Raw genomic sequence first — 565,170 nt, 5'->3', positions numbered from 1 at the left:
TTTTAAATAATTCACTCCCTCTTTTATACATCCCCACTGATCCTAAACTATCCTGTCACTGCATTTTCTGGTTTGAAAGCAGATCTAAACAGATCTGAGAAAACATGGCACATCTCACTCTCTCTCTGCTTTCTCATCTCATTTGCAGTCGGCTGAAGTGTTTGGACATATTTTTGAAAGTTTCTTTTCCTCAGCTCCGTCAGCGGGGGGTGAATATCACACTGACAGAACCTTTCATCCACACAAGCTTTTAACGACGGCTGCTTTTGAAACTCGATGCCCGAGCTGTTCATGTTCGACAACGTCTAAATATTTTAGGTGAGTCCGTTGTGGTGCAATTACTTGACTCTTGGACAAACACCGGGTCATTCGTCAAGCTGCTGATGGATGAAGTCGGCAGAGTTTGTACTCTGCCTCCTCGCTTCATAACACAAAGTCCTGTTGGGATGCACAATGTTTTACTTTAAAAAATTCTCAGGTGACGCAGAAACAGAAACCATATATTATAAAGTTTAACAAACTTATCAGGAGTTTGTTGGCTGAAAGGTACATCTTTTGAGTTTACACGGTTTAAAAAAAAAGAAGTGTAATGTAAAAGATATATTTAGAAACTCAACCTTTACAGCACTCTCTACAAAACACATCTCACTGATCATTCACAGGAGCGCCGTGTACTACTGTCGCTCATGCTCAAAGCAACCACAAACATGAGTTAATGTCTGCCACTAACTCACTCAGATGGCTGCATTGTTCTGCCAGTAAGAGAGAAGAGGCAGTGATGCAAAAACGCATATTTCACTCTCCAATGGCCTACTTTCTAAAGTAAACTGCGTGTACATGAACATCCAGCACAGATAATTTCAGTAAAAAGACTTTACAGATTGAAAATTATGCAGACATTATAAAGCAAAGGGTTGTATTTCCTCATTTTATGCTTCTTTTCATCATCTGTTGCATCTGGAATAGAGTTTAAACAGCTATTTTGTCAAATAAAAGTCTAAATAATAGAGTTTCAGTTTAAATTAAAGAGTTCATTGTTCCTTAGGTCTTTGACAAAAACTCTTTGTCTGAAACTTTACTGGTGGATCCCAGAGTTTATAAAAGGAGAGTGGGAAGTAGTTCTTTTGGTTATTATTGTCCTGTTCATCCGCATCCTAGCTTTTGTCCATGTGCCAGACCGTCCTTCAATGTTTACATACAACATATAGTCAGTGATTTCGGTTAGCGGCTCGCCAACTTTTTAAATAAGTAACACCCCACTAGATAGAAGTTTTCCACGTACTTAATATCTAGACATATTTGTAGTACTACCTCAAAATGTCTGATGTTTTTTTCAGTTTGTTGCATTTTGCCACAACTAATAAGAAGGGAAACATTGCACATCAAAATTAGAAACTTGCAAATTCAAGAATGGAAAAAACAATGAGACAGAGTTCAGTCTGGCTGTCAAAGGTCAAGAATAGAAATACCTGCAGGTATAAAGATTTTAAATCCGATTAAAACTTTTCCATAAATAACTAAATGACAACCTTGATTTGTGAACACATTTCTGCTGGACTGCATAAAACATGGCTGCATATTTATGAATCTACACAGTAGCTACTTTGCCTTTGATTCGCCTTGCAAACAGCTGATTCCAAAAGGGCTGCCAAAGGTGGCCCAAGTAGCCTGAATGGGTCGTGTACCACAATTTAAGAACCACCATGGATTTATAAGATCCTGAGCTTACTCTGTAGTTACACTGTTTTAGGGTAAGGTTGCTGTGGGACACACTGGCTGCATTTCCCCACTTTGTTTATTTGCTACTCTGTTTTTCTTTCTCTAGAAAACACTGCATGCTCAGTGCTACTCGTTTAAGTTGTGAACTTTTTTATGGATGGCTTCATTTACAGAGCTATTGCTATCATTAACCAATGTGCTCTCTTTGTTTAATGTCTCATTAAAAGTACAACTGGATCAGTGCTTCTGTTTTTAAACAGTGTTTCTCCTGGTCAGATACAATGACAGTTATTGCTAGCACTGATTTGGTGGACTCTTTTTCTTTCTGATTGAAAGTAGTCCTTGTTCAGTGTTTATACAGTTAAATGCACCTCTTATTCCTGAGTCAGTCCCTTATATCCATTTAATGCTTGGCATGCTTCTGCTGGAGGTTCCTTCCTTTTAAAGCAGTCATTTCTCTGGTATGTACTTGCGCAGAACAAAGGATTACTGGAAGGTAAATGACTCGATGCAATTTTCTGAAATCTTTCTTAGATAATTGGCACTATAAAGTCAACTGATTTAGAGTGAACTGTATCCAAATCACTGTCAAAAACATAAAATTCATAATCTTTGGTTAATAGTAAAGATGATCCTGTTGCAGAGCTGTCTTAACTTCAAACTAGTTAGAGCATTCATTTCCATCTTCCAGGAAAATACCCCACTCCTTAGAGGTGTAAGACAACACCTATCAGAGAACAATATCTTGTCACATGGTCCGTGGTTGCTTCCATTTAGTCATGCCAAAGAATTTGGCACACACTGTTACTGTCTGGATGGAAACCCAATGCCGCAGCAGTGTACACGTCGGGACCCTGAAATTCAATCCCTCCAACCCCTAAAGGGTACCTGGCTGCTTCTTTTACAAACAAAGGCGGCGTCATGGGACAGCTGATGGAAAACATCAATAATTGTTCCTGTTGCTATGAACAAACTGCTTTTTTAAATTCCCAGGATGCGAGTAGGCCTTTTGCCAGACAAAAGTCAGCATGATGCAAGGCAGTGACCTCCATGGGGAGCATTTACCAGCTTTTGCACAGACCCAGCAGTGCTGACCTTGAATATACTCCCTCAGCATACTCCTTTCAATTCCCTTCTATTATAATTGACAGATGGGTAGGACGACGTGTTTTCTGGTTAACAATATGGCTTCACTCAGGTGGTTTTGGAGTTCATTAGTTGAACCAGTTGTGCATGCCATAAGAGAAAGGTAACAGTTTGGCGTATTAAGAAACATATTAAAACAGTTTCTAATGTAAGTTCCAACTCAAATGTGTCACTACTTACAACAACAACAACAACAACAACAAAAAAAACACTATCAAACTAAATCATTTAGACTGAACATTGTAGAGTGTCTTTTAAAGCATGTGCTAAAAATAAAAGTAAGGTTTAGAAGTGGAAGGAAAATTATACATGGTTTTGAAAATTGTTTTATGAATAAAAAGATAAAATATGTGTGTTGGATTTGAAATCACACCCCTTTATTCTGATGCTCCTAAAAAATCCAGTGCAACTAATCAGCAGTTTATCAATACATTTAGTCTAAAATCTGTTGTTCTATCAGTTTTGGGAAACATGTAACTCTTTTTTACACTTTCCAATCCTGATCCAGAAGCTTTCTTTTCGAACACCAAGTTTCCCTCTGCGCTTCTCGTATGTTCTGTCCTCCGGATAAGGTGGAGGAGAGAACTTTTTTTTTTTTGTTCAGACACTAAAAATGTGTATTTTCTTGCCTCACCTGGCAGATGATCCTGAACAGATGTCCTTTTTGCCCTCACTCATCCATCCTCTGCAGGTCAGACACTTCTCCTGTGTGGTTTTCCCAGACTGGGTCACCATTAAACACCATGTCACTCCACCCTATCTGTGAATAGCAACTAAACTCACTCCATTTCAGGCTGATTCAATCAGAGGAGCTTATTGTCAAACTGAAGCTGCATAAAAAGTAAGGAGAACTGAGGCATAGCGATAACTTTGGAACATGTGACCAGTCTTGTGCCCAAGAACTGGAGTGCATTCCATAAAGTGGGAGGAGAGAAGCGTGGAGTTACTTTGCAGGGAGTAAAGAGAATGTTTTCAGTGATGAAAAAGAGCACTTAGGTGAAATGTATGAAGTAAAATTTCAGTTTGTCGTCATGGTAACAGGCAGTGTAGTCTGGAGCAAAAAACAAAAAAAAAAAACACCTCCTTGCTAACAAAGGCTTGATCAGAACCCAGCTCCTCTCTGCACAGGCTCCTTTCCTCCATTTTATATGTGCAAACGCTGATTGTGTCACAAATGTTTAATGATCCGCGATGCTGCGAATCGGATCCAAAGTGCAGCTCAGCCGAGCCGAGGCAGCACAAAGGCAGCTCGTATTGAAAATTCAACTGTTGTATGGTGATACGAGGCAGGTTCCATAAACGCGAGGTGAGTCACTGAATTATTGTTGAGGACACTTAGTTTAATGTTGTGAGACTATGAAGTATCCATGTACGCAAAGTAGTTTGATTCACATTAAAATGTTGCATTAGCAAAAAAAAAAATTCTTATAGCAATCATGGTGAATTTAAAGGGAAATGTGCAATTTAAAAAAAAAAAAAAAAAACTGAGAAAGTCTGACTTGTCTCTGCTCGGAACATTTCTGTTTGGTTCAGTGGATGTGCAAGAAGGCCTAGCATCTGCAACGGGCACATTGCTGCAGCCAGGTCAGGAATGACAAGTAGTAAAAACAACAGGAGCCCAAAGGTAGAGAAAGCAGCAGATGCATTTTGTCAGTCTGCTGCGTGCGATCATTTAGACCTTTGCGTCACCTGTGAAGTATTCAGAAAGTAGTAGATAGGTTAAGTAAATTACATCTCTTGTCTCATTTGAACAAGCATATCCAATGTAAACGGTCATGGTGACCTGATGCTCAGCATTTACAGGTCAGTACCATTTTTTTTTTTTTTTTTTTGCTGCGTAACAGAATTGAATAAGTTTTCAGAAACTTCCGAGTTTTCGTTTCCATTATTTAAAGTCACCATTGAGCAATCAGAGACAGTGGATAAAACTGCAAGCGCTGCATGCAAACAGTGTGCAACACCTGCTCCAGCGTACAGTAACACGTGTGATGCGTTTGCTTATTTAGGGAGAAATCACCTGAGTGAACACTGATGATGCAAGAAAAAAGTTTTAGTGAGAAAACAAGTTCTGCTTCATGTAGCTTTAAAGCAGCCAGTAAGTTGTGTAGAATTTCTCTTTTGATGATTTATAAGCAGAAACAATGAAACTATGAAAAAATATGGCAATAAAAAACTTCTACAGCTAGATTTAATGTCTCTTGGAATTTCACATACATCTTCCGCTGATCTTTGTATCCTGTTCCTTAAGCCCAAACTTTATTTGCTCTTCTCCGTTTCCTTTTTTCTTTAGAAAATCAAGAGCACAAGTTTTATCCCCACATAACACCATGCTACGTTTTTGCCCACAATTTACTTTTTGGACTAATTATTATTTTTGTGTGTGTGTGTGTGCGTGTGTGTGCGTGTGTGTGTGTGTGTGTGTGTGTGTGTGTGTGTACCACTTCAGTTGCTGCAGATGGCTGTGAATTGTATGCCAATGGCTTCATTAGAATTATCCAAGAATCTGATATTTTAATACTACTCTTCTACACACAAATTGAATTTGAATTGAACTTTGTGAAATGCTTGAAAATGTCAGTTGAATTGAGAATTTAGGTGGAAAGCCTTTTTGCCTTTGCAAGAATTTTACTCTGGCAGGTTTAGGTTTGCAGTCCTCCATTTTCCATTCATATTTTACAAGATATTCAAAGGCACCCATGGTACAAGGCCATCATTTTTTTTTTAGTCATCAGTTAAGGCAAGAAGCCCTCAGTTCGTGGATGTAAGCGATAAGAACAACAAAATTGAAGAAGTTTTAAAGTGTGAAAGTAGAAAAGTAAAATACCTGCCAAGTGGCAGAATTAGGATTAAGTTTAGGTCACGATGAGGATTAAAGCATGGAATTAGAAAAAGACAGGGATTAAGCATTGGGTTTAAGGAGTGAACATTGTCAGGGAAGGTTGTCAGGGGTGTTAGGAGATAAATGTGTGTGCACTTGTGTGTGTGTTTCAGAGAGGTGGAAGACGGTGCATCAAAAGGCAGGAAAGCCGGCGTGTTTGTGTACAGAGATCCTGTGTGAGATGAGGAAGCTTCTTTTACAAGCTGACAACTTTAAGACTTCGCTGTGAATGAAGCAAGCACATACAGGGATTCAACACTTTTTCTTTCAGGGCACACAACAGCACAACATTCATTCTTCTCTTCAAAAATCCATTATTTTTCACACGTTAGAAGATAAGTGAAGAAACGCTGGGATATGACTGTCATTGACTCTTGACTGTAATCCCTTGCTTTCACCACAGCTGTAAACCGATGTTGCTTTGATTTTCTTTGTGCATTTGAGTGAAACGAGTCACGTCCCCATCCCCCTTCAAGAAAATATGGCTAAAATTATCATGACCTTTTCTTAAAAAAAAGAAAAGAAGAAAAAACGTCTTGTTTTCCAGACACAAAAATAGAAATCAAATGTCTTGCGGGGAAACAAAAGCCATTCCCTCCCTCTATACTGAACATCACACAGTCTGCGCCTGGGAGCTCAGGCTTTGCATAAAATGAGCATTGATAAATTTAGCAGCACTTACGCAACTCACGCTCAGTTTGAATCTCACTGATGAGGCAGAAAAAGGCGTTTATTTCATTTCGGGTTTCCTCTTTTAATGAAATTTTTTGCGGCAAACCTGCAAAACGTGCAGCACCAGTGACAGCAGGGCTTGACGGAGAGCCCCACTAAGCTGACGAACGGCATGCTGTGAAGGTAATGTTACAGAAATGGTTTTTAATCTGCTCCTCTTTACCAACCAGCAGAAATTTTGTGAATATCCATGCAAGGAAAAAGAAAAGGCAGAAAATCTTTCAGTCTGTTGTGGTTTTACCTGCAACCAGAGCTCACTTCACAACTTGAAGGGCTTCTGCCTGACAAGCCCCCTTCATTGTCACCAAAGAACAGTGGTTTTCCAAATAGCTCTGACAGTAAAAAGAATAAACTCTGTCAGTTCTGCAGGATGTGTTCTTTTCTCTTCACTGCGTCTGGAGGCAAGAAACGCTCAGACGCACTGAAGCATGATGGTAAGAGATACTCATCAAATAGTATGTTAGCGGAGAACAGGCCACACTCTTTCACTTTACAAGGACGATTCTCATTCACTTTGAATAGTGAAATAGAGTTTCCCCATCACAGCGCTAAATCTTCATATCTCAAAAAACGGAGACAATGACTTTTTATTTACACTTCCAACCTGACATCTGTGTTTGCAGAGGGAAGTAAACACCACAGCGGACACTGCAGTGACTTTCTATTCCCCTAAACAACAGGAAGCAGTCACCTCTTTATAGTTTGCTACTTAGCTGCCTCTCTGCTCCACAGACACATCAAGAGACATGAGGGGAGAGCACACTGAAGGGCTGCACACAATCTCTTCCTATTCTCCCCTGGCAAAATGACCATCCAGCCATGCCAAATGTGGATCAGGAGTGAGAGGGATGAACATAACACAGGCAAGCAGAATCCAGGGCAACACAATGCAAGTGATAAGCCTTTAGATACTCCTCAGTCCATTTTGTTCAACATGAGGAGACAGTGCGATAGTAGTGGGGCTCATGAACGCTGCTAGGTGGGAAGAACAGTCACCACTGCTACTTTTGATGACGCAACGCAACAAAGCGGGAAAAACAGGATCTTCTTCACGTTGCAAAGAAAACTCACCCTAATTATTGTTTTCGCAAATGGAATAAGAACCTACTGGCTACAAAAAAGGGCCTGAGGGTGGCAGGGCTGAAGGTATCATGAAGAACTCGGCATGTTGGAGTGCATAGGTACAGTGCTTTACAAAATTATTGAACTTTTCCACTAATAATAGCTGCCAGGTTTTATTCTTAAGAAAGGTTTGAAACATCACACCTTCTTGCTTCCTAAAATTCCAGAAAATACAGTGAATTTTGTAGCCAAATGTGAAAAAGTTCAAATTGTTCAAAGTTTTGCAAGGCAGTGTGTTGGTAATGATCTAAAAACAAGACAGAACAGATCTGAAACTAACAATGAATCAATATTTACTGGGTCAGTCACTGTGTTTTGGCTCACTTGACATTCTCTAATCAGCAGCCGCAAGCAGATTTTCTCCCAATATCCTTTAAATATCAGGCTCAAGAACTACCACAAAAGCTCTGACTTAAATCCAGAACACAAGAGTTTAATTTGGACACAAAAAGTAAAAGAAATGCTTAGACTTTAAATATTTCTTAAACTAGTTTATATACTTTTCACATGAAGCAGCCAGCTGAGATTGTTAGATCTCTTCTGAGTCTGGACTCTGATATACAGGCTACTTTTCTTTTCAATAGTTAACTATATATATATATATATATATATATATATATATATATATATATATATATATATATATATATATATATATATATATATATAAGATTTACCCTAGCCCTAAAGATTTGTTATATAGAACCAGAAAAGTAGCCATTTTAAAGTGCCTTTTTCCTTGAGAGAAAAAAAAAAAAAAGACATTCAGTGTCAGTCAATTCCCATAATCAGGAGCTTAACTGATCAAAGACCACGTGCAATTAAGCATGCACTTGTTACAAATGTCATTTCAACAATATGAACACTTACTACCTTGATGTGTCATTTAAACTTTTTTACAGTGACAGAAAGCCTTTCTAACTTTTTGTTTTGAGTTGAAATGACACAGACAAGGGTTAACAAACGCAGCCAGGTGGACAGGAAATCCCCAGATCCCCGAAGTCAACCTTACTAATTAAGGTCTAATGATATGCGTTGTTAAAAACATCTATCAAAGTCATTTTTCACCACATGTTTGGGTATAAAAGTCATAATCTTTGGCTTCCACAGATGGTGTTTTTGATTGACCCCCAGATGGCCTTTTGTTTTAATTATTCCACCATTTCACGGCATACATTTAAATTAGTATTTGCTGGAGCAACAAAATAAACAGAGCAGAGAGTACAATGCACACTAAAAATGCTGGACTAACATTAGATCGCTGTAAATTCTCAGTCATCCCGGATTTGAAAATCTGAGGAAGAAATGAAGACAGACAGATTAAGGTTTAAAATATTTACAAGTAAAAAGAGAATGTGGCAGTTAATAGTCAAACAAGCATGCAGACGATAAACTGTGCAGTACTGCTTATTTCCTGCAATCATAATGATTATCACAGAGCCACTTAGAAACTTCAATCCCCATATTTCAGATGTCAGGTGTGAATATTTTGCTTCATACCATTTTGAAAAGAAGCATTGTGGGCTACATTTGAAAAAAGAAGAAAAGGATATTTGAGATTAAATGCAAAACCTTAACCCATCCATCATCCACACTCATACCTGAGGACACGTTAATCTAAGCCCACACACGCTAAAGGAGAACATGGAAACTTCATGTACAAAGATGGGATTTGAATCCAGGACCTTTTTACTGCAAAGCAACAGTTCTACCAAGCATGCCATAGTGCAGTCCAAATCCTAATGTCAATCTTTAAATAGGTTTTGCAGAAAATAGATATTGCATAAAACCTAACTGTTTAAATCATAACATTTGACAACATTTACCATTCAGCCGCAAAATGCAACATGTTTTAGTTCACGTATTTGTATGTCTGCGTCTAAGTTGGGAACATGGAGTGGAGTATGTCTCCATGAACAGAGCTGTAGTCAAAAATAAAGTGTAAGGAATCTACTTTTTGTATTTTCTTTCATTCCCTACCAAATTCTGATTTAGCCCAGAACATATAATCACAGGGTATTTTGTTCAAACTCATCAATAAGAAGTTCATTTAAGAAGTGGGCTCATTACGTCCATGCAATCTGCAGTATAACCCTCCCAACAAAAATATAAATAAAACGAAGCTTAAATATAATCATAGCTGAAAAAATATTCAAACCAATGAAATATTCATAAGAGTTAAAACCAGTAGCTAAATGGGTAATAAAGAATTAAAGATAAATGCTTTCAGGTGAGATAAGGAGAGACAGAATGTATTATCTTGCAGAAAACAAAAGACATTATTTAAAATTAACCAAGAAGTAAAAAATAAATTGATCAACTGTCTCTGAAACCTAAAACAAACTGAATCAAGTCCCATAAGTGCAATTGTTAGGTTTCACAGCCCTGTCAACAACTCTTCATGTCAAACCATGAAATCAATATCTTGTACAGACTGTGTTTTATTAAACTGTCCCCCAGAAAAGAAATCTCAGCTTATAAGGCAATAGCAGTTATTTAAAAACCTATATATTAGATATGATATTTCTAACAGCTTGAAGGGAATAATTTCAACATAAATGCTTCCTTAAAGTTGCCAGCATTAAGACGAGTGGCCGTTTAGTAAAAATAAAATACAATCTGGCTGTCACTTTAAATGTGTACTCTGAGAACCTTCACACTTCAATGGCTGAGCTCAGCTCAGTCAGCCCCAGCCAAAAGTTGATAAAAATATGATCAAGGACAAGATGAAGCAATTTAAATGCATATATGCAGCCCCTCTTTTGTTTTGAGAGAGCGCTTTGAGGAGCTGATGGTGGAACTGGAACCGCAGCCCAAACTCTCAAATCATATTTCCATATCATTTTTAGCACAGCAATGTGACACCACGTTAAAAAAAGTAAAGAGAATACCAAAGAAAAATTTTGAATGTAATATTGCTGCTATAATTAAAGGGCAACAACAACAATACTTAGTGTTATTTGAGTATAAAAACCAAAGTAAACAACGTTTGGATCCGATTATTTTCAGCTTCAAGCAAGCTGATACCTTCTTCCTAGTGACTCAACAAAAGGACTGGTGGTCATTAAAACAAAATATCTAAAATTATTGAAAGCTTTGAATGAAACTATCATGTGCAGTAGGTCCTCACTGACTGCTTTAGGAGCTCTGCTAAGGCCTTGACCCTCCTGGTTCTTCATATTGACAAAAATCTGTCAATATGACTTATTTTAGTGTTTTGGATGTGTTCTAGTGGGAAATGACGGAGGGGCAACCTCAGACATGAATTTTTTATAAAATGAAAATATTTACAGAAACCTGAGATTGTCATACAACAGTCAGAGGCTTCCTTTGAGCCACTTTTCAGAACCACTGTTTCAAGTCAGAGTTGTAATAAATAAAGACAACATTTGTAGTTAATGTTACTAGTTATTATTGCGATTATATAAAATAATCTTGTGCAGTGGCTAATGTTTATACCAAATCGATTATCTTCTGCAAAATCATTTAATTTTTTTGCATTGTTACTGCAACAAATCGATGTTTCAGGGTTTTTTTTATTCATACACCCATCAGTTACATAAATGACAGTGATTGTGAGGCTGGGAAAAGAGGGTTGACTACACCAGGTGGATTAATAAAAAGCGATGGGCAAACGCTGCAAACTGCAACACTTCTTAGGCCATCCAAGGTGAGATAACGCCTACAGTTTCAGTTAATGTAGTTAAAGTGTTCATTACAACATTTTCATATTTAATATGACAACAGAAGAAGCCTCCTGCTATAAGAAAGCTAATTGGCAGCATGCTCAAGCTGAGTCACCTGAATCTGTCCATTAAAAGAAACTCTCTACTGATCTTCTGTCAGATCAATTACAGGAAATATTTGACATCCAAAACAAGGAATCAACATTGATGATGTTCCTGAAAAACAAAGGCAATACAGATGAACACTGCCACCAGACTGTAAATTAAAAACAATACATGCCTTTTCATATGGATTTCAACAAGGACTGCATGATTTAAAATGTGTTTTAGTTCTTTTCACATTCAGTAATCTGCACAGGTCTCTTTTTGTATTGCAGTTTCTCAGCTGACGGTTTATTTATAACACGTATGAATAAAATGGAGCGAAGGCCAATAAGATTAGAAACTACATGGGAAGAGCCAACCAAAATGAGTTGGCACGTTACGAAAGTTTAGCAAAGCAAGCCTCCAGTTCCCTTCTGTTCATGGCTATTGATCATGTGAAGCGGCAGACTGGCAGGATTTAGTGATGCAGTGCTGGTCCAAATCTCCAGATTTACTTTGCAGAAGTAGTATTGTCTTTTTTTGCTATCTGCACAAATTATCTAATGATTCAATGAGTACATCTGGTTGAGGGCACTTTATATTGTTTTAGCTTTTTTACATTAAATATTTGATATATTCATTTATATTTTTTTCAAACACAACCAGGACAAATCTGGTTGTCCTGGTTGACAAAATAAGAGCAGTGATGATCTTAAGGGGTTCCGATTCATTTTATTTGTACTCAAAACATATAGAAATTTCTTCTTTCGCTGATGCAGCAACTTAGAAAAGTGAAACAGATCCTAAAAGTTGGCACTGAAAAATCCCTCTGAATCTGCTTCAAATATTTACCCATTACAATAAATTGTATATTTTCCCAAGGCATGTAATGACACAGCAATTGCTGTGACCAGACACACTTAGGTAAATTATAGCCTTAAAGGCAGGTCCACAAAAGTGTTCAGATCAAATAAACAAGCCGAGTTGCAATTTGCAGAAATTATTTAGGTTTAAAGTGCAAATCCAGAGCAATGAACACTCCTAGAGTAACACACTTAATACACACCTTGTATTTGTTGTTAAACTCAGACTTACAGTTGTGAGACTCCCTATCAGAACATAGTACAGGTCCTTAATAGGCCTTGAAATTTGGTGGAGTAGTCATGCTCAAGTCAAAGCTTTGATTATCCAAACGCTTTATATGGATCAGATGTCTGGATTTCTCACGAAAACATAACCATCAGCAATAGATTTAACGTGTCCTTTGTTTAGCTCAGTGTGTTGGAAAGCATTGCATTTAGAATATTCTTGTTAGATAAAAAAAAATCATATTGAAATCTGCTGCAGATTTAAATATTGGTAAAAGTTCAAAATTGATCAGATTTGTCAGCTATGTTTGGTTGTTACAAATCCATTGCTACTCACAAAAAACAGCTAAAAAAAAAGCTAAAATAGCTGCAAATTAAAACAAACTAATAAAAACAAAACATTGAAAGTTTATATTTTTCCCGACAGTGTAGTGAAGCTGTTTGCATATATTCTGTTTTCAATTATTTGGTTTCATGTCAGTCTTGGCGTTTGTTCCTCTGTTTTGCTGCTGTGCTTGTGCTCAAATTTTCTTCTTCAACTTGAAAATACACTTTGAAGGTTTTGGCTGGTGCTTTGGAATGATTAGTGTGTCTGAGCTTCCTTGGATACAGTATGGAGAGGGGTAGTAAGGCAGGGCTGCAGGCAAGCAGCCGAGGAATGAAGCAGAGTTCATTTGCATATTTATTGATCTCTGCATACTGAAGGAGGTAAGAGGGTAGTGTTAGATCTGAGCCACTTTAAGGCATGAAGAGATTATTTTCATGGGAAAAAAACTTCAAAATGTGTAATTTTATTGAACTGAGATTAGTTTTAGAGGTTTAATTAATGTTTTGTGAATGACTAACCCTTAATAAAAGTGCAAAAGATCCCAGCCTTTTCTGTGAAACAGCCCTCATGAATTTTTGATTTCTTTCCATATTACCATCTTTGCTGTTGATGTTTTTTTAATTCTATAACTGCACGAGGAACAAAGTTAAAGCAGATCTGTTGGAAAAGCAAACAGGACTGGCACTCAGAGGACATACAATGACACCGACTTATCTCCAACTTAGTGCAGTACTCCAGCAGTTACATTTATACACTAAGAAAACCATAATATGACCAGGAGCACAAACAGATGTTAAATAAATCAGGCGCTAATATTTAAAACATGATTTCCTTCAACATTCAGCTTAGAAATTAACAAGTGTTTGCTCTATTAAACCATAAAACATTCAAACTCAAGGAAAGGCATGGAGAGCTTTTCACTGAGAATTTTAACAAATATTCCAGCCAGAAGTTTACATACACCATTTATGGACATTGATTTCATATTAATTTTTGAGCCATTAATTTTTTATTTGAACAACATTTTTTTCAGGATGTGCATATTCTGCAAGCTCCAGCAAGAAAAATAAATAAATATTCTCTATAAAACAAGATGCATGTGAATATATGAAAATATTTTGGATTGTCTCTAAACGTATACATAAACTAAAATCACCACTTATTTTTGACTTATGTTGTTCCTAGGGTTTGTGATTGTTTTTATTTTTTCCCCAGAGTACCATAACTATTTTCTCTCAGTTCCCTCATTAAAGTTCCCAACACAGCTGTTCTGCATTTTGTTAATTCAGTTTAGCTGGTTTCTGTACTACTGATCATCATCTTCCATATTTATAATTCTTCCAGTTTCTTTCACTCCCTGGCAGATCCTCCCATTCTCACGTCTGTTATCAAGTTTGTCGTCTACCCATCCAGTTCTGCTGCTCCTTCTTCGGAGTTTTTGTAAGTTTGTTTATGTTGATGAATCACCTTGATTAACAATTAAACAAATGTTAATTCTGAATAACTTTTATTCTGTTGGGATTGGAGAAAATCTGCAAAAGACTTATGAAATAGAGCAGCTAAAATGCATAATAGCCTAAAATTTAAGTGACATTGCTGCCAATGAGTTCATGGAAACACCTAACTGGAGCTTCTCTGTCTCACTAATGGATTTATTTTCTGCATAGGAAAATTGAAAAGAGCTACAAAGGTGTATAAGAGGTGACAAGTTTTAAATAAATTTGTCTGTTTAATGTAAACTATGCGTAAGTGTTTGAGAAGGATTTCAGAACAAATCAAAAGGGATGGATCATCATCAAGCCATGCTTTATGACAGATTTCTTTTTGAGGCTAACACAAGCTTAAGTGTCGATTCAGCATAATATGTCCTATTCATGTCAGTCCCTCAACAACCTACTCCACCACTTTTAATACAAAATTCAGCGATAAAGCTGCTCACGACATCTTACATAATGGAGTGCACAGAGGATGTGGTGAAGATGAAACAGGAACATTGTATCTTTGATTGTTTGTCAGCTTTTCTTGCTTGATTTGTAGATCAAGGACTTTATCTTTACTCCCTTCTGAACTTTCTTAAAAACAGGTTTAATACAGTACAACTCCCCTGGAGAAGAATTCCCTAAGGCTTGATAACAACAATATTTTTCAATCACATGGTTCAGGAAGAGTATCTGGGGCATATTTGTTGTCTTGTTTCATGTGACGAGACAATTTTCATCTTGTAGAAATGAGGAATAATCTGAGTTCACATTGTGCGCTACGTCCTTTAGCTCACACTCAATAGATGAATTAGTCACTGTCAACAAATGCCTAAACTTGTCAATGGGGAAAATTAAATGTCTCTAATAGGCTTTGAGCTCGTTTTCAAAGTGGGTACAAAGCTGCTTGATTTCCCCACACAGAGCTGGAGTTTTTTTTTTTTTTTATCCATCACTAAATTAAAACCATATCCAGAAACAATGGAAAAATTATAATCTTTATGAAATGCATTTTATTTATTTAATCATATGCAATAATCATCATGTTGCTTGTGAAAATATTGTTTAACTGCAGGAGAGCAATGGGATTAATTAATAATGATTAATAATAATGATATTAAATCATTAATAATGATTTATTCATTTGGTAAAATGTTTTAGTAAACCAATCCAGTGTTGTGTGTTCAGGCACACTAAAAAAATCGCAATTTAATCCAAATGCTCTTCATTCTTAGATTAGATTAGATGAGCAGTAGACCAAAACTTGAACAACAAAATGATTCATTTACCTAAACAAAACACATGTACCTGTATAGTGTGCCATTTTTTCCACTAGATTTGTTTGTTACAATAGCTTAGGGCACAGGGAACATTTTCTAGTCACACAATTAGCCAATTTAGCTTAGCATAGCTTAACTTTATTTTTAGCACCATTATGATAACTCTATTCAACTTAGTCAAAATTATTGAACCAATGTAGATTACAAATAGCAAATAACTGTTTAATTTCCCTCTACTTCAAGAGCTTTTTTGTGTCTGCAGTAGCCTGAGGCTGTTTTTTATTATTATTATCAATAAGTAATAATGAAAAATAAGGAAATTAGCCCCTTGGAGAGACGTAATACTTTAAGGAAGTTCAACACTCACAGAAACATCGATGACAGCAACAGGATCCACACCACCGGTCAAAAAAAGCTCGCCAAGGAAGATGGCACCATGGCTGGACCCGACAGCAGGATCTGGTAAGAAATGAATGAAAGAGAGAGCATTCATAGTGGAACAATAAAAAGTGAGTCTAATTAACTGAATGAGCTGCAGCTGAATGGATGGGGCGAGACAACTGAGACACTGCAGGAGAATGGCCAGAAATGGCAAACACCATATAAATGCTAAATCATGCCACAAGAGAAATAAAGCAAAAAAAGAGGATAAATACCATATACCAAACAGGACATGAGTAAATACAAGAATCTGCCATCACATTTAGTCAAGATCATTATGAAGCTAAATGTTTTCAGCTTTAGCAAGTAATGCAAACTAAAGCAACATAGCAAGTCAAATAGGTCTAGAGTAAATGTATACAGAAGGCAAAGACTTTGTTAAATATTTTAATAATCCACCCTATATTGAAGATTCCAGTAAGGATTGCAATCCTCTACAGAAGGCTGAACTGTCAAATGCATTTACTTTTGTAAATTTGATCACTTCATTTTGTTTGGTGCGTGATTTTGTGAATAAAACAATGTGTTACATTAAAACTGACTACAAATAGAGTGGCCTCTCTTTGTTGTGTGCAACTTTGTCACATAGCTATGTTTCTACAAAGCATGTTTGGGTTCTCATATTCATAAGGTTGTAGTTTCATAAGGATGTAGCAGTCCTGGATGGTGCCTGCCTCCCCCTGTGGGATGGCTGAACTTGTTAAAAACAGCCAGATGCCAGCTTCTTGACCAAGTCTCCAAACATGGTAACAATGTGATCCTTGGGACGTATCCAAGCCAGTCTGCTCTGCCCAAGCCAAATCTCCAAAAGTGACAGATTCTGCTGTGGCGTGATATCCCTTTATTTTAGTTTTCTGATTTATCTCTATGTTAGACATTTTAACTTCTCATTATAAGAGATGTGGTAGATGACTATTCACAATAATTTATCTGTAGATTATTCACTTTTTCATTGTTTTCCTTGTGTCTAAATGTTTAAGGTGAAAATGCCTTTACTTTACTATAATGTATTGTACTTATTCCAAATGATTTTGTTTTAGCACCTATTGGACCCTTCATGAGCATACTGATTCTGGCATCGCTGACGATTATCATCCTGGCTGGGAAAGCGACCCACATCTGTCAACTGCCAATTTATTATTTGCTGTGGGAACCACATAAGCCAGTGATGAATGGACCTGCCTCCTCTGCTCAATATGATGCTGCCTGGCTTGCTGTCCAGCCCTGGGATCGCTGACAAAAACTGTTGAAACAGAGCAAACTCACAAATGTGAGTTTGACAGTATTTCTCTCCAGTTTAAACATTTATATAAGTAAAAATAAAAAATGTGAAACAAAAACCATGATTATATACTACAATTTTGTATATAAATTTCAATTTATTTAGATATCTATAGATAAAATGTTATTGATCCCTTGAAGCTGCAGTGTGTAACTTTTACACAAAATATTTTCTTTATCTTGTTAAAACTGTTATGTCATGACAATTTAATATGACAGATAATATGAAAAAATAAGCTCCTCTGCCTCCTCTCTGTGGTCCTACTGCCATCTGCAGAAATATACGTTTGATCAGAAACAACCAATCAGAGCCAAGAGGAGAGTTTTGGCACTGTCAATTACCCTTGTGTAAACCTCACTCTCTGCTACACTACAGCTTCTTCCCCTCAATGGAACCTGCTGCGAATGCACATGAAAGTTAGCGTGGCTACCAATGACATTGCATAAACAGTTTTCCTGTAATTGTGAGTTGTGTTATACTCTCACAAAAAAGACAGTTTTAACCAATATGCAGAAATCATATTTTCATAAAAGTTATCTATTGCAGCTTTACGAACATTTCTTCTGTAACATTAAAATTCCACTGGAAATATAGCACCATAACATACAAAACGGCACCTATCCATATTCAAGCCTTCCCACGTACAATAAAACACATCTTCATTTATTTTCGTGAAAACATTTTACTTCTGAGGCAAAAGATTTCCTTAGTTCTGAGGAAGTTACAGAAATGCAATTGGAACTCGAGCTGTTGAAAAACAAGCCAGCTGTGAACCAGCGCTAGCACTGGCTTAGGATAAGCATCGTGTCAAAAAGTGGTAACGGTGAGATGAACAATTCCTTACAGTGAAGTCACACGGACACCTCCAGCTGTCTGGCTGAATGGCTGTCAATGTCTCAACACTAACTTCACAGTTCAGGCACTCTGACTCATTCACCTGATGATGATGTAACCAAAACGACTTCAGCGGAAGAAGCTCATCCAAACACCACGCTGACACTCAGTCGCACTTCTTATATCATTCACTGGGGATATTTGGCAGCCTCAGCACTGCCAGTTTACAGACATGCACAACAATTTTGAGGGCCGAAACAGACTCTGCATGTGTTGTTGCAGCAGAAACTGAAGCATCTGCCAAGAAACAAAGCTACTAGTAATTATATGAGATATTAGAGGAGAAACTCCTCATGTTTTTAGTATTATTACTTTGCGTCCTACTGCATCATCATGAAGGGCTAAAAAGGGACACAGAAATTCATTAGATGCAAATTTGAATGGTTTTGATTTACAAAATTTCAAAAATAAATCTACGACACACACTTTTCAAATCCAGAACTCTGGATTTGAGTTGAAATAGTTTTTCCCAGAAAATACATGTATTGTATGTGATGAAACCCTGAATGATTATAGACATAATCTCTCTTTAGGTTCAAACTATATTTTAACAAAACGTATGAAAATGTTACTTAAATCAACTTGAAACAATATTTAACTTGTGATGCATCACATTCATACCAGTCTGGCCTCAATTTGACATACAACATTTTCCACATCCATAAAAACACACAATGGGTGAATTTCCTCTACAATTCTGCAGTGTGTTTCATCACCTGACTTGAAACACACTGACATTTTACGCAGTTATAGTATTTACCAATGTTTTTGCACTTCAGTAGCCGACATTTTTACAAAAAGGACAGCATTAAAAGTTAAATTCAGTTTTTCATCAGTTGTTTTTTCCACATCCTTCAAGAATAAATGCTTAAAAACATTACATAAAAAACATACAGTGAAGTTATGGCATTTTTTGAAGCATATATATTTTTTAAAAGGTTAGTCACACATTTAAAAGACAGACAGATATTATTCAATACTATTGTCCTCTATTATCTATTCTACTCTGATATGAAGAACCTTTTTACCACAAGCCTGCATTGAATCTCCCTCATCCTGCCTTTTCCTCCTGCTGTCATCAAAAACATCGTAGGAAGTGTGAAATAAGTTGATTTGTTAACTGTCAAAGGGGAACAGTGATGTCTGAAAATGGTAGAATTCCTTTAATTAAACAATGAACTTGATTCATTTATCTAGTGCATGTCCTGAAGATATGTTGAGCAAGACTGAATTTGTAGTTGATATTACACTCTCCATCTGGTTTGTCACAACACCTGCTTTTAATTTCTTTTGCTTGCAAGAGCCAATTTGCAGAAGACATTACAGGTCTCTCTCATGGATAAATTATCAGCTGGCCTAATCAGTCACACATTAAATAGTTGTAAATGTCTTTCGATTTGCATGTCAAGGATTTTATAATTAAAGGATAGAAATGATAAATATCTGTAGGACACATTGTTCCCTCTTACAATTAGAATATTGCCATAGACATAAAGACTTATCTACTAGAGCAATAATGTTATATTAACTTATAGTATTCTGTTTTTTCATGATAACTGAGTTTTAGCATTAAGAACTGAGTACACAGTGTTGAATGGTTTTCTAAAATGCTCATGGGATTAAAATTACACAGGCCAGGCAATTTATCCTTAATGCTAGCTGGCTTTATTTATTGAAAACCCCTTTTTATGCATGTTTAATATGGAGATACTCCTTCACTTTATAGGTGTATTTATTTCTGCAATACATCTGTATCACTCCCTGATAACAGGTCCATGATATATAAAATCATTCTCCAGAAGACATTTGACTTCCAGTTGAGTTTATGTGTGCTGATTTTGGAGCAAAGGATATGTTCATAGTTTGCACTTTAAATGGTAATGTTAATGTTAAACTGGTGTTCAGACACATTGTAGTTCATAAGATTGAGCCTTAGCAGTCCCCTTTTCTCCGTTAACCAATTTCCCTTTAATCTCAGGCTGACCATTTGGGTTAGATTATTAGAATTTGGACAGCTGGGTGTTAAAATAGATAAAGGCCAACATTAATATTGAAGATGGCACACTCATAGCCTCAAACTCAAGTTTTTTCTTCAATTTCTAGACATTTTATTAGCCAGCTCAATATAAGGAAATCGACCAGTTTAAATGGGATGCACCAATTCTGTCATTAAGGGCTGTAAAATATCCATTTACTAGTTTTTTGAGGACTTCGAAAGCTTGTGGATTCTTAGCAACCTGTCAAGGTACATTTAACACATTATTGGTGAGGGGAATAAATCTAAAACTGTGAGATCTGGTTAAAAACAAGAAAAATTCAAATGGATAAAAATCAAGACATGAATCTCTGTAACTTAGAAATGCAGAGTGAACACATTTCAATGCATTGCAGCATATCAGCCAAAATGGAGCGTTGCTATGTCATGTTTTGTTTAGTCAAACCCAAATGTAGGCTGAAGCAAAAAGGTGAAGTGGAGAATTTTTAATAATGAAAACTGTTACACTTACAGAGCTGTCACAAAGGGAACAGGGCATGGAACCAGAGTCAGAGAAAAGGACTGTTTATATGAAGAATGTATAAATTAACAATGGACAGCAGTGAACTTTTATACTAAAGCAAAGGTGAAAAATGACAAAGAACCAGATGAGCTAATCAGGAGAAATGTGGTACAGCTGTGGCTGGGAGACAGCAGGAGAACAGAGGCAGGAAGACGAATTAACACTGAGGGAGCTGGACAAAACCTGGAAGGACCTGCAAACCAAACAACGGAAAGTCAAGATGATAATCTAAGAAAATATATTTGAATGTAAAGGGAAAAGAATGTGAGAATAAGCTAAGAACATATGCAAAAACACAAACTTATATGGCAATGCAATTCTAACCATAATGAACACAGGATAATTAACAAGCCTTATGAATATAAATAGACTGCAATAAAATAAGAACACAAAAACCCAAATATCTAAAGGTTGTAAAAATTTCCTTGAAATATGCTTAGTTATGTTTGATGGTACAAAGAGACACAAAATGCACATCAGTCTCTTGCAAGTGATGCTCAAAAACTATTTATGGTCATTTAAGATATTGATTTGGTGAATCAGTGATTTTCTCAAAACGTTTCTAATTAAACCGACCTTTCATTTTTATCTGTGTTTATATGCTCATCTGTGATTTGATTTGTTTTGACTTGAGTTTTCCTGCACTCCAGCTTGTATGTTTGTGAAAACCCTTAGTCAAATTGTAAAAGGGTATATTAAAGCTGATCTCAACATCTCTGTGACAACCAAGAAATACATAAAATGACAAAAGATCCTGAGGAGTACTTTCAAATTGTTATAAAATGATACACTTTACTGAACCTCTGACTGGAAATTGGAAACATTTCTTTAAAATGCTAAAACTACAGTTTCTCCAGAGCCAATGGCCAGTTACCTTCAAAATGCCCCATCACACCACATTGGATTCTCTGTGCAGGCATTTGTTCTGGCCAAATACCAATTGATTTCCTTTTTACAAAGACAAGTGGCTGGCACCCAGATTGTTATATCATCATTCATTGTTTCAGGCCTATTCAGATTAATTTGATCACAGCAGGATAATAATGGTCAATCACGCTGTAAAGTAGCTTTAATGTTGCCTTTGACATGCTGTTCCAACCCCTGAAATAGAAAGACAGCCAGCAGAGTTTGCTGCAGAGGCAGGAGACAGAGGGGTGTTAAGTATTCAAGGATTTTAGCTATATGAGGGTGACTGTGGTCCTTTATTCCAGCAAATAATTTATGCTTGGTGTGACTCTAAAGTCGAAATAGCAAGTTTTATTTGAATCAGTTAGAAGAAAATTATGTTATATGAATCTATCCTAGTTATGACCTGGACTGTAGTGAGTGAAAACATTTATTACATTGAAAATGTTAAGGGGAAAAATAGGTATTTTTTGTTGGAATTCATTTTCTGAAACCTCTCTTCCAAGTCTTAGTTTTAGATAAATTCTGCCAAAAATGCAGATCAGACATGATCAGGAATTTATTAGATCAACTGCTGAAATTTGTTTTAACATTAAATCCTATAGACATTTGCTAAATCATTCCAATGAGCAGGTTTCTTTATCACATCTCTGGTACTGATTGCATAAAAGCCAACGTCACTACATCTTTACTGTGCAGCGTTGATGTGTTTGTACAGTGAAATCCATGGAGCTCCATGGAGTTTATATGTAGGCTTTCCATCCTGACACTGAAAGTTAGTGGGGTCAACTCCTGGTTACATCACTGCTTGGCACTCGGCCTAATAAAACTGCTGTGGGAGTGTATCGGACCCGGCGACTATGACTGCACATTAGTACCTTCGGTTCATGTAACATAGAGGCATTACAATTTAAACGCTTTTTTTAAAAACCCATTCATCTAAAGATTTCCAATGCACGCCACCATGTGTCAAAATCTACAGGTCATGAGCATTAACACATTTCTGCTTGGAAAAGTTCAGCTGTCAAAGCTACTTTGAATATAAATACTTGTCTGGCAGTGCAGCACAACGGGGAGCAGGAGCATGTAGAAAATAGCACCGCAGATTGTCCTTACTGTCACGTCATGTTGACTCTAATGAGCAAGCTGGAGCAAAACAGACAACAGCATCCATTCTGATTGAAGCCGCAGCCACATTACCAACAACTTTAGCAGCCCAGAGCAAGATTAACATCCTCAGATGCATCTCAATTGAGTCACTGATGCAACTCCAACCCATTTCCAAATGAGCGTCTGGCGAGACCCTCCCTGTCGAAGCGGATAGGATGACGGCACAGAGTTGTACGGACAAAGGGTGAGGGCGTTGAGCTGCAAACAGAATGGAAATGACTGAGAGAGACAGACTGAGATGCAGAAAAAGAGACGGAGATGGAAGAAGACTTTCTGTCTTCACATTTTGTGTGTTTTGTTTGTGAAAGAGTGATTCTGTGATGAATCGCTGTGTGACCTAAATCTGAGCTCTCAGAAGAGAATTAAATAGATATCATTAGATGGTTGCTCAAATCCATTTCTTTCAAGTTACAGTACTTTAATAGCTAGAGCAGACTGAAGGACTGTTGCCAAGGTATTTGATTATTAGTGCTTGTTTGGCCTCAGAATGACGGTTTTATGATTTTCTTTTATGTATTTTTGTGTGTTTTCAGGGTGATTGGAGCCATCAGCAGAAAGTGGAACTATTTAGCTTTCTGCTATGTTGTTGCATGACTTATAAAAACTACATTCATCCCTATTTGTAAAAGCAACAATTACAATAATTATTAACCTTATATGAGTAATTATTAAACCTAAAAAGAAAATACTTTAAAAATACATTTAAATCTAGCTTTACACTTTTCACACATTTGAATCCAGGCCACAAGAAGAGCAAATTACAAATATTCGCATCAGCCTCACTTAAGAGGACTGTTGAAAATGTTTTGAAGATAACCAGACACTCCTCCATATTTAAGTGATGCACGCTATGTTTAACCCTGGGGATCTGAACAGCTCATTCTAGTTTAAGGACCGATAAATTATAATAATGAGACGTTCGTGGTTGTCAAATGTATGACAAACATGCTGCTGCAAACTTCCCTGAGGCCCTTTACATGCGCACACAAATGGCTTTTCATGTGAGGCCACTCCACTGTTGACTGAGTGATTTGGTCCAGTGCCTGCTCCTGGAAAGTCTCTTTTTCCTCATGAGATGGGGCAAAAATCCAAGGATTCAACTCATGGATGTGTAAAAATGGCACAGCAGGACAAAGTTGGTCAACTGGGTTTTCTTTGTGTTGTTATCTTTGTCTAACAATAAGGTGGTGATCTGAAAAATGTTAAGTTTGTCAAAAGGGAAACAATTTATTCTCACCATAAGCGATGTGTTGTCAGGTCATATAGTGGCTTTTATTTTTATTTTTTAAATTGTCAGTGTTGTGTTGGAGCAGCATACAAAATCTGTTCTGTGGAAACTAGGACAAAATATGTGTTGCTGTCAAGAAAAATAGATAATGCCACATCTGGAGTGAGTTAAGTGAGACAAGCTGCTGAGGTTTCAAACATATTCACGGCATTGACTTCATAAGCTCAAGCACCGTGTTGAATTTGAACTTGGTGCCAGAAAATCTTAAATAACTTGAATCTATATCAGAGGCAACAATGTCTGATCTGGGACATACTCCTTATTTATTTTTACCATGCTGCCATTCATTTTGAAATAACAGTACATGTTGGATCTTTTCAACTATTTATTACTGTCAATGTGCCTTTCTACAACCTGTGTGTTTTTTGGTTAATATAAAACGCTTGTGATAAACTGCCTGCCACAATTTATTAATGCCGTTAAGTCCGACCAAGAAAAACTGCTGCATAAAAGTGTTGGACAATTACACCAAAGCACTCACTAAAAATGAAATAAACACAGTGAGGGGATCTCAGATTTATGTCCAACTGCGTATCTGACACAAAGCTTTAACAACTTCAGCTTGTAAAAAAGAAAATCCTGTCAGGAGTTTAATTTCATGAAAGTGTTATAAAGACAGTCTGAGTATTAGTTCATAACCTCCATTAAAACTAGATGAGAAGCACTTCAGTAACAGTAAGGAATTTAAAAAGGATTTTATGTAATGACAGCAGAAAATGAATATGAGAGCTAGAGTAATAATTTTGAAATGTGACAGAAACACAGGTACTTTCCTCTGCCCCCTTCTAAAAAGCTCCATTTCTCTTGCCTGGTTGAGTCCGGACTCTGTCCGAAACAAAACAAGCTGCCACAAAAGAGTCATTGTTGTTTTAAGGGAACCTCCACCTCCAAGCCTGGGGCCAATTTCAGAGCCTCAGAATGAAATAAAACTGAGAGAGGGGAATCTGTGATCACGTGTTTTTCCTCAGAGCTTTCAAACAGTAAGTCTGGCACATGATCCAAATATAAACACTCACTCACTCTCACACACATGCACTTGTTATATTTCTCCCCTCAACATTACTCTCGCTCACAGTTGTCTCTCACTGCTGCCACGTGTAGTCAAAGCTAGAAGCCATAAAGCCCCCATCCACTAAGGACAGTGGCAGCGGCAGCAAACAATGGTACATGTGCACATCAGAGTGAGTGATGCTTCACTAAGTCACATGCATCTTCGTTTATGGTACAGACAAAGCTACAAGACGTTTGTTGCAAGTTTCAGAAACTCATTGGTCAACGTACAGATATCTGAGCAACATTAGGAATTAGTCATAAAAAGAACTGACCTGTCAAATGGTTTCAAGTGTTAAATAAATCTCTATGTATTAATACATAAGGCACAGAAGGCTCTTCTTTGACTTGACAAATTATCTTTAGAATTTTATTTAAAAATAAATGTACCCGGAAAATACTAAACCAAAGAAACATTCAAAGTTTTTTCACACTTTTCCAAAGTGTATGCCTCCATCACATCTTGATTTAGTTATTTTTAGTTTATTGCACCACATTTTGTACCTTAGAAGCATTAAAAATGGCTGCAGACATGTTGTTTTGACTTTGAGCAAACTTTACAAAGGGTGAGGATTGACAGAACCATCGTTTATCTAAGCTAAATTCGAAACAGATGATTAAATTTAAAAAGATAATTATGTGCAGAAAACAATGAATGAAGTACAATCAGGCTTTATTTCATAGTAATTGTCTTGAAGATTGTTGTTGCCATTAAGTTAAACTGCTGTGATCACAACATCATAAAATATCGTTTATCAAACTGAATCATGAAACTTAGCTTGCCATCGTTACTTCTGTGGATAAATGAGAGCAGTGTAGATCTTTCCACCCATCAGCTATTTGAATGTATAACCAGCTCTGCTCCCAACAAACCCAATGAACCCAATAAAACCAGTGAAAAATGAGAACAGACCCAGACAATATTACATTTCATTGAATATTTTAAATTTATGCGACCAGTTTATGCCCAAGAGAGTTTATATCTCTGCAGTTGTTATTTGCACAGATCTGTCTGCTCTTTTGCTTAATAAAAAGCATATTTTAAACAAGTTCACATTATGTACATTTCACTATTTTAGGATATGCCTTTTTTATTAACAACTTTATAGTTTTTACTTTAGGTTTTCTGCAATTGTTTTTAATGTGCTTTCTTCTTGCTTATCCACTGGGAACATCCCCATTGTCAATGGATGAATAAATTATTACTCTATAATATCTTATTATAGATATTTTAGATTATTATTGTGAAATATTGCTGTGGACATACTGGTTCTGAAAGCCCACATTGCTTTCAGAACCAGAACCTCTCTTTTTCTATATATATTATACGCAAGATGCTGAGGATATAATGTCCCCATCATCACTTTGAACGTTACCATCTCAGTCACCAAAATAAATCAAATGTAAACATCAAATGTAGAGGAAGTCTATTCTCTTTATATTTGATTATGTCTATGTGACATAATCAAATAGATTATTGATTTGCAGTTAATAAGATGCCAGAGATGGTGCTGGAGTACTGGAGTGTTTTACAGCTACATGGAGAATAGTGTAAGGCAGCTCTACCCCACCTCCACCTGTTGCTGCAGACTGCTGGTCATTCTGAAGAAAGTTACCAAGCTTTTCTTCAAACCTTTTTCGCTTTTTAACAGCAGTATGAATCATATTTGCTTTTCAGTTGTAAACAACAGTAGATTATGTAATAGATTCTTATTTAAAATTGTATAGCCACTACAAGGTGATGGTGTATTTTTGTACAGTGAGAATCTAATCCTGGCCCATGGCTGCTGCACACATTGATATTGTGTTCAGGATTGCATACTAGGCTACGATGCAGCTCTTATTATTTCCCACAATAATACTTTAGTGCAGTGTGCTGTTTGGCCAACAAATAACAAAGGAGCCAGTAGAAATTCAGAACAAAGGAGAATGTTGTATTTTCTGCTACATCACAAAAAAGAGTGAAAATATTTCATAATGACCTTTAGAATAGAAACTCTTTGAAGTCATCCAACTCCTCCGTAATCCACAGCACAGCAAAGTCAGGATGCAATTGTGAATAAAACAAGATGAACTCACACCCACACACATATATATCCATATCTATATATATAGAAATATAGATATCCAAAGCCACACGCATACATGCACTTTTCCACTCCTTCAGTTATATAACCTTAATGCAAGAGACAGCTTGACTAAGACATCCTGAGCTCATCATGTGATCTCCGTTTACTTTGGCCTGTTGGAGAGTTCATTCATTCATTCATTCATTACGATGTTGAGCTGATGACCTGAGTGTCAAGAGAGATGAATCATGTGGGAAAGCTCAGGCCTCCGGGATGACCAGTGTTTGTCCTGCGTGTGCGTTTGTGGAAACGACATGCTACTGTTCATGTCCATTCTTACATGCCACCTCACATTAATTAGACCCGTGTTCCTTCACATGAAAAAATGCTCTGTGGTACTATTTCGTGCTGAGTTTTTTTCATTTATTTTTATTATTTTGCAGTTGTGTAAGCATTTTGCAGTTGTATTGGAGACTTTTGGCAAAATGAGATGCACTTAAGCGAAGGTCATGTTGGAGACAGATACAGCTGAAGGCTTTAATAGGCTGCTGTCAGAGCCACTGTTACGCCAGTCTCTACTTGTACAGAGTAAGGAAGCTCTTAAAGCTTTTTCAGTTAAACATGCCAAGAATTGCAATGTTATAATTAGTTGAAATATATAATAAGAGAAGAATTTACAGTGGATTATTGGGGTCACTTGGTTTATGGTTGAGGTCCCTACTTTGGCTGTGAAATACATAATATTTTCTCGCTCCCCAATCCCAGCTCCGCTTTCCAGCAGGCATTCACATGCAAAGCGAGCAACAGGCATTCACGTTCCTGCCTGGCAGATGCGCACAGTGAGATGCTCCCAGAGGCCTTCACTGCCGCATACAGGCGGCCGCCCCTGACAGCCAGGCGCTGAAATGGACGGTGACAAATAGTAGTGGACTTTTTATGCCCCAGCTACTCTCAACCCCGCCCCCGCCACCACCAAACAGCGCCAACTTCAACACTCTTCCCCTCGGCACCCTCGCCTCCTCCTCCATCTATTTTTCCCTGCAGATGACACACACACACAAAATTGGAGGCACAGCTTATCAACAGCTCCTGGGATTGCATGAAAAGAAGAAGGAAAAAAATGTGACAGCACACAGAAAAGTGCAACATAATGTGAGTTTACCTCAGTATAATCACCAATATGAATGGATGTAGAGACAGGAAGAGTTTTAGACATTCAAATTCATTGTTTACTCAAATCAAAACATAATCCACACATTCGATTACACACAATTAATCCCAATAACATTCAGTTCCATTGCTACACTTAGATCTCAATAAGCCTTGTCAATAAAAACAAGGTTAATAGATTAATAATGTAACTCTGCAAACTGATATAAAACAATTTCATTTGTCCTGCCGTTTTGATTTTATAGATTTTATAGCGGTATACTGGTACCGCTTATTTTTCTGTAAAACTTTTATAACTGAAACAATTCAAAACAGGCACTCTATATCTGTCTGCCTTTTCTTTATTTTAAAATAACCCACACAGACATACATGTCGACAACTGTGAACAACTTCTCACGGTGTCAGCTGTTAATGCAAAGCAACTTTATTTATACTGCCAAATCATGAACATGATTATTCAATGTGATTTATAGGAAAAATAAGAATCAAAGTTCAATGAATGAAGATGCATGTACCAAGCAAGTGAAGGAAATATTATCACTGTAAAACCTCAATTTATATTTTTTCTATCCCGCTTCTACTGTTGACACTAATAATTTCTTACTTTTCTAAATTATGATACATTGTTCTTTTGCTAATTTCTTTTGACAGCTTGGACCATATTTTGAATAATTCTCCAAATAAATAAAACATAAACTTTGCTGTCCCAAAGCCTTTGGGCAACTTCAGTAATTGCTCTTTGTCTATTTGAAAGAAAGAAAAAGTTGAGTTTCCGCTTTAGCTTCCTGCAGGAGACAGAGAAACCGAGCAGCATGATGGCTGGTCATTCTCATAGCATTAGCATTTAAAGCATTTGCTTTACATTTTTTGAACAGGTGGTGCATTTAGGCATCTAGAAAAAGTAACCCAAACAAGTGTGCACCCTGAGTCAAACTTCTCAGGGTGCACACTCATTTTTCTAATATTTAGGTGAATTTCTTTAGCTTTTTTCATGACATCCCATAAGAAAGAAGTGTACTTGTGGTGTTATCGTGAAACACATCAACTGGTGTGCCTCCATTTGACTCAAATGTCATCAGATGTCATTAGAGGGTTATACAGCTGTGACATCATTATCCGAGCTTTTCCAAAATGCACAAAGGTAATGTAAACTTAAACCAAGTAAAGGAAAAGGAAAAAGTGTGGTTTAGTGCGCAATGCAAAAATACAATCAATATAAAAAAGGTATTGTTTGGCTTTGTTAATACTACCTGACAAGAAAATAATATGTGTGTGTTTGTGTGTAATATATAATTTAGCTATCATGGGAGCCGTTATGGATGTTCCCAGAACATGCAGGCCCAGCAGCAGTTGTATGTATGAGACATCCATCATCATCCACAAACCCCCATTACCCTGCTGAGCCCATCGGATGGGAGGCATCATGAACCCAGTGAACTGACAAAGATGAATATAAATTCAGGAAATCCTCTCAGACCCCTCGTAGACAGCGGGGCTCACATTTGCCACAAAATATAGCAAATTAATAAATATAACGACAGACTTTCCAATTTGAAACTCGGTCGCACAAAATGTAGCAAAAAGCAACCAAAAGAAAATGAATTTCACCACATAGAAGTAATATATGATACAGAGAACGGAGACAGCTGTAATCTGAGAGAATAAAGTCCTTCCACGGTGATGACTCACTGGGCAGGAAGAAAATATAAATGGTAACAAAATTACAGTTTTAAAGGTTAAATTACTTCTATTTTTCATGTTATTACTTTAACATTATGATCTTGGTGTATGGTGTTGTAAGTTTCCTCTAAGAGAAAAAATTTTTTAAAAAGTGTACATACAACAAGTTACCATCTCTGAAAGGAAGACAATAATTAAGTCTATTTCTAAAACGTTTTTATTAGAGCTTTGAAAAGAGCCCTGAGATTCTTTATTTAATTTTTTAATTGTACCATTATTATTATTTTTTTTTAATCGTGTGTAGTAAATAATAAAAAATCTATAAAACGACCAGGCATAGGGGTGTCTAAGAAATAACAAAGGTAAATTTGCTAAGCTTGCTGTGTCTGATCCCAAATGTATTTAATCCTAAAAACTTTATCAAACATAGTAGTTATTCATAAACTCCTCAATTGACATATACATTACACATCATTCCTTTAATAAAAATATTCCAGATAACAAAATGCTTTCTAAATACTGCTTTTAAGTTTTATATAATGTACTTGCAAAATAGCAAATAACACCAAAGTCAGCATTTTAAAATACAAAATGCAAAGTATATAAAAGTTCTATGTAGTAAGGTAATGAAACTACGGTTTCATTACTGTGAATAATGAAAAATAATCATATTTTCAGATTATTCCAGTACAATTAAGTAATCTTGCTTCAGTCTTAAAATCCCAAAACTTTCTGAACTATCCTTCTCTAGAACACATTGTGAGGAACACTTCTGACACGCAAATACACACAGTGAAACAGAAAGACATAAAGCCGAGAGTTGAAGAGCGGAGATGCATGATTGAATTATAAATTGGCAGCTTTGCCGAGTGAAGATTGCAATTGCGTTTCATCACGCACCACAAGAGGAGCAGCCTGTCACTGCAGAAGCTGCCAAACTCTCTCAGGGTTTCATTATGATGGTGGAAGGTGTTGTCCATAATGACCATGAGTCGTACCATCGTCTGTCTCCTCTTCTTCGGTTTCACCAGTAGAACTGATGGAGCATCCCGATCCAAAACAAACGGCGTTCCTTTGCTGACCTTTCCTGCCTGTAGCTCTGACATCAGTGGCCAAACAGAACACTTTTCTCACCCAAGGTTTTCTTTCAGCAGAAATATGCCAAAGTACAATCGTTTGATCATGAAAGTCATGGAATTCTTTATTTTCTAAATTTAGTCTATTTATATCCATGGTGATTTAACTTTCTTCTGACAACAGAATGTGGCTTAGAACTAGCTTGTTAAGATCTTGTTTCTGAATGAAAATGCCATCTGGGGAAGGAAAATTAACTTTTCAAAGTCTGTGATGCTGCAACAAGTGTTTGAATTATCAATGAATGCTATGCAAAATTATTATCAATAGCCCTAAAACATGTTCATGTTTTGTACTTAAACTCTGGAGCCAGAGTTTCTTGACCAGATAACTATGAGCTGTGAACTCCACATTTCATATAAGAGACACAGCAAACATGTAAACAAGTAATTGATGAGATTAGAATGGAATTTATTTCTGCTTTATGCAAAACACTAAAACATGTAGTGCAAACACACCATCCCCACCATCAAAACTGGCAGTGTCAGCATCATGCTAGCACAAAATTCAAAGATAGACGGATGTAGCGAAATTCAAAAGTTCAGTAACGGAGTTGGATGTTTACCTCGCAGCAGAGTAATGATGACCTTAAACATACAGTCAAAGCTACAATGCAATTTCTCAAATTAAGATAAAATAGGGCTAGAGCTAAACTTAATTAAGAAATTTTGGCAAGATGGTCACCAGATTTGTAAAGCTAGTAGGGGCAAACTGTAAAAGACTGTAGTCACAGCAAAAGCAGTTCTACAAAATATTCAATCAGGCAGCTGCACTTTTCAAATTTTTGCTTGAGAATTATGAAGCTGATACCTAATTTTATTACTATGCTTTGGTTTATCACTAAACATCACAATAAAATATTTTAAATTTGTGGAGGTTATAAGGATTCAGAGGTATTATTACTTTTGCCAGACAATGTAGGATGCTAATTTATTTCTTAGCTTAAACTTAATTTTAAAAATGAAAATAGGAAATGGTATTCAGCTTCATCAACCAAGAAAATAAGATTGTTCAAAATTGTTCCAGAGTTCTCTTCAGTTTGCAAACTACTTTACAATAGTTTGAACTGTCTGGATTACATACAATCCAGACAGCTGTTTATCTGCAATTTTGGTCAGAAAGGTCACATCTTCACTTTTTATCAATCAATCAATCAATCAATCAATCAATCAATCAATCAATCAATCAAATTTTATTTGTATAGCACATTTCAGCAGCATGGCATTTCAAAGTGCTTTACATAATTAAAATAAAAACAGCATGTGATAAAGAGAAATAGATAAAAAAAACATAATTAAAACGTTAACAGTGAGAAAGAGAAATAAAAAGCTGTAGAACTTTAGTTGAGACACCACAACTGGGACTCCAACCCTTTGTACTTTAGTCAAAATGCCGTTTGACAAGGACTCTAACTTTTTTTTTTTTTAAAGATAAAAACATTAAAATCACCAAAACGGTGAGAAAAACATTTTGAAAAAGATTAAAAAAGATAAACAGTGAGAAAGAGAAATAAAAATAAATTAATAAAATAATTGAAATAATATAAATAGCATAATGTGTTTATGACCTAAAAACATAAACTTAAAAAAAAAAAAAAGCAGAAAAAACTTTTTTTCAGCAAAGGAACTGTCACAGAACACCGACTGTATAACTGTGCCAATATTGCGGAGCAAACCCCCCTGAGGGGCTTTTGGATCAAATATTGAATCTGGAGCTCAGTAATGAAAGGTCAACCAGAAAGAGAAACTGTTGCAGACTGTTATGCATACCGGGTTTATCTCAGTGGAAGGATTTATGTAGAGATTAAAAGGGAAATGTTGCTGACCTCCTGTAAACTTTATGTAGCTTATTGGATAGATCATCTCTTTGATGGTAACATGACCAAAATATGAAAAATGTTTTTGCTAAATTCAGTACATTTACATTTACGACAATAGTGTGCATTCTAATGAATGCATTAGTATGTACTGTCCCATTTAGGAAAATCAGTCAATCAATCAAGTGACCAAAAGTGTTCAATGGACATATAGATGTAATGTCTCTCACATTCCCTTGAGCTGTACATTGTAAATCTACTCCACAGAAGCACTGGTGCTCAAAACTCAAATAAAAAACTCTTCAGTGTCTGCAGGGGATCAGGACTTTCCAAGGTCTTCCATTTCCACATTAGGACATTTTCTGTTAGCAGGTAAAAGTAGAAAAAAGTGCTGTCTATAGGTAGGGTGTAATGTTATTAATTTAATTTGATCTGACTAAAATTCATTAACTGTTGGATATTTGAAGATGAAATTGCTCAGACAAAGCTACAAGCAAAAACGATCAATTGTCTGTTATTATTACTGAGGTGATTTCAGACAATATTTGCCAACACATGGTGTAGTGACTTAGAATTGTAATTTCAATCTTAATGCTGCCCTGTATTCCCCACATATTCACATTTTGTCAGGCTTCAACAACAAACTTCAGTAATGGGATGTTATGTGATAGACTTGTGAAGCACAATGACACATAGTTTTCAATAAAATGCTAATCTGAGCAGTGTTGCATGCAATTTTATTAAATAAACAAAATGTTCCATTGTGTGAGTCAATACTTTACAGAGTTTGGAAGAATTAGAGGTTTAACTTATTCTTATGCTTATTCTTCTTATTCTTCTTATTCTTATTCTTATTATGCTTATTCTTCTTTTCTAAATAGTTCAAGTTTGGTCATTTTGAAATGAGAGTTTTAAGAACTGTAATTTATAAGCGTTTCCACACATTTTTGGTTAGATTTAGGGCTCAACTTTGACTAGGCCATTTAAGCAAATAAATATGCCTTGGTCTAAATCATCCAACTATTGATTTGGTTGTTTGCTTCAGTCATTGTTTTCATAGTCTGAAGTCTTTCACAGCCTTTAGCAGGTTTTACGCCCCGGTTACCCTGTATTCAGCTCTTTCCACCTTCCCATCAAATCTAGTCAGAGTCCTTGTCCATGTTGAAGAAAAGCACCCTCACAGCATAATGCAGATTATTAACTTAAAAAAAAAACATGGATAATTTATTTACTACTTTTTGCTTGTTTAGAACACAAAACCCGCCTAAAATAAATGAAGATTTGTGGTTGTAAGGTGAAAAACAGCATAAACTTTCATAAGTTTATGAAACTTATGGAATAATGCAATACTCATAAGGTGTGAGTATTGCAAGGTACTGCAGGTATCCGCTATTCTCAGTAACCAACAGATAGCTCGACACTGTTGAACCTGAAAGTTGGCTGCCCTAAAAGTATTTTAAAAACGAAAATGCGCTCCGTGTTCTTCGGGTAATGTGCTCGGATAATGTCAGGCACCTTTTTTATTGTGGATTTATATCAGCAGTGACTTCACACTCTCCTCATTCCAGATCTGCAAATGCAGTCCTCCTGCTATCCGACTGGGCACACATCCAACCAATTTTCCAAGAACAGTGGTTCCAGAACCGTTCAGCTGCAAACTCTGACAGTAACAGTGGAGGAGCGTTGCAACGCCAGCTATGCAAGGCTGTAGTGCACAAACTTTAATAAAAAGTTAGTTAAACATGATCCTAGTGTCAAGACAAACACCTTAAACAGCTTATGAGCATTGATTTGGAGCAGTGGTTACTTTTCGGTAACCACTGCTCCAAAGTGAGATCAAAATGCAGCTAGGAGGTTTGAGACATCAAGACTTAGAATCTCCACTGCCTGATGAGGGTGTGACCCAGAAGAAGTCAAAGCTGGAGAGGCCAGATGTTGAAATGCCACGCTTCAGGGGGCGAGCTGAACTGAGCCTGAGTGAGCAAGTGAGTGACAGAGCGCGTGATGGATGCAGTGTGTACAGTACGGTATCAGCATGCTGGGGGATGAAAGCCACGTTCAAGCCTCCTGTCAGCAGACAGCAGCTTTTACCCCATCCGTGTTCTTCCTAGTTGCAACAGATGCACCACTGACAACTTCTAGAAGCTGAGAGGCAGCTCAGCATGAGGCTTCATTCCCCGCAGCTCCCTGGTTTCAGTCCGAAGGGTGCTTGAAAGCTGCCGAGGCTCAGCCGTTCACTTCGCTGAGGCATCACTCCCAAATTGGAGGAAATGTAAATGACTTACATAACCAGCCCCCTCCTTTCTCTCACCCTAAATAACTTGAGTCAGCACTTTGTAACACTTGTACTAACTGAGTCAAAGTGATTGAAAATAATCAAGCAAGCAAGAGGTTGTTTGGAACTCATACTGCGGCGATATGAATAAATTAGAAGTTGATGAATTTTTTGTTAACCTCTGTGCATCTTTTTGATTTTTAATATGAAAAGCTTGAAGAAAAATATTGAGAAACAATATCTGGCTTTAGAGTCTCACTAGTACACAACAAGTGTACCACAAACAGTGAATATGTCCTTCTACTCTTCCAACTTATTGTGTACATTATTCCTCAATTTCACATTAATTTCAATTGCAGTTGGTAGCTTTTGAAAGCCAGGAAAAAACACACTTTTTTTATTTTTTTATTGAGACATATTGGTCCAGAGTGCTGCTGCCATCTACAGACCCACGTTTCCATTTGTTACCTACGCACACACAGTATGCCTTTCCATCGTCACAGGGACATTGCGTTACCAGTACATCCCTAACCCTAAAACAAAGCTAAACTTAATTCATACCCTAGTCCTAAACCTAACTCATAACTCATAACTCATAGGACTTTGTATTGACTTCCATTTATCTTAGTAATTGCATTTATACCTAAACTTAACCATTACTAGTTTATTCCTAATCCGAGCCTTAACCATAACTTAATTCACACCTTACCTCTAAACCCAACCCCAAGCGCTAAACAAGGAGGTTTACCGTATTAGGACCAGGCTTGGCCCCCATAAGGCCCATTGGTCTTCAGAGGGTTAGTAAATATACCAGTTATAGTTTAACATATTCAAAATATAGTGAAATTAAGTAAAATAGAAAAGAAAATTAATTCGTTACCCCCGAGGTTAAATCCCCCACCACATTTAAGCAGAAAATTATAAAGCTTTTAGTGCAACATGAGATTAGACAGTCTCTATACCACTGGGGTCCACAGCTCCTGGGTAACCCTGGAAACGAATGCCTGCATGTTCATCCTCTTGTCACCAGCTGCAAGCAAACTGCATTACAGATCCCAGCTTGCTCCTCACATCACCTCCCAGGTAAAAGGTGGAAGGTAAAGGGTCTATGAGGCCCTGCGCATACCGAAAATAGCATCCCTTCCTACTGAACACAACCAAGAAGCAGCAGATGACATGCACTGAATGGACAGCTGCTCAGAGAGAAGTGGAGGAGATATTTTTGAAAATGTCATGCACTGGGATTATTAGCATACCCCTTGTGCGAGTCTGTGTGCAGGCTGTCACTGTATGCAAGCATAACGGGCGAAGACGTCTGCTCTCCTGCAGAACCAGAGGAAGATTTATTATATCTTTCCTTTCGTAGGACGCATTTGTTCAGGACACACTGTTTGGTGAAAGGGTCGTCATCATTTCTGCCTTGTATCTTCAGTCAGATTCAGGGAACAAGGAAAAGCAATGACTGTGTCAGGAGCAAGACGGATGGCTTGCATTCCACAGATGTCTGATCCTTGGAAAGGTTCCCTGTACAAACCGCCACGTGTTCAGCTACTTACACTGAATGAAAACTATAAAAGCTGAAAGAATCTCCCTCATGAAAGACAGCAGGGGAAAATAAATAATTTGCTCAATCTGCCCAGGATGACTCAGCTTTTACAAAGAGCGCTGTAAGAGCACCTTCAAGGGTAGTGTGACCACTGATTCCTGTGGGTTTTATTCAACACGTGTTGCTGGTACACAGAGGGGAAATGTGGTAACACTGTCAGGCACACTAACTGGAAAACAGCTGTATTTAGATTGTTACCCATCTCAGCGGAAATTAGGAGTACTGAGCAATGAGCTGACAATCTGAATTCCTCTCTTCACATCTCAGATACAAATACAAGGTTTAAAATGCAAGTACAATTCATTATGGGTGTTGTTTTTGACTGCAAACCAGATCATCTATTTGAGATTTTTACATTTTCCTCAGTACATCCTACATTTTACTTTTTGCTGTGCTTTTTAGGATACAGAGCTGAGTAATTGAGCGAGGAAGGCAGTAATCCTCAACAACCTCTGGGTGTTTTTCACACACACTAACTGCCTGTTTTAATCAATGTGCTGTTTGTGGTAGTGAAAGCCTGGAGAGTGCTGCCCCACTGTGTTTGCACTCAGTAACTGCAGCTGGTTCGCTATAACGACACTGATGCACAGTCACCTTGACTCAAAACAAGTTGGCCTTGTACCCGACAACAGAGGAACTCTCATCAGAGTCCATTATACACTTCCTGAGCAGCTGTCGGGAATGTGGCTCACCATCAGAACAACACCGAGCTGTAACATTAGGGAATTGCCTTTTAGTTAATACACTAATGTACCTGTAAGCTGGTGCCAATTGTGTAAGGTCCAGTGCTTACGGCCACGTGGTTTTGTTTTATTGTGTGCAAATAATGTAATTTTTGGTTCAACGTGGTCTGTAAACTGAGTTGTGAGAGCTTATGGTCAATTAAACTAACTCTGAAGAGCTACTACGTTACAACCTTAAAACTCAATGTAGCTTATGTTGCAAACTAACAAAGTAGCACTATCAGCTGGAGTATGTCACTTTTATAAAAAAAAAAATACATATTTGTGTGTCACTATATTGTGATAGTATGAAACAGATTATCTGGAAAAAAAATCAAGCTCCTCTACCTCCTCCCAATGCTATTGCCATCTGAAGAAATGCATCAATCAGAGTAAGGAGTGTCTGATTATACGTGTAAGTACCGCGTACATAAGCATGATTGCCAGCGCTAAGACCCTTATTTCTGTTGCTTGCCCTGGGAGAAGACAGAGCTTGATTTTTTTCAACAGATTATCCATCTCATGTCATACTGTTACAACATAGTTTTAATAAACATGAAAAAAACATTTTTTTAAATAAAAAAATTACATACCCCAGCTTTAATAGATGGGAGAGGATATACGGTTGTCAAAATATTTCCATTTGTATTCAGACATCGTAGGTCGAGAGTTTTCACTTGGATTGATCTAAACCATTCCATTATACGTATGCATGTTTCTTTAAGATTGTTGCCCAGCGACAGCTCTACTCTTAAGTTTTTTGCAGCACAGATTTGATTGGGAAAGCACACACAAAAACAAATAATAGCATCGTTCAGTGTTTATTCAAAGAACATCATACAATCGAAACAGAAATACAGTAGGTTAATTCAGTGCTACGCTTAAGGCACACATTAAATGATCACTACCAAATGTGTGGAAATAATTTCCTACAGGTGTGTTAAATACAAAATGCTAGTCAAGCTGTAAAAAAAATAAAAAAAAGTAAGCAAAACATTAATTTAAGAAATAAAATCAAGAAGAAAACATCAGTACCATGTGATACAGTTGGCTTAATTTTGCTGTTTATAACTTTGGCATAGTTATATAAAAAGAGGCAAAAACCAAAACATTAAGTCCTTTATTACAAGCAACGTTATTCTTGCATGCATCATAACATAATTTATTTTAACTTAGCTTTTAAACATTCGAACAGTCCAAAAGCACATGAGCTGTGAGGGACACCAACTAATCCAGCAGTGCTCTAATAACATGCAATAAAGTTGATTAAAAACATATTTTTATTATAAAGACACTTCAGGGAGTAAAAGCAAAATGTGAAATCCTCAAATGATTTGCAATAATGTTAAATATTTAAAAGGCCACTCTAATCAAGACTCTGAAATGCATGACATTTGCATTACTACTGACACAAAATGTTGTCAGATTTAAATATTTGAGCGTATTATAGCCCATGATACTGACATAAAGAAGCTGTTGAGATTCAGGAATAATACTTTCTACAAAGTACCAGTTTTACTCTACTGATCTTTACGCCACTCTTCTGCATACCAGCCTTCCCATGTGTATCAAAAGTACTTTATGGGAATCAGTGTGGCAGAAAACAACATTGCCTAAGTCTCTAGGAGGCTATTCCTAACTAATTTAAACAATCTGTGTTAAAATTCCCATTGGCTCCTTTCAGAGGCTCTTCCTCCCCATGCTGTGATTTTGAAGACAAGGCTGAGATTGCAACCTGAGTGCACTAATTGCATAAAAAAAGGTTTGTAGTGTTTCTCCACCCTTTGTTTCCTAAAATGAGATTCTCTGATGTGCAATTAGATCCCTTGCATTTTTTTTTTTAATTCTCCAGTGTAAAAAATAAAGAAAGAACCTACAAGCTGTTTGAGTATAGTACATGGCTAATAAGGCTGCCTCCTTCACCCACACTCTTTTAGTATGGCTCTGCCTTCAGACTTCGGTATAGGCAGCATGTAAACACCATTCCAATAATCTGCAGACCAGAGGGAAGGAAGATAACATAGGTTATTATGTTTACTGAATACCTCCTTAAGTTGAAGAAATATATACACACTCACCTGTACACAAGCAATCCCAATGCCGACAGCTCCAATAATCTTCAGATGTTCCAGGATGAATTTCTCCAGTTTGCTGATGCAACCGCCCTAAATGAAAAAACAAACAGTGGCTTCAGGTTACATCAGTACATGTGGGAGTATTGTTGAAGTCTCACTTCAAACAAATCCTATATATGCAGTACAGTTCTGCCGCACATAGAGTCTATGCTGAAATTTCAGGACAGAAAGACAGCCGTATCGCCCTCAGCGCGCAACATGTTCTCACCTCCACCTTGTAGATGTTGGAGGGGTGATCCCTTTGACCGCACAAGTAAATTTCAGTCTTACAGCAGCTGTCAGGGACCTTCCTGCCCTTTGAATCTGCGCTGCGGATCCACTCGCTCTCCACCCAGTCAGTTGAGTTGTTGCTCCCACAGCACTTGAACTGATGAAGAAGAAGGAAGTTATGCAACTTGAATTAGGAAATTTAATCAAACCAAAAGATTTAAAACTGTCACAGTCAAGGAGATCTGAAAAAAAGCAACTTTTTTGTCAAAAAGTTAACAAATCCTGCCTTTGTGGAAGAGTGACGAGCATAAAGCCATTGCATGTAAGAGAAACAGCAAACATGTACAGTGTACAAAGACTAGATTGGTTTTATAAGGTTTTTTGGTTGTTGCATTTTATTTTGGATATTTAAAATATCTTCTGGTGTTAAGTGTTAACAAAATTAAAACTTATTTTCATTTTGCCTTTGAGAAGACAAATTTGATAAAGATTTCTTGAAAATAGTCTCATTAACAAAGATGTTATCTGGAACAATTTATCATCCAGCTAAATATGTCATTGGCACAGGATAACTTCAGATTAACGGCTCTGTTAATCTGAAAGAACAGACCCGTAACAACTTCTCCATCTAATCTGAGAAAATTTTGCAAAGAACAGACTGATAAAGTCTGTCTGTAGATGTAAAAACCTTATAGACACTTTGGACAAAAGACTTGCAGCTGCAAATACAACTGAAACTAATTGCAAGAAGTATTGGTTAGAGTGAGCATGCCACACTTTTCAGACGTTCTCACAAATCATAAAAAACAAGCATATTTTGTCTTGCAAAAGCATTATTTTACAAGGCACTTTAGCTATACTGGAGTGTCAATTAAAAAAAACAAAAACAAAAACTTTTGGTTTATAGTTTTAATAATCCAGAACATCAGAGGCGAAACATAAAATATCAACGTATACAAGGACAAAAGTCCAGTTGTTTATTTTTCCAGCCCTAAGGATACAAAGAAGATTGGAAGTAAAATAATCCACAAGACCACAAAGGGTTTGAAAAACACACAATGTGATATAAACTAATCAGTTCCATCTACATCAGAGATTTATTCTTTCCTGGTGACAAATGGCATAGCTAGGAGTAGAATGCCTCCACAAAGATTGGAAAAGTCATTCAGGATTAGTTGAAGACATAAAGAGAACAATTAGATTTGTTTTGACTCAACCAATCATAAAAATCTCTAACATGATGGAATGATAGGTAAGCAAAATGGTGACACACAGGCAAACCTAACCAAAAAGTATCACATACATAGAGCTTTATATATTTTCAGGTTTTGCCAAAAAATTATGGCAACTTTAATGCTGTAATATTTGTAGAAATGCCCATCTGTGCATTCATCCATCTACTTACCTCTTGCTGCAGCTCGTCAACAGCCTTAGTGATGTGCTCGTTTTCATCGCTCTGTCTGTACTTGTTGATCATAGTGGCCTTCAGGTTCTGCTTTAGCTCGTCATTCAGCTGTTAATCCAAACAGACAGCCACATATAAATGTTGAAGCTGCCCAGTAAAATTACAATAGGCGTCTGAGCACAAAGCATGAACGTAAGTGATGAATTAGCTGCAACCGCCAAGTTTACTAAATATAGCACACAAGTAACACTGGGGATGAAACCTCTATTGTATCAATACATGCCACAGATGGCAGTTCTGCAGTCAGTAAAGCCAGTATAAAGGAAAATAAAGTCTTTATTTCTCTCTATTCCTTAAGCAGTGGCAGAAAAATGCTCACTGGAGGAGCAGGAGGTCTGTGGGGCTCAGTTTCTATGGCAACAAGCCAGCTGGGGAACCACTGGAAATCAAAGCATGAAGGGGATATCAAGGGAATGAATGATGAAAAGATGAATGGAAGACCCAGAGAGAGAGACAATAGACAGAGAGCTGATGACAAAAAAGGAGAGGATGGAAGGGAAGATAGGAAAGTGAAATGAGGGTGTTAAGATTTCCATAATACCTGTTGACAGTTTGGGAAACAGAGTGAAGTGAAAACATCCAGAGACAGTATGGCATAGCACAGCATTGTTAATGCTACCAAACAGCTGCAGCTCCCCAGATTATTTTAAGCTTAAATGTTTTCTATGGAATATCTATCAAATAAATAAGGAGTTTCCCTCATCCTGAAACTTTAAGAGGGAAAGAACAAGACAGGTGTAGTTAATCAAACACAGGCGAGTTCCTCCATAAAAGCAGATGTCTTAAAACTTTGCTTCTCTGATGGTGCGTTTCATTTGTAGTTGGAGCTCGGAAACTCCAACTTGGTAGTTGGAAAAATAATAGGAATGCCCCTCGACGTTGGACCGCCCACTCGGAAAGTGGGAGTGATTCTGACAATGACCAGTTACAATCTGTAAGTCCGACTTTGTGTTTCAACATGGCCGCTTCTCGCATCAACAGCAGTAAGCTGTGGTGGAAACATGTTTATTTAACAAGACTGTTGACTGGTAGAGCAATGGCTCAGTTGTGATGTCAAATCCTGTTCTGAGGGAAATGCAACACAGCATGAACACTCAGGTTTTTATCAACACAATGCCAAGGTAGAAAGACATCAGCAATGATCCCTAAAGAAATGAATGTAGATATAACTGCACAATGGTATAAAATCATGCAGTATCTATGTCACAAGATAAATAAATCCAGAGTTTCCTCACTTCCTTTTCATCTCATCTGTTATTACAGTGTAATTGTAATTACCTGACCTATGGAATAGCCAGTAAATATCGCACTGCATTTGCCAACTTAATGCCTGGACTTTATAGTTAAAGAGTCAGTCACAGGTGTAACTTAAAATCAAGTAATCTGAGTAAAAGGCACCCAGCAAATTCACTATTAAGACCTTTCAAGCTGAAAAAACGGCAAAAACAAAAAGAGCCAAGTTTGAGTCTCTACAGGCTCTCGTCATATCAGAACTAACCCAGCAAGAAGGTCTGCAGCATCCATGTTCCTATGCTGTCTTTGAATCCCAGAGTTTTACTTTTTCTTCGCCTTACCCTAAAATTCCATCATACTGCTGTTAAGAAAAGTTTGTCCTGATAAAAAAAGAAAAGAAAAAAACTAAAGAAATTCCTCACTTTTTTTTTTCTTTAATTGTAACTCACCTAAAGAAGCCCATTTCCTTAGGCTACCTTCTGCTGGAGTCAGGTATGAAATAAAGGAAACTAGGCCATGTAATGGGAAAACTGGCTGTCAGCTATCCGAGAGAAATTAGCTCCTAAAACCATGAATATTGTTTCAATCCAGAGTAAGGGAAAGAAATGAACCAATAATGTTTGCAAGCTGCTGATAAACTGGATATTTTTAATAATTGTAGTAGCCACACTGATTGCAGTACACTTCAAGACTCTCCAGTTGCTGAGCTTCCAGTAATCCAACTTTAGCTCTAGAGAAAGAGTAATGTCAAGTCAACATTGCCAACACAGGAGAAAATGCATCTAATTTGCTCCTGTTAACAGCGAAGGGAAGATAATACACTGAGATGGCTGTGAGGTTCAGCTTGGATTTTAAATTAGCTAAAATGAGATAAACCAAATATTTATACATTAATGGTGTGGACACAAAGTCTAAACCTGTTGCTAATATAGGTGAGAAAAGTTCAAACTCAACAAATGGTCTCATAAAGCGCTGGCAAAGCATTCTGCCTTGATGTGCGTACTACTGGAGGCGCTTTTCATTCCATTTGGACTAAATGTACCACAAATAATATGGGCAGTCAGATATTCATATTTTTAATGGGCTGTCCCATGTTTCCTTCCAGCAATCTCATTTATCATGCTGGTTTTGTTGCGTTTAGGATTACAGCAGAGCACAAGCCATGTGGGAAAAGAAACAGTTGTCTACGTTCTGTTACAAGGCTTTTGACTGCGTGCTTGGATTAGGAGCCACAAAACACTGCCAGCATGCTCTATTGATTTTATAGTAGCACACTTTGTACTGCTACACACCTTAAACTCATCTGAAGCCAGATGATCACTTTTTGTTTCGTACAGTCGCATCTACTTACAGCTGCAGTGTAGATTTCATAAGGTTTGACTCAAAATTGTACTGTATTGAGATATTCATCTGAATATCTAGTGGTTTTTGCACACCAATTTTCAGAATGCAAGTAGCTGATTTTATATTCATTCTATTTGTAAATATGGCTTACCTGCTGATAATAGATGTAGGCCAGGACACCAGCCAGGATCTCCAACAGGAAGATACATAGAAGCAGCACAAAGTACTGAGTACAGAAAGAACAGAGGAGAAGAAACACACAGTTATTGGACAGTAATGAGATGAAGAGACAACTTACTAATAAATTGCATGTGACAGCTCAGTGGCTGTGTCTAATCCTGCTTCCCTTGATTTATCTCAAATAGTTTTTCTATTACAAAACCGTTGTGTTATCCTTACTTAAGCTGCAGCACTGCTACGAAAGTAGCAAAACTGTAGTAACAAAGAAGTTTGGCGGCATTCTTTTCGTCTAGAGTTAGAAATACTACTGTTAGACATTGGTCAATGGTACGAGATTTTAATAACCAAAAAAGCGTCCCAAATCTGAACTAATACTGTTTAGTAATACTAGCAGATATACTGAAAACAGTTACAATAGCCTTTATTTTGTATTCCAAACAGAGGATAGGATACCCAGATTTGTTATTTCAGGTTGTGCAGATGAAAATGCCTTAACAAACATGGGGGAAATGAAACAGGCACACATTCTGCCAATATAATCTGCCAGAAAAAACACAAGGAAACAGAGAAAAGTTTCCAAAACCTTGCTGATTCTGTAACGTTAGCAATTAAAACAATTTTGACAGCAACAGAGGATTCAGCCAATCTCTCTGCTCCAATCTTCATCAAACAGACCACAATGGAGGGATTCAACAAAATAAAGTTACTTGAAACCCAAAGAGCAGTTTTATAAAAGGTTATTGCAGTTTTAGTTTTTTAATTGTAACTTTGTAAAATCCTTTGCATAACTGACTCATGACTATTGGAGAATACAAAGTGTTTTTCTAACAGTTCACTGAGCTCTAGCCAGTGCTTGGTGATCTGTGTGTGATTGTGTGAACTGTCAGACTGAAAACTGAACCTATTAAAGGATATACTGTACAGTCTATTGTGTGCAATGTGTGTTTCACCTCCTCGAAACCCACATTGTACACAAGAGAAGCGTGGACTCAAGTGTCTCTCTCTATACCTCCTAAACTCAGCTGCTAAGGAAAGCTATAAGGAACAGCAATTTGGCATTACTCTGCATTTAGGACTGCATACAAAAGTAATATAGTTACTGCACACACATCAGTGTTAATATGAGGTGATCCTAAAGTAAAATGGGCACATATTAACCAATACCTATTTCTAATTTCTTGCTGTTTGTGGATGCGTTTCTAGAGGAAAGGCATTTGCTTGGGAATGTTGCAATGAAAGTGATGCAGGGTAAAATTGTGGGGTGTTAAAATGAAGAAATGAGGCAAGTTCAGTAGGCATACAAGTTAAAAAAAAAACCAAAAACACATGAAAATATGATTGTACATATTACATGTACAACTGTGCTACAAATAAAGCCTGATGACAGACAATAAAAACCAAATTCTAAAAATAACCCCCTTCCTTTTCAGACGATTTGAATTTTCACCAGTTTGACTCAATGCAATAGATAAAGAGCTTCAAACCTTCAATTTATCACAGTTACAATCTCTGCTTATTCAGAGAGGTTTGTTGTTCAGAGTTTATTACCAACATCTGATTCGTGAACTGTGGAAAAAGGAGGGAGCGGGAGGCTTTGTCATTTCTTGCCAAATGAAAAAGCAGCCCGTCCCTCTTCAGAATAGGAGACAAGAAGCGATATCATCTGACCAAGAGCTTGGCCTGAATTTCCCTTTGTCTGCCTCGATCACAGAGAGAAATTCAGCTTCGTGGCGGACTTAGTCTCCAACTTTGATGGCTCAGCCAGATTAAATCTTTGAACAGCTCTGTGAATGCTGAAGAAGGGAAACGTTTAGAAGTTCAACAAAATACAAACATTCAATGTAATAATTTTGAAAACGGTTGATTGGGACATTACCAGAAAAACAAGGCCTTTAACAGGATTTCTGAGTGTTAGTGTGAAGTTACTCTAACATTTCACCAAGAGTTAGGTTATCGTAATAATACATCGCAGAATGTGAAAATAACATAATCGTAAATTCCAAGAATAGCTTTTTATTCACTTAATATTTTATTTATCTATACATTTACTTATATGCTTAAAAGCATGTATTTTGTGTCTGGTTATTTTAACCTTAGGAGTTTTCCCATATAGTTTCAGAATTTTAGTAGTAAGATGGAGGTTTTTATTATTATAATTAAAGTGCAGGTACACAACAAAGTAAGGTAATGTGTCTATATTTTCCCTAATAAAAACTACTCTGTCTTCCACAGGCTCCAGTAGATGTGCAGGGTGTGATATTCAACCTGTAGTCGCCTGTAGAGACTGAATGACTGAGTGCAGAGACTTAAAAGGGCCTCTCATGATTTCAGGCCCATTTTCTCTCACAGACTGTCACTTTACATATGAGTCACTATTCTTCTCCCTGTATACATCAGGACACAGTGCAGCTCATGGCAAAAATCCTGTTTGAAGTTTTGATTCCCACAGCTCTGCATCGTGTAACAGCTGTATGTCTGAAAAAAAATATTTTCTTTGAAGACAGCAAATATATCAATGTAGAATTTGACTATTTAGGCTCAGCTGATAGAAAAGAGGCTGTGGTTATCCTGGTTGTTGTGCACTTTTATCTACCACACTTTTTCCTTCCACTCAATGTTCCATATATGCTTGCATAAAGCTCCCTGAACAGTTACCATATTTAGCAATGACCTTTTGTAGCTTACACTACATGCACAGGGTGTCAATGTCTGTCTGCTGGATATCTGTCAAGTTATATATACATTAATATGATAACACAACATTTGTGTATTAAAAAAATCAATTTTCTTGGTCTCTTAATTGTTTATTTTTTGTTAACTTCAATTCACTTTTTGATCAAATTTAAATTAATTTAGTTGAAACTTCCTACCTTTTGTGCAACATCAATAAAGTACTTTGGCTAAAAGTTTGAAGATTACAGAGGCATAAATCAGAACAGACATGAAATGTGGTTATTTTTGGAACTACATATTTATACCAGGTACAAGTGAGTCAATAATTACATTTTACAAATATAATTATGGATGAGATTTTATTGAGGGGTCTAGCAATAACAGTAAACCCCATTTTTTTTAAGTCTGAAAGATTAAAAATATGTCAAGATTAAGAAAATATTGTAAATTATTCATCCATTATAATCACTCAGATTTCCCGGAGGATACAAATAGTCAATGGCAGCTGTGGTTTTATTGGAATCTGAATTTCATAAATAAAACATTTTGAATGAAGAAACACTAACAACTTCAAAATGCTAATGCTTTTAAGATTTTAAGAGAACACTTTATTTCACAAATTTGCCTCTTTTATACCTGACTAAAGTCACACAAACATACAAAACAACACCTTGATTAACTCCATCTCTGGCCGTCTCCCATCTGACAACTTCATTCCTTCTCTGTGATTCATGACTTTCATCTCCACTCCTCACTATGCATCAAGGAGCACAGGCACAAGCAGAATGTGTTCAGAGATTTCAAACCAAGACTCTGCTTCAGCCACTATCCTGTTCAGGTTTCTTAGATCTAGTGTATTTAAACCTATGCATTTATTATAATACATCATCACAAGAGATGATCTGGGCATGATGCATCTAAGGTTAGGCGATTGTTCAAAGACCCTGGCTGACTCAATAAAGGCTTTCATTTGTTGCTCATGACCAGTGAACATATTAGTCTCGAAAGGCTCATCAGGTTTCTGAACAGCAGCTCTGACCGAAATGAAGTCCAAAGCAGCAACCTCTTTAACCTTTGCTTCTGCACCCAGCCTGCTGCTCGAGATAAAAACATTCAATAAAAAGCAAAGGGAGACAACAAATACATTTATGTTGAGAAAAAGATTGTAAAACAGAACAGAATACAATTTTTTGCTTGTTAGATTTGGTAGAGAACTAAGTTAGCAATCTGCAAAAGATCGCTAGATGTTTCAAATATGTTTTGATAAGCTAATTTATGTCTTATTGCTATTATGTTAAATTTGTCTCTTTTATTCAAGGGAAACATTTTTTGACAAAACATTAAAAACGTTAAAACAAAAGTATACAAGAGAGCAAACAGAAAAAACAAAATAACAAGATGAGATGTACTGAATTTTTTGAAAGCATTTACTTGCCAGTAAGGTTTGAGCCAGGTCTAATTTCTATTCAAGAACTATAAAGAAAAAGTACTACCGTATTTTCCGCACTATAAGGCGCACCGGATTAGACGCTACAGTAGAGGCTGGAGTTATGTTATGCATCCACTAGATCATTGGTGTCAAACTCAATTTCACCGAGGGCCACTTCAGCATATTGGCCACCCTCAACGGGCCACATTGACGGTACAAATCAGGAGTGCATCCCTGCTAAAACAAACCCCAGACAAAAGGTTGACTTCCCTCATTCAGGTCTGCAGAGGCTTATAATGAGTAAATGGTCCAGGTGTGTTAGAGAAGGAACCATCTAAAGCTGCAGATGGTAGCTCTGGAAAACTAGACTTGGGCACCCCTAGCATAAATGTATAAAAATACAATGTTAAAAATACATTAAACAACACTTCATAATGTTAAATAATTGATTTTATGTATTGAAGTTTTAAATATTACATTTGAGTTTCCATGGATGTAAAATTACTGCTCAGTTTAAAAATTACAATATTTAAATCAGTGTTTAAAGGTAAGAAAACAAATGATAAAAACAAGTCACATGGGCAGACATTATAGACTTTACGCAAAGATGACCTTGAGTTTGACACATGTGCATTACGCCATAGAACTGCCAATTGGTAATTGAAATAAAGTAGCTTCGATATCAAAGAAGCCTACAGTGAAGTTGACTGGCAAATGAACCATCACGGAAGAGGAAGACTCTTGTTGTCTCACTGCACCCCAAGAGATGCATAACCTACAAAAACCGTTTCTGTCTGGTTTCGAACCAGAGACCTATTGCATGTAAAGCAAATGTGATAACCACTACACTACAGGAACTGAACTTCTCTATTTTGTTTCAGTTTGAGGTTCCAAAGTTGATGATGTGAGACAACGCATTAAAATGTCAACTGAGGCTTGCACTCAGATGCCTGGATTCAGAGTACAGACCATGACACCACAGAACCCTTGTTGACCTTTAGTAAACACCTGTGATGAAAATAACATATTAAATCTGTTTCTGTCTGGTTTCGAACCAGAGACCTTTTGCATGTAAAGCAAATGTGATAACCACTACACTACAGAAACTCATGCTCTTTACACTGTCCTGGTAGATAATCCAAATGTTGTTAGAGACTAATGCCAACGATGGGCATGGAACAATGTCAAATACTTACAGATCCTCTCAGAGAGCACAGTAACTTGGTGAACAAACCATCAGACTTATGCTTGTGCCTAATTTAACATCACAGTCCATAAACTGAGCCTGGGATCAAAAATTGTATTGAAGATGTCATTAGCAGAGAAAAATGGTTCTACAGAGACTTGGCTAAATGGCTAAAAAATAAAATCAATACTTACAAATAAAAAATGGTTCAAAAATAAAATTAACACATCAAAATAAAAAATATCTGTGAAATACAATCAACACTTGAAAATTAAAAATGGTTCAAAAATAATATCAACACTATAATATCAAAATAAAATATTATGTATGTTGTTTTGAAAATCATTAGAATATAAGCAGTTTTATCAAATCTTCATTGTGGTAAGATCATGTCAGTTCTTCTTAAATCCATGGAAACTCAACAGTTTGTAAGGTAGGTGAGTTAGCTCAGCAGGTTAGAGCACCGTGCTGGTAATGCTGAGGTCGTCGGTTCAAACCTTGTATGGGGCAATTCATGTCTAAGGTCTTTCAGACAATCAACACTTCCAAATAAATAAGGGTTCAGAAATAAAAAATGGTTCAAAAATAAAATCAACACTTTACAATAAAAATGGTTCAAAAATAAAATCAACACTTCCAAATAAAAAAATGGTTCAAAAATAAAACCAACACTTCCAAATAAATAAGGGTTCAGAAACAAAATCAACACTTCAAAATAAATAAGGGTTCAAAAATAAAATCAACACTTAAAGGTTCAAAAATAAAATCAATACTTACAAATAAAAATGGTTCCTAAAATAAAATTTACAGTACAAAATGTATAATGGTGTGATGGGATCTGGATTCACAGTGAATATTAACTAAACCGCATAAAATGTGACTAAATAGCCAATGTTAATGTGATTGTAATTTCACAGATAAAAATAGTACATGACCAATTTTTTTTTTTGTTAATGTCGGTCAAGATAACGGATAACAAAAAAAGTCTAGCGCGACCTGCAGATGTCTCAGTTTTATTCGCTGGGAAAATCAACAAGCAGCTTGAGGTGACTCTGCTGCTCTCTAGTGGCGAGAAGCCGTAATATTGGCTGGTAATCAGAATGCATTGTGGGAGATGTAGTTTGTAGTCAATTCGTGCTCAAAATCTATTTTAAGTCAATCATCAGCCTATAAAATGCTGGGCGGGCCACATGTGGCCCGCGGGCCTTGAGTTTGACACATGTGCACTAGTTGGAACTGCACTTCAAGGAATGTCAACAAAACAGTCCGACTCCGGTCGGCGAGGAGAGGGCGTGACCGGACGATGGTCACCCTTCTCCGTTCGCACACAGCATGTTCATGGAGAACGTGGTGCTAAATGACCTGCAGACGACCTGATTATCAGGTCCGTAGGTAGATAGGTCAGTCAAACTTTATTAACAAACCAGCATTCTGACAACTATCCCAGCATGCACCGCGCGCTTCTTCTTCTACGGGTCGGTGGCTCCTTACCGTAGTTGCTAGACCTGTTGTGGCTCAATATTGGTCCATGTATAAGGCGCACCGGGTTCTAAGGCGCACTGTCGGCTTTTGAGGAAATTGAAGGTTTTTAGGTGCGCCTTATAGTGCGGAAAATACGGTAGTCTCTCACAGTCCATGGAATTTGACAAATTGAGCTTAAGCTAATTATTCCTTAAAAAAAGAAAAAAGTGAAAACTAGCACAATCAAAGCTGACATCCTATGTTCTGCAAAAATCTCATTTAGTGTAAACGAGAATAAAAAACAAGAGAAACTAAATTAATTTGCTCTTCCACTGCTGAATCTAGCCACTAAGAATTAAACTCAATTTAAATTCTTAAACGTAAGAAGACACGCCGAATACTGCATGCCATTATTCTCCCTGTTCTGATTCTTTCAAATAATCAAGGTGAGCGTTTGGAGAAACTCACCACACCTCCCTTGCCTGGCCCTTGGCATTTTGCTCTTTAGATCTTTGTTCTCCTGACCTCTGTGTAGCGTAAACATCATCCATATCCTCCCTAAAAGTCCTTTAACCAAAGGAAACAGCAGTTGGTCTATTTAGGCCTTAAAGCAGCAAAATACTGCAGTGAAGCTGTGGAGGGAATCGTTTTGAAGACATCAGCTCTTGTGACCTTCAGGTTACACAACAGAGGTGCCAATCAGTGCATGTGTGCTCTCAGCAAGAAACAGGTGTGAACCCCCACATACCCACACAAAAAACAATTACCTTCCCACTCTCCCCCTCCCTCCTGTCCTTATGTTCAACCTCTATTAACAATCCAGATACCATCTCTCCTTGCCGACAAGTATATTCTTTCATGCTGATTCATCGCTGTAATCTCAACTCTTCAGAATGCATCAAGCATTGAAATCACACTGGAAAAGAAGAGGTCTCATGCGAATAAATTACTGAGTTAAAAATCTAATTGATTAACTTAATGTGGATTTTTTTAGGTTGCTATACATAGATTGAAACTAAGAGCAGTAAGTATATCAAGTTTTAAGTACTTTATTCCAATTCCACAGAAACACTGAGAAGTTTGCAGGAACAAATGAGGAAAGAAAATGAAAATGTAACCATAAATTGACTAGTAGCTCACACCTAATTAAAACTGTATGATTTATCATAGTGAATAATTAATTTTGTTTGTTTAAACAAAATAAAACTAAGGACTTGAAGAATTAACATGAATTTCTTACATCTTGCTTGAATCACTGCAACTCCTTGTATGTTTGTGTTTACCAGGCATTGCTAATGCGTCTGCAGTCTGTACACAATGCAGCAGCTTGCTTCCTGTCTGAAAGCAAAATGTGCATTTACATTATCCTTGCACTGGCTTCCTATTTCTTACAGAATTCAGTTTGATATTTTACTGTTAACCTGCAAGTCTTAACAGCTTGGCACCACACTGCTTATCTGATCGTCTTCCCTCTCAAGAAGAGACCAATGGCTCTTAGATCCACTGGTCAATTACTCTCAGATACCCTCAGATCCAAACTAAAAACCAGAGGTGACTAAGTCCTTTCTGTAGCGGACCCTGAGCTCTGAAACAGCCTACCTTTAAAAAGCAGAGACACTCCAATACTTGCTCTATTTAAATCTTTTCTACAAACATTTATTTTGGCTTACAATTCTAGCTAAGCAGGGTTTTATGGCAATTGTCAAAAGGTGGAAGTTGCACTGCTTTGGTCCAAGGCCCAGAACCTCTGCACCCACATCCTCTAGTACAGAATAGACAGGAGAGGTTTAAGGGAAAAGAAAGACAACTGGATGGACAACATCAAAGGGAAGATAAGTGGGGGAATCTGCGGCTGTTGCCAGAGAGCAGCGGTGAAAGTCCCTGAACTACAATGATAAGGATGGGACAAGACGAGACTAGACCTCTTCTCAGAGGTCAGAGAAGTTCCATCACATTGTGGTTAGCAGGTCCTGACAGCACTAAGGTATGTTCAATGATCAGAAAAAGATGGGATTTTTGTGCTTACAACTGAATGGTCACAAATAAGGCCAAATATGGTCATGTCTATTAGCAAGAATTTCAAACTGATCACGATTCAAAAGTAAAAAGCTTCCATCACAGTGCAATGGAGAGAGATGAAGTACAAACAACAATGCACACACCTACTCATACCTAAGGGAAATACAGAGAACCTAATTCAACTAACAGTCATGTGTTTTGATTGTGGGAAGGAAACCGTACATGAATGAGCTCTCGATCAAAATGCAAATTCTATGCAGAAGCAGCATAGAACCTTCTTGTTGCAAGGCAATGATTCTAACCATGTTGTCCCCTCATGTCACCCTCTGAACACAGTCACAAGAGTTAAATGTCTGTATGAGAAAACTGTTTTGACAGTGTTTTGCAGGTGGTTTTACTGGAAGACTCTGTGCTGTGTCTATGTTCCAAGTTCAAGTGTCTGTTTTGTCTCAAGAGAAATATATTAGCCGGGATCTCATAGCATGCAAGTACTGGAAACATAGAACTGTGGTTTTAATACTTGCTTAATACTTTTTGGCTTACTGACAGTAAGGGAAAATCTTTTCACATGCCAAGAAAAAAAAAAAAAAAAAAAAAAAAGAATCGCTCCACAATATTACAAACTCAGCTTCCACAGTTGTGCTTAGTGGCAGAAAAAACACATTTGTATTTTCTGATTTCATTTTGTTGACGCTGAACATCAGAAGCAACTTCTGTTTCACACATTGTGATATTTTCACAGCACTGAAGTTGCGTGCAGCTTCCATTATCTTTCTACCTTGGTGTGATCTCTTACCACTCCCAGCAGTTTCCTCTGCTCCTTGAAAGTGGCACAGCAGCCCAGCACGCCTGTTACCATGACAATGGCTCCAGCCAGGACCAGTATGTAGGCGGAGGCAGCGTAGGTTTTGGAGGGGAGGAGGCTTATGTAGTTGCTCTTTTCCACCAAGGTCCAAACACCCACTGCCATCACAACTCCTCCTGCCAGCTGGGAGAAAAAGGCACAGGATGGATTCAGGTTTCTTTCAGTGGACAGAGCGTAAAAGCAAAACAACTCACGCTCTGGTCCAGAAAGCAGTAAAAACTGTAATAATTGAGAGGAAACTTTTTCAATTTCCACATTGTCTAAATGAGAATCTAAAGGACAAAAACAGGGATTAGCACAAAATGTGTTAATCTAAAGAATAACTATAGAGAAGAACTTGAATTTTCTTTTCTGAAATAACAGAATGGAACAAACTGATAGATATGTGCAGCAGTCATGTTTCATTAACAGAAAGTACAAAGCAATCCAGGTTTTCTCATTTACCTGTGCTTCATTCCGTTAGGTACTTAAAATGAAGTAAGTGGACTGGTATCCTTAAGTTCTCCATTCGTTAATAACTTTTCATTGGATTAAAACACATGCTGCATTTGAGTCAGTTTAGGATAATTTCATAAGTTTTGTCTTAGTGCCTTTTAAATTTTGAGTTGAAGGTAGCAGTAAAACATTCACACTGATGCTCAGGTAAAAAAAAAAAATCTGTGATTATTTTCATAAAAATTCTGCTCTGCATTTGAAAGAGTGAACCGAGCTGGACACAAATCTGAAAGGGCAACAAGGGATTTTCAACTATGTGAAAAACATTTCCTTCCCAGAAATAAAGGACAAAACATTGGCATGAAGAAAATTATTCTCAAAAAAAGACAAACTTTAACTGTGGCCTTGAAAGTATTCACAACTCTAAAAGCAATGATATGGCTTACATGTTTTTGAGCATGAAACAAGACAAACTAATCAAATACAAATTAAAATAGGAAGATCTTGACAGCAAATACACATCACAATTAAGAAGAGAGAATAAAGAGTCACATCAATCTTAATTAACACTGATTCATTAATTACATAATGGCTGGGGGAAGAAATCATACGCAAGATCTGAAAAAGCTGAGAAGCATGAGTAAGATATGCCTTATAACGTTAGAATTAAAGAGAATCAGGTTTAAGCTTTAAAATAATAAGGTAGAAAAGGGTTACCCTGTTTTTTTAACAGAGTTTTAAAAAACTCTGAGTTAAAAACCAAACAATTGGATTATTAGTTAGATCATATCCACAAATATTTGAAACTCACACATTGAGGACACCCAGTGGCAGTGAGAGGAACGTCTGAATTTCATGTTGGATAAGAGAAAACATGCTAGAAACTCACAGGTACCCACAATGAGTAATATCACTTACGACTAGTAACTGAATGAAGCAAGCTTATATTTTCTGTTCAGTGTCTGCATGCACACCTGTTCCACACAATGTGCATACTTTATAGTTTCAGACTTAACTTTTTAAATTTTTCTGTCAATTTTAGGGTAATGTTCACACAAACTCTAAAGCTGTAATGTTTAAGACTTTAATTTTAGGTTTAGTTGATAAAAAGGTGTCTAACCTGTTTCTATTTCTGTTTTTCTTCAATTTAAAAGCAAGTTTCTTGTTTGAGTCGTGTACTAAAAATGTTTTTACATTTTAGAAGTACTAAATGTCCAGAATCAGATGTATTTTTTTTATCCATATTTCAGGCATAATTACTACATATTTAACAAAAGATAATTTCCATACATTTCTGGATTATATAAGAAACCTGTAAATACACATGAAAATGTAGTAAATTCACTAATTCTCAAAAATCAAATGCAACTGTTCTTGAGAAATGTAAAAAAATCTACCTGAATTTTAAGGTCATATGTTTTCTGAATATAAATGAAGAAGACATGAGTGTTCAGTTTTGATTTAGTAAAACAATGTTATGACATCTTTGCTCGTGTAACTACACGTAATTTACACCATTATTCTCAATAGAGAGAATAGATTCATTATCACAGAGTGGAAAGTGTTAATTCAAACTCAGAATGAGTTACAATCAGTAAGACCTGTTCATTATGCTGATTGCATCTCTATATTTAAACCACGTTGGGCAAACAAATGTGAATTTGTCAAAAGTTGTTTTAATGGCAAAGTTTAAAAAAAGAAAATCTGCTTGTTGACATTATTATATATATATTTTTTCTTCTAAAATCCAGATCAATCTGGTCAGGCTATCTAAAGTTGGCAGTAAATATTGAAACAAAAACAGCTAAAAATCTGTTAGATGTCTAAACTATCAGCAGTGAGATTAAACCAAACAACTTTAGGTTTTAAACAATAACTATACTAATTTCTTTTCCACTCCAAATCCAGAAATTTGTAGCAGCTCAGCTAAATTTTTTTCAGTCAAATGTATTTTTACCACAAGTGCATATTTGTAGAGACATTACTACCAAATCGTCTGTGACAACTCAGCGTACCCAAATGGAAACTTACCCAAAAGAGAAAGTTGAAAGTAAACAGGAGATATTTCAAGCAGACAGTTCCACATGCTTCCTTCTTCTCCTCATAAGCCCCCATGCTGGAAAGAAACATTAGACAGACAACCATAATCAAACTGTGATGCCAACTTGTGATTTGTTTTTAACATACAATAGAAATACCACTATTAATGTACAATAAAAATTCAATAAAAAAAAAAAAGCACCCAAACTTATCACGTCCATACCAATAAGGGTATGATATTTGACAATGATGTTTATGAAAAGACTAAAACAGTTGTTTTTTTGTTTTTTTTTAACCCATAAATTGGATTTATTTGCAGCTCCACAGCTGGTACACAATACCAAGTAAAACTAACTTCACAGTCACTGTGAACAACTTTTACTAAAAGAATTGTTACAATGTTAAATTTGACTGTGGAGAAGTCAGAATTACTTTAGAAGTGTGGGCAGAGTCAGTGAGTTGAGTTATTACATCTGAATGCAGACAGCTCCATGACTAAGAGGTGAGTAAGAGCTAAAGGTTGGAACGGACTGGAATTAATGAATAATCACCCACTTCTCAGGTGTTGGACATCTACTCTTTTAGTGACAAAAATTAACAAAAAATAAACCAAAAACATTGTTTTCTTCTAATGTTGAACAGCTTCTCTAATTTTTATGTTCTTAAATTAACAATTCAGTCTCTAAGATACTATTTCAAGAGTTTAAAAAACTGTTATAATCTAAATTTCCTAAGAATTGCAGGACTTTATGGATTGCCAATGGAACTTTCTAAACTAGTAATTTGATGTTTAAAAGGGGCAAACATGCTCAGAAAATACTATAAATAATCTCTTTAATCTCTTTTATAACTTCTAATCTCTTCTCCATTTTGTAAAAATAATGGTGACCTCATGTGCTGCTTGCTGGACCACACACGTTATGTGCCTTACTAAATTTTAAAACCAGTTTTAATCATTGTTATTGATGTTTTCTATTGCTCACTAAATTATTGAGGTTGTTTTCTTGTCCAGCACTACTTTCAGCCATAAAGAGGTTATAGAAATAAATGAATCCCATGTTTTGAAATATAACCAGTCTGGTTGTATCCATTTTAAAAACACATTAACAATATTCTAATTAGAGAGCCGTCTCATCACAGTTACCCTACAAGCTAAGGTTTGAGGAGTGAGTAATTTAGTAACTCTGCAATGACTAAAGCTGCCTTTCTGGTAACTGTGCTCTTCACACCTAGCTTTTTTAAACCCACAGTTTTCTTGGATAACTTTCCAGTCAAGCCCAAACTCGTGGTGCCTCCTTCTCCACTTCATTGTCTCATCCTGACTCTCTCTTCTCCTTTCCCCACCCCCACATATACAATGCAGTCTGTTTCTATGTGGCCACGCATATGACAGAGTGACGGAGTGTGGCTGCTCTCCATCTGTTACACTGGGGCCTTTTAGTGTGCTCCTGTTAATTAAATTCAAACAAGACGTAACTGCCAACGCTGTCTTTTTCTTTCCAGTGCACAACACGAAAACTGCTGAATAAAGATATCTGTTTGAATGCCTGTGAGCTTTTCTTTCAAATGAATCTGGATGGTTTGTGGATCTAATTAGGCATTTTCTTCATTACTCAGATAAGCATTAGGCAAGAAATGTCTCTGTTAAAGCCAGTGCTGCCTGTCTCTTTGACAGAGCTGCAACAGCACCGTAATTTCAGCTCTTAGGATTTATTTGAAGATTTACAGTGTTTTAAACAATGCCAGACTAACCATCCATTGTACACTTGCACAAGAGAAGCTAAACAAATTAGACAGGACACATCATAAATTTAGTAATCCATCCATTCAATCCAATTATTTTACCTCCACTGTCACTTTTAGAGAATTAATCTGACACTGGGATTATTTGTTGGTTTTCAGCTTCAACTGTGATTTGCTGTAGTTGCATATAAAATCAAAATATATGACTTTGAACCATTTGTTTATATCTTAAAAGAAAGAAAAACAAAACTGAATGTATGATTGGGAACATATATTAAAAATTAAGTCATTAATCATCACATATAATTTTCAGTTGAGATACTGTCTAATTACTTAGTGAATAATATTAAATCAAAAATTTAAAAATATAGTTTATATAAAAAAAGTCACGCAAGGATATTACGTCTAACACAATAATCAGGATTTTAAAGTAGTATTTAAAAGTAGCACTTGTATGTCATTGATTTAGCCTCAAAACCAGTTATTATATGTTGTTTTTTTAGATACATTAGCCTCTTTCTGTCATCAAGGCATACTATGGATAAACTAAAAAGTTTTATGAATTGTGGACTGCATTTTATGCATGATTAGACTTTGCTTTCACCAATATGCACTCAATTTACCGTATACCTTGACGTCACCAGATCATCGCTGAATAAATGTTAAAAGGAAAGAAAGATTTAGATTTAGAGAGAGAAAAATAACAGTCACAACTTTAAAAGGAAAAACTAATCTGTTTGCATATCGTATCCATGCCATAGCATAATGAAAGCCAGAACTACTTTAAATAAAGTAAAATTTCAGCAAGAAAAAAAAAAGATAATCATTATAAAGATGTATTCCGAGGTGTTTTTTTTTAATGCATTTTTTATTGTAGCAAAGTCAATCAACCTATTTTGATGTTCAAATTTGAGCTTGCTTGATAACTTTTGGATATTTTTCAAACTACCAAGAGACATTACTCCAGGTTTTGCAACATCAGGAAAAACGGGTAACTGCAATAAGTTGCTTAAAACTGCCATAATATTTTTCTCACCTCTTTTGGAGTTTTTCTTCTAAAAACATACATGAAGAGTAGTGCACTAAGGGCGAATATGTTAGTAGCATATCTTGCATGCATTGTAACCTAAGTAATCAATAAGATATTGGCTGATCTAGTCATTTTTTAAAATAGGAGTGTCAGTCAGATAAATAAAACGGGGTTGATGTGGGTTAATAACACGGTTCTTCTACTCAAAGTGATCATTTTCTACCCAGGTCATATGTTAAACATTGATATACCAAGCATGGTGTATTCTTCCAAAATGCAAATAAACCATAAATGGAAACATTAGGCATAAATGAAACCACAGATCAAATAGCAGTAAGTTTAAATATGGCTCCAATGAGTCATACACAAACCTGGAAAACCACTGGAATGGAACACAAAGTACAACTTTCCTGAAGTTTCTGGGCTTATGATCAACATTTTAAATTTTTGATTAAAGCCAATATATCAAATGTCTCCACCAAAATGCTGGCTACATGATCATATTCCAGAAAACAAAAACAGTTTTCTGTACTATTGCCAAGCTTTGTGCAAGCTAGCGCTAATGCTGAATAGGCTGACATAACTCGCAGGGAAAATGGTTTGTTTTTAATCAACTCAGGCCACTTTTAACAGTCTCGTAAAAACTAATGAAGACACAGTTTTTGTGTTAACCTGCGGAACGTTTCAGCAACTAAACCCATATTATGTCTATGACTAAACCAAGGTCGACAGCAGTTCCGTCTGTAGTGTTTACTAACTAACCCGCAGTCTGGGCTAACGTTGACCACATACTACTTCCTGTTTTCACTCACCTGCTATTTCTTCTGTCTTCTACAACGAGATGAATATGATTAATATATTCCTAAACGTCGCCTTTGTTCATTCCACGTTTAGCTGAAAGAAGCTTCACTGAGAGGAGACTAAAAGGAGGAAAAAAATATCTGTGCTAGGCTCAGAAAAAGAGGCTGGAGCTGCTTTAGGAGACTCCTCCCTGTGCCACCTTGTTTCTTGGATTTCATGTCCTGAGGCGAAGAATAGATTCATCAGGCGTGGCAGAAAAGTCTTCCACACCGCAGAGGATTCGGACTAATCGGCTATATATAAAAAAAAATTAAAAAAAAAAAAAAACACTTAAAAGGATTCAAAAAGTTATAATTGGTTAAAAATTCAAAGATAAGAGTCAGAATCAGAATTCTAAAATTTGTTGGAATTCTGAGAAAAACATGTCAGAATTCTGGAGAAAAAAAAAAGTCAGAATTGTGCTCTTATTTTTCTCTTTGTAATTTTGAAGGGGAAAAAGCTTGCTGCATAACTCACATTTCTATCTCAGTAATTTTTCACATGGGCCATTCAGTGGTTGCAGAATGTGTGGTTACTTTGTGGCAATCACATTTCTGGTCATACATACCTCTAAGTTTCATTGATACAGCTGCCAATCTGGCAAATTAACAAAGCACATGTTCTAGTGTATCTGAGTTATCCATGGATGCTGTTACAAAAGAACAAAACAATTGGGAAAGGAAAGTGCAAAGTTATTTGGATGTAACATTTTGTGTTTCTCTTGTGTAATAGTACAGGCTTACCACTAGATGACAACAGCTGCTTTAAAGCTTGACTCCAGTTTGCTGGACTCCTTACCGTAATCTTGAAGGGAAATGTGACAGAATGACCTAGAAAACGGCTCACCTTTATTTACATGAACTGTATCCTAGTACAGCATAGGATGTAAAATATTATTTTGGCTTACGAAACAAGTCAATATAATGCATATACATGGAAATAAAGAAGAAATCCACAAGTTTATGGAAACATTTTAAGCTATAAAAGAAATGAAACACAAACAGCGCAGGTAGGAAATCTAATCAGGCTTGAGATTTTACATGCTTGCCACACATTTCCCCATGGCCTGATTGAGAACTAAAACAAATGCAAAATGTTTAAATTGACAAAACCATAAAAACAGAAATTTAACATCACCTGCTGGTACATGAGTCTGTATACAAAGACTGACCTGAAGCACATGATGACACAAATCTCTTGCGTGTTTATTAGAGAGGTGAAAGGATAAAAGCTGCTGCAAGGACACAAGCTGTCAGTCTGCGGCACACTGTGTTGTTTATGGCCACATGCGTCCCTCAGAGAGACACAGAGAACTTCAGCTACTGAAATTAACCCTCCAGCACAGGTTTGTTTGTTTTTTGTTTTGTTTTGGCATAAGTTTGTATGTAGATTTTTAGATGGTAGGATATTACATGTTCTATATATTGAAGGTAAATAAATTTGAAATAAGAAAATGTAGTAGAACAGTACAAAAAACTGCAGGCTGAGAGCATACTAACAACAGTTGCTTGCTTGGTTACATTGCTATTCTTTTCAGGAGAATAATTCAATATTTTTCAATAAAAGGTGTATGCAAAAAGAGGTGTAGAACAACATTTCTAATTCTTTTTTCTTTTTAATTCTGATGTGCTGTATGATCCGTCAAAAAATGTAGATGCCTTTATTTGCCTGCATGTGGTTTGTGTGCTGTCTCGTGCAAAAAAGCCACTAACACCGCTAACCTAAAATCTGAGTAGGCCAGCTTTCAAGAGTAAGTAGCTGTCTCCTCCATGGGCGAGTGTTTGGAAGTACCCCTAATCTTTCTCACACCTGTCATGCTCGTACTGAGCTATAAATACTGGGACCGTGAGAGGATCCACCAGGTGTCACTGTAGCAGCTCCATATTGATAGCTTCATGAGAGGAGGCAAAGACCAAAAAATAACACTGAGAAACAGAAATATTAGTGAAGACAGGATTTGATTTCTCTTTAATCTGCAAAAGACAACCTATGTTTTATTTAGTCCTGGAATAAATGAGGATAAAGCTGATTTTTGACAATTATAAAGTAATTTTAATTTCAACAGGAAATTGGTCTATGGAGATAATTGACTTTATATTTAGAAACTAAAATAATTTCCACCTAGTTTCTTGGTTTAGACGTTCTAAGTGCTGTCAATAATTGTGTTTCGTTTAATGTTGCTTTTATTACAACATATGTTTATTACATGTATAGGTTCATTCTAACTCTAACTTTCTTTCCTCAGTCTTTAAAAGCATGCAAAATGTAAAACATTTCTTTTGTAAGTTACAACTGCTTTAACTAAATTAATCTGTTGTTTCCTTCCACAGGACATCTACCCTTTTTCCCTCAAGACACTGATGTCTCACCAGTTCTGATATGCAAGTCTGCAGGTTGAACTGCACAGCTGCATCTGCGGGATTTGTTGCAGTCAAATGTAACATGTTGACATCTCTGAATGCTTGGCAGCTCATCTCCAAACCCAAACTTGCTTTCCTGTTTGAGAGGCCTCTGTTTTTCCAAAGTAAACTGAATTCAACCAAACAAAATGGAATGAAGCACTAATGTTATATCAAACGGACTCGATCTGCATTTGGGACAGCAGGACCATTTGAATGCCTCACTGAGGCATCCAAACTGTCAAACCTGCCGTGTCCAGGTTGATGTTTCTCTGTGGTGGGATTGAGGGAGTGTTGCAGTCTTGGATCCACAGTGGAACCACAATCCGCCTGGGCACCCAGCCTACGGGTCGGAGATGCTCCATGCCAGCAACTACTCACTTGTGTTATTGATTCAGCTCAGTCTGCTCTCTTTTGACCTGTTTGTCAACTCCTTCAGTGAGCTGCTAAGGACTGAACCCGCAGTCCAGTTGGTGCTTTTCATGTGAGTCAAACTTTTTTAAGGTTTCAGCAGGGTACCATAGACTAAAACATTTCTACGGTTAGAAACAGCCCACTTAGATTGATACCAGAATGAGATCTTCTTTGTCCTTGTTGTTCTTATGGCTGCTAGTTACATAAATATATTTCCTTTCCACAGCATGCAGGACATTTGCATCTTATTTAACCTGATCATCATTCTGCTGATGTTATTCAACACCTACGTGTTCCAGGTTGGCCTGGTTGCCATACTGCTGGAACGATTTAGAGCCCTGATAATGCTCTCCGCTCTCTACCTGACCTTCAGTATCATACTCCATTCCTGGCTTATGGTAAAAACATGAACAAATGTGTACAACAACATAAAAATAAGTACAAGTTTGATACATGTTTTCTTTTTGTTTTATCAAAAAATACTTCTGAAGAGATCCTGTATAGGAGACTATTTAGAACAAACAAAAACACAGAAAGAGCAAAAACTGACTTTTTGATTTTGGGAAAAGAAAAGACAGATGATAATTTTATCTTTCAACAATTTTTTTATCTGTTGTGATTGATACAAGTGCAGCATGGTTTTACATATATTGCATGTTAATTAAAAGAATGGCATTAATCATGTTTTCTTACACATTGATTTCAGAATCTGCGCTGGCTAAACACAAACCGATTTATCTGGACAGACGGTCTGCAGGTGCTGTTTGTGTTTCAAAGATCTGGTAAGATCATTTCATTTTTACATCTTAAAAATTGTATCCAAACACTGGATTCACATTAGCCTAATGTCAAATTGAAATTATTGTGCCTTGCAAAAGTATTTGTTCCTTTTGAAAATTTTTAAATGTTTTGATTTTACAACCCATTGTGAAGTTGGGAGCAAAGGTTAAATAAATGTCATTTCATAATTTATTTATTCAGCTTATTTTACTCTGAAATCCCTGAGCAAAATCAAATCCAACAGGAAGGGAAAAAACTAATTACAGCTTGCAAAATAAGAATTAAACTTATGAAAAGTTGTGTTATGACAAAACACAACTGTAAATATATTTCTGAAGATGCCAATGACATAAAATTCTCTCCAGACGGTGAATCAATTCATACACTCACATGCAAAGAAATAAAACTACAGTGTAATGAGGTGGAATTATAGAGATGAAAAATATTGAACTTAAGAAGAAAAGAAGGCGTAAAAAGGCTCGGATGTCACAAAATCTGTTGAAGTCAATCAATAATTACAAAACAGTCATGTACATTTAGTACAAGATAATATAATCTTATTCAATCCCAAATGGAAAGAATTGAAGCTAGGAAGAATGGATCTAAGTCACATCTGAGAAATGTGTGTGACTAGTTTCTTCATGCATGACCCGTTTTTTCAGGCAAAAACAAAAGCTTTTGCCTGAAGTATTACATAAATTTCACGATCAATCTTTTTTTCCTATGTATTTTTTTAAATTACACTTCTGAACATCTATAGCTTGATTTCTTTGCATTCCTGGACTGAATCTATTATTTCTGACATATTGTGGGAATTACATGCCAATTGCACCTTCAGAAATATACTGACATAGAGAATTATTATGTGTTCAGTCCCTATTGTATCTGTTATATTTTGTGAAAAAAAATGTGACAAAGCTTTGGTCTTTATAAAGTTGGTAGAGACATCCAAAAATCTTCCAGTTGTAACTATAGAGAAAGACTTATGGCACTTAGGGGGAGGGGAGGAGCTTTGTGCTGGTATATCATTTCAGAGCTCCAAAAATACATATGAAATAATAAGTCTGAAAATTTTAAATATAATACAAAGCACTGTCCTTAAACATTAGAATCATTTATCTCATACAAATAAGTAAACATGGATGACTTTGGATATTTTAAAGAATTCTTATTTTTTACTCTACCCTTAATATCTATCATTGATCCCCGAGAGAAAAACTTGAACTATTCTGAGCGTTTTGTGAGGGAACTGGTCCCGTCTCATGCATTTAGACTCCAGGCTTTAATATCACCTCCCCAGGTGGTGGTTATTTCATACTGTTATAAGCTCATTAGTAGTTAAACAGCATGTAATCCTTACTAAGTGCCACCTCTACTTGTTTAGTCTGTAGCATAAGAGCCATCTAGACTTCTGTGTGGGACTCACTGCTAAATCTCTGTTTATGATGACACCATAAACTTTATCAGGTTTAGTGGTACTTATGTCTAATCTGTGTGGCTCACTTTTAGACCCTGCCTTTTCACAGGGATTTCCTATTTATTTGTCTCTGGAAGTCTGGTAAAATTAACAATTCCAATCAAAGATTTAATATAGAATTATGCCTCTGATGATTATAAAAAAGTGCTCAAATTGCATCATCGATGTGTTTGGAGAAGTTTTATAGTACGTATACTACCTTCTTAATCTTGTTTGTTTTCCATCTGTGTAGCTTCTGTGTTGTACTACTACTTCTACAAGCGGACCGCAGAGTATCTGGGGGACCCTCGTCTGTATGAGGATTCACCATGGCTGAGAGAAGTGTTTGTTCGGTCCAGGCAGTGATCTGCAGAGGAATCTACAGAATGATACCACAAGCCATAGCTCTAATGGCACTGGAAAGACATTACCCATGAATGATGCTGAGAAATTTCAATCTCAACAAACTCTGGCTGTTTTAATTCACCTTGTTTTTCGGTCGAGGAAAAAATTATTTGGCATCTTTTTAGAATTTAGGAAATAACTAATTCAAACTGGAAGAAAACACAAATGAAAGCCTGAAATGCATTTATTGAAACGTGAGAAAATGTTCAACATGACAGCCCAAAAATATAATCCATTTGACATTTCTTTCTCTGGAGAATTGTGCCAAATTTTAAGTTATTTCAGGTATGTATTGAAATTGTAAAATGTCTGACTTAACAGTCTAGAAATATTTTGTAAAACTTACCATATTGAGTATGTTATATGCTACTTACACAATAGCTTCGTGTCACAACATTTTACAACTTAACTTTAAATGTTATCCTAATGTTTATGACAATGTATAATCACATACTGCATTGTAATTTTCACATTTTTTATACATCTTTGCAGAATCACAGAATCTCAAATATACAAACCAGGTGACTGCTTTTTGCATTTCATTACACAATGGTACTTGTTATTTTCTGAAACGACATTTTGTTTGTTGCAGTCCTTTGAAAAAACTAAATAGTTTTATATGTAATTAAGACTATTTGTGTTGCTCTGAGTTGAATTTTTATGGCTTGATCAGCCCCATTTTTGACACATTCATTTGTTTTATTTCAAGATGCAATAAAAATGCAATAAAATTTCATCTGAAATATATGTCTAATGCAGTGCTGTCTTCATAAAATGTGTTTGGTTAAACTGTTTCAGCCTCTGCTTGAGGACTTGCATTGAAGCATGATGCCAGTTTACTCATCCGAGTCTGACGCTTCGCCTCACTGATCTCTTCATTCAGGGATGAATCCTGGAAATCAAACTATGAATCAAGAAAAAAAAAAAGAGTTTGAAACACTGTTTTTTTTTTTTTGTCTGTTACAAACAAAAAATGTAAATGTTCTGGGTAACTATGCTATGAAGGGCAACAGTTTCTGTGTAAATAAATACAAACTTAAAACTTGGAAAGATAACTGAAGAAGTCTGGAAAATAATCTGAACATCAGAAACACCTGACACAATGTTCATAAGTAAATAGATTAGAATATATTTTATTGATCCTCAAATGGAAATTGCTTAGCTGTTGACAAGATTGTGTTGATGTGTTAGTGTGTGTTAATAAATCAATTCATTAACATACTGAAATAGCTAATTGTAAGGCATTAAAAGCATTAACAGAAGATTTTCATGAAAAAACTCACTTACACTGATTGCATTTTTATAATATTCATCCCCCTCTTGTAGTTGCCCAGACTGAAAAAAGTCAAAGTACATGATTAATGCAGCTGTAGACAGTGAGTGTTAGGGTAAAAACATTCTACGTACTGTAATTTTTTTGTCCTTCAGAATTAAACTGACTTTTTAAATGAACTAATTTAACTCTTTTAAAGTTCATTTCCAGCTTTACAACAAACCCCATCCACTATTTTGAGTTATTTTTGACTTGAACTTCTGTGTCTATTTCATGCAAGCTTTGTCCCCATGTTAGTGTAAGAAAATGTTTTTGCTAAATACAAAAAATAAAAATTCAGTCCAACAACATTCTGGTATATCCTGTCCTGCAAACCCCCCACAGAGGTAGGACTAGAAATTAAATTGATTGTGGGTTTAAAGCGTAGTAATCACTCACCTTAAGGCTGATTAAAGACAGGTAAGCCCACACCTCTGCATTTGCTGAGTTCAAAAGAGTGGCCACAGCTAAAGCTTCCTCAGCAACACACAGCTCCCCCAACTACACAAAAACAAACCAAGACTTGAATTTTTTTCAATGTCAACAAGATTCTTATTTTCCTAGTATGTCTGTTTGACAGAACAAAAATAAAATGTTCCTAAATTGGGTGTGTTTACCTCCACTGTCACCAGCTCTTCTAAACAGAATCTAACACTTCATAATATGTTATATTAAATCTGCTCAATGTAGAAAATCTTCATGAAACTAATTTAAAATTTAACTAAAGCCACTTTTTCATGATTACCAATGTGAACTTTTACCCTGTAGCAGGCTTTGCCGAGGCCCAACCAGGTCAGGCACGATGGGGACTGCTCACATGCCTGCAGGAAGACTTCTTTGGCTTGTATAAACTGAAGAATAAATATCATATACATAGCGTTAGTGACAAAAAAAACAACAAAAAACAAAAAGAAACATGTTGAAAAAATATGCAAAACTGTTTTATTTCAGAGTTGTGGAGAAAAATGAAATCTTATATCTCACTCACGGCTCTGGTCAAAACACAATAACCGACATCTAACCTTTTCCTCAAGAATATAGATATCTCCCAGGCGAAGATGAACGATGTGAGTGTCTGAAGGTGGTTCTGGAAAGACCATGCTCCACTCATAACACTCCCGTGCTTCAGTAAATGCGCCTTGCAGGTAGTGGCAGTGACCTTTCAAGGCCCAGGCATCTGGGTACTGATCATATCGCGGACAATTAAATAAGAAGACAGAATCCATAGCTTAGATCCCATTTTCCAACTTAAAAATGCATGCTTTTCAGTTTTTCTGAATAATGTTACTTTAACTTTAAATTGAAATCTTATGAACTCAAGGTTAGAAAGGTCTCAATTATACTGCCGCTATATTTATGGAGATTCTTATTAACACTTTTCTATTAGATAAATGGAGGCTTAAGTGTACATCTAAATGTATAACATTTCCACAAAAAATTTTACAACCGGAGAAGAAATACTTTGTGCACCAGAGGGTGATATTTCACCTTTTATTGAGTTCACACATTTCTAAACATGTTCCACTTTAAAAGGAAAAGGTTAAAAGGGACTTTTAAAGAATTGGGATACATCTCAGACAGTTCAGGAGTAAGCAACATCATATAAAACACTATGATGTGCGCTTTATTTCTTAAGATTTATGTTAAATCTAAAATAAAAGAGGAGTCACTAAAATAGACTATTATAGAAGCTGCAAATTACATGGTAATGGTATTTTTGTCTTAAATCAATAAAAAGGAAAAGTGTAAGTACCTGACTTTTGTAAAACAGTGCTTCTTTCACGCTGTCAATAGCACTGCTGTAGTCACCTTTGAGCAGCTGGAACTGGGCTAGGCTATAATAGTAGGCCATACTGCAACCTCCTTTAGAACCCAGCAGCTCTTGGGACAAAGCGTGTTCTGCCATCTGCCAAAAGAGCACAGTTAGTTCTAAAACTATTTATTTCATCTTGTTGATTTTTACAGCTCAGAATTTGAGTATCCAAATGATTATTTATTGAATGATGCAGTGTTTGCAATAGAATATTATATCAAACTAATTTTTTTGACTTTCCATTATGTTTCATCACAACACAAGCACTGCTACTGCCATGACTTAGAGAGGACAAATGATTTGACAGTATTTAAACAATTGGACCCTCTTGTGGGATCATACACTGCTAAATCAAACAGGTTTGAATACCTGCAGGGCATTGTTCTGCAGCAAGAACTTCAATGTTTGTGTGAAAATGGAAGAGGTGAGTTTAGTTGGACTTGTCAACGATTTGTCAATATGAAGTGACGCCTCTCTGCTTTCCTCCATGTCGTGGTCTGGGAACTCAGGGTCTGTCAGAAAAACACCATAGGTCTTAAATCCGCTGTCATGTGCGGCTTATATTTTACTTTATGCCTGGATGCTTGCTCTAATGTTACACCTCACCGTGCTCAGCTATATGAGGTAGGGCAGAATTATCTGTCTCATGCTCATCCTGCTGGGCCTTCGCTTCCTCACTGTTGTCCTCGCTTAGTTTAGTCTTGTCATCTGCATTTGCCCTGTTTGCCTCCTCTTCCCCAAAAATCTTTTTGGCCTCTAGAAATGCTCTTTCAGGCAGGAAGGCTTCGTTTAGACTTAAATGGAGCAAACCTAGAAGGCAGATCCCAACAAGTTACAATATGTACAGTGTGTACATTACCCCTGCTTTTAATTACCATCTGTTAGAGGTTAAGTAAAAGTCCTATTTGCACTAGGACTTTACAAATTTCTGGACTGTACACCTCAATGTTGCTAATTTTAAAATATGTGCTTCATTGTAATTTATTTGAGCTGTTGTTTGCAGCATTTCTGTAAACATTGTCATGTAAAAACTGTATACATCTTCTGTTTAAGAATTGCTTATCTTCAAAACATAATTGTTTATTAATTACCCTCTACATTCTACATATCTAAATGTTTTATTTCAGTAATATAATCTCACACGCAGCATAAAAACTGCAAGATTTTTATTAAAATGTCCTATATTTTTGCAAACATCCTGATGTATGTAGATCCTCCATAACATACAACAATGGTACAAAGGTCTGCCACTTTTTTCACTTTGACCCTACAGTGCACTGACTTAAAGACAATACATTTATATCAAACAATAAGCAATGGTTCTATTGGAAAGTTCAAATCTTTAGGATTATATCACAAAAAACAAATAAAAACTTCTACCTTTCAGACAGATTTCTACTATCAGTGTAAGTATATAAGTCTAAGCAAATGCATTTAAGAAAATAGCAGACACAGAGCACAGATCATTCAGACATTGTTGTAGATCACTAGACTTCACCCCATTGTGGAAAATATGAGCAGGATGTTATCTAAAGTGGTCCCCACATTGGTGAGGAATCCTGATTGTGAACTGACCCATCAGCGTCCAGGCTTCCACACTGGGCGGTTCTAGGCTGGTGGCTCGCTCCAAGAAGGTCTGAGCTTCATTGTAACGTTCAAACATCACGGCCACAACCCCACACATCATCAGGCTGGACAAATAAGCAAAAACACAAACAAGCTATACGACCAACTATACAGCAACAACAAAGGTTTTTTTAGTAGTTTTTTTACGACTTGATCATCAAAGAGAGAAACATTTACACATATTACTAACTATACAAACCTGACTAATGAAAATGTAACTTTGTTTAGATAAATTCAAAATCTGCAGCATAAATGAAGCACTTTTAACCTGGGTTGGTGTGTTTGCTGGATGGATACAGCATCATAGTAACACTCTTTCGCTTTCATATAGTCCCCAATCAACATGTACAGGCTTCCCCACTCAAACTTGTACAAAGGTTCATCAGGGTGCCTCACCACTAACTGCAGGTAAAAAAAAAAAACACAGATCCCAGTTAGTCTGCCAGCCAGATTCATCAGCTTCTTTCATTGCTGTGTTTAATATCTTAGATTCATTTTTTCCTGTTTTTGTACCTCTTGGTAGTACTGAGCCGCCTGCTGATAATTGCTTGTAAGTTGTGCCTCTTTAGCAAAATGTCTCAGCTGACTAGATTCCAACTTCATTTCATCAGTGCAATCTTCTGCCACGTCACTGGAATAAATCTGCAAAGGAGGTGAAGATAAAGATCACTAAAAAATCTAAACAATATCCTTAAACAAATGATGGCGATGGTAATACCTTGTTGAGAGCCACATGCATTTCATCCACTAGGTAGACGTAGAGCTTACTGACAAATTCTTTCACCTCTTGAGGATCAGTGAGAGGCCTGGACCGCTGCATTTTGTCTCGAACAATCTTTACCACTGCTCGCTACAAGCCAGAAACACGCAAATATATTTACTGAATTAACGAAAGAAGATTCCCTTACAAAAAGATCAAAACAAAAACATTTTATTAATAGATATGTCATAGATTCACCCGAAGAAATCATTTTAAACCTCGAACCTTGATTTGCTCCTTGAAGGTGAAGTATCTTCCAGAGACATTAAGACCTCCCATCACCTCGGCCAAAATTTGCTCTTTGCTAAGGCTTTCCTGCAGCTTGCTATTTGCTCCAAATATTTCAGCAAACTGTTCAGAGACAGCAGCCACCGCATTGCCTACTTGTGTGTGAAAGTCCACCACGGCCTACAAGAGCACACATCAGAGACAAGAAATCTGAGAATGAGAAACCTTTCCTGACTGCAAGATATAATATAGGCATATTTTTATTGAAATGTATCTGGGTTTCCCACCTTTTCTGCTCTGGTAGGACCAGCTGGACGTTTGGGTTTGGGGGGGATCAGTGCCTTCACCCTGTAGGATTTGGAAACACTTATTTTAAGTTCACATTCAGGAAGGAACAAAAAGAAAGACAGATAAGGAAGTAAACTGACATTTTAACAGTTGTTTAAGGCGTGAATGATTATGTTAACTCAGAAAAGAATGCAACACCAAATATGTAAGCTGGAGATTTCCTCAAATTGGATACCCAACAAACAATTGACTCTATCTTTACCAGAGTTGTTGGTAACTCATTAGATTACGCTGGTGATCCTCCAAGCTGTCATGATGGGCGCTTTATTAATGTTTTGACTGTAGAACTAATGTATAGTCTTTCAGTATTACCACTTGGACTTCTTTCCGCATTACACATTCGTCAAATCTTCATTTACCATGGTAACTGGATGAGCCATGTCAGGTAAAAGTGATTCCTCATGTGCAAATACACAGTTATAGCAGCTGTCTGAATAATTATGATCACTGCATAAGTGTGAATAAACTCAGAGAGACTGGGGAAAAGTGGAACAGAAATAAATGTATTACTGTTTTTTTCGTCTCCATGTGGTGAATGAATTTTTATTATATTCTTGTTACACAATTACTGTAACTGTGTCAAGAAAATGAAAATCTTCGTAACCTTAGAAATTTTTCAACTTTTCTTATTTAATGTGTGCTAAGGTGTAAACTTTTCAGAAGAGATGAGCTTACTGACATGGGGATTAATTGCAGTACTTTAACTGTGTTAATGTATATTACCTTCGAGCCAGTTCCTCAGGGGATGTTTTTGGTACCAGTGGTCTATTCAAGGACACCTCAATGATAACATATGTTTTGGCTTCCAAGTACATCTGTCAATGACAACACAGGTAAAAAACTAAAGTAAAAATCTGCAAAGCAAAAGTTTGAATGTGTTGTCTGCTGCTCTATGCTGCAACTAAAGTCAAAGTGTGTAGCACAGCATACTTAGTACATTTTTGTCAGGAGCTACTGGAGAACCAAGCTGCCTTTATCAGAAACTTACATTTCCTTCTACATTGACTTTTGTCTCAGGTTCAGATGCACTTTCAGAAGCTTCATCACATGTGATGGGCTTGGGTGGAGGGACACTCTGTTGCTATATTAAAAAAGATCACATTGTTACACATACAACAAAACATTTCTCATTGCAAGTGTGAATGTAACTTTACAGTAGTAACTCATCCTTGACAATTAGCACATTCCTGACCTTTTTAGACTGGTCCTTGACTCCCTTGCCGCCTGCATCAACATTCTTTGCTCCTTTTTTGGGAGTTCCTATTACTATGCTTGCTCGAGATTTGGCCAGGACAGTTGCTACTTTAGCCTGCTCCTTTAACACACTGGCTTTCCGCTTGGTCTGTAAGTTTAAAATCAATACATAGCTCACCTTAGCAAGAAGTAAAAGAAGAAACCAGAAATAAATGTAAATAAGTAAGTAGAGTTTTTGATAAGCCCATTTCACAGACAAAGCTATCACAAAGTGAAAATAACTATTGATATTAACCACCCATATAAAAGATAAAATAAAACACAGGGAAAATAAATACTAAGAAAAAATTAAAACAAGAAAGTTTACAGGCTCGTTTTGAATTCATAGAGTCAGTTAAATGTATCTTTGGGGGAAGATTAATCCACAATCTTAGCATCACTTGCTGAAAGATTTGGCTTATATATATGGAAATATATTGTTTTATAGATAATATAAGTTTCAGTACTACAAGCTATATAGATAAAAAAACAAAAAAAAAGACTACTATGACAGTTTGAGACCTTGTTCAGAAGCTCGCTCTCATAGAAAGGATGAACAGTGTATGCTCCTCTGATGCGGGAGACTCCAGGGTACAACAACCGCCCCATGTCAACAAATATCAAACCATGAAAGGGGATCTCTGGGTTCTCATCACCTAACTACAAACAGAGACAATTAAAACGTTCATCTGCAGTTCAACAGTAGTATGGTTAACTGAACTGCTGCCTCTTTGTTTGCCACAAACAGATATCTCTTTAGCAGTACTAAAATATCAACAGCAAACAAAAAATGTTTTTTTGTTTTTTTTTACCCTTGATAGTGGAATCGAAGTCCTCATTAATTCCACTGGCCACAGTCGGCTATCTGTGATTTTTTCTTTCAATCTACAAATATAATCAAAATACAATTTTCAGTAGTTTGAGATGATTTTTTAAAAATTGTTTCTTGTTTCTTAATTTGTTCACAATGTAGCACTACTTTTTCTCCATTTGAATCAAGGAGCAAAATTCACTGTTTTCTAGAAACTGAATTTTGTTAAAAACCTAAGTTTACTTTTTTGTTCTTAAGGACAAATATATTAGGATTTTAAACCACTTAAGGGTTAAAATGCCTCATTACTGACTTTCACTTTGCAAAAAAAAAAAAGTTGAATGTCTGGCTGACCTGGAAGCTGCACAGGCATCCAGGAAGCATCGAATCTCTGTGTCCCATCTCACTCTGTTCTTTGTAATCTCTGCTTCATCACGAAATGCCTGGTCCTGCATGAACATTCAGGTCTTCAAATTTCCTTGTGTGTTCAAACCTTAGTCTGATGGCTATAGCTAAGCTTGTTTCTGCAATTGTTTAAAGGTATTAGTAAATGAAAATTCAAGTAAAAGGTGCTTGTTGCTACCTCTAAACTAGTTAGCTCTCCATCCTCATGATCAATGGGCTCTGGCTGGCAAAATGACCCAGGTAAAAACTGATTCCCTGGTACCAATAAAGATTGAAGGGGCCTCCTTTTCCGACGGCCTTTGCCCTCCCTCAGACCCCCTGGCATTAGATGGCCTTCAGAAAACATCAGTGCTTGATCATTCTAAGACACAGTGAAAGGGAAATATTCCCATATTTTAAAATTTATCATCACAGAAACATATAGATTTGTCATCCTGTACATTTTTAATGGAATAGCTGTAAAATGACGTATTAGGATACAAAAGTACAACTCACTTCTGCAGTTAGAGGAACCTCCAGAGCGGCGAAGTATGCAAAGGGGCTGTGAGCTGAGCCAGTCGGCAGCGTCCATGTGTCAGGCACTGAAAATGCTGTTTCCACAGTTACCTTCATGATGATACAGGTTGATAACTCGGGTTCAGTGAGCAGTGGTTCCGTCACGCTGACAAAAACTTCCAGGGTTGGTTGCTAAATGGGATGAAATTATGCAGCAAGCCACTGTTTAGCATTTATAGACATATTTAGAAAGTAAAATATGATTTAATTTATATCCTCTTTGAAGTCCACCCTAAACAAACTATTAAACAACACTTTATCAAAAAACCGAAGACATATGATACAACTCAAGTCATGATGTACTATACATATAAAAAGAATTATTAAAAAATCTATTGAATAAAGACTTTGTATTTTTGCTTAAATAAATGTGAGACAATGTAAAGATTGAAATGTCTTAGTGACCTAATGCATGTTTAATTATCTGCTGACATCTTAAATGAAAACACTATTACGAGTGTGATTAAACTGTAAACAGGACCTCAGTTTCTGTGTTCATCATTAACAGTAAAGTTGTTGAGTGAGTAACTAACTTTACGGCTCATTCCCTGCCGAGATTCTTTAATCCCAGGATTGACCACTGGATTGAGTGGAACCGTACTTGAAAAGCTGCATTGACCTGAAGGACAACAGAAAGTCATTAAAGCCTTGGAAGTCCTCCCTCCTCGTTCTACAAAATCAGTTTCTGTTTATTCCACCTACATCTGGTTTAAAGGAAGACTCACTCTTCTGACATAGCAGCACCAGAGCAGAAAAAAATGTAATTTCTTAGAGGAGAAACTGTACCTTGGAGTAGTGGGAACAAATCCACCACAGCTTGTCCCAGTACCGCTGTTTTCAGCTCACCTTTTTTTCCCTCATGCAGGACCTCCACCACTGTAACTGATCACAAAATATAAGACTATTGCACTTGTGATTGCACGTAGAACGAATTTAACACTACTGATGATAAGACACATGGATGACATTGGATGTTATACTTGATACATTAAGCTTACATATGATTGGCTTTTGGAGAAAGTCGCTGAAAGCCTGGGCGTCATTTGGTGAGTTATAGGTGCAAGTAAAGTCGTAATCAATAGTGTGTTTCATAGGGTTGGCGTGTTTCTTTTCTGACTCCCCCAGGTTAATCTCTTCTATCGAAACCTGCAGGAAACTCACCAAATTGTCTCCCTTTTTCCCTTGCTGAAAACAAAATCAACATATAATATAGCATTTAAGAAAATTCCTGCCGTTTGGGCAGTCGACCAGACATACAGACAGATAGCTGTAACTACAGTTTAACCAACGTTCAAAGGACTTACTATGTTACGTCCACATTTTGCAGTTATATCTATCGACACATTTGTTTTATCGTGTTTTATCGTCTCTTCAGATGTGTGTGCTGTTGACATTTTTAACGGAGATAAAGTTAACAAGCTAACGCTTTCAGTTAAGTTCTAACGCAGGCCGAATAAATACGTGTCCATGGCAACAGTGATTCAGCCAATGGTGGGTTCAAGAGCCTCGGTTATCACACTACGACAGTTTACAAAGTCGTTAACAGCCCATATTTTTACTGATCATCTTGGGGTAATGGTACTTCTTCCTCAAATAGAAAAACAAATAGGGACTGTTGTTGTATTTTTTTCAATTTAGAGAAAAAGTGTTAGTAAAACTACTTCTACTACTTTTAAAAGCCACAAGGAGTTTTGCCACCTTAGATTTTGTAATTAAGTAAACGTGACAGCAGGTGTCACTGTTTCTCAATCTGACTAAATGCAAACAAGCCTTACCGCATATATTTACCTCAAATAAAAAAATAAAATAAAATACTTTGAGTATTTGCATACAATTAGTCGACTTTAATTGTCTTAGTAAATTGCAGTGATTTATTGGACAATTCAAAACAACACCAAAATAAACAAACAAACAAAAGAAAGCATAAAAAGTTTTTGTTACACAGCGTCCTAGAAATGATAGTTCTTCTGTGCCTAAGAAAAATTGGAATGTGTTAAATAATCTCTACAGAGTAAGGCAAACCTAAGCATTTTTGGATTTTGAGTGACAAGTGCGCCAACATCTCAAACGTACCCTGTAAAACACCCTCCAGTACGTAGGGGGCGCTCCAACTCTGGATTAGTGCACGTCGTTAACCTAAACGACTTCCCCAACTGTTTCCGGAAGTTTTATTATCAATGATTTTGTCACTCGTGTGAGATTTAAACACTTCTACGGTGTTTGTTGTCCGTTGCTGTCAAGATGTCTTATAACTACGTGGTAACAGCACAGAAGCCCACGGCAGTGAACGCCTGCATCACAGGTAAATATGACTGATCCGTGCAGGACTGGGACGTTGGCAACCTGCGGGCAAATTGAGCTCCCGCGCTGCAGCCATAGCGCTCCACACAGGCCTGTTGTAGCACTTAGCTGCTGGCTTTTAGCTCAAATGTTTACCTGTAATATTAGGCGGAGTGCTTTATATGCAGTGTATCTGTAATTATTTCCGCAACTCAAATACGATAAATTAAATCGTGGTTATTATTTTGGCTAGCTGTTTTTATATAACAGCAGATAAAAGGCGACTTATCTAGCAGATAATTAAATTGCACATAGCCGCTCCAATCTTCTAAACATAACTTTGGTAACACTTGGAAATCTCATTTGGCTTATATTGGCTCCAAGAAAGTCGAACCAATGCTCAAAATTACGTCCTTTCAAACATAATTTTACATTTTGCGATTTACTTTTTAGAACTTGGCATGGTTTATTTCACTTTCAACTAAGCATTAGATAATGACTTGGTTTACGCAGTTACTCTAGGAGAGATTATTAATAAAGCCATGAGAAATGTGTGTATTACAGCAAGAAAAAAAACAATCTACATTTACATTATAAACTTACACACTTCTTTGATTAGGAAGTACATATGGAAGCCAGATAGAAGCCCAGGGTAAAACTACATGTTTTCACACTGTATTTTAATGTCTGAGTGGTATTTTGGACTGCTTAGTATTAAGAAAACATATATCTGTCAGAAAGTCTTCGGGTTCTGATCTCTCCTGACACTTTTTTTTTTCTTTTCTTTCTCTGTGAATGAAATACTCTGGATTGCTTTTACACTTCTACAATATGTTCATTATGTAAAATTGCCTCTAAATTGTATTTCCATGGTTTATACCAGCTCCTTCTTGGAGCTTCACTCAGGTAGAGGTTAAAATGTTCTGCTGAGACATTTATTCCTTAGTGTGAATTTTGTTATTAAATTTATCTGCAGTCTTGACAGACCTGCTCAGTATCTCAAATCAGAAGTTATTGCAGTGCCTTCTTTTTCATATTATTTCAAATGTCTTGAATGCAAATATTGCGCACTCTGGATATGTGAAGCTTTGGGGATTGGCTCTTACTGCTCTGGATGCCCACAATTGATCTATATTTGGGGATCAAATCAATTTCACAACCACTATTTGTAGTGGCTGTGAAATTGAAGCTCATAAAACTTTGTTGGCACATTTTAATTAAGGAAAAATTGACGTTGTTATAATAGATATTGGTATTGCATTGGTAGGCAAAAGTATTGCGATTATATATTTTTCTAAAATTGCACAGCCTTGTTGTTGGTTGTTTTTATTTATAATACATTCATTCATTTAAAATTAACATAGCTAAAGTTCTCAACTAGAGCTGTGAAAGAGAGGCCATCAGTTTTTGACAGATAAACTGTGTCAAAAACATTTTCCTGCCTTTCTCTGCTGAACAAAGTGTAATATCCGTCTTGTAAATGTTGCAATGTTTTTTGCAGGTCACTTCACCTCTGCTGAGGACCTTAATTTGCTCATCGCTAAAAACACACGTCTGGAGATCTATGTGGTCACAGCTGAGGGACTTAGACCTGTCAAGGAAGTTGGCATGTATGGCAAAATTGCTGTCATGGAGCTCTTCCGTCCAAAGGTAGGAATTACACAAATGCATAAGTCATTTAAAGTTTGCTTGTCTCGGTTACATTCACTTATTTATTAAAAATTCAAAGGAAGAGGAAACACATAGTTTATGAAGAGCTCAAATTGAAAGTTTCCTGGGGAGACTTGAGGGAATAAAAAGCAAGTTCTAAGGCTTTTAAAAGTAATTTCTAAGTTAGCTTTTCCATTTGTCTATTTCCAGAAATTCTGCAACAGCTCATGTTGTCCTATTCCGTGTTTATATTGTACCAAGCCATGTTAATGAAATGCTGAATGTTTTTTGCTTTTTTTTCCAGGGTGAGAGCAAAGACCTGCTGTTCATTCTCACATCCAAGTACAACGCATGTATCCTGGAATACAAACAGAACGGGGAGAGTATTGACATCATCACCCGTGCCCATGGCAACGTCCAGGTGGGTAACGCCTTAAAAGTACTCTAGTGGGTTTTTATTTATTTATTTATATATTTTTATTGTGAAATGTTTACATTGGGGGAAGTTTACAAGCTTTGCTATCTCCAGTAGAAGTTGCAAAATTAAAAATATTTTTGCCCAACCTCAAACATTTCCACACCTGTTCTTCAGGATCGCATTGGACGTCCATCAGAAACTGGGATTATTGGGATTGTTGACCCAGAATGCCGCATGATTGGTCTGAGGCTGTACGACGGATTGTTCAAGGTGATCCCGTTGGACCGGGACAACCGAGAGCTGAAGGCGTTCAACATCCGGCTGGAGGAGCTGCAGGTCATCGACGTTCACTTCTTGTATGGCTGCCAGGCTCCGACCGTCTGCTTCATCTACCAGGTACTGTGAGGTTCAACTTAAAAAAAAAAGACTCTTCAGATGAGAATAGGTTACACAATAGGTACGGGTATTTGTTTATCGTAAGTGGTTGTCAGTTGCTAAAGCGTCTGACAGCAAGACAAAACAGCAACAGCAGAAGTTGGACAGCATTACCAGGAAGTGGATGGTTTTGCTGCAACCGCCTGGAATGTCAGGCCTGCAGGGGTCACTGTGGTTTTATTTGGTATCAGACGGTACATGAATAAACCAACATTCATGTACGTGCACGAAACATAATTGACACATTGAAGAATTCTATCATAATTTTAGCCTATAGCTACGATGTGTTATATTCCCTGATATTAGATTAAATAAACTAATAAAAATCACCTCGTGTTGCTGAGGTGTCTTGCAAGCAGTGCAAATTGAATCAGAAATTATCACCATAGTCACAACAGACTTAAGAATTATTGTCATTCTAGAGATTCTTAGTTTATGTCGGCTGATTAGAAATTTTACTATGTTTTTGTATTTCTTGAATTAGTGTAATAGTCTTCACAGATTTAGGTGATGATATTTCAAGTGTGAAAAGATAGTAATGGTTTTAACACGACACATTACTGTTCTCTCTTCATGTGTTAAAAACAAGGTATCAACCTCCAGAAACCTAGCTGTGCTTACTATTTATAGTGATGTTCTAATTGGTGCAATCTTTTTAAGGCTGCAGCTCCAAGCAGTAGCTCAGGCTTCCTACACAGTCTGGAAAAAAATATGAACATTTTGTTTAAGTCTTTTTCATGCCTGGTTTAGGATAGAAACAAAAAATGGAGCATGTCAAAATATTTGGATATCCAGACTTTGTCCCCAATCTCAAACCTCCTTTCCTTTTGACACAACAACTCGAACAACTTTTCCATTTGCTTAAACATAGCTGCACAATATTGACTGCTTTAATCATCAGTTTAGTGGCATGAACTTTTTGTGTCCTACCTTAGTCTAAACCATTCCTCTTTGTCTTAGGACCCTCAAGGACGTCATGTAAAGACCTACGAAGTTTCTCTGAGAGAGAAGGAGTTCAACAAGGGCCCTTGGAAACAGGAGAATGTCGAGGCTGAAGCATCCATGGTTATTCCAGGTAAATCAGAACTGCAAGTGTCAGTTGGCTTGATTTCATGTTTCATTATCTTCAAGCTTAAATCATTAAAACAAAAAAATTCTATCCAAATGAAATGAGAAAAAGGAGTTATTATAGGCTAAATGTGAGCATAGCTTCCTTTTCATCTGTTTAATGAAATATCTGAAATTCCCTCAATGAGTTGGTCTCATAAGAAACAATGGAAATTGTCAGTTTTCTCTTAATTGTCAGTGACTGGTGATTAGCTGGTCAAATACTGCAAAGCTGAGTTTTTGTTTTCCTGTTCATGTCATAAAATGCATCACAGTTAGAGGTGTGCTGATTGATCAGCCACCGATCATAATTGGAAAAGTGTATGATCGGTGATTGGCGAACACTGTCTCGTGTTGCCGATCACCAAAACCTATCACCTGTATCTCATTTCACAGCCTGCGTGTGCAGCTAATTTCCTCTTTCCTTTGCACTGTGCAAGCGCGTGGCAAGAAATGCTAAGTAATGTGGTGAGGAACTTTAACTCTCTGAGACTGAACGGGGACATTTGCTTGTTGCAACGGAAAGTTACCTCGGGGGTGAAGCACGTCAAAATGCATTTATAATACGACATTTATAAAACAAGCACTTGATGGAGTATGGTTATATCGAGGCTCACTGTAGGACAAAAAGACATCCAGAGCGATCAGACAGCAGGTAAAGCAGCGAACAACTACCAACACTCACCCGGATGAGCATGACGGTCAGAAAGCTAAACAAATAACCTGAAAAATAATTTAAATCAACGAGCTGGTGGTGTAAGACACCGGTTCTGCTCTCACTGTTCTCACTGTTCGACCGCAGCTGCGCGCTACTAGTAGTATTTCACAGACGTAGCACCATTTCTGCTCCACCTGGCAGTGATCTCTCCCACCGAACCTCTGCTTAAAGCTGCATCATGTAACTAAAACAACAAAATAATATTTTACATATGTATTAAAACCTTTGCTAATCAGATAATCTCTGAAAACAAAATAAATCCATTTCCTCTACCTCCTTTCTATGTTCTGCAGAATTAGTGTCAGAAACAACAGGATTAATCTGCTAGCTGTTCTCTCAAAAAGTTTTGTATTTTCTTTTTTCTTGACATTATGCGATTTATTTGACTCGTATAATTTATGGTACTGAGAACCATACTATTAAATATAATTTTACTGATTGCAGGTTTTCCTATTGTCCTTTTGACTGAATAGCTGGTGTATTACATGCAAATATTTTGCATGTTTATGTCTAAATTAGCTGAATTTATTACCAGATAATTTTTTAGTTTTGCCAAATCACACAATAGCATTTATACCTAACGCAAAAAATTAACAACAAATCCAGATGATCGGCAGTGATTGGCCCTCATGGGTGATCAGAATCGGCGGTAAAAAAAACCTGATCGGAGCATCCCTAATCACAGTTAAAAAGCATTTTACTTAATAAATACACAAATCAACAACATGTACTTTAATGCACTTTTGTGAAGTTAATATAAATGAGATAATGATCAGAGAATCATGCATAAATTGTGATCAAAGATTGTGCAGCACATTTATTTCTTTTGTGCCAGAACATCTGAGTTTTGAAACTTTATAATTTTTTTATGAAAAATTCTGTGCAAATGCTGGAATTTAGCAATAATTCTTTTACCCTTTGTCCGTGTGTTTTAGTGCCAGAGCCATTTGGTGGCGCTATAATCATAGGACAAGAGTCAATCACCTACCACAATGGGGACAAATACCTGGCCATTGCTCCACCAACAATCAAGGTAAAAAGTATCAAAATATTCAGTTTTCATCAAAGTGTTCATTCATTATCAACCTGCTAAATGTTTTACATCTGACATTTTTTTCCCCCTGTTTTGCCCTACCAGATAAATAAATGACTCTAGATGACATTTCATAATAGAAGTTGAATAAAAAATAACAGAGTTTCACAGTACTGGAAGCAGTGTTGTCTGTTCCTCTTGGTGACTTTAAGAAAAACAAAACAAAATCTCACTAAATCCATCAACAGAGGAAGCTGTTTGATACTTTAAATATCATTTTAGTTATCTGATTCCTCTGAAGCATAATCAGTTATGCTGACTGAAACCTTAGCAACACTTTATTAATAAAAATAGGGTTGATATTGCATCCAAGGCAAAAGCATGTCTGAAATCTGGTGCATTGTCTTTGCATAACAGATTCATATATTTATAGCTTATAGTGGGAAACTGTGTATCTATCAGAATTATCTGATGTGTTTGTGTATTATTTGGACATATTCTTGCGTCTTTGCCTGTAGTGAATATGTTTACTCATTAAGAATATGGCAATTGGTGTTAAATTCCTTTCAGAGCCAGTTTCTTACCGATGACTTCCACTTCCCGCACTGGTTTTAGTGTTCTTAAGATTAACTTGCAGTCTGTAGCACTCGGAACACATTCTCAATGCCCAGAGGAGCTCTTCAGCAGCCGCTTGCTTCTATAATTAGAGGCTGTTCTCTTTGTGTGCTGGAGTACCAGGGTTTCATAAATTTTGGAAAGAACATTTAAATTCTTCTGATGTAGAAGCCTCTAATTTGGAGTTACGCAGCTGTTATCCTCCTGTGTCTTTGTGTCGAGGCCTTTGGCTCTGCTGCTTAGTAACTTATCAGTCTGACTTAGGAGTGGAGGGCGTTTGTGCCTCTTTGAAGGCTCATTCATGCAGTGCCAGCCTTTCTGTGATTTTCACATTTGACATTTTGAAGGAAAAAAAGGCTTCTTGTCTCAGCAGTTTACAGGAATTATTTCAGGGATCTGCCTGTTTATTTTATCATAATTTGTCAAGAAATTTAATTTAAACACACAAAACAGCTATTTATAGCATTTTTTGCTTCTTCTTTTTTTTAATCTATCTGGTATTTAAACTTTTGTTTGGGAAAGTTTCAGCAGGAACAGAAGGGGGCAGAAGGGCAGGACTGATGCTACAGATCCATCTCATCCATCAGTTCTTTCATGATCTCAAATTGGCATCCTGCTGGTATTTTCAATCTTTAAAAGCTTCCAGCAGCCGCTGGGATTTTCCAGCTGTTACAGGTTCACACATGTGTTGACAGAGCTTCATTTTGCAGGTGTGTTGCAGGAGTTTAAGGGGTAAATCTGACTTGTCAGTCTATTTTTAAATGTTGAAAAGGTGTGAATATTTAGTCTCTTTTTTTTGTTTTCTTGTAATCATTGGAGTTGACTGAAACTGCACTTCTTGCCAGGTAATTATAAAATGTTGTCCTGGAGCACCAAGGTGAAAACAGAGGAGGAATGTCTGCCAAATATACATGATGCAGTCAATTATGCATGAGGTGTTTAGCTTTGATTCAGCCAAATCAGAGGTTTGAAAATTCTGTTGAAACAGTAAGTTTCAACATAATAAGGTAACAATTCTACATGCAGGTAAATGAGAAATTGTTTCGGCTTGTATAGCAGACTGAAAAGTGGAGCAATCTCTCATTATTATTTTCGTAAGGGAAATTAAAATTTGTTTCAAAATCCCTTCTAGGACCACTGTAGATTTTAATTACATTTTAAGTAATTTTTTTTCTTCAGCATTATCGACTGCTTTCTTGAGTGTTTTCCTCTTAATAAAAAAACATTATTATACATGATATGATTTTGATGTTTTCAATAAATTTCAGTACTTCAACCAAATAAGTTAAACTTCCAAGCCTAACAATAAAAAGTTGAGTGGAAGGAAAAAGTGTGGTAGAAAAAAAAGATGCACACACAACTGGGACAACCAGAATATGGTGAATTCAAGAATTTGTGGAAGTAAACAAGGACTGACTGCAACTGGAGTTGCAGAAGAGATGTGTAGAAGCATCTTGTCATGGTTTGGAAGTAAAGGAGTGGAAATTTGGTAAAGATTTGATTTGGAAGGCAGGCCATGTCTGGTGTTGGTCCACTGTGTTCTGTCAAGTTGAAAGTGAAGAAATCCATTGACCAGGACATTTTAGAGCACTTCATGCTGGCCCCCTGCTAATACGCTTTCAAGCTGAAGTTTGATATTAAAGCAACCATTTCTTAACACCGCTGCCGACTGATCACATCCATCCCTTCTGCATTGAGGATGTAATTCATACAAAATGTGCTCTGACCAAGTACTGAGTGTGTATCCAGCACAATACATGGACATCATTTAAAAAAAAAAAAAAAAAAAATTCTTTTTGGTGTTGGATGGTGTTAGATTTTTATTTGCTTGAACCCATGATCTTAAAAGATAATACAACCATATGTCTAAAATATGTCGTTGCGTGTGTAATGCATACATAGTATGAGCATAAGTACTACTTTGATATGAACTACTTGAAATTAATTAACGTTGTGGTAATATTCTAATACAATGCAATACAATACAAGGTAGAAATGCACCTCTCTTTATGTGCAGTAGCATTGCATACCTTGTCCTGCAGAGGGCACTAAAGGTTATTTGTGGTCTTTAAAATGTTTCATGCTGTTGTCCTCTAGCCAAATGTTGTAGATTTAAAGATGGTGAGAGGCTGTTTCTCCCTTAGAAAAGGATTCAACATTGAATCAGATGAACAAATCCTCTGCAGAGAGTTTTTAGGAATATTTTGAATTGGTAAAACTATCAGATCAGTGGAGGAAGTTCTACAATTGAGTATATTTGTATTCAAATTCTGCATGTGGTTTGCAGTATTTAAATAACTATTACTGTTTCTTCATTTCCTTTACAGTTGTGCAGTTCTGGACTGGTTGCTTTCTTTCTTGTACTCCAATTTGAACTTAGAACTATTTTTAAAACTAAAGTATAAAATCTGCTACAGCTAGTATTTAAGAAAAACAGTTTAACTGCAAAGTACTTTGGTGATTCCCAAAGGGACTTTAAAGAAAGAAGTATTTCTAAAATAGAAATGGTTTCATTAAAAAAAAAGGAGACTGTTGTTACATTGTAGTACGTTGGGCAGGAATGACCTCATGGAGTAGTCCTTCGCTTTAGCAGCGCTAAAAAAAAGGGCATCTGAAGTGCTGTCTGAAAGGCTGGCAGAGATGCATCACAGAGTCTTTAGTATCTGTGTGCAGTCATGTCCCGCTGAAACACAAACAAACCACTCCCGATGTTTTGTCCCTGTCAGTTTCGACACTAGTTCCAAACAATTCCAAAGCTGGTCGAGGTAAAATCTACTTAAAATTCCTCCTCTGTGCTCTCTGTGTTGTGTGACAGTTGAGAAAACAGATTTGGTATCTAAAGACCCATCCACACCAAAAAACTACCTGCAACCATGATAATAATGTTGATTACAATAATAATGTTGCTAGCTTATGTTGCTTATGTATCAAAACTAATTCTATTGATCCAGAGCAAAAAACAAAACCCACGTGGGATTTAACAATAATTTACAGAGTAAAGAGCATTTGAGAAATTTTAATCATCCAGTTAATAAACCTAAGACACATTTGTAACTAATTATGTTCATCCCCCATATATGGAAATGATTCCTGTTTCAGAGGTCATGACTCAAAATGCTCTTTTTTGTCAGAATTCTTTGTAGTGTCCATGTAGACACCATCTAATGGTTGTTATGGAGACATGGTGACTTGAGGATGCTCCTCCTTGCTGTTGTTTGGTAACAGTGAGCATGGAGGATTGTTAACCCTTGCTATCCTCCTCAGTGAATGATAAATACTAGTCCTCAGACCAGTATCACTTGTGACAGCTGTTTGAATGTTTCTATCCTTACTTGAAACAGAAATCACTGAAAGATTGAACTTAAAAGTTCAATCATTTAAGTTCAATCTTTTAAAACAAGACTAAAAATTCACCTGCTTAGAATTACCTTTAATTTATAATAGCTGGAAAATTGATCATTATATTTGATATATATTATTTTGATGATGGTATTTCACAAAATGTTTTGTTTGTTGCTTGTATCATAGTTGGTTAATGTATTGTTTTTTTTGCTGAGATGTGCTTTACAAATAAACTTGATTTGAAATGCATGGCCCGCTCTACGAATTAATTCAAGTTAAAGATCACATTTTTTAAATTTGGCATTCTGAGATTGTCCTACCACAATGATAGAACTTGAATTGAGGCTTTTTATGCATTTTTACAGTATTGCCTATAAATGTGGCTTCCAAGATGAACCCTGAAGCAATCTTTTATATATATATATATATAATTTTTTTTATTTTATTTTTTTTAATAAAATTTCTGCCCTTTACAGGTCAACTTGATATGAATTCATTCATTTTCCTTAAAACGACTATGAACCCTTCATTTTCTTTTTGAAATATTTATTTGAATTCTGCTCTTTTCCTTGCAGCAAAGTACCATTGTCTGCCACAACCGGGTGGACCCCAATGGGTCGCGCTACCTGCTGGGAGACATGGAGGGTCGTCTGTTCATGCTGCTCCTGGAGAAGGAGGAGCTAATGGACGGCACCGTGGCTCTGAAGGACCTGCATGTGGAGCTGCTGGGAGAGGTGCTCATTTATCTTCTCCACCCTGCCTCCTTATCTCAGTCTGTCTTCACTCTGTTTATCCACCTGACTGTCCTCTGGCATTTCTCCCATTTGCTTCTCTAGTTATTTCAGTCATCCATTATCTTGCTTGTTGATTTTTTTTTTTTGTTACGATTGACTCTAATGGTATTTCTACAGAAGATGAGGGGGGGAAAAAATTGAGCCTGCTCCTTGTTGTCTTTTGCCAAAATGTCTATCACTTAAGGGAGTTTTCAGACAATGACTATTTTAATATTATGCTCAAAACTGATCCCATGTTCGAAATATACAGCTTTTAATGTGTAGCACTCTTCTTGCAACGACCTTCCTGTGAGTTTGGAGAGGCGAGAACCCTCGTTTCTTGTTCTGAGTGATGCAGAAGCAATCAAGCAGACTGAGTGTTCAGCAAGAGATGGATTGCTTTTCCAAAAAAAATAAATAAATAAATGTAGAACTATAAGCTAGTTTGGGCAGACATGAGCAGCTTTTGATTGGAATGTCGAACAGAAAAGTCTTCAGATATTGTTGCATCAATAACATCATGCATTTTTTATGCTCAGTAAATGAGTTTGCCAAACAAGCTGCAAAAACAGTTCTGTTTTTTTTTTCTCATACCAGAAAATGAAATGAAAATCCTAATTGTTTTCCTAATTCTACATTAGGTAAGCAGTTAACTTGCACTTAAGTTCATATTCTAATTACAGCAGACAGATTTTTTGTGTACATTAACTGAACTCACCTTTCTGTTGGTTAGTTGGACAGCAGTTCTTTGCTATAAACATTTTTAAGTCTTTTTATAAAAGCCCACTTGTTATAAACTTAAAATGAAGTTGCTTCAGGTGTATTCTTATTTATAACACATGAAGTTAAAACTGGTTTTCATCCATCTTTTTCATTGATCATAATGAAAAAGATGATCAATGTCCAATGTCTCTTTCTGCCTGGCTTTCTAATCATGCAACCAGACAGACATTTAAAGAGGAGCGCTAAAAGCAAATGAGGCGGATTAGCAGTGCTGCTAACAACTCTATGTCTTTTAGTGATGGTGTCATTCACTAAACGTTACTGTGAATTATCACTTTTTGAAAATTGATCTGTTAGGTTGTCAGGACCTATACAACAACAGTCATACAACAACAGTCTTCAGTCAGAGGCTTGTCCAGATTCATTGCAAGACTGACGACTACTGGAAATCCTTCTCGCCTAAAGCATGACCATCCAGAATGAATGAAGTCTGAAGATACTTGGATGTTAGGAGTCAGGACATTTAGTTTTCATTGGGATAAATAAAGTATTATTGAATTGAATGTAAAGTGTTTTTTTTTCTTTTGTAGTTTTGACAATGATATTGTGGAAAGCATAATTTATGAGTACAATAGTTTTGGCTTGACCTGACATAGAATTGTATGTATGTCTCTCATTGCTGGCAGACCTCTATAGCTGAGTGCTTGACCTACCTGGACAATGGTGTGGTGTTTGTTGGATCCAGATTGGGAGACTCCCAGCTTGTGAAGGTAAGCAGCAAGAAAACAAAGACTAACACATTGCTAAGTTTATTGAAACATTAGGGTTAAGGCCACTAATGAAGCAAATTTCCCTCCAAAATCAGAAGCAATTTATTTTCCTGTCTAAATTCTGCATTCATTACATGCCACGAAAAATATATACAAACGCATAAGATACTATAGATTGCAATAGATTTCAATTTGTCTAGCTTAAATGTCCATTGAAGTTTAATGCGCTTAAACCGGACAAAAGCAGCACAGATAAAGCTGCGTAAAGTCTGAACACTAACCTACAATTCACAGCTTTAATCTCGCCTACCAGACCAAATCCCCCAACCCTTTGATCCCAGATCTATCCTTGAAAACTTTAAAACATATATTTTCTATATTTTTGGATTTTATGTCTTGTTCAAACATGTACACTTTTAGTCTTTCATTTGAAGTTTACTATATTTTATTTTCAGACTTCCGGTGTTGCTAACTTAGTAAAAAATGACACCATTTATCCTCTGTTCCTGTTTGTGCCTGCAGCTTAACGTGGACAGCAACGAGCAGGGCTCCTACGTCACGGTAATGGAGACGTTCACCAATCTGGGGCCCATTGTGGACATGTGTGTGGTGGACCTGGAGAGGCAGGGTCAGGGCCAGGTAAATGTCCAGATCTTCTTTATTTCGGTTTGTCCTGTCTTTGTGTTTCTTTCATCTTAAAGTCAAGACTTTGTAACTTCCCTTGTTCTCATCTCCTTCAGGGTTTTGTACCTTGCCAGTGATTTTGGTGCACTGCATTAATATTCATCTAGTGTTGTGGCATCCAAGCTGGGTCAGCTATTATTTTCTTGGATTGCGGTTATTTTCAATGTTAAAATGCTTCTCGAGTACACACGCCTCAATTGCTCTTCATGTTCAATTTGCAAAAGGCAGATTGTTGTTTAGGTCTTTTCCTTCGGTATTTCCAACACTCTTTGTAACTTTAAAGACCTCATATTAGTCATCTGCATGTATGCTAACCGTTCCTCATTTCATTTTACCTTGAGTAAATGTCAAACTGTGTTTTGTGAAAATAAGCCAGGCTAACCCAGATTGAATTTTAATGTCACATTTAAAATGCAGGTATATATTAATATATATATATATATTTTTTTTTTTTGTCTGCACTGTTTTTGCTACATCAAAAATCTAATCCATTCTTTATATGCAACCACAAACTGAAGGATTGTGTGAGCCTTTGGCATGACCGTAATATATTCCCATTAAGATTTCATAGTTTTGCAAAAGCAGGTTTCTTATTTGACCATTTATCTTACTTTGTGTAGATTCAGTGAAGCAGTGGAATAAAGGGAAACAGAGATGCTGTGCAGAAGGTTTTGTTGGCAGGGTTCGACTCCAGGCTTCAGGGCACTGGATCCGCTTCCAAAGGCGGCAGTCTCTGGGCAGAGACGAGTGCGCCATCAGCCACGTACCGCTTTCATCCATGCACACTGTCTGTCTCATTTCATTGTGTTGAGGTCCAGAACTAAATCTAATCCCAATTGTTTTAATTTGCCATTTGCTGCAAATCCATTGAGCATTTTACTCAGTTAATTGATGCACACGCATTCCAAGACTGTTAATGGGGAGAAAAAACAGATGCAGAGCACTAAGGCACAATTTTCCAGACAAAATGCAGTTTGACCTCTCTCAGAAAAAAAAAAAAAAAAAAAGCATAACAGCTCAACGTGTAGTCCCAGCAGAATATTATGGGCACAGATGTGCAGCTTAATATTTGGCTTTTGCTAAATAAAAAAAATGGAGAAGATTATCAGAGCCCTGGGAATCGCCTGCGAGTGAATTTGACTATGTCAGGGCATTTGAGAACATGTTTGGGGGGGTTGCCAGGTCCATCATGACTGTTTTGCATCAAGATGAAACTGTTGGGTGGCAGGTGGTACAGGGTGAGATTATGTGAGCCTGGTGTTAATCTTGTTAGTGTACCATGACTAGATGAATAAATAACATTCGGGCGCACTGCAGTCAGGCTGCACAGAAAAGCAGATTTATTAACCTCTGTGGTGTTGGATCATAATGCTGTCATGTTTCTTAATGATGGTCTCAGAAGCTTTGCGGTGAACTGATTCAGCACAGAGCTGCTGAAATGCAGATAGGTGACGGCTCTTCTACCGGGACATGCATCTGGAGCGACGTGTTGCATTTTAATTTGATTCAATGTAAAGTTTTGAAGATTTTGTCGGTGATATGGGATCTCCTCATAAAAGTAATTTATTTTAAAAAATACATTTAAAAGCTAAAAGTCATATTATGTAGATTCTCTGTGGGATTTTAACAATCACGGCTTACACAAAGGGTAGAGTATTGTTAAAAATCTCACAATTCAAATTTAATTCTGTCGATTACAATTCGGTTTCGATTCAAAATTACTTTAAATACTTCAATATTGATTTAGTAATAAGTAGCATTCAAATAATTCATTGGATTACCAATGTTTTCCTTCACATCTGAACAGTATAATGGTACACATTACTTTAATAGTGTTTACATAAACATTTCTGAGCAGTAAAATATCTGAAAATGAAACAATACCATAATACCTGTGCTCAATATGGAGTTCTGAATTAAAATTGAAGTAAAGTACGCAAACGTAAATAATTCTCCCCTTTTTTTTTGTAGAAACTGACATAATCATAATCATTTTAAGTATAGCTGAACTATATTACCTCTCTGACTCTTACCCCTCACCAGTTGGAGTAGGTAATACACACCAAATAGTTGTTTGTCAACTGCCAATAAACCCAAGAAAAAGACAATGACGATGAATTCACAACCAAGGGTTTTATATACGACACTGAGCTGATGCAGCGTGTTTCTCTGACACTTTTGTCAGCGTGGGCAAGTGCCAACTCCCACTACATAAAGCTTTTCATCAGAGGGAAGGTTGAAATTTCCTGGTAGACGTTAGACGTGACAAATCACAGTGAACTGACACCAACAGATGGCGTGGATCCCTAAATCATCAGAAGCTTCACAATGGACCTCAAACACAATCCAAAGCTTGGATTGTGTGTCTCTCTGCTCTTCCTCTAAACACTCACACCTTGATTTCCAAATTAAATGCAAAAAGAGGACTTTGGACATCTGACCAGCAGCCCAAGAAAGGCATGTTTGAAGTTATGAGGTCATAGCATGACCACGTTTAGCTTTTAAAAATGTTTTTTACTGGTCTAATGTAAAATTTAAATTTTCTCAGAAACTAAATTGTGGCATTTTTGTTAGCTGAAGCCGTAGCATCAATAAACACTTAAAATCTATCTCTACTTGATAATAATATAAGCTGTGCCTAATCACATGAAATGATCTATTGTTTATTAAAATCAGATCATTATTTTGAAATACTAAGATCTTCTGAAAAATGAATAACTTTTAGCTTCTGAAATATTTTTCACTTTAACTAAAGCCGAAGTTAATTGCTTGTGATTTGATCTACTAGTTTCCCTTTATTTCTAATGTCACCAAGCTCACATTTTAAGTTAATTCTCAGTTATTAAAGCCTGCAATCTTGACTTTTGTCATAAAAAGTGGATGGATTTCATTAGAATTTAAGAACGGAGAACTCAAGCTGGTGTTATTCTGTGACTTTATCTTTCTCTATTGTTTCCAGCTGGTGACATGCTCTGGCGCGTTCAAGGAGGGTTCTCTGCGGATCATCCGCAACGGCATTGGGATTCACGAGCATGCCAGCATCGACCTGCCGGGAATCAAAGGTTTGTGTCTCCTGTTTGTTGAGTCCTCTGTCTCATCCAGCGGCTCCCTCTTAAGTCCTGACTTTATCAAGCCCTTAATCCTCCGCTGACTCGCCAGTAGAAGGTACTTCAACCTGCACATCTGTTTGCCCCAGCAGCCAAGGTGCCAGCTGTTTGCTCATCCACACTTGGCACCCGAGACCGGGCAGATGGCAAGCATGTCATAGGTCTTGGCATGTTGCTTTCAAAGCACCAGGAAAGTTGCCAGTGTCGGGTTTTGGCGACATTTGTTTCCATTTAGTGAACCGAAGAACTCTACAGCGTCCGCTGTGGGGAAACTGTCAAGTGGAGAAATGCCGTCAGGTTTTAACGACCTTTTTAATCCCGCAAAATTAGGTTCCTCTCTAAGGATTTGTCTGATGCCTAAACAAGACACACAGGCCACTGAAAAGTCCGCCTGCACTTGTTAGGCTTCAGCTATTTATTGACACCGGCTGCCCCGAAAGTCCCAGCTGCTGGCCTGCCCCCTTGTTTCGCCAGGAGGGGCAATTATTTACTTGCCAATCGATTTGCTCTCTGAGAAGAATCTGCAGCCGATTCATCTTCAAAAATGTTTGCATTCAACAAATGGAATAGTTAAAGATTGAGATTGATCACTGCAGAATGGTGCTGTAATTACAATTTATCCTTGAATCCTTCCCCTCCAGGTTTGTGGCCACTTCGCTCTGAGGCAGGCCGGGAGACTGATGATATGTTGGTACTGTCTTTCGTGGGTCAGACGAGGTGAGGGTCTACTGTGCAACCTGCTGGATATTTATGGCATAAAGTCTGATTGTAGAAATCTGCTATATTGTTACTTTTTTTTTCTTCTTCCCCTCCCAGAGTGTTGATGCTGAGCGGAGAGGAGGTTGAGGAAACCGAGCTGCCAGGTTTTGTGGACAACCAGCAGACATTTTACTGTGGAAATGTTGCACACAAACAACTCATTCAGGTTTGTAACCCATCCTGAATATCAATTAATGAATGAACGAATATCCAACTGTTGTTCGCATTTAAATACATAAATAGAATCAGTGAAACTTAGTGGGGATAGTTGCACAAATGAAGCAGGGCCTTCTGATTTCAGTGTTTTTGTGGAGGCTGAGGTAGTAAGACTCATTAAAGCATATTTAAGAGATTTGAACTGATAAGGTTGGAATATTTTACAGTTTATGTTCTGGGATATAAAAAAAAAAACTAAACAAAACTGAAATAACAACTTCATTAATTTACCAATGCTATTTTTTAAAGGCACAAGCTCAAACTCCAATGGTAACTTAATTTCTCAGCACTGCAGGAGTTGCATCACCAGGTTTCTGTCTCTCCATGCAGTAAAAGTTGTGCCAAAGAACTTTGGATCTTTATGTCCTCAGATATGAATTACAACAACCATTAGGGTTGCTGATCTCATCAATATTAAGCCTTAATGAAAGCATCTCTGTGGTCACTGTTCCTACGAGGCTTTAATTATTAAAGATCTGTGGGTTATGACTGCAGTTTATGTAAAATCCAATCCCGAAACACTTTTCCACGGAGTTTCTCCCTGCAGTATGTGACTTTAAGATTATAACCACTAAGTGATATGTTGTCAAGGCATGACTCATGTATATATATCTGGTTCTCTTTGTTTGTCTATTAAAGTCTATTTTTGACTATCTAAAAACATTTAAATCTCAAAAACAGAAGAGATTTGTTGATCTTATTTGCAATTTTTACTCATTCCAACTTAAAATCGACTTAATCATCTCACAAATCCAGAATTAGTTTCTAAACATGTATATTTAATTGTGCTCTTTGATTATTTTATGAACACTATGCTGAATCTGACTTTTAAGTGATTTATTTGGATAGTCCAAAGTATAAGGGCAGCAAAACGATTCCATGCGTTTTATACTTGCCAGTAATGAATATTGTGCCTCATTTAAATTCAACTTTAAACCTGTAATTTTTTTTTTAATGAAGATCATTCCTGCAGGCCATTCTAACAAATAAACATTTAGGCTCTTGTGATAGCTCTGCTCATGCTTTAATACTGGAAAATGTTAAGATGTCTATTACCTCGCAATAAAAGTAGTTATTTATGTTATTCAGGTTTTAAAAGTGGCCTCACACTTCTGTCCTTCAGGGCTAATATAAACTAATTTGATAGAAGTTTACTTTCATTTAAATTCATCTTTAAAGTTTCAGAATGAGACATGCTTTGTTTTTCCTTTAGCTGTCACATTGACAATAATAGAGGGTTTACAGCAATATAATGAATCAACCGCAACAAAATGCAGAAATTTGTCTTTTTAAATTTGTAAAGACATAAAAATCTGTGTGTGCAGCAGTACTTTTGTATGGACTATAAATAAAATGATTTCATGTAACATGAAAGCATTGTTTATAATGCATGATGTGTATGATGCCTGACTCTGCAGGCCTTCGCAGCCTTTAGCATCGGTGCAGCTCATTATTTTGGTCCATCATCCTGCACCAGCTTTGCTGTTTTAATTAACCTCGCTGTAAAAACGTTGTGCAGCTTATTCTGGTAAACGGGTTCAAGCAGGCTGAATGTGCCTTCTTCCTCAGCATGTTCTATAACATGCTGAGAATATAAAGGCGCAGCTTTTAAACAATGCTGAGTATCAAGAAAAGCCTACGTGCTCCCCTCAAAGGGGACCAATCAGAGCTCAGACAAGTTAATGTGGAACTAACAGCGGAACTGGTCATAAATACAGCATCTATGAGATATGTGTCGCGCTTGTGAGACAACACATATTTCTATTGTGGAGATGCTTTGCTGCATATTTATTTTGTTCCAGATGAAAATAAAACTACATTTGATTTAAAACAAACAAAATAAAAAGCATCACATTTTTGTTTGTCAAACACTCTAGTGTTTTACGTTTGGCATTGTATCATCATTGCTAACTTGGGTTGCATTGTTTTCCCTTAGGAGATTTGGAGTCTGTTTGATATAAACCATTAGTATCATTACTATCGCATCATTCTTGCTAAAGTATTCATACTCCTTTAACTTTTTCATGTTTTGTAACATTCTAGCTTTAAAATCTAGTGATAAATCATCTCTAAATACCTCATAATTGTGAAGTTAAGACAATTATAAGTGGTATGAAGCTGTACTCGCAAATTAAAATATAACAATTATACATTTATGTTCAGCCTCTTTATGTTGACAGAGCAACTATTTCCCTTCATAAGTTGTCTAATTAGTGTTGGTATGAAAACAGCTGGTCTGTAAAGGTTTATTAGAAAACGTAAGAGAACAAACAGCATCATGAAAGCATATTCATGTACATTAAGCAATAAGTTGTTGAAAAATATCCCTGCACTGGCCTGACTGCTCTTTCTGCAGCAGGACGGCAACCACAAAGCCAGAGTCACAAAGGAATAGTGCAAATCGGGTGATTTAGATTCACCCCTGGTTTCATACACTTGAATTAAATGAATGGTTCATTATGAAGCCTCTGCAGAACTTGATAAAATACAGAGGAAGTATATCAACCATTGATTCGACTGTGTCGGGGCAATGGGGACATATCTAAAACATAAAGGATCCCGTCTATAGAGGACTGAAGTTGGCCGTCCCTGGTGTAAATAAGAGCAGTTAGAATGGCCTAGTTAATGTCCAGAACTTAATGCAAAACTATCGGGTTTGTAAATTGCTTTTCATAGAAGCTGTCCATCCAGTCCATCTCAGGTTGTTTTTCAGAGAACGGAGAGTAAATTGAGTCTACCAAGTATTGACTCTAGGGGAACTGAATACAATTCCACCATTCATCATGGTTCCACTTTAATTATATGCTACTTAGATTGGGCATATCACATTAAAATGCTAATTTTTATAAGCAATGTGAAAAAATCCCAAATAAAATAAATCCAAGGTTGTTATTTCTTTGGCAATGCACTTAATTACAGTGTTGGAGAGGAACCAACAAGTTCCTTTCAATGTTCTCCAGGGCAAATCTTGCCCAAAATTGTTTTGTTACCTTATATCAGCAAAATCAGCCATATTTAATGCATTCTACTAATTAAAAAGTTGGATATGGTAAAAAAAATAAATTAATTAATAAATAAAAAAGTGAAGTAGTGTACAATGTAGAAATAGCTTGTGTAGCATTTTATTTTCAGCATGTGAGCCTGGAGATGAAAGTTTGTAGCTTAAAGCTAAGTCCAAATTTATTTAGGGACCATATTGAAACACACAATGAGGATGTAAAGAACACATGAATAAAGAAAATAAGATAGCTTAAACATTCATAGAAATTAAAACAAGCTCTTTCTTTTTTGCATGGAAAGTAAAACAAACCTTACAACCTGAACCATTTTGTTTTCCATCTTCTGCAGCTGATTTCAAGGATTCTATTAGGCGTCCTGTATCAAATATATGCTACTTTCACATCTCATTACACAGTCGTATTACTGGCCTTTCAAACAGCGCAACACCTCCATTTATAGTTCCACTCCTCTCTGTACCTGCTGCAGTCTAATAATGAGGTCTCTATAGCTCCTTTTCTCTTGTTTTCGAGTCTCTTCGTTGCTGCATGGCTCTTTTTAAATCATTACAGTTAGGGATAATAAATGTGTGTGTTGCTTTAGCCTCAGGCATTGTATTCTCAAGCTTTTACAGATACAGTTAGAGGAAAATAAACAACGTGTTTATAAAAAAAAAGATGAGTGTTTCCTTATCATATATTTTATATAAGAAGACACAATATTAGTAGACTAATAAAAGCCATTTTTGATGAACTGTCAGATTTAAGTGCCTAATTTTCCAATAAAGGATAGTAAATTCTGATAGTTCCTATTAAATCTGACTACAGTGTGTTTGTGCTCCACTTTTATCTTGTTTTCAACATTCAGTGTGTATCTGCTCTACAGGTGATTCTGTTAAAGCATTATTCCAGTATCTCCTTCGACAATCAATAGAAAGCTGTTTATTCGGCTCTGTCCAACTCTATTAAAAATCCTTTCTCCGTTTTAAAGATTTCATTCTTAAGCTCCACAAGAAAAGCTTAGCTCTTTATTTCCTCTTAAATTGTCTTTGCAGCCGAGTTATTGTTCCTAAAAGGTCTCTGTGTCCCTCCAGATCACATCAGGCTCTGTGCGCTTGGTGGTCCAGGACAGCAAGGCCTTGGTTAGTGAATGGAAGGAGCCGCAGGGCAAGAACATCAGCGTAGCCGCCTGCAATCATACACAAGTGGTGCTCGCTGTGGGACGAGCATTGTACTACCTGCAGATCCTCGCAGGAGAGCTCAAACAGATCAGGTAGGAATACCTGGGGAATCACTCGCCACATACAGCTGGAGGTCTCAGATCATCAAAACTATTTTAATTTCAAAGATAGCTCGAGCAAATTCAAAAAGTTTGTCTCAAATATTGATTTTTACTTAGCAAGGGATAACGGGCATCTATGCTAATCTGGCACTGTGTGAAATAGTGACTTATCTCAAAAACTGATTGTACCATCCTGTTTGGCATCACCTGTCATCAAAGATTTGTCTTCACATCACTGCCTTCACTGTCTGTTCTTCTTTGCTGAATTGTTTTAATGCAGTCACATTGGGGGAGGGGTTTTTTTATTATTATTTTTAGATAGAAATACACAATGCGTCAGCAGTAACATCTGTTTTAACCTATGTTAGTCATTTTTTAACATATTGGTATCGGTCCAATTAAGTAAAAGTGTTCCAATATTTATTTTCATCTTATTGCTGTTTGTTTAAACTAATATTAAGAAAACAAGTTAATACCACAGATTGCAGTCTGTTAATTATTCCTGGAAAATTCATGTCAAGATGTCTTATTAAATAAAATGATTAATAAGTGAACTGCTTGATCAGCTAATCTTTACACTTTCTAAATCATTACTAAATATTTTGAAGGATGATTAAGATTTTTATTCGAAAATATGTGGCTTTAAATTTGCAAAGAAAAAACTAATTTTTTACTTATTTGCTTCATTGATATTTAGTTCAAGTCAATGTTTGTCTCTAATCTGGTAATTCCAAACTATTAGCTCTCTCAAATAGCTTGCTGCAGATTTTATGTAATTTCAGATGCGTTATTAGAAAAAAAGAAAACAAGCTGAATCATTCAATGTCTAAATTTGTAACCAATACCTCCAATAAAAGCGTGAATCATCTATCAGCTATGATAAGGCTAATACAATCATAATCATAATGTGTGATGGTGGGAGTGATGCTTGTACATCCATTAGTATACAGTGTATAATGAGAACACACTGTGCTCAGTGGTATACCTTTTGTAGAAATAGCTTCCCGCTGTAAAGAAAGGAATGAATTGGTGTTTATTAAATGCATCAAAGTAGCTCTTTAACGTTAAATGTTTTTAAACTCGTTGTTAATGTGTTGTTATCCGACATTTTCCTTCAGTTTGAAGACTGAGGTTTTGTGTTAGCCTGAAGGCCTGGTAAGAGGTCCTGAGGCACGCCGTGATGCTGTTTTCATCTGAGTGCAGCTTCAAGGTGTTTCAGCCCGGCGTTTACCATTGTGGTGCATTATAAATGTTTACCTTTGCTTTTCCTTTCTGATGAACAGAAAATATAAAATGTATTTCCTTTTTTTTCTGTTTGTTTTTTTTTTCCTCTCTTTGAGAGAGAAACAGCTTGTAAAAGGGCCAATAGGACCGCTTGAAGCACAATGTTTGGTTTCCTGTTTGAGTGCTTGTAAGTAATAAAATGATAAGAGAGACTCATCAGGGCTATGAAGGAGTGTTTGGGTTGCATCAATAACGTGCCGCTTTGCTCTGGGGCACAAACGAGTTTGAATGTTGCACAGGCCTAGTTTGCTTAATCACATGTTGAAGACTGAAACTCTCCTGTCAGAAGCAATTGAAGCGCATGTACTCAGCAAATTGAAATTATTCATTATCTTTACATTGCTTATAGGAATCATTTGGATAATTTACAGTGCGATAGTGCAGAGTGTAACATTACAGATGTTTTATTGGTTTGTACTAGTATGTCCAGTGTTTCTGTCTCTTTGTTTGAGATATTAATACCTACGGTATCATTTTAGAGAAAAAGTAAAGGGAAAAAAATGTGTTGGAAATGTTATTTAAATAGACAATTACATTGTCCTAAATTTTTAATCTGACCTTAATGTCTGACTGACCATCTGATTGTTTTATTATTTAACAAAGTCTTGCTCAGTGTCATTGACACAGTTATCCCCAACTACCTCTATGCACCTCTGTCTGCTGTGCGTCATGCATACACACTCCTCCATGGAAGGAGGAAGCCAGCTTATGATTTTCTCATCTCCTCCTCCTACTCCGCAGCACCACAGAGATGGAGCATGAGGTGGCCTGCCTGGACATCACACCTCTGGGGGAGGGTGGCAACGAGTCCACGCTCTGCGCTGTGGGACTGTGGACCGACATCTCTGCACGTGTGCTCAAACTGCCCTGTTTCACGGCTCTGCACAAGGAAATGCTGGGTGGAGGTGAGAGCGGAAAATAGAGCTGAGCTTACTGGAAAAAGGGAAATCAGTCTGACATGAGGGCAGGTGGAGATGTTGTCAAATGAAGCTGGGTGTATTATGTTGCAGAGTTTAGTGCTTAGTTCTGCAAAATCAGAGATCCAAGGGTAAACAACATGGAAACTAACACCTAAAGGTTTGTAAAACAAACCAATATCATATTTGTGTGATTATTATGTGATGTTTTTACATACACATAATACATACTACCTTTTTTCTTTATCTTTGTTTGACATAGAGTGTGTTCACACCAGGCCAACTTAGTCTGCTTTTTAATGAAACTGAAACCAGAAAGTTCTGTTCATTTGGGGAGGTGTGAATGTGCAGGTGAAGTCTAAGGCAAACCAAAAAAGCAAATGTGAGAGAAATAGCTTTTGGTATTTTGCGAAGAGAAATCCTACAACTTCTAAGGTCTGATCCTACTTCTGTTTATATTTCATGAAGAAGGAACTGCCAGATCACAGCTACAGAGTGACTTAAGAATAACAAACTCTTAATTCAATCCCATGAAACACGTCTGATATGTGCTCTCATGAATAATTTTGGGATTCAGCCAAATGATGTCTTGGGTTTGGTTTTGATAAACATTCTTGTAATATTGAACTATCTTAACAGTTATTTTATAATACGTATATTTCAAAAATCTTGAATAATTTAGACTTTTCCCAATGAACCTTATTTGCTGTGTGAGGTTGAATGAGTTTGGCTGTGGCTCTATAGGAGCGAGCTGTTCTGTCAGCCTCGGGGAGGAGACGCTCTGTCTGCTCGTGAGGATTTATTTGCCTTTTAGGATGTGGGCAGCATCTTGGGAGGCAGACTTTATACTCTTCATTTTAAAGATAAATGTTAAAGTAAACCTTGGGACAGACACTGCAGCCTGACGTGCAGCTATTTGGGATTCAAACCGTTTTTATCTTGCTTAAGAAGGATTTTTTTTTTTTTTTCAATAACTTCATTTTTAGAGATAATTAAAAAAAAAAGAAAACAAAATGCTTGTGTTTTTAGTTTATCATTCAGTTTGTTTCAAAATTTCAGGAGCTGGACAGAATGGGTTTTAAAATGTGCTGGAGGGATGCTGTATGGATTCTACCTTTCTGTTGCAATGCTCTCCTGCTTTCCCTCGATGCTGCTGCAGTTTCTCCATCTGTATTTGACTGGCAGTTGTTTAATCTTTAAGCCTTTAAAACTTGTCTGCATTTTTTCTCTCTCTTTAAAAAGGGTATCCTGTAGCCTGTCTGCAGGACTTGGACTGGAAAACTTGAAGTAGAAAGTTTATGTAACACTTTGAAAGTTGACCTTTTTATTATTTTACTGAAAGCCGAGAACTGTTTCTCAAACACTTTGCCCATCTTTACTCTTTGCTGGTTTTGTTACCGTTGAATTTTTTTTTTTTCCTCTTTTCTTGTTTAATGATATTGTTTTCTGGTCTGCAACACACAATTTCTTTAGAATGATCAAATCAAATCAAATCAATTTCAAAGTTAAAAATGTAACTGCTACTTTTTAGAGAAAGTTCCACAGATGTAAAAAGGCTTCGAGTCAAAGAAGAAAGTTTGTCCTGCCAGTATGTAATTATGAAGAAACCCTGTAAAATTCCTCTCACAAAGACTGTTTGGCAGTCATTTAGCGCTGTGATGATGTAACTATTCCCTGCAGAAGAAAACTAAATGAGCGGTTTGTTTATGTCCTCAGAGATCATCCCTCGCTCCATCCTAATGACCACCTTTGAAGGCAGCTACTACCTGCTGTGTGCCCTGGGAGACGGAGCACTCTTCTACTTTGGTCTTGACCTACAGACTGGTAGGTTCACCAACACAAACGCTCTGCCCATTACATCTGAGAACGTTGCATTTTTAGATCCATCTGTTTGTAGGAATATTATTTCAATCAGAACTGTAGGACTACCAGTGAAGCTTTTATCACAAAATAACTCTAAAGGCTGTAGAAATCCAAGAACTTCAGTATCTTCAAGCTGGTTACCAACAGACGTCATCCCGATGCACTGTTTGAGATGAAAACTCTATATTTGATTATAAATAATTAATTATAGCTCTGAGCCAGGAGTGTTTTCATTCAGATAATCGTCAACTAATTTAGTAACTAGTCATTAACTAGAGTAGACAGACTCAAACTAAGGCAATAATTGTTAATTTCCATTGTTTTATGTAGTTCAAGTAACGTATAAAAAGGCTTAAATAGTTAAATGAAAAGTCTGCTGAATGTGCCAGTTGTCTAATCCAATTAATCATCAGAATAATTGATAGGTTTTATTAATAATAAATATGACACTGTCAATGGCAGCATGAACTCACTAAATTCACTAAAGGTTTAATACAAAAGTATTAAACCAGGAATACTTTCAATATTTAGATAAAATGTGGAGAATAAAGTCCATGGCATTGATAAATGTAAATAATTCATAAATGTTGTGCAGCAGGAGAAGCTGTTCAAATAGGAAAACCTAAACTCATTTTTCACATTTTTAACTTTCTTTTTTTCCAGTTTCCACTCTGCATCATCTTTGTAGGTTTTACAGGAAATGTGTTAGAAGAACATTTTATATTTTACACAACCAGTAACAGAGGAGTAGCATTATTAAGAATTCATAGCATTCAAGGCCAGTTTTAGTCCATTTTTGTGTTCAGGCTTAAATCCTCGAGCCAATTCTGCAGACATTCCCTAACTGCATCATATTTGTTGCTTAGCAGCTGGAGGACACGACTCTCTCAGTGTGGAGGTTTTTAGAAAGCGTGCTTCTTAAATTCTTCATGAAAGTCACAGTTTAAAACATTTAGTTTCGACCTTAGTGTTTGTTTTCATGACTGTTCAGAAAGACTTGTTGCACTCTGCTAGTTTTGTTATTGTGGCTATCGGAAGCCAAAAGATGCCAGTAAAGCGGTTTCGTCCTGTCAAAGTACCCACTTGACTGCATATAATTGGACAATTGTCAACAAAAAGACATTATGCCACAGATTTCACCAGCTGTAAATTAACTTTGAGTTGTTTGAATACACCCGACTGGCTGCTCTTTTTTTTTTTTCTAATTATGAGAACTGTTATGAACTTCTCAGGATAAACCAGATTAATTCTGTGTTCTTGTTTCATTATTTGCACATTAAATGGTACATAAGTTGCATCCAACTTTATTTACCCCTCAGGACATTAACAAGTGATGAGATTTCAAAGTGCAGTCAAGTGTTAAAATGTAGTCCATTAGAGCTGCATCTTATTGTCATTGCAGATTATAACATAATTTCCGCAGTGCACAGGATGACGTTGTATTGTCATATCATCTGTCTGAAATACCATTCTGCCTCATGACAAAAGAGAAGTGCTGCAACTTTGTAAGTGTTGTTGACAATCAATCAAATATCAGAGTTGCAGATGATTTTTCTTTCAGCCAAGTAAACAATAAATAGACGTTTTTCCTCCGATTGTTTGCAGACAGTAAGAAGCTCCTGTTCAAACCCCAACTCAGGGCTGGGGTAATGCTGCAAGAACGTACACAGGGATTTAAAAATAATCAGATCACTTCTCCTGTAAACTTCTTGCTCTAAATTGAATAAAACCAAGGCAGAAACTGCGGTATGAGTGTGCATATAAATGTACTCATTAACTTTGGTTTGCTCAGATCACAGGATCACAGACGTAGTATGTTAGTTAGAGGGGAGAGAAGGCCAGAACATCAAAAGACAGAGCCAGGCCCTATGCTGAGTATGCTATATATGCCTTTACTGCACATGAATTAAAAACGAGATAAAACTAGTAAAGGCAAGTGGCTCTAAACAAAGCTCAGGGCTCGCTGAGCACACAAGGACAAACATTACTGCAAATTGCTCCTCCGACCTTAACAACAACTACAACAGCCACCTTTCCACCTGGAGTTAAATATACGCCTTGACCTCATTGTGTTTTCCCAGGAGCCCTCAGCGAGCGTAAGAAGGTCACTCTTGGCACGCAGCCCACCGTGCTGCGGACCTTCAGATCGCTGTCCACCTCAAACGTCTTCGCCTGCTCCGACCGGCCCACTGTTATCTACTCGTCCAACCACAAGCTGGTGTTTTCCAACGTCAATCTGAAGGAAGTCAATTACATGTGCCCACTCAACTCTGAGGGCTACCCAGACAGGTCAGCAGGGAAACTTTTTCGCTACAACAGTGCTTTCTCTGATGTGATGTATATGAACACTTTGTTTTAGCATACGCAGCTTTCTGCATACGTTTCCCGCAGACTGCATTGACCTATACAGTCTGTCTGTTTGGATTTGTAGGACAGGCAACTGTTATTCTCTCTCTTTTTTTTTTTTTTTTTTGCTTTCTTTCTTTTTTTCCTCTGTAAATTACTAATTTTTTGGTGTTTCTCTTTTTGTGATTTCTTTAGTCTGGCTTTGGCCAACAACAGCACACTGACCATCGGCACCATTGATGAAATTCAAAAACTCCATATTCGCACAGTTCCCCTCTACGAGTCTCCCAGGTCAGTCGTCTATTCAAACAATAAGTTGGGGGAAAAAAAACCTCAATATAAATGCTTCACAGCTTTTATCACAAAATATGTTCTCATTTGTAGTAGCTGTATTTTTTTCAGCCTTGTTAATGGCAAAAGCTGCTCAACTTATTGTCTATTTTACTTTAGCTTATATTTATGGTAATTTCTCGTCTCCATCTCACTATCAGGCGGATCTGTTACCAAGAGGTTTCACAATGTTTCGGGGTTCTGTCGAGCCGGGTGGAGATCCAGGATGTTAGCGGCACCACGTCTGCTGTACGGCCTAGTGCAAGCACACAGGTACTGCATCATAGGACTCATTTTGCTGTCTCATATAAGCAACCAGGCTGACTAAGAACTCGAATGCACTTTACGTCTCATGACACATTTTTATTTTTTAACAGAATCCAGTTTGGTTCAAATCAGATCCATTCTATTAAATCTAATAATTTAGTCAGGTTTGAATCCAGTTCCACATAATTAATTTAAATGTGTTACAATCCAGTCAAATTAAGTTGATCGTAGACTTCAATGTGGTGAAAAGGTCATCAAATTCTTCTTTCTAAGCAAGCGTACCGTGGCAATAAAGAGATACAGCTTACTTTAAATAAGAAAAACATTAAAACCTCCACCAGGTTCAGTCTGCTGTCTGTCATGACTGGAAAACAAAACAGTACTTTTGATGACGTACAAAAACAAGAAGTTAATAGCAGCAATAACTGCTTTTTAAGCGACTACCTTGTGTTTAGCTGAATTACACAGCTAAACACAACAACAGTGTCCCAGGAGTACTTTCTATTACCTCTTGGCCACTTCTTCTAAACAGAGATTCTATCTCAAAGGACCTCCTCTGGCTGTACAGGTTAAATAAATTAAAAAAACGGGTATTAATAAATATGGAGAATAAAACAGAGTACACAAAATTATTGCCAGAGCTAAACAGAGCAGCGCTGGAAAAATAGAACTTTATACAGGTAAAAAATAATAATACGGTAACAGCTTTGCTATTGATGAACATAGATGAGGATTTCTGTCAGGAATAATTTGCTGCAATAATTTTGTCAACAATTACACCCGGAATAAAGACACGACTTTCTACTGTGGGGAAATAAAAATTACTCAAAGATCAAAACCTCAAAAAACCTTAGCTAAGATGAGAATTGTTGGCCCAGCTGTACTCTTTTTGTTGGAAAGAAGAAGAAGTAAAGTTTTAGTGGCTCAGTTCAGATGGAGACAGGAGCAAACACAGCTGGAAATATACCTTCCATGGTGAGGAAGAAAGCAGAAGTACACAAAGGTAATGGCAGCAATAATCCTACCAGTTGTTCAGGCTGGAAAAGAGACAACGTTCCCAGTCTGAAGCCCATGTTGTTAGTTCTGAATTACAGCACTATCAGAATATTATTTGGTAAACACTCCATAATGAAGGTCATGTTCATAATTATCACATAGCAGCCTCAGTGCCTGCCAAAGAACCCTTAAAAATGATATTTAACATCATTAAGGAGAGTCAAGTCAAATTGTGTGTTTTTTTTTTATACTTATTTTTTTATGACTAGTTTGTCCCAGAGACGGCGCGCCGTCCAGGTAAATTAAAATAGGCCGAAGTTCACAGTTTGTTGTGAGAATGATTTATGAAAATAAATTTACTGTTTTGTGTATGCTAAATAATGTTCTTGATTCCTCCTGAAAATACCCTTAATATTTTAGCTCATTGGTTTATTCCCGTTAATTAAGCATAATTTCCTATTTTTATTTGGAACAGACTTGATTTTTTTTTTATAATTAAGTTGAAAAATATGTGCATATGGTTTAGTATATAAATCTTCCTTCTAAATGACATGCCAAATATGCCTTGGCAGCTGGGAAAAAAAACAACCCTGAAGCAGTCTGTCTAAATCTTCCTTATGTGAGAAACAGAATTGCTGTTTTTGTGCCAGATGTACCTCAAAACCATTCTTTAGTAAGAACGTAGCGCGATACGGACAGAGCCATCTATGAAATCATTTTTCCCTAATTAAGTCAACTTTAAATATTTTCATTTAAAAAATTATTTGCCAGCATTTCGAAGCAATCAGATCAGCTGGAGAGTTAATTAAAACGTCCTCTCAGCCGTGCACATGTGCTACCTGTCCTGCTCATTTCTATAGATTCTCCAAAGGGGACAGGTGTGTACTTTCATTTGTTTGTGTGTTTGTGTTTACTGCCACCGAGCCTCTCACATCTGATGACCAGAATGATGTTTACCTGATTTTCGATGCTGCACATCTGCTGCTGCAGATGGTGCCGACTGTGCCGTTGGCGCTTCCCACGCAGACACATTGTGTATTGTGCTTTTTTTTTTTTTTTTGTCATGTACCACATTTGTCTTTGCCCTCACTTCTCTCTCTGCATCCTGTCTCATACGTCTACAGGCGCTCTCCAGCAGCGTGAGCTCCAGCAAGCTCTTCCCCAGCAGCACTTCTCCACATGAGACCTCCTTTGGTGAGGAGGTGGAGGTTCACAGTCTGCTCGTCGTGGATCAACACACCTTTGAAGGTGAGACAGCCGAGGCTGCATTTCCATTTGAACTCTGAGCTGCTGCATCCATGCGAAGCCTCTGGTGGCTAAATGCTCTCAGCTTGGTGGAATAGTTGATCTCATAAGGACTATGCCGTTTTAATCAACTAAATTTTCCTTATTTAATCTCTTACATTTAAAAGGCTTAGGTTATTTTTACCACTTACTGCAGTTTGGTGTTGATTCTCTATTCAGTCTTTAATACCAGGAATTAAAAGTATGCATATATCTGTATGCAGTTTCTAAATTAATGATGAACACGTTTTATAGGGAAGCCAAGTGGAGGTGACTGCTTCCTGCTCCTTTCTGTTTTGCATTGCAGATTTTATTTCTGCACCAAGACTTCTTTTTAAAAGGCCGGTTGCTGCTCTACCCTCATAAATTAGTGTATGTCACCTGTTAACAATATGTAAATAAGAGACTGTTTCAGCACAATGTATCTGCAGCTGACTACACTGTTGATGTGAGATGCATTCGGATGCAGAGGACATAGATTTTGATTCTTGAGCCCCTTCGTATATCAGTTACTTCGGCGTGTTATTGGCCGATCTTCATTAGAAAGAAGCTATGAAGCTATTAAAAAGCCTATCAGGTGGAGAGAAGTGAAGGAGAGATTGATAAATAATATCTCAGAGAAAATATTGATAAACGAAGATGCATTTGTCTTTGCATAATAAGTAAATCAATGCACCCGACACCAAATCTTCTCTGACAGAAACTATGAGGCACATCCCTTCTGGGATCCTCAATATGGATTTAGTTAAATAAGAAGCTCTGAAGTGATTTTCCTTCTCCTGGAGTCATTTCTTCATGGCACTTTGTAGATAAACTCATCACATAAAGAGGGTAGCCTGACCATATAAGAAGATAAAATTAGGTGCGCTACAGGATTCTTTTTTTTTTTTGGGATAATAAATGAACATTGACAGCTTACGGTTAACAAATAAACAGAAATCCTTCTTTTTCATCATTTTGTTTGTTTTGACCTTTATTGTAGTCTATAATTGAATATATTTTGTGTTACTGACCAATTGAAGAGCATTAATTGATGGTTTCAAGGGCACTTTGACATCTTGTTGTGTTGGACACCAAATTGATAGCCTCTTAACATTTTCACATTTTGTTACATCATAATCACAAACATTAATATATTTTTTAGTGGTTTTATGTGATTGAACAACACAAAGTAGTTCATAAGTTTAAGTTTGGTGCAAAATTATGTGATATTCAACTTATTTTCCAAATATAAATCTGTATGGTGTGTGTTTATGAATCTCTGTTACTCTGATACCCCTAAATAAACACACAGTAGCCAAATGCCTTTGAAAGTCACTGGTGTGTAGTTTTAACTTTTGAAAAGTATGTCACCATTATTTTGCTTAACCTCCCAATTGTGCACGTTGTTGGCGTGTTACATAAATGCCAATAAAATACATTTCGAGTTGTGATTCTAATGTGATTAAAAAAAAAAACCTTCAAGGGTTATTGGTAGGACGGGGTGATACTACTTCAAAATAAAAACTCTGACATACCACATCTGATTTCCAATTCCAAGCTTTTTTTTTTTCTTGCTTTCCCTTCTTAAAAAATGATAAATGACTGAAAACATGGTGACACAGTGTGAACCTATAGAAACCCAATGAGGGCATCGGTGGAAAAAAATCCACATTTTCCAGAAATTAAATCTTGGAAAGCCTCAGGTACAAGTACTTAACTTTACACTGCACCTTTAATTTTACAGCTCAGTTCATAGTATTAATTCACTTAACATTAAATAAAATCTGTTTTTTCTTTTTTAAAATGGAGGCTTTCCACTATTTAATGAGGTAGTTTAGCAGTTTTTATTCATGGCTCCTGTGCAGTGACCTGTAACCAAGGACCACTCATGTTTTGCTTGTTTCGTGTTTGTTTGGTGGAGTCAGAAGTGCAGGTGGTCCTTCGGTTTGGCTGAGGTCACGTTTCTATTAGTATGAAAACACGAATGTGTCACAATAATCCAGAAAACGCCTTTTTTTATTTTTAGTGATGTCACCACATTTAACATGGGTAATTCATGACACAATATTAGTCTTTCTAAGTAGCTTCATAAAGGAGTTTCAACCTGTTCTCACACTCTGCCCTGTTTTGTGTTTGTGCCAGTCCTTCATGCCCATCAGTTCCTCCCCAGCGAGTATTCTCTCAGCATTGTGTCATGTCGCCTGGGAAAAGACCCATCTGTTTACTTCATCGTCGGCACGGCCATGGTTTACCCAGAGGAGCCCGAGCCCAAGCAGGGTCGAATCATTGTCTTCCATTATACCGACGGTCAGTACCCGAGCTTCCCTTAGCTTTTTCTACGGTTTCAGCAAACTAGCCCAACTGCGCTCTTTGATTCTTCTCATCTTTTCATGTTTGTCCTCTCACCCAGATCAGCCTGCTTTGTTCTCTCCATCCTTCATCCCGTTTCATTTTCTCCTCCCCGCACTCTATATTGTATTTTAGGCAAGAACACTGTGTCCTATTGGGCTCCTGTTTCCCTTCTCACTCAATCATTTTCTTATCACTTCCTCTCAAACATTCCCCCCTCTCACCAGCACTGTTTATTTTTTTTGTTTTGTTTTGTTTTTTTGGTGTTTTTTTCTCTCACACTCTGTTCCTGACAAAATGCGTTGCTTTATGTCGTTTATCCTAGTCCAGCGCTTGATTTTTATACTTATAATCTGAATGCAGCGCTGTCTCAATTTCAGATTTTTCTCACATCTCTTTCCCAGTTGTTCTCTCTAGGACCTTGTAGGCGCTAATTTAACTCAGCGTTGCATGTGTGGCACTTTGAAAGCTCACTGAATGAACACTGACTGACTGATCTTTCCTGCAGGGAAGCTGCAAACCGTGGCTGAGAAAGAAGTGAAAGGAGCCGTCTATTCTATGGTGGAGTTCAATGGAAAACTACTGGCCAGCATAAATAGCACAGTAAGTGATGGCTAAAGTTTTTTCCTCCACATATTGTTTTAACGTCTAAAATAGAATTTGAAAATATTTTAAAGGGAAGTATAATGTACTGCTCAAAAAAATAAAGGGAACATTTCACTTTAGTTTTGTGTGTGGCTCCAAATCCAGGCCTCCATTGGTTAATAAATTTGATTTCCATTGATGATTTTTGTGTGATTTTGTTGTCAGCACATCAACTTTGTACAGAACAAAGTATTCAATGAGAATATTTCATTCATTCAGATCTAGGATGTGTTATTTGAGTGTTCCCTTTATTTTTTTTGAGCAGTGTATTTTATAGCCATAAAACATTCTGTAAATTACAATCAGCATGTCTGATGTTTTCTATGGCAGGTGAGTAAGTTACCTGCTTTAAGGCTTCACTTACAAAGATAAAAATTAGAACCATCTTTGTATGATGGCTTGTCATCTGGGTCTGCAGAGTCCTTTGGACTATTTTTAGATCTAGGATGAGGTTCATGTCTTAATTAAAGAAGACTTTTCTTTAAAAGGAAAATGTCAAATGCATCTGCGGTCACTTAATGGTCACACAGAAATTGGATTCCATGAATACTTTTGTCAGGAATATCAAGTATGCAGAGAGGTGAACAAAACATTTATCAAGGCTGTGCCTTACATTTCATTACAAAATGCCAGAAATTGCTTTAAATCAAAACCCACTTTACTTCAGCTGCATCTCATTGTTTTTGGGGGGGGGGTTTTCTCATCTCTTAGCCAGATTAAGAGTGTTTGACTGCAGCTGTGATCTGGTTGTATATGAACGTTAATGTTTTGACAGCTACAGCTGTTTATCTAAAGAATTTTTAGTGTTTTCATTTAACAATTTTTTTCTCCAAAATTGATCATTTTCCACCCAGAGTGAAATACAGCAAAATGTAACAGTTGTGTCCTGATTTGTTACTTTCCCAGCTACTGCGCTCAGAAAGCATTTATCTTCCTGCTCTCTAGATAAATCGCCATACAAGTCTTCACTTTATGAACGCAGTTGGAGCTGGGAATGTTACTGCCACAGTGTCTTGACAGCACATAAGTTGATGCCTGAAGTTGTTTCCAAAAGCAAATATCACTTTTCAATGATTATCGTCTGAGTTCTTTGCCTTTGTTCATTCACATTTCTCACTGTTATCTTAATAGAAATAAAACAAACTACTGTCAGCTTTGAGCCTGAACACAATTGAAAATGAAAAGTTGTAAATATTATGTTCTTTTAAAGTTTCTCTTAAATCTTTTGTCTAATTTTAGCTCATTCTGGAGCTCCAGAGTGGACCATTTGGTTCTGCAAACCTCCACCTAAGTTGTCTTATATGTTCATTGACCTGTTGTAGAGATTAATGCTTAACATTTTACATCCTATTATTTTTGACCTAATTAAGATAAAGAAGAAAAAAACAAGTTGCATCAACAAACTATTTGCTGTGTTCCTTCTGCTGTGCTTTTGTGGGTTCAGCTCCAGGTGACCTGTTTCTTTTCTCCTAGATTTATTTTAAGAGCCACATGATCTCTCAAAGCAGAAAAGCACTGTTCTATTAATTACATTTTGCCATGTCTAAATAAATCCATCCCATGCGTATTGGAGTGAAATCACCTGACATAGTGTGAAACAAATAGTCTTCCCCTGCTGCCCCATAATACCACGCTCATCACGATCAGCTACAGATAGATTAAAGGGATTAAAAACATGAAAGGGAGCTTTATCTGGAGATATCAAGAATACAATTGTCATGGATTTCAGATTTCTGGAGCTCAAAGTCTCTCACTTCCGATTGCTTTTCTATCCTACTCTGCCTTTGCTGTAAGAAACTGTTTTACTGAATTAGCTGTCCATAAATACACTACTATTGTCCACTTAAAGAGAAATAAATAAGTGGATTCTGGTCTCCACAGTTTTGTATTTCAGTTTGCTGACTATTGAATTTGAAACACAGAACATAAACGGATCATGGAAGAACAAATAAGTTGCTTAAAAGGTTTGAGAGTTTTGAGGCTTAAGCACAAACACTCATGAATTCTCATGTGTCTTAATTTTAATTGTCTGAAAAAAAAAACAAAAAAAAAAACTTCAATGTTTCAGTCAGCCACTTGAATCTCCTCCCAGATGTTTACAACACAAGAAAGACCTACCAAAAATAAAAAAAATTATAATTATGTAATGAGGTTGGAGAAGTAAATGTTTCAATTTTGGTTTCGGAGATTAGAAGACAATCAAAGAATACTGTTAAAAATGACGAGTTTATAAAAAATGACAGAATATTGGGCTTTAATTGAAGCCTGGTTAATTTATCCAATGACTTTTTCATTCTATTCTCCAAAAAATATAGATTACACTTCGCTTATATTTAATTTTTTTGTCCTTCTGTGTTTCATATGTGGATGAGCACTAATGGTTTAAGACTTTATTATCCTTATTGTTTAATATTTATGGTGTTTTTATTTGTTTGGTATTTCATCTCTTTTTGGCTCACTGCACATAGTCTGAGCCTCTCAATCATGGATTCCTCTCAAATTACACTTAACCAGTATCTAATTGGCTCCTACATCACAACTTACGCATTGCTATACACAACGCTTTGCCTTGAGGGACATTTTAATATTCAAGCACAGCATTTATTTGTGCTGTAATAAAACTAACAGCAAATAAAACGGCAAAAGAAAATATCTAAAGGATCAGTTGTTTGTATTTGCAAATTTAATTAAAGCATTTTTTTTTATTGCCAATATAGTAACTTAATCTTAGTGTATTTTTACACCAGTGAATGATAAATGTAATATTTGACATTCCTAGTTCAAAAAATGTATTTTTCAATTTATACAATTATTGGCTATGAACTTTTTAAGGAAACATGGTGCTTTTCACAATAGACATATACGATGGACACAGTTATGATGTTACCTTTTGCTTGATCTAATTTATTAAGACTTGCATTTAATATGAAAATCGCAGTTGGTGTTTGTAAAATGAACAGTAATCCAGTGAAAGCACTTAGTTGAGACACACCCCTGGGTCTCCCACCAATTTCTGCCACAGCATGACATGTTCATTAACTGGTAAAAGTTAATTTATAAAGCAGACATTAACCTCAGATTCAAACACATTAATTAGTGTGAAACTGAAATGTATATATAAAATTAATAATATCCTACAAGAATAATTACTACAATAATGATTAAAATGAGAGCCGCCTTTCTTTTTCAGGTCCGTCTGTACGAGTGGACGGCTGAGAAGGAGCTGAGGACCGAGTGCAACCACTACAACAACATCATGGCGCTCTACCTGAAGACCAAAGGGGATTTCATCCTGGTGGGAGACCTGATGAGGTCTGTCCTGCTGCTGGCGTACAAACCCATGGAGGGCAACTTTGAAGAGGTGAGATGTGAGGAGAAAATGCTCGAAGACTTGGAAAAGGTGGGGAAATTGAAGACTGCGTGTTGCTGCTTTGATACAAACTCACAAAGCAGTTTTCACTTTCAAGCCACAGTGCTTTATTTGTATGAGCTAAGTTTCTTACCTGTTAACTCCTAATTTTTGGTGTGCAAATTATATGAGTAAAACATTTTAATTAGTTTTTTTTTTTTTTTTTTTTCATTCCACATTGCCAATTGACTCTTTAGTACCTTTCTTGTAAAATTGGGAAACAAATCATTAGAATCTAACTAAAGTTGTCAGTTTACAGTTGAGCTTTTGTACAAATCAAACAAACTGGACACATTACAAACTCATTAGGGAGAACGATGAAAGAGCGTTCTGTCTCCTCAGATGCCGTGTGTCCATCACAGGCTCCCTGCACAATTATAGAGCAGAATCTATTGATTGTGTCATATTTCCTCTCTTCAGTATTAAAGGAGTTCATTATAATTTGCAGAGAGAACGCAGCAGTTTTGCACAGCTATATTTTTTATTTAATCGATTTACTCTCCTAAAAAATTGGAATATAAAAATAGAAATGGAAATTAGGGTTGCAACTGACGATTTTAGTAATTGATTAATTTATCAGTTATTCTGACGATTAATCGACTAATCGCACATTCTGCAGATTTTTTAAAGAATTTCTTAATCCTTTTTTGTGCAATATTAAATTATGCAAATAAACATATTATTCACTTCCTTGCTAAAATATGACAATAAACATTTTTTTTGCCTATAATGCAATATATAATGCAATAACATAACTTTCTTTTAGTGTATGCTTGATCATTTGTAGCAAAGGAAACACCTGCAGCTAAAAACCTACTACTAAAACAGCTCAGCCCTTTCTGCTTGACCTGGTATCAGTACAGTGTAAGGCTAATCTGCTGACTATTTTTTTTAGAATAATTGATAAATATGGAGGGACACAAGGTGCTTAATAGGATGTTTTTGTTATTATCACTAAATAATTTGAAGCTAAAACTATGCCACTCGATGCATTCTGAGTAGAACATGCTTACAAACATGTTCTACTCATGTTTTGTGCATTTATCCTAAATGCAAAAAAAACAAAAAATCAAATATGTTTTGTACAGTTTTGGCTTAATTACTGCTCTGAGTTTGTTCTTTCAACAAAATTGCCTTTTTGAGTCTTTATAATTCAGTTGTCAATTAACCGATTTCTAAATTAGTTGACGTTTATTTCAATAATCAATTCAGCACAATTAATCAGAATAATTGTTTCAGCCCTAATAGACATAAAACCAAATTCTAGTATAAAAGTTAACACAATCAGCAACAATTAGGGGTTTTGTTGAGAGCGTTTACTCTCGGTTAGCGTTGGCTTATCTTTGCTTAAAAGGTATATTTCTTAAGACAAACCTGCATGTTTATGCCTTTTTTCATATATTTTCCACAGATTGCTCGTGACTTTAATCCAAACTGGATGAGTGCCGTGGAAATTCTAGACGATGACAACTTCCTGGGAGCAGAGAACGCCTTCAACTTGTTCGTCTGCCAAAAAGATAGGTGAGAACGGCGAAGCCTCTCCCTGCGTGTAGATAGGGAAGCTCAATGCTCATTTTCTTATGATCATTATATTCCACCATAGCTGCTCTTGCAGATCAGAAATGCTCCTAAATCGTCTTTGCCCAATACTTTCTCGCTCAGACTGATGCTGTCATTAGGATGCTGCTCCTTTCACACACAGTCCCATGATAGCTTTTAGACCAACATTATTGATATGACTGTGGTACTGCAGCATTGTCCTTGCATTAGTGCTGGAAATTATGATTCATCTTGCAGCCAAGCTTTTAGCCAGTCTCTTGCTTTTTTTTCCCCTCTGTTGTAATTTTACTGAATGTTGGTGTTAAGGAAAAGGAAGAAAGATGAGGTCTGAAGGAGCTTGTGTTACATCCATGCCTTCACTCATTATCCATCTAATATGTCAGAGTGGACCTCTCGATGCTTTTGACCTTTATTTGTGCAGCACGTCTCTGTTACTGTTGCTCTTTTCACTGTTTCTCAGACTTTTAGCCATTACCTCTCTATCATGTGCTGACCTTTTCCAACACTTCTCGTGTCTCTGCCCGTCTTGTTTTCCATTTGATTGATCGATGGTTTGACCCCCAACAAGGCCCAGTCATGACCTTGAGATCATTTTGTCTTCATGTTTGTTCTCTCTCCGTTTGTCCTTGCCACACTCAGTGCGGCCACCACCGACGAGGAGCGCCAGCATCTGCAGGAGGTCGGGGTCTTTCACCTAGGCGAGTTTGTAAATGTCTTTTGCCATGGCTCACTGGTGCTGCAGAACCTGGGGGAGAGCTCCACACCCACCCAGGGATCCGTACTCTTCGGCACCGTTAACGGCATGATCGGTAAGCGCCCTAATCCAAACAAACCTTTGTATTTTTCTAGCATGTTTCAAAAATATTCAAGCATTTTCTTCCTTGCTGAGAGCACCCTGTTAGCATGTTTAATGGTTTATGCAAGCATCTAATTTCAGGATTACCTGGCTGTAATCACAATTTTTACACTAGATCAGGGGCATGCAACCACTGACATTAGGCTGCTTGCATCCAGCGACTCATTCTTGTTTTGGTCTGAAGAGTTTTCAGTAAGAATTGTCCAAATCAAATGCAGAGAAAGTGTACTGTGAAGCCATAGATTTTCTAAAGGTGTATGTAGTATTTTATAGAAGAGGTAACAGTATCGCACAAATAAAATGTATCCCAGAACTGTATAGCATAGCATAATGCAGTGTTCCATTAAACAATATAGTGCTACATGATATAGTACAGTTAAAATGTGCAGGGGAAGTGTGGTATGTTGCAGTATGGTACAGTATAGTATTGCCAGTACAGCTGAACATAATGTGGTATAATGTTGCAGAGTATAGTAATTTATACTACATAGTAAAGTACTGTATTGACCAAAAATATAAGTGAAATAATGAAGCATACCATAGTATTCTAGTACTGTATAGTACTGCATACCACATTATACCATGTCATGACATCGATTAGTTTATTTTCGATCATTACAAAGAATCCATAAGTAATAAAATATAAGTTTTCTACATATTAAAAAGGGTTCATATTCCGCTCACGAACTTTCATCATAAGGAAAAGGACAGTGCTTTACGACTGATGGTTTTTATTTGGTGGCGCAGGACATAAAAATGTTCTCTGTATTGTAATGATAACTTTCCCATACACAAAGACCCGTTCGGTTCTGGGTCCAGCTCGGGTCATAAATTTGAGCCGTATCGACTCCAGCTCCTCATTTTGTTTCCGTGCATGGGAACGTGCATGGTTAGCTGTTTCTCCCAGCATTGTTCAGGTGAATGAAAGATTTCCCAAACAAATGTTTAAATTCCTGATTTCTTTGTTTTCCCTCTGCCAGTGGAACCTCCACATACAAGCAGCTATTGATTTTATGCTGTGACATTCACTGTTGAGACTTCAGCTCACTCCTGTCTTGATTCAGTGGATATGAGCAGGATTTAGTTTGCAGAGCCGCAAACTCCCCGGCTTTATTTCTTTCCTAAGACTCTGCCCGTGCTGCTCAGGATGAATCCCAAACATCGCTGAACTTTTATTTGCTTCTGCTGGCAGATATTTTTCATTTTCTGGCAGCAGAAAACCTATTCACAATCTTTCAGAAGCCAGTGTTTAGGTCTTGGAATTTAACAATAAAATCCAGCTCTTAACATACTTTGTGAATAATTGGAATTAACTTGCCTTAGGTTGCAGAGAGGTATCAAGACTAATTGAATACACAAAGATCCCTCAAATCCTTTTCCTTCAAGCAAATAATGATGTAAAACTTTCATCACTGTCAGTTGACACGTTTACACCTCTCATTACTTGGATTGAAACCAGTAACTTCCAGCCTGGCAGTGGTGACGGGGAGATGAAAAACAGAGAGTGCTCATCATTTGGACACAGCAGCACTCCCACAGCACCAAAACACAGCACATTATTTCACCTCTGCACCTCCTGTGATTCTCTAAAAAGTCTCAGAGGAAAGTTTCACAGGAAATGAAAACCACTGTCGCCCTTCCCTGTGAGAACTTCCCCTCTCTAACCCTCAAACTAAAATGAGCTTCAGCGTGTAATGAAGATAAAACGCCACTGCTGGTCTTATCGCTCTGCGAGATGCTGTGATGTATGATATGTTTCTTAGAGAAAGCTGCAAGGCGATGGGATTATTTCCCCTAAAAGAGAATAACAGCCAATATATGCATCCAAACTTTACAAAGTCTATTTTTTTTTGTATAAACTCTGATATGGCAATCTAAAGATGATCACAACCAGAGATTGCTTGTTGACTCAGAAATTCATTCTCATGCCAAATTATTTGATCGTATCTTAAAAACAATCTATCATAAATGTATTTTTATGTCTTCAAACCAACAGAGAAAATTCCAATAACTTGGTGGGTCATGTTGTTTTCTGAATTTTTGCAGTCAGTTTACAGTCGTTTTTTTTTTCCGCACACAGGATGACTTTTTAAATCGTCTTATTTAGTCACTAACAGGTTCAGACCAAAAAAAAAAAACAAAAAAAAAACACGCCAAACAAATAATGTGGATACATTAAATTTCTGCTCACTTGAACTGCGTTGAACTTCCAGGCAACGCTGAGATGCTGACAGATAAACAGCTGTCAGGGCTACCCCCCCCCCAACCTCCTTCGCGTGTCATTAGACAGTTTAATACCAGCGTAATTACAGGAGCATCAAAGCCTCAAATGAACGAGGGTTGTGTGGAAATCTCTTGTCTTCTCAAACAGATCCCCAGGTTTCGTTTCCAATTTTTTCACTTAATGTACATCTGAAAGTATTATCACCAGTTTAAAGCTCTTAATAAATTGTATCCTAACATTACTTTTCTGTTGTTTATAATTAATAGCCCTGATTTTAGAAGGCTATTCTTAGTGCTGCCAATCAAACTCGTATCCGTGCTGCAGTTGTGCTAATGGCGGAGAAATAACCACTAGCAGAGAAAAAGGGATGTGAGCAGTGTGTACATGAGGATGATTGACAGCTTTAAGACCCTCCTCTTGTCTCTGATTGGTTATTTCTGACAGGGAGTGGTTTTGTTCTGCAGATGGCAGTAGGACCACAGAGGTGTCAGAGGAGCTTGGTTTTTCACTGTTTATTTGTCTCATACTCTCACAACATGGTAACCGTTTTGACAAATTTATAAAAAAACAAAAACAAAAAATATTTTTCACAAAAGTGACCTACTGCAGCTTTAAAATTAATGAACGCAGACATGACATTTCTCTCTTCCCCTCAGCTCTTTCACACCTTCATAAAAGATAATCTGTATGCTTTTTTTTAGGTCTGGTAACGTCTCTGTCCGAGGGCTGGTACAGCCTCCTGCTTGACCTACAGAACCGCCTCACCAAGGTCATCAAAAGCGTGGGCAAGATCGAGCACAGCTTATATCCTTCATGTTCTGAACTCCTGTGTACAGTAACTATCTGTGACCTGGACGGGCCGGGGTTGTTCTGGTGACGGCCCTGAAAATGAACAACAAAGCAATAATGTTTTTAACTGACTTTACAGGCAATTGATATTTTTAATGCTCAAATAATTAGTTTCCATTCTGCTGCATAAGAAAGGGACTTTCCTTTTCTTAGAGAAATTTGACTCTGCTACTCTGTGGGTTTATTTAATCATTTTATTTAATGCTCAAAGGCCCTCTGTTCACTCTTTGTTTATAAAATATGGCTCAAGAGGGCCTCTATGATGACCATCTTTCTGGTGCATTGAACACGGTGTCATCTGCTGGATATTTATTAAATCTGCCTGAGGTGAAGTTTGCATGGTCACACCCAAAGGGCCGACCTCGGGCTGAATCGGCTCCGTGGTAATGATTTATCCTTAACTGAGTGACACCTGGAGGTCTTTCCACACGGAGCGCAAGACGGAGCAGGGCACAGGCTTCATCGACGGGGACCTGATTGAAAGCTTCCTGGATCTCAATCGGGCAAAGATGCAGGAGGTCGTCAGCACTCTGCTGGTGGGCGCAGTTTCTCCTCTTCCAGTTCAAATCACCTGCACTTCACCTCATGTTTCTAACATTTACATTTAACATTTCTAGACTAATCACAAACGTATAAATTTGAATGCTTTTTACTTCTCAAATGTTCTTTGGTTTGTTTGGTCGTTTGGTTGACGGAAAGCCCATTAAGAACATTCCAGCAATAATCAAGCTCAGTTCTATAAAATTGTATTCAGTGTTTAAAAAGCTTCTTGGGGACAAACTTCCCGTCTCCTGTTTATAGCGATATCATTTTTATCAGGGGATATTTATCTCCTAAGGGTATTTATTTATCTGTCTGTCAAGCTGACTGACTGACAGTCAATCACCCACAAAGAGGATTTTTTTTTTTTTTTGCTTGGATGTTTTTCTTTTTTTTTCTGTCTCTGTGTATGTGTGTTTTTTTTCTCTTAAACTGTCTGGGGGAAGATTTGAAGGTTGAGTCTCACTTTAGTGGTTAAGAGCTTCAGTCATTTTGGCCTCAGCTATTCTTCCCTCATATGTGACATGCTGAAGTGGACACTCTTCTGTCTGGACTCTGGCATTCACAAACCAAATTGTTTTGTTTACACACTACTAAACCCAAAGCCACAGATAAGAAACAATTTAGCTCCATTAAGATTAGATTTAGGAAATGAATTGCCATTTATTTCCTTTTCTTGAAGTCTGCTCCCCTGGAGCTTCTGTATCTCCTGGTTCCATCTCTTATCTTGAAGGGGGAAGAAAATTGAAATTGTTGCCAGTGGATGCGTTACCTTGGCTTTTAAAAACATAACTCTTAAATGTATCTCTTAGATAAAGAGTTGCAACAAAACCTTTTTTAAATTGACACACAAGTTGATAAATAAAGGAGACGTTTTGTATGAATCAGAAATCAGAGCAGAAATGATAAAAGAGAAATATTTTGTTTTAATAGTTGGAAGTTTTATAATGTCTGGACAGTTCTCTTAATGTCCCATTTCAGTCAGTCAGGTGGGGGTCTGGACTTTGACTGGGCCACTGCAACACCCTGTTTGAAACATTGTTCTGGTTCATGTCCTAATTTACCCAAACTGTTGCTACTACTTAGCCTCACGTTGGATTTTACAATATTTGGGCATGTGGTCAGCAGATGCTTTGCCACATAATGGAATGACGTAACAAGCCCATGATCATCATGGTTCTGGCTCCATTTCTAACTATTATTATGAAAGCTTCTGCAGGCATATTGTTTTTGAGAAAGACAGGGCTTCCTCCTGCTGAATTTTGTGGAACATCCACACAATTGATAGCTCCTGCTTTTATTGAGGTGGTCAGTAAATCTTGTTCATTTGACTAGTGGGACTTGGCTTCTGCTTTTCTCTTTTACATCCAGTGGAAGCAGTAAAATGGTGGAAGCACCATTTTTGCTCTCTTTTTGAACCTTCAAGGATCCATTTAAATTATTTTGCCTTGAAAATATCTGATAAGTTTTCTTGTGAAGAACAGCTGATAATAGCAAAAAAATTTTAGTTTTTTCCTCCCACAAAATTAAAGTGGAACATTGCTTTAAACACAGCTGCAATAACTAATTTGCATCACAGAGAAACTGAATATATGCATATTTTAAATATTTATGCTTTAGTTTAACTTCAATTGTGTGAAATCTGGAGTGAAATCTCTATTTTCAGGGTGAAGTTAACAGACAGAAATCCAGATTGACATCAGTTTACACCTATAAGGAGGTTACATTTAAATGGAGCAGACTTTGAATAGCTTTTATTTATTTATTTTTTTTATCATCAAGATTGTTCAGTGCTTAAATTATAAATGGTTTCTGTCTCTGAGGAAAAGTCTTTACATTTACCTTCTGGTGCGATTAATAAAAAATAAACCAGAGGGGAAAAAGCTGCAGTCTGTTGTCTTTGTGGACAAGATAAAAGATTCCCAGCGTTTTGGTGTGCACTTCAAAACATCGGAAATAAAGCTCTGAAAACAATGGAAAGGAGAATAACATTTCATTCAAGTGAAATATTTGTGGACGTAGTCAGCTGCTGCTCGTGCATCTACTCGTCTCGGCTCACCGCTCGCTGTCTTTCATTTTCAGATCGATGATGGCAGCGGCATGAAGCGTGAAGCCACAGTGGACGAGGTGATTAAGATTGTAGAGGAGCTGACGAGGATCCACTAGCTCCTTTCACCATTCTGATCCCTGCTGGGAGGGAGCAGGAGCTGAAACGCTTTGGGCTTTACAGATGTGTAAATAATTATAAACAGTGTGTGTGTGTGTTTTGACCTTTCGGTGAGCCGTCGGCTGTTCAGACCCTGAAGGGTGCTACGTGACGAGTGTGGGGCTCTTCAGGTGAAATGCTTACCGACCAAAGTGACGACCTTGGTCTGAGTGAGTTTGAACGTGTGTGTGTGTGTGTGTGTGTGTGTGTGTGATGGGATGTGGCTATAAAAAGGAACAACCTGAAACTTTCCTCGACACATCCCCATGCTCCCAGATAATTGTGGCAGTTTCTGATAGGTTAAAGGTTTCTCAATCCTCTTCACCTCACATTATCGGCTGTTTGCTATTGAAGTCTGAAATAAACACACTGTATAAGAAATAAAATGAGGAAATTGATAGATTTATAGCTATTTTGTCTTTGTGATGTTTTCTTTGTTTATTCTAATAAACCTTCCTTTAGTATTGCTCTGTGTCTCGGCCTTTGATCTGCTCTAGATTAATCGTCATTGTTTGCTGTGTTTTGTCGGACCACAAACAGACACTTCTGAATTAACTTCTAAAATTATTTACTGTATTTAAGGTTATTGAGATGTCTTCTATAAAATTAATATGATATTGCTTATGGACAGAATCAAATATTTTGTGATCATAAGCTAAATAAAGATTTCAATCATACAGTTCAAATCAAAGGTTTACATATAAATATATGGGCCTGAATTTTGTGCTAATGAAGATTAAAGTAAAAGTTAGCAGGTCCAATCAAGAAGCCAAATGAAAGCAGTGAGCCTTTTGTGTGATTCAGGCTTAATATTTGACCACTTTTCTTAGAAGAATTGATTAAACTGATTGAGTACTGTTGGGTTTAGCATTGAAGCATTTCTAGATGTTTTCGATAGGATCGAAGTCTCGCTCACACATGTTCCAAAACCGGTTTTCATGTGTGCATGGGCTCACTGAAATAAATATTGGAAATCTGATGAACCCAAGTATCAGCACGGGCTGATCCAGGAGGAAGCATCTGCTCAAAAATCAACACCTTCAGACTTGACTGAATTTTGCAGCTGCCTACACTGAGAACCAGAATGTCATTTAAAGAAACGTTTATGATTTACAAGACAAAAATTGAGTGGTTTGTTAAAAATATGAGGAAAGTTGCCAACAGTCTGGGTGAAGCTTTCAAACCTAAAATCACTGCTCAAGCTGTTGAGCCTGTTTTGATGTTCTGGTATGTTGGACAGACTGATGACCTCCAGGTTCTTCCAACTTCACCTCAAATCATCAGCTACGTAACTGAAACTTACAATTAACATGAACAAATCCCATACTCTCATCCATGCTGGAGTGGATAAAGGAGGTAAACATTAACATTGTGGAATGATAACCTCATCCATTTTGCTAAATCGTAACAGCATAAAGGTCTCACTGTAACTTGCTAGAAGACAGTCAAATAACCGTGTGGTGTTGATTTTATTTATATTTTTGAGCCTCTCCATGACTTTGACCTTGTTTGAATTTGACAGACTGTAAATCACAATGTCAAATAAATCCTTAAAAAAAGAAACAATACTGACTTTAACAAATCTATGACTGGAACTGTAGCAGGTAAAAAAAAAGTGTAGCTTCAAAATTACAAAACTAATCTTTAACTTCCTTGCCAGTTGTAAAAATAATTTCTAGTTCTCACATTTACATGAGCTTTAATTGCAGGGTGTTTTTAAAGTTTTCCTAAAGTTATTTCGGCTCCCTACGGAAGCGCATTGCTATCACGCAGGAAAAAAAAATTTCGAGCGCTATCACGTTATAACGTGATACGTATCTCGTTAAAACGTGATAGTATCTCGTTAAAACGTGATACGTATGTCGTTAAAACGTGATACGTATCTCGTTAAAACGTGATAGTATGTCGTTAAAACGTGATACGTATGTCGTTAAAACGTGATAGTTATCTCGTTAAAACGTGATACGTATGTCGTTAAAACGTGATACGTATGTCGTTAAAACGTGATAGTTATCTCGTTAAAACGTGATACGTATGTCGTTAAAACGTGATAGTTATCTCGTTAAAACGTGATACGTATCTCGTTAAAACGTGATAGTTATCTCGTTAAAACGTGATACGTATCTCGTTAAAACGTGATACGTATGTCGTTAAAACGTGATACGTATGTCGTTAAAACGTGATAGTTATCTCGTTAAAACGTGATACGTATGTCGTTAAAACGTGATAGTTATCTCGTTAAAACGTGATACGTATGTCGTTAAAACGTGATAGTTATCTCGTTAAAACGTGATACGTATCTCGTTAAAACGTGATAGTTATCTCGTTAAAACGTGATATTTATCTTGTTAAAACATGATAATTTTAGGTCCAGGAAGTGGCGGTATTATGCTAGGCTAGTACAGTGGCTAACATGAATTGGTCAGGTTTCCTTTCATGTTTGGTCTACAACATGTAGAGATACGGATGCTGCTTTGCACTGTGGTTAAAGCCATTAATAGCATGCGTACTCTGAGCAGGATCCTAAACAGAACGGGACTGCACCGAAGGAAACGTCAGTCCGGTCCTCTAGCTGTAGCGGCGTTCCTGACTGGATCGAAGCTCAAGTTGGCTTCCGATTGTAGCTTATGATTTGGGAAATGGCTAAAGGGAGATTATAACGGAGGCTCAGACGTATTTGCTGAACAGTTTCTGTTCAGATTTGTTTTAACAGTACACTTGCTGAACAACGGCAACGGCTGTTCGTAACCAAGCAACCGAAATCAACAGAAGGCTCGATAGTGGCAAAAGACAAAACTAGATCCTGTTAAGCATTCTTCAAAATAAAAGACTTCCTCTCTCCAAAATAAATCATACAGAAAGCTTTGAATTTAATTATTTTTCACGTCACCTTTTGGAATTGTGTACAATAAAGTTAAATTCGGTGAATAATAATAATCATGTAAATTATACTTAACATATGACTTGACATATGACTGTAAATAAGTAACTAATCATGGAAATTATATTTAACATATAAATGTTAAGAAATCATTTGTTCTGCTTTAAAAACGAACATACATCGACACTTCAAATCTGGAGTAGATTATTCTAATCTACGCTAATGGCAGAATATTTCAAACCTAGTTTGTGATTTGTGAAATCTTTATCTGAATTGAAACCTCAGCAATGAGAGATTTAAAAATATGTTTGCATCTGGAATGCATTAGAAATAAACTCCTATCACATTTACAATATTTGTTATTATTTTAACCTTCTGTTTTCTTTCACTTTTTTGTCCTAGAGCACCTGCCTTTTTGTGTGGCTTACAAGGATCCATCAGCTGGGATAATAATGCCAACAACTTTTCAGATTCCGATTTATAGTGATGCAACGTAGCATCAGAGATGAATAATCTATTCCAGATCAGAAGTGTCTAAGTATGTTAGCTATAAAAGTTTAATAGTTAAAGATGCTACTCATCTCCTTAATTGGTCACATCAATATTATAAAAATTACAATATTGCCAAAATTCTTATATGTTTTCCAATCAGTTTCAATTTCCTCACTCCCCTTCTTCTTTAAGGAGCTAAATATAACTTTTTCCAACTTCACTTAAATGGTAAACGCCCGAGAATGAAACTGTCTGTCTTATATCAGCCATATGACAGAGGGTGTTAACAATTATCAAACCTATTATGTTATTTCAACCCAGATCAGGGCAGCAATGTTTTACTTTACTGCCAGACAGCCCCCAGCATGGGTTACTATTGTGTCCCACTGGATCTCTATTGCTATAGACTTGTACATGTACTCATCAGGCAGGAAAAGGTCAATTAAGCAAACAAAATACCCATTTCTGAAAAATACAATGATGATCTGGCAAAAAACACTTGATTATTTGGGAGAAATGCAACAACTATCCGATGTAATGTTCATCCATGTAGAGCAGGATTTAAACTGCTAAGAATATAACTAAAGTGTCTGATCTTTTTTCAGGGAAGGTATTTATGTAACTTGAAGAAATTAAAAACAAACATGATATTCCTACAAAATATTTCTATAACTACGTTCAAGTTCAGAGTTTTATTTTATCAAAGCAACACAATAATCTTTATCTACCCTCTTTGTCTCCATTAGAAAACATTATTTTAAGTCACCTATATGGTAAAGGAGAGGTGTCTCTTCTTTGCTCCTTGTTTGTCGACAAATATTAAAAATTGTTGACCAATATTTGACAAATATTATTATTTTATTTTTTTATTTTATTTTATCAGGTAAACCCCGTTGAGATACACATCTTATCTTATTTTCAAGAGGGACCTGGGTAGAAGTCTGCAACACACAGCAACCTGGTTACAAAATAAAATTAATTAATGCATATGCAGAAGTGTAAAACAGTAGAAAAGAATTTAAAAACAGTGACACTGTTTAATAGAATCTCGTCTGTTTTTAAGAATCGCTCGAAATAAGTCCAGTGAAACCAGCTTTGACATCTTTATTTCAGACTGGAGCTGTTTCCAGGCTGTAGGAGCCATCACACTAAAAGCCTGCTTCCCTTTTTCAGTTCAGAAAAGTGAAACATGTAAAAGAAAAATATTGTTAAAACGTAAAGAATGGGAATTAACAGACCTATGTAAAAGAAAGTTTAAGGATGCTGGAGCCAAGCCGAGTAGAGATTTATGAATCACGATCATTAGGTGATTGTTTCTCAGGACGCTTAAAGGAGGCCATTCAGCTTTTGCTGATTTATGATTTATTTTGGAGAGAGGAAGTCTTTTATTTTGAAGAATGCTTAACAGGATCTAGTTTTGTCTTTTGCCACTATCGAGCCTTCTGTTGATTTCGGTTGCTTGGTTACGAACAGCCGTAGTTCAGCAAGTGTACTGTTAAAACAAATCTGAACAGAAACTGTTCAGCAAATACGTCTGAGCCTCCGTTATAATCTCCCTTTAGCCATTTCCCAAATCAGAAGCTACAATCGGAAGCCAACTTGAGCTTCGATCCTGACAGTCAGGAACGCCGCTACAGCTAGAGGACCGGACTGACGTTTCCTTCGGTGCAGTCCCGTTCTGTTTAGGATCCTGCTCAGAGTACGCATGCTATTAATGGTTTTAACCACAGTGCAAAGCAGCATCCGTATCTCTACATGTTGTAGACCAAACATGAAAGGAAACCTGACCAATTCATGTTAGCCACTGTACTAGCCTAGCATAATACCGCCACTTCCTGGACCTAAAATTATCATGTTTTAACAAGATAAATATCACGTTTTAAAGAGATAACTATCACGTTTTAACGACATACGTATCACGTTTTAACGAGATAACTATCACGTTTTCACGACATACGTATCACGTTTTAACGAGATACGTATCACGTTTTAACGAGTTACTATCACGTTTTAACGACATACGTATCACGTTTTAACGAGATAACTATCACGTTTTAACGACATACGTATCACGTTTTAACGAGATAACTATCACGTTTTAACGACATACGTATCACGTTTTAACGAGATAACTATCACGTTTTAACGACATACGTATCACGTTTTAACGAGATACGTATCACGTTTTAACGACATACGTATCACGTTTTAACGACATACGTATCACGTTTTAACGACATACTATCACGTTTTAACGAGATACGTATCACGTTATAACGTGATAGCGCTCGAAATTTTTTTTTCCTGCGTGATAGCAATGCGCTTCCGTAGCTCCCCTTATTTACTGAATTAAATCAGGATCTCTGATTTGCAGTTAATGCAGGCCTGCTGCTTTTAGCCCACACAGTTTTAATGAACAGCCACCAGGAGGGAGAAAAATAACTTTTTTATTTTTTTATTTTTTGTGTGTGTGAATCAAACCTTTTGATATTCCAGAAGCTACATTGTTTTCTTAAGAGCCTGATTAATTTATATTGTGTACATATTTTATGTCGCCTGCATTAACAATGTGAAATAGGAATACAACCTCTTTCTGTCTGAGTAAACAGAGGTCCTGCAGGCCGGGGTACAGCCATAGTGACAGTGAAATCTAGTTTCAGTAATAATGCCCTGCACTGAGGATTTGAAGGAAACTGGTCATGACTGGCAGTCCAAGTCCTCTGCCAGTTCTCCGTAGCTATTTTTGTCCTTCTCTCTCCTTCCTGAGGCACAGAGACTCTTGTTTATCTCTGGTTGCCATTCAGACTGGATTTTTTGGTTTTTTGTTTTGTATCTTTTAACATTTAAGCCTCCACATGAACTATTAGGTAAATAGTCCAATTTCACAACTGCAGAGGTGCATGAATCATAATTTAATTTCATGTTTAATTATAAAACAATGTGGGAATTTAATCAGTCTCTGAAAACCTTTCCCATGATGTTAAATTTAGGATATTATCTGAAACTCCAAAGGGAAGTGTTTTTATTATTTTTGTTTCATTGTGATCTAAATGCAGTTTCTCTTTCTTGTGTTTACTCACTCTGTAAATGTTAAATTGGCTGAGTTTACGCAGCACCTTTCCATTCACACTTATTTATACTAAAGACATTCACCCAGTCACACTAAAACATGTTTTCATGCGCAGAACTGTAGGCAACTTGGTGTTAAGTGCCTTGCCCAGGGCCAAGCTGGAATCTAACCCACTGAAACACAGCCACCCCGTTGTGATTCTCTACTAAGGATATACCAGCAAACAAAATACACCTATTGAATTATGTTTTATTCAACACAGCAGAGTTTCTGGAAATAAAATAGCAATGTCCAGGTTGTGTTCTAAAAAAAAACCCTGCAGTTTTACAGTATGTTGACATTTTTTGTATTATTTACCAAGGAATCTAGTTCAAGACTTGACTCCAGTTAGGTGAAAAGCTAAAACTTTTCCACACAGTGATATTTACTGACTGAATTAACTTGTTTTGATTTGAAATGTAACCAAAAATCCTGCACTGTTTCAAGAATATTTTAATGACAAGAAAACAATAGCAATATTTACTTTTCCTATCAATCATTATGGCATTATCCTCATGTTTAATGTTGCAATTGCAAAGGACTATTTTGAGGCAGTTTTGCTGGGACATTATATAGTTTGTGCTTAATTCATGGAAATGCTTTAGTTAAATTTTTTTAAGCCAAGTTCGACAGTCAGTACATTTCTCTTTTTAGAGAATCATTCAGTTTTTATGCTCCTCTATTTTGGTAACAAACTTCTATATTTTCTGAACTACTGATTTCTTTTAAATCAAGCCTAAAACCTCACTGTTTTTAGAACAGTTTTTGATTAGTAACAACTGGAAACTCATAAAGTGTAGACTTTTTAAAAAACCTGTCATCATTTTACCTTACTTTGTCAGTGTAATGTAATGCTTTTTGCTTATTTTCTTGTTTTACATTCCTTCTAATCATGTAAATCATGTAAATGTGCTAAACAAATGAAATTGCCTTGCTGTCTCCCAGTGGAATATGCTTAAGAAACGCTCAGATGGAGGCCTGCAGGACACATCCTGATGGGATGCAGAGGAGGAGTAACTCTTCTTGGCTCTTGTTCTTTCGGTCATGGTGGATGTGACTACATAGGAAAACAGCATCATTCGGTAAGACGAAATCAATATATTCTCCCTGCTTAAAATGTGGCCATCTTCCATGAGCCAGGATGGGGGAGATATCTTACCAGCACGCACATGGTTTCAGTCTGAAGAAACAACAGGAAACCCCTTCCATGTGGACACACCACCTGCTGGGAGGGATATTGAGGTCTGGTGAACGGACTGGAAGGTGCTGGTGGATTTTTTTTTTTATGCATGAAAAATACAAATACAAATACAAGTCTTGCGAAACCTGAAAAATGAATAGTTGCAAGACAGAACTTTGTTCTTTAATTTTCAGTTGGATCAACTCTTAACTAACCTATCTGTATTTCTAACTAAATCCATTCAAAAAAGCAGGGAAGATATGAGCCTTAACCACAACCAAGAAATCCCTTTTCTGTTTCCTGGTTGCACAACTTCATTTGAGAGTTATTGTCGAGTCCCCGGTGTGTGAGTGTTTCACGACTGCTGTTGCCCCATCTGTTGCAAGCTGTGAACACAGAACCAGTTTAGAGAGTGCAGTCAGATCCCATCTCCACCAACGACATACCTCCACCGTTCCTCCACTCAAAGAGATGTCGTGCCTTCACACAATGTTGGCAGCAGTCAACGATGCTGGCCGAAATCTGTTTGGAGGAGAACAGGGTGATTGCTTTGATCCTAATGAGCAGCAGCCGCATGTAGCAGGCCTGGCAGTGGCTGATCTGAAGCAGCCCTGAACACAAAATGAATGAAATTAACTCGCTCAATCAAATCTGCTTTACTTTGGCAAGATTCAGTAAGAATTCTGGCTCCGTTCCTTTGGGGATCAGTTAGCTGTGATGCTCTGCAGGTCCAATGCGCGAACATTATTCCTTTGGAGGCCCAATTTGGCTAAATCAAACTAAGCTCAGCTTTGGTAGAAATATGTTGGAAATAAATAAAGCGGAATTGGAAACAAGATATTTTTTTTTCTTTTTATTATTTATTTCTCAGATTTCACAGACTTTTTTTCCTCTTCAACAGATACTGTATTTTTTTTTATCTTCATGGATCTGTTTTAAATAATCATACCAAATGTTTATTTTTACATGGTCACAGCACACTTTTTTATTATATTCCAGATTGACAACAAAATAAGTTGAAGCATCAAAATAATAAAGTAACAAGACACTACTTTAACAGATTGCAATTTCAAGTTTGTACTTAATCTTGTGTAAATTAGTGCAATTTTAAGTTAAAATACTATTTGACTCATATGTACATCGTATTTAACCAATTAATATAATTATCATTCTGAGGTGAATTCCTTTCCTTCCCCGCTGATCAAATACTTATTCCACATTAAATAAACATTAATGAATTTATTCTGCCTCAGCACTGTTATTTGTTTCCGTCTGAGATAAGAACCTGTCTTCCAGAAAAATCATTAAAAGCTATTACCTCATCAAAGTGTAAATTTGTTATTGATCTATCTCTACCCTGTATTTAGAGGTATACTGAATAAAAACTCAAGTAGCAAATCAGACACAACCGGGACAAACCGGAAAAACAAACTACTTGTTTCAGGTAGGATAATGAACGAATGTTCAGCAACTGACCAAACCATTGAAGCTTTAAGAACTCTAAGATTTTAACAAATTTTCCCAGATCCTTTTGGAAAAATTTCTCTTCTTTTGAAAGGAATGGAGGGTCGGAGAGGAAGAGTGGTACCGCTAGCTCCTTCCCTGAGGATTCCTTCTTTCATTGACTCTTGCCATGGCCAATAACATCAGCAATCCATTCTGTGCCGCTGAAGATGCCGGTCTCTTCTCTTTCCAGGGATCATGCTGGCTTCAAGCAGCAGCGCCTCACCTCTGTCTCTAGAGGGTGAGAAATACTGGCACAAAGGCCTTTTGAGTCGGCCTTGGGGGGGTCGCATCACAGAGTGTTGATTTCTCTCAGCCAGCTTTTGTGACTGCAGCACACACTTGGTGGCTATTAGTGAAAGGAGAGGCTGTTTTGGGGAAATGTCCCCAAATCAATTTGCAAAGCACACACACAGCCTCTCTTTGGGATGACACACACTTACTGGTATGGCAGTTTTGTTTTTTTTTTTCATATCGTATTATAAGCATAGTTGAATCTGTGAAAGAGTGTAGCTGAAATCACTAACAGACCAAACACAATTGAAATAGCCAGACATGTTTAGGGGTTGCAAAGCCATTTTTAAGAGTTTGGAATCCCAGTGAACCAAAGGGAGAGCCTTTATCCATGACTGGAGTAAACATGAAGCAGTGGTGAACCTTCCCAGGAGAGACCACTCCACTAAAATGACTCCAATTACTCCTAGAGCACATCGGTGATTCAATCAGATGGCCACAAAACAACTTACTGCATCTAAAGCTCTGCAGGCCTCACTGCATATTCAAGATACAACATTAGGAAAGGGAGGCTGGACAAAAATAACCTCCATGGGAGAGTTAAAAGGCCAAAACCACTGCTGACCAAAGAAACCATAAAGGCACATCTCACTTTTACCAAAAACATCTTGATGGTCGCTGACACATTCTGGTGACTGATGAAGCAAAACTGGAACATTCGGAAGACATGATTCGTGTTACATGACAGACCTAAAATGTTACAGAGCATTGGAGACGCAGAGCATCATCACACTGGGCGTTAAACATGGTGATAGTTTGAGGGTTTGGGGTTGATTTGCTTCCTCTAGACCTGGATGATTTGCTATAACTTGTGGAATCGTGAATTTTTTCTTTATCAGAACAACCTGCAGAAGAATGTCCAAATCAAGCTTCGCTGTTTGGTCTTGCAGCACGACAATGGTCACCTCTGAATGACTGATGAAAACCAGACACATCAAAGTTCTAAATCCAGATTAGATCCTGAAGTATGACCTTAGTCATGCTGTTCATACTCATACTCTCCAATATGGCAAAGGTAAAGAGAGTCAAAATTCCTGATGGTGGTAGAATGAGTTACTAGATGTAGGAGGCAATTACATTTTAAATCAGGCCAGGTTTGTTTGTAAAGCTTTTTCTTTCCTTAATAAATGACATTACTGTTTAAAAACCACTTCTTTGCTTAATTTATCTTAATCCAGTATTGCAGTTGTGTATTCTGAAACATTCAAGTTTGACAAAAGAAAAAACAACAAAAATAAAGTCTATAAGCATCTGAACTCCTTTGCACACCACTGTATTGTCTTGTATTAATGATCCTTCTGTTTTCAAAAAGCAATTTATCCAGATATGGAAAAGTGCAAGAAGTTTGTTTCTTACAAAAGAGTGAGCATTCCCTACCCGATTCACTCCCTGAAAACTGATATATTAACCTCATACAAGCTTCCTGCTAGATGTCCCTGGCTGACACTGTATTTCCAGAAGTATATTTTTACAGAAAGTAAAAAAAAAGAAAAAAGAAATTACTTTCTTGCTTAGATTTTTCTGGACATTTATCAAAAGAGTAAGTTGATTCTCACAAAAAACAACAATAAATTAAGTTAAAAGATTGATTCCCCCACACAGACAAAGAGGAACTTTGTTGCACAACACAGGAATGGTTTGGTGATGAAATGTCTATTTCATTGATGGAGTACTGCGATAAAGACAGAGATACCTCTCTCTATGCCTTCTCTGAATGTGTTGGGAGTTCTGCTAAAACTGACTCAGAAACCAAAAGAGACATTTTAAAGCAATCGACAGACAATTCACCACATTCTCACTCTATTAAGGAAAAGAAAAAAAAAACACTGCAGCCATAAAACATGTCTTCCTCAGAAAATCTTTTTTTTTTCTTTTTTCTTTTTTTAACCATGACTACTATGAGTAGAGCAACTTCCAACAAGTATCATTAACACACAGTTAGATCAGTTTCTGTCAGAAAACAGCTCATCACCCTGAACAAGCCATTTCCACTATGAAATATGGTGGTGGCAGCATCATGCTGTACGGAGGTTTGTACACCACAAGTTTATTTGAAAGACACTTTAAAAATGTATTCCACTTTACAATAATGCATCACTCTATTGTTCTATCACATAAATGAAAATACACTGAAATTTGAGGTTTGATCATGAAAACATGTAGAAGAGCTAAGGTTTTGTAGTAATTGTGAGGTAAACAATGCAATGCCACATAATCACATCATTTAATTATAAAGTAAAATAAGCCCTCCAAGGTATCAACCATCACAGATGAGGGGCGGTCAGCTTTGTTCTGCCTGCTCCGGGTTATGCTGCATGTCGATTAAACCAAGAAGCTTTGCAGGAGCAGCTGGGAGGCTGAGGTAGGTATTTTCTCCTCAGGTTGTTTGACACATGGTTATCTTTAGAGTAAACAGGTGTAAACCCAGTCAAGAGTTTCTCACCTCAGCCCAGATCCCTCCCTGTTCCATCTCACATCTTTTAATTACACTTATCCGGAGACGGATGACCCTCCCAGCCCTTCCTGGCACTGAAAGTGATGGAGTCTTTGATGTTAGCGCCTCAAACCTTCAGCCAATCCAAAGAGCATCTGCAGCTGTGCTCAGAGTCCTGCCCTGATTAAATTCAAACGGCAGATTTACACTCTGTTTCAAATTTTCCTCAGGGAACAGGTGGGATTTCCCCCACTGCAGCACACTATTCTGTTTATTCTTTTTCCAACTTCCGTCTGCCACCTAAGTCTTTAGCTCTCCTCAGAGCAGTTTTTAAATGAGAAATACGGCATGTTTTCTTAACAACTTTATCAACATTTTTCCCTATCAGTATTAAATGACATATCGAATGAAAACTACCAGCTTTGTTCTTCTGCATAGTGTGCGACTCTGATGGATGTTTGAAAATTTGCTGCATAGTTCTGTATATTCAGGTAGCACAAAGTGTATTATGCATATAGCGATATTTTTTGTGCTGCTGTTTTGATGCTAAATAGATAAACACAAATGTTGATAGGAAGTTCTCGCTGTAAAAAAACAGTTCAGGATGTACTTCTCCCAGATAGACAAGCCTGACACCTGCCACTGGTTTCCAGCAGCTCTGGGAGATTAAAGGACAAACTTTTGACAGCAATGTACCTTCATATTTCTACCCAAGAGAACAAAAACAATGTAGTCAACGTCACAGTCATAAACTAGACTTTTCACTTTTCCACAGTGTCTGTAGCTCTAATTCAGCTTCCCCATTCTGAAAATGGTCTCCATTTCAAATGAAGTAAAAAATGAGGGTGAGTCTGGTCTATAGTAATCTACAGATTTTATGTGTCAGTTTACCACTGGCGTGTTTCTAGTTTGGACATTCAAACTAATGACACCATTATGTAAAATAGATCAGTACAAATGTTCAAATTTAATTTGACATTACTGTCTCCACAATTTCCTTTTTTTAAACACAGTTATGTAAACTGCCCTAACTAAGCATTAAAAATCTTCATGTTTTTTACATTTTCTGGAGCTAACTATAGAGCAGTCCTGGATATGTATAATAAAAAAGCTGTTAGTTTGCAGGACTCAACTGGAGATTCACCTTCCAGTGTCCATATGCATAAGTTGGAGTCGCCCAGTCAAAGGCCAGACATAAATTCAATTGAGAATCTGTGGTGAGACTTGGAAGTTGATGTTTGCAGAGGTTGAGCTGCTTTTCAAATAAAAATTGAAAAAAAAAGTCTGTTTCCAAAATGTGCAAAGTTGGTAATGACATGTCCCACAAGACTCGCAGCTAAAGCTGGTTCTACAAAGTATTGAGTCAGGTGGGCTAAATATAAATGCACACCACAGTTTTCAGATTTTATTTTTATGTCAAAGCCACATATAGTTTTCTTTCACTTAACAATTGTACAATACTTTTTCATTTTATTTTGTTAAATAAAGAGCTTAATTATGTTATAAGTCTGTGTCTCCCTGTTACTTTTGTTACAGCTGAAGAATTTCTTATGTTTTTAAATATATAAACATGTACATTAACTGTACAACATGTTCACTTCAGGGATAAATTATGTAATAACTTCAGAGACTTTTAATGTTTTTACACTATGATAATCACGGTGTGGTTATTAATAATGGGCCATTGTCCTTGGAGATCTGATGGAAGTTTTCAATTAAATTCATGGAGAGGCCATTTTGTTGGGTAATAAAAGTCACTAAATATAATTATTTGCCCAAGGTTTGACATGAAAAGAAGTAAAATTGCTGCAAAAACAGCAAAGTGGTAGAAAGCAAATGTGACATGAAGGTAGACTTCATCTCAGGGTCCGAGATGTAGTCTACCATAGTAAAAGGTTACATTTTTCAAGAGGGACTTGGAAAAAGACTGAAGCTACAGTTAGATTAGAAGGACTGAAGAAAAAAAATGCTATCTTAAAATGCTTATGGCAGCGGGATATAGATTTGAAAGGTTACATCTGGCTAATCTAGAAGGTTTTTAAATTATTTATGTTTAGCAATACTGTACAATACATATTTGGAGGAAACCAAGACCAGAATACCATCACAAAAATGTCATAACAATCAAGCAGGTCATTGGAGAGATGCTGATTCTGGCAAGTTTTTCTGGCAAGATTTTCAGGACCTTTACTCCTTGTAGTCAATAAATCAATCATCTGCTCCTCTCTACATTAAGTATTTTTAAAATTAAACAAGAGGCCCAAATTTGAATTGGCAGCATTACAGCTGAGAAAAAAAAGAGAAAAGAATCAATGTGTATTGGCCTAGTCAAAGTCCTGACATTAAACTGAATAAATTCTATAATGAAGCCTTAAGAGAAAAAAAGTTGGCAAAACATCATATTTTTATATTTAGGTTACATTTGTCATTATCAAGTAAAGACATTGTGGGACAATGATGTTTTATGTTTCCATATGCTAAAAGAAGCTTTTATATTTGAAAGTTGTGTTCATGTGAGCAGGGAGACCAGAAACAATAAGAAAGTAAAACCCTTTGTTAGAGGACAAAAACATGTTTGTTCCGTTTCAGTAACAGTTTCATACAAAACACAAAACTCACTTTGATTACCAGATATTTAATAATCTGTAGCATATGGGTCTTGACCAAAGATATGTATAAATATTTAATGGATAGTCATAATTAATGAAGGACTGGTATGCTTACTTTTCTTCTTTGGTGTAAGTCAAGGTCATGAAGTTTCTACTCCCAGCAGATCTCACACTCTGTTTTAACATGGTTTGTCATGGATACGTTTTTTTTTTTTATTTTCCATGATGTCAGGGTCCAGTGCACCAAACGTCAAACCTTTTATTCTCATGTGGCTTTTCATTGGAGAACATGTTTTGCAGCAGCTGTCTCCTCCTGACTGTTCACAGTTAAATCTGGCACTTACTGAAGGTGTGTCTGAGTGTTTCATTTGACTTTCTTGACTCGCCAAAGAAAACCTCTGCTCTTTGTCAGAAACCCAAACGGGTAGAACCCTTCAATTTTACCCGGATGAACTCTGCGTTTCCCTCAAGGAAACAAGTGGACTATTTTATGGAGTCTAAACAGCATGGTTAATGCATTGGGATCTGGCAGGATGCCTCTGCTCTCTGGCACATAATTTTCGACTTCCATTCTCGTTCTGCAGCAGCTGAGGGGATGTCTTTCTCCTGTCGCAGTACTGTGCTGCAAGCCGATGATACAATAAAGCAGGTCCTGACTGAGGGCTCTTTGTCTGTTCCATTTGCTTAAAATATTCTTAGCCCATTGGGAGGAAACTGCATCCCCTTTTTGTTTTTTTTTGCACAATTGTATGTCTCCCAGAGCAACTACCTAAAGATTTTAAATTTGAGAATAGTAATATTTCATTCCTCTTTCTAGTCTTAGAAAAATATGACTATTTGCAGTAATAAATTTAGACCTTTAGTACCCTGCAGAACTATTAAAAATTGGATAACTAGAAGATTAGAGTTCTGCTTCTCTGCGTCGTCTTCCCAATCCAACAATTATTCAAAATAATAAAGGAAGATTAAGACATGTGAGCGCTGACACGGTGATTCAAGTATTTCAGAGTTGACTGAAAATGCATGAAATGCCTCATCATCTCTTTGAAAAGGAAACTGAGTGTTTCTCTGTGTATTGGTGATAAGAAGAGCAGACGTCTCCGTTTTAAGATTAAAGACAGGAATGACCCTGACATTTTCCAAAATTATACAACCATGAAGATTACATTTGATGAAAAACTGATCTGGAGATCACTAATGCTCTCTCTGCACATCATTTCCACACAATTGTGTTAATAATGTAGTGCTTGTAATCATGTTAACTTAGATGGGATTGGATTTGATGCTCAGGCATACAGCATGAAATATTCAAGTCGAGGTGCCCTACATTAGGCGATGGATGTTTTTTTTATATTTTCTTAACACACTGGAGGCGAATGTGTGATACCACCGCTCAACTCTGATAACCATGTTAAGATGCTAATCTGGCAGTCCAAACATGCCTTTATTATGCATGGGGGGAAATCTAGACATCTTCTAGCACTCAGTGTACAATACAAGTGCATTTACTAGGGCAAAAAAAATACAGTGCACACAGATGCAGAAGGAATCACATGTTGTTGAGCGTGGTCAGATTTGTAAATAAAAAGGTGTTTATCAAGATAAGAGCTGTTCTCTGGTAGTTTTGGCCACTCTTGGAGCTTAACAATAACAGCTACAATGTTCTTCAATACATTTTACTGAGTTAATCTCTCAGGAAGATAATGGGGTTTATTATCTTTCTCTGTAACACTTTGTACAGTCTTGAGAGGGCTGAACCACCTTTGTATGGACATCAAAGCCAGTCTTTACAAACTTTTGAGATTGCAGTAGAACTCTGAGAAGTGGATGAAAAAAAATGCTTTGGGATCTAACAGCTCCCTCATTCTCTGGAAAGCAGGACCAGTGCCAACTTTGGTACTACATTCCCTGGTGCGGAAATGCTATCAGAACTTCATGTTTATTTTTTTCTTTTTCAATAGTTGCATGCATGAGATTCATAGATTTCACATTGATTATTAGAATTAATATATGGAATAGAACATATCATATGCGTGGTTTTTTTTTTTTAGAAAAATGAAATTAATTACTATAATTTGCACCAGGCGTAGAGAAAACCAATTTAAATATATATTACTTTAGCACATATTTTGAGTCTAACAGACACAGACACTTATTTACAAAAAATGGTTGAGTATCAGTTTTGCACTCTCAAGTATTCTAAAGTCTTTCCAGTACGCATAGCATTTACTTCTAAATCCTATTTGTCTGTGGCTAATTTTATTAGTTATCAAGGTTTGAATATAATTTTTAATCATCCTCAGTATTTAGAGTGTTAGAGCCTGGACAGTGGCTCTAACACTCATTAGCTGACTGTATAGTGAGTGTGACTAGACATAGAGGACGGGGAGAGACTCAGCCTGTCCACCAGACATGGAGGACGGGGAGAGACTCGACCCGTCCTCCAGACTTAGAGGACGGGGAGAGACTCGACCCGTCCTCCAGACATAGAGGACGGGGAGAGACTCGGCCCGTCCTCTAAACATAGAGGACAGGCCGAGTCTTTATAGATTTCCACAGGTTCACAACATTTTTTTTTCATGCAAATTCGCAACAGTTATTTTTTTTATTTTTTCTGTTAAACAGTTTAGTTTTCATTTGGTCAGACACTGATAGGAAACTTTTAATTATAAACACCCTTTAATAAAAGTTTATTGACTAAATATAACTTGTAGGAGGGCATGTTCTGTCCTCATCTAACTTTAATGAGGTGCTTCCAAAGGACCTTTCCTTTAAGTAATAAATCGTTGAGCTAAAAGAAATAAATAATTCACCGTCTAGGATCTATTTTTGTATGTACAGTGCACAACCAGTCCACTAGCGGACTAAATACAATATTTCAGTGTGCATCTTTCTGATGCCACTGTAGCTACAGTGATGAATTTGTTGTGACAAAAGCCATGACCCCTTCTCATTTAAGGATGTTTAAAAAATTCAACAGTGCACCGAAATTGCGCATGTGGATTTGTCAAGCAGCCTGCAGGCGCACAACTGCATGAATATTAGATAAGAGGTCACACTGGTCTCTTACCTAACATCAACCTGCAGGTCATTCTTTGTCCTGCTGACTGATGGGAGGAAGTTTGAATCATTCAGTGCTGTCTCTGCTCAGGTCATAGAGAAAGGTTACCAGAAGTTTACATTTCCAGTGCAGTTGGTGGATCAACACGGAGTGACTGGTAAAAGTGGATTTTATGTTCGGTTATATTCGGTTGATTAAATAAACATCATCACCAACAAGACAATTATTGCTGTTGTCAGCAAAAATCAGAGAATGAATGTTATGTGCAAGGAAACAGATGATGAAAATAAAATGTGTGGATCTGATACAGCCTGTTGAGAAGGATTCAACGAGAATGCTAGTGTACAAACAACATCCTTACAACGAAGGAGGACTATTTACATCCTAGAATAGTCCAATCAGTCCAGACATAAATCCAACTGAGAAACTGAGGAAAAACTTGAAAACTTGAATGTTTCATATTTGATCCCAGCTTCCTCTTGGGAGGACTTAACCCCAAATTGCCTACCATTTTGTGTATCAGTGTATGAAAGTAAAGTCATTTGTAAATTTGATAGGGTGTAAAGCACTTTGAGTGGTTGGTTGTAACTGGAAAGCTGCTGCATAAATGTGACAAAAGTTCAAGTTTAATTTTGCAAGGCACTACAAAAGTGACAACACAGTTTTTAACTTTCCATAAAGTGAAAAAATATATGGTTTATTCTTATTTTTGTCTAGTATTCACAGAAAGATTTGGTTTTAAAGTGATATTTGCTATGTGAGTGCACAAAAGGCATCTATTGTTCTAAAGAGAAAAAAAAACAGGTTTTTAATGTTTTTCTGTGAAAACATGTAATAAGTAATTCAAGATAATAACCTAAGCCGTTTCTGTAAAATAATATTTAACAAATTTTCAAATTAAACCACAAATACAGCAAAAATAATTTCCTCTCTACAATTCAATAACCAGAGTTTTACAGGAAAAGCAAGATTGATATTTACAAATTATAATAATTGACAACTATAATTAGAATTTTAACTCACAAATCCTCAGTGTCACTACGGGAGGAGCAACAAAAAAATTAACAGTCCTGCTGTGATCTGCCTAATAACTTCAGCTCTTATTACTGTTACACAGTGTCCTCTGGAAAACCAATTAGGAGAGCTTCCATTGACACTTTAAGGGGATTTCTAATGAGGCAAAATCTCTTCTGCTTTCAGCAGGCCACGGCGCCCTGTTGAGCTCACCAACAAGACAATTATTGCTATTGACATCACACCTGAGCATAAAAAGTGAGAGTTAATGTGTCTGAAGTTTTTGAACTAAAGGTTGTTTCAGGACCACACAGTGGAAAAACAATTAGAGGACTATTAATGTGGTCAGCATTCTGTCATTTGGTGTTTTCTGCCTTTTGCCTTGAAAAACCTAATTTTAATTCATTTAGAAGATATTTTCCACTGCTTACAAATTGAACTGCAATTTGCCGTGTCAGTTGATTGGTGGATATTTAAACAAAAGCAGTCAGCGTTTGATGGATGGCCACCTGCATCAGCAGCTGCCAAGTCTGACTTTCCTTCATGCACAGTCACTCAAAAGTGAAACTGGGCCAGGAAGCAAATTCAGTTCATCATAAAAGGCAGAAACACAGAATAAATGCTAGGAAACCTGTTTATCACCTTATCTTATAAAGGATTTTTGCTATTTCAGCAAAAATATCGGGACGGTGGCTTCAGAAGTGTTTCCATTTAAATTTAACAAAACTTTTCTGCTTGGATCTTTTCCCATCAAATCTGTTCTTATTTGCATTTATATATGTTTGAATTGACTCTAATTTTAAGCATGAATTTCTTTGCAAACAAATGAGAATGGTTGTTGGGACTTTGAAAACAATGTTTTTAGTTTATCCTTCTGCTTGTCAGAGCTCTTGGATGACTATTCAAACATTCAAGGCCAGTATAGAAGCACTCAAAAACTTAATATAGATCAACAAACTTAAAATATCACACAGCTGAGCCTATTTGCATACAGAACAATCAGAGAATCAGATGCTATTTGTGAATTGAAAAGCAGACAGTGTTGTCTGTGTTCAGGTTGAAGGTCAATTCTCTGCAAGATGGAAAAATAAAGCTATTAAAGAAATGCAAGCAGTGCATACAACTGAAAAATAGGCAGATGTCTATTTAGACTGAAAATTACAAACTGAAAAAGTAAAGTCATTCTTGCTTGAAATATTGCAATTTTAAGAGTCATCTTCACATTTTCATAATGTTCAAAGAAGAGTGAACAGTTTTCATTCTGTTAAACAGGACTTGAACAAAACTCTGTCCCTAAATTCACCACTGGATCCAGTAACTGTGCTATCCAAGATGGAAACCAACGTGTCCAGGATTCTCTTTCCTGACCATCATACTATGAGGCCAAGTTCTCTGTCCACCACATCAGTCCTCATCATTTCCAGTTGGAGATTTGTGTAGGAACTGCCCTGAGCGGCATTTATCAAAGGATGTGATGTAATTTACTTTGACAAGTGCAAAAATCCTGTACTTTATTTTAAACTTGAGCTAACACCAGTGATCACAATTTTCCTTTAAGAAAGAAAGTGAGGAAAACAAAACCTTTGCATCTGAACATGAGTGTGGAATTGAAATGCAAAGAATGTTTCTAATTCTTCCAGAACTTGGATTGTCATGTGGTGCAGTCCTTCTCTTAGCAACCCGTCCAAATGGGTAAAATGAGAGAATATGACATTCAAGTGCAGTAGATACAAGCTGTTTTTATGAGCCATAAAATGGCAACAAAATATCTTCTTTCCTACACTTTTGCTTACAGTCATTAAAAGAAATAATCTAAACGTTTAAAAGGATTAGGATTGTATCAAACAAGGCTGGAGGAGAATTTAAGTTTATCTTACCACCAGAGCTACAGCAGAGAGCAGACATTTCTAAAGCTTACTCTTACAAAATTTCAGGAAAGAGTTTCATCTTGCGGTCACCAAACTGCCATTTATTTTAAGCCTTTTGTGCACTGTGTTTACCAGAAGTGCTGGAAATTGTGGATGTTGTCATGTTCTTCCTAACCCAAAAGTACTCTAATTATTTTGTGATTTTTTTTTATTTATTTCTTTATTTCTCCATCTACTCAAGGCTTTTTCTGAGTACTTTGAAGGCTGGGATGGTTCACCACTGCATTATAATATTTATTGCTGGAGATAAATTTTTTATCTTTATTGAGTTTTATATCCAGCATATCATCGAGTCACCATTAACCGCCTACAGTTTAAGGACTGAACTTTTTATACCAAAACTGTTGAGTATAAAAACATAAAAACCACAGGTGAAAAGGAAACATTTAGCCTCAATCACAGCGAGCCGTGAAAGATTTAGCACAATACTAAAAGATGAACTGTCACTTTAAAATGGTGAGCAGTCATTTTTTAAGCTTATCAGTTCCAGCAGTGCTTTTCCAGCCAAGATGTTTGCTTTACATAAGAACAGAAAGAACAAGAAACTGATGGAATTGCTCTAAAAACATGACACACCAAGGAAGCACTGTTTAGCTGTGTGAGAGACTATTTCACATGAAACCATGACTTTTATCATTTACAGCTTAGAAGAAAGTTATGGGTAATTAATTGTGATCGACTGATAAATAATTTGCTAGCAGAGGCTGAACTTCCCAGAGATCCATGTGGGAGCAGCCTGACTCATCTGAACCTGTATAAAAGCCTCAAAAGTGATTCAGTCAAGTTTCTGTTCATTCAGCTCAAGTGGGTTGTTACAAATTAATCTGTCATTATTATCCTACTTTTATGGATCCTCCTGAATTGAGGTGAATGAACCGCACAATCAGATCCTAATCTCCAGGAACCTGCAGCCATTTTCCAAACACAACAATAGAGGGGATTTTTAGCAGCAAGCTGTGGCCTCCCCACCAACATGAAGCAGCGTTATTGATTGGTCATAGTCAAGCCTCCCATTACAACAAATGGATGCTGAACGGAGATTTTCTTCTCTCATTCTGAGGGAAGGAATCCGAAATGTCAGCCTCCCTGGTGATAGATGGCCATTTCCATTTAGCTACAATATACCCCAGGGGGATTTCGTTACCATCATATAAAGTTCAAAAAATGATCAGCTCTGTCAGATTTACCTTTCTTCTATGAACAAAGATCATAATATGAATGCAAATGGCAAATTAACCGCTTGGAATTGACAGTGAAGGTGAAAGAATATGTCGCTTAATTTAGTCAAGTCTGTTAAATTTGATGAAATGCCTTTCGGATTTGTATAAAATCTTCTAAAAGGCTCAGTTTTTTCTCTCTTTTCTACAACATTTACCAAACCTGACATTGTTAGAGCTCTGCTGGCCAATTTAATATTCTGTACTGTGTTTCCACTTCATATCGGGTCACACCAGCACAAATAGCATGTTTTTCAGAAGTTTTCAACATTTTTTTGGATGTTTTTTCAGTAAAACAGCCCAAACCAAGTGGGAATTGTAGGGACTCCCTGTCTCTCCAAATTAGAAACACAGCTCACGCTGACAAGTGACGACCTGGATTAAAGCCATTTCTCCTAGTTTGAAAAGGCTACCCATCCATGCCGCTTTATCCGTCCGGAAAGGGCTCCCAGGTTTGGGTCTGGGAGCGATCCCAGGATGGCGAGGTGAGGGAGCAAGTGGGCAGGTATGTTTTATTGATCAAGCACAAGACGGGGAGAAAGCCTGCGAACACGCTTGTGAATAATGCATAAGACAGCGTGGAAAGGAAGCAGAGATCTGCTGAAGCAGTGAGGTGAATTTGAGAAGTAACAGAGGGATGAGAGCTGGAGCTGGGGTTTTCGAGAGGGGTTTGTTGTGAGGTAAGCAGCTGCAGTTCATAAGCCCATGGCCTCAGCGAGACTTTTCATGCTTGTTTCATGATTGATGCGCACACTTTCGAGAGCTGGATTGCTATTTTCAGGTTGTTGAGGTGATTTGAAGGGTGCAATGTTTCTGTTTCCAGCCTGTCCATGAAACTGGTGTGACAAAATGAGCCAGTTACACAGGTGGATGAAGAGACCCTTGTCAAGTCACATCATTAAACCTTTCATGAATAGGGGTCACTACAGCAAATAACCTGGCTCTATGGAAAAGGGTAATTTGCCCCTTGTTAAATCATTAATTTATGGGGAGGGCTGTGGGAAGAGTAGTTATGGGTTTGATTCCATCTTCCTCCTACAATATGTCCATTGGCCCCAAGGCAATTACTGTTGAGTTGCCAACCAATCTGTGTATTAGTGTACGGATGTCTGAGGATTTGTGAATGTGGCTGAACTGTTTCGTATGACTACAAAAGTGGCATTATGTTTGAGCTGTACAATGTCCCTGTCTGAGTGAAGTTTACTACTAATACAATAATAAAAAAAACAGTCTGTTAACTGTGATTAAAAACATTTTTTAAAAAGCCAGATTCACTTTTAGTATCACACACACCCAATCTTGGTTCCTGTCAGACCCATAAAACCAAAGAATCACTCAAACAGAACATAAAGAAGACTAAAAGATATGAAAAAGCAATCCATCATATTTCTGCACATCAAAACTCAACATGCCCACGGGTGAACGTTCTTTGGAACGGCTGTCCTGGTAAAATTTGCTTCACTGATGGCACATCTGTCACAAAAGAGCCTAAAACAACATCTAAAGCACTGTATGCTCTACATGCATCCATGAGACGGTTCCAAAGGCTCATGAACGCATGAGACTTTTGAACCCCTTCCTCCCTGTTAGCCAAAATGTATCGTAAGCCCCGAGGTTTCTGAGAAGATGTTCTGTGGAGGTGTGTGTGTGTGTGTGTGTCGATGCAATTGGGTTAAAACTAACATTTCAGAAGAAGCTCATCATATTGAGATGATTCTGAAGAATAGATATTTTGGAGTGGCCTAGAGAAAGTTCAGCCTTAAATCCAATGAATATGACGTACTGGGACCTTGATTTGGAATTAATTCAATTCCTCCAGAGTGACAGCAAAGACTGATTTACGAGATACTTTTTAAATAGGGTCAGGTTTTTGATTTTTGTTTGTTTATTTTCCGCAATCAATAAAATAATCGATCAAAAATGGCTCTTTATCTTTGCATGATATAAAAATGGTTTTGATGATCTGAAATATTTATGTGAGACAGAGAAGAACTACAGAAAAGCAAGAAATCTGCAGGGGCCCAAATACTTGTTTTGAACACAGCCTTTCAATGGCTTTGAGTACATGTTTAAGAAAGCTGAATTTTCTTAAATCTTATGAATTTTTAGATCCCTAAAGACGAAAACTCATAGGATTAGAGATTATAATAAGTCATACACAAATGGGATGAACAGGTTTGGAATCGCTCTGGTATTATAACACACATTTCTACTCAGTTAGATCTCCATCTTATCACTTAGTGTTTCTATGATTGCATCATTCCAACAATTTTAAATCAATCTAGTTCTTTCTTTTTAAACGTTTATATCTTCTTGTAATTAACTTGTCTATTTTATGGGATTTTTTTTTTCTTGGTGGTCATTTTAAGTCCTGCAACAGTCACTTTGCATTTTGAGATTCCTTTTTGGTGTCCTTGTGCAATTTTTTTCCCATCTCTGCAGTCATTTTACACCTAATTTTCTCTCATTGTGTCTCCTCAAAAGAGTTCTGCTTGCACAGAAAACGTAATAAAAGCATGTGTCCATTAGAGATGCTCAGAAATCCATTCATCCTCAGAATGTATTGTCTCGAAACCTTAACTTAGGCCAGCGTGTACCTTTTTTTTCATTCTCTCTTTCTTTTTTACTCTGTTACTCATTTCTTGGTCACTCAAGGATAATTTTCACTACCAGAATAGTTTATTTTTCTAGCTGCTGTCACAGTAACTGAGCTGCTGTTGACAAGAAGAGGACACAGTGACAGGCAGCACGAACTGAACTGGCTAAGTCTTCTGTTGTCAAGTTTTGCAGAACATGTTTTATCCTCCATAGTAAGCCTACAGATATCCGTCTTCATTGTTTCATAATGCTAACTCTTTGAAAGCCTGCACTTGGCAGCTTTGGGCATAAACCGGACTTATGTCTTAATAAGAACAATTGAAGGAAGCAAAGATGCAAAGGGTATATTTAATGAAATGTCTAAAACCAATGCATGCACACTGGCAGTCTTGGTATCCAGCATAATTCGCAACATAGGGGATGTTTTCTGCCCTGTAAAAGTTACGTAAAGCAACAACAATGAAAAGAGAGCCTCACCCTCTCTCATTTTTTGTGTCTAAAACACACATTTCTAGATTCCTTTACATGTTAAACAGAATACATCCAGCTGTGATCTTGCATAATCATGGGTCCTTTTCTCACTGCTATGTTGAATCTTTTATTGATTGTTAAATTTGCATTCCTTTGACATTCTGTTAGCGACGTTGTTGTCTTTCCTGCCTTCATTCAGTCAGATATTGTGACACAAAGTGATGTTAAAATGAAGTGAAAGGACGGTTGAAATACGAGACATGATTTTGTGGTTCTGTTTAACACAAACATAATGCGGACATGACAGATGTGTGAATGTGTGGCTCTGATAGATAAAACGTTGGGGGAGGAAGCAGGACTTGATTAATACTCGAATGTCAGCTTCCTTCGGAGGCTTTACTGTACTCTGCGGCAAACACCAAAGATGTGCATTTCACATTCATGTGTCACGTCTTCAATATGGCATTTTCTTATAGAAAATAAAGCCTTAGTGGGGTTTTCCTTTAGTTAAAGCTTACATTGTGCCTCACAGAAACAGGCTTATGTTGCAACTATGAATTTCAATATTTTTACTATGGTTCTATCTGATAGACCAACACAAAGTAGCTAATAACAATAAACAGGAAGGAAAATCATAACTGGTTTTTAAAGATTTTTAAGAATAAAAGTTGAAAAATGTGTTTATCATTCCACTGTCTTTACTCAGATACCTCTAAACGCACCATCAGCATGGTAAAACCTGGTGGTGGTAGCATCACAGTTTGGGGTTATTTTTACTCAGGCGTGACGGGGAAGCTTGTCAGAGTTGAATCCAACTGATTGTTTGAGGCAAAGTTTGAAAATTATTACACATTTTTCTATTTTGCTAAGAAAAATGTCCAAGAATGTGCAGGGCTTTTAAGAAACATACTAGCCCAAAAACCTTGCAAATGTAACTTCAGCACATCATATTAATCCAGAGAAACTTAACACAAATATATGCATTTTAGATTTAGATTTTTACAAGTAAAAAAAAAAAAAGTAAAACTATGTATGGATCACAAAGTACTTATGTTGGTCTGTCACCTATGATTACAATAATTAACTGTGGAGTGAAATGAGATTGGAACAGGCTTAACTTGAAACAATGAGAGAACGGTTCAAGGGGTCTGAACACTTTTGCAAGGGAATGTAGGCTGGCTTAAAAATCCCTCCCACTTCAAATAATAGCACAGATTATTCCAGAGTCTGTTGGAGACATTGTGGAAAAATTTAGTTTGACACAATTGGTAATAACCCCTGTTGCAGAATAATTTACTTCTATTGAAAACAATAAGAGAGAACATATTACCATATAACATAATGCAGCGTGATTTCTTTTCATCAGTGATAATAATACTCTGCATAATCACTACTTGATCATTGGGTACAGTGGAAACTCCCTAAAGCAAAAGCAGCAGGAGGTGCAGTGTTTTTGGGTCACTCTTGTGAACTGGTAACCAGCAGGAAGCCACATAGGCTCAGAGAGGAAGAGTCTAATTAAAGCCTCAGAATCTTCATTTTCTGTGGGTGGAAAACCATGAACAGATATAAATGGGTGGAAATATATGCCTTTGCTTAGTGATCAATAAGTGTTGAGATGAGTATGGTTTCAATAGGGGAAAATCATTTTTACATCCATACTACAGTTCTGGTGAGAAGTTTCTGTTAACTCCTTGTTCAAATGATATTCATCTTTAATCTTTCTTAATCTTTTTTTTGTGGATGGTTAGCTATTTAAAGTAATAAAAAGCCCTGGAATGTTCTTTGTTTCATTTCTGCCAAAAGATTAAACATACTTTTAGCAGAAATGTTTAATCTGCCAAAAGTAGAAAGTCAGGAATTTCCTCCATAAATTCCTGACTTTGGGGAGGAATTTGAAAAGTTCCCACAGTTTGATTGCACTTGAACTTCTGGTCTTTGAGGTCCATATAGTTTGGAGGCATTAAAAGAGAGAAGCAATTCAAGGAAACTCTTAACAAATGAAGAAAGGGGTCCAGCACCTGCAGTACTTAAACTTCAAACTGAAGCAGAAAACACTAAAGCATTTTCTCTCCTATGGGCCAATTTAATCGAAGTGCGTCTCTGGTGTACTCACTGGCTAGATTATGCTTGACTGCCCAAGATAGGAAATTTAAGAAAAAGAAAAAAAAAGAAACTTAGGGAGTCACATAAAGGGCCAGAGGAGACTTCAAAGACTGTAGATGAGTCTTTGTCATTTGAGCTGTGATTGGTGCTGGGGGGAAACTGCCCCAGGCCAGTCTCAAGGCTTCTGCCACTGCACAGCTCATTGAAATTCTTTGACTGAGACTTGGTGCAACCCTAACGTTCCATGTAAATGCAGCTAATAAATAAGCCACAGGATTCAGAGCAAGTGTGTTAAACGTATCGAATTAATGCGTGATTAGTCTGGTAATTACAAAATGTTTTAATGAATCTGGAGTGTCTCAGCAGAGGGACTGAATTAACCATTTTAAGCGGTGCTTCCTGAGACATTTCCGTTATTATCCTTGTTTGTCAGCTGCGGGTTTAACGGAACTGCACATTAAAGACCTTCAGCTTTTGCTGCTTTAGGAATGAAAACATGACGAGCGCCGCTCCGTCGAGTCAAAACATTTAATTCACATCATCGCAGGAGACATGCACTTGCAGCACAAAACCCAGTGCGCTTTTCTCAGCTGAAGCTCCTATTTTTAAAACACATACAAACCTGAAAATAATTTAAACAAAACACATATTTAAAAAAAGGGTTACGTTTGTTTTATACATGTTCATAATACTGTTTGATAAAATATATCACAAAAAATTAGCTTTTAACACAGAGCAAAATAATGAATGAGAGATAACACTGACACTGTGCTGGTCGATAGCAGGAGTACTGTGAACTGGTGACATCTGAGAGCAAATGTCACAGAGAGGACAAGCTTAGGAAAAAAAAAAGTTTTTCAATGGAGAAGGTGGAGGACGCAAGGTTGGGAGGTTTATGAGTCCCTTTTAGATGAGAAACAATCCAAGCACTCTGAAGGGCGGAGGGTTCGATCGCTAGGCGTAAAAAGTCTCTACTTTCACTGCCTGGCAGAACATTGTCATAGAGAAGACCAGACCCAGGATCTGCAGAAACACACAAAAAGCAGGGATTAATGGAATCACATGTCTCTGAAGATGGCTGTAGTGCACATAAAAGCTTTGGATCATTTTGTACTTTGTAATATTGCTGGTTAACCATAAACGACAAAAAAAAAAAAAAAATCATTTTCTGAAAGTGATGCATCCAAAACATTTCTTAGATCACAATAAGAGGAGAATCCAGCCGAGCAAATTTCTAAAGCATTCGTTGATTATTTAAACAAGAACCAGAATTAAACCAGAGAACCTTTATCTTCCTCTATTTGATTGATTTTTATTATTATTTTTTATTCTGCCCCTTTCTCCATGGGTTCCCTCTGGGTACTCCAGATCCCTCTCACAATCCAGAAACAACTGGTCTTTCTAAAATTGCTCTTAGGTATACCACATTAGTGTGTGTATGGTTGTGTCTCTGTGATGGACTGGCCACCTGTCCAGACTGTATCCTGCCTCTGAGCCAATGACTGTTGGAGGTAGGCACCATCTGCCCTGCGACCCTGTAAGGATAAGCGGATGTGCATGATGGATGCTTGATTTCTTTAGTTTTATTGAATGTAATTTTAAATGAAAACATCATCTACATCACATGTGTCAAAATCAAGGCCCGCGGGCCACATGCGGCACGCCATGTCATTTTATGTGGCCCGCCCAAGCATTTTATAGGCCAATGACTGACTTAAAATAGGTTTTGAGCACGAATTGACTACAAACTACATCTCCCATAATGCATTCCGATTGTTACCAGCAAACATTACGGCTTCTTGCCACTAGAGAGCAGCAGAGTCACCTCAAGCTGCTTATTGATTTTCCCAGCGAGTAAAACTGAGACATCGACAAGCTAACATCAAAACGTCCAAGAAAAGAAAAAATAATTTACAAGTAAGACTGTGAATGAAGATGTTTGTGAGTTGGTGTCAGGGCGGCAGGTCGCGCTAGACGTTATCTTGACCTTGACATAAAAAAAAATAAAAAATCGGTCATGTACTATTTTTATCCGTGAAATTACAATCATATTAACATCGGCTACTTAGTCACTTTATGCGGTTTAGTTAATATTCACCGTGAATCCAGATCCCATCACAAATTAAACAGATAAATGTATCTACATTTTCTCGTAGTGACAAAAACCACCCCAATAACTTTTAATAAATTAAATTAAGCGAATTTACTTAAATTAGCATCACTTCAGCCGCTGGGATCTGAACGCACTTCCTCCTGGTTCCCATCTGCAGAAAAATCTGCGCTAATTAATCAGTCAGTTGGATCTGTCTGATCCAAACAGATCAACTGAATTCTGTGAGTGTTTTACCCTGCACGGTGCGGTGTGAGCTTTTACCAGGATTTATTTATTTATTTATTATTATTATTATTATTATTATTATTATTTATTTTTTTATTTCATTTCATTTTATTATTTTTTATTTTATTTTTTTTTTTTTTCGTGTTTTCACTTCTCCGAAACGACAGATGTTACGTCTGCAGCTCCTCCAGAGAGCCGCTCTCCTGGGTAACGTGAACCCAGAAGGCTCCATTTGTTAAATCCGCTGGATGAGTTACTCCCAGCGGTTTCTAAGTCTTTGCAGCGGCGGAGCCGCGTCCGCAGTGGTTGAGCAGCGGACTGCGCATGTTACGGTCTAATTAACTTTTGCATCGTCATTTATTTCCTCAAGATAAACTACCGGCTCCTCAAATGGATTAACACAATGTTGCATTTTTTTTAGTTTTCTCTGGTCTGTAATGGAGACTTGAATTTAACGCGCCATTCAACCAAAGGTTTGTAATGCGCTTCCTAACAATTTTTTATTTGTAAGTATTGATTTTATTTTTAGCCATTTAGCCAAGACTCTGTAGAACCATTTGTCTCTGCTAATGATATCTCTCTCATATTGACTACCAGGAAAAAAATATTGTACAATCACCATTTTTTGTAAAGTGTTGATTTTATTTTTGAACCATTTTTTCATTGTAAAGTGTTGATTTTGTTTCTGAACTCTTATTTATTTGGAAGTGTTGATTTTATTTTTGAACCATTTTTTTAATTGGAAGTGTTGATTTTGTTTTTGAACCATTTTTTTATTTGGAAGTGTTGATTTTATTTTTGAACCATTTTTCATTTCTGAACCCTTATTTATTTTGAAGTGTTGATTGTCTGAAAGACCTTAGACATGAATTGCCCCATACGGGGTTTGAACTGATGACCTCAGCATTACCAGCACCATGCTCTAACCTGCTGAGCTAACTCACCTACCTTACAAACTGTTGAGTTTCCATGGATTTAAGAAGAACTTACATGATCTTACCACTGAAGATTTGATAAAACTGCTTATAATCTAATGTTTTTCAAAACAACATACATAATATTTTATTTTCCAGAGATTTTGTATTTTGAAGTGTTGATATTATTTTTGAACCATTTTTAATTTTCAAGTGTTGATTGTATTTCAGAGATATTTTTTATTTTTAAGTGTTAATTTTATTTTTGAACCATTTCTTATTTGTAAGTATTTATTTTATTTTATAGCCATTTAGCCAAGTCTCTGTAGAACCATTTGTCTCTGCTAATGACATCTTCAATACAATTTTTTGATCCCAGGCTTAGTTTATGGACTGTAATGTGAAATTAGGCACAAGCATAAGTCTGACAGTTTGTTCACCAAGTTACTGTGCTCTCTGAGAGGATCTGTGGTATAAGTATTTGACATTGTTCCATGCCCATCGTTGACATCAGTCTCTAACAAAATTTGGATCATCTACCAGGAACACTGCAAAAAGCATGAGTTTCTGTAGTGTAGTGGTTATCACATTTGCTTTACATGCAAAAGGTCTCTGGTTCAAATCCAGACAGAAACAGATTTAAAATATTATTTTAATCACAAGTGTTTACTAAAGGTCAACAAGGGTTCTGTGGTGTCATGGTCTGTACTCTGAATCCAGGCATCTGAGTGCAAGCCTCAGTTGACATTTTCAAGTGTTGCATTTCACATTATCAACTTTGGAAACTCAAACTGAAACAAAGCAGAGAAGTTCAGTTCCTGTAGCGTAGCGGTTATCACGTTTGCTTTACGTGCAATAGGTCTCTGGTTCGAAACCAGAGAGAAACATTTTTGTAGGTTATGCATCTCTTGGGGTGCAGTGAGACAAGAGCCTTCCTTTTTTGTGATGGTTCATTTGCCAATCGACTTCAATGTAGGCTTCTTTGAAATCGAAGCTGCTTTACTTCAATTACCAATTGGCAGTTCTATGGCGTAATGCACATGTGTCAAACTCAAGGCCCGCGGGCCACACAGCATGTTATAGGCCAATGATTGACTTAAAATAGGTTTTGAGCACGAATTGACTACAAACTACATCTCCCATAATGCATTCCGATTGTTACCAGCAAACATTACGGCTTCTCGCCACTAGAGAGCAGCAGAGTCAAGCTGCTCATTGATTTTCCCAGCGAATAAAACTGAGACATGGACAAGCTAACATCAAAACGTCCAAGAAAAGAAAAATCGATTTACAAGTAAGACTGTGAATGAAGATGTGTGTGAGTTGGTGTCAGGGCAGCAGGTTGCGCTAGACGTTATCCTGACTGACAACATAAAAAAATCGGTCATGTACTATTTTTATCCATGAAATTACAATCATATTAACATCGGCTATTTAGTCGCGTTTTATGCGGTTTAGTTAATATTCACCGTGAATCCAGATCCCATCACAAATTAAACAGATAAATGTATCTACATTTTCTCGTAGTGACCAAAACCACCCCAATAACTTTTAATAAATTAAATTAAGCGACTTCACTTAAATTAGCATCACTTCACCCGCTGGGGTCTGAACGCGCTTCTTCCTGGTTCCCATCTGCAGAAAAATCTGCGCTAATTAATCAGTCAGTTGGATCTGTCTGATCCAAACAGATCAACTGAATTCTGTGAGTGTTTTACCCTGCGTGGTCCGGTGTGCGCTTTTACCAGGATTTTTATTTATTTATTTTTTTTTGTTTGCGTGGTTTCGCTTCTCCGAAACGACAGATGTTACGTCTGCAGCTCCTCCAGAACGCCGCTCTCCTGGGTGACTTGCACCAAGAAGGCTCCATTTGTTAAATCCGCTGGATGAGTTACTTCCAGCGGTTTCTAAGTCTTCGCAGCGGCGGAGCCACGTCCGCAGTGGTTTAGCAGCGGACTGCGCATGTTACAGTCTAATTAACTTCTGCATCGTCATTTATTTCCTCAAGATAAACTACCGGCTCCTCAAATGGATTAACATGACGTTGCATTCTCTTTAGTTTTCTCTGGTCTGTAATGGAGACTTGAATTTAACGCGCCATTTCAACCAAAGGTTTGTAATGCGCTTCCTAACCAGATGCTCCAAAGCGTCCGGTCCATAACTCTTCAACACGCTGTCAGCTCCCGGTCAGAAAGACGCATTTAGTTCAGAGTCCATGAGATGATATTCAGAAAGGATTTTTAAATTAATTGATTTCAGTTGCCTCTGAGACTAAATCTTTGCATAAAGTCTATAATGTCTGCCCATGTGACTTGTTTTTATTATTTGTTTGCTTACCTTTAAACACTGATTTAAATATTGTAATTTTTAAACTGAGCAGTAATTTTACATGCATGGAAACTCAAATGTAATATTTAAAACTTCAATACATAAAATCAGTTATTTAACAATATGAGGTGGTGTTTAATTTATTTTTAACATTGTATTTTTATACATTTATGCTAGGGGTGCCCAAATCCAGAGCTACCATCTCCAACTTTAGATGCATTCCTTCTCTAACACACCTGGACCATTGACTCATTATAAGCCTCTACAGAACTGAATGAGGGAAGTCAACCTTTTGTCTGTGGTGTGTTTTAGCAGGGATGCACTCCTGATTTGTACCGTCAATGTGGCCCGTTGAGGGTGCCCACTATGCTGAAGTGGCCCTCGGTGAAATTGAGTTTGACACCCCTGATCTACATGCTGCTACAATGTGATCAGTTTTTATAAACAATAAATTTCACTCTTTTTTTTTTGCATTTTTTTGTAAAGAAAAACATTGCGTTATTCACACTACAAGTTCTAATAATGTGTTGTTTTTTTAAGATACTTTTTAATGCAATTTACTCAATTTACAAGCTTCGGAATTATTTGCAACCTATATTAAAGTATATATGGTGCTAAAGAAAAAAATATAAAAGGAAGTAATAAAGAAATAAATATTACTAAACCTGTATTCTTTACGTGTGGAGGCCTTTTCCTTAAAGTAAAAGATGAATTTATGCTCTTCAGTACAATCTGTGCTCTTTAATTTTGAAAAAAAAAGAAGATAATAGATTTAAGTAAAAACTATTGAAAAGTAAAAGTAAGGATTCCTTAAGATAAGCTATTAACATGAGTCTGTTACAATCTTTTACTCACACTATCTGCTTTATTTCTTTATTTACAAAGCATTGGAAACAGGCACATTGAGTTATTTTATGCCATTGGAACATTGCAGGATTTAACACATTACTAATGTGTCTCCTATCAGATTTCCAGCTAATGGTTTTTTGCATTCCTCGTTATCGGTTAGGCTTTTCAGCTCAGTACGGTGCAGCCACACATCAGGATAAAACACCTTGAAGTGTAGCAGATTTGAGCAAATTGAACTCTTTTTGCGGCGAGCCATATTTGTGATTGCTTTACAGTTTAAATATGACTTTCGATTACAACCACCGCAGGTATATAAGTGACAAAACGTAGTTTCTGGTAATGAGGTGAGACCCACACTTCCATTTTCATGAGGCCCAACACTAAGCAACTGCAAAATCAACCATTAAATTTGTCAGACGTACTCAGGGTCAGGACTGTGTTTCTAAACACAAAATATAAATGTGCTTCTGCTCTCTGTCAGTGCATTCTGTTATTTTCAATCAATAAATACAAGTTGGAGTTTTAGTTCCTATTACTGAGGAACAGCTGTGCACAATTTGCCCTTTACCTGCTGGGAGTGGCAGTTCTCACTTAATGCAACTCCCAGCTGGGACAGACTGTCCTCAGTGCACCACAGTAATTCTGCCCTCAAAGGAAAGACTTAATTTAGTGGAGTTCACTTCATTAACCTCTGTATGTGAAGCACTTTCAATGCAAATAATCATATGGTTTGTAATAATGGCTTTCTATATTGGAGAAGTAGAAAGATTTGAGTCAATGACTTGACTCAGTCAGCTGGTCTTTCTTGGAGAAATAACACATTAGCAATTTGCATTATTGTGTATAATCAATGGAATGAAGTTAGGATTCTAATTGGATCCTAATCTGACTATTGATTATACTGGAATATGTTAAACTGATCTGAACTGAATTTGAATTCAATTCTAAATAACTCACTTTGTAAAGTGAGTGCCCTAAATAACATTTTTTTTTAATTTGTCACTATATGAATAAAAAAAATGGTTAAATTAAATAAACTAAATAAATTTCAGAATTATGCATTCATACATATTCCTGACATTTATTCATAGTCAGCAGTGTAATCACTTTTCTTTTGCTGCCATTGGATATTTATGTTTGCTTAATCTCTAAAGCAAGCAGAGCACAGAGAACTGGATGGTTTTGCAGTGTGTATTTTCCATAAATATACCTAAATATGGCCTACGGTTCTCCTAATGCATGCTGCTCATTACCCATATTTACATGATGGTAAAATATGTTAGCAGAGAGAAAGATGCTGCTTTTACTGCAGTGGATTTTTTCCTTACGAACAAATGTTTTTTAAGGATACTTTAGTGCCTGTAGTCCATGTGTCACTAGGATATTCAACCAGAAAACCTGGCAGATCTCCTAAATTTAGATCCTAATGATTTAATGGTAATCTCTCATTTCTCCATGAACATAATTTTGCAAAAATAAAACTTGGTTTCTTACAAAAACTGCAGTTTTTTTCCATCTTTCTACATCACATTGATGACATTTCAAGTCAAGTCAAATCAACTTTATTTTCACAAAGCATTTCAACAACAAGGCAATTTAACATGGTTGACGTCATGATTCAGTTCTTTAATTTAATGATTCAAGAAGTGAATCATGAAATGGGTTTCACAAACTCTCTTAAAGGCCTTTTTACAGCTTATTCAACTTTCTAAGCAGTTTTGGATGAGTTTAAAAGTTTAATGTCTGTTTTTATAGATTTTTCTTCAACTTGAAAGAAAGTACTTTTTTTTTCATTTACCTGCAAAAACCGCAATCTATCAAATTTTATTGCAGCAAAAAGTTTGACATTTTCCAGCAAAATGATGACAAATGGAAGAAAAAGTTATATAAAGAGTCAAAACTTAAATTAAAACTACAACAGCCGACTTCATGAAAACTACTTTTGCACTCATGCTGCTATAAACAGCTCTTATTCGTGGGGTATAAACACATCTCTGAGGGTGTCATGAACTGGTAAGCAGCAAGACGTCAACAGTTAATACTCTGGAGTCCTGTGAGATTTGGCTATTTTTTTTTTCAGTGCACCCTGTAGGAAGCTTGTTTGGATTGAGACCCGGGGAGTTTGGAGGCTGGGTGAATACTTTAAGCTCCTTGTCTTGTTCCTCAAGCTGTTTGAGCAGTTTTAGCAGTGTGGTGGGCCGCGTTGTCCCGCTGTGGGAAGCCCCTGCTGTCAGAGCTGTGCTGTTTCCATTTGTCAGTGGGTTCCCTTTTCTGCCAGTGTTTTAGATGGATGGTATATGTCAAAGTAACAGCCACACAAACCTTGAGACTCTAAATTTCCCTGCAGAGCCTGGGATTGTAACAAGAGGAGTACTAATATTCACCTTCAGTTTGAACGAGTGTGATCAGTAAAGTTGTTCATTAGATATGCAGTCATTCTTTAGTGTGTTTATACAGGTTAAAGGAAATTTACGTTCATATTGAATGAACCTTAAAATATCTGACTGGTGTTTGACTGAGTGTATGGCTAAAAGAGCTTCCACAAAAATGTTGCTGTTTGGTTTAAACTGTGGAATATAACTAAAACAGAAATGCGTATCTCGACACAAAACATCTCTCACAAAAACAAACTGTTTTAAAATTTAAAATGCTCAGTGCTGCTCTGAACTGGGTGTGTTCGTGTGTTTGAGTGTGTAAATAAATTAAATAATACCCTTGGAAGGAAAGCCAATTGTTTTTGCTCATAAATAAACATTCTTTTCATTTATTGAATTGTCCCTGAGCTTTTTATTTCATACATTTTTCAGCAGGGAGCCAGTTAGGCTGCAGTTCGTGGCCTTAACAGGATCTCTAACGAGTTTTAAAAATGTTCTACCACACCTTGGTTATCACTTACGTTTGGCTAGAAGCACCAGGGATTATTCTAAAAAAACGTGAATACTGTTTCTTTCCCCTAGATGCTGCAAGTTATAACAACTCTAGAAAACAAACTGTGTCATAAATATTTTGGGCTTCTAAAATGAAGCTTTCTACTACCTTCACAAACACCCCACAGTTGTACAAGGTTGCACTTACAGAAGAAAAATGAGCGGTGAGTACGGTATGTGCATATTCTCAAGATGACGCTTGTACACTCAAGAAAGAAGCAGAAATAATAGCTCAGATAGAAGAGAGAATTTAACCTAAAACGGAACAGTTTAAGGCTGCGATACATATACAGGAAAAGCATACAGTAAATAATGCATGGTATACATACTTGCAGCCTTTTTTGGGACCTTACAGAAATGTATTGCTTTCATTCCTAGAATGTACAGGTCCTTTATTTTAAATTCAGTGGTTGTTTACAAACTTAAGTGATGCTTTTACTGGACAAACAGACGTTCATGATTTTACAGGGTTATTTACCTCAACATAGAGGCTATTCCAAAAACCTACACGCTGTTTACCTGGAGACTTACAAGGTATTTACTGACACCTCAGATTACTTTCTGAAGTTTACAGCTTACTTTTACAAGAACAGACAAGAAAGCTTGTCTTTTTGTGCTATCTTTTAGATAACTTTGTCTAAATGTAAGAGAATTCACATCCAGATCTCACAAACCAATTTCTGGAAACTGCTGGGGTATTTACCTGGAACTTAGAGGTTACCTTTTGGAGCTTACAGGTTACATTACCAGAGCTTACACAATACTTTCCAGAACTTACAAGTTGCTCTTTATAGAACAGTGTATCTTAGTTCTGAAAAGTTACCTTTAAAATTTTTGATAGTGCTAGGTCATCAGTTACTGAATGAAAGAGTCTGTTTCCTTTACGTACTCTTCACATTTCAGAAACCTAAATGTTCTGGGAAAAAAGGTCATACATTCTGTAAAGATAACCTTTAAAATCTGGAACGTAGGTACGATTTCAGGGTGTGACTATTATGTTTCAGAAAATGTCAGGTCACTTCAAAACCACAGAAATCAAGTTCTGGGAGTTTAATCAGCAAGTTTTGGAAAATATCAGGTTGCAACTGAACAAGTTAAATAAGATTGTTCACAAAAGTAACCAGCACAAGTTCTAGGAAAAATATTTAACGTAATTTTAAGAAGATATCTTGTTAATTATGGAAGATGCCTTGTACAATCTCAGTTGCAGCTTATAGACTCTCAAAGGTACAACTTCAAAACTCATCTCAGGGATTCTGGAAACTAATCTGTCAGTAGGTAGATTGTAGAAACTACTGTGAGCAGAAGCCATATTATGTATTTTACATTATTACTAAGCAAGTCTACTGTGTTACTGCATTTTTACATACGTAAAATAGAAACTATAATTCAGGGTGCCCCAATCTAAACTTCCCAGCAATGTTTTTAGTTTGTTACGTTTTGGTGTTGGTGATCAACAAGGCAGTGTTTGGTTCAAATGTTCAAATGACACCAGGAGATTCTTCTACTTTCGACAGTATGCGGCACCCTGGAAATGAGAACAGGCTGATATAAGGCTGTGACTCAGCCGGCAAACACCACAGATCTTTGAGATAAATCTGGCAGTAATTACATGTTCTTTCCGGTTTTCATTTTTCCAAAAATGGTATTGACTGAAAATAAGCCTGCAGCATCAGGGGAGCATTCTGCACTTGATGTTTTCAGGCAACATGGAGCATCTATCCTCTCAGATTAGGGAAGCACATCACGAATCATTCAGCTGCAGGGGAGATAAGAGAATTTTACGCAAAGCCAAGCTCACTATGTGGTCCTCAGGAGGCTACCCACAAAACCCCCGAGTTCAAGTCTTCATGTTGCAACAGTGTGAGACTCATTCATGTCGTAGACTAAGCCGTTTTAATGTCAAAGACATGAGAAAGCTTATTACAAAAATCATTAATTTTTAAAGCTGTCATTACCTGAGTGAGAGCTGTGCATAGAGCAAAGATCCAAAGTGCCACCAGGTTGTCATTTAGCCAGTCCTTTACTCGCTCGTAACATGGCTGCGGAGACACATAACCGGAGAGATAAAGCCAACCTTAATAGATGATAAGAAAACACAGCTTAGAACAACAAACGTCTTCTCCATAACGATTGCTCTTAAAAATGATCGCTCGTTTCCAGGAGCTTTACTTTTTCAGATAAAGGTCAAGTACACATCAAATAAAACATAAGAGTCATTTATTACCATCTCCTTTCTCTCTGAACAGGTCTTGTTTTGAGTCTGTTTTACAAAAAAAAGCATTCAAATCATATATTTCTTTTGTGATGAAGAGATATTTCATTGCTGAGAAAATTAAAAGCAGAAAAAAATGTTTTTAAGAACAGAATAAAATCTTGTATCAGTCTGGAAAGGGTCCAGAAACCCTTCCTGAGACTTTAAACCACAAAAGAAGTCATGATCAACAAATTTGGGGAAAGAAAACACAGTGAACCTATCAAAATTATTCCATGAACGCATCATTAGATCAGAAAACATGGCTGAAATCATCCGTTGAGACTTACATTTTGAATTTGCCCATTGTTTTTGACGTTTTGTTTTTATGACCTAAAACATTTAAATATGACAAAAAGGGCAAAAACAGTGAAAATCTGCAAAGGTGTAAATTGTCTCTGAGAGTACTGTCTTTTGAAACTGTAACATTTTCTGCAAAGAAAGGAGAGATGCAATTACAGAGCTACGTCTCCCAGATCAGTGATATGATGAAAAGGACATCTATTATCAAAGCAAAGTAAGTGGCTTTCTACGTGTTCCTGAACGCTAAAACCAGAAGCGATGTGGGTGACATTTGCTATATGGCTCAATAGACCTTTCACTGACATGTGTGCCAAACTGTGTGGTGGATTATGATTAATACACTGCAGCATGTACTGCCTGATGCACTGTAGGAAGGAAGAGTGTTATCAAAACAGGCTACTGCACTGTTCTAATTAAATTATTCATTTCAGCAGACGTGACGCGATGATTGTGCTATATTTCAAAACTTCTTACACCGAGAAGCTGAGTCAGAGCCAAGGAAACCAAACACAATCTTCTCTCCTTTTTACTGTTGCTTGAAGTGCCAGTGAACCAGAAAATATATATACCTGAAAAATGCTTCTGGGCTGGATCAATATGGAAAGTCATGCAGTGGGCCTGAATTTAAGACAGGTTGGGGGGTATTTATCACACTGTTGTTCAACTGCAACCCTCCTGGATCTCAGAGCTGCAATGGAATTGATATAAATTTATATTTTATGGTTAGACTTCCACTGCAAACTCCCATAAAACAGATTTGTGACCTTTCAGTGCAACTCTCAGCTCTGGGATTAAGCCCATTTACAGCCATCAAGCGCTTCATCAAAATAGTAACAAACTTTTAAATAGTTTTAATCAGTCTACCTGAGCACCAATGGTTTGTTAGGAGCTCATGTGAGGCATTTACCAGATAAAGAGAGATAATTTCTTCTGAAGTCATACAAGCTACAGACAGGTCTGAAGTGGAATGAGTGCTTAAATCCAGAGGAATAACCAATGAACTCTTTCCAACTGGTAGTCTGTTTATTGCACAGAAATATACTAAACATCGTTGCATAGAATTTACAATTTAATCTTGCAGTGTATAAATGCATAAAAACTGTCTGCTCATCATGGGTCATCAAGGTAACAGATCCAGCAGGGAAATGAAACGGCCTTCAGGTTGATCCTAAAGATACAAAAGTGTTCGTAGGCCAGATTAGATACATGTCGCCTTCTGAGAGTTTTGCTTTGGCCCAAAGGTCTCCTCCTAGAGAAATGTGCCTGGAAACGTTCCCGGAGCAGTTCGCGTCTTTGTGGCCTTCACAGCCTTCAAAACCTTCCTAAAGATTAAGATTAATTCATTGTGATGTCCAGTCTAAAATAAAAAGTAGCATTCAAAACTTTTTGCTCAGCCTCTACTGAGCAAAAAGGCCTCAATCTTACATACAAATATAGAGCAAAGTTTTTTATTTTATTTTATGTTGCTTTAGCATTTTAGGATATTTGATGCTCGATTTGTTTCTTAGGTTGATCGGCTATTAACATGTCAGTTTGTTGGCATGTGGAATTTTCTATAAATGCAATCGGGCTAAAGATTTCAGGGAAATAAAATGCGTTTGCCGCTGTAAAGAAATCAGCAGAAAATTGGCGTAATATCAACATGACACTAATACCAGACTACACCTTTGGTTTAGACGTGACCGACAATCAGTTTTAGAGAACACATCGGGCTTTCAGTCGAAGGTGAAATTACTTGGTTGCACTCACAGGTATTGATTAGCTCCAGATTTGACTCTCAGTGACAAAACAACAACATGGTGGGTGTGCAAACATTTCAGTGAGGGCCCTCAGAGGTGCCAGCGTGAGCTGAGCAAAAGGTGTCACCTGAGGCATAAGAAATAAAAAAATAAAAAAAAACTGGAAACAGTGACAACACAATAATAAGCAAGGGTTTGTATCATTGCTTACATGACCACAGACTAAATGGTTACTCTGAATTTTGGTTCGCAGAACTGGCTGATAAAAATGCATTTTATGAATTTATTTAAACCAAACAAAATAAATACTTATTTGAGGACTAATGAAAGGACTTTACTCATGAATTCTTGCAAAAGGAGTAATGAAGGTTTTACTGATGGATAGATGTCTGAGTTGTGCCTGGATCTTACAGTTACAGTAGGGAGCTACAGATAGATGTGATGTGCTGAGGACCTTCACAGTGTAAGAGCAGAAGACGTTGCTGTTGAGTGCAGTTCCTTCTCTCTGAACAGCAGGAAACTGAAGAAGCTGTGGCCGAGGCTGTGCCCCGTCAAGACAAAATGTGAAGGAAAAAAGTGAACCAAATTCATGAAGCTGAGGAGTCCTAACGGTACGTTTTATAAAAACGAAAGAAAAAAAAAGAAAAAAAAATCCTTTGAGAGACGGGGACGGTTGCTGAAACCATTATCTTACTCAACCTGTCCACTGACTTCTGACCACTGACCTTAGTCCTTTCTAAACCAAATCAATGCTCACACACAGAAACAACAGGAAGAGCTCTGTGTCTAACCCTTTCAAAAGTTTAAAGTCGTGGTTGGTGTTGACTTCATGGAACTCTGCCAACAATCCTACTGGGCCTTTCAATGCTTTCTGAGCTGAAGGGCGGCATGTCTTTCTTTAAGGGAACCCTATCAATATCCCCTTTATCTTGGCTGCCCCTCTGAACTGACAGCAACTCATCCCTATTGTTTTCCCCTCACATAGAAAACGAAAATGCCCATCCAACTTTAGATTAACCTTTATTAGCTATTCTGGCAAAACAATTGCACTGGATGTCCCAAACGATGCAAACATGGACTGGGTATTGCTGTCAGTTTTAGGACATTTTGTAGTTCGTCCTCCATCTAATCCACACCTACAGGATGAACCATGTTTTAATGTTGTGTAGGTTCAAAAAGCATCTTTGATGTTTCTGATTCTCCCAGAAGCACTGTTGTACAATGCCTTGTAAAATTGTTCATTTCCCTTAAAATTTCATACATTTCAAAAAAGTAGGGGAGAAATGTGAGCTGAAAGGAAAATGATGCCTTACAGATAAAAACCCACTGTATGGCTTCCATGTGTGTTTCCTCCCTTTAACCTAATACACCCAAACGAAAACAACGTACCTAATCACTAAATAGTCTCCATATGTGTAATCTAATCTCAGTATAAAAACAGTTGCTATTTGAAGGCCACATCTGTCATGTTGCAGGTGTGGATTATTCAAAACATTCAGTTTTCACACCTGGGAGTCTGAAATACTAAATGAACGACAGACAAGTAAATGGACATAGAAGGAACATTTATGGTAGACTATAAACCAAAGTCACTGAGAAAGAGCAGTGAGTAAACCAGGGAAGACAGAGAAACAAAACACAAGAATTATTGCAAATTTAAGCGCATCATAATCACTAAAAAACAAACCTTAACTAGACCAAAGTTACAAACACAAAACGTGTAGCCCAAGAGATTGTTACAGCACTACTTGTCATGATTATTGCCAAATATTAAAACATAATATAAAAGTCGCAAGGATCTGAATGAAATAATAAATTATATGGGTTAGTAAATAAATTAAAAGTCAGACTGAATAGATGAAGTAAAAAATGCGATAACTCTGGAAAAAGGCTGTAAAAGAGCAGAAATCTATTTATGCTCTGAAAAAAACAGCTTTACAACCTAGAATTATTAACCAATAACTTTGAGTTCAGACTCAGGTTAATTATTTCTGTCCTTTAATTCCTTAGAAAAATATGTGCAAGTGTTCGTCTGCTGTGGACAGTAAACTGCTGCTGAACTAAAACTGATCCTTGTATCTTTCTGCCTCTGTGAATGTAGCCCCTGTACTTTAATTTGCTTTCATTGACTTAATTGTGCCAGCCTTCGTTGCCACAGCTCACTCTTTGCTGCTGAGACCTGCCTATTTCTGTCTGCACGAATCAATCCAGCCTTCAAACTGCCTCATTGTGGGTTCACATCATCACACGGTTGAGGATTTCATTTTCTGCCTAACAATAAAAGAAAAAGTAAAAGTATTTCTTGTGCTTTGACAGAAATATTGCCACTCTGTACCTGTCTTCCACACGTATCTTGCACAGGCCGTTTATTTCTACCATGTTCATCGTAAAACTGAAATGCTGTATGTTTTTATTAATTTTGCACGAGGAAAAGGAAACATTTATATCTGCCTCAAGACACTTCAGTAACATTAAGTCGTTGGCCTTGAATGGCACGCCTGACTTCTCTTCGTCAGTATTAAACTCAATTGAGAAATCACTGGAGTGAACGTGGATTTGATTTCAATCCGAGACGCTTGACAAGATGAATTTAATCGGATGTTACTGGCAAAGCACAGGCGGCATGGGAATGTGAATGTAATTATAAAAAGATGTCTCAAATTGGGAGGTGTTTGCAAGATGTGAATGCAGCTATTTGTTGGAACGGAGACATGGCATGAACAGAGGTGACAAATTAACAGATACACAACATTCACAAATACTTGGTTAAAGTGGCCCTTTTTAGCTGGAATTCAGAGGTCTACATGGAAGCCAACAAAATTTCCTGCAGGAATCAAAACACGTTTATTTTATTTTCAGTGGTTCGTGGAGAACAGCTTTCAGAAACGTGCTGAAAAAGCTCACAGGTTGGGAACGGATACAGTTTGTTCCTGGAAAGCCTTTGAATCAGAAAACACACTTTCTAAACCTGCAACCAGCATCTTCAACATGCATCTTATGTCTTGGTCTTACATAGACCAAGACAGTAAAAATGCTTTTGTTTTATTACTTTGGAATCCATATTTAGTTATTTTTTTCATTTCCAGAAGCTTCTGTAGTTTAAGTTGGTCATATATAAAAACTCTGGTTTGAGTTTTTCTCTCTCACTGTAGTACTTAGTTGATGTTTCATTTAATAGGCTGGATTTTCTTGTGTAATTTGTCCTACTTTCCTTATGTTTTTCTTCGTTACACGTTTATCGTTTTTTGTCACTTTTTAGGCCATTAGTTGAGCAAAGTGTTCTGTTTAGTTAGTTTTTCTGTGTATTCATGCTGTTTATTCCAGACATTCTCCCTCAGTTGCCTCAGTTCCTGTTTTCCCTAAGCTCCAACGCATCTGTTGATAAATTGCACTTGCTCCCAGCAATCAACCTCCACAGCAATGTAGCATCTTTGTCTCAGTCACTCTTTGACAGATCTCTTTGTTATTTGCCCTTGTGTTTGCTCTTGTGTACTCCATATTCTCTCGTCTCTTCGTTCTTTCTTTAGCGTTTGGTTGTGTTTCCTGTAAATCACCTCAAACATGATCCTGCTGTCCCCCTTCCTGCAGCTGGGTCCTCCAACAACTCCACAACACATGACATAATGAGCATATGCTTTGCTGCTTTAAACAGCAGAACTTTACCATGATTTTAAGCTGCTTCTCAAAACCTAGTTGTAATACGGCAAATATCCCCAGTGCATGTTCATTCTCTACAAGAATCGTCTCAAAGTTAAGATTAAAAAATAAATATTTCTTTTAAAAAAAGGACTGATCTGTTTCTAGCATGCAACTTTTTCATTTGATTAACTCATCCATACAAAAACACCTATTAATTAGGGGTAGACATTTATAATTGATCTTTTTCTGTTGTTTGGCACTTTGCTTGCTGCATCCTCAACATTTGAGAAATTATCACAGCATTTCTCAGAAGGAAACATTCCCTGATGTAAATGCTTCAAAATATTTGCATCACAATAACAGTAAATGTATAAGCTCAAAAGCAAATGAAATTAAATCACTCGTGTGAGAGACTGAAAGACAAAGATAGAATTAAAATCAAATAGAGAAATGCACTGTAGTTGCATTCCAGTAGAATATTTTAAGTGTAAAGTAAATAATACAGAACTAAGAAAATACAAAAAGAAGTACAAAATCAAAACACTTAATGTTTTAAAGTAAGTGTTACGGCCCTGGGCCTTGTTGGGCCTGAGTTGCAGGTCTTGTCTGTCTTTGCTCCTCCCCTCTACAGGTGCTGCTGATTTGTTCATTTGGAGCGCAGAGTACTTGAACCTGGCTGTCTCCATCTTCTGGGTCGCCCTCAGCGTCCACTCTGCCGCTTGAGATGTTTGGTGGCCAGGCCTCAGCTCCCCTCCTTTTTACACTTTTGAGTTTGTCTTTGTTTTGGCACCTCAACACTTCCACATGCATTCATGCAACACATCCAAGCATTTGCATTACACCACTGATATCCACAATCCATTGTTGTTTTTGTTAGTAAATATTAATTTGTATGCACTTTAACCACGGCATGGTCTTTCGTTTTTGTTATGACCTTGAGCCAGTCGTAACAGCAAGTTATGCTTTGTTTTTATTTGTTGGTTCTGGGAAAATAGCCTTAAAGTTCTAGGAATTTCCAGAAAATAACCAGAACTTTCTGTCAAGTACAAGTTACAGGGGAGTATTTTATAAATACTAAACAACTAATCTGTGATTTCCAGAAATTAAACTGTTTACAACTAGAAGATATAATAACAACCAGAATGCACCCTGTCCTATAAATGTCGAGGAACTACAATTTCCAACAGATTTCTGGGGTATCTCCAGAAAGCGAGCTGCAAATTCTGTCTAAACCACATGTAATTTCTCAAATATGATTGAAAATTCCAGAAAAGGTTTTGTAAGTTCACAAAAAATACTATGAATTCTGGGAAAATACCCTGCAGGTTTCATGAAAGTAGAAGCTGCATGCTGAATGGTGATTTGTTTCGTCAAACTTCTCACACACTCCCTCTATCCAGATTTAACCTGAGCACAATTTAAAATGCTGAAGAAGTTACTCAGTACATTCACCTAACAGAAAATGCATGAAATACACCTATCAATTAACGGTAACTCGTTCAACACAGTTGAATACAGTCACTTTATTTGAGAATGTCTGTACTGTAGTCAGAGCTTTACAAGCACAGAGTGCCAAGTTTGTCAATTTTCATTTCATTTTCATTATGCTTTTCTCTTCTCTTCTTTTTGAACATCTACTTATAAAATACATGAACTTTCTTGGCTCAGAAGACTCGGAACATGGTTTCAATATAAATACCTTCTCATATTCTATACTGTATGGATGTCAAGCGACAAAACAACCCACAAGGTGTGACATGTTTAAAAAAGTGAAGTTCCACCCACTCAATCTGCAGGTTGACAAACTGAAACGCTTCTTGAGGCGGCATCTGGCACACTCGACGTGCTTTCTGAAACAGCCCATTTACCATTTTGTAGCAACAGCATTATTAGATGATAAACACAGGCGTCATTGCCAATTTTCCCTCATCATCTTCACTCATTATGACGTTCTTTGATAGCATTTGCACTGCTGGACTATCTCATTTTTGTCATACTCTTAAGACCCTGATGATGATAATGAACTTCAAACAACATTTTTTATTTCACTGCTCCTGCTTGCAGATTATTATGATGTAAAGATACTTTGGTAAAGTATCACAATAATCATTGTCTGCGGTTTGCTCAGCTGCTACCCTGACACATTTCCCCCCCCCAATCTGTTTAATTTGAGGAGCGCTGATGTTTAGTAAATGAATGCATCCTCTGTAATTCATGGCTGTGTTTTTCATACATGCATCATATGCACATCTGTCTTAGATGTGGTTTATTTGAGGATGACCACTCCAAACGCAGTGTGAATATTTTGAATGTAAAGCTTAATTTTTTTAATTTGTGAGGCAAAAATGAAAAAAAAAAAAAAAAAGACAAATGCCATTGGATCTGTTTGACCTTTTCCATTTTGTGGATACATTTTAGGGATCTGTTACTTCTTTATCTTTTGGAAATATTTTCAACTATACAGATACATTTAAAATTTTATTTTACTGTTTTAAGTTGTTTTAAGTCGTCAACATGTAGAGACTGAGCATTGATCTGACCATTAAGTTACATGCTTTTAAATGCTGCAGTTATTTTTTTAAATCTCTTTCTTAAGGAGATTGAGACCTCACTGAAAAAAGTGTTAAAACTCAGCAGCTGTCAAAGAAAAAAATGTTTGAGTCTTTTTAAGTCTCCAAAATGGCTTTCGATCCATCTTGTCCAAGGAAAAGTGGTATCATTACCAAAATAGTTGAGGCACCCATAGGGTTGTTGGTTGTGTTCAAGCACATTTAGTGACTATCCAGTCCTATTAAAAGCTACCATAAGGTTGTCCCTAGTTTTTGAATTTGTTTGTAGCATTTATTGGTGGATTTTCAAGGTGTCATCGTTGAGAGAGGGATATGTGAGTCAGGAACCTCAAGGTCAGATCTTTGCTTTTTGCAGATGATGTTCCACCGGTGCCTCATCTATAGTCATAAAATGTAGCTAATGCCTGAAATAACTGGATCCCAGATCCACGTGGCTAAAATTAACTTCTTGCAAAGTTCCTGAGCTTAGCCTCAGAGGTAGAGAGTGAAGAGCTCAGGCATCCGTGAGTAGCAGGGAATAAAGTCATTCAGTGATTCAAAATAAGTCAGCTGTGGTGGTTCAGTCACCGTAGCAAGATGCCTCCTAGCATCCTTTCTTTGGATTCTTTCTTGGGACTTCCCACTGGGAGCAGAACCTGAGGCAGACTCAAACTCACTTGAGAGAGTGTGATATCTTTTCTGGTCTGTGAATATTTGGGAACTATCAGAATATGAAGAGCGCTACCAGTCAGAGGTATTCTTGAACTTGTTGCTTCAGTGATCTAATGGATTGATGATCATACAGACAAATAAATTAATGGATAGAAATACAGCAAAAGCACTGATTTAAGTTACTTTTTCCATATCATAGTTAAAATGGTTTTCCAGATAGCAAAAGTTTGTTCTTGTTTACTTCATAAAGGAGCAAAAAGCATGTCTTGAATTTTAACCCCAAATGTATAATTTAGGAGAACAAAAAGGTCCGCCATTCTTACTGTCACTCCAATTTTGTGTGCGAATCCATTGTTTTAAGGGCGCATAAAACTGGAAGCCTCGGGTTTAGTGTGTCACAGCAGACAAAAGCTTAGGGCAAAGAAGCCCCAGCTGCCAAGAGAAGATCATTGTTTAAGGCTGACTGTGATTAGACTTCTGAAACCACAGTAGACTGTTCAGAGATGAGAATCCGGAGCAAAAGACGGCTTCAACAAATCTTATTTTAAGACTTCAGAGGAGAAAGGGGAATATCAGAAGGGATTTTATTTAAAAAAGGTTTCAATTTCCTTCTTTTGGTGCAAAACATTTTGTATGAAGAAGTCAAAAAGTAATTTTTGCCAGGTTTCTATTTAGAACTTGAAATAATGTGAAGCTTCAATGTCTAGTTTGTACGGAGAATGCTAAGAGAGCAAGTGGACACTCATATGGGAAAGGTGTTACATTAGATTTAATAGCTACATTAACACACTCATTTCTACAGTCTGCAGCTTTGATTTACAGTTCCACATGAAGGTGGAGTAATTTTAGTTCTTCATTAAGGTGCAATAAAACAACTAATTCTATCTGTCCAAATATATTATCTGAACACGCTCAATTTCCTCATTAGTGGCAACTTCTAGTGCTCCTAAATTACATGGAGACTAATGCGTTTCCATAGTGTCCACACTGTAGCAACGCAGCTCCTCATTCCTTAGAAAATGACAGAACTTGTTCTATTCCTGCTGTTTAACAGTCATGGTGCCGTATGCTGCTGTGAAGCTTCCTTTTGTAGATCAGTCATTTTTTATGGTTTCTACTTTGGTTTTAGTGGCTCACATTATTGGGACAGGATTATTCATCACTGTGACCCTTTAATAAGTGCTCTTAAAGAGATACACAACAGACCATAGGCCTGAAAATGTGCATGCATCTCACATTCTGTGCTAAGGTTTATTTAAACATATTATAACAGAAATTGAAAGTGAAACAACTCTCCATGCGGTACAACTGCCTAAAACGAAATAACGCTAAAGCTAATCATGTGTTAAATAAAACATTAGTAGCAGCAGCAGTCAACCCTTTTGGGAAATGTGGCAAATTCAGTATTAGTAATAATGAATAAAAGTTTCTTGGCCCAGCTGTTTGCTTGTGGATGCCTGAAATAATTTTTACAAATGCATCCAGAAGGTCCAGAATTGCCTTTTTTTTTCTTTTCTGGCAAACATTTAAAATATTGATTGTTGTATAAAATTGACCCCAGACAGGGATAGAAACACAAAATGCACTTAAAACAAACACTCTGTACCTTGCAAAGATACTCTTTGAAGGTCTCCAGATGTGATTCACGTTACAATTCTGAAAATGCATTTAACTAAGATTTTCTGTGACTAAATTCACCCATGCATTACTGTAAAGTAGAAGGAAAAATGTTGATAGTTGTCAATGTTTTAAATGCATTTGTATTCAGTCACCTTGACTCAATTCCTGCTTTTTACAGCATCTCTGGAGACTAGCATATTTGACCATTTTTACAAAACAGCTCAAGCTTCATTGAACACCAATCTTGAACATTAATTTAGAATTTTCTTAATTTTGGGTTAGGTCTGAACTTTGACTGGGCCATTCTAAAGCATGAACGTGGCTTGATCTAACCTATTTTGTTGTAACTCTGGCTGCATTTTTTCTACGAATACCATCTAGCTTCATCCATCCCATTGACACTGAGCAGCTTCCCTGTTCCTGCTACAGAAAATCCTCCCCACATCATTGCCATGTTTCACAGCAGTGATGGTGTGTTCAGATTTGTGCTGTATTACTTTTTCTCTTTGTATGGATAGACAAAAAAAAAAAAGTTCTGTTTTGTTATCATCGGAGTAGAGCACCTTTTCCCACCTTTTCTGTTGCTACATGGTTTGCTGCTATGTGTTGGTTCTTTTTTTTATTGCATTTTCATTTGTCTTTGTGGAACATGCTGGGCACGGGAGGAGATTGTGGGTTTCATAGATAGGAAAGCAGATGTTCTCTATGAATCATGCTGTTTAAGGCGCCATGCTGCTCGTGCCACAGAATGACCTGAATTTGTTTGATTAACACTCTCTCCTCCCTCTCATCAGATCCTCCTATGACCCCAGCATTGGTATTCACAATGTGGAGTTTTCATACTATTGCTAAGCAGATAAGCTTTGTATTTGGTTTTTAGATTGTGCATTGATTTTAGGGATTATCTTTAGGAGTTGGGTTGTGGATCATGTTTTGATATATAAGCTAATTACTTCTTTTAATCATTAGGAAAATCTTGCTTTTTTTTTTTTTACTTTGCTGATGGTTTTCCTCCCTCTGTCAAGTTTTTGACCAACCTCTGATGTTTTGGCAGAACAGGTAAATTGATTTTAAGATATAAAAGGCAGGGCTCTTAATTATTTACACTTCTGGCTTCTGAAAGCACTTTATTGTATTTAGATTTTAGTAGCAGCCACAGTTTGCAGGTTTGCAGATATGAATCTAAAATCATTTGTAAGCCATTATTGTTTTCTGGTGTTTCATATAAAACCACAATAAAATCCATACAGTATTCCATTGTGGTTGTAATTTGAAAAAAATTAAGGGGCAAGAATGCTTTTGCAAGGCGCTGCAAGAAAGTATGACGGTGGAATCTAGAGACTCAACTATAATCTAAACAGATTTCTTTAAACAGTCACAGGAAAAAAAAAACACTTTTTTCCATATGCTTTTACATATACTCTACTGATTATTATGCCCCAACTTACTGCAGTCCACCAAGTTCCTGGGTTGTCCAGTCCACAGTTGTCGCTGTACTCCAGGCAGCAGGAGTCTGGGACTCGGGTGGCATTATAAACCTCAAACCAGTCTGTGTGGTTGGTGACTCCACAGCAACGAAACTGTACAAGAAACAGGAGCAGAGTTATGGAATATTAAGGCAACTACTTCAAATCTCTACTTTATGATAATACTTTATGATATGGGAGCTATACCATATCCCGCCACCAGGAATAAGACTGATGTATTTTATATTTGCGAAACATGTCTGACGTTGGCTTCTCCTGCACATTTTTTCCAAACCTTCTTTTACAGTTTTGAAACTCACCTATTTCTTTTAATCTACATCTTTCTGCATTGTAATTGTTATGGATTTTTGATAAGAGGACATCATGACTTTCAGTGAAATCTGATTCATCAGTGAAATGGCAAAGTGTCCCTTGCTGCTGGAGCACCTCCCTTCTGCACTACATGCACAGAATGACAAACTCGTGTTAATTTACAACTTGCTCACCCACTTGATGAGTAGATCAGGTGTGCAATTTTTAAAAAACGAAAGATGAACTTCAAGTATTCCCTGCTAAGATTATAAATAATTAAGGGTGTTATGACTCTCCACAGTTTACTCTTTTACTCAAAACTACAACCCTTATCCAAAACTAGCACTTGATCCCTGTAATTTCCCTTTTTAGTAGAATGATAAATAGTTTTATTCTATTCTTCAGATCCAGATGTCATAAATTAAGCTTAAATTGCCTCTAGACGTTTTGGAAAAGGCCCAAAGTTTATTCTTTTCAAACATCTAAGAAGTTATTTCACAACATTTGAGTAAATTGGGGAAAAAGTGTGTCATTGTGAAGAGTGAAGCAATGAAATAAGATGGGCTGAAGGGCAACTTAGAAAAAAAGAAGTCAATACTCCAAGATCAACACACAAACAAAATTAACAAACAAAAAAGACGATTTCAGGATCAAATTAGTACGAAAGTAGACTGAAGGAAAACAAAGTTGATGGTTTGGTGAGGAGGAATCTCACCAAACCACAGTGAGAAGCTTCAGAAAGGATATCCAAAATGTTTGACTAAGATCATATAGTTTCTGCTATCCACATACAAAAGAAATGTATGTACGCTTCTGAATGTGAAGAAATTTGAATATAAAAAATCTCCAAATAACTTCTTGTTAATATGGCATTTAACAAACAGAAATAATCTTGGCAGTCCTAAATGATTCCAGCAGGAAAGGTGGTGTCTGATTTACAGAACAAAAGGTCACATGTCTTATTATAGTGCATGTAAATATTCAACATTAACTGTACATACACTGTCCTGCAAGTGGCTATAAATATTATCCAAGGTGTCCTTTGGTCCGAGGACATGTGCCTTATTATTCATTCAGTGACTCAGCATGAATGAAAGAGGTTTGGGAAGAAGGGAGTAACAGAATGAGAGCTGCGTTTTAATGGTCTTCCTCTCCAGTAGACAGCGGCGCTGATCCTACAGGGATAAAAGCGCACACTCATATTTGCGTACCTACGGTTTCAAACGATGGCTTATTCATGCAGATTCTGTTCATCCTGAATGCAGAGAAAATAAGAGCTCTGCAGGTTATCATCCACACGAAGCGATGTAGACCTGCATTGATTTGCATAGCAATAGATTCCACTGTCATGTCTGTTCATTTGCCGCAGATGCAAACACAAACGCAAACAGCGAACCTACCAGGCACTTGATTGCATGTGGGCACACACACATGCAATCAAGAGTCAAACTTTGGCTAATGGATTAAAACTACGAGCTACAGCAATGTATTCAAGAGCCCCGAAGAGTGCAATTTATCATTTGAAGTCTCCCAAAGGGTTTTTTTTCAGCTGCAGCATCAGCCTTTAATTCCCAATCTTTGCCTCTCATATTGTATTTTCTTTCCAGAGGAAATAGAAAAAAAAGAAAAAGACAAAAGGAAAAAGCACATCAAAGTTTGAGCTGGAAACAAAGATTAGCTATGATGTTTGCATTATATTCCTTCACTGCATTTTACCACCCTTCTTAGACAAAGCAACTCTACACTTTAATTGTGCCAAAGAAGGATGACTACAGTGGCTTTCAGAAATGTACACACTCCTATTAAAATTCCAGGCTTTTGCAATTACATCCTGCATACCAAGGTGTGCACACTTTTATGCTAATACTTTGTTGAATCACTTTTTCCATTTCATTTTATGATACATTCTTCTAGTCCAGCAGCATCCCACATCACGACTTGGCAATATTTGGCTACACTACCTTGCTAAAGTTCTCGAGACCTTAGAGATTAAGAGGACATCAAAAAAGCCCCAATTTTCCTCTTTCCATTCTTTTGTTGTTTTGGATGAATACATCGGCACTTTGAGCCTAAGAAATCAAATCCCTCTTTATGCAAAACTTTCTATTTATAAAACAGACAGTTTTGGGACTAAAGCTGGCTGGTGTAACTATTCACAACTTAATCTGCCTTGACTAGACTATGATGATGACGTAAACCATTTATGTTGCTATATATATATATATATATATATATATATATATATATATATATATATATATATATATATACTGCTAAAAAAAAATAAAGGGAACATTTCACTTTAATTTTGTGTGTGGCTCCAAATCCAGGCCTCCATTGGTTAATAAATTTGATTTCCATTGATGATTTTTGTGTGATTTTGTTGTCAGCACATTCAACTTTGTACAGAACAAAGTATTCAATGAGAATATTTCATTCATTCAGATCTAGGATGTGTTATTTGAGTGTTCCCTTTATTTCTCTCTCTCTCTCTCTCTCTCTCTCTCTCTCTCTCTATATATATATATATATATATATATATATATATATATATATATATATATATATATATATATCAGCATTAAGCAGGAATAGATTGTAAATTGCTTACCAAAGGGATGTGTGCATGTTTAAGAGTCACTGTATGACGTTATTCATATGTTTTTTTCAGCTGGCTTTTAAATATCCAGATCCATTCGTTGACAAAAACAATGACACTATAATATAAATGATGCCCTCCATGAGGACATGCATTGCAAAATAGTGTTTCTGTGTGTCACATAAAGTGAAACCATGTCGAAAGCAAAAATAACCCTTGTCACATTAATAATGCAGTCATAGTGTCATGTATCTCTTTTGACAGAAGAGTCTCTAACTTATGTAGCTAAATGGTGCCGAGGTTAATATTGAATGGTATGCACATATTTTTTTAAGCAACATGACCTAAGTGTTTTATCACCTCCCCAATTCAATGCACTTAGTACAGACATTTCACATCTTACATCAGTTTGTACGATCATCCAGGCGTTGGTCAAACCCACGTTGCCTTCGGTGCCGAAAAGCTGCAGGCCCTTCTTCAAATCCCTCTGAGCATAGCGATCAATCTGGAGAAAACAGAGTGAGAGGGAAAGGGGCCTGCTTTAAAAAGAGATAACTGAACAAACATCGCTATTGGCTCTGGCAGAGTTTTCATTAGATATTTCCATTTTCTTTTTCTTACAGCAGCAAATGGTTTCGGCTCAAGAGGAGACAAATAAGCACACAGACTCTCAAGAAAATCTGCAGTGCCATCTGTTAGGAAGGAACCAACAGAAGCAAACTGTTGTTCACATATATATGTATATATACACTCCTTTGGAAGACCTGTTCACTTTGTCTGTATAGTGCTCTGGGATGAGTATTGTTGGAAATTGGTGCTATACAAATAAACTGCATTGAATTTATTTTAAATTCAGTTTTCAACAAACACTGTAGAAAACCTGGAGCCATCTGTTTATGTTGTCAATAGCTGCTTTTCCAAAATTTCAGGTAAACTGACAGTAAACAAGCACAGGAAAATAATAAAAGAAAAACAATTCTTACAAGAAATCTGCCAATGAAGTCCAGCAATTTCTAGAATGACCAATTATTGAAATCTATGAAACAAATCTTTGTAAACTGGTGAATATTGATAGGGTGTGTTTGTGCACTGACATTTCACCTTTTCTTACGGGGACATTATATAAAAACAATTAAAGAATAATTTTATAAATGATGGTGGCCTTCACAAAGGAAGTTGTTCCATATTTGGTTTGGTTGCGGTCATAATTGTATTTTTGTTAAAGTAGACTGGCCTAAATGTGTTATATGATTTATGGAAATAAAACATATATATGAAATAATTAAAAATATACATATTCTATAGCAAAATGCAAGCAGTCTTTGACCTTTTCATCCTCTAAAATGTCAGACAGTTTTTTTTTTGGTGTGTTTTTTACTCCACTGCTTACATAAGGAGTTCCTCAAGGTTCTACTCTGGAACCCGTCTTGTTTTAGTCTTGCAGGTTTTCTTTGCGGTTAATTTTAGCAGAAATAATGCCATCAAAAATAAAAAACTAAATGTTCTATCAACTCTTATTAGTTTTCTAAACACCGCAAAGTTACAACTTTTTAATCTGATATATATTTATGAGCTTCACTTTACAGGAGGACTTTTTTTTTTGGTTTCTTTCTCTTGTTATATCATTTTGAGTTGTTCCTTTCAAAAATATTTTCTGTCCTAAACAGTGGTGAAGCTATTATTAGGATATAAAGAGCTTTTTATCAGCTCTAACACCATTTGTGCTACCATTCTTAGTCACTGCCATTTTATCCCAAACAATTTCATACCCATGTTATTATTACTATCACACCATATCAGATTATTTTAATTGTTTTTGGTTTTTGAGTACTTTTTGATGAACTATGGTATAAATACAGTAAAGATGCAAATACTTTTTTTTAGCTGTCCACTGCAAGAGCTTTAGATATATTTCAAGCTTTCATGGCACAATAGTACATTTTGATCAATATGTGGCTCATTTTCTGGACTTTTCAAACTGAGTTCAGTAAAAAAGAGAGAAAACCAGCAATCTGCTCAGTTTCAGGCTGCACGTTTCATGTAGCATTAGAACAAATAAACCAAGGTCAGAAGTGAGGAGATCAAATTGGATTTTCATGGGATGTTGCAGAGCTGCCGTTCAATAAAGCAAATAGATGCAGGTCAATGTGGGTTTTGTTTAGACCTACACGCTCGGCCATGTGAAACTAAACAAACAAGATAAAAAACACTGAACCATACCGGATTTTCCTGTAAGCTTTGAATTGTCAAAAACAAACTTTAAAAACTCATTGAAATACACCCATTTAAAGTAACATATTAATCAGCAAGCAGAAAAAACATACAACTTGCTAAGTCTAATTTAAATGCTGAATCTCATCTCTCAGAATTTTGTTGTTCGATAATATAAATAATTTCTTCCTCCTACCTCATATTGCAGTCTGATTCTTCCTGAATACATTTCAATCTGCTGAGACCTCATGATATTTCCGTTTAAATCAGTCAGTGAACAAATAAAAAGGCTTTTAGCTGCAGATTCTAAATGAAACAGAGCTGGAGTTTCTGTCCACAAAGCATTACTATTTACAAGTAGGTCACATTTATGACAGGATTCCCCGAATATAAAACTGTAAATGTGCCAAATAACACAGCGAGTCACCTCAGGCAACGGAAAAGCAGACAGAAAAGCAAGCAAACGAGGATGTAAATAATGAATACTTAAAATACTTGCATATTTGCTCTTGTGAGATCACAGTGTTTGGGGAGGATGTGTGTCTAACACTTTCTTTGGTTTGCTTTCGGAAGAGGTTTCTTTCCTGCACTCTGTGATGCCAGGAAATTTCATCATGTCAAACTAGTTTCCAAATGCATTTGAGAATGGCTTTATTCATTGCAGATTTATCAAAGATCAATACCATCCCTTCAGGCATGAGTTTGGAGAAACTGGTGGCTGGTGTCGGAAAACTGAGTCAACAGCCCTTGGGAAAGATGATCCTTGTGTTTCAGCTCAGTTTATTCGTTCTTTATTCTTTCTTTAGAGTCATTACTACATCTACACACATGCATTATGTACCTTTACAACAACTCTGATATCACTGAGGTCACCTGAGAGTTTACTGTAATCCTTTAAATAACACTAGAAAAGCTCTGTTCAATAAAATAGATGTAGAAATGTGGGAAAATGCAATCCAACGAGAGAGAGATGAACCGACAGGGTCAGTGTGGAACAGTCTTTAAAAATGCTAAGTCATTCTCAGTTGAATCAAGGAACTTTTCAACTTTATATTTTACTTTTAGTAAACATAAATTTAAACTTTTAACTTTTAGACATTCTTGGTTTGCATTGTTTCTCGGCTGCAATGGGAGCAACAGGAATTCATCGTGAACAGCTGCTTTTCTTTAAGCCTGGATAATGCTGGCAGAATATTCTCACAGAAACTTTGCAGACTGTATTTAACTTTACTTCCAACCTAACTGAAATAATAAATAAATTGAAACCTTCTTTGTTTCAAAGCTGACTAATTTATTTTATGTATTGTCTGACTGGAAAGGGGTAGATCAAAAACGCAGATATAATTTTCAACTGTCTTTTATTCTGTTAAAACAAATCCGTGACCCTCAAATTTACAAAAAAAACATCTTAAAAATGAATGAATGAATAAAACTGTATTTTACTTGGTCTCCATGTATTCCAGATAAAATAAGTGTACGCATATGTTGCTCTTTAAATGTGAAATCACCACGTTCTGTGCGAGATTTAGATTTAATCTAATATGATTCATTTTGTATGGGCTTGGTTGTCTGCCTTTCTTCAGCACAGAATCATGGTGACACATCCAGCTGAGCAGCATTTCAGACCAGCTGGAAAAAGTGTCATTTATTCATTATATATTTATTTTTCAAATTTCTCCTCAGGGATTTTTGTGCATATTTTTGGTATAAGATAATAAGCAACTAATGGTAAATTATCACACCAGTTTTTGAAGGCGTACACATCATCAAAACAGAACAATTTGCTAGAGGAGCTCATCACAAACTTTCATGTTAAAACTGGCTAACATGAAAGCAACGACGTAAGATCAACACTTAAAACATAACAAGTAGCCGCTAGATGTGTCGCAGTGTTAATATCAGCCTGAAGACAAAACAGAAACCCCAGGTCCAGATCTAGTTCCAGCTGTGGTAATTTTTTAGGTCCGTTCTCTACACTGTGAAATAGCTAACAATACAAACATCTCTGAAATATGCATAGGTTCTGGATGTCATTGTTATGGCGAGCTGCAGCTAACCTTTTTCCGGACATCTTTAGCCAAGGGAAATGCTGGGCTGAATCCTTAACGGTCCCCAACTCTGTTTTAAAAGTCAGTTTTTTCTCATGAAAGTCAGTGTGTTTTTGAGGTGTAAACAAAGAAGAAAATGTAATTTTTGCAAAATCTATCAATGTTGTTGTGGACAAAATGCAAGTAATCATTATATTTCAAGACAAACAAATGCAACAAAAATAATTTTTTAGATTAATTTAAGGAACTTTTGGTCAATACATCTGGACATAAATCTTAGAGAAACAACAGACTTTAGGAGCTTTGTAATAGTTTGGAAAGCTAAATTAAAAATAAATAACATCTAACTGATTAAAATATATGTAAAATATGAAATTGTCACTGCTGATATATTCCAAGGTTCATGACAACACATTTGTTTAGTCATAACTATTTGGATGTTTTTAGTTGTGAGTTTTATATGATAATTTGACATTTTGTTTATTATACCAGTTGATTACTTTAGTTAGTGTGGAATTATGCTAAAAATAAATCAAATGTTGCACTTGGATCAAAACTAAACATTTGTTACAGAGGATGCATCAAAGAAACTGAGATGAAAGGGAACTTTGAATGGAACAACAAATGACGCACAATGTAATTTCTTGCAACAATAAAATAAAACAACTTGTCTATAAACCAGACCAGAATTGTACAAGCACCAGTATAAGTGGACCAGACACCCACATGCAAGCTATCTCCAAAGTGATGTAAGAATGAATGCAGCTCTTATGTCTAGTGGACTGGCTGAAGCCAGAACTCGTCTGAAGTTCTGCTATTTTAAAAACAGACAGAAAAAATACTTTTTTACTTAAATCTAAGTAGGTCGTTAGTTAAGAGTGACTCCTGCGAAACTGTTGCAAGTAGTCGGTGCACAAAAAATGGGTGTACTTGTGGCTTAGCATTGATGTTGTCCTCAGGACTTCAGTCGCCCTTTAGCTACACAAGGCTAGTGAAAGATGGGCCATCAATTATTTATAAGGTAGGGATACTAGGAGAGATAAGAGATGTACATTGGGGAGAAGAACAGAGGAGAGACAAGATGAGGAAGAGAGAGGGAGTGAAGGAAGGAAGATGGGGGGCAGCTGAAAAAATAAACAGCCAAATGAGGGATGAGCCAAGAAGGAATGAAGGGGAGTGTATCTAAAAACACTTTGAAGGGAAGATGATGCAGTAATACAACTGCTTTAGTCTAGATTGTAGAAGAAGTATTAGCAGCACAAAGACTGTACAATATGACTACAAGGAACACAAGGCAGTGTCTTCTGAGGAGAGGAAATAGCATAAAGAAAAATGCCTCAATTTAGTTGCTCCCTCCAAACAGTGGATATCCATTACCTGTGTCACAGATGTCGAGAACAGACAGCATAAGAATTGCAGAGAGGCAGATAAATGGAGCTAAAAAAAGAGAAAATTCTATGATAATGGTCCCTGTAGGGCTCGTATGGCTACATTATTTCAGTCTAAGAAGCCAAACTGCATAAAACATGACATATTTCATCTCCAGGAGTCATGGTACTTAAAGGAAAGAAAGAGACAGATTTTTATTTTTAGTGATTTATCGCTTCCTGCCTGTAATGTAGATTGTTTCCCTGTGAGTCAAACAGTTTAATGTAAAGTGGGGAAAATGCGTATTTCACGGTAATCCATGCATGTGAAGTAATTAAAAAGCACACAAGATTATAAATAAACTTGCACATAACGGAATATCACAGAGAATAAGTATGAAACACACACAGTACAGAAGCTGAATGGAAAAACTGAAATAGCTGAAATCTGTCGTTTTCAAAGCAATCCTGCTCCTTTCAGTGCTAATTAATATCTGCTGGTTTATAGTTTGAATTCATGGCCTGTAAAAAGGTTTCTCGTTACCAAGACGCCACAGAAGAAGCATTTCGGCAGAAAAGGGCCCTCTCAAGAGTTTCTAAATCTGATTGTAGCAAATCACTGATGGTATATTTCTAAACTGAGTGCTGCAGAGAGCAATGTTTAGACCACAGAAGTGGAACTCCAGTCCTTGAGGACAGGCGTCCTGCTACTTTTAGATGTGTCTCTGTGTCAAAACACCTGAATCCCATAATTAGGTCATTAACAGGACTCTAAAGCAGTGTTTTCCAACACTGGTCCTCAAGGCACACAGTTCTGCATGTCCCCCTGCTTCAGCACACCTGATTTCAATAGATGGCTGATTAACATGCTCTTGCTGAACTTCAATAATTTGAATCAAGTGTGTTAAAGCAGGGAAGCATCTAAAGCACAGGTGTCAGACTCCAGTCCTCGAGGGCCGGTGTCCTGCAACTTTTAGATGTGCCTCTGCTGCACCACACCTGAATAGAATAATTAGGTCATTAGCAGGACTCTGGTGAACTTACCTACACAAGGAGGAGGTAATTAAGCCATTTCATTCCAGTGTTTTGTACCTGTGGTACATATAAAAACTGCAGGACACCGGCCCTCGAGGACTGGAGTTTGACACCCCTGATCTAAAGCATGCAGGGCAGTACGCCTGGAAGAGCAGGGTAAAAAAAGAACCCCACTGCTCTATGTAACTTAAGTGAAGGGGATTCGATGTTTTGAAGTGTGTTGGATTTGGGACACCTAAAAAAGTTGAAGGACACCAGCCGTCGAGGACTGGAGACCATACTCGAGGAGAAAAAAGAACATTTAATCAACCAAGTGCTCCTTGCAAGATTCCAGACAGAGGGATAAACCAAATTAAGAGCAAGCCTTGTCTATGAACCTTTGGCCACTTGCAGAGAGCTTCAAAGAGATCTAGACTTAGGAGGTAAAGTTTTTCCATTTAAATAAAACAATGAATGGAACCAGAAAGAAATCTATCACTCTGTTGAGCAAGACTCCACTGCTTAAGAAAAGAATGGTGAAGCTCTTTTAAAGGTTACTGCTGATCATGTGGACAAGGAAATGAAATACTGGTAATAATAATAATAATAATAATAATATAATCTGGTCAGATGAAACTAAAATTTAACTCATTGAAAATAACTGCATGCACCATGTTTGAAAGAGGAATAGCACTGCAAGTCAACCCAAAAGGACCATACAGCAAAGTTGTTTTTCAGCACTTACTGGCAGAGAGGAAGCTGAAGGAAGGAAGACTTGAGAAGTTTACTGGGAACTTCTTTAAAACAATCTGAAGATGAAAACAGTGACGAGATTTCATCCAGACAACGATCCCAAACACAAAACCAAAGAATCTCTCAAAAGCAAAGCTGCAAGAATAGTCCAAAGACTTTAGTAAAAATACGAGTCTATTGAAAGTATCAAAGAACAGAATGTATAAGACACTCTAATCACAGAATAATAAGTGAAAACAGTTCATGGAGTTTATAGGAGTCATAATCACATCCGAACAATGCATGTGGCTTCTGTCTTCATGCAGGAGATACTCTGAAATTTTCATGATCCAACAATATAATAAAATGTACTACAGTAAGCCTGTTTAATACTGATTCCCTGTCTTATGTAAATTTATTGCAAATAACATATTCATGGGTTATTTCCCCTTTTGATATGTGTGGATTACTTACAATGTTCCTAACATCACAGGCTAATTTAATGTCAATAGCCTCACTTGAAATACATTTGCTGCAAGAACATTGTGTTCAACACTTATTTCCACCTGCTCAGAATCATACTAAGCGAAATATGTAAAACAAAAAAAAAAAAGCAACAGAAATATGTACCCCTAGTCTGTCCACAGTGTTCTTGCCCATTGGCAAGACTTGATTTCCTGCAAATGGCACCGTTTTATCTTTCTGCTGAGCGAGCCAACATTAAACTCCCTAGACATCGAACCAATTTGAACCAAAGTCAATGTTTTTCAAGGGCGTTCTTTTGGACTTTGCACAGACTCTTTGCTTTCCTCAGGTTACAACAAAAGCCTAACCCTTAATCGAAGGTATGCAGGACCGGGGTTTTATCTTTTCGAAGAATGAACATTTCTCGTTCCTTTGCCTCAAGACAGATTGTTCAATATCTGTAAATTTAGACAACTCTTCTCCTAAATAATCCCCTCAAGAGCCTAGTCTTAAATTTGTACAGATAATAAATGAGGCAAGCAAGTGCCAAGGTTTTAGGGCCTCTTTCTCTGACTTTTAATTCTTTACTCTGGGGCAGCAATAACATACGTTAATTATTAAAGCTCTTGGTTCTCCCCTTTTAGAGACTAATCTCAGTCCTTAGCCAGGGTGAATCAATTGCAATTCAAACTCTTTCCTTCCACTCCTTCTAATCAGTGCCTGATTAACACTTGGCATACTTGGTAAACTTGAGTACACAATCAATGTCACTAACAGGAAGAAGCAGTAAGCCAGCAGAATCAAAGCTTTAAGGAATAATAGCTGTGAGGATTTATCCAGGAAAGTATCATGCATGTCAGACAGTTGCAAAAAGTGAAGACTCATAACCTAAGAAACTTTGGGATTCAGGATTTTACATGTTTAGTAAAGCCAAAAACTTGACAAAGATTACTATGTCTTAATGTTGACACTCCAGAAATCTGTGTGAAGAAGGAAAAGGTTTGAATGTGCAGCCGAATTTCTCTTAAAGTTTTTCGCCTGCAGCTATTGGCATCAACAGGTGGATCTCGCTGTCATCGTGTGGCTTTAGTCTGTCAGCTGTTCAACATCAAAGCAGATCTATTTCTATCCTTTGACGTTTCATCACCTTTTAGCTGCTGCTGTTTCAGTGTTTGATGCTAAGAATGAGTCATGATGAAAACAAAATAAGTTCAAACCCCAGGGGACAGTGTCTCGGAGTCTGCTTGGTTATTACTGAGATGGTGGTTTTATTTGGAAAATCCACAAATGACATGCATGAATGACAGGGGACAGCTTTCAGATTCAACAAATGTTGAAAGACAGAGATGACTCAAGACTGTGGTCCACAGATGGAGAGAAATATTATTTTTAGAGGTCCTGGGTTCAATCCTATTCATTTATGTTATGCAAGTTATCTGTCTTCTTCTTAAAATTGGTAAAATATCCTTTTAACATTAATATTCATCAATGTTGCCTTATGAAGTAAAGCAGAACTGCTGTTTGTGGTTTTTCTAATTGATGCAAAAAGTGAATCATACATACATAAACACACATGCACATATATGTATACACATGTATATGTATGCATATACAGAGACAAAGAGAGAGACGAATAGACAGAGAAAGAGAGGGAAAGAGAGAAAAGTTTGGATGCAAAAGCAAAATGTTCACTTTTCACCGCTCAGACAACCGAGAAAATTGCAAACTCAATTTTTTCAGCCCAAGGTTTTGATGTTATTCCCACCTCTTGACAAAGTGATGCAAACAAAGTGTTGAGAAGCTGTTTGTTGCCTAAATTTAGAGAGAAAGTGTAAAAGATGCCTCTTAAAGATTGGAATGAAAAACAATCTGTTGATATAAGTTAGTTTGTGTGCTATATTCCTGTCTCATCCTTTCACACAATAAATGTGCATAGAAACACGACCACAAGACTGCAGTTTATAGCTTTTTAAAACCTTTTCATTATCAGAAGTATGAAACAGTATGAAAAGTTATGGTATTTATGTTAACTGAACATAAGATATTGCTGTAGGTCTTATAAAACAAAATCCAATTTATGTTTCCACCTTACATTGCTCTAAATTGCTCTCTGTGCTGTCAATTGCTTGCTATGTTGTCCCAAAATGCCAACTAAAATCTAAAAGCATCTACAATAATCTAACAGCTGCTGTTAAAGTGGGAGAAAGAATTAGATTTGCTCACTTAAAAAGAAATAAACCATCTCTCATTGCTATGGTAGTTTAATTCTGATAAAGACTGATGGAATACTGGCTAAAACAATCCACAATATCACACATCAAACATAGACAACATTAGTTACAAACTGATTAGCATGAATGAAATAAGTATTTAACTTAGATAGAATTCTCCTTTCAAAGATTGGTTGGTTGCTCGTGTGGGAAAAAGATTGCATGATTAGTTTTATCTAAAAGCAGACAATCCCAGTCTCAACCCATTACACATACAAAGCACATCTGTGCACAGGATCGAGTTCTTCTATCCCAACCTCTGCAGCACAAGCATAAGAAAGACCACAGAGCTGTTAGACGATGTTGGGAACAAGATAATGGATCTGCACAAAGCTGAAATGGGCTACAAAACCATCGGCAAAAAGCTTGGTTAGAGAGCGATAAATGTTGGTGTGATTATTTGAAAAGGTTCAGAAATATTAAATTACTGGTCTGGAGCTTCATAGAGGATCTTGGTTAATGGAGTGAGGAAGGTCATGAGAAAAGTGAGGGATAAACACAGAAGGAGATTACTGACGATGGTAAAGCAGTTGGGATGATGGTCAACACCTTTTAGTAGAACAACATGGGTGGATTGAAATATTGCAGCAAGACAAACACAAAGTTCATCTTGCTGCTTTTGTTGAGTCTTTCAGCAGACATCTAAAGGTCACAGTGAAGACCAACTCATTGCCATCAACTCAACATGCTGTTTTTGAAGCCAAAGAAAACCTGAGTGTGAGCTACAAAACAAAAATCTCAACAGTCAGGTACAAAGGGTGAAGGCACTCAATGACGAGATCAATGGAATCGCCAAAGAAAAATCACTTTTTAATAAATAAAAAGATCAAGTATACATTGCTCAGATGCACCATTCAGTTGAATTTCTAATGACTTACATTATAAAGCAACAATTAACCGACATCTTAAAACACTTGACAAACAATATCATATAAACCCATCCAATTTACAAACAGAAGTATGCGTATGTGTCTAAACTCCTTATTCGTTGATGCAAAACTAACTTAATTCTCAAAAGAATCAAAGAAAACGCTGCCATATTTCCAGTTTGGACTTGTGATTCTGCCTGAACCTGTCTACTGTAATATCACACAGTTTTATTTATTATTTTTCTAAGAGCGTTTATGTTTTCCAATTTTGCTGAAAGCATCTCTCTGGTGTCTTCCTTCATTATCAACATCTTGACCTGATTGCAATTTAAATCACATATAATTACCACCTTAGCAATTCTCTGATATTATCTACAGCAGTTAAAAACTGAAAATTCCCCTGTCACTTTTATCCCAAGTCTTCACAAACAAATGTCTTGTCTGTTTGCTGATCATCTCAATTTGTCACCGGTATTAACATCGCCCTGATGTGGGTATGTTTTAGTAATGGGATTAGCCAGGGGTGTTTACCTAATTGCGTTTCTGCAGTCTGCTTGAAATGAAAATTTCCCAGGCTTGAAATGTATTCTGACAGCAGAGCTGCATTTTGATATCTTGACAATCAGAAATGTTTCGATGGCTGATGCCAGAATGTAAATGATGCAGAGCAATCACACTTGCAGCCTTTCAGTGGGTCACACATGAGTGCTTGAAATTTTACTTGCATTTGAAACAAACAATTCACAGCATTTGCAATGCAATTTCCTTTTAAGGAAAATTGCACCATTTCTCATAAGTGTATAAAAAGTGGAAGCTAGATAAGAGGTGAAGACGCAAATGTGAAATCGTGACTGACAGAGGAAGTAGATCCTGTTTTTTATTTATTTATTTATTTCTTAGAAGAAATAAAGATGTTGATTGAAGTCACGAGAAAATTTGAATTTTAGACACAGGATGAATTGATGAAATTCATTTCAAACTTCAGATGGAGTTTGTTTTAGGGTTTTTTTAATAGTTACCTTTTAAAACATGGTTTAAGCACTGGATAACAGGAATGCCCAATTCTCAGATTGGGACCAAACCCTTCAAGTATTGGTTTGAAGGATTTAGCAATAATATTCAATTCTTGTAGGATTGGTTGTTACTGCAGTCACTTTTTGGATTATTATTATTGGGTTTATGCCAACATTTCTGTTATACAAAACTATCTTATGAGTTGAAATGTTTGCAATTTTAGTACTATTTATTGAGCATCATCCCTTGCCAAATATGCTTACCACTTTGGTCAATTTATTTATCTGACCCTAATTATTTAAAACAAAATAAAGTTTTATATTACTTTATTTTGCTACACAGAAAAAGAAACATGGCCTCCAGGCCTCCTGTGTTTGTAACTTTATGATTAACTTTGAAGGCACCACGAACCCTCCGGTTCACGGATTGGGTCCGCAGGAGATCCAGCATGACCACAGCTCCTTCTTCACATGACAACTCCATAACCTTACCTTGACTCACCCCAAAGCACATAAGCAGACAGAAAATCAACCCTACAACAGCCTGCGCGACAAGCCATTGAGCTGCAGAGGAAATACCTCATGCTGCACTGACCTAATGACAGCAGAGAGGGGTGAGAACACAAATACTCCTGGCAGGATGAGCAACACTGCAAAGGTTTGTGTTGTGGTCGTTTGTTAGCCTTTCTGCTTTTATGAGACAGCTGAGCCACAGGAGAGACAGAGTGGCGTCATAAAGCAGGACCACTCTTGGTTTTAAATGCTTGAAACTACATAAAACCTTTAATCTGATAGGTTGGATCAATGCACCCTCAGCTTTAGAAAGATTTCAATGCCTTTTCATTGTACAATGCACACCACATGACCTGAACTGAACTGCTTATTTTAATAGCTAATGGTTGGGGGGTAAAAATCAACTCAAGTGCAGTTTAAGTGGGACAATTGATGTTCAGCAATGCAATTTTTATTTTATGAATCATTTGACTCTTTGAGGTGTTAATTGCGACACATCACTGACCAATATAAGGTTATTTTCCAAAGCCAGTTCTCCTAACTTTCCTCCATTTGATGGTCTCATTTATAAAACAAAACTTTAGTCAAAAATTTGAAACATTTTGATCAAACTATCCCTGAAAATTTCCTCTATAAATAATTACATTTTAAACCAAAGAAAAAAAATCTAAAGATTGCTCAGAAAAAAACATGGCTGGATTTAAATGTTTCATCTAACACTCGTGTCAATAATTTGAGCCTATGTTGTGTTACGTAGTTTTCTATTTTTACAGTCTAATGTAAATTGTTCATAGCCCACACAATCTTTCACCTGTATTGATCTTTCCAGTATGAATACTTTCTATTGGTTGACTTTATTTCATTGTTGAATTTTTAATATTCCTACATGTCTTTAATGAGTTATCACTCCATAAGAAGTATTGCTACAATTAACACTTGCCCAGTGGTGACAATTTTTACAGTGAATGTTTCTTTGCCCAACAAACAAAAGCATAACATGTAGACTATTAGAAGAATATTAACACAGTATATCTTCTAATAAACACTTTGTCAATATATCTTATGAAAAACATAGTCATTATCTAGTTTGTTCATTGACAGGTATAATTCTTTTTGGTAGTTCAGAGTGAATATGCATGGAAGCTAAGAGTTTGATTATATGTCTCCTACAAAAACATAATGTGAAAGACTACAAGATGTTATTAATCTTGGCATTCTGTAATTCTTTCTGATTTCATTCTGCACAACACACGCCTGTGTGGTAAGGCAGATGTTTTCATTAACTCACTCTGTAATTATTTCTCTCCTTAGAACTAAGTCGGTATTAACAGGCTGACGCAACCTGACATTTTGTTTTCCCCACTGTTAATATTTCTAATACCTTCCTAGAAAACAATTCCTTCACTTACTTTATTATGCTTTTTATGCTGTTTATTTATTTACACAGATAAAATGCACATTTCATTAACCTTCTACAAAGAGCAATGCATGGCATGAGGTTATAGCAACAAATGCTAATTTCCACTTGGAGTTGTTGGACAGATTTACGTAATCAGTGTGATGTAACAGATTATAAATTAGTAAAAAACCAGTTTAGTAATTAATTACATACATGTCTGGCAAGTTATTATTCAGATATCACTAAAACAAAGCAAACCAAATTACAAACCTTCATCGATAATGAGTACAAAGCAACTTGTTTAAGAGATTTTTTAAAAACCATCTTAGTCTTTTCTAAGTCATTCACTCCTCAAAGCTTAGTTTTATGGTGGAAGGAACAATATCATTGTTGGGAAAAGCCAGAGGAAGTGCTATTTGCCATTTGCCACAGCGGAAACAAAAACTGACATTTTTGACTGTCATGAAGAACTTTTTATCCCTACACATCAATCTGAAGACATCATCTCTGAGGTAGTGGTGCCTCAGAGATGATGCACCATGCTCATAGGAAGATAGGTGGCGCTAATTCCAGGAGAAAAACTATTCAAGGCTGAAAAAGACTTAAAACTGTGGCAAGCCAGGTGAGCGAATGTAGTCTATGTACAAACCTGGTGGTTTCCATTGAGATGGTTTTAAATAAAAAAGTAAAATATTTATTGTCAATGTTTTTATTTTTTTTATTTTGACAATTATTTTATTTACAGACCTAATATGTCTTTACATTAGGGAAAAATGTAAATTTGGTCTTTTTATTCTGTTGGGCATATTTTGTGTAGATATGGAAAGATGCTTATTTTTAAACTGCTAAAAACTTGTTGGGTCATCATCCTTTTGACATGAAAGGAAAACACCACAAGGCCATAAACCAACCCAGAGATGCCATTAAACATTAGAGCATTTATTTTCAACAACCCCGACACTGCATTGCTCATTTTTATTCTATGTGGCACTTCAATCCACACTGGTTCCACTGAATTTAACCTTACAAGACCTTTTCATCATCCTTAGGAAACAACAAAGTGCAACAAACAGCAACAGTTTCAGGCTTCTGGAAGATCTGTGAGCTGCTTGATGTAGCTTCCAGCTGCGACACTCAGCTCTTTATCAGGTCTAAAGCAGGTGTAATAAACCAGACCACTGAGCATGACCATCCCTGAAGCATGGGATAGTGTTCATCAACATGCACCTACTGTTGCACTGTGTTTAGGTTACAACATCTAGAAAAAGAAAGCACTTGCATTTACTTTTACTCTGCAGGCCCGCTTCCAGGATGTAACGGTGGTGTTAGAGGGGGGTAAAGAGGAAAGGGTCCAGATAATCTCAGATAAAGAAAGGCTCTGAAAACCAAGTGGTAGATAAAAATCAAAGCAATCCTGGTGGGAACTGAAATAGTATTTTGCTTCTTGTAATCTGATATAGCAGGATTGGAATTCAGCTCAATAAAATGTTTTTCTAGTATCGGATAATAAGCTGATGCCTCCGGGTATTTCTTTTTGTAGATATTGTAAATTTTAACCTTTTGTCCCCTACTCAACAAATAAAGTGCAGGACATTAGAAAATGAGGATAGAAATAGAGGTTTTGAGTGTTTAATATCAAAATATTCCATCAGGAGAGGTGCTAAGATGGCACTATAGAGCAATTAAAACACAATAGAACGAGCGCTTCCCACTTGTGCCAAGAACTGGTACATTAAAGTGGGGGTTGCATCCCTCCCTGTGGTAGGTGAAGGGCAAAACAGCTTCACAGAAACATCTACAACAAAAAAATATAGTATTTTACAGTTAAGAGATGGTACTAAAGGTGTTTTTTCTATCACACTTGTAGAGGAGAAATGAAATAAAAATAGCACTTCTGAAACTAAAGCACCACTTGTTATAGGTAGCATTGGTACTAGAGCACAGATCACCGATAGAAGTTGTTTGACAAGGACCTAATAATGGCTACCATGAGTAAAAAGTGCAGAATTGCTGAATTCAATCATGTGTTTATAGAATTTTGCTGTTTGGCTATCTTTAAGGCAGAAAGGTATTATAACAAGCTTGTTTTGTTATGTTTTGTAGTGATGCCGCTGAGGTACTGATGCTGCCAATGTTTGTTCCAGCATTGACAATAATTAGCCACCAAAATAAACTTTCCTCCAGCTTGGAATCAAATGTTTTTGCTGCCAGCCAAGGCTAGAGAAACAGTGCTCTGTTGGTGAATCAACATGGTGGAGTAAAGAAAAGAGCCGAGTCCAACCTTCAACTTTCCTCTGTATAGTGTGTTTGACTATATATGTATATTTAAAGGCAAGCTATTTTCAGTGGGAACTTGTAAATATAAAAATGCATTCGATTACTTGTATAATATAAGGAAATAAGCATTATTGGCTTGCTTACTCCTCTGGGATTAGCCATTTCCTCGTTTGGAGGAAGAATGGAGAACATTAGCAATTGAAATTTTTAAGCTACACCTTAAAATATCAACTCACATGACTCCAGAAACTTGGGATTATTATTTGTTAAGCCAGATATTCAAAAGGACAATGATGAATACATAAGGTAAGCCCACCTGCAGTTATTAAACTTTTAAGTGGCATTTCTTTGCATCTCATTAGTTCAGTCCATAATTCTGGACAACATGATTTTAAGAGTTTAATTTGATAAAATACAGAAAAATATATTGTTAAATACAAGTTAATTTTTTTTATTTATTGCAAGAGTTAGCTTTTTTGAAGTCTACAAGCTTGCAACTGGTTTGGGGTTTAGGCTCAGGTGGACGAACTCCCAGACCCAACTTCTGACTTAAGAGGTACAGAGCAGGGCGCTTCACGGTTACAAGAAGGTTGTGAGTTTTATTTCAGGATTAGTTGTTTCGGACAGTTTGGTTCCTTGCACTGTCTAAAACCCTAACTGTTAGGTTTACTGGTCACTCTAATCAGATCCAGTCCTCTGCTGGACAAATAATCACTGAAACGAGGAACTGGAGCTCATCACCCCAGTTCTAAAGTATTTACAATGACTCCCTGTACCTCAAAGAATAGACTTTAAAATACTTTTGCTGGTTTATAAATCACTGAATGGCAACCAAAGTACATTAAAGACTGCACTATCAGTCTTTAAGGCTACTCAGGTATTCTGAATTAAGTCCACTCCTCTGATTCCGATACACGGAGAAACACAGAGAAGCAGCATTAAGTTTTCATGCTCCACTAATCTGGAACAACGCTCCAAAAAACTGCAAAAATGCTGAAACTTTGAGTTCTTTTAAATGAATAAAAGCCATTTGTTTAGAGTTGCGTTTGAATGTTCTGTGTTCAAAGGTTGGAATTGCCCTGATCAGACTGATGTGAAAAAGTTATATGGGTTAATAACATCATAACTGAGTCACCTTTGCCTGCTTTGCCGCACATTGCTCTTCAAAGTCTAACCAAGCTGATTCCCCCTAATCTTTAAAAAAAAGTTGGTTATCTCCCTTAAACAAATGTGTAGCTATAGGAACAGTTTTACCATCCAATGCAACATCCACATATGTTCAAACAATTACCCACAAACATTTTTTTTCTTGGGTTTGTCCTTCTGTTCTGAAATGCTATGAGGCAGTCTAAGATTTGATAAGGTTAAAAATGAGCTACTTAATGTATAACATATGTATGCACAATAACTGGATAAAGTTACGTTGGTCCTACCAGACTTGAAACTGCTCTTTACAGAATATGTTCTGTTTCCAGTTCTTCCAGCAGTTTCCAAAGTAGAAAAGAAATCTCAGGGGGAGTGTTCAGTTCCTGCTGTTTAAAAAAGCACATCAGACAGTCCCTGTAATGGCCACCCATTCTTTACAGTGATGGATTTCCCACAGTGCAACAGCTCAGCATACCTTCCGCAACTTTTTACTGTGTTCTGTCGCTAATCGCCCCCTGGGTTGAAAAACAATTTATTCAGGCTCTGAAAAATGAACATTAAGGAACACATATACTAAGAGAAAGTTTTGCTGCAACAAAGGTGGACATTTGTTAAAGGCTGAACCAAGCTGAGTGGATGAATTGGAAAAAATAACAACACAAGAAAAAAGTGAGTTACATCATCAAAGACAAACAGCTTTGGAAATAACACAAATTAGGCAATTTATATAATAACGTAAGAATTGTAAAAGCTAAGAGATAAAAGCAGGAACAAAGTGAATATCTAAGGAGCAAAACAAAGAAAGACTTGAAAAATAACAAAGCGGGCTGTTATTTATCAAAATACACAAATAAATTATAGCAACGTTGGAACTGGCCTCAGTCTTAAAAATAAATCTTGTAAAAGAGGTAGATATAAAATATTTGTCTTAATACCATCCTGCCTGACTACTTGAATTACTCTAATAGTAAATTATTCAACAGTGATTTAATTTAAACTTTAGAACTCGTTTTGACCTCAGTCAAAATGGATGATCATGAATTTTTTGGATACAATACACTGAAGATGAACTATTACTTAAATCATTTAACGAGGCTTTGAAAAAAAACACACTCACAAACACACACACACACACACTCACAAAATGAAGTAAATGCTTTGCTAAAGTTTAGCCAAAGGCAAAGGAAGGATGTATACGAGGGCCCAGGGATTCCATTAATATTCTATATTTACAATTTAATTGTTATTAATCATGTTGAATTATATATCACAAAAATGAAATTGTTTGTAAATATCATCAAAGTTATTAGGAAAAATAAAAGAGCACTTCTGGAAACCTGACATTCATAATCAGGAAGATGCATTCATTATCTACTGCATTATAATACATAACAAGTCTAGCTATTGAATGCATGCAACAATTTATAATGTTGATTTAGTTTCTTTTAAGTTTCAAATAGATATCCTAAATTATAACTCTGATACTGTAAGTAAGCGTGTCGTCGTAAGAAAGAACTTAAATTGATTTCTTAAATAATAGCTACAGAGAAAGGACCACCAGTCATGAAAGCTGATGAAATTACAACAAAGACAATTGGAAACTGCAAACATCAACTGCCATGGATCAAGGGGAGAAAAATAATGAGCATATTACAACAGTGAATCACTTAGCAATTAAAACGTGTCTCAAAAGCAACAAAGCACGAGTATGTCTTTGATTATTAATGGTTTAAAATGTTTGACAAAAAGAGTAAGGCATTGAGTTCCACATCTAGGTTGTCATGGGCCCAAAAATGTTTAAATCTCCCTCAGAATTAAAGACTTAAATAACTTTTATCAAATTTTCAGACTTCAGTGAACCTAGCAATAACTGATTGCCAGACATCATTAGAGATGCTCTGTTAATGCTAATCTTAGAGCTCGTGTACTTTAATCACCGTATTTCACTAGGGAGACTTGAATGATCTATAATCATTGTGCAGAAGATAAACAGAGGTTTTAGATTGCCGTCTTGTGAATTTGTGATGTTATTATAAAATAGCAAATAACAGAAAGAGTGATCCGAGGTTTTGAAAAACTGACTATAATTACAAAGCACACAAATAAAAATCCAAGTTTTACTGTAAAATACCTTCATTTAACTTTCTTATCATTGTCAAAGCTTCACTACTCTGCCCGTCAGATACACAACCACTGTCCTCATGGGACAATGATTAAAAGAAAAACTTACATTTATCATAACAGCGAGACTTTGCAAATTAGCATTTGAAAAAGCCACATTCAAAATCAAACTTTTGACTCAGCAATGGTTTGGAGAACAAATTTGCACATAAAAGCGCCGCAGCTTTCATAATTGAGAAAAGATTGACTGGTCATCTTTTACACTTTCAACTATAATCGGTTTGCATTGGGGGAAATGGATCATGCTAAACGTTGCAAAATTATGAAGGCAGTGATCCTGATGTTTTGACCCAAACATTAAACATGAAAGGAGGATGATCCTGCATCTCAAAATCCAGAACGAACCACTGCTACAGGTGCAAGCTGGAGGTTTTGCATGTGGGCTTCAACCTAAAAACTGTTGAAAATCTGTGGATGGACATCAAAAGAGCAGCACACGCAGAGCAGCCAAAGAGACTAACAGAGAGGCTTTTTCAAAGAGGGTCTGTGAAAATCTTCCAAGCTAGAAATGGAGAAAAATCAGCTTGCAACAAAAAGCTTTGACAAGTTGTGATATGGACCAAACGAGAGCAGGGCATACTTTTACTTGGCAACGATGTTTGCTATTTTAAAACTAAAAGACGAAAATAAAAAAAATAACCTTGGTTGAAACTTAAAAGGAATGCATCATCCTGAGCTTTAGACATCGGGAAATCAAATCTGAGTTCTCCTCAGCCATAATAAGCCCAGTTGTCTGTTTTTCTGTTAGAGCATTGTGGGGGACCTTTTAAAGACAGCCTCTCATGTTGTGATGAGATCTCACATTAGCTGTAATGGTTAGGCATTTTGACAGTTAGGCATGATGCAATGAAGGGGAGGAAAGTTTTTACAAACTGAAATAATATACACACAAAAATTTAAGAAGTGAGGCATGCATTTTTATTCAACCTCTTTTACTTTAATACTTTAAAATAAAATGCAGTGCAACCAATTGCCTTGGGATGGGGATATTACATAAAATCAACTTATTTTTAGCATAATATTTTATTGTAATGTTATTCCCTCATCAAAAATATTCCTGAAATGTAAGGAGGCCAAACTGTTTATGTTTGGTGTTTACTTGAAATCATATTGAAAAGGCATGTAATGTTTCTCTCTTCCATTTCATAGTTATGTCATATTTTACCTGCAACTGTCACAAGAAAGCCCAAAAAAATGTAATGAGGTTTGTAATTGCAACTTAATACAATGTGATCAAATTGAAGGGGAATGGAAACCTTTACTCAGCACTGCAAACCATAAAGAAGGTTTTTAAAATTTGCTTAACATAAAACATGCAATACCTGGTACTACTAAAAGTAATGAAGTGTATAGAGGGATCAATTAGCAACTTTTACAAAAGCCCTCTCCCCCTCGAAGAGGCTGAGTGTTATTTAATTTATATGTTGTAAAAATATTCAGAGTTTTAATGCAAATTTGCAAAAACCTACATTTTCTTAGGAGTGATAGTACATATAATTATCAGTCCTACATGAAAGATTGTTGTGTGGGGTTATATTTTTAAATCAATCTTGATTAATAAATTATTTCACACCTCAGTTGTGCAGCACTCCCTTCTAAAACCTTCTAATCCAATTAATGCTGTGACATACCCCGACCTTGTTTTATTCTCTTACATTGAGAAGCAGAAAGGAAGACTGTCTATTTCATTTAAAAGTCACACAATCTTGGTTTCTGTCTTGAAACCAGTCCATAAAGCAAAGCATTCAAAGGAATGAAATGCAATGCTTACTCATCCAGTTCATTTTAACTTCCCCTTTCTTGTCTATTTACAAGAAAAAAAGCAGCTGAAGAAAAAAAAATCTACCGAGATTCCTAAAATTTATTCACAAGGAAAAGAAAATTATTTACTCAAGATTGTGACCCAGTGACACAAGAATCCCTTAGCTCTCACGACATTACAGAGAAATATTGCCAAGTACTTTCTCTAAGCTTTTCAGGAAGCTGACAAGCTCAGCTCTGCTCCCAGAGTCTTCAAAACCTCCTCACTGTGGAGACCGATGATTTTACATGCCACATTCAATCTGAGAAGTGAGCAATCTATGTGACCTGTGAAGGGCAGAAACCAGACAGGCCTCTTCCACAGCAATATTCCTTCTCATGTCAAGGCAGAGAAAATAATCACATGTAGCGTCAGAGTAATCGGTGTGTCTTACCTCATCTTGGTATATGAAGAAAAGCATGATGGAGAGAATTTCCAGGAAAAAGATAAGCAGGAGAAGGATGAAGAACTGTGAAGAAATGAGAGAAGGACTTCATGAGACAAATACTTCAGCAGTATGTGAAAAACATCTTTTGAGGATAACAAACGTGGCAGAATACATAAATAAGGCTATAGGAATTGGTGTTTAACTAAAACTTTTAACAAAGACTGTGCCAAAGCAGAAAAGTTAGGACCATCAGAGCGAACAGAATAGCTAGGTGATTTACAGTTGTCCTCCAGACACTTTTGAATTTGTAAAAGGAGCCACGTTTTATTCTCCACCAGTCCTCACCAACCCTGCCTCACTTTAGTGGCGAGGTTGAGCTGTTTGATGGGTCATACATCTTCCTGCAGGCTCATTTGAGTGTTTAAAGCAGTTACGAGCTCATCCATCAACTCCTGTGCTATAGCACAGCTCTGATTCGCACACATACAAGACTCACTAGGCACAGAGGAGGGAAATATTTCCAGAGACAACAGTACGGTTTTTCCAAGGGGTCACTAAATGAACTCAGCATAAGGATAGTGCTACCAAAGTCTCTACAAAAAGAACTACGGATCAGTTTTGAGCTCAAAGAGCCCAGGCTGCAGGTTGGTTTACACCAGGGGTTCCCAAACTTTTTCCTGTGAGGGCCACATAACTTTTCCCTTCTCTGGTGGGGGCCAGAGTCAGTTTGTAACAGAAAAAGTGTGACCATTACAGGAGGGCCAAAATGTAAAAATGTATTGTTTTCCAGAAAGCACAATCAAATAACCCTCTCTGGGTTTTTCACAGAACAAAAGTCAGGAAATAAATAATAACACTGTTAATGAAATAATAACCAAATAACCTTCTTTGGGTTCTTCACAGAAAAAATCCAGGAAGGATTATAGTTCGTATTTTCTGAACTATGAGCCGCACCGGACTATAGGCCACAACCCCCAAGTTTTTTTTTTTTTTTAAACTAGTAAACATGCATATAAGCCGCAGGTATCTCTGCCGCTCCAGGTTTTCCATAACGATGCAGCAGCGGGGGGGGAACACCCAAAATTTGAGTCATAACAGGTCAGTTGAATATCACATTTATTATGGTTAAAGAAGAAAAAGTTGCCAAGTTTAGATTTAATGAACTGATTACGGTACTTTCCAAACGGTAACTGTAACAGTAAAAGTGCTGATCCTTCATGTCTGCTACTTGCATGTACTAAATGAAAATGGGCGCTCTCCTCCTCCTCCTCCTCCTCCTCCTCCTTCTTTAGATTTCAACGGCAGCTTGCATCCATTGCACTACTGCCATGTACTGGATCCCAATATCTATACCTCAAATTCTCATAATGATCCCAGTATTTAAAAAAAAAACTAAAAATCTTCTTTTTCTCCTCAATGCTATGTAACTGATCAACAACATTCTCAAATTTCAATTCCCTATTAAAACCTAATTCCGTTTTAATGGGCGCTTTCTTTGATTTCCAATTCTGACTTCCAATGATTCACTTCCTGCTAAAGAGCCCCCTGGTGGTTGAAGAAAAATTCACATGTAAGCCACATGGTTCAAAGCTTAGGAAAAAAGTAGCGGCTTATAGTCCGGAAAATACGGTATATGAAAAAAAATCTGAATGCTCTCTGGTATTGTTCAGGGGGCCGGACCAAATGTGGAGGCGGGCCGGATCCAGCCCGCGGGCCGTAGTTTGGGGACCACTAGTTTACACAATATTGAACAAAGCTATCAGAGATTTTTTCATAACTGTGTCAGTAATTTCTATCCTTGTTTATGAGTTATAGAGAGATAATTATGCAGTCACTACCCTGGTAGCAGCATTGGCACCTCAAACATGATGTGTGACCAGCATGTATTGTCAAGTCTTGGTTATGAAAAACTCTGAAGCAGGATCTTCCATGCTGACCAGACTGCTACACTGTCACACCCACAACGGCTGGGAGCACTCCAAGTAATTTACTGTAGCGCTCATCTGATGTGGCAGAAATGTGATTTCCATCACTTCCTTGGTCCAGCTGGACAGAAAAGGATCTCGCAGATCTGCTGTAATGAACAATTCATTATCCCCACACAATTAATGCAGTGCCACGATCAGATCCTCAGCAGATTGGTATCCACCGCGCTCCCCATGGAATAGGAATTCCAGCACAGACACCTCCGAATTGCCCACAGACTGGTTGTTGATAGACGCAAAGAAAGCAAAACATGTTTACAACACCGTCTGTGACGGGAAGCCACACAGGGTAAGATCTGCACCTCACCACAACTTTGTTTCACTTTCGTTTACTTTGTATTTTAACTGCATCACTCATTCTCCAATATATCGTTTCTTAGCTTATTTTTCCATCACACCTTATAATATCTATACGGAGTGCACGCATATCAACAGTGCAAGGTCAAAATTAAAAATTTGATGTTATATTAATATCTTTCTTTGAGTTCTGAGTGTTCTCACTTCTCCCTCCTGGCTAGTAAAATGTGTTTCTAAGGGCTGCTGACAGCCTCAAAGGCCTGAACCACATGCTTCATTTCCTTTATTGGCATGCCTGTTTAAGTGTTGGATTTGTGAAATATTTTTCATACTTTTGGGTTAAATAAAAAAAACACTTTTTGAATTAAACACCAGTGTCCTCCATGCCATACTGCTTGATCCCCGACACCGTCCAAGAGATGACCTGGCATTGTATTTAGTGATGATGCAAGAAAACAAACGAGCAGTGAATGGGTTGTGACACAATTATACATTTGGAGGCAAATTAAAACATGTATCCGAATCCGTTACCCACAGTTAGACTGAAACTGCTGGTGACGATGCATGTATGGTTACAGTGTCCCACTTAGTTGAAAAGCTTTTGTTTCACAAGAAATACATTAAGGTGAAAAAACAAAACAAAGCAATCTTGCAGAACATGTGCAGTGTTTTAATCAACACAAAATGCTGGAACCCTGAAACATCCATCTCTCATGCTCCCAATAATCCTGACAACAACTGAGCTCAATACATAACACATAAACATGTTCTGTCTTTTTCAAAAAGTTGTGTGACAGTAACACACATTTTGGATAGAGTTTGTTCAGTGTGTGGCCTACACACAGTCCATCTGTATGATTTGAGAATTGATGAGTGTGCAAAATATACTCTGAAGTTTAGGTCAAAATGTGGAGTTTTCAACAATGACTGCAGGAAAAATTCAAGAACCAATATTACACAGTAGATGCTGTATGTGAGCAAAACGGGACCTTGTGCAGAATACAACAAAGAGCTCAATGATACAGGCCTTTATTTCAAAAAGGAAGAAAAAAAAAAAAATCAAGCCAAAAATTCTGCCAAGGCAACCATTCAAAATGAGACAAAAAGGAAACTGAATAGGGTGAGAAAACACGATGGGGACAGTGCGAATCTGACAAAGAACAGAGCCAGCTGAGGAGATTATATATTGGTGGGTGATGACTTGGCAGCAGTAACCAGATCAGGGAAGTTGAGGACAACTAAAAACTACGCCACAAAGAACCTGAACATGAATATACAAACAAGTCTCAAACATTAAGTCAAGCAGCAATTAACTTTAACAGATCCTAAGTAAAACGCAGTTTGATAACATCTCAACTAGTTTCAAGTTATTAAAGTGTTTATATTGTATTTTTTTTTTTTTTTTACTATTAGAAAAAGTAGCTTATGTGTGATTTATTTACATTGTCATACAGCACCATTTGTTGGTTGAAAGAGAAAATCAGACCCAGTACTTATTAATAATTCAGCCCAGTTTGTAAGGACAAACCATTTTCTCAAGCTGTATTCTAAAAGTTTATGTGAAGTCCATTTGTTCATCTGACACATTTAAAGCCCATAAAAAAGACATGAAAGTAGTATCTGTGGCAGAGCTCCAGCTATTCAAATTCACAGTGAACATGGTCGTATTTGTGCTATGATTAAAGCAGTTTGTTTCAGCTAATGCTGAGCATATTTATTTATCAATACTCATAAAGCTTTCTTAGTGCAACGTCTGTTTAAATAACTTTGTTCTACCACATTGAGTCTCAAAAGACTAAATCTCAAATGCTTGACATTTCAAATAATTTAAATAGAACAGGAACCCAAGAGTAACACAGAGGCTCTTATTAGCTCTGAAAATAATTTAATTAAATCACAGTTCTAATGTAAATAAGTATGTGCGTGTTGTTTATGTTTGGAAAATTTTGTTCAGCTCTTTTTGAATTCTGGAGGCCTTGTTCAAACTTGGTTGTTGTTTTCACTTTATTACAAATTCTGGTGTAGGCAAAAACATATATTTCCTTCATTCATTTTCCTTTGTGAAGCATTATTATTAGATAAATATTTATGCTATTTTGTTATAGATTTATTGACACTGGTTCGTTGAGTCCCTCTCACCTTGCCACTGGAAGCACCTTCAGATACTCTGCACTCCATGTGTCTAGGCAGGATTCACTCCATCAGGAGCTGTTTGAAACAGTGTGTAAACCACACATGGCATTGACCGACTCACAAGGTGACAAATGATTCAGAGTCAGTTAATCACTTGCTAGTCTATTTGAGAAATCTATAGCTGAAGGTAGCTTATAGGCAACCTGCATGTGGTTTTGTAAACCTGTAACTAACTTACAATACTCCCCCTGCTTTTTGTTGCTGGTCAACAATAAATCATTCTTTTTGCCCACCTATTGTGAACTATTACTTTCCTTTTGTCCTGACTGAACTGAATAGCCAGAATTACAACAGGGTAGCTGCAGACTTTATTTTGCAAATAAAGCTGTTAAGAAAAAAAAATAAATAAATTGGTGTTAAATGATATTACAGTTGTAACAGTGAGACAAATAAGCAGGAGATCATAAGAGGGTCAAGTGGATTTCAGTTTAAGATGCGTTTTTTTTTTTCAAGGGTATCATGTCATTGTGTCCTTTGTGTATTCCAGGTTTTTCCTTGACAGTGAATTTGACTGTTGCTACTTCACAGGACTGGCATGGAGCAGGGCTGTCAAAAGCCCCCAAGGTCTCTTTGGCTGCCCCTGCATGAATGAATCACTTCATGTGGAAAGGATGAAAGCCTCAGTGACAACGCTGCAAGGCAAGAGAACAACTAGGTAACAAGACAATGGCAGCGTAAAACCCACGCTGTGTTTGACTCACCCGTGATCTTTTCAGATGCTCTTAAAATAAAAAAATAATAAAAAAAAACATTTGAAAAGATATTCTAATATCATCTCGGGCTTTCCTGTTTGTGGATGAAATGTTCAGGTGTTTCAATTAAACTATAGACATATGCTCTAATGTGGTTTTAAAAGCTGAATTACAGGCCATGAAATGTCAGTACTGAATGAAAATTCTTAACTGCTTTACCTGTCTGGAGATAACTGACATTTGTAGTCCAGACATGGAAAGAACCCAGTGGAAAAGTCATGTCTGATACATGACATTTTCCCTTTTTGTGATCCTATTGTGTGAAGGTCAAAAAAATAACATGAGGCTTGTGTTGGCCGGAGGCATCAGAAGCTTCCCTTTGGATTCTGCTGTTTTCTTGCATGCTGCTAAAATAAGAAAAAGTCAAAAATAAACTGACAACAGGAGTTGCCACAGGAGCAGCAGGCATGATGTGTGTCCTGTCAATAACTGAAGGTTATAAACTGACATGTGACTAAATGTATTAGGATCAAATTTATGTAAATGTCAGATTGTTTTGTAACTAGATTTTCTGCAATAGACCCACACAAAAAGGGCTTAATTGTGAAGTAGAAAGAACATTATTTCTAGAAAGAATAAGCATTTGAAGAGACGGTCATTAATTCAGTCATCCTGAATCGATAAAACACCTTTGGCTCCAAGTCTTTTAGGGTATGTCTCTACAGATACTGCATATCTAAAAATTGACATGCACTTGATGTGCAAGGTTAGTTTTCCACCTCACATAGTTTTGTGCATGTGGGACAAAAAGTTCAGGCTGGTCTCATCTGAACAGTGCACAATTGTTCACACAGTTGGTTTATCCCATAAATTTGTCTCAGACCAATGTGCAAACATAACTTTTTTAAGGCTAAATTGTAGATCTGCAGCCTTTTCCTTCTCCCATTAATAATCTGGTTGCCTAATGTTGAAGAAGATTTTAGGTTATAATATATTTTTGGAAAATCTCTGGCTCAATCTTCTTCTCACGGATCCCAAGTTCTCCCGGCGGGCCGAAGTGAAGCCACACAGAAAACAACAATGAGTGTAGACGTCACAGAATTTCAGAGTTTAATCCAATAGTAGACAACGTATGAAATTACAACAGAAACCACAGAACAACAGAGACACATTCATTTACCGGAGACAAATGGAAAAGAAGAAAGAAAGAAAAGCAAAGACATCTTTGGAGAATTGCAAGAGTAAATCTGATTTGTTACTTCTGTGTTCAGAGTTTTATAGTAAAGGCGTATCCCTGTCTTTAATTTATTCAAATAAGGCGTATCTTTGCTCATCCAACCAGGAGCTGTCTCTGACCCTCTTTAAAGTTAGAAACTGCCTGCAATTTCTTTTCAAGCTCAAACACCAGTTGTCACCTTTATCTAAACAAAGTGGAAGCAGAGCTTCTCCTCTACTGGCCTGAACTCCTGCTGTTTTATGGCTTTTCACCGATCAGTGTGAAAGCTGGAACTTCTCCTGATTGTTTCCCAGACAGACAAAGGGCAGTTCAAAAAGATCTTAGCAAACAATCTGCTGTAACTACAGGTAACATAAAGGTCAATAGGGCAGAATAAGTTATTAATCTGAAAACTATAATTAGGCTATTTCAATCAAGACATGTTAAGTTTTAAAACTAGCATATTCTAAATTTATTTTCTTAACACTAATTAATAACATATCTCCCAATCAATACATACAATTAAAATAAATTCTTCCCCAGCCTGTTAATATAGATGACAAACCCATGATAGCTTTGAAGTTTTGCCATCATTTATCTATTTACAGATGACAGAACATATCCCATCTTGGAAAACTGTTTTATAACCAAATTCAGTTAAAAATCTCCACTAATTTTCTGTTACAGCCGGCAAACCACTGACAACTCTACTTAACTAATTAATGGACTTTTGAAGGCAGTCACTCTTGATTTTTTTTGTTGGAGAATCAAAGCAAATGGGGCTGCATGCAGATGCCTGCCACTCTTTTTAGATTATTATTTTTGAAATACATATGAGAGCCATGTATCCTTTTTATTACACTTCACAATAATGTACTTCTTTGTTCCAAAATTTGGGTAGCAATTTTATCTTTTAGCAAAGCTGTGTGGTCACTAATGAACAAAAATCAACGATTCATTTCAGGGCCACACCATTAAATATTTCTTTAATTAGCTTGGATCTCGATCACAAGAACTCACTCTCCTTTTGGCTCAGGTTCTTAAATAGCCCCTAAATGAAACATCTGGCTCATATGTTGCTAAATACTGATCTCCCTAAGCATGCTAACTGCTAACTTTCTCACTTTTAATTAAATAGGTTGAAGACAGCACATTTATAATTACTTTGCTTATTAACTGCTATTGGTGGACATTACTCCATTTTAATCTAAGTTTATAAATTGAAATGTATGCACATTTTCAAACTCAGAGGGCAACAAATCCTAGTAATAAAGCTCTGCCAGATCTTCAAGCTGTGAGTTTGAGACAGTTCCATATTTTTTACCAAACAGGGAATAATAGAAAGTTGGACTAGTTGTAAACTGTTTGCAGTTTATTTCCAGCTTGTTCCAGAGTTTAAAACCACGGGTAATTAATTACACCCCAGAGTAAAGAGACATTGTAAGTATGAGAACTGATACTCACTACCACTTGGAAAACAAACAGTTTCAGCCCCTGCGGTGCGTTGAATATTTCCCATTATTTTGCTCTTTATAGGGAGTTTAACTCCTCTGGGTTTGAGACAATAGAGTCATGGATGACATTCAGGTTTTATAATATACTACAGGAAAGCTATCAAATCAGCTTAAGGAATTTCAAGCTGGTGCATTGAATGGCTTCTTATTATCAAAGAGGCTGCATGAACTGACTGTAAATGATTAAAAAAAATCCCTTTGTGAGACACAGGCGTACGGATGGAAATAATGAAAGCAATCACAATATAACAATTAAATCAAGAGCAGCACGACTGAACAGTTTCTTTCTAATTAATGTAATTTTGTAATTTCCCACCCAGAGGGTGAAAATATATTTTTTGAAGAATTAATTATTAAGCTGTTCCCTAACAAGACTTTCCTGAGGAAATTCTTTGTGTGCCAGACATACAAAAAGATTAAATATATTACCATAAGTTTTATTTTTGCAAAACTTTCAACTTGAAGTTTGTGTCAAAGGAAATTGTCTTTTTTTGGGAATTGTAATGAAGCAAGGAAATGGCATTACAGACTGTGACGAGATTAATGCGATATTATATCACATTAAAGTCTTGTATCTTTTGCAAATTAATCTGAAGAATGAATGTTTTTTCCATTATAGGGGCCCCTGAATACTACCCTAAAATAAATCACAATGACACAGTCATAATCTCTGAATGTTCCAAAGAGTTGAGAATTATTTAAAATTAAAGGGAAACCAAGGGGTTCGGTAACAAAGTCTTGCCAATGACTTACTTAAAGTATACACTGGACAGATTGCAGAGAACTTTCTTCTGTCATTTGTCCTTGAAAACAGTCTCTAAGGAGGGGAATGAGCTCCTAAAGACTTTCCCAGCCATTCTCACTACATCGTCAGACAGTCTCCTTGCAGTTGCTGCACGATGTGAAGCCACTTGTCAAGATGCTCTCAGCAGTGCCCTACTAAAAGTTGATGAGGACAGAAGTGGGAATTCACATTCGCTCCAAAGGATGTGGCTTATTGCTCAACTTTATTGGCTTGTTGTGGGTTCTTAAAACTTTAAGAAAGATCTCAAAGGATGTAAAAACTTCAAAAATATCGGACTCCCTTCTTCAGAGGAACTGATGATGAAGATTAGCGAATATTCAGCTATTTTTCTGGAGCCAACAATGATGTACTTTGACATTTAATGACTACCCACATTTAAAAAAGGTGCAACAGCCTATAATGTATTCTCAAAAATAAAGCAGCTGGGAGAATAATTTTTAATAATTCTCTACACATCTAAAAAAAATCATCTAATAATAAGATTCTGAAACAGGCCCGTTTTAGGTGCTGATCTTTTTTTCTCCCCGATTTGTGTTGCTGTTCTTTGTTAGAATGTGATGTCTTCTTTAGAGAAGACCTTTGGGTGTGCTCTCTGCAGGCTCCTCCAAGATTCACTGCCTCCGAGGGTCTGAAATGAGAAGCGTTGGATCCCGGATCCCGGATCCCATCTGGCAGTTTTACAGACCGGTTTTTCCAACGCCGGCAGGACTTTTGTTTTTCTCTGGCTACCTAAACATTTATATTTGAAGCAGCATGTGCTCTTTCTGTGAATCAGCTTGTGAATATTTGTGTATAATTTGTATGCTGTCTAAGCACATATGTGTGTGTATGTGTTTTTGAATGTAACTCCTGTCATAACATAAGGCTTCACTACTCTGAGGATTTTCTGGCTTTGTAGAACATAAAGAAAAAAAATAATAATATTAAATTTAATGGTGCAGATTTTTATTTCAGATCAAGCAAAAGAAAAAAAAATATCAAAATAACTTCCTTGTCATAAGTATGAGACATGAACTTTGGTAATAAAACAACATTCTTCGTAATTCAAGCAGGTCAGGCCCCATTCTGCAACAGTAATTAAAAAATGTGCATCTATTTTTACTTTCCACAATGAATTTTTAATTGAATTATAATTTGGACTGGTTGATGGCCATGAGGTCGCCTCAATTTGCCTTTCTTGAAGGGAAATGTTGGCAATCTTTTCTCAGTAGTTCTGTTATTTTGTACTTTTATATGGAGATGTGGGATCAATGGTAAATGGACTGAACTTATATAGCGCTTTATCTGATCATTTTTGACCACTCAAAGCACTTTACACTAGAGTCACATTCACCCATTTGCACTCACATTTATACACCAATACGCAGCTCAGTAGACAATTTAGGGTTAAGTGCCTTGTCCAGGGGCACATAGACATGTGGCAAGAAGCTGGAATTGAACCTACAACCTTCCGATCGCAAGACGACTACTCTATCTATAGAGCCACAATCACTTAACCTGATCTCAAACAAGTGGACAACAATGGATACAACAATAAGTTCTTAAAATTTCAGTGTATAACCATGCTTTTCCTGCAGAGGTAACGACAACCATCTGCTCTGCTTGTTTATCACACATGCAGTCCCAGATCATCAGTGGCTGTGGAAGTGGGTTTGATTAATTGGGATGACAACAAACACACGTTTCAGCATCATGTCCTTTACCATTGAGGATTTGAAATTTGTCACTGAATCCCACTTTAATCTTATCAGCCACAGTCCATGAATACTTCTCTGCAGCCCCCTGGTTCCTTGATTTCTTATGCTTAGGCACCAATAACACTTTGCAATTGTTTCTTATCCACTTAAATCCCATGTCCCTGCAGATTTTTTACAACTTGGTCACAAGTTGACTCATGTTTCTGCTTATTTGTCTTCCACTTCTTTTGTTGTGTATTTTCTGTTTTCAAGGCGCATCGCTGTCCTGACGCTTTGATGTCTTTGTTGGTTTAACTGGACATATTCCTTTAACTACATCCTGCAAGGAATTATCTTTTGCCACACTATTGATCCACAGTCTTGAGGGAGTTTTATAATCCTTCCCAGTGTTTTAACTTACATGCATATAGTTTTGCCTTGTTTTCTGTCATTCAGCCTGATGCAACAGCGCTTCAAATTCTATAAAGATTCTTTGACTTGTTGGCTAATTTGCATAACGAGGCACATGCATGTATTTTTCTTTTAATCAAAGTGGAAGAAGTATTTTTTTTTTCCAATTTAAAAATATATGTAATTTAATTAATATTTTTGGGATACACCCTATGCTACCAGAATTCAGTTTTCCAATTAAAGAATTGTGTGCCATATCAGTTTTTTATGCTAAAATAATTGAACACTTTTGAGTAGCGCTTCTATAGTTTTTGCCTGGAGCTGCAGAAACACTGAAGGCTGCAGGGACCATTTTCTTTTGAGCAGTTTTCTTCTTTTTCAAGATTTAACTTTCATGCTTGTCTTTGTGTTTCAATATATTCACATAGGTAGAAGAGCACTATATCTAGAAGAATAGTTTACTTTAGTAATTTTGACCTTGGTTTGCCTTTAAGATGTTGCTTTATTTTTGTAGTTTTTTGTTTTGTTTTTTTTAATCCTGGACATTTTGCACCTCTGTAAGTCTATGTAAATAAATTGCTGACTTTATTTAATCTGTGTAATCTGATGGGGCTTACTTATGGTGAATGTTCAATCATTTTGGTTTATGTACTAGTTTGATCTGAAAATGTAATAATAAGATGAAACATTTGATCTCAAAAACATCCCTATGTCTCCTTGACTAAATGAATAGTTTTCTAAGATACCCGACTGTGTGGGGAATTGTGAGCAAGCAAAAAACATAAATGGTTCTCTTTTGACCTCAAGATCTCTGTCATTTTTTCATAGCTTCATAATACCAAGAATTTAACCCAAACAAAGTCATCTGAATTCCAGACAGATAATACTGACATTGGTAATGAAGTGTGTGATTATGCTAGTGCATTAGAGGAGATTCAAAGTGGTGCTTTTCAAAGCCGAGGGTTCTTGTTGTGGTGAGTTGGTGTCCTGCAGGTTTTTGTTCCATTACACTTTCTGTTCGATGAGAGTTAATGAGCCACAGCTGGTCTATTTCTAACTGACGCCTTCAGGGAGGAACATAAAGCTGCAGGACATCGACTCTGGAGAAACAGAACACTGCTATTTTTTTTTCTTCTTCTTTTGCAAAGTATATCCAGGAGTTTTATAGCCAAACAGCAATTCACAGCTCTAAAATCAATGTTGCAATTAGTCATTTGGGACTACATATTTACTATGTGTTTTAATATTTACATTTAAATAAGCTCTATATCTTGGTAGTAGTGGGTTTTTATTGGCCCATAAAGACAAAATACATATTGCACACATTATAAAAATTTATATTAAACCCCCAAAGCCTCTTTGCATACACCTCAGGTATTTATGTTATGAGCCGTGTGGCCAACAGTGTTGATGTCCCACTTTAGCTGAGATTGATGTTTCAGCAGAGCTTCAGGGTGAGCGATAATCAAAGTCCAGGTGCAGCGATTGATTCCTTTTTGCTCGTCCTGTGTTGTGATTTCCACGCAGTTTCAAAACTACAGTGGCTTTGTGTGTGTTGACAAATCAGTAAGATGGGTGAGCCAGTCATGTTGGGCACGTAGTCAAGAAGCGCGTCAAAAATCAATACCTTCAATATCTTTTTGGCTCTTTCTGCCTTTAGTCTATGTAGTGGAAAACCTAAGAAGTGATAAAATGTGCTTTTTCATATCTTCTCTTTTCACACCCAGCCTTTTCTTAGTGTGGTCAGTCTGCTTCCTCTTCCATCACAGTGATCTCATGTTTATGCCCAATTTGTGGGCAGATTGGGTAATCCAACCTGTCAAGGCACCTTTGTACCCTTTGACTTGCTCCGGGATCGACTGTCTCAATTTAATGGAGTAAAACATGACTTTAATTACCCAACATCACTTACTGTGATGTTTTCCAGAGAAGTTTAGAGCCCCCAATGATTCACCTAACAGTGTACAGGGTTTTTTAAATTTGTCACACAGCTTGGTGTAATTTATTCATATGAGGTATAGGTTACTTAAGAATATTAATAAGAGTAAAAAAAAAAAAAATGCTTTTTTGAATAAATATACAATTTTCTACCAGATGTGATGGAGTTGCTGGTGATCAGTTAAAAGTATTAGGCAGATTTAAACATTCAAGTAAAACATTAAAATTTGACAAATACAGCTTTGCTTTAGTCATAAATGATCCTGACAGCAAAATCATACAAAGTATAATTTAATTTGTACATGTAGAGCCGGTAGATGCAGCTCAGCATCCTAAATAGTGATGGTGTTGATGCTCAGTTGAGTCCACAACACCAGTTTAAAGAGTTCATAATTTCAATTCACTCAAAGTCTGGCTTAGCTTACAAAGTTCAGCAGGACGAATAAAGCCAAACAGAATCATATGTTCTGTGTAATGGCCTGAATCAGGTTTGTATATAATAACATTTTACTTTTTTAGCAAACTGCCAGTCCATTCACACATTGCTGCCGAGAGTGGCAATTATCCTTTGGCTGGAAATATAGAGAAAGCAGATGTAACCAATTAAAGTACTATAATTAAATTGTGTGTAAATGTGTTTGTTGAATTGGTCAAAACTTAAAAAGACCTTTGGACTTAAAGGAATTTTTGGATTCAGAATGGTTGTTAATTGCAATCAAAGCATTGCACATCTACATTTTTACAGTTTTATTTGCCAAAAGTTGTTACTTTATTCTGTCTTTTTACATGAAGCCTGATCAAAGTACACCAATAGAAATGAACGGGTCAAACTTATTGTGTGTCTTTATTGCTATTTTGCTGCGGTTGTGGCTGTTTCCTGCAGCTCCTTCGGTGTTGCTGTGGGCTACTTGGTAGCATCTTAGACCAGTTTCAGAGAATTGTCCAGATTTTGTAATGGCATTGTTGATTTTCTGTCTTTTGTACTCTTATCTCGAAAACAAGAATCATTTGATCCTTTTGCAACCTGCCAACTATGGTTTTAGCGAGGATGGAAAATAACAAACATCACAAAAATGCTATGGCAACTGAATTTCATTTCAGGCTCATCAGTGTTTCTATAATTGATTAAAGGTGTGAACTTAAGGAGACTGAATGCTGAAACCAAATCAAAGGTTATATTAATGATGTTTTTGTCAATGAGTTTGTACATCTATGCAGCTGTAATTTTTTTTATGAATGTTATTTTTAATCTGTAGTATCTTCTTTCTTTATTTGAGTATCAGATTTATTTTTGAAGGATACATGAATATTCTAAAATTGGATTGCCTAGTTCCTGTACTTAATAAAACAGGACATAGCTGGTAAAATATCTTTGATATTCTACAAGCAAACTGAAATTTGCAGGTTTGGGTAATCTTGTACTGTGTTGAATCTGTGAGAAGTTTTCATGTTAGAGCCACTACTGCAAAAATATTGGCAAACTGTACTTGAAACTGATTAAACGGGTAAAAATATTCATGAGACATCAAATTTAAACATTCCTTTTCTAGTTTGAAGCAAATTAACTAGATCATGAGCCGTTTTATACATATTAAAGCTCTTTTTGGGGGAGAGAGTTTCCCAACTGGAACTGGAACTCTAGCTTCATCACAGAAAACTGAATCAAAGGTTTCTGCTGTATTACTGCTGAACATTAATAATGAGGTTACATAAGGAAGTGATTGAATATGTGCTAAAAATATGAGTGCAGAGTTTTAAATTGATTTTGTTGCTAAAAATGTGTTTAAACTTGTCTGGATCACAGAACTGCCATGCCATTTTGTTCAGTGTAAATGAGAAACTAATGTCTAATGATACAAATTAAAAGACTTTCAAAAGTTAATTATACATTTTCCCACAAAGAGTAAAACAGGAATTCCTCTTGCTTTATATCTGCTGCAGACCTGAGAATCCCTCATCAGTGATCAAAATGTCAATTAACCTTGGTATTTGAAGTAAGAACCACTTTTCAATGTGCATTAAGCACAAACAGATCTGTCACTCATTAATTGAGAGGATGTTCTTTTCATTTAGACACAGCACAGTAAATTTGTCTGGTCACTAGAGAAAGTATGTCATGGATTGTGAAAGCATAGTATGCAAATACTCAGTCTCAAAAACCTCATTTTTGTTTAATTTCCCTGCACAATTTTAACTTATTTTCTATAACTGCTGCACAATGTTGGACTTAATTATAAGAGAATTATCTGCCAAAATTCTTCAACTAAACCATCATATCCGTAATCTGAAAGTTGGTTTGCATCCACATTTTGCTCTTGAAATCAGCTGACTCAAGCATCAAGCACAGCTGGTGCAAAATCTTTTGAAATTACTTTTGAGAACAGTTCATGTTGCATGGTTGTTTTTTAGCTTATTTTTTTTGCTGTGCTTCAATTTCCACATAATTCTTAACGCCTGGCACACACAAACAAAAAGACACACCTGGGAAAATATTTCCAAAAAAAGAGCCACCATGTCAGACAGGTTTCAGAGGTGAGAACAAGTCCACACCCCATATGGCTCATACGTTGCAAAGTTTTCACCCGGAGGACTAAGAAAACAGAAGTTTCTTGTCAAACAAACGTTCTTTAGTGGGAAGTTCTTCAATTCTTAGTTACACACCCCGAAGCTAAGGAACTAAAACAGCATGTCCCTGAATAGTAGATACAACCTTTGCTTTTTTCTTATGCACAATATATATTTGAAACAATATTTCCACTAATGTGATATTTATCTTGTAGCAAACCTATTAAAATAAAAAAAAAGCCAAGGATAGCTTGGTTTGATTTAGTGTGTGCTTATTGCTAATGATGAAACTGAAGGATTTCATGGGAATATCTCTTCTGTAAAGCTTCCCTGTAGCAAAAAGTGAAGGACAAAACCGTAATTTGCAATTAATGACCCAAAGGAAACTCTGGTGTTGTCCAAAGCCGCACTGTTGTAACAAGTGCGCACACATGCTGTTTATAATATTAAGAATGTACCAAGAATAGTTCCTTGTTTTGTTTCCTTGTAAATGCAATAATGGGTCTACAATAATCAAATAAAGCAGTTGTCATCTGACAGAATATTGCTGGAAATGCACTAATTAGGCTTTTTCTAGTCAGTATCAGTTTCTGATTTTCTTTGACATTTGACCTACAAATTACTAGCTTTTGGTAAGAAATGAAAAACACATTTCACTAACTTCATGAGTTAAATGTAATCATATTTTCATATGAAATGAAAGGTTCTGCTACAGGTTCCTCGACAGAGACAATAGTTAGAAAACTAACAGAAAATGAAGGGATTTCAAGAGACTTAAAGCAGACATTGCTTTTTTTTCAGTTTTGAGTATTATGTGGTTACAATACCACATTATCGTTTTACCACTGTTAAAAAGGCAATCAAGTAATTTTATTTACCTGAAATACACTACAAACTGAAACCAAATTACTCAGAATTTTTCCTTTCGAGATTTGTGACATAATCTATGTTTCTGCAATCACTGTTTTTTCCTTCTTTTATTTCACTGCAATGGCAACCAGAAGAAATCATAAACATCCAATTCTGCTTTATAGAACTGTCATTGTAGGAATGAATGTTTCCAATATAGCTTTCGTTGTAGCTGATCAAAGCACTAAATAAAAAGGTTTTCTTAAATTGATACTTGTGGAGTCACCAGTGAGTCAGAATCGACTAAAAACATACAATCATGCCAGATGAGAAGCGTCAGTGCTCGGTGCTTCATGAAAAGTTTGTGACAGTGTTTGTCACACCACTAACAACAAAACACAAATTGAAAATGTCATCATGACCTCAATGCGACCTAAAGTGTAAAGCCAGCAGCCATTTAAAGGAGATAACTCACCGCCAGCAGCAGAGGGCGGCTTTCTTTGACAGCTCCCACGCAGCCCAGACATCCGATCACCATGATGATTGTCCCCACTGCGATGAGCAGATTGGCTGCCGACAGAGAGGGAAGGGATGATGACAGCGTGGCAAAGTTTCCCTGGGTCACTGAGAGCCAGATTCCGACCCCCAGGATGCCACATCCTCCCAACTGTAGACGAAACCCAAAGAGACACATCGCTGTTAAGTCCGATTAAAGAAGGCAAACAAAGCAATTATATGGTGTTATTGTGAGGTGTCTAGGAAAATAAAAAAATAAATAAATAAATAGTTGTTTTCTTGTAAAATGTAGCGTAAGACCCAATTAACTAATTTGCACTTGTCCAGCAAATTAAAGAGTTTAGACAGAAGCAAAGAGGCGGCTTTCTTTGCTGCAAGAGAGACGGTAAAATGTTTGCCAGAAAGCCACAAATTAATGCATCATACATGGTTTGCTCCTTCTAAGTACCTCTTATGGAGTCACTAACAGCCTGTTCACCAATGACTGACAATGAGCACATGAGAACTGTGTCTTTTAAAAACTGATGCATCACATAGAATCCCTTGTTTTCTTCATAATTAACACATTATGCTTCCGAATTAGCTTTTGAATTTCTGCAACATCTCACTTCTGCATGGACAGCGTGACACACTGTGAGGAGTCAGGGGGGAAAAAACGCAGCGTTACTGTTCAGTTCACAGCACTGCGGGACTGAAAGGTTTCATACTCAACTTAAAGAGGTCAAATACAACCAAGCAGAACATTTCGACATAAACTCTCTCTAAGAAGAGGTGGCTAATAAAATTCTCATAAAAAGAGCAATAAATACATTTGTGAGCTTTAACGATGTGCATCTAGGGGACAAGTATTTCACAACTAGATGGCTGCTTTCTTTTCCTTCCATTTTACTCTGTTATAGGTAAAGAAAGCCAGGGTATTTTTGAGTTAGTTTTCTTTATAAAAGTTCGCCAACCTTTATAATTGCCTTTGTTTTAAACACTAAAATGAGTCATTTTGATTAACCTCAGTGCGCTGCTTCTTGCTTCAAATCTTAATTCTGAAGACTATCTGACAAAATTAGAAACAATGAATGTTGTCTGACTGCTAAGGCGGATCAGTTTTTATACTCGACAAAATTGTAATATTAACTTTACTGGTGAGAACAGCTCTACATAGAAAGGCTACCTTTTGTTTCTTTCTCACATCTAAATGTTTTAGATCATTAAAATATGTTAACATCAGGCAATCTTTCAAATGATTATCTGATTTGGTAACTATCATGCTAGTAACTATTTGCAAATTCCTATTTTTTAACATCACAGTGGAGGAAATTGGCCCACTCTCCTTTGTAGACTTGTTTTACAATCAAGTCACGTTTTTAAACTTAAACTATTTAGGGTCATGATACAGCATCTCGGTTTAGGCTCGGCCCTAGGTCACTGCAAAACGTTTTATTTCCTTTTCGCCATTCAGAGGTGGAGTTGCTGATGTAAAAGCTTGAGTGCGCCCAACCATAAGAAACTCCTGAACTTCAAGATGTTCTCACAAGCAGAAATTCATAGTTTCACCATTTATGGCAAGATCATCATACTTCCATCATGTCCTATGTAAAAGTACAAAAAAGGACAGGAGATACAGATATCTGATGTTTGCCATGAACAATACTTGTGTATGGATGCACAGTTTGATGAACATACATTCCCAGAGTGAGCTATAGTCTGAGTTAACAAAGTTCACCGAAAGCCTGCAAGGAACAACAAACCCCCATGGGTAAATCTATACTATTGATTGTAAACCGTGCTCCTGAATACATAATTTGGAAGTATGGATATCATTTTTGAGGAAAGTGAGCCAATGTGTCTGCAGGGTTTCGTGTTCAGGTATTGTTTGCATTTTACCAAAATAAACAAAGCCATTTCGTATATTTTAAATATTTTTTAAAACCTTATTCAGGTGAATGTTGTGTTTGATGCAATCTGTGTAAATTCATACCAACAACAAAAGCAATATATTAGAATCAGAAGATACGTGTGATATTTTTGTGATATTAAAGGATTTTAATAAACGTGTGTCAGTCACATTTATCAGCTGAAACTGTTAACACTGATGTATATCTTATACTTTTGAGGAACATATTTTCAACATAATAACAAGACTCACCAAGAGCTCATCTATCTCTTGTGTAACTGAGCCAAAAATATTCTCCATCTTCTTTCTGGATTACTCATCTATTTGAAACATTATTTCACTACAGAGAAACTGGGAAACATAACCACCTCAACAATGAGGTTAGTCCGTCTGGTGCAACAAAGTCTGTTTTTTTCTGTAGTATCATTAACAAACAGATATCATTTAAGCGTATGTACCATGCATTTTTAATGTCTAACTTCTTTGTGAGTAAGGGACAAGATGAGGCATAAACAACCATCTTCATAATGGAAAAAAAAACATTTAGTTTTCTGTGCAGTACTGTTAGCGCACTACGTTTCAGTCTGTAAGAAGCTCTTCTTTACGTCTTTCAAGGAAAATAATTAATTCCTCATTAAACAGGCTTAAGCGCATTATTAGAGTCATTTTATTCAAATATAACATTTATTTTGAATCAGTTCTGAAAGATTTGTTTGTGTTAAAACAAGCAATCTGCTCTATTTGGAGTCAAAAGTCAACAAGAATTATTTGCTTTACTTCATTTTAGTTCTTTCCAGTCCTATAGTTCGTATTCAAAACATGTTTGACTGCAAAATGCCAGGCGCAAAGATCTCAGATACGGCATGTCTATTGGAAACATCCATCATTTCCACAATAAATGTACAGCTGTGCGCTGGAGCAGCCAAAGGCAGTAAGACTTATGCAGATAAATACATGTGTATTGTTTCCCCACACTCTGTTTGCTTTACATTTTCAGCTGTAGCATGGTATCCTACCTAATGAGCTCTTGAGGAAATAGGAAAAGAGAAAAATTAACAATAAAAATGTGGATACTGAGCTTTTCTTCTCTTTTATACCTCCACAGAGATTCTGGAGGCATGCAAGTGAAGGGCCTTTGAGTCCCCTTAAAGCATTTCAGGAGGAAGATTCTCGGACAGAGATTGCCAACAGTCAATACTCTGATGGGAACCACAGGCAATGTTAATGACGATGATCATGTTTGTTATCTGATAAAGATTAGCAGCCCTAAAAACTGCAAAGAATGGGAACTAATTAAGTAGCCAATGAACATTTTAAGGAAAACTCAATAGTTAAAGCACACCAATGGAAATAAATTCTGAACTACGACTAAAATATTTATCTAAACTGAAAGAGCTGAATATATATATAAAAAAACCCAATTATTACATAACATTTTCAAATGAATGAACAAGATATTGCAGAAAGGCAAACTCAACAGCAGCTATGCAGCAATAATTCAACAAAATACAGAAGTGGTAAATTATTTCTCAGGCTAACCGTCATAGATATATTCTTTAATAATGAGATTCAAATTCATCAGAAAACTGTTGAAAATTTAAGGTGTATGTTTCACTTCAGACATGACAGGCAAATAGAACATAACCACACACTGGAAAAGACAGCAATATTTTAAAGAATGAATCATGACTCAATTTAATAAATGACCACATCACACGTCCATTGCAGCCCATCTGGGTTTCAGAGATCTAATCGTACAGACACACAGCACCTCTGCCTCATCTCCCATCAGTGAGGTAACATTCCATGTCCTTAGAGCCAGATTACACCCCCAGAAATTGATAATAAATAATAATAATGACACATTTTATTTATAGGCACCTTTCCAGGAACTCAAGGTCACACTACATCATTAAACACAAAACAGCACAGCACAGCTTTTGTTCTACCACCGTAAACTGGCATGGAACCTGGTCTCAACGTCCTGAGCTGAGTTCAGTTGAGTCCCAGGAGCCAAAGCTCAACCATCAGGCTCACAGGAATCACAAAACATAAAAAATATATATATTACAACTGGTTCTAATGTAATTTGTATGAAACATCAAAAAATTTAATTAAAAAAACCACACAAAAAAAGACAAGAAACTCATTAGAGTTAATTAAAAAAACAGTACAACAGCAAAACTTTTCTTTCTTACACTTCTGTATATGTTTTTATATACTAACAGAATTTCAAACTGATTAGTTTTCATCTGCAATAAAACAAGACAAAGCAGAAAACAACAAAAAAGAACAGATGCCTAAATGTTTGCTGTCACGCTGTTTTAAAGAGCTTAAATGAATTGAGGCAACCGCACAGCCTCCCCCTCTCACAGCACGTCACTGTGTTCACGGCAGCGTCTGGATCCAGCCACTGATTGGGACCAGGACTGTGTGCAAACACGCAGTTTTCTTTAACTCCTATTGAGTGGGCTAACTTTACACATAAAAAACAGAAAGACTGATTTAAACTTGCCTCCTGCATAATACAAGCTGAAAGTTTTAATGACTCCACTCACCGATGAGGAATATCACCACTTTGATCTCATCCAACTTATGAATGCTCCATCTAAAACATGGGTGCCCATTAACATATTGATATAATCCAAGTCAAAGTCCGAGTTTTACTCATGCATGAAGAAAATATGTGCCGATTATGGCAACACCATACTAATACATATATGCATATAGTTTTAAACATACACAACACCTTTCTAGTGTTTGAAAAAATATGAGGAGGAGGGGGACTTTCAGTTTAAATGAAAATGCTCCATATATATATATATATATATATATTTTTTTTTTTTTTCCTCATTCTTCTATGTTGGATTCATGTATGCAGTTTGACCCTCGAGGGAGGTCTTTTCTCCTGTAATCTGCTCTCAAGGTCACAGCCTGTTGGTGAGGTTTCGAAGGTTAGAGAGAAAATCTGCTCAAATATAAACGCAAGAAACTAAAATACTTAAGACTTTGGTCAATATAAGTTCCTGTTCAGAAATGTTATTATTTTGCCAATGATGTTCACTTGTAAAAATGTGCCAGAATTGAATGACATTGGACCTCAGAGAGGCATCATCCTTCAGCTAATCATTACTGCATGCCAAGTTTTCAGCTAATAGCTCTTGCCGCATTTAGTTGGAGCTAAAATATTGCTCTTTGTTCGTTTGTGTTATTTGCTGTATTTCTAATAGGTTCTACTAAAGTAAAAAGACCTTCAGGATAATTACTGAAGCAAACCACTCAAGTTACAATAAATGCTTGTTTATTGTATGCTGAAATAGAAGATAATTAAAAACTTTGCATACTACTGTACTTGTGAAGCAATTCACAGTAATTTATTATTTAACATTTGAAGTTGTTTCAAACCTAAAATCACCAAAGTCAACAGAAAAATCAGCTTCATACATAGATATTTTGACATATAAAACATTCAATTCAAAATTCAATCAAGGTCAATTGTATTCAGATATCACTTTTTCAAACTACATAAACTATAATTCAAGAATTAATGAAAACCAGCAGCTCTGTTATATATTTATCCAATAGTATAGTCTGAATTCAAAACAATATCAGTTATCCTTGGCCTTTTATTTGACATAAACCTCTCCTAATCTTCCTTTTCATTGGTTTTAATTCAGGAATAAATACTAGTCTTGATATCCAAGATAAACATAATTGACTCCCATTCTTCATCCCTTTCTGAAGAGTCCTGTTTTTTTAAGTGACATAAATTTTATGGGTGATATTATTACACATAGAACTGTAATTAACAATTATGCTTATTAACTCCAGACTTGCATGACATATTAAATCGCAATCATCATCACAATAATAATGCATGGAATATCCCAACCACAACTGACAGTTTGGAGGCAATGTATTATATTTCAAGTAACACGCATTATTGTTTTGCATGTAAATATTAATTTGACAAGTCCGATCGACATCTTGTTCTTGACTACTTTCTATTGGTGGTTTAGTAGTAGTAGCTGTAGTTAGCGGTATTACAGTTGAGTGCAACAACATCTATATGTGCACTCCAGTGAATAAACTGGGTTCCCTGATATGACTAGTCTAAAAGTCCATATGAGGCTTCCTGAATCAAAGGTTACCTGTAAGCTGTCATTTAATTATGTAAAGGAGGACCTAATTGTAGACAAGAGGCAGGCAGATTTTAATGAGTAAAAAATGTACTGTGGTGATTACTGGAGTGGAAACAGGTGAGTGATTAGGCTGATTATACAGCAGCTGGAATAACATGAACTGGGCCAACTGATGGCTGGACTAAGCATACGTCATTTATCCAGAATGCATTACACCGTCAACAACATGGCGACATCCGTGTGACAATATTTTATTACAATTTCTAAAAACAAAGCAGCCTACAGTATTATCCCTGTTTTTTTTTGTTTGTTTGTTTGTTTTACATCTAAAATGAATAATTCTCAAATAAAGTATATTGTTACAACTAATTGTGGATCCATTTAATAATTAAAACAAAAATTGACCTAATAAATAAAAATCAGAACACAGAACTCGGACCAAGAGTCCTAAAAGAAAACAAATATGTTCATGTCATGAAAGAAACATATGTTATTTAACATGAAGAAAAGCAGCCTGAAATATTATGTGACTTTATGTAAAGCAAGAAGCTTGGAGTGGAATAAAAACGCTGCCTGACAGACGTTTACATAAAGGCCAATTATCTGAGGTGTATGTGAAATTCTCAACTTGGAGGTCTGAGAACCACCATGAGTTTAGTATTCAGTAAGGCTGCCACATATGTAAAACATTGTCAAAGCTGCAGGAATAAAATATTTATTTGCAACTTGCAACCACAATGCATGTGATTCAGGTAGTACATTATCTAGATAGTCAGAGATTAGACTTCTGACACAAGCAGATCACAGCTTGGCTGTTTTTTTTTTGTTTTTTTTCCCTGGGCCAAACCGACACACCAAGATTGTATAAAGCATTTTTCTCCCCTTTTGCTCGACATAGATCTGTCAGGAGAATGTGTGGACAATCCGAGCAAGATTTTTTTTCCCCCCTCACTCGCTGTTCCCACATGTATCTCACAGCTGGAGATTTTCTACTGAAAATGTGTGAGACAAGCTGCAGACAAGGTTCTGTATGCAACACCCAAGAGGCTGCATTTCATTTACAACACAAAGAGAATAGCAGTTGAGTCCCTTGTTGTTATAGTTATGCTAAAATTACATACCATATCTGAAGATATCACCAGTAGCAGGTAAAAAGCAACGTATGTGTCAGTGGAAATTAAGGCACCAACGTGTCAACACTCACTTGCACGGAAGTTCAGGAATTTTCCTAAACCATTATCGACACTAACTACAAATTGCATTGTTTTATCTATGCCCAGCAGACACGCCTCTGTGTCAATACAGAACAGTCATGTACACACGAGCAAAGTTGCCAGTAAAACCTTGCTGCTGTAGCGCTCTTTTCCCTCACAAAGTTAAACACAATATTTAAATACTGCAGGCTAGAAGCAAGTTATTAAATGGAAATTACCTTAAAGTTTTAATCTTTTGAAACACAGTAAAAAACAGATTAGAGGCATCCCACAAGGGCAAAATTACAGATTTATCACGCTGAGGTCAAGCATACTAAATTGTTTTAGCAGGGAAGCTGAATAAGGAAGAAGTTTACCTCCACATAACTGACTGTTATGCAGCAACGTCCTCTGCCACATAACAGGCAGTGGAGGTTGCTCATCTGAAGCTGTCCTGCTCTGGTCCTGTTAAAAGGGGTAAAGTATATGGTCTGTGATTTGAGGTATTTACTAAAGGTAAATAATTAAGCACCAAGAACAGATGCCCCCTGACCAGTGACCATCCAGTCAAAATCCAAATAAATCAAATCCTTTTTTCTGGTCATTGAATGCACCATATGAAGCACTAACAGGAAACACAAGAATATTATTCAGTGAGGATGTTAGTTCTGAGAGAAGGCTTAAAGTTATTTTCATTATCAGTAGGATAAAGAGAAGTCACAGGAAGCACAGACACGTAAGAAGCTATTTATAAAGAAACAAGGCACCAGAAAACTCTAAGGCTGAATGTTCAAAATGCCACCTGAGAAGAATTAAAACGACCTGTCTTTATCCCTTACAGGTTTAAAAGTAAATGTTGCAAATGGCAAACAGTGTCATGGCACCAGAAAGATGCCGTAACGCTGTTTAGGAGCTTTCAAACAATGTAGGAAGATAACACAGACATTAATACAGAGAAAAGGTTAAAGGCAAGGCATTTGTTTATGTGTGTGAATCAGGGAAATATGTAATGTAGAGTGTAATTACAAGGCTTTAGCCATTTTATTTTTCTTATTCTTGTTGGAGCTAGTTCACAGGTGTCAGGTCGGTTAGCTTTATGCTAACATCACAGACCCAATTTTAATGTTTGCTTCATGTAATTGATTATTTCTTTCAAAGCAATAATGACAAAATGATCATTTGACATGTGTTTTATCAGGCTTTAATAAGAAATGTTTCCTACACTTTTATTAATAATACCAGTTACTTATTATGCAACAAACAACAATACATGAGTGTGAAACGCTTTGGGGTCCTCTGGATTTAATAACGCTCTATACAAAAACAGGCCATTTAGCATTCTTATTGTTGAATCTGTTGGCCTGTTATTACAGTAAATTATAGCTCAAAATGATGATAGAGTTAGTTGCAGACTCCCTCCTTACCACAGTTATTAGAATATTTATTGTGACAGTGCAAATTGGTGTTTTGGACAATTCTGCTTCCATTCTTCCAGCTGAGCTAAGTTTTTGTTCTTGTATGTTGGTTTATCCAAAACAGAATTATATAACAAGCTGAAACAAGTGCCATGGACCTATACATGAATATTATCTCTGCTCACATTAAAACTACAGGATATGACCCATAACAACAGTTAATACAATTTGACTACATTTTAATACGTTGTAAAATATACTCCAGCATCAATCATCTTAAAATAAGTCAATAAATACAGAAACATTTTGAAGAGAAAGGTTTATAAATGGGTAAAATATATTATATATATATATATATATATATATATATATATATATATATATATATATATATATATATATATATATATATATATATATTAAAAGTAAGAATTTCTGTACAATGTCACTGAAACGCTTAAAGAACTTTTCTACTGTTCTAAAATAACTCCATTATTCCAAAGCTCCAGGCATTTAGACAGAGGGCTCTTTAAAACCTCAGGATCTGTAAGTTCCCTAAAACTTCTTAAGGTCCTGTGAACCACCTCCACTCTTTCTGTGACCTCGTCTCAGAAGAGAACAGCTCATCAGTTCATCAAGACCTAGTTTAGGTCATCCAGAGGACAGGGTCGCCTCACTAGTCAGCCTTTAATAAGAATCAATTATGAGCTGGGGAAGCTAAATTCCTGATTACCAGTGTTATTTTAGAGTTAGCATTGTTTTCAATTTTGCAGTTTCAAGTAGATTTGCTGTATTTGCTATTTTGCTATACTTTTATTTCTGGTTATCAGGGGCAATGGCCCAAAAGTAACAGATCCAAACGATTTCTCGCCGAGTAGAAGTATTCTTACCAGTTTTTTTATTGTTTGAATACCAATATGAAAGTAAGTCATACACATTTTCTGTTGGTTTATGGGTTGGCTAATTTCATTCACTTTATTATTTTTGAGGTGTGTAAGAATTTGTGTTCCTATGAAAATGCGAGTTGCTTTTTAGAACTATAGCAATATAAAATATTAATTATTTGTTCTATTTATTGCAATATAGAATATTATATGTTATTATCAGCTGTCTTGCTTTAGTGGCTTACAGATTGTGGTTCATTAAACAGATCAGAAATCTCTTCATGGTTGTTTTTTTTTTTCAAACTAGGCTATCTCAAGTAGGCCACCTGCAAAGTTAGAAACAGCCTTTATAAAGTCAAGGAAACTGCTATCAGCTGCTTTGGCTAATATACAATTCATAGTTTAAAATGTTTCTGTACTTATTGTATGTTTTGAGATAATAGTAAAAACATGACTGGTATTTCCAGGCAGGGGACATCGTCTCTACAGCTAATATAATTAATGACTGCTCACATGTGGAAGCCTGGAAAAAATATGTTCATTGCTGATTAATGTGTTTTTTATATATATTACAGTTCTTAAAAAGGAATCAGAATTAGTTGAAATTACTTATGGTAGGTCAACTTATAAGAACCAAGGATATGAAATCAGTCACCAAATTCTAATGGGTACAGTTCTATTATTAAACATATTAGGAGTTTATTAAATTAATAGCTGCCTGAGGGGGGGGAAAAAACGAAAAATTTCACCTCATTGCTGTCTTTCAACCTGCAAATTCTGGTTGTGTTTTCTGAAATCTTCTGCTTCAACTTCAGCAGCCAAATACATTCAGACGGGGTCAGGAAAATCCATCAATTCACCAGTGAACAGATGGTTTCTCTCTTCCCTTGAAGAATAAATTATTTATTTGAGGTGAAAAATCCAAGGTGAATGTGTTGGATGATTCTAAATAAGCAAGAATATCATTATTGAGTTCAGAGGAAAAAAAAAAAAAGAGTGTTATTTTTTTTTGTTTTCTTTGTGTCAAAGTGGTTGCTGCAATAAAAAGAGGAAAAGATTAGTCATTTGTAAAATAAATGCTTCTCTGAGCAATTGCATGCATAGAGTAATTTGGGGGTTGGGTCTGTACTTAGTTAAAAAAAAATATATTGACCAAATAAGCAACATTTTCAATTCAAAACCCCTTTATGCTGCTAAATATTTTAATACATCGACACTCGAGTTCAACCAAAAAGATATTTGTTGTTTCTAATCTGTTATTTAGGTTACAGCTTGGTGATAAGCCAACTCCGTTTTCCACAACTTGCACACAAAAATACTCTTTTCCAGCATCCCATCAGATTGTTTTTGAAGCAAGAATTAACCCCTAGCAATAGCTTGTCCATTGATCTCGGTTGAGCAGCAGATTTACAGGAGTGCAAATATAAAGGTTGTGGCCAAAGCAAAAATGCAATTAATAGCATTAACATTTTTAATGCACTAAATTTTACGTAAATAATCAATCAAAACTAATGTGTTAAATTCCTCACCCTAATACTAGTGAATAGTTGAGTTTCTCATTAGTTTTTAAAACCATCACATCTTTTTGAATCCCATCTCAAATGAGCATATGAACCTGACTGAGTGAAGAACATATTTTTTGACTAACAGGCAGTAATGTTTTTGAGGATGAATTATTCTCTGAGATTTTTTTCTTCATCCATCAGCGATCCTGAGGCTGTGCACACTCCTCCATCATGCTATATCCGAACCGGTGGTGGAGTCAGCAGGAAAGCTGTTTTGTTCTAAAGTTTGCTCATCATTCAGCCTCTTTACAGCTCTGGCAGATGCCTCAGTCTTTTATTCTGAGTTAACTTGTATCCCGTCGTGACAGCTAGTCTGCAAAACGAGGAAAATTGAAATTGATTTTTCACAATTTTCATTATCTTCTTGTACATACAGTGTCTTGATCAATAAAAATGCACCAATGCTAGAAAATCTTTTCCATTTTTGTGGCTTCTGGAGCAGGTGCAGATGCATTGCTATGAATCTTCAAAGTCTAGCTGGGGACTTGGGATGTGACACATCCGGCACAAACATCAGACTTTCCTCTTGTTTGGTTTTTCACTCTGCATCTCTGCAGAGGGACCCCTTCAGCACAAACTTGAACCTACACAACTAGCGGCGCGTTAGATGTCTGTCACTATACCGGAAAATGCAACTAATTAGAGCCGCTTACTACATCATGACACACCAAGGTCTTTAAGCAAATGTGGACATTCTGAACATATGTTTATAAAATGAAAAATATGGTTAATTAAAATAAATGCATACTTTTTTCCCCTTTGCTTTTTCTCTAGATCATGAGCTTTTTGAAAAGACAAATTTATTCAGTCCTCCCACCACCCTCTTCGTTTCATGTTGACAAACACAATTTTTGCATGCACAGCTAGCAGGAGCGCAGCTGCATTTTCTTTGTGACCGGGAGGGGCTTGGTCACACATGACTGAGCCCTAAATCAAAGAGTCAATACTGAAGTGCTGAGATGCATTCATATCATATTGATCCTGACTTCACCAGGAGGTAGACTATTATGCTCCAATTATTGATGTGAAACAGAAGAAGCTGTTTTACTCTGACAAAGCAGAAAGAGGAGTTGTTTTACAAACTTCAGACACAAAGGACACAAACTGCACTACATTTTTTTTAAATCTGTTCCCAAATAGCTCATTTGTAAGGATAGCAATTCTGCTGCAGGTCCTCAATAATTATGTAATTCAGTGGCTTCTTTCTAGAATAGATGAGATTACAACACAATACAGCTGACTGCACAAGTCATTTGGGAAAATCAAATACCTGAGCTACATATATTTGTAACAGCTTAGCTATTGTATGAAAATTGAATTTATGTGAAACATTGTCAAGCTTGTGCAATTACTTTGTAGATTACTGCAGGTTATGATCCATAGTCGGGATGTTTCTCTTTATCTGACGGTTTTCTCTTGTCTTGTTAATTTTTGAGGCGTTCTTTTCATTATCAAGACACCACAATTCATAAATGATGACAGTTTCTTAGTAAACATTCACCCATTAAAATGGTACCAAACTTTTCAAGTCCAATCAGTTCATCTCACACCTTTTATATAACATCAACATTCATGTTGTGAGTAGAAAAGAGATATGGTAAAAATGTCAAATATTTCTTCAGCAATTTTATTTTTGTCTGTATTCACACCAAAGCTTTTGAAAACACAACAAAAGACAGATTTACTGTATAATAGGAATCTTCAGATCACAGTTTGATGTGCTACTGATTGCTGAAAGGAGAGTGAAAACCATTGTAAAAACATCACTGAATACTAAGTTTCTGAGGAAAATGTGAAACAATCCGTAAAATTAAAATAATTCTGAAGCAGAAGACAATGACCCAAAACATATTAGTAAATCCACCAAAGACTGGCTGAAAATTACAAAATGAATGGCTGAGTCAAAGCCTGGATCTTGAGCTCGTCTAACAACTTCGAGACTAATCTAAAAATATCCTTTAGAAAATTGACTTCATTTGTGACATCCTTTGTATTTTTGCATATTTCAAGACAAAAAAAGTGATTGCTAGCTTACTTGTTTAGTGGTACCAAATCGAAATAGCATTGTCACCTACATATTTAATTTTGAATATTGACAAAATCCTACGTAGGTACACCTGACAACTCCGAGAGAGAACTCCAGTGTGTTAAATTTGAATATTCCTGACAGTCTACAAGTTGAGCTAATCCATTTTCACCCCCTGACCGAGATTGTAAGATGAAATATAAAGAGCCAGGAGGATACAGTGTTATCTAATCAAAAAGTCCCAGCAGTAATATTATACTGATACAATATGTGTCAGGTGAAGCAGAAATTCAATGCAGTGCTTTATAATATAAAAGTTCACCTCCAATACAGACAGACTTAGATTTAATTACCAAAGGAGATACCATGAAGTTGAAGCATGAAGGGAAAAAAAAGGAAAAGCACAATGTAATCTTTTACAGTAACAGTGAAGCCTCAGCAGTGATCAGATTAGCTTTAAAAAGACAAAAGCTTTATAGATTCTACTAGGATAACATTTTAGATACACAAAATAGATATGACACAGCCAGAAGGTAGCATACAGTGGAGTATAAACCTGCTCACTTTCTATTAGTGCTATGATAAAGTTTTACTTTTTTTTGTTGTTGTTGTTGTCTTTTTGGTTCCTTTGCTTTAATATTTTCCCAACAATTGTCAAGGGTGAAAATGTGCCCTAAGCTCTACTAAAAAAAGGGGGAAAAAAAAAAAAAAAAAACTTGTGTGATCTTTGTTTTTCCTGTTTCAAGCCTTGATCTTTCAGAGAGTAAACAAACCTTCCTCATCTTAGGAGTTTTAATGTCCTTCTTTTATTTACATCTAGTTAAATTTCTGTTGACTGCCTGCTTGTTTGAAGCCGTCATTAGGTCATAACAAATGTTGCAACATGTTTTTCCATTTAAAGACAGCTGAGAGTGTTAAGTGGGAAAATGAGCCAGACGCAGCCATCGCTGGCCAAACCGGAGATTGAATAGAAGTTCATTGAAGATTTCAGTGAACCAATTTTCCAACAAATTTTTTAAGAAGACATGAGCAGAGGAAGATCTGAAAAGCTGATATGACTTTTTTTTCTCCTATTAAATTACAAAATTTACCTTTACAATGATTTTGCACTTTTTCCCCTTGGTATGTTTAGCTGTGTGATCAGCCAGTACAATCTTCCACTTTGTTACATTTTGCTAGGTCAGCTTGTTGAATTAATGTCTATTTTGTTACCAGTTAATCTCAGTTTATTTATGTTACTTTCCATTTTTTTTGTATGTATATATATATTTTATTTTATTGTTTTTAATAAAACCATTTTTGTGAGGATTTTACTGTGTTTTTAACGTCCTGGGACCACACATCAGAGATCCTTAGACTGAAGTAAATGAAACCATGAAACTAGGGAGAAGTGCTGGTGGCCTACTTAGGCTCCTCTCCGTTTACCTCTCAAGACACAACTTAGATCTGGGATGTTATACCAAACTAACAGTGGCTAATTGCTGTCTTTAGTGGCCACTCTGACTTATTTTGGCTATGTAGGCCAATGTTTTAAACCATGGGCAGCCATATTACAATTTTCTTACTTGCAATTAAAATCCAGAGGACTTCATGTTTACTTGTACACCAGTGACCTTGGAAATTCTGATGTATGAATACAAATTGAGCCTACAATTAAAAAGCCAGTGAAGGTACATATTTCTATTTTCTTTTAATTCATTTTTATGACAAAGCACACAAAATTAATTACTTCAAGACATTGCAGAAGAGTGTTTTTTCTGCTTTTACCATGTGTGTATGGTACCTTAAAAAATGTATTTTTGAGCTATACAAGAGCTGAGAACAATGTGGTCAAGAAGCTAAACTTGTGAGCTGCATTGGTATCCAGAGGCAAATTTAGAAAGAAAAACACTGATATTGAGATTCACACTGCTTTAGCCGTACCTCAGTCTAAGATAAGAAACTTAACTGTGTCTGGCAAATCTTGACGTGCTTGTATTTCATTTATATTTAAAATAAAATATTAATTCTTATAATTTAAGTCCAAGCTTTTAGCTGAATTCACGTCAGAAAGCAACAGTCTCCTTTCTTTTCTTATAAATTCCTCCCTTCAACTCCAGGGGATAATTGTTGTCTTAAATCAAAACTCTTCCTTAGTTGAAGAACTGATAATGTGATGCTGCCTTTTCAACATTCGCAGTAATAAAGTCAGAGGGCCTGTCATACAAGAAAACAGGAAACAGTCTGCTTATTGTGGGGAGCCTCCAGTTCAACTGACATCTTTACAAATAAAAGGCGCACTGATCAATTTCAGTCTCACAAAGGAGAACCACCTTTGAGGCATCAAAGTTAACAATGAGCCACCATGACAACCCACCATTATGAATCACATCAATCATTCTTTAATTGCAACACTTGTCACACAACTTCAGTTGAAGTCCACAAATCTCATCAGATTTGTGAAGAAGAAGAAGAAAAAAAAAAAACACTGAAGGCTTTGTGGGGAATTCATCCATCTGTTGGGGATTTGCTAAATGGAATCTTTCACGTCACAGAGCAAATGTGAATATAATTATTTCTCTCTATCAACTCAAGCAATGGTGAGTTAAAAACGAAGCAAAAAAAGACCTAGAGCATTTTATATAAGTAGTACTAAAAGCGGTCAATTAAACCTTATTAGCACTCATTTAAAAGGCCCATTTCCTACCGTTTCAAGTGGGCAGCTCCATTTTTTTAAACATAACACATAACATAATGTAGAGTTTTCCAGTAAATGTCTCTCAATAAAAGCTATATGCGAGTAAAAACTTATCAAGATTAGCAGACATTGGCTGTTTCACCATCAGTTAATCTTCAATAAAATCAGAGCAAAATGATGTGTATCTGATTAACAAGTTAAGCAAATGAAACAAAATGCATTCACAAAGCTGGAACGTCCTTGGTGCAGCAGCTTCAAACTGAAACTTATTGGCACACCCACGTAGCAACAGAAACTTTGACTTTACTGCAGCATGTCTGTGACATTGTCTAAAACTTCAGCTTCTAATCATGTCTGGCAAAGTCACACTCAGTCAGCAGAGCGACCTCTTCAAATTACCATTTTATACCTGCAGGAGAAAAAAGGTCCAATCTAAAGCTCAAATGCTGACCTACTTTTGCCCATGAAACCCCAAAGGGCTTGGCTCAGCTTGAAAAATCAGCTGTTATTCTCATAAGGAGTTTTAAGTCGGACCCTGGCCAAATCTGGTGTGCTTTAGAGGGCCCAATCAGGTGTGCTTCAGAGGGCCCAATCAGGTGTGGGAAGCTCTGAGTAAGTCATTATATGTCTAAAATAAATTCTCACCTCTATATCGGTGTAGTGTAATTAAATAGCTGTGCAATATGTAAATTAGAACCAACATCGTTTGCTTTTGTTTTATTATAATGATTCCTGCATGTGAGTGTGTGACTGTCACATTCCCACGCTACTTAAATTTTGTCTAAATGCGGCCGAGGCTCACTAAGATGTGTCCATTAAGAGTCTGTCTTGAACATTCCTTTGGTGCTCCGATGCCCTTTCTTAGATGCAAGGTGAGAAGACTATCATAGCCGGGTCTAGTCAGCAGAATAAGAGTGTAAATTATGATGGCTATGGAGAGTTGACAGTCAGTGAAAGGAATTTGCACAGCAAGCAAAGTTTTGATCTTTATTCAAAAGTAATCAGATTTAAAGTCACTCTAATCCCTCATGCCTTCTTCATGGCTCCCATTTTCTCTTTCCATTTAGAACATTTTGCATTTTACTTGCAGGCACTTAAAATGATGCTTTCATATCAACTTGAAGTGTGCCAAGGTAAAAGCTTCAATTACATCAGAACTCAAGCAGCAGTGAGAGTGAATAGGTCTTTGTGGCAAAAGGCTTTTACACTATTCCAAAAATATTCATACCCTTTGGTCTTATCCACATTTTCTCATGATACGTTGACAAAACCCACCCCCCCATAAAAATATGTTTATTTTCTCCACAAAAAATGAAATCTGAAACATGTGGCATGCATTCCTGTGTGAAAACTGTAATACAATTTTTCATTACAAATTAGTCCTGCAGCAGTCTCCTGCTTATGTTTGTACCAGATTTCCACATCTAGAGACTGAACACTATCTTGTAAAATTGATCTAGGTAAAATTTAAAAATGGAGGCATAAAATAAATAAAAATTTTTTTTTTAAAAAAATCAAGAAAGTTATTGATCGATTCTCTGATCAAAAGCTGCTGTGGACAACACTTTTTAAATCAAGAAACCAACAGTTTCTTCCCTCACGTTTTCAGGGAGTTTGTTTCAAAGATGAGGAGAATAAAGGCTACTTACTCAGGTCCTCTGAGTAAGTAGGTCTCTGAAGACTTGACTTGCATTTAACAAGCACCTCAGAAATGGATTTTGGCTCAATAGCAGAATTTTCTAATCTATTGTTTGACAAACAGGAAGCCAGTGTAGTGATTTATAAACTTAAGGCAGCTTGCATTGGATTTTATTTAAGGGTATTATTTAGGCAGCAAAGAGGTAGAGAGTTTAATACATACAAACACATATGCACACTGCGCTTACGTGTTTATCTTTTTTATAATTTGCTAATAGAAATGACATGAAATAGCTTTGAAATCAACTAAATATGACTAAGTTTACGTTATCTTGGTAATGCACAAACAGTGTCCGATCTTTGCTGCCTGCTTAAACTGCAGAAGGAAACCAAATTGAATACTTTGCCTCATTGTGTGAGGAAATACAGTGGAAATACAGTCTTAGAGATGGAAGTGGGCTGAAAATCAGGTTAGTTTACCAGAGTTATGCTGAGTAAATTGCTTGAATAGCGACATCTGTTGTTGTCAGGGGACCATGTTTCAATGCACATCCTCATACACCAGGGAATAATTTTCTGAAGAAGCAGATTCTGACTGCAGAAGTAAGAGAGCTTAGAACCAGTTGAGGGAACTGCAGTCAGAGGACATTTAGTTGACAGATATTGTAGAATGTGATGGAGAGCTGAGAATCACTTTCACTATCTGCTTCCTGCACAAATTACAATTTTTTTATCTGCTGGTTTTATAAACTCTTGCCAGACACAGCTGGAATTAACTGATAAAATGCTCCAATATGAGTCCAGCATCCTTTTCCCTGTTATGAAGCAGAATGCCGGAAGATAATGGCCATCCACAAATATCAATTAGTTTGTTTAAAGACGTTGTTTGACCCCCAGCTGGAAAAAGACCAAACTACTTAAAGATTTACTTCTTTGACGGAAGACTAAATCGGTTTTGAGTCTCATTGTCCAATTAGTGCACCTCCTTTAATCTGTCAATCAGTAAATCTGGCTCCTCCATTGCTACTCATTTTCTTACTACATTCAGTCATTTGAAATAACACTTCTTTCGCTTTGATGTTTAACCCTCTTGTCAAAGTGCTGGAAGCACATTTCCAGTTTGTTGTGGGCAGCTACATCTGCATACATGTTTGCATGAAATAACTGCATTTGTTAATCATCCAAATTAAATCTTACTTTATTAAATTACCCAATTCTGAAACAAGAGAGACGCTCTGTACATGCAAGATCACTGCAGATATCTCCTCTACATATAAAATGTATGCAAACACATTTGCCATGAATAAAAATATGAGAGTGACTTTTTGTTCATACTGTCATTTTCAGTTTAGCTAACAACCCAGATTTTAACCCGGACTGCTCTGTTGGGGCTCAGAATGGTAAAACCACGTCTGTACTACAATATCTAATATCTTCCATCTTTGAGGAGGGTGCTGTGGGATAAAAGAAAGATCTCCCCTCAGGTGTTTGATGTGCTGTGATAAAATCATTCTGCAGCTGCTCACATTCAAGCTGCGTGTTGCAGCCTTGTGCCATTATCTTCCCACTTTCACTCAGAAACTATAAACACACTCATTTGGGCTGAAGGTATTGTCTAAATCTGACATTTGCTGCCAAGATTAAGAATAGGCCATCTCTAAAGCCCAAGGGTGTTTGGATGGATGCTTGCCACGTCCCTTGACAAGTACACGGTTTTGACAATCTCCTGTTAGTACAATGAATAAGATGTCTTTTCTCCTGACTGCGTTATTCCATCGTTCTATTGTAAACTGTGGACTCCGAGCTGCAGCCGCAGTTGCCAAACATGGAAGATTATCCTGTAAAGGCTTTTCATTTGTGGATTTGTGAGAGATTATCATCAAAATATTTTCCAACAGGTTTTAAAATTTTAACCAAATCTTAATTGTCATAATAAAAGTAATCTCAATTCTCTCATAAAAATAAAATAAATACAACCAATAATGACAAAAAATACAATAAAATAAGCTAGAGAAAGCTAGCTACAGATGCTTTTGAGATGTGTCTATTACTAGGTTATGCTAAGAGGCATTTATATCTTCTTAGTTTCTGTCCTTCAACATTTTTAGAATTAGGACTAAAATGAAGGATTATATTGAATCTTGAAAGCTAAGGATTCAATGTCTTTCCTGTTACTGAACTAAAAATGATAAGAAATATTAAATTCTTCAACATTTGTTGTAAAAGAAACAAAGCACAACATTCAAGACATTTTAGTTTCTAATAGGCTTAAGCATTGGTCCAGGGAGGGACACAGAACATGATTTAAGGCTATATCTATTTAGATACAAGTTTTTGTGCCAGCATCAATTATTTTATATGTACTACTGCTGGGACGTACCAAAACAATGGTGCAATGGAACTCAACATTTCAGAGTCAGCAGAAGCAGACATCTCCTGTTTTTATAGAGTTAGTGATCTGCAAAAGTGGTGAAGATGGAAATCTAAGCACTCAACTCCTTTGGATCAAGACTTACTCTGATTTGCTTTTGATAATCCCTAAAACAATATAACAACAAAACAATGGCATAGACCTTTCCATGCACAAGTTAATCCTGTTTACTGCACTAAGCAATATTAAAAAAAATATATATATATTTTTTTACTAGTTCCTGTGTCCACTGGCAGAAAATAAAGCAATAATATGTTTCCGTTAGTATTACACATTAGGTTAGACTGCAAAGTCTACAAACCTCAAAATGTCTCACTTTGTGGCTCTGTCATAATGTTATTTGACTTTCTTCTTTTACTTCCAAAAGAAAACGAGTCATAATTAGAGGCCTGCGGGCTTAGATGTGAACATGTGTCACTTTGGCTGAAATGTATTATGCTGTTGTTTTGTTACAAAGAACAGCCTCGCGTTTTCATCTCAAACTGGGATGGAGGACAAGATTCAATAGCCTGAGTTCATATTATACCGTAATTTGTGCCTTTATAGGGGACTTTCAGTGCTGACACATCTTGGTGAAACAAGCTTTCAGCTTCCAGCAAATCTTCACAAAAACTGCCAAGTCTCAACCAATGCCTGCCCCCGCCACCCCCCGCCCCCTGAGTTCCTGTTCATTCATATTCCAAACAGTCATTATCAAATGGCACCAACATGAGCTCAGTGCAATCATCTACATGCCTACAATTTGCCTTTTCTCCATGCCCATCAGAGGTGCTGTGACACGGTGCATCCTTTTTTTTTGCTCTCAGAAGATGACATTTACATTTTAATGTTGTTCAAAGTGCAACCGAGAGAGGCATGGAGCATTTATAAAGAGTTAAAGAGGCAGCTCGCATGATAAAACAGATCATAGCCTTCATGTTGTTTTTACACTACACTGAGACTGGAATGATGTTTTAAGAGAAGTCTGTAACATACCAGTGAGCCAAAAATGCAGCCCTCTACAGCTCTCTATAAATAAACTTGCAGAGAATGGAAGACTAAGAGAAGATAGAGAGAGAAATAGGGAAAGAGTTAGAGTGGGAGAAAGGGTAATCAATAAATCTCTAATCTCTTGAGTATTCTCTCCTCTTCCTTCCCACTGAGCAGCCGGGGAACACACATACACACTCACGCATACACCTACAGCCGCCTGCAGGTCTGGCTGTATTATATTGACTGCTATTTGGAGGAGACTGATTTGTTGCCTCATCACTCCGTTTGTCACACATGATGACAGGAGTCATCCAGCCTCACAGAAAAGACAGAGGGTAAGAAACCGCTACACTCCAGAATATTCCACTAATCACCAGGTGAAAAGAGAAAAACATGCTTTAAATTTCAGCGTCTGCTCTTCAATAAAAATGCATAGAACTTGGCATTATTTATCCTGAAACTGTCCTGCATTGTCCTTTTTAAATGGTATTCAGCCTTTTTTAGCGTGTAAATAAATTTGCCCCTCTCCACCGAGTATGTGAGAGAGATGTGCCATCCAACCTGGTGAGATTGCTTTTTCATGCTCCCCCAACTTGGGACTTAATATTAAAGCCTTCAGAAGTCACCAAGGCTTGCATTTCAAAAACTTTTCAAACAATATCTTGGAATTCATTATAGAAGGATCACACTGAAATGAATTACTCTCTGTCCTCAATGCATTATTTGATATTAATGTGTCCTCATATAAGAACCCTTTGCCATTAGGTGCATACAGTAGATGTCAAATTCTAGGTTGCCGTTAAAATGGAAGGCTTTAGGAAGGAAAATGATACATGTTTTCATCATTAATGTGACATGTAATGTAACGTTGCATATATGCAATTCAACTAAAAAACAAATATCTTTGCCAGAAGAAAAACTACGAATCATAAAAATAATATGGCAACATAGTGGTTGCATATTTGTGCACAATCTTAAACTAATGCTTTGTAAATGGGATTTTTCAGTTTCATTCACACTGATGAAAAACCTCAGCTATGTCTAACTCTCCAGCATGATGCTGCCAGCACCTTGTTTTGCTATGGGCCACATCCCTTGACAAGTACATTCTTTATAAACAGAAATCTTATGACAGTATTCCACATTTTCATAAGATGTCTTTTGTTTACCGCAAGGTTATTTTATTGGAGTTATACAGGCTTGTTTTGTTCACTTTTCAAAGAGAACAAGAACACAAGAATATGTCTCCAAACATTGGCTGATATTCATTCAAAAATCGTTTCTCTTAATAAATTCATTTATTCTGAACAAACACAAACACTCAACAATCGAAAACGCACTGCTAGTTGTAAAGAATAACAGCAGAAGTTATTGGAGTTGACAAAATAATTTATCTCAATTTAATCTTTACTAAGCAAAAACTATTCAAAGATACTCATTTGCATCAAAATTGATAAAAACTGATCTGTTCACATTTCCTTCTTTCAGGAGGCGTTTTCCAATAACAGACATTCACACCAGTTTACTTGACCAAAACAACGAGCTGTTCCTGAAAGTTTTAAACTCTGCTAACAAGCCGAGTGCATCAGGAAAAGCATAATAGGAGTTTTGTTTTTCTGTGTTGGTATTGAATTTTACTTTTCATTATCGTGAGAATCATAGTAGTTGCGGATAAAAAAGCATGACTGAGTTTTGTGACAGTGATATTTGTTTGCCTGCTGTTGGGAAACCACAGCACTGAAATAACTAGGTAAACATCTAAATATTTAAGAGATTTGAAACAAAAATCTGTTCAAACAAAACATAAAGCAGGACCAACAAAGACCAATGAAAGCTAATCTATTGTCCTAAAAAATTAAATTATAAAGACCAGCTTACAGTTCTGAGCATAAGTGGTTTATTTTTTGGTTAGACAAACCAAGTAGATCAATTGGAATGCAAACACTGTTACCCCAATATAAAGTGAATTAATCCATGTTTTATTCCAGCTTCTGGATCACGTCTCTAACATGTGGATGCTAACGGACAGTAACCTGTCTGAAACCTTAAATGAGATCCTTAAACAAGATCACATTGTGTTTCATATATTTTATCAGAAATTGTGTTTGCTGCATGACGATTGTAGAACAGGACAGAAAAAATTAATGTCCAGTAGCTGTTCCTTTTTATGTACAAGCTAGCAATAGCACTACAGCACAGATAGCTTGTACAGGAAGTAGGAAATGTTGCTGCTTGAAACTAATCTAATGGAATGTTGTTAAAGATCTGGTCATTATTTCAGCAAAATGTTGGGAAATACTTAAAGTGAGTATGTTCAATTATTGCAATACTGACAAGGCTCAGTATATTGCTTCGATGTAAGCAGAACTATCGCATTTTCTCCTGGAGCAAGTCATATCCTATATGTCTTTGTGAGTTGACAAGCCTCTGAGAAGTTACAGGTATTGGGCACTGAAACTGATATGCATTGAAAACAAAAGTTAGTTCTTACAATTAAACGTAGTGCAGAATATGCACACAGCTCACCCTGGAAAAGTAGTCTTCCAAAATGCCTGCAAGAATCACACTCTTCTGAATAATATTTCAGAAAATGACTCCAGCTAGCTACTATGAAACCTTGTGCTTCTACAAAGAATTTTTATGCTGTTACGTAACATTTTTTTTTTTTTTTGGCATGGCACCTTGCAGAAGCTGAAAAAAGAAAGCATATTCTTTCTATGTCTAAATTGTAATAATTCAACCTATTCTGCAAGGCTTAACTAACAACTCTTAAAGTGTAATAGAAACTGGAACAATAATAAAGTAGATATATTACGTAGATCTCAATACCCTGTATCCATGAATCACGCTCCATGAATAAAAGATGCAGGTTTAAAAACGCACAAAGCTAAAAGACAGCTGACATTTATCAATATTTCAAGAACAATCTTACCCTTACATCCATGTAGACATCAGCTAGTTTAAGTCCTATTTAACTGCAAGTAAAACGATCCTGTCAAGTCATTGTACAATCATGTACATGTCATGATGAATAAGTGAAAAAAGCTCACACAATACATGTTTGTTGCAAAACTTTGTGAATGATAGTGAGTGCTTCTTGAACTACAGGTGAAATACTCATAATTTGATCATAAACCAGCCTCAACCAGGTGTTTCTCGCAGGATTTATTACTGCCTTGGAGTCAAGGAACACAGTTATAGAAAAACCAGGTGCAGTTTTACCATTAAAACAATAAGTGATGCAAACCCCCAGTTAAAATTCAAATGACAACCCTCCACTGCTGAAGAAAAAAAACTCTTAAAATTTGTTGCTGAACATTTTAATGAACAAATAAAATCCTGGGAGGATATATAGACTGGCCAGAAGGGATCAAAGTTACACTCTTTGGATGTCACTCCAAGTTTCATACTCAAGAAAAGAATTACACTTCATATCACCCCGAAACACAAAAAAAAAAAAAAAAACAGCAATAAAAGAGTATAATTAAAGGAAGGATTGCAAAAATGTACAGAGACAATCTAAGAATTTGAGATGGGATTCCTTACCAAGTCAATTATCCCAATAACACAGCCAAGTAAAAGAAGACTCTTAGAATGTCCCAGTAATGAGCAGACTTGAATCCAATTCAGAAAAAATGAAAAATACAGAAGGTGACACATAGAAGATGCCTCCAAGACCCATAGAAACATGGGCTGAAATCCTACCAGAGCAGTGCATGCAATTAGTTCCTCCATGCAGGAGGCGCCTTGAAGTTACCATAACAAGTTTTGATGCAAAAAGTTACTGGGTACATTTTCATAAGATATTAAATCCTTAGCCACTCTGACATTGCACTTTATTAATTTATAAACACATTTCAAGCAAGTATTTTGTTTGCCACAAAATACCAATTAATACTGGAGAACAGCTGGCAATGGCATAACCTGATGAAATATACATGTGGAAAATGGGAAGAAATTATTTCCCAGTTAATATTTGGTCTCATGCAGTAAAGATATTTCTTCATATAACAGTTTGATAGCTTGAGAGAGTGTCACAAAGCATTTGGAGAAGACATTTGAAGAGAGACATCATGAACACACTCATCCTTCATGTATGCTTTTAAAGTCTACTGTTCAGTACTGAAACAAAACCTCCTGCAGGGACCAATTAATCATTCAATGCTGTTTAGATTTTGACTGAGGTACCCATGAAAGGCACTAATTGTCCATGAACCAACCCATGAATCTAATTGATTAATAATTAAGCAGTGGGAGATTATGGCTATAGAATAACAGAACATTATGGGGAGCAGTACTTGCACTTTAATGCACACCAGGTGCTGCAGAATGCCTTCTTATAACCTGATCTTTATTCGACTGCACTGAACAATCATCAAATATAATGACTCCCACATGATGGACACTAATGCATGATCCGATCCACCTCCTCGTGTTTAACTGCAGCAAGAGTAAGGAACTGTTGGCTGAAATAGTTCAAACCAGTGTGGATGTGAGAAAATAATTACATCTATAAAAGGTGTTTTCACATCAATTTTCCAAGAGTGTCTGAAGCCTTGGATTACTTAAACGTCCACCTACCTACAGGTGGTGAACTCACAACCATTTATTTGTTCTCAAGTGTAAAATAATCATTATTTAAACAATCCTGTCCAATCTAGCCTTAGTTTTCGCATGTTTTTATTTTGCTCTTCTCTTCACCACTCTTATTCACAAAAATAATTTTAGGGGAACCATCACAAATGTTGTTTCCTCACACAAAACCAAATGAATGGCACTCAACTTTGTGAAGCCTTCATATTTTAAAAAAGTTTTTTTTTTTTTTTATCAGTTTAGGCAATTCTACATTTAAAACACCAGTGGACACGACAATACTACCAGGTGATCTATAGCCCTCCACATTATACAATTTAACCAACCATCTTATAGATAAATTACATCCCATCTTACTAGCTGTTTAACTAATATTCATCCTTCCATCATCTATATCTTCTTATCCTTGCAGTGTCAGGCAACTATCTCGATAAGTGTCAGAGGATCTCAAATTGGGACAATATTATAAATACAGATAGGCCAAATGATATTTGTATTTTTGTCTGATTTAGAATGATTTTTTTTTTGTGTATTCTTCCAGGAGGAAGGAAGAGGAAATGAGACGGGCATCTGGGAAAATGCAAGAAACACAATTCCACAGCAATAATCACATTTGTCTGCTATTTGGTCCATGCTTGGCATAATTTCTTGGCAAAATGTTCATTAACGTTTGGTCCTAAGTGTGAAGCTGTGGAAGCATAGAATAATTTCACAGCAAAACTTGGTTTGTTATTTCTTTGCAACTATGATGAAGCTCTCCCATAAGCACAGCTTGTGTCCACACTAGTTCTGAGTCACACAGTATTTGTGGTGCATTATGGGTATGGGGGGTTGTAGACAGGACCATTCCCCCTGTACTGGTTTTGGCCCCTGTTCTGGTTCATGTACTGAAGAGACAATACTATATTCATTTATTATGGTGATATACTATAGTAAATTTGGTCTAGGATCGACTATGAGCAACTTAATCCATGTCAGATTAATTTTCTCATCAGCAAAACCAATTTGTTCACCAATGTAATTAAAGTTTGTTAATTATTCATCTGTAATCACCAAATTGTTTTTGCACTAACATTATGCCCTAATATAATGGTCATTATCTCATCAATCACTTTATTTCAAAATGCAGAATTTTTGTATTTCCTGAATTGCAAGGACATACGTCATTGGGATTTTTCTGTTCCATTTCTCTACTTTTATTTTGTATGCAATATTGAAATGAGCAAATAGTTGGTTGCATATGTATTATCCAAATAGCAACAGCTACTCAGCTTCAGGATAACTACAAAAATAGAACAGCTTGCACTTGCAAATGTTGGCCATAAAATGTATATAAATGTGATGATGTTAAAATGGTTGAAGGATCCCTCAACATACCACTAAAAGACATAAGGCTGCAGTTAATAAACTTGAGTGTTATTAAAAACAAAAAACTGAAAGTGCTGCAAAAGCAGAAGAAAATATGAGGTGAGCGAAGTCCAAAAGGCAGACACAACGAGCTGAAGCTCGAAGAAAAATGGCAATGGTCATGGTTTTAACAAAGGAAAATCAGAATGCATCCTAAGAGAAAGGAATTAAAACATGCAACAAGTATGTTGATGAGAAACTAAAACCAGAAGTCAACAATGAACAGAACTCTCAAGGCACAAGTTTGGACAAACAAAGACTTGACTTTAAGCCTGAATGTTGGATCTGAAAAACAAAGCAAAATTATACTTGTGCCTTTTTGAACTTTGCCAGGTAAAGGTAAGAAAAAGGTTAAAATACAGATTTCAACACAATGGATCTGCAAGGCGACTGTCTTTGCACTGAACATTTTTGACGAGGTATTAGCACAGTAAGAACTTGTTCAAGTAATTTTTGACAGAATTTCTCGATCACCGACTTTGAAACAGCAGGTCAGTGTTTCAGTCAGATGTCAAAAACCAAAATGTCTACATGTTAATAACAGATGGCCTCCTGAGGCTTTAAGGAATCACAGGTTCAAGCCAACTATGTTCTAGTGAGGGAACTCAGAAAAAGAACCCAGAAATGGAATTCAACGAAAGACTAAATCATACACTACAGATGTGTACCATAAATGGGATGTTCATCACTTTCCTTCTCATTTCTGGGATATGATCTCTAGATACTCCATCTTTACAAACATAGGAGTTTCATGCACACCACTTTCATGGAGATTTCATAACAGTGATCCCTTAGCTTCATTGACACCAGTAAAATATCTCTAAAAACTGGACTTCTTAGGCTTTTTATGACATTTTTATTATGAACCCTAACAACTTCTTAATCTTAATTAATTAATACTTTTAGCTTTGTTGTTCACTTTTACCTATACTCTCACATTGATAAGACAAACTAAAGAGTTTTCTATGTCTTCAACAAACCAGAGTCTGTTTATCAGTGTTTGTTTTATCATGTACCTCTGTATTTTGGGTGAATATTAGGATAAAGTGAAAAATGTAGACTGTGATACTTCTTAAGGACTAATTAAGTTACTTTTTGCAGTTGTGTTACTCTCTTGTTTTAGCCTTTTTCCATACTAAATGACTGCCTGTCCAACCAGGACTGAAACTTTATTGCTTTATTCAGTCTGAGTCGTTGCAAAAGGTCAAATAATTATTACTTCCATTCATTTTCATTTCACCTTCATTTAAACAGGAAACACTCAACGATTAAAAAAAAAAGATCTTTTACAAAAGAGTCCTGGCCAAGAGAGCAGCATAGAAATGGTATTAGACAAAATTTCAAATCTAAAAGCATACAATGAAAGTATGCACACATATTAAAGGGTTCTCTTTAATTTTCAAATCTTTTGAAAAGTAAAGTTTGTATGGAGACAACATCTAAACACAATTTTTTTTTCCTCACCGATTCCAGTCAGATGATGCAGCATGCTAAAATGACCTTGTCTTGTATGACGAGGTCACCTTCAGGCTGCCAGTGAGGATGCTTTCGGGAAATACTCTCTGCAGACATCATCTCAGTTGAATAGTGAAGGGTTTTATTTCAAACTCAAGTATTTATCACAACCAATGAATCATGAGAAAACCTTCACAAATCACAGAGGAATTCCTGTAGATCTTTAGACATGGATTATTTTATTGACTAGCAGCACATATAGAGTAACCTATTTGGTATTCCTCAATGTATACAGTAACTCTAACTTTTAGCACAAGTTCTTCCACAAGCACACTTTCTATGACTGGCCTTCGTTACCTCGTGACCTCAACCATCTCCAAATGGCTCACAGATCCATAACTTATTTGTTAGCATCAGTGTAAGGTTCCAGGTTAGCACTAGGCAACAAAGGTTAATGAATCTTCATCATCAAAGATAGATCAGACTGAGATTAAATGAGATTATTACATTGCTACAACCCTGGTATGTTACAGTGGTTGATCATTTGTGTGAAATATATGATGCCTCTATGTTGAAACACACTAATATCGCTTCCACTACAGTATAAGATTTATAGAAAGGTGATGCTGGAAATGCTGGAACATAATTTACCTGAAGCTGTGTATCTTCATAAGCCACTGAAGTGCTAAGCAGTAATGTGAAGGGGGTATTGAGATTGTTTTTGCCTGGCTGCTGCTATTCTCCTCTCCATCCTGGGCCTCAAAATCATTACATTATTTACACCTGCTATGTGGAAATAATTTAGTGCTCGCGGCTTCTCTGTGCTGTAACAGAGAAAAAAAAAAATCATAATTCGTTTTTTTTTTTTTTTAAATCAACATATATTTCTTTCTTCCTAAACACAGGAGACAATAAAAAGAAAAGTAGTGGGACTAGAAGAAGTTAAGCCTAAACAAACCAGATGAAAGCATACATTTGTCAGTTCACAAGACAAGAAATTGTGCTTTTTCCAAGTTCAATTAACTGGTTGCATAACTTTGCAGATGTTCTCTGCTCATATGACTCACATGTTTTATGAAATAAACTGATGCATTTAGAACTTTTAAACTCTCACATTTCAGGAGAAAAATTATTCCACTTCTTGCCACTACCAACTAATCAGCATTCAGTGAGAACTGATTTGTGATTTGTCTGATTCGCAGCACAGTATGTGAGACTGGGATTTACTACTCTAAAGAATTACTCGGACTGGCATTGTAATTCAAATAAATTTGCACTTACCCTCACAACCATGCAATTATATAGTCACATCTAAACCCTTAACAAGAGTGCAGTATTTTACAAAAGGACATCCCTCCTCTTTTTTACCCTCTCTCAGTCTCCTAGGGCCTTTTGATACATTCAATTGTTACTAATGACAGATTGAAATGGCAATACCTTCACTGTGAATGCAGCAGTCTCTAAATAATTGTCCCTGAACTGAGATAGGGAGGAATCTGAAGCCATTGGCCCAGTGAGCTGTTTTCCAACGCAGCTCACCCTTCCTGGTCTCTGCTGATAAAGGCATCACAGATGAAATATATATCTGTAGCAAGCTGTAGAGAGAAACAAATCTATGACAGCAAAAGTATGAAATCAAACAACACAGGGGAAGGATGTAGAAGGAGAAAGAATGGAGAGGGTAATAGAGAGTTCAGCGGACAGTGACCAATGAGACGTGTACAAGCAAATGGCAAGTGCAGAACAAATTAGAAGAGGGCAAGGGAGAAAAGAAGACCATGGAGAACTTGTGATGTAGAGCAGAGCAGGTGAAGCGTATCATGCTGTAAGGAGACCATGGAGTGAGTTAAAGGGACACTGAACAGAGAATAACAAAGACTGTCCCATGAGACTTACAAGACAAAAAACAGCAGGAGGGAGCGTACGTCAAGTGTGACAAGAAAGAGGGGGAGAGAAGTAAGACAGAGAGGGGTTGAAGAAAAAGGTAGGGCGGTAGGGTGGAAATAATAAGGGAGCATCAACAAGGCAATGGGAGGTGACAAATAGTTCACATAGCTGGTTCAGTCAAAGTGTTGCTGAACAGCAAGTGGCCCCCTTGAGACCTCTTTTACAGTAAAAGATGTTGCACTTTACACTGTCCTCCAGGATAAATCAACTTTGACATTTCTTAAAACTCAGTGTCTACATAATGTCATTGATGACTTTCCACTTGAAATAAAGTGAAGGTAAAACATGTATTCTTTTTTTTTCTTATTACAGCCACAAATCTTAATGTAATTTATTGAGAATAATGCTAGATTAAAACATGGTTTTTAAATAATCTCAAAACTGTTTTGCATGAAGCTATTCGGTGCCCTTTTACACTGATGCGCATCAAAGAACCCAACAGAATCATCATTCCATCTGTGAATAATTTATTCTCACTATATACACTAAATACAGCTGTTCTGTGAAGGTTTCAGGGAGCTTTATTAGACAATTAATGAATTAACACATCAGGAGACAAAGGAAGAGGACAGAGATAAAGTGTAGAAAGGTTTAAAACAACAAGGTTTGAACATCTCATGAAGCAATGTTCAAACTATTGCTTAGCTCAAATGGGAGTATCTGTCAAAGGACAGCAAATAGTTGTGTACTCCACACATCTGACCATTATTTTGATTTTCCTGCCTTATGAGTGGTTAGAAGATTGTCTAAAGAAAGCCAGAGGAAGACCTATTAACAGTTTGCAATGATTTGCAGCTTTCTGGTCAGAGCAAAAATCTTACTTTCTGACCAAGAAAATGGCATGGTATATTGTCTTATTAGCAAAACATGGTGTAATGTAGATAGGGACATTTATCAAATGTGATGGGGAAGTGAATGGCGTTTAACACAGGGTGGGCAATCCAAGAAGAAAACATGTTAAAGGCTGAAAAAGACTAAGGAGATTCACCTTCCATCAGGCTAACAAACCTTAACGTACATCCAGAGCTATAAAATCTTACTGGTCTAAGAATATCCATTGTCTTAGAATGGCCCAGTCAAAGTTAGCCCTGACGTTAAACCACTTGAGAATTTGATGTCGACTTGACAATTTCATTGTGAACTACAAGCGTTTTGCAAAGAATTTACAGTCTTTATATGTGCAACGGCTTGCAGCTGCAAATTAAAATGATAAAATTATTCAACAATTGTTTAGTTAAAAAATGCAGAATATTCCAGACCCTGGAGGTCCTGTTGATCTTACCACCCACAAAAGCAGTGCTGTAAACCAAGCAGCTAAATTTACAGGACAATGTGGTCTTCACAACCCAAAGGACTGAGCCTCCAAGCAGAAGTTCAGCGTCAGCCGCATGTGTCAGCATAAGCAGAATGTATAAAACCCACAGGAACCAAATGATCTGCTGACAATATGAGGCTTCGAGACATCAAACAACACCTCCACAAATCCTATGCTGATGTGTCAAAATGAGATGAAAACCGAAACAATGGTGGTCTGTAGGATGAGACTTAAAGCAATCCCTAATTTGCCATGAATGCATGTAATGTCATAACAAATTCCTGATGAATTTATTTAATAAATAAATAGGGAAATAGTTCTTCAGGGGAGCTGATTATTTTTGGCTTCAGGCTTGTTTTTACTGAACACTGGTGAGCACTGTAATTATGAGTGTAGAGAGGTGAAACCTTACTCAGCTAATGATGCAACATACTTTAAAACATCACTTTGTCCTTCTTTTTTGAGAAAGAAAACCACACATCCCTTTTTAACCAGTCATTTTCTACAATGGCTACCTTTTTGTAAATTGATGAATTGTAGCGACTGTGAATTGTGCAAATTTTACACTTTGCAGTTTTATACAGTACAAAGGTACTTTCAGCGAGTTAAGAACTCTTATTTTTATAGTTTTGTTTCTTTCCGCTGCAATGGACTGGCAAACTGTCCAGGATATACCCCTCCTCTCACCATTGACTGCTGGAGATAAGCATCTGCACCACTTGTGACCCTGCAAGGATAAGAATTCTAGATAATAGATAGATGAATATTTATTTTCGATTCTTTTTGATAACCATGTATTCCCATATCTGTAGATGCTAGATGAGGCAAAGGTTCAACTAAAATAACCTATCAGTACAAGTTATGCGGCATAAGGTAACATATCTTTCTTGTCAAAGTGAAATATGTTTTTAAAACAGCTTGACTTTTTAAAAGGAACCAAAATTGTCAGGATCCGTGTTTTTGTGTGTTTATTTTTGAGTTTTCTGTGTTCAGTCCTGTTTCCCTGTGAGTCTCTGTCCTGTCCTCCCCGTTGATTGCTCCCCAGGTGTGTCTCATTCCCTTAATTACCCCGTGTGTATTTAAACCCACCTGTTGTCTGTGTTCCTTGTCAGACCATCGTCGTATGTGTCGAAGTCAGTGTCGTTTGTGTCACGTCTTGTGTTTCGCTCCAGTAGAACTGAGAAGTCCTGGATAGCGTTAGCTCTCGTCTCAGTCCTGTGTAGCAGTTGCTACCGGTATTTGGCTGTGTGCCTGTCTTTCTGCCGTGCTGCCTGTTTTTTGGACTGTGAGCATCACCATTAAATCTTCATCCTCACCATAACCTGGGTCTCAGCGTCTCTCCTCACCACCAACCATACCACCTTATGACAGTAGGATCCGACCAAGACCGGTGAGGAACGCCATCATGGACCCAGAAACCACCACCACAACTCCTCCTCTCTTCCCATTCCTAAAATCTCCGGACATATATAATATTGAGTTTGAGGAGGATTTCCAGTATCTATTCAACATGTTTCACGCTGACCCGTTTATGCTGGAGTTAGTGCAAGAGCTCCACGAGGAATTTATTCAAAAGAAAGTATTCACCACACCTGTCAGACCTCCGCCAGTCCCAGCTTCCGCTCCAGCCACCTCCGTCCGCCCGTCTCCAGCCGCCTCCGTCCGCCCTGCGCCGCCGGAGGTCCCGGCCCCTGGGCGTCAGTCTTCCCCGCCTCCGGTCCCCGCGCCGAGGCGGCGTCAGTCTTCCCCGCCTCCGGTCCCCGCGCCGAGGCGGCGTCAGTCTTCCCCGCCTCCGGTCCCCGCGCCGAGGCGGCCCCAGTCTCCCCAGCTCCAAGAGTCCCCCGAGCTTCCTGAGTTCCCTGTGGCTCCGCCCCCCGAGTTTGCGGACGAGCCCGAGCTTCCAGAGTCTGCTCCCCCCGAGCTTCCAGAGTCTGCTCCCCCCGAGCTTCCAGAGTCTGCTCCCCCCGAGCTTCCAGAGTCTGCTCCCCCCGAGCTTCCAGAGTCTGCTCCCCCCGAGCTTCCAGAGTCTGCTCCCCCCGAGTTTCCAGAGTCTGCTCCCCCCGAGTTTCCAGAGTCTGCTCCCCCCGAGTTTCCAGAGTCTGCTCCCCCCGAGTTTCCAGAGTCTGCTCCCCCCGAGACCCCAGCCGGCCTTCCTGCCGGCCCGGCGGACCCGCCTCCACGTCTCTGCTTTCTGCGCCGGAGACGCCGCCCGCCGGACCCGCCTCCACGTCTCTGCTTCCTGCGCCGGAGACGCCGCCCGCCGGACCCGCCTCCACGTCTCTGCTTCCTGCGCCGGCGGAAGAGACCGCCGGACCCGCCTCCACGTCTCCGGTTTCTGCGCCGGAGACGCCGCCCGCCGGACCCGCCTCCACGTCTCCGGTTTCTGCGCCGGAGACGCCGCCCGCCGGACCCGCCACCGGGACTCCGGTTTCTGCGCCGGAGACGCCGCCCGCCGGACCCGCCACCGGGACTCCGGTTTCTGCGCCAGAGACGCCGCCCGCCGGACCCGCCTCTACGTCTCGGCTTCCCGCGCCGGCGGAAGAGACCGCCGGACCCCCCTCTACGTCTCCGCCTCCTGTGTCGTGGGCGGCCCCCGGACTGTTTTTCCTGTGTTTTCAGTTCCTGTGTTGATTAATTTTTGTTTCTGGACTCTGGCCCCTTCCGTCGCCCCTCCGCCCACCCCGTTGGGTTTTTTTTTTTTTGTTGGACTCTTGCCCTCCTTCCGTCGCCCCTCCGCCCACCCTGTTGGGTTGTTGTGTTTTTGGACTTTTCTGTTTTTTGTTGGGCGTCTGGTATCCGCCCTTGAGGGAGGGGTACTGTCAGGATCCGTGTTTTTGTGTGTTTATTTTTGAGTTTTCTGTGTTCAGTCCTGTTTCCCTGTGAGTCTCTGTCCTGTCCTCCCCGTTGATTGCTCCCCAGGTGTGTCTCATTCCCTTAATTACCCCGTGTGTATTTAAACCCACCTGTTGTCTGTGTTCCTTGTCAGACCATCGTCGTATGCGTCGTATGTGTCGAAGTCAGTGTCGTTTGTGTCACGTCTTGTGTTTCGCTCCAGTAGAACTGAGAAGTCCTGGATAGCGTTAGCTCTCGTCTCAGTCCTGTGTAGCAGTTGCTACCGGTATTTGGCTGTGTGCCTGTCTTTCTGCCGTGCTGCCTGTTTTTTGGACTGTGAGCATCACCATTAAATCTTCATCCTCACCATAACCTGGGTCTCAGCGTCTCTCCTCACCACCAACCATACCACCTTATGACAAAAATTAGTTATAAAAATCTGGGAAATATGTATCTTAGATGTAAAAACAATACAGTAATAATACTGAAGGTTATTTAGTTTTTATAAATTTTAATAAAATATTTTCACACCATTTTCATAACGTCTCCATGTTACTCACACTGCAATGCATTCTGGGTAAATGACGTGTAATGGTCCGACTGTGACGAGTAACATTATTAAGCCTTTTTAAATCGATTAGAACATAGAAATCAGAAGAGGTGATGACGAGGAGGACCAAACAGTGGAAGAGCACAGACTTGGCCGTGTTTTGATGCTGCTGCCTTCAGCTTCCTAAATGAAACAATGAATGACATGTACCTCTGGTCGGACTGTGATGATCCGGGAAGTCCTTCTGTAGCTCTGGGTCCAGTTAGGCAACAGCGGTTTAGGGTCCAAACTTTGTTCGGTGTTTGTAGTGGTTTCATAGTACCGGTGTTCTAGCTCCATTAGCATTTCCAGTAGTAACAGCTCCATTAGCGCTGCTTGTCTTAGTGCTGTGTCCGGTTCGGCATCAGTTGTGCGGTGTAGAGTCTGGTGTGGTATCAACAGCCACACCGGACTTTATTACCACCGACACAGGTCCTCCATAGATCCGGTCGGATTGGTGATGTCAGTACAGCAGGCCGTATTGCTCCTGTTAGCATCTCAAAGAGCATCCAACTCTGCCCGTCTCAGCACGGCAGCACGGCATTTATTTTTAGCTCGTTAAGGTAACGATCACCTTTTGAAGCCTTCTTTGTTTTGCTAGTACAAATGAGTGTTGTGCAGAAAGGTCCAGAGTACAGATTAGGTCCTTCGAAGTTGTGTTTCACTCCAGCTCTCGCACTGCGCTCTCCTTTCTTTCATGTGGTTCATTATCCAGATTCGCCTCATTTTATTTTTTTATTTTTTTAAATAACAGTCGATAGTAACACAGTGTAGCATTATCTAAAATTACACCAGTCAAACGCAATATGATAAACTACTCCGGTAAAGTTAGCCTATCTGTATTTACTCTGTAGGCTCCAGTACAGAATGAACTTAATGACGTCATCAACCACATCGGTGAAAAAATGGCGACCTCCATGGGTGAAAAATATAACACAAGATGTAAATTTTTGTAGTAATTGTGATTTTTGGTTTATCACAAACAGTTAAATTACAACATATTTTGGCCAACATGTTCAACTAGTCCTAGATCCTTTTAAAACTGAGGCTGAGTTGTGTAAAGTTGTGGGATTCCTATTTTCCCAGTAAGTGTTACTAAAATCTCTTTCATTCTTGTAACCCCAGTATCATATGCTGTATCATATACTGTCTTGAGGTTTATTGGTTCTCAGTATTTCTGACTGTTTGTCGTGCACCTCGTTCTTTAGAAGTAATTGTCTCCCATCTTCAAGAAATAAAAGTCAAAGATAAATTTATCTAGTGTCTTCCACTTATACAAGATTGAGTTGCTGATGTGACAGCAACCAAATCTTGTCCCCAATCTTGTCCCTCTTCGCAGCAGTATTCTCCACCTCATTCTGGGGGGAACCCAAGGCTTTTCCAGGTCTAAAGGCTTATATAGTGCCTCCAGAAATTTATAGGTATTTCTCTGAGGTTTCCCACCACATAGGATGTTCCCAGAAAACTTCAAATGAAAGGTACAAACAACCTCAGCTCATCACCTTATGTCCAAAACTGAGCCTAGCCACCCTAAGGTGGAAGCTCATTTCAGCCAATTATTTCCAGGATCTCAGGTAATGATCCATATCACATCACCGTACAGAGGCGTGGTAAATTTAAACTCTGACTATGGACCATTGAACACCCACATTACTGCCAGGGAGGTCCCAATCAATATGTCTATCACTTGTAAGCTAATGTATGTCCATCCATCCATCCGTTGTCTATACCCAGTTATCCATGAAGGGTTTGTGGAGGGACTGGTGCTTATCTACTATCTCTCCTGTGTCCTATCACTCATTGGGTGAGAGGCAGAGTACACCCTGGACAGGTCGCCAATCCATCAGGGCAGCACAGTGACAGTGACATACGGGGAAAACAACCATGCACACACCCACTCACACCAATTTATAGAGACCAAGTTAGCACACAGCATCAACGCTTAAAAACCCCAGCTGGAATTTGAACCTAGAACTTTCTTGCTGCACTGATTTATATATTTCAAATAAAATTTCAGAATCCACATTTATGACATGACTCAAATAGCCTCTTAAGTAATCAAGAGCAGCTGTTTTTATTTTGACCACCAGCTGTTTTTAAAGATACATTATTTCTTAGCCATGACTGTATCACTTGATTTACTAACCCTGCTATTTCTCAGTGGGAGCATTCATGCGTCAGCCGAGTGAGGTCATCTATAAACTCCTGAACACTCCTTCACTTTGTCTTCCAGATAAATTCCGTGACATTTTAATTCATTGTTCTAAATTGTTGTGAATTTGAGCTCCTTCCACCCTCTTAACTCCTTCTCTCTTATGCACACCTACTTCAACACCTCATTCATTTAAGCCTTTCTAACCTGTTCTGTTAAGTGCTAGACTTCTGCACTCCTCCTTCATCCCCCTTTCCTATCATTAGCTCCCCTTCCCGCTCCAACTCACACGTCTCCTCCCACTTTATCCATACCCGCTTCTTTAGCAGTCATTACATGTCAGTCTTTACCCATCTGTCCTCCTTCCGCCCGCCCCCACTTTCATCTCGTCCTCACCTCCCTGCTCCTCTCTGCCATCCTCCTCTAACAGTCAGTAGTTCAAGCTGCCATGTCCACCATCCTGCTCAATGCTGCAAATCCAACTGGGTTGAGAGGGGCTTAGATTGAGCTGACTCCTCCAACCCAACGCTTCTTAGATGAGCAAACACAGGAGGTGGTGTTAGGAAGAGGATTAATAAAATAAAAGGATGCTTTTGAGCTTTCCCCTCTCACATAGACACTTCTGCTACATCGCAGGGAGCCTTCTGCTGCTTTATATCCACACACATTCAAAGCCAACATCACTGAAACAGTGCATATTTCAAAAGGCATATGCATCAAATAGAACACGGTAGACCAGAAAAGATAGAATGTAAAAAAAAAAAAAAAAGAGGCAGGTTAGATGGTGGTTACCTTACAAAATCAAAAAGTTTTACTTTGCCAGGAATGGGAAAGTCGAGCAGATGAAGGGAGAGGAGTGATCAAACGCAACCCTGTTCGTTGTCAGGCATGAGGAAGTGCTGACACTTGGCATAGTTTTAATAATGATATAAATCCAATTGCTCCCTGCATCACAGGTGCAAGAATGTTTCCTTAATGTGACTTTTATCAGCTAAGACTCAATGCTGCTATTACATTTGGTCTAAATTCCTCTTGAATAAAAGGTTTATCACATTCATCAGTCTAATTAAAAACATTTTATTTTATTTTTTTAAATCTAAAAAACACAAGACTAAATTAGATCCGCTTCTGGCTAATAGAACGGTAATGAACTAATATGAGACAATAGCGGACATCTTGTTGGACAAAAAAGATTATCTTAATCCTCAGCATCATCAACAATGTAGACTTAGACATGACAACACCATTTTTAGCTGTACTATCCTCAGTGTCATCAGTGCAGCTGTGTGAATGTCAAGGGGCTAATCAGCCTCTGAAGAAATAGCAAGCCTGCTTTCCTAATTAAGAAGCCCCCCTCCTGACCACAGAATCGCTCTGTCTTCTTCAGCAATTATCTAGATTATGAAAGCTCTTTGGTCTCAAGTGAGTTTAACAGCTGCAAATACACCCAGTGAGCGTTCACAGGTTGCCGATCTGTTTCTACCGTTTCAAAGGAAGGCAGCGTTGCTTTTTCCATGGGGTAAATGAGGTTTGTAATGTTCCTCCTTTGTGTTCAAAAATTACTTTTTATTTTCAAGCATCTTTAATTTTTTTTGTCACTTTTGGGGAAATGAGAAAGGAGAAAATGGTGTAACAGATGGAATAAAATTCCACTGACAATAGAGATGTCAAAAAAGAAAACCAGGTGCAAATGACAAAAGAAGAAGTATTTCAGAAAGTCATGTGCAGTAATTTCAATAGAAAATGCTCTTGAGATGTTTCGCCTCCAATTTTGTCCCGTAGATAGCAGCAATTGTGACATTACTGGAATTTTCACTTTTTTTGTATTTTGTTCACCAATTTATTTACAATTTAGGTTTTTGATTGTAGTTTTTATTTATTTAGTTATTTTCTGTCATATCCCTCGCACCAGATGGCAAGGCAATGACACAGAATCAGCAAAACAAATATGCATAAATAAGTCTTCACGAGTGCCCTGCGACAGACTGGCGACCTGTCCAGGGTGTACCCCGCCTCTCGCCCGGAACGTGAGCTGGAGATAGGCACCAGCACCCCTCCCGACCCCACTGAGGGACAAGGGTGAAGGAAAATGGATGGATGGATGGAAGTCTTCACGAGGACTTGATAAAATGTGAAAATTGGGTTCATGTTTTACTAGTAATAATTTTTTTTCTTTAATGCTCCAACAATTGAAGAGGGCATTTCAAAACCAATTCCTTATTTGCTTTCACGTAGATGTAATTTTCATCATTTTAAACACAAAGAGCTTCTTTTATTGTATCATCCTAACATGAAGAACCAAAAAAAAAAAAAAAAAACTGCTGGCTCCTACCAAGAAAAGGAAAACAACGTACTTACCAGCAGCTCTAAACCTCTATGATTAACATGTTATATCTCGTTTGCCTAATCCCTATGAAAACCAAAGTGTAAAAATGACAATTCGTCGCACTGGGGTGTTGCGTGCCAGACTTTTCTTGGCCTGACTAGGTTATTTCTTAGAGACGTGTCAGCTTGAGAAAACAGTAGTGGAAGAAACAAAACCTTCAACAAAAACCTGAACCACATTTCATCCTATTTTTTTACATTCATAAAACATTTAACAAATTATGGAGCAAACTGAAGAGGCAATATGTACAGTAATTTATTAATTTATGTTTATATTAACATTTTAGCTTTTACTTCAAAGTAAACCACCCCCATAGTGTTAGCTATGAGTATAGCCTGGGTTCATGACTATGATAAGAATGCAAATTAGGATAGTATAAATAGTATTTCAAAAAGATTGTTATTGGTTTATTTCGACAGAGAACTAAGGCGTTTTAATCCCTATGCAGCACAATAAAATGTAAACAAACCTGCTCTCAGTATAACAGCACTGGGAATTACTATTAAGGCAATTCACCATAACAAATCAATACAGAAAGAAATCTAAAGTTGCAATTCTTTTAATAATACAAGTTCATCCATTCGTTGTCTGTAACCTACCCACTTATTCTTGCAGGGTCAGGACAGGGTCATCTCCAGCAATCATTAGGCAAGAGGCAGGCACCCTAGACATGTCACCAGCCCATCAGAGGGCAACATGGAGACAAACAGAACAAACAATCTTGCACACACCCTCACCTAAGGACAATTTATAGGAACTAATTAACCTAACAGCCACACATGCATTGGTGACCGATGTGACTTCCAGAGGGGTCTAAAATAGGAGATGAATCTAAAAGCACCTCATGCTTACTGTGAAGTGTGCTGTAAAGTGTGGTGGTGGATCTGTGATTCTGTGGGCCTGTTTTTCTTTCACATGCCTACATGGCATCATTAACTTTTTTAAGTACCAGGCAATTTGAAATAAAACCTAATAGTTTAACTGAGGGCTGATTGACTTACTGTGCAGCCTAAAAGTTAGTTTTAAAATAAAATAAGGACACAAACTTCATAAGACTGGACTTTAATGAAAGTGTGTTTACACATTCACATGAAGAAAGGGGGGAAACATTATTCTAGCGAAGTAATTGAAAATGTAATTACTAAATATTGGGCAACATGTTTCTCATTTTAGTACTTGTTTATTTGTAATAGACCTCATACTTTCAGGGTCTCTTGGTAGAGAATAGTTCATGTAGAAAAACTCATTTGCATGGTGGGGGAAAAAACCCTTCACGGCAGCTTTACTGTCAAAGACCAAGAACCATGGATTTGTAATGCATGCTTCTTTATTTTTTTTTTTTTTTTACACCATATCCACAGAATTGTAAACCATTTTCATGGATGTGCAAGAAAAACAGTTTTTTTTTTCAGAGGAAATTCAATTCAGTATTGGAAGCACATACATAACATAAGATGAATTTATGTAAATTTAAGGGTGAACATGATGTGGGATTCTGTTTTTGCATTAAAGGTATGACTTTTTATACTGCAATGTTTGTATGGCGGTTTTCCCACAAGTCAGACAAATTAAATCAGTGGGAGTGTTTTGCACAGTTAGGGAGTTGTTAGCATGTCTACATTCAAAAAATTGTAAAGGGCTAAATATTTCTCTTTAATAGTATTTTTCATGGATTTAATATTAATTACTGTTTTGTAGTGTAGCGCTGAAATTAAACAAAACTAAATTATGTGAAATATGTATCCCACCGCAGGTTTTCTACATGAGTAAATGATGCTTAATTAAATAGCTGAAGTTAGATATAATTAAAGAAGTCAGTTTTGAAAAAAAATTACTCAGTTCCTGCAATAAAATATGAATACTTAGAGGAAAATTTATTATAGTGTTTGGAGGTAATTTCCCAAGGAAAAGCGCAGGAAAAAGGGAAATGCTATAGGATGCCTCATGCTAGCTGCACTACAAGCTAATGCTATCACACTGATGTTTGAGAGCAATTTAAAAAGGTAAGTAAAGCAGTAAAGTAGCAATGGATTACATAAGCTCACATTATCTGTTTAAATATGAGCTTCACAGACATGAACAACCCAATGAAGGTGTTTTGTCAGTCTGAGCTACCCTGTCAAGATGGCCTACTCAGCTGTGGACTTTCAAATTCTGAAATGCTAGGATCCCCCACTCTACAGCAGGAAGTTTTGAATCACCTCAATTTGCAACTAAATAGTGAAGCAATAAAATAAACCAGTGCAACTGTCGTGCCAATGTAATTGAGCTCAAAAGAAAATATCCAAATTCACCAGAAAGAAAGAAATTGTACTGGTATTGCTGCTGAATACATCTCCATACACAGTGGTGCCCTAAGCAAAGAGTCAGAAAAAAAATATGCTAAATAAAGCTATGATGATATAGCTGTATAAAAATCTGTTTCATGTATGATTGTCTTTTGAATAAAAGCAGTAATGATCTCTACACTTTCACACTTTTGTTTTAGTTTTTTACTTCAACAGAGAGTAATTATTTTCTTAAGGTTATATTACAAACAGAGGATCTAAAAATCAGTCTGGAAAGTCTTACAAAGCAACGTCTAAGGCTCTGGAGGTTCAGAGAACTATAAGGAGCATCTTTAGCCTCAAATAGGTCAATGGTCAACCTTCGCAGGATTTACTACACAACTAAAATTACTGCAGGAGCTCACCAACAATTGATCAGGAGGTCACCAAAAAAAGCCAGAACAACCAAAGCACAGTAGGGTTCACTCGCCTAGTAACAATTCCATTTAGAAAACTACTGCTTAGCAAAATAAGAACAAAGCCATTTTCACATTTGACAAAAAAAAAAAAAAAAACCTCAATATTTATATTGAGATTTGACATTTCCCAAAAATGTTATACTTTTTTGGGAAAGTATGACATTTCTGGAAGTTGTATATCCCGTTAATTTTGGCATAAAAATGAACCCAGTATTCAGAAGAAAAGTTGGGGCTGCATTACAGCTGAATGATGAAAATATGAATTTCTCTCTCTACCAGAACACCCCGAAAGAAAAAAAAAAAAAAAAAGAAACATTTTGGAACGATTTAGTCAACGTCTAGTTATAATTCAAATTTACCTGCTGTGAAATTGCCTTCATGCTAAAAAAAAAAAAAAAAAAAAAAACTTCCAATGTGGTTCAATTAAAGCAATTCTGCAGCTGTTGTCGTTAACAAGCTTTTAGGTTTAGGGAATATGTACTTTTCACTAGATAGGGCCAGACAGTAAGTGTTTTCCAAAAATGAAAACATCACTTTTGTATTTGCTGAGCTTGTCTTTATCTAATATTAAAATCTGTTGATTTAAAACATTTCTGATGTGTGACAAATAAGCAACAACAGGAAATCTGTGAGGGGCAAACACGTTTTCGCTGTGCTGTAAATAAATATTTGCAGGGCAGCAAACACGGCAGGGCCATATGGGCACATGATGCTGCCTTGAGACATTAATCACGCTATGTTTTGCAGCATGTGCAGGGGAATACAAATGTAATATCCTGCATGCAACTCATGTAAACACCCTAATAAGAATATTGTCTTATTAAGAATCTGTTTATTAGTAAGAATATTACACTGCACACAATGTGGCCAGTAAGAGGCTTTGAGAGAGTCCAAGGAGCGATGAGTATAGCATAAAAGTTGGAGGCAGCACACCACATGCCTTAATTGGTTTCCTAGTCATTTGAAAAATATAAAAGTCAGTCCTATAATTAAAACCAGCCATCCCCCGATACTGTTTTATCAGTAAGCCACATGGAATCCTCTGAGATATGGCAGATGGTACTCAAGTGCTGCTTTTTGTTTTATTTGCTTTTGTTTTATATATATATATATATATATATATATATATATTTATATATATATATATATATATATATATATATATATATATATATATATATATATATATATATATATACACATATTCGTCAGCTGAAAGAGATATTTAAAATTTCAGAGAGCATTTTTTTTAGGGAATTTGTTTTCCACTTTTGTAAACTAGTGAGTCTCATTGGAGAAGAAGATGGTTTCTCTGCATTTTACTCATATTTGCATCCAGGTTTCAAAGCAGAAAAAACAATTTTGATTCATTTCCAGCTTTTCTCAAGCCGGTGCTTTTTCCTAAAAATAACTTTTAGCCACACCCTAGGAAACAATGGTGAAAGAGCTGTTAATTAAGGGTAGAAGCTCTTAAGAAGAAAATGTAATTAAAGTGAATTGTTCATTATTACATTTTGTGGATTTTTCTTCTTTTTTTTTGAGGAAGTAAGTACTTAAACTAGAGATTCCTAATTCAGCTGACACAAAAAATACCCCGAAGCAGTCGTGATTTCATTGTAGTTTGAAGAAAGCAAAAAAGATTAGGATTTGACTCAGCATCTATCATTTTTATGCCTATTATTTGGCAGTAAAACAACACTCAGAGATGCACAGAAATACATAAACCATAAGAAGATACAGGATGTGATTGTTAAAGTAAACAACCAGCTTGCAGAGAACTTTGTCTCCATGGCCCCAGCCCAGAAATGTGGCAAATAAGGCCACTGGTGGATTCTCGTGTTTTGGCACCTCCAGCACATGGCCTTTAAGTTAAGCATGCTCCACATCCCTTTGGAAAGATACATATTTCATGAGCACTCTTGGGTTTGGTCTACATGTTTATCTTGTCACCAGTTAACAAAGCTGTCTCTGTGGCTGCTGAGCCCTGCAGTCTCACTTTTTTATCCCGCTGTGTGCCCACACAATTTCCCTCTAACAGTCAGGCTTGTCTCAATAAGAGGCAATAGAGGATGTAATATGAATAGATGTACTTTACTTTTATCTAAAAGATGGAGGCAGTACTCCTTTATCAGTGCTAGACTCTGAGACTCTGAGGATATTGTTATTGTGGCAACCACAAAGGGGGAGAGGGCCGAGGTGCCTCCTGGAAATATTCAGGCAGAACCCCGCTTTATTGCAAGATTGATTGAACAAGCATTTGTCTACTTAGGAAAGCAATTTCTCAATCTAACTGGAGCCTATGATTGTGTCTAAAGCTGAGTCACTTTGACTTGTATCCAGGCCAGACAAGCGTGAGTGGGAGCAATGATGCAGGTGATAACACTGATACCTTCAGAGGACACTTGAATACAGAGTCATCTGTATGTGTCAGATGCTGTGGTGTCGGAGTGCTTTGGCGTTATTCCATTATGCTGTGGATAGACAGATGGTACTAACCTGACAAATTTAATGAAAATGTCAAGCTGCACAAGAAGTGAACAAAGCATTTAAGAACTGTGTAAAATATTCAAGAGAATCAAACATGAACGTGGAGTGAAAAATTCATAACTAAATCCTTCTGTTTATGTGATTAAGAGGAATCATTTTTATCCGAGAGACATAGCAGTCCCATCACATTTTAGGATGTATTTTTGGTATTAAGGGAATTTTGTGAATTCTCTACAAAATCAGATGTTGAAAACCACTTTCAAGAAAATCAAAATGTAGACAACATTGGTTTTGCTGCTGAGATTTTTTTTCATTTGTTTAAATTTTTAATTTTCCATCAGAAATACTTTCCATGTAAAAAATTAAATGCTCTAAATTAAACAGAAGCTTTTACTATAAAGTCTTTATTCACAATACAACAATGACAATTTAATATCAAGCTTCCATTTTAATCACATTTTAAAATGACATGTCCATTATGATAGCACCTTGTAAGAAAAAAGCACCAGTCTTTTTATATTGCACTACAACAAAAATAGTTTCATAAATAGTCTATTAATATTCTTTTAGACCAATCTTGCCCACGAAGTTATAATTTACACATGATTTTAAGCAGCAATTAAGTGAGAAAAGAAAAGATGTAATTACCAGCTACTACTACTAATGTTGCACAAATGCCAGTTTCTGAAAACGCAACCTTGACCAGATATATTTTCATCTTATGAATAACAACTGAGTGAAGCCCAGTATGGTGTCATTAATCACTGTTCTAAAGTAGAGTAAGCAGCCACTTTAAAAACGGAGATTTTTAGGACAAGCTCTAGATACCTAATGTAGAAATGAGTCACACCAGTTCCTCTGAAGGACAGGAACTAGGCCTCTGATATGTACACAGTTAGGTTAGGGATGCCACAAACACATTTTTGCCTCAGTATTCGTTCCGCCTTACTACTAACGATATCAACAGTGGCCACTGCTTGCTGTGAACTTCACTAAAAAAGTTGAAGAATCACACACAGAACACCAAAACTTACAGATACTGCTGAACTGTCTCTGTTCATAAATAACGGGAGCCAGATCCAGGAAGAGATGGAGTGAAGGCATTGTTTTTTCATGGCAGAGATGTGGGGGAAACTTATTGAAAAGTTAGCTGTCATTTCTAACTTTTCAATTTGACCATCATCTGAGCATAATTAAAACAGCAGCTATCTATAATTCAACATGGATGAAATCAAAGAGGAATTGCACTGATGGACATCTCATCCGTTATAGTATTTCTAACAAGGACAGAGTATTTTATTATGAATTCAGACTATCGGACAGATTAGAACCAGCATCTTTTATGGTAGAGAATGAATTGGTATAGATTTCGATATGCAACAGGCCTTTTACACGAAAACAGCTATAATAAATACATGAAGCAAATTGCTGTCACTCAGTTTAAAGAACAAAAGATCTGAACATGTATAATTCATTGACAAGTTCAAATTTGCAACTGGCTCAACCTATGAAGTGAGCTTTGAACACTGGCTGCTCTGGTGTCAGCTAAACAGAACAGCAGACTCATTAAGCGGAGACCCAACAGCAACAGACAACAAAACAGTCTAATAAATACTTTATTTCAAGAGAGCATTTACGTAATCTCTGGATCCCTTCATATTATATAGAAATGTAATTTGCCTGTGATGCTAAAGCATGGAAAGCTTTTCTCATGTTGACAAAAGGGCAGGTAGAAAATGTGGGATAATCACTACCAACATCAAATTTGCAACATTCACATTGACAAGCTTTCCTAATATAGTATTAAATACCAGAATCACAAAGGGCTACTTACACAGGCAATCTGGTATAGTACTGAATATTAATTGAAAAGCTTTCAAATTATGATCATACATGATGTATTTTGTTATTTGGATGACCTCTCATGCCCTCAATGTCCTTGCTTAGGTTATTGTGACTGAGATGCTAAAGTTCACAGGAAGAAGCGGCTTGTAATGATGGCAACAAAAGAGAATCCTGAATGTGGATTAACTCAACTATCCAAATATCATTATCAAATACATTCATCTTATAATGTGCACACCTAATACTGACAATATATTTAAAAGTACAATGGTACAATTCCATCATTAACCAAGCAATAATATGCAACAAATTCTCAATACATCAATAGATACCATCAATAGATGGTGTTAAATTGTATTGTTTTGTGAAACTTTATTTTGTAATAAACCATTTTTACTCCACACTGTCGCTCCGGACACATTTTATGTTACTGCCCCTGGACCCCTAGACCTTGGGGGCGTAACAGATGGTTATGCCTTTGAATGAGAAGCTTAATGTTAGGGACAGTTTCTAATGCCAACTAGAATTGCAACAAGGTAATTAATGTGCATTTGTAGTTCAAAACAAGTCCTGCCGTTTCAGAAAATCACTGTGTGGCTGTTCTGTATTCTAAACACATTACTGAATAAAGATGAGATTAAAAAGTACTATAATCATTCGAGTTGTGTGCTCTTTTTGTATCCCTGGAATAAAATTATTGTCCCTTCGAGACGCATTACTGGGTTATTAAAGCATCTCCAAGGTGCTCCATGATGCTCCCAATCTGAGTGGTTGTTTTTTCTTTACCCCTCACCTCCTGCAGTTTCCCCACCTGTTCCTGAAATCTGCCCGTCTGCCCTTGTCCCTTCGTCATGTAACCCCTCCCGAACCATTTTCCCCTCCATGTCCGTCAGCTCTCCTGCATCACTCCACCTGCATTCAGCACAGGTCCCAAGGTGTACAGGCAGCCCACCGCCCCCAGTTCGTCTCCTCTCTGTTTGGACCGTGCTGCACCACACTGCAGTCTCTCTTTCCTTTTTTCTGCTCCAACTAAACCAAACAAGGACAATAAAGACAAATCCAGCCTCCCTCTTGCCTCTATCAATTTTCTCCATCTGCTTGTCCCTCCTTCTGTAGTCTCTCTAGTAGTTAGTGTTCTCCCCCACGTTCCCGCTCCCGTTGCCTATAGTTCTTTTCCCCCTACAACACTGTCTGATCCTCGTGTTGTCCGGACCCATTACGCCCGTGTTTGGTTTCCCTTTAATACAGATACTCTCTCCCGTCTTTCCCCCACAGCATCCTAATCATTCCTTCTCCCTCTCTCCGCCTTTCCTACCAGCAGAATCCTCATTTGAAGCAGCGATGCAGCAAAACTCTCCCACCTCTCTGCTTCCCCTGTCGATAAAATGATAAAATATTTTCATCAGTCTTAATAAAATGCTCTATTTTTATAACCAGGCGAAGAGCAAAGCTTCATTTTTGCATCTTCCCACTGCAGTAACTGCTAGAGTGTGTGTGTTTTTTTTTTTTTTTTTGGTATGTGTGCTGGAGAGACAAATAAAAAAGGAGCGAAAGCGTATGACTAGAGGTCTCAGAGGGCAAACAGAGATGAGCAGAGAACGTCTCCGGAGCTGTGCCTTATCAGCTGCATCTAAAGTTTACATACTAATCGACTGAGATTTATTTAAAGTTTGTTTTTTTTTGTTTTTTTTTACCTCCTGCTCACATTCTTTTGAGACTGAAATTTATTCACAAAGCCAAGCATTCTTCAGCTGCAAAAACCCTCACTGGAAGGTCGAATTCATAAAGAATTTATGAAGCAAAGGGAATGAGTTGGTGGAGAAATCAAGTCATCTTACATGAAATGTATTGAAAAATGAACCCAGGCATAAAGAGAAGATAAACACTATTACACTGATCATTTAGCTAATTAAATTACTGGTGACTGAGGAGAAATAGCTTTAAAACATTGCCGATTAACAATTAGCAATGGATAATGCTTCAAATGTGATGTAAGGAAAAAAGAAATTTTAACTGGTATTGTTTTATTATGGGTTGCTGAAGGTAATGCGTGGGTTTTTCTGTTTTGCTTCCAAACTTTTCTCCGTAGAGGAAAATTTACTAGGTCTAAAGAGACAATTCAGACATATTGTATATCCCACATCTTTGTAAATACAGCCTTGGATGCTCTTGCTCAGTAGCTGAAACAAAAATATATATATATATTTGTAAGAACCAGAACAACATTTATTTGCTTTCTTTGAATATATTTCGAGGAAGGTGTGGGAGGTATTGATTGTTCCCATACTGGTGATAAGGGAGACTATAACAATGGATGCCGCTCCAGGGCAGGAGCTGTCAAAACCCCACACCAAACTTGTAGCTTTTAGCAGCTGAGAGCTCAAATTGAAAGCAAGAGCAGCATTAACCCTCCTCTCTACTGTGTCTCAGTGACAAATGCTCTCAACAGTCTCACTCACGACTACAGCTGCATTTCCCACAACAAAACAATGGCACAGTGTGACAAAAATGGATAAAATCCTCACATATTGTAGTATTCAAAACTGTAAATACTATCTCTATCCATCTATCGATCTATCTATCTGGAATTTGAACCTGCAACCTTTTTGATACAGCAAGGCACCAGTGCTACCACCTGCACCACAGAGCTGCCCACATTAAATATTCATAATGTCCAAATATGTTGTAAAAACAAACACGCTGTTGTAATGACTCCAAATTTTTCATGAGCCTCACAGTACAGGGGGTTGAATACAAAAACACCCACATGACATTTTCCTCCACTTTGCATTTATGGTCTACCTTCTGTTGGTCTATCACATAAAACCCCAATAGATGCATAGAAGTTTGAGAGGATTGTGATGATGGTGTTTGATAAAATGCAATGCTTACTGCTTGTTCCATAACTGCTTATTGTATTATGTTTCTATGGCGTAAAGCACTTTCAACTGCCTTGTTGCTGAAATGTGTTCAACAAATAAACCTGACTTTACTCGATTTGAAGTTTGTAGTTGTAATGCAATAAAATGTAGAAATGTTGAAGAGGATCGGATACGTCTGCAAAGCATTGGCTGTGCGTGGCTACAGGTTGGTGTCACCTTGGTTACCATTTCACAGTCTGCTTTTTACTAAATGGACAAACATAGTTGAATGGAAGTAAAATCTTTATTTTTATTAACTATCAAAATAAAATGTAAAATAAAAAGATTGTCCTGTGATCTTTTCAGTTTTAATCACTAGCCTTTCAGATTTTCTGTAGGCCTTTTAATGTTTTTAACTGGACTTTCTTTGCTTTCTCAATTATTTCACTCCATTTCCTGCCTGAGAGTGTATTCTGCAGTGTGTGGTCTTGATCAAACGCCTTGGTAGAGTAGGAAGTGTGGCGTTTCAAAGATGAGGGATTTCCCGGTGAAGATGTGGTGCCTCTAAGTTTTCCTGTAATAAGGCAGTTTGTACTCCTGAGACAATTCCCTGTCACTTCGGTACAGAAGCTCTGTGCAGCTCTCACATGGACGTGGACAGATGAGTTTGCCTCAGTGAACACCAGAACAAGATTCTAATAGTATAACACTGGCTGAGGCCAGTGTTATACTGAAGATATGTCCAGTTACGGTTTCTTCCTAATGAGGCCTTCTCTAACACCTTTATAATAAACCATCTCATTGGGTCAGCCTTAGAAATAACTTTAATTATTAACAGAAAGGTGGTTTTATTCTTCAGGTGAAACAGCCCGTCTGATGACTGAATTTTATTAAAGTAAAAAGCATATTTCCACTGCTTGATAAAAGTTAAATTCAATAGGGAAGGGAGAAGATTTAAAATGCCATTCTGATATATCGATGCCTCATCATAAGCGTTGTGCGGTTAGTCTAAAAAAGCATGATTTTCTTAGTATTGTTATTAAATTGCCACATTCATGATATCCAGAAATGTCACTCTCAGGATCTCATGGAGCTGATGGAATTATAACCTGATTATAACGCCATTATAACTCAATTATAACCTGATTATTTTATTGAGACATTTCACTAATTAATATAAGATTGGTTTTATTTGTAAGCCTTAGTTTCTGTTGAGAAAACATTTGATTAAGGCTGGTTTGTTTATTTTTTTAAAGCGTAGTGTATTTTGACTTTGGGATAATTTTTTGAAGATCTACCCTAACCCTAAAAGAATCAATAAACAAATCAAGGAAAATTTAATTTGCATTTGGTCGACCAAATATGCCAAGTTCAGTGGAAATGTGCACAATGCTATAAGCCTTTCCAGCTAACCTATTAATAATCTTAATCCAAAGAGCCAGACTTTGTGATATTTTGAAGTGATCTTGATCAAAGGAGGATTGAGCTCTCTGACATTTTTTTTTTTCATGCTGACTGCTTTTCTGCTCTTTTTCACTTGGGTCTTTGTATTTGGTTATAACTGCAAAGGTGTAAGACCTAGCAAGCAACCTACAGCAGATGGACAGAAAATCAGGTCTTCAAGAAACACTAAAACAACCCAGCAAAGGCTTGAGAGACACATGATTCTCCCATTGTACATGAGTGACAGTGAAGTTACATCCCAAAAAATATCCTAGACCTGACCTAAATAGGTGCTGTAAAGAGTCGAGACGTTACTGAGATTCAAATCCTGGGACTGAAGTCTAACTTAAGCTGTTCAAGTCAAACTTCCTTAGACAACGCCATAAAAGATTCTGGACTTTACTTGGTTTGTGAGCTTTTCTGCTTATTTTGACTTCAGTCTTTGTGCTTATCCATGACAGCAGAAACATCAGACCTAACAAGCTATCTACAGTAGATAAACAAAATTGTTCATATGAGAAACACTAAGCAGATCCAGTAAAGAACATGGGATTTGTCATCTTTTTGTTGAGCATCTACTGCAGTGGATTTCAGTCCTGGTCCTCGTTTTAGATGCGTCTCTCTCCTAGTAGAGCTTGTTCAAATGAATGCGTAACCTTCGCAGCATAATATATAGTGCTTCAGAAGCCTGCTAATCACTCGTTAACAGAAGCAGAGAAACATGTAAAATATGCAAGACACTTTGTTAGTGCTAAATCTCTGTTTCCTTTCAGACTTGCTTTGTGCTTCTTCTTTTTTTTTTTGCATGTTTTATCTGGTGATGGTATCAGGCCATTATTTTTATAAGTCACAAGTAAATCGCATGTCCTTTTACCCACATCTGAAGTTATGTTTCAATATGTGGAAGTCTCAATTTGAGTCCAAAGTCAAAACTAGACCTAAGCTTAAAATCATGGGTCTGAAGTCATTTGAAATGACAGTTTCCAAAGATGATGCTACAGACAAAACATGCTTCCCAGAACATACAATGTTTATTCACCTACTTAATGGTGGAAAAATGGTTACTTAACCACTTTTGCTTAAGTGCAGTTTATAATAGGAGCTGAATGTAAAGATTTTCTGCTTTGAAATTTAGCTGAATTAATTTGAAGTCTGCACTGTTTGCTAGATGAAAAAAAGAAAGATGTTGCTTTATAATGATTTTCTCTTCTTATCTAAAGTGAGAGAAACTAACCTGTACTGCTTTGATGTTCATAATAATTTCTGTGAAGTAAATAAATCACATAACTTCTAATTTGTCTCTAAATGCTGCTGAGCAACATCACCATAATTTTTTTTCAGTTTTGCCTTCTGAACTGGGTTTTGTGTCAGTTTTAATCATTTTACTTTGCTGAAATGGATAAGAAATTGAAATGATGTTGATGTTATTTGAGTCAAGAAATCTGTAAGAAACACAATTTTGTTCACCAAAAGATATAAAGTAATTTCAAGTCAAAGTCTAAGGTGATTGGTGTTAGACTCTGATAAGACTCTCAAGGTATTTTTTTTACTTCATCAATTCAAGTCTAAAGGTAGTAAATTTGTGCCTCAAGTCAAAATTATGACTGACTCGAGTCCACAACACAGCAATGTCTCTCTGATGGGGCATTGTTAAACTCTTTTGCTATGTTGTCACATAACCCCCCTCATCTTTTGAGTTTAAGAGCATTGTTGATGTTTGCATGATTTAAGCTGAGAATGCAAAGAAAATTTAAATTTGCCAGTTACTTGTCCAGTTACCCTGGACAGGTTGCCAGTCCATGGTAGAGCAGGAAAACGAGAAAGTATATTTTATCAATGTTTAATACATTCCAATGCAAACTATTTAATTCTAAAGCAATTAAAATGTTATTTGTGAGGCACATTTTCCTTCACTCACGCCTGAAAGGCATACTGTGAAAAATGGGACATTTTTTATTCTACCTTGCACTGAAAAATTTCTTCAATTCCAAATTTTGCATGACACTTATTGAAAGTGCAGCCCCGCGTCTCCTTGGAATAATAGCGTCAGTTAAGAGGAAGAAGAGTTTTACAGACAGGCACTTTTGCAGATAGAAAGAAACATTTCAGAAAGAAGCTCTTTTCAAATTAGCATCACCCACATAACATGACTTGTGTTTGGGAATAACTGGCTTTTGAGTGATAAATTTGACTTATCTCCTGTTATTTGCTGAATTTTATTCCTCACCGTTTATTTAAACTAAAGAAAATCCAAGTTATTTTTATTTTTTTGCCACCCTCTTCCGGGAACTGCTGAGAATTAAAAATCCATTGTTTTCATTTTAATTAAAGCTTCAGTTGGTAACTTTTGTACAAGTATTTTTTTTTTTTTACGTTTGTTCAAACTTTCATTATATTGACAGTATTACTTGAGACAGATAATAATGTATGAAAAAAAATTAAGCTCCTCTGCCTCCACCCTGTGGTTCAATGGTCAAATAAATCTCTACTGGTCAGAAACAACCAATCAGAGGCAGGTGAGTGTCGTAGCATTGTCAATCATGTTCGTATACGTGTTGCTCAAGATTGCCAGTTTGCTGCAACTGTGTTAATGGCAGAGAAACAACTTACTATAGCAGGAAAACTATTTATTTGAAGTCATTTGTAGCCATGCTAACTGGCCTGCACATTCATGGCAGGCTCCGCTGTGAGAAAAGAGACGTAACATAGCTGAGAGAAAGATGGAAGGTGTGAGCAACGCATACACAAGGATGATTGACAACACTAAGACCTTTGTCCTGGCTCAGATTGTATTTCTGCAGATGGCAGTAGGCCCACTAGGAGGAGGCAGAGGAACTTGAATTTTTCAGTTTATCTGTCTCATATTATACATAGCGGCAGATTTTACAAATATATAAAGAAAAAAAACATTTTATTTTTTTTACATATTTGTAAAAATATGTAAAAAATTACATATTTTTTTACATATGTAGGTAGCTATTTTTTTTACATAGCTACCTATTAAAGCAATAGGTTTAATAGGTAGGTAGGTTTAAAGCTACCTATTGCAGCTTTAAAAATTAAGAAACTTTGTTTATCTTTTCAAGTCCCAACAGCATCATTTGCAGATCTCTGTTTAGTGTCTCTTAGCTGTTTATGCATTCCTCCTGAGTCTCCCGTATATCCAGCTTTCAACTCTGCAATAGCACCACACTGTCACTTAGTTGGAGCAGACCATGCTTTCCACTTTGCATCAATGGAGCTGTGGATTGTGCAACTTAGCTGCAGCCTTCTGGTCTCCATCTGTAGCAAGACAAGTCAACAGGGGTCTCCTGCTCCTGCGAAGGTTAACGGCCCACTCCTGTATACTAATACACAAAATCTTTCCATATGCTCCGTCTTTTACAAACGTCTCAGTACTTTTACAGCAGAGTCAATTTCGAAGCCAGCTTTGCGGCTAATCATCCTCCGCTGCCTCCAATGGCCGCTTACACTCAGATGAGTAAATCAAACTATGATCTGGTGGGATTAAACTAATCAGGAGCCTCTCGACTCAGGTTAAATCTCCCTGAAATTAATGATAATTCAAATTAATGCATCCCAACTTGCAGGTGGGCCTATGTTAATCTCAGCTGGTGACATCTTAATTCTTTTACACCAACCAGAAAAAAGTGAAACTCCTATAAGAGTAATACCTATGCTGGTTTTACACGGTGCTGCACTTAACATTAGCACATCTGCTCTTCAAGTGTCCTTCATGAATATTTAAGCAACTTCATGATTCAGATCTGTCAACTGTAATTACTCAGCACTTATTCATTTTAGAACACTTGCAGAGACTTATTGAGTTAAAGAATGCACACCCAGCCAAGGGACCCTAAAGGAACAGCCGGCACAAAGTGTTGGTGCCGGATTAGGCTGCCAATTAAGCCCAGAAGAGCTTTAGAGAAGTTCAGAACTGATGCCGTCATCGTGGTCATGACTGTCATTTTAATTTTGGTCTCTTATGCTTTTGAACTGTTGTTTTTTCAGGTTGGAATGGTTATACAAAATAACACTGCAGTTTATTTTTTTACATAGGTTTGAGAGGAGGCACACATTTGAATTTTATTGCGTAGCCGCTGTAGCCATTTACAAGCTTCTGGCATAATTCTGGGAGGAAACTGGGCCGCTCTTGGCCCAGAGAGCGGCTGATAGTTAATTTTAATGGCATATTACTTAGACTGCCTTTCAATGACATTTTAAAAAGTTTTTCAGCTTCACACTTATGAATACTGCTCACATTTCCAAGTGTAAATCAGAAGATCAGACCTTTGAGGAGGCAAGTCTGCTTTATCTAGTCCAAAAACAGTTTTGTGTCCAGTTACCAACTATCTGACTCAAACAATCAACCTCAAATGAAAGAAAAAGGCTTAGCATGTTCAAAAACAATCCAGAAATTGCAGATATCCGAACCCACCACAAAGTAGAAACAGCTGGAACATCTGTCTCGTATTCCAACTAAGAGTATGACTGAAATTTGCAGCTGGCCAAGTTGGACATGCCAAACATCCTCAGGAATAAAGTTTCATGGTCAGGCAACTGTTTGGCCACAATGACAAGACGTTTGTTTGGACAGGAGATTATGAAACCTACAACAACACATGCTTAACACCAACTGTTAAGCATGGTGGCAGCAGCATCATGCTGTGGAGCTGCATCACTGCTAGAGGTAAAGGTTCCATGCACATAGTAGATGAAGTGAATGAGCACAAATGACTGAAAATCCTCCAGCTTCAACTTTAGTTACCGACTGGATGGTTAGAACTTCAGCACAGTGGTGTGCTTCAAACACCAATGATCCCAATCATACATCAAATCTGGCTCTTTAATAGATAAAACAGGCTTACATCAATTTCCTGGAATTGCAGCACTGGTTACAAATAGAATACGTTAAACAGGAAGGTATATGGCAGGAAGAATCAGTAAATATAACTGATAAAAATTTCTGGTAAGTGTAGACTCCACCCAGTGCTTTGTTAGTGACTACAAAACATTTTGCTAGGGGACATTTATCCAAACACTAGCTGGAGGGTATGTATATATCTGAGCCTTCACTGATCTCTTTGACCCTGTGCGGATGGTTAAAAACGATTCCACTCTTGAAAAAATGGTTCCACTTCCAGCAATCACTAAAAGCTCACAATTAATTTAACAGGTGGTTGTAAAATTTTGACCCCAACAGGTTGTATTTTGATAATGGTGCTGATGATGGATGTGAACAATTCAAAAATGTTATTACCTCTTTTTTTTGTTGGTTATTCTACTGTTTCTCTGTTTGATCAGGAGAAGAACTAAATCAGTTTTAGTGTCAATCCAGACCTCTTTGTTCCAGATCATGAACCAGGGCTTTAACCTTGCCACAGGAAGTTTGGTCTCCCTCCCCTCGTAGTTATTGTACATCTATTGAAAAAGATGCTCTTTATCATCATTAAAAAAGCCCATTTGGGTACAGCAAGTGGCTTCCCTGCATCCTCATGCCAGACAGACGCAGAGGAAATAATTTGGTGTCAGAATGCTGACAAAATACTGAGCGCATTCCTCCCTAAGTGCTTCCACTCAGTCCTGGGGCTAATATGGAAATGTGATGGAGGGAAGTGAAAGCTCTTTTTCAGGGTAAAGTGTGGTTGATGATGAATCCTCTTTTAAATGGTGTATTCACTAAATAAACATGCACATTATGCAGTGAATTGCGGTAATGTGGCTGTTTACATTTAAAGTAGAAGTTCAGTGGTTAGAAAATATCCCTATTTGCTCTCTTGCCAAGAGATAAATGAAGAGAATAACCTCCGTCTAATTTGTGAATGGTACAAGTGAAGCTACAGCCAGAACCCCAGTTTGCTTAGATTAATAGAAATATTAATCTAAGCAATATGGTCTGTGTTTCCAACCTTTTGTGTTAAAAGTAGTTTGTTATTAAACTTTTGACCTTCTGAGGTTCATGATGTGTTCATTTTAGTCATGTCATTTCCAGAGGACATGAAATATTTTTACACTAATAAAAGATTCAAGTTATTTCTCTACACATATTCACTACAAACTGCACTCATACGACTCTCTCATTCAGATTTTTGACATTTTCTGTTATGTTTCCTCCCATCTTCTAATTTGTAACTGTATGAGTCTAATATTACCTGACACGAAAATCAAAAAAAAAAAAAAAAGACAGAAAAAGCGAGACAGGATTGGGGCAACTGAGACGTCTGAGACATTTCAGACTTGGGGTTTGGTCCCAATCCCAAACATGATATGATTCTCTTAAATACAGTTTGAAAATAATGTCACGATGAAAGCAAAGAGGGCTTTTGACTGCAAAACATTGTTTCTGTTTTATATTGAATTAAAAAAAAAATTAAATTCAGTAGAGAATACACTCACGTGTGATGTGTTTAATTCACATTTGCAGTTCAACACCTAAATTGTCTCAGTAGGGATAGATGAGTTAGCAGTGAAGGAAAACTATAAAAAAAAAAAACATTTTAAAACTTCTGAAATTTTCTCACACACCGTTTCTACATTTGAAAGGTGTTTTAATAAGAAAAAAGTACTGGGGATTTTTTTTTTCTTTAGAGATGTGAAGCATAAAGTTTTGCAGTGCTCCCCCTCCCCTACCTGTTTCTGTGAACCACAGCTCTGCTGGCTGATAGAGGGCTATTAGACTTTTTTAATGGCTAGACAAATTCAGCTGTTTGGGTGTTTTCTGGTCACTAAAAGGACAGAGACCAAACGAGCTCCACAACAGACATAATGAACCAGCTGATGTCAGCTTGTTACACTCTGAAAAGCTTTATTATTCTGCACCACATACCTTAAAAACTACTACATTTTGTGATGTTTAGTCTGTAGTTTTGCTTTATTCAGACAAAATCCAAAGAACAATACATGAAGAAGTAAATGTGATGTTAAATATATTTCCTTTAATTTTCTCCTTGTTTATACTACGGAAATGATATTTTTACTCAAAGTTAACAGACCAGGCCCAGTTTTAAGCTGATTTTAAGATTCTAGACTGTAAGTCAATCTAATTCACTTTTTTTTTAAATCAAAAGAACTAGATGCCATCACTCATAAATTCCCCCATCTTCAGGTGGCTGTTTCACTCCATCTTGGCCAGTTTACAGTAAATCTATTCACTTCTGTCCAAATTTGTTTTCTGTTATGTGAAATATTTTTAATATGACTAAAAATATAGCAAAGCTGCTCTTGCTATGATTTACTATATGTCTGACATTTTTAGAAATAACAAAACCTCTAAATTACAAGCTGAAGTGCAGTTTGTTAATAATGCATATGTTTGTAATTATTGTTTTAAAATTACTTCAAATTCTGCTGTTTGAACAAAACATCAATTCAAGAAAATTCCACACAACATTTAAGTAAATATATACTTTTGTGTTTAAAGAATACAAAGTAAACTTAAGACAGGAATTCACAAATGCAAGTAAGCACACAACCACACCCAAATTAAGTTTTGGCAACGTTTTGCTTGACCAAGCTAACCTAATATAAGTTCTGTCCAAGTTTCCTCTTGGAAACAGTGAACCACACTCAGTGAAAGGTTTCTCAGGTAAAAACAGGTTTGGTAAGCTCAAAGATGTCAGAAAATATCGGAGCCACTAATGCACAACACTATATGATACAAATGGGAAACTTTAAAGGGTAAAAGTGATGCTAAAGGTCGCTACAAGTTCCTCAACATTTGAAAAGGGATGCATAAAATTTAATATTTTTTCAAACCCAACGCACACCTTGACTCCTGCTACTGTACTTCCCAAAAACTCTAGACACACCATTTTAGTTAGACAGGAATGAGCGCTCGAAAGATCCTTGCAGAGTTAAAGCATAAGCGGAACTATGTTCTTATTAATGTATTTTAACACAGATTTCCAGTGAAGCAACTCCGATAAACAAATCCCTACTTTTTACTAATCTGCTAACCTTTAGAAAAGAAGAGAAAATCTAACAATGCAGTCTAACAAAGATTTCTTTCCTGACAGCTGCAAACGGTAGTAATCCTCTCATAAGATAAGAAATGAAACCCTTCATAATGTTTCTGGTTAGCATGAAATCATGCATGAAAAATTTATGGGACTGTTGCTTTTTACAACCACGGAAACATCACAAAAATGAGTAAATATATAAATAAATAAAATGCTAAGTGAAGCCTTCAAGTAGGTCAGTGCTGTGGTGATGCCAAAATCTAGTGTGTTAAAGCTGTAAACCTGAAATCAAAAGATTTGGAGTATAAAGCTGGCAGCATAGACAAAGAAAGGGCTGTAGACATGAGGCACCACCATGAGCCAAAAACACTAAAAAAAAGACATTAATAAATAAACTTTTGGAGGATGTAGGTACATGTAGCTGACAGTGGGCTCATTCACTGCAGCACCATCTGCTGCACTAAACGGCCAGACTACAAAAGGACATGAATATGTGGTCGCCATTCTGAATGCAATGATAACATGAATAGAAACGAAAACACTAAAGCAATTTGAAAGACCCTCTTGTTTCCCATTCACAGATATTTCTTCACACTGCAGCCTGTGAGAGCTGTGCAGCAACATGCCAAAGTCAGCAAACTGCTGGCCTTATTATCCGGACCGTTCATGCTGTGCACGTCCCCTCAGTGCTGCAGCTGCGAATCGATATGCTGTGTGGTGCCAGGGGACGATTGAGGTGGGGCGAACAGATCTTCAAATCAGCACGGTGACAATTTTTATTGATTTGGCTAAATCAGGCGAGACAGATGCATCCCATTCACAACTCCAGAAATCTGCAGATCCTCCACTGGGCTTTGACCTACATTACGATGACAAGTAAACACAACATCAGAGGCCATCACTTCAATCTCTTCCTTTTGCCTTCTCTTTTATCATCTCCTATGGGTCTCTGTGTCACCCAGTGTTGTTAGGTTCCATCCCCCCGCAGCGAGAAAAAAAAAAAAACATTCATGACCACCAGATTAATTGAAAAATGACTGGAAATGAGAGTCTTATTTTCATATCTGCTAATTCTGGGGTGTTGTTTTCTTAGCTCTGTGGTGATTTCAGCAAAAAAAAAAAACAATTAATGGTGTGAATGTGCCTTAGCTGGCCAATTTTCTGAAAGAGTCATTGTTAAATAATTTAAGAAACAATTAACATTTGTTCTTGAGAACAGAAATCAGTTTTCTTCCATTTTTTTCCACACGTTTTCAGGAAAGAAAGAATGGCCAGGGGGTTATCGCCCACACAAGCGTAAATGTAGGAGGTCAAAACTCTGAACTTATTCCTCAACAATTAAAGTAACAGAAATTACTGAAATAATTACATCAGCTGAAGGTTCTTTGGGCTCCAGTTTGAGTGAAATTTGTTAACCGGAGTCGGCTCACTTTGCACCACAGTTTGTGACATGAATGTGGGCGCGAACACACATCCACGCCCACAGAGACAGACCTGGTGTTTTCTTTTCATGTAACACTCAGAAAAAGGCTTGTTTCCATGACAATGTGGAAGTTGTTGCACCTTTTAAATGACACGAAAGCGTAAAACTGAAGTTCAGACTAATGGCTGTCTTACTTGTTTTTGTATCAGAATTGATTCCAGTAAACTTGTACATCAGGTTTGTCAGAACTAGCCCAAGCATTACTCTATTATGTTGCTCATACTGCTGCACAAAGTCTGTTTTTTATTACTATTTTTTTGTTTTGTTTTAATTTAAAATCCCAGGGTTTTCAAATTTATTTAGGACATGTAGTCCTTGTATTTTAATGTTCAATACAAGGAAAGTTAAAATCCTTGTATGCCTGACACAAAGGATGAGCATTTATTGTGTTATTTGTATTGTGAAAAATGTATTATGATAAGAAATTTGATTTACCACAACACTGATAAACCACAGATTATGCCTAAAACTAATTGTTTTGTTGGAATTGTTATATTTACCATTTCCTCTACTGATGGCTGAGAGTGTCGAAAATGTCCCTAAATATGAATACATTTTTAAATAGGATTAAATGCAGTCACTGTGAGCAGTTTATAATCTCACTTCTATGCCACTGGTGTCCCACAGATGACCTTTTTAAAATGGAGATGTTTTTTTTTTTTTTTGAAGGACATCATTCTATGTTTTGGGCTTTGAAAGGACTGACATGCCATCGCTTTTATTGTTGTCACAATAAACACCACAAAACTACTGTGACACAATTTCAAATCCATATCAGAAATTCAGAAATGTTTTTGCAGTTTTTATTTTGGTGTTTAAACCACATTAACCTAAACTCTGACAAGTGATATCAAAATAAACAGCCAGAACGAAGATAGAAGGTAGTTTGTGTTATTCCGATGCTAATCCAACCTTTTGTCATTGTTCAAGCTCAGTTTTCTCAATATTTTCTTCTATTAATTCGATGACAAAACAGTCAAATCTACACTCTGGAGTTTTAAACATGGTCCTCCAATATTTTTACCAACTGATAAATCCCCCCAAAATTATGTTCTTTCCTTTGGTCCATTTATGTTATCAGCTTCTCACTGCCCAATCCAGAGTTTGGGTTTGTGGAAACACAGAGAATTCATACCAACTAGCATGAGTTCAGCACTGGGACCAGCTTGGTGGAAAATGTCCTTACATTCCCTTGAGGTCTAAAATCTAAGCGAGCTAAAATGAATCTGATCCAATCCATCAGCCAATAAAAATAGGTCATCTTTGGATTAAAAGGTTATTATGATGACAGTATGAAAACAAAATTGTTTCAGAAGCATGTGACAAAGCTTTAGCTGTCTTTGTGTAACATTGTTTGTAACCGATTTCTGGAGCAGGGACATTTCATCTCGCTCATCGTGCTCTTTCGGCCGCCGCAGACCAGCAGCTCTGAACTCAATCATGACCACCGTTCCCACTAACCCCTCACAGTTTGACTCTTTGACATCTTGCTGTTTTCTTGAGAACCAATTTGTTACTGGCACCAACATGAAAATACAGTTTGTACCAGAAAACCCAGATACATCGTGTTGTTGTGTTATGGCTCCTGTTACCTGAAAGAGAGAACAGCTTGTGTTGCTTTAGAAACATGGCAACCAGCTTGCTATTTTTGACCAATTGATAAATGGTTTAGCTCTGTGTTGTAAGAAAGCCAATGCTTTTTTCTTGTTGCCGTGTTATACATGTTGAATTTTATAATATAAAACTCACTTCACGCTCTTCAGTGCAAAAAAAAAAAAAAATCTATTGTTTAATTTTTAATTTTGTTGCATCACTTTAATGAAGTCAGGGTTTTAGTCAACATCTTAAATAGAGTATAAACTTTTTCCTACAATTGTTTTTTTTTTTTTTTTCATTCTCATCTCAAGCAGCAATGCATGTGTGATTAACAGTTTGCTTCTGAACACAGGGGGACTGTACAATAACGATTTGGGAGTTTAAAAAAAACCTGGATGGAGGCCCATCATTAAACATAAATAGAGTAGTACTCACTTGACCTGAAACCCGCCTCTGAGGGAGAGATGAAAAACAATTAACAAGGCCTGCTTCTAAGCTTCTTTAACTCAGCCTTCCAGACACAGAAAGCAAAGTTAGAATTCCTTGAAAATGTAAAGAGGTCAAATGGAAAACAAAGAAGTCAGATGTAAGGTTAGAGAACTTTGAAAGCTTTTTAATTCTTTTGACAGCTTACAGTTGCACATGTGGCTGAAACCTGTCTAGCCTCCTGAATCTTGTGCAAAAGGAGACATGTGCATCATACTGCAAAATGTTAGGACTGAAAATGTCAAGGAATGCATTGAAGAAAACATTTTTTTCTCCTAGCAGTAATATACAACTTACATAGCTGTGATAGGAGATGAATGTTTAGCACATTTCTGTAGCAAACTGGTTGCTATCTCATTCAAAATCTGGGCATGCAAACCCATCAAGTCCTGCTTGTTTCAGTGGTTTATTCTCCTTTTGTCCTTGATTCCCAATCTTATTACTTATTGCCACAAATTAGGAGATACAAATGAGCTAAGGAAAATATAAGAAAAAAAAAAAATTTCCCCTTTAATTTTGACTGAGAAAGCATTCAGATTTCATAGCCAGAGGTTGCAAAATTCACTCAAACATAGAAAAAATGTTGTAGACAAAGACATTTTTTGCATTACCATGAAATTTGGGTATGCATTATGAATCGAAATTAGCAACAATTAGCTTTTAGATACATTGATATAATTTTATTTGCAGATTACAGAGTTTATCTTTGCAATAATGATTTAGTGAATTCAGCAGATTGCTTTATTTCCCATTTCCTCCCCAATAGTGCAGTAACCACAGGTTTCCAAACGATCATACAAATTTTACAGCTGTTTTAGTGTCACAAAAAGCAATGGTAGAACGATTTTTATCCCAGGTGAATCTCACATAAATATAGATAAATAGGGGTGACACTCCTCCAGATAACATACAGTATGCCTTATCTAAATGTTGACAAACATTTATGCAGAGAAATGCTTTGTACAGTCTGAAGAGCAAATGTTTGTCTTGTGATGCCTTTATGAGTTACATTTAAATGACAGTAAACTGTAGTTTATTGCACCGCCATTTAGTTCAACAAATTAAATTCAACCAGTCTGGTGTTTTAATCAATGTGGGCTGTTATCACGTTAGCCCAGGTTAGCAGGGCAAGCATTCCCGAATTTAGGAAAGTTGCGCTGATGTTGAAATAACACTGAAGAGACTGCAGACACATCAGTTGCATCAGTTGGATGCCGCAGATTTGAGCCATTTTTGATAGACTCAGTTGGAAAAGGTGGTGACAGAAAAAAAAACTAAAAGTGTCTGTAAGTTGATGTCATTAGCAACAATAAAGCTGAAAAAAACTAAGATGTGTTCAAAGTGAGCTAGATGTCTGTTACAATAGAGACCTAATAGAAAGCCATAGAAAAACATGAAAGGGAAAAATTTAATCCACTTCTAAAGTTTAAGGAAGATGAAAAGATTTTAGCATTAAAACTACAGAAGGACAGATATTTGCTGAATAAAATACAAGGACGAAACATCAGATTTGCTGGATGTTTATCATAAAAAGCATGCATCGTTTCCTCCTGTTTTCTCCCACAGCGTGTTGTATTGTTCTTTTTCATCATCACCCTGCCTGCCTACAGCACAGGCATTTAATTGTAATGGTATTAATTAAAGCTGACAGTATCAACAATTCAACAAGACAGCTTTCTCAGTGGAATCCTGTTTGTCACTTTCTAATCCAGGTGTCGATGTGTGTTTACAACACACTACACCACTGTACATTGACTGCCTTTGGCAGACAATCTGATCCTGTTACCGATTATTTTTGTCGTTGATGCTGAAAGCCTACAGAGACGAGATATGTTTAAGCAGATTTTTATTAGTGGTTCTACTATAAGGTGGGAATTTGTTTTCATCTTTGTAAATCGTCCAAATAGCACACAGTGCTCCAGCTTAGAATTGCATTACATTCTCTGACTCTCTTCATACTCAGCAGGGCCATAATAAGATGGTACTCATCAACTTCACTCCAGCTGCATGACAGGTGCCCTGCTGCACTGCTGCTCTTTTGCTGTGTGTGTGCATCCAGCCAACCTTTGACGTGCTGCAGAGCTCCAGCTGTTTACCTTTGCACGTCCTTTGATTCTGTTTATAAATAGAGATTTGTGTAACGAAGGGTTTCTAGTTCAAAAACAGAAGACTTGAAGTCCGCCCAGTTGTAACTTGAGCCAGGTTGTTCAGAACGACCAAAACTAAATCTTTATCACAGCTGAAAATTAGTTCCATGAAGATCAATAAATCATTATATAGATTTTTTTTCTGCAATCTGCTTAAATAGCACTTAGCTCACATATAAAAAGCTGGACCACAATGTTTAATGGGTAGGATCCATGCATCAACCTACTATATTGCATACATTTATCTTTAACTGGAGGTGAACATGAAAAAGGACCATGCAGCTTGTTTGAATTGAGTTTTGCACCATGACACAGTTCTCTGTGAAGGTCTCTTTTTGTCTACTATACTAAATCATTCAGTAAGTATTCTTTTTGGTTGATGGTGCTTTACTTTTACTCTATAGCAATAAAGATACAGTGCCTTTAAAAGGCCCATAGCCCACTGAATTTTTTTCCCCATTTTATCACATTAAATCTGGAATATTATCTGGAATAGGAAGGCACAAAATAGCCCATTATTGTTAAATCGAAGGAAAAGGTTACATGGTTTTGTATTTTATTATTTCCTATATACTTTTTTTTTTTTTTTTTTTTACAACTAATGAATATGTATTAAGTCCTACTTTTGCCATTTTAGGGCATCTGACATCTAGCTATATGCATAGAGAATAAATTGTTTGCCCATTCCTTTTGTAAAACAACTTAAAGTGGTAGTATTATGTATTTTCTAGCCACATTGTGTAATTTTACAACACAATCAAGTAAGTACAACACCCTCAGTCATTATAAAAAATAATGTATATTTCAAATAAGACTTAAAAGAAATTTGACTTTGTAATTTAACGCCTTAAAATTTAGCCTCTGTTTCTTTCAGAGACGCTTGCTCTTTCTGACACTCCACCTTCAGGAAGTTATCACAACATCTCTATTAACCCTTTCACAATATTTTTTTTTTACCAGCGTTTCACTGAGAAGTAGCTTGTATGTTGAGCTCAGCAGATGCCCAACCTTTAACTCCAACCACCTCCAACCTCTCTGGTCCTCCTGAAGAAAGGCACCCCTACGACACAATGCTGCCGCCACCACCATGTGTCACCATGGGGATAATGTCCTCAGGGCAATGTGTAGTCTTTGCCGTTTTCGACACATGCAGGGTACGTTCTGTATAGGCTACCTACTAACCACTGATTTAATAAGAAACAGTACAGGCTCACATTGGCCAGTAGCATTAACTTGTGATGGCCAACAAGAATCCAAATGGATGATTTTAGGCTTCAAAATGACTCCACAGAAAACATTAGTATGCACAAGCAGGAAATGTAAACATACATAAATTCTCAATATTAAGATCTGACCTGGTGACATTTACAGTGGTGAAAAGTCTTTTATGGTGATTTTAAATGCTCTATGCAGCTTTTTCTGTGCTTTTCATACCAGTTTCTTAGTTCTTTACTGTGTTTAATGTTTTCTCTTCGCACAAAATCATGCTGTGATTTACCCTTCAAGCTTCCAGCTCGTTCATGTACAATGGCTTCTCAGAAACTACACGTAAAGAAATGTTTCTTGTGACTGGATGGCATTACCATTTTACTCAGTGACATGAGTTTAAGATGTCTTCACACGTGAACACATGATTCAAACTTGTTTCCACCGCCTCTCATGTACTGTAATTCATGGCATGAGATTTGCTGCAGGAGATGGAGTTCTCACAGCATGAAATGTGAAAAACGTGGTGTAGGGGAAGCATCTGCCTTAAGTGTGCAGGAGGTGAGACACAGTGCAAAAACTGTGCTGTAAAGAAAGCTCTGCCTCCTTTACAGCAAGTCGAAAATGATGGATGATGGATATCTTTATATTAATACCAAATGTATTTGAATGCATCTGCAGCACACAGGCCAAGACAACTAGAAATGAAACATTTCTTGTTTCTAAACATATATAGTTGAAATCAAATCTCCTTAAAAGTTACATACAACTATTTTTCTCACTGTCTGACATAATCGAATAAAATGTGTCCTGTTTAAGGTCAGTTAGCTGGAATTTTGGCCCATTCCTACTGACGGTAGTTGTGTAATTGGGTCAGGTTTGTAGGTCGCCTTGCTCACACTTCCTTTTTCAACTCGAAAGTTCCCTCTTTTGTCCCCAAATCTAACAATAGTTAAAATATTTTGGTCTCATCAAATCACAGGACTTATCTTCAGAAATTAATATCTTTGTTCTTGAGTGCAATTCCAAAGCTAGCTTTTTATGTTGCTTTTACTGTTAAGGGTTCTTCTGTAATGGGACAGGATTCAGTTAAGGATTGTTAGATTCACTCCCCGTGTTCCACTAGGAAGCTCCACAGTTTATTTACATTGGCTCAAGTTACATGATGGAAAACCGGAAGTGTGTTGATGGCGGTCTGGAAGTAGTTTATGCTGTCAACAGGTGAAGCAAGCAAGCTGAAATATTCTTTAAAATTACTTCTTACAAACATTCTTTAAGATTGCCCAAAGTGGTGAGTTTATTTTTAATGTTGTAATCTACTGAGAAATTTGTTTTTGTCCTGGATTAGTATTTTGGCTTTAAGCTAATGACAATGATGGTGATTTTAGCACATTAGCAGCTGATTAGCACAATGCTAGCCCCTACGTATTGCACAGCATGGTTTAATGCTGATGTGAACATACACAATGGTGTTCAAGGGATAAACTTTAGCTTTAGCTAAATCAAATCTAAGATTGGTGGGTTATGCTTATATAGTTTATTTTAAATTTTGTTTTACTTTGTTTACAGTTGCCTTGACCATAATTCACTAGACAATAAGTAACATAATAACTCAAACAACAACAACTAATATTTTTGTAACATGGATAATGATATTATTTTGGCGTCAGCCGCAATAGTGTGAATATAGCAGATACTTGTGAACGTTCAGATGTCAAAATGTTATTTTCTGGTCCAGTAATCCAAAAGGAAATTAAATTTGTTCAAGGTCTGTCTAAGCAACATGTTCTTTTAGTGTGGCAACTGAAAGGCTCCGTAAATTGGATCAAATATAATAAAAAAAACAAAATCTGGTTTCATATTTATTCACACCACCATTCATCTCCAACTGTAAATTCCAAAAATATGCATCAAAATTCACTTTCAAAACGCTCCCATGCATGGAAGGACACTTTATTTCTACTACCTGCTCTGCTTTAAAGTCTGTTTCTTGTTGTTGTTGTTGTTGTTGTTGTGTAAGTTTTGTCCTTCAGCGAGCAAAGCAGCTGCTTCAGTAAATATATAATATCTCAACTCCATTTTTCTGATTAGAGGAGGGTACATTAAAAAGTAGTTCCTTCTTTAGATCTTTTTTTTATACACTTTGTGGAGGCTTTGATGCTGAGCAGTTATCCTCAAAACAAAACACGTACAAAAAGTACGCATGAACATTGCTAATAAGAGATTTAATCATACCTATTTTCACACAGCATAAATGCGAACACACACAACATATTAACACAGGGTTGCGTCTGATATATTTAATCTGGTTTCACAAGAATTTTTATAGCACCTCTTCTGTCTTCAAGGGGTAAGATATGTGGAATAGATTACTTCCTCACAATGTGACAGTTTATTAACACGTAAGGTGGAGGTGCCGAAGTCTCACTAACATAAATAATATAAGATGCATTCATTTTCTCACATCGGATTTTGAGTTTGCATTTCAAAGTGAAAAAGTTTAAGTCAAATGTAATTTTACTTATCAAATCAGTTTTCATATTATCTCAGTCAAGCCAAAAAGAAGCACTTCCTCTTAAATGATTATTATGAAAATCAAGACCTTTAAAGTTGGGTTTGAATTTAACGTACAGCTACAATCATTTTATCTGAGATTCATTATTTTCAATGACAGGTTTGATATTAGAAGAGCTTCTCTCTTCTTATCTGGAGGATTTGAAAAGAACTGACTTTACAAGAGGAGAGGGCTGTTGCTCTTTGTGCCTATAATGTCTCCCAGGTGGCACTACAAAAGGAGTGCTAATAATAAAACACTGACTCCTCTCATCCGCTGCATTTCTGCACTAAGCCCTTATTCTGTAAGATGAAGAGTAGATTTGGTGAATTAAGGGAAGAGTGATACTTTGTCACAATTCTGCAAAGCTAACGAGTTGATGGGTAAGACAAAAACCTAAAACCAATAAATCTAGAAAGCACGCTAGAATTAACTCCTCTATAGCTTTTAAGTCTGATTATCTTGGAAATATTTGCTACTGGTTGAAATTACATAGCAATGGGCTTACGTGAGGTTCTAATGTTTATACAACCTTAAGTAAAAATACAGTGGCTTCATTATAGTTGCCATTTTGCTCTTTATAGCCTCACGACATGATAGTTGAGTGGTTAGTCCAGTTATCTGCCCAGATGGTGAGGCTGCTGTCAATAGTTTAGTAGACATGGCTCAGTTTGCTGTCCACTGTTGTTAAAAACAATCCGTTGTCATAAAATTCTTTGCAGGGGATTTCCAAATCTTACATAATCTTATCCCAAATCACACTTATACCTGAACAAGGTATAAGTGTGATTTGAAATTCGATATTGGTCAGCACTTTATTTAATCTATGGGTTAGAATAAGCTGATACCTCAGGGGTATTATTTTATCTACCTGATCAAAGAGAAACAAAATGTACTGCACAGCCTTTATTTTGCAACACTCTCTGCAGTTCTCATTGCAAACAGTAGCAGCCACTAGTGAGAAAAAAATAATAGCCCGGTATAGCAAGGACATCAGTGGAAGAGATTATCTTTAGAAGTTTTTTGTCTTTCATCCTTCTTTTCAACAGCTCAGAGGACACAGATTAAAATGGTGCATGAGCCAATGGGATGGATTTCAACCAACAGCAGCATCTAAACACAACTGATACCCAGTCAGCACAAATCAGTTATTCTTCACATCTCTAGTGCAAATGGTCCCTTTATTGCTGTAGCCTAGTGCAGAGATTCAGAATACAACAGGGGAAGAGAGGAACAAACTTTCACTACAAGATATATTTCTATTAGTTTCCCAAGTAGTGGGAAGACAAATCAGTTCTTTCATGTTTTCAGGGAACCAGGTTCGACCTGGTCCTGGTTAAATGTGAATGTCTTTTGGGGAAAGCCCCAACTCTCGAGTTCAGCAGTCTCTAAAAATGTGGGAAAAAGAAGAGAGGAGTTTGATCTTCTTTCTCTAAAAAAATGTTTAACAAAGCCGTAGAGTTAAAATGGGTTTGTTTTTTTGGGGGGGTTTTACAACAGTTACACTCTTTAGCATAAGCAAAATCACTCCAACCTCAAAATGTGGTTGGAGTGATTTTGACATAGTCTAATTTTCTTTTCTTTCTTTTTTTTTTGCTATGCTTACATTTCAATGTTGACAGATTTTCAGCATTTTCTAGTTGATAACCTGTTGAGCCATTCAAGAAATTGCATGTTTTCAACAATTCAACCATTTTGCTTACAATTTAAAATGTAAGCAAACTATGAAAAACAGATCTGAGCATTCATGTGAGTGAGAGGGTTAGAATAATATGTTTCCAAACAATACCAATCATTCCTGCACCACACAACAAAGGCTCTACCAAAAGACAAGAAAATAATGAAAGAAGAGGTCACTTATTCCTCAAGGGGGGTTGCATTTTGGCAGCCAGATTTCATTTCAGCACTCAAGGCGTTCATTTCATTCCCATAGTGATAAAAGCAGACATTTGACAAATCAAGTAATCCCACAGAAATAGCCGCAGATGCAAGACTGGCTTTAAAACTCTGTGACAAGTTGCATTGGATTGCACTGTGGGAGCCTGTGGGAAGAAAATACACAAGCTAAAGATGTTTAAATGTGAAGCATAGCAGGGAAGCGCGACAGGCGTCACTGTGCAAATGAAAGTGATCTGTTGTGAGGCTATCAGAGTGAGAGTGACAGAGGCAGACACACTGGAGCTCAAACATCCCCACAGCAAACAGATACAATCCGTCAGATAGAGCAGAGTGACAGCAGATCCTCTGATGGACTGAGCAGCATCGATGCACTGGGAGGAAGGAAGGTATAGTAGAGGTACTGCAGAAAAACTGGAACGCCACTGTGATTAAAGTCTGCACACAACGCAAGCTTCCAATATGCCAAAGCTTAACAAGGAAAACAATTCAGAGTACACCCACACTGAAAGTACATTATTGGTAACAGAAAAAGCTTCTCCCACCCACACAGTGGGCTTTGTACACAAGATCTAAATGCATGATCTGCCTCTTCCTCATGCTGCCCCTTGTTTCTCATATAACATCTCTGTGACTGCACAGACCAGCAAACAGCTAACAGGACAGAAAAGTCACAGTGAGGGAGAAACAGAGAAAGTATAGAAAGAAACACATGGCTTTGTTGTCAGTTTTCAAAACTTATTCATACGCTCTTTGATGCAAGAAAAAATGAAGAACTTACCCAGAAAAGGAGGTTGAAGAAGACCATTCCATAGCGTAGGGCCATCATGCAACCCTCAGCCATCCTGCAGCGCCGCAGTTCTAGAAGGAATATGAAGGAGAGGTCCAGGTAAAACACCACATACTTCTTCCCCTGGGCGTAGCGCCCGTTGGAGTTCTTTGGCCCCTTTGTTGTGTGGAAGCCGAAAGCAAAAGGAGGTCTCTTATATTCAAACTCCCCACTGAATCGGTGAAAACCAGAAGTGAAGGGCGGAGTGTCAGGTTTGCTGTCCAGAGATGGACTGCGTCGGTACGGAGTCTCATCTGTGCTTGAGCGTCTCATTGTGGAAGCACAATTAGTCTTTAGAAAGTCTTAATAGTCACTCTGTGTGCTTCAGCTCTGAGGCAAGTTCACTACAAGGTACTACGACTTACTCCTCCAAGAACAGCGAAATGGATTTTAAGATAATTATGACCCCCCCGACAAATCCTAGCAATGCTTAATTATATCATAAATGGGGTCACACGTGATCTAAATTAATCTATTGAAGAAAATGTGTCACCCCAATTGAGTTGCCTTTAATCTTTTAGAGTCATTACATTGAGCACAAGACCTTGCACATTCTGGCGACACCACCTGTGTAATTCATTGTATTTCGGACACTGTCTTGCCATGCACAAGTACAGCTGCACATCCCTATTTCCCTTAGCATAATCCCTCAAACATAGGTGTCGTGCTCTGGGAGATAAGCCGGTCTGCAGTTTCATCTCATAACGTTTCAATCAGGTGAACGACTGGAGAGCTTAACACATCCCCACCTGCTTGGAGTACCCAAAATGATCCAGAAATGTCCTACCTGGTCTCACAAGAGATTCCAGAGCAGGTGCTCCTGTCCAGCAAGTAATGACACCTATAATACAGCTAAATCAACTTCTTACTCAGCAGCAGATGACACATCTATTTCTGAGAATACAACGCTGCGCTGTGGGTCTTAGGTGCATCTGAGCGTTCAGCATGTGAATGTGGCTGATGATGTGCTTTTGCTGACATGCAAAAAAAGAATAACTAAAAAAAAGGCAAGGGGATGAGAGTTAGGGATGTAGTTATGGATTTAAGAGGAAGGTTGGAAAGAGGAATGAAAGGATGAAGGATGCTTGCGATTGGACAGTTCTTTGGCTTCTTGAATTAGTATCCCTGTGGAGTTACTTCCTTGCCTAATTTCCTCCTCACTTCACGCGTCGACCCAAACTTGTCCCTTTTTTGTTTCTGAGAAGTGCCTAGGGGTTTCTCTGCGCCTCGCCACAGCCTGTTCTTCACACCTCTACAAAGTCACCCTCTTCAACTCTCAGTTATTCTATTAACTGTGCACCTCTCTGCGCTCCCCCCTCTGTGCTGACGGTAGATAATTAATTTCCAGACTCTCATCACAGAGACAAAGTGTGTGGTTTCGCCTCCTCTTGTTTCTCCCTTCTCCGCTACAGCTCGTTTCTCCTCTTCTTTAGGTGGGTGAGGAGATCAAGGTGTCCATCAGGGTCATAGCAACGCAGCCACGGAAGAAGTAAGAAGGAGCATTAGGCAGCAAGAAGGGGAACCCTGTTTCCTCAGAGAAGCAAAAGAAAGACTGCAGTGTTTGAGCGGTAGTCCAGAATTGCTCCCAGAAGCTCCCTCCTTTTTTCGCTCTCTCGATATGCCCCCCCTTCTTTTCTTCTCTTTCCTCCTCTCTCTCACAAGCTCCGATACTCTCCCCACCACCACACACACAGGCTCAAACACTCCATCCCTCTTCGGTCACTGTCCCCGAAACCTGCCTGTGCGAAAGGCAGGCATTCAAATTCTAGCCACACCCCATGAAACCCAACAACCAATCAACGTCTCGCAGCTCCCATCTTCTCTCCCGAGCACACCACAATCTACCGGATAGCCCTCTGGATGCACAAACGCAGCCGTGCACACACATGCACACACACACAGCCTGGTGTTGTATTAACATGACAGAGCTGAGAAGAAGGCTGCACCCGTGTTAGTCCTTCCTCTTCCTCCTCCTCCTCCTCCTTTCCCTGCTGCCTCTCATTCCACATGCAGAGGTTGTTCCTACTCACAAACCAGACTCATCTCTGTGTATGCATTGTGTCAGGCATGCCCCTCCACCCCTAACAAACCCCTTCAGACCTGGACCTGGGTCACACAATATCTGCGTATCTGCCTCAGCACAGATTTTCACAACACCAACAGCTCACCTGAAGTGTGACTCTATGGATGCATAGAGAACAAGTCTCCCTCCTGCTGACATTCACACAAAAATTACTGCACACTACCCGCAACCCTGTAGCCATCTGGGTCACTGACTTTATGAGTCCACAAGCAGATATCAAATCTGCAGAGAGTGCAGACTATATTAATGGCTGCATCAAGTATTTAATGGATCTCTGTTTTGTCTCCTGAGTGTGCTTTCGTCAGACTGTAAAGGCGGCAGCAGTCTAGGATTGTAAATCTGACTTTCTGACTAACGAAAATTGCCGTGAAGAGCATGTTGCATTGTTGTTGTATTTTTCTAGAAAACTACAACACATCAGGAAATGTTAAAGTTCAGAAATGTAGAGGGCTTCGCTATCAACAGATGCATTGATATAGGCAATTTATTTTTCATTACTGCAGAGCAAAGGCTGCAAACTGGAGACGGCTGGTATTGCAATACACTTACCATGAAATCTTTTCAGATTTTAGACCAATGAAGAAAATCAAGTCTAGTGGCGATGCTAATTATGAAATGTTCAAAGATTATTAGTTAGAGTAATAAGAAATATTTGGTAAGAGAACATAGCAAAGGGCACCATCTGCTTCTACATCTGGCATCATTGATTGTCTAAAGCAACAATTAAAGCTTTTTGGATTTGATAAACCTAATATGCATAATGTCTCAGACTCTTCCAAATGCATCTTTTCCATCTGAAAAGCTTCCAAAACAAGATGATGTACTTTCTGACAAGCTGAGTTGAGTTAGTTTTGGAAAGCAAAACAGCTAAATGAATTAAAATGGGGGTTAAAAAGTTGAGTTTCAAGGAGGGAAAAATTACTAAAAACACCTATATCTCTGATTTATCTATCCAAGAGAGAATAATTAAAAGCCCAGCCTGAAGATCTATTTCAAGGCAACAATAGAAGCCCATGAAAATCACTGTTTGCCTCTATTCCCCTGTGCCAAAAAGTTATAATATCAGCATTTAGTTAGAGATTTTATTATATGCACTGTATTGTTGTAAAATCATAGCTGAGAATAATTTGTGCAAGGTAAACATAATTTCTAACCTGAACTTTGGACCCTTATTGTAAAACCTTTTCTTTCTCAAGTGGTGACGCCTCCTGGGGTCAAAGACCCAAATTCTGTTGTTTCCACGCTTTTCAATCTCATTTCATTTCTTTACTCATGTCTGCCCCACTCAGGGAAAAACATAATAACCACCTCTCTTCCATATCTGCTGGTCTGGGAAACAGTGACTAGACCATGTTAACTTGGAGGGTAATTCTGTAAGGACAAGAAAGACCAAGTTCTTTCATAAGAAAGCATCAAGAGAACAGATTTTGAACACATCTCATTTGCACAGCAGAGAAACACCCTTTAAATTATAGTAACAAAGAAAGTAATTACATAACATTAGTATGTAAAAACAGCATGAGATTCAGCTTAAGCTAGTTATTTCATTTAATGCCATTAGTGGTGCTTAACACAGGACTTTTCCTGCTAACTTACTCTCCATTGTTTGGCCTGACATCAGTCACCCAGATTAACCTTCTCTTTCTTAAGCACCAAACCTCAACAGAGACTCTAATATCCCTCTCTTTAAAAGATTCATTGTCCTCTTTTCCACATATCCAACACCCACCACACATTCCCACATGCTACATTTGGTCTAGGTCATCCACCATGTAAGCCATGCTGACATTTATGGTGCTTTCATAAGAATTAGTCCAGTACAGTTGGTTCAATTTGCAATCAAAGTTGCAACATTTGTTGCATTTTCAGCTGGTGCACTTCCCTTTCACACTGCACTGTGTCAAAGGAACCGAAACCCTCGCCCGTGATGGCACTGGAACAAGAACCACTGTAGAAAACAACTTGAAAACCTCTGAACAACATATGGGCGCAACTTGCTTTGTCATGGAATGTATAAAAACAGACCAGAGTATGCTTCTTTGGTCCAAATCAGAGTTTGACAGAGGATTCACACCTCCTCAAATGAACTAGACTTTATAGACCAGAGTTAAAGTGGAATAAAGTGGACCAAATAGGGTTGGTGTGAATGCACCCTTAAAATATCAAGCCAAGCGCATATTATAGGCATCTGTTAGGGAAATCTTTTCTCTAATATTATCTTTAAGGTGATTTCACACTTATCCAAGACACACTAACACATACAAATGGATGTTGCAACTGAACACCATTTACCACTACTCCAAGTGGTAAATGGTATTCCTTGGTGGTCATTAAGTTTAGCACTTTTTCCACATTATTTCTAACTACTTACTAAGTCCACAAAAGCATTAACAGATACAAAATATTTATATTATTTTCATAAACAGATTTTGCGTCTGTTTACCTTGTTAATTAAGAGGAGCTGCTGTTTACAAATCATGTCACATTAATATTACCCCCCACTAAAAATCCCCACAATTCATTAAGTTGATTAACAGACTGTAAATAAAATGTGTTATGGCTGCACCCATAAATGAGATCTTAGCTTCTCCTCTGTGGGGGGAGATACGAGAACACTGTGGTATTTACATAGTTTTTACAGTCAATGGTTGAATTTAAAGCCTCTTTTTTCAAGCAATGGTGAATGCACCATTGTATCTTCTGGGCATGATTTTTAATATATGGGATTTACTCAATTTTAAAATGAATAGAAATTATATGATCCAAATAAACAATAAACTAAGTTGCCTGTTCAAACAGGAGATCTTTCTGTCAGATCTTAAATAAATTAAGTAAAACAAAATGAGACCCATGTGTACTTCATTAAGAATATAAAAGATAAATTTTATTTTCTTACTAACTGTTGGGTTTCTTTATAATTACAGACAGATGACGTGTTCGCATCATCAAATCATCTGCAGCAGAGTGTGAAGCAGCTGGCATAAGAATCAGCACCTCCAAATCCAAGATCACAATTTTGAGACAGAAAAGGTTACAATGCCCTCTCCAGGTCAGGGGAAAGGTATAGCCCCAACTGAAGGAGCGGAGGTATTTCGCTGTCCTGTTCACTAATGAGGGATAAATGAAGCGGAGGATCGAAAGGCAGAGTGGTGTGGCGTCTGCAGTGATGCAAACGCTGTACCAGTCTGATATGGTGAAGAGAGAGCAGAGTCAAAAGGTCAGTCTGCATTCCTAACCTAATCTATGTTCATGAGTTCACCGCAACCAAACCACAGATTATGTGGTAGATAATGGATGTATGGAACAATTGGTGGGTGGGTGGGTGGGTGGATGGATGGATGGATGGATGGATGGATGGTTGGTTAATGTTAAACTCTGTTGGGCGTATAAAACACTGATTTGACTTGTCAACTAACCGTTTCATGTCTTCTCTTTGTATTTGGATATAAGTTGCAACTTATATCCAAGTACAAAGAGAAGACATCCTTTAAATGTAATTTCCAGATGAACTCCTCTGTTAATACCCGCAACAGTTTTCTGTAAAAACACTACTTAAAGTAATTCATTTCTTATTGAGTAATCGAAGATATTTTACTACATTCAGTCATTCACACACACATTCACACGCATAAGGAGTTGCACTGTTTTTATATATATAGAAATATCTGCTTCCCTGATGAATATATTTAAAAATCATGACGTAAACGACAGAATTATGTCATAATTATGTCAAATGGTGTTATTTCATACACAGAAAGAGGTCTTTTTTCTTATCTCAAGTAAGTTGAGCCTCTAATTGGCACTATTTGCTCTCACTCTCATGAAATATAAATACTGAGCCGAGTCATGCAGACTCATTAAGTGCTGATAAATCGATTGTTTTCAGCATATTGTGACATCATGAAGGAAAACACCTTCCTGTCATTTGTGGCCCTTCATTAACACAAATCCAACCTCTGCAGAAACAAACATTTTGCACAAGGGCACATCAACACACAATCAAAGTAAATGTGCAGAGGCACCCTGGGGGGTGGCAGCAGCTTTGAAGTCCTCCGTATTTACAGATACACTGATGGTGAAAAAAAAAAAAAAAAGAGTTTGTGTTGCAGCCAGCAAACACAATGCATGATGAAATAACCGTCTGTTGAAACTGAAAAGTTTAAAATGAAATGTGAAATGTTGTAACAGATATAACCATCAAAGCAAAGGGGGGAGGAGGGAGATTCCAATTAAAACCTACACAAAATGACAAGTCAGGCGAAAAGATAACATCAGTGCACGCTGAGCGGCTCATGAATGAGAGTAGCTTTTCTCAAGACTGTCAAATTATTTAGAGCTGTTTGCCTGGTTGAATTTTAGCTTATGCAACCACAAAATAATCGTTCCAGTTCACGGTTTTAACATGATGCTATTCTGGGAAAGTTACACTTTTTGACTCTAAAATCCTCTTTTCTCTAAACACAAGGACTTTATAAATCAAGGTTAAATGAAGCAATTAACTAAATGTATTGTTCGTTTACACCAAGACAGAGGGAAGGAGTAACATTGGTTTTGCTCATAAATTGTTTTACAAGTTCTTACCACTTGAGACTCAACCACAACCTCCATTATTCTCATCCAAGTTCGCTTTTTTTTTTTCTTACAAGCAGACCAAGTCTCTTTGAAGATATTTTTTATCTGCTGCAGATATCCTGTGTCATGTATTAGTAAAGATCTGTCACATGTTGTACATACATATCTTGCAGAAATGCCTTCATCTTTCACATCAGTGATTTAATTTTGACATGAAGTACATCGTCTCCAAGCATTAACCCATGTCTGACTAGAGTAGAATACATTTTTCTACAGGACATTGAAAAAAATCCTCACAAAAACCTTGATTTGTTGTCAAGGTTAAGCGTGAAAACACATCCTTTCATCAAACAGTTAATACACAAACAGCAGTTTAAAAAATGATCGCTACCATCAGCTCTGAAACACCCGTTTGTGACAAATGGCTGGGATTAGCTTTGAGGATATCACTTTCAAAGCACATATCTATGTGTGAGGCGGAAGATTAGACAGAGAGAGCATTCTCACAACAGCATCACACCAAGGTTCACCAAGGAATCAGAGACATGAAGATAAATCACAGCAGCTCCACAGGGAAATAAACGAGCTTCATCACAAAGTCATAAGGATTTTAAGATTTGTTCGGCTGATGAAATAGAAATTTAAGGACAGTAAAACAAGCTGCAGAGAAATGAAAATGCAGTATTAAAAACTAAAATCAGCTCTCCAAAGAAGAGGGGGGAAAAAAAGACTAATGTGAAATATTATGCATATATTAAATAATTTAAAACCCTTGTAGAGAAAATGGTCCATAAAAAGACATGTGTAGTAGAACTATGTAAAATACTGAGGAAACTGATAGTTTCTTGGTGTTCCTAAAGGTTTCAGACATAAATAGAACCTGAATGTGTATGTCAGGTTTTTATCTGCTGCAACTGAAATGTTTTCTCTGTAATCAAGAAAAAAAGAATTGACAACCATTTTTCATTATGCCCGACACTGGAAAGTTTGATTGGATTTCCTATTTCATGTCAGTCAGGATTACTGAAATCATCTCTAAACAGTAAATGCATGAATGACATGAGACATTTTTAAGCAAATTTTGTATTACTTTCCCGAAGCTGGTAGGAAAGTGTCATGACATGGGTTTGAAAAAGAAAAAAAAGAAAATAAATCACTCATAGGAATCAGCTCTAACGCCAAACGCTACGTAACCATATTCCACTTGACAAAACATTCACTGACTTGTAGTCTAATAAAACTAATGAATGATAAGAATTGCAGTTTGTAGGCCTGAGAACACAATACCAACTCTAAAGTTGAAAGTAAGATACCATTGCTAACTATCTAATGCAAACCTGATGACAGTAAAGTAAAAAAGTAAATACAGTTTGCATTTAACACCAGAATAATTTGAGATTTGTTGTTTTAACCTCTTACACCCTCAGGGGGTATAAATAAATTTAAACTTAACATTTTGGGCAAAACCTTTATGCGGAATAGTTTTTGAAAGATCAAAGCCTCTTTTAGCGGATAATAAAAAATAAAAAAAAAATTTAAAGGCACGTGGAGCCTTTGTTTACAGAGCGAGCCGAGGTCCCGGCAGCTGGACCCACCGGTGGGTCCGTTTATTAACTTCACAGAATTGTGTAATTAATCTATCAGTCTGGCTGCTTGTTAAGTGGACAATTGTTTTCTGTTGGATTTAATTGAGAATTCTTCAGTTAATTTTCTGCAGCACGCTCACTTGCCATAATCTCTTACCAGACACCACATTTAAAATAACTAAACTATCTATTTAATCCCTTTGTCAGAGCAAAAGCCACAGACATGAGTTTTGATTCAAGATTTAGAGCAGAATATCCCACTGCCTACAAAACATAAATCAGGAATAATATGTAGTGTTCCATATTAACATATAAAAAGCTGCAAAGTTCATGTGTAGATTCAAATGTAAAAGTTACACCAGCATGTGATTTTTTAAAAGTGTATACTCCTCAATCTGAAAGCATCAGTCATACAAACACATGCCACAATTCAGTTCACAACAAAGGCTTCTTCATTAGATTTTGCTCAGTTATCATGAGGATGAAACTGAATATTAGACATACACTCACCAGGTGGTCAGAGAGGCATCTTGAAATGAATGCTTATGTCACTCTGTATCAGCCAAGAGAGGCTTATACCTCCAAGCTGCACTCTGGAACAAGTGCAATTAGGCACATCAGTCAGCTGCACCAATGCACTAGATGCCTCCTTCCTGCAATACAATGTGCTTAGCCTCTCTTTTCCTTCTGCGTATTTATTCACAGTTATAATTAGTCCCCAACCAATCACTATTTTCTCATCTCAGAGTAGGATTTCCCAAGGATATACATTCCAACACTGCCTCGAAGCATAACTGTATTATGCCAAAGCTTCATTTGCTATTTTTAATCTGGAACAGATTCAGTGAAGACATTTGGCTGTACACTTTCACATTTCCTTCAGATTGGATTTGGATAGTTGTCAAAATAATACTGGCAATGCAATTAATGGGCTTTTTTTTCTTTTAGAAATTGACAGCTGTGCACAAATCATATTGGACAAGGCTTCATTTGTGCTTGTTAGCTACAAATAACATACATTATTAGCAGTAACATTATGGCCACCCACATGTCACTAAATAGGTGGCCAATTTTTTTGACCCTAAAAAGATGTCTCCAGTCAAAATTGAAAAAGAATGTGTAAAATTATAATGGAAATGCTTAATGCTTTTAGTAATCATTTATAAACATGTGGCATATGATCTTTGGGCGTTACTTATCAAGTGTGCCACAGCATAATTAGTCATTAATCTATAGAGAAAAAAAAAACCTAATCTCTATGATTTGAAAATGAGGTTGAAAATCTACTTTGACTTAATCTCTGACATTCATAATATATTTTTAGTCTAAATGACAGAAAACTTTCTTTTCTGTGGAGAAAATATAAAGGTCTTTGTGATTTAAATTTTAAATCACACAAGACCATGAGCAATGATACTCATGTTAAGCAAGTTTTACACTCTAATTTTCAATGTTTTCTTAAACTTAATGACAACTCGTTTCTGCAAATATTTGTGTCTAATTTCTTAAACCCGCTGAGTAACATAATGTCTGAAATTTCTACATTTTGAAACATGTGCCCAAATGTAAGGCTGTAGCCGTCTCAGCTTGTTTATTCGATAATCCAATATCTATTATCAGCCATCTCATTAAGACGGCTTATTACTACTGCAGTTTTATTAACCTTATCAGTCTGCCAACACCTTTCCTTTCTTGTCAGTAAATTTTTATGAAGCCACTGCCAATAGCTGATGTGTTGCAAACATGGGTGTGAGATATACCATGTGAGCCGTGATCACTCTTTCAGAGCTGCAGCTTAAGTTGCTTGTTTGAGAAAGCTGTTGTTAAGCAACCATCTGGATGAAGTAGATAGAAATCATACATGTTTTTACCACATGAATCTGTACAGGTCTTTGTAAGTTAGGTTGAAAGACCATTTGTTGCAAAGTTGCTGCTTTCTTTCTTTTTTTTCCATCTGCTGCTCTCTTTCTCTCTCCATCTGTTTGATTCGCTCCAGCAATCAGTCCACATCAGTCATGAGATGTGCAGGCAGAGCATAGAAATGAGGAATGCTGTACAAGAACTACAAGTTCAGTTTGATAATGGTGTTTATAACCCCAAATGTACTGGATTCAGAAAACTGACACAAAACACACTGTTCATTTAGCTTCTCTATGTTTTGAGACAGCATTCCGGGCACTACAGCTCAAATTATTTCATGTAGTTCCTTTTACAAGCCCCGATGTAGGGTTTATTATGTAGCTCTGCACAATTTTATTAAGAGTTAACTACCCAAGAAACAATCAGCATTTGTTTTCAGGCAACCAGCAGGTAAATTACCCATCATCAGTGTCATCAGGGAAGGTGAACTGGGGAAATTGAACTTTAATTATTTATAACAATTCTACAGCTTTCACCACAAACTTATCAGAAAAATAATAATTAGCTTTAAAGTTATTTTCAGCATGTATACACCTCTTTGTGTCCTCAGCTGAAGGTGTAGCACATATAGTACATTGAGAAGTAAATTAAACGTACATGAGTAACTGTACTATATATATTTAAAGAGTACTTGCCAACATGCTATTACAACACAAACCATGTTTAGCAACATATTGGATAAAAACTGTCCTTTTCAGGGACCAAGCATGAAATCTCATGTCTGCCTAGGAAAAATTTTTAAACCCTTTACAGATACAATACCAGATAAATATTGTGATTTTTAGCATCTGTTAAGAAGGTCAGCTAATTTCTGAAATGCCAGACTATGAACCCCTTCAGCAAGTTAGTTTTTGAAGGAAGTCTCATTTCAAATGACATTTCCATGTCAATCAGTTCTTGTAGGTTTTCTGAGAAACCCACAATTATCTCCATCCTGATAAGAGAGAGTAAGCTTGGAATTCATCTGTTACAATAAACCACAAGGCCATGCCATTTCAAGTAGAAGTAGAAGGCTTTAAAAATCCAACACTTCACTAACAAACATGTAAAAAGAATCCAAGCAAGTCATAACTGGAGTGTGTCTATAAAAACTGAAGGACACAAAGCTAACATGAACTGTAAAGGTGCTGTGTTATAAACTAACTTCAGAAACTCTGAATAGATTGATGTATAGATAATCTGGCAGTATGTAACTTTTTATTAAAAAATATATGTTTTTGGTGGTAGCTTTCTTACACAGGCCCAGGTTGGTTGACAGATCTTTGGGTGCACTGTACATTGCCTGAAAACTATTTCTATATCCAAGTATGCAAACCTAAACTATCAAACATATGGCATAAAAGCAGTATGTTTGGCAGTATGTCCAAGTATCAAGTGCTTAGAGTGACTGCCAAATGTATTAAGTTTCTACATTTTTACATTTTTTTTTACATGATTTTACAGGGCACACGTCTAAAGTCTTAATTTTGCAACTCAAGTACGACTTGAGTAAGATTCTCAAACTCATCCGTCATCTCTGGACCCATTAATATTTTATAATTGCCTGAACTTGAACACAACTCGTCTTCCCTTGAGGAACTTCTGTTTTGATTTTTAATTGCATTTTGTTAATGGCACTACAATCTGGGGTTCCTGTGTCCAATGCATACACAGTGTCCTCTCTGGGATAAACAGCATTCTCTCAGATTTAACATGTGAAGTTTCCATCAGAGGTAAAATTGAACTCTGGCTGCCTCCAGTTCAGGTTAAAGCTGAAGTATTTTCTTAAGAACAGACGGTCACCGTCATGAATGATTGCCAGATTTCTCTTCTTGATGGGATTGTAATTCATTATTTTTTTTGATGCGATTAAAGCTGTTGCATGTAACGTTTTTATAAACATGTTTTTAACATATTTGTTAAAACGGACTTTATATTCTCACTATATATAGTATGAGACAAATTATCTGTGAAAAAAAAACAAATCAAGCTCCTCTGCCTTTTCTTTCTGGTTCTATCTGCAAGAATAGACCGCTTGGCTAGAAACAGCCAAATAGAGCTTGGATGAGGGTCTCCTCCCTCCTTTCTGCTAGGCTAAAACTAGTTCCCCAATGCTCAGGCTAGTTAGCAAAGCCACCAACATTATTGTACAGGTCAAGTTATATGTGGAACGGTTTTGAATGATTCATCATGGTCTACGTTGTGTGCACCATGGAGAGTCATTATTATCTCATCAAAAAGGCACAACATTTTCACTCCAAAATTATAGCTCGTCTCTAAGCAAGCAGCATAAATATTCACAGCAGATTGAGTGAGCTGACTGTTGATCTGAATAGTGTTGAATTGAAAGCAAAACTGACTAAATGGTGTAGTGCTTTAAAGTGTTTGCATGTAAAGCCATACAAGTGTGTCACATTTGCAAGAAAATGCATTTAAACAAATGTGTTATTTTCCTGCACATACAGTAAAGTTTGACTGGAGAAAATCACTGATTTCATTACATAAAGTTTTTTGGGTTTTTTTTGTATAATGAAAAGCTTAAAATGCATTATAAATTACAATGGTTGCTAATGGAGCCACGAGCCCTTTTTTGAACATGAAATAAATAATATACACTGCTTCATTAAAGTTCATTACATTTTAAAAAAATAAACTGAAATTGCCAGTCATTCCTATCATCTTTATTTTATGTTCCTGATTACTTTATTCACAGCTCAAGAGAGCATATATGTGTGCATACAGTAAAAGAAAATTAATAAATTATTTAGCTAATGAAAAGAGTCATACTTAGGTAAAAAGCTTTATGATCATTGATGTTAAAATTTCCCTTTTCAATAATTTTAAGCTTTTGAAATCATCTGTTATTAAGAAGCACAAGAGGGTGACCTTTCAATCATGATTACTCTAGAGCTGTTTAAAAAATGAAAGAAGTAGTTATGAACAGGGTGAATAATCCATTAATTACCTGAGGGTTGGATATTCTCTTTATATGAAAGCAATGTCATACAACACAGATGAGACTGATTTAGCCAAAGTCTGCTTGTTTTAGTCTGATGTTTGTCATCTATATATGTACCCACCTACCAGCTTACTTAGCGGTAGAATAAGTCAAATTGTTTTATTTGCACCTATGGAGATTTGTATTTTGATTAATCTTTCACTTGTGCAATAAAACATAAAAGGAATCACATTTTTTTAAGCATGAACCACTAATAGAGATTAGCCTTGTAACTGAGCATATAAATTAAATCTCACGTCATCAAATTTAGAACAGTATTTCTAGTAAATGGTCACCAGCAAACTACTCAGGAGTAATATTAATAATAAAACTGACCTTATACATACAGAAACAGCACACCTTGACAATACATCTACATACAAAAGCCTATGTAGGCAGTGAAGAATAAAATGGGATGGCTTTTGGAGTTGTTCCTGCAGCATTAAAGGCACCTACCACATCATATTCCCATACTTACTGCAATAAAAATAGCTATTCTCTTTAGAAAGAGAGCAAATAGAACTCCAGTTTGTTAAATGTTCCATTTTCATGAAAAAAAACACAAACATAATTAGAATCGACACCCTGTATTAGTCAAGCCAATTAACAATGTGTTCCCTGCATGCTATTTAAAATCACCTCTGTTGTCTGGGTTCCTACATCCATTTTTATAATTGTGCCATTCGCTGCATTATGGAAAAGTTGTCCCATTGAGATGTAGATTTTAAAATTTTCTGTTACTTTTAAAGTGCCACAATCTACTGAAAAAACCTAGATATTACGCACCTTTTGTCAGTTGAAAAAATTTGATGACAACGGTTAATCTGGGAATGCTTACATGTATAGTGGTCTAGACTATTAATATTACATACAAGCAGAAGTGCGTGTGCCGACACTATTTTCATATCTTCAGTGGTCAGTGCGAGACCAGTGTATCAAAGGGCAACACAGAGATACAAAACAACCATGCCTGCATTCAAACCTAGGAGAAATTTGATAACTACCCAAAATAAATGTACTGCTGTTTTTAAACAAACAAGCTTTACAGTGAAATAGATATTTTATCTTGGGTAAATCAAAATTTGTCAATTTTGGAATCTTGTTTTACTTTTAATCAGGACAGAAAAGTAAGCCAAGAGAAATATTGTGACTATCACTGTAAAATGTGTACAACAAAGAGTTAAATATTCTTTTGTGAGAATGCTGCAAATATTGACATGAAATTGTAAAGCATAGCAAGGTCTAGAAAAATTGGATTTTCACTTTCTTTGTGTAGGTGACATTATGCTATTGCAATAAACAGTGAAGCCATTACAAGGAATGACAGAGCAGGCTGCACTCCTTGAGGAAGCTCAGGTCCCTCAGTGTTTGCAGCAAGATGCTGCAGATCTTCTATAAATTTGTTGAGAGTGTGACCTCTTTTGCCACAATGGTTGTGGTAGCAGGATCAGAGCCAGTGACAAAAAGACTAAACAACCTAATAAAGACTGAGACTGAGCATCCACTTCATTAGAATATTACACAACATATTCTTTAATCAGAGGCTTCTTCAGAACTGCTGCAATACAGGCTGCTACAAAAGATCTTTAGTGCTAACTTTTTCTGCCAACAGTCGTCTAAAACTCTTTGAAGAAATACTATGAATTGAAAGAACATGTCATTAATATTGAGTTTTTGAACTGAATTGCAGAAATTAATCAATGTATGTATTACTTTCTATTCATTTTCTACCCTACCCCAACTACTAGAGACCCCAGTAATTGGGGTTTCTATTTTGCTATTATTTAAGTGTGTTCTGTATAACACTCGCGTACGTTTCTCAAATTTGATTGGCATCAGAATATACGTATGAGGATTACCCAAAATTCTTTGACTCTTTCCTGTCAACAAATACTATGACTTTTTTTGCACAGAAATTCAGGCCTAATGAGGTGTACAATGAAGACTGGATGCTGTAATTTAGATAAATGTGTGCATAATGCACGAAATCGAATCATTTGCATTGTGCCAGTCATCATTTTGTTCACACAGGCTTGTATTGATAATGATCTCTTTCACACAAACATAGTGTTTAAATTATTTTAACCCAGAACTGGAAAAATATGCCAGTTGTCATTGTTAGAATTACAAGAGTCGCATGAAATCACAAGCATCCAAGCAGCTGAAATCCCACAGTGAGTAATCTCATCAGAGTCGCGCTCTGAAAGGTGGCTGCGTGTAGGCAGACCTGCTTGATTCAAGAGACAGTCAACACCAGAGAAATAAACAGAGATAATGTCCCTGGAGCCAACATGAAAGAAAGCGGACCAAGCTGCATCGATTGATGCACCTCCTTTGGAGCCAGTGTGTAGTGGTATGGATGTGTGAGCTCCACTGCTCCTCGAGGATTCTTGTCTCTCCTGTTTTCCCAGGGCGCCTGATAGAGTTTAAAACACGAGACAATAAAACTAGATGCAGTCTGAGTCTCAAGGGCATCAAGATGTGGCCTCGCTGGACCTGACAGGCTGCGAGGAGTCGAGTTAGGCTGTCTGTTAAAGTCAGAATCACGGATTGTCATGACTGTTTTGTTTGAAATGATGCACCGAAGGTCTTTAAGCTACAGTTAAGGGCAAAAATATTTACACCCCTAGCAGATATGAATAACTAATGTGTTGCATTAGGTGAAAATAAATTAAAAGATTACTGCAAATCTTAATCTGCCAAGGGATGAAAAATTTTACTTAAGTCGTGTTTAAAAAATTATAGTCCGATGAGGGTTGTTCTTTTAATTTAAAGTACCTTTGGAATATAAAAATTAAGCAGGTATTAAATATACTTTATTAAGACCACATTTATGTACTAAAAATTTATTTTTTATTTCATCTTGTCTGGAGTAATATTCCAGTCTTAAATGTCATGTTTTTATTAGCTGTAAGCATAAAAGCATCCTGATTAATTGAAATAATTGCTTGAAAACATTTCATTTGTATAATTAATCTTTATAATGTGTTTTACTTGGTGAATTGAGTTCCTGAAATAAACAAACTTTCCAAAAATCCCATTTTTAGAATGGGTCTGTATGTACTTTCTGATGATTTGGGGATTTGATGTGAAGTGTGACTGACAGGGCTTGCATATATTTAGCATTGTCTGCAAACCACCAATTCAGGGCCTGGAGAGGATCACACAAAGGGGTCCAGATTTTCTGTCTCTCCACTGCACAAAAAAACATGACAAGTAAGTTGTATTTTTTAAATATTTCCCTTTGTCCATTTAGTCTATATGCTTGCACAGGCATTTCTCCTATGGTTCTGGTTCTAAATCCAGAAAAAAAGTACACATGAAAAATTGAAAAAACTATCAGACTGCAGCATTGTCACCTTTGCAGCTGACCACCAGTTCCTATAAAATATGCATCATCCTCAGACACTGAAAATGAAACTTGTCATTCAAGGCGATCAAACCAGAATGCCTTCATGGCTGCAAACAGAAACAAGAACATGAAACTAGTCATCAGTTTGATTTTGTCTGGTGAGCACTGATGCATGTAATGAACATGTTGCTCTTTTTTATTTGTGCTGCATGCACCAGTACAGTTGTGTAACCACAAAGTGGCCAAAATACAACAAAAGATCTCCATTAAAGAGATGCTTGCTTGGACAAAAAAAAAATGGTAGCGACAAATTAATTTATTTTACATTCTTGAGTGGATAGCAAGGGTTGTTTCTGCATTTTAGCTCTTTTATTCTGAGCGGATAACAGTCTGGTGAGCCATTGTGTTTCGCTAACTGGTGTCATCCATCAGCAGTATTGTTAGTGTCAAGTAACAAGGGGATTACTGCAAGGCAAAAGGTTTTACAAGACAGAAAATATCGTGTCTTACCTATTTAAGTGGCATGGAGACTTATCACAATTTTTGTGTGTTTTTATTGCAACAGCATATGTAAAAGCAATCTTTTTATTCAAAATCAGCCAAATACAAAGAGGCAAATAGAAAATAATGTTAAAAAATATTGAATAAACAAACTACATCTTATGAGAAGAAGCTGGACCAAAAGCTAATGTTGTTCTGAACCTAATGTGGCAACATCTCTATCAATTCTTCTTTTCAATACCATTTCATTTCAGCTCTCCGAGTTTGTATTACACCACAGGTCTTGAAACACCTGCCATTTTACCAATCCACCAAAATCAGTTTCTGAACATAAGAGTCAAGAAATCCTCTCTTCAGGCACTGAACATTTTTCCAAGGAATAAAACCATTTTAACACAGCATGCCGCACTGATGGCAGCCACTGGGAGTCAGAGGAAATGGAAATGAAGATAGCCGTCCTGCAATATCAAGGAAAAACAAAAACTACAAAAACACCAACTTTTCTGTCAGGCAGACAATCAAGGAGGAAATTTCTTGATGGGTAAATATGTGTTGGATGGACTAGCTGGCACACAGGAACAATAGATTAATCTGTGACAAGTTTAGTTGAAATCATTCTCCTCCAGCTCGTCTGTGACAAACTCGGATTCAGAGTTTGAGAGCAACGGGGTCATTTGGCGAGAATAAAAGGTACAGATGGGTATCATCTGCTAGAGGATAGAGCCCAAAGGGATTTCATGAGCAAGAAATTATTCCATGATATTCCGTGATTTGGTTTTATGGAGTTCTATATGTAATGGTACTGTTCATTGCTAGCGTTTGTGTTCTCATAGTCGACTTCCAAAGTTTTTATTTTATTCTTTTAACTTTGGCTGTGTTTCATATGTTCCCTTGTTTACTTATTTTAAAACCCCACATATCGTTTACTACTGGAAGAACACAGAATAGGTTTAGCCTGCAGATTTTGTCATTTAAGTCTTATTAAAGAGCAAAATTATTTTATACAAACATATGATTAATCTTAGGTGAAATGAATTCAGAGCCAAGAGCCAAGCAGTCACTTGTAATGACTTTGGTGTTTTAGGATCCATTCTCCTCATTTTTAACTCAAACTGGTGAGGACATAACTAAAATAGTGCATTTACTGCATTATAACCCATTTTGATCAAGTTTAAGGTGATTATATTTCTAGATCCAAAAAATGACTTTTGAAGAAAGCAGCAACTGTATTTGAATTTATTCTGTAGTTTACCACATCTCTGTTGTCAAAATGATTATGTTGGGTTCTTTGTTACATTCCTGGGACTTTCAGTAATAAATTTGGTCATTGATTTGTTTTACAAATACAAAGTTATTGTTTAGTCGATCCTTATCTGCTTCCTTTCCTGCACCTCCCAATGTTTGACAAAGGGACACTGATTTTGTGTAATAACGTCATAAGTCAGGCACATTGTATTTTTAGGTTCTTTATCATTGTTATGTACAGCACTTTTAAATTCTTTTTAACTTTTAATAAAACATTTTATAAATCAATTTCTGTTCACTTGAATACAACGTACTACTTTGCATACAGTCCCATAGCATCCACACAAACCCTCAGCACTATAAAATATGTTGGCTCCGGAGACATTTTCCTTCAAAAGATCAACAGGAGCAATCACTCTAAACCCCCACATATCCCCCATAATACATCCATGGTAAAAGGCCTCAAGAGGGATTAGAGACCCTTAGAGGTGGACTTGATCTCCCCTGATCCATCAGGGTCACCTGCTTATCGGCTCTCTGGGATGCGAGGGAAATACTTTTGAATGCAATTACTCATTTCACTGAGTAGAATCATTTTTCTTTACAAAGGGGTAGGAGTGTGAAATTGAAAAGCGTCGTCAATGTGTTTTCCCAGAGTCTGCGTTGTCTTTACACCACAAAACAATATCACGAAAAATCCATTAATGTTGCTTTTATTTGTTCCTCCTTTGGCAAAACACTCAAACATCGTGTTGCTTTGATAACTGGCAGAGGCTGCAATAAGCTGTTATGTGTTGCATCTTAAAAAAAATAAACTGCCAACAGCAGATATTCTGAGGTACCCCTCTCTTCAATTAAATGCATGTGTAAGCTGAGCATTTTTTAAGTCATACAGGAATGTTTCCCTACGAGTTCCAAAAGCCAGGTATCCTGCTTTAACTAGCAGTGATCAGGATGACAGATTGTTGTTATCTTCCTCTATGAAGAGGCTACTCTATCCCTATAAGGTCTTTGAAGTGCACTGTAAAAAGCAATTATATTTAAAAAAACGGGATAAGCTAGACCCACAGAATGTGAAATGTTTAAATAATGTTAATCAATTATGCTGTCAGATGCTTAAAATGTTGGGATAGCACCAGTACCAAAATATTTCTTTGTACTTCACACCATCTGTGTGTAATTAAATTAGTTGCACTTAAAGCTCTATACAAATGCTGTTAATTATGTGGATTTCAGATACTTTAAAATGTATTCATGTTCATAACTGAACCAGTTTCACTGGTTATCAAAAAAAAAAATCGAATTAGTTTCACAATTTATCAATGCCATTAAAACTTCTGAGGCATTACTTCTACCCTTCTAATGAGACAAAAACTGAACTGGGGATTGCTTATATTTTTAGAATTAATGTTTGATGAAAAAATGAACGTGGAAAATATTTCAGGTTATAACAAATTACAGGGGAAACATCAAATAGAATATGAATCAGTTCATGTCGACTTGCTTCTAATCTACAGAGAAACAGTACCCGTGGTCCTGGTACCAGGTACAGCAGCACTTCTGCCAACAAGATCAATGCAAACACATGTTTTACATTAACCAATATCAGTATATTGCGTAAAGTAAAAGTTCATCTAAGTGATAGCAATTATATTTTCTACCTCAACAACACCAAGCAAATTAGAGACAATTACGAACTCTTAAAAAATGTAGGAAATTTACAGCAAAGGCAGCAAACGTGCATTACTGACATGATGGGGGGAAAAAATCAGGAATTTAGATATTTTTCAAAGCTAAGGTTGGATTTTTCAAGTTGAATCCATAACTTTATCCTCCAATTAAAAAAAATAAATGCTAAAATTTACTGTACACAGGAAAAGCGCAAGGGTTGGATCAACAAAAAAAAAAAAAAACTGGAAAGTTCTGTTGGAAATTATTGATTCCCCTAAAGCTGCAGAATGACGATCAGGGGCATTTTTCAAACATTTCTGTGTGGCGTTTGCGGGATGAAGGAAACATAACAACTCTGGATATTCCTTCTGACTTCCGATAGCTTTGTTTCCATGGGAACTAATCCGCAGGCTGCAGCAGTAAAGAAGTATCTTGTGAACTTTCCAATGACAAGTCACTGTGGACTGAGAGGAGGCAGACTGAATGTCAATTACATGAACGTCCCAGACAGGACAACAAATCTGGAGACTCCAATGTGAGACTTGATTTTTAGACACTTTTCATCTCTCTGTCTCAACATTTACCCATCTATTCATTAACCACTTTTTCTTGGTGAGGCGATGTGTGCTGGTGTCTATCAGGCTTTACTGTGGGACTTTAACTTGTTATATATTGGTTAATGTATTACAGAGAGGATTGATTGTGTTGGTGGAAGTGCTGCCTTTTGACATGTCCAAAGGACAATACTTCAGAAGTCATGGGGTTTATTGACCATCACTTACGCAAACTGATCCATCCTCTCATGGTTCTTAATGATGACAAGTGACCTTTTCTACTAATAAGATGAGCAAATGGCTTAAAGCAGTGGTTCTTAACCTTTTTTGAGGCACCGAACCCACCAGTTTCATATGCGCGTTCACTGAACCCTTCTGTAGTGATAAATAAAATATGATTGTTTTCCCCACCCCAAGATCACCAAGTCTTCTTAAAAGGTAGAGTCTCTGAGAACAGTTCTTCAAAATATAGTCAGTTTTCAGCAAAGTTGAGCTGACTGTCCAGGAACGAGCCAAGGTATTTAAAATTTGCCACAGTTTCAACAGGTTGGCCATCGAGAGAAACTGGAACCACTTTAAGGTCATTTAATTAGCTCTACATTCTTAAGAGAATGAAAAATTCATAATAAATAATAAAGACTTTGCGGTATTCTGATTTAGTAATGTAATTATATTAGTTGTGTTACCACCCCCACGCCACTAGAGGCAGTATCAACCCCGAAAAGATGCGACTAAGGAGAAGATTAAAGACAAGTTCAAATCCATGCTGAGAGTGGAGCTCCTTCAATCACTGCTCCTCCGCAGCTCTGATTGGCTCAGCAATGTAACGTGATCCTCTGCAGCAAGTGATGGCAAAGCGGGGCGTCATCACGACTTTACACAGTATGTCTTTACCTCCGCGGCAGAGGCTCCGCCGAACCCCTGAGACCGACTCATCGAACCCTGGTTAAGAACCACTGCCTTAAAGGGATCCACAATTAGTTGCAACAGTCGAATTTATTTGGGAAATATTTATTTTAGATGTTAAAACAATACAGTAATAATACTGTACGTTTAGTTTTTATAATTTTTTTTATTAAATATTGTCACTCGAGCGTAGCTATGTTGTCGCACTGCAATGCATTCTGGGTAAATGACGTCAAATTGGTCGAACTGCCTGGCTCCTCCAGCCAAAACAGTGATGAGTAACGTTATTTAGCCTTTTTAAATTAAACCGGAGCGCAATGAAATCATAAGAGGTGATGATGATGAGGAGGACCAAATAGAGGAAGAGGACAGTTGGCCATAGGAGTTGCTGCTGCCTTCAGCTTTGTAACTGAAACAATAAATGACACTTACCTTGGTTGGACTGTGTGATTCGGTAAGTACTTATGTAGCTCTATGTCCGGTTCAGTAATATAGGGTCCGAACTCCGTCCTGTGTTGGTAGTGGTTTCACAGTACCGGTGTTCTAGCTCTATTAGCATTTCCAGTAGTAATAGCTCCATTAGCGCCACTTGTCTTTGACGTCTCTCCCAGCGTCTGTAGCGCTGTGTCCAGTTCGGCAACAGCTGTGCTGCTTAGAGTTCGGTGTAGTGGTAACAGTGACACCGGTCCTCCATGGGTCCAGTAGGATCGGTGATGTCAGTACCGCAGACAGTAAAGCTCCTGTTAGCATCTCAAAGAGCGTCCAGCGGCAGCTAGGCATTTATTTTTAGCTCTTTAAAGTAACGATCACCTGTTAGAGCCTTCTTAGTTCTGCTGGTATAAATGAATTACAGCAGATGGTTACATAGTGTGGCATTATCTAAAATTACTCCAGTCAAACGCAATATGATAGACAACTACTCCGGAAAAGTTAGCCTTCCTGTGTTTACTCTGTATAGTCCAGTACAGAATGGACTTAACGTCATCAACCACATCGGTGAAAAAATGGCGACCTCCATGGGTGAAAAATATAACACAAGATGTAAATTTTTGTAGTAATTGTGATTTTTGGCGTATCACAAACAGCAATATTTTAGTTAATAGTTAAATTACAACATATTTAGGCAAACATGTTCAACTAATCCTGGATCCTTTTAAGATTTTCACACTATTTAATTGAGGAAGATGATTTTATAATTTGCCCTGACACGCAGAAACTTTAAGTTAAGGAAGGTGGATAAAAACTGTTAACCTATCAGAATTAAAGCACCTTTAGTTTGTACAATCATTTTTCCTCGTTTCTTTATTGAGATTATTTATTGTACACTGCCATGTCAGTATTGTCATATTGTTGACTATTGGGTCATCATTTGATATTTGACCTGAGGCTTACAGTTCAGTAGGAGCATAACTGGCAGCCGTTTTATCATTCTCTTTAAAATGCATGTGCTTCTAGCATCTCACACATTTCTTAAATTTATTTTTTAGTTATGTTTTGGGGGTTATTTTGGCCCACATATTAAGCATGCTTATGGTCATTGTACATCTCTGCCATTTAATTGAAGGAAAATTACAGCAAAAGTTAAACTAATTTGGTTTAGCCATAGGATGCAAGTTTATGTTGGATTTATGCACCGCAAAATCGAGTCATAATCCACTTATAGCTTTTAAATGACGAAATAAAAAAATAGCTTGCCTCTGAGTAGGTTTGACCAGGACAGAGGAGACCTTACAAAGGACACTGTAATCAAGGCAACAAAGGCATCTATATGGGGGTTAATTACAGTGCTTTGGGAGTTATTGCTGAAAGGGACTAATGACAAGTGACATTAGTAACTGCGAGTTGACTAAGAACACAATTAGATGAATCAGCTCAACGGCATGAAAAAAGTACTCCATCAGTCAGCCTTCTTAATGTTATGCTGCCTTAAAAAACTAAGCAAATTAAGAGACATCCAATAATGAGCACTATTCAAGAGAAAATAATGGTGGTATTGTTCACTGTAATTATGAAAAAAGATACAAAAATGGCAAAACATGTGGTCTCTGAGGTTTGTCACAGTAAGGGTTTCATGATGAATCAGAACATGAAAAGAAGATGGAGGCGAGGGTTCCGCTGAAACTGGTGCTTTTCACTGACAACTGAACTTTATTTTCTGACACAGATGCATGAACATGAAAGCATATGCATTTTTTTTTTACTTAAACACAGCAGAGCTACTTACTACAACAAAATGATTATGTTTTACATTAACTTGTCTAATTGAAATGATAAAAATAGATGAAAACCACCAAGCATTCACTGCCTCTTAGAAGAACAGAATATTTGATGCTGAATATTTACTATAAATATTTCCTAAAATGAAGCCACCCAGCATGTAGCTTCATTATAGGGAAAGGGAAACTACAGCTGGGGTTTCCAGTCAGGGTCAGCCATCTGACCAAACATTGTAACCAAAAGGCCCTGTGAAGATCATGAGAAAAACAGGACAAAAAGTACAAACTGTTAAATTATATACATATAAAAAAGATCTAATTTAAATGACTGAATAGACTGCCTCAACTTTAGGAGCTTATATTTAGCAGCCTGATGCATGGCCAAAACTGCAAGATAAATATGCATTACTCTTTTGTTAAGCTGTGAGAGGAAGGTGATGATCCAGATTAGATATTAAAAAGATTTTTTTTTATGTTAGGCAAGTGGTCACATTATCAAATTCTGATGATTGTAATTTTATATAGCGCTGATATTAAATCACCACATTGAAGTTGACTTTAGGCATAAAAATACAATAAATATGAGATTGGTGTATGCAACCACTTGCATTGATTGCTTTGGAACTATTTTCTTTATCTCAGGAACTGGAAATTGGCGTATTATTGCGTTATTAAATGACATTCTGCTAAAAAGTGAGCCCCTGCTGCAGAGACTTTTAGAACTCTGCTACTTTACGCATCACAGTGTTGTGACATTTTCCATCAAAAACAAGAGTTTGGTGTCTGACCTTGTGCTTCATTCAGGGTCAGGTTGAAATAAGAAATGACAATCGCATGATAAATTAAAACAAGATCAATAATTTCGATTTGCATGATTGTTTTTCTCGTGTCTCCATCTCTTTCCACCAAAGTCGAGATGACCAAAGTCTTCAGTTCTTTGTTCTCAACTAGCCTTTTTGTTTGCAAAGACTTCAGCATCCATTTTCTTTGTTGTTTTGTTTATTTTGGATATTATAATGTTTTCCAGTTCAAGTGTTAAATATTTGCTAGAAATTAGTTTATTTATCTGTGAGAAGGTGTGCTTGAGTTATTATGCCGTTACCAGTGTATTACTTGAAGCGGTCTCAAAACAACAATTTCGTTCATCGTAATAATTTCTGGGACAATTTATAGTCTAGCAAAATTTGTTGCTGTGACAAACCTAGCTGCAATACATACAAATATTTATCTTTGTAGGGTCTTGTTGCTGATTAGATATGCTCCCCTGTTTCTTTTCAACAAACGCATACAAACTCACGTAAAAACTAAAGTGCCAGTTTTGCCAATACTTCCCATGAGCCTGCTGCACGAAGGGAAGGAGTCTATGTATAGTGATAAGCAGAGAGAGATTTAGGAATGAAGCAGCAACTGAATGTACTTTGTATTCTAAATTAATATTTTTACATTGGACTTTAAAGCTGCAGCTTTTACAGGTCCTTTGTTAAAAAGATTGTAAGAACAAAAATAATTCTTGAAGGTTTAACAAAAAAATGAAAGTGGTTGACTGATTACCACAAGGGCAAAAAAAGCATAAACATTAAATCTTAATCATAATCTCTGCAGGAGCTTAAAATGCAGCAGTCTGAAAAGGCCTCCTATTGAGCTGATGAAAAATTACACAGCTTGAATAGTTAAGATGTCACAAGCAAATAATTCAGTGTATGCAATTCTTTGAACAACAAAGTAGCTTAAATTGAACAAGATGAGCTTTAAAAAAAATAGAAAATTCAATCTTATTTTAAGGGACTCCATGTCATTGTACTTTAGATTCAAAGTGTCACACTTCAGAATGTCTAAAATCCATCACTTTTAAATTTTAAAAGAGAGATCCCTTCACCTTATAGGTCTTGAAAATTGATTCTGAACTGAGAACCTATAGAATTGTCCATATCGGGGAGTTAGATGTTTTTAAGGTTAGCATAATTCTATTTAGATCAGTAAAAACCCATCACAAGTGGATTTCTGAGGAAAAGAAGCTTGGTTGGGAGGGGATTGTGTAAAGGAAGGCAAATATGTGTTATGCCTACATGCAATGCAAATTGCACGTTACACAAAGATTAGTCTGCACCAGAAACAAAGCTAAAAATAAACCAGCTATATACAGAATGTAAATGACCTTCGCTATTTTTATTACCAGCAAAGGGAGCTGAAGAATCTTTACAAATACAGTTTAATGTAAAGTGTGTGATTGAATAAACCAGATCTGGAGAACAGATTATAATTAACAGAGTAAAGTATACAGGATGTGAGGAGGTGAGGCAAGAGGACCAAATGATGTGTTGGGAGAAAGAAAACACCCTGACTTGTATTTTATCTGTGTTAAACTGGGTGTGAGACTGGGAGTCAACAGTGGTGAGAGTGTGTGGTTATGGCTTGTGGTTTCCACAGGGTACTAACATCTCAGCAGAGCTCTCTACATGAAGGAATACACCAAACGGACCCTTCCGAACGCACGAGGGGGACACTGATTCGTGGAAGCCCTGCGAGAACACACTATTAAAAAAAAAAAAATCTTTACGGCTTTGAGCGTAGGCTGCTAAGTGCAAATTATTGTCAGTCTGATTCCGGCTGTCAAATCCACTCTGGATTATTTTTCTCGCTTATTGTTTAGGGTCTTCACATTTTCCACATTCTGCTCTGGGATGTGTCAGACTGATTGATAGTAGAACAAAAGATGGGCTGGGAAAGACCCAGGAGGGTAAAGCAAACTAACTAAAATACAACATGTTATAAAACTGTCTTGTAGGCCACAGTCAATCTTTGAAAAAGAAGCACCCCATACAGTATGTTATCACAAAATATGAGCTGGGCGCTGACCAAACATATCTGTGTTTTATTATACCAACTGATCAGTAATCACCCCTTACTGCAGGCATAATGGATGGTCTAATAACACACCTGGCATAATTTGTCCATCGCTGTCCAAACCTTGTTGATATAATATTTAATTTATTGTAATGTTATCTGCTGCTGTTACTTAATTTAACCCATCAGTACAATTAAAGTTTAATTTCTCCTCCACTTATCTCTTCCTCATTCTGCCGTCACCCTTACATTTTTGCCTCCTTAACATCCATGCTACTGTCTGGGATTCCAAAAATATGTATTCACTGTGTGGGGACAATTTTGTTAAAAAGAATTATTTCTAAACACAGGAAATGGTACCCTATTTTGCCATAAGAGATCAACTTGGTGTTGAAGCTATTTACACATTCTCACCAGAGTTGTTAAAAAAAATGAGCTTCATTCAGTTACCCTAAGATAACAGATGTATCTTCTCTTTTATATCTATATACACTAATTTCTGTAAAATGTATACTTTCCCCTCCCACTATTCAGCAGCCTCTTCTTCTGGTGAAAAAGCAAGGATCAGAATCAGAACCACAAAACATAGCTTTTATGTCACCCACAAATAAAGCACTATGGTGCATCATTTTCAACCCCTTTTTCTTGAGTCTGCCCTCAAGAATGCTGCACTACGAGAACATGAGACTGAAAATTACAGGTGTAAAACACATTTTTAGAACAAAGGCAGAGAGGACCAGCTAAGATCTAGCACACAAAGATAAAACATAGTGAAGGACCATATCAGGCAAGGCTGTGCTTTTCATCTCTTTCACACTCTCACACACACCTGCACGCAGAAGCATATTGCAGCCTTGTTATATCCCCATTCACTGTTCAAGGCAATCATCCAGGGAGAGGCCACGCCTCGAAAAAAAATCCTCAAGTCAACCACAGAGCTATGCTTGGGACAGGCACTAGTCATAACAATTAGAAGCAGTCACAATGTCCTCGGCCAACATATTTTCACTGCTTCAAAGCATTCAAAAACTGGTAAAAATCTGTTTTAAACATGTAAAAAAAAAAAAAAACAACAACAACAAAAAGCAGGTTGGTGCTTGGTCAGTATCTGTGGATTAAATGTAGTCGAAGGGCAGCTGCTAACTGTCCAGTTCAGCCGAGCTGGAGCTGACAAGATGTGGGAGGACGTGAAAGGGGGGAGAGAGGGGGAAGCTGCTTCTGTCTCTTCACTGTGTGCACATCCTGCAATGTGTCAAGGCATTCTGACTGTCACTGGGAGCTGAAGGAAAGATTCCATGAGCTGCACTTATTAGTTTATATATAGAGAGGAGGAGTTCCTTTTTAAACAGCGAGTTTGTTCCGTTTCATCTGTCAGTCTGTGGTTCATTCAGCTCGAGGGTAATTAACGTGTTTTAACGGCGCACATTTTTAATTGAGTTACTTTACCTCAGTGGTTTCTGTTTTTGTTCACCACATTTTTTTTTACCTGCAGCCTCCACTGTTGTCTCCATTACAAATTCAGCAGCAAACTAATGCTAATTATCCCTCAATCCTGACCAAAAGTAGAGCTGATGCTGTCTAAATCTCCTGTTTGCTGCTATTTGTCCAGCTCATGATCATAATCAGATTTGAGCAGAGTAATTAACGGATTGCTGAGACAATATTCACAGATTCAGCCCCAATTCATTTCCATTCAGACATTGTAAACCACAGAAACTGGTGCATTTTCATCTGAATAGGTTCATTTTGTTAAATTATTCTTATCGCCGCAGTCTCAAATGTTGTTAATCATAATTTAATCTTATAATGTAATCATTTGTACATGTAAAAAATAGGGAAAAAGAAAAGTAGTTATATTAGACAGTTGACGCTTTTTTTTTACTTTTTTGCTGGATTAAAAAAAAAACATAACAATTTAATTTACAGTTTTGTAAATCTACCATAATTTTCAAAAGATTACAGCAAAACTTTAAAAACCTTTTTTTTTTCATATTTTCACTACAACATAGATTTTTGGTATTAATCCACCCTGAGGATGTATTAAATATTTGTGATTGTCTAAAGCAAGCAAAAAAGTAGTTCTTTAAGAAAAGGTTTCTATTTTAAATGCAAAATACAACGTTATCTTATTGAATTCAAAGTTTTATTGGTTTAAACATCAAGAGTTCTAAGCCAGACTGTCAGATCACTGTCTAACATTCCCTACAAGTGATCAAAATGGAATCAGTGCAATAAGAACAAAAGGTGTAAAGGTACACAAGATTGTCGAATTAATTTAGGTTTTTTTAAGCAATAAATGTTTAGGAACGAGAGGGCCTTGAAGGAGAAACTCCTCACATTCACTTTAGAAACTGCTCCCATCAATAAAACTGCACAACAGAATCAACAGCAGAACCACCAGCCTGTTACACACATTTGTGCCTCAAGCTTGTAAAAACAATAAACTCCTGTTAAGACCAAGTGTCTCATTTTATTGTTGTCAGTTTTGTATTTGTGTTTCTATTTATTCAGTGATTATCACTAATCTGTTGTAGGTCCTAGGAAAACATCAATAAACATGTTTTTTTGTTTGTTTTATAGTGTACACTCACATTAGAATAAATGTATTTGGTTTGAACTAATGTTACCTTCCCTAAAAATGACTGAATGGAAATAATTACTTCAAGGAAAAGGGTGAATTCATGGTCACCTTTATTGTCCAGTGTTTGGCATTAGTATTCATGTAAGAGTTCAGAGTTCCCTCACAAAAACATGGCTCCATGTCTGTAGTTTGCCAAGGTTCATTTGAACAGGCCGAGCTATTTACCAGAAAGCTTGTTTATAAATGTTTTGTGGGCAGTTGAGACAGTGCATTCACAGGAGGGTCATTGTCCTATCAAAGAATAAACCATAAAGCCTTCGTGATGCTAAATGCTTATCTAAAACAAAGCTCTTGGTCTGATGCTTTGAAGCCGATATGTGTCAGACACAAACTATAATTCCACTGATCGAGGATGGAGTCTGCTTCATCTTTTTAGCAAAGAAGACTAGAGTATGACCCTCAGTCTGGGTAATGAATATAATTGTATAAGGTTGGGCTCCTCTTCTAGCAAAGGAGTTGGGAGGTCTTTAATCAGAGGATCTGAAGGTAGAGCCTGGATTCTCCCCATTAAAGAGAATCACTCCTAAGTTATGCAGGAACAAAGAGAGAAACAGTTTATGAGAGAAAAACCACAAACATACCAGACTGAATTTCTGCGAGTTAAAATTCCTTCAGTCTTGATGTGTTTAACATCAGACTGAGTGGCAAATGTTGATTCTATCACTTTTGCCACTTACAGACAGCAGCGGTTACATTATTTAAAGAGGTTCAGAGCTGCGTGATGGAGCAGTGTTTTGCCTCGCAGCTAGAAGGTCACCTATTTGATTAGAATATAAACTACTTTCACTTGTGCATGCTTGTTACGCTAGCTTTTTTGCACAGTAAGAACACATCCATGTTAGGTCACATGGCTCAGCAAAAATTGTCCTCAGGTGCATTTTTTTGTGCTGGCCCTGCGACAGATTGACAACCTGCAGCGTTTCAAATGTCGACAGCTGGAATCAGCTCCAATCCCATGGATAGATGAATAAATTCTTATTGAATTGCTTTTCTGTTTTATACTGAGCAAATGCATTGGAATAATATTGGATCATTTTTATGTACCTGGAGAGAGGTGCTGTTTGAAACTCATGGTCGTATTTCCTTGACCATAAATCTGATGATGCGATTGAACAGCTTTAGTCACTAATAAAATAAGCACAGGTCAGATTAACATTGTTGAACCTCAGAAGACATTCGTTTGCTGCTTCCCTCAGTATGCAGTCTCATCAACACATCTGCAACCTGGATGAAGATTATAACCTTTGTGAAGCTCACAGTATAATTAAACTAGGAAATATTTTAGCTCCTGGCAGAAATATAGGCAACATTTTAAACAACTTGCATCACACAGCAAGTCTTTAATCAATAACATTTCATCATCTTTAACGGAAAATCTGCATAAAAAAATATGTTTTTCCCAGCTGACAAACATTCTGCTGTATGCTGTTTCTTATGGAAATACCTAGTAGTTACCTTGCATTCTGCTCTATTGTTATTCCTGACAGAGTAAATAAAGCTGCTCCTTATTCTGTAAAAAATGGTTTTGTATGTGTGACTGCTGAGACATAGCAGAAAATGTAAAATTATTCTCTTTGATTCAGACAGAAAAAACACCGACATCTTTTCCAATTTTCACTCATTTTTGATGCTTCTGGACAGCTTTTTTTCTCCTTTTTTTCAAAGACCAACATGAACAGAAACAACAGAGACCTGGGAATAAAATGGCATCACTCCCTTTTTATGACATATTTCTTTCTTATTGCTGCCTCACTGCCTTCATTAAAGATTCCATTAATTTTTTATGTTCCGCATGTAATATGGAGCAGATTCATGTAACTTTGGCTAACCTAACATAAGAGCACATTGTATAGCAGCAAATTCCTCTGCTCTTTGCCAGCAGGCCAGCCATGACTCTGAGAAGTCAGCAGGGCCTTAAGTTCCTGTAACCCCCAAGGAGAAAAAAGAAGGAAAGAAAAACCGAGCTGCTGGGAGGGGATGCCTTGAGGAATGGTTGGTATTCTGAAATGTTGTTTCTCTCCACAAGTTTATTTCTGTCTGTTTTACCATAATCTAGGAAAACATTCATCAGCCAATCAGAGAGCTCCATGCTTACAACATCGCCTCTCCTCCACAACAACATGCTGATACATCAGGGGGCTAAACGGACAGTAGCTTACAAAGAAGAAAACACCCTGGAGAGTTTAAGGAGGGATTTTAATGTATGAATATGAGCAGTGAGATTAAGTGTGATTAATGTAATCCAGCCCCAGAGTAAACAGTGCAACATTCATTAAGCAATTCTTGTGAGATTAATGGAATCAGGATGAAGTTCATCCCTTTATCAACCCCACCCCCAACAAAGGCTTATTATTCACCCGATCACAGACATCTTTGTAGAGGTTACTAAATCAAGGAGAAAAATCAAAGAAGCTGCCACACAACTGATCAAATGTGAGAATGGCTTACCTCCAACTTATCTGTCAGTCTGCACTCCCAGCTGTCCCTCCTCTTCACTTAGTAACTGACAAAACTTCTCAACTTGGTCCTTTTCAAACACTCCCTCCCTCTCTGCTCTCTCACTCAACATGTGTGCACATGTGACTGTCATTCACAGAAGCTAAGCAGAGGAATGAGGACATCTAGCGACCAATAAAGCAACACCACTGATAAAGAATAATTGCTTTGCATAATCATTCAAACATCTTTTACCTGTTTAGTCCTTGCATGGTCACATGGGGGCTGGTGCCAAACTCCAGCAGTTAATGAGCAAACAGTAAACACATAACAAAGAGCCATGCACAGCTGAGGGCAATTAAGAGTGTGCAATCAGCCTAATTGCATGTTTCTGGAATCTGTGGGGAGTACCCAGAGAGAACGCCTTGTAAAACACAAATATAAAGGCTTTGGTTTGGATTTGAACCTTTTAGTTTTATGCAGCGAGGCAGCAGTGGTAGAAACTGCTCCATCATCCACCTCCCTGAAGACAATCCAGAATATTTTCACAAATGATTACAACACTGCAAAACACAAAATGTGATATAGGAAAGATATAGGAGCTTGTTTTAAATAAACAAATCTTTGATATTGATGAAAAAGTAAGTCCATCTGCTAGTCTAAAATTAGAGCAGGAAACAGGTTTTATATCACTAGATTAGCTGTTATAGTTCATTTTACTCATAGATGTAATAAAGACCCCTGTAATAAATAAGTGTAGACTTACAAATGGCATCTTGATGTACTATTGTACAAAGTCAGCTCTAATTCATACCTATTTAAACAGACTGAGTACAAATTAAAATGAAAACAAAAAAATAAAAAGAAATGCATGAAAAAACAATGGGATGTACACAGCACATTCCATTCTAAAGATGTCCTCCTGCCCTTGCATAGAAATGTATTTTAAGTATTTTTTATCTAGGTGAATACATGATCTTTTGTCCTCCAACACATCATTTTTTTCTGCCAGAATGTGGAAATAGAGTTAAGCTTATTTCTCCTCCTCTCATACAGTCCTTCATCTAGTGCACATTTTAGATTTCATTGTACCCTCACTGTATCATCGAAGCAGTCGTGTTTTTCTAACACACACTGCACAATTCAAAGCCATTTATTATATACAATCTAATCACAATTCAGATTTTAAAAGACTAAATCTTTTTTCCTGGTGCGCTACAAATGCTTTGTAAAATGTATAATTTATTTACCCTTTAAGATGTTTTCTGAGCTAAAAATGATTTCACACAGCCGAGGTGTCTCATCAAACTCAAGGTATGAGCAAGCTTTTTAAAATTAGCATAGTAAACAGCAAAATTGGACTAAAGAAATCTCTTTCTGTGAAGATTTTGCCTAACATTGTTATTGAATTCTGACGTAGCCTCAGACACTCATTTAGCAAACTGTTGTTGCATTTCAACCATTGCCAATTGTTGAAACCCATTACCTTGTATCCCTGACTATTCTCTATGCTTCAATGGTTACAATACAGAACCCTATTTGCAGAGCATTCCACTAGGATGTGAATGCACACAACACTGTCATTGCGCTTCTTTAGCCTGTGGGCTGACGAGCTAATGAATTGCTTTTCAACACAAGCACATTCGCTGAAAGGCAAGTAAGGTAATTTGGACTTCTGAAATAGTTTCTGAAATAGAATTTGTATTATTGCAAATAAAACTGACATTGAACAAGCTGTTACTGGAGGGGTCAACAATTTGAGAGAAACAATTATGTTAACATAGTAAATGACATAATCTAGCAATCTGGACAATGTGATGACCATTGGCATATTTACTGAACAGATTATGTTCCTCGAATGCAAATAATGTATCCAAATGATGCATTTATGGAGCCAATATTCTAGAGTTCAGATTGATTTGTCATATTATAATCTCAGATTTCAGAGCTGGCATTTTATAGTGTCTGAGGTCTAAGAAAAAATGTGTTTATTTTATATCGTCTTTTAACTGCCTAAATTTAGAACAACAGACAGATGTAACCAAGTTTGATAGAACAAAGTAGAATAATCCCCTTCATCATGGAAGAAATCCTTTATAAACCAAATCTGGCAGAAGGATAAAGCAGAATTAACAAAGTTTTATAACTGATCGGGATAAGGGCATAACACTGCATAACAGTGCTATGTTTCTGCTGTTTTCAAAGATATAGCTCTCACTGTAATGATAATATATTTTTTTCATTTTTGTACTTTACAATGAGATCAGCTTGTAAAAGCTACAAAGCTATAAGTACCAAACTTAGAAGAGCATTTCATCTTAAGCTGGAAAAGGTTGCCCCTGATTGGATTGTTTCTTGCATCTGTTATTAAATTCCTCAAATTATTCTGTAAGAAGTAAAATATAGGTTGGAAGGCATTTTGTCAATATTGCTATAGAAAAGTGCAAATCTTCAGAATATGAATGCATCCAAAATGCATTGTATTTCATAAGAATATTTAGACATTAGACAAGTTCTCCCTTTTCTGTTTGTTTTGTCTCCAGGGAATATTGGCCTCCTCTAGGCATGTAGCAAAAGAATGTCTCATGACAACAACCTATGCTGTTGTTTATGCTTCTAACATAGATGTAAAATCCCAAAGGAGACCTTGGCATAGTTCAATTAGTTGGCCTAATTTCTAACTCAACAGTAGTACGAGATATATGACAATTTACAAATTCACTTGCTACTTGACTTTAGCAGATGTTGCTTAGTTGGATTTATTAACAAAATGTATTATTTAAGTGCAATTTGAACGTGGGAAATCATATTTTTGTGACAAGTTATTCAATCAGATTTGGTAAATTTGTTAGAGCACAAGCACATTTGCTGAAAGGCAAATGTGCCTTTCGGCGGGGATGACTGCAGGGTGGTAACACCCTGAGATTATGAGATAATAAACTACTAACGGTTTTTTGGATACATTGGATATCAAAGTTGTGAAAATGAAAGCATGACATAATTAAGATTTAATAGAAATGAGGTCACTCCGTTATAATATTCAACATCCAGTCCATTTTTTCTTCAGTTGAAGCGTTTCTACTTTGAAGCCCTACTTCCCTGTCCACATGTCAAAATGTCCTAAGGCTAAATCTTGAACCCTGCACTGCCCTCTAGTGTCCCTTACTAGTAAAATACTGCAAGAGCATCTGACAGATGCCTTTTTACTTTTACTTGAGTCATTTCTTGAATTCTTACTTTTCACTTTTACGTGAGTAAAAATATCTGGAAGTAGTGCAACTTTTACTTGAGTGCAATTTTTGGGTACAACTCTGATAAATAGAATCTAATGGCCATACTATCAGTCCAGGGGAAGACTGCTGACTTGTCCAAAAGATCGTCAGTTACATAGAGTGAAAACGTGTACCCAATACCATCCATTCATTCAGTATGATTACCCGTTTGGCCGCAGGATTTCGCGGTGAGAGAGGCGCGGTCGTTAGTGCGTTAATTAAAGTATATTATATTAATTTGCTAATTAAATTAACTGAAGACATGTTTATATGGCTGTTTTGAAAATTGCATTATATTTAATAAAAATCATATAGTCATAAGCTGCACAAAAGCACTGAAAAATATTACTTTTATTTCTTGCTAAAAAATTACTTTGCTGATTTCCAAATGAATCTAAAATTCCAGAGTTGAATAATAAATTTTAATATGGTTTACTACGGAGCTAGATGCTAAATAGGTAAATAATATAATTGAAAAATTATTCATTTCCAGTAGTTCGATTCAACAAATTAAATTTAATATGCACACAGAATACTTGTCTCTTTAGTCACTTTCAGGACGGCTTATTTACTGAAAAAACGAATTTTGGGTTTATAAACAAAATTAACAATTGTAAACGCTTTAGTTAAGATTTTGATTGTATTCTCACCCTTACGTATAAACCCAATTTAGTAATTTCTACTTGAATGTTTTTTAGCGTGGTGGGGAAATTATTATTAGGATCTATTTGAAATCCTTCACAAGTTTTCCCACTGTTCCTCGCTTCTTCCCAGTGGTTTCTGGCTGCGCGCTCCCGATGACTTCTTCCTCTTGCGCGGCGCGCTCTCGCCTCCCTGACATTCCGAATAGCTCTCACGTGCTTTCTGTGTATAAAAGGGGTCCCAGTCTGCGCTCATCATGTCTAGCGGTTCACCAGACAAACGCAGAAAGATGGAGTCGGCCCTCAACCAGCTGAAGAAGCTCACCGTGGTGGTGGCTGACACGGGAGACTTTAACGGTAAACATTTTAGTCCACTGCGAGTTCCTGTTAGCTCATTAGCATGCTAACTGGTTTAGCAGGAAGAATCCAGGTTTTAATGTAACTGACCGCCAGGTCGATATCAGCAGTGGGTGTGTTTCTAATATATCTGGCTTTATCTGTGCTTAATCGTATAGAGTAATGTTAGTCTAAACCTAACAATTAAATATTTTTTACGAGTCTTTCCATTAATTTTGAGCACTTTGTAACTAAACACTGACAGCCTCATAATCCCATTATTTCTTATTAACGTTATCCCACCATCTCAGTTAGCATTAGCCGCTAACTACGCTAGCTGTTGTTGCGTATAAACATTTTGCATAAAAAGTAATGCTTTTCAACGTTAAAACGGAGTCTTTTATGTTGCTTTCAGTCGCTTACACAAACTATATGACATTAAAATTGACCCCAAACATTTAGCATTATGATGGTCAAACATTTAGCATTATGATGGTAGAAATATGCTGACAACGCCAAACTACTATGTACTTATCGACATGCAACAGGAGGTTGTATACATTTCTTCTTTTTCATCCTTTGTACCGGTTATCTGTCATACCACCACGGGCAAGGTTGTTTTACTCAATAGGTCAGAATGAGGAACGGTTTGCTGTAATACTGTGTTGCAAACCACTCAGTTCCTTGTGCATAGCCTGCAGACTCAGGATGACATGACAGAACTGGTTTGTGGAGTCTAGAAAGCAGATTGCTACTGAAATCACTGAGCAGTAGTGAACTTCATACATGAACTCTTTTGCTGCTCACGATTTTTTAAATTCAGCTTTTGACTAATTTTAGTTGATTTCAATTTTAATAGTAATGTGGAACGTTAATTAGAAATTGTGTGTGTGTGTGTGTGATGGCAACATTTCCAGTTAAGTTGTATGGTAATACAAATTATCTGTAGGAGGTATTAAAGAGCTTCTATATGATGGCAAGGTACGTTATCACTTAGAAAGTTAAAACGGCACAAAATAAAGTTGGCCTGTCACAATAAGTAATTTGGTTGGACTATAAATGGTCCAAGAAGTTATTCTGGTAAATGTTGTTTCTAGACCATTTTCAAGTAATATAATGATTCTGGCATAATAATACAAGAACAAAGTCTCCAAGATCAATACACTTTAAATTCTAATCAACATTTAACACTGCGACTGGAAGGCAGTTCCAAAGTATCCCAGATAAATAAACAAAATAGAAACATAGAATGAATCATATTTGTCTCTGTAAACAAAATTGTCCTTCAAAAAAACTAATTGAAACTGAAGACTGTTTTTATCCAGTTTTTGGTAGAAAGGGAGAGGAAAAAAGAGAACTATACATCCAAGTAGAAATTATTGAGCTTGTTTTAATTTATCATGCCGCTTATCAATTTCAGTCAACCAGTTTACAGTTAAAACTTGTGGCAAAATTCATAAGATTGATTATTCTCAACAACTTTTTTTACATATTAAGATGGAGGAGTCAACAAAAGATCTTCAACTGAGTATCTGCCTTTTTAGAAGTTGGAATTACTGTCAATTCAGTCTATTAAAATTGTTTCTCATTTCCAACAGAAATATGACATTGATTGGGCTAATTAATAATTGCTCATATCTCAGATCAGTTGATTTGTGGTACTTAAAAATAAATACCACAGATTTTATTCAACAGAATAAAAGGTTATTACTGTTATTGGGTAAATTAAACAGTTTTTCACATTAGGCATAACTTAATAGAAATTTAAATGGACATATGGACAGTTATGTTCTTGTTAGGTTTACTTTATCAACATCTCCAAACTGTAAACCACAATGGGAAATTGAAAACATTTTTAAGGGGTTATCACTAAATGGAGTAAAATCAGCAGCTACATATTTAGTGATTGTAACATGATGAAGATAAAGGTACATGCACCCTTTTGACAGAAATTCCTAAATGTGATAACTTTCATTTTAAATATAACTTAAAGTAATAGTTTTTTTTTTTTTTGTTTTTTTTTTTGGCACAAAGTTTTTAATTTCTAGAAAAGTTTAACAATAGGCAATTAAAAAGGGTGACATGTTTATAATTGACCTTCTGAATGCAAATCACTGTTTCATTGCTGTTGGACTACAAATATCAAAGTTTGAGAAATTCACGCGTTATGGAATTTGACCATTTGCTTTCCTGTCGTCAAACACTGCTTCATTGCAATTAAAAATTCTTTTACACATCAGTAATGTCTTAAGATGCAGTTTTGTCTGAATTGCATTGGCTACTGCTGAAAGGAGTGTCACTGATAAAACAACGGCCAGAAGCAGTTTTTCAGGATTTCCACTGGTTGTTTGATTTGTGTAATCTAGGTTTTGTTTAGATGTTGTAAGAGGTCTGTACTTGGCTGTTGCAAGCTCAGACATGTTTACATTAACAGCATGTCTGTTCACTATAGAGTACCACTAATCACTTATCAATACGTGGGAAAAAAAGAAAAAAAAAAACGACTATTGTGCTAAGTCTGAAGGTAAACTGAAAGGGCTGAGAAACCACGTGAAATCCAGTTACTCGATGTAAAAACAACTATAGTATAGTTTTGGTTTTTTTTTCTTTCCCTCAGATAAAATGTGACATTTACTGCATAATTTGAGCCAAAAACCTTATTTCTGAATAATAACTAGTGGATAGATCATGTGCCATTATTTTGGCACAGCTTGTCCAAAAGCACTAACATGTTGAAAGATTCCCACTGTCCTCCCCCCGTGTTGAAAGAGGTGGCAGCATACCAGCTACTGAACAGAGGCTGGCTTTGTTCTGAAGCTGAAGAGCTTGAAAGATAATTTGGACTTCAGTGGAAAACCTAGTTTCCTGCATATTTTAGGATAAACTATATACTATTTTCTAGTGGTGCGGACATGTAATGTTACATTATCTCATAAAAGTTTTCTTTATTGGATAAGTCATTTGTGATTACCTTTTTGCTCCTTTTTTGTTTTTGTAAACAAAACACAGAACTACTGAGAATAGAGCGGGGAGAAACACTCGTACACTAGATGGCAGCACTTCTTACTGACTTCAGCTTTTATGTTTCAGTTGTCAGGCTTGAACGTTCTCTCATCTTGCATGCATTTTTAATAAAGCAGAAGTTTAATCTGTGGTGTTTTGAAACATACAAACAGTTCCTCACTCTTCTATGTTTTCATGATTTTGCCTCTGTTAAAATCTAATTCGGGTTTCATGAGACTGATCTGTGTTTTCTGTCTTTGCAGCCATTGATGAGTATAAACCTCAGGATGCAACCACTAACCCATCTCTGATCCTGGCTGCTGCTAAGATGCCAGCCTACCAGCACCTTGTGGATCAGGCCATTAAATATGGCATTGCCAATGGAGGGTAAGAATTGGTTCTCTGATGTAAGAAAAGCCAAATGTAATGATTAAGTGTCTCTTTAGTCTTCCATATAGAGTTGTCTAAGCGTTAACTAATTGTTCCATCCACTGTAACTCTGACATAAATTAAAGTTTCTCTGTTTTGCAGAACTGAAGAGGAGCAGGTAGCAAACACCATGGACAAGCTGTTTGTGAGTTTCGGACTGGAGATCCTGAAAAAGGTTCCAGGCAGAGTCTCTACGGAGGTGGATGCCAGGTGGGTGCAGACACCAACCTTTGCAGTGTAGAAGCAGGGCTGCTCAACTAAAGGAAAATAAGGATTATTTTGTTGTGCATAAAGACACAAATATTTGTTTGCTAAATGCTGCTGATACCATGTGCACGCGGCTCATTAAAGCGCTTTTTTATTTCATGCCTTTGCAGTTTTAGTCATTTCATGTTTGACATTTTTCTGATCCGAAGTTTCATACAGTGTGTGTCAGTTCACACCACATTTTTAAAGAGCTGACTTTTCAAAACAGGACTGCATAACACATGTAGGTTCAGGCATCAAAATGAACAAAATCTTGCATCAGTCTGGAAACATTGCAAAATAAAAACATGAAATTTACAAAAATCATTTTATTTTTTCAAGATTGTAAAATAAATTGAACAGCACCATAAAGTAGATGAAATATCGGCACCATTAAATATGTCAAGTCTTTTTAATTGAACAAATTTTATTTTTTATTCTTTTATTTTTAAGTTGACACTTTTGGATTGTGATTTTTTTTTAAATTATTTTACTTTTTAATCATATAAACCTGCTAGAATATACTTGGATCAAAATTGTTTCATGCAGTAAAATCGAAGATGCAAGCTAATATGAAAAATGTGGTTTTTGATAAATAAGAATGGGGAAAGTCAAACTTGTGACATAAGGCATAGTATGAAACATGCGTATGACATGTTTGTAAAACATATAATATACGTACAAATCATCGCTTTTGGCCTTTTCCTTCCTTTGTACAGATTGTCTTTTGATAAAGAAGAGATGGTGGCAAAAGCTTTGAAGCTCATTGCTCTTTATGAAGAGGCAGGCATCAGCAAGGACCGCGTTCTCATCAAGCTGTCCTCCACATGGGAGGGAATCCAGGCTGGAAAGTGAGTATGGAGGTTTTAAGTATGTCCATCTGCTCTTAATTATGCTTTAATATACAGAAGTCTGGTTCTTTATATCTAATACAATCTATGTCTAATTTTAAAATTAGATTAAGTCTAATTTTAAAATCAGACTTAAAATTAGATTTATGGCATTCATTTTTATGCCAGTCATTTTTTTTTTTAAGGGTAATTGCATTCAAACGGCTCCTTGATTAAAGCTTACCGTCTAAAATCTGGTTTTCACTTTAAGTTGTTCTTTGTGTGTAGCTTGAGGATTATGGATCTTGATGCACCGTATCTTATCGGTGTGCAAGATTCATTTGAGCTGAGCAGTCCAGCAAACACTTCCTACATAATTATTAGTTCCCGTTCCTTAATCAGTGATCATGATGATTAAAGGGTTCCTTGTAAAATTCACTTGACCACAGCAATCTTTGCCTCGCTGAAGCATACTAATTACTCTAACAGTAAAATTATTGCCTCTTAAACTGTCACAATGAAGACCCAAGATTAACTGTGCAAGATTCGTAGTTTGAAAAAAATGTTGACCTGCAGATTTTGGAGGGAGGTGGGGATAATTTTGTTTAATGCCTTTATTTTAACAATTGACATGAAAAGTTTGTGGGTTTAATCTAGTCCAAATTATTGATTACTGAAGTGAATCTGTAAATAATAAACTATTATAATTAACCTTGCTGCCCTGATTCGGTGAGGTCAGGCAGAAAGATGTTTGTTGAATTTTATTTTAAATCTCAGGGTGTAAAAACTAAAACATTGAGGCTGCTGTGCAAAAGTATTTACCTCTTTTCACTTTTTGTCCAGTTACAAACACAAACTTAAACACACTTGAAGTTTTAAAGTGTGAATAAATACATGATCTTTGATTGGCAATTAGCAATAATGTTTCACTGCTTTATCTCTAGGTGCTTTTTATACCTAGAGGGTAAAATCTTTCCCCAAAGCTTAAACTGTTAACTTTGACAGAGTATCTGAGAACTGCAGTTTCTAGTTTCCTAATGTCATAAAGTCTGGACTTTGACTGGGCCATTCTAACATGCATAATTGAACCATTGGCTGTATGTTTCTCTGTATTTAGAATATGATCCCCACAGCATGTTGCTGCCTCTCAGTGTATCACAGAGCCGATGCCGTGTTCATAGTGAGTCAAGATTAGTTTTCCTCCACACACAGTGTTCAGAATATTATTTTTTTCCGCCACATTTTCTGTTTTTTTTTTTTTTTTCCTTTTTTCCCCATATCCTTTGGTAAACTTCAGATGGACCTCTCATGGCTTCTTTTCTGCACATCCACTCTTTCATAAGGTCAAGATTTCATAAGATTTGTAGAGTGAATGACTAACCGTTGTCCTGGTGACAGATTTTCCCACCTGCTCTGTGGATCTTTGCCATGGGGGTTTTGACTGCTTCCCTTATTGCTTTTCTTGACTAGCCTGTAAGTTTAGGTGGACCACAGTATTAGGTAGGTTTGCAGTTGTGCAAACCTACCAGACTTAAAAATCAGTCAGACATCTGACTCAGTCAGATGTCTGACTGAATCATACACAGATGTCCAAAACATCAGATAATGTTTTTATAACTTATTCTTAGTTTCCCATCCAGAGTCTATCTGGTGTATCTCTTCACCAAATTATGCTGTTTGTTCACGAATGTTTTAACAAATTTATGAAACTTTCACAGAATAATAGATTAAATTTACCTAACTGGCAAATAGACATTTACCAATTAGGTTGCTTCTGAAGGCAAATGGCTTTCCTGGAATTTATTTTGTTGAATACAAATGCACGTCGCACTTCTCAAATTTTATAAAAGAAAAAAAGGCAATTTTAAAAACTTTCTCACACTATGTCACATTACAACAAACTTCTACAATCCTGTGCATATACAATGACGGCAATGACTTGAAGTGAGATTTTGTATGGCACTGTATATAATCTTGGTTTTGGTGTAATGAAACTAACGGACTCGAGAAAGAGATGCGTTAGTCAAAATTTTCATGCAAATTTGTGTCTGACAAATGCGACATGTCTTTGCTTCAGAAAGGGGAAGAGTGCATCACTTCTGCCCTGTTAGATGTTGAGAAAAATGCAGAGAATTCTAGTTTTTATTCCTATAAATTAGTCCCTCTTTGTTTCTGGTGTCAAAGACGGACACAGGTTCTTGACCTTTAGGGCCTGGACTAAAGAAGGAAGATTCCTTCCTAATTGACTCTCTTTAGAAGGTCATTCTCACGACACATTCACAAACCACTGCAAACAACCTTAGGCATGTTTTTGTTTTGTCTTCTTGTTCAACCTTAAAATTTATGGCCCCAGCTTGCGTGCAGATAAACCTGCATAATGTCTGGGAAACGGTGCCTCAGTGCTGTGACATTAATGTACTGTTGGGATATTTACAGATAAAACTGTGATTTTTTTTTTTTTTTTTTTTACTGGTTGCATATCAGTGAATCTGCAATGGGGAGAGAAAGCAAAACCGCGTTTGATTCCGGAAACTGAATCAGTCATAGTTAGAACCTGGGTTCCCTTGATTGTCCATATTCTCAAGTTCTTGTCTTTTTAAAAGTGTTGGTAGGAAAACTCTTGAAATATTCTTGATGTCTTTTGTTATTCATATGTTTTTAGGGAGCTTGAGGAGAAACATGGCGTCCACTGCAACATGACGCTGCTGTTCTCCTTTGCTCAGGCCGTTGCCTGTGCGGAGGCAAAGGTGACTCTCATCTCACCCTTCGTTGGACGCATTCTCGACTGGCATAAGGAGAACACAGACCGCAAAAGCTTCGAGCCACATGAAGACCCAGGTAATGATGGCTGTTCTCAATCATATTTACACTTATAGTTTCAGCCTTAAGCACTATAGCTAAAATCAGTAGGTAACTCATTAAACTGAAGGAGGGTGCACTAGTTTTATGGCAGTTTTATGGCAACTATAAATGTCAATAACAAAGTAGCTCTAGCTTAGTTGCCAGTGCTTTTTGTAATTGTATGGATTTTAACCTTAAGCATGTTTTTGTTTTCTCTTCTTGTTCATTTTAGGTGTGATCAGTGTGACCAAGATTTACAACTACTACAAGAAGTTTGGCTACAGCACTGTGGTGATGGGGGCCTCGTTCAGAAACACGGGGGAAGTGAAGGCGCTGGCTGGTTGTGACCTGCTCACCATCTCCCCTGGACTGCTGGCAGAACTCAGCCAGGATCACAGTGCTGTCACTGCAATGCTCACTGTGGAGAAATGTAAGACTTTTCTAAATAATTTTGGTTAATGTCGCAATCTAATTTTGTTCAGTATAAATTCAAATTGAAATCAATTTCAAAGATGAACAAAGTTAATCCTGACCCAAGTCATGTGTAGATGCAAGACTATAAAATCCTGAAATGCCTTAATTGTCTGTACTGTGTATAGAAAGTGTTTATACTCCATTCAACAAACAGCTTGAAAATTGATAAATTGAAGAAAAACCTGTTGCCAAATAAATTAAGATAACTTTAAGTATTGGATACAGTTTCAACTAAAATGGATCTCCATACATAATTTGATCTGTGGGACGAATGAGGTTTTATTTAAATCAACTAGAGGACATCAACGAGGTGCTAGCTTGTGAACCTGTCAATCTTTGGTGTTTATGCATTCACATTATCTTTTTTTTTTTTTTTTTTTTTTTTTGCAGCTAAGGCATGTGATCTGGAAAAGATCCACCTAGATGAGAAAGCTTTCCGCTGGGAGCACAACGAGGATCGCATGGCTGTGGAGAAACTGTCTGACGGCATCCGCAAGTTTGCTGCTGATGCCATCAAGCTGGAGGCTATGATCAAAGTAAGAATAATTTTTTAATGTAAAGTCATGCACAAATGATTCCTAAGGGGTTATAATGAAATTGTTATTACAGGAGAAAATGCTCAGTGTGAAAAACGGCCAGTAATGGAAGGATCTGGAGTGTCCAGCTGCAGTCGATGAGGTACAGGGTCCAGAGAGGATCCCCTCTTTGTCCAGATGCCCAGGAGAAGTTCCAAGTGCCGGAGGAGCCTCCTCTACCCTCTGCTCCAACTCCAGGGACCAATCTCCTTAAACGCCTCTCCTCTCTGAGGGTGGGACTGCTTTCTGACCAAATATAAATGATTACTTCAATGGGCGTTGGATGTAATAAAATGGCTTAATTTTCATCTGAAATTTGCCCTGAAAGGTGATTTTTAATTTAAGAAACAAATGTCTTAGACTTGGATTATTTCATTACTTGAAGGGACAGTAGAAACTTTTCAACCGTGCAAGAACAAAATGTTTTTTATCAACTCTCATATTTGCTCTAAACAATGTATGAAAGATAATTGTATCGTTATTTCTGCAAATAATAATGATAAAGCTCACTCTTGATGAAAATAATTTGTTTCTGTCTTGATGTTCTTGTGGTTTTTGTTGTGACACCGTGCGTTCAGCACCACTGGGTTGAAGTATCTTAATGCAGACTGTGACGATAAAAATATGCAGAGCATTTTGAACAGAGTACAGGATCCAGCTCTTGTTCGCTAAGCCTTCTTCTTGACATGCAACTATTGTACATCCTCGTCACCAAGCCCTGGTCCAGCCTGTTTAACTCCATTCTCTGCCCAAATTTTAGCTAAGCAACACCTTTCTTTTCAAGACACCACGGAAAGGCTCCTTCATTTTAAACACAAACAGGACTTGAAGAAAACGGAGGCCTGTAGCTGAAGGTAAATGGATCAATTTGATGTTTTTAAGTTTATTGTAATTTGAAAATTCAAGATTAACTTGATTTGATGGTAATGAAACTACCATCAAACATAAAGCTGAGCTGTATTGATAAGACTTGATGGTATCTGTACAATAAAATGTTCATGACATTAAGACTTGGGTAGCTATTGGTTAAAGAGGGGGAAATGTTCCTTTGTCAAACTTCTTAAGGTAATTTTCATACTGGAACAATGGAGCAATGCGAACAGAAAGTAAAGCAACTCAGTGAAGGGTGACAGGTTAGCAATGAAAGAAGTGAAGGTGTCGAGTTCTGAGGAGTACAATTATTCAAACTACCGTAGTTTGTCCAAAGTCTTCTGTTTAAAAACAAAATTTTAAGACTCATAACAAGAATTTATTGACTGCTAAGAAACTTGTCACCTGAACCTCTAGGATGAAAGCGACCTTTCAACAAAACCTCAACCATCTAAAACCCTATTTATAAGAAAAACTATGAATAAAAAGCATCTAATTTATGTTCTTGTATAATATGAAGTTTTATTGGTGTATTGGACCAAAATTCTGTTTTATTAATATACAATTTGGGACTATACCATCAAACATTTCTCCATTTGGGGGTAGAGGTATTTATAAGATTAAGATGTGACTATCTTCCTTATATAAAACAAAGAAAAATCTGTGATATATTTTTTACCTATAATAATTAAGATAATGATAAAATGGACTTAATGCCTCCCAAAATTTATGGTAGGTGTTAAAGTACAGAGATAAGAGCTGTATATTTACCCTGAAAATGAGTAAATGTTTATCAAACTAAACCAACAGGATTTGGAAAAGTTTTCACTACTAATTTATTTACTTATTTCATGTCTTTGAATTTTAAATACTATCTTAAAGTGTTTAAGATCTGCTTAAACAAAACTGTCTACACTGAGTATTGTAACAAATGGTTTATGGATTGGCACATTGTGTATTTTTTATGAAATTTCAAACTCTCTGCTTTATATGTTCAGATTTATTTTAGTGGTGAGGTGTGGAGAATGTAATTGAAATAATTATGAAACAGTTACAACAATATAAAGAACACTTTTAATGTGGTTGACTTCAGCTTTCAGAAAAATGTCAAATTTCCAACCTTTCTCTTCTTTAGAATCAAGAACCAATAGTAGCAGTTCTGCTAAAACAGTTGTTTGGAACTAAGAGATTAGTTTTAAGGCTGAGTTGATATGTTAGTATGTTCTGGTTTTAAAATGGAAAAAAGGCAAATAGTACTACTTTAAAACAGTGCCACAGGTTTGATAGACAGAACCACATTTCCAGAGATCGACTCTTGAACTGGTCAAGTCTGACACCACAGCAGTGTGAATTAAATTCTGTTTATTTATATTGCACCAATTCACTACAAATATCTCAAGAAAAATTCTCAGTTCATACAGACAGATTCAAATCCCAGTTATCAAACAATGCAGTCAAATTCAGCTTTTTGTTTCTTTTTTTTCCTGTTAATTTACATTGCCGCGTTCCTTGATGGTTGTGCAGGAGGCTCCACTTCTTCTGATTCTGTGTTTGACTCAGATTCAAAGATGTACGATTGTAGAACAGTGCATCTGTTTGCAACCATTTTCACGTATATGAATGAATGCTTTAAAAATGTAATAAACATGTTTTGTTTATTGCATTCATAACATTTAGACATACAGCTTGTTTAAAATAAATCATAATATGTCCCTTTTAACATTTTTTCTCTAACCATGTCCCACATTATTCATAAAAACCATGTAAGCTTTGATGTGGCACACATCAAACACTCTGGATTGCACATCGTGGTCATCTTAGTGAGAGCAGTGGAGGTCATTCCTCTCAGCCTTTGTCATTGCTCTCAGCCTAATCACAACAGCTCCCATTACCTCTTTCATTTTCCTGAAGATCCAGTAACAGCCTAATTCACTCCGTCTTCTCACAGACATCAAACAGCAGTTTGTTTTAGATGGACTCTTTATCCTAGATATAAGCTTACAATGCCTTCATGTTTTTGTAATACCCGGGTTGTAAGGCTATTATCCATCGTTTGTTGTTGAAAAGTAAACTGTATGTTGCTGTCCTTCAGACTCCATGTCTCACTGAGGAGTTGAGATGCTGCACAGACTCAAACTGGGTGTCCTGCTGCAGTGGCTGATTCTATTCCTGTTGAGCCCGGCCTACGAAGCCTCGTCCCTGGGCCTCACAGTGCATGTTGTGCCTCTGGAGGAGAATGGAGGGAAAACGGTGGGCAAAATATTCCTCTCTTCTAAAAGGACCTTTATAGGCACTGATATTAATGATTTATGATTTATGTCAATATGCTAAAATTAAAGTTTTATGCCAAAATATGTCATTTATGCTGTACTTTTGTTTTCATATAAGCTGTATTTTAATTTGCTTTCCAGAAAGGAAAGTATTCTTGTAAATGCATTTCTCAATTTAAGTCTATTAAGAAAGTTAATCTGAAAAAAAACAAAACTATGCACTATAATTTTGTCCCTTTTCCTCTTGCAGGTTCGGGCTCATTTTAGCGTCATCACTCCCTCTCCTTGTCCTGACTTGCTAGCAGTCTGTGCAGCAAGAGAGGACTGTCAGGCCCACCGCACCGCCTTACCTTTCAGCTACACCAAACCCAGCCCCGCGTGGTGTGTCCGCCAGTGGCAGAAAACCTTACCTAGCAATTACAATACCTTTCTCAAATTAGGGTATGAAATCTCAATTGTTCACTCCCAAATTGTAAACATGAAAAATTAGGACATGCAAAATGTTTCCTATATTCTTCAAAATGTATAATACTGAAAATACACATAGAATTTGAACTTGTTAGTTTTTTTTTTTAGTTTCCACTTTTTAAGGCACTTAAAAAGTGTAATTCCAGATGAGTTTTTATCTAACTGTCCAAGTAATGTGAAGTAAAAAAAAGTAAAATACTTTTTCTATGTCTCTTTTATTATTTCCTTTAGATTCCAGACAGAGTTCTACGTCTCGATAAAAGCAGACCCAAAGATTCGGGCAAATAATGGAAAACTCAACAGGCCTCCTTTTGTGGCTCTCCCTCCTCCACTGAGGTAACACACTCATCTGCTACTAACAACTTCTTCACAGTGACCAAAATTTACTGTAAGCTACATTAAATTAAGCTCTATACGGCTCAACATTTTATGGGACCAGAAAAAGCCCACACGTCAAAGGTTTATTAAAGCCTTAAAGTTCTCAGTCATTCATCTACATTGGAATGCTGCCACTAAAGTTGAAAACACCTGTTTCAAATTTTGAAGCTGTTTACTTCATCACCGTCATTGGACCTCTGTGGCTAAAACTCACGTTAAAAGCAAAGTTAGGCCTAAATGTTACCAAATGGCTTTGTTATAATTTTTAAAGTCTGAATCTATATCTAAATTAATCTTTCTGCTGCCTGAACGTTCTCAACAATTGATCTGCTTAGAGACTGAATCATTACTTGTTGCTGACACTGCTTTTATTACGACTGTGCTGTTTGGATCAGGGCCAGTGTCAACTGTCCCGCTGACTTCCATATCTCAACAAAGGACCTGGACGGGGACAATGTCCGGTGCCGCTTTGCTCGTGCCGACACTGGAGAGTGCCGGGACTGTTTTCCTCACAATTTCCTGGAACTGGATGAGGTGAATCTTCTGGGTTTCATAAACTGAAAAATGTTTATCATATTTTCAAGTAGGATATGGTCTTCACCAGTTCTAAAATTGTTCAACGCTAGATCATCATCATCATCAATATGAAAAACACTAAAGGGACACAATTAGCAGTTTCTAGGTGTGGAGCCTATATCTGTGTTTTCAAACAATACCAGGACAGAAAGACATTAACACTGACCTTAGAGAAGCTAAAGATGGTTACTCATAATGTGAAAGGGCAATCTCAAAAAATATAAAGACTCGTATATGTGTCCATGGACCTTAGAGGGTTTTAAATAACTATGTTTTCCCCATTATTCTAGTAAGTTGCAGCTCTTTGGTTACATATCCTGTTGCTAAATGTTCATTCTCACCTTCCAACCAATCAGATCATCGACTGCGTAGCTCCAAGTGACTGTTTTCACAGACTAAATTGAGAAGTCCTCACCACATTTTCTCTGTGTTCATTTCTTCATCTCACTGCTTAGCTGAGTTGTGTAAAAGTTTTTAGGAAGAAACACGTTAAGAAATCATGAAGCACCAGCTGCCTGCAAAAGCACATTTTTCTCATGTGACAATTAAATATTTGTGCAGTAAAATAAGGTTCTGATTCCACATTTAGTTCTTTTAGTTGATACCTAAACATCTTTGCGTGATCTATAAGATTTTGAAAGAATTCAAGTAACCTGTTTGTGGATTTTTATGTTGTAAACTTCTAACCTGACTTTCTACAGAAAGTTTGTCTTGTTCATCAATACTCTGTCATACTCTACAAACTGCTTGGTGAAACTTTTTTTTTGTTTAACAGGCGAGCTGCACTCTGACGTTCACTGGAAAAGCAGCCGCAGGACAATACTTCATCTACTTGATGGCAGAGGACCTGATTCCCTCGCCTCCAACGAGACAGATTTTATACAATTCTCCCCTCAGCTCTGTTCCTGTGCACCTCTCTCTCACTGGTGAGTCTGTTCCTGGTGCAGCAGCTATATAACAAAAACAAAGTACATCCTCGTTCAGCTCCAGTTACACTTCAGGTAAAAACATCTGATCCTCAGTATTGAACAATCCTCCCATTACCAACTACGAATTATAGAAAACTACGTCATAAAAATGTTCTGAATCGTTAGGAAAATGCTCTTATGTTTCTTCCCGTATGGACAAAAGAAATGCTGTTTTAAAGTCACCAATTCTGTCTTTCCACCCCGGCATGGTGTCAGGGCAGTGTACTGAATGTTCCAGAATGGCACAAAGGAAAAATCTTTCTCCTTAATAGGCATGTGGCGGTTTCACCTTAAGCTTTTTAATTTCTTCTGAAGCAGGAAGGGCGGGGTTACTTTTCATTCTACTTTTTAATTTCTGCTTAGCCTTCTTGAGGTAATGATGACAGAATTATGTTTTGTGCTTCTGATAATGTATTTTCATAACTACACATTTAGTAGAAATGTATTAGTAGTTAAATTTGTCCTGAGGCCTGACGAGAAGGTGACTGCCATGGTTCATTTTCTTTTTTGATATTTTAGTACCAATTATCCCTGAATCAAGTTGGAACTGACAAAGGTTAAATTATTTACTCTGTGTTTAACACCAATCATACCTCGAGTTTTGCTTCAACTGAATATTTTTTATGATTAAACGAATTAAGTTAGTGTAAAAAAAGAATATAATAAGCATAATACTTTTGTGCCAGCACATTTTTGCAGCAGTCATCTGTGTGCTTCACAATGAAGAAAATCATTGAGAATAATAATGTACATTAAATATATTGATCAGTGTTACAGTAATTATTAATCAAAGGCATCTCTAAGCATGTGGGTTTTTTAGCCTTGATTTGGAGGAACTCAGTGTTTCAGCTGTTTTGCAGTTTTCTAGAAGTTTGTTCCAGATTAGTGGTGCACAAAAACTGAATGCTGCTTTTCCATGTTTGGAGAAAAATGCTTTTATATATCTTCCAAGATTAATTAAATTTGTTCTTCTCTATTTGAAGGTCTAAATGAGTGTGGTAAAAGAAAAAAGAGAGAAAAAGAAACACTCATATTTACGGATTCTCTTCTCTGTCCTGCTGTGTCTCATCTTTCTTTCTTTCACTCTTTCTTTCTTTGCTTCTTCAATCAGAGCCTTGATCTCAGTAATCAACAATGGACAGATTCCTTGACTCTTTATGCATTCAGATGCATTTCCTCTTATGTCCACCTTTTGTGGTCACCTGTGATACTATCTGAGTAAAAAAAACTAATATTTGCAAACATAACTATATTGCAAAGATTAATTTTTTACTCCAGGAATACCAACAAATCTATTTCAGCATATCTTTAAATAAACAACAAATAATTTCTTTTGTTAATGCCTGATGTTAATCTTATCACATATCAAAGGTATGAATTTTGCAGGAAAAATGAAGCATCATTCAAAAATTTGTAAGGGTTTCACCAACTATATCTTTGTCTGCATCAGTTTCTTAGATAAAAAGTTGGCTGATAATGAATGTGATAAAATTTAAAAAGGAGGAATATTACCAGGATAGCTTATTTTTAGATCTTTCTTTTTAAAGTAGATCACTGTTTGTTGTAATTTAATGCTGAAATTGCAATATTTGAAGTTTTTTAATACATCTCTGCTGTCCCTCAGTGGAGGAGTCGGCTTCAGGCTGCAGTTCTAACCCCCTGGCCCTTGATGGGACCCCAGAGAGAGACTCTGTGCAGTTCGTCCTTCCGCTTCAGGAGGTGAAATTCAATGCTAACTACAAGTCGGACCTGGAGAGGTGCGTCATCAAAAGCCTTTAATATTTCTTCCCGTAAAAGTGTTTAGGGCGTGGTGTTGTTTACTTAAGATAATGGGAGCTTACCCAACAGCAGAAAAATATACTTTGTTGTTTTATTGTCACTGAAAAACATGTAGAAATTGTACATTATTTAACCTGAAAATTCCTACTGTTGAAGTATTTAAAACTGATCCAGTCTTTTTTAAAAAGTTTGTTTTTTATAAGATCTCAACTGTACAGCAAAAAAAATGAACAGCCCTGAATGTTTAATTAATGTTTCACTAAATGTTAATGGATGCACACTCCTTCATACATACTGTGTCTGTGGATTTTTACAAAAAGTGTTTCCTTATCTTGTTTAGAGCTAAAGAACTCCCCATATTTTACCTTTAGAGTTCTCACATTGTGATTCTCAGAAACCTGTTGAATCAAAATACCTGACGTGGCTTTCTTTGTTGTGTTGCATATTTGGGGCTCAGTCGTTACAGAAATAATACTCTTGAACTTACTGTGCCTCAGCTGAATTACATACAGGTGCTGGTCATAAAATTAGAATATTGTGATAAAGTTCATTATTTTCCATAATGTCATGATAAAAATTAAATTGTCATATATTTTAGATTCATTGCACACCAACTGAAATATTTCAGGTCTTTTATTGTTTTAATTTTGATGATTTTGGCAAACAGCTCATGAAAACCCAAAATCCCTGTCTCAAAAAATTAGAATATTATGAAAAGGTTCTCTGAACGAGCAATAAAAATAATCATCTGAATCAACAAAGTAACTCTAAACACCTGAAAAAGATTCCTGAGGCCTTTAAAAACTCCCAGCCTGGTTCATTACTCAAAACCGCAATCATGGGTCAGACTGCTGACCTGACTGCTGTCCAGAAGGCCATCACTGACATCCTCAAGCAAGAGGGTGAGAAACGGAAAGAAATTTCTGAACAAATCGGCTGTTTGCAGAGTGTTATATCAAGGCACCTCAGTGGGAAGTCAGTAGGAAGGAAAAAGTGTGGCAGAAAACGCTGCACAACGAGAAGAGGTGACCGGACCCTGAGGAAGATTGTGGAGAAGGGCCGATTCCAGACCTTGGGGGAAGCAGTGGACTGAGTCTGGAGTAGAAACATCCAGAGCCACCGTGCACAGGCGTGTGCAGGAAATGGGCTACAGGTGCCGCATTCCCCAGGTCAAAGGTCAAGCCACTTTTGAACCAGAAACAGCGGCAGAAGCGCCTGACCTGGGCTACAGAGAAGCAGCACTTTGGACCACTGTTGTTCAGTGGTCCAAAGTACTTTTTTCGGATGAAAGCAAACTTTGCATGTCATTCGGAAATCAAAGTGCCAGACTCTGGAGGAAGACTGGGGAGAAGGAAATGCCAAAATGCCAGAAGTCCAGTGTCAAGTACCCACAGTCAGTGATGGTCTGGGTGCCATGTCAGCTGCTGGTGTTGGTCCACTGGGTTTTATCAAGGGCAGGATCAATGCAGCAGCTATCAGAAGATTTTGGAGCACTTCATGCTTCCATCTGCTGAAAAGTTTTATGGAGATGAAAATTTAATTTGGTCTGGAATCGGCCCTTCTCCACAATCTTCCTCAGGGTCCGGTCACCTCTTCTCGTTGTGCAGCGTTTTCTGCCACACTTTTTCCTTCCTACTGACTTCCCACTGAGGTGCCTTGATATAACACTCTGCAAACAGCCGATTCGTTCAGAAATTTCTTTCTGTTTCTCACCCTCTTGCTTGAGGATGTCAGTGATGGCCTTCTGGACAGCAGTCAGGTCAGCAGTCTGACCCATGACTGCGGTTTTGAGTAATGAACCAGGCTGGGAGTTTTTAAAGGCCTCAGGAATCTTTTTCAGGTGTTTAGAGTTACTTTGTTGATTCAGATGATTATTTTTATTGCTCGTTCAGAGAACCTTTTCATAATATTCTAATTTTTTGAGACAGGGATTTTGGGTTTTCATGAGCTGTTTGCCAAAATCATCAAAATTAAAACAATAAAAGACCTGAAATATTTCAGTTGGTGTGCAATGAATCTAAAATATATGACAATTTAATTTTTATCATGACATTATGGAAAATAATGAACTTTATCACAATATTCTAATTTTATGACCAGCACCTGTATGTCCATATAGACACTGAGTTTATCTTTAAATTACAACTACTATTTATAATGTTGAGCTTTTTATTTTAATATTTTGAATATAAAACTTTGCATAAAACTCTGCATTGGGTGAATAACACCAACTGATTAACTCATGTTGTCGTTGCCACTTCAAAGCTTATAATAAAAAGGCAACTGGTTTGATAGAGTTTTGCTAGAAGCCCAGGGAACATTTTGTAAACTTGTGGGAACGTCGTTTTTGTTCTCTTGCAGTGTTTTGGAGATAGCGGTGGTCGGCCCCCCTGACCTGTACAGAGTTGGCTTTGTATCCATCAGCAACCTGGCGAAACTAACTATGGCCTGGATCCGCTCTGAAAACAACCTGACCCAGCTTTTGCCTGTCTGCTTTGTTGCAAACACCAAGAGGTTTGTTATTAACATGTGAAACCCTCAATTTGAACAGTGTTTGATACTGTAAATTTTGCTATCCTTTTACAGGTTTGTTAAGTTGATAGAAATTATTTTCTTGCTACAAAGTTGAACCAAAGCTGTAAAAGTTTGGTATTTATTTGTAGTATTTTTTTTCTTGATGTCATGTCCTTCATGCTAAATTCCTGTTGCCCTTTCCACACAGATATTTATATTTTCTAAAAAAATATTTCTTATGTACAATTGTTATGGAAATCATTTTACTCTAGTGGTACATTTAGCCAAATATAGACCAAAATATTTGCAGACTGTAAAATGGTCTGATCTGTTCTTCTTGTCTTTCCAGTTTTCAGTCAGGGCTGCGATGTGTGTGGCTGTACCAAAGTAAGACTCATACAAGAATAATGATGGTTATCAGTTTCAGTAAGCCTCTCCTGCATGGTTTCATTTATACAGAATACTAAAATGGGTTTGTTTGTTTGATTGTTCCAGGGGAAATAAGGACTCTGCCTGATGGAACTGGTTAAGTTACTGTAACACTTTGTTAAATTCCAGTGTTGTGTGTGAGATGAATGTTAATTGTGTCTGTGACAATGTTAAACTAATGAACAATCTGCTGATGGTATTCCTTATAGAGCTCAGGTGTAATCAGACAGAGATGTCTCTGCTGCTCCCGGTCACCTCCCTCACCAACGTGGACCTGGATGAATTACAGCTCAACAGCCCCACCTGTCCTGTCACCCACAACAGCACACACTTGACTGCGCACATACCATTAGGTGGCTGCGGGACAAAGGCTGTGGTAAAATGTCTTTTTCCTTGTTGTATATTTTCAAAACCTTTCCAAATAACAAACATCAAGGCTCATTTTTGCTTTAAATGTACACATTAGCAGAGTAGGCTCATAGAGTCTTACACTGACCGAAGTTGGCATACAGACAGCCTGAAACACTAAAAATAAATATTAAATTTACATATAAGTATATTATTTAATTCATAGGGTTTTAAAAATTTTTTACAATTCGGGTTCCTTGAAGTTAAGTTAGGGAGAGTTTTGAAACTCGTTCAAAATAAAGCAATGAGCACTCAAAATATTTTTATTGAACAACCAGAAACTATGTAAAAAGGTATTTTTTCTTTTTATTTAGATTTGATTGATTATGCATATTAGCTAAAAGGAAGAAAATAAATACTTGGCTTAAAGATTTGGGTAACACTTTATTTGAAGGGGGTTGAATAAGACTGACATGACACTTTCAGAAACATGACATAACATCTGTCATGAACATGAATAAGCCTTCATGAATATTTATGACTGTTGTCATAAAGCGTCATTCGGTAAATTATGACACTTTTAATACAAAGTTGACATTATTCAAAATGTCTTTATTATGACAACTTGACATTAACCAAGAAATCATTACTGTTTAAACTTTACCTTTAATAACATAAAGTTACCTAATTTTTAAAGTGCAATCAGTAATACTTTTATAACAAATTTATATCAGTAATGATTTCTTGGTTAATGTCAAGTTGTCATAATAAAGACATTTTGAATAATGTCAACTTTGTATTAAAAGTGTCATAATTTACCGAATGACGCTTTATGACAACAGTCATAAATATTCATGAAGGCTTTTTCATGTTCACGACGTGTTTATGACAGTGTAATGTCAGTCTTATTCACCCCCTTCACAAATAAAGTGTTACCAAGATTTGTTTTCAGACCTAATATACATTTGGGTTTGTAGTGTAAAGTTCAAATGTGGAAAATTCAAAAGACAAATGACAAAATGTGCATGTGTTTGTACATTAAAAGACAACAGACTATTTATAATATATGAAAAGTAAAATATTTGGAAACAACAGAGATATGCAATACCAGCAGAAACTTTTTGTCACGTCACTTCAGATACTAACATTTTCAGCACCAATAAAATGTTATCCTATGTTGTTTGTTTTCAGCACTCTGGTACAGAATTGGTTTATACCAACACCTTGAAAAGCGTGCATCACACCATGATCAGCCGCCGGCCCTCGCTCATCCTCCCTCTGGCTTGCCGGATCCCAGGAGCCCAGGTCAAAGGGCCGCAGTATGCCGTCGGCATGCCAACAGAGAGGGAAACGTTTGGCGAGGTTATGGTCTGGTTAGAGTTTCACCTTCCAGGACAAGGGCCTATGGCACGACTCACATCCACTCCCAGGTTTCGTTCCAATTTCTTATCATCTCGAAGATTTCGTCGGGATACAGGTTCAGAAAGCAGCACCTCCAATAGCAGCACTCAAACTGGTCTCCATGTTGAGGAGAAGGTGAAGCAGTTGGACCTGTATGTGATGTCTAACTGCAGTGTTGATCGAGCTGAGATGATAGTGACAGAGTGTATGGAATCTGAGACGGAGGACTTTACAGACAGCCATCCTATCATGGAGAAAGGGTAATATGTTTTATTATTCAGTTTGTACAGTGTCCTTGATTGTTTTTATTATTATTACCCTTATTATTTACATCCCACTGAAATTTGACAGATACTGAATGATATATCCTAAGTAGAAGGAAACTTTAAAACAGATCATTTGGTTTCAATTTCTGTATCAGGTGCATGATGTCCAACAACACACTGGAGATTATTACAGAACAAAAAACTTTCAAGATTTACCGTCTGGATATAAACACAATGGCAATCTCTGGAACAAAGGTCTGGAATCCCACTTAACATTTATGTCACACCTTATGCTTTTTTTCTGCCCATTTCAAGTCTTTAAGTTTTTCTTTTTCATTTTTATTTTATCTTAATGATTTAATTGATTTGATGATTTAATTCACATCATCACAGTTAGATGATGTGAATTAAATACTGGTTAGTCCATCACTTTGGATTAAACTGGAACATTTCTGTGGCTTTAGAGTGCAGTTAATTACTTTACAAACCTCAATGAATTTTATTTGAAGTTTTATGTCACAGACCAACATGAAGCACTTGATAATTGGGAAATGAGTGGAAAAAGGACAAATGGTTTTCTTTTTTTTTTTTTTTTTTTTTTTTTTTTACAAACAGAAAGTGACAATGTGCTCTCTTTACTCTGATTTCCCAAAATCAAACCCAGTGCAGCCAAGTTCTTTAAGATGTATCTAATAATTAGAGAATAAAAATATCACTAAGACCAAGAAACTTAAAGAATTTCCCAAATTTTGAGCATGAAGCTGCTGCTTATTTGATTATAGAAATATATCTTATTCTGTGATAAACTGGCGACCTGTCCAGGGTGAACCCCGCCTCTCGCCCGGAACGTTAGCTGGAGATAGGCACCAGCAACCCTCCTGACCCAACTAAGGGACAAGGGTGTAAAGAAAATGGAAGGATGGATGAAATATATCTTATTTTTGTTAATTTGGGTGTACCAGATTAGAATAACAAGAAAAGAAATGATACTATACAATAAGGACAAATTTAAAACATAAGAAATAGTGTAGTTACCATCTGACAACAGAAAGAGTAAAAGAAAACAGCAAACACTGAACTGTCCATTGAAGTACTTAATCAGAGTAGCAGAAACCCAGAGCTCTGTTGACCAGACAGAAATATTAGCCCCCCTGATGAAAACATGGAAAACTCTTTATTTCCATAAAATTTACCATAATAAAATCTCCTCTCACTTGTAATCTTTTAAAAAGAACAAACACAAAATCTCCACAAGGTTTGATCAGTGTACTTTATTGATGTGCAGAACTTTAATGAGAAAAATTTAAACACAAGTAAAAGAAAGAAGCTATAAGAAGACAGCCACAGCAAAAATCTGGAAAAAACTGAGCTTTGGAACGTTTTTTTTTCTTTGCAAAGTTTTACATTTCTAGACATGTAAAGCTGGCATCTTAAGTTCGATAAAGTATTGACTCAGAGGGACTAAATATAAATGCATACTTTTGTTATACTTATTGGTAAAAATTCAAAAGTCTGTATGTCCTTTTCTTTACACTGCATATTTCGGCTGTGCTTGGTGTTGGTCTACCAGATAAAATCCTAGCTAAATGTATTAATGCATGTAGTTTGCTTTCATGTCTGAATTTACTATGTTATGTTCTAAAATACACATTTTTTCTATTTGATCTTATTATTAACTGCAGCTTTTTGTACTTCCAGATGTATATTGAATGCAAAATCAACCTGTGCATTGCCACCATGCCCTCTGACACATGCCCTGATCTGTGTAGCAACTCAAGCAGTTCTAGCATGCTGATTGACAGCGTGTTCACTAGCACATACTCAATCCGCTCTGGGCCTGTGAGTCTCATGGTAGCTGATTTTATGAACAGAAATACCACTGCAACCAATCCTCCTCCAAGTAATGCTCCCTCAGCTACTGGACCAAACCCCTCCCAAACAGCTATGCCAGGAAGTACTCCACCAGCTTCTCAAATTCCCAATGTAACCAGTACAAACCCAAATACAAATACAAATACTACTGCATCTCAAGGTAAGAGATCAGCTTCAATGCTTCACTTCAACTTCAGTTGATTAATAGTAGACAATTTATGCAATATTTGTCATATTAGTGTCTCACACTTACAAATTACTACAAAAAATTGGAAGCTATTGCATTTTTCTAACATTGCTGTCCCAGTTTAAATAACCTACAGTTGTACCAAAATAAGTTAATACCCCTGGCAGACCCTGTTCTAAATTAATCTTTTTATTTTACCAACATTTATTCTGATTGGAAGTAAAATTACTTTTCTTGATTGACCCAGCCAGAGTTCCATCTTGAATTAGATAGTGGATAGGGGAAAGATAGTTAATTAATTGTGGGAGTTAAAGAATAAGGTGATGAGCTTCTAAACTGAAAGCTCATTGTCAAATTACCAGACTGCCATGTGGCTGCCAAAAATTTAGATCACAGTCTAAAACTACAACAAAGATCCTTGGGCTGTGGTCTTTAGCCCCACCCAGTCTTGTTGAGCACTGACCTTGTTCATAATTTTTTAGACAAAATGTAAACATTTTTGTAATATCTACAATAAGCTGGAGGGGGAAAAACATATATTTAATTACTTTTTGAGAGATCCCTGTCTTGTTTCCTATCAGAAACAATATTTTCAAGCAACTGAGTCAGAATAATTTCAAAGGAAAATCAACAGGGGTATGGATAGTATTGTGTTTAGTTACCATTTAGATTTATAACATAAATCTAACGCTGTATCCAACTCCTGTCATTTTTCCATGTGTAGCTCCAGATGTGGCCACATCCAGGACAACTGGTGTGATCCTAATGACTATCGCCATGTTCCTCCAAATGGCCATCCTTCAATGAAAAAGCTGCTGGACAAAGACTTGTCAGACAACGGAGCACAGCATGTTTTTGTTATGTAACTTTGCAGGATAAAAGAAATTGTTCCAGATTAACCTGACAATAGAGGCATAGCCAATCTAATGCACATTGCTGCACTATTTAGTTATTCATCTTTCCCTATCTCTATCTTTAAAGTGAAATGTAAAATGCTTCTTTTGTTATTTCACTTACTTCACAAAATTTGTTAAGCTTATCTGATAGAAACACATTGTTCATCAGATAAATTCCAATATAACACTGGCAATATAAAGAAAGCCAAATAATTACCTAAAGTCAAATGAACTATGTTTTCAGTTGAGCAGATAAAAACATTTTGTTCTTCATCATCTCTCCTGTGATTTTTTCCCCCAACATATTTTACAAATGTCATCATTATGTTTTAAAGACAATTTGGTTTCCAGTTTTTGTCTTACACATTATACTGAAAATGTGCATACCTGCTCACTTTCCGTGAAAACAATTATTTTTCTTATATTATAAATCATTTTATGTTATTGCTATATGCTGTTGATAATAAATACTTCTACAAACACTGAAATACATTAATGTTGACTTTTGTTACAAAGCTGTTGTAGCATGAATGAAAAATAAAATGCTACAATGAATGCAAAGTTGAATGCACTGATACTTAGGCAAATGCTTTTTTTTAATTAAAAGCAACTTAAAATGATGAAATCATAATTTTAACATATTTTGTAATGCATTACTTCCATATTATTTTATACAGTGTTGTGAAAAAGTGTCTTTTTACAGATTTATTTTGTTTTGTCACAAAAGTTTCAGATTATTGACCTTAATAAATGCAAGTAAAGTCTGCAGTGCACTAGATGTAGTTCTGGGTACTTTGTGGACAAAGATAACCCTACTAAATGAAAAAAGCAGTTCGAAATAATTATTGTTTACCTTATAATTGTGTCATATTGCAATTGGAATTAAGACTTGAATTTTGCTAGGCCATTCTAATTCAAGTTTTACTTAAGTTTAAGGCATGTTCATTATTCATCAATTAAACAAAAACAGACTGGACAAAAACACGATCAGTGTGAGAATTCCAAGGCCAGAATCCCTGCTGACAAAAAAAGGTCTGTCTCATTTTTATCAAAAAAGAAAATACCTCTTAATGAGAAAATAAAGGTCTGTCTTATCTCGTTAGTCTATTCTGTAGACTAACGAGACAAAAATATTACTTTTTGGAACATGTGCATGCTGTTACACCTGATCTAATAAAACATGCAGCATTTCTGAAAGGGAATTACCATCACAAAAATTTCATGGAGCACTTCCAGCAACTAGCCCTTCTGCATTAACCATCAATGCACTTTTGGGGTATAAAGTTGGCCACTATTTGGAAGATTCACTACTGCTCAATATTTTGTCAATTCGTGGGTCATGGCTCTCTCTGTGTAGTTTGCTGGAGTCCCAAAGCCATATATAAATTTCTAATCCTTTTTAGACTCATAGATGTCAATGTCTTTGGTTCTTATCAGTCAAATTTCTTTAGATCATTGGATTTCCAATCTTTATGTTGTAAGATATAGTATAGTGTAGTTGGGGATTTCTGAAATCAGACCAGATTACTATTCTATTACTACCAGAAATCAGGTCTGGATCTGTCTAGTGGAACTGGACTTGGGAACATGTTCCTATAGATTATGTTTTCCCCCTTAATAAGATAAATCATAATTTGAAAACTATATTATGAATTTATCTTGACTTTAATATTAAAAAGTGTTTGGTTCAAAACAAGCAACAAACCTGTAACAAAGACTTTTTCAGTGTGCTGTATGTTTTAGAAATTTTCTATTGTCTTGATTTCATCTTCTCTTTTCGCACAAAATGCTGCTAAATAATGTTTTTTACATCAACTCATGCAATATTTATAAGTATCAGATGTGTGAAGGATGAGTGGGGTGTCTTTTCCACCTCTACGGCCACATGCACATCGGGAACTGATCCGTCCCTGTCTGCATGTCCATCTACTTGACAGCTACCCTCGCACTTTACGCGCTCATGGCCCTTATTTTGATGCCTTTAGCGAGATTGTTGCTCACTAGCGTTACTGTATTTGTTTTCATTCTCGAATTCTGACCAATCCCAGCTCGATGTGGGCGGAGACTTTGCCGCCTTCACAGCAAACCACGCCCCTATGTTCAAGGAACAGCGCTTCATACATACACTGTTGTTAGCGACGTAGCCACTACAGTCAGTTACATTTCTCACATTTATGTTTGCCAACGCTTCTCAAAACTTTCCTTCTTTTTTCATCACCGCCTGATAAATGCTGGAGTAGCAGTTTTCCAGTCGGGGATCCTTTACATCGGAGTGCAAAGTTGTAGTTGTTGGCAGCCGATCTAGGTAAGTTAATTTATGTTAGCCGAGGGTTCCTGTGGTAATGGGGTCTGGTTGTTGTGCTAAGGTAGCCAGCAGCAACATAACCTTGCCGAAAAGACGTAAAAATTAAGCAGGCGCTAGTCGCTTTTCGACTGTGATGGAATCGTGTCGGTCTGTTTTATTCTATCTTAAAACTGAGGAATTCAGCAGCGGTAACGTCAGGCTGCAGCGCCGAGAACTTACTGAAGCTAGTCGCCAGTGAGGCTAGCAACGTGAATTAGCCGAGAGGCTAACATTAAGCAGGCTAACCTGGTGTATTTTACAGTTAGTTGGTTTTTGCCTTTTCTACTTAAATTTTTAAGTGAGTTTTGTTAAGAGACTATTGTTGCTGATAGAGAGTCTGTTTTTGGAAACTTTATCAGCAAATTTAACGCTTATTTGAACGTGTATGCGACGTTTGAAAGCGCAAGCACTAGCTTGCTAGCGGTCTCCGTGAGCTAACGATACTTAAGATTAGCTAAATGAATGACTGTCAATATAACTTAATTCAAGCACCGTGGTGTACTGTTTACGAAAAGTGACAAAACGATCGATTACTGTACGACTGTAAGTAAGTTTTCTTACATGTCTTCTACCCAGCAGAGAGGAGAGGGTAATGTCAGTTAAGCTCATCAGATGTTTGAATAAAGTGCTCTTTCAGGAATAACCCGACAGTGACAAGTTAGTACTTTCTGGTTCTGTCTCGCTGCCAACTTATAGACACAATCATAACTTGCTTGCCACATAAACTGAAACGGACGAAAGTCAACGTCAGCCATCAGACCAGCGAAAGCGGTCATCTTGCCGAAAACGGATAGCTCGGTGTTTAGCACGGAGGGGGAGGGGAGACGAGAGCGCTGCAGCGATCGACAGTGCCAGCAAAAATGGAGGCATAAATCGGATAAATGTTCGGTTTTTTGTTGCGCTGCTGTACTAATATCGCAGCCTTTCGCCGTCTGGCGTGTTTGCTTCTCGTTTCGAAGAAGAAAAACCGAAGCTATATGTGACAAAGACACACTATCTGCGACTGAAACGTTTACGCTCTACACCGTGTTCTTCCCAGACGGTGGTGTAGGGCAATGAGGCACAAAGACTACCCTCCTCTGGCTAAATCCGATGACGTTTACTTAGGGACCGTCAAGAAATTACTTTCTATGTACAACTGTGCTATTTTGTGAAAAAGAAAAAAAGAAACGTAAAATATATTTAAAGCACGAAGGAAGACTTGAATAACCAATGTAAAATAAAATAGCTTGGCCAGTATCGGGTGCCACTGGAAAAGGCAGAAAACAAATCATATCTGGACCGATGTAAAGGGATGGGAATTAATGTGCAGCCACCTAATCAATAAATTAATCTCCAATAAATATTAAACTAAATAGCAATTATGGGAAATTATAAGTTTGGAGCTATTAGAAGTAGCAAAAATATTGAAACAAAATCTCATCTGAAAAAGTTTTAAAATAAATTAAAATTGTACATTTTACAAAGTTTATCTGTGTAGGGTAAAACGAATGCAGTTGAAATTCTGTGATTGTTTAAGATTGTGATGATGATGTTGGTAGCAATTACCTGCTGTCTTCTTCACTTTTCACTCATTGTCATGATCTCCCCACCATTTCGCTGTTTTTTTTTTTAGTTGTTTAAAGTTTCATTTGCTTTGACTATAAAGTGCAGTGAAATTCCATACAATTGGTGGCATATATATTTTTAATTTAGTTTTGATATTGCTGAAATACTTTGCATGGTAATATGTTATGTCTTTTTGTAACATTTGTAAGACATTATTACTCTTGAAACGTTTGATTTGAATTTTATGTTTAATTTTGTTTGTGTCTTAAAAAATAACATAATGGCTGTTTGTAATGTCTCTGAATGATGATTTAATTGCATTGTTTGGTCTGGACCCAGGAAGAATATTCTCTACTATGATACGAACAAATGGTATCCTTAAATAAACAAATATATCATTGGCATGTCGATTGTGCTTCCCCAGTACTTAGGATGCGGTACTGTACAGAATCTAGACTGTTGTTATTGAAATGGCGATTGCAATTTAGTGTATTGTGCAGTTCTACTTGCTATGAATGACGCATATCCTATTAATCATTGCCGGTTGAAAAATATTGCTCACCATGTCGCTAATAATAGGCTAATAATCCAGCAACACGGACAGTTGCGCTGTTAACTATTTTCTGAGGTGTGTCAGTGGGCGTTAGATTTGTTTCACAGTTTTAAATCCAGCACTGCCCTAATGACTACATTTAGAAAGTAAGTGAGAAAGTTTAAGAAGTATTCTTGTGTTTTTTTTTTTTTTTAAGCTCTAGTAAAGTATGCTCTAGTCTGAGTATGTGTATACCATGAAGAGACGTGCAGAAGACCCAGAACCGATTTTTGTGCAGCAGCAACCACGCCGTCCACCAGTTCAAGCTATTGGAGAAGGCTTTCAACGGGCCCTTGTCCCGGCCCCACCTGTTGTTGAGGCTGCTGCAGACACCATGCAGCCCTCAACTGGTATACAGTACTCTCTGCCCCAGGCCTACCAGGTATGATATGAGGCAAATATATACATTCTAACATATTTTTTTTAAAAGTCAATGACAGTTAGAAACCTGCTTTTTATGCAACTAGTATTTACTTGGTTCTGTTCTATTTCTGCCTTAAAGGTGCCTACTATGCCTCAAAGCACAAGTGGACATGGGCACAACAATGCCACACCACATATTGGCCCTCATACACATAGCCTGGCTGTGCAGTCTCAGGGACCTGCAGTGGTCCCGGGTCATGTTCATCCCCCCACACCCATAGCTTCAGTGCAAGGACAGCAGCAGCAACAGCAGTTTCAGCGGTTAAAGGTTTGAACAACCAAATGCTTTTGGCTTAAGATGTCAAAAAAATTCTTTGTTTGATCATGTATTTCCACAAAAAAACAGATCAGGGAATATGCTAATATTTTTTCTTTTACTTTTTACTTTGTAGGTTGAAGATGCCCTGTCTTATCTGGATCAAGTGAAACTGCAGTTTGGGAATCAACCTCAAGTTTATAATGATTTTCTCGACATTATGAAAGAGTTTAAATCCCAGAGGTCAGCTTTGTTTTCATCGGTTGATTTTGAAAAATAACAACAACAAAAATAATAATACTTCTGTGTTTCAAATTTACATTCAGAATTGATGTTTTTGAGTTTAGTTAAAAGTACTTTAGGTGATAATACGGTGTCATTGATTCTGTTTCTGCAGCATTGACACTCCTGGAGTCATTAACCGTGTGTCGCAGCTCTTTAAGGGCCACCCTGACCTCATCATGGGTTTTAACACTTTCCTGCCGCCTGGTTATAAAATCGAGGTTCAAACCAACGATCTGGTGAACGTAACCACACCTGGTCAGATACACTACATAACTCCTCAAGGAATATCGGTACAAAACATCCCAGCAACTGGAGGACCTAGCCAACCAACTAGCCTCCAACAACACCAGAGTCTCCCACAGACCAGCCTGCACACCACCACTACCCCAACTATCGCCACTCAACCTGCTTTAAACAAAGCCAGCAAGGTGGAATACTTATTCACCTGTCTATTGATTGTGGTAGCTTGTGGTGGTTTAGTGGCATGACATATTTTTGCGTTGTTGTTTCTCTCAGCAGCTTATTCAGTCTCCGGCCCACACACCCACCAGCCAGCCGAATCCATCCATCCCGTCGTACGCCTCACCACGTTCTCCTTCAGTTCAGCCCCACACTCCCGTCAGCAGCACCCCATCCAGCGGGCCACCTCTCCAGAACAACCAACCTGTGGAGTTTAACCACGCCATAAATTACGTCAACAAGATCAAGAACCGCTTCCAAGGCCAGCCGGATATCTACAAGGCCTTCCTGGAAATCCTGCACACTTACCAGGTGAAAAATATGACATTTTAAAATCTCTGGAGCTTCTGAAGAACGTTCAACTCACTCCTGCTTTCTTTGGATTCTAAATGTTTTAGAAAGAACAGCGGAATGCTAAGGAGGCTGGGGGGAATTACACACCAGCTCTGACTGAACAGGAGGTTTACACTCAAGTGGCCAGACTTTTTAAGAACCAAGAGGACCTACTGTCAGAATTTGGACAGTTCCTGCCAGATGCAAACAGCTCAGTGGTGAGTCTCTGAATGCAGCCACAGCATCGTTATGCAAAACTAACTGGGTCAGTGTTTTATTAGTCACTGGATATCTAATCAAAAATATATCTTCAGCTGTTAAGCACCACTGGATCTTCAAAAGTTAAAGATTTAGAAAAGAAATCTTAAATACCTCCAGATTTTCCCAAATAGATCTTAAATTCCATTTAGTTATGCCTTAAATTTGTTTGTCATCAACATTAGATAAATTACCATACTGTGACAAAGTTAAATTAGATTTAATTTATTTAGCTGAAATAACTGGAATTTTGGTATTTGCCTATAACTTACGTGTGATTACAATGTTACCTTGTAAAGGCCTTTGCTAACTGCACTATGACTCGCATACCAGAGACAAAACTGCCAAATCAAGCAGGGTACAAAATTATGAAGCTGGAATAATGTATGTTTTAAGTTTAAATCATAATTGAAATTTAACTGAGATAAAACTTGCAACAATCTTAACCAAGCCTCAGAGTCTCTGGTTCAGAATTTCATAACAATTCATCCAGAATGAGGATGTTAAGTCAAACACTTTGTTTGACATGCAAGACATTCTTTGTCTTGCATGCTTGAGAAAATTCTAAAGCTTTTATTTGAAATTTAATGATATAATCCAGATATTTTACTTAACATGATTGTTTATATTTTTGTTGAATTCCTTTTTGTTTAGTTTCTCAGGAATGTTTTCTGAAACAAAAATACATTTGGATTTCTGTTCTTTTCCTTTTTTCTGTTTTGTCTGATCGTGATATGCACTTCCCTGTGCAGTTGTTGGGGAAGAGTCCTCCAGACAGAGCAGAGTCAGTCCGTAATGATCACGGTCCCACAGTAAAGAGACCCTCGCTGAACAACAAACAGAGACTGAACCAAAATGGTCTGCCAATCAGGAGACCTTCTGGAGTGGGATCCACACCGCCTTTCAAGGTACACTAAGACATCTATCAGCTCTATGGATGTTTAAAATAAAATAAAGGTTGAACATTTGAACATTCTGTTATGAATTGTAGATTAGCGAATGTTTAATTTATGAAACATATTTAAACTCTTGCAGAAAAAGGCTCTTGTCATCGGCAAGGCCCACGGCATGGCTGAAGTCAGTAAACTCAACACAAGCACTGAAACTATGTTCTTTGAGAAGGTCAGCCTTATTGTATTTAATAATTAAAAAAAATCTAGCTGGAAGTAAAATTTTGATAATTATGACATAAAATCGTCTAAAATCCAACTTTTTTTTTGCTGAAACAATAAAACTCAGGTGAAGAAGGCTCTACGGAGCTCAGAGGCATATGACAACTTCCTTCGATGTCTGCACATCTTCAACCAGGAAGTGATTTCTCGCACTGAGCTGGTCCAGCTAGTCATCCCGTTTCTTGGGTAAATCTGTGGCTTCTTGGATATCTCTCGTACCTGTAGACATTAATCTAGTAACGTTAACCTCGAGACTGTCCTTGTGTTTTCACAGAAAATTCCCAGAGCTTTTTACTTGGTTTAAGAACTTCTTGGGCTACCGTGAATCTAGTCACGGGGAGCTGAGCCACGCAGAGAGTTTACCCAAGGAGCGTTCGACAGAGGGCATCGCCATGGAGATCGATTATGCTTCCTGCAAGAGGCTGGGGTCCAGCTACAGAGCACTGCCAAAGAGCTATCAGCAGCCTAAGTGCACAGGAAGAACACCGCTGTGCAGAGAGGTTAGAGATGAGTTAAATATGTCCCATCATGTTACCAAGACAACTTGGGAAAAAAACCCCAAAAAAAACCTCTTGTGTATCTTAAATCTGAGTCATTGCAGCCAGATATGTTTAGATATTCAACATTTTTTTTTCTTTTCTGTGTGACAAAATGTCTACTGATCAGAATAAGAAATTAAATGAATGAAATTAGTTGATCCGTTATCTTTCAATCTGAATTAAATTCTTTGTTTTAGGTTTTGAATGATACATGGGTGTCTTTTCCATCCTGGTCGGAGGATTCCACATTTGTGAGCTCCAAGAAGACTCAGTATGAGGAGCATATTTACAGATGTGAAGATGAGCGCTTTGAGGTGAGGAATAATCATTCTGGTCTTTTGCATATCTGGTTCAGTGTCACATTCTGTCTCTTAGCAACCTTGTATGTGTTTTATTGGGGTTGTGTGAGAAGGACCAACACGAGGTAGCACGTCATTTTAAGATGATAAAATAGAACTGTCATTGCAAAACCAAAGGTGACATGGATCTCAGCAGGCTCGGTAAATAAAATATGTGCCAACATCTCTCATCCTAAAGGGCTAAACACATTGATTGGATAATAGTTTCAAATGTTTTTTTTTTTTGTTTTTTTTGTGTGAAAATTGGGGAACGTTTTCTTCCAGTATTGCCCTATATTTCTGCTTTAGCCATTCTATAGCCAACTTTGACCAATCCCCTTGTCTCTGCTGAAGAAAGGCATCCCCACAGCATGATACTGCCTCTACTATTTGAGTGAAGTTAGTTTTTCTCCATAAATAGCATTTTGTGGGTAGGATATGCTTTGTCTTGTGCCGTCACATAGAATCACAATAAAAGGCTTTGAGGTTTGTAATTGTAACTTGGGGGGGGGGGGAGAAACATGGAAAACATTTTTTATTTTTTTTCTGTTCAATTTGACGTCTGGGTAACCAGGGACAACTTGACACTTTTAAAAGAGCAAATGTATTTTCACTGTATTCTCTGCAGCTGGACATTGTGTTGGAAAACAACCTCGCCACAATACGAGCCCTGGAGACGGTGCAAAAGAGGCTCTCCCGCATGTCGGCTGAGGAGCAGCTGCGATTCAGGCTGGACAACACGATGGGCGGCTCTTCTGAGGTCATTCATCGCAAAGCCATTCAGAGGATATATGGAGACAAAGCTCCCGACATCATTGACGGCCTCAAGAGAAACCCCGCCGTGTCTGTACCCATCGTTCTGAAAAGGTAACTGTCTCTCTTTTAACTTCCCCAACATGCCGTAGCCCCATGGATCCTAACGCGTCTCATCACCTGTTCAGGTTAAAAATGAAGGAAGAAGAGTGGAAAGAAGCACAGAGAGGGTTCAACAAAATCTGGCGGGAACAGAACGAGAAATACTACTTGAAGTCACTCGACCACCAAGGCATAAACTTCAAACAGAATGACACCAAAGTGCTGCGCTCCAAGTCTTTACTTAATGAAATTGAGATGTTATATGAAGATGTGAGTAATTTTAATGATTTTTATTCTATGTGTACTTGATTACAATTATTTTGGAGGTTTTTATTGTTGGCATAATCAACTCTATATGTTACTGAAACTAGAGGTGTGCGATGCTGCATATTAATTTGGTATCACATTGATATCAAGTAAATGCAGAAACCGCATCGGCAATAACAATACTGATACAGATATTGTTTGATTATGCTTGATAAATCATCAAACTTCTGAGTTTAAGACGTTTTTGTGTTTTTTTTCCCTGTTTTAATTATTTTGTTCTAACCTTGGATAGAATGTGTACAAAGTTTATAAGTATCTGCAGAAAACTTTTACAACATAGTAACATGATTTGTGTGCATTTTTCCTAGATAAACAAAATGCAAAATAATATTCATTTGAGAGCAAATCAAAACAGAATTTTTTTTTAGGTAAAGTTGATAAACCATAATGAAAAAATAAAATCAAATTTCAAGAGGGAATCTGAAACTAAAGTATTGATTTTACCACTGTAGTATTAATTCTTCTTGTACTTCAGTCACTGATGTGTTTTGCATTTGAACTTGTGAGAATTAAAAAAAAAAAAAATACCACGATAAATTCAAACTTCTCCACCAGATTCCTATTTTTAAAATTCAGAGAACGTGTGTATAAGTCCTGTAAACAACAAGCTCACAATATACAGCATCCAGACCAATAAGGGAGTGTATGTGTAAAAATTACATTTTACAGCAGAGGGAAACTAGAGTCGTGAAATTGTGTCATTTATGTTTGTTGCCTTCTACAAAACGTAAATGAAAAACTTCAGAACTGACTTCAGTTTTCTCTGCTGTGTCCTGTAGCGCCAGGAGCGCGCCTCGGAGGAAACCGCCGCCCCGCCCCCGAGCGGCCCTCACATGACTCAGACCTACGACGACAGCCAGATCCTGGAGGATGCCGCTGCTCTCATCATTCATCACGTCAAAAGACAAGTGGGCATTCAGAAAGAAGACAAGTTCAAGATCAAACAGATCATCAATCATTTCATCCCCGACCTTCTGTTTGCGCGACGTGGCGAGCTCTCCGACCTGGAGGAAGAGGAGGAAGAGGAAGAAGAAGAGATGGAGACGAACCAAGACGGCCCCAAGAAGCACAACGGCCTGCCAGGCCGCAGCCCATCCAAATCCAAGCTCTTGTTCTCCAACACGGCAGCTCAAAAACTGCGGGGCACAGATGACGTTTACAACCTGTTTTTTGTGAACAACTATTGGTATGTGTTCTTCCGCCTTCATCACATCCTCTGCTCCCGTTTGCTGCGGATCTACGGGCAGGCCGAGAAACAGATTGAGGAGGAAACCCGCGAGCGAGAGTGGGAAAAGGAAGTGCTGGGCCTGAAAAGAGACAAGAACGAAAACCCAGCCATCCAGCTGAAGATGAAAGAGCCGAGTAAGAACGAGTTTTAAACTTTATCTTTAGCACTCTTATCTAACTCACACAGAGCTTCTATATCTTCAGTCCACTTAAGTTTGCTAATGCATTCTTAAACAACAATGTTGAGATTGCATGCTTTCCTGAAATTATTTTATTCCCAGTTCCGTTTATTAGAAGGTAAAATCATTTTATTGAACGTCAGATTGTTTTAAAGTAGACATGAACCAAATCTTTCAGACGTTTAACTTTTTACTTCTGTTTGCAGTAAATATTTGGTCGTAGGTGCCAATAAATGATTAATTTTAGCTATTTTTCAGTTTTTTCATGAAGCAATTGCATTTAATTCCCACAACAGATTAACACAAAAATACAACTCTTTTTTAAAGATCTGTTTTTCTTGTAGTAGATATTTACGAAAAATATATACTGCTGCTAAAAAAAAGTGTTTATAATTTTTCAAAAGTTGTGTAATATTTTATAATTATATGGACTGAATAAAATTGTCTTTATATCTTAGAACTCTTTAAAAAAATGTTTGACAAAATTTTAACGTATAAGAAGCAAACTTCAAAATGAAATGCATTTCTTTACAACTCTTTTTTTAAGATCTGAGCGTAAATAATGATTTCCCTACTCCGTTATGGTGCAGCTTATATTACAGTCTACACCCAAGTAACTCAGTGTCCATGTTGTTTTGTGTCTGCAGTGGATGTTGATGTTGAAGACTACTACTCCGTTTTTCTGGAAATGGTGCGAAATCTTCTGGACGGGAACATGGAGCCGGCTCAGTACGAGGACTCCCTGAGGGAAATGTTTACCATCCACGCCTACATCGCCTTCACCATGGACAAGCTGATCCACAGCATTGTCCGGCAGGTTAGTACTACAAAAAACCCTGCAGAAAGAAATGTTCTTTTTTTTCCCTCGTTGTTGTTTATAGTTAATGTTTGACTTGAGAAATGTGTTGCATACTAAAACCAATGTGTTTTCAGCTCCAGCACCTCGTCACCGATGACATATGCGTGCGTGTAACGGACATGTACCTGACTGAAAGTGCCAAAAAAGCTACAGGCGGCGCTATTTCTACACAGACGTCCAGAGCTACAGCAGAGGGGGCCTACCAGCGGAAAGCGGAGCAGCTGATGACAGATGAAAACTGCTTCAAGGTATCAAACAGGAGATTAAAAAGGATTGTACAGCAGACCTTATAGGAGGTTAGCCATTGACTTCTGCTGTTTTGCACAGCTGATGTTCACGAAGAACCGAGGATCTGTGAGCGTGGCGATGGAGCTGCTGGACACAGAAGAGGAGAACTCTGATGAGCCAACAGATGCAGAAGTAGGAATCAAAAAGATTAGGCTTCTTCTTTTTTTTTCTTTTTTTTAAACTCACTCTTCATGTTAATCTGCAGGTTGGCAAGTGGATACATACTTTAAAAAAAAAATCACATTTTTACTGCTGAGTATTGTGTATTTATCTGCACTCTAATCAGAACATCCACCAGTTAAACTTTCTTGAAAGCTGAGGGATGAGTTGTGTGTCATGGCAGTGATTATATTACTGATCTGTCCATGCAAATGCAATCTACATGCTAAGATCTCAGTTTGCAGATGATGTTAGGTACTAGGAGTGTCCTGATGCAAAGTTTTCACTTCGATACCGGTATTGCAGATTTGAGTACAGGACAATACTGATATTGACTCAATGCGATATCAGCATGAATCATGCATACTTTTATTTCTTTTGTATTTTGGAATCTTAGAATGGCTTGATCAGGTGATATTAGTCAAACATAACAATAGTCAACAACAATAGGTATGAGAACAGCCAACCCATTTATTAACCAATATCAAAGATTATAGATGCAGGCCCATAAAATGTAATAATCATTTTTTGGCTGATATTTTACAGATTTCCAACATCAGTATCGGATCAGCTAATATTCATCACTATTGTGTTGCATATTTATTCTGGCTCAAGGATGTCATCTTTACAGAGATACAAAGATATCTGCATGGAGAATTTTTTTCTTCCTTTTTTTTGGTGTAATGTCTGAGTTTTCAAATAATTTAAATCGTCAGCCATTTTTGGATGCTATGTTTTTTTTTGTCCATAATATTCTAAAATGGGACAATACAAATTAAGAATTTGGAGTAAAAAAAAATAAGGCTGTATATGTGTAATTTGTCCTCATTTTTTCATTTTGTTTTCTCCTCTTTTTCTTCACAGAAATGGTCAGACTACGTGAGCAGGTACCTGAACTCAGATTCTGCTTCTCCGGAGCTACGTGAGCATTTGGCCCAGAAACCAGTTTTCCTCCCCAGGTGAGACTCCAGACATGTCTCCCTCCTGTCTGTGCTCATCAGACTTTGCTCTGAGGCTCTTGTTGCATCATTTTACAACATGTCAAACAAGCCGCCAAAAACAACTCCTTACCAGAGATAAATGCAAGGCCAGACATGCAGAGCATTTTACAATCAAATATGTGGACATTGTAAGCTCTACTGTTTTAGTAAGAGAACCACACGGGTTGCAGGAGTTCAGAGTTTACCAGAGCGTAGCGGTTCAGTCCTTAGTGTTGTTTTCACTTCTAAAGATGAACACTGCCTTTCATGGGAGATTGCACTTTATTTGGTCATCGTTTTAGAAAAAAAAAAAATCTACTTATTAATTTATTTACTTTATTTTTTAACAGAAATCTTATTTATTATGAAGGACTTTTAAAAATATATTGTTGTGGGTTGATTAAGTTGAAACTTTTTTACTTTTTAAAGAAAAGGAGGAATGAGTTGGATTTTTCACTTTGCAATTCAATGAGAGATGCACCAGTTAGTTTTCTGGCTGATTTCCTAATGTTCCAGTTAAATTAAAGTTTCTCTTTAGTTCTTCGAATGTTGAGAGACCAAACTATTAACTTTACTATCTTAACTCAAATCTAAAATCTAGGAATAGCGAGGTCATTTTTTTAATCTTATCATACTCTTTGTTTGTGATTGTATACAGTGTTGTATTTGACATCTGTTTGCAACTTTAAATGGCCGGATGTTCTTACCCCAGGGTCTGCTGGGGTAAATCACACACCATAGTTGCAGCTTTTGGGAATATATTTTTCATCTCTGTCAAAGAATAATGATTATTGTAATCTTTTTGTTTGTTTTATAGAAAAAAAATGTTGGTAAAACAAATGGTCTGAAAAATCTGTACAGAAAAATAGGGTTTAATAAAATGGATGTTTAAATTATTTGTTCATAGTCGTTTCTTTCCTGACGCTAGAAAGATGGAATGTTGCCTCTGAAATCTGTTATTTCTGCTGTTTTTCATTCTTTTGAGCACAAAAAAATCACTCACTGTTGTGTTTTTTTCTCAACTCACTGGTTCTTGGCTATAATTTTTCATCGGAGCCATCTTTTTTCTTTTCCTCCGTACCATCAAATGTGGAGGGGATTGCTAGCATATTTGATTAAAGAAATAAGTCATTGCATAGATTCCCAATGGGAGGGAAATTCCTAAAGTTCTGTTTCCATCGTCACGTTTCATCCTTCTCAATACTTATTTCAGATATGTATATGTCAGGCAGCAGTTTTCTAGTGTTTCTCTTCAACAGTTTATTTTATAAATTGGCCTCACTGTCATGTCTTTTAAGTGGAGCCCTGAATGCAAAAAATGCTTCACGGCTTCCGTCCTCACTCATCTATCCCCTCAGCGGTAAGTACACATTTAAAACCTTGATTCCAGTGGGATGAATAATTGCATTTGTTTTGGCTCCTGCACAAAAACGGGATCAATCAACACTTGTTTAGTTTTTTTTTTTATTTTATTTTTTAAATCTGAACAATGTCTGTGCAAAAAAGTAAGAGCACAGTGCAGAATCATTACGACTCGTGCTTCTGCTGCTCCTTTAGATCCACATTTCCCTCGAATGATTTGACTCCCTAAAAATTAAAGCTGATACTTGGTGAGTTGGAATGCGTTGGTTGGAAAAATTATGTTTTCTAAAATATGATTTTTTTTTTGCCTGCATATTGTGTCAACATATAAAAAAAGTGATTTAAAGAATTGTACTCATCAATTTGTATGATACAGATTTCAGAGTATTTTTTTTTTTTACTCTATTCTGTTTGTTTATATAATCTAATATTGTTTTTTGTATTTTCCCGTTAAGGAATCTGAGACGGATACGGAAATGCCAGAGAGGATGGGAGCAGCTCCAGCAAGAACGCATCACTAAAGGCTCCTCTGACAAGTCACAGGATGGCAGCAGTGAGCTGAAGATGGAGTGCATGTTCAAATTAAACTCCTACAAAATGGTTTACGTCTGCAAGTCAGAGGACTACATGTACAGACACACTGCGCTTTCAAGAGCTCATCAGGTGAGAACAGGCAGCTTTTCTCTTTTTTCTACTAAATTAAATATAACCATTAATGTAATCATTGTTTACACTCGGTTGATAATTGCTGTCGGATCCTTTAACAGCAAGGTGGTGCTGCTAATTCTCAATTGACTTTGTGTGTCTTAAACTCATTTGTAGCTAATTAGTTTTTTATAAGATCACCACTGTTGTCTTTTAGCAAGAAAGTTCTTAGTTGGAACACAGTTGTTCAGTCTTTCTGAATGGATTTTACATTGGGGCAGAAGCGATTAGTCGATTTAATTGCGAAAAATTGATTATTGAGAAAATTTATTAATCATTACATCCAAAAAAGGCAATTTTCTGAAAGGACAACACACTCAGAGCAGTGAGTGTGTTTTTGATCCAAAAACATGGATCAAAAATAATAATTATATATATTTAGCTCAATAAGATGGGGATTCTGTGAGAGAGAAAAAGGTTTGTGAGGTTTATGGATCAACAGAAATTATGAAAATTACTGGGGTTTTTTTTTTTGTCATTTTCCTTCAGCTTGAAAAATTATAACTTGTAATTAAGCCAAAAATGTACAAAACACTTACTCGGTTAAAACAGTTAAGAACTGGGCATAGCGACTCCTCTAAGGTAGCACTGGAACTAGACTGGTAGACTGTGTTTTGCATACTTTTAGTCTTTCACAAGACAGATTATAGTTCACAAACTGTTTCTCCAGACTTCAGAATAAAAGTTTTCTTTGCTTCAAGATTTTTTTCAGAATAAATAACAGCTCTGTTCAACTTAATATTTTAAAGGGAACTCATGAACTCAGTTGATGTCTTTAACACAAATCAGATGCATGAAGTGTGCTGAGGCAGGACTGACCCTTTTTGTTTCCAGCCTGGGTTTTATGAGGAGCTCTGATGCCTCTGAATAGTTCAGGTTCAAAAAGGAACGCTGGCTGCTGAACCCTAACACTGCCAGTGTGTGTTGTTTTATAGTAAATAATTAAGTTGCATCAGACATGTGTCTGATGCTGCCGATGCGTGTTTGATTGTTAAATATGTTTATTCCTGGTTGTGATTCGTTCAATGATCAGATTTTAAAAAACAAACAGATTTTCAGTTGCAGCCTGGATGATCAGGGCAGCTCAAGTGGAAAATTGGCCAATTAGTCACTGGACGATTTCTCAACTAATTTCTGTACTTTTTGCTTTTTTTTTTTTTTTTTTTCCCTCTTTTTTTGGTGTGGCTTTAGTCCCACCAGCGGGTGAACACACATCTGCACGGCCGCTTCCAGACCTGGCTGGACTCCTGGGCCCAGAAGCACGTGACGCCTGAAATGGCCACCAATACTCACAAGTGGCTAATGGGAGATGCGGAAGAGGGACTGTTGTCATGCACCACCACCTGCAGCCCTGAAGTTCTCCACTATCTCAATATCAACAAGTACCGGGTGCAGTACAGGACACTGTAGTTCAAACAGCTTAAACGCCTGCACATGTCAAAACTGCCAGAGGTGAATTGTTGTTGTTTTTTTCTCCAACCTTCCAAAACTGGACTCTGCTGCCAAACGATATTGGTTTTTACTTGTTTGTTTTCTAGTTCAAGATTTTTGCTGCAAATCCTGCAACAAATTCATTGGAAAAAGCCACCTATCAGAGTGCTAACATGTTCGATAAAAAAACACAGGAAGCGGCTCTCTCGCTCTCATCTGGGCTAAAGTTGAATTAAGATTCTCATCCCCAAAACTAAACAACTGAAGGATAAAACTGTTCATAACCGTTCATAACTCCGGCTGTCAAACCTCTTTAGGCTTTGAATGTTTCCAGTTGGGGGTGAAGGCAAAACGATGCACTATACATACAGTATAAAAATATGTATTCAACATTTCTGGCACCTGATCGACATTAGTACCATGTCAGCTCTGTGTGTCAAGAACAGTAATTTATAATTGCCCAAAAATGTTTCTTGTAAATATGTTGTTTATAATTAGATTTTTTTTATCAGGTGTCATTGGTGTGTAGCATACAGTTTATAAAAATATATATAGAGTGTCAACATTTAGCCAGAAGATGCAAAGACTTTTATCAAGAAAAGGCAAAATTTTACTGTTTTTTTTAACCAAAGGTTATCTGCAAACCTTTTTTTCTTCAATTTTAGTGTGCTGAACATCTTCCCAAAGTGTTTTTGTTTAGTAAACAAAAAAAAAAAAAAAAAGATGGAGAGAAAAATTACACATTTATAACTTAATTGGATCCCTTTTATGTGCATTTCTATTGTCGGTTTTTAGGACAACAGTTTTAGGATGATTGAATGTAGCTGAGTCTGAACAGCACTACAAACTTTTTCTTGTTAATGAACTTTTCAAAAATATTTACAATCCGTGCAGGAGGGTCGGTGATATCTCAGACGATCGCTACAAAGCTGGACTCAGTTTTACCTTTCATAGTCTGCCGTCAACAACAGCTCTTTGGGTAAATGTCAATGTTATGAATTGTGTACAGTTTAAGGATAAAAAAAATACAAGCAATAATTTCTTGAGTCATAGTTTATTAAAGCTAACCTGTATTTCTTGCTGGAATACAAACGTGGATATTGAATGCCCATTGAAAAGACATTTTTTGGCCCTTTTTTTGCCTTTTAATAAAATTGGAAATGTTTTTGATATTTTAGATGAGATTAGATGGAAGAGAGAAATCCTTCATATTTAATACTGGAATGTGAGAGTCTCACATTAAAATTGTACATGTGTGCAACAGAATATCATTTAATTTCACACATGAAATGTTACATGGGACACAGAGAAGCTAAGATGAACATAGGCATCACTTCCTAGACAGTCTGTTTTCCTGAAGGTTCACTAAAGGCAGCGGTCAGTAATATAACCAGCTGCAGACAATCTTGAAATAGTTTAATACCTGGGTTTTTATTTTTCTATTTGCCGTGTTTGTTACAGAATTACAGAGGAAGTCCCGGGGGAGCCGATTGTACATACAGAGATTGTTTGTACCTTGTTTTAATGTGTCACTTCTCTTGACTTATATGATGTTGTACATGAGTGTTAGTATGGTGTTTGCCATTAAAATATCCTTTGAGTAGACAGAAACTTGTTTGCCTTGGTTTTTAGTAACACTGTTTTCGTATGTCAGCCGTTTATCTTGGTTTAGCTCTTTCTCCATGTCCTTGTCGGGATTCCCCTTGGATACTCCGACTTAGTCTTGTAGTCCAAATATGACGACCCAAAACTGCCCTAAAAGACTCTCTTCATCGCCATTGGATATGTGTGTACAGAAAAATGGATGGAGGGTTCAGCATCAACCATTCTGAGCATTTTTAATTTTTATTCAGATTAGAACAGGTAGTTCTGCCTTTGTTGTGGGGGGAGAGGAAGAAAAAGTAAAACCACAAAATTATGCACAAGAAAAAGTAAAATTCAACTTTCTAAATTATGTTGCTATACAAAAATGCAGCACACCATCAAGGTTAAAGTGCCTTGCAAAAGTATCCATACTCCTTGAACTATTTTACATTTTGTCACATTATGGCCACAAACCTCTTTAGCCTCTTTCAAGAAAACACTTCAAGGTGGGATAAGGGTATAATTTTAACATTGTTTTGTGACAGCAAGGGGAGGGTGTTATTTTCAAAAACGATATACTAACCAGAGACATCAGGGATAAAGCTAAAGACAGATTAGTAGTAGAAAAAGTAGACTTGGCTTCTGAAATGAAAACCCAAATTGAGCACCGTTTGATCTATTATCTGAAAATGGAAAGCGGCGCAGTTGCAGATCTACCCAGACAGGATCAGCTCAGGTGTGGGAATCTGTCAGCACTGCAATCAGTTTGGTGTTCACTCTAAGAATATGACCTTCACTGAAGAGCGGCAAGACGAAAACCGTTGTTGAAACCAAAGCAGTTTGCCACAGGCCATGTTGGAGACAGCAGAAGAGAGGAAGGTGCTCTGAACAGATGATGCCTCATGCAAAATGTGACACGTGAACCTAAACTAAGCAAATTAAATACTATGTTAAACATGGCATCGTCATGTTGGAGGATGCTATGTAGACAGGGCAAAAATACTCTGTAGACTGGAAAAGTTGGTATTGTTCTAACTACCCAATTATCCACAAGCACAAAAATGTCCGTTTTTCTTGTAGTCAAAAAAATGTCAAAAAGAAAGTTGGTGGTTTATATATACTTTTGCAAGGCGCTAAATTTCAGACATCAACAGGGTGTCAGTTGTGAGTTAATTTGGAGGAACGGAGATGTCTACTGTGCTCGTACGTAGATCTGCGTACAGATCACATCGTCTGCTCCAAAGATCTGAAAGGAAATGAGAGAGGAAGAAAAATGAACGACTTTATCATCTTTCCTAGATATATGCTTTGTTTATCTTTAGGATCTTTATTCTTATTCAATTTGGAAGACATTACATGTGCTTCAAAATAGTTCTCCCAAACATTCCCTTCAAGTCAGAACAACCAGTTTGAAGGTAAAACAGATGATTTTCACAGTAAATTGATATTTATCAGGATTCCTTTAACAAGCACCCATCAGCATAGATAAGAACAGCTGTGGTCCAGAATAATAGCAGTCCTACATCTCCTAACCAGATCAGTGTTTTTAGGAAAAATGTATGAGCTGTAGAACAATGTAACCTTATTTAAGGATGAAGGCAGCAAACATAAATGCTAATGACTGTCTATCCCTCTCTGAAAAATCTAATAAAAAACAGGACAACTTGCTTGATGGAAAAAGTTAAACAGAGGGGAAAATAAAGAAATGTGGGACATGTTATGTTGTTCTGATAAAATGATCTCGTACTTTTTGGAGGAAACCAAAGTCAGGAATACCCAGAGGAAAAAACAAAACTCCTCTTTTAATGGATCAGACTAGAGCTGATATGAAGACTTAGCTGAGGATCTGCTTCAGGATGGTCAGTTATATGTGATGTAACTGTGGCAGTGGAACTAGTACTCAGTAAAAAAAAATACATGGTAAGAGTGTTGTGTTTTTGCTGTGTATACTTTAAAACCATTTCTTTTTCTTTTTTTTATTTCAGACAGGCATAATAAAAATGGATAAATGAGTTGATTCTTCACAGCACCACACCCAAAGCGTTTTCATCATGTGGGATGTTTTATTGTCAAAACCTCCTGCTAAGAAAGAAAATGTTTTATTTCAGTCAACATGTCCAACTGTGATATATTCATCCATTCCTGATGTTAAATCTCCTCACCATCAAAATACATTTATCAGATCAGTTCAAAAAGTTGAGCCACATTTTTAAACTCTGCTGCTCCCCTGTTGTTGGTTAATTTACAGGTTCGATCCTGAAATTTCCATAATGGACAAAGCTCTTTTTAAAACCTGTCCTCCAACACACAGGCAGACAGTAGCAGAGGCCTTTGTTATTTAAATCGACTTTAATTAAGCACGGCAGCTGTCAGGTTTGCATTCTTCATCACATGTTTTGTTGTCTGGACTAAAACAAGTGAAACAGCGGAGCGCCAGAGATTTATGGGCTTCTTAGGGAGTGTTGCAGAAAAAGGCTTAGAGCAACAGTACGTGTCATTACCCCAGGCGGTGCGGAGTGGGAGGATGGGGGGGGGGGGGAACGGTTGGAAGGGGGTTTAATTGAGCCGTGACGACTCCATCTGGCAGAGGGGTGTGATGTCATTAACTGGAGGTAACATCAGGGTTCATTAGCGCCATTCATCAGTGAGGAGAATGCAGCGCTGCATCCCCTCATTCAGGCCAGATTCACCTGGCTTCCTATTAAATAGATAAAGGGGATTATTTTGTTTTAGTTCTTCAGGTAATTTAATTCAGAATACATTTGAACTCAAAATATGAGCAGAATGAATGCAAAGTTGCTTGCATAGAAAAGACTAGTTTCCCCTTTCCCCCTCAGGAATCCCTTCAATGGTCATTTTGTTCATCAGGCAGCGACCTCTCTGAGTGGAAACCATTATGTCACCATCAGCTGACAAAACCAGTGCTTTTTCTACAGTGGTAGAATGACAGTTTTTGCTAGAATGATAACTCTAAAAATGTACATTTTGGTCTAAATAATTTTGCTGCCACTGATAATTGCATTTGATTTGTGTCTGATTTAGAGTCGGAGATTAATCTAACGGATCTGCTCTCTTTCCTGCAGTGGGAAAAAAAAAAAGTCTCCCAAGATTTAGATCTGGCTTCCACACAATTCTGTTCAATTCAAAGAATAATAAATAATAGAAATTTATTGCTGCTCTGTTGAACGCCAATCTTAACTGAACCCTGATGCTTGTTCATTTTTTTTCCAGAAATCAAATGGCTGGTTGTGCCATTTTAAGTCCATTTCACATTTTTAATCTTTAGCGCTTGCAAGAAAGAGTATTTAAAGCTTGAAGAAAGTTCTTTTTAATAGCCAGCTTCTTTTATGAGTTGTTCATTTGAAAGCTGATGTTGATCTAAGTGGTTTGCAGAATGACTATTTGTCCAAGAATACACAAACATCATTTTTATGTGCTTCATATGGCAGCTACAATGCTGTGGCTTTTCCAATCTTTGGAAATTCCAATTCTGATTTATAATATCTGACTCATAAATTCTTTTTTTTTTCAACACAAACAGAATCATTAAAGAAAATGAAAGCATAGTTTTTTGATTTTTTTTCATCCTCCTTTCTTTTTATGAGTTTCTGCAAGAGCTCAAAAAGTCTGAAGTATAATAACTTGCAATTTGTATGCCTTAATATAAATTCATATTGAAATATATCAGGTTACACCTTAACCCCTGTTTTTTTTTTATTTTTTATTTTTATTTTTTGTTCTTTTCACTGTTTTGTATTTAGGAAATTGACTGCATCCACCTTAAACGCCTACAAAACATACAAATTATTCTGCGTTGAAACTGGCATTTTGTAGTTTATTTAGGTAATTAAAATGAGAGTAATTATTTATTTTTTTATTATTATTATTTTAACCATCCGAGCCTGCGCACCCAACCTTCCTACGTTCGGGGAATCTGTCTGGCCTCTGTTCTTACATTTGTGGTCCTCTTGTTATGGTGAAATCATTTTCTTTCCCTCTCCCCCAAACGATTCAATTCCAACATGCCTATCAGATTATAGTCTATCACTCCAACATGAACAGACAAACACACCCTTGTCTTAAACAAAAACACATTTAGAGAGAAGAAATCTTTCTGTCACATCTGAAAACCTACATTCAGTCCAAATTGCTGCCTCTCCCAAATGTTTCCCTGATTGCCTCTCTGCAGAGGTGAGTCAGTGTCCACACAGAGATCTCCATCCATGCCAAATCAGACAGCCTTTTCTGTCTCGCTTTAGTGTGTTTTTTTTTTTCATGTCCATCTGGTCGGTAAACCCAGAACAGATGTTTATAAGTTTCTCACAAGATCTTTTTTTAAGGCGGGATCTGGAAGCAGACGTGTTTCTGATGGATCCAAGGCCATGAAATGATAGGAGGAATGCAACAACAAACATATGTCTGCGAGACTTTCAATCTTTTCAAAGTGCTTCTTTATAGAAGTCATGAGAAAACTGAATGGTTTTTGTTTTCCTTGGAAATAAAATCATAAAGCTCTGTTAACACATGCCTTACTTATGAAGGAATGTTTATGAACGGGAAAGGATAGATGAATGGCATTTTCAATTTGCTGTGAGATTTCAAAACACTTCCTGGAACTGACACGGTTTTTGTTAATGAATGAACTTCTTTTCACTTCTCACATAAAACTTCCTCTGTAATTTGGAAAGAACTAAAATGTATCTTTTTGTAAAGATACATTTGCAGGGAAATCTGATTAAGTTAGAATCCAAAAAAAAAACAAAAAAAAAACAGTTCCATTGTTTTAGTTTGATGTTCATTCACTACATTCATACTGATACATTTCTAGTGTTTATTTTTGCTCCCTTTGACCTCTATTGCACTCAGAAAATGAAAATGCAAGTTAAAATAGTAGATAAAATCAATAAAATATAATTTTAAGTACTGAAATGTGCTGCTGAAAGATAAATCCACATACTGAATACCCATGTTCAGTTGTTGATCAGAGATTTAGGCAGGATTTATGTCAAGCCAGTATGCAGACCAGTCAAACACAGTGACATCATGGTCTTAAGCAGGTATTGATACTTTTGGTCAGGTATTGATCGTATTTTCCACACAGGAAAATACAAACATTTCCATAAAGCTTGTGATGAAAATGAAAAGATGAAGCTCTCATTAATTCCCTGATAGATGACTGTTCTGTTGGGGACTTGAGAAACACAGCAGACCAATTCAAAAAGGTGACATAAAATCACCAATCATCAATGACTGTGGAAACGTCACCGTGGACATCAAACTAGTCTCATTTTTTGCTCTTTTTCCAGACTCTGGGATAAAGGTTCTGACATTGTTTCTCATTCAGGAGTGTCTTATCACAGGAAATGCAACAGTTATAACCTATGTCCCAGATTACATCCTCATTTAAAGACTTTTCCTTCCACTGAATTTTCCATTAAAGTGCTTGGATTCAGCTAAGCGTCTTTTGTAGTGATGTTTTGTTACTCTCCTCATGGAAGATATCATTGACTGGCGGTTATACAACTGTTAAGTTAGCCATCTAGCAAAGGCATAACATGACATTTCTGTGTGGAAAAAAAATCTATTTTTTATTGGTTTTATGTAATATTCTAATTTTCTCAGAAACTCATGTTTGGGTGTTTATTACCTGGAAGCCATAATCATCAAAGTTATGAGAAATGAACACCCAAAAAATATCACACAGGTTGTAATGATTTAGGACAGGTGTTTCACTTTTGTGTTGGATTACCTGAATGAACTCATACGTTTTGGACATGTTATATTTTTAAGTTAAATGAAGCCATTTGCAGCTGGTATCATATTACTGACGAAGAACAACACACATCTGTCGAACTTAAATGACATGAGCATTTAAAATATGCATTTATAGATCTACTAAATTCCCAACTCCCTCAATAACACTTATTAATTTCTTTTTGGTTGGAGTCATTAGCAGTACAAACAGGTGTGCTGCCGGTGATTTTGTAGAAAACATTTATAAACTTATAAGAAGTGTTTTCTTTTGTTTTAAACAGTTTTCTTCTTATTAAAGTTGGTATTTGCTACAGTTTGTAGTGTGAGACTATGCAGCTACAGCAAAAAAGGATTTGTAGGAGGTCAATGTGATTACTAACGATTAGGTAGGTGAATCTTATCACAAAAACAACCCCTAACCAATACATCTTCTGCATTGCTGCATATTTCATCACATAAAAATACATGATGATCTCCCCCTGCTACAATCTGATTCCCATCACACAAGTTGTTTTTTAAATAAAGTGCACACCGTTCCCTTTTCCAAACCCTGTGCTTTGTGCCCCGCTGTGAATAAAGGCAGCCATTTCCAAGTCTGACACTTTGTGAAGCATCCAAACATCTGGTCTAAGACTCTGGTCGAAATCCATCACTAAGAAGATGAGTGTGTTTGAAAAAAGCAGATTAGGAAAAGCAAAGAAAAAGAGCTTTATATAAATGAGACAATTCTGAAGAGTTCAAAGTGTAATCACTGCCTGAAACACCAGATCCCCTCTTGTTTTTTTTCCTCACCATTTTGCTATCTGAAGTAAACTCTTACCAAAATGAGTTCCTCCCCTTTGAGTTCTCGGCTCCAGAAGGTTTTTGGACCGTTCCCGCTCAGCAGAGTCTGTTTGCAGTAAATCTTGTTTTCCGTCTCCCACGTGGCCAAACTCTGCAGAAGATATTCAGTTCAAGACGTTTTACTGAAATTCCACCTTCAGCTTCACCTGTCTGCAGCAAAATCAACTACCAGGCATCTGAACGTTGCCAGTTCAACGTGGCTCTATTGTAAAGTCTAATAAGGAAACTAACGTTTGATGTGTTCAGGGGCAGATTTTAATTTCATACCCTATATTTTTTATACATTTTTGTGAGTATTTACTTCTGTTGGTGCCCGTTTAGATTTGCCACCAGTTGGTTTTTCAGTTACCTTACACTTTCTGCCATCCACCGTCTCCTCATTGAACTCCTCGCCTACGACGAAGTTGATCTCCGTGGTGCGTACGGTGGTGGAGGTCTTGATGTAGAAGTGGTCACCGCTCTGCTTTATCTCCACATGGGGTTTGGATGCAGCCGCCCCTGCGACCTTCCTCAGCATGGCGTTCACGCCTGAGATTCAGACACAAAATTCAGTTCAAGCCTTCTTCTTTTATAAAGGTGACAGAGTATGTCACCTTTCTAACTCTGGTAAAAAAATATGAGTTCATTCAGTTTTAATTCTCCACTAATCTGGAACAAACTTCCAGAAAACTGCCAAGCAGCCAAAACATTGATATTCTTTAAATCAGGGCTAAAACCCTGCCTGCTTAGAGCTGCCTTTGAGTCATAATAACTGGAACGTTACCCCTGTATTAGCTTTTATGTTTTAGGCAGCCATGCCAAAGTAAAATCTATCACTTTCAGTTAATCTTTTTATTGTTTTTGAAAGGTAAAAAGGATCCATCAGCAGCTGCATGTAAGATTAACATCAGCAGATGTTGCAGATGTGGAGATCACAGCACAAGGTGATGAGAGGGAGGAATGTTGATGCTGTCGACTTTGTTTGACTCTCCTGTAGATTGTGATAAATTCTGTCCTCCAAATGGGAGGAAAAACTATTAACCCTCTGTCACATCTCGCTCTGTCAGGAGCGAGATGTGAGACCGCTTTGGTCCATTCCCACTTTTTCCGAGAGTTCACTTCCACTAATGCATACACCAAAAACATTCTGAAAATTTTTCAGGCAGAGTCTCGCTTCTTGCGGATTTTATTCAGAATATAATTTAATTGTGACAAAAATCTTGAATTTTGAGTTAAAAGTAAAATACTAGAAAACATTTATGTGCACAGTTTGTTTTTGATACAGCAAAAAGTTCTTGTATTAAAGTTTTAATCTGTAAATAGTTCATCTCTCCAGTTTAATCACTGAGCAAACAAAGCTTGCTACAGTTTTTTTTTTTTTCATAGCCATCTTAAAACACAAAAACATGAAAGAAAACATTAAACACACTCACCCAGAGCTTTGAGTAACTCGTCAAAATTCTCGCTGCTTTTCATTTTCCAGGTGCCTGAAAAATTTGCCATTTCTCTCGTCCTGCTGTGTGCCGGCCGACGCCTCCTGTCCTTTGACTCCTCAGCTGCTTTTCTTTAGGCTATTTCTCTCCATCCATCCATCCATCTCTCCTCTCCCTCCCTCTCTCCTCCCAGGGCGTAATGATCCAACACATCAAACCAAACCCCTCCACCCTGCCTCCACCTCTGCTTCCTCTCAACACACACACAGACGTGTACTTACAGACATTTGCACACTTTGCTAGTTTGCTCTGTGAGAGCTTCTAATGTTTGCAGATTGTTGCATTTATCGGTTATTTAAACCAGAGTCTTTCTCTTGAATGAGCTCCTTTTCTGAACATAGACTTTACTTCAGCTGACAACTAACTTGTGATTGTTAAAGTTTGAAAACCGTGCTTGGAAGTTCATCATTAAACAAACAAAAACATGTATTTAGTATCCGACAAACATAACCAGAGTAGAAACATAACGCAGATTTCAAATGTTATTATTGATATGGAAGAAAAAGTGTCCAAACCAACTTTAGGCAACCAAAACTGAGTCATAACAGAGAGTTTTGACAATACTAAGAGGAGATTTTGGCTCGCATTTCTTTTCAGAATTGGTTTTAATTCAACCACATTGGTTAGTATTTAGTATTCATTCATAACCAATCAGTTTAATGCCAAACCTGTGAGAGAAAATATTAAAGGTTTCATCAATTACTGTAAAGTAGACCCAAACCATCACACTACCACTGCTGTGTTTTCTTTCTTTCACTGAAATGCTGTGTTCGTTTTATAACATGATACAACAAGGTGTGTGTCATGTTATAATTGGTGGAAAACTAACACAGTTCTAAGAATTCCACTTTTGTTTCTTCAAATTTACCAAAAGGTCTTAAGATCAGCAAGACGTTCTGTTGCCAAACATGAGACAGACCTTTATGTTCGTATTGGTCAGTAATAGTTTTGGTATCTGCCTGTATAGACCGATTCCAAAACCGATACCAATACTGTTTAAGTTTGTTGTCAAGTGTCTGATCTTTAAACTTGTTTGTGATTTTCCAGTACTTTGTTCAAACCTTGGACAGAATTTGGACAAGGTTTATATAATCTACCAAATACTTATTTACATGATTCTTGCACATTCTTCCTCAACAAAAAAAGTGCAAAATATTATAATTTGAGAGCAAATTCAAACAAAAAGAAAATTTGGGGGTAGTGTTGAGAAACTTCAAAAATAAAATACAATTTCAACATGGAATCTGAAACTAAAGTATCAAGGTTAGCTGCAAGTATAAATCTTATACTGATACTGACTTGGTATTGATACTATCAATATTTTGGATGGATCTGCCCACCTCTAGTTTTGGACTTCAAACTCTCTCATTCATTTTGCCCAGTCTCTTTCTTACTGTTTATTGACAAATGCTGATCTTAACAGAGCAAAGGTTTGACTGCAGAGCTTTAGATGTTCTGGGTTCTTTTGCGACCCAGGTTGTCATCCAAGAGCCCATGGATGTGTCCATGGGCTCTTGGGAGTGATTTTGGAAGGACAGGCAGTCCTGGGAAGGTTCACCACTGATCCATGTTTTCTTCATTTTTGGGTTATGGCTCTCTTTGTGGTTCACTGGAGTCCTGCAGCCTTGGAAACAGCATTTGCAACATTTTCCAGACTGACAGATGTGAATGACTTTGCTTTTCATCTATTCTTGAATTTCTTTAGACATCGGCTTATGAGGTCTATTAGCCTATTTCACATTGTCAGACGGGCTTTACAGGTGATCATGGCTTAGAAAGGGAATCACTTGTATTTCTGACAAGTAGTCAGTAGTTTTGATTAGCTTTTATCAGTCAAATGAAATAATTTCCATTTCCATTTTATATTTACTCCCTTAACCTTTTAAGTGTAAATTTGTTTGAAGAATTAAAACATATAAACGTAACAAAAAAAAAATTGTAATGTGATACTTATTTACGGCACTGCAGTAACTCCCTATTAGCATCATTTAAAAAAATTCTAAACTATCCTTTTACTACATGGATGATATTCCCAACATCTGAAAGCTGAATATTGTTTTTATACATATTCCTCATATTTATGTTGCAGACACCCTTTCACAACTTTCATCTTAAAGAACTCCACCCTCAAAAACATCAATGTGTCAACATTATTTCCTAAACCAATGAACTTTTGTCATGTTTGAATTAGGTGGTTATTAATAGAGACACTGATGATTATGTAAACTTACAGTGGAGGCTGTCGGTGATCTTCACCTACAGCCAGACTGACTGCTTCATTTTACAAATTGGCAGAGTGAAGATGAATCTATATCCAAATTTTTGTATTTTCGAATTTAATATGAAAGCCGTCATATTTTTACAGGAGAAATAGTCTTACAAATCTGTCAGCAAACCATATTTACTTACTTTTATGAAGAATACATGCTCCACCTTTAAAAAGAATTAGGGATTGTTTGAGGGTAGCTTTGAGACGCAAAAAGGCAAAAGAGGAAAATGTCGACAAATTTCTATGGCTTTATGAAATCTACTGCCTCTGCATTATCCATTATTATCTTGAATTGACTTATCTAACAAATAATAATATACATATCAGCTCTGTGTTGTGTGTCTTGTTGGAACTTGATCATTCTTTTTGTTTTACTTTATTTATTCTTCACTGTATAAAATAAAGATGTTTGTGGAAACAGAACTGAAGTGTTTCACTCAGGAAGATTGATACTGTTCTGTTTCTTGAATAAATGCTCTTCAGTTTCTGGACGAGAGGAAGATAAATAACCTTCCTCTCCTCCATCTACTTCAATTAAGATTTTAACTGATCACCTTTTCAAGGAATGCGCATAAAAAATAAATACTGATAACCTTCCATGTAAAGCCCCACTGCAGGCAACAACAGAAGGTTGTTGACCAGTATCGTTAAAACATTTATTTTCTATGGCTAGATCCCTTTTTATTAGATTCCTTTTCTCCCCTAAACAGGTTTCCTATCTCTCTGCTCTATGTGCAACGGTCTAATTAATCTACTTTATGGTTACAGTAAAAAGCCACATTTCAATGCAACTAAAGCTGCTGTAATGCGAATAAAAGGCTTCAAGATTTACATTTATGTGGAACTTGTATCTAATGCAGACAGATTTTATGTGCATTCTTCCTCGGGACTATAACGATTAGACACCAACATAAATAAAAACCCCTCCTTTTAAAATCTGTTGGGTCTCTGGAGCTTCCTAAATCTCTAAACACTCTTCACATTGCTCTCCTTCTTTTCGATCATTTTGGGGCCGATCTCTTGCACAGCCACCTTTACATCCCATGAGAATGAGGGGCCCTTCCTCTAACCCCGGCCAAGTCAGATTTGTTCCCTTTCTGACAGTCCCTCATCAATCTTTTTGACAAAGTGCCTCCCAGACATGGCCTGATAATTAAGGCACAGAGCAGAGAAGGGGGGCACTCTGTCATCCCACCAGGAACTGTCAGCGCGCCTCAAAGAGGGCCTCCCTGTTTGCTTCATTCATCTGTGGATTTGTCTGCCGGTCTCTGGGTGGTTTTATTTCCAAAAGAGGACATTTGAATGAAAAGGGGATTGTTAAAAAAAATATTAAGGGAAACTTGGAGAAAATTATAGAGCCGTGAAAGTGAAGTCTGCTGCCCTCTGTTGGCAAGTTAATGAAAGTTTTGTAAGAACGTTACTTTTCTTGATTTATACGTAAGTCTTGAGCAGTTTAGCTTTAGAGAACAGTGAAGCAAAGGCATTATAAATGCAACAATAGGAATATTTCAGAATCATATACAGATGTTGTTACATTTTAGCTAAAAAGTATTTAAAGACTAAAATATTGACTAATTTTAGAAAATGTGTAAAACAAAGAGTAAGAACTGCAGATTTAAACTGCAGGTTAAAATAATATATGTCATTTCAAGGGCCACATCCATTCAGTTAAACAGTTTTAAATCTTCTGCAGATGCTTTCATTTCAATTTCTAACCAGCATAATGAGATACGACCTTTGGTGTCAGGGAGTCACTTTTCATAAGATGTATGGTCGCCCCACGGTTAGGCTCACATCAGAAAAACACATTAACAACACAGTGGCACAATCTGATGTTTCCCCTCAGACCTTATCAGAAACCCCCCTGAGGACAGAATAGGAAGGAACATTATTGACTTTCCTCTAAAATATGCAGGATATCTTATAACAAAGGCTAGTTCCACTATTTCTTTAAGATTATTGAAGGTCAACAAGTTTGGAATTTAAAGAAACACTTAAATTTTAAAATAAATATGAGGTTCTGGGGAGTTCTTAGCAGGACCCAGTATCTTACGTGTAAAACCTTAATTTCACACCTTGACCCAGTTGGATAAGCTGTGTAAAGAAAAGTACAAATGTATGAGGTAGCAATGATTTCAACTTTAGATTTATTTATTTTTTTAGATTTCAGTTTTTCTTTAGATCAGAGGCTCTCAGATGATCAGCCAAAGTTTGAGAAACACCGTCTCACCTTACAGATGAGATCACATCTCTGAGCGTTTGATCCACTAACAAAAAAAAAAAGCAAGAGGCCCTTGGTTATTAACTTTTGTCTGTGAATGGCTGTTCTATAATATGCAATGTGTACAAATGTGTCACTGTTCGTATTGTACAGGTGAGCTTCTAAACTGAATAGTTAAAAAATATATTCTGAATTGAACAATCCATGCAGATAATCTAATAGCTTGTTAAACTCGGGTAGGAGAAGAAAACTATTTCAATCGTAGCCAATGTTTTTTCAATATTTTAAGTCTGAAGGCCTTTATGAAATTCACCTAAAAGTGTTAGAGGTGGCATAACTGTATTACTTCATTTTATAATCTTTTGCCAGTTTTAGTCATTGCTTATGTTAGTTATAAATATTTCAAACTTATATTTAATAATTTACTGCAGGTAAAAGTTTACCAGGATCTGCTTTTGCATCAGTACAGAGTTCAGCAGCGACATCCAGCTGAAAACATGTTTACTAGTCAGATGGTAATAATAAGAGACCAGAAATGTTGTTAAAAACCACATGTATTTTAGAGCAGAGAGGCATCAACAACAGTTGGTCAATCACAAAAAATGAAAAACACTTTCAGTGATACTGGGAGCTGTGCAAAAACAAAACAAAACACTCAAAATTGAAAGTTAGTATCATTTGACTGGAGATCAGCAAGTTGCAGTACCATCTTCTCAGTAGTTCACAGAATCTCAACAAGTCTGGATATAAAGAAATAAAGCCTGTGCAGTTCTGGCTTCAATTAAAAAAAGTTTCTGCAACAGTCTGCCAGTCACACTAAAACCTGCTCTTACTCTCACTCCTTTTCAACAGCATCTAATTTATGTTACGCATAAAAATAGGATCATTTCTATAAATTAAATGGACCATTTAAAATATAATCTCTCTTCTAAACTGCAACAAATTCTTCCTCAATGAGGACATTCATACAAGAGCAGGAAACTGCATAAACAGCATTGAACCACAATAGTTTCACAAAATAAGAAGCAAAATACAGCAAAATGACATCGACATTAAAAGCTCTGTGGTTATCACCCCAAAATGAAAATAAATTGGGTAAAATTAGTTCCTCTAAGATATGTCAATCCACACATTTTGTACTGAAAAGAACAAAACGTTATTGCACTCAAATATTTCACAAAAGGGTAATGGTGTTCACTCAGAGTTGCTTGGACAGTTTTAACAAGCAAAAGATTTCAATGACACAAACCTTCCTGTACAATAAAGACAGAAATTATAAACCCAGAATGATCACCAACACCAGGATAATATTCCTGAAAAATACTCATAAAATAGTGTACTTGTATATGCAACAGAGATTAAATAAAAACAAAGATTAATTTAATTGCCTTTTTAAAAAGGCAATTAAAAAAAAACAGTTTGGCAAAAAACAAAGAACAAGTTAGTTGCTGCAGTCGGTAGTTTGACTTTCTGAGCTGAACTTTTGTGAAAATCAGCTCTTTGCTTCAGGAGGACAACACAAACAAGAGAATAGTCACACAAAGATGATTTCATCTCGTTGATGAGGGCTGAACATAACAAAAATATGTTTTTCTACTGCTGTCTCATGGTGTTGACGTCAAACGGAAACAAACTTGTTCAGCTGCATCACAAACTGAACCCTTCGTCTTTACAGGTAACTAACCCATAACATCATCAATGCTATAACGTTCCGAGTCGTTTTCTACTTGAAACAAATTCAGGAAGTCAACATGAGGATTTAAAAATGGCACATGGTCCAAATACTTTTGTTTCTTCTCTCTCTTTTTTTTTTTTTTTTTTTTTTTTTTTACCAGTGTCTTGAATCTACCAGCTCTGGTCGCAGGCTCAGTTTTTTCAGTGTCTCATAGCCAACCACCATGACGATGGCAGTGGGTGCTGATGAAATGATGCGGGCTGACAGTCCTTTGGTCAGTCCCCAGCAGCCCTCCTCTCTGATCAGCTCCCTGAACGTTTGAATGATCGAGGTCCTCCCTTCAACCTGAACACACACGATCAAATCAGGAAACGCTTCTTATGAGGCAACTGCTTTCATTTTTCATTTTTGTGATGGAAGAGCTGCTGGTTTACTTGCATCAATATTTTTTTGAATGCAACTGTATCTGTACGGTTGAATGAACTACTGTGTGAAACCAAAATCACAAATATTCCCGTTTTCCCTAAATCAAGGTTTGCTGTACATCACATTACAAAACCAATATGTCTGTTTTTTTAATTCACTTACCAACCAAAGGTTTTACAGGGACAAACTATGCTATTTTAATAAATTATATAACACACTTTCAAAACTGAAACTAAAATTGCTGCGTCTGCGATTCCAGCCACTGTTCACACAAAAACGGCAAATTAGATGCAGACAGGCAAATGATCAGTAACAGCTACCTGTACTCTGGCTCTGACCACATCCATGGGGTTGGTGACAGTCGAGGCAGTTGCAGCAGCTAAAGGTCCAGCCACGGCCTGAAGGACCAGGTGGGGGCAGTCACTGGGAGCCAGTATGGAGAGTTGCTCTGTTGAACATCGCAAATAGACAGTTTATCACCTAAACCCGACCCAAAGCTATTAGACGCAACTATCACTCTTTTGAAGCTCTGACAATGGAGACAGCATAAAGTTTAACATCTCTTTTGAGGTTTCTGAAAACTCCTGATCAGCAAAAATATATAGAAAGTAAAAATGCTTACCGGCATAAAAGTGATAGAAAGGCCACCAGGCGGCACTGTTTGGGATGTAAGTGAGTAACGAAGCCACATATCCCCTGTAGAAGCCCCTGAAGCCATCCGCAGCAAAAATCTGAGACACAATGTTCCTGGTTTGGCCGAAAAACCTGGCCGACTTCCTGTTCTCCGAGTTGGAACCGAGGCGGAAACGTGTGAGGTGCTCCCCCTGGCCCTGCATCATCAGCTGCTGGGACACAACATCTATGGGCACGGTGATGCTTTGAGCGACCAGGGAGGCAGAGCCCCCAGCCACCACCGACTTGACGGTATTGGCCTCAGAGTACTGGGAGACATACTTCCTCACCAGCTCATAGGTGGTTATGTACGCCTGGCCTGAGACGATTGTGAAGGTGTTCACCATAAAGCCGCGGTACAGGCCTCGGACGCCCTCAGTCCGAAGGATCTTGTAGAAGGCATCGAAGGTCCCACTGTAGAGAGATTTTCCCTTCTGCACCTGCAACCGTGTGCGGATCAGTGTAGCTGGGTAGACAGTGACCCGAATGGCCATTGTCATAAATATCCCAAAAGAGTAGAATTTCTTTTTATCGAGGTCCTCCCACTCGATGATTTGGATGTTCCCTTTCTGCTGCATCCTGCCAGCTGTGGTTCCCCCCTCATCAGACTGTAGCTGCCTGACAGCAGGGAAAACAAAACAAAAAAACAAGAGTGGGTCAGAATCACTTAAAGATGTCCCACAACTACAATTCAATAAGGATTAAACAGTTGTTTAAAGATGTAACAGACAAGTATGATGTCCAAAAGCCAGATGAGAATCTGTGGCCCAACATTTTCCCCATCAAATCTGACTGAGCTGGAGATATTTTTTAAAGCAGAGTGGGGAATAATTTCACACTTAATAAATATTTGCAAGCTGTAAATATTTCTTAAGAAATATTGAAACAGAAATGTCCCGTATTTATTGTCCCATAAGTGGAGAAATTCTATTCTATTCCCACTTTAGCATTGTTGAAAAAAAAAAAGCATTCAAGGGGCTGAATACATATGCATGCCACAATATTTAGCTTATTATTTGTAAATAAAGACGAAAACTAGGCATTGTTTGACCCATTTAATAAAATACATTGAAAATTGTGGGTTGAAATCCACAAAAATTTAAAGACTTCAATAGGTATGAATACTTTAGTAAAGAGCAGTGGGTTGTAGCGCTCACAGCCTAACATTTATGTTTCATCCAACATGAAACAATGGCATGCTAAAATAATCCAATAAGTAAGAAACGCAGAGTTATCTAAACTGTGGCTTCATTTGGAAACAAATACATCACTTATCTGTGACACAGGATCAAAGGTCAAGCCTGGCTAAAGCTAACTTTCTAAAGGTAATGAACCAAACAGCTCTGGCCAACAACACACAGAGTCGCGCTATTTTTATAACACTGTTTCAATAAAAGCCTGTTCTCCTGAAAAGTCCACAGTAAATATGGCCATGTGGGTTTCGGGCTGACCCTGGACTCCAAAGGACACAGCGTTCTCAAACCGGGGACGGACCTGACTGGTTTTTATCCAGTGACAATAGTTGCATATAGTGAAAGGGAGTTGAACAAACAGGAATCAACGACTTTTCTTACGAATAGCAGCTTTTTATCCGACGTATGTGTCCGTGTGTGTTCGCTGAAACTAAGCTAACTCTAAGGTACAAACTGTTAGCATCACTGAAAATAAACACTAAGAAGTACTTACCTCACCGGACAGACCTTCTTTGACTTCTAAGACATACTCTGAGAATATATAAGACTAGAAATGACAGATTTAGAGGGTAACAGAACTCACTACAGTCGCTAAATAGCGATAACCTCTTTCCTTTGCTGTTACAGCTCTTCCTGCTTTCATTCAAACGCCATGCTACCCAATGAACCAATCACAGCCAAGCTTCTTCTTCGTTGGTATTCCACTGTTACGTATGCAGTTTTTTCTTTTTTTTTTGACGCACTACCTCCGCCGTCTGGTTTTACTTGTATGTTCTCATGTGCTATTGTCCTCTTGTAACATGGATCCAGGCTTTATCTGAAAACATATTCTGTTTTTGTATTTTTTCTTGATATTATATAACTAGATTCAATAGCACTTTTAAGAATTTTACAAACCTTTATTGTTTTTATTTATAGACCTGATTTCGACCTGCAGTGACATGTTATGATGAAATTTGGGTTTTAGTCTTTAGCATTGTCACTCAAACAGAATGTTACTTATTTATTTTTATTTTTGTGTAGATCTAAAATAATGTTTATCTATGCCTGCTAAACCTTTAAATGTTGCACTGAAGGTTCCAGCACATGCTTGGTGGAACCTTTTTAATAAAAAAATATTTAGGGCAAAATATGGTATTTATTCCTTTGCTTTCCCGTTTCCTTTCCCGTTTTTGTAAACTCTGGTTTTAGAGACTTTCATTACCAATTCCTTCCTCTAAAATGTGTGATAAACAACAACAGTCTGAGACAAAATACATCCACAAAAGCTAAACTTTAAGTTGAAAATAATCTTGAAGCCAGCCCAGTTAGACATCCGTGGCAGATGTTAGAAACCATTATTGTTTTCTCTCACCTTATATTTTACCTCTCTTTTAGAAAAAAATGCATAGAGTAAGGGATGCAGCAACTTTGTTTTTATCTGTTTATTAGCAGAACGTTTTCGGTTTGTTTTTTTCTGCATCACAGATAATTTAAGTGGACTTTCAATAATTTTTCTTTGAAAATGTGTAAAGAGTGGAGTGCAAACCTCTCTGTAACAAAGTGATTTGAATTAGTTTTATTGCTCCAGTCAGCTCTGAGTTTACTATATATAATTTAGTTGGAATTCAGCAAAACCTGTCTACACTACCTTTTTTTTTATTTTTATTTTTTTTTAGCTTTTTATAATAACAGTGACACAGCCCCGATTTCAGTTGGCAGTGGTCAGTTATGATGTACTCTACAGCTTCTCCATAAGTGAACAAAGCAACTATAACTCCCCATTGTGATCATTTCATTGAGGAGATAATGATGCTAAAAGTTCCCCAGGTTATGTCTAAAAAAAAAAGACTATTTGTTGGGTTTCTTTCACCAGGGCCATTGGCAGTCCCAGCATCAATGGTTCAGGGACATGGAGGACATGGAGCTGCTGCTGAGGGCGCTGGAGGCAACAGATGGCAGTATCCAGGCTGCCCTCAGGCTTATATTTGCCGGAGGTCTCCAGACTCAAAATCCATATCCCACTGACACAACCCACAATACAGGCAAGAGCAGAAATGCATGGTGAAGATGTCTAAATGCCAACAAATAACGAGGAAATTACATTTTACACCATGCGGTTGTTGCACCAGGGCACTATTCAATTTTAATTAATGAACAGAACAGTTAAAACGAAGCTCCACAGGTCTTAGAAACAGATTTGTTGTTTTCAGTGATTATAATTACTAATGTGACAAGTTATAGGAAAACATGCAGGCGATGTAGTCCCCCAATATGTACACTAGATGGCAATGTAGTTGTTCACCAAAACAAACATGTCAGTATTATCGCTTTCTTGTTTTTCTTTCCCAAATTTAAATTTGCGCTCTTGACATACCCTCTGCTGAAGCGTTTGGTGATGAATTGTTTTTAATCATAGCTTTGTTCCTCATATTTCAAAGAGGACATCGTGATTAGCCAGCCTGGGACATAAAAGCTGCACAGATATGCTGTTAGCTTTATTACCATCCACTGAGATGTAACTCTCATTGTTAGAACACTGTAACCATTAGCTGAACCCTCTTTTTTTCAACCCCCCTCCCAGCCTTATTACAGACAGATAGATTTGCTTTGTCTCGTTGTCTCCCATTTGGGTATTTTAGGGGAAGACACACTACGTCTGCCCCCCACCCCCCCATTCTCATGACTTTCCACAGCCCACCATCCTCCATCTACAGTAATTGCCCTGCTTAGTTTTATTGCTGCATCTGTGAATGTGACAGCTCAATCAGTGGATTGGCCTTTCATGAACACGGCACCCAAACAGCGCTTTGTGTCCGTCTGTCCTTGTTACCATTTTATAGTAGGCACCTGTGGGCAATTTCCACCTCAAACTGCCTTCAAGGGTGTTTTAAAAAACAAGATATTTCTATTGTGCTGAAGCAAAATGTGTCACTGTTTCAATAAAAGCATTAGAGAATAAAAGCAACGCCGGCTTTCAAGCAAATTAAAGAGGAAACAGATGTGGTTTCTCTGTGAGACACTAGCATTTAAACTAAGCAGATACAATATATAGACCTGCTTTCTAACACTTTAGTGGCTGTTAAGCTTTGGAAGCAGATGCATCATTAAATACAATGTATATCCAGGGTAGTATATCACTTACATGCTTTCCAGTACACCGGCTGACTCTTTCTAAGCAGAGCCTTCACACCATTGTGGACAATTTTCTGAGCCAAATTACACTGCAAATTTGTCTTGGAGATCCATAAATGGTGCACCGAACACTATTACGGATATGATTGTAAAGACACTTTGACACACCACATCAAGGTCCATTTTGTTTCTGAATGTAAGACTGCAGCTGATTGTATGTAATCTTATAGATACGGATCAACATCATGGAGGCTCTTTTCACTTGTTTCTTTTCTTAATCATCTGAATATGAACATCTTGACTATCTCCAAAAACTTTTAATTAGTGTGTTCAACTAAACTGGTGCAAAAAGAAGATATTTTAGTGGTTGCAATAGGATAAAACATTTAAATGTTAATAATTTTGTAAGGCTAAAATTACACATAAATATAGAGAACTTGTATAGAGTTTTGTCACACTTTTACATCGAAAAAGTGTGACAAACTGTGTTTTGCCTTTCCAGTGCACCAACTTTTGATTATAGACGTTTTCAATAATTTTGAAGAGACAATAATTGAGAGTTAGAATTGTCCAGCATGTTTTCGTCAGTTCTAGGTTGTTGCATGAATGATAGATGCGTAATTTTGAAAGACCACTTGTGGGCAGAGGCAGGAAGCAGCATAAATAAGAATCGTCCCTTATGAATCAATCCCAGTGTTTTGAACTAGGTCCAGTTCTGCCCAATTACTCCCATGGCACCTGGGATTTTTAGATAATGAGCAAGGGTCCTGCACTCTGTCATTACTGGCAGTATATTGGGCCAGAGGAAATAATCAGCACCAGGCGTGTTGAAATTGTGAGGAAGCTTGTCTAATCAAGCCTCCACAGACATGCAAAACAATGCAGACACTCTTCTATGTAGATGAAATCCTCAAACATCTCAAAGCAGGAGGAAAGGATCGGGTTAGCATAATGGCCTCCGTACGCTTTTGTCTCTCTGAAAGAAGGCAACTCATGTGACGTCAGGTCTGTTACCTATGATTGGTTTCCACTGGGTCTGACTGAACAGAATATGAAATGCGGTTCCGTTAGATACAAGGCTGTTTTGTAGCCTCATCGCCCACTCATTGCTTTCAAGCCATGCTTCTTATTCTTTCTGCCTCTTTTTCAACACTTACTTTGTCCACAAAGCTTCTTTGATGCATTTGATCCCAGATACTTTAACCCTTTTATGGAGTTTCTCTGGAAGAGAAAGAGGCTGCAGCAGAGTGGAGGGCAAAGACTGCACTTCAAAGTAAGCGAGTTAAATCTGAAATACCATCTCTAGGTTTTGTTTTAACTGAAGTTGATGATTTAATTGAGTATTGTGAAATTCTTGGCAAAATCTAAAACTACAGTTTCTATTTCCATTGATTTTTGAAGTTGGCTTTTTTTTATTTTTATTTTTTTCTAGATTTAAGTTTTGTTTTGCTTAGAGAGAAAATTAAAATTCAATATTGCACACAGTCATATTAACAAAGAAATTCTGGGGTTATTGTGAGAGCCAACTTTGGTTTGTGCAGCGCAGGTTTCTGCCAACAATCACAGAACTCGAGATGCTTTCATCAGCCCCCTGCGTGTGCTCCTTCTGCATGTCAGCCAGCTGCGTTCTGGCCAAAATGTGTTGGTAAAAACCGCTTTATCCTCACAATGCAGTGGTTCCAAAAGCAATCGCAGAGAAGGAGCCAAGGGATTTAACTGTTTAAACTGCCTTCAGCTGTAATGAGCGCTAAACTGCCAGCCTTTAGGTGAACAGTGGGGCTGTGTTTGGTGACAAACGAACGCATTGAAAATAGTCTTATACTGCTGCTGCATTGCAAAAGTAAACTGGATATTTTGTCTTAGCATTGTTGCAGACTGAGAAATTCAGAAGTAAAACTTAAAAGCCTTATCTCACCACTGCGCATTTAACACTACTCAAACAGTTAGTGAAGGTATTTTTTTTTTATGGGAATCTATTATGCTTCCTTGAAGAGGATTCATAAGAAGAATAAATAACACACAACCTATTGACCAATTGGGAGACTTCTGAAGACATTTATAAGTTTGGGGTACTATGATACCCCTGGCCTGGGAACGCCTTGGGGTTCCCCCGGAGGAGCTGGAAGAAGTGGCTGGGGTAAGGGAAGTCTGGGCCTCCCTTCTGAAGCTGCTGCCCCTGCGACCCGACCCCGGATAATCGGAAGAAAATGGATGGATGGATGATAAAAACAGTTTCTTTCCTCTCCAAGTTAGACACTATTTTGCCTTAGTCTAACACATTAAATCCTAATAGAAGACTTGGTTGAAATGTGACAATTTGTGAACCAGATGAATAGGAACAAACTTTTGCAAAGCACTGGATATGTCACAGAACCTGGCAGCAACAAGGATTAATAAACAACAAGTGGTTGACTACTGGTGCTGGATTCTGTCCTTGATTCAAACTGTGGTTCATCTTCCTTAAATATTGAGAGGCTTCACCATGGTAACTGGTGCTGGTAGAGATACTGGAGGAGGCTTTTCCCTCACAAAATAATGATGTTTTCTTCTGATGTTGGTGTGTGAGGGTGCAGACAGGAAAAACACAATACACGTTAAACTCATAAACCCAACTTTATTTATTTTTGCACCATGATGCCTCTACGTCCCCATTTAATACATTCAGTATATACATTTGGCCATGGGGGACTTTACAGAGATGCGTTACACTAGTGCATACATACGTGGCACGAAAATGTACACAAGGAAAACTCAGACATGCCACGTTACCACGATAAAGCAATAACACGAGAGAAGACCCGGGGCGAGTCGATGGCTGATGTACGCAGACACACACGCGCATTCACACACCCAGTTCATGGCTTTATGCATGCACAACAGCTTTTCAACACACACACACACACACGCACACACACACACACACACACACACACACACACACACACACACACACACACACACACACACACACACACACACACACATAACCTTTAAGACACTTGCGATGGAGAGAGGGGCTCTTTCAGGTTTCCATAATAGAAATACGAGGATGTTAAGAATGTCTCTGCTGACTGCAGCAAATTCCTCCCCCTCATCACAACTCCCTTCCCTCCAACTCCCTTGTACTCCAGCTCCACTACAAGTCTCCTTTCCTTTTTCCCAAAGCTAAGGCCTCTCAGCAGGCAGTGCTGCCATCATACATGGGCTCTTTCCTTTAGTAGAGTAGTACTCATCAGCAGGAACTATATAAAGAGCCACTTCTATCATAATCATATCTGCTAAACCCTGAACATTCGCGACAAAAAAAGACACGATACATAGTTTATTTTAAAATTAGCTTTCTAACTTCAGATATCTTCTCTCAAGAGAACACAGGTCCACAATGACAACATACTATTCCTCATTAAAGCACAAAGACACACCCTCAGAATGCAATGTCTGTCTGCCCACTTCCTACGCCTCTAACCGGGTCACTCTCCCGATTACGTCTCCTCCTCCTCCTGCCGGACCTATTGTACCATCATAAGCTTTTCACTGAGGCACAAACTCCACCCAGTTTCCCCTTTTAATGACTGCAGTTTACAGTTGCATAGCACACAGCAGGAGTAATGGTGAAAGCCAAAATGTATTCCACTTTTAAAATAAATTGTGTCAGATATTTTGGGTCACTTCCAGCCTAAACCATTTTGCTGTTACATGCTCATTAAAGCATTGTACAGTACTTCAAACATGCGTATTAGACTGCATTTATGATGTCACGCTTTGAACAAATCCATTTGCTCTGTCATAAGAATGATTATTGATTTGGGACAAAGTAGAAAAATTGGACCAAAAGCCTAACAGTGCTGCTTTGAGGTGCTAAAAAGATACAGAACAAAAGTAAAAAAAAAAAAGAAGAAAAAAAATCACCTATAAGTGCTTCTTTTTAGAATTTAGAGGTGAAACAAAGATCTAGCATCCAGAAATGTTTGAGCACAAGCAGTAAGCAGGTCTCAGCAGGGTTAGACTGAATGTGAACACATTCTCTTAAGCATTCAAACAATGTACAGGTGGACATCTGAAGGTTTTAATGCAAAGTGGTAGCATGATCGGCTGAAGGAAGGTGTTCAAATGGTTCGGACAGGCAGTGCTGTGATTGATGTGTCGGCCCGGTGGGTTGGTAGGTGGGCGAGTGCTTGACAACCTTGTTGGACATGTGTCTCAGAGGCAAGCGTGCACTTAGCAGAGCAGGAGACAAGAAAACAACGCAAAGTTCCTAAAACCCCCAAGATTCCATCAGAACAAGGAGGGCGAGCAGGTTGAAGCGGAAAAACGTCGGTAATAGTTACCCAGAATAAATAACAGTCACAGAACAATCGCTGAAAGCAGGATTGGGAAATTAGCTGATCTAAGCTGACTTATTTGACCCCATGCATTATAAGGCATTAAGCAAACATTTGTTACTGACATCACATAGTATTTATAACAGTGACGATACATACAATTCCTGATCTGAAACAAAAAGGCTTGTTCTTATAATTCTGATCATTTTTATAAAGAAAGAAAAAAAATATGTTCCTAAAACCAATGACACAGTTTTAAGGTGATTGGGAATGTCACAGGGAGAGCAGATCGATGTCTACAATCCCATTGTACCTATTGATCTACAGATGGGGGAATGAAATTGATTTTCTGAGGTAGACAATGCAGGCATATTTCATTCTCCCCCATGCAAAGCCATTCCACGCAGGGGTAGGGGGGATAATTTGGTCCATTTGGACAGGCTCCGGTCTCCAGCCTTGGCCAATTTTACTGTCAGATGGGTTGACCCATCCATCATGCTTTTCCTGCCTGTCTCACCATGATGGTACTTACATTGTCACTGGCGTGATACACCCACTCAGTGATGGATAGCAGACAACATGCACTATGACAACATAGAGACATCAGTCTGCTCAGCTCACAGGCCTCTTGTTTACCCACAGCTGGGGATTCATACCCGGTCACGTTATTCAATATCTGGGTTGCTGCGCAAGGTCTGCGTGGACAATATTGTGCAACAGGCATCATAAATGTTGTCGTCCTTGTTTTCTCTTCAAGTCCCCTTTGAAATAAAAGTAAAGCAACAACAGTGCCTATCCAAATGAGATGCTCAAACAGCTGGAACAGGTACAATAGTTTAGGAGAAAAGACTGACCCCAGTGACCAATGATGTGTTGTACCTCTCTTTTCTTTGAGTGTTAAGTGCTACGAGCTCTCAGCTCAACAATTACTGAAATGATGCTCATGAGATAATCAGTCTCCAATGCGATAAGAGTACGTCCGCATAAATAAAACACAACAAAGTAATAAAAACATTTGGAATATTGAGTCTGTTTGTATGAGATAGTATGAAAGTGGCCTTCGAAACCCGTTTGGAATCCGTCAGCCAGTGAGGTGAGTCAGAATCAGCAGTTTCGAATGCCGATGTTCATGTTCCCGTAATTTCTGCCCAGACGGAAGGGAAGCGCAGAGGCATGAGGACGGGCCCAGTGAGTCCTGCGTTGGGTCGGACGCCTGCCACATGCCCCACAGCACTATAGTGTCCTGATGCCTACGGGGTACAGCAGGGACATGTGTTCAGCCCCCTTAATGGGTAGCTTGCAGCTTGAGTAGAAGTGTATGATCTCAGGTACGCTGTCGAAGGGGCCACTGTTCTGGCCAAGGATGTATTTGTTCTCCTTGGTCCGTGACAGTTTCATGTGCATGAAGCCCTGGCTGCTCCTGGACACAGACAAGGGAAAAAAACAAAACAAAACAAAACAAAAAAAACACAAACCGTTAGCAAGTATACAACAGAAAATCTTTTAGACTGCCCAGCACTCAGATTAGAAATAAATCACATACATTCATGGCTTAAAACATTAATGAGATAAGGGTGGAAAGAATAGAGCTCTCTGTGGATCATCTCTTCCTGATTGGCACCTGCTTCTGTTTTTATATATAAAACATAATGCTGTAAAAGCCGGATTACCTCTGATAAGGTCGAAGCCACCTGGGGCGCAGACTAAAAGGGAAGGATACTTAAGGTCCCTAGAATTCAAGCAGCACATAAAGATTGGGCTGATGAACCCCTTGGATAAATCACTTAAGCTACAGCAATAAAGGCACAGCAAATTAAAAGCCCCCAGTGTGCCAGGAGCTTTGGATCAATACATTTTACAGCGTGCCAGTAATCTGCTGCCTAAAAATAGAAAGTTTTTTGAGCAGCGTGGGAGGTGTTAAGTAATGCAGCACTAGGCTTTAATGAAGGAAAATACATAAATGTTTCCTATATGCAGCAAAAATATGCATTAGGAGAATTTGTCCTTGCACAACACTTCAACATAAAATCTCTTTCAATCATTGGATGCTTCAATGCTTCAAATTAAGCTCAAACATATTGTAGCACATAATGGCATGTGTTTAACATGATCTGAAATGTTTTTTTTTTCTACCTCACTGAACTTCCACCTGATATATTCCAAGTTTTTTTTTCTTATTGGAAATGTAAGCTCTGGATTTAAAAAAGACAATGGGAGAAAATTACAGCGTTTGTATTAAGGAAATAATAAATGACAGAAAAAGGAATAGGGGTTATGATAATTCATAAAGCAATCCAATAAGCAAACAATAGATGCAAGGATTGGTGGATTTTTTTTTCCAATACTTTTCCATGCTTATGTAGACTTGGAAAATGCTTCAATAGTGTCATACTTTTACAACTTTTAAATTAATTCTCCAACATCTATTTTTTTCTACAACAGAAACACAATTAATATTTTGCTAAACATACTATTTTAAAAAGATGCTATCATGAATCTGATATATTTTTATTGAAGGATATCAAATCCTTGGAATGTCACTGTTTTACTGCAAGACTACAGAGCAGGCATGTTTAAGGTGCTAAATAGCAGATATATGGTGTATTTATGAAGAAAAAAGGAATGGGTGATTGCTTTATACAAGCATCAAACAGGCACAAATTTCTGATATATATATATATATATATATATATATATATATATATATATATATATATATATATATGCTGTTTATATGGTTTTATAATTCACGGGTCAGAAATGACAATAAGACAATCCTTGTACCCTTGTGGTGTACAGCCTAAATGAAAACATAAACAAAAACAAAGTATCACTTTTTCTAATGATGGGGTCAATTTAGGAAAAGTCATAAAATTTCAAGTCGGAAAGATTGTTTAGGGTATTTTTTTCTACATCTAAACATGCTAGTGGGTTACTTTTGACCCGGAAGACAACACAAGGGTTAATCAATGCACACAAAATTCTTACTTGTAACCACCCACCAATATATCCTGCTATATTTATATGCATATTCACAAAGTGTTATCTGTGACAAACAGGAGCATAAACAAGGCTTTAGGCACCTTCTATGCAAGTCTGTACTTTACAAATCATGTAATTTCATGATAGAGCTGGCGGTAGTTCTCCTTTCCTGCATGCAAATAAACAAACCAGAGAAAAATCTACAGAGTTCAAATAAAGGACAACCATTAAGAATGAATAAAGAAGAATATATAAATACAGATTTAAATCAATGAGTGCAGTTCCAGTTTTAGGAATTCTCTTGCTGTAAATTCAGAGATTACAGAGAATACATCAAGATTCAAGTTTCTTTTCATGGAGACTGAATGGGGGGCATATTTTAAAACTAAAAAGCATTTCATAGACGAGTCAGAAATGCAGGATTGCTAAGCTACAAACTGAAGTAAACAAAACTATGAGACTGCTCCATTACTGCCCCTCTGGTTCCCATTTCAGAGCAAAATCATTAAGTCTATCACAGTTTGAAGAGAATGAGACAAATGCTTCCCCTAATGCATTTCTTTCCAGTTTCATGATTCTGCAAACACTTATTTAAGAAAAAAAAATAGCTCTGCAAAATGTGTCTGCTGAATCTTCAGCATGAACACTGCGCTGGCAGGAGGGTGTTAGGTTACTCAGAGCCACACTTAAAAAGGCAAACACATCAATAACAGCATTTTTAGATTCCCAGCTGGTTTCCCAATCGGAGTTCAGAGCTCCTTATCACGTTACGGTCCAGCAGAGACAGAAACCAGGACACAGCAGTGTTGTTGATAAAATGAATGTGGGGCTGTTTATAGAGCTGACAGGCCTTTGTAGCGTTATCATATTCCTGTGTTTGTGGACCCTCTATTTGTGTAATCAGGATGAATCTCACCAGGGAGGTCTGCTGTCGTGTTTATTGAGGTTTATGACTTTGATTTGAACCGAGCGGCACTCAAAGCAGGAACAGCCTGACAGCTTATCTCCACCTCCAGCATATTGGATTGCTTTGTGAATGATGCTCTCTGCATTATGAATCCACAGCAGCTGAAACTGAGAAGTCATCAGCCAAAATGATGATGACCCCCTGTGTGACTTTTATTCAGGCATCAGATACTGTGTGCCTATTATTTCAAATGTGGACAAACTATAAAATAACTGGGATGATCCATGCCAAGCTATTAGTCACTAATATTTAATAACTTAGCACAGGATGTTTTCATTACTTGTATCTCAACAAATTACATCCAATTTAACAAGTAAAACTCATTATTTAGATTCATTATACACAAAGTGTTTGTCATTTTAAACATTATAGCTTAATGAATCAGCCCAGATGTCAGTTTTCAGAAAATTAGAACATTAGATAATGTAGAAATGCCAGTGTACTGAAAATTATGTCTATGTGCCATACTGTATATGCACTCAATAACTATTCAGGTCTCCTTTTTAATAAAACTTTGCAGCAATGAGGCGTGGAATGAAGGCGACTGGTCAGTTTCACTGTTGATATGTTAAGGAAGGCCACATTGCTTTAGTAGTGACCCTCAGCGTGTCTGCATTGCTACATCTGATGCTCTTTTTCTCTTAGATTTTCTCTTAGGTTTTGGTCAGTGAGTTTGGTGGTCACTCATGTACAAAGATACCAAAGTACTGATACTTTTGGCATGTGTGATGGACCAAATGAATCTCACATGTGCTGCGAAAAAATGAAATCAGTATCTCCTTTAAGCTGTTCATTAAAAAGAAGTTTGGAGTCAAGAGGAGAGTTCTAACTCTTGTTTGTGCATCTTTTTCTAACAGATTTTTCTTCCACTATTCTTGGCACAGCACCAAAAGTCTGGTATTTACTCGATGTTGTTAATGTTAAATGGTCTCTAAATTGCCTAAAGGTCCTAATGAAAAATGTATAGATGAACTTTTTCCTTCCACTCAACTTTCCATTAATACACCACTCTATACAGCACTCTGAAAACAGTTTTTGCATCAGTGACATTTTGTGCCTAACAGTCCTCATGAAGGGTGTCAGTGATTGTTGGATGAATGTGGTAAAGAGAACACTGATATAATGCATCATTTCTGTATTAAAATCCCTTTTTATTGGTCTTATGTAATATTAAAATTTTCTGAGAATTTGTGGTGTTTATTAGCTGTAAGTGGTAATGAAACTGCAAGCATTATATCCACACTGTTCATATGTTCATTCTCTAATGATATTGTAATATGTTGAGATGCACCTGTATATTATGAAAGATACCTACATACACATATGCAAGTTTTTGTTACCAGCTGAATTTAGCTTTTCTATGTCTGCAAGCTGACATCAAACAGTCACCTGGAAACATCTGATTCTCTCTCTAACAACTTCTCCACTTAGACAGCTGAGACAAGCTGCACAAATCTGTTCTATGATGTGAAAAAATGGGACAATGGTGCGCTCTGAAAACCTGTGGGGGGTTTAAAAACGTTTCAAACATGCCAAAGGAAGGAAAAATGGGAAAAAGGTGTGGGGCAGGTGAGCAGAAAAAAGGGGAATGAGTAATCTTAAAAAAAGAGGAAAAAAAGGTTTCTGTTCAGACCAAATAGCTGAAAAGGCAGGAGGTCTTGGCGACGCCTGTCCTTATCAATAATGCAATGCACATTTGTGCCACCGCATGGCCTCATACATTTTTCAGCGACCTCAGACATGGAGGCTCTTCACCTTGGGTTTCCGCTCATTTTCTGTGGCAGCAGGAACATGTGGGAGGAGGCTGAACCCGGAGCCACCTCTGCCTGTAATGGTGGTGGCACCTGTCACTCCATCGAGTCAGATCTGTCTCTAGGTTTCACATGATTGAAGTCAAGGTCACAACAAGTTGCTCTGTGAAACCCAGGAGCTGAGATACTGTACAGAACAGCATAAACTCACACAGTATTCACACTGAACTTTTACAAATTTTGTAACATTACACGCACAAACTTTAATGTGCTTTCACTGGATTTCATGTGTAAACCAAACACACACAGTACAACATGGGTGAAGCAGAATAAATATAAAAATCAAAACAGTGTGGTGTATCTTTATGTTCATCTACTTTCCCTCTCATATGCCAAAAGAAACTATGGTGCATCAAATTGCCTTCAGAAGATTAGTAAACAGAATCCGACAGAGTGAAAGTTATTCTCAAAATATATTCAGCAGTTCTATGAAGGCCTCAAAAGTTTGCTAGAGAATATTCAGGAGTGATGAATAGACGTGCATGCCACATTGATAAACAAAAAAATGTGTCATTTAATTTTTATGTCACAATCATGCACTTTATTGTTTTGGTCCATCACATAAATTTCCAATAAAAAAAAAATACATTGAAGTTTGTTGATTTTACCTGATCAAATGTAAGAAAATGTCAAAGGATGTGAATACTCTTTACAACTTGTTTTAATGCCTTTTGCTGAACTGAACCGAAGCAAGCTTTTCTTACTGCCTGGTTATAATTGGTCTGGGGAAAACAACAACCACAAATTGCCACATATAGTCAGTAAATCCTATAATCTTGCAATCTGATATTTCATTTGCGGCTGTAAAGCCCAGAGCATTAACTCATCTGTATCTCATACTTATGGTGCAAAGGGGAGAATGGATTCTTGGTAGCTTCATAATTATTACTAAAAGAAAAAGCTTTATCGAAACTGAATGAATGTCTGTTCTTTCTGTGACTTAGCTTTAGTGGATTTATATCCATATTATTAGCAGATTTTAAACCTCAGTTTTTAGGTAAGACAATTAGTAAGTCTAGATCCTACCATTAGCAGTTCTTTATTAATACATGGATAAAATGTAAGGGGCTAACTCAGACTGTTACTGTCCATCGAGATTTTGGAGACAGTGAGAAAAGTACTTGGACTTAGTCTCAAACACACTAAGTCCATGAGAAAATTAAAACTTTGTAAAAATAATACAACCTTTCTTTGCATCAGAAAGACATCAACCCTAAGAATATTGAGAACATTACAATCTGAATGCAATTCCAAAACTGCGAATATATATTTTCTTGGAAAAAAAAAGGTCAAAATCCTTAATTTACCTGCTTTTCTGTATATATTTTCCCATAAACATTCAGCTGTATAAGCCTGCTGAATGACAGGGTTCATCTACATTTTATAAAGTGAAACAGCTACACTTTTCCAAGGTCAAATAATCAGAGATCTCATTCCTTTCTTTGTACATTTCTGAAATAGAAATACAAGTTCACCTAATTTCCTGCTGAGAGTTCTCTTGAGGTCAGGCTTTATAAATGGAACCAAAAAAATTAAAAAAGACAGAAGAAGAGGGATTAAAGTAAGATCCATTTCTCTCTACAACACCTAATTGTATGTACCATTACATATGTTTGGCTCTTTCAGCTCATTCTCCAGTTAGACATGCTCAGAACGGCAGTGGATCTGTGTTTTAGGAGTCTGATCATCTTTTTATCAGTACTTATACAAGGAAAACAAACAGCCGCTGAAGCAAAAGCAGATGATCATTCAGTGCAACAGAAAGAAACCCAGATAGCAACAGTGGCATGAAAAAAAAAACACTACATGAACAGTGAACAGAATCGTTTTCTCTTCCAAGACATATGAGCCTCAAGCAAGCTGAGCTCTGCTGCTATTGCAAAGGCTAATCAGTGTCTCTGTGCATATTATGGTTTCATCTCATATCAGGATTGACAGAGGGTTGCAGAGTATTACTCATATTTAACTTTTTTTTAATCAACAAACTGTTCTTATTTAACCAAGATACTGAAATTTTAAAGCTGAATTGATGCTGTTTATGTTTATTTTGGAAAGCTTTGGAGGGTTAAAGTTTCAGGATATGTTTCCATGTCAGTTTGTCCTTATTAGCTTGTAGAGGGAAACCAAAAGTGACTGCTCTGCGGGGCTTTGCCACAGAGATAACCTCTCCCCGAGAAAACATTTGTGTCTAAGCTAATTAGAGAGGCTCCTTTTAACCCCCAGCAGGATGCATCAAAGAGTAGGGGGTCACCAACGATAGGGTAACCGGTATCCAAGCTGTGGACACTGGGCACGTCAGCAAATTAGGGAGGAGATGCTGTGAAATGAAGGGAACAAAGGTGATGTGGAGGACAGAGTAGGACCACAACATGTGGAAGAAAGACGTTTAAAGGGTCAAACTGTTTCCATCCAATAAGTAAGAATCAGCAACACAACAGACCACAGGTAAACAACTTGTTTGTGATGTCCTCTCAGCCACCAGCTGTTTTAACAGATGGTTGTTCACAATGAGGTCCAGGTCCTGCTGGAGGTTGCTTCCTTTCAAAAGGAGGCATTCTTGGGACACATGATATTAGAAAAACACGAAGTTGCTATATTATTGCTCAATGTTGCAATTAGGATTGTGTTTTTCAGTAGCCTAAGTTACTCCAATGCTACTACTACACACCTTGAGATTTATGACCTTAGCGACTAAGGTCTATATCAGACATAGGCACAAAGGCCATCCAGGTGGCCAAATAGTCAATATGTCGCACCTGAAATATTGCAGCTGTTCAAATAAAGCATTCCTTTGTGAAGGCAAAATGGGACGCATTGATATTTTCATGAGGTTTGTTGTTCACTATTAGGTATTGCTCCACTTTCCACTGTCATTTCATACTTACTCTTACAGCAAGAGATTGGTTGTAATAGACGGCATAAATTAAATTAATGTAGATATAATGTTCCAGCCTTTTAATACCACTAGATTATATGTATTTGAAACCACAACATTTATTTAACAGACACGGGCATCTGGCACTATAAATGTCCTGAACAGCAGTGGACATTGGAAATCTCTAATTAAACAAGCACAAAATATTAATTGCACCACCACTCTACCTTGTGCTGTGCTGTTGGCTGGAGACTGATGTGGAGTACAGAGTTTTCAACTGTACATGGACTTGTAAGTAAGGGCTGCTCAACATATCATCATCAAAGCAGCAGAGTGAGCATTAAATATGTTTGCAAAGAATGGTTGATGATGCAATATTTGTTAGTTGTTATTTCCAGTTATCAGTTCCAATAATAACATATTAAGTCATTTGAAGTGGACAGGCATCATGATCCAGATGATAATTGTTACAGAGGGAGTGTTAGAGTATCCTAAAATGGTGCAATTCTACTTTTAAATATTTGTTTACTAAAGTGACAAGGTAAAGTAACTCGGAAAGGATTGTTGGTCTCAGGGATTACAGACTGAATGAACATTATCAGACCAAAAATACACAGAAATATCAGATCCGCTATTTATTTTTTTGGTCAGAATTGTCTCTCAAACGATTATTTGTAGTAGTGTAAAAAAAAGTTTCAATTTTAGGTATTGAATGTTACATTTTATTGTGCAATGACACACACACACATATATAGTGAATTCAGACTATAATCTGACCTTCAACAACAAAGATATTTATTACTTTTGCCTTCAGCAAATTACTGGTGGCAGACCAGTAAAAAATAAATAAATTAATAATAAAAAAAAATATATATATATATATATATATATACTGCTCAAAAAAATAAAGGGAACATTTCACTTTAATTTTGTGTGTGGCTCCAAATTGGTTAATAAATTTGAATTCCATTGATGATTTTTGTGTGATTTTGTTGTCAGCACATTCAACTTTGTACAGAACAAAGTATTCAATGAGAATATTTCATTCATTCAGATCTAGGATGTGTTATTTGAGTGTTCCCTTTATTTTTTTGAGCAGTGTATATATATATATATATATATATATATATATATATATATATATATATATATATATATATATATATATATATATATATATATATATATTTGTGTGTGTGTGTTATTTTCTAATTGGAAATCAATTGGACATGTTTTTCTTCTAAAGTGCATTAACTGAATGTGTAGTCTAGTAAGTCTGTGTTGCTGTTATCAGATTTATTTGAATGTCTTCTGTGTACAAATCACAAGTTAGACTGATCTTGAGTAACACTGTAAACTGGAACTACTGTTAAGAGTTTGCCATTTGGTGTTGCTCTTACTTAAGGGAGAGGGAGTAGTCGTTCTTGCTGGTCTCGCTGTTTCTAACCAGGTAGCTGGCCTCCTTGCACATCCTGAGCAGAGACTCTGCATCCGTTCGGCTGATGGCTCCGTGGTACCAGCTGCATTCAATAGCAGGGAAGAAGGATGAACAAAAATATGGCAAGGTTAAAAAAACTGCAATAAAGACAAAAACAAACAAACAAAAAATCACACTCACAACTGGCTTTCTAGAGGCATCGTGGGGTCAATACGTTCCCCCAGAGAGGAGCTGCTGTGGTCCAGTGAAGTCATTTTGGTGTTGACCAAACAGCCACTGGAATGTCGCTGCAGCGGGCGAGTTTTCCCATCCTTGGTGGGTGACATTCGAGACTTTTCCACTCCATCAAACTGAACTACAATGAAAAAAGTATTTTATAAGAACACGTTTATGTGGCTTAAAAATATAATAAAAATAAATAAAAATGTATAGCAGACATGGGCTAAGGATTGGTATAAAGACCAACCAAAGTTTTAAAATGCTAGGGAATGAAATTTTCTCTTATATTGTTCCTGAAATTCCTTAAAGTGCTTTTGATCATAAGACAGAAAAAGTTCTAGTGAGACTAGAATGTAATGTGACCTTCCCCCTCATGTGCTGCACATTGCTGGCCAGCTGACTACTACAAGAAGAATTGTTTCAACATGTTTCCAGTTTCCAGTGACAATGCTAGGGTAACTACACATATCACTCTTATTAAAGTAAAGCTGATTTAAAACTAAAGTTGAGATGCTAAAAGTAGTGTGCTTTTTCATAAGCCAACTGCAGGCTTGCAACCTAAACAGACAGCACAACACATTGAGCAGCTAAAATTAGTTTAACTTGTCTTAATATATGACAGCAAAGAGGGTACAACATTCTATGCAATAAGCTTTTGAAAACAATGAACTCATTTTGAGTGTTTAACTCCATATTTCTACATCAATACATCAAAAATCATAATGCAAACATAGCAGAGAACATAGTAAAATTAAAGCTGTACTTATCCATGTATTATGTTTTTGTAGTAGTATCTGAGATACTTTTTTCAGTTGCTTTTCTGTTTTAAATAAAGGTGTGTTTTAAATTTTTGAATAAAAAAACGTTTGAGTAAACCACATGAATGTCTCATACATGTTCACTGCCTCTGCTCAAGCTAGAAGTCAGGTTAAGGTCACTTATGTGCAGTAGGTATTTGTGAGGCTTACGACATCATGTATTTGTCAAACTACACCAGTGCAAATGTGTGAGAACAAAAACCATGGTTGTGCTTTCGCAAACACACACCCACACACCCACTTTGTGTAAGTCATCCAACAGAAGGACGTGTACACACTATGGAAGACACATAAATCAGTCTGCGCACACATTCCAGTGAAAGAGAGAGAGAGAAAAAACACATACAAACTTCCTTCAAAACATTCAAACAACTCCATGTGTCCATAAATACTTCCATGCCTAATACAGTATTTGTGAGCAGTTGCTGCTTTAGTAGATGTAAATGTGCAAACAAGCAAATCTGAAGACTTCATATGAGTAAACAGCAATACACACATACAAGTTCCACAAGTTAAATATTAAATTGGCTTTTCAGACTCCCACGGTCAGCTCCAGGCATGAAGCGCTCCCCTGGCCAGGCCACAGGGAACTGTTTGATGGCAGATGGGGGCTTGAGGTGACCTGCTCTCATTACATCACTGCCAGAGTATACACTGGCTGTTTTCTCAGCCAAATCAACTCACGGAAGAGAGAAAGGCATGCAGGTTTGTTCACTGAAGCGGACGGAAGAAAAAATAACATTTACAGATAGAAAAAAAGAAAAAAGAAGCTACAGCTGAAGGTTCCCTGAAACACTGGGCACCGGAGGCTGGAGTGGTGATCATGAGAGGTGGTCAAACTGTGTCTGTGTGTGGGAGGGATTCAGCTGTTTTTCCCCGGTCATCCATCACTGTAATTGATGTCAAAACACCCCAAGGTTTGGGGAAAGAAAACTGTTTGCAGCCACTGACACACATCCCAAGCAATAAGAGAAGGGAGGCTTCCAGCATCGGACACACAACCGGCGTCAGGTGGGGACTGTTTTAAGGCTGAAGGCACTCTGGTCTGGATGGAAATGGTTAATGTAGTGAAAACTTGACAATGTCTGATTTTGTTGCTCTTAGTCACTCATGGTCAGTCTTGCATGTTGTGTTTTCATTATCCTGCCGGAACATAGCGCTCATAGTCAGACAAGTGCTGAGATCTTCACAGCACATCGATGGAGACAGCCGTACATCAGTCTAGACTCTACAGTCCACTTAAAGAGGATTGGCTTGCATGGCAGTTTGTGGGTCGGTCAACTTCTAAGCTCTAAACTGACCTAAAGGGTTGGCAATAACAAAAAATTAATAATCAGGCATTGTAACATTTTCAGCAAGCCTAGGAAAACAACTGAGTTGGTCAGGATTAGGATTTAAAAGTGACACATTATGTAAAAAAAAAAAGTGAAAATTATACACTTAAATGCAATTTTCAGGGTTAATCAGTATTTACACATCTACTTCATTCTGTTTTAAATTGGCATAAAGATCACATTTTCTTTATTATTGCTGTTATTTACACCATCACATGAATATTATCCACTATCTTGTCAGGCTGCTAAGGAAGACAGCTGTTAGCTCACGTTCAACCACCAGGGGCCCCCCTTGACCTCCACACTCAACCCCAGGCTGAACTCGTTGGCCTTAAGCTCGCTGATGCGTCTCCCCAAACATAAACTCATGGAAATGATTATTCCAAATGACTGATTGTTATCTTGGCCTCTGCACTTCTGTTCGTTATAGGGCTACGTCTGAGTCTTACGACGAGAGGCAAATTGTACCGCTGCATGACAGCTGGGTAAATTGTGGGTCTAACCTCGGACCCATGGAGGAGTATGAGCCGCAGCGCCAATTTTCTCCAGTCTGATGCTTCAACTGCAGCCAGTCCCCGTGTTGCATCTAAGTAAATATGAAAGGATTTTGAAGTTATTCCCCTTCCTTCATACAGCCCGTGCTGACTGCTTGAAAACATAAAGAAAGTTAGATGAGAATGCAGTTTATTTGTTCGGGTGAGAAACAGCGTTTCCATGGAAACTGACCGAGGGGACACAGGAGATGCATCTTTGCTCCACTCAGCCCCTGTCAGCGCTGACAGATCACAACATGAAGATGCAGCCAATTGCTCTCACTCCTTCGCTTTCAATTTTGTTCTTCCTGTTTGCATATGTCCGGTCCTACCTCTTCCTCTGCTGCTTCCCGTCACCCTCCCTTTTGATCTCTGCATCTAACACCCTCTGGCAAACACTCGGAAACTCTTGCCCTGTTTGCTCCCCACACTTGCTTGTGACAGAAAGAGGAAAATGGACTGTAGAAAAGGGACTCTTATTCTTTTATCTTCAATGTGTTGGTCTAAAGCAGGGGTGGGCAATCCTGGTCCTCGAGGGCAGGTGTCCTGCAACTCAGATGTCTCCCTGGTCCAACACACTTGAATCCAACAGCTGAATCACCTCCTAAGTGCAGTCAGGTTCTCCAGAGTCTTGCTAAAGACTTAATTATTTGATTCAGGTGTGCTGAAGTAGAGACGCATCTAAAAGTTGTAGGAGACTGGCCCTCGAGGCCTGGAGTTGCCCACCCCTGGTCTAAAGAGAGGAAATGAAAACTAATATAGGCTAGTAAAGTTAATTGAACTTTATTAGTTCAGTGAAGATGAATATGGTTATCTTGTATTATGACATCTCTGCATTGCAACTCTGATTAACATCAGTTCTTCACATTTCCTCTGTTCTACAAACACTATGCTTCTTCTTACCAAATCTTAACAGTTTCCTTCTGACTTTGGTTAAACTTTGGTCTTTTGCTCCAGTTGTATTAAAGGCTGAGTGCCTGATCTCTATGGAGTTTATCCAATCAACCTTACCATCCCCTCTGCAGGCAGCGTACATACTTCCAGAAGAAAGCATTATTCTGAAGGGACTCTAAACGAAACAAAAGCGATCATTATATTTGCTCAAGTGTGAATGGACTCGTGTCTGCTTCCTTTACCAGCCATCTCACCTACGGCAGCTTCAGACAATTGAAGAATTATGTTTTGAGGTCGAATACAAGCAGGAGTGAGGGAAACCAATTCCCTTTTCTTTCTCCGGAGAGCACCGTCCAAGACATGGCCGACAGGAGACTGACAGGGGGATTGGCTCACCGGTGAACAAAAGCCCTCGGAGGCAGCCCTAAGAGCAGGGCAGCGGGGGTGCACGAAGACATGCACACGCAGGCACACGCGTCATCCCATAAACACACTAAGACATATAGTGAAATGTGTTAGGGTATCTGGGATTGTTATCAGACCTGCTGCTTGTAAAGTGCAGCAAATGGAATCTGTGTATCAGATTGAACTGTCAGTTAGATGGTGACTGATGGCTGGAAGGCCTGTCCCCTTCAAACACACATCTCCCCTCAGAGAATCCCAAGAAACACAAACCCAAACACACAGAAACACATATACGCGATGCAGAGGGGAATGGTGAGGAGCAGCGAACTGATTTATTTGGACACAAACAAACATAAATGTCAAAAGGCTATTTCAGTGATGGAATCTGCACAGTAATATTACCCAGCAGAGCAAAACAAAGCTCAGCACAATAGATTTTTTTTTCGCAAAAACAATGAGAATGTGTCCCACAGCAGGACTCCACAGCTAAAACAGACCAGATACAGAAGTGAGGACCCTTGCAAAAGGAGTCAAACTTCTTGAACCGCTCTATATTTTATTACTTTACAACAAAATTGGGATTTTACGTCGTAGGCCCACACAAAATGGTGCAAAATTGTTAAAAATTATATATGGTTTTCTAAAAAAAAAAAAAAAAATAAGAAAACAAATCTCTAAAGTTACAAAGTTACCTTTGTAACTAGAGAAATTACAAACAGCTCATGTGAGAAAATCTGTTGAGAGAACAACTAGAAATAGCCTATAAGACTCAGGAAATGGAAGCTCTGAAATCTGTTGAGAGTTTTTTTGTTTACAACTTATAATTATGCACCATGCTGTCATGGTCTGTCACATAAAAACACAGTAAAATACTTTGAAATTAATGGAAAAATATGGGAAAATGTAGGAAAAAAAATCTTGTAATAAATATTTTTGCATACCACTGTTACATGAAACTTGGAATTGATCATTTTGTTTCATAGCCAAATGAAAGATGAAGTAACACTGATTACTGCCGATTCCAAGCAATGACACCTTATCCCCAGCTGCACACACAGCCGCGCAAATTTCTCTAATTAAGCCAGCTAATTAATTCTCATTTGCTAATGATACTCCTATCAAAAAGGATGAATACTCCGAGGGGCGACATGTGTCACCTACAGCTGCATTGAAAGGTGAAAATAACATTTTACAGCCTGGATGTGTGGAATTAATTCACAGGTCTGCAACTCATCAGAATTTGCTAGATGGAAAAAAAAAGATCATTCAAAATGTTTTAATTTAGCAAGAAAGAATGTGAAAATAACCACTCAGTTTAATTTTATAATAATAAGGTAGAAGGTGCTGAAAAAACTGACTAATTTGATAAAAGGTAACAATACAGTTCAAGATCTCTGATAGATATGTTAAATCGGTGGTCAAAAAAATCTGTTCATCTTTCCTGAAGGTTTCAAAAGAAAGCTCTAATTAAGTTTTCCCAGACAAAAGACTGAGTCTCTAAATTTCAAGCTAGTTTATCCATTTTAAACAAAACCTGTGTATCTTTCAAATACTTTTAAAAAGACATCTAAGACAAAAGACGCAAAGAGAGAAACTCTTCAAAGTGTGGATAATTATTTCATACAAAAACAAAGTAGACAAGCTCCTCTTTATACTCAAACAAATATGTCCCAATTTATATGTAGATTTAATATCTGCTATGGCAATTTGCATTTCAGTCTTGATAATGAGGCTGAACTGACAATGCCGACTTGTAATACATTGTTCTTCTGCTTATCTCAGTTAGAACAAAGTGACTATAAAATGGCATTTATGAATTTTGTAAGCATTTCACTCATTCAGTTATGTGTCTGTAACTGACTGACTCAAACCATTGTCATCAACCCTGTCCTCAAATAACCTTGCCTCAACTGTCTTCAGATTGTCTTCAATCTTCTTTTACCATCTAAAGCTCAGAGATAAGAGCATTTGCTAAAAATCATCAAATCATCAACTTCCTTTGTCTAGCTGGATTTCTCAGCATCCTCGTTCTCGTCGACCCTACGACAGCCTTTGAAACTAATAAACGTACCACGTGCATCACCGGCTCAGCTCTTTCCCAGTTCACATTGCATCTGTCTAATAGACTATAGTTCAACGGTGTTCCCCAAGGTTTTTTGTTTGGTCCTCTCTTTTTGATAATGTCATATTCTTCCTATTGGCCACATCATTTGCCACCTTAAACTCTGCTTCCACTGATCTGAATCTCAATTAAATCCATGACCTTCACAGGCAAGTCTGTGTGAGACTGTGTGAGGCGTGATCTGCACTCCTGCCTTATTCACCTGAAGTCTATGCTAACCCATTGCTCACATAACTACAACCTTGAAGTCATCTTCAGTAGCCACCTCATGAGTTACATCTCCAAAAGCACCTTCTTTCAACTCGCCTCTTCTCTTCCACCTTTTATGCTTATTTTCTTTTACACATTGATCCATGCATTTATCACTTCCTGACCCAATCACTAGAACAATATTCTCCATGTTTTGCCCATCAATCTAGTTAATAAACTCTGTTACAAACAGAACTCACCACATTTTCCTATCCAATCCTGCCTGAGTTAATATATCAACCATTTTCTTAAGATCCTCTCCTGGCTTTCCATTCCTTAATTAATGTAAATTAAAATTCTCCTGCTAACCTTTAAAACCCCCAATTACCAAAGCCTCTTTAAAAAATTAGTCAATAAATACACAGTGACATCTGGTCACAGAGGGATGCTTCTGACAAAATTGTCCATGGCTGAGGTACGTTCTGCTCTGTTGGCATGATGTCTCCTTCGTGTGTTAAAAGAGGTAATTGATGCTCATCAACTGATGACGCTCCTGATTTACAGAACATCCTTACTGCTCCACCCTGTCCCTGGTTCTGAGACTCCGTATCCTCAAGTGGGGACATCCTAGAACTACATCTGGACATTCAGGGTCAAGCCCAGATAATAGGAAAACAAACTATTCACTTCCCGACTGAGACTGCAGAGAACCAGGAACTTTGCATTAAAATATCAAAACACTTCTTTCAAAAGTGCCTAATTTGTTTGTATCTTCCATCTTTTGTTGTGTGTAAAGCAGCTTAGAACTGGGTAAGGATCCTTATGAATAAACATGTCCTACTACTGAGAACAGACAGAGAATCTTCACTTTATCTGAGCCTGTCCAGAGGATTTAAGCAGCTCTATGTTTAATGGATGTCTAATGTTCTGGTGTGGAAATGAAGGTCTACCAGCACTCTAAGGTCAATGTAACTATATTCTTGTAACTATATACTTGTAACTATATTCACTACAGCAGCTGAAGCTTTCAACCCCATGTGTTTCTGACACATGGACCTTTGACCTGAAAGATGTAGAGTGGGGCCACACTTGCTGGGATGGAGAGGGGATCACTTTACAGGACGGGATTCTAAAACTCCCTCACATCACTCGGGGAACTGGAGCGTTTCCCATGGATCTGTGGGCATAAATCAGCTCCTCGCCCTGTCCTCGCCTATAGCACACAGTGGTGTCCTTTTTCATGGCCCCACTCTGAGCTTTCCCACTCTGTTTGGGGAAAATCCCATTCCTGGCATTAGTTCAGAAACATATCCTTCTTTCCCCTGGATAATTAAAGCAGTCAGATTGTGACTGTGCAGGGGCTCCCAATATCAACTACTGCCTGTCTGTTAAAAATAGGTGACATACTTGTCAATTGTGTCCATTATGATGATGAATAAGTCAACAACTAAAATTGCAGTGAAGGAGTCTGTTTTTATTTTTTAACTCAAGTCATCCCCTTGTATAGAACAGTAGGTCAGGGGGACATCTGGGACGGTTATGAGTATGTTGACAAGAGGAAATGGGGGTCACAACGAAAGGCAATTACGCATGGAGACGGCAGTTCAGCACAATTAAAACTAATGAGGCTTCATCTTAAAACCTGCCCAGCAGTTAGTGATTTTCTGCCACATGTAATCCAGATGGAAAAGTGCAATCATTACAGCGCTAATACCTAAAGCCAAATTATTCAGTGCATCTTAAACTCTTTCAGTAAGTCACCATTAGCAGGAAAATGTTACTCTCCCTCATTAACAATCTTTTTTTTAAGTTACACATGCTTGACAATTTCTGTAATTTTCTCCCCATAGTTCAGAAATTAAACAGAAGAAGATTAAAGTTGTTAGTGTGGAGTCGTTCCAAGCAAACTGGTTCTAATGGTAATGCTTGTTTAGAACCAGTTCTTTGGTGTATTCCATAGCCAAGAATCGCTTTTGTCTGAAACTCATAAAGACTACCAATCAAAATGTGAGAACCACTTTTAAAGTTGATTTTCCATTGGTCTGCAAATTTCAACACAATAAAAAGTAGGAAACAACTGAGTTCAACTTTAATAAAAAATTTGAATTAGCAGTGGAATAAAATCTGATCACTCTTCCTTTTCACTATCTATTTTGATACTACCTATCCCAAAGTTTGAAATTTCAGACTCAGTTTTTAAACATCACTGTCTTTGAATTATCAGGTAGAGTGAATAAATTATTTGGATTTTAATTTAACCCAGTTTCCAGTTTGGTTTATTTATAAAGGACCATTTCACATAAATGCAACATAAAGGAACTTTACTAGTGAATAAGTCCAATTCATATCCAAAAAACAATCCGATACAAAACAAGAAAAGAGAATCAAATTCAGTTGCATGCATTCCAAAAAAAGTATCAGTGTGAGGAAGATGACCCAAATGATAAATGTTAAATTTTGCAGCAATCCCTCATCATGACCAAGCAAGTGACAAAAGTGGCAAGAAACAACTGCCTTTTAAACACTGCTAATTGCTCAGTGTTATTAAATTAAGATAATTGAATTTTGCTAAAACAATGCAATTTGTGAAGTTAAATAGTCGGTCCTCACTCATATTGAGGATGAAACAGACGTGTTTAACTGACACATTTATAGTGATGCAATGATGTGGTTCTGAGTTACCTTCATGGCTGAGGAAAATCAAATTTGATCTTTGATTAAAAAACAACAACAACACAACTTGATCTGTCAGCAGCCTGAGTAAAAAAAACAAACAAACAAAACACAAATGAAAAAGATATTATGTGCCACCTAATTACTTCCCAAACTAAATAAACGAGTGCACAGATGAATGGAATAATGGACACACAGAAGGCTGAGGGTGAAGGGCAATTAATGGGAAATATGCTGGACACCAACACCCACCATGGTGGTGCTGGTCACAGCTCGTCGGTCCGGGCGACGGCTGAGCTGTCTGGGAAGGAGACTCGAGCTCCTCCGCCAGGGGAGGGCTGGTGTTGAGTTGGCCAACAGGAGGCGGCCATGGTAGGTCCTTGATCACTTTAATCTCTACTGCAAGTGTCGCCACAGGAGAGAGAGGTGGAGGGAGGGAAAAAGAGAACAGCAACAAAAGGTAAAGAAAGGGAAGTAATGATAGAAGAAAAGTGAGGAAAAAGAGAAAAGATACAAGAAGTAAGTTAGAAATACTGCAGATATGAGCAGAAGGTGGAGGCGCGTGGAAGAGAACAGGTTTAAAGTATGATTAAAGAATCAGCAGCACCTGTGGACTAGAAAAGATAAGAATGCAGCAGGACAGGAAAGAATGTAAGGTTAGATCTAAGTAAGAGCGGATGATATTGTTACTCAGTTTGAAGACACAAAAATGGATCTTGGTGTCCTTCTGTTACATCCCAACTTAGAGATATAACTAAACTGACTTTATGCTAGAGCCAACTTACTACTGAAAGGTTATTTTATAACGCACACTCTTCATTCTCTAAATCTCCTGTTTTTTGAAGACGATCCATGAGAGCCATTATGAATACCATTTCAGTGAGAGCAGAGATGAAGTTAAAGATAGTCTTCAAGGTCTATTTTATAATGTAGGATAAAAGGCAGCTCAATAGGCTAGAGAACATGCAATACAATGAATTTGGGTTAAAAGTGCAAGACACAGATGATAGCATCAGACATTGTGTTATTATTCTAAATTTAGGCCTCCCTATTAAGATAAAGAGCAGTGTAGATAATATCTATCACTGTCAGGCACCACATACTAATCCATCCATGCACTGGGCACTACACAGGCTTTTGCCCCCAAGATAATGTATGCCTCATGTCTGGACAAAGCATTAGCAGGATGAATCGAGCACTCTCGTGGTCCATCTGTTTCCAACGTAAGGCCACTTGTTAAATGGCTGAAAATACGGAATAAATGAGATGCTGGAGAAGATTTCTGTTTACTTTCATCAAAGGATGTCTGCGTCAGAAGCTAAGACTAATAAATACACACATATTCCAGCAGCAAATTATTTGCTCCTGGTTGGGTTATTTAATCTGTTATTACACAGTTGCCTCTCTTAACATGTATTTTTTGATGACTCTTAACAAGAGAAAATAAAGTATATTTTATAGAAGATCAGATATCGCCATTGATGCCCCATTTTGAGCATGAGTATATCAAAATAAAGGGTGTAAAACTCAGTGATGCGCAACACAAAGAGAGGAAAAGTTACTTTTAACTGTGTCACTTTTTTATATTTAAAGAAACTCACATTATGGAACACATGAATATGGGTGCCACTAATCAAATATTTAAAAGTTGAATTAATCACAAACTAGTTCACACTTTTGTCGGTCCAGCAGCTCATGACTCAGAAATGTTATTAGGCCAATTGTTGGTGTTTGTGTAGTTCTAATCTTGTAGCAGTGGAGCACTGGGCATTTTATCTGTGGTCTAAAAGTTGCATCACTCAAACTGTGAAAATCTTTAGCATATCCAAAAATACATTGTAATCTTTCTTACTAAGGGTTCAAATTGTGTATTCTATTAATGTGAAATGTGAGGGAAGATGACTGAGCTAAAGCTGTATGTCTCATAAAAACTAAGTCCATTAAGCTACTCCCCACATTGCACTATTCATCCATCCATCTGTTGGATTGTCTCCCAGAACCAAATGTTGTAAAAGAATTAAAGTATTTTCAATAAATTAGGATGGTGTGAGATGGCATCCTGGTTAGAGGTCTAATCCCATTGTTCCAATCATGTTGGTCTGTCTTTAGTGTTCAAAATAAATTAGCAAAGTAAACAAGAACAAATTAACTGAGATGTATAGCTAGTAATTCTTCTTGAAGAAGTGGAGTAAAGAAAACTCTTAGTACAAACTGAAGTAAAAAAGAGAGAGCCAAGAATGATGGTGGCTGTTTTTCTACCTTCAGTTTACGTTTGATATTGCATCGAGGCCTGGGCATTGGCAGCAGATCCAACACAAAATGTTCCAGCTCCAAGTTCTAAAACCAGTGTGATTTGTTAACTGATATGCTCAATGACCAGGCCAAAATCTATTAAAAATAAAAAAAACAATTATTACAACTTTGCTTTTAGACACAGTTACAAAAATGTTATACAGTACTGAGTGTGTTTTTGTGTGAAAGATTTGATTCTTTTATCAATCCTGTATTGGTTAGTTTTTTGTTCCTTTTTATTTTTATCAAATATCAAACTAAAGAAGTACCAAGTACTTTTGTTTTAAAATGACAAGATATAGGTACCTGGTATGTACAAAGCTGGTGTTTCTAAAAAAATAATAATAAAAAAAGAGAACGCCTGGTGTAAAAACAATGTGAATGATTGATATGACAGATTTACTGTACATCACTTCTGTGATGACTTCTGTCTACCTGAACATTTAATATAATTTGGTACAGTGGTTGGTTTTCAGTAAAAGCACAAACATGATGTTATAGATTTGTGTGCTTTCTGTTCTGCAAGAAAATGCACCAGTGTGGTTATCCTGCATATTATAATGAAAAGCAATATCTACAAGCTGATATTGCAGGGAAGGGGGAAAACTGGAGAACATTCAATCTGACAAGCAATTAAACAGCGAGGCTGGTGGTGTCGCGGGGAAAATCTACCAATAGGTTGCTGGAGGAAAAGATCTTTTGCTGTCTACACTGGTGGGAAATGTATGGGGTGGTGGTGGTGCAATGGCAGCAGAAGGTCAGAAACTCCAAGACCTAATAAGACTCTCTCTATTTTGTGGTGAAGTAGGGGACTCTCTTGCTATGAGATTAAAAGCCCAATGCTCATTTCACATTGCAGATTAGCGTGTAATTGTTTGGGGAGCCGAAGGCTGCCTGAACTCTGCAGCCTCACTGTGGGGACGAGGAGATGCAGAGGGCGAAAGTGGCTAAGACTCGATTGTTTGCACAGCTGAATAATTGCACTTAGTACTGTGAAAATTAATGAAATTGATTTAATGCTATTTTTTCCATTTAAATAAAAATCAGATTGCCTCACCTTTTTATATTATATAGTATTGAAAGTCTTAAGTCCTTCACTTGTTGAACATGCCTTACTGCAGGGTTCACAAGCACATCCCTACATGTTGAAGCTTTCTTTCAAAGCAAAGGCAAATTAAAATTAAAGTCTATGGTGCACTGACCTGTGATAACTATTTACACTCAACGCTAATTAAACCTGTTTTCTTAGATCCTGGCTGGTGCAGGTCTGTGAGTTTTGCTGGTAACTTGCTGAACTCTGCATTGATAGCAAGCAGACAAAATAAACTACAGTAAGTATGAATCGTCGACATCTCCTTAAAGAGTCTTACAAAATATGAATATCTCTGAAAGCCTGTTTTGTCAAGCGACAACCAAAAATGTCAATATATTTTATTGTGATCTTCTGTAGCAGAACAACACAAATGTGTGTCTCACAGGTGTGCAACCAGAACTGGTATCCTGTTCTTTGACCATCTTTTCCCCCTTGTTTGCTGTGTACCCTACATGGCTGTGGCTTCCCGTCTTTCTTTCAATAATTGCTTTCTTCCTGCTCCTCCATCATGGACAGGATTGTGGTGTGCAAGACTAATAATTGCCTTGTCAACAAATTCTCACACCTGAGCTGTGGATTTCTGCAGCTCCCGACCTCTTGGCTGGTTAATGCTCTCATTGGCAAATTTTAATATGTTCCATACTCTCTTCCATTTTTAGATGATGGATTGAATTGAACTGTTGGATATATGTTCCTTGGGAAGCCTCACACAAACACTGACTCTAGTAACTGGGTAATTTCTGAAGGTAAAGGGTTGTAGTGAAGTATCCAAGACACACTTTTCAGGTTTTTATTTGTAAGAAAAACAAAACAAACATGCATTACTGTCCGCTTCACAATTCCACATTATGTTCGTCTAAAATACCCCCCAAAATAGACTTCAGCTTGTGGCTATAACACAACACAATGTAACAAAACACAAGAGTCATAAATAAACACAAGAGTCTTTGTGATGAACTTTAGGTAATACTTGGGTAGCACAACTCATTATTGCTGTCTGGGCACATCTTTAGAGCTACCCTTACAGAGTTTGGAGGATCTTTACTGTCAGTTTTCCTCTGTGAAATACAAATAAATAATAAAAATTCAAATGAGTGCCTCCAAAGTTGGCATAAAAGCTTTGTGTTTGCCTTGCCATCTAATCTGGTTGCATTGTGATCGATATGCCTCGTTCTCATCTACATAATCCCCGATCCACATTAGTAAATAACTCTTTCTACAGACAAAAGGGCCAAAGCAGATTATTGATTCTGAACCAACAAAGCACCTGTCATTCAAACTGAAAGCACAAAATTGGCAGCGCATGAAATATTCGCCTCGTGAAATCTGTGGGATGCTGTATGTGTCTTGCTTGTTTATTTATATTGTTCAGCATAGTTAAAATTATAATTTTTAATATTAGCTACTTTCTCCCTTTTTCTTTCAGAAGAACAGCTATTTTTAATGCAAAGTATTTGTTTACCAGAGCCTTTCATTAGTTCATGACACTCCATCACTCTAAATAGTTCAGCACCATAAATCATCAGCTCTGCTTGTTTCCACCAATGGCATTCGGTCTAGTTCTGCTTAATTTAGTTTGCTAATTACATGCATATTCACAACAAGCTGGAGGATGGTAATGTTTATGCCGCACACTCTGAGGAGGGTAGCTCTGCAAACAAAACTCAGCTCTCCTGAAAACGTGTTTTTCCCATCTGCACCTAAATTATTACAGATAACAACGGTGTAATGCTCCGGGGAAACCGAAATGCCACCTCATAATTCTCTGCACACCGCATCCGTCACATTATACGGTCCCCCTCTTTTTCACAGAGTGGATCTATTTTGAAAGATGGTGTGTTTGTATTAAAAAGAAAAAAGGCGCAGGCAAATAGGTGATAGAGATGAATGGACAGCAAAGCTTTTACCCCCCAATCTTCCATGTAGAGAAGACAAAAGGTGGGTTACTGACAGCTGGCCAGCCGGAGCTTCCATGTGGGTCAAGCTGGCGAAGCCTTGCCTGCTTCTGCGCTCCGTGAAGTACGGTTGCAGTGTTGTTGTGTGTGGCCAATGTGTGTGAGTGAAGATAAGACCAGTGGCAGTGGTCTGTTGAAGACGGCAGGACACATTTGAGGCTCATGAAAGAGGGCTGTCAGCAAGGTTATCAGCAGGGTGTTGCAGCACAGGCCGCCAGGAGAAGCCAGGGCTGCGCTTTGACAGACACCGCTGAGGGAAATCGGAGCAGGCAAACAGAAACAGATCCACAGCAGCCACTAAAACAGCTGGTTGCACCTCTGCTGAAATGATTTGAAGCAGAACTGTAACTGAATCAATTATTTATTTTAGAACATTAAACTCAGGGTTTCAGATTTCTGGGTCGTTAACCTCGTAAAGGATCATTAAAAAACTGTAAAACTTCTTTTTCCAAGACCTGTGATCTCCTGCAGGAAAATGTAAAGGACCCTGGACGACCAGATGAGGTATTAGTGGTGTTCAGTCCTACTTCTGTTGTTTTGAGGGTCGGATTTCCCAAGGTACGGTTTCCTCATCTGTGTGGGTGGTTGACACTACATAGCCATGGCTAAAATACACAAGCTAAGAGATGCAAGGAGACCCTTTCTTTATCTGACTTGCCCATTTCTTTTTAAACAACTGTTGCTTTACACGAAAAATACACTAAAAGATTTTGAATTAACAGAATAGATTTTAATGAAAAGGATGAATGTGTCCATCTGTAATCAGAAAAGATTTTATCACATGGTTATTGGGTGGATTAGTTTGATGAAGTCTTCCTTTGCAACATGCAGTCAGGCTGCTCTCACAGCAGATCTACAACGTTCTGAACTCGCCACGGTCAGCATTATGTCTGTTCCTGTTGTAGGACGAAGAGGACCCCAATCAGCTGTACACAGGTTAAGGCGTTGTTTTATATAATCCTATGAGGCCAAATCCCCTGTTTTTAGAGTCTTTGCATTTGTTTTGACTCTAACTGATGATCTTCTGTCGCATACAAAGAACTCACACTGGGACTGGTACCGTTTTCCATTCTTCTATCATCCAATATCTGAGGTTTTCTGTCTATCTTACTCTTTCCTTTCTCCAGTCCAGCCTGACCTGAATCAACTTCTTAATGGTTCTGCTAGACGTGTCCTTGCGCGCTTGATGCTGATTTTGGTGTATTGATATATGTATTGTTCCCGATATTGAAAAGAATTCTAGATCAGTTGACAATGTGCCTAATCTATGAGGGCAGATCTATTCAGTATAATTCTATGCTTTGTGCACTAAGCAAAGTCATGCTTTAATGTTTAGTTTACCTTATATTTAGAATTCCTAATTGCTCTTTCTGAACCATTTGAAAGAAGATTTGTTGCAGTTTGACCAAAGTAGTCAATCTATTACTTTTGTCAGTTTCAATTTCTTTATTATTTATTTTGTATTAGCTGTTATGATCCTAATTGCATTGAATGGATACATTAAAGTTGTGCTGTTTTTACATGTTTGACTGAGATTCTGACGCTACTGTTGTGTTTAAGTTTGCTGTGCTGGTGCAGCACTATGAAATAAATTTATAATTCCATACATTTATTTCTGTGTTAAAAAAAAGAAACACTAAAGTTAATTCATTACAATTTTTTTATATGGGATCAGTCATTTCTAAACCTCAGATGTCTATTTCGGTTTTGGATGTGAAAAAAAAAAAATGGATCAGTGCATCCCCAGTTTGGCAGATCAAATTTAGTGCAGCTGCCGGTTGAGGACCACTGAGTCATTGTTTACACACTCTCAGATACTTGTCCTCTTACACAGATGGGCATCAGGACCTCCCACTCCTCACCAGAGCCAATTTGTGAAGCTCTCTGAGGAATTGAATGAAATTTTATCCTATTTATGCAATTTCTTCCATTGAAAAGGTTAGTAAATAAATTTTAGCTGACTGTAAAATGGATTCTTTTTTTTAAAATTGCATACATTAGTTTTCTTTTGGGGTTTTATTATGATACCAAACTTTGGAGCATTAGTGTAGATGGTGAAATTCTGCTGGGTATCCATATACTTCACCTCCAGACTCATCCATCACCCTCTGAGCTGCCAGGAGGAAGGCAGGAAGGGGTTGTGGCGAGTGCGTGTTTTCAGAGGCAGACGACTGAGGATGAGTGATTAACCAAACTCCAAGTACACAGCCTCCCAATACCCTAACAAGGCAGGAAATTTACATTCCATTGCATACCTGTCAGGAGATAGTCCAGTGGTGAATAATAACAGCAGACCAAGTGTCGTGAAGAGGCAAGTATGCGAGTGAAAGGTACGAAAAAAAGGGCTGCCGCGTGGCACATTACTCTGCTTCTCTTCTTCTACTGCTGATAAAGATAAATAGTCTCTGAAAGTGATTGTGCTGCTGTGTTATGCCATAGAGGCAGACTGTAGGTAGGGGTTTGTTGTTTCACACCCAACTTCAAAAGTGATTTTAAGGCTGCAAATGTTGATTAATCACCACTATTTTTTCAAAGAAGCTTTTGTTTTCATCAAATTTATTAGCATATAAACTGTAAATGTTTGCACGCTTATGAAACAAGAGGGCTGAACATTAATCACTGACAGAGTAACGTCATGAAGGGCTTCACCAACAACAGACATATTACTACAGAAAGTTTCCCTTCCAGCTCCCTAAAAGTACATAAAGCTATAGTTGGACTTGATTCTTGAGTCTTTCTGTAAAATAATAATTGATTTTGGACAAGGCTTTGCAAAAAATGGAGATTGGGAATTGACCTCCAAAATACTCATCGGTGAATCTTTAGCATAAAGTATAGTCAGACTGTTATTGTTTTAATCATTACTGAAAACTTCTAGTTACACAAACCCCCCAAAAATGTCTAATAGTATACAGTAAATATTAAAATAATTCTATGGAAACCAAAAGACCAGGAAATCAAGAAAAAAGGATCACCAGAAACCAGATAAAAATCAGTGGAAGATAGCCGTCCTAGTAATCTGGAGGACCTCTAATCACAGTGGCAGTGACCATCCTACTCAAGAAACGATAATGGGCATTGCACTATCCAACTACAATCAAGCTCCCCAACAGTTATAAAGTGATTGATGCACTGATGCATATGAGATCTGTCACAGTTCAAGTATTCTCTGCATATCAACCTAAAACATAAAACTTTTTTGCCACCAAATTGGAGAGAAATGAAATGCTTAAAAATCATGAAAATAAACCATGTTGAAGACTGCAATACTTTTCTTTGATCCATTTTTTTTGGCAACAACTCCCAATGTTGAGACAAGTAAGTACAAGTACCAAACAATTATGGAGTTGTAAGAGTAACAGTATGTGGCTTTCTGCAAGCAAAGGTGGGTTAAATACATCAATACTTTCCTCTAAAGAGCAAAGCAAAGTTGTTATTAGAACAAATTTCTCTGGCATTTTTTTGAAACTTCTTCCTGACTTTTGATGCACTGATATTTCTGCCATAGGATCTGTCATTTTAATATAGTACATCTAAGCTACTTTACATCATCATGTAAAATTTGATGGGTTTATGTGCTCTTCTACTAACAGAAACCAGTTGACAGATTGGCACAACCTAGCAATTCCTATACCTGAATTATTTCAGATCCCTGAAAATGCAAGTGTCAGAAGATGTTAAGACAAATAAAGTAGGTGGAACTGGTTCTCAGAAGCACATTTCTATACCACAGAGCTCAATGGAATAACATCGGAGTTAGGCTGGTTGCAGAGATCAGACACACACCAGCTTACACTTCAAAAGGTAGGAGTGTTTGTGTAAGCTTCTTGATGTCTAGATCCAAGGCTGGTCTACGCTGACACCTGAGAAAGCAAACAAGTTGCTTTGGCAAAGCTTGTGTAAGATGCTTCTCGGTTTTTCAAACTCTTTTTTTTTTGTCTGACTGCAGGACCTCTGTATGAACCAGTGCAATAATCAAAGCAGACCTGCATTCCTCTTTAAAGAGACAACTTAACTACCAACATACTTCATGCCAAGCCAACCATCTGAAATTCCATTAGAACTAAATAAATCATCATCAAAACAGGGGGTACTGTTTCTGAGGGGAGAGCTGAAACAGGAATGTGTTAGTGAACAGAACCCTAAACAATCTCGTCTGAGTACCGCTTCACAGAAAAATATTGAGGGGGAGAAAGAAAGGGATTAACTTTTAATCTCAGACAGAGACAGAGCAATGTGAGGGCATCAAAGAAGCAAACAAAAGACAAGCAAAACTTTGGAGTATGACAGGCGAATAGATGGTTACATGGCAATTTTTTCAGGTCAAAACGACTTACAGGAAAATAAAAGTCTGTTGTCGACTGTTTTCTAAAAATCTTCAAACCAGCTAAGATTTTTCTAAATATGTTTTGCTGTGTTTTCGGGCTGAGCGAGTTCACAAGTGGTACTATCTTTACGTACAGTGGCTGTTACAGACCGGTACTCTCATCATGCGCTAAACACTCCCCTCAGCCTATTCTTCTTCCTTCACAAATGAGATTCATGACTTAACTTGTTAATCAAACTTAAGTAGAATTCAAACATATTATGACATAGTGACAATATGTTTTTTATGTGTAAAAAACATTTTGTCCTTAGAATTTATGTACATGTTTTCCTGATCATCAGGGGATGAGGAAGAAAGTGCACCCCTGCAGAGAGGTTTTTATAACTTCTTCCAGGTCTAATTAACCTTGAAAACACTGTTAAACATGATGAGGAGAAATTATTTCAAAATTATGTTGCGAATATGGAAATACTGACGACACATGCAGGCTCATTGAGCCCCCCTGACCAGGGGTGAGTGAGAATGTCTGAAGGATTTGGTTTTAATGATAAATGTGGTATGTTGTGATGCATGGTAAGTATGTCACCCAATCTTTCAGGCAGTGAATGTCTTAAGCACAAATGTTGGAAAATTACAAAAACACTACAGCGAATTTGCATATTCTTGAAGAGAGTGTTTAAGTAATTAGTAGTTGTCAAAATAAAGTATTTCTTGATTAATGATTAAGTTACGTCAGTGTCTTCAAACACTTCCAAGTCTGGAATATAAATTTAACAAATCATTTTCGCATTACATAGAGAAAACCCAATTATTTTTAAACAAAAGCTGATTGATACAACAATTTAATAAATTAGAATAGTTTTTTTTTTCATTTTGTAAATGGCAAAGATGATGTTCAATGTGTGTTGTTTTTAATCTTCAGACATAACAGCCAGAATACATTTTGTTTCTGTGTATTCTGAATTATCTGAGCTTGTGTAGTCAGTCGGCTGTAGAAAGGAAACAATATGCTGTGTTTTCTGTACCTGCAGCGCTACGATAGAGCATGTCAGTGTTTCTCTAACTGCTGTGTTAATTGTTTTCTTTCGGCTGCGCTCTTGTAGCTGCAGAAGAGTTTCAGCCTGAACACCCATCACCCCACCACCTCTTCTTCTGAGCACCAGCAAATGTTAATTGCACTCGCTACACTTGTGTCTATGAAGGGCTAATTTGAAGGATTTTTTCCCAATCATTTGCCTTTTTGAGTCCACTTCAAACCCCATGCAGCATCCTGATAATGTCATTCGAATTAGGCCACATTTTACATCATTGATTATTGTGGGTCGATTTCGATAAGATGGCATTTTAAACCCAAATAGGGATGAAAACTTGACTAATTAACCTTCGACAAAGAAGGCTTTTGGTGGGCAGACTTAACAGCAAACCTAGTAAGATCTTAAGGATCCCCAAGGCATTAGTGTCTAAAAAGAACATACTTTATAAACAGAAAGAAATACACTTCTCAGTCCATTTCCAGTGGTACCTGTGAGGGATTTAGAAGAAGTGGAGTCCTTTCTTCCAGGGGGATCTGATGCAGTTCCACTTACAGAGCCCTCGTAGCTAATGCAGTCATAACAAAGCAGAGCTGTTCGAGAATAAAAAAAAAAGAAAAAAAATATGTATAAAGAGAAAATGGGTGATAAAAAAATATTCAAGGTAGCAGATTTTTTTCTCTAACTCGAGTTCAATAGTTTTTTGTAATTTGAAGTATATATATATATATATATATATATGTCTTCCAAAGGCACAGTCTTTAAAGGAACAGCCCTGTTTGATGTTATGGCTGTGTTAGCCATGCTCAAGCTCTCAGACTACAGTCACTACCTGCACCTACATGCATCTGCAAACCAACCAGCGCCCTCGCTGAGCAGCTTAGGTATCAACTCAGTTTGAAATGGAAGGCGATGGATCAAAACAGCAAACATTAGCCCGGACACCTGCAAAATGAATCTAGCAGGAAAGGGAAAAAAAACATAAAAGAAGTATAAACTAAGAGGGTAAAGCAGCAGCAGCACCATCAGAACCATCAGAACCTGGCAGAAGCCCATCACAAAATTGGTCGGAGCTGGAAAAGCAAAAGTCGAGTTAGTAAAGCAGAAGAGAATTACTTGAGTCATACATTTGACCTATCTATAAAGAAATATCTGCAAAATAAACAGAGATGAACTGTAAGACGTACAGTCTTAAGTTCAGAGAGGAAAAGCAACATTGCTCAAGAAACAGAACAGAATTTAGAACTGAGCTGAAGTTTAAGTTAGGACCAAAGGAGCACATGCATCCCTTTATTGACAGAAGTACACCACAGAGCAGTTTCAACTGCGCCTACTGATTAATATTCAAAATGACTGGGAACAGTAAAGTTCAGGCTTATACCTGCAAAGGCTTTGGAAATCCTCTCCTTCTTCCACTCCCATGGTTGGTCGTATTCTTCCGGGGGCCGCTCGTCATCCTGGGGGAGTCGGCTCTCCCTGGGGCAGCGTACACGCTCGGGGTCGGAGTCGCCGCCGTTTTCTGTCGGCTCATATGGCGTGTCGTAAAGGGGCAGCTGCCTGACAGACCCATCCTTAGAGCATCGACCGCCAGATCTGATCTCTGCAATCAGAAGAAAATTTCCATCATTACTGAGAAGTTTCCTTTAAAAAAAGTTTCAAGATAAAGTTAAGTTTCAATGCATGTACTATTACGCCAAATAAGAAAAGATGAATGAACGGAAGAGGTCAAAGTCCCAATGAGCAAGCTGCTTCAGAACCAAACAAAAATATGCTGCATGTATAAAAAAGCTTATGCTTTCACCTGCACTTTTTTCAGTCAATACTTTGTGTTCTTGCCATTGACAGGTATCTAAATATTGTTCATCTAATGTTTTTTTTCCCCCATTATCTTTATAAATTTTGTTTTGTTTACTGCATTCATCTGTTTTTTTTTTTTTTTTACTTGTTATGGAACGGTTAAAAATGAGACATAAAAAAAGGTAAATAAATAAATATGCTAAAATAACTCAATGTGACACACTAATATCTTCTTGTTAGTCAAACTGCAGCCAAAGCATAACATAACTTTTCAAGATATTGCAATATATAATGCAGGAGGTTCTAATGCTCTCAGGTGCACATAAATATACTAAAAATATACTCACAGCTCCGTCCTGTGTTATTACCACCTCCAGGTAGAGATGTTTATGAAAGTCTTGGAATAAATTATGTCACTCTTTACTGAAATTCTCAAACAGTAAACTTTAAACATTTTATCCTTCCTCCATCAGCACATACGTAAATACACATACATAAATAAACTCCAGTGAAACCAGCTGCGTTAAGATATGGGTGGAGAAGTTTGAAGCAGGTTTAGGTTCTAAAGCAAAATTATAAGATCTGAATAATTATAATAATACATATTTAGTAGAAGGTTATCTGGTCAGATGAAAAAAGTAGAACATTTGCCTATTACCCTTGTTGAAACATGATGTTGGCAGCATCATGCTGTGGGGTGCTTTTTGAAAAAGAAAGTAGGACTGCAAAGATGGAGCAAAATATAGGGTAATCATAAAAGAAAACTTGGTAGAGGGTTCACAAGATTTGAAGCTGCAGACAAAGTTCACCTTCAAGGAGGACTACAATCCCAAATGTACACCATGAACTGGACTGGGAACATTTAGATACAATTATAATCCAAGGTTTAAAATAAGAATTTGAGGGAAGATTTAAAAATGTATGTTCAACTTTGAGATATGCAAATGCATGGCACACTGCTGTGTTTAAATGTAAAAACCAAACAATTGAGGTTTGTGGTTCTATGTGAAAAACTGAGAAAATGTTTAAGGCAAAATAATCTCTGCAACATGCTACGTACAAGCAAAAGAAAAAAAAAAGCCAAAATTTCTTTCATAATAATTCCACCTCTCCACTGGAAAATGAAAAACATTTTTAATTTTGGCCCAGCACTTTCCAGAGCAACCTCTCAGAGGGATCAATTTGTGCCAAATCGGAGATTTAGAGGGAAGATGAAATTTGAGGGCAAGAGAAAAAATAGACACAAAAATAGCTGCTGTGTCAACATGAGGAGATTTTTATCTACAATGAGGGTTGTGCGAAAACGTGCACATAATGGCTTTTTCATTTTTTGTAATCTTCACAAAATAATATATTTTACACCTAGATTTTTAAAACACGAATCAGTTTCAAGATCTCTGTCTTATCTGTGGTTATGCCTCTTGGAGTGTCCTTTATTTAAACTGCAAATGTGTAAAATTATCAGAAAGATACAGTTCCCTGAAAGGATGTGTGGGATGCTCAACTGTCTGAAATATTTACTTTCATGGAGCAGATATGCTTATCTCAGACACCTCAAAGACGGTGTAAAAGTGCTTCCCTGAGAAACGGAAAGCAGCTTTTCAAAAACACTTGAATATAACTTTTTTTCATGTAAATAATGAAAGTAAAAGCAAGATCATGATTCAACCTTGAGTCTATACTTTCCTTTTTTATTCACGTTGTAAATATACTTAACCGCATCAAACCAAAACTAAGACTCATGCCCAGCCCCTTTCCTTCTCCATGCAAGCAGGTAAAAAAGACCTGACTGCTAATGAAGCCTTGTGCCCTTGAGAGCCCCCCCACCCCCCCGCTTCCCTCTCCAGTCTTCCTCTACTCACATAAAGTTGTTAGGAGGCGGCACCCTTCCTCCAAGGCCACATGAAGCTGTTAGAGACCAGCACAATCATAGCGCAAGGCAATGTGAAAAGAATGAAATATTATGCCACACTACTGCATAATTGCCTTTTAGCCCAAGGGAGCTCTTGCGGAAAAATGAGCAATGCGTTGAGCCTAATGGAGCTAGCCGCTACTGGTGATGGTGGTGGCTGCGGTGAGGCAGAACGAGGCGAGGCTCGTTGCACAATGTAAGCCAGACAAACCTGCAGTCTTTGATGTAAACAGCAAAAATACAGCTATAAAAAATTGGGAGAAAAAGTCATTTTCATAATTTAATTAAAAAGGTGAAACACAGACATTTTACACGGAGCGAAGAAATAAGTGTTCATTTCTGCTAATTATGACGATCGTGAATAATGAGAAAACAAAGCTGAGTACCTCAGAAAATTGAAGTGTTCCATTACACCAGGAAAATTTATTTTCCAATGTAGAAATATCCACTTACTGAAAAGTATGTCCCATGTGCTGTGCAAAATACTTATTTAGGATTATTAAATCAGCTATCGGTACTTTTGGATGCGAGGTCAGGAGCCAAATCCTGCAGAAAAATAAAACCAGGATCTCCACAGAGCTCGTACGTCGAGCGGAGCATGGAGTGCTCTGGTAGACATCTATACTGACTTTGAACTTTATAAAACACTTTGGATCAACATCAGGAAATGACATGGCTCCAAAGATTTTTACTGACTGTGGAAACCTCTCACTGTACCTTAAACAACTTAAATTGTGTTCCTCTTTACTGTTTCCTAAAGTGTAGAAGCTTTTGAAATACAGTCTGGCGTTGCTCATTGCCTTGAAAATGTACCTAAAGCTATTAAATGGAGTTTGCTTCACATTTCTCTGAATGATATAATAATTTCCGACAATACCTTTTCCTTCCACTCAATTTTCCATTAGTAAGCTTTGATACACATCCTGATAATAGTCACCTGCAAGTGCAAAACGCAATTATAGCTTACACTCAAATGGAGAATAGCAACAACCGAACATTTATACATTTAAAGGAAAATGAAAGTAAGCATGTGTGTAGTGCAGCCATATACGGTAACTGAGTTTCAGTTTTTGAATTGAATGACTAAAGTAAATATTGCTTATATCATTTTTAGATTTTATTTCGCTTGCAAGGAAACTGATATCTCTAGAAGAGAGTAAAAGAAGCAAACGGAAAAAAGAAAAAGTTTTACTGTTGATGTGATGAGTGATAACAGCTGGGGCGAGTCTCTCTGTAGTTAAGTACGATTTGATGAAATGCCGCAGAGAACTGGCTCTAATCAAGAACTTTTTGTTTGGAGATAGCCGCCCTCTTGACCCCGTTTCCCTTCTACATCCAGTCCTTCCCTCCTCCTGTCATTTTCTGTCTATCTCCTGGGCGGGGACGCATCTGTCCAGGGAAATTATGGTGATTGACATGACCGTGGGGTTGCATGTTGGAACACAGCTGCAGTCTGTCTTCTGTCTTAGGTTTCTATCCTCTGTTGGGGATCAGAGGTCAGGCAGCCACGCCCTCTCCCTTGCTGCTCCTCCTACCTTTCCTCTCCCCGGATGTCCTGAAGTTCCTTTCCAGATGCTGCGTTTCCCCTCTCTTTTTATAACCTCTCACATCTCCTCTATTCATAGCTTACAGCAGCACAAGTCTGATTTATTTCCTTATTGTCACTCATGCACTGTATATATAACATGCACTTATGAGAGAATAAGAAACACCAGGGTCAATCATTATTTAAAATAACAGGTTGTTGCTTAAAGTATTTTAAGAAGCAATTAAACTTTAGATAAAGTTCATATTTTTCCTGCAGTTATCTTGATTTAGTTCAGAACATTTTAGATGAAGCTGGTATTCTACCTTTTAGGAAGGAGGGATCAGAGTTTATTATAACTGCAGAGCATGGACAGGCAAGGAGCTCTGGATTAAATCAAGCAACATTACCAGCAACCAACCTGGCAGCAGCATCCTGCTGCACACAAAGAGCTGACCAGACCTCGGGGTCCCCATCGGCCAGACCACTCTTATCTTGATTGTCATTGTTTTCTAACAAACTGATTGCGTTTGCAAGAAAGTGGAAAACAACTGGATAAATGCTCTTTGATTGTACGGCCGAAGCTTCTGACATGTGAAGAGAAAATGCGTTTATCTGCCGTTGGACTTCACTGCCGCCCACCTGCACCCGCCGAAATGGAAAGAACCGGCTTTCAGAGGCGTGGGGAATATCTGGGTTTGATTGAGGGCATCTCTTGCGTGCGGTAAAGGATTAAATGTAATTGACTTCACACACCTGGAATACAATGGGCAAAAATCACTTAAACTTTGATGGACTTTCCCTCCTGCTTCACCCACTGAGTTTTTCTTTAGAAAATGTTATCTTTTCAGGAAGGTAAAAAATTAATGAGGTTAATGGAAAAACAGAGAAAAGCTAGACTTCATTCACTCTACATCGCCTTCAAATGCGTAAATGTTGCATGTCTGCTGCTGAAACAATATGGTCGATGTGAAAGAGATAAGTCTAAGTATGTGGATCTACGTGAAGAAGTCTGCCCGTGAAGAAAAAGCAGCGACATGACATTGAGGTTTTCCTGGAGCTTTGAGTGAACAGAGTTCATCTTGAGATGGAAGCAGAGACTTTTTTTCCTTTTATTTTCTGCTTGATCAGCGGTCGTCCACAAATACTGAGTGTCAGTTAGAGAGTGGGCTGACAAGCAAAGGTGCTTGCTTCTTGACCCGTGGCGGCCTTACTGCAAAGTGTCATTCAGCTTGGTGAGTAAAGTTGAAAGATGCTCTTGTCTCGAGCTTTTCATACAAAAAAGTCCCTCAGTGTTTGTGTTCAAATGTTGCTCTCATTTTTACGCCTCTTTGTGTTTTAAGGGATTAGAAGACAGACAAAAAAAAAAATTAATTAACATCAATACTGGCTTATTTAGATATAATTTATGGTATTAAAATACTCCAGCCAGTCTGTTGGTTTTTTCAGTAAACACAGCTCATTTATCCATCTTTAAAGGAGGATGTGTTTTCGTGGGTTGCTATGTCTTTGTCAGCCTCCTGTGGTCCAAACGAAAACAGCAATAAAGCGTCTCTTCCTTTGTCTTGACTGAGCGCACCAAGCCTGCGGTGGCTGCACACTGAAGCATCTGTTTGTCACATGTGTGTAAGTATATGTACATGTATATATAGGTACATTATAGGAAGACTGTAAGCAAAGAGTCAAACCAATTCGCTTCATGTTTTGCCCAGGGAAAAAAAACAACAACATATTTTGGTCCTCCATTATTTTGGGTTCAAGCCTTTGTAGAAATGTCCTTCTGCTTCTCCTGTAGGCTCTGCTGCCATTTGGGCTGATGATACAGAGTGACACAACTTGCAGCAGGATCTACAGAGCCAGGTCACCTTTATCAACTAAGAAATTTGGCTAAACAGTATCTTAATGCCTGCACTGATGTGTATTAGATTTGTTTTTTGCTTCAGTAGACGGCCGAAGGGAATAGAATCTGAACACTGTGTTCACCAACACAATGACACATACATAGATTCATCCCCCCATTGGGGCAGAGCGTAACCCCAAAGAGACAACACAATGAAAGCAGAAAACAAGACAGAGGCGGGTGATGACGGAAGTCAACCAGACAAACAAACGGAGACGGAGAGAGAGAAGGCAGAGAGCTCTGTGAAGAGACGTCAGTGTAGCGGAGTAAAGCTTCTTCTCAAACAAGACGGAGGCTCGTATTTCCTTTACTGAACCCTTTTGTTCAGTATTTATTGAAGAGGAAAAAAAGGGCTTCAGCCGATAAAAACAGAACAACAGCAACAACAACTGCTCGTGACCAAGCAATAAAATCAACAAAGCAAGATAGTGACTAAACAGTAACAGATCCTTAAGCATTCTTCAAAATAAAAGACTTCCTCTATTCAAATAAATCATGTCTTACACTGAAATATATTTCACTTCGCCTTTGTAATTGTATACAATCATATTCAATATAATAATAATAATCATCATGTAAATTATGCTTAACATATAATTGTAATCAGTCACTTATCATGCAAATATACTGAACAACATAAGTGTAAAAAAGTCACAACAGTCAGAGGTGTATTAAAAAAGAAACCAGGACAGAGTACATAAAGTAAGGGAGGAGAAAATTTGAGAAGAAACAGGCAGGTGTTATCAGCTTGCCACAGAGGAAAAAAATAAACAAATAGGCTGATTAAGGAAGTTGGCGGGATTGATGGAAAACAGATGGGGAATTCTAATCAACACAGATTGCTTAAAAGTAAAGACAAAAGAAATCAACCTGTCAGGAGGGAGACTATCAACAGGATAGCTTCATCATACACTCCACATGAAAGTGTGGCAAGAAGAAAGCCGTCATTACAGAAATACCAAAGAGTCATGTTTGCAGTTTGCTCCAAGCTTATGTGGATGACTGTACTCTGGTGAGATGAAATCGATAAGTTACTTTTTATCCTTTAAACAGAAAACAATGTGCAACAGAAAACTAACACAGCGAATCATCCTAAGCACATCATCACGGTTGTGGTGTTACACAGTCGTGACTGCTCAAAAACAGAGAAGCTTGTTAGAGTTCATTTAAAGGTGCAGGGGAATCTCAGAAGAAAACCTCAAGCTGTAAAAGAGCTGATACTGGTCAATGAACCCAAGCATGAAGCCAAAGCTACAATGTAATGGTGCACATCAACACATATTCAGAATGTTTTAAGTCACAGTCCAAAGTTGTTATTAGGAATCTGTGGCATGACACACACACACAAAAAAATGTTTAGATTTGCTCGTTATCCAGTCTGTCTGAGGTTAAACTATTTTACCAAGAAGAATGGGCATAAATTGGAGTTTGCAAAGCTGGAGAACAAACAACTGACTTAAGAGAAATGAATACACATGTAAGAACTCTTTTGCACACTTATTAAATGTGTATTTAAAAATACTGAAAACTAAATCCTTAATCCTTATACACTATATTGTGTTGGTCTATCACAAATATCTTTAACTTTGTGGTTGTTACGTGACAAAATGATCAAAAATGTTGAAAGGTATGAAGACATTTGCAGGCATCATCCCATCAGCAATGGGAAATTTTAAGATTGGACCAAGGTGTTGAGTTGATTATGGCAGACAGATCCCGCCAGAGAATCATGGTGCTTGCATCAAGACATAAAAGAATAAGCTGAAGAGAGACAGCAAGAGGTCAAGAAATAAAAGACAAACAAAGAAACAAAAGACTTCATTTCCTTGCCATTCTTAAAAGATTACTAATTGAGAAAGTCTGGCAGTAATGAGGGATTAACTGGATTTACTGTTTACAAAGAGAGATGGTGCAACACTATAAAGCGACTCTCGGATTTGATCCTGCCTCATTGTGTGACATTAGCAATGCCTCAACTATGCAAATGCGTTCTCACTGCAGGGTGGATGCATGGATGGTGGCATTGATCCTTTGCAAAGCGTAACTGCAATTACGCCTCCTTAGGACTGAGGTGAAAGCTCATTAATAGGAGATGAATTGGTACAGCGAATTGGAAAGATGCCCATCTCCGTACATGAATCAAAGGAATCGCCCTCACAGCAAGGTAACACAGCTCTGCAACGAACAAACCAATGTCGAGCATTAGACCAGCATCAACACATATGATGAATTATTTGTTGTTGCCTTCAATTGCACTGCAGCGGTAAAAACTCCTTTTGGATGACAGTCAGGCACAAAGAAGCTGGCATATTTGCTCGACACACACAAAGAATGTCTCAATGTGAGGCAGTGACAGGCTGCTTGGATGATGCTGTTGGATTCGGAGTGCCTCAGAGCCTTCCAAGAGTCGAGCGATTTTCCTGCAGGCTGCGAATCTGAGCCACGCTCGTTCTGTTGCTATTGTTCCAGCGCCGAGATAAGACTGGCGGCGGATTAGAGGAGAGTGCACCCAGAGTTCAGGTTGTGTATAGCTAGTGTAAAGAGAACCCTACAACGTGATTGGTTTCGGAAGGCAGAGGCGAAGAAGAGAGGAGATAAGCAGGGTGCAAGAGAGGAAGAAAGGAAACGGGCAGAGCGTAAAGGAAATAGGCAAAGCATTGGATTCAGTAGGCGTCTGTTGTCATCATGCCTAATCTGGTTGGGTGGTCGCAGAGGAGGCTGATGACACGTGGACATGCCTATGATGAATAGCCACTTTATGCCTCGGCACCAATGGGGGTCAATAGCCCATTAATGGTGATAGGCCTCCAGCAACAGTCAGCAAAGACCCACTCGCACCTCTTCCTGCCTCAACCTTCAACCAGCTCACATTCCCCCAGGGGTGTCAAGACTGCTCACTCCACTCTTCTCTGCTGGGATGAGACGAGGAAACAAAGAAAAGTGGAAGCCAAGTGTGTTCAAATAAAGACGTGGGCTGAATAAGGGTGATGTAGTTGAAGTGGTTGCATTTATTCATATTTTGCCTCAAGTTACTGAGTTATAGACAGTCTGTTTTTTTTAATTTTTTTATTTTGTAACTGGATGTTGCCAAGAGCAGCTGGTGGGAAGTAACCATGTCAACTTCTAGAATAAGCCAAGTGTGACATCTTCATAGGACTTTGATATACAATCCTTACAACAAACTGCAATTGCCAAAGTTGTCAACAAGAGTTACATATCTCAATCAGAATAACATCCCATATTGTGCCAGAGACTTTCAGAACCAGGCCTTTCAGCTGAGTTTGGGTTGTTTTTAAATTATCTTTCTGGATGTAAGCAGTGCATAATTTAGTGGCCTTGACATAATTGATGAATAAATGCTTCTCAAGGCTCTCTATTAGTGGTAGACCTTGATTACTAGCTAGTAAGCTAAGTCTTAATATTTATAATACAATACACCTCTCTTTATGCTGATCACACGGTCACTTATTGTCATACAAACCCAGATGTCCTACTAAGTGTCTTCAAACTGCATTTGACATTATTCAGTCTAGGGCTCCATGATGACAGGAGAGGATAACATTGTTGCTTAATATTGCAATGACATCATCGATTGCAACCACACATCTTCCTAAATCTTCTTTTTCATTTCTCTTGCTTTGCACACATTAGTATTGCAATTCAGTATATTTAAACTCAAAATATCCATCAAACTACATTACATTGGACTGAAAATTATTGGACAGTTTATGTTTTGAAGCGAGTGTCCCCCAGTTATTTTTTCTTCAGTTAATTTCTTGTATGCATTACATTACCACTACTGTTATGCAACATGTTTGTTTAAAACTGGGATATCTTGATTGTAATGCTAATTCTAATACTTTAAGTGGTGGAAAAATCTCCTAGAAAAGAATATGAGCTCTTAAGTCCCTTTATGCTTTATTTTTTTCTTTTATGTGATAATCCGCTAATCTCTTGCCAGACCAAAACGAAAAGAAGCTGCAACTGAATAAATCAGGGAAATGAAGTTGTGCCACTTGCGAATTGAGCGTAGCTGACAGGCGCTTTAGTCTTGCCGAGTTGTCTCTCATTAGCACAGACTGATGCACGCTGAGACGCAACACACATATTTTACACACAAACTGGGTTCAAAACAAAGGTCGACAGCATTCATCGTTTCTTGTGCTAGCCTTGAACAAACTGAACTCTGCACAACCTAATTTTTTACTAATAGTCAGGCAAGCCTGAACTGCAAATACATACCAATATCACTTAAAAAAAAAAAAACAAAGCATGTTGTTCCAACATCAAGGCTGAGGCTCATTAGCAGTCATATCAACTACACATTGTAATAAAGATGCAGCAAAAGCAGTTAAACAATTTTAATTGGTTAAATACTGAAACATTAATCTTCTCAATGTCAAGAAAAGAGAAATGCTTTGGAGCTTGAGGCTGAAAGGGAGGGAGAACAGGGCAATGCTTGGTATTGATTTGTTCCCTTTATCCTGGATGGTTACTTTTGCTGAAGCACCGCCGGGACCTGTTTACCATCCCATCCAGTCTAGAGGACGGGCATGTCCTCAGGGAAGTGTGCATCAGAAAAGCTTTGGCAATGCAAACAGTTACACAAGCGATGACCATGTTCTTTTGCTTGTGTGTGTTGCTTTGACCTTCAGACGAATCCTTTCTCCTGGTCAGCGCTCCCTGCATGATTATACGTAGAGAGAGTAAATAACATTGAGCTGGATTACGCCAGTAAGCCGCTAACAGTGTTTACATGGCTGAGTGTGATCTGATCCCAGTCACCCTGCTTCTAAACACATAAAACACAACACCAACAACCAGAAAAATTATACAAAAAGAAGCTTGAAGAGAGCTCAGAGAGGAGGAAAGCTTGTAAAAGGGTGGCATTACATCGCAACCATTCACAGGTTTTTATGAGCTTCAGCATAACTTTGGAGTTAAAACTCACAACTGCTGGTTCATATCTATTTAGCCAAATGAGCTACAATCAGGGAAACAAATGTTACCTTAATACAGATGCGATTTCATACATAATTCTATTGTTGCTGAGCCTCAACCAAAAGCGTGGCAAAAACAGCCAGACAAGTGGCTCCAAATCCATTTTCTGGGAAGGTTTTATTAGATTTTCATGCCTAATGTTCCCTAATGTCATTCCCATGTAAGCAAAAGGCTAAATAGATTAACACAAGTGTAAGATATGGCAATCAACCATAGATTAATTAAAATACAGTGCTGAGCTACATTTGCTGGTATCACTAGTGAATATATTAATCTCACATTGAATAAGTTGGGGAAACTCCAAATGTTTGACATTTATTCAGTTGGGAAAAATCCAAAGTTAATAAATAGTGTTTTACATAAAATTACAGGTGGTGCAATTGCTGTTAATGATTTGTTCAAAACCTCTTTCCAGAGAGAACAGCACTTTGTGTTCTCCTATAACATTCACAAGGTTAAAGCAAAGCCTCTGAGTCACTTATGTGCAAGGGAAACTGAAATTCATTGGTTACTAGTTAGAAGTTTCTAGAACTATAAGAAACCTAAAAAAATGGCACGACTTGAAACATGTTTCAGTTAAACTTATTATAAAGGGATTGCTGGAAGCAACAACAATTTTTCCACTGGTGGTTTTCCGACTTTCTTTCCTACTGACAAAAAACATATACTCAAATTAAAAGTTAGTTTCCTATATTGATTTTAGTTTGAGATTATGCTACTTTAAAAATACAAAATATATTCTGGGGGATTTTTAAGCACCTTTGTCAGTGCTGTCTGTAAATGTGGTGATAAAAATGGCTACATGCCCTTTACTCGAACCTGAGTTCAACATGAAAGCCTTAGTTAAAGAAGGATTAAAATGATACACTTCACCCAATGACCTCTCTGTCTAAACAAAGTCTGCTGTTTCTGATCCCTGTCTGTGTCCACCTGTACAAAGTGAGCGGCACAGGAATCCCCCAAACCCAAGCTGGTGTGTGTGTTGCCATGTTGCTTTCTGCTCTCTTCAGTTTCTATTACATCAGCTGTCAGATAGCCCAGAGAGAAACTTCTGATAAACTCCAGTCAGACCTTTCAGCTCGGTCCAGCCTGATTCAGAGTGATGGGCAGATGGGCTGCAGGCACAGAAAATATAATCTGGCTGTAATGCTGCACACCAAAAGAGGATTCTACCCATTTTACTTTGCATGAATGAAATGGGCAATTCTTTTCAAAGAAGAAGAGATGGATCTCAGTTTGCGTGTACAGTGAAAATTAATGCAGCTGAAATTGAAAAGTTAGCACAGATATGCAGATGGATCTCAATATATTAAAATAACTTAAAAAAATGAAAAGTAAAACCCATACACTAAGTAGATTAATTACACACAGTGGTACAGTTATTTTTTTTTTCTTTTGTATTAAAGAATGTGACTTATAGCTAATGAAAACTATAAATTCTGCTTCTTGAATAATTAAAAAAGATTTTTAATACATACATTGTATGTCCCTGTCATGGTTATGAAGTTGTCCAGGAAACTTGTAAGTTACACGGAAAGTTCAGTGGGAGGAAAAACTGTGAAAAAGTTGCCCAAATGTGACTTTTAGAGAGGATTGTGAGGCAAAGCTTATTAACAAATGTGGACTGATTCTCTATTAAGCATGCCACGCTCCAAATATGTAAAGTAATAAATAAGGAGCTGCAACCAAGTATTGAGATTATATGTTGTACAAAACATGGATGTACTTTTTTAAAATATGAAAATCTTTTCTTTTATTGATCTGGTGTAATAAACATTTTTGAGCAACTAAGTTGTGGGATTTTGTGGATCTGATGTGAATTATATTTTTTATTAAACACTTTTGTCAGTGACATTATGTTATAACATTCTTTGAGAGTTGAGATTCCATTTCTTTCCTAATTTATTTGTTGTTCATGTCACACCACATTGAAATCAAAATTCTAAATCCCACACTGGTTTTTGGGTCAATATTTGATGAAGCTCTGTGGAATGATGCATTTTTTTTTTGAGGGATGCATTTTTTAAAATTTCATTAGCTCCCACACAGCTTACTGTTAATCAAAAGGGCTTTAAAATTCATGGGGCGAGCTTGCACATCAATAATGCTGAGCACCTGCCCCTGAGGAGTAAACAAGACAATACGACAGCTAACTAATAAAAAGGAAGAGAAACAAGGAACCCAGAGGATGTTATTTCCATTGAAATGACAAGAATTCATTTTTGTAATATTGTCAATTTATGTTATGTGGCCACTTGAGATCAAGTTTGTGAAGGAAAGTTAAACGATAAGTTGATAACACAAAGAAACCAAAGCACAAAACAAAACTCAGACATCAGCTAAGCATCAATCTAAGCAACATCACATTCATATTTTACTCAGATTTGTTTTGTTTACACTTACTTAAAGCTTCCCTTAAGAAATCAAGCTTATGTTGATAATGAATGAAAGAAACAAAAGAAACGCCTAATAACACTGAACGCAAATTAGTCTTAAGGGTACATGGCAGAAAATTAGCGCTTGTAAAGACAAAAGTTGTAATGTAAATCTTGACTAAGCTAGTTCTCCCACTAATGAGCAATGACTGCTACCCATATATACACCGTAGTTCATAAACTGCTGGAGTGGGACCCGTTTATAGGCCCTTGTGTAACATTGTGTAGGTGTAAGTTAACAGATTTCCGGATTACTCCTCTGACATTAGGCTGGAGAAGTGCTGCTGTTCTGCAGCGTAGGAAAAAAAAAAAAAAAAAGACACTGGAATTCGTATGTCTAATTTTGACGGCTGCACTGGCGAAATCCCTGCAGGAAATGTGGTGTAACTGAAACAGAAATCTCATTTCAGCATTGGGTTTGCCATTTGTCTGTACAACTGCAGTGTGCTCAGACATCTCAGGGGTCTCTTTGGTTTGGGATAACAGACTTTTTACACTACAGCGCCTCTAAATTTCCTTTGTTACAACTCAAATTTGTTTTATAGTCTCACACCAATTTGCAAAAGTGAGCACCTAAATTAAAGTAGTCTCACTGATTATATGCTGTTGGACACAGCATATAAATATCTGTTTATAAATATTAGTTATGAAATTATGACCACAACAAGAGAAGTGAATCGCTGATTATCTTTTCATTTTGACAACAACAAGAGGGCGGAATGTATTACATGATTTTACCATGTTTCAAAACTATTATGATTTGAATTTAAGATCTACATGATTAAGACATAACTATACATTCATGTTTGTAACTTAATTAGTGAAAAAAAATAGGCCACTTTCACAAGTAGACTCCACAGGTGAATTTGTTATAATTAATAGGTGGCAATACATTAGAATAATTCACTGAACTGCAACATTGTAATTTCATAGTCAGACATACAACACACAGAACGATGATTGGCAGCACATATGTCAAAAAATCTGTATCAGGTGTATGACTAACACCTAGCACAAAAAATATGGACATATTTAAGATTTTATGGTTACAAAAATGCAAATGATTAAAAGTAAGATTGCTTGGGGTGTGCTGTAGTGGCGCAGGAGTTAAGCACAACCCATGTATGGAGGCCTTAGTCCTCGACGCACCTGTCGCAGGTTCGATTCCCGGCCTTGGTGACCTTTACTGCATGTCTTCCCCCTTCTCTCATTACCAACTTTCCTGTCAATTAACTATCAAATAAAGGTCACTAGAGCCAAAAAAATCTTTTAAAAAAAAGTAAGATTGCTTTTTATTTCTTAAAGCACGGCAGATACTCTACATCATCACTACATTCAACAATGATATCACAATAGCATGTCTGTAATGTGTTCATAGCCTGTTCAAATATCATGTGATCCTAGTCAGCATCTATGACAAGTGGTGTAAGGAAAAAATAAATGAACCAAGGTCCAATTATGCAGTTACAGAGTGAGGGTTGGCCCATGTGGTTGGACGCAACAGAAAATTATTGTAGCTGGATGGGTCGGGGATGTACTGGCAAAAAATTGGGATGGTCATAATGTTATGCCTGATCGTTGTAAAAAGAACTACAGTAAAATTGTAATTAAGGTATAGATATATAAACAGATTATAAAAGTGTCATAAAAAGGAAACCATTAATTGCCTCATCCACCTTTATAACCAGTCAGAGCTCTATAATGATGGTCTGTGTCTGTTGTGCCAAGCCACATGCTTGAGTTTACGATGCCTCTGCTGGCTGAACCCCAGATATGTGGTTGTAGCATGTGACAGGAGCTTCTTCACCAACTCTGCCAGCAACAGCAGAAGCTCCACTAGTTGCCCAGGAACCTCTGCCAAATGTCCATCAGCCCGCAGCTGAGTTTTATAGTTCGATTCCCCCCGAAAAACATCCTGATCCTGTAAAAAAAAACAGAAACACTCATCCAAATAAAACCGGATGATGCTGAGTGAGTAATTTTTGCCTCATCTGCTTCCCGGATCCAATAAGGAATAACTGCCATTGTGGAAAAAGGTTGATGAGAGTGCCAAGCTGTGCTTCATGCTACTGGCAGAGAAAAGTAACATAAAAGACTCCTTGTCTAAATTGTATCAACTATGCTATGCTATAGATAGAGATGAAAGTAAAGGCAATTCCGACTGGTAGAGTATTTTTAAAACAAGGCTTTAAAAGAGGTAAGGATGCCTTTTTAGGAAGAGAACATGCAGCTACTTCATCTACTGGTTCCCTCAGGAGTGTAATCATCTTCCCTGTGGTTTGGCTGCATCCTCCAGCCTCAGCAGGAATGTGTGCTGCATCGCCAAAATCCCCTCACCAAAATGAGGATGCAAGCAAAACAAAAAGAGCCTGACCGTTAAGCAGAGTGAGACATTGTCTGGCACAAGAGCAAAGGGGCGACTGATCGTAAGGTTGTAAACAGCTGCACAGCATGTTTCATAAAGGAATGCCAAAGTTCATTTAGGCCATCTCCTTTTCTACGTCACAGTATATAAAAGAAATACCACACCGCCTGTTTTTCCACAATAATTATTTATAAACTCAACCACTTGGGCGCACACAAACACTAAAATCTTCACCACGGAGGCTATAACCTTCTATTACCGAGGTCTTAATACCACGTCAGGGCCTCATGAGGTTGCATATTTGCTTTCAGCTGCTGAGAACCAGCAGGCATGGAGCTTCTGGATTCCTCCCCTCCTCCAGCTGTGTGGGCGACTACCATCCTACATAAGTCCATATTAAAGAAAGGTCAGCTGGCCTATACACAAATATGAGACCTGTAGTTACACATAGGCACTGAAGGACATGTACAGAAGCACACAAGGAGCATACCGAGAACTGACAACCACATGCACGCCCATAGAGACGTCAAACCAGGGCAGCGATACACCCTCCCCTCTGCCTCCCTACAGTGTGCCAAGTGTGGGCTGACAAACCCCATCCCGCTCAGAGCCGCTAACACATTCTTGCACCTGCTGCCTCCCTCCTGACTGCGGCTCATCAGTTTTCTTCGGGGAGCACGCACACACCAGATTCCACACTCGTGAGGTGGCTGAATGTCGAACAGTCATAATCTCTCCGCTATGCACAGTTGTGCTCTTAACCTCTGACAAATGTAATTCTAACTCAAGCTCTCTGTTTTCCCCTGATGAATAAAACATGTTGAGTAAGAGTCTCTGAGGGGGAGAGAGAGAATTAGGCAGATGAAGAAGTGGTGGGAGCAAATTTCCAACATCGTAGGACATGGCGAGAGATTTATGATTTATGAGTTTGGATCACATCTTCAGTGTCTATTGCGCTGTTCATGTGGACAATGTGCTCTGAATAAGTATTTGCCTGCTCACAGGTTTTTGTTTTGTGACATTAACATTTTTTCAGATAAAATAAATTTGAACCTGAATGAATACAAAATGGAGTTCTGGAAATAATCATTTTATCAAGTTAAAAAATATCGGACCCTACCTGGCCATATGGCCTAGAAAATTAATGTGATTAATCAAATGTTACAGAAGGATATAATTAATTTTACAAACTGCCATGCCGGATTGCAGTCTGACCTGTAGAATCAAGAAATCATCCACAAAAAAAAATATCTCGAAAATGGCTCATCATGGCTCAATCTAAAAAAACATTACCTCCGGAACAGGAGAGAAAACTAAATTATTCCACATTTATCAGTATGGAAAAGATTGCAAAGTCATTGGCTTTTGGCATCAAAGCTATGGGACTTCAGAAAACCACAGCAAGAGCTAATCTCCACAAACTGAGTCAACATGAAACAGTGACTGAGCTTTGCAGGAATAATTGGCTTACCAAATTTACTCCAGGAGCACAACGGTGACTCACCAGGAGATCACAACATAACTCAAAATAACATTTCAAGCATTACCAACCTCAGGTGCCACAAGTGATATCAGTGTTTAGTATGCAGTAACAAGAAAAAAACTGGGCAGCAATGGCATCGATTGGAGAGTTTGGCAAAAAATACTTTTGGGAAAATATCTCTTTGACCAACGAGACAAAGGTAGAACTTTTGCATCTTGTTACATCAAGTGTAAAACAAATACAGCACTTGAGAATGTTAAAAATCCCCTCAAAACATCATATCAACAGCCAAACTTGATTGTGGCAGTATAATTATGATTTTTTTTCTACCAGATAGAAAAAAAATGGCTAAAAAAAATAAATAAATAAAATAAAATAAAGGTTTTTCAAAGATTGCGCTTAAATCTTGAGATGTTGTGCATGACCTTAAATAGGCCACTCGTCCTCATAAACGTTAAATTAAGCTGATAAAGTTATGAGAAGTAGAGCATTCCTCCTCCTTATTGATGTAAAAACTCAATGAAAGTTAACACATACATTTGATGTCAGTTGTTGCTGCCAAGTGTGGCACAATCAGATCCAGGTTAGTTAAGATGACATTTTTCATTCTGAAATTAAACTATTTTAAAACTTAATTTTTCTTTAAGCTTGAATGTTTATTTTATGACTTGAGACATTTAAGTGTGACATAAAGGCAAAAACAGAATAAATGTGAAAGGCGGAACATACTTTTTCACAGAAATCTATATGTGCTTTGCAAGTGTAAAATGCGAGATAGATCCAGTCAGAGAGAGTGAGGTCTGGAGGAAACGACAGAACCGACCAAACATTACAGAGGAGACAGAGGCTCTGGTCTAGTGGGTGTGGAGATGAAAGACTAAGAAGTCTGACTTCTTGCACTTCCTGCTGAGACATAGGAAGCTACCAAAATCCTGTCAGGAAAAGGAGGGTCCAGTTTCTTCTGGCTCAGATTCTCCTAAGCTGGTCATTCTTTCCTTTAGATGTGCCAACTAACGAAAACAAGTGTTTTATTGTGAAACATTATTGCATGTTTCGATATGTTCACCATGTAATCATTAAGCAGGGAAAATGGCATGATTCATCACCCACCATGCTCATTTACAAGAAGTTGTGAAAATCACAGGGAGCTACACAAGCATAACACTGAGAGTGTCTTATCACTATTCTCCCCGTGCACTGACATTTTCCACTGCTGTTGTGTAAATTCTTCTGGACACAAGGTGGATGATGTGGCACCAGCAAATGCATTCTCTGCTGGCTGAATGACCTTTCCATTGGCAGCTTGTGAAAGAGGGATCGAGTCCTGATTGAGGAGCTGCAAATTAGGGTGAAAATGCAGAACACTTCAAGAGCTCAAATAAGAAAAAAGAATTGGATGTAACAGATGATGAGGCAGATATGGATCATGGATATTGTTCTATCCTGGTAGTTTTGCCTCCCTGAAACGGTTACTTCTGATTGGCAGTCGGCTTCCATTAGAAAGCTTCATTAATAACAATCATTATCCGCTGAGGAGAATCTCCATCCTCCCCCCGGCTTTAGTCCTGATATGCTAACAGGGAGCGTGTAATGCCTGCAGGACAATTCAATTAGGAAAGGGGCATTTGATCACCATTACGACTTAGGATTCACAACCTAAAAGTGCAATTTATCAGCATCAGGGCCTACTGTATGGCGTGGATAGATTAGGCGTCCTGAATGTTTTCTGTAAGGTGACACATGACTTCTTAGAGCTGTTCGAGGTAAATGAGATTAGCTTCTCTGCTGAAAGTGAAGTCCAGCAGAATTAATGGAACAGTTATGTTTGTTCCTTTCAATGAATTATCTTTCCATTGTTTTAGCTGCAATAAATTCTGACTGAGCCACCATTAGTTGGTTGTCCCCTGCTTTACTTAGCAAGCAGCAAATCAATCAAACGAAGCTCTTCTGCAGTGCAGTCCACTTTGAATTATGAGGAATTTCTACAAAACAAAAATCCTTTGTGCTAACAAAACATTGGTTTGAGCCAAACAGAAGAAAACAAGTGAAAGCCGACTCTAAATAAATGGGGAAATAGGAAAAGAGAAACCATCAATATGCCAAGAAGTGTAGCAGAGCAGTGTGTGGTCAGCCCTCAGAGCGAGCTCATCCACTGCTGCCAGGTCGGCCTGCTGGGTTCTCTGCTCCTCTCGACAGTGCCCAGGCGCAGAGGGGAATCCAAGGTAATTTGTCCACTTGTTTGGATAATCCACCATCTGCCACACTGCAAAAGGCCCCAGGCCCATCCACAAGCCTTTGTGCTGGACACAAATGCTAAACATATGACAGCAAGCAAAACCCAAATCCAGTGTCTGCAGAGACAAACAATGGAAAAATAACACTAGACTAGAGAAGAGGGAAAACAATAAAAAAGTGTCAAAATTTAGGTCTTCTTTAAACACTTTAGACAATAAAAATCACCAGTTCCTATTACTATATTTCTATCATCTTGACATCAGTAAAGAAGATAACAGAAGGGTTAACTATGAACCGACTCACTCCTGATCCATTTTTGGATACAACTTCAAACAAACACAAACATAAAAGTACAACCATAAGAATGCGCAGCTATCATACCATTCAGGAAGGAGTAGAACAAAAGCAAAAGACCTCGAGAAGATGCCGGATAAAGCTGATACAATACAAAATGTGTTTAAAGCTGCAGCAAGGAGTTTTGAGAAAACCGTGGCCTTAGCCTGAAAGTTTGAAGCAGCACACCTTACAGGTCTCTGCAGGTCAGCAATAGCTCCTCCCCCACAGCGGAGCCTGCCAAGAACTCACAAAGGTGAGTTTTCCAGTAATGTTAACATGGTTCTCTGCCATTAGTAGAGTTTCAGCATACTGACGATAATGACTGTGAACGACAGCACATAAATAAGCATAACTGGTTATTTCTGTCTGGAGTGGTGTATTTCTACAAATCGCTGTCTTATATTCTACTGTCAGGACATAGAGAGAGTTTTAACAAAATCTAGTTTTATAAACGTTGCCTACTGTGGCTTTAAATATTATCAGTTTGAGCCACAAGTGTCCATTATCAGCAGGGCTCTAACTTCAAAATCTTAGACATAGCGGCCAGCTTTGTGATGTACTGTAACTATCTTTGGCCTTGCATCTTTTCCATTACTGTTCCAGATTCTATCACTGTATCCACCAGTTTCTCCAGCTGTGAACAATTAAGAGACAGGGGCCCTCTTAACTGCACCGCCTGGATTAAACCACCCCCTGATAACGCCCCAGCGCTCCTCCATCTCTGGTGACAGTTGGAGGACACTTGAGCACAAATGGATCACGTTCAAAAGCCAAGAGTAAAACAAATATCCACCACCCACATGGTCACAAGTAAAACACAGTAACATACATCTTTGATGAGGAACATCCCATTGGATTTATTTTCTTGAAAAGCTATAAGACAGGAAGTGGAAAGAGAAACGCAAAGCATGCATTCTTTCTCAAATTATCTAAGGTTAAAAAAAAAAAAGATTGCTTTCCAAATTTGGCAGTCAGATAAGGAAAAAAAGCAATTAAGCATGGCTTCCTAATTTGTAAACACAATCTGTTGAAAAGTAATACTTTAATTAGTGTCAGAAGATCGCAAATTACTGTGATTCAGAACAGTTTAAAAACAAACTGGATCAGTGACAGGAAGAGAGATGCACTGTGAGAAATACTCATGTAAATGGTATCCAATGCATTTAGATGTGCAGGAAACGTTCAATGCCTGCTGGAACACATGGTTTAGGATGAGTTTATGTATGCAAATATTTAAAACTTAAGATAGCAATGTTGATCTACTATAAAAAGGGATAGCACAGTTAACAGTGAATATGTTTTAAATACAGAGTTTAACAATCTTCTTTGTAAATAATTTCTAAAACAGATTTAATCTTCCATTCCCATCATCGGTTGGAATTTTATTTATGACCAATAACATGTTTTCTTTAGGTTTCTACTTGACTTTTAGTCAGTGGCCATCTTGTATTCGTCTATTTTGAGACTTAATGAGATATTTCTGAGCTGGGGGTATAGTAGATTTAAACATAACAGAGCACAATTTGCCTCCATCTCCTAAAAAGCATACTTTAAGACATCCTGCCAAGACTAAAAGATTAGAGATTTAATTTCACACTGTTTTGGTTTTGATAAAATCGTATTAACTAAATGTGATTGTAAAGTGGTATAAGACATGGTGTTTTTAGGCCCTGCATGCTATTAGATTGACTGATATGGATGAGATCAAAACTGAACAAGGTGTAATTTTCTTTCATCTACAACATTTTTGTTTCTCTGTTTGGCACAGTAGTGAAAATGATGCTTTCAATCATCTCTGGAGCTTTTCTTTTTTTTTCTTTTAAGTCTCTTTCAGTCAATTTGGACCACATCTTTACCTGCAGATGTGTGCAAAAGATGACCATCTGTTGCCTAAAAGTGGTATTTGTCAAGGACATTATAGACATTTCTCAGTCATTTGAACAATGGTTGTTTGTAGAAAAAGGCGGACAAGTTCATTTTCTCAACACTTACTGCTGCAACCTGAGCATCTGCATGTTTTCCCAGAATGCTGAACGAGTGCAAATTGCTGTAATGAAGCTATTTCATTATGGGGATGAGCATAGCTGAATAAACAGGAACAACAAGGGAGAGTATTTCATTCAGCCATCTGTGGAAGTACTTTGATGAAAAGAGAGGCTGTTTTTACAACACTGGGTGTTGGCAGAGGGACACAAATGCCTTCCTGATATGATGAAAACCCCACCATCACCATAATCTTTAAGCAAAACATTATGTAATGTCAGAAAATGTACCTGTCTTTAGCTCTACCAAATTATTTTGAAGTCAATAGTTAAAGACCAGAGAAGCTCTGAAAATGTTTCAAATTTTTCACCTTTTATAATGATGTAAATTTATTTAGTCAATACTTTACAGACACAGCTTCAGCTGCAAATATATAAGGGAATGCATCTACTCCCATCTGGAAGCTTCTTTTTGCATAATATTTGCAAAATATGTCAAGTTCAGTAATGTAGGATGAACATTTTCTCTTGATATTATATTTTTTCAATTGGATTTCAGTGTGGGCTTTGACTGGGCCATTTTAACACAATTTATTTAAACCATTCTTTTGCAGCGAAATTGTCCTGGAAGATGAATTTCCACCCCATTCTTAAATCCTTTGCTGTCTTTTCCAAATTGGCCCTGTATTTAATTTAATCAATTTCCCATCAATTCTAATCAGCTTTGCTGTACATGCTAAAGATATCCATCATTACAGCATAATGCAGCCATCACATCTTACTGTGTGAATGGTGCCCAAACCGCGGTGCAGTGTTAGTTTTCTGCCACATGCAGTGTTTTGCTTTCTTTTAAGTTACATGGCTTGTGGCAAATGGCAGCTGGGACTTTGACTGAATTAGTTAACAATAACTTTGTTTGTTCCAATCTTCCTTTCAGCCAGTCCATCCGCAGGCAGATTTTATTTGCATATTAGAGAATCTCTGAAGGGAATGAGATGCACTGGATTTGAATTCTGGGAGTTTCTACTTGTAAAAATGATAAACATAATTTTCCTGCCAATTTACAATTATGCGCTACTTTGTGTTTGTCTTTAGATTTATTGAGATCCCAATAAATCTAAAGAAGGGTCAAGGCTCTTGACTTGATCTAAAATGTTCAGAGTCAAGGAAACAGTGCCACAAAGGTTTAACACAGTATTATAACTTAGATGCTAATTTCTGAGGATGTAACAATCATTGTAAGTTCCTGTGATTCTGGAGTTAAGGCCTTCTGTGACCTTCTGCTTATGAGGAGACATTAATTACCGACCCTTTCTGCTGCAACAAAGGCTATAAATTACTTTACTTTTATTCACGTCACGCTCCATAGATAGGTACACGCTACAGATGAGTACATCCCCATCACATAAATCCTCATCCTCGCTAATGTGTCAGTCTGGATCAGCTCATTTTCATGCCTCGATCACATTTTCCAGACGTCATAATTACTTGTCTCCTGATATTCATTAAGTAACACACAGATACCCATCCTTCCCTCAATAGAGCCTAATTGACCGCTTTTAAAAGCGGAGCCAGTTCTTCCATTAGAACAAAAGGCGGCCAGCCAAATGTATTGAAGAATGATACGTGTGCTAGCATGGAGGACAACCCTACGCATTCGCTGCAATGTGGACAGCAGCAATAGGCTAGGAAAGCTGTTCTCATTCTGCAGTTATTCTTGAGACATTGACATTAGACTAACCAGCACCTGCAGCTTAGTACTAAGCTCTGATACTTATTTATGTGTTGTAGAGAAAATTCTTGACTAAAGTGCTAAATTTTTAGGGAGGATTTTTTTCTCCTCTTTAATAACTTTAGAAATGTTCTAAAAGTTTAACACATTTAAACACAAAACCAATTGTTATCCAGAGTTCAAAAAGGTAAATCATATGACATTATTAGAACTGGTTTGTAAAATATGGGTATCCTCCAAACGCAGAGGACTAGTGAACACCTGCAGAATCAGTTCATGTGTTTTGCACCTGCAATATTTGTTTTTCTGTTGTGCAACACTGAATATTCTTCTTAATAGCTTTCCTAATAGATGGAACCAGGTGGGTATAATGCATTATTCATCCCTCTCAAATCTAAACTGTCATTCTGAACAACACAATGAGCACTAACAGAACTAATTCTGCAACAGAATCATTCAATTGAAAGCTATTTGCAAAAGCCTTTGGTCAGCTTGCTGCCCATGTGCAGTGTCTCTATTACACCTGCTCTCATCCAGGCAATGTTGATGCCTTAAATTTGTCGTTATATGTCACAGGCAATCAGCTGATCACGCATGGACTGAAGTTCAAGAGAGCAGAACATTATTCTATCATTCAATATCTTGCAGAGCAGAGGTGTTTAAAATATGTTGGCACACTCATTGAACACCGAAGACATTTTAATTAAATATGTCTTGACTGTATAAATGCAATTGAAAGGTAACTAAAAGATTGCTAGTAGCAGAATAGAAATATAAATACTTATTTAACCTTCTTATCTGTAAGCCATGTGAGCATATAGAAGGTGAACCCTTCACTGAGCCAGAGTCAAAGAAAATAGTGGTTTGCAAAAGTATTTTGCGAGTACATTTTGTCAAGTTTCAGCCAGAAACTTCAAACTATTTTATCGCGATTTTATGAGACAGACCAACACAAGGCTGCAAAAAATAAAAATATATGTCTTTAAAAAATCTACAAAAGAAAATCTGAAAAATGTGGCCACATTTTAATGCACCTATAGAGCAGCTAGTCTTTTGGGTTTGTAACTTGTTGCAGTTTTTGTTGTTTCTCTGATTACTGCTTGTCTTGTCAGTTTTCTGATGTCTTGGTAGGTTTGGAGCTGCGATGTAGTCTTTGCAGTTGCAGATGATGAATTGAGTAATGTTTAATATTAAAAGCCTGGGGTATTGTTTTAAGAAGAAGCCATAATCAAATTTATCCCTGACCTGGTCTGTCTGTTAATTAATGCTCTCTAATAAACCTGTGAAACATTCATGGAAAAGTTACATTTATATTCAAATTAAATTGCATACATCTGGACTCTATCAATTAACATAATGCAATCTGAAATTGGTTGAACCTGAATTTTTTAACAAGGTGTCAGAGTAACAAGGGCAAATAATGCTTGGACACCTCTAAATTATGCATGATTGTGACGGTAAAGCACATAAAATCCCCCCAAAACACAGAAGTTTGTGGCTGAGATGGTTGTAAAAGCAAATTCCAACTGAAAATGGTCACAATATCCAGAGGTCTCAAACACAAATTCACCTCCATTTAGTTACCAACTGAAAGCTAATAGACAAAGAAAAGGAGATGTTTTTATCCCCCAAAAAAGTATGTATAATCAAACAGCAAATCTATATTCCATCTTCTATATTTATATAACCAGTCCGATAAAGACACCATGACTAAAACCCTCAGGATTCATTTGTCTTTTCAAGATACAAACACATATTAAACTATTAACTCATCCATCCATGAATGTAAAACTAAAGATGTGGTGTGGTCTTGGTTTAATATTAATTACACAAAGAAGAAGTCTGACAAACATTACTTGAACAAGAAAAACAGATATGTGATGGGAGAGATTTCTAACCTGACATGCCAGATGGTTAGTTACGTAGAACTGGGAAGCCGTCCATGTGAAGTGTGCAGAAAAGGACAGCTACTTTAAAAAAATGCTTGGCAGGTTATTGGATGAGCGATGAACCATCTGTGTATCTGTCAAAAATCAGTAAGTGTTTAGTACATCAAAGTTGAGCAAAAAGTTTAAATTCAGAAAGGAAACATTTCTTGTTTCCGACTTTTCTCTTCCTTTAAAGAAGAAATATATCAACTCAGTGAAATTAAATGCTGTAACAGCTTAACATACCAGCTTCTTTAGTCGCTGACCTCGTCAACTGTCATGACAAGCAATCTGTGCTTAATAAAATACGTAGCCTTAGCACTGCAGAACTTAAACTGCTGCATCTGTTTATGGTACTGAATCATCAGCAGGCAAAGTATTTTCCATGAGAAGAGAATTTGACAATAGAACATAAGTACAAATTCTGCAAGCAGTCACTTATGAAAGTCTTTCCATAAATACGCAGACCATGTCTTTATCCGCATCCATGTGTGTGGAGTTGTTTCTTAACTGAGTTGATCAAAGGGGAAGTTAAGCAAACTGCTTGTGTTTAGGGCAATGCAGCAACAAGCTCATAAATATGAATCAAGTCTAAAGGAGAGCAACTGATCCAGCAGCACAGATCTGGCTGCAGCTGTTTCCGATGGGTGTGGGATACAACAACTCAGCACTCTCAGCAAGAAAAGACTAATAATGGCATAACAGGACTTTCTCCAATATTCTTCCACTCATAAATAAGCACCCATTCTCCTCCCTGTGGCCTCATCTCCTGATTCAACACTTTCCAGGGCTTGCCTTACGTCGTTTAGGTAATTTTAATAATGCATCATCCATGGATCAAAGCCAATTAAACGAGCGGCCTTTTCACTCCCTGGCTCTTAACCTTGTAAAGTCTTTAGTTGTGTTGAATAACTTATCAGCCCAAGTTGTCTCATGTTTGCAAAGTGTTGTTTATAAATTGAAAGGTCTGCTGTGTGGGTGGTGATGCACACCCATAGTTTCAGTCTTACTCAGGTCTCGTGGGTAAATCTGCGAGATTTAGTACATCTGCAGCCTTGGCAGTCGCTACCTGGGAAGAAAGTAGAGATAGCATCATCTGATCCTGTCCCATCTCAGTCAGCAAACCCATCCAATCAGTATGCATCTTCAGTCGGCAGACAGAGGTATCGAGGCAACAGCCCGGAACAATAAAGTGTGTGATGTTCGAAGTAAAAATCCTTGAACAAGTCAGTATTTTACTTCTGCAAGAAAGTTTGTATGACATCCTCTGACAGCATAAACTTATTTTATATTCAAATATATTTACACGTCCATATCTACTGGAGAAATTTGCACTCAGTATTTACCAAGGTTGCATTCAATTTTAGAGGGGAAAATTCATCCAACTCAAACCAAAATTGAATTTTTCTAAAGATGAATAGAGAAAAGGTTTTGGAGAAAGCTAAAAAATAAGTGCAAGCTCAATCACACCTTGGAAAAAGGCTTCTATCTCTGTCATAATATCTACAGGACGCAAAACACAAACACACAGTTCTGAGTCTACATCCCACATGGCTTCTGTTGGGATCTATTCATTATAATAACAAATACCACTGTAAGACTTTCTTATTATTCTAAGCACTAGAGACTAAATTCTTTATTGTCAAAACGTCCTCCCTTCACTCAGAATAGAAAACTGTGCGATCATTTCCTTAGAGCTAAGAAAAAGAAAAGACTCAAGGCTCATTACAGAAAGTGAAGAGACGAGCAGGATGTCAAACTCCCTTTCTTTCAGTTTGTTTTAAGAACATGACCTATTTCTTTCATTGACTCCCCCTGTACACTCAGGTTTCTTTCCCTTGGTACATTTCCGTGCTTTCACAGAACAGAGGCCTGAAAAGGAATGGGAGTTTTCATACCGGATCTCCTTTTCAATTAAAATCCTTCTCTTTTCCAGGAGGAAAGGCTGTCCAGCTATTATGCAATATTCCTTCCAACAATCAAGCTGAGGGGCAGGGGGAAGAAAGAGACAGAGAGTGAAAAGAAGGAAGACAGACAGAGAGGAAAGAAAGTGTCCGTCACTGTCTGACCCACTGAGTGGCTTTCCTTTGTGCGGATGTGAGGAGTGTGATTGTGAAGGGAAGCAAGGTCATTCTGTCATTATTGTTTAACAGAAGCAGCCACCGTTTCTGCATGTATCTTTACAGTTCTTGTAATAATTCGAGGCTGCAGGTAAACAGACAGCCCACCTGATTTCTTGGACCCCTGTGTCCTACTGACTCCTATACCTCAGCCGCCTTATTCTGAAGTTGTATTTTGCGTTGAGGAGGGCTGCAGAGATGCTGGGGCTGTAAAGAAACTGGGGCCAAGCTGGAGCAGCAGAGAAACTTTGATAAATATGTGAGGGGGGAGTTGATAACCAAACCCCCTGGGGAAGAGAAGCTAGAATGAGAAATGGAGAACAAAGGCAAACCACAAGGTTTTGGAAAAGTGCTGCGGTGGCTGCACATAAACCCCCTCCTGTCCTCGAAACTCCCCCCCACTCGTCCCCATCTTCAGCTGGAAATAGTAGGTCAGACTCGTTTACGAAAAGCTGCAGGCTGCTTACGCTGGGATAGTCGGCATTGAACCTCTACAACAATTACAGTAAATTATATTGTACTATATTGACCAGTGGTCAGTGACTCTGAAGTGATAACAGGTGTGGAGTTACATGTCTTTAAAAAATTATAATACAGTTTAATAACTCCTCTCACGCCGTATGGATTGTCTGCAGTGGTTTGAATATTCACTACCTGCATGCATAAATGTAACACTCAAAGCCAGCAATCCTACTGGACTTCCAAGTTAAAGAGGAGAAGTTGCTCCAAGGAAGAGAGGCCTCTAAAAATTCAATGCATCTTTTAAGTAATAAGGAGACAGGCTGCTGTATTTTGCTTCAGGTTATGTGCACACAGAGTGGAAAAGCTCTGTGGCTAAGAAATACGAAACTAAATACATAACACAGGCCAGGCATACTAAAATACACAGCCTTAGGGAAAAAAATACAAGGGTTATCTAAAATAAAATAAGCTAGACTGTAGATGTTTCTCAGTTTAGTTTGAGTCTTAAAGGTAAATCAGAGAAAAGTTCAACTCCTATGAGGCCATAAAAAATGATTGGTAGTTTTCTTAACCCTGATTGTTGACTGGCTGGTAGGAAAATCAGCATGACGAACTTGAAAATAAATACAAAATATCATTGTTTGGATAGATATGCACTTTGTTGTTGAATATTTTGTATGGTATGTGTGTAAGCTATAAAATAACTAATGTATGTTTGAAGTAAAGCTTTTTTCAGCCAACTAAATTACATGTATTTCAATTAAGTTACAAGTAAAACTGCAGAATATAGCGTGTTCTTTCCTTCTGAAAACCTTTTTTTTTCCTACAGCAACTGGAATAAAATGACAAAACAAAATACAAGTGCTTAAATTCTTACAGATGTATAAGAATTGTTAATTCCTATATTTATATGTACAGCTTGGGAACCTTGCCTGCAGTTGTCTGCTTAGCAAATATGGATCTCGTAGTTTCCCATATTTAGTTTTAAATCAGAATTACCTAAATGAGCATGATCGGTGGCCATTAGTTTCAAAATTTGAATTTTAACTTTTTCGCAGCCAAAAATGGTTACCAACAGCTGCATTTCTTTTAAGTGAGCAAAACATGTAGCAGCCTTTAATCAGTCAGCTAACAGTGTGTAACAGTGTGAAGCAGCAGGTGTAAGAGAAAGAAACGTGCGACGCCATTTTATGCTCCATTCAAACCAAACAAACTGGTAATTTCTGAAACCACAATATTATACACCGATACCAGTAATTGGACTAGGTCTAGTCATCATTTTTATTTCTAGCTAAATTTTGGCATCAAGCTATTTTAAAATAATAGGAAAATCTTCCATACTAATACAGCCAAACACAGTAATTCAAGCTTCAACTGGAACAAGTTTCCCTCTAAATATCATCAACCTTCAATTTCAAGATATCTTGTTCCTGTCCTACTCTATGGATGTTTATTTCCTTTCAGCACTACTCTGATTTTTTGATGCCCTTTAGTGTTTGTCCTCATTTGCAGTCTACTCTGGTGGAAGAAAAGTACAGGATGAGAGGTGCCTATTGTCATTCTGATTGTCTTTAAGTCTCCAGACTGGGCCTCTGTATGGCCAGGAAATGACCCACCTGGTACAATCCAAGTCTAGTAGCTTTACTGCTCAAGTGTTTTGTTGTGCTGAATTCTGCCTCTTAAAAAAAGGAGCTCTGGCAGCTGAGCTGAGGCTGAAGAGAGAAACCCCTGAGGAGCTTTGAAATGTTTCCTCCCAAGGTAATTTGCCAAAGTTTTACGTCAGTGGACCATAAGAGCTTGCAGGTGAAGTAAAAAAAAATGGCTTGAATGGTATGAGAAAAAAAAAACTAAACATAATTTAGTATTAGATTAATCAAACATATTCTGTGTTTACAGTTCCCACTTACATGTGTACCTTGGCAAGCCCAGCTTGAGGGAAAGAGGTCACCATTCCTTAACAAAATGATTTATTATTCTAAGAATAATAAGGAGGAAATATCATAACTTTTCAAGTTTGATCAATGTAATCTTATGAGCCAGCTTCATCCCTCAGAACTCTGAGCAAATAGTCCAACCTAACAAACTGAATAATGAATTTCATGACATACAAAGAGCATTGTCAACACCTCAAAGATTGAGGGATTGTCTGAGGAAGTGTTACGGCGCTCACAGGTAAAAATCTGTCACAATCGCAAATAAATTTGGGATTAGCGCTTGAATACAAATTGGCATGCACCACTTCTTTCGAATGTTGAAAACACAGAAACAGTTATTCTTCAGTCTGCTTTATCTGCCTCTTTAATTCTGTTCACGAACTCTAAACCAAGAAGGCAGCCAAGGGACAGAAGACAAAAAACAAATTCAATAAAAAATAAGAATAAATGGGGAAAAGGCCCTGAGCCAAGTGTTTTTTTATGCGTTTGTGGATGCTGATGAACCAGGCTGAGAGGACATAGACAGGGTTTCCTGTAGAGCAGCAGTCTGCTTTGAATGGACCAGCTGTTCTCTCCTCTTTCTGGTGTCCCAGTGCCCACTGAGCGGCCAGGGTCTGCCAAAACGAAGGACAGGCGCAGCCTCACTGCGATGCGCAGACTGACAAAGCATGCTTTTACGAGGACTTCTATTCAAGGGTTACCAACAGGCCCTAGGATAACTGGGGAGGCCATATGCTCCAAGCAGAATGGAGCTTCTGTTGCTTTTTTGTGGCTCCTTAGGAGACAGTGCACCTTCACTCTACCCAAAGACTGGTCGAAACTGACCTGGCACGGCTAGACTGTGGGGGGTCCCAGCACCCCAAGGGAGGTGTTGATGTGCCTGGAGCCTAAGACTGGACGGCCTGCCTTGCTGCCTGCTGACAGCGACATGTGGACCTGCTGACAGCGCACCGAGTCGGGGCTGAGAGGAGCACAATGCAGCAACTCAGTAAGGATCAACCCTGAGTTGGTTGGAAAATAATAGATGCTTCCAATTTGTTTGTCAGAAAGTGCACATACAAGCAGAGCATAATGGCATAATGGACTGGATAAGGAGAGCCAATTAATCGTCGACTTCTACAACTTGACTTTTCAATTTCTCTGAGTGGGAGACCTTGAACCCTTTCTCTCTGCGGGGAGTAAATCCACTCTGGCAGCATGAAGAAATTTTTTAAAAGTTCAAACTGATGCATCACCTGTGGAGTCTCTGATGGGAAGCTTAATGGCCTCTAAATTAACCTGTGGAGCTTATCTCACTGTGATAAAAAAGCTTACATGCTCAGATTACAAACTTGCTCTGTTGCTTCACGATGAGTAACAACATGGCCTAAAACTTTCATTAAGAGCAACAGATAGAAAAAATGCTGCATCTGCTCTGAGTAAACAAGGTGACTGATTGTATTTAACAAGCAAATAATCACTGGTTGTCAAGACGCAATTGCTGTTTAATCCCACTTCTAAATTAAATATGAGGCACAATCAGTACCATCATCAGTAACAAACGACCAGCCAGCTATTGTATTTTATAAGTATAGTTGTATTATTACATGTCCCATAAACAGTCAGTTGGTGAAAACGTGAGTAAATCTACAGTGTGCCATTAATTTTCCCAGAAGACCACGAGTAACTCTGATTGATGTTGAGTGCCAAATCATTGTCTCAACTCAAACATATGAAAAATATGTTTAATAATAAAAGCAAAACATAATTTTTAGCAGCTCCAGGAAACAGTCGGGATTTCAGCTGAACACTGTAATAGAACGCTGACAATTAAAACCCCTAGAACCCGACGGACCCACCGGTGGGTCCAGCTGCCGGGACCTCGGCTCGCTCTGTAAACAAAGGCTCCACGTGCCTTTAAATTTTTTTTTTTTTTTATTATCCGCTAAAAGAGGCTTTGATCTTTCAAAAACTATTCCGCATAAAGGTTTTGCCCAAAATGTTAAGCTTAAATTTATTTATACCCACTGAGGGTGTAAGAGGCTAAAAGTTTGTATTATCTTTGTGAAAATATTTATCTTTTATTTGAAAATGGTTAATTTCTTGGGGAATCGAAGCCCAACACAGTGATATCTTCGACCTTGTTTGTAAACCAACAATTAACGTTTATTTTCTCTATCTTAAAAATTGTTTGAGGAAATGGGGTTTTTGGAGCAAAGTAATTAATAACCACCAGTAGGAGGTTGCTTAAAGCTATTTTAGTCTGATTACAAGCAACCATGTTTTAGAGTTAACTAACCCAAACAGGGATCAGAACCAATATTATTCAGCATGAAGTGGAATTCAAAGTTTTTAAATGTGCAATTTGTGTAATTCCATAATTAATAATAATTTTAGCAACAATGACAAAAAATGCCTTAATTTAAATGCATGGATACAAAAAGGTTTCATAAATGTACAACCTGAATGTAGGAGGGGAACATTTGATGTCCTCTCTGAGACCTTTAGCATCTTGGGTACTCTCCTCCTTGGCAACTGTTTTCTCTAATTGACATGCAAAGTGTGTATATATAACAGCAACACTTGCCGTGCGGACAGCAAAATTATCAAGACTTTGAGAAATTTTACTTTGCCTACCCTATTCAGACTTCAAAGTCTCTGCACAAGGATATTTTCTAGTGAACTGTAGGAACTTAAAACAGAAGTAGTGTCCACCTGCTCCCTGTCATCATGTGTTAAATCTCAGCAATGCATTCAGGCAAAACGTGTTCAGAAAAAGTGACACTGAAGACCATGCAATGCAGTACGAATGGACATGCAACGTATGTGAGAGGGTGTGCATGTGACAGTTCCATACATCTTGTGCAAATACATTAAAGCAAGCAGATGCATATTAAAGTAGACACACAGCTATAAACAGACAGCGCAACATAAAGGCGGCTTACTTCATTTACTGTCACAATGACAGATGCTACAGGACATGCAAGATAAAAAGTTGCCTCTGCGTTTCACCTGCTGCCCTGTGTAAGCAACACATCTCTCTGTGCCACATCTGCTTGGGCTTAATGAGCTCTGAGGTCTGATAATGAAATTAGTGCCTGCAGAGAACAGCGCAGCAACGAGGTTTCTTGCCTTTGCGAGCATCAAGAGACCACCCGAAAACAGACATTCATACGCTGTCAGTACTCATCACTGAGATTGCTGAACTCATTTGCCTACATGCAAAAGCCTAAACAAAAAAAATTTAAAATAAAATAAGCAGATCATGCATGGAGACTAAGTGATGTCATTCATGTTTTCAGCACAAAGACGTGCATATAATTCAAACTGATGCTGGTACTCCATGTTGCAGCAATATTTTTTTCTTTCTATGCTTCATGCATCCAACTGACCAAAGCTGAATCCAAAAGTGACCCGTCTAACATAAAGCCATTTTTAACAGGATGGAGGATTTCCTGCTGTCAGTGAGACCTTAAAAACTGAAATGTTACTAGATGAGTCAGACTTAAAGGTGCTGATCACTGCAGGCTTTATGTGAGCCATACACAAAAGCAAATCTGATGCAAGTTGAAAGACCTTAACCCGTTCTGAGGCCAGCAATGTTTTAGTGCTTGACATTTTTGTGATACTCATTTCATCCCTTAATCCCATCAGATTTATTCCTATTTTATATACTAAGCATGGTATTTAACATGTGCATTTAGCATTTGGCCATAAAATCTAAAACATAAGAGAAGAAATATCCTAGCTAACAGTTCATCAGTGGAAAAAAAAATCAAAATATCAATTTTGTTATTTTTCAAATTAATTATTTTTAGTACCACTGTTGAAGTCCTTAAGTGATAAAATACAAAGTGTATAGAAAGAATGTAGGTTGTGTTAGCATTCAAACAAAACTATGCGGTGTTTGTATAAAAAAAAAAAAACTAGTAAAAGGGAAGCTTCTTGACAGCTGTTTAGGAAATATTTTATTGCCACCTACAATTATGAGGGGCCGTTTAGGACAAAAAACTATGTTTTGTCTCTCACACACTACTAAAAACTCATATACACACACAAAATATTAAAACTGCACATATATACACCAAGATATTGAAGCCAATCTAAGAGGTTGGACAAAGAGAACATAAATCAGATGCTCTGAGGAGCATCAGAGATTCACAACTCAGGTAGGAGAAACTGTTGTCAGGCCAACTATTAGTTAACTAAAACATGGGGTTGTTGATCAACTTTTTTTTTTTCTTCTAAATGATCTAGGATCAGATGATTGCATAGATAAAACATTTTAAAAAGAACAGTGTCCTCCTTGGTTTCCTGTAAAAAAAAATCAATTGTTATTCTGTATTCTGAAGACACAAACCAGTGCAGTTAAAAACCCTGTCAGTCACAGGAGCTCTAACCGCAGATCAACCAACCTGTGCATCATCCCAAAGATGATCCCCTGAAGTCCCACTTGCACAGAGGTCACCTTCCCAGTGGATTTCTCTCAGCAAACTTCATACTCCACTGGAAAGCACAAATCTCTCCTTTTGTTACAGTGTTTCTCTCTTACCGATTTATTTATTTTGTTTGTGCGTTTTATCTGTTACCCTCCACCACCTCCTTTGAGCTTTGAGTTCATGGCATCAAGCATGTCATTCTAGTCATGATTCAACTCTGACACGGTTGGACTGGCAGTAGCTAGCTGACTTAAGAAAGAGAGAAACAGAAAGAGAGTCAAAAAACAAAAGGAGGAGGCATCCGTGTCGTGCAATTCTTGCACAAGCCAGTCGAAAACAACAAGATAACGTAGGCAGAATTTCTATAAACTAATGTTGTGTGTCTGTATAGAATGAAACCAAGAAATCAAGATGTAAAATTATGTCTGGGCAGAAACATCTCTCACACTAAAACCTTTCTGGTAACATCCCAGATTTGAAGTCTGTGTAATGCATAAAATAAACATGCACATAGATGTGTGTCATTAGGAGGAATGGTAAAAAGTTGAGAAAATAAGTATTGTATTTATTGTTGAACATCAACAATGTCATTGTGTTTCAGAGTACTGAGTAAAGGGTTAACCCTAGTGTCAATAAAGAAAAAAAAAAAAAAAGGAGGCCAAGGAGAGGCTTCCCTACTCAGAGCGTGTGTGTTCTAGCTCTGCTTCTTCTTAATCACTGTGACCCAAAAGCCAATAGCCTGCACAAGTAAATTATACTGGAAGGAGAATTCAAGGTGGGACATAATCCAAGAGAATCCCTTATCCAGCCTCACCAATCCTTCTGACAGTCAAATCACAGGTATGTTATTGGATTTGGTGAAGAAGGGGATCTTTATATTAATAATTCACTCTGCCCGTGGGTGCATCTCATCTTCCTCAGACTCAGAGACCACACTGGCGCACATTGGAGGTGAGAAAACGCAATGTTTAAATGGAAATGAACCTCTTCCGCCTTAACCTCAATCTCTGCATCCTTGCCTTTTCTGACGTCCTGTTTGTGTTTTCTTTGTTACTTGCTGCTCTCGCCTTATTACCCATTCTGGTTGACTGGGAAGTTTCAGAAATTTGCAGTCCCTCATGCTGTCTGTATGCATGGAGATTCTGCAAAAGGTTCAATTTCAGTCTCACTTGACCAAAATTCCCTGTGCTGCCAGTGGTAAACTGCAAGGGGATTTTTTGTTTTTATTAGTTGTCTTTCATCAGATTCACACTTCTAAGCTGTTATTTAGGGGTCCCAGGGTAAAAGTGGTGAATACAAATACACTTTCAAAAGTATGCATTTTATGTTTATCAAATAAAACTCCTCCCTAAATTTAAAAGATAAAGCAATATGAATTCTTAAGCAAGGTATTTTTTTATTTTTATTTTTTTTAGTTCTTCTGACAAAGATGTTGTAATGCAGGTAAATGTTCCTACTAAAAAAATAACTGCTTGTGCATATAGTGTAAAGATTACCATCCAGTTTCACCACAAATCCTGTCACTATCCCTGTGGGTTTCCCTTTCTTTATTGTCTCCACCTCTGACCCACGCTGCACATCTATAGACACACCAAAAGTCTACTTTTCCATCTTTACCTCCAAACCATTTCTCTTTTGACAGAGGCATCCCGCTGCAGATGCAGTCACATCTTCTCTCTGAGTGCTTCTGCCTCTAATGAGGCTCCTCAGCCACATACTGTATCAAATTAACAAGCAGCGCCAAACTATTACTACTCAACCCCAGCAGCTGGGCCGCAGGCAGACCCAGCGCCTCACCTCACCACACTTGCAATCATCTTGCGTGATTGATAAGAAGGGAGGCAAACAAAAACAGCGGGGAAGAAGAAAAAGGAGCAAATTGAACTAAATGGTGTACTTTGTTTCCAAATAGTAAAATGTATTTTATTCATTCCTTATGAAGTGAGGTCAAACAAGTAAAATCGTTACAAACCGGTAAAATAAAAAACTCCACAGACTCTCAAGACCTGAATAAAGGGATATGTAGAGGCCTGCTTCAAATTTTTAACTATTTATAATTCTGGTCTTTCAACATCATTCTTAAAAGACAACATCGGATGGGAATATGTGTTATTCCATAACACTCCATCTGACTAATTGGATGCAGAATATTGAAACACACTCTTGACATGCTCTGATAAGGTTATAATCTCCCTCGTGCCTTTGTGGTGCTACTTCACTATTTTAGTTAATTAGCTGTCTTGAGCTTAAACACTGTCTTGCCTCACAACTGTGAAAGGGGAGGGAACATTTATGGAAAACAAAACAGATGCAAAAACTGGAAACTGACTAATAAAGTACATATGTGGTCTTTGTTCTGCACAGAGATTTATATATATATATATATATATATATATATATATATATATATATATATATATATATATATATATATATATATATATTTTTTTTTTTTTTTTTTTTTTTTTTTTTTTTAAATGGGAATATTCAAGCTACAATAATGGCTGCTTGGTTTATGCAGTATAAGGAGATAACAGTGGGCGTCTCTGGAAGACAAACCTAGAGAAGGTCATTCCTGAATAAATGTCACCAGTAAACCAGGTTCCTGAGGGAGAAAAGGCCCCTCTGTTATTTTACAAGACAACAAGGCTTCTATAAAAGAGCTTAGTCCATAGTCTATCACAGTGAAAACAGGAATGTCCCAGACAACTGCCTCCTGGCTAGACTGATAGAGAGGACTGAGAACATCATGAGGGGAAAGACAGAAGCAGAAAATGAGACACAGAAGGCCTGAGGAGAAATGGATTTAATGTAAAGAAGACAGATGGGGACGGGAAGAGGTAGATGGATCGAAAGAGACAAAACAGGGGAAATTAAGATAAAACAGAGTTGAGGCCTAGGAGAACCAGGGCACATCAGGGAACAGGAGACCCATGGATATGTTAAAAGGCTGCAATGAAAGGATAAAACATAAACAAATGAGTCCTGAGGAGATATCTAGTTCTGGTTTGGATGATGGCTTCATCACAGTGCGCTGGATTTTCTCTCCGACTTGAAGCACTTTGTCAACAGGCCTATCCAGCTGCATTACTCACACTGAAATAGGTTCTTCTCCACTGAGACAGAAAAATGAGCAGTTTTGTCTTTAAACTCTAGAACAGTAAATCAAAAATAAAAAAAACTTCAACATGCCACAAATTCAGCTTGACAAATTTTTTTTGACAATGAGATTTTTTGCAACTTTTCTATCACTTGTGTTGAGGTTTTGTTGACTACAACCAACTTTAAGAACAGTCAGTTTAAAATAACTTAAAAATTGCAATTGATAAAACCTTATTTATGGCATCAATCAGGTAAACTTCTGCTCTGGTTCTGACCAGCATTCTTGCTCACATGAACTCAGGGATCATCACTCCCATTAACTCAACTGTGTCACCAGAATACTGTACATTAGGGAGCAGTGTTTTCAATTTTCCCCACATATTCAGTCTTTGTTTTACATGAGGATTTCATTACACTCCACTAATGTTGCTGTAAAGATGTTATTACTAGAGCACAGTCTGTCATGCAGCTCAAACTACAGAGGTCCATCTGTAGATAGTTTCTCAACATGTCATTTGACTCTAAAAGGTCATTTTAAGCTAATGCTACATATGCGGTATCTAAACAGGAAGTTGAAAATACACAAACAGTCATATGCTCTCTCCTTCATTTTAATTATTTAGGTCAGAAATATTGAAAAATAAAGATACAGTTATTTACTATAGATTATACTAGTATTAGAAATGGGATTGTGCAATACTGGGAAAAAAAAATTATAGTGGATGATTCCAATGACAATACTGATTATGATTAGCCCACATTTGTCTTATTCTTCCCCTATTTTCATCACCACAATGTCAGCAATACTCTGAGGTCAGCACCTTGGTCATCTAAGATAATATAACCAATAACACACTGCAACCAAGCAGTCCTTTCAAATGTAATATTGCACACACTGAAACAGTGATAACGACTGTGATTTAATATATTTTGCAGCTCTACTTAGAAAGGTATTTTTCAACAAGAGAACAATCTGTTCTCTGCATACCAGTCTAACAAACTTCAAAATTGTGCAATTCCAGATGCTAAACCAACTTCCTTGTAAGGTAATGCCTTCCTGTTTTAAGGAAGGCATTACCTTCCTTAAAACAGGTAATGCTGTTTTAAGGCAATTTTGAGCCTCGTCAAAATTGCCTTTTGACGAGGCTCAAAAGGCAATTTTTGTGTCAGAAAATAACTGTCAAATCAGAAAACAATTATGGAAAGATATTTTTTTATGTTTTATACCTACAAGATTTTGACCTTTTTCAATATTTCCAAATGAGAACTCATATTCATATGTGGATAAAATAAAAGGCTAGGGTATAGTTCTGTTTCTGTCTCTCCTTAGAAGTGCATTTTTTCAATTTGTATTTTTTTTCTTCCATTTTGTTCTCCTCATGGGTAAGCCCTAAAGTGAACGAAAATATAACTTCAGGACAGTGACTGAAAAGTACATCACATCGATCTTGGTGCATTAAAACATCAGCTCAAGAGTGGAAGGTTACACACTCAGAAAGTGAGAGGATCCTTGGGCTTCATTAGATAGCTGAAAAACAGCATACTGCTGCCAGGCCAATTTAACCTAAATCCGTGAAACAACAGTGATTCACAGTTTGGCTCCATTTCTCTGCCAGCTTCTAATTCACTATGTCAGTTTCTTTCTTTGCAATAACAGGAGTGTCACTAAGTTAACAAAGGCAGAGAATACAAAGAAAATGTGAATGCACATATCAAAACAAATTGCAACATTGCCACATCACCACATATTCTCATACTAGCTGGTAAATATGACTAAAAGACTCCATCAATTAACTGCTTGCAACAAAGACACACGGTCCTTCAACTCCAGGGCAAATGAAGAACTGATACATCAGATAGCTCACAAAAAAAGAGTGCATGCGTCTACAGCAAATGCATGTCTCAATCTGTGAGTGTGCATTTATTGATAGAGCACATACACAGGTGCTGCAGGCCCCAGGTAGCCAGCAGCAGGTATGAATTTCCCCCTGTCCTCTTCTGTAGCAGGCCAGAAACGGATTAATGATGTCATCAATCACACCTTAAAAATGAATGACTTCAGCACCTCTACGCAGCGCCACTGTGTCTGCCCAGTCCCATATTCCTTTGCTCCACCCCCCACCTAACTTACTCAGCTGTAACTGATGGGTACTGGGTCAGTCTACCTATCCATCCTTGGCTTGGCTCAGTCAAGCGCAACAGGATGTCAGAGGCCAGTAGGAACTGTTGCCAGCACACACCGCTCCTTCTCTGACCTGCTGCTTGCATATAAAATTACAATGTGATCTGCAATGGCTGTTTCTCATAAAACCCTTACGAATCTTCTACAGGGAAAGCATCCTAGCAAAACTGTCACTGCAGAAACATATTCCTAATTTCACATAACCAAATTGATTGGCTCTACAAACTCTGGACTCTGGACTGCTGGATTAATATTTTTGAGGTTTTCCTTTTAGCTTTTTTTTTTATTTTAAATCAGACAAAAAAAAAACTGAACTCTTAAAAACTTGAGATTTCAAGACATTACATTTTTGAGATGATAGAAATATGCTTTTCTCCTGCTGCTGAAGCCATGAAACCTAGAAATCAATTATTCAATCAACCAATCATTCAAAGTGAAAACATTAAGTGCGTTATCTACTGCAGGTGAGACACTTTTGTTTTTATTTTCAGAAATATTGCATACGTTAACGATGGTTTACACATGTTACAAAAATGTTACAAAAATTGGCACATTCTGCAGATTTTTGATTCAACCACTCAAGCATTTTTATACAACATTAAAAATACATTTTAAAATAATCTTTTTTATTTGCAGTTTTTCAAAAGATGCAAATATGTATTTACATACAAAGGTTTTTTTTTTATCTTAAATGCAAAATATCTTTTTTTTAACAGGTCTGGCTTAATATTTGCTTTGACTGTTTTTCTCCTTTATGGAAGTAATGCTAATATTATTAGTTTTATGTATTTTGCTGATACCATCTGAGAAAAGGCTTGATAGTGTGTTCCAATGTAAAATATATTACTCTGTCTTATAAGGCTACAGATTTGTTTCTTATGGGGAACTTGGATAGCATCTTCCAATCTGCTACTTTATGTTTTTCTATTTTATAAAACATAAACAATTCATCTTAAAAACTGATCATGCAGGACATGTGCCACAGAACTGTGTCGTGTGAAAGGTGTCAAAGATATTGACAGTGGCGCAGCTCTGCCGCAGTGTGCAAAGCCATGTGAGAGCTTGAGCTCCAGCGCTGGATGGCATTTATCACTAAGTGAGGGGGAGGGAGGTTATCAGGCTCTGCTAGAGATTTCTCTTTTCATCAATAAGTCGTCAGTCTTCCTGCTATCCCCCTCTCCACCCACCTCTTACACACCCTCCACCCACCACCCTTCAGCTTTGCCAAATGACCCTCCACACCACAGAGACTGCTGGCCATAATCCAGGATCCCCAAAACACACACTCAAAGGCAGTATGTCACTGTCAAAGGAACAGAAGAACACAAAACTTTTTAAACATTTTTTCCTAGAAAAGAAATGCATTGCAGTGCAGATACAGTGACAAAGTTCAGCAAAAGCCCATCTTTCTCAGACAGACAACTGAACATCACACAAAATACACCATTTGTACCTGTACAATGTTTCTATGCAGGATTTACACCCTTGGAAGATTGCCAGTCTATCACAGGGCAAGACTGATACACTGGTCAAACAATCATGCACACACACACACACTAAAATGTAACTTGGTGTCCAATTATCCCAACATGCATATTTTTGGACAGTGAGGAATCCAGAGTCCCCAGAGAGAACCCACGCACGGACAGCAGGAAGATACAAGACCGGTCATGGCCCCGATTTAAACCCTGGACTTACTAGCAAAAACTGCTGCTGCAGCTGTTAATGCAGCTAGTAAGTCCACTTTGCAGCCAAAAAAAATCTAGATTAATTTTAAGTTTCATCTCAAAGATGTGTCAATATAATCCCCAGCTCCAGGCATGACATGTTACTGCTGCAAAAACGTGTCAAAAAACATAGCACAAAACTCTGCTTTTGAACAGTTAGCAGTATTGTTCAGAAAGTGGGTATTTTCAGTGTAACATGTTTAATGATCATATTTTAACACCAGGATGTACGCTTTATTTATTTTAGCATAAAAGGTGATATGTGTTTGTGCATTGAGGGAAGGTGTGGCGTAAGGAGATCAATATCTTATGATAAGGTAAATGTAAATATTAGGCAGTTCCTAGAGTTCCTAGAGATTCGCAGAACTATACTAAGGCGAATGTGAGGTACTGGGAAATTCTGCAGTGTGTGGTTAGCCAATAAATAACCTGAAAACAATAGTTTAATGGCACCGCTCCTCACCTGAACTAAAACAAAAAAGAGAATTTGTGGTTCCATCTTAAACAGTAGATTTTAGGTGAATGAAAACTGCTTTTCTGAACAGTGTTAGGGTCTTTGTGGAAGCTCCTAGAAGAGTTTATTGTGAAAAGATCAAGACGCACTAAAAGACTCCATGAATGGAAAAATAAGGTTGCCATATTGGTCACCAATTATTTTTATAAGACAATAAAATGCTCATTTGCAACTTTGTAATTGTATGTTTAAACCTTCTGACTCACCGACATAAACAAAGTGGGAAAATGTACTTGTTCAAAAACAAAAAGTCCTAAAAAAAACAACTTACCTAAAATTGTGTCCACAACCTATTGTTGCTTTGAATTTTTGTATGCTGTCATGCATTGACAGTTTTATTCAAAGACTGAGAGTGACCAGAGAGCTCTTTAACTCACTTTTCCTGTTTAGGAACAAGGCTGTTGCATGGAAACTTAACCCACAATTTGCACTCATTTGAAATCTGTCATAACTTGTTTGCCCTAAAGCTCTATTAGAAAATGTCAGCCATTATTGAAGTCAAGGCTAAGTCATTTCCACATGCTTTGTTTTACTTTGCTATTTGACAAAAATGATTTTGTAAAATAAATGCCTTAAAATATTTAAACCACTAACCAAAACATCAATAGGTTGACTGTCAAATAACTTTTAACAGCTATTTTAAAGTGTTAATATTCCCTTCCTTGTCCAGTTCATGACCCCTTTCCTTGTGTCCATTCTTATGTATAGTTAACTATAATCAGCTAGGGTGATGATAAATGCATATGTGTGATGAGGTAGTTCTTGAATGACCATTAAATGCCTGGAGAAAGATGCAAGAGAATGGAAAACTGGAGATAAGAGGATAATTGCCAAGTTGTTATAATGTTATAAGAAACCACTACTGCAATTAAACTATAATGATGCAAATTTCAAAATCAGAACAAAGGTAACATAAAAAAAAAAAAAAAGCAATAGCCAATGCATGCTCCGGATATTCCTCAAGTCACAGCTTGGGGCAATAAAAGCGGGCTTACAGGCTAAGAAATGTGCTGCCACATGTACCTGTCATTGCCTGGGGTGAGTTTTCTCCCTTGTGAGTGAGTGAGGAGGAGATGGAAACCATTTGGCACACCATCCCACCATTTTTTTCTCTTAAAGAGTTCCCATAAACTAACCCACACATGCTGTAATACGGAGTTCTTCCCACTGGTTCTGCCTCAAGCCCTCTCTCTCTTTTCACTTTTTTGTCAGTCTTGGCCCGTTTCTTTACAGTTTTTGTATTTCCTTCCCTTTACTTTCACTTTCTCCAAACATGTTCTCACAACTATTCAGGCCTGTGCCAAAACGGATAACGTTCAACAGGGATTTAGCCATGAAGCTGAGAAAAAAAAAAAAAAAAAAAAAATCAAGTTCGCAGCAAATGATTCATCTTGTTGGCACCAAATGCATGTCTCCGCATCACTGGGAGTGAGGTGCAGGTGGTGCCAGTGCTGGGAGGCATTTCCCAGCACATTCATAAAAAAGGGAAAAAGCAAAAAAACCCGTCTAACATGAGTCAACCATTATGGAAAATATCAAGGATTTTCCCTCTGAGCAAAATGCCAAACTCTCTTGCTGCAAAATGACTTGATGAGGGTAAACCCAGATTACAAATTTGAGTAACAAATGTAATATTTGGGTGTTAAGAGTTACATATTCCATTAATCTCTTTCCATACATATGTATCTTTAATCAAAACTTCAGGTACATTCACTAAGTCATAGCTTAAGCCGCGCACTGGAGTTTGTTTGTTTCTATCATGCAAGCAGTTTGCTCAACAGGCCTACATTGCAGCGTGGGAAAACTCTTACATGACCACCTGCCTTCTCACCTGCCTGGCTCGGCAAGGAGTAAGAGGATGAGTATGCATTCATTGAGAAATGGCTTGACGTAGTCTGTGCTGCAGAACTAGTCCAGCCTCTTTTGCATGTTGGTACAAGTCTGAACAGCTACAACAAATTGTGACGGAACTGTGCTGACTGAAAAAGAACAAAAGAATACACCAGGAATTAGTTCAAGAATTTCCTTCAAAAGCCCGTCCTGTGATTGAATGCTGCTGCTTCTTGGGATTGGTCTTGATTTTAGCAGATGATACAGCTAAAACCATACACATGCATTGTTTAAAACATAAAAAAATGTTTCCACTGTCTGGCAATAATAATAATAAACTTCTGAATTTAAGCAAAGTCAAGCATGTTTTCACACTTCATAGTCCGGTAGGCTCAGTTCTATTGAGAACCAAAATTGCAACATTTGCTACATTTTCAGAAGGAGCAGTTCACTTTCACATGGCACTGTCACACAATTCAAACCTCCTCGCCTGTGGTGGCGCAGCACCAAGAACTCCTGAAGGAAACAACACAAAAACCTCAGAAGAAGACCAGCACAACTTCCTTTTTCACAAAATGTAAACAAAACTGTGTAGCAGCAGATTTTAGCAGGTGTCTCTGGTAAAATACCAGAAGTCATTTCTCACTGTAGTGCTAGACTCATGCATTTAATTTGGCTCTGTTGACCCAGAATTAACTGCCTGCTATAGTGCACTTCCAGGTTTTGGATCTATCTCCAGTCCGGTTGCATTCATATACGCATTTGAACTGCGCCAGAATCAAGACCTATGATTTTAGGCAAAATAGAATTCGCCTTTTTCAGAGTTCGATTGCACATTCACACTTCCCCAAATGAACCAGATTCTAGACAAATGAACTACTGTTCAATTAAAGCTGGCTACACATGGCTGGTGTGAATGCACCTTAAATTTCTCTCCCCGTTTAAAGATTTAGTTAATAGGAGTATTTTTTGGTCATAATTCACATTAAATATTTTTTTTTCTTGTCAAAAACTGAAAAGAAGGATGCTGTACATATATTCATGAGTAGAGATAGTATTATTGTGTATGTGTTAGAAATAAACAATGCAAAGCATTACATTATTGACCTATGTTGAAATTTAAACAAAACCTATAAAAGATACAAGCAGAAAATGCATTAAAATTCATGCCAAAGCACCAGGGAGTAAAAAACAAACTGTAGCCATTGTAATAGCTGGCACGTGTGGACATGACAAACATTCGAGGCACTCTGGAAACACACACGCTGGGAACATTGTTACGACAGGGCAGCTGAGCACATGTCTTCACATAACTGAAGGTGGTGTGTTGAGCACTGGCCAGCAGCCGGTGTGTGTATGTGTATTTTCCGGCTCCTATGTGGGGGTGTAGATGAGGTGCGGCTGGCTTTTTCAGGTTAAGGAAGTTGTGACATGCCTCTCCAACAGACCCATTAATCAGTAGCCTCAAAAGAGAAGTGGAGAATACAACACAGACACACACAGGCGTCAGCAATGGTCAATTCAGCCATTTCATACACACACAGTCACCAACAAATTCCCAGTAATGTGTGCCAACAAACACAAACACACAGACAGCGGGAATACTCACTCTGTTATGTAAACGGCTTTGGCACTCCGTGCCTCAGGCCTTACATGCCACACCTTCCACTATGTAGTAGTGTTTGACTTTGTGTGTTTAAGGTGTGAATGCTCTATAATCAGGAAATAATTTTATAGGCTCAAAGAGACACCTTCAGTTTTCACAAAATCTCTACAGAAAAACTTTTAAAGACTTCATCCATTAGGTTTAGTATTGGTAGATTAAAAAAACATTACTTTTAAGATGAAGTAAGAGTGCTAAAGGAGCAAGCAGGATGAAGTACAGAATTAAGGCTCCCACATACTCAGGTGGATACGGTTCGTATTCTGTGAGCCACACAAACTGTGTGCCAGAGTATATGGGGAACTTCACTGTTAGGGGAAGGAATCAGTGCACCTCATATCTTGATATATCCTTAGGATATATCCTATAGGATCAATGACATATGGTCATTGCAGGTACCATAATATAATAATTCTGCAATACATGAAAAGTTTCCAGACAGAATATAACTCAGTACACATCTAACTAGAAATAAACACCAATTAAGGATGGGCAGGTATGGCTTTTTAACAGTAGTAACTAAAAATACAATACTTCATGATTTCTAGCAATATCAAAAATATCAGACTAATATTTTATTTAAAATGAAAACCAGAAATTCATCCTAAAGCTGCAAAAATATTTTTAGATTTATCATTAGCTATGATGATTATGTTAACTTAAATAGCTATTAATTATTATTTTGGTTTTGAGACTTAAGTATAGAAGAAGGTGATGCCAAATACAGTATACGTTTTCAAGAAACCTTGTTGATTAGAATTTTAAAACATGCTTTTTAAATGTTAGCTGGTTTCTTAGTCAGGTTGTCTGCTAAGGTAGCCAGGGTGCTGTCAGATATGCTGCATGTTGTTTGCCAACCTTAACTTTAATAAAAGCTAATAAAAACGAGGGGTTGGCATCCTATTCCCAAAGCATGACTGTACACAGCAACCAGAAAATTGTCCTAACAGAAAGATTTGTCTTTCTGGTAATGGAGGGGAATGTGTTACAGGTTTCTTCCATTCAGCTGATAGCCAGTTTACAAGAAACTAGGTTACAGAGTAGAACATTATAGTGGGTTGGACACTATTACTTTTTAAAACCTCGGTTAAAGCCATTTTAAAAAGTTAAATGCTAGGGCTTCAGCAGAGGTGATCTTTGAAAATAATGTCTCTTTTCAGCATTCTTTGAACAGCATCTAAATACCAATACTTGGAGGAAAAGCATGGAGTAGAGTCACTGCTCCTCTGCATTGAAAGAGGTGAGAAACAGAGAAGTGGTTCAATTATTTGAAGTGTTTGAGGGTTTTTTTTCCCTAGCTTTTCCCACTAAGAGAGGATAAAAAATTCATTAGTGAGAGTATATGGCCCCTCTTGGCTGTGAATGTTTTGGCATCTCTCAAAATGAGCAGCAGAGTCACTGTGGAGAGGGACGTCTTTGCTTCCCGTCTGGACCTGTTATATCTGCAGCCCATTCTTGAATTTGTGGAATATTAAAACACGGGGTTGGATATACAGAAGTCATAAAATAAAAATATGAACATAACACAAAAAATAACTCAGTCAGTGTTGGTGAACATACAGTGAAACCAACATAGATCTTCAACCATATTGTGAATATATCCTAGATATATGCATGTGCCTCTAAGCAATGTATTTGATTTTGTCGCACCTAAACATGAAACCTAATGGCAGTCTGTGAAATCAGCCTTATTTAAAACGTATCTATGATTAACTGGGAACATGTTTTTATAGGAAGCACACCTCTGAGTTTTAGGATTTGAGAAAATTAGGAGTCTGTTTTATGAGCCAAGATGCATTTTTATGTCTAATAGGTGGTGTAAATCAATGTGTCAGTAGCTAAATTATTCAAAAGTTGCTTTTACAGCTATAAATAAAGACATTTGTGTTAGGCTGACATGCTGTAGGTTTGGTTCCATCTGAACCCATCTGTGCATGACAGAACTGAGAAAAGAGTAAGACTGCAAGCATGGAAGAAAATGTAGTTATTGGTAAATTTATAGGTTGTTATAAGTACTATTGTACTATTGTAAATACTATTGTAGCTGAGATGATGACAAATGAAATGAATGAGAACAAAAGCGATAGAATTTCACAGTTAGAAATGCAAGGCCCTTCTTCGAACTACAGTTCTGTCATTCTCTCCTTTTGGCCGGACTGGTACATTGTCAGACTGAGAGATGCAGCAATTACCTTATATGCCTATAGTCAGTATGTTGATGCATTGCTAGAGGCACCCGACCTTGAACAGTGGGAGAAAGTGAAAGTGACTGACCCTCATTATACTGGTCAGAAACCCTCAGGCAAGACACCCATAAATGCATCAGCAGGGCTAAATGGGGTAAATGGCATTGGTGGGAGAGTTTTGTGGAGAACTTTTGCTGTGAGTGTTTATGTCCATTTCATAAAAGCCGGGAAGGTAGCACTAAAAGAGCATATATTAAAGTTTTCCATTAAGCAGCGAACAATACAGGAATTACTAGAGCTATAATTCAGAAGGATAAAAGTCTTGTTTAATGGTCGTCAGTTGCACACCTGTGAGTTTTTTATTCGCTGGTAATTTCTTTGTAGGTGAAGATGATAAACTGCCCTCATATTTCCAACTATAACATTAATGTCCAATTTTATTTAGCCTTTACTTATCTGTTCTTTGAATCTCTTTTTTAGACTGAATCCAGATGGAACGTAAAACAATACAGTACCAGCTTTACAGAAAACAAAGTCCTACTAAAGGCATGCACTTGGCAAAAGAAAATATGTGTACCTGAGGTTTTTTAAAGACAGAAAAGGTTGAAGTCTTGAACTGATGAGTTAATCAGATCAAACAGAGAGCAACTGCCAGATAAGGAGTTTTCTCAACACATCAAAACATTCCAAGTTCAATTTATAAAGCTACAAAAACCGTGACGTGAGCCTAAGAGTTGATGGATACCACAAAAGCCTTGTTCAGACTACTTCTTTACAGCTTCCTCATTCTAAGAGCAGCAATAAATCCTGTTTTTGTACTTGTGCTGAGGCAGTGATTCGGCCAGAGGTCAAACCACTGAGACAGATGAAAACAGGAGATTGTCTGTAGGCCCATTAAAAAGAAAATTGCTGAGGATTGCCAAAAGGTTTCTGTTTGCAGCAAAATCAGTAGTGTTATGGTAAAAGGTTACTGTTATATGTTATGACTATGTCAGGAAACACCCAAGCTTTGATATATTTGATATCTTGTGGTAAATTGCGACCAACCTAATGTCTGACATTCATGCCAGCATCTTTTGTAACATTCCTGACTGCTTATGAGAGGAAAACATCAGGTCCATTTTTGATTTGCTGCACATTTTTCTTCTCTTTCTGCATTTTCTTGTTCTTTGTCAGTGTCACACTCATTCACAGTGGGGAATGTGGTTTAGCTAAATTCTTACGTTAGCATAAAGCTATTGTTATCGAAGAAACGGAGACTTCCTGGAAATCTCAGCAAGTGCACACATTCCACTGATCAAATTAAAACAGGATGCATAAGTTAAACTCTTAAAGTTCCTGCCTTTGAAAATGTTCCAACATGGTTTGTGACACACAACTCCTTTCTGCACTGCTGCACCTGTCATGTAAAATGACATGGAGAAATCTGAGCTTTTGCATTAATTCACATGACCAATCCACTCTGAATAATAATCAGTTTTACACAAATAGTGCTGCAAAAAAGTATGAACCACTGATATTTAGCAGTCTGGAATCAGTTCCAATGCCACCAAAAATTTTGAGACTTTAGCAAATCACAGTAAGAACCAAGACCCACAAATGGACAAAACATGAAATAGTAGTGAGCCTTCAAAGAGAGGTCAATATTACCAATATTACTCGGACTCAAACATGTGATCACAAAATAGCCCAGAACAACAATTTAAGCAAAAATGAAGGCTTTCGAGTGGCTTGAATAGAAGTTGAAATGGAGTGCCACTTTTTAATACTCAAAAACCACCCAATGCAAGTGATTTTTCTTTTTTTACATAAGGTGGTTTGAATAGCCTTTCTTTTTAATTGTTTGATGATCTGAAATGCAAAGACATTTGAAAGGGATATATCTTTTTCACTACAGGGCACAATACATAAAAAACCAGTAAGTAAGTAACAGAGAGCTGAGAGACCACAGAGCTCGAAATGGAAATAATCTAAGTCGAACTTTACCTGCCATCATCTTCTGGGCCTCATATGGCTCCATGTAACCATCGTTTTCAGTTGCAACTTTTTCAGTTGTGGTCTGAGCACCACCAGCCTGCTCTGCATCGAAAGGGTCGGCGTAGTCTTCGAGGATAATCAGCTGTGTGAGACAAAGAAAGAAGAAAAGTAAGATTAGGACAAGCGTCAGAGAGGGACAGCTCTGGCTCAAGACAGGAACTGGGGACATCCACTGAGACAAGCCAGGAAATAAAGGGAGAAATGCATAAATAATAGCGAACCTCTGTATGCCTCAGCACAAAGCCACAATGCCTCAGCTTATAGCCTCAAATCACGCTCTCCGCTACTGCTGGTCTGCCTAATTATACAATATCCCAGTGACAGGACTACATTTTATACGTGGAAGACAGAAGACCACAACTGCTCAACTTTCATAAGCGAAACACTATGGCAGATTTATGCCAAGCTTGCAGTGAGCCACAGCTAATTGCAGTCCTGCTCTTTTGCTGAGTTTTTGAGCAATGGATAGCAATTAAGTGGACGTCCTGAGACCCAGAAATACAGCTCAAAGCTTTGGGGAATGGAGTAGGACCATGACAATGGTGCCTTAGGGGGGCATTTGTTTTCTTGAGATGTCAGTTTCATTTGAGAGGAACAATATGCCATTTCAAAGTCATAGCTGTACCTTCTGTGGTCTTAGCCACTGGTTTTAATGAGGGCTAGCAGCAGTTTAGACATCTTAAAGAGAAACAAATGTTCTTTCGGTTCCAATCAAGACCAAACATGGAAAAATTTAAAATGCCAAAATTTTATTCAGTTTGAAAGCATGTAAAAAACTAAGGGTTAAAACCACTGCGCAAAATAAGAAAACAACAAAACAAGTGTGAGACAATAAAAATGACTGGCACTACACCCAATGACTCATGCATAACAGGAAGGGATTTGGTTTCATTACAAACAAGCTCCTCAGTCATCTGCTGGATGAGGCAGAGAAGGGAGGACTGGAGGAGGGCCGAGCGTTGTGCCCACCAAGCAGCTCCTCCACAAAGCCAGATTTTCTTAGAGACTATATCCAAAGTTGCAAAATAAAAAACACACTCCCAAACACCCAACCACCAGCCTGCATATGGAAGCCACCCAACTAAACCATGTCAATAAAGTTGTAACTGAGAAAGTCATTCCAAATTACAGACTTTGTAATGACTTTTAGCTAAAGACACATGTTGAAAAATTTCCAAGAGTTAAATGTCAGAAAGTTCACTGGGGGATATTCTATAAGCTGCTTAGTGACAAAGTAGTCCTGGCAGGTATGTTTCTGCACTGATCATCTCAACTATACACGGATTAAGCAATAACAACAGAGGAAGTCGGTACAGTGGATGTGTTCTTAGTAGCAACTGTGTGTTAAATCTGTTTCCCTCTCCATCTGTTCAGAGGGGAAAATAAAAATCACTTTTCTGCCACAGCATAATTACGGGTTCCTAGAATGTTTTACTTCTTCTTATTCAGGGAAAAAAATCAAGTAAATTTTCTGCAATTGTTTTGATCTGCATAAAATAAACATATTTTACTCACAAGTTTGATTAAAATCCAGTCGGTCATATAAGGAAAATCTTCACAGCCCAAGAAAACCGAGTAATTATGCATTTCTGGCACACTTGTCCTTTGATCCAGCAGCTTATTGCAAGAAACCTCAACCAATAATAATCATATCCTGTTATATCTAATCAAATATGGCAGTAATGATTTCAAAGATAAAGAGAAATGGACACTCGCTGTCAGATCTTGATTTTTACATCCCCTAAGCAATGCTTTACCATAAAATTATTCATTATAAGAGAAGTGAACTAACAATTTAGCTGCCAACTAAAATAATAAAATTTTAGCTTGATCAATAAGGCTTGCTGACCGATGGATTGGTCAGAAAATTGAATGTCTGATAGCTTTGTTTAGACATGTCTACAGTTTATAAAGGATAATCTGAGATAGAACCAGACTTTCAGCAGATAGCAGGAAGGCTAAAAAAGTAAAGCAAAGTTATTCTCTTTTTCTATTTGAGCTCTCAGCTTCCATCTGTCATGGAAAATGCAGGAATAGCAACACAGTTGAGGTTAGGAATTATAATCTCCAGACACTTTTTTTGAGGTGCATACAATTTCTCCCAGAAGAGGGAGCATGGATCTAGGAATGACATCACATATGAGTTGAGTGCATTCAAACTGCAAATCATTACACAACTGGGATATCCTAACATTGTAGTGCTAATTCCAAGAAGCAAACAATAAACAATCAGGATTAGAAGCAGAGGATGGGCAGAGCTATGTGCTGCTGGTTTGATAGTGGTTCACACTTGCAACTTTCAGTATATTTTATAAGGATGAAAGCCATACTGGATAATGAACTCAAAATGTCTGACATTCCCAGTCAGAATTTTGACGCCAGGAATGAGACTGGATGCTAAAGACATATGAAAATGCGAATACAATAGTTTTTCATACTATTAAAAACCTACTACTACTACTACAGTGACTGTTTTCTCAAACAAGAAACGCAATGTCAACTCTACTTAAAGGTAAATAATGACCATCCATAGCAGGGGGGCTAGAAAAAATATATTTTGAATGGCATTTTTATATCTTCTTGCATTATGACTCTTAAAGACATCAGATTTCCAATATGGATTTTTGCCCAAAGTCAAAGTTTTACAAAAGTTCAAAAAATTATATTTGATGAATCTCTGGAGTGAACACATTGGAATAATTAAGTATTTAAGCATTTATTTATACAATGCCTTAAAAAAGAAAATAGAACCAGTACACACAAAGAGCTAATTGAAAGAAACTACCTTTTAAAGCTTAACATAGTTCACAGCCCTCAAATAAAGTAGCTCAAGACTATTTTTCACAATTGTGACCTAAAAAAGTCTTGCTTTTATTGATTTACACTGGCAGATTTCCCTGTGTGTAATTCATATCATCAGATCTTGTTGAATATTTTCCCATATTAATCTTTAACAGCGCTCATTCCTTGAACTCAACCACCTTACTGTACCTTCGTCGCGGACCAGTGGATGTTTTGGTCATGCTTCAGGAAATAATGGAAATAACTTATTGAGTTATGCACTCCAAAAGCATGACATCATCGTTTTGCCTTTCCTGTTGACATAATCTAGGAAACATCCAGGGCGAGTGATGAAAACTCCTGATAGCAGTACGCCAACAGATTCAATGCAGTCGAAGACAAAAGTACTACACAAAATTAACATTCGAAACACACACTGCACCTTTCTTTTGTTTCTTTGGTTTGCATTGCAGCAGTTTATCTTTAAAAAACTAAAAAAAGACACATACCCCTTTGAGTCCATACAAATTATCCTTTCTAAAACAACTAAAGTGTTATGGGTCTGGTTATAGAAAAACAGAACAAGCAAAAGTCGTTTGTGATTGCTATAAACTTCTAAAAATACTGAAGTAGATGTTGAATCATGTTAAAATCATGCAATATTTAATCAGTCACTTTTCAGTGCCAATCAGAGTCGATTTCAGTGATATGAGCATCTTTAATTTATATTTTTTGTGGCACAAACATGCATGTAAGCGATTTTTAAAAACAAAAGTGGTCTCTGTTAGTCCTGGATTTAAATCCTGAAGATTTTAGGTAAAACTCTACTGAGGCACCACCATCACCTGTAGCCCTGTCCGTAAAGGAGGCGCTTAATATTTCTAAATTGTTCCAATGACTCCTTCCTGTCCCACCACAGTGATGACTCCTCAACAGAAGGAGAAGTATTGGCTTGTGAGGAGAGGGGTGTTGGAGAACGGCAGCAGTGCCTGGGGGAACACCATCTGCCTTGTGGTATGCCAGGGTGTGTCAGGACTGCAGCCAAGCCACACTTGTCATGAAAGTAAAATTCTACCCGTCAGCACTGTGCTGCCTCCATATATCAGACCTTTGCTGAGCTGTGATGTAAGTCCACATGAATCTCATAAAGACAACTGACAGGCTTAGGGCATATCCCTGTGGCAGCTGGGTCCTTAGCTAGTCCGCAAGATGAAGAGAGAAAGGGCCCACTTAATTACTGGATTTGGTAGCTCAGATCCTGGCTGACTTTGACTTATACCTGCCGTGGCTCAGGCAGCTCACAAAGCAAGCAGTGAGAAAAAAAAAAAGACTTCTTGAAAAGCACTGCGGCTCCCTGACCTCAAATCGGTGGGAACAGAGGGAAGAGCATTAACAAAGGAGGGAGACTGTGGCAGGCACCTGCCACTTTGGCTCAGTGTTCGGATGACACAAGAGCTTCTAGGATTACACTTTTATTCAGTGCAGGTCCTCCATTAGAAGCGGTGAAAATGTGAGCACCAGTTCTCTTGCTGCACCCTTAATGCATAATGGGTTCAGAGAGCTCATCAGATAATCAAGGACAAAAAGAATAAAAGTTTCATAAACCACATTAGATGAAATTTGAGTACAGAGATTGAATTTTTTGTTTTTTGTGGTTTTTAAACAGAAAGTGGGCTGCTGCTTCTTGAGTAACATATCCAGTGTGGTCAAATTAACCACAATAATCAATAAAAAAAAGTATGCTTATGATTTTACTCCAAACCCAGCAAACCAAAACTCTACTAAACAACAGGGAAAATTAACAGTATAGAGCTTTTCTTTTGATAGATAAATGCAATCAGATCATGGTCTCAATGTCATGACTAGTCCTGTAAGTATTGGCTGCATCAGGGGCTAGTCAAGGTTGAAAACCCTCTGAGACTGCTGCCAGAAAAGTCAGCAGGCTGTAGAAAGAGAAGGGAGGGAAAGAAAAAGGACTGACGTGTGTGATTTATGCCTCACGCCACAAGGGATTTTAGTCACTGATAACCTAATACACCTCAGTGCTTAGCAGCTCAATTGCATTATGGCATTTCAAAAGCTTTTTTTGTTGTTGCTATTGCTCTTTTGTTCTTCGGTGTGACACAAAAGAAAAGCATGCCTCCATTGTGAGGAAAGACAGCCATTGCAGAGGAGATAGGAAGGGAGGGGAGAGGAGACAATGGGTAAGGAGATGCTATTTTTTTCAGCAGAACACAGTCGCAGAACAGACTGACATGTATGAAGTATGTTTACGCCTGTTGGGTTGAGGGACAAAAGTCGAATGTGCCTCATTGATGGCTCCTCTATTCTCTGCTTGTCGGGATGAATGCAGTGTGTGCAGTCATGCTGAGATAACTTTGCCATTTTCTTAAAAGAACATACTGGCAAGAAACACACCCTCGAGGCACTTTATTTAAGATGAGAATGCTCAAACCTTCTATGTTGACATAACACTGTTTCCAACACTAAGATGGCTTCATGTTTGTAAGAAGCAAGCATAAATCTGGTTACAATTCATTCAGGACCCCTTGTGAGGACTGAGCCCTGCTGGCTTCTGCATCTCCCACACAGATTAGGCAGATGGAAAACTGGCTTTGCCTCTTGGGGAGAGGCAATGCAGGAGTGCATTTCCCACAATACAGCTTTGACATTAATGAAACTTTATTGAAATGTTTTCCTGCGAAACACAGTTGCCACGAGAGCATTCCGGGCTCTCTGGGAGATGCAAAGAGTGATGTGGCTCCTGTAAAGGCCTACTTAGGAGTCTGGAGAGGTAACTAATCAAATTAATATATATGCTGTAGAGGCGTTGCTTTGCAGTGCATCGAAAGCCACTGGTGAGGACCACAGCAGGGATAAACTGTCTACAGTCCTCTGCAAAAGTATCCATTGCCCTTCCACTTTTTCACATTACAAATTACAACTTCAGTGTGTTTGATTTGGAATTTCAGTTGTAAACCAGCAAAAAGTAGCACATAATTAAGTACAATGAAAATGACAAAACATTTCAAACATTGTTTTAATAAAAATGTGAAGACTGCGGAATATCTTTGTATTTAGCACCTTTAATCTGCTACGCCTAAATTAAATCCAGTGCAACCAGCCACCCTTATAAGTCCTATAATGACTAAATAGAGTCAACCTCTACAAGTAATTTGATCCAGATGTTCTGTGAAAGCCTGAGAAGTTTATTAGAGAACATTAGAGAACAAACAGCATTGCAAACAAAAAAGGCAACAACAGCAGCAGACAAGCTAGGGATACATTTATGAAGAAATTTAACAAGGTTATGTTATAATCCGAGCTTTTAATATTTCAGAAGTCACCATTCAATCCATCATGTGAAGATGGAAACAGTATGGTGCAATTGTTTCTCTGTTAACTCAACACTGCATAAAAAAATAAATAAAAAAAAAATGATAATTTTATATGAACCGGACTAAAGACTTCTCCACACCTTAAGTAATTTAAGTAACACTGAAAAAGTCTTTTCACACATCAATGTGCTCTACAATCAGTTTTGCACATGTTCCCCACTGAGACATCTGCACTGCGGGTATCACCTTATTTACTGCATCCCTGTCTCCTTTTAGGACTCACGCCACATAAAATGCTGGTTCTTCTAATCTCTGCCCTTTTCCAGATGAAGCAGCACTCACAAGCCACCAGAGTGAACCAGGTTCTTTAGAGTGTTTCGGCTCATGTTGATCACAGTTGGCACGGGAATACTTCAAGATGCCATGATAACTACTGATACAAATCCCTATAGTGTAGTCTGTCTGAGTGTGTATGCAGAAATTAGTCTACTGAGAAATAAAGGAGTGGAAGCATGCTACACTACTATAAGTACAACCACTGTGCAATTTAAACCAATTAAGCAGCCTTTAGTTCCACGTGGTGCTGCTAAGTCAATATACACTTCTAAAAACATGTAAATGTAATTATTGACAGAATAAAATGGCTTGTGTTAGTTGTGAGTACTCAGTGTTTCGATCAGTTCAAATTAAGACTCGTGAACCCGCACGCCGCTGAAGCCTTCCAGAAACTCAGGAAGTTAAGGGAAGCTTTCAGAAGGTTAAAAATAGCAGCTGCCTGTCATTTTCTATTGTTAGTATGACAGCTGTCTTCCCTCTTCTGTTCTTATTAATGAAATCATTTCTGCAGCACATTTTCCCAGGTAAACTGGTGTAGATAAAGTATGCAGTCCATTACATGTTCTCACTAAAATCAACTTTGTCTGACAGGCAAAGTTAAATCCACTGTACGAAGTGATTTGAGTGTATGCAGTGCTTAGACTTTCGTTTTTAACCAGTTCTTTGATAACAGGTTGGACATTTGCTGTGTAATTTGAGTGTTAAAGCATTATTTACAGGTTTAAACATGTTAAAAAACAATTCAGAATTGACCAGAGTTTCCCATCTACTAATGGTTTCATGATTCTTTGTTAGAAAACTTTTACCAACTAATCTCTGTACAAATTAACTTTAAATCAGTAAATGTCATTGTCTCATCATTTCATAAGCCAGAAGAAAAGTCTGTCTTCCCCATAATTTCCCCAGGAGAAATGTCACAGTCTCACAAGATGCAATCATACTTTAAATTAGACCCAACAAAACAAATATTGAGATGTACCAATAAGGCGTTTCCATGCAAACGCAGATTTATGTTTTTCTTCAAAGTCTGATTCTCTGATATACAATGTTGACAGAATCAGAATATTTTTCCTAATGACTGGGACAAAAAAAATGCAGCAGGTTATTTATTCATTGCACTGTAAGTTTAATTAGATGGTGCAATAGAATTAACATATATGTTATTCATAGAATGGACAATTTAAAATTCAGAATAACTCCAACCATTATGTGGTCCATAAACCTATCAAAGGGTTGAGAACTGAAAATGTTTTTTATGAAGTTTTTAGGGGAACAATTTCTTGCATCAAGACTGATAATCTAATAGATAATCTAAATCCTTTATATTCTGTTATTAGTCAAAGAACTTGCAGGGCTTTTTTATTGTTATTTATTTTAATGTTTAATTACTGGAAGAAAACTAGGTTTGTTTACATGCATGAGTCAGTATGCGTTTTGTTAAGATTGGTGATCTTGTAGAAATAATCTATAAAAAAATATGAAATCAATGTCAACTAGGAAATTCCTGACAAATGCATTTATTGTTTTAAGATGAAATACAGAAGAAGAAAAAAATTCACGCCACAAATAAAACTATACCCAGGGTACTTGAGCAAAGTCAGAAAATGTCAAATTTTTATCAACAGAGTGCCTCAAACAAACAGTCAGCTAAGCTACACTCCCCTCTCCTTTACTTCTAGCAAAAATATGCAGTATGTAACTTTGGCTTTCACACTTTTAAAAACGCTAAATGTGCACCCTCCCTCTTGATAAATTCCTATTCTGCCTGCTCACGTCTCCTGAAGAACGAATGCATCTTTTGTTAAAGCACCCAAGGCAGCGAAGCACAAAAAGCACCTCAACTTGTCCTAGCGGACCTCATTCATGGGAACAAAATCCGCATTGCCACTTAAGACCTCCAGTGGAGAGAAAAGAGGAGCCCATGGGTTGCACACTATGAAGGTCCTCTTAATATGCGACAGATATTCAAGATTAAGTACTTGACGACACGCTTGGCAAAATCCAATTTCCTTTCTCTGTCCCCGTCCCCGTGTGATAGATTTATTGGCAGTGTTTTCTACATACAGTTAGTGGTGCGACTCAAGAGTTGAAAATAATTCAGGTGTCACGGTGGAATGTTGGAATTTTATAAAATATAGTAATCCTCTTTACGTGTGCACAAGTGATTTGTTCTTACTGTTACTGCACCAATTTCAGTCTTCACTTTGGTCAAAGTCATGATAAAAATATGTTATTTTATATATATATATATATATATATTTAGGAAAACTGGGGTAGACTAAAAAAGAAAAAGAATCAAAACTGCATGATGACACACAGCAATCAAAAATATTCACACCCATACCTAACTTAAAAAGACATTGCCGTGATGGGACAATATTTTTAAATTCTTTGTGCCAAATTCTGACCCTACCATCTGAAATCAAGACTCATTCAACCAGGCAACAATTTTTCAGTTCAATTTTGTCCAAATTTACTGAGCCAGTGCCAAATTATAGCTGCTGTGTCTTGTTCTTAGCTGAGAGGAGTGGCACCAGGTGTGATGTTCTGCTTCTGAAGTCCATTTATTTCAACATTTGGTATTTGTGCATTCAAAAATGCCATCCTGCATTTTGAGTTTAATTTAATTACTTTTTTTTAATCACTCTGAAAATAGCCTACCCATTTTTCTCTGATATCAACAAGATATTTTCATCTACACAATTGCAGTTCACTGAACAACTTTTCTTTTTCAGTCTATTCTGTAGAAACCCAAGAAATGGTTGTGTGTGAAATCCCCTGCAGATCATCAGTTTCTGTGCACAAACCAGCCTGTCTGGCACCATCAACCATGTTCAAAGTCACTTAAGTTTCCTTTCTTCCTCATTCTGATTCTGGCTTGTGAGGTTCAACAATTCATCTTTACTACATCTAGACAGCTGAAGGCTCTCACTGGTTGCTGTGAATTAATTGGCTAATTGTTCACAGTTTGTGTTACAAGCATAACTAGTAAAATGACCATTGAAAGTCTTTGGATCACAATCGAAGCAAATGAAACATTATTATCGACTCCCCAAAGGCTTAATTAAATTTAACTTTAGACCATAAGAGATGTCAGAAAACTTTAGAATGTAATAAATGTATATATCTTAATACAGCCTGGTACAAACCAGCTTCTTGTGCTATGCTTTGCTTTGTACAGAAGGTCTGGACCCCCGGCTATTGAGAAAAAATTGCTTTCTTGAGCCGTGGACTCTGTCAAAGTTTCACATTTTATCCAATGGCTAATGCGATGAAGCTTACCAGAAATTGTGTGTGTTGTAAAGAACCATCCTCCACTGCAAAGAGAGAAGTGCCGAGCCGATCGAGATGACTGTTAATGTTAATTCAATATTTGGAAGCATGGTAAACACAATGTCAATGGCTTCTTTCATTTCCACCGCTGCCACTGCTAAAACTACAGGCAGACAGCAAAGATAAAACGGCCCAGAAAATTGACATCATCATTCAGACTTTCTCCTTCTGTTCGCTGATTGGACCGGTTGAAATTTTCTTGGAGAACTCCACTTCAATGGGAGAAAGCCCAGATGTAGCAGTGAAGGGAGATGACAATCGAGGAGAATTGCATAAGAAGGCAATCACCAGGCTAAACAATACTTAGTGTTGTAAACAAATACTATGTTATGCATTTTCGGAGTTGATTTTATCCTTCACTCAACTCACGAGAAAGGAATCCAAAGCCTGTTGCTACTTGAAAATAAAAAAAAACTTTCATTGATAAATCCTTACCATCTTTGGAAGGGATAAATATTTTTGACTCCAAGTATGGACTGTTGACATGCAATTCACTCCCATTTGATTCTTACATAACAGTGTACCACCACAAACAACACAACCGTTTATCTTCCATAACAGAAAAACTGACAAGATTAGGATAGCAGAACTGCATGAAACAATGTGGTGAGGTCCACTGGGAGCAAAGCTTTGATTTTGGTCTCTCTTCACAGAGGAGGGAGGAAAAGAAGCCACAGTTTGTCCGTAAACAAAGCTGGAGGTTTTGTGATGCTATGCGAGGACAGCTGTGACTCTGAAGCCTTGGATAACCTCTCTGCCAACGATCCAGTGGGATCGCTGCACGTTGCGAACGCCGAAAATGTGCAAGAACAGGGTGGAGCCCCACAGGGCTGCCATTGCTACGTGGCTGACCACTCACCTCTCTGGACAGAATAACAAAAGTTGAGTGAAGATACAGAAAGTACTATGATGGACAAGTTCTCGGAGTGCCGCCAACTGTAACTGTTTCTTACAGCCGGACACGTCAAGTCAAAACAGCCGGGAGAATTAACGTTGCTTTTATTTCAGCATTCAAGCATCAACCTGAAAATCCGGCCTACACAAAGGGGCAAGCACAGACTTGTCAAGCTAAAGAAGGGAATGTCACCAAGCTGTAAACACTTCCTGTCAGGAAAGGAGCACTTCCTTAATCCTAGAGATACCAAATAATACCAAACAAGACAGTGGTTTGCAAGCTCTTCCCATATCAGCATAATCCGATAACATAAGACAATAAAATCTTAAAGAATTATGATGTGTGGGGAAAAAAGCACAGAGAGGGGATTAATAATTTGTTATTCACTTCCACTCATTTCCAGTTAATCTCAGTCCTGCTGTGAAGCCCAGAAGGTGGTTGACTTCTCTGTGGGCATTCAGATCACAGGTCAGAACTCTCTGAACACAGAAGTCTGACCACCTCCTACAGTGTGTCACAAAAACAATGACCTGTAGTTAATCAGAAGGCGAATAGCAAACCAGCCACTATCTGCATGACCTCAACATCATAGCGTCTTCTGATGTAAACAGACCCATTCATTTACAACTCAGTGAGTTTAGATTTTTTTTATTTTTTTTTGCAAAAAGAAGCTTTAAGCTTCTTGCAGATCTGTTCCTTGGGTCTCATATGGCAGGCAAGCGTATGCATTTCTCTTTAATCTGTGGGAGACGATCTGCCTGCAGACCAGGGCTCCCTCGTTCTACACTCAGCTGCACACACTGTCATTAAACAAAACAGAGCCATGTGTCTACAACTCCCCAGCGGCCAGAGCTGCAGCACAAGTCTGAGGGCTAATTGTGACCTGGTGGAGTCATGTGACTGATGTTCAGGCCCAAAGTTAGAAAAAGAAAATTGAGCAACACAAACACAAGCAGACTCCACTGGGACTCTTTAAACTGGAAAGAAGGCTTGCAGATGGAGAGAGGAAAGAAAATAAGCAAACAATGGCTAAAGGCCATCTTTTCCCAGAGCTGTAACTTTGCTCCACTTGAGGTGGTTGGTAGTAAAATCTAAACCATGACTTGTTATTATCCTCATTTACTGCATAGGATTACACTGCCAAGATGCTAATGTAATAGGATACCAAAATGTCATCTTAGTAAAAAGAATCAGTTCTGCCATGTATCCTTTCCATTGACAGAACTTGTCAATCTGTAAGTAAGAAGCTGCCTGGTTGAGCTTTATCATTTCCTTTATTTCAGAACTCCCTTCATGTTCAAGTAAGGAATGCATAGAAATGCTCTTTTGTCAATAAACACAAAGCAAAAGAAGGACTTTGAACACATGATATGCTTGTCATGAAAACTAATCAAGATTAATTTCAAAGAGTTTCTTAGAATCAGGATAGCTCAGGAAATACTCTGCATTCTTTAATGACTCAAGAGTCAAGATGTAAATTAATACTTCATTTCATGACAACAATAACACTGTCTAAATGGGACAACACTGAGGTAAGGTAGCCATAGCAACCCACACTTACTCTCACAACTGATAATTAATCAAATAATTACTTTCTTGCTTAAAGATGTGAGTCTCATGCTGATTATGAAAAACAACAGCTGCAAGGTCCAAAAACGCAAACAACAGCTTTCACACAAATCTGTTGATTACTTGAACCTCGGCTTAAAGCTGTCAAAGCATTGGAAATTACTTAAAAACATGACTTTTCCACTTCAGCTGTTGCTATACATTTCCACAGGGTTTTACTTAATCAGTTTTGCCTAATTCAACATGCTTTGATTGCTGTTGAAACTGTTTGGGAAAATGAAGGAGGGTTGTGATGAGCCGTAACCCAATTCAGCCTGTTATTAATCTGACCAGTCAAATAAAATTTTCGTGACTTGCAAAAATGTATTTCCAGCCCCTCAACTTTTCCACATTTTTTTCACGTTACAACCTAAAACTTAAAGACATTTTATTAAGATTCCAATTGATAGACAAACACAAAATTGATGATGGATCATCTGATATACCACTAAAGGCTTACCTTCCACGAGAACAATGGTGGAAGGTTGTTCTGGTGGAAGAATAAGGAAGTTGTTCTTCCAGAACAACAATGCAATGGGTTAGAGAGAAACATCCTAGAGTTAGAATGGCGCAGTCAATGTCTATACCCGAATCCAAATGACAATCTGTGACAAAACTTAAAACAAATGTTCACCGGCTCTCAATCTGCTCCTGCAGAACCTGAAGTATTGTGTGTAGACGCAAAAAGCTGGTGGAGACATACTACAAAAACCTTACATCTGTATTTGCAGGGGAAGGTGGTTACAACGACTTCTTGACTCCAGCGGTGCTGAATGTGCACGTCATACTTTCCAGGCTATTATATCCAATTTCCTTCCACTCTACTATTATGCGCTACTTTGCATTGGCCCATCATACAAAATCCAAGTAAAACGTTGAAGTTTGTGGTTGCAACAAGACAAAACATGAAAAGGTTCAATGGTTTGAATGCTGTATCTAGGTGAATGAATCTCAAAGAGTCTGATGTTTTGAGCTGTTGCGTAGTTTTGTGAAGAGAAGGACTTTCACAGAGCCAGGTAATATTGACGTTTGTGCTGGATGCGTCTCCTGTCTGTGGAGAAGATAAGTATGTGAACGGCCAGTGGGATGCACTCATAAAAATCCACTGGTGTCTCGAGTAACAAGGCTGAAAAGCAGAGCAAAGGCTTTCGGGATGAGAGGAAATGATGCTGAGCAGTTTAGCCAAGCTCAGAAGGCAGTGGAATCTGTCAAGCATGCTCAGTCTGCTCCTGGTAATTGGAAGTTGGTGGATGGTACATTTGGTAGTAAACTACTTCATATTCTGGTGCACTCAAAGTGATCAATACTTTTTATATTTGCTTATTCATCTGAAAAAATCTTCCGTGGCTACATAAAACTACAGATAATCCAAGTAATATTTGAATGTACATTTTTATGTTGAGGAAAAATATCCATCAAAGACATCTGTATATTTTGCAACTGAGTAATAACAATGTTTAAACCTTTCCAATTGAAGAGCTTCTCTTCAGACATATTGCATCCATATTGATTGGGCTGCAGAATTGATTTTCTGAGCACGCAATAAGCAAAATATATATATAAATATATATTACACATTTTCTAAAACATGGATGCTAAAACTCAATCCAACTGAGAAGTTTTGTTTTTGCCTCTGTAGTGATGATAAATGCAACACAATATACAGTAATTAGTTATTGTTTGACCCAAGACTTACTTTTTGTCTTGTAGACAAAATTTTAACAGGCATTACTATCTGGTGCATAATAATCATCATAATCGCCCCTCAGAGAGTCGGGTCCAACACGTTTCCACATAGATAAATCTACAAGCTGGTAGAGCTGTGAGCGTTGGAGGCTGCCAAACACAAGTTTCCCAGGTGAACAAACAGATAGCAACGATAGCGTGAGGTGTTTCATGGGGAAGCAGCAGCCTGTCAGTCAGCTTCACCCGACTGCCTGTTTACACATTTGTCGAACAGAGCCCGTCATCACTTTGGGGCGTCCTTGAGAGGAGTTAGTTTAGCGCTGAGTGGAGCGATGAGCTGGGAGATGAGGCCTTTAATTAGTTTCCAGGCAGGATGATAATTGATCATCTCTCTCAGCTAACTCTACCATGAAGGGCTCAGCTTAATTAAAAACAAAACAAATCACAATTTCCTGTAAACTTTAAACTGTGAGCGAAGGCAATGTGCATCAAAGTTTTACAGAGAAAGGAAAGCGAGAACGGGAATCATAAAAATCTAAAAACCAAGAAAATAATCAGATCTTAGTGTTTGAGCTTAGTTCTTTACCTAGCTTTTCTTTCTTCTGGAGTCTGCTGAATAGAAATGGACTCAGAAAATTCCCTTGATGCTGCTATTGGCACTTCAGGCATTAGGTAAGCAGTGATATAATTAGCATTCATGAGTCAAGTAATTAAAACATCAATGCAACCGAGCAGTGCTGTTAAGACACTCGTGCTCTCTGCTCAGTCAGAAGTCAGTGTTAAGCCTTTTCAGTCAGAAGATGGACAGGTACATTTATGAGCAGGCACGCGTGGCTGTTTGTGAGAAGCTGTGCCAGAATCCATCTAGAAATAACCAGAGATGCACCAAACTAAAAGCCAAAGGTCACTGATGTGAAAACATAGTCAGATTTTTTCCATTAATTGATCCATATTATTAAAACTAGAAAATTCCTCCATTTTTTATTTATGTACTGCAAACTCCAGCAACAATAAAGTTGAATTTGCAGCTCAGACCTTGGAGAAAAAAAGAAATCAATATTGGCACAGAGACAACTAATCAGTGCATCCCTAAAATTAACAAATGCTGAAAAAGGCACAATGAAGAGTACTTTAACATTAGGCAGAAAGGGAACACTAAATATTTTCAGCCCTTTAACGCCAATCTGAAGAATTAGAGGACAGGGAAAAAAACACGGCAAACAGCTCAACCTCCTACATAGATTGTTGGAACATGTGTATAGGAAGGAGTATGATCCTTTATTCTCATGCTTTTAATTTATTGTCACCTGAAGAGTTTATCTAGCATACATTTAAAAACAATTACCTTCACTAGCAGAGTGGGAGAGAAAACAGTCAGCTCCCACACAACCTAATCCACAAAAAAGTTAAGGTTGTGCAGCTATGAAGGAACACAGATTTATCTAGTATCTGTATTTCACCTGAGTTTCCACCCTGAATCATGAAAAATAAACATAAACCATACCACCAAAGTACTTACAAACATACTCAGACACACATTTAAAATGATATGACTGCCTGTCTCGATACATAGACTTTATGCAACAATCCTACCGTTTTTAAGCTCAACATATCTGCGAAAGTTGTCCCCAATTTTAAAGGAATATTTGACCATTTCTATAGAACAGCATGTTTGAGGTCAGTCACTGATGATAGACAAAATGTGTCTCTCAGGCTTTGCTCTTAGTTTATGTTTGCACAGCAGACCAATGTCCAATGCTTTGGTCCATATGCAGCTCTATCCCAACTGTCTAAACAAACCAATGCCATTTTTTCACTGGAACTGTGTGAAAACATAGAACAAGGTATAATGTCTCCTCCACCAAACTTTAAACATGACACAATGCAATCAAACAAATACATTTGAACCCGACTCATCTATTTGATTATCACTATATCATATCATCACTTATTTAGAATCCAATGGCAGCATGCAGCTGCATCCAACATTCTGCTTTGCACTAGGCAATGTAAGGTGATTCATTCTATAAAGATTTCTACACATGATCCTTGAGGAAATCTAAAGACCAAACAAGGTTTAGAAATCTGGAGCTACTGAATCAGCATATGATTCCAACAACATACACAAATTCACCGATCTTAGAGTTACAGTTGTTGGCAACAGTAGGTACATGAATTCGATAACTTAAAAAGGTGGTTTATATATTTTGCCAATAGTTTTGTAATAAGGTATATTGATCTGCAACGGCACCATATTCATCCAACCTTCCTTTTCTCCACACACACCCAAACCCCACCAGCTGTCAGTACTGGTTTAGTTTGGCCATAACATCATGACATCAAGCTCTTATTCCATCAACTGCCTGTCAGTGTCAGCCATGTGCGCTCATGATGAGAGACACATTCGAAGTGCTAACGCATCAGAATCCCTGACTTCAGAAAGCACTGGTTAACATGAGACAACCATCATCTCTTTCATCGGCCTGAGCAGGTGAAGTGAAAAATAAAAGTATGTTTTGGATAACATTTTACTATGTTAAAATTAAACCTGTGCATGTTGAAATTGAAAAGTAAAACCAGTTGGGTGGCAGTGTCTGAAAACAAAATGTTATGACTGACTGGATGATTCCTTTAGGCTTTCATTTGCATTATAGGTTTGCAACCTATAATTCCTCGCTTTTATCACAATGTGTCATCAAACCACTGTTGGGGAAGTAAAAATCTCAGTCTTCCTTAATACAACATCCTTACGACAGCCTGCAGACATTGTGAAATATAAATAAAAGCACTGAACGAAAACCAACTGTAAAGTTGCCACATGTCACAAGACAGGTGCAAAAGCAAAACAAACACAGAGGAGGAAGTAACGTGAAGGTGAAAGCGAGGGGGACCACAAAACATTTCAGCACTCAGTCGTGACTGAAGCATGATCTGAGGGCTGCCGGGTGTGTATATTCACAGGGATGTGCTTTCATCTCCGCTGATAAGCAATACAAACACAGAAAAGCATTCCTCAGATGGATCACTCTCAGTAATTCAGCAAATCGTGAAGCTCACTGACGCCAAACATCTCTGCAGCCTTCAAGACTTGAACCCAGAACATGGATTCCTGGGAATCCAGAGATGACAGCTGTGCTCCAAGGCATAGCCGGCATATCTTCCCCCTGTTTCCACCTTGCTGAGGGCATGTTTGAATCGTTTGTGAGGGGTTTGGTGAAGGGTTTGAGGTGCTTCAAAGCACTGTGCACATAAAGAGGATCAAACTAAAGTCATATAACCCAACATTTACAAACTCTTCCCAAAGCAGAAGAGATCATCTTGGTGAACACTAAGGTGGACTGACCCGGACTGAAATTTGGGGGATTTAGATGCAGTTGTGATGTTTTCAATTTGTTCAGTTTCAAAACATAGAGAAATGCAGCTTTTTTTTCTCTCTCGCATCAAATGTGTAGCTGTAGAGTTGTGTAATATATGACAGCACTCCCTGCAGGGCAGGTTGGATATTAGACCGGGGCTGATGGCGCAACTCATGCTGCTGTGTGGCTGTGATAACAAGTTCTGCCAGTTGTAATTTCTAACAGGAGTTGGGCAAGTGCCTCTAAAACACACCACGTTTTCTTTTTAATAAAGAGCCGTTTTATGAAAACCATAGCCTACGTTGGACAGAGAAAATAAGACTTGTATTATTTTTTTCTAACTAGATCAACAAAAAAGGTAAAATATTAATAATAAAAAGTTGCTAAAACCAAACTTCCCCCACCTTTTCCTTGTTGTCTTGTTCCAAAGGAGGTGAAGAAGTAGGAGACTTAACGCTCCCCACAGCTACGGCTTGGGTGACTGTGACACCCCCGCCTGGAGCTGGGCTGCTCTTTTCGATAGTTTCCACCTTAATAAGTCGGTGCTTCGGTGACACAAATTTGTTTTCCGACGGGACCACAGTGTTCAAGCTCGAACCGAAAGAAATATTTCCACCCGGAGTGTATGGGTCTTCGAAGTCCAAGTCCTTTTGTAGTCTGTAAGCAGCGAGGATGTCCGGCTGTGCTGGACTCGGAAAAGTAGCCCCGGTGCCAGTTTGCTGGAAGCCAGGCGCTCCGGGCACACCGGTGTGACAGTGTCTGTAGTCCGGTTTTGGTGGCGCCGGAGGGGGTGCTTTGGTAGTTTTGAATCCTAGGTGCTCCTTGAACCACTTGGCCATACTGCCAGTTCATCGCTCTGAAGTCAATGAATGTAGTTTCAGCTTCACCGTTTCCGCCAGCGCAGCCCGAATAAAGTAGGGGGTCCTCGGGTCACGCGCGGCCAGCCGACCAGGTTCAGAGCGTGTCGCAGGTCTCGTGGCGGACCGAGGAAAGAGTGCGCGGGCGCCACCGGGACTTTTCTGATCTGCCCCGCCGCAACTCTGTCACTGTCACACTCGCACACAGCCACGCATACACACGCACACACACGCAGCTGTCGCCCTGACCGCTCGGCTCCGAACCACGTCAGTTTTCCCAGGCTACGCAACACGGGAGCGCTTGTGCAAGAGGAACACACGTCTCACACAACCTGTCCTCCTCTCCACCATACCTGAGAACACTCACTGCCACCTACTGGACTTTGGAAACTGCGCTTGCTCGCTGTGGACCTTAAACAGTCACAGCAGCATGCACAGATTTATCAGCTGAAACCTCATTTTACCACTTGTTCCCTTAACAATACCTTCTGAAAGAGTTGGGCGTCCCGAATGCTTTTGTGAAGTGAGAACAAACCAAGGAGGAACAACTTTCTAGTCTTTAACAGTAAATATTTTTTTCAGAGACACTTGGAATTAAAGATAATTTAAATTCCCTTTGGGATCATTGAAGTATTTCTGAATTTGAATTAAATTGCATTGAATAAGGAGCTGTACTTTATTCAAAAATGTAAATAATGGCACAATATCCAATGATATGTAATGTCCTTATGCATATGCGTACTCTTAATCAAAAATTATTTTAACAATTATTTTAAAAAGTAAAATGTTTAACTACAATAATAATTGTACGTTTATGCATACTTGTGTATTTTTCAAATATAATTATTTTTATGTAAAATAAGCAAATAAATAATTTACTTTTCTTCTTTTTAACAAAATGCATCCCATTTCTTGACCAACATTCCTCTATCCTGCTTTGGGTGTGCAAAATGTTTTTTTTCTGAAAACTGGAAAAGGACAAAGGGAATTGACTTTCTAGCTCTTAAAAATGTAACAAATGAGGGGGGGAAAAAACTGTACTTGCTTTTTAAGTATTTCAGTACCGTATTTTCCAGACTATAAGGCGCACCTAAAAGCCTTACATTTTCTCAAAAATCAGCAGTGTGCCTTATAATCTGGTGCGCCTTATAGTCTGGAAAATACCATATATTACATTTGGAATCACTAATAAACACAGCTGAGATATTCAGTTCAATTCAGTTTATTTACATCACGCAGATTCACAATAAACATTGTCTCAAGGCACTTTGCAAAACAAAATCCTATTTATACACAGAAATATGTAGTAATTTCAGTTTAATTATACAGAAATATTCAAAGTCAATTCCATACATTCCAATTTGATCCCAGTTATAAACCAATGTTGTCAGATTTATTTCATTATAAGTACTGGTAAAAAAGTTTCTCACAACTAAAACCCAATCGATCATAACAAGTCATTAACTTTTCACCGCTCCCAGTGAAAAGCATGATCCCCTTTTACTGGAAAGCAACCCCAGACTTGTTCAGTCTGAATGGCCTTCAACTGTGAGGTTTGAGAAAATAGAAACACAGAAAGCACAGATGCACCGATCGTGAAGTAGTTTTGATATTAAATGCAAAGCAAAGAGTAAATGGCAGGAGTAGTTCTTTTAAGGGCTTTATCTAGGAGTGCTGAAAAGATAAGCTTTGAGCCAAAAGTTAAATCTATGGGATGGAGAAAGCACTATGAAATGGGCTTCAGCCTAGTTTCAGATAAAAGGTAAAAAGGCAATTTTTTTCTAGAAATATAGTCTACCTTTTATATTCACACAGGTAATGCCAGCAAGTATTTAAAAGCTTCTTTCCTCACATCCTCAGAAGCTTACCTTCAACAGGACTCAAGGGTAAAGTGTCCTTTGCTTATTCTCAGTACTCTTATGTCCAGATGGCTTCAGCAGCATGTTTTAATTACAAATTGCATTGCAAATGATGAGTGGAGAGGATGCTGAAGTCTGTATTAACATTGGGTACAGCCCTCACAAAGGCCATTATGCAAATAGATGAGGTAAATTGTTTAAAACACCAGCTTCAGAAAACATTGTTCTCCAAGGTGTCTTTCAATACTTTCAGTGGATATGACCATTGGTTCATTTGCTTGACACTAATTGTCTTAACAATGAGCAATGAATGAAAAAAAAAAAAAATCACATCTCTTCTCCCAAAGACAAACTGGAGCAACAGTCTGTATTAACAAGAGTCACAGTTGCAGCTCAGCAGGGTTTTATGAAGCAATGCTTCTTTTTAATATCACCACAGACAGCCTTGAGCAAGTCACAGTGCACAGATCAGAGTTTAACCATGGCTGGCCCTGGAGAGAAACAACTCCATGCTCTGAAGATCAACACAAAATATATTATTTCTCCTTTTTTTTCAGTGGTATATTAAACTGCTGTACTTTGGGTAGAAACAAAAACTTTACCGATGTACTTTTATTTTCATAAGTCATTAAGCACAACAACATATTTTGTTCACTAGTATCTCAGGCATAAAAGAGTTGACAGATACAAAAATTGCTTTTCGTGTTCCTCATCCCGATGTGCTTTCACCCTTATTTGATGTGCTATAAATGAGTCTCGCACTGTAGCGAATCTCTGGTTGGGTGAAGAAGGTGTGTCATTTATGTTACTTGGCATGACACAAATTCCCTATCTTTTGTTGAGCTGCCACAATTGTGTTCACCTGTTCCCTCCAGCTGCCATGGCTGATACCCTTTAAAATGCAAATCCTTTAATCTAGCACCTTATAGGCAACAAGTGCAACCTTTCAAAACCCACGCAGCAAGCATTTGTTTGTTGGGAGAAATTTCTGCGTAGGGATTCTCCTGAACTTGTCACACCTAAAATGCACCAGAGGTGTTAGCAGTCTATCAACTCAAACACCCTGAGCCAGTGGAAAAATGTCTGTTGGCATGCAGGAGCTGAATCATGATCATCATATACAATATTTGTGTTTCATTAAACACCCACAGTTGTTTATTTTCTTTCTTCTATTGTGAACAGAAAGTTATCTGCATACTCTTTCCCTTGTATGCTGCCAGCTGGGAGTACACTGTGAAGACTAAGTAGCAGCTAATGCTGTACCTTGCAAAAGCTGACAAAAAAAACAAGTAACACAACTGTCATATAGAAAAGAAAGGATCCATGATTTTAAATATGCTTTGTGAATAAAACTAAAGAAGACTGGCATATGTTTGGACTGGCCCCCCGTTATTCTTCTACATTTAAATAAAATTCAGTTGAACTACAAATGTCTTTAGAAGTCACCTAAATTGTCAACAGAAGCTTCCTGTGAGCAATTTAATTTCAGTATAAGTACAGGGTTTATTTACAGAACAACTGTTAGTTGTACAATCTAAAATTCATGAAAAAGTGCAAAAAAGAAAGCAGTTACTATAACAAGAAGTGCTCTGTTGGTTTGTAGAAATGCAAATCTGGTAAAGACGTTAAAAAAATTACAGCTGCAGTTACAGCAAAAACAGTGATGAGGATGAGCACACCTTTTCAGATATTGAGCAGGAACAAATTTTAAATTATGTATCATTTTCCTTTCCATTAATATTTTACTTTGCGTTGGTCAAACTAATACAAATACTTTGAAGTTAGTTTTTGTAACATGAAAAAAATCTAACTTTCCATTTACAACAATAGAACAACTTAGCTGAACCTGGATGATGGTTTATTTTGACTGCAAGTAAATATGAATACATTCAGCAGCTTCTGCTGACAACTCAAACAGCTGTCAAGCTGTTCAAGTCATTTGACAAGTAAATTTTCCCCTTCAAGACAGTTGAGTGGAAGAATGATTCCTCTGTAGCTCGTGGTACTGTCAGAGTAAGAGAGGATAAAACAAGAAAAATGTGTTTGAATATAACTATAACCATATCATAAGGCATCATAGAGATATTTTTATTTCTATTTCACAACAAGTTAAGATGTGACTTCACAATTACAACATCCTGTCTTTGTAACATGTTGACAGTTCCTCTCAATATCTGTATTTACAAAGTTCATGTGTTAAAAAAAACACCAACAGCTTGATTAATAGCTGCAAATAGCTACCTAAGGTGGATTAAAAACAGTGTATGTCCTCTCTAACAAATTAAATAAGACCTTAAATGTGGAAAAAAAAAATTAAAACACCTAAAACACCTATAATACCAATGTTGTATGCCAAACTGTCATATCACTATAACTAGACATTTAAATTAAAACTTTTTCATAGGATCTCTCTTGCAAGACATTTGTTTTGTTAACATGCTGTTGCTATAGTAATGTTTGCTCAAGCATGCGAGAAATTTGTTGATTTGATAATAGATTAATGAATGCAGATAAATACAACTTGACATCACAACAATTTCCACCCGCATTGCAGTGAAAAAATATGCTGTAAATCTGGCTTTGTGGACTCTAAATATTATAATCTATTTAACATGGAAATGTGTCTATGTGATTTAAACAGCTGTCTTCCTGCCAGAGCAAAAGCCTGAAAGATACAATTTAATTCTGAGATTTTTTTCCATCACTGTCACTCATGTAGCGAAATTTATGGTTTGATTCCCCAGGCTGAGGAAGCATTTGGTTGACGATGTAACAGCCTCCTGTCTGTCAACGGCTGAATCACAAAGATCTTCCACCAAAGGAATCAATACGTAATTGCTCAGCTAACAGCAGAGAACTCTTGAACTGAAGTGAAGCTCCCTGCAATTGAACACAATAAGAACATGAGTCAAGTCAGCTAATTAGAAACTGCAGACACAATCCTGAAAATAAGAACCAACAGCTCATGGATAATGATTATTTTCTAGCCTTTCTCATCTGGTCTATTAATCCAGTAAAATGTCTGAAGATACTTAGCAGGACTTTAATCCAATGACTGATGTGGATTAATACAAAACTGCCCAACTCTGCTGACGCAAAAGTCAAAATAAGTTCAAGATCATCACTGAAGCAAAGAGAGGAAATGCATGAGCTTTACCTTATAGAAATCATACCTCTTGAACTTTTCCACATTTTGTCTTATTCTAGCCTGAAGTTTCTATTTATTTTAATGGGATATTACGTGATAGATTAAGACAAAGAAGTGCATATTTAAAAGAAAATAATTAAATGTTTTTTAAAAGTGTCTTTAGAGCTAAATCTGAAAAGTCTGGGAGGCGGCATTGGTATTCAGCTCCATTAGTTGACACTATGCAGAAACACTTTTCATTACCATTCCACCTGATTTTAGCCTGCGTCTCCTCCAGTTTTGCACATCGTCAAACTAAGATTTGAACCCATTTTTCTCCGGCCCAGTCAGGTGGGATGGGACACGTTAATGAATTAACATTTTAAAGTCCTGCAGCAGAGTCTCATTGGATTTAGGGCTTGACATCAGCTCAGGCATTCTAACACACGGAATCATTTCTTTGTAGCCCTGGGCTTAAAACAAACAGCTGGCCAGAGCCTCTGGCTGTTTGTTTAAGGCTCTTGCTGAGATGGACAATGTCTGTGAAGGGATAGAATTTAAAATTGGGCTATGCAACACTAAATCGCCTTGGGCCAAAATATAATTCTGAGTTGCTTGTCAAGTACAAACCACATGCACCTTTGAGAGGGACCAGACTCAAAAGAGGACAAAAATGTTCAAAGTAGAAAAAAGTTTCAATTTAATTCTACAAAGAAAATCATTAACAAAGCATACATATTTAAAGCAAGAATAAATCAAAGGATAAGTAACAAATTTGGATCCAACTTAACTGAGATCAACTGAACTCTAACTGAGGTCAACTGAACTCTAACTGAACACAAACAAAACTGACCTACAAACAAAAAACAAAAGGCTGCTTAAATAGGGTGGAGTAACCTAAATTTACCACATGAGGGAGGCATGACATAACAAAAGAACAAATAAATACAAAATTAAACTAAAGCATCCTATGAAACAGAAAAGCAAATTAACTTTAACTTAGCACAAACAATAAGTGCATATTTAAGCGACAAAATTAAATAAAAATCAACTGAAAGTCTCCTCCCCTTCAGTCTTTCAGAAAATGGTATGATTCAGGTTCCTCCTCCAGCTGGTTTATATCAGCAGCACCTCAAACAAAAAACCCCTAACCCCTGTGTGCACCCATTAGAAAATATACGTCTAAATGAAATTCACGTAACAGCTACTTTTATATCTCCATTAAATTACACTTTATTTACTAATTAGGTTCCGTTTGAAAGCATTGGACTCATTTAGGAGTGAAGAAGTGAAGGGGGTTGAATACATGCTACACTTTTCCAGTTTTATTTGTTTAAAGCCACAACCCATTTCCTTCCTGTGTCATGTGATGTTGTTAATATGACGAACACCACAGTGACGTTTGTGGTTGTAATGTGACAAAATGGGAAAAGTTCAAAAGGTTTGACACTGCAGAAAACAGATAAAACACACAGGATGCTTTGGAACAGTGTGTAATATTTTTTTTGGGAAAACTGTTCATGTGTGTATGAGTGACAATGCTCCCCATGTATTCTGTCTGACTATGTAAATTTGTTTACTTTCTCATATATGTCACTCAAAGTGGAGGCTGGGGGCCACTTCATTCCGTATCTCATCTTGAAATAGAATGGATGTCACTTCTGGTTGTTTTAAATAGGCTACTCACCCCAGGGGTGAACTGCAGTCGCCTGAATTAAATACTATACTGTGTCCGCTGAGTGGTGTAATGAATAAAAGCTTTATTATGATCACCAAATGTTATAAAATTCTTGTACCAGGTAATGACATACATTCTGTTTGAAGGGGGGAGGTGTTGTAAGGACAGAGAGAAAGACCTGAAATTTCCAAAAATGGGTAGCAGCAACTGATGATGAACTCTCATGCAGTATCAAAACAAAAGACTGCTAAAATCCTTGCAGATACATAAACAGCTGAATGTATGTGGTGCTGAGACATCAAGTCTTCACAAAGTCTCCAGGTTCACACAATTGTTTTTGTTATCTGTCCTTGTGTTGTTGCTGCCGCTGTGAAGAAAAGTGATTGAGAATACACTGTGTTCTTGCCTTCCTGTTTTGCTGAAAGACATAATAATGACAGAACCCTTCATTCCTGACTGGCATTCAAAAGGTACAATTCTCACTTACCACTGATCCAACAAACCCCAGTTACATCAAGGAGAGGATTTTTTTTCTGTCCTTTCCTAAATTTCAATTTGGACTCCTGCTCTACATCCGGCATATCTCTTTTGCAGTTCGTTTCGGTTTGGGGTCATATTTCGGGCATAACGTGGGCTTTGCAAAAGTCTTTTTGAAACAGCTTTCCTGTTGTCATGGTTACAGATCCTGACAGATGTACCATAATTGACACCAAATATTATTTGAGCAACACCTCCAAACCAGCACAGAGAAACTGTTTGAAGAATTTACTTTGAAATCACTCAGGTCAATAATATGCAGAGAAAGACACAAATGGCTGCACCACAGCAACAGTTTTTGTTTTGATGGCTAAAAGTATGTGTTTTATGCTGAATATGTAGATGTGTAGATCCCCAAATAATAAAAAATAACCAGTGTTTGAAAAACATTGCTCAGTAGCTTTTATAAATCTATAGCTAATATATCTAAATAAAAGTTGCATTACCACAATGTTGGGTTAATAAAGCTGTAAGCAGCATCAATAAGAACTTTATCGCAGTGCCATGCAAATCATTTCCAATACCCCTTCCATGGTCCTGAATGTTTTAGATAGAATATAGATGACTGATGAAATGCTTCAAGAAAATATGAAAGTCACTTTATCTGCAGGTGATAGTTTGGATCAGCTTGTGAGGAATAGAAACGTAGAAGATCTAACCTAATTTATAATGAAACAAATTTTTGATTTATATAGGGCATATAAAAAATAAGGTCAGTATTATTTTGAATTATATGTAAGCTAAAAGAACAAATGAAGCCTGATTTTAGGCATTTGACTACAGATAAAACAATAGAAAAACATAAAATGTCAAGACATAATCAGAATCAAATCAGATTAAAAATCTTTGCAACTGGTAATGTACAAAGCACAAACCATTCTACTTCTAAACTTTTTTGCAGAAGTTATTTCTTAAACTTTACATGAACTTCTTCTTTTTTTAAAGTAAAGGTCAACACAACTATTTAAAAATGATGCAATGCTGTTGTAGGGGAGTGAGTGCAGTGGAAACTGTCTCCTTGTAGTTTTAGTTTTTTTTTTTAAATTCTGTCTGAACATATTTGTTGCAGCTTTCTGAATTATTTAGAAAATGCGTGATTAAATCCCCACAAAATCCTGCCAGTCTTGGTTTGTTGATTCTTCTGTCACTCTACTGGATGCATCACATTTGCTGCCAAGAAAAGCACTCCAGTCGACATGTTACCTTTTGAACCCTGCTAAGTATGTCACCCAGTTTGATAGAACCCGTGCTGTCACACCATGCAAAATGAGGATTTACTGCCTATTAAGTGGAATCCAAGTGTGTACTTGGAATGCATAAGATGCTGTGAAGCCTTGCTTCAAATGAAACGGAGCATTTAGAATTTATTCTTAGTGATCCATGGTGTTTAGGAAGACCATGAAAGGACAGCGAGGGGGTGAAAAATCCAAACAACACATTTCTAGCTTCTGTACTCCTAAATACACAACTTACATGAGCAAAACTCTACATCTGTGGTAGAGCAAAAACTATTCTTCAAATGGAGCTTATGAGTCGTATTCTTGAAGATGACTCTCACTATTGTCTCCGCATAATAACGGTCGTTTAGGCTTGTGAGTGCATTGTGTGTGACTGTGATGAATCAGAGCGGAATGGTTCACGAGTCTGCCTCCTCAGTCAGTGTGAAACAGTCAATGGCCTCTGACGGATGAAAATTTGCTGCTCTTCTCTCCTTTTTTGTCCCAATATTATCCAGTCCCACACTGCTGTGTCCCACTGCGGTACTGCTGAAAGGGGTAAGAAAAAGTCCTATAAGAGAAACTCAAATTTTTGAGTTTTATTGTTGCTCTAAAACAAGAACATGAACTCTTTCATTTTAATTTTAAACATACAGTATTTTTACATATTTTCCTCGTGGCCCGAGCCGCAGCAGAATGATTATTATGTCAGTCATGCCTCTCCTTGAATACGATTTCATTATTCCAAAGCATAATTACCAAAGTGAGAATTGCCAACAGTTAAACTCATATTGATTGCCTTGCTGGAGGTTATGGTGATTGGATACCCCCCACTGCAGACACCCTCATTTTCTTTTTCATTTTAATTTTAATTTTGAATGTTTTCTCTGACTGACAAAGAAAGTCTCCAGCAGAGCAGGTAAACTGTGTCTGGAGTGTGATAAGGAGAACTTGGCCATCTTAAAAACTGGTCTCATGGCAGCCTATTAGGGCAAGCCCTGTGATGGATGGTGATATGCACTGAGGCTCTGGGTGTACAGAGGAATTTCACTTAATAGCTTAGCTGCAGACAGGTAGACATAGTTGTAGACGGTACGTGGCATATTTTCTGTTCAAATGTGAAGGGACAATTCCTTTGGGTTGTAACACACAAACATCCGTGCCTAACTTTGATCTTGCATCACTGCCAGAGCCCCTATTCATGTGTTCAGAGCTTTTGGCATCACTCTAATCCTGCAACACTTTCTCAATTGGATTCAGGTCTGGACTTTGACCGGACCATTCTAACTGATGAGTAAGCTTTGTTCAAATGGATTTTGTTCTGCTACTCTTCTATAAAGGCCAGATTTGTGTAGCATACAATAAATATAACTCCTGTCTACAGAATCTCCAACCTAAGCTGTGGATTTCAGCAGCTCTTTTATAGATTTCCTCTGTCTTTTTGCTGACAATCTGATTAATTAATTTTGCTTTGTAAAACATTCTAAAAACCACTTATCCGTTATTGTCCACTTCACACTTATGCACTATTTGGTGTAAGTCTATCACATAAAATCTCTATAAAATATCCCTGAAATTTGTGGTTGTAAAATGTGAAAAACATTTCAGCAGTACTGAAAGCACTGTACATGCATCAGCAGCAGTGACTGGCAAAGCTGCATCAAAACCAATAACTGACTGATTGAAGCTTCCATGACTTGTCAGAGCCAAATCCAGTGATGGACGTGCCCTCAATCATGTCTTGACTCGTATCTTCCAAACCCGATGTTGCCCTATTTAAAATGCACAGCTCGAAGGCAAGCAAATGCATCCTGCCTTGCTCTCACAGCACATGGATGGAAGCTGGCAGGAAGCAGTTATAGACTAAGAGTGTTCATTGATGGGCCTGTTTGATAATTAAATCCCAAAGTGATTCCCAGAGTGCTGCGCTGCTGTTTTTCAGGGTGTGTGGTGAGGGCAGTAAACTGCATGCAGACATTTTTCTAATTAAAAATGAGCCAGAGTGTCTATAAATCCTCAATAAATCAAAAGTTAGTCCAATTAATACCTCCTCAAAATAAAGATAGTACTTAAGATGAAGAAAATGATACTTATAGCTGGGTTTAAGTTAAGGCCATGTGACATGATTTTTAAACACACAGAAGTGACTTTATCCATTGATCTCTGCCGCCTTGTGTTTTAATGTTATGGTTCATTTGCTCCCTAGAAACTTCGGGGGTATCAATAACTTGTTTGTCTTGTAATTGCATATTGATTCAACAAATTCAATGTGGCTGTTTACCTTTTTTACTTCACTGAATTCTCTTGGAGTCAAACCAAATCCCTACAGGTGCAGGGAGTCATAATATTCTCTTTAGAGGTGTACAAAAGCATTTACTTATCCTCCAGGTGATTATAACCACCACTGCTCTGCCTTTGTCTTGCACTGGGACATGTAAACTCCTCACTCTTTATATCCAAAAACAATGTGTTGCTAAGGGAATCCGGCGCCACATTTCACATGCCACAAAACATGAACACCCAGCAGTGTTGAGTACCTCTCCAACACCTTCCCAGACAAATTAGACACAGCTGAGTAGCACTCAATGGGCTTCTCCCGAGGGAAATCATCACGAGACAATGGGCTTCTCATCCTCGTTTTATGTTTTGAGGCAGAAAAAACAGAATGAGAGAGAGAGAGTGAGGCCAAAAGACTTCTGAGACGTCCCTTGAAAAAATACAGGTGAGAGACTGCTTGGATTTGACAGGCATGGAGCTATGAATGATAAATAATTTCCTCCTGAGTTTGCTGATGTGAATCCTGGAGACTTTATAGCGGTTGTGTTTTCAGAAGGATGATTACACGCTGAAGATGATGGATGTAGGACAAGTAGTGTGGGAGACAGGAGGATGTCCAGGCAGTCCTGTGGTGGGTGACTTGCCACCGGCAGCTATTACCACAGCCTCATTACACACATGGCATGAGGTAAACTCTTTATCTTGTGGAATGAACAACAGAGAAGAGATTTCAGCAGTCTTGCTCAATTAGGCTGCGATATTCACATCACTTTCTTTTGGGTGGGAGTCTGTGAAGACTTTCAAGTGTAAACAATGACATCATAAAAGAAGTAGAATCTTTTTATTGAGGAGTGCAAGTAAAAATAAGAGAAGTTCAACATCTTTCTAGGAACTGTCAAAATGATATGCAGCACTCGTAAAAAAAAAGAGAATCTTCTGAGAAAATTCTCTCCTGCTCATCCTTGGCATCAGCTAACACATGTCTTATTAGCATATTATTTTTGGACGGGAGGAGGTGACATCCAACCCTGCTATCCAGCTGCACTGACCTGTGTCAAGTCATTGACCCGAACAAAACGTAGCAGATTTCCTATGATGCTTCGGTTCAGTGAGTGGATAAAGATGACAGTTTGAGCGCTGAGACTGTCAACAAAAAACCTCCAACTGTTTAACATGTTGCTGCTGGAAAAAGGAAGAAAAAAAAACATTCTGCCTTTTTTCTGCTTCAAGAAAAAAGGCAGAATAAAGTCTAAAATTAGATCATTTGCTCCTTTCCTCTTTTCCATTCCGGTTTAAATTGACAATTTATTTACCTGCTTTGTGAGAAAATATGACACTTAGTTTTGCCGGCTCACAGATATGCAAAGGTAACGCCCATGAGATTATGTCTGGAACACATCTTTTTGCTTAAGTACGCTTGACACAACTGACAAGAAAAATATGTTCACGTTTCCTATGTGTTAATAATTAATCTGTTAGGTGTTGCATGTGGTTGTGCATTTTAAGATGGCATTAAAGATGTTGGAATTTGTTGTAGTGGCATTTATTCATCAGATCTGTTCTTATAGATTTACCACAGGCCTTGCAACTGCTAAAAACGAGAGTACTTAAGCCTAAGACAGTGCTCTCATGGCAGCTACATATCAATATATTCAAAATACATTGTTTGCATGCAGAGTGTGAAATAATGTCTTCTCAAATAATGTTTCCCGTCTTTTGTAATTGCAATATGTCACATCCTCATATCGCAATTTTATATATTAAATATTTTATTCAAATTTAAATATAGATGTATAATTATACCAGATTTTAAGTGCAAATACTCTGATATAATCATTTTAATCACTGTACATGGTTTTGATCCCAGATTGCTGAATGAATTTGGAAACAATGTCAGCTGACCTCATTGCTGAGGTAATATGGAATCTTTGTGAGTCAGATCACATATTTACCCCAATCCTGTATGTGATTGGTCTGCTAACTTTTATTTAATTGTTCTCAGTGGGAGTGAAGTCTTCTGTGGAGCTGGTAGAAGTGAACTGAAGAGACATCGCTGTCCAATCAGCTTGTCTATCCAGACTGGCGGACTGTATATGATTACACAACTCAACTTTGTCTTCATTGTATGTTAATTTGTGTAAAGATTGTGTGAAAACGCAGTAGGATTTTTTTCCACTCACTCAATGGAAACACATTCATATCCTAGTAAGACAACAGCACAGGCCGTACTGACCTTGGAGGAGATCAACAACACAGAAAAGAAGGGAGACAAATCAGAATACACAAACAAAAAACAGATTTCCATAAAACGTTCTCATATTTGTCTTTTAAACATTTTTTTATGATAAAACAACAGTTCTTGAAAGATGATTTGATTCCTTTTGCAGAGGTGGCATTGCCGATGCATGCATTTTGGTTGTTGTGATAAACAGAAGATGCACTAGTCTAAAGCACTAACAAGGACACAGTGAGGATTAAAATTAAACAGAATTGCAGGTGTTTTCCTAAGAATTGGCTACAGAAACTTCGGTCTTCACCTGGACAATAAGATGAGCTGGAAGTAAAACACCCTGGCTTATACAAGAAAGAGAAAGAAAAAATAATTGTCTTTGGAGAAATACATACTTGAAGTGTTTTCAGTAAGTTGTTTTATTATCTAAAAGTCCTTGTTAGAAAATCCAGGGTTTGTTTGAAACCATCTAAAAGAGTAGGTTTGTGAATCAACAAAACTAAAGAATACCAGAAAAAATTGCAGAGGGTGTGCTAGAGCAAAAAAAAAAAAAAAAGAAAAGAAAATGTTACAGACACTTCAAGACAACTGAAGTAGCATATGACTATGAAGTGGAACGGAAAGGATACAATATGTAAATTAAAGGAAAATATGAAAAATGTGTTGTGCTTTTATAGGTATTCCCTTTACTATATTATCTGTAAATATGTTCCAGTGTAGCCATCTGGTTCAGAAGTCACATAGTTAAAAGAATAGCAGAAATGTGCTCCTCTCAGATTAGACCATTTTCAAAGTGCATCAGAAAATTGGCAATGCCTATCAAACTTCACAATTATGTGCTACAATTTAATTTTGTGGTTGCAATAATAATAAAAAATCTAAAACAAAAGTTCACTTTGCATTTGGAGCACACACCTGCAGCTTTTAGGAGGCAGTAATGTGAGACTATGCAGTAAATCCAAACATCTCTTTCCACTGTTTGTGAGTTAAACTGGAGAAAAGCTTGCAAAGATTGAAGTTTATTTCTATCTTGGGGGGGTTGATTCTAAGATACCCATTAAAATATTCACTTTGTAAAAGCAGTTATGTCCAAGTGTTTGTTAAGCTGACGATGAATTGCATAGAAGACAGATTTTCCACAGAGAAACCACAACATGTTTTCTCTGAGAAACAGCCACCTGGTAATAAGTAGCAGGAGTTTATTGGGTGTATCTTTATGTGCTGTGAAAGCTGAAGAGCTGCAGGCAGTTGTTGTATGTCCTTCCTCTCTTGCTCACTTTTGTCCCAGAGTAGCTGTAATTCTCAGTCTGTTAGGCTGAAATCATGACACTTTGCACACAGTACTGATCAATGCAGGTTCAAAACACAATTATATCACTTCACATAATCAAACCAGTTCTAAGACTGTTTTTGCATCTTAGAGCTGACATAAAAGCTAAGAAGTGCTTGTGTGGAAATCTATTTTCAAGTTGTTAAATTCAGAAACTATCTATGAATTTCTCACATAATTTTGATTCGGTACTGGAAATGGCTCGGCTAGATCTCAGTTATTGTCCCTGTGAATTTAATTCAATGCAACTGTAAAATATATATTTAAGTGGTGGAATAGAACTATGAGACAAACCATTGAAATGCATCCAGTTGCACTGATATGGAAGCAGCCATCTTCATGAGGTTCGTTTATAACATTATTCCTTGTACAAGCTCATTTTAAACCATTAAACATTTTCATTCTGAATCATGGTACTATTAAATATATATATATATATATATATATATATATATATATATATATATATATATATATATATATATATATATATATATATATATATATATATCCAGTATGAAAAACTGGACAGCACCAGGGCCTGACATGATCCATGCCTACTGGCTAAAGAAACTCACTGCCCTCCATGAGCGACTGGCAGCTCAACTGAACCAGCTGCTACAAAATGGGACTCACCCTGAATGGTTAACTGAAGGGCGTACAATCCTGATCCAGAAGGACCCCTCAAAGGGTTCAGTCCCATCCAACTATCGGCCTATAACCTGTCTCTCTACAACATGGAAGCTCATGTCAGGCATCATAGCGGCTAAGATAAGCGGACACATGGATAAATACATGAGCACGGCACAGAAGGGCATCGGCATAAATAGTAGAGGAGCCAAACACCAACTCCTTGTAGACCACACAGTCGCCCGAGACTGCAAAACCCGACACACCAACCTGTGCACCGCTTGGATTGATTACAAGAAAGCCTATGACTCAATGCCACACACCTGGATCATTGAATGCTTAGAAATGTACAACATCAATAGGACTCTAAGAGCCTTCATTGCAAACTCGATGGGGCTGTGGAAAACCACCCTTGAAGCCAACTGCAAACCGCTTGCACAAGTGTCCATCAAATGTGGCATATACCAAGGAGATGCTCTGTCCCCACTGCTGTTCTGCATAGGTCTGAACCCCCTCAGCCAAATCATCAACAAGACTGGCTACGGATACCGACTTAAGAATGGGGCCACAATCAGTCACCTCCTCTACATGGATGACATCAAGCTGTACACCAAGAGCGAGCGAGACATCGACTCACTGATCCACACCACCAGGATCTACAGCACTGACATTGGGATGTCATTCGGACTAGAGAAATGTGGCCGGATGGTTACAAAGAGAGGGAAGGTCGTCCACACAGAAGGGGTATCACTCCCAGAAGGAACAATAGCAGACATAGAGCACAGCTACAAGTACCTGGGAATACAGCAAGCAAATGGCAACATCGATGAGGTCACAAGGAAAGGAGCCACAGCCAAATACCTCCAACGAATAAGGCAAGTCCTGAGAAGCCAGCTCAATGGCAAGAACAAGATCCGTGCAATAAACAGCTATGCCTTGCCAGTAATCAGATACCCTGCCGGAATAATTAGCTGGCCAATGGAAGAGATGAAGGCCACGGATGTTAAGACTCGGAAGCTACTAACCATGCATGGAGGGTTCCACCCCAAATCCAGCACCCTGAGACTGTACACGAGCCGTAAGGAAGGAGGCAGAGGACTAGTGAGTGTGAGAGCCACTGTCCAGGATGAGACATCCAAGATCCATAAATACATCAAGGACAAAGCCTCAACGGACGATGTGCTCAACGAATGTCTCAGGCAATGGGGAACAGAGGACAAGGTGCTGGAGGAACCATCATGGGAGGACAAGCCCCTACATGGGATGTACCACCGACAAATAACTGAAGTGGCTGATATCAGGAAATCCTACCAATGGCTGGAGAAAGCTGGACTCAAGGACAGCACAGAGGCCCTCATCCTGGCCGCCCAGGAACAGGCCCTGAACACCAGAGCAATAGAGGCTCAGATCTACCACACCAGACAAGACCCAAGGTGTAGGTTGTGCAAGGAGGCCTCTGAGACAGTCCAGCACATAACAGCAGGGTGCAAGATGCTGGCAGGGAAAGCGTACATGGAACGACATAACCAAGTGGCGGGCATAGTATACAGGAACATCTGTGCAGAATATGGACTGGAAGCCCCGAGATCAAAGTGGGGAACACCCCCAAAGGTGGTGGAGAATGACCGAGCTAAGATCCTGTGGGACTTCCAGATCCAGACAGACAAGATGGTAATGGCGAACCAACCGGACATTGTGGTGGTGGATAAAGAACAGAGGAAAGCCGTTGTGGTGGATGTAGCAATACCAAGTGACCACAACATCAGGAAAAAGGAGCATGAGAAACTGGAGAAATACCAGGGCCTCAGAGAGGAACTGGAGAAGGCCTGGAAGGTGAAGACCACAGTGGTGCCTGTGGTCATCGGGGCCCTCGGGGCAGTCACCCCCAAACTGGAGCAGTGGCTCAAACAGATCCCAGGAACAACATCAGACATCTCAGTCCAGAAATGTGCAGTTCTAGGCACAGCCAAGATACTGCGCAGAACCCTCAAGCTCCCAGGCCTCTGGTAGAGGACCCGAGCTCAGAGGATGAAAGAGACCACCCACAGAGGGTGAGAGGGGAATTTTTTATATATATATATATATATATATATATATATATATATATATATATATAAATCTCAAAGTTTCAAATCATTTGCTGTCAGAGCCAAACAACAGGCAGACTACAATTTTAAATTAATGTATTAAATAAGCATCATCACTCACAACTCCTCCTCCTCCTTCTTTGCTGATTGGCCTGGTTAAAGTTCAACGTGAGTAAAACATTTCAATGGGACGAATCCCATTGAACTATTTCAGGGAATGAAAGAGGCGTTTCGAAAAGCTCCCAATTATGACATCACAATCTGCGTGTACTAACCCTTACCAGACAATGCAAACAGAGCTCTCCCCACCTCATCTTCTCCCTCTTGGTCCAAGGCTGTAGAATTTTGCATTTGTTTCCAGCTATTTTCACATGTATATGATGTGATTCTGGTTCGGTCAGCAACAGCTAATTTGCATAAAAGTAACAGAGCCCTAAAACAGATCATTCTGAAACAAGCTCAAAATACGCAGAAGAAAGCAAATTAAATCTCACCTGAGAATGATTGTGCAAAAAATGTAATGAACATGTTTTGCATAGCCCATAGACTTCTCCTAACTCCTTTAAAAGGAATAGAGATCGCCCGCCTTTTCTTCCAAATCAAAGGAAAATGGCTTTGGGATGGAACTAAATGTTCTTCCAACAGAGTGGAGTGATTTGCATGCAGTCATATGTGACAGACTATTTATCTCAGCATAGAAGGCTTTATAATAAACTGATATTAAATTCTGTCCAGCTGTATTGTGAGCAAAAATAGTCATTTTGCCCATACAGAAGTTGAGGTCTATGTGAAGTCTGGCTCATATTTAATCTTGTCTTCAGGACAGAAAGCCCACTGTGACAGTTCCTCCCCTGAGAGAACAGCCAGTATCCCTATACACCAATGTAACGGGTTACCAAGCAGACTGAGAGAAACTGAACTTCGTCTACTAAAAATATCCTTTTGTTCACAGCAATCTGCCGCAGGAAAGTTCTGACAATTTTATTGTGTTCTAGAGGCTTTGTTGTTTGTATAGGTACCTCACCTTCAAAAAAGCCTATTTAAGTTTTTCTAAGCAAATCAGCAGAAAACATGCAACATGAAAGCAGTTGAAAGATTATCCCCCCCCAGCCCTGAAGAGACTAAATTTATCATTCCTTCATAAAGATACAAGTCATGTCCCGTTTGAATGAACATGATTAATACCAAGGGATAAAATATTACCTCCAGGGAGCTGTCTAGTAACAATATATTTAATTAAAGTAAATGATTTCAAAGGATAAACTGTGACTTATACTGAGGGGCCTCAACCATAAACTATTTTACAGGCTGAGTCATTTTCTGTGGAGGACTCATTAAATAAAATTGTTCCAGGGGGCAGGGACTTGGACAACGCTCAACCTCTCTGCTCTCTCTGATAATGTGTAATATTTTATATGTGAAAATATCTGTATGTGCGAGAGGATCTTTCCATGCTAATTCCCCACTTTTGACGTATTAACTCACCTTTCTGCCCTGGTCTGATCAGACCTCTGACAAAGCATCACAGAGGTCAGGGCATCTGCAAGACAGGCCGCCGGGCTTCTGATCCGCCGACTTCATCGACATGCACACATGCAAACCGGCGTATGCAAATTCAGAAGGGCAATTTCCACTGGCACCCGGTGGGAGACAGTATAGCTGACTGACAACTACAGACCCTCGTTCAAGAAGCAAATGGATACGGTTTTTGCAGATGTATCAAATTTACATCCACTTAATGCTAATGTGGTTTTCCTGCAGGTGAAGATACCCAACGCAGATGGTGCTCTATTTCCAGGTAGTTAGGTGTGCTGTCAGGAGACGCAGCAAAGGAAACAACAGAGTTATTAAATTAGCAAGACAACACGTTTTAAGTGTGTTTCTTAGTTATGTATCAGCTTAATGGTGAGCTTTTGGAAGACATTACAGTGAAGCACACAGAGGTGCAGAACACAAAGTGAGTATATTTATATGAATTTACATAAAAAAAGTGGTTCAACTGCAACAAATAAGGATTTTGAACATGCATGATGGACTAAAATAATAATAAATATGTAATTTGTGTATTTTAATGCCCTCACAGCACAGATAATTGAAGGTTTACTAAATATTATCTCTTTAAATTTTTCTTGCATTACATTTTTCCCACTTGGATGTTGTGAATCTCACATTTTTATGGCTTTTCTGGGTGACCTTTTGATGAACTTCACAAATATCAAGAGGTGGGTAAAGTACCCAAAACTTGTACTCAAGTAAGAGAAATATATACATATGTTTTCATACTCTCAGTGGCTAGAGAATCCAGAAATTTTACTTAAGTAAGAGTGGCAGTTATTCATAATAATAATATTAAAGTAAAAATAAAAAGTATGGTGTAGTAAAGCTACTTCCAGGAACTGTGCTGAACTTCAAACTGAATCTGATCACCTTTCAGCTCTTGTGACTGAGAGATTTTACAAAGCAGGAAGGCATGTTATGCACATTGTGAAAATTTTTCAAAAATATTAGCCAATCAACTAAAATGTCTAAGCAAACAGATGCTGCAGTGCCATAACCTCTGTGCCGCCTTTTGTTTTATCCAGATCACAGCAAACAACAAAACGGAACCAGTGAGTGTAACACTGTGTGTTCCTTCTCCTCTCCCACAGGAAGGCTGTGCAAAACAATTTGGTAACAAGTTATTCAATAAGGAAAACACAATGCATGACTAAATAAATTACTAAGGACTAGTGAGGCTTGATTCCTACAAATCCCTCGATCCAGACATGAATAGAACAATTAATACAATTAAAATCCAATCACAACCTCTAAGTTACTGCAAGTACACAAAGTAGAAAAGAGACAACTACACCTGGTAGTTAAAATTACAACAAAAATGATGGATTGTGTTCTTTTGTTAATCTATCAAAATTGCAAGTTCAAAGCAGACAAAAGAGAAAAAAAACACATTTAAGAAAAATTTTACAAGAATATTTAAACAGTCATAGAAATGATTAATATTAGATTTTAGATGGTGATATAGCTAATTTCCCAATCAATACCTTCTTTCACTCACAGTGACAGTTCCACACTTGATCCCAGTTGAGAGTTAAGCTCCCATTACTCCCAGTTAATAATTTAAGCAAACGGTGCGTCTCCGCAGTGTGTCTGCGTCCAACTATGCACACTAGTATGGTTAAAAAGCGCGAGCTCCGAAAAAGCCATTATGTATTCTAATGACAAAATGACATTAGAGATCCCTTTTGAGCCACTTAGCAGTCGGATCAATAACGTTTCCCTGAGATCATTTACACCGTCTGTGGCTCATTTTTAGGGTCGCATCTTGTCCATCACTTACTAACAAGCACCTGCTTATGTTTCAAGTCACTAAAAAAACAACTTGCTTAGGGTCAAGCCACCATTTTGATGAACCTAATCAAGTACAGCTTTTGCCTACTGACGTATAGATTTTTGAGTCATTCCGGTTGAGATCATCAGCTAAGTGCGATGACACATAAATCGAACTCTGGCTTGAATTTTGCGAGGAGTTTATTGACCAGAGAAGAGATCCAGTGATGTGTGTTCTGTCACCATTTTATTCACACTGCTCAAATTCACTTTATAAACATCCTGAACTGTGTGTGATTGGCACAAAAGACAAAATTAATTATCTGAATGTCAAAAGGATTTCCATTTTACTTCGGTTCACCTTTTCTTAAATGAAAGCACTCCAATATGCGAGAATTCAATTTAAAATGTTGTTTTTATAGGACATACTTACACAAAAGGATGTATTGCAGAGATTTATTTCTGCAAGTTATGATTTGGTTGTAAGCATTTTTATTACAGAAATGTTATATTATAGCCTTCACTATCCAGGAGAGTAAATCCCAGAAATGGATTTTGAAAGAAGCTGCTTGTTCAGAGTGCTGCATCCAAATACACGAAAAGTTTAGTGAAAGGAAAAGTGTGGTAGAAAGGTGAGCAACATGGAAATCAATAATGATAAAAAAAGATTACGTGGAGATTCACAAAGATGTGGACATCAAGATCCCAAAATCTGGAGGGAGAAGGGAGAGACACAGAGAATTAATGCTGCTTTAAGTTCAGTGTGAAGTTTCCACAGTTAGTCACATTTTTTAGGAGCCATGTCCTCTGCTGGTGTCAGACCACTGTGTTCTGAATTCATTTTAAAATACTTCATACTTTACTTACTGAAAAACCTAATGGTATATATTAATTTTGTGATGATTCAGAGCTGTTTGTGTTTTGGTTCTTTCTTGTGTTTGTATTTGCATCTGAAGTTGATCACTTAAGTTTTATTATGGTTATGTTTTACTTATGAGTTAATACATGAATCTAATCTCATTCAATCATTCGTATGAACTCCAGCCTAAAAATATTTACTTTACACAAGTTTAAATCAGAAATACATCTCAGTTCATCTGCGCCAGCCAGTGAAGTCATCCAAGCATTCATCTTGCCATGGCATTGCCGACATCCCCTGCTGTGCTCTTGTTTTGCTCTTCTTGCCTTTCTCTCTTTTCCAGGATTGTCACAGACTAGCAGTGAGAAATACAAATGCCAGGAGTCCAACCTCTCCAACTCCTCTCTCCGCTCGCCGCCGTTTGCGGATCGCCTCCCTTCATCCCTGACTACTCCTCTCCAAGGACAGCCAAAGACATTCTCCAGTGAGATAAGAGTGATTTCAGCCGATACAACATGGCAGTTGCTCGCATGAGCGCCTGTGGGTGTCCCTGGTTGGGGCCACAGTAAGATTGAGACTTTGAATGCATATATTTGACTTGCTGTCACATCAGCAGCAGTGTTTCCCTAAAAAAAAAAAAAAAAAAAAAAAAGAAAAAATACATCCATGTTTGTTTTACTCCATCGTGGCAGCTAAATTCCAAGAACGCAGCATTTGAAGGGATAAAACGCCTGTCATGATACAGATATTTGTGACCCAGGCTCAGCGAATGAAAGACAAACTTATTCTCAACTGGTTGTAGAAAAATGCATAACCCATATAGTTTTTGTTGCTGTTGGCTATTAAATTCATACCAGATGTCGATGACAACCAAAGTAATCCGCACAGTCACAGACTCAAAATAAAGAAGTCCATAGATTACGTTACGCATAATAAAGCTACAAGCAATGACAAAAGGGAACAATATTGAACACATTTACTGAAACACATTTAAAATGATTTGATTTGTAGATGATAATTTCAAGGCTTACTTTACACATGTAAGTTTGACCTTTTCTCCTATCTGCTTCCAAATAGTGAAGTAACTTTATTCTATCATTTTTATTTGGAGTTGAGTTGAATGACTGGGCCATTCTGGTATGGAGTTCATGTCATTTGATTGTTATTGTCTATTTTTCTTGAAAGAAAAAATGTATCTCCTACTTCCAGGTCTATCTGAGGTTCTCTACAACTGGTCTTTGACTTTTAATAACCTCTAATAATAATTTCTCTGTAAGGTAGATTGTGAGGAACACCTAGTCATGGCAGGTTTATGGTAAAATTATAATTTTCTTCAAGTTGGCCCCAATGGTCTCTCTGCACCATTTAAAGTTCATAAATATCTCCACTGCCACCAGGATGACTTGTAATAAAAAGGTTGCGAAGATCTTTAGAGAGAACTCTTTGCTTCTCGTTTCATATAATGATAATGAGGAACTTTTTTCAGGGCACCATGTCAGTGTAAACCTGCATATATTAATTTCCACTGACTGGGAACGAGATTCCTTAATAAATATTGACAGATTCCATCGTTTTTTGGGGTCTTTGTCTTGTTGCATATTTTTTAATATAGTCAATATTTCTCACGTTTATCAAACCATTTTATTCCACAAAACTTAATTTATGAACATTTATTTTGCTTTTGTTGTACATGTAGAATTATTGGCAGACCTTTATGTCAACAGGCTCATTAAAAATAAACTTACTGAGAAATGTATTAAGTACTTTTTCCCCCACCGTATGAGCTGGAACATCGTCAAACTGTATTTAGGCTCCATCTGGAGATCTTGACATGGAATGTATGTGTTTATGACCGTGATCTGTGAAGTCATTTGGCTCCAGAAGGACAGAGAAGAGAAAGGTGATTAAAAAGTCGAATGAAATGTCACACCTAATAGATACAAAGCTGGCCAGAAGAAATAGGAAACAAGAGCTAGCGGTGAAAGGGACGGCGAATGGGAAAGGAGACGAGATGTAGCGAAAAAATAGGTCTACTGGATTTTATGTGTGTTTGTGTGTGTGTCCTTGTGTATGTGTGTAATAGTCAATTCATTTCATCTGTTCAGTTACTGTGTACTGTGTGTGTGTGCACGCGCATGTGTGTGTGTGTGCGTGCACATGAAGGACCTGCAGAGAAATTGGATACTGCGGGGCTGCGGGTGTTCTTGGCTCCCCCAATTTCAGGTGTAATTACCAAGACACAGAATGAGAGTTAAGTGGTCTCGACAGATCCCCCGTGAGCCCCATTTTCTCAGATGTTCCCTTCTTTCTGTATAGGACCAGCAAAATGAGATTTACAGCTATAAAGTCTGCAGTATAGCCAATAAGAGAAAGTGTACTTCCTGGCATTTGCAAAACATCTAGACAGAAAAGATGAAATAGGTCATAATCCTGAATTTAAAATGAAAAATGTGGTAAGTGAAAGACTTCGATAGTCCTTTTTCACTACTGATATCTTAATGTCAAATACAGTATACGACCTCTTTAGTGCATCGATTATGACTACATCTTGTATAGATTGAAAAAATGTCTTTACGAATATGTAAAAAAATCCTCAGTGGAGTGAGAATTAGATATTTTTAGGTTTAGATTTTCTGTACTGGCAGTATTTCTGAATAAGAATGATTTAAAAAAAAAAAAAAAAAAACCTTTTTGTGTGTCATCTGTTCCCAACTTTTTCTTTGTTGTTATGTGCTCTAGGATTTTGAGTTGTTAGACCATCTGCTCTGCTACAGCCAGTGGAAGATATCTCCTCTGACGATTCTTTACCTGCCAACTCCTGACTGCTTGCGTTGGTCCTCATTCAGGAATTGTCCTGTCTGACTTGGCCCGACTGCCTGTTAATAAAAAAATCTTCTTCAGGATGCTCATCTCAGGAGCTACATAGTGTGCAGCTGTTCTAGTATGCTTTGGATACTGATTGGAGGTAAAAGCAAGAAGAGCCTCCTAAAGATTGAGCCAGATGGAAGATTGCCATCATCTCATTTGAATTAACATTTCATCATCCCTGCATTTAAAGACAAAATGTTACTTGGTGTGAAAAGGCTGACCTTGGCTCAGCATGATGTATCATAAGAACAGTGACCTCTTGTCAAACAACTCTAAAAAACAAAAAACATATATGGGTGGTTGGAGCTAAATATCCATTTACTTTTGATCCCAGGAACTTGAGGAAAATTTGGGTTTCCTGGGCAGAAATCTCTTGCATCCTGTGTTTTTACTGAAGCTGCTTGTATGCTGACAGCAGATTTCTTATCTGCCATCATGAAAACACTTGGAGTGCCTTGCATTAGTATTCATTCCTTAAAGCTCGTTAGCTTACAGTCCAGAACTTATTTTTTATTTTACTGTGCACTAATAAAAAAAAATTAAAATTCACTTTTGTCAGCCTTTGAAAAATATGCTGCGATTTGAGATGTATATCTCTTGGGGTTTCTTCCAGCTGTAGATATCTAGAGGATTGTTTTTTTCCCCATTCTTCTTTAAAATATATCCCAACATAGGAAGGATTGGATGAGGAGCTTATGTGAACAGAGGTTTTCAAGTCTTGCCACACATTGAAGTCTGAATATTAAATGAGCCAGTTTAACACATTACTGTCTTTTAATTTTACCCTGTTGAAAGAAGAACATGCAACAGATTTTCTCTTATCTGGTTATTTGTGATTGTAACATAAAAACATAGAATTTGAATACCTTTATAGTTTATAGGGATCAGACACAAAACACTGTGCAAACATTTTTTTTTCTGAGCTCAAATAACAATAAGAGTCAGATTGCGTTCCATTCATTCATTTCTTTATACTACACATATAAACATCCTGGTGTCCTATTAGCCTACTATAATAATTTTTAATGGGGAAAAGGGATTGCATGTTTGTTACCATAAAATGAAGCAGTGACAATTTCACAGCAGCTGCAAGGGAATATGAATCTTTTATAAAACCATCATCTTTAATTGTTGGTTCTGTGAATAATAGTACATTGAGTTTTTATGGCACTTTTCCTGTCATTTTGACCAGTCAAAGCACTTTACATTAGAGCCACTTCCACCCATACACTCTCACACACACATTTATGCACCAATTGTTAGACAATTTTGGGTTAAGTGTCTTGCTCAGTTCCACACCAACACATGACAGAAGGATGCTGGAATCAAACCTGCAACCTTCCAACTGCAAGACGACTGCTTGAGGTACACTTAACTAAAGCCTGTGTGACGACAGACTACAACACAGTGGTGCCCAAAGTCGGTCCTACCTGGTTTAACGCACCTGGATTATATGATGGCTCATTAGAAGGTCTAAGAAGAACATTGAGATGCTGAAAAGGTTGTTACTACCACCAGGGAGAGAACTAAAACGTGCAGGATGCCGGGCCTCTAGGACTGACTTTGGGCACCTCTGCATAACAGCTGCTGCTCTGCAGAAACTAGAAACCTTCAGAAATTCTTCAAGGGCAATATCAGTTTATTTTCTCTTTTTCTGCGTGTTTATTTTATTTATCTGAACTTTTAGGTTGAGGTGGAGAGAGAGGAGTGGGGATTTTATGGTACAAATACCTCAGAGGGAGTGTCTGCATCAATCCATGCCTTAATATGGGAGTGGAAGACAAGCTCAAGCAGGTGAATGCATACTACGTTTAAGACTTAAAGCAGAATCATACGTGCACTGCTTATAAATCTGGTGAAAGCAAGCAATATGCAGATTTCTGTCTTTGTGCATACAGTTGGAGTGAGTAGGCTTTGTCCATCCGGCCTCAGAAGCCTAAATAAATCTCTGCCAATTTTAATCTTGGCAGATATGAAATAGTTCCATGTGCAACTCTGGTTCATCTACATATAAGAAGAGTCACACATTTCCTAGGGACCTTCAAATTTGCTCCCCACCATTATACCTCCACTGCTTTCAATATCAGTTTTAATTGTAGCTAAAATAAAAAAAAGCTTCCATTTTAATTCTGTATGCTTTAAAATGTATGGTAATAAAGAAATAACAGCCCATAACGACAGACTACTTTTTTTTTAACCTGAAAAAACATTCAGAAAAGGTGTTTTTGTGTCTGAATTGGTTTTAGACCGACTAAGTTGAGCCATCAATACAGAGGTGCAGCTCAGCTCTTTCTTCCTTTGTGCTGCTCACCTAAGGCTGTGTGAATAAAGGGCTCCCTGTGAATTACTTGAATTGTTGAGCCTGTAATATTCTGGGCAGGACAGGGTCTAAATGCAAGGAGACATCTTTTTATAGTGTGACCTTCTCCACAGACAGCCCTCCTGTCTCCTCCTCTCTCTGTCTGGATCCTTCAGCTGCCATTAAATGAAACGTTTTCCCACCTGTGCCCTTGGATAGGTTTTGATTCTGCATGGAATATTTTTAAGCCTACTAGATTCTTGGGGCAAAGTAAGTGGAGAGAGCATGAAGATTAACAGAAGCAAACACAGCACAACACAAATCTCATGTAAGGGGAAATTTGTTTTTACAGGAAAGAAAACAAACATTTGGCTACAGAAAATTGTAAATAGTATTTTCTTTCATCATGCTCTGTGTGTTCACTAATATGATTCTTAAAAGCCAGATGGAAGTCAAAAGGCATCATTGTCAGGAGGATCGCGAACCAGAATCCTTGGGAAAGGTGATAGAGCCGGAGGAAAGACGGCAAAGGAAGAGCTGGGAAAACAGGAAGGAGAATTGTTCCGTCTGGAATGTGCTGGAGGTGAAGAGCTGCTGAGTTTTCTCAAATTATTCAAATAATACTTGGCTAAATAACCAGAGGACTTTGCTGCTATATGTGCTTGATCTTGTAAACTCCTCAGAATCCGATAGATGATGCATTTCCTTCAACGTAGAGATAATTTAAATTACACAAACACATTTAACCAGATTTTTAGAAATGTTGGGTAAAAGCCACCTTACTTTGTTTTTCCTGTCTGACATTAAATTTGACTAAATTATGAATACATTATACATTACAAATATTTAGTATTTATAATGTTTTTGATGAGGCAGGATTACAAACATTCTGTCTGCTAAAGGCCAAAAAACTGAGAGGTAGAAGCTAAATTAGTAAGTTTACAGACCTCCATGGGTTTAATATGATTTCCAGATGCCTTTAAGTATCACATTTATTTGTTCATACAAGTACATATGTAAGAACCATTGAAATGCCCAGTAAAAGTATTAAATTGAACTGAAAGAATCCTGAGTGAGGATCAGGTCCTTACTATAAGAAGCAGCAGGACAAGCCATATTGTAGTTTGTAAATCCACACAGGGAGAAAGACCATAAGTTTTGGGCAGCATCTCTTGTAATCTGATGAAACTAATATTTCAGTGTCTGGCCATCATGCTGTGTCAGCATTTCCACGGATCTGATAATTAGGAGGAGGAAACAAAACATGTTGAATTTATAATGAAGTGCTTTCATCCAAAAAAACTCCTCATGGTGCTTTTTGTCTAGACAGTTATCAAAGATGTAGACATTTAGGTTTTCTGCTGTGCCTTTACAGAAATATTTTAATGTTACTCAAATACTTCCTGGTAAAATTAACTTGAACATTGAGTGGATTAATACAAAGCAGATTATTATTTATTATTATTATTATTTTTTGTATCATTTCCAAATGATATTTTTGTCCTGTTGAATTGCCCTTTAATCAAGTATCAAAACGCACAACTTAATTACAACTGAGTTTATGTTTTAGCTCTATTTTCAATACCTGAATGAAATATATAATACTGGCCAAAATGTTATCATATTTTCAAAGAGTTGCTCTTTCAATTTTCTGATCTAATTATTTTTTATAGGATTTATAATTATATCAAGTAGATGTAACATTAAGTGACAGTCTATAAAACCATATAGAGCAATACATAATAATTGTAAGCAGCCATATTTTATTGATGTGCTGCCTACTTATATCTCTGTTGCAGATGAAGCAAAATGCATCCTGTTGGTTGTTGCAAGGCAAATCAGAGGTTGCAAAATTTTAAAACAATTTACCAAACAAACTTATCTTCTTTTATATAATGCCAAAGTTATTGCACCTTGAATCCATTTGTGCAGGCCAGTTTTTCAGCAGTAGCAAAGTGAGTTGTGAATTTACCGTTGCTAAGAGACAATCTCTCAGTGCGGAAATCATTCAGTAGTGAAGAAATTGTGAACACAAAGACTAAGCATAATTATTTCATAGCATTTTCCAACTCAATGCCGTTACAACTTATTAGCATGTGAAGTTAATGTTAACTGCAATTTCAAGTGTACCTGCCATCATCTTGCAGTCCTTTCTAATCTGTGTTGCACCCTCTCTAAAGATAACACACACTCTCTCTCACATACATGTGTGCTCCAAGCCACAGATGTGTCAGTGTCAGCAGAAAGCAGTTTTATAATCAATTTGGAATCGAGGGTGGAGTGGGTTGATGTTCCTTACAGCAAAGTAAATCCCAAAGTGACTGTTGCTCATATAGTGCAAGCAGGGCAATCAATTTCACCAGACTGACCACGGGAGAGCTGGCTGCTGTGAAAGATATGAGCTGAGCTTGAGTTCAGGGAGAGAGAGAGACACTTTCCCCATATTTCCTCTGAGTGGGCTACACTTAATCCTGTGTGTCCCACTGCAGAGGTCCATGCTGAACTCCTACCTTTTTTTCTTTCCTCTGAAAGCTCACAGATTGGTTGCTTCAGAGAATTGTATTTATTTACATGATCATTTCAACCCGCAGTTATTTCTTCACATTAGAACCAAACTTTAACTTTTCAACTGCAATATTATGTGATAAGCCAAAGAAAATTGAAACATTGTAAAATGAAACCAAAAATGGATGCATGGTAAAGTTTTTCAACAATAACTTTTTTTTTTTGTCACTTAACAGTGACAGTGACCTAGAAGGTCGGATTTTACTAGCTGACGTCTTGACATTTCTGTCAGTTAAGGTTGACCATATCATCCTTTCTTGATATGTCTCAAGTTCTGCAACATGCTTTCCAATGGATTTTATTTTGGGAGTATCAGAATGTAGGGAGCTGACAGAAACTTTTAGATTTGAGTAAAAAAAAACAAAGGTATAATATTATACATGAAATCTTGTCAAAAACTACTCATCTTTATGGATGCAATGTCACAAAATGTGAAAACAATTCAAGCAAAATAACAATTCTGCAAAGCATTTCGAGGAAATCATCTTCAATGAAAAATTTGTTTTAATGATTGTTAAATTTGGTTAAAACTGGCCCAAATAAATCCCGTTCAAATCAGTCACATAAATACAAAATGTATTATCCTTATATAGAAAACTTCACTTTTAAACACAGAGCCTCTTAAACTAATGCTTGGATACAGTATTATAGCCTTCTGATTCATTCCTCTAAACCACCATTTTTGGACCAAATACTCTAAAGGTTGCTTGCTGATATCAAAACACAATGAATAAGGAACATGGGGATGAAGGATGAGGGATGCAGGGTTGATTGATGAAGAGTAAAGAATAAGGGTCCCAGGCCCCCTGGCCCTTACCCACCCTGCCTGCTGGTGATGGTCTGGTAGCCTGGTGGAGCTTATTGAAACGCTGCCTCACTTCTGTCAGCGGGTAGCTGTGGGTCCCATGTAGCTGCAGTGCATGAATGTGTGAGTGATTGGATGAATGACTGGATGTAGACCAAAGTGGTTTGGAGTCCTCAGCCTTACTAAAGAGTTACACAAGTTTTCCTGTTTTACCGTTGATTTCCAACATATCAAACTGAAAGTTGCTGAAGAATCCAAAGTTGTTTGTGAAAAACTTCAACACAACTTAAAGAAATACCAGAATCAATCATTTTGTCATTTGTACTGTTTCCTATCTATTTCACCCATGACCTTCTCTTTCCTCTCAATTCCCTTTTTATGTTGGTATCTGTCTTCATGCCATTTCCTTCCTGACATTTATCCAATGTCTCTTTCAGGTCAAACTCATCTCCCCTATCCTCCTTTTTAACCCCTGTCTTCTTTCTCCTCTTTTTCTTCCTTTCAGTCTTGTTTTTCTTCTGATGGCGCCGTCCCAAAACGTCACAGCCTTTGTGATGTAAATTGACATGTGAAAAATGGTTAATTAGTGATTCTGGTACTGCTTAATTCAATCTGACAAAAAAATCTATTTCTTCTCTCTACTTTTTCTCCTCATTCATCAACTGAGACTAGCAACAAACTTGTTGCTTGAGGTGTATAAGAATCGATTCTAAACGAGTCAGAAGGATCATATTTCAGAAGATAGATAACAGAAAACGTCCTACATTTTTGGGACTCAGGCCACATTGATCCTGACATCTATGATGGATGTTTACTGAAGATGACTTGTATATAGCTAAACTGAATCCGTAATACCAGGAACTATTGACTGCCTGTCATTTAGCTATGCTGAAAACTGGATATGTTATGCAAATCTAAAGTAACAATCTGCTCTCTAATTATGCTTTCCTGTTTATTTCCAAAAAAAAAAAAGAACATGCATTGAATAAAATGGCGGTAGATCTTATTGCAGCACAATTTAATCATATTAAGGGAATATTTTTTCTCCTCTAAGCCATATCTCAACTTAATTTAAATAAATGTCTTTCAAATAATATGATTAGCTTTTTACCCGAGTTGAAGAAAAATGTGGCACAAACAAGTCAGATATTCAGCTCAGCCTTCCAGATGGCGTTGATACTTCAGCCAGTAATATTTGCCGTTATTCCATCAAGGCAGAGGCAGAGATAACTTTGAGTTGTCTGCAGCGTGAAATGAAGAACTCCATAAACATCTGTGGAAGCTGGCCTTTAGCCCCTAAAGATCACTTTCTTTTTTTTTTTTCCAAAATCATTTTTTATTTCTTCAATTTTGAAGATGATATGCTGCTGACAGCTTCATCAAGAGGTGACCTTTAAAAGGGAGTAGAAGATGGAATGAAAAACAACACGTTCAAGTACGAAGCCATGGTTGATTACTAAAGTGTGAATTGATCAGTCTAGGTTGGAAAAGCTCTACAGACTTTAAGGGATGATTTGGAGTCTGAAGTATTTTCTGTGAAGGTGTTATCAGTAATAATTACCTTACCTGCTGTACAGATCTCTCTGGATATTCATCTTTTTATGACTATTTAATACTGTCCTAATTAAACAAATAAAATTACACTGAAAACTGGACACTTTTACCCAGAAAAAGCTAAATGTCCAGGCCAAAGAAAAGACATTGAAAGTCAACCTGACCAACCTCAACCACCCTTCATAGTAATCAGAAAATGTCTTTAAGTGGACATCTTTTCACCTTTCAGCCACATTTTCAGGTAATTAGATAGAGGCTAATAGATTTTCTATGCGTGTTGAACTAAATTTTCCACAGGAGGATGTCGTATTGGGTAGTTTGCAGAAAACGAGGAACTCCTGAGAGCAATGCAATGCTAACAGCTAATTAGTCAATTTTAGCTGATTTGAGCAAAAAACACAAACTGAAAATGGGATTCAATGCAATATTAATTAAGATGTGTTAAACATCAACACTCTCACAAGAAACCGTTGCTAAATTTGTTGATAAGTTGCTACCTGAGGTTGCTGGCTCTGTCACTCCATCCCATCACCTGGCTGTGAATCTTCTGAGAAAATGGGGTAAAGGCTTTAGCCTAAAAATTAACATTAACCTAAGCTTTACAGATAATTCCCTTTTGACCGATGGGAAATTTCATTCTTTTAATCAAGTGCTTCCAACCTCCTCTTAGGATGTCATTTTGTCATCTACTGCCATATAACCCCAATATCACAGCAGAGCGAGCAAGGGTAGTGAATTAATGATATTCTCTGAGGGCTGCGGCTCAAACCTCTTCCAGAAATGAGGTCTGACTAAGTCTTCTCTCTAATTGTATAAGCGTTGCCACTTTTCATCCGTTTCCAGGCACATCAGCCGGAGTGATGCTTGCGCAAGCTGCCCTCTTGGCCCTGGTGCGGCTGTCGCATCTCCGTCCTGCCAGCTAACTTGCCTTCAGTGGGGAATCAAATACACTTAATGGAGATAGGAAACATTACGAGTGTAATCGAACCTGGAAGGAGATAAGCGTGTCACTGATGATCACCTTCCTGTATATCATCGCTTTGGTGGAAAACATTTGAGAATAACTCCAGCGTCAGCAGTCTTTGTCATTCTCTTGGAGGATGACACGGTGTTTCGGGGAAGGAGTAAAATAAATAACCTTGGTGCATCTGGAAGTAAAAAGTAGCAATCTGAAAACCACTGGAGGAGAAATGAAAATGTAGTTAAACAGCTGTGATCACTCAGATATCCATACATGCCACAAATTCCCCCCCACTAATGATTTAAACTGCTTCTGGAGGGTTACAGAGTGCTTGGCCAGTGGATCAAGTTCTCGCTTTGATTGAGGTCAATGTTTCTGAGAGCTCAGGCTTGGTGGAGCTCTGCTCACCACAACTTAGCTCCTGTTTCAGGGAAAATGGTTCACCCTGAAAGGGCAACCTCAAGGTGGAAGACTTGATAAGTGTTAGGTTGTATCTAGACACTGACGCTTTAAAAATGTGGATTTTTTTTTTTCCTGAGTCAGACAAATTAAGTTCCTAAGAAACGCTGACACTGAGCTGCAGCAGCTGCAGTGTTCATAAGAAGGGGAAAAGATAATTAAATTGTTGCTCATTCGTCATGAAAATAAAGGAAAAGCGTAAAAATCAATGATTAACTATGAATCTGACCTTTGGAGCGGTGCTAATTTATGATAACACTTTAGCTTTGCATAGAAAATCTTCATTACATTCAAATTACAAATCATTTAGATTCTCTCTTTAATGGCCAAATGCAGTGGCTTGAAAAAGTATTGATACCCCTTTAATTTTCTTGTACTTTAACATGATCGAGCAAAACAGTTCTGTGTATTTTACTGTAAACTAACAGACTGCGCAGGGAAGAAATTAATCAGAGGACCAGCCTGGAGGAGCTGCAATAATCTGCAGCTCAGGTGTAAGAATCTTCAGACAGTAAAACTGTTAATCTATTAATAATGTTTTCCACAAAACATAAAATAGAAACGTTAAAAACTCATTGAAAGAAAGTCCCAGAAGCTGGTTGACACTTACTTCAAGACTTAGAGCTGTACCTGTTCTTCTACAGTGAGTTAATTCAATAAATACAAACGCATGTCACATTTAAAAAAAATGTATGTGTAAAATTTGTTAATTTCTTCCACTTCACCTATATTTCTCCAGCATGGTAATTCTATGCACTAGTTTGAAAGTGAAACAGTACATTTCTTATCGAGGCTCGTCATCTCCGTCTGAGCTAGTGAATTAGAGACTGTAGGTGAAGAAAGCAAGTCTATGAAAAGCTGCAATAAGAATCTAATTTGAAATAAAACATATGATGATGTTCAGTAGCAAGTTGAAGGACAAAAAGTAAACAAAGCAATGAAAAGTGAAAGGGAATGCAGTGTCTGCTGTAAACTGTTCCTGCTTTTGTACAGTCTAGCCTTTTCTCTGTGCTTCTAATGGGGAAAGTTAGAGTAGAACCAACAACCATCTCTCCTCATCAGGGCGATACAGTGATACATTAAGAATAAATAATGAAGAAATTCATCAGAAGAGACTTTGCATATAGATAGCCTACTTAAGCCGGAAGCGACTATTAACATAACTTGCCGGAGCTGGAGGATAATTAGAGTGGCTCTCCTTCATTTCTTTCCTTTCTGTGACTAATAGAGAGGTGATAGTGACAGAAAGAAGGTACAGCTCTCAGAGGACTGTGGTTCATCGAACAGTCGCCAAACTCTCTGGTGTCTCACAGCAAGACCTCAGACCTGCACACAGGCTGGAGTAAGGGGTTGTCATTAAAAAAAAACAACTACTATTTCTAACTCCTTCCAGACATGCTTCATTGGTTAAAAGTAGATCAGCAGAATAGTCTGCCCGTTAACACCTTGGGTTCTGTTTTTTTCTTGAAGTCATTTCATGGTAATGAAATTGCACGCCATAATAAAACCAATTTAACTGTTGATTGGTTAACATTTTGCAAAGTCATAGTACGATGCAGTCATGTTGCAGAAAAAGCAAGCTAGTTTTTAGCTGTAATAGGCTTTGTCTTTAAAAGGTTGTTATGTCATAATGGAAACTATGCCTGAAGAGTGAGAGTCTTTTCTTCAATCTTTTATGATAGTTGGCCTTTGCTAGTTCATACCACTTCACTACCATTTAGTTCCTTTTTGCTTCTAATTTAGATAAATGCACTTTAAAGGGGACCAATTATGCAAAATTCACTTTTTGCCCATTTTTATACTTACATTTGGGTCTCAAACGCTTTTAAAATCAGTCCAAACATTTAACAAACCACCCTGGTGTTTTTTGGCAATAAGTTCATATGTTTTGGTGTCTGGAAAATGAACCGTCTCAAAAACCATCAGATTTTTGAGTCACAATAGATGGCTAATGTACCAACCCCAGCCGAGTCCAACCCATCACCTAGCAACCCAAGCTGAGCTCCAGCACCTTTGGTCAGCTGGAAAAGACAAGTAGTTTGTTGCTAACTTACCATTCAGAAACCATTTGCTGCATTCTTGTTAGTTGAGCAGGAGGTTCTACTTCTGCTTTTCAAAGATGTACGGTTGTATAATTGCGCAGCATGGCCACTGATGACAGCGTATAAACTGTTTTTCTGTAAAAGTAATTTGTTTCTCTATTACTATACACTATTTGAAGCAGTAAGGAGAGAGGCTATGAGCAAAGTTTCAAAAGGATATCCCCTGTGGAAACCTTTCAATGCACCTGGAACAGTGCAGCATTAAAAAGGATTGACTCATTGTGCTGCTTGATAAATTGAATTAAAAAGTATGACCGTAGTAATGAACAATGCCATGCTTCACTGACTACATTATACAATATTGACTTGAAATAGGAGCTTTGAAATCATGATGGAAGAAGAGAAATTAAAAAGTAAGTTTAAGAATCAGGTGCAGAACTCAGTGAAGGCTGGAGAAGAACATAAGGAGATGATTCTGGGATGCCAGAATCAACTGCTGGTGATTTAAATATTAAATCATCAGGAATAATAATATCTGGCTATTTTCCTAAAAATATATTCAAACTGCTTTTCTATGTAGTTAAGAGTGGCTTAAGACATTTACAATGCAGCAAGTTTGTTAAAGTGGAGATTTAAAGGCTGATGTTTTAATACTTGTGTCTTTTAGCATGGGGCTGAGATCACCACCTGCACAACCACTTAGGAATAATAAGTCTCCATGACTCCTAAACATGACCTTGTTCTTGTAGTTTCTCACTGATGTTTAGACTACTTCCTCACTCTCTTCTTTTTTATGCTTAGTTTGTACTTTCCATTGTCTCTATTGTAAGTGTAGCATGTATGTTTCAAAGGAAGCATTTTACTTATTTCGTGTAAAACAAAAAAAAAATACTTTATTTTTCTCGTCAAAACCTGCACGATTATAGAATGTTATCGGCAGCTTAGTGATTATTTTTAAGGTTAAAAGCTTTGCTGCTTCAGCCTGATGTGTGTTTGGAAGAAGGTGACATTTCTGGACATGAAGAGAAATACGAGAGAATCTGCAAAGACACACTGAGATTCACTCAGTTCCGCAGTTGACCATAGGTGGCTGTATCTCTCCCTCCCTGCTGGTCTCTGATAAGGCCTCTTTTTGCAGCCCAAGGTGGAGGGTCTTTTTAATGGAATTGCTCTCATCTGGGTAGCAGCAGCCCATCGACTGCTCACACCAGTGACAGAAGACCCCGTTAGTGATGTGACAGAACTGGTAGATTGATGAGACTCACCATTGTGAAACTGTCCCACCCTAGCCTGCTATCAAGCCTGAAGGCTGCAAAGGTCTGTTAATAGAGGAATAATGTATAAATGGATGACAAAATGAAATGCCTCCACTGCGTGCTCGGAAAACCAATGCAGTGACAACATATGTCACACTCAAGCCAAACAGCCTAAGGACGCTCCATGTAATTGGAGACAGAAAACACAACATAATGGATGTGGCCGTCTTGCCTGTGCATTAGCGGGATCAGAAAAAAAATAGAAGATTAAAGACGGTTAGATGTGTGGGCAACAGCAGAAGGAACTGCACAAACTTCTAGCCTGACCCACTTTCTGCCTAAGAGAAATGACTCACAGGATAATTGATACACTGTCAAAGGGATGTTTTGTCTTAAATGCTTGCTGTGCAAAGGCACAACAACAGAACATCCTTTACCTGCAGCTAGCCGTCCAACATACCGTAATATAGCAGACATCCTCTAAGAGCTCAAGAGACAGACGAAAAGCCGATAAGATACTTATCACCACTATAGTCCTGTCCCACTTACAGAGGCTCTTACCTTTTTGGCTTCCGCACAGACACAAAATGATTCATTCTCAACAGAAACCCCTGTACTGTGCCTTAGAAGCCAGTAGTTGTCCTGATATCTGTAAATGTTTTTTTTTTATCTGCTTCTGCCTCAAGCGTCGGTGTATAATATGTACATTTTACCCTCAACAGTGTAATAAGAGTTTGTGAGGTAAAATTTAATTTTTAAATTATACTTGCAGGAGAAAGGGATGGTTTTGTGCTCGTGTTCATCACATGTGCATTGCCCAACAGAAGCCAAATATAACTTCACATCCATTCTCCTAATTCAATTGTCCCCCAGTAATGGAAAGTCCTTTGTCTTGTCCATTCGGTCCTGTCTCTCAACCGTGGTGGTGCAGCCATTTAACCGCTGCAGAGACCCCATTCATCAGGCCTGTGAGTGCCCTCATGTCTGATCATCTGTCAGCAGAGCCTTAACGTCCGCAGCGTCCCTCCTGCTGCTTCTTAAAATAAAGCTGAAGATTAGGGGAAAAATCCGGAGAACTTTATTGTATTCTCAGGGGGTCAATTATTCCCTTCATCCGTCCTTTAAAACTCCCAGTTCTCCACTCCTCCTTAAAACGACCCAGCCTCCTCCCCCTCTCCTCCAGCTTCTTCACCTAATGGAGCCATCTAGGGAAATCACTGTCCAGAAGATGTCCTGTGCTTTAACAGGGCTCTATCAGTCAAAGGTACACTCTAAAAAAGAGCATGTTGGAGACTCATTTACATTCTTCTCACTTAATTAATTTGGTTTGTTGATGACAACTTACTTTTGTGGGTTAAATGTAACATAGAAATCAACTTTTCATCTGAAATTGAGTAAATTAAGTAAAATAAATTGCAACTTTCGTGTAATATGTCTGATGTCTTGATGTAAGCTTTGCCTGTTATTCACAGAACAGAGCAGTACCACCTGCAATATCTCCTGAGCATCGACTGATGACAGTATTGACAAGTAGGAGGGTGAATTTTCTATTTTTAAGAGGAGTAGGAGGATTCATTACATCACTCTCAAATGGACATTTACATTTCTGATCTACTCAGATCTAAAATAGCCATAACTCATGCTTATGGCTATTTTTAATTAAGAATACTTCCTGATTCTATCATCAAGCAGGTTGCTGAAGAAATGGTGAGTATGTTTAAAGCACAGTCATACGAGCAAAGCTTCTGAATTCAGTGTATTCACAATAAAATCTAAGTGGTGCAGTTGGTAGCAGAAGGTCCTGGGATCTAGCCTGAGGTTTTTCTGAATGGAGTTTGTTAAAACTTTGAGCTGACTTTCCATAAAATTGAGTCAGAATAATATGAATTATTTATTTGGAAGAAACTAAAGGATTTGAATTAGTCCGACTTAAATTTAAAATTAGTGCTATATAAAAATATTTTTGTCCCTTAGCAGGTTTTTTCTTGCACTGACTCCACAGTTGTGACTTTGTGCTGTTCTATCACATACAATTCTAGTAAAATAGAAAAAAGTCTGTGATTGTAATATGAAAGAAAGATATATATCTTTAAACTTTTCTCTGAAGACTGCCACCAGATTACTTTATATGAGCTAAACATGACATATTTTAAATAGGGGTTTTATTACAGTGTATAAATGTAAGTAGCTTAAAAGACACATAACAAATGAGGTCCAGACCAGAGACCAAAGTTGCAGTGAAGTTTAATGGAAATTATTCTCTCAGATTTGTCTTTTCAGAGAGAATACATTGAGGTTTGCAGCTGTAAAATGATAACATGTGAACAAGTTCGAGTTGTACAAATAACTGAAGAACTGAGAGAAATACAAAAATGTACTGTTCTCTACCAGCTCCGATACACACCACACAAACACAACTTTTTCATCTTTGCCAAAACATACATTTCTAATATTTGCCCAGAGAACTGCAAAGCAGGAGGAAGCTTTGAATCCATGCTGAGCCAATAATTCAGTTCTGTCTTTCTTTGCAGTCAGTGGACTGGCTGAGAGAATCACTGTAAGGTAGATGGTCCATTTCAGCAGGAATATTACTTTTCCTATTGATCGCACCTTGCAGGTCCAACCTAAGCCCAGATATAGCGCACAATGAATGCGCTCAGTGTGCACAGGAGACTTGAATCCTCTGCCGCACCTGAATGGGAGTTAAATCTTGGTTCCATGTAATCATATCAATGTGTTGGAGATACATTTCATTCTCAAATGCACACTCAGGCTGTAAGATCCAACTTCACAGTGTGTCGTGTGTATGATTATTTTCTTAGCATCACAGTGACAACATTTTCTCTGTGTTAATAGAAGCTCAAAGTACAAAGCCTTTGTGGTCTCCGTTTCATATATGCTTGTTTGGCTTTGTTGTTCATTTGCTCTGTCCGTAGGAAACTTTCTGCTACAGTGCCCACACGATATTGAGTAAGCATCTGGAATGAGTCATAGCCCCTCTAATGGAAATCCATTTAGCCTGGTCTGAAGTATAAGGCTGCGCAGGGGAGCATAGCGTCACATGGTTATCTTTCACCACAGGGAGGACAAGCAGGCTGTACTCAAGGTGAAAAGACCTCCCCAAACAATCAACAGGAAAGGTATTACTCTGCAATCGCAAGAGCGTAAAGGCTTTCACAAGTACCCACATCGTTTTCATGTTGCTTTTTATTTTTACCGTCTGCATATACCTCACGTCCCTCCAGGACAAAAAGAAAAAAGAAAAAAAAAAAAAAAACAGGTCTCATTTATCTACAAAGTTACCTGTGAGTGTTGATGATGAGACTGAGAGCTGAGAGTGTCTTTATATAAAAAAAAAGTTATCTGATTTAGATGAAAAGAGCCTCTGCAGCAGAATGTGGGCCAAAATTTAGATCCATGGATCATTAATATTTACATATACATCAAGACGATAGAGAATTGGATTTTGGAGCGGGCCCTTTTATGCATTCCCCGGCTTGATTGTGATGTTGCGGCAGCCTGAGAGGCAAACTGTGAATAAATTTGAAGTGAATATCTAAATGGATGCATGAAAGGAAGCCTGTGAAGGTCAGCATCTCAGCAGTTCTACGAGAAATGGTCTGATTTAGTGGCTGAGTTACCAAAATTAAAGGAGGCTGACTTGCTTTTTAGCAAAGTGAAATATTGATGAAATTGCATGGTTTTCTCTTCTTTCCCCAAAATGCCAAGGCTAATGCTTCCCCCAGAGTGGGTGATAATTGAGCAAAAACATTGGCATTGTGTTAAGAGCTCTGCATCTCTAAATGCATTTTAAAATGAATGAATCAATCTGTTCCTTTTAGAGTCTGGTGGAAATCTCAAAGCTTTCACCTTGTTGAATTATACTTGTAACAAAACAGCCAAATAGGTTGGTGATTTTGTGACTCCACCAAGGATAATAACTCAACACAAATACAATTTTTGGCCACGTTAAAAGAAAAAGGAGAAACAGACAGTGTCCACACATTTTTACTTTAAATGAAATCATCAGGAATAAACAAAACAGTGTGAAGAAAACCTAGCACAAATGCTTAAGACTTCAAAATGCCTGCGACAGTAAAACATGTGGGACTGGGTATTTATTTCACATCACTTGTTCTCTGACTTCTTAGCAATTATGGAACAAGGTAAAAATCCATAATGAAGTTTTTGGCTTCAGCTGCTGTGAGTTTCAGAGGTTTGAGTTACTTCAGCATTAATTTTCTGTCTCTGCTGCTGAAAGCCTCTCGCTTCTCCTTGTTTCACTAAATTAGTGCTGTTCCCATTAGTATTCACCACAGCCAAACGCACTATATTGCAAAAGTATTAAAACCACTTGCACCTTTCCCATTTTCCAAGTTACAGCAACAAGCATTAGCTTGCAGCTGCAGTCACAGCTCCAAGTTGTTGGGTCTAAAAGATTTTTAACGTCTCTATACTGAAATTTGTCTCATTATTTTTTTTCTCAAACAGCTCAACCTAAACCAGATTAACAATGGAGTGTATGCAAACATCAACTGTCAAATCTTGCCTCAGATTCTCAATTGGATTTTGGTCCAGATTTTGACTAGACCATCCTAACATATAGATAAGCTTTTATCTAAGCTCTGGGTGTCAAACTCATCATCGTTTTGGATCGTATCAAGTTCACAAATGACCTCAAAGGGCTGATTGTGGCAGAATGTTCTGATAAAACCACCCATTGACAAACTGTTAAAATATTAATGAATAGCTGTCTTTGCATTTGATGAGTACTTCCAGAAATTAGATAATATTGGGCATGTTTAATATCCCTGGTGCATTCCTTAATTTGCACGAAGCTGCTTTTCCCCTAATCTTCACTGATAAACCTCTGAGGCCTTAACAGAACAGCTGGGGTCATACTGACACTATGTTACACACAAGTATATTCCAGATCATAGCTACTCAGGAACTATTCTTCCACAACTCACACAGAAGAGATCACTTTGTACTTGCACATCATGAGTGGTTTGCGCTTACACAGCATGATGTGAGACTGCAGACCTCCACGGATCTGGTTTACGACTCAGCCTTCACCTGATCAATGCAGAAAGGCTGGGCAATCCTCATGTCAGCTGTCTAAATGCATTTAGTGCTTTGGCTGTCTTCTCTTTGAATGGCATCACTACATCGCGCGCGTTCTAAAATCCAGTATTAACCTTCACAGTTTAAAGTGGCTGTAGGTTTGTGACTAACTTCTAAAGCTGCTAATGGGCGTCATATCGGTGGAATGGTTTCATTTCTCCTTCCCCTTCATGTCGAGACCTTACAGTTGATCATAACGGTGCTAACATGTGCAGATCACTAAACAAATGGATGATCTGAGAGAGAGCTATTTACTACTTAGGTGACTTCTAAAGGCAATTAGTTGCAATTATGGGTATCAAAGTTAAGGTAAGCTGGTCATTTTTTTTATTTTATTGTTTTTTTCCAAAATAAGTCCCATGCTGTTGGTTTAGGTAATACAATTATTTGATCACAGAAAAATACATTTTTTCCAAACATTTTTGCCAGAGTTACCTCTTTGGCAAAACAATCCATATCCACTGGTCACTGAATATTTATGTTTACTTTGGTGAATTAGCCTGATCAAGCAAAATCCACCCATTCAAAATATTGTCTCTCTCCCCAAACCCCAAACTCATACCAAGGACTGCATTATAAAAGACTCCAGGTCCCTGTGAGCAAAAAGCCAATCTGTACAGACGTTACATTTTTAAAACTGGTTTCCTCTGAAGGTTGGACAATTCCCTAAACAAATACAGTGAAAATACCTTATTGAACCATTTACCATCTATCTGAAGGCTCCTTCCTCAGTGGGATACCCTGTGAAGCTTACAGAAGAAATCTGAAGTGTTTCAACGTTTCCATGACCCAAAGCATCACTATAAGTTATATGTGTTCTTTGTCACAGTGGGGATGTTTCCTCTTTCACAAACAGGGATCATTACAGCAGTTCGGTGCCTGTGCTCTGTTTTCTTTAACAAGGCTCACACAGAGCACTAAAAAGTGTTGCTTGTGTATCAACAGCAAGAATTATCTAATTATCTAGAAATATTTATCAGCAAAATAAAAATCTAACCTCCCTGATAATGGTAATGTTGCATGCTGCTTTAAGCACCGTGTGAATCTTAAATGCTTGTCTGGATGGTATAATGTGATTTATAGACATTCAGATGAGGTGTCATAACAACAAACATCTGGAGGAATATTTTTAATAAACTTTCAACAAGAAAAGTGTTTTGAAGGTTTGGAGGAAAAGAAATGTCGTAGTTTGTTCTGTCAGTGTCGCTGTCAGTGTGTGGGATCAGAATCATGAAAAGATTCTGATCTCTGACGGGTTCGGCTTCTGCTCCGTTTTAAAGTCTTGTTCTTATGTTGATAAACTTTTATCAAGCGGCAAATTGTAACCTAAAGCTTGAAGCAGTAGAAGAGTTATATAATAATATTACTATTTACATTTTAAAACTTAGTTCTTATCCAGGTGCCGCTTGGACAGTTAGTGTAATCAGTATTTTTTTTTTTTTATACACTTTTACATTTCTACCTCACTGTTTCCTTCCCATCAGCTTTCCATCAGTGTGATTAGATACAGGACTATGTGAAAAGTCAGCACCTTTATCACTGACTGGCTGCTGGATAACCGACATTCAATAACCGACATGTCCTACACACGATTCTGTCAATCATAATATCATAATCCTTCGATTTAATTACTGGAATAATATTTTTGTTGATGAAATTGTAATATATTGAAATGCACCTCAAATATCATGTATTCAACACAAATGGTGTTGCCATTTGCAGACCTCATATAAAGAGAAGCATTCAAATGCTAGAGATTTAAATTAAGAGTAGCACTTTTTTTGTTCATTTTATGGAGTCTTCGTTCACCACAGCCATCATCTCTACTAAAATGCGACAACATCCTACCTTTTTCACCTGATATTTCTGCTCCCCAGTTGATGCCTTTGCTCGCTTCTTTACCATGACAACAAATTCATGATCATGGGTAGGCCTCATCAGGCATCTTTAATGTGTTTTTTATTACTGCGCTCCATCTTACTACTGTAGCAGCTGCACCCAAAAGCTATAAACGGCTAGAAACCCTGATGCAGCTATGAGACATCAAAAGTTTTACAAGGACATGTTGGTGCTTCGGAAATTCAACATCTAATTTATAATCAATACATATTATGTCTGTGTGACGTTACATTGGAAAAATGCAGCAGAGCACTTTTCTGTATTACAAAATGATCTTTAGTACTGAACTTAGGAAAGCTTGACTCATAGTATACGCCTTCTTCCTTTGAGAAATTAAAGTAATTGCAACATAGCTAAAACTATTAGAGCGCTAAAATCAAGATAAATAAATCTATACAGTGTGCAGCACAGAATATTGAGCAATTTTACACATTCTTTAGAGTCACTGGAAAGGTTGGCAACAAGGTCATTAGCAAATCAAAATAAAATAATAATAATAATAATAATTACAGCTCTTCTAAAACAGGCAGTCTCTGTCTGAATATTATGGTGTGGACTCACTCCTCAGAAAGCAGAGGAGTGAGAGTCTCTGATGGTGAGATGTATTCTGAACACATGTCACCTTCTGCAGGGCACCTGTTTCTGGCAGAAGAAAGACACATTTAGGTTTTCATCAGTGAGTCAGACAGTTTGAAGTCTTCTTCTTTAGTATGATTTGCATTTAAGTTTTTCTAAATCTCAAAAAACCTTGCAAGTTCCAGCAACACGACTGAACACACACACTCAAGCCACGTGCTACTCATTAAATTGATTCACAAAGTTTGACATCCATGAAAGTCTGACAACCAATGACATCTGAAATGATGAGTATGAGTTACTCAGGTCCGTATCAGACTGTATCCCATCAATAACAGACCCACTTCGTGTCTTATTTAAAGACTCGACCTCATTAGTCATTCTTTCAACCTTGAGGGAAATGAGTTATAGGGGGCGAGAGCAGCCGTCCTTCTTGTAATCAAGCATCAACGGCAGCTGACAGATGATTCAAACCTGCTGGACTTTTTAAATGTTGAGTAACTAAAAAATAAATAAATAAAAAAAAAATACCCTGAAGTTACAGGAGTGCACCATCGCCACCTAGTGACTCCAAATGGCACACACAAGCAGCAAAAGGTTAAAAACAAACATGTTCATCATCTAGATCAGTGTTTTTCAATTCCAGCCCTCAGGGAGCACTGCCCTGCATATTTTAGATATATCCCAGGTCCAGAGCACCTGATTCAAGTGACTGCATGCAATCAAGTGCTGCATAAGCCTGACTTATTCAGGCAGAAGGGAAACACCTAAAACATAGTGTTCAGTGGTCCTCAGTGGTCCCTGAGGACTGGAATTGAGAAGCACTGATCTAGACAAAGTGTCAGCATTTTTGATTCCAGGGGACACTTTGTTTCCCCTCCTGCAACAAAATAACATGTCTGAAGCTGCAAAACAAGATAGATATTTTGAAAGATAAGGCAATTAAACAATTGTTGTACATGTTCTATTAAAATACAGAATTAAAACATGCAGAATTACCGTCTTCTTATTGGAATTATAATTAAAAATTTACTTTATGTAGTACAACCATTTCTGAGCACATACACATACAATGATCCTTAAATGAGATGTTTTTGGTAAGGAAATACAATACATTGAACGATACACTAATTTCGATTAACTAAAACATGTATGGATCATAATTTTTTACTCAGATTCTCTCAAGATGAAAAATAGACCCTTTAACAAAAAGTGACTCTGGAGAAGGAAACATTATACCACATGACTAATGTGGTAGTGTGACCACCTCAGGAGCTGTGGTGTTCTGCTCTGGGCATGACTGGATACCCGAATCATTCGGCAAACAGAGCTCTATGCTGGGAAATGTAGCAAACACTTCCCAACATCTACTGGTGCATCTAATAAAAAAAAGAAAAAAACATTTAAGTTTTTTTTTTTTTTTTTTTCGTAATTCGATAAAAAAAAAAGTGAAATTTTTGTCAAAAATACAGTGATTAAAAATGTCATGCTTCTATTTTGGTTCATTTGGATTATGTCTTGAAACCAAGAAAATATCATCTTTGACGGAGAACTGTTGAGGTCAAAAATAATCATGACTTTCATGTGGTAGAAAACGATACACATGCAGCAGGATAACCATATTCCTTGTTTTATTGTCCCTCCTGATCAACAGATGTCAAAGACGGCTTGAAGAAAATAAATAAATAAAAAAATCAGACTCTCTCACTGGGCCAAAACTGATAAAGTAAACTCTGCATTTCATTTGGAAAAGAAGTCTCTACAAGTTTAGGTTTTCATTGGCTGGGATCGCTGGACAAATACAAAAGAATAGAATTGTGTACGAGACGATGGATAAAAATGAGCTGTCTTTATAAAGCGTAATAGCATATTTACATTTTATAGCCATTACAAATGCTTGATTTTTAATGATAAATATTCAGCTACACAGTCAAAGATGCAAAACGCTCTTGGTTGTTAGATACATTTTGTGGCTCATATGACGAAATGCAAGTCAAAGCTTTTGTTTCCACTATTAGCATAAATCAAACCATTTACATTTCCACGTCTTTTGAGATCAGTTTTGGGTTTTTTTTTCAATAAAAATTTCCCCCAAAAAAAGTGAAAACAGGTTTATTTCATAAAAGTCTTTATTCATAAACTTGATGCAAGTTTATAAATTATTTTACATTGTCAAAATCACCCTTGCAACAGGAAAAAAAAAAAAAAAAAAAAAAAAAAAGGAAACCAAAGCATGCTTACAGTGCATAACTTTATAACCCGGCCACCGCAGTTAATGATGCAAGGTAAAGAGCCCAATATCAGGCTTGTTCAGGTCTCAGACCAACGTGTCACTCGTCTAATCTGAGAAGTTCTTGTTAGTCAGAAATGGGTTGGTGTGAGAGAAGCTGTTGTTCAGGGCACCACACTCGAGTACATCAATGTTCCAAAAGAAATCAGCTTCATGTATGAGGTCTGGCACATGAATCTTAGCTGCTGTTATTCATGGGAATCAACCTGGCATCTTTAAAGGTAGACCAGAAGGATGAGCGAACCAGCCCAAGGTGTCTCCGCATCGGGGCTGTGCACTGATGCAGTGGGGGAAACCACAACAAATTAGATTCCCAGTCTCCTTATTAACCACCCCAAGCAATCACTCTGTTTCCCAAGACGAGGGGAGGCAGGGGAAGAAATTATACCCACTACTATACTGACATGCAAAAAACAGCAATATCAAAGAGAAAGGGTACATGTGCTCTGAACCCTTCAACAAGCCCAGGGTTGGAGCAATCTCTGCCTCACACATCTGATCACGTCATTAGAAATCACTAGCCTCAATCACAATGCGTGGAATGCATCGGCAAAACACACCACGTTGTCAGCACGGGTGTAGTTTTAAACACGGGGGGTGGGGGGGGGGGGACAAAAACGGGCCGAGACATTCAATCTTGCCATCCATGATGGCCTGAACCAATCGTTTGCAAAGTTGAGTGTGCAGTATGTATTCCTGAGTTTGCTTGTCCAGAAAATGCAAGGGAGGGCTAAACAATGTAAGCAGAATGGGATGAATAATACAATACAAACACATTACAACAGCTAACAATCATGCCTATGATCTGGTAGTTTGTTTCATATAAAAAGGTATCTTGCAGGAAAACTAATTTAAGATGAGTTGGACATGAACAAACTTTAAACTTTAAACCAATCTAGAGTTAGTCGTCACTCTGGAAAACCAAAAACCCATTCATAAATGAGAGTTCACTCCGAGAAATGGCAAAACTAAGCCTTCTACGCTGGTTATCAGGATGATATACTTAAAAAAAAATGCAAGTAACGACACAACAGAACACCTACAAAAAAAAGACAAAAAAAAAACATGTCACTGCATTAACTGGAATGCTCCAGTTAATGTTACATCAAAGCCTCAACACGCTGAGGGTGTGCAGCCGCGCCGAGAGTGGTCATGAATAGTAAACCAGGGAAGTGGTAATGGGACGAGCTCAAGTTTTTCCTGTGGCAAAGCTCAACAAATATTTATTAAAACCTGAACAGATATTCTGGAAACAGAACAGACCCCAGGGTGATCTTTCCGGGCGTGAAGCGAAAATGTTATAATGGAGAAGAGTATTGCTGTGAATCTGGAACTCCGGCTGCATTTTAAAACAGCACTGAGGTCAGAGAAAAGTCAGAGGGCAAAGGTCACTTTTTACCTCAGACGTTAAATAGGTGAAGTAGTTAGGAAGTGAACCAGCTTTAAGAATTGGCTTCAGTTAAAACTCCAGAATGTGTCCCCGCTGCATAGCCGTAGAAAGGTTCAGCCTGTTGTGGAGTGATATGAATGGCTAAACCTCTGGTATGCTACCGACAGCTGTCCAACAATATTGTAACAGCCATTGTAGTATTTAGAACTCCACTGAAAGGTAGGGTTACCAAAAAATAAGATCTGGATTGCAGTAGTCATTAGGCTTGTATAAGGACATGGTGCACTTTTGCTTCCTTCAGATACTTCAGAAGTATCTATAATGTTACTTTATTTTAAATTGGTCTTAAGAGGTTGCAATGGCCCTGCAAGTTATAGTCAAGAGTATTCAGTAATACAGTCTCTGCTCAGGCAAAGACCTACACAAGATTACAATATAAACAATTAAATCCTTTAGCAGAAATACAAATTTACATGTTTACAGTGGAGTTAAAATCAATTACATTACAGTGTGATTTGATCCAAACGAGCTCCTGCTTTGCCTCATAATCACGTCTAGTTGCACCCCAATGTTGTCCAGCTGCTGGTTGCGATAATGTTGGTGGTTTTCTCCACATTTGAAAGCCAGCAGCATGCTGATCCTCATAAATGGTTTCTCCAACAAAACCTGCACAAGTCCATGTATTGTCCTGCCCTTGCTTGGGGCTTTAAGCTTTAGAATGCAGACTAGACATAGAAGAAGCTTCGTTTTTTTTTCCTCCAAAAAGGGGAAGAGGGTTCTTGGGATTAAAAAGAAGAACACAATAACAGGGAGGTCATCCTTGGAAGTCAAAGGCAAGGGGAGTTTCCTATCACCAGCATTCCTGATGTCCTTCCCAGCCATCACTGCATCACATTAGGAAATGGTGCATGCCAGTCTAACATCCAGTTTAAGGCCAGAGAGATAGAGAATGGCAAGTGGAGCATCAGACTGCCACTAGTGGAGGATAAAGCCATGCCACACCTTTTGAGCTCAAAGCCAGAGACAAACCTCGACGTGCTCAATGCCAAAACTGAGGGAAAATTCACATGATATTTAGTCCACCGAATCGTGGGCAATGAAATAAAAAAATAAACAAGTAGACAAACAGAGATGAGTGTCTGAAGAGAGGACGTCAATGCCAGTAGCAGCGGCGTCTGGTTGTGGGTGGAGGTGAACAGACCTGTATCTATGTGCCTGTTTTGGGCTAGAAAGTAAATGAGGAATTTGGTTTGGATTTTAAACTGTCATTGAGAGAGAACATCATTACTTGAAGGGTAAAACCAATATTGGTCGCAAAGAAAAGAAAAGAATCTAAGACATGTGGTCCCGGTGCAGGAAAGGCAACAGTCTCTATTAGCCATCCTCCTTCGGGGGTGTGTACCAGCCTACAAGTAAAAGAAAAAATAAATAAATACAAAATGAACAAAGACGAAAAAGTTAAATAAAAACCATGTTGTGCAAGTGCATTATTTTTGGTCTTTTGATAAATTAAAAAAAGTGAAATGATTAAAGACAGAATTCAAACAGCCCAGGAAGTGTGCTGACCCACTTTTTTACCATTAAGAAAAGAACAAGGTCTCTACAGGGTTTGATGTAACAGTCATCTGCATTTTGTTTTTATCCTGGTTCTCCTGGATTTAATATTTAATTAATTCTCACCTTTCTCAATCAAAACAAAAAAATGCAAAATTTAAACAAAAATGAAAAATATCTGGGTAAAGATCAAAATCTTTAGCAAAAGACAGAAGGAGAAAGTGCTCTGTACATTTTGAAACATTTTCACATTTTTTTTAAACAAAAATAATTAAACTGTTTTTTTTTGGTTTTTTATTTTATTTTATGTGATGTTCAAGAGTGTGATTGTGAACTACAATGAAAAATCAGACATATATGAACCTTGTTTTAAAGTTAAGAAAAGTGAAGCCGGTAATTTTAAACTGTCAACCAGCAGTCCAATAAAAATCAAACAAACCAACAAAAAAATTATAATTCCTTGCCACATCCTTGCCTAATTGGATGTTTAAACTTTGTAACAAAGTAATTTATGAACTATGCAATAAATTCCTTTAACTATTAGAGCAGCTGCTATAACAGCTGTTTGTTGTTTGGGGCTCCAGAAAACAACACAATGAAATGAAAAATGCCTGATGCAGCATTTCTATCAAGTTACCACTGATCTACACTGCACAATATGTTCCAAACACTTTACAACACCCAAATAGTCCAGGTAGTTTGTATGAATGCAGCCAGAAATTTAACACCTAAACGATAACATGTAATTTACATCTGCCTTTAAAATTGTGCATCATTCACATGGACATATTTACAGTTTGTTTTAAAACATATACAAAGAGCTGTATTACAAACCTATTAATGTCTATATGAAAGTATCTAAGTAATATCTAAGATTTGATTTTAGCACACAGTTTTTTTAAAACACACAGCAACTGGGAACTGACAAACTCACCATTCTTTTCATGAATCTGAACCAGGGATTTGTAGGACTGCTGTGCTCTGGCAAGATTGTACTGGTTCTGTAGAAAGAGATGAAAAATAAAGATAAAGTTAGACGTAAACAGCAAGACTGTCATAATGACAGGGCAAAACAAAAGATTAGTCTTATGAGTTCTCAAAAAAAAAAAAAAAACCTGCAAAGATCTGCAAATTGAACATTTTTGGACCAATATTTATATTTGGAGGAAATAAGTTCCTAAAATAATGACTTTGAGTAGCACAATGAGATGCTTTGTCAGATTATATAACCTTTTAAGACCATCATAAATTAAATTTGAGATCTAAATGAATAAAAAAAAATTATTACTCCCTCCAACATACTTTTATCTTACTCGACTGGCTTGTTGAACAGATAACCAGCTAATATCAACTCACTTCACTCCCAGTGTTACCATATAAAGAGCAGAATGACAAAGAGATCTTAGATAAGCAGGTTTAAAAGGAAGTTTTTGCACATTTACAGATAAGGTTTAGTGCCAATGTGATAAACAAATGGGCAAACACAAATTTAACTAAATGTAATTTGTGACATAGTAGAGAGACTCTTGTATTTAAGGCTTTAGTTCAGATTATTTAATGAAATGTTGATATAATCTTAGAAAAAAACTGACTGAAAAAAAAAATTATCTATGTGGTTAAAAATTATTTGCACCCAAATTATTTGCACCCTAGATGTGATACAAATCTGTTATTTTCTCCTCCCAGCTGACGATGTGTTGAATTGTGTTTTCACTTTGATCTTAAATAAACAGACAAGGCATTTCACTGACTCCAATTTTATAGATATGACTGTCAAAGTAATTTAGGTTATATAATTGGTCTTCACTTCCTCTTCATGCTTGCTGACCTGATGTTTTGAACTGCGCTTAGTAAAATATGACGAAAAAAGTTTAATGATCAAAATGAAAAGAGAAGTGTTGTCTGTAAGGCCAATAGAAACCTAACTTAGACATTAAACCATCATCACTCACTTTGTTGGCTCCAAACTGCACTCTGGCTTTTCCTTTGACTAAAGTGGCATTGATCTGCATGATGACAGACTCAATGGAATAGGCACTACTCCAACCCTGCAATAAGGAGACAAGGACAATTAGATCCAATTAGAAAAGTGGACAGATGTACATTGAACATTATGTAAAAAAAAAAAAAAACTATCCAAGACAATAACAGGTCACATCACATATTCCATGGCTTAAATAAAATATACTTTATATATTTTTAAGCATACCTGCTTGGTGAGAAGTTCCATGCAAAGGGCGCCTCCTCCAAGAACGTAACTGAGGGAGGCAGATTTATTACTTATAAACTAATGAACTATGTAATGAACTAATGAAGGGCCAAAGATTGATGTTATAAAATAGCAGTGGAAGAAATTAGAGTTTAACAAACAGCAGTACAGTACTTACCCTCCGGAAAGCACAGGGGAAACTACTCGGACAAAAGGTGGGTCAAAGGGGAAATTATCCTGTAAAGGAGACCAGGAAAAATGATTGCATCAACAGACTGCCAAGACATTTTAAATTTTGCCCTTTTTTAAAATACATCTGACTCACTTTATATGAGAAGTTTAATAAAATGTAGTCCATTCCTTCCTTCTCCTTTAAGACTTGTAAATCACTGTGTAATGGGCTATCTGGATCCACCCTATGAGACATTAAATACAACAATTAGACAATGCTAATGTTGAATCAGGCAAAAAAAAGACAAAATACCACTAGCTACTTACGTTCTCAGTTTAACGTGCCATTCGTACAGGCTGTCATTGACAAGCTCAACTGAATAAATCCCTGCAAATGGAAAAAATAATTAATAAGCAGTCAATCCAAAATTATAATCAAGTCCTTAATCATGCCCCATTGCAAAATATTGCTTAACATTTTTTAATCTCTATTTTTCAACTAAAATGACAAAAAGATCTTTTCAAAAACCATTTTTTGACAATAGAAAAGCATGTCTTAAAAAACAAAGTGAAATACTATAAGAAATGTCACCTGGGTCTGGAGTGTCCGATGCCTATTGTTGTACAAAGGACACAAGCCATTTTATGTATAGAAATACCTTTTTAATGCAAGATGTCAAATGGATGTGACCGTGTATTGGCAACAAAGAAAAGAAAAAAAAAAAAAAAGAGATGGAGTGAGCAATCTTGCTACAAATATGATCCAGGTGGCGAATGTGTCGGACGTCTTGGCCAGTGAGTCAGCAGCCAGATCACAGATGCAGCACAGCTGTAGGGCTGAAACGATTCCTCGAATGATTCGAGTACCTCGATTACTAAAATTCCTCGAGGAAAATTTACCTGCCTCGAAGCTTCGTTAATTTATGTTTTTTTAGTTAGCGCACCGTGTTCCGTGTTCCGGCCGGGACTTAATTTGCGTTGCGCGGAGCTCTCACTTCCGCCTCTGAGTTGTTGACAAAAGCTAAGTCTCAGCAGCATAAAGTCCAATCTTCAAGATTGGCCCTTGGGGATTTTATTGATAGATGATAATGCCCGACTTTTTATCGTTTTAGCGGAACCAATAAGCATCCTTAAAATGACTGGGGGAATGCCTGGAGTACAGCAGCATTTCTCCTCCGGGGCTGCTGGTTGAAAGCGAACGGCGGGAAGAGCGCTGAGGTGAGCGGATAGCCTGAGCAGGGCGGGCGGCTGAGTAGCTGATGCTTACCGTGTAAATGTAGCTTTACCGACGAACCGCACAATAAATTTCATATCCCGGTCTGAAGAAACGGGTGGCGGAGCGCATCGTACATGGCTGGTAGATGAGTTTCTGAGTGTGACCAGTGAAGGTGTCGTAAATATCCCGTATTGCTTCCCCCCGTGTTCGTCCCCCGGTCTAACGGTTCGTCAGTCCGCTGGTCTATTTCCTCCCCTCCACCCCATGTTCGTTCATTCGCCCTCTCCTCCCACTCCAGGCGGCATTTCCCGTATTTTCAAACCCAAAGCGTGACAGGTTAGGTGGCAAGGTGAGTTTAATTAATCTATTAAACTCACTGAAGATGAATACATAAACTAAAAGCTGGATTGTAGACATTTTTTATAAGCATATTTATGAGCCTGCCTCTTTGTTATTAAATTCAATATAATTTCAGATTTTTCTATAACTTTTCTTCTGGTTAACTTAGAAAGTGAGCTATTATTGTTACAGGTTAGTTTTCTAAACTACAAAAAAGCAACTGTTAGGGATGCTCAAATGTGAACAATTGGACTGATATTGATATCTGATAGTAACATTGGTATTATGCCAGATTTACCAATATTTCATTTTATAATTTTTTTTTTATCCGATTACTCGATTAATCGTAAGAATAATCGATAGATTACTCGATTACTAAAATATTCGTTTACAACAGCCCTACACAGCTGTTTATTTGTGAGCACAAATTTTATCAGTTAAAAAAATATTTTTACTGTGGTTTGCACATTTTGTCTCCCCTTTGTCTGTTCGTGTGGTAGGTATGTGCTGATCGCCGCAGATGGAGTCATGCCAACAATCACTCTCGCTTTGTTAAACCACTTCGCTTCAGCAACCTCAACTTTTCTTTCAAACAACTTTTCTTGTCCAAGCCAAGTGAAGGAATGTGTTCAAATGTTACAGTATGTTAATTCCCCTTTCATCCAACAGCAGCATCGCATTAGGTGAATTTTTAGGGCCAAATAAAATGTGTTTGTACAGCAACTACCTGAACAAAATGGACTTAGGGATATGACAGATTGTGTACTTGAAATAATGTCAGCTATATAGTTCTGCATCATCCTCTTGGGTAAAATGAGTAATTGGAGGAAAGTCACACTTGCACAATAACTTTATGGCTCTCCAATTTAAAGTAGGCTATTCTGGTGAGTGATCGTAGGAACACGCTGATACAAAATAGCAATGTTGGTCTGAACAGGTACAGGTATGATGTCTATCTGCTTACTCCCATCTCTCTTTGGGAACTTTTGGTTGCCTTGAGATCACTTTTTTTGGTCTAAATCATTCTTATTATTATGATGGAAACAAACCTGAACAGAGTTAAAAAGGAAAAGTGGAAATAACAATGTATGGCTATTAATAGAAAACGAAGGCAAAGCCTAAGATTGTGTCTGTAATAACATATCAAAAATAATTTCAAAATTCACTTTTCAAAGGTAATATTTTTCTACCAATTAAGGAAGTTCAGATGGAGTTAACAGAGTTATGAAAGAAAAAAAAGAAAATTATTGCAACATTCCTCATTTGACCATGAAATCATTACAACCCTCTCAGCAAAATACATGAGGTAAAGCAGCTTAATTGTCAAAAAGAGAAGACGTCATCGTCTGTGGGATTTCTGTGTATTTGTAACATTTCCTTTCAACAAAACAAAAGCTTGGTTTAATGTACATACCAGTCTTATAACTCTGAGACCGATAGATTTCTCGAAGTTCCTTCATGAGGCGGTCAGAGGCCTGCACTGAACCAGATACAGCTCCCTGCGAAATTGAAGACAAACTTTAATTTACTTCTGGAATTTGTGTCTCAACATCAGCTGACATAAGCTACACTTGTGTGATAATCTGGGTGTTTCTGACAGCAGTAAACTATTTAAGAGAATGTTTCAGAAAATTACAAAACATTTATTCATTGAAGCCAAATAAGCATAACAAGATCATTTTGATTTTATGGCTATGAGGTTGTGTTTTATTTTGACATACTTTAATGACTTAAAGGGCTTATTCGAAAACGGATCCCACTCTAAAGAAAATACAACACCTTTTATAAGTTTTCTGCTACCTTAAGAAGCAGGGATAAAGGAAAAACAAAAATGTGCCTTAAGCTTCATAGAAGGAGTTTATATTATAATCTATCAAGTGTACAAGGCAGTAAAAACGACTGATCTTAAAAACTACTCATGTCAACCCACTTTTAAATGTTCTGTGAAATTGATCTGAAATATTACAAACGACAGTCAATTTTTTAAAAAACTGACGTTTAGGTGGTCTTGTCTCTGGTTCTTTCGGATCTTCTCAAGGATTGCCAGATTTTCTTTCTCAATGCCATCGTCCTCGGATTTCTTCCCATCAACAGGCTCCTCCTCTTTCATTTCATAGTGATCCAGGTCCTCAATGTCCTGATAAATTATTTGCAATATTTTAGGCATTTTAAACCATACACATATAAAACAAAAATTTATGATCAAGGCAGAAGGAATGCATGCTTATGAAATAAAACTTTGTTGTTTACAACAATGTTTGAGTATAAACAAATTAAGACATTTTATTACAGATCATTATAGTTGTGCGTGTGTGTAGGAAGAACAGGGAAAACAAACAGCATTAGTACAACTTCTAATAGGTCAAAATAAATCATTTTCAGCAATGAACTCAGCAAAGAGACCAGGCACCATGTTTAGGCCAAAGTTAATAACTTACTTCCCCCATCTCTTCCTCCTCTTCCTCTTCAGATGTGACCTCCTCTGTCCCATGCTACACACACACAAACAAGAGTTTGTTTCACTGAAACCGCATTAGTCTGCGAGACAACAGACTAGTCCATCTAATGTATTTTACAGAGAATGCCCTCGGGAACACAAACAGAGCAGCATTGACGAGAGCAAAAAGGCAACAGTATATTATTCTCCCCCCCCCCAATAAAACTTTAAATAATTTTATTACCTCTTCCCTACATAAACACACATCTTTTAAAGAAAACATAAGGGAGCATTTAGGCCAAATATCTTTTCTAAAGTAATCTGTGTGCTTTTGCCATCTTGTTTCAAGCTCAAGTGAGCTTTAAAAGATGTTGACATATTTAAGACTTGAAGTACAATGCTGGGTCTGGGTATTTACGCTTTTATAGAAGTTTTTTTTTATTTTTTGTCAATGCTTCAATGTTTGACTCAAGATGTTTTTTTCCCCCTTTCATTTAAAACATAAAATAACAAATTCTGGCCCACTGGGAATCTTTACTGTGAAGTCTTTTTGGCTCACTACTTTTTACACAACTGTACCAATTCAGTCCCATTTGAACTTAAACGGTCTATTTAAAGTCAAATCATCTAGATCAGATTCAAGTCCAGACTTTTAGTAGGCCATTCTAAGGCCTTAATTTTATTTTATTTTATTTTTAGCCACTCAAAAGTGAGCTTGCTGATGTGTTTTAGAATATTATCCCACTACATAATCCAGGTGTATTTGAGCTTAAGTTCACAAACTTGAAATTCTCACTATGTTTAGCTTCCAAAATGACATTATTTTTCTGAACCTCTAAGGCAGATGTAAAACACATTAATTCCACTGAAACAGTGATTTTGACAGAGACCTGCTGTGCTTTAAATGTAGTTTTGGGCTGTTTTACGACGTCCTGGATGAGTCATCAATGCTCTCTTTGAGAAGATTTGGAAGGCTAGACACTCCTGGTAATATTCACCAGTATTTCATGTTTTCTTAATTTGTGGATAAAGTCTCTCACTGTGGTTTACTGGAGACCGACTTTTTAACACTTGCCAAACTTAAAAATCTCAGTGAATTTCTCTTTTCTGTTGTTGGGATCTGAGCATGTGTTGCTTTTTGAGAAGACATTTTATTAAATGTGTTTAGGTGATTTGTTGACCATACAGATCTGGCAGTAAACTATTCTGGATTGGGTTGGTTGGGTCTTGGTTCGTATGTTGCATTGATGCTACATAAACCAGGTCAAACTGCTTCAACTTCAAAGTCTTACAATACTTTGATATTTCTGTCCAGAACAAGCAGACTCTTGACCACAATGTTGATAAATCTGATAAGAGGTTAGCAACTTAGACAAATCAGCCCATTCTGAAACCATGGCTAAAATTTGCTTACTTAGCATTACCTGAAACATATTAAGAAGGACACTCCTGTGCAATTATGAGTGCAAAGTACAGCTACATTTAACATCTGTTTTTTTATTTCACTTTTGTAGCTGAAATATTTATACTTTACCTTCAATGACTGGTTAGTCTGAGACACAGTGGTTAATAGACATCAAAAAGACAGTTTCTAAATATTACTTTAACCAATGTAATTGGTTAAAGTAATATTTACTTTAACCAATTAAAGTAAATTTAATTTAATTAGTTTATAAAAATCTAAACTTTATTCTGAAACAGGAACTTAGGAAGCTAAGCAAGAAAGATTTGCCATCTATAATCGCCATTTTGTTCCAGCATGAACTGGTCCTCTTTACCTTTCGGTCTTGTTGTCCCACAGGTCCTGCAGGCAGAGGCTGGTCTAGCATCTCCACATCAGGATGTTGAGGAAGGTTGTACAACCGACAAAGGTCACAAATCAGCTTTTTTAACTGCTGCAAAAGCTAGAGAGGAAAACCACAACGAGACATTGGTTTAGTTCATTTATGATAGAACATACACATCCTAACAGCATGTTAACAGCTTGTCCAGCTGTCTGGTGCTTCAACTGTTGATGCTGCAGTACCTTTTCCCTGTTATCAGCAACTGAAAAAGTTTATTGAGAGGGTGGGGAGAGTTTTGGACAGAGTTCGCTGTTTCTGCAATGGCACTGAAACATCCTGAACAGGGTGCAGGAACACTCCAATAACCTATTAGTTTCCCTCAGTATCCCCTTCCAGGCCCTCTCATCTGCCAAGTAGCAGCTGGAGTAGCACAATGAGATGCAGCATGTGATGAGCGTTTTGATGTTTGATTCAGTTTATTTAGAAAGGGCAGAATCCTGATGTTTCCCTCATCCAGGTGAGGTCATCAGAAATCTATACTCAAACAAAGTTAATGCTATCCAAACTGTACAGAATATTGAAAATCACTTTAAACTTTCTGCTGTCCAAGTGGATGAAAAATATCCTGCCGACTGGCATAAACTTATGTATAGTTGGGACGTACCAACCAAAAAGAGTCAGAAATAATCAATTCTGCAAAGGAGCAAACAGAACAGCCACACAGGACCTCAGCATTTTGTTCCTGCATCACACTGATGTTAAGAAATAACTCGGTGCTGTAGATTATGCAAAACCGACTTCCGGAATGACCTAAAAACTCATAACTGCTTTTACCAATCTCTTGAGAGGTTGCTGTGTCCTTGCATGCGCTCTCATGAATATAAGTAAGTAACGTTTATTTATACAGCACCTTTCTAAGACAGCAGTCACAAAGTGCTTCACGGTGAAAAATACAGTTCAAGGAACATTCAAGAAATACATCATACATATAATCTGTCACAGCAACCATGGGACTAGTGGAAAATTATTTCATAAAAAAATAATTTCTTAAGTTGCTTTTTAAAAGCATCGATGGAGTCTGAGGATCACAAGTGGTGTGTGACTTAAATACACATGTATACCATTTTATTTAAACATTATGCACATGTCATTTTAAGAAGACAACACAAGAAAGTAAATGCAAGGAGTGTACAAAAAGATCAAATGTTCCAGCTCAGATGTGTCATATTGAAATTACTTTCACTATACAGGTCTAAATTAAAATGTTAAATTAAAAATCACAATTCCATTAAGTTGTTCAGAAAATCTCACATTTACCACAGCCAGTAAAGTGACACTGAAACTGTGTAGTTAGACAGCATGCTAAGTGTTAACTCTTAATGGTTAGCCAGCTACCATGTCTTTGCAAATTGGTGCACTCAAAAAAAAGCACCAAGACATCTGTGTACACAGAAAAAAAGCAGATCTTATCAACTCTCAAAAAAACAGACTTCCTCTTTATCTGACATACATCTACAGTAGCTCAAAACTGACAACAATAGAAAAACATATTTACACAACATTTAGGTAAATGATAACAAATCACATAGCCCTACACAGAAATTAGACAGAGGAAGAAATGACAGATTTCTCTCTCCTTTTGTAGTCTTAATAAATTCACCCATGCCTAAAGTAGATGCATTAGACTGACTGGTGGTGTGCTGTGGGAAGGCCTACCTATTATAACCCGATCAAAAACAAAACGTTTTTCAGAGTCAGCTTTTATTGGACTGCTCTCCTGAAAGTGAGGAGAATCATGTTCCAAGTAGCGTTTACTGCAACGGATGTATTTTTATACCTCCCATTTGTAATCCAACTATTTTTACTTTTCCTCCACAGCAATCTTATGCTTTGAACTTACGGAACTGATTGTGTTTGTCATTTTTTTCTTCAATCTTAATGCTTTTGTTTTGTTTGCCACTGCAAAACTGAGACCTTTAAATAACAGATTATTTTCTCTTATTGAAAGGTGGATGTGTGAGTCACAGTGGGTGAAGTTGCAGTTTTTTGTTTTTGCTTACACAGTCACATCTATTTAGTTGAAGTATGCACATTGTATGTAAAGATTAAATAGGGAAGTGTCTCCACCGGTTCAGTGTTAAAAATATAAGTGGCTTGTGCATTTCAGCGCAATATCACAGTGACTGAGATTTGTAAAGGAGAATGACGTGTATTAATGGCTCCTGGTTATTTCACTCTCCTACAAAACCAATGCAATTAACATTGTAAATCACTTCACTTTTGTTTTTGTTCAGTATTTTGATAAATAATGGTGATATATTCCAAAAATGTCAAATTTGACAATTATGTTACACCCCATTTACATTGCCGGTCTGATTTCTAACTGACCCCTAATGTCTTATGACAGTAAGACATGAGATGCTGGATATTGCTTTAATAGAGTTGCATAACATTTCCTAACAGTAGGTTATGAGCAGAATATAACTTTAAATTATTATCTACCAACATGTATGTGAAGACATCCAATGGCATGAAGGCACATGTGGTAGACTGCTCAATTTCACCCACCAATGTCTGCGGCACAGTCACCAAAGCTTCAAATATTCAAAGTGGTGAATAAAAGATATCAGCATCTGTATCAACATTTTGTCATTGCCGCTTTATGCATTATTGACGCCCAAAAGACAGTTGGTCTTGTATTTCTTCTACTGAAAAGCAGTATTGTCAATACTTGCTCAGTGCAGCAGTTCAGATAAGTCAAAGTGCAAAGTGTAGTCACATATGCCATGTTCTTCAGGAATACCAGGAAAACATTGAAGAGATGGATCATTTGTAACTCAACCCATTTACTTAAGTCACATTGATTTAAAAGACAACCATTACGATGTGCTCAGCGAGATTCATCAACATTCTGCTTGATAACACTACGCTGTCAAAATTTGGGATGGCAGCTCTTTGGTCACCCCTCTTCGTGGCGAGCAGCAGCCGCATCATGACTTCTCTTAAGCGTTGCGGAAAAACATGTTGAAATAGGCAAGTAAATGTAACCTACCAGGGTGCTTCCTTTTCTCACATCTTCCAGCCTCTCTAAAACTTGTGCCAAGCTCGGGTCGTCAGAGTCCACAAACCATATTGGTGGCGTAGATGGATATGATTCCTGAAAAAAACGAGTGACACGACATATTTAAGACACCCACATAGATACATTTTATAATCATAATATTAGCAGTATTAGACATGCAAATAAAATATAAAGAACAATATTAATGTTTATCAGAGACGACACTCGAATGTTGAACGCATCGTTAGCCGGATGCTAGGATTGCTTCCAAAACGCTGAACGCCTAATTTGATAATTTACAGACCCTTTAGCTCACGTCCACGCAGGTGTATAACGAAAAACACCGGTGCCATATACACTGAGATTTTGTGATTCTAAATGCAGTTGTCCACTTGATTTAGGAGGTTAACAACATGACGTTTAGTCGCCAACTATCAACAAGGGAAGTGCATTTCAAGCTAAACTCCAACACTCAAGTTCTTGACTACTTACCGTAATGTTACAGTGGATAATTAGCAACTTTTCTCCAGTCACATTAAACTGGCAGCTCAGTTCGTCGGGCTTCCAATCAATTATCCTGAATCGTTCGTGGTTTGGATCAAAAATGGACTCCAAAAACTTCAGCTCGGCCTTCAGCCCCGACACCGACATCTTCCACACATCTCCGGCTGGGCCGCTGGGGAGGGCGAGAAGTCAGGACTTAGCTTTTAGCTAGCTGGCGCTACAATAGAAACTTAGGCAGAAAGAGGTCGTAAATGAGCCAGGTAACAGCTGACTCAACCGGTAGGTGTATCAGGGTATCCACAACCAGCTACAGCCTCCGTTCGAATAAATTATAGCGTAGTCGAACAAATTTGCTAATGAATTAGCTAACACTAGCTAGCCCTAGCTAGCGTTTGAAAACAGCGCAGTGCTTAGCAAACTGCTAGCGTTGTTGTTGTCTTTCCGTCTATTGTTGTTCTCTGGCTACGTTAACAACATTTTAAGGCTCCTGCGCTGTCCCGTGACCGTCTTCTTACAATCCGCTGGGGCAGCTCTTTAAAGTTCACTGGACCAGGAAATAACGAGACTATCTCCACAATCTGAGTCAATATCCTGCTATAAGAACAGTGTTTTTTATCCCCGTGCAACTGTAGCTGGCCTCTAGTGGGGTTTAAAGATGGCGTTTGGCAATCTCCCCGTTCCTGCAGAATCCCACAATTCTACACGTTCACAATTATTAAAGTGTTAAAAAAATCAAAGTTCAAGGCTATCATGTGGCTGAACATTTTTAAAAATGTAAAATGATGTGGATCTACCTTCTACGGAGATTAATGTTTTTATTGCTCGTTATTTTGTTCCACCTTATGTTTTTATTTTTATTTTTCAAAATATTACTAAATGTCATATTTACAGTAAATGTAAGAATCCATCTCAGAAACCTAGCATATATTCAAACGTTTATTTCGTAACTTTTATTTTTAAAAAGTTAAACTCATTTATATATAAAATCATACACAAAAGTGATTTACACAGAAATCCAGTAAATAAGATTAAATTATTTTAGTTACACAGTTCCTTAAATGAATCACATGGATTAGTTACACGCAGCCTGTTTTCAAGAGTTTATTAATTATGATGATTTTCTATTTACGGCTTATAGAAACGCAACATTTAAGATTAGAATATCACACCAGACCAATAAAGACATATTTTTAATACAGAAATGTAGAAATGCTTGTTGAAAAAATAAGTTTAACAGCCTACCTGCTTTAAACTTATTTTCAAAAGGTGCTTTTAATCTAACAAACAAGTCTCATTGGAACGCATATTTTAATTTACTGAATAAAACTGAATTTCAAGTGTTTATTTAATGTTTGTGATAATGGCTTCTAGCTGTTGATTCAGTTTAGCAAAAATTAAGACTAATCTTTAACATAGAAATTGGATAGTATGACTTTAATTTAATTGACTTTAATAGTTTTTCCATCATCAAAATGCCTCCACTATCTTCTGTAAGCTTTAGTATCTCAACAACCAAAAATTTGCATCAAATGTGGGTGTCTAGGACAAGTTTTGCCAATAGTTACCCTTGACTCACTGAAGAACAAAGGGCAAATAGTAATGATAAGAACAACATTTCTTTGCAAGGATGGAGATGGAAAAGAAAGAGGTCAAAAGGAAGTCAAAGAGGCCATCATGCTGGAGTATTGTGAATTAGAATTATTCAGATTCTGTGGTGGGCATGTGCTAAGGCCTGCTGGGGATACTATATCTAATAAAATCACAAAAAAACACTAGAAGCTGCCATAGCTCCCCAAATCATCACTAACTGTGCAAACTTCGTACTGAACACCAAGCACCTTGGATTCTGTGCGTTTCTGCTTGTCCTCCTGATTCTGGGACCTAGGTTCCTAAACAACATCCATCATTTACTTTAATATGAAAAAAGTATTAGAACTTTTGAATCGGCTTTGGTTCATATTTCTCCCAAGGCTAATGTTGTCCATGTTGCTTTGCACCTTTTTCTGTCACAATTTTTCCTCCCACTCAACTTTACATGAATATGCGCTGGACACATTCTCAGTCAAGGCCTTGCAACATGGAATTTGCATATTCTCTTGTGTCCACGTGGGTTCTCCCTGAGTATTCCCTTTTTTTTTCTGCAGTACAATATTATATTAATTGGACACTCCAAACTTCTGCTCAGGGTGTATCCCACCTCTCACCCAATGTGCAAATATATCTGAACAGTGCACTGAAATCTTCCTTCTGTATGAGCAATGTGATGTGTTAACTGGGTCATCTTCGATTAAATCTGAAGAAAGGCTTGGTAATGTCACTAACAAGGATTGACCTGCAGAGTGTTAGTTTTAGGTAGTTTAAATATTTAAGATGTATCAGAGTCTGATTTCAGGGATACCTAACAGGATCAGTCAGAACTATCCAGAGGGCATGATATCCCTTCTGACCTGGGGATGCTTTATTATCCCCAAGAAAGGCCTGCTGAATACACTGGGAGCACGAATATCTATGTTTTCTGCTTGGATATGTTATCTCCACAAACTGACTTCAGATAAGACTTAACTGATTTAACAAACTTAACAGAATGGTCCCTTTCCTTCGGTTAGATATTTTGGAGGATTTATGGAACAATGATACAGCACTGTGCTGATACAACATTGTGGATAGCTCAGAGGGATTACTTTACAAAGAGGCATGATACCTTCTGAAATGTTTACTTCAGTCTATTACTGAAAAACCTTAATATTTTAGCAGTACTACTTGATGCCCAGTAGGGTGCAGTGTTGGCTCAATGTCTGGAAAAATGGTTGCCAAAAGAAATAACATTTCTTCAGTTGTTATTCTAGGCGTCTATCATCACTCAGGTTAAATGTGTGTATGTATCCAACTACTGGTAAACATTTTATGGTTAAGCAGGTTAGATAACTGTGTCTAGATAATCTATCTATGCTGAGGCAGGCGTTTTTCTTTCTTTGACAAAAAAAATGTTTAAACATACCCCTTCAAAACTAACACATTTATTAAGAGGTTTTAGACGGTTAAATTAAAAATAATTGGAAGTGTTTGACCCACTTTTCCAAAGTCAATAAAGTGTGTTGTCCTAGAGCTGCAGAACAAGACGTGATGTAAGCAGGACTGACCAGCAATAAACTAAGAGCAGGATTCTTCTTTGACCTAAAGTCTTTTTTTCCTCTGAAAAGCCAGATGATGCTTGTATATTTCAACATTTATTACCGCTGATGCTGACCGATAAAGTCACAGCGTAGAAAATTTCATCTGGATGCGATAAACTCTCACAACCTACTTTAGTGTTTTGCAGAGTTGAATGCTGTCAAGTGATTTGTTAATGTAATGGCTCTTTTGGAAAGGTCAAGGTTCCAGTCTGGCAAACATAATCATTCATTTCAGAGGTCTGTGGTCAGCAAAAATGAAGCTGGTGCTGAAGGATCAACGCAGGTTATGAGGAGAACAAAACAAAAATGTAGTCAAAGTCAAAAATATTGCTTATTATAAGCTATTGTTTTCTTATTGAAATCTATCAAATCTTTAAACAGTAACAATAATAAATCAGTATATTGGGTTATTATTATTATATTGTATTATTAATTCTATCTTAACATTATAACTATGCACTACCTTATCTTAGTCCACCTTGTAAAACCTCCAAAATACAATTACATTTGTTGCTGTAATTTGATAAAATGTTACAAAAGCTCAAGGAGTAGGATTACTTATACAAGACAATATTGTTTCATAAACATAAGAAGCAGATTAGTTGTTTTTTTACGTGCTGATCTAAAATATGATTATTGAAGTAAGTTTAGCTTCTCAGTTGCTGACTCAATCAATAATATCCAATCTGATGAGAGAGCAGTCACCCTGTATTGATTACATATTGATGAGTCGGTGAGTCTTCTACTGTTAGGACGTCATGTTACCAAAGGTAGCTGTGGTATAACATCCTTCCTAATTCAATTAACTTATTCTGCTACATGTTACGTCAGGCGCTGAGAGGTTATTTCTATGCGCTGACACGGACACTTGGCTGTTTTGTTGCATAAATACAAGACTTGATTACATTACAATGATGCATTGAAATATTAAAGTAATGAAATAGTAAAACTGTGTTCAATAGTGTTGGGAATTATCATGTAAAAGTTATTTATAGGTTGCTCTTACAGTTCATTTAACTTATCTTGAGACTTACAAATGATCTGGAGACACAGAGGTAAAAATCTGAAAATATATTTTAGTTTTTCCTTCATATTAAATTAACTGACTTTATGAATCATTTTGCCAGGGTGGATTTTTCAGCTTCTTATGAAAGCAAACTGAGATTTTATTAAAAATGAGAGCTAAAACAAACTCCTGTAGTTTAATTCTAATGACCCGTTGGCCCAGTTTTATGATCAATCGGCTGACTGGTAGTTTATAAAAGCATGGCTTATGTCTGTGGTGACAAAAAGCCAAATAACTGGTGTCCTCCATGATTTATCCCTCGCTTCTGTCTTCCGTCTGCCCAAGATGAAAAGTTAATTAAAGCTGCATTGTCTCCTCATCTCATCCCAGATAGCAAAAACAAATCATCTCCGTCGATTTTCAGCTTTTATTATTTCTGCATGACAACCGCAGAGCTGGCATTAAGAAAGGGCACCATGACGGCTCCAATTTTCTAATTTCTCAGGATGATCTAATACATCATTTTAGGGCGTCTCAGAAAACATGTCTCAGCAAATTGCAATGTGTCACCGAGAGGCAGCAATTCCCTAATCAAACTAATTGGCTTGCATATCAGACAAAAAAAGCAATGCTTACCCGCTTTATATATTATTGGGACAGGTTGTTTAACATTCTAAATCCTTATTAACAATCTTTGTCTGTATTTATAGCCTGACTGAATTTCTAAATTTGATCATCCCTGAAAACCAACAACACACCTCAATGTCAAACCCATTTGTTCTCAGTGTTCAGGCTGTGTTCAACCCTGGATCCAAGACCATTTCTCAACTACTTTTACTGCTGAGTCACCAAATACAGCAAGGCTGTTTGTCAGACAAGGCAGTGCCATCCCCATGGAGGAGCAATATGTACAGTTTATTCCTGTGGGAGACAGCAAGCATGGGAACAGAGGCAGAGACAAATGTTCATATCCAGGACAGAGGCTTTATGGTAGCTGTGGAAGACAATATGTCTCGTATGGACAGCACAGCTGAGAAAAATGAATTTCACTTACAGAGGATGTTGTTCTGTCAAATCCATTGAATCTAAAGCTGGGCTTTGTCAGAATCCTAAAATATAATCAGACAAGTCCAGCCTAGAAAATATTTCATTTTTATGATACACCTATGTTATTTTTAGCTAACATGACAGGTCATACTTGTTTTAGCATAGTTTTTCCCAATAAGATTTGAACAAAAATGGGAAGAATTTCTTAACTTTATTATGTTAAGAAAGTTTTGTAACATATTTAATAGTAACATATTTTCATTTTCTTCTTAAAGCTTACTCATATCGTCTGTGAGGCATTTAACTGAGCCTCTGCTACTTGTTGCTGGCTGAACTGCAGAGACTCCTGCCACACCAGAAACTCCTCATGCTGAATCAATTCAGGTGTAAAACTGGTACACATGCACAAATTCATGCAAAAACTATCGGGTGCATAGATTTCAGGATATCTTTGTAACCTTTATCAGGAGAATACATGGTGCTTGTGGAGAATACATGGTGCCTGTGGAGAGTGAAAATATCCATTTAGATTCACAGTTCCATAAAAAATTACATGTATTTTTAATACCTTTCACTCAAAATGTTTGAACAAAGTCCCAAAATTTGGGAAAATTATTTTTTTTTTTTTAAATTATTAATATGTCAGTGTCATTACAATGACACAACATGAAAAACGTAAGTGTATGAGTTTACGGACCAAGAGATCTGTTTGGAACACACGGGTTGAATCTTTGTTGATGCATAACTCTAAATATTTTACTGAAAGAAATATTTCTTTTATATTTTCTTTTTTTCATATTTAAAGTCATACAGATTTTTACAAGTTTAAAATGCAATGGATTTGTGCAGAGTGTGGCAGAGCCTAAATGGATAAGGGTTATCTGTGGAGCATCTCTGCTCTGTGGGATCTGTTGTTCCTGTCTTGCACTAACCAAGTAAACTGCTGCCTAATTATATTCAAGCCAAAATCTATTTACTTTCTGTGGCACTGCTGTTCTGGCAATATGAGAAGTGGGTAGATGGAGGAGGTCTCGTAAATGCATTCACCACTGCCAATCTATCCATCCTAATGCAAATACTGACATGGGTCCAGCAAGGCACCATGACAGACTGACATGAGTGAGAATGAGAACAAGCTTAAAACAATTAACTAAGAGGACAAATATCATCTAAATCATACCAGTGCCTGGCTTTGGGCATTAGTCAAAGAAATCTGAAATGGGAAGCGCATACTGGCAGTTATTTATGCTTACCTGGTTCTAGCAGGAGTAAAAATTGATTTGTAAAAATTAGCAATGCATATCATGCTTTTACTAATTCTTACATGAAAAACCGAAGAAAACTCACAGATTGATCTGTAAGAACACACTTTATTCTTTTGTATTTTTGAAATAAAAATAAGGGCTTCATTTGGATTATTTCAAATACATTGATTTTATATCAAATTTAAATAAAAAATGTCAGACAATTCAATGTTAATGTCCATGTTACTCATGCAAGACTGAGCAAGACTAAAAGAAAAGCTGAAGTTTTCAAACTATTTTTTTTTAGATTGTTTAGCATTTTTGCTTAATATGTAGCAATGTCAGTACCTGTACCATAAACAACAACAACAACAACAAAAAAAAAAAAAACCTTCTTTGGGTGTAAGCTCCCATTTGTAGGTATGTTTATAGCTTGATTCTCTTCTGTGGTTGAAATATCCCTGCTTCACACAACTTCTGAGAGGTTGCCTCCTAAGTTACTATCCCTGGAAAACACAATCCAAAAGCAAACTTAAATGACAGGTTTTATTGCATTATTGCCATCACTTTATTTAATCTTGACTGTATCGCTTCCCTGCGACAGACTGGCGACCTGTCCAGGGTGTACCCCGCCTCTCGCCCGGAACGTTAGCTGGAGATAGGCACCAGCACCCCTCCCGACCCCACCAAGGGATAAGGGTGTAAAGACAATGGATGGATGGATGGATGGATGGATGGATGGATGGATGGATGGATGGATGGATCCCTTCCTAACCGTCCAACCACTTATCTTTCTTACTGTTATGTGTAACAGAGTTCAAACAAGCGCCACTGAAACAAGTTCTATCATCAAAAGATTGCTTCATTTGAATGAAGCCAAATATAGTATCTAAGCACCCTGAATTTGACCGCTAACCTACAAGAAATCTCTTTTTCCAGGACAGCTTGAATGGTATTTTCTAGATTTTAGTAAAAATCTAACTCAGTCAGTGAGAAACAAGTGTTTTCATGATCTCCTGTCCTACTGTCCTGCCAGGTTATATGACAGCTCTCAATTCATTAAAAATAATTGCCTCAATGAGTCACTCCCCTCCATGTTATATTAATGTCTTTTTTTCTATATAATTCCTGTGAGGTTCTGAGTTGTTTTTCCTCTCTACACCCTTCAGTTTAAGGGTAGCGAGTTTTCCCTTTGTCGTTTTAATAATTCAATCCCTGTGTGTTTCAAAATTGAAACCACTCAACCATTCAATACACTGTTAGAGCAGACACTGTCTACCCCAGAGTGACCTCTGAGCCAAGTAAGCCAGCTGTTTGTCCAGTGACCCACTCTGACCTATATGAGCCAAGAAATGGGAGATGGGGGATTGCATGAGCTCAAATCCTAGTTGGAGCTATAAAATTTAAACAGCCAATGACAGTCCTGGTGCTGAAAACAGACTCTTTGTTTCATCTCTCTGTTATGTTTCCCTTGAGTTAAAGTTATATGCTAGCTCTTTGCATATTAGGGCATAAAACCTCTTTCTGTAGCTTGATGAGAAACCAAGAAACTTTTCATAAATGTAAGCCTCCATTTAAGTTAAATAATATATTGAATATGTATTTCCTAATCAGACAATTTTCCAGTTGATAATCAACAGCTAATTCGCAGCACTTGTCCCTAGATGGGCTTTTAAAAAGTAACTCTAAAAATTGAAGCGATAATCATTTAAAATAGCACAACATAATGTATACAAACAGAAAAATTTAGCTCAACATTTTGAGTGGAATTTAGCTCAACAACAAAGATATTTGTTAGTTAGGTTATTCAGCACACAACAATTGTCTATTCCCACCAGTAGTCTATTCCAGCTCTTACAACAGATCAGTTTTTGAAGCAATAGTTAAAACCCAGTGGGCCAAGAGAAGCCTTAAAATCTTTGTAATTAATTAATTAAATTAATGTGTTCAAGTCCCGACCCTACTAATTAGAGTTTATAAACATTTAGCTTAATATTACTGGATTTAAACTTGCTAACCTACCTCAGCATTCACACACAGAGAGGAGACACCCTAAAACTCGAAGCCAGCTTTAAATTTTTTAACGCCTGTGACTTACAGGTCCATTACTGTGATTGTGTCAAAATGCCTTGACGTAACTTGAAGAGACAACTTGTCTCACTGTGCTTCTTTCTTGTCCTGGGAAGATGGTGGACTGGGGGATGAGAAGGGATGCTGTGAAATGAGAAAAGGTAAAGACATATGGTGACTCTGCTGAGAAGCTGTGTGTGGCAGATAACTGTTTCCACCCAGATTCTCATCACAGTGGAAACTTCATGAAGGAGAGGGTCTCAAGGGGAGAAGCACACCATCTGGAACCCTGCAGGCTGTGACACATCCAATTTTCCTCTACCTGTGGACCAGTCAGTAACCTCTATATGTAGTTCTCTGCAGGACAAAGACACCAGTCAGAGTTTAGATGTGGTCAGCACATGGCTTCACCAATTTGTCTAAAAATATTTCAAAGTAGATCAGTCAGGAATTTTAGGATAAAAAACATTTTTTTGTGACAAATTACCAAATAACTCCTGGTGAAATATATTTCCAAGTTTATTTGCACGTCCATCTTCATGTTGCTGCTTCTTTTCTGTTTTGGAAATAGACTGCATCATGGTGGAGGCCATTTTGGAAATGAACAGTGACATGATTAATTTTAATATTCTGATTAGAGCATTCATCTAATCAAGCCACGGACAATGCTCTCATCTTCGTCTGCAGTCCGACGGCAAGGAGGGGCACTTGGACATAACCTGATCATTCAGCTGGGAATGAAAAAGTCATAAGTCACATTTTATAGCAGAGAGATTCTACTGTCATTTTTTTCTCCTGTCAAATATCAAATAAATGCTGAATTTTGGACAATCAAAATAGCACAAATATACAAATGTAACGTAATAACGATATAAATATATTTTAAAGTAAATGTATGTAACAAAAAAACTACTGAATATTTTTGCTAGACAATAGCCTCAAGAACCTTTAAAATCTGCCAACAACAAATAACGTGTTAATGTGTAATGTTAGCAAGGATCAGAGCTAATTTATTTATTTACATGTAGGCATGGTGGGAATAGGCTGTGCGATGAATCAACAAAACTACATTTCCTTGCTGCCTGTAAAACATTCTTACTTTTAAAAGACTACAGAATTATTTCTATATAAATGACCCTAAAAATGTGACATTTATGCTTCCTGCACCAATGATTTGGTATACAAGCCAAGTTGGAAATAAAGGTCAAAACTGTCTACAGACATCCAGCTTTCTGCAAAGCACCACTCCAGCAAAAACATTTTGGTTTAATTTGAAATATTAAGCTGCACTTCTTACTTCTTTATTGTTTTCTACCTTCTACTTGGACATTAATTTATTTTTAAAACAAGTTTTGAGCATAATTCTTTGTTTGTAAATGGACTTTGAAGGTCATATGCTGTAATTGGTGGAATCATTGTACAGAATAATAAATGAATACATGGAAAGAGCACATAATCCTTGTTTTAGCCTCACTGCACTGCTTGCCTGTTCAGTTTGCCAGTAAGTTTATATTTGTCTTAGTAGTCTTCTTGCAACTGGAAGGTTGCAAGAAGACTACTCACCCACATATCGATGTGCCACTGGTCAAGGCACTCCACTAAATTACCCACGGTCTATGTATCGGTGTTAAATGTGTGCATGTTTGTAATTTTCAAATGATCTTGCCCCGTTCTACCTTTCTGAGCTTTTGCAGTTACATCGCTCCTCAGGTCAACAGATCACTTTTTCCTGAATGTACCAAAGACACTTCAGAAAGAGACAGAACTTTTTTCACGGCAGCTTCAAAGCTCTGGAATTTACTGCCAGTGCATATTAAACATGACTTTCCTGAAAGCATATTTAAATCTGCTCTGAAAACTAATTTTTTTTTTTTTTTTTTACTTTTGACCCAGCATAATAGAGAGCTAATTTGATATGTTGAAGTTGCTTTATAATATCTTTTCTGTGCTTTCTTGTAGTGCTGGTCAGTTCTACTTTCCTTGTCAAAAAAAATTAAAAATGTAAATGTTAAAGGCACATTTAAAGAATCACTTTATTAGGTTATGTGACCTGTATAGTCACATAACTGTGGTGCTGGTCAAGTTCCCTGATCCTAAAGCAGGTCCTGAGGACTGGGCCACTTCTTTTTGTTCACTCCTTCCTTTTAGATTAAAGTCATGCTTTTGGAATTAGAAAATAATTTCCTCTCAGTTTTGGAGAATCCAAAAACTTATACACCATTGTAAAGTCATTGTATCTCCTTGGATAGGAAGTATTCGATTCTGAGGAGCTATGTGACTGATATACCTGTGAACAGCATAATTCCAGTATCTTAACCTGGCTACATTGACATGACGGTATTCTTCATTTTTCTTGTGTGTGTGTCTGTGTTTTCTTGCACCAGGATATATTAAAACCTAATTTTCCATGTAACTGATCACTGTGATGTTAATGTATTTGTCCGTATTTTCTGGTGCATGATTAATGATGAGGCCATATCTGTCAGTATGTATTTGTGTACAGTGTAGCCATGACACAAGTTATCATTTTGTCCAGATGCCTGTGGCTTTAGGTTCCTGTGACATGCGTAAGGACTGATATTTAGGTGTTCTTGGCCATAGAACATTTATTTCAGAACCAGGTTTAGAGAAGGAAGTCTTCTCTATCTTTGCTACCTTGTGATTGTTGTCCAAGCTACTATGGTAATGCCCCTAATTAGCTTCTAACAATATGTCTTATCTTGTCTTAACCCTTTATGAAGTCTACGAGGACACTGGAGGCATAAGCAACCAAAAAAGGAGTCAACATCAGCAAACCATAAAATTATAAAGATAGGCAAAGCCCAGATATTACAGAGAAAGACAGTCAAAAGAATCTTAAAAATATGAAACATCAATAAATGTGGAAAATACTTGTAAAACAGAGTTTTTGAGTCACAAGTTTTTGAATCACAGGTACAAGCAAAGGAAGGTATTACTTTATATGGACGATGTTGTAGCACATCTAGCTATGATTTCAGAAATCCAAATAGTACAATTAAATACTTGAGAAAAACCCCAATAATTTCTTGTAAAAGACAAAAAAAATGACGACTGTTGGTAATGAATCCAACTGTTTTCCAAAAACACTCATATTCAAATGAAAACATAAATGCACCAAAAGGAGGTTTTTGCATCAAAAATATTTAGGCAATGAAATTAAGGAAAGTTGTGTAACACTGTGCATTCTATAGTTTATCTGACTGCCTGGATGAAAACTTTTCGATAGGCTATTTCATTGTTTTCTTGTGACTCAGTGTTCATATTCATGGCCGTGCATCACTGATGATGTAAAAAGTCTGTAAACCTCTTCACTTCTGAGAAAAATGATATTATTCCAATTCACAGTACCAAATATAAGACAGGAAAAAGGCAGAATGCCCATGTGTTGGTGCAAATAAGAGCTGCTCCATCAATTTCAAACACAGTATCTATTTCCACCTGTAAGTATTTGCTTTCAGCTGAATGATGGATGGTTGAATTTCCATCTGGGAAATGTACTTCTACATCCAATCTATTTCACTTATTTTGGAGTAAGTTCTGGCCATGCAAGCAGGCGTTAGTTGATTATCTTTGCCCTGCATCATTAGCAGCATGTCCACACGGATCCTCTGCAATCAGTCACTTCACCATCTTAGCCCAAATCTCCCCACAATGGGATATCTGGGATCTAGGACGAGGCTTTTATCCTCCCCAAGGTCCCACAGATAACAGAGACATGATACTCCCATTGTATGTCCCTGGAGATTTGGTTTGATGGTAACAGACAGACAATTGAATCACAGAGAGATAATTTCTGTCAAATGTACAGATGTCATTGGCCCAATACTGCTACAGAGTAACAGCTAAAAAGATACAGTAAGACCATGATAACTCCATTCACAGACAGGTCGATAACATCTTTCCTATAGCTGTTGTATAATCAGATTTCCAGGAAATTTTCCATTACTGAGTGGGATGTTTTTTGTATTATTATTATTGTCCTATTTTGCTCACCATGCTAAAAATCTGACAGTGTGATCAGTTAAAGTTAAACAATGATTTTTTTGTTGTTGTTTGTTTTTTGTTTTTTGTTTTTTCTAGAACCTGGACTTATTTAAAACTTCACATTTTTACTATTATTATTTAAAAACAATTCATATGCCTGGTGATATGTTAAAAAACAAAGATACCAGGACTTTAAAAGTAATCATACCCCATGAACTTTGTTATAGTTTTCCTTGCTATGATCAAAAACTTTATTTTTATCACAAAGATTTCATGTGAAAGACCACTTTTTGAGTATTTTATAACTGTGAAGTTAAGTAAAAGTTTGCAAGGTCCATCAGACATCAGAACTGCACTGTCAGTCCTACTCTGTCATAATTATCTCCAGCCAGGACCAATGTCTCCAGTTCTTCCTGTTTAACACAAATGAGTTCACGGGATTTAATTTTTCATTAGCATTTTTCATGCTGTAATATGAGCAGCAGGCAGGAAATGTTATTACCAGAATGAGTGAGTGGGTCAAGTCCCAGTTGTGAGCAGTGTAATAGTGAACTGCAAAAAGAGGAATCTTGCATGACTTTTATTTTGGTGAGAAATCCTACCTATGATAGTAATATCTTATTGCTATGTGTTTTGTGTGTATTCCATTATTTGAACGTAGATTTGTTTCATTCTTCATTTTCTCATTTTCCTTTTTAAAGTTTCAAGAATTTTGAGTTTAGCTCCCATTTCTAAAAGCATCTTTCTTTAATTGTGACCACTACAGCAGAAGGAAAAGACCTCTAGATTGAAATGATTTGCCTGGTGTTGCCTTGACTGGACTCCTGTAGCTCTTATACCCCTTTCTGACCATGTTAGGATCTAATCTAGAGCAGAAAGAATTGATTCCAGGCAGCTGCAAATCTTGGGAGACATGCCGGCATGCCCATTAAAATGACCTCCCAGCAACAAATGAGATCAATTTTACAGTTTTCTTTCCAGAGCAGGACTGTTTTGTCTGAAATTTACTCAGACAGCCATGCAGTTATTGCATTATATATATATATATATATATATATATATATATATATATATATATATATATATGCAGAGTTTTTTCATGTATCCTGCATGTAGAGATTACACAGTGTTCAATCATATTTAAATTCCTCTGTCCCCATTTTTATGTCACTGGCTCAGGTACAGCATTTTAAAGGATGTAATTTATTTCATTTCAACAACCAGCAAAGTATGACAGATCTTTATTACAGTTCCCCGTCTGTCAGCCTCTCAGTTAATAATCCTTGACATGCAATTTGGTATGCAGGGCTTTTAACTTTCAGTCCTTTGATAGCAAAGAAGAAGGAAAAAAAAGTTGAGAACATCCTTGAAAAGTGGACATCAGGAGAAGGCCACCTCTAAATCAAACCTCTGGGGAGATGGCCCAGACCAATCAATTCATTCTGGCATTGAGGGTGTGCACCATGAGACAGGTGTGGTTTAAAACCTCAGCATGTGCCGTAACAAATGACACCACAGAGTACATTCAGTAGGGCCACATTAAGTCTTGTTCCATCTGCAGGTGTCACATAAAAAACATCTATCTTCTTCGGTCTTGCTGTATGGCACTGGGGGGACTCCGAAGTCAGTAGTGGTCTCACCTTCCTGTCTGCCACCACAGAGCAGAATATATTAATGAATGGCTAATCTGTCCTCTCAGGAGACTATTCATTACCTACTGCTCAGTCCAACGGAACAGACATTGGCTGCTGAGATAAGCTTTTTCTCTGGCCTTCTAATGCATTGCTTTACTCTTCCCCTCTAATCTTCATTATCTTTAGCTTGTTTAATTAGGGAAACAAATGTAACCACCACAAGAATCTGTTAAATGTAATCACCTCCCTCATTAAGTAGCAAATATACTGCATGAGCTTCTATTTTGTATTTGAATAATATGGTGGTGATGGTGGTAGGAGTTCACCCATCTATTGTTGGGTTGCTGGTTCAATCCCCTCTCCACTTTCTGTTGTGGTGTCTTTAGGCAAGATACTTCACCCATCCTGCCTGCTGATGGTGGTCAGATGGCCTGGTGGCGCCGGTGCACAGCAGCCTCGCTTGTGTCAGACTGCCCCAGGGGCAGCTATGGCTACTATCCAGTAGCCTACCACCATCAGTTTGTGAATGGGTGAATGACTGTAGTGTGAAGCACTTTGGGGCCCTCTAGGCTTTATAAAGCACTATGCAAGTGCAAGCGATTTTACAATGTTTTCAAATGTTTTTACAAACAAATATCTGAAAAGTGTGGTGTGCAGTCAGTACTTGGTAGAAAAAAAACTATCACTGTAATTGAAATGCAGTCTGTTAGGATGTGTCTCTATCAGGTTTTGACATCAAAGGAACCATGTCTTTTTTCTTGCCACTCTTGCCAGATTGTGAAGTGCATGAATAGTACTTGTTCTGTCAACAGTTACTTCCACCTGTGCTGTGGAGTTCTGCATCTCCTCCATAGTCAATGAGCACCTCTTGGCTGCTTTTCTGTTTATTGATTCTCTCTGCCCACTCTGTCAGTTCCTATAACGTGTTCGTTGTTGGATGATGCTGTGTGTGCACTAATGTTCTCCAACAAACCTATGATTCCTTCACAGAACAACTAGATTCATAGTGGGATGAAAAATTTATTTACGTTGAATACATTTTCAGATTATGCTTTGAGACTTTTATTTGGAAAAGAAAAAAAAACATATATATATATATATATATATATAAAACACTATTATTTATTTTTCACTTCAACATTATGATCCACATTATGGTGGTCCATCTCATAAAATCCAAATGCTGTAGTTTGTAGTAAAATTGCAAAATTTAATCTGAACCTATTTAAAAGGTATAAACACCTGGCAAGACACAGCAGTCTTTTACAACAGCAGAGTCATAAAGACACAGTTTTACAAGAAGCTTTTATCAACAAAGTCATAAGTTAACTTCCCTTGATTAAAGTCAAATTAGTAAATGGATGCATTGTGCACTAAATTTCATCTCCAGGTACACAACATTATACAGCACAGAATGATAATGTGTTTCAGCTGCCATATAGGCTTTGTGAGGAAGAGGTTGATGTAGAGTAGAAATGCAGAACAGGGAAATCCAGCAAGTCAGCAAGTGCAGTGACTGGCACACCCAGAACCATCAAAGAGCTTCCACTGCAGAAATATTAGTAAACTTTAAAGTCAAGTTATGCAGCAGCAGCATGAGGCCTCAGTCCAAATTGTGACTTAGCTCTTGGTGGAATTGCCTTTTATTTATGACTTACTGATGGGCAATACTTCAGAGTAAAAATATCCAGTGGCATTCAAGTTTGTGGTTTAATTTTGAGCATAAATGTTACCACAAATAGTGTAAACTTTCTAAAAACTTGGATGGGTTCAGCACAGTTAAATATAGTGTGTTTATGAGTGATGATGTGCATAATCAAAAAACTACAAAAGTATAACTCTTAGTAGGTAATTTGATTGTCAAAATAAAACAACTTGTTCCACATCAATCAATCAATCAATCAAATTTTATTTGTATAGCACATTTCAGCAGCAAGACAATTCAAAGTGCTTTACATAATAAAAAAACAGCATGTGACATTGAATAAACAGTAAGGAAGAGAAAGAGAGTTTGAAAAAAAAACATTAAAAAATATAAAAACACTAAAACCTGCACCCCTTTTAGGACTTCTTGCAATTGAAGTCAAGTATTTGTATAAGTCATCTGTTTTCCTTTTCATGCTTATTTGTTGGAAATGATTTCAAAAACATATGTAATTAGTTTCAGACAAACTTGCCTTTGCAATAAATTCCAGATCACAGCGTTGCTGTGAAATGAAATGCACCAGTAGGAGAAAGTGCAGTGGCTAACAGGAGTTGGTCAAGTTTTCCTTCATGTTTGGTCTAAAATATGGGGAGATACAGATGCTGCTTTGCATTGTGATTGAAATCTTTGGTAGTATGCACTCTCTGAGCAGCATCCTAAATGGAGTGGGACCCACAGAAGGAAACGTCAGTTCCATCCTCTAAATGTGGCGGCATTCATAACTGTCCGTCTGAAGTTGGCTTCCAGTTGATTTGGGAAATGACTAAAGGGTGATTTTACCTAATTTGTGCTACCTTAAGAATCTTTAATGTATTCCACTTTAAAATTCCAACATACTTAGACACTTTGAACCTGGACAAGATTATTCATGTTGCATGATGATTATGCCACTCCTTCGGATGAATTGTTCATACACTTTTGGAGAAGTTTTGGTAGGCCAGACACTCCTGGTAAGTTTCACAACTTTTCAACATTTTGTGGATAATCACTCTCTCTGTGGTGTGTTTGACTCCCAGAGCATTAGGCTGATAGATGTCAAGGACTTTGCTTATCATCTGTTTTTACATTTATTTTGATTTTGGAATGATTAACTTTTGAGATCCCTCAGTTTCCGTCATATTTTTCATGTTATTTTTAACATATTTTCTGGTCTTGCAGGAAAGGCACTGCTTTCTAAAAAGAGAAATTGTGATTTTCTCTGGAGTCTGCTGCATTGTCTATGAAAATATATTAGAGTAAAACAGAACTTTATGACTCAATTAGACAACTCTTGCTTAAAAAACAGAAAACACACCATCTCTCAACTGTCACAGGTTGTGGTAGTGAGATTCTTTGGGCCTATAGTTTGTTGTGTCAAAACCAGCGTAGATTTCAGTCATTGATAGAGCAATGAATTGTGCATATTACTTATGACTTATGGTGACATGTCAGGAGGCCAGGTCAAATGGCCTCCTGACATTTGGATGACCTGGCCTCAAAAGGCCAGGTCATCCAATACAAATTGAGGACTAGAAGCTTTCTGTTATCCACTGGGATGAAGCAATCCTAGGAAAGGAATTAAATCTAAATAAAATGTATTGAATGTTGTGGTTGTATAACTTGTATGTAAATCTGAAAAGGTCAAGGAATCCCAACACAGCACATTTCTATGCGTTCAGTTTTAATTTAAAAAGATTGTAAAATGTTCCACTTCTTCTTAGTCTTTCCAAATGAACACACAAACAGAACAAAACAAAAAACCAAGTCAAAAACTTCTTTCCAATATTCTCCATGAACCACAGAGATGAGCTGATCTTCATGCAGGTGACGGGATGGTAAGAGATCAATATCTTCACATGAGCCTGAGACTGTGGGGCAGGAGCCAAGCACTTCAGGTAATGAACTGCCTGCTTGATATATATCCCTTATAGGGCAGTATTGCAGTGGGGCAACATGGTACTGCAACAGCAGCACTTCTTTGATTAGCCGTGTCTCTTCCTTCACGCTTTCCAGGCGTACAGCAAATTGTTGCACACACAGACACTGTAGCCATCTGTCGACATGCCACCATGTCTGCCCTGTTTTCCATTATTTGGCTCCTGCAGATGCTCACAGTATTCATGACTGTTGTAACTCTGGAGGAAGGGATGGTTATTATCATCAGGACAAGGGTCACAGCATTGTGCTTCAGTGTTTATTTTAAAGACCACAATGCACTTCTGATTTGCTGACGTTAATCACTAACATCTGACTTGTAAGCAGACAGCTGAAATATTGTTTTACAGATTTATGCAGATAATTTCTTTAGTTTGCTGTTTACCCAGATATGCTTACTTCAATCCTTGAATTCAACTTTTTACTTTCAGTGGCTTTGTCCTCATTTTTGACTTTTATAAAAGTGCAGATGTCACTTACTCTGTTGAATATGATGACAAGTTCACAGTCTGTGATTATGTGTCTGTAAATTGTCACCACTGATCTAATGAAGAAGGCAGCCATTTGCGAAATGAATAGTCATTTGGCTCATTGAGGAGTCTTATCATTGCAATTTTCTGCACATTCAATGTAATGAATAAAGCAGCGTATTCTTGGGCCTTGTTTACTACTGCCTGATGAGAATAACAGAGTCCATACAAAATCAGCCTCTATTGATCTGCTTACAACAATCCAGAGCAGAGGTCATTGGTGTTCAAATTTATAACCAAAGGAGACTCCCTGTGCCTACTCTTCATGCCTGACACAGGTCCTTTACTGGTCTGTATAATGACACTTTGAGCAGGTTGATGACTGTAAATCTGCTATGCTAAGATTGCACTGCTGCCGGTCCAACTGGACCTCACTTCACTAAATCTCACGTTGCAGGAGCAGAGAAATATTTATTGTGCTCCTCGATGCAGCCTGGGGTCCCCAAATGATCTGAAGTCACACCAAAACTGCCAACTTGTGCTGGCTAGTTGGAGAAAAACTGAGTCCAATTGTGACATCTATACATCCGGCCAATTCTAATAAATCTGTAAAAACATTTGTTGTTGAGTCCTCTGTGGTATTCCTGTTAACATGCTGCTCTCTCCCCTGTCAGGACTCCCACATAACCAACTGTATGTTGGATATGGTTATCTTTCTGTCTGTTATTTCATTACATGGCACTTCTGCACATTGTTCTGCCTCCCTTATGCATTTAGATCCTTACATTACAAAAGACATGACAGAACAAGTGACTGACAATGAGTGGAATAATCCTGGTGCGTAAATGATGGGTGGAAAGGAACATGCTGATCATGGTGGCTGATTATAAATATAATCATGAATCTAGGGTGGCTTCCAAAAGTATTTACAACCCTTGAATCCATCATTTCTCACATCACGCCACCCTGAAAACACAATCTTCACAGAGATCCACATGGAAATGGCCATCCAGGAAGAAAACCTGTTCTATACTCCAAAAACATATGGAAGAAGTGTGTGAAGGCACACCACACTTCTTAGATTTTTATCTTTAACAAGTTTGTGAAATCACATATGCATATACCCCAAAGGAATGAATATGTATCATTGTCTTTAAGGTTTTTACCATGTCAGTTTTTGTGCTTGCTTTTGATTTTTATTTGTGGATCATGACAAATGTAAGCAAACTCTTAGTTACTATGTTGGTTAAATTGAAGAGTTTGTTTTGAATTTCCCTTCTATGCATTCAAGTTGCGTGGTCAGTGCATATAAGTACATTTATTTAAGTAATCTGAAAAAGTGAGACTCATGCACAAGTTAATACATTTCAAGTTTTTCTTAATGAACTTTGCTTTTGGGCTTTCCTTTCCTTTAGACCAAGATTTCCAAATTAAAAGTAAAAAAGGAAACTTGGACTCACTATCAACAGTCCAGTAATTTGTCTCTTCTTAGTTCTAGGAAGATTAGTAGTAGCTCAGCACAAATAATCCAGCAGTTT

General features: G+C 37.4%; 12 protein-coding genes and 2 non-coding genes across 20 annotated transcripts; 6 read left to right on the top strand and 8 right to left on the bottom strand.

The window, feature by feature from the left end:
- Positions 1-38,408: 38,408 nt before the first annotated feature.
- On the bottom strand, positions 38,409-60,136 carry cd151l (CD151 antigen, like). Its single transcript, XM_014978606.2, has 8 exons — positions 59,864-60,136; positions 56,270-56,354; positions 53,735-53,926; positions 44,142-44,216; positions 41,354-41,461; positions 39,947-40,105; positions 39,682-39,768; positions 38,409-39,596 (listed from the first exon to the last, which is right to left on the bottom strand). Exons 2-8 carry the CDS (start codon positions 56,351-56,353, stop codon positions 39,537-39,539), a joined length of 765 nt encoding a protein of 254 aa, XP_014834092.1. The 5' UTR covers position 56,354; positions 59,864-60,136; the 3' UTR covers positions 38,409-39,536.
- trnav-uac (transfer RNA valine (anticodon UAC)) lies at positions 49,307-49,379 on the bottom strand. Its single transcript has one exon. It is a non-coding gene; the product is annotated as a tRNA-Val (tRNA).
- A 2,055-nt stretch (positions 60,137-62,191) lies between the features above and the next one.
- On the top strand, positions 62,192-65,579 carry LOC106911770 (transmembrane protein 138). The gene is made up of 4 exons (XM_014978598.2): positions 62,192-62,774; positions 62,931-63,102; positions 63,411-63,486; positions 65,194-65,579. The coding sequence occupies exons 1-4, from the start codon at positions 62,647-62,649 to the stop codon at positions 65,304-65,306; spliced, it is 489 nt and encodes a 162-aa protein (XP_014834084.1). The 5' UTR covers positions 62,192-62,646; the 3' UTR covers positions 65,307-65,579.
- LOC106911753 (cilia- and flagella-associated protein 70) lies at positions 65,514-75,965 on the bottom strand. Its single transcript, XM_014978584.2, has 26 exons — positions 75,741-75,965; positions 75,435-75,621; positions 75,223-75,318; positions 74,970-75,055; positions 74,377-74,568; positions 74,060-74,242; positions 73,831-73,925; positions 73,478-73,550; positions 73,188-73,325; positions 72,625-72,774; positions 72,421-72,513; positions 72,156-72,247; positions 71,372-71,432; positions 71,082-71,264; positions 70,815-70,946; positions 70,610-70,738; positions 70,365-70,498; positions 70,046-70,161; positions 69,077-69,280; positions 68,840-68,982; positions 68,411-68,563; positions 67,680-67,841; positions 67,419-67,508; positions 67,057-67,158; positions 66,633-66,680; positions 65,514-66,249 (listed from the first exon to the last, which is right to left on the bottom strand). Exons 1-26 carry the CDS (start codon positions 75,828-75,830, stop codon positions 66,130-66,132), a joined length of 3,252 nt encoding a protein of 1,083 aa, XP_014834070.2. The 5' UTR covers positions 75,831-75,965; the 3' UTR covers positions 65,514-66,129.
- A 590-nt stretch (positions 75,966-76,555) lies between these two features.
- ddb1 (damage-specific DNA binding protein 1) lies at positions 76,556-121,717 on the top strand. The gene is made up of 27 exons (XM_014978562.2): positions 76,556-76,738; positions 78,218-78,366; positions 78,671-78,787; positions 78,959-79,180; positions 80,180-80,294; positions 81,980-82,077; positions 86,610-86,768; positions 88,217-88,300; positions 88,823-88,939; positions 91,944-92,046; positions 92,733-92,808; positions 92,908-93,016; positions 97,157-97,335; positions 99,370-99,533; positions 101,262-101,369; positions 103,490-103,697; positions 103,950-104,045; positions 104,246-104,357; positions 106,472-106,595; positions 108,756-108,920; positions 109,471-109,565; positions 112,798-112,968; positions 114,428-114,537; positions 115,216-115,385; positions 118,358-118,460; positions 118,918-119,041; positions 121,128-121,717. Exons 1-27 carry the CDS (start codon positions 76,678-76,680, stop codon positions 121,209-121,211), a joined length of 3,423 nt encoding a protein of 1,140 aa, XP_014834048.2. The 5' UTR covers positions 76,556-76,677; the 3' UTR covers positions 121,212-121,717.
- Positions 121,718-148,662: 26,945 nt separating this feature from the next.
- Positions 148,663-315,713, bottom strand: tspan4a (tetraspanin 4a). 3 transcript variants are annotated; one of them, XM_088004441.1, is made up of 8 exons: positions 315,569-315,713; positions 284,005-284,084; positions 212,968-213,159; positions 196,358-196,432; positions 175,061-175,162; positions 171,729-171,860; positions 159,463-159,546; positions 148,663-149,171 (listed from the first exon to the last, which is right to left on the bottom strand). In XM_088004441.1, the coding sequence occupies exons 2-8, from the start codon at positions 284,065-284,067 to the stop codon at positions 149,103-149,105; spliced, it is 717 nt and encodes a 238-aa protein (XP_087860567.1). In that variant the 5' UTR covers positions 284,068-284,084; positions 315,569-315,713; the 3' UTR covers positions 148,663-149,102. The 3 variants fall into 3 exon arrangements, with proteins under 3 accessions (XP_087860567.1, XP_087860565.1, XP_087860566.1); XM_088004439.1 differs by lacking the exon at positions 315,569-315,713 and having other exon boundaries at positions 284,005-284,325; XM_088004440.1 differs by lacking the exons at positions 148,663-149,171; positions 315,569-315,713 and adding an exon at positions 158,484-159,263 and having other exon boundaries at positions 284,005-284,325.
- On the top strand, positions 151,964-152,036 carry trnav-uac (transfer RNA valine (anticodon UAC)). The gene has a single exon. It is a non-coding gene; the product is annotated as a tRNA-Val (tRNA).
- Positions 315,714-319,622: 3,909 nt separating the features above from the next.
- Positions 319,623-328,728, top strand: taldo1 (transaldolase 1). Its single transcript, XM_014995859.2, has 8 exons — positions 319,623-319,826; positions 323,072-323,195; positions 323,340-323,447; positions 324,203-324,334; positions 326,976-327,151; positions 327,387-327,584; positions 328,019-328,164; positions 328,238-328,728. Exons 1-8 carry the CDS (start codon positions 319,727-319,729, stop codon positions 328,268-328,270), a joined length of 1,017 nt encoding a protein of 338 aa, XP_014851345.1. The 5' UTR covers positions 319,623-319,726; the 3' UTR covers positions 328,271-328,728.
- An 82-nt stretch (positions 328,729-328,810) lies between these two features.
- LOC106923027 (uncharacterized) lies at positions 328,811-343,913 on the top strand. The gene is made up of 15 exons (XM_014995858.2): positions 328,811-329,057; positions 331,166-331,323; positions 331,594-331,784; positions 332,043-332,147; positions 332,585-332,723; positions 333,541-333,691; positions 335,358-335,490; positions 337,874-338,026; positions 338,376-338,413; positions 338,522-338,551; positions 338,665-338,831; positions 339,995-340,464; positions 340,626-340,725; positions 342,169-342,502; positions 343,254-343,913. Exons 2-15 carry the CDS (start codon positions 331,192-331,194, stop codon positions 343,334-343,336), a joined length of 2,226 nt encoding a protein of 741 aa, XP_014851344.2. The 5' UTR covers positions 328,811-329,057; positions 331,166-331,191; the 3' UTR covers positions 343,337-343,913.
- Positions 343,914-345,574: 1,661 nt separating this feature from the next.
- On the top strand, positions 345,575-361,955 carry LOC106923024 (paired amphipathic helix protein Sin3a-like). Of its 2 annotated transcripts, none has more exons than XM_014995856.2 (21): positions 345,575-345,730; positions 348,067-348,291; positions 348,412-348,600; positions 348,725-348,831; positions 348,986-349,301; positions 349,393-349,644; positions 349,731-349,883; positions 350,676-350,831; positions 350,959-351,045; positions 351,163-351,281; positions 351,370-351,595; positions 351,832-351,948; positions 352,601-352,839; positions 352,914-353,097; positions 353,934-354,516; positions 355,208-355,377; positions 355,494-355,667; positions 355,747-355,839; positions 356,731-356,825; positions 358,664-358,871; positions 360,105-361,955. In XM_014995856.2, the coding sequence occupies exons 2-21, from the start codon at positions 348,106-348,108 to the stop codon at positions 360,321-360,323; spliced, it is 3,873 nt and encodes a 1,290-aa protein (XP_014851342.2). In that variant the 5' UTR covers positions 345,575-345,730; positions 348,067-348,105; the 3' UTR covers positions 360,324-361,955. The 2 variants fall into 2 exon arrangements, with proteins under 2 accessions (XP_014851342.2, XP_014851341.2); XM_014995855.2 differs by having other exon boundaries at positions 349,390-349,644.
- Positions 361,956-362,177: 222 nt separating this feature from the next.
- On the bottom strand, positions 362,178-370,115 carry LOC106923025 (cellular retinoic acid-binding protein 1). The gene is made up of 4 exons (XM_014995857.2): positions 369,938-370,115; positions 368,875-369,053; positions 368,503-368,616; positions 362,178-363,174 (listed from the first exon to the last, which is right to left on the bottom strand). Exons 1-4 carry the CDS (start codon positions 370,005-370,007, stop codon positions 363,121-363,123), a joined length of 417 nt encoding a protein of 138 aa, XP_014851343.2. The 5' UTR covers positions 370,008-370,115; the 3' UTR covers positions 362,178-363,120.
- A 4,908-nt stretch (positions 370,116-375,023) lies between these two features.
- Positions 375,024-379,435, bottom strand: slc25a44b (solute carrier family 25 member 44b). 2 transcript variants are annotated; one of them, XM_088004436.1, is made up of 4 exons: positions 378,947-379,435; positions 377,211-377,874; positions 376,909-377,036; positions 375,024-376,507 (listed from the first exon to the last, which is right to left on the bottom strand). In XM_088004436.1, the coding sequence occupies exons 2-4, from the start codon at positions 377,836-377,838 to the stop codon at positions 376,316-376,318; spliced, it is 948 nt and encodes a 315-aa protein (XP_087860562.1). In that variant the 5' UTR covers positions 377,839-377,874; positions 378,947-379,435; the 3' UTR covers positions 375,024-376,315. The 2 variants fall into 2 exon arrangements, with proteins under 2 accessions (XP_087860562.1, XP_014851340.2); XM_014995854.2 differs by having other exon boundaries at positions 377,211-377,878; positions 378,947-379,433.
- A 4,726-nt stretch (positions 379,436-384,161) lies between these two features.
- Positions 384,162-485,228, bottom strand: shf (Src homology 2 domain containing F). Of its 3 annotated transcripts, XM_088004435.1 has the most exons (8): positions 484,391-485,228; positions 466,603-466,735; positions 417,229-417,447; positions 416,339-416,440; positions 405,402-405,548; positions 396,143-396,317; positions 395,925-396,044; positions 384,162-387,309 (listed from the first exon to the last, which is right to left on the bottom strand). In XM_088004435.1, the coding sequence occupies exons 1-8, from the start codon at positions 484,823-484,825 to the stop codon at positions 387,123-387,125; spliced, it is 1,518 nt and encodes a 505-aa protein (XP_087860561.1). In that variant the 5' UTR covers positions 484,826-485,228; the 3' UTR covers positions 384,162-387,122. The 3 variants fall into 3 exon arrangements, with proteins under 3 accessions (XP_087860561.1, XP_014851338.2, XP_014851339.2); XM_014995852.2 differs by lacking the exon at positions 405,402-405,548 and having other exon boundaries at positions 484,391-485,226; XM_014995853.2 differs by lacking the exons at positions 405,402-405,548; positions 416,339-416,440 and having other exon boundaries at positions 484,391-485,226.
- A 45,292-nt stretch (positions 485,229-530,520) lies between these two features.
- On the bottom strand, positions 530,521-546,046 carry LOC106923021 (ubiquitin-conjugating enzyme E2 Q2-like). Its single transcript, XM_014995848.2, has 13 exons — positions 545,353-546,046; positions 544,852-544,956; positions 541,794-541,919; positions 540,017-540,070; positions 539,575-539,715; positions 538,993-539,077; positions 536,351-536,411; positions 536,178-536,268; positions 536,031-536,089; positions 535,853-535,901; positions 535,596-535,691; positions 534,578-534,644; positions 530,521-533,495 (listed from the first exon to the last, which is right to left on the bottom strand). The coding sequence occupies exons 1-13, from the start codon at positions 545,509-545,511 to the stop codon at positions 533,464-533,466; spliced, it is 1,125 nt and encodes a 374-aa protein (XP_014851334.1). The 5' UTR covers positions 545,512-546,046; the 3' UTR covers positions 530,521-533,463.
- Positions 546,047-565,170: the final 19,124 nt, after the last annotated feature.

This window comes from Poecilia mexicana, unplaced genomic scaffold (genome assembly GCF_051168715.1).
Source record: "Poecilia mexicana isolate PSO_F unplaced genomic scaffold, ASM5116871v1 scaffold_3, whole genome shotgun sequence".
NCBI classification, from domain to species: domain Eukaryota; kingdom Metazoa; phylum Chordata; class Actinopteri; order Cyprinodontiformes; family Poeciliidae; genus Poecilia; species Poecilia mexicana.
This window is presented reverse-complemented; position numbering and strand designations above follow the sequence as displayed.

Coding starts and splice junctions, on each gene's coding strand:
- tspan4a (XM_088004439.1), bottom strand. CDS start 284,325: ATGAGACGCTCAAGCACAGATGAGACTCCGTACCGACGCAGTCCATCT. Junction 213,160..284,004: donor TCTTCAACCTCCTTTTCTGG/GTAAGTTCTTCA, acceptor TTTCGTCTACAG/TTGGGAGGATGTGGCATCCT. Junction 159,547..171,728: donor CAGGAACTTGGTGGACTGCA/GTAAGTTGGGGC, acceptor GTGTCTCCGCAG/CCATGTTACGAGCGAGTAAA.
- slc25a44b (XM_088004436.1), bottom strand. CDS start 377,838: ATGCAGCAGAAAGGGAACATCCAAATCATCGAGTGGGAGGACCTCGAT. Junction 377,037..377,210: donor TTTCTATCACTTTTATGCCG/GTAAGCATTTTT, acceptor GATGTTCAACAG/AGCAACTCTCCATACTGGCT. Junction 376,508..376,908: donor TGGTCAGAGCCAGAGTACAG/GTAGCTGTTACT, acceptor GTGTGTGTTCAG/GTTGAAGGGAGGACCTCGAT.
- ddb1 (XM_014978562.2), top strand. CDS start 76,678: ATGTCTTATAACTACGTGGTAACAGCACAGAAGCCCACGGCAGTGAAC. Junction 104,358..106,471: donor GGCCTAGTGCAAGCACACAG/GTACTGCATCAT, acceptor ATACGTCTACAG/GCGCTCTCCAGCAGCGTGAG. Junction 118,461..118,917: donor GGCAAGATCGAGCACAGCTT/ATATCCTTCATG, acceptor ACTGAGTGACAC/CTGGAGGTCTTTCCACACGG.
- shf (XM_088004435.1), bottom strand. CDS start 484,825: ATGGCCAAGTGGTTCAAGGAGCACCTAGGATTCAAAACTACCAAAGCA. Junction 466,736..484,390: donor AACAAGACAACAAGGAAAAG/GTGGGGGAAGTT, acceptor TGTCTCACACAG/CTGATTATCCTCGAAGACTA. Junction 387,310..395,924: donor GACTACTCCCTCTCCCTTAA/GTAAGAGCAACA, acceptor GTCTGTGTCCAG/GAGCAGCCAGGGCTTCATGC.
- cd151l (XM_014978606.2), bottom strand. CDS start 56,353: ATGGGGGCTTATGAGGAGAAGAAGGAAGCATGTGGAACTGTCTGCTTG. Junction 40,106..41,353: donor TTGACGAGCTGCAGCAAGAG/GTAAGTAGATGG, acceptor CTTCTTCATCAG/TTCAAGTGCTGTGGGAGCAA. Junction 39,597..39,681: donor TTGGGATTGCTTGTGTACAG/GTGAGTGTGTAT, acceptor TCTGGTCTGCAG/ATTATTGGAATGGTGTTTAC.
- LOC106923024 (XM_014995855.2), top strand. CDS start 348,106: ATGAAGAGACGTGCAGAAGACCCAGAACCGATTTTTGTGCAGCAGCAA. Junction 353,098..353,933: donor TTGAGATGTTATATGAAGAT/GTGAGTAATTTT, acceptor TGTGTCCTGTAG/CGCCAGGAGCGCGCCTCGGA. Junction 355,668..355,746: donor CAGATGAAAACTGCTTCAAG/GTATCAAACAGG, acceptor TGTTTTGCACAG/CTGATGTTCACGAAGAACCG.
- taldo1 (XM_014995859.2), top strand. CDS start 319,727: ATGTCTAGCGGTTCACCAGACAAACGCAGAAAGATGGAGTCGGCCCTC. Junction 324,335..326,975: donor GAGGGAATCCAGGCTGGAAA/GTGAGTATGGAG, acceptor ATATGTTTTTAG/GGAGCTTGAGGAGAAACATG. Junction 327,152..327,386: donor CGAGCCACATGAAGACCCAG/GTAATGATGGCT, acceptor TGTTCATTTTAG/GTGTGATCAGTGTGACCAAG.
- LOC106923027 (XM_014995858.2), top strand. CDS start 331,192: ATGCTGCACAGACTCAAACTGGGTGTCCTGCTGCAGTGGCTGATTCTA. Junction 338,414..338,521: donor ATGTGTGTGGCTGTACCAAA/GTAAGACTCATA, acceptor TGATTGTTCCAG/GGGAAATAAGGACTCTGCCT. Junction 342,503..343,253: donor AAATACTACTGCATCTCAAG/GTAAGAGATCAG, acceptor TTCCATGTGTAG/CTCCAGATGTGGCCACATCC.
- LOC106911753 (XM_014978584.2), bottom strand. CDS start 75,830: ATGTCAACAGCACACACATCTGAAGAGACGATAAAACACGATAAAACA. Junction 74,243..74,376: donor AGGTTCCTCTAACTGCAGAA/GTGAGTTGTACT, acceptor ACTGTGTCTTAG/AATGATCAAGCACTGATGTT. Junction 68,564..68,839: donor TGCAGAACAATGCCCTGCAG/GTATTCAAACCT, acceptor CTCTTTTGGCAG/ATGGCAGAACACGCTTTGTC.
- LOC106911770 (XM_014978598.2), top strand. CDS start 62,647: ATGCTCCATGCCAGCAACTACTCACTTGTGTTATTGATTCAGCTCAGT. Junction 62,775..62,930: donor GTCCAGTTGGTGCTTTTCAT/GTGAGTCAAACT, acceptor TCCTTTCCACAG/CATGCAGGACATTTGCATCT. Junction 63,487..65,193: donor GTTTGTGTTTCAAAGATCTG/GTAAGATCATTT, acceptor CCATCTGTGTAG/CTTCTGTGTTGTACTACTAC.
- LOC106923021 (XM_014995848.2), bottom strand. CDS start 545,511: ATGTCGGTGTCGGGGCTGAAGGCCGAGCTGAAGTTTTTGGAGTCCATT. Junction 539,716..540,016: donor AGGAGGAAGAGATGGGGGAA/GTAAGTTATTAA, acceptor ATAATTTATCAG/GACATTGAGGACCTGGATCA. Junction 535,902..536,030: donor TCCCCTGTGCTTTCCGGAGG/GTAAGTACTGTA, acceptor TGCCTCCCTCAG/TTACGTTCTTGGAGGAGGCG.
- LOC106923025 (XM_014995857.2), bottom strand. CDS start 370,007: ATGGCAAATTTTTCAGGCACCTGGAAAATGAAAAGCAGCGAGAATTTT. Junction 369,054..369,937: donor CGAGTTACTCAAAGCTCTGG/GTGAGTGTGTTT, acceptor TCTGAATCTCAG/GCGTGAACGCCATGCTGAGG. Junction 368,617..368,874: donor TGGATGGCAGAAAGTGTAAG/GTAACTGAAAAA, acceptor TATCTTCTGCAG/AGTTTGGCCACGTGGGAGAC.